Below are 474077 nucleotides of genomic sequence, written 5' to 3' on the forward strand. Positions count from 1 at the left end.
ACCAAGCTGAGTGGTGCAGATACCATACCAGAAGGATGGGATGTCATCCACAGGGACCTGGACAAGCTGGAGGAGTGGGCCTGTGAGACCTCATGATGTTCAACAGTGCCAAGTGCAAGGTCCTACACCTGGGTCGGGGCAAGCACCATTTTCAGTACACAATGGGGATGATGTGCTTGAGAGCAGCCCTGCAGAGAAGGACTTGGGGGTGCTGATTGATGCAAAGCTTGACATGAGCTGGCAATGTGCGCTCGCAGTCCAGAAAGCCAACCGTATCCTGGGCTGCAGCAAAAGAAGCGTGGCCAGCAGGGTGAGGGGGGTGATTCCCCCCTCTATTCCTCTCTTGTGAGACCTCATCTGGAATACTGTGTCCAGTTCTGGAATCTTCAAGATAAGAAGGATATGGAGCTGTTGGAACGTGTCCAGAGGGGGGCTACAAAGATGATCGGAGGGCTGGAACACCTTCCCTACAAGGACAGGCTGAGAGAGTTGGGCCTATTCATCCTGGAGAAGGCTCAGAGGAGATCTTATAGCAACCTTCCAGTACCTGAAGGGAGCCTACAGGAAAGCTGGAGATGGACTATTCTTAAAGGCTTGTGGGGACAGGACCAGGGGGAATGTGTATAAACTGGAGAGGGGCAGATTTAGACTGGACGTTAGGAAGAATTTCTTCACCAAGAGACACTGGAACATGTTGCCCAGGGAGGTTGTGTCTGCCCCATCCCTGGAGGTGTTCAAGGCCATGTTGGATGGTGCCTTGGGCAGCCTGATCTAGTGGGACATGTCCCTGCCAGTCGCAGGGGCTTTGGAACTAGATGATCTTTAACGTCCCTTCCAACTCAAACTATTTTATGATTCTAAGTCAAATTAAGAAAGTGCTACCACTGCTACTACTACTACTGGCTTCTCCCATTCAGGCAGATCTTTATACAGTTCCTCAGTTTTCCGACCTTCAGACAAACAGTATGGTTTTGGTTTTGTCTATTCTACACTCTCATAACTGTTCTCATCGATATCTCCAATTTGCTTATTCCCAGGTGTTTTTTTCTGGTCTGGCCTTTGCACACATTCAAGATTCATCACCCTGTGTGTTGAGCTTGGAACACCTGGTCTTTTTAATAATGTTTATTCTAATATGCTTGATACCAGCTTCATGCTTTATCTTAGTCACAATTAATCTTCTATATACTTGGCATTGCTCCCACAACCTTTAAGATGATCAAGTCCACCCATACCTGTCTGCTACTAAATCATAACCCTAAGCAATTTGTCTACCCATCTTGTAAATACCTCCAGGGATGGTGATTCAATCATCTCCCTGGGCAGCCTCTGCCAGTGCTTGATAACTCTTTCAGTGAAGAATTTTTTCCTAATGTCCAATCTGAACTTCCCATGGTGCAATTTAAGGCCATTCCCTCTCATCCTATCACCTGTAACTTGGGAGAAGAGACCAACACCCACCCTACTTCAACCTCCTTTCAGGCAGTAGACAGTGATAAGGTCTCGCCTCAGCCTCCTTTTCTCTAGGCTAAAGAGTATTACAGTACATTACTATTTCCTTTCTAAATGCAAATATTTATATTTTTAAATTGTACTGTAGGACATACAATGTATCCTTGGCCTTTGTGTAGCCTGACATTATGTTGATGAATTGAATCACTGAATACAGCAAAGGTTTATTTAAAAAGTGTCCAGGTATGTATTCCATACATAAACCACAGATGTTGATTTACAGCTGGATCTGTGATGGGAGGCATCTTCTGATATTGTTCTTGTAACTGGGAAGAGAAAGAGAATTGCCACTGGAGTGTGCATTTAAGCTGGGTAACCTTTCCTCACAGGGAAATCATGATAAAAGAAGTAGTCTCTATTACAAAAAATGGAATATTTAGGCTAAAGTAGAGTTAAGTTTCACCTAAGTAACAGTATTTTTTGAAAATTGGACAGAATGTCCCTCTGATAGTATGGTTTTTTTTCAAACAGTGTTTTTCCAGACACTGTTCATTCTTTGGAGATGATAACGTCTTGTGTTCAGTGTGATCTGTGCTGAACCGATTGAATCTTGATTTGTAGAATCAAGAATCAATTCAATCTTGTAGAAGATTGAATCTTCTACAATCACCTGTTTGTAGCCTTTCCCTATCTCAAACACAAGGTCAGGCAGAGAGCTGGAGCCAGCTCCAATTAGCAAGAGATTCGACTGTTATCAAGTTCATAATAACATTAAAATTAGTCCTTGGAAAGTAATATAATATGCATAATATTTCTGTAAGAATTTATACATATGCGTGTACGTGGGAAATACTTTCTGTAAGTAGCCCTCGCCTCACTGCACATGATTGATGCATGTCACTCCCTCGTGTTTGCCCAGGCCTGATTAAAGGATGCTTGCTTTCAAATATTCCAAACTGAGTCTTAGAGAGTTTATTTGCTGGTATTTTCATTATCAGTCACAGCCCTGGGGGTGTCTCACGCCCAGTCTCCTGGTTCAAGCAAGGCCACAGAGCAAGTGCTGTGGTGGCTTCACTCATCATCAGCTTTATGAGTCTTTCATGTACCAGTGTGCTCACAACAGGATACTGTATTCAAGGTGCTGTGGAGTGAAAAGCAATAATCACTTCACCAGGGTGCTGTTAGCCACCAGTCTTGACACACTGCACGGTGGATCATGCTAAATCAAGTGTCCACAAGGGCCCCAAGGGGCTGTGCCCACCCTAGGCAGGCAGGCCATCTGTCTCTATGCATTATTTAGCCCACCCCAGACACGGGACTTCATGTTTTCCCTTGACTTCAATGAAATTCCTACTAGCTGCATTCATTTGGTTCGTCCAGATCTGAACAGCAGGTCTGCACTTGAGTGGAATGATTGCACCCTCAATTAATGGCAATTAGGACAGTCAGTTTCCTTGGTTAGCCTGGTGAACTAACAAGAAAATAATAAGGCATAACTGTACAGGTCTGAGCTGCCTTCCTGTCTGATATGGAAGTTAGTTCTCATTTGGCTGGAGAATACCTTGGCTTGGAAGTAACTTGTGATGAAGAAAGTTCTAACAGTTACTCCAAAAGCTGACCAGCCCTGTTATTTTACCTTCTTTTTACCCAAGTAGAGGAAACAGTAGGACTTGCCCCTCTGGATTTTTTCACACTTTGCGAATTTGTCTTATGAGGCTCCATTACATTACTCCTTTATTTCTCCATAGGAATCTGGGCTTTGATCAAAATATTCCTTAAAGCCTGGATATAGGTCTGGTCCTTATTTATTGACACTGAAGTGGACTCAGCATCTAGGGACAGAGTCAAAAGATTGCTCCTAGTCAGGAGGATTTTAGTAGCAGCTACAGGCTTCCAATGTTCCTTCCAACACTGAGTGGGGAGACAGGCCTGCCTGTTGTACAAACCACACTATGCAGAAAGGAAAAAGTACAGCAATTTTCCTCATTTGCTCCTTCTCAAGAGTAGGTCACCTCTCCCAGTGGCTCAGTGACATTCTCCTCACTAAGTGTTCAAATAATACCTGCCATTACTAAAGAAGATTTTTGTTGACAGCTTCCCAGCAGTGCAGAGATCCTTGCCTTTCTGAGCTGTAAGCTTCTTGCCACTACATATAATGCCAGCTGAGGATTAAACAAGAGCCTCAAAGAACACGTGTATCTTCTAATATCTTCCATCTGATAGGCATAGACTGCTCTCAAAGTCTCTATATTATATTTCTAATCCTTCACCTATTCTTATGGTTTGTAAAAAAAACCAAACAAACAGAAAAAATCTTTAACTGATGCCTTTCCTGAATGGGTAGTGTGAAGTTTGGATGTGGCATTTTAGCAATGTTTAGACCTGAGATATGTAGTGAAGAAAAAGAAATACAAGAGTAGGAATTATTAGAGAAGATGCAGAGTTTGCTCAAGTTCCCTTGTGAGGACACAGTACAGAACGGAGTTTTTTCTGCTGCTCAGCAAGAACTGGGGGAAACTGAGGGAAACATGCAACTTTTTTTATAGATTTGGGGGGGGAAGAAGCAATCTGCCAAAAGTGAGAGGCAAGAGAGGTTTGAGATCTAGTGGAGCCAAATTATGAGAATTTATGTGGAAAAGGGAGGACTGAGAACAGTTCCTTACGTGGCACAAGGTGTCAAATAATTCTATTTGTGTCCTCAAAGAATATGGCAAAACAGATATCCATGAAGTGGCTAAGAAGGAAGATGGAAACGATGGCTTCAAATACATGGGAATGTTCCCATGAATTCAAAAGGACCAGGAAAGAAAGACTTGAGGATGAAAAGAGCAAAACAATTTATAAGTAATTTCTATTCACATTCAACACAGAGGAGGTTTGTAATTCAGGCAAAGTCTGCTCAGGGGCAAGGCAGAGTTGCTTTTGTTCCTAAAGCAGAACAGAGTGTTCCTAAAACAATGTAGACATGTCACAGTGCTGCTAATCCCGCTGAAGTAGGTCAGGCTTGCAAGGATGGAGAAGCTACACCTCATTTGAACCTGATTAGAGCATGAAATGGGGAACAGATGAAAAGAGAAAACAAGGAGGGACAGTTAGAGAAAATTGTCAGGGCAGGCCATGTATTGCTTTTGTGATTACTTCAATTACTCTGTCCCTTACAGAACTTACTCTCCTTTACCTTTATTTGGCTTCTGTTAAACCTGTACATCTTCTTTTTTTGCTCTATATGGTGTTGCTCTTCTGGGTTTGTATAGATCTTAAGAGTTATAGTTTTCCAACATCCATACTCACACTGCTGTTGCAGAAAAGATTTAGGAATCAAGATATCAGTTTAGATTTCAATAGCTGTTTTGGGCAGATTTTGGAAAAAAATATTTATGAGTTCAATTCTGTAACTGCATGTTCTAATCTTGATTATAAAATGGCAAGTTCAGCTGTAGTATGGAAAGAACAAGTGTGGTCAACCTCAGTGAAGGGAGAGACACCAACAACATAACTTTCTCCTGTTCTGTGATACTGCAGGCATGCACGTGTTTCTATACTGGGATAATAATTTACCCTGGTGACCATTCCCTGCTCTGCACTAAGGGCACAACCAAAATACATTGTTTCACAGACTTCTCTAGCTGTAATTTCACCATTTCTCTTGAAGGACATGAGGAAGACCATGGTTTGTGTTCCATAAGTATTTTCTGTGTCAAGTCTTGATGTTCGCTGAACTATAATTTGCCCTCCTGTGATAATGTGGTTTTCCATGAGAAGAATAAGGTAATTAAAAATCCATTGGTTTTAGGTGTGTGGTATAGGCAGTATAGTTAGAAAACTTTCTGTAGGTTTGCTTCCATTAGGTTTATTCTCCATTTTATTGAATGTTGCCCTGCTACTAGTTTGTATGAGTGCCTTGTGGTTAAGAAAGGGATTCTGGTATCCTTGACATGTTTTTTTTCACTATAAGCATGTGCTAGTTTCATGCCACCACCTAAAGCTGAATAAATTATTGTAACACTTATTTTCCTAAATGAACAAAAACTTTTATACAGGAGTTTTGACTTTTGACCAGGAAGGCTCAGTTATATCTGTATATCTGTACTTGATAAGTAAGACTGCAAAATTCGTTGCAATATTAAAAGAGATATGGAAAGAGCTTGCTTTGATATGAATCAAGTTCGACAACCTCCTGTGATAACTACCCATCAAACATAGATATATAATGACAAGAGGAAATCATATTTTCCACCTTCAAAAGGAAAGCCAGTGAGGGTACTGTACCGACAATACTTTTGATTAAATGTAGTTTTCAAGAACATCTCTGAATTTTGCTGTCCTGTGTAACTGTGAAGAACTAGATTTGTCCTGTCAAGTGCTGCGATTTGAAGATAAGTATAAAAGGTATCAGGCATTGAAAAATGTATCTTATTATAAAAAACCTCACCACTAATTTGTTTTTTCTGCTTTTTATACAGGGAGGTTAATATGCATCTCTGTGGTGACATTAGCTTACGCTAACAGTACTGCCCTACCTTCCTCTATGGCTGCTTTTGATCATGTAGTACTAAGTAGTATAAAAAATATATACTTTTTTATTTTGCTTGCATGTCCAACTACAGAAGAGACTTGAATATTGAAGTGATGTTTGTCACATAAAGACTGAAACACTAGTGTACCAGAGCACAACAGTGCTCAGTGTGCTCCACTTCCTGCAGCCAGAGGCATCCTTAACCTCCAGAGACAACCTGGAGGCTAGGAGCTAGAAGAACAGCTTCCTTGCTGGCTTTGAAAAGACAACTGCTCAGCAGAAGAACTGGGACAGAAAGAATGAGTTTTGGAACCTGAATGGCATCCTGTTTCTGGTGAAATGTCTCTATGTTGGCATCTTTACACATCTTTCAAGGTATAAAAAGGAGGGACAGGAAGTCATTTGCAAGCCTGATGTAATATCCAGTCTTGTAAAGAGATGCATGCTGGGGGATGCCTCCACCCACACAGCACTCCACCAGGCAGGCATGCCTCCGCATCCTTATCTTTGCATAACTCAAATACAGACCTCCTACAAGATCATTTCCCACCTCTAATGTACATCTGTTCACTTTCTGCCTGTCAAGCCTCTTCAGAATTTAAAAGAAGTTGCAAGAGATAGGAGAACAAGCTTTCAAAGTTGAGTGCATCAGATCAGGATAGATCTGATAAGAAATGTGAATTTCTATTGCCTGACTTACTTTTCTTACTTTTTTATTTTTCCAAAGTGGAAAAGAGAATGGAGAACTGCTGTGTAAGGACCTGTTTCTGGCAATATATTTTTCCTCCTGAATAAAAATATCCCCAATGCTGAAGCACAGTTCTCTTTATTGACCTGACACCTCCAAAGCCTGATATATGTTGCTGAGTGAGTTAGATGAAAAGGTATTATTAGTTTTTTATTAGATTATGATGCAAGCTCAAGCTGGCTATGCTTGTCAGATAGCAAATCTAGTGCAAACATCTGTGGCCAATATCTGCTCTCATACATGTTGCTGTTTGGCTGTGTTCAGTATCCCTCTCTACTGTGACATTGATTCTCTTCTACCAGTTGCCAGAAGTGCATGGATGTATGTAGGACATGATTTATATTGTTAACAGTCCTTGACATAGAATAATTCTACATTCCCAAATTATATCAGAAATAATGATATCAATCAAAGGCAAAAAGTTATTCTTCCTTACACAATACATGAAAAAAAAAATTACGCCTCATGACAACTTAACTTGTTAGATGACGCGAATATTTATTTATACATGGCTTTTTAGCATCAATAACATCTGGTTTCAAAAACAACCCCTTTTCAGCTCCATTCTAGCAGTTGCATGTTGTGTTAAAGAAGTGAATCAAACTGTATTGAGGTCAGGTAGATGGAGATGTTCTATTGAGTGCAGCAGGGACTGCACAGGATTTTGGTATCTGAAAGCTGCAGTGGGTACTGCGAACACAGCAAGTGCTTTTTCTATTCCACAGTGATAGTCTCACTAACAGTAGGTAGCTCTCTTTACAGTATGTCATACCAATTTTAAACTTGCTCTGAATGCTTCAGTGAAGCAGGCTGCCCAAAGGTACAGATGTAAACCCAGGCTAAGCTCATAAATGTTCTATGGCAGATTATAAAAATACATTAAAAACATAATACTGTCATTTTTTTAAAAATTGCAATACTTCAAGAGCTTCTGTGAAAAGAATAAAAGCTCACCTGAAAAGATAGCATGTTTGAGAAAATGAAAACTGTCACATCATAAGCAAAGTTCTTGCTTGTAATCAATTTTCAGACGAGTGTCTCAAAAACATGTTGCAGCAGAGCCATAAATCCATATGCCATTGTATGTAATTGTTGAGCCAAGCTTCCACAAATTCCAGCTTTTGCAAATACCTTTATAAATTAATCTTAATTTAGTGTTGAGATAAGCAACTTCTGAGGAAAGCAGCAGGATAAACATAAAACAATAAAGAAATATTTTCCAATATATTGCTGTATCTGCACTACCTTTTCAGCGTTTATAGTAATTCTCTCCCACAGTAAAAAAATTAATCTTCTTCTAAATGCAGTGAAAAATAATGTTTCTGGCCCCCATCTGAGCAATTAATGGGTATGTTGGCTTGATACATATGCCAGTATTTTTGAGACTTCTGTGGAAATAGCCTTCTCTAATACTTTTCAAGTTTTGATACTGTAAGGTTCATCTCCTTCATTATTACAAAACAGGTATAAAATCCTTATCTTGGGCTTCCTGCTTAACTACTGATTACCTGTGACTCTGGGCATGTTCCTCCTTTTCCTTTCCCACTGCCCTATGCATTATGTGGACCAAGGACAATGGACAAGTAATGCTCAGTCTTTTTTTTTTTTTTTTCCTGGGAAACATTTTAAGAGCTAAACAACTACACAAGAAATGTGATTATGTAACCATATTCTGCCATACCTTGGCCACTGTAACTCTCATTGCTCTCTCTTTCCCAGGAATAGTTGAAAATAAGTTACTTTAAAAAATTACATGCAATATGATCTGAGTTTATTTCACCATTCATCTTGCATCATTAGTGTCGAACAGATATTTCAGGCTCTTTATTCTTTGGACAATGATTTCAAATTGTTCCTGGAATATTAGGAACAAGATCACTGTCAGTTACAGTCATAAAATCACCCAATTGCTTTTAGAGAGGTTAGTTACATGAATGAAAATTGGATTAGGTACAAAAAGTTTTCTATATTGAAGTGTAAGCAGGCTGAGTTCAAAATTCTTGGTCCTGGCAGTGTATTTTTCATAACCAAAAATCCAGATGAATGGAAAGCCAACACAAAAAGGTGACTTTATTGCCATCAATAGACTGGATTGTCTTTGCAGCATTGATACAAAATGAAATAAGGAGACTGTTTACATTTCACAGTAATTTAGATGGCCACAGAAATACTTCTCTCTGCTCCAAAAAAGAGATGGCATATAGATCAACAAGCCTCTGCAAGGACATGGGCCTCTACTGCCGCTGACTAAATGCTTTTACAGGTGCCAAGGGAAATGGGCCACCCAGATAACTCTGCTTCCAGCCTAGTCTCCATCTGGTACAGAGCATCTCTGTAGCTCACTGTGCAGCTGCCTGCCTGTTATATTTGCCAGAGACCCATATGCTGCTGCTGTCGAAAGAACCTTTTAGGCAGATTGTCATCTGGCGGTTTCAATTGCTTTTCAGGTATTGGGACAGTGATCATGGACCTACTGTGGTAGTCCCTACTCAAGAAAAAACTTTGTTAGATTTGTCAGGATTTTTTCTTGAAGAGTTACTGCTGAATTAGGCTATAGATTGTCAGATTGAGAAATTGTATCTTGTTACTGGGACATATGAAAGCAGAAGTCTTTTAAAATGCAAATTGTCTCAGAAAGAGACTACTCAAGCTTCTAGCTGAAATTCTATTATTCTATTTGCCAAGGTCACAAAAATCTTCAGATATACAAAGACAATCAGCAACCAGCTATCATCCCATGATTAGAAGCAACTTCCGAAGTGTCCATAAATATTTAAGCCTATTGCAACTTTCAGACACTTTGATAATTTAATAATTAAGGTGATCAGTGTAAAGAAATTTATTGATTTTTCTCTGAGGAGTTCCTGTGCACAGCACTTATGTCATCCAGCCCTAGAATGCAAGGATATCAGGCACAAAGTCAAGATAATATTTTTCTTTTGAAAGGAAGAAGAAAAGCTGTAGGGGGTGCACATTTATCTGAAGTGTGGGCTGATGACAGTGCTTATTTAAAACTTTCTTTCAGAGCTACCCTTTTGCCAAAGAATGTATTAGCAGATATCTAGAAATAGCACGTTTTCTATGGAATATGAATGTTGAAGTTTGTCAGTGCTCAGAGACTTATTTGCTAACCTTTTCCTTTTAAGTACTGTTCAGCTCCATGAGTGGACAATGTAAAACAGATAATCAATAAGTGGATTATGCATGGTTACAATCTAAAGGTTCTTTTAAGGATATAAATATGTAGTCCTAAATGGCTTATTCCAGAAGGATGATGTACTGATAGTTCATTTTTATTGCTGAAATATTCCCAGCTGCTCTGCAGCTGTCTGTGTGGCAACCATTTTGTGGAAATTGTTCCCGGTCTTTAAGCTTTACCTGTGAGCTCTTAAGCCTGACTTTCCTGGATGCCTTTTCCCCTTGAGGGAAATCTGAAATATATTGTGCACTTTTAAAGGTTTACATATACTTAAACACAATTTTTTCTACCTGCATCAAGTGATTGAGTCAGAAACAAGTTATCGTGCCTTGCAAATTGCATGTAGTTTGTTATATCGAAGTTATTGAAGAGTAATTCTGAGGGACTTAGACCTGACCTTATAATAAACTACTGTTGGCATACACTTAAAGACAGGGAAAGTGGCAGTTTGCAAAGCAGAGATCTGCTAAGCAGCACTTGCCAAAGCAAGTCCAATTTGGTTTTAGACCCTCCCGTCTCTGGCAAGGAGACTGCAGATATGAGTCTGACATTCTAGTAGTGTGACTGTCTACTCCCTCTCGTACAGCCCAGCCCTCAAGCAAGTATAACATTTGGCGTACTTGGCCCTAATTATAGCTCATGTTGCAACTCTCTTACCCAGTGGGAATGTTACTGTCCCGCTGCTCAAAACACTGGGATAGGGTGGAATTCATGTTTCTGTGCCTCGCCCAGCAGAACAGCATTTGATCCAAGTGCTTCTGTAGCACAAATGACAGATATTCTTTAAGCCCTATTTTGTCTTTTGTTCTTCATTTCTGCAAATCTTTCTATAGTAAGTGAATAAGTAAAAAAGGGAAAACATAAGAGATAATTATGACCTTCTAATGTGACTTCTCAGTTTATATCTAAAACCCCACAGGCAGACATTTTGCTTCTTTCTCAGAGATGCGTAAATGTAGTAAAACTCCCAAGACTGTAAATCTGAAAGCAACTGAAGCCAAAGGTGTCTTGAAACAGCCACATTAAATAACTGAGCAGACATTTATATCTGTAACACTAACAAAGCCTTGGCTATAATAATACGAAGATTACTTTCACATTTGGCTTCATAGAGAATTTTACTTCTGGCAAACTGTTAGAATATAGCTATAAATTGCATTTAATTTTGGTCTAAATACAGATCCATACAGATGGAATATGTCCTGCTAAATCACAGCAGCACTTGTTCCTTCTTCCATACATCTTTGCAAAGAAGCTGAATTACGTGCCTTATTGAGGTAGCATTAAAACACACCTTATTACAGTTTAGAAGACAGTAAAAATTATGTAAAATGATGGAACTCTCCAAGCAATTTCTTAAAAGCAACTATAAAATTTCTGTTGCAGAAGGCAGACAAAAAAAGCTATAAGAATGTGAGGGAATCACCGGAGTCCTACCACACCCTAAGAAATGATCCCTGCTGTCATTCTCTAAAACAGAGGCCTGCCACTTGGAAATGTAACAGACATTTTTGGAAGTCCTCTTAAATATCTTCCTACCATTTGCTGCTACTTGTGGTTTAGTTATTTCCCAGTAAAATCTGTTCTGTGAACAAAAGGCCAGACAATTAGATCAAATTGTTTTTGCTGATAACACATGCTGGATGCTTCGTCTGCCAAAGAAGGACTGTCTGTTTTATGCTCAGAATTTATTTTGGGGTTCGGTACCCTCCTTTAACACAAACAGCAAATAAAATATCAGTTCTTAACAATGCCTAGGGACAGCAAAGAAGGTATAGCCCCTTTCTTGAGGTTATTGCTGCACTAGTCTTCTATTGTTCCTGTATTCTGTTCTTATTCTCCAAGGTAGAAGTAAAGATGGCTTTTAAAGGGCCAGTCCTCGAGTTCTAGGCTCTGTTTGCTTGTCAGCAAAGTACTCACCAGAACCTTCTATAGATAGGAACAAAAGTGTGTTACGGAAGGGGCTTAAGAAAAAAGAAATCCAACCACTACTTTTAGCTTCCTGAAGTCTGTTCGACTAGGTTGAGAATCTTACAGGCTCCAAATACACAGAGCATTATCTGCTAATCCAGGCCCCATAGAAAGACAGAGACCACTGTAGTAGATAGACAGGCTAAAAACCCTTCTAATGCTATCAACCATTGCAACAGATAACGTGAAGAACCATAGAATTTAGAAAAATTTTGCTACTGAGAAGTATAAGATTAATTATGCATTCATAGAACTGATAGTGAGAGCTAAGATTATTGGCATGAGTTTACAGCTACTGACATAGACAAAAGTTTGCTGGATACATTAGTGAATACAGCTAAGAAAAAACAAACCACAAATACATTTTAACAAAATACACCAGAAGCCTGTTGTGAGTTACAGCCTGCCATACACTGAACTACTCCTTGCACGCCCAAAGACTGTTTCCCCAGATAATAGGGTCTTTTCAGGTCCTTGCAAACTTATATGATGATTAGCCATTCCAGAGTGTCTCCCTGGGCCCTAAAGAACACTGCTAAGCTCTTTTGGTCCTGATCAGCCTTATCTGGGACCCCTTCTTACGACCCTTTCCATAGGCACCATTTAAGGTCAAGCTTGCGTGCTCTGTACTGGTTTGAGTTGTGTAGTAGGAGTGTTAGTCTCTAGCTGTGTCTTATGGCTGTCTTCAGTATTTATATTGCAGTTTATATCTCTTGTTTCTGTCTGGGCTGCCTAGATGGTCCATCGGCCTGGTTCATTCTCTTGCTGTGTCTGGGGCTGTTGATGGATCTTATTGTTTCCAAGTGGTACTGAATGCCATGTTAAGATCCTGCAGGATGGTGTTCTGGTTAGGTCTGTGCTGGGGTCATCCTTAGGTCCTGGCTCAGCTCTACTTATCAGGTTGCACAGTTTTTGTTGTTATCTTATGTGCTAAGTAGGCAGATGGGCAGACAAGGGCTGGAATGAAACTACAGAGAGCAAAGGTTAGCGTCGCTTTTAGAAGTTAGACTTGAAGTTTCTGTAACTTTAGTAACAGTAGAAAGGATCTAGTCTTTCTTTGAAGATCTCTAGAAATAGACAATCCACTGTTTCCATCATAACATTTTTTTAGAGTTTAATTGGAGTAAGAAACAAGGGAAGAAAATAATATTTCTTAAATGGCAAATGCTCCATGGTATTTTGTTACAATAGGATGTATGCTTGCCACAGACTCCTGTCAATGAATCCAACAGGATTACAGAGAGTGGGATTTGCTTCTCTAGGTCAGAATAGGCTGTTTAGAGAAGCAGATTAGAGGATACTAAACTAATCTTCTGCAAGAACATACCTACATTCAGCCTGGAAAGGAATGGACATTACTGACCATTCCTCAAGAGAATGGAGTTGGGAAGTGAGATGGTTAATACTGCCTATAGCCGGATTTTTTTGTAGCTCTTGTATGCTTGACCAGAAAGTATGAGTACAAGTGTCATACTCAGCTCAAACAAACATTTGTGGAGTATCTAGTTTCCATGAATGGCCAGCAGCATGTTTCTGGAGAAATCAGATAAGGAATGTGTATATACTGCTATACCTAGGCCGGATACAGCTGCAGGACTCATTGAATTGGATTCACCTGTCTACTTATGGTTGGATTGTAATTAACATTACTCTGTATTTTTCTGCAGGGTACTGTAGCAAACCTGGCATGCTTAAGAAGATTGCCATGCTGCATTCACAGCTTGAACTGTCAACCCACTTTTCTGAGGAAATGGAAAGACTGTTTGTTAAAATACAAGTTCGGAGGAGGAAAAAAGTTTGGACTTATGAGCTTTTCTGAGGAATGAGGAAACAATGGGATTGTGTAAGCCTCTACTTTCTAAGGATGCCTGCCCAGTAAAAATGTCTCTTCAGATAAAAATTTCCTTCCTCTGTCTTGAAAAAGTATCTTTCCCTTTGCTAGTACATTTTACAGTGCTTCTTGCTGTTTTGTAGCGGTTTGCAAGTACATTTTGCTATCTTTGAGCTGCTTTGCAGTCTGTGGTCAGTTATCTGTTCATCAAGACATCCAGGTGAGAGTAGCATTCTGAGTGATTTAATGTTAATGAAGATAAAGGGGCAAATCAAATGGTCTCCTTTGTAGGTTCTGTCTTTAAGAGGCTTGAAAAGGTCTGTGTAAGCCCTTTTAGACATAATACTATGTGCACACTGTAAATCTATTTTTATCCTGAATATCTTGGTAAAGTTAGTGAAGGTTATGCAGATGGAGAATAACTGATGTAGCCCAAAATCACCAAGCTGATCTGAGCAGAAAATAGTTAAATGTTTTCCTTCATTGCATTGTTCTAACAACTCAGTTGTGGCTTTTGCATGTCGTCGTAGTACTTTATTTATTTGGGCTAAACAACTACCTGCTGCTCTTCAGTTTCCAAATAGCCATTTTTCATGTAAGAGTAGATGTTGTATTGTTGTGTTTGCTAATAGTATTTTTGCAGCTTATCTTTCATTTTGTCCTCAGGAAAGATTTTCCTGACAGATGTAGGAATTTGATTTGAAACACGCTGGTCTTCTTGGGGGGTGTTCTACCTCTCTGTTCAGATGTACTTTATATGGTGTATCATATTAGAAGTGAGTTAAGGAATTTTTTTCTTAATACCTCCCCTTCATTCCTACTAGTTACTAATACTTCTCACATCATTATCACCTTGTAGAAGTGGGTACCTTTAAAACCACTTGTGTATCAGAATACCCTAATGAGGCATGTTAACATATTGCTGTACTTGCTTACAAACTGGAAACTATAGGATATACCATGTGACAATTCATCCTGAATCTATGGAGACAAGAGAAAAAAAGTTTCCAAGACTAACTGAAGTTTTGAGATTTCCCTTAGTTACCTGTTTATGGACTCTGAGTCTAGGCTCCTCTTTCCCATCTGGCTAAATCTAAATAAAATAATTGCAAGGCTGGATCCGGCAAATTTCTGTCAAACCAAGGGTCCAGTCTCAACACTGGATAGCACCGAATTCCTAGGGACAGAGTACAAGGTCAGACTGTGCATACAATCTTTTTCTGTCTTGCAAACGCCCTGCACTAATAAGGGTTTCTGGAACATTTAATTTACCTTTAATTGTCAGCAATGAACGTCTGTGAATTTGATTATCCCCTCTATGAACTTGTTCATGCTTCATGCATCCTTTAGCAGTAGATTCCACAACTTAATTAGGCTTCATATTGCAAAAGTGGTTCAAGTATTTGCTTAAGATCTATGGCCTCATAACTAGTGGGTAGCCTCTTGGATCTAGTACTGTAAGAAACAGATAACAAACTTTTCTTTCCCCTTCATTTTAGCACTGTGTAAATCAAGTGTTGCTCCATCGACTGTGGTGGAATCTGAACTGCTGATTTACGAAGTGAAAGCAAATGCCTGCTCTACATGCAAATGCAACTTGCATTTTCTACCTCTCTCCCAGTTACTTGTCATTGTAGTATGTTAATGACAACTTAAAGCAGGTGTGATTTCCATTTCTGTGTGATGAACCAGTTGTGTTCTTGTCTTTTAAAAATGTGATGACAGATTGGGAACGCATCCAGTTAGACAACCCATGTCCTCCTCAACATTTGCTTGTGTTGGTGGATGCTGTGTTCAGTCAATTAACAGTTTGTCAACAGCTGATTACAGGATAGCAAAATTAAGATAGCACCTCCTGCTAAGTAGATTTTTCTTCTCTTAGGATAGCGGCACCTCAGTAATAACATTCTGTTTCTAGGCTGAGTTTGGTTTCCTTGCTGATACTGCCAGTCTCTCTTGCTGTACAGAGCCTCAGTCTGAACAGCAACTTCATTGTAGTTTCCGAGACTCTGAAGGTTTTCTCAGTTTTCCTTCACAATGACAAGGAATTAACACTGGCCCTGAAATGTGTCAGGGACAAATCAGTACTTAGGTCACTGTAAGGCTGTGGAAAAATACTCTGCTTCACAGAAGGTGAAGGGGCTATTTTAGTCATGGAATCATAGAACAGCCTTGGTTGGAAGTAACCTCAAAAAATCATTTAGTCCAGCCTTTCATGGAAAAGGGGGCATAGATGAGATTATCTAACACCCTGTCCTGTTGCATCTTGAATACTTCCAGTGATTGTGACTCCAGCACATACCCGGGGAAGTTTGTTCTTGATTGAGCTTTCTTGTGTGTTTTAAGCTGACACATGAATCACATACATGCCTTCTCTTCTGCTTCTCTTTAGCAGAAATGTATGGTTTTGCATACTTTTCTTGTCCTTGTCTTCACAAGGCTTTACTCCCAAGTCTTCAGACTTCTCTTTAAGATGCACCTGACGCATGTCTATAGCAGCGAGAATGACTAGCTTTTTCTCCCTCCATTGTGAATGCTTTCTTCCGAATCTCCTTTAAGAGGTATCAACATTTCTAGACACCCTTTACATTTTCCTTTAGCTTTTTTTCTCATGTTAACTTGATGGTTTGTTTTTTTTTTTTTCTGTGCTACAATGTGGCCAAACTGTGTTGCATCTTGTATTTATTTGTAGCATTTTAGACTGCATACTTATAGATTCAATTCTCTGCAAGGTACAGGTACCAGACAAGTGATTATGCATTTCCTTAGCTTATTATAAGAGATAAATAGAAGCGTAGAGTGCTTAAAGGATAAATAGCAATAAACTGTCTTGAAATTTCCATTTCTGCACTTAGCGCAAGGCAATGAGAGCTGTATGAGCTAATGCTATGGCAAATACTTCCATTAATGTAGACCAGGGATAAAACCACTACCAAATCAGAAAGGCAGCATTTAATGCTTGCATTTCCAGGTATGCATAAGTGCCTCGGCCTCCTGGGAGCATAACCAGCCCCTGTGAGAACATCATTATCTGATACTGTGTACAAAGTAAAGATAGCTTCCTCTGTCTAGAAATTGTAGGTCGCTGACATAAATTGAGTGAATGGACTCAAGATGAGTCGTCTGCCTTTCTGCTGTCTCCCCTATGTTGCCAAAGTAGAGGTGGGAGAGGGTAAAATTTCTCAAGCCTGGAACTGGAGTGGCATCTGGCAGCTCCCCATGGAGACTCTCCTCATGGAGAATCATAGAATCATTAGGTTGGAAAAGACCTTTGAGGTCATCAACTCCAACTGTATCTGTCCATTACTAAATCATATCCCTAAGCACCTCATCTACCTGCCTTTTAAACACCTCCAAGGATGGTGACTTGACCATCTCCCCAGCCAGCATCTGCCAGTGCTTGATAACCTTTTCTGTGAAGAAATTTTTCCTAATATCCAATCTAAACTTCCCCTCATGCAGCTTAAGACTGTTCCCTCTTGTCCTATCACCTATCACTTGGGAGCAGAGACCAGCACTCACCTCTCTGCAACCTCCTTTTAGGTAGTTGTATAGAACAATAGGGTCTCCTCTCAGCCTCCTCCAGGCTAAACAACCCCAGTTCCCTCAGCCACTTGTCATAAGACTTGTTCTTCAGCCCCTTCACCATCTTTGTTGCCCTTCTCTGGACAAGCTCCAGGACCTCAATGTCCTTCTTGAAATGAGGAGCCCAAAACTGAACGCAGGATTCAAGGTGTGGCCTCACCAGTGCTGAGTACAGGGGTGTGATCACTTGCCTGGTCCTGTTGGCCACACCATTTCTGATACAAGCCAAGAAGCCATTGACTTTCTTGGCCACCTGGACCCACTGTTGGTTCATGTTCAGTCAGCTGTCAACCAACACCCCCAGGTCTTTTTCTGCCAGGCAGCTTTCCAGCCACTCTTCCCAAGCCTGTAGTGCTGCACAGGGCTTTTGCATCCCAAGTGCAAGGCTCTGCACTTGGCCTTGTTAAATCATCCCATTGGCCTCAGCCCATCAATCCAGCCTTTTCAGATCCCTCTGTAGAGCCTCCTACCTTCAAGCAGATCGACACTTCCTCCCCATGTAGTGTCATCTGCAAGGGTGGCTTGATCCCCTCATCCAGGTCGTTGGTAAAGACATTGAACAGGACTGGACCCAGCACTGAGCCCTGGGGATACTACCAGTGCTACACTGTACAAACAAGCTTTGTAAGCCTGATGGCAGAATGCTGAACTTTGTTCTCTTTAAGCATCACTGCAACCCATATCCCAATTCCAAGATGCTGCTGGAATTCAGGCTTGCAAGGCCAAGTTGCCTAGAGAGCCTTTTCACATCCATCCTGCCATTTGTGCACAAAATACTACAAGTTTGAGGGCAGAAGCAGGAGTTATCGTGCATGTGATTTTTTCACTCTTCCTGCTACTTACCTCTTTGCCTGGCTTGCTATGTACAATTTGCATTCTGCATTTGTTAGGGAATAGTATAGGGAAAAGAGGCTGGAAGAAACGTTGAAGTGAAATATGCTATGAGTTCATTTATCACAATTCATATAATCTGACACAGAATGTTTTAAGACTTATTCAGAGAGCTTAGCATGAAGCAATTAGAAATGTAAAATCAGTATGCCCACATGAAAGCACATTGAGCAAATGTTAGCATTCTCTTCTTCAGGGATAAAACCTCCTAATACAGCCCTAAATCTCTTGCAAGATCCATCGATTCCAGAAAATACAATATAATTCTAAGCATTCAGGAATCTGACTTGGGCTTTTTAACGTTTTGAAAATTTCTATTTCGACTTTGCTTTGGTGAGAGAAATGTGGTGGTGAACCTTGTTTCAAGTCACTTTAGAAGTATGCAATATGATGAAATTTTTATTGAATAATTTACTGATGTCTTCTCCCCTCCTCCCTCTCTCTTCCCCAATTCTTTATGGCAGAAATCACTTCAGCAATTTACTTTAATCGGACTTTTCCGGTCCAGGGAGAATTGCTATAAGACAAGTATAAACTTGAATGATCTTTGTGTCACGCTGAATGCTTGATGAACTCCCATTTTAGAGACACTTTACCTTGATAGAGCTCCACTGATTGCAGTGGACTGGTTTCTAACATACCCATTTTTAATGGCATCAAAGCAATGGGGTCAATATCATTAGGTACATTAGACCTGAATTTTCATATGGACTGGAAATCTTTTCTTAGCTTTTCTCTCTGTTGTTTACCCACTCGTGTGTTCTGGAGAGTAGAAACTAGGGGACAGTTCCATGTAACTTTAGTATTGCAGTTAAAGTTTATTGACTTCAATCATAAAAGTGGATGCAAGGAAATCTTATTAAAACTAAATAGTGTGTCAGTAACCAGCTATTTTCTTCTTGGGATGTATGAACTCATTATTGGGCTTGTGATGGTTGTTGCTCCAATGTGGTTTTAGAACGCTGTTTTGCTGCCTCTACAGAAGTAATGAACTTGTTTCACCTTGTGCCCTTGCACACATTATAAATGACAATCCCAATTAAAAGTAAAACTAATAAATTAACGCAAACCAAATTATCTGCTTGCACCTTTAACATCATTTTCCATTCTTTAATAAACAAGATGGATAAATCGAATATGGCAAAACGTGCTGTGTCTGGATTTTGCAGCTCCTAGCTTTTGACAGTCAGTCTACATGCTCTGCCCTGGAGAAAATTCAGCTGCACATAAAGATAGGAAATAAAATTGCTTCTTGAAGGCTTTGGTGTTAAACAGTCTATGTTGGCTGAAACCTGGCAGAATGCTCACTAGCCTTCTCAACTTTTCTGTGGAAAACAAGATCTATCATTATACTGTAAGAAAAACGTCTCCTCTTTCTGGAACCACTTCCACTACTCATGAGGTTAAAGCTCAGATTTCCTTGCTAAAATGAATTTGGACTGATAATTATTTTAAAAGCAAAAGTTCCATAGTCTTGTCTTTGAACACCTTGTCAAAACATTGCTTCTTAATGCATTACTTCCATTACAATAAATTGAAAGAAAAGAAAAAAAAAAGACGCTAAAAGAGGAATATTAAAACTGTGGAAGGCTTGGTGGCAGAATGAGACTTGAATTATCATACATTCTTGGAAGGAGCAAAAATGCCTTCTTTACTCTGTCACCAGCCTCTTCCATTATGTGCCTGGAAGCGTGGTGCAAAGCGTATTTGCCTGTTTCTTTTCCTGTGAGGTGACCAGCCAGTAGTGTGGAGGTTTCAGGAATAGGCAGACCTTAAAATTGTTCTCCCACCGTCTAGCCCAAGAGTGGAGGAGCAACCAGGAAGCTCTCATGCATATAATCAGCGGCTTCAAAAACCTCAGGGAATATTGAACACATTGTATCCTGCATCTTATTGAAAGCCAGGAGGAATAGGCTCTTTGCCAGGTTTAAAATGGTACTCAGGCTGAGCATTAGAAAATGAAGTATTTTCCTGTGTGAGTTTTTTTTTCTTTTTTTCTTTTTTTTTTAACATTGAACATAGTTGACTTTGAATATGTTATACAAGGACACACAGGGTGAGAAGGAGCCAAAATAAAATGCTGGCGACTAAAGTAAGGTCTGAGCTGGAAAGCTTCTGCAGGCTACTTGTGAGGCATGTTCCAGCTGTAAAATAACTGTTCCTAAAAATATCTTAAGATCACTGTATAATTTAGTCAGCTCTGAATGTCAGATCATACAATGGAACACATGTTTATATTTTAAAAGAAGAGAACTGATAAAATTATCCCATTTCTCTTAAGATATTACTTGAACAGATGCTTGCTTTGAGCTGGCATCATCTCAAGTATGTGCAGGTGCAGGGGGAATCGAGATACCATTTGGGTTCTGATTCCTTTTCTGCCACTCTGGAAAGTTTACCTCACCTCCTGGTGCATTTGCTTCCCCGTCTGCAAGTGGACTGAGGAACACCATTAAGTTCTCTGTAAAAGTACACAAGAGAACAATTACTTACTCCCAAATGTTTTACTGCTGTGATATTCAAATCTTGTATTATTTTGTTTAGGAAAGAGTATAGTGAACCACCAATGACACAACCATTTGACATTTCCAAGGTAGATTCGCGGTATCTTCTTAGAGTAAGTAGTGTGATTGTGGACAGCATCCTAATTTAAGTCTCATTGTTCTTGAAATACTTCAACGAGAAATTATTTTTAAAAGCCTCAGTACAGAATAAATTTATTTAAATACTAAGAAAAATATGTATTTCTGATTTGTTTTATTGACATACAAATGCTCAAAGCATCCAAGAGAAAATCATCATTTTTTGAAAAGTAGTTTTCTCTGAAAATTCCGAGCAACTTCTTGGACAAATATTAAAGCATACTTAATGAATGACAGAATGCCAGGTCAGAAATTGTTCATAAACCAGAAATTTCTTAAACCAGAAATTGCTCATAAAAGGTAGCAAGTTCCTGCTGCTTCTCTCATGGAAATGGATGGCACAATTAATCCCCTATTGCTCCATGCTATCTAGCTTTCATTGTTATTAAATAAAGACAAACAGTCACTAATTCTCTTAGTGGTAAATACTGGCACGAGCAATCTGGGACTGACAGTCATGGCAAAATACTGGTTTCATGGTAGAAAAATAGAGAAATATCCACTTTACTGAAATGCTGACTGCAGATGTTGAAATGAAAGGACTACTGAAAAACGCTATGCTTTTCCTTTTAGTCTACTTTTTCCATATTCACTACTATCAATTCTACTTAATTTGCTGATGTACACAAGTTCCCACATTATAGACTGTTGAGAGGTACTTAAAAGTGAATAAGAGGTAGAAAGAAGAGGGGGTTTTCCTTTGAACATACAAGGAGAAATAAAAGCCAGCTTTGAAAATGTCCTGTCTTAGGCCTTCCTGTGGAAAAAATAGTTGTTTTTAATAGATCACATCATCTTTGGAGAAGGGGGCAGAAGACAGGATACTATTTTGAGTTTGAATGTATTAATTTGTGTGCACAAAGCAATTATTTAGCCCATACAAATAGGAATATGGAAGTATTGATCATTGTTAAACTTAAGTGAATAAATGCTTGTTTCTAAAAGGATTGGATCCCAACTGTACTCTGACAAGTCTGCCATTTAAGCTGGGAAAAGAAGTGGATACAAATTGTTTAGGGAAAATTATAGCCATGAGCACATGGGTAATAGAGTTTTTTTTAATTATTTGGATATTGTATACTTATGAAGGTTTGTGTGGGAGAAATGTATTTGGGCAAAAAATAGAAGAATTCATTTTAAACGTGTTTTAAAAATGAACTATTGAGCTAACACAGTCTACAGTGCAGTAGCATGGGCAAGTTTACAACTCTAAACTTTCATGGTTTTATTCCTTAATTGAGATTTTATTACTTTTTGCAGCAGGTGTCTTCAAGTTGCTTGTGTTTTGGTAATACATTAGCAGTGCGCAGGGATACGGAGTGGCCTAAGATTCCCAGCAGAAAAAAATAGAGGAGGAGACTAACAATCACAAATGGCTTATACTTTTGTCATGGAGATAGGAGTCTGGACACAGATGGACAGCTGGGATTGAGCAGAGGCAGGAACCAACAGGAAAGCCTCTACTTAAAATCCCTTCCTGAGGAAAGTAGGGGCAAGACCTTATTTCTAGCTCTTTTCACAACAGCTCTTACCAACAAAGGAACTGACCTTGGACTCAGACAGCTAAATTACTTCATTCCCCCAGTTTGTACTGCTAGAAGGGGAATGTGTTCTGGTCTGACAGCTGGGTCTTTCGTTTCCAAATCGTGTTAACTAGTATGCTGTTTCATGTACTCTGCTATAAGCTCAGAATGCAGGTGACTGCAGTGGAATCAGATTAACTTACTGCTTACTGCCTTTTGCTCATATTTTTTAATATTTTTGGCTGTTGATGGAGGTTGGGATCCTGTTCAGAGTCAATTGAAACCAGTGGAATTGATTTAATCAACTTTTCTGAACACTGGATAAATACCATAGGCATGGTAATATTCAAGAAGTTCATTGGATTTTAAAACTGAAATATATTCTAGCTGCTTTTATTCCTGCCTTGCTTGGTTTTGTGTGTGCAAACATCATTTTAAATTCTTAGCAATTGCTACATTAGGATAAGAAGAGTTTTCAAAAATTTTAATATTTTTGATAATGGCAGAAGTCATGGGCAGCAGTAGCAGCACAATTATGTTGTCCATTGCCCCACCAGTGGTTTAGATTATGGTTCTCTTAAATTTGCACAACCTATGAAAGGAGTAAAAACTAGCATTTAAGGCTACTGTGCTCCGAAGCTTTGAACTTGTAATCAATTGACCTAAAAAAAGGATTTTGGCAATTAATATAAAGTTGTGAGGGACTTTTTGTGGGGGAGTTTGTTTCTTACTGATTTTTCTGGTTCATGTAGAGATGATAAACTTTTTATAGTTTAAAAATTACTTTATATAAAATGTAGAGTCCAAAACTATAATGATTTAAATTAGTGCTCTGGAGGTCACTAAATTAGGCCTATCTTCACAAGGGAAGTTGGGATTTGGTTAAAACATTTCATCCCTAAATGACGTATTTCAGCTGCGAACTGTCATCAAAGTGCCTCAAAGTCATCTCTCCCTGGTCTTTTGTCTAATGGAAGCTATGTAGTGGAAGTTTCTCTTGTATTTTCATTTCAAGCTACTATTAACCAAGTCTCAAGCATTGAGCATTTGTTCAGAAACTGACATTTCTGCCAAAAAAAAGTCTCCATGAGTTTATTTAAAGATCTGGTTTTCCCTTGAAAAATCTACCTCTGATAAATTTTCTGCCAGTTCATGAATGTCAGCAGATCTATTACTTCTAAAGAGTGAGATTATTCTATGTTCTGTGTTTCTCTGACAGTGTTGATTTTCTTTAACTACTTAAGCCACTGCAGGTGTAATTCTAGTTGAAGAACTGTGTTGCCTAGAAATAGGAGAAATTTGCTTCTATATGTATGAATAATGATTAGAAAGTGTTTTTCTCCAGACCCTCATACACCTCACTTATCTTTTCACAGTTGCTCAAAGAGAACTGCAGTACTGTGTTGGATGTAAATGCTTAGAATATCTCAGATAGAAAATACCGGAAACAAGGCTGTTATGTGTGCATTGAAGGTAGGAGAGGGGCCACTGACTAATGTCTTTTAATGGGGAATTCCCCAGGAGGAAAACCTGTTGTCGTTGGTGTGTATGTAACAACTCCAAAGGAAAATGAGTGGCTCAGTCAGGCCAAGAAAAAGACAAAGGGAATTGGAACTGGAAGCAGGCCAGCAGAATGATAGATAGCTACTGGTTTAGTCAGTACATAGAAACTTTATTTGGCATTTATGTAGTCTTCAGTCTCAAAGAACCACAATGTTCCCTTGGGAGATTATTTTAAGATCCCAAAGAATGTATGTGCTATTCTTTAGTGTCAAACATTTCATCACGTGGTCAGCCAGCCTGTTTTTTTTAATTCAGAAGTAAAAGCGCAGAACATACTCTGGATTAATAGTTTCTGCTATTCTACGGGGGGAAAGAAGGTAAAATGGAAAAAAATTGTTCTAGTTGCTCCACGCTAAGTTATTGGTTTCCCCAGGATCCATTTTGCAACATACCACAGCCTTTGATCCTCACTTATTTTGTAGTCATGAGTTCTATGCCTCTAGGGAGGCAATAGAGATCACATTTGGCATAATGCCATATCTAGGAAATTATTTTAGATGCTAAATAGAAATCTAATTAAAATTAATAGTGAAACTTTTCAAGGTTAATTTTCAACCAGAATTCTTGAGATTTACTCTTAAAAAGGGGGGATTTTGATGATTTTGTTGTCTGAGGATTAAATTGTTTGAATAATTGAACCAAAATGGGGTTGAACTGCAGCTGTACACAATATTGGCATTTGGACTTGAATATCCAAATAGTTATTCATATCTGAAAATTCAGTTTCTTGTGAAATACACTTTCACCAACAAAATTTCAGTTATGCCAACAAGAGTAGTTTGCTATAAAATATCAAAATTATAGGTTATTGTGGAGATGATGCACAAAAATAAATAAAAGTTTCACTAGGAAACTAAGTCTTGTCCTTATGTCCAGTCAGAGGTTAAAATGAAGCACTGTTTACTAACAAAAGCTGGGTGACAGATCTGTGCTGATTCAAGCAGACTGAAAGAAAGATGGGCTTTTTCGAAAGCTGGAAAAAAGAGAGACTTAATGATAACACATACTCATCTCTTTGCATTTGTTAGCTGATCTGTATAATCAGACTAACCATAAAGTCACATTCACCAGGGCAAAGTTGAGTGTGCTCTCATATCACATTCCCATTCATTTCTTTTTGTTGAGTAAAACTAAATAAATACATGAATCTGAAAAACAATTTGAAACCTGTTGTAAAGACCTTTGGCAAGTATTGATTTGTCAAAATAACACGTTAGTTCAAAGTTTTATTACAATGAATAATTCCAGTTCACTCTCCAGTCAATGTCTACTGTCAATGGCTGAGAGGTACGGACAGGGGAGAGAAAGATTCAATATACCTTTCATTCTGCCAGAGAGACTAGATTAAGATCCAAAACACAATTCCATAAAAATCAGCTGCTTAATATTGGATAGTAGATGCAACCTTGAGGTTAGTCATGTCACAAGAGATTACCCTTTCTTCTCCTTTCCTTTCCTCATTGTGTACATACAGACCAGAAAAGGAATAGAACTGCTTAGGATCTGGGCTCTGGCCTTCTCTTGCACTGATCTGGTTGGATTAAAGCTGTGCTGAAGGTAGGCCTGAAAAATCTCACTGCTTTTTACCATTGATAAAACTACAGAATGTGATAATACAGCTGAGAGCAACTGAATAATAGACTAGAATATCTGTTGAATAAAGACAAGAGGTCCACGCAAGCTACCTATAATGTTGTGGTATGAGGGACCACCTTAGTCTGCCACAGCCCAGGAAAGGTTCTTTTCCTTCTTTTCTGTGATTGCAATAATGGACAGAGCTGGCTGATCTTACCCTGTGGCAGAATATGCTGGAAGGGCTCAACATTCCTTTTTTTCTCGTACTTTTAAATTCCCGTCTCTAACAGATTGCTGAAAAAGCAAGGTATGTGTCATAAGTCCAGCAAGAGTGTGCAGTGTGTTTCTCTGATGCCTCATTTAAGGGGAGAATGCTATAACTAGCTGATTGTGTCAGTAGAGGACATGCTGGGGAGATCAGTAGAAAGGGACTGAGTGGCTTCTTCCAGAACCCATCTAAGACTGGTGAAATTGGTTAAAACTGGAGTAATCAAATTCTGCTAGGTCTGCATGACTGCTGACTGCATGCTGTGCTTCAAAGCCCATGCTCACTTCAAAAGCAAAGTACTTGGTCTGCACGGCAGTGCACGTGTACCAAAGGAACATACTGAACCCAAGCTAGTCCTACCCAAAGGCAGATCTTATATCTGTAACAGAACCCACGTGCAATAGGTGGCACTGTTCATTTATAACTTGGGTAAACCACACACACACAAGTGGGAGTTGATGGTAGCTACAGTCCAAAAATAAATTTATGTATGCTGAGCTGAAGAGCAAGTGAAAAATGCCACTGCAGGTCAGGGGGTTGATTGAAAAGTGTGTTCAGCTTCTTGCAGAGGTCAAACAAGATGTGTAGAAGCAAACATCAAGTGATCCCTCTAAGCCATCGAGGTTATAAACCAAGTTTATACACCCGTGTGATTCCCCAAATATGATTAGCAAAACTTTCAGTTTCTGACATAATGCAGAACTCCAGGTTTAGAGTTTTGCTTTTAAGTTCAAATCTGGAAAATGTTCATGCTTTGTTCCCTCAGCTTCCTCCGCTGTTTTCTTCTGCAGCTTTAATAACTGCTTATGTCCCCTGTTCTTCTCTCCAGAAGGGGAGGTTTTTGAAGTGTGCTGTGATTCTCTGTTTCTAAGTGACTGTATCTTAAATTTTCCACTGCTGTGAGTGACGTAAATGACTTGAGCAGAGGAATTGCATTGCTCTAGGTAGCCAGTATACTCATCAAATACCATGTGTGACTGAGATACGTAGATGACATGATTTCAGGCAGCTGTATGAAGTTCTAGGAGCTGAATAAACTTCACACTCTATACATGCAGGATGGATACCCAGTGGAGACAGACTGTTCTAATTTTTAAAATAATGAAAGGCTTTTGACACTTACCCTATTACTTTTCCACTAAGGACATTGAGTCCTTAAAATAACTGTTTAGCTAACCTCTGTATGAACAGGCTCTGCTTGTTATTACTAAAATTGGAAGTACTCATTGTACTAATGGATTTTGGCTCTTCTTTGCTGCTTTACCTTTATCTTTTGTTATTATTTGAACATTGGTTTTCTGAGTAAAAAGATAAAATGTGCATTTTAAATTAATCCTCCTTATCCTCTTTGCTGCCCTCTCCCCTTAGAATTTCCTCTTAGACGCTCAGAACTGATGAACAGTGCAATTGCTAAAGTGCAGTCCTGTCAGCTAAACCAACACCACTGTGAGACTTTGCCTAGCTTTTCTAGCTCTTCCCAGGCACTGGCATTTTTTAGCTTGGCTTCAGTAAAGTCTTCACACCCAGGACATGACTTTACTAACCCAATTAATAAAGCTAGTGTCTGCTATTGTGAATTTTTCAGTGGTGTGTTGACTCTAAGTTTTGTGCTTTCGCTTTCCAATTATTTCCGTGCATTAAGTATTTCATCCTACTTTCATTTTCCATTCCACAAATTTAAATGCTCAGTGTGAAGGCTCAGGGCTGCTTTGATGGACACAGATGATCACTTCAGTGATTCAAACCCCCGGCCTGATATATCAAGCCTCAAAGATTTATTCACTTGCTGACTTTAAATCCTAAAAACCCAACTAAGTATTAGCAGCAGGCTCCCAACTAATTTCCTGATTACCTAGCAAAGGAGAAAAATCAACTGCAGCTGTATACAAGGGGGCTGGGCAGAATCTTGGAGTTGACTCACACATTTGCATGCAATTAATTTTCATCTGATATAAGATCTCAAGTCTTTGAAAAGAAAAAAGATTGCTTTTCAGAGACTCTCTATAAAATTGCTTATCTTCCATATGCCTTTTGGGGAGGGGGAGAAACCTTGTTCTAGAGCAACTTAAAGTATGTTCTGTGAAAAACATATGCATAGCCATCCTAATGTAAGATGATTCATTGACCACATTTAAGAAAAGTCAGATAAAAATATAGTCTATGAATCTGAAGTATTTGAAATGAGGGTTATCTAAATTTTGTTTGAACATCACTCATTTGGAATCAAAAGAATTTCCAAGATGTAGTACATTTAGCAGCTTATACAAATTCTGAAATGAACCTATCCTTATAGTTTCTGGTGTATGCTTTGAGGATACTCTCAGATATTTGTAATGCTTTTTTCTTAAAGGTATCCAGTCTGAATGTGTTCCCAGATTGTCAGTAGGTCTGACAAATATTTTTCTCCCTTTTTAATTACCCTTTAGTGCAAATGGTGCCTTGAAAAATATTGCTGTCTTTGCTGCTGTTGAGGGCCCATTTTTATACTTCTGTCATGTCACTATTGCATTGCTGTCAAGTCTTCCACACACAAATTTTCAGTACTTACACAGTGTTGATATTAGTCTCTTGGGGACTTCTTAGCCTGTTTCTAGCAACACTGTTTAAGCCTTAACCGGTGCTTCAATATTGTACCCAGGACATCCCTAGGCTCATATGTAGATATAATGGTGAAGGCCCAAGTAACTGAGGAATTTGTATTCCTTTTCTGGCATCCATGGTGACCTTCACAGCATGGTTCTCGCCTGCGTGTGTGTTCATTCAGGTTGGTCTCCAACAGTTTGAGTGTGGAAGTGACAGAGGAGCAGATTTTGTATTTGCTGAAACCCATGAAGACCTTTCCATGAGCTTCAGGGGATGTTACATTAGAATCAAACTTTGTCATCTTTTCACTGAGACTTGGGCTACCTATTCAGATGCTTATATATGATTTAGTGGTATATCCATTGTGACTTAGAAGATCAGTGCTATAAAGCAGGGCTTGCCAAACTGGGTTTGACATGATTGCCACGGATAAAAATGTCCAACATCCTATTTAGCAATTGCTGCAACACTTGTCTCTCCTTATCCCTCTAAGCCAAGAAGCAACTCCCCTCCGACTAGCAGCCACCACCATTCAGACACTGGTGGGTGGCTGCGAGTGATATATTTGAACATGTGCAGCTGCTTGTGGCTGGATCCTGATGCTGGATAGGTGCTAACCAGAGCTATGGGGTGAGTGCCTGTAATGGATAAAGACTAATGAGACTCAATTTCTGCATAGAGACAGCAGGGAACAGTATAGCTTGTCCACTCTTCATGGTATGGATGCCTAGGCTAGCTGTGTAGATGTTATTAGGAAGCGAAGAAATGAAAAAGCAGGGCTCCCTTGAGCAAACTGTTAAACTGACTGTTGGAAGGTATCTGTCATCTAGCCCTGCACTGTGTGTGAACAGAACAAACCCATGAATAAGAATTTAGCCAGTGTTCTCTGAAGGGCTATGAGGATATTGACTATTTTAGATGTTGCTTAAGCACTTCAGTTTCCAAAGTGAATTAAACTGTGTTCCAGCAGTGATAGGCAGTCCCTTAGACACTATTTACAAAGCCCGCAGCTTCTGTGATACTCTCCACTATTGACCCTTCCTTTTTATTGTGGTTTCCCAGCTAGTCTGTCATAGGAGAGATCTGAATGTCTGCTTTTCTTTCCAGGTGTAGAAATCATTCAAGAAGGTCACAAGCTAACTGCCTACAGCTGCGCAGGAGAAAGTACTATTGGCATTAGGTAAAGAACTGCTTGATTTTTTTTTTTCTTGTGCAGAACATGCAGTAACTACATTTCTGTTAGGAAGCCAAGCAAAAAGGGCCCCATTAATGTCTTGTCCATTCTGAAATATCTCCTGTGACTGTTGCACCATAAAGAGCATGCTATTTTAGAGCATCCTGACCACTCACAACTAAAGCTGCTGTAAAGATGATTTCCTTTAGAATAGAATTGCTTCTACCTGCAGTTAGGATAGTCAGTGGAATGGCTGTTACATTTTCGCTGCAAATCAAAGTAGTTTTCAACTGGAAACAATAAATACCAGCCTCCATGCTTTTGTTAGTGATTGGAAATAATTTTGGATTCTTCAGATGAAAGCATTAATATGCTAACAGTTGTAATTAGGTTAACAATTTAAAATATCAATTAAAAAAAAAACATGTGCCCCTTCTCTGTAAGAAACTACGCATGTCTGTATTGGGTGCTTTTTAGTTTTCTTGCTTTCAGCTTATTTTTGAGATATTTAAGAAGTACATATTTCCTAGTATTTAAAATAAGTTGACATACAGTTTTTAAATACTAAATATCAGGGTGCAGAGGGGGCTGAGAGCTAGCTGGGGAACCAGGAGCTGCAGGGGATTCTTGGCATTCCTTGCCAGGCATGGCCTATCCCATTGCCCCCCCTCCGAGGGAGCTGCCCCCAGCTCAGGACATCAGGCACCTCTGGGACAGACCAAGGTCAGCTGGGAAGTCAGTCCATGGATGTATGTCAAGATAGGGGAATTCATGGCCGGGCACAGGCGTAGCTGTGAGACACAGCTGAGACATAACTCACAAGGAAGGAACAAGGGGAAGACATTCAGCTTACAAGGGAGGAAGGGGCGAACCCCTACAAGGTATCTATGCAAAGCTATGGAGGCAGCTTCTAGCTTTCTTCCCAGAGCTTGCCAGCTCACTGTCCTTGAGAAATTTGGGAGGCAGAGGTTTGCTCTAGGGCCTGCCATCAAGAACCTGTGTAAAATAGGCAGAAAATGAAAAAGAAAAAAAATCCCTAGGATTCCACTGTTCTTCTGACTTTCTGCATGCTCCTTGCACATTGCGCAGAGCAGTCATCAATCCAGTAGTATATGCGCTACGTCTGCAGAATTTTGCTTTGCTAGTATTTAATGTATACGAATCAATGGTTTAGTTGCAGTATGAAAACATAGTGTGATTGAATAAAGCTTTTGGATTGAATCTTCTGTCTTACACTACTAAATAAGCCATTTATTAGGAGGAAGAATGTATTATAGGTGAAAAGGAAGTTTCACACTGTTTCAGTTGTGTGAATAGAGTTCTCTTGCCAATTTTTTAGGTGATTGTTAGTACCCCTTTCAGACCATGAACATGACATTTTTTTAAAAAAAACATGTTCCTTAGTTGACAAATTTTAACTGAAATACTGTCACTAGGACATTCATCCCTGCTGACAGCTCTAAATGGGTCCCAGTCAATGGCAGCAGCTCGCCTGGGCTGGGCAGTGCATTGGCTTCTAAGATGGAAATCCCATTTCCTTCAGGGTTTGTCATAATTAGGGACATCAGAGCGGAACTAAGAATGGCAGTGACTCATAACTAGATCCATTAGGTACGGCCAGGGCAAGTGGATTAAGAAGTTTTATGCTGTCACATCAGAATTAGCACCCTTGGTGACCTGCTGGTGTTATGGTGATTGGGTATGAAAACAGCTAACTTCAGTGGCACTGTGGTGGAGATAAGGTGCTTGGAACCAGCAACTGCGCTCAAGTCTTGGATGCATTTAATCTACACTTCCCACCATATTAAGACTCTTGGTGTGTTTGTAGACCATGCGATTATTTGACAAGCCTCTTCTCAGGCAGTATATCTGAAAGTACACTACTTTATAAATCTGCTGTATTGTTTGTCAAGTAGGTCCTTGTCTTTCACACTTGCTTAGTCAGAAGTGTGTTACATACAACTCTTTGAACGGGACAGAAGAAGCATCTGTTTTGTGACACGAAGACATGTGACACCTAAGTAAATCACTATAGTTTGTATTACTTGAATACCCATCAGCCCTATTTGTGTATCGGGACTGCACTCTGCTAGGCACTGCACAAACACAGGACAGGCAGTCCCAGCTTCAAGAGCATAAACATCTCAACATACTGGATTTGAAAATGTGCTAAATGAAATTCTATGTAAGGATGAGCCTCTCACATCATAACATTGAGATCAACTCAGAGTACTATAAAATATTCAAATATTCTGATCTGCTGCAAACCTGGAATATCACAACTGAAATCAAAGTTATTACAGCAAGGCTGATCTCCATCAGATAAATGCTTTATTCTACCATAAAAGCTCAGTCCAAACTCCTCTATGTTGCAGCCAGAGAGTCTGAAAAGAATATATAAAAAACCGAGATTTTCCTTAGTAAGCCTTAAGATAGCAGCTCTGTTGTTTTAAATGCTAAATATTGATTAATTAAAAACTGATATAACTGATCTGGAGCCTGAAACAATTTCCATTAATGCCTTTGAGAATACTTTATTCAACTTACTAGCAATTAGATCTAGTCCTTAACCCTTTGGAAACTGCTAACAAATATTCAGGAAAAGCAGATATGTATTCATTTGGTCAGCTGTCTGAAGATTGCAAATGTTCCAAGGATTAAATAGATATTATTTTGGTTTTACGGCTGGGCAAAGTTATCCTTCAAGTTCTCACCAGATGCATGTTAATAAAGCTGGGTTTCATAAACAGTTCTGATGCAGGGTTCAGAGAAATCTGAGTGACTCAGAGTAGCTAAGAGGTTAAGTAGATTTCCCCAGTGCCTTCTCTTAGCTCTGATTTGAACGGAGATGCAAGCTGTAAGTTGTATTATTTAATAGTCTTTCCTGAAAATAGTGAGGATCAGCTCCGTTCTCTTAGCTAGTAAGTGGCATAGTTCAGAAGAGCTGTGTAGCTGGCATTACCTGACATTTTGGGGAATCTTCAGAGAGGCCAAGGACCAATAGTCATGAAGGATTATTTGGCTTCATGTCAAGCAGCGGTGTTGAGGTCAGGGTGGAATGCACTGCCGGAAGAAGGCAGGAAAGGCTATGTTGCTGTCTGCACAAGGTGTTCTGGGCAGTTGGCATGACACTGACAGGATGAATATTCTTTCCTGAGCATAGGAGCCAAGCTGGTGTGGTGCTAACTTTGCCAAATGCATTGGCAGCTCAGGCAAAGAGAGACAGACTGAGGACAGCTTGCAAGTTACATCAGTCCAGCTGTAATTTAGAATCAGAGAATGATTGACTCATTAAGGTTGGAAGAGACCTCTAAGATCACCAAGCCCAACCATCAGCGCAACACTACTGTGGCTACTAAACCGTATCCCAAAGTGCCACATCTATGCATTTTTTTAACATCTCCAGGAATGGTGACTCCACTACTTCCCTGGGCAGCCTGTTCCAATGCTTTCACCACTCTAATGGTCCAGACCCTTCACCAGCTTTGTTGCCCTTCTCTGGACATGCTCCAGTACCACAATGTCTTTGCCATACTGAGGGCCCCCAAAATGAACACAGTATTTGAGGTGCAGCCTCACCAGCACTGAGTACAGGGGGATGATTGGTTCACTGCTCCTGCTGGCCACAGCATTTCTGGTAGAAGCCAAGATGCTATTGGCCTTCTTGGCCAAAAGAAAAAGAAGAGGCCTGACACAAATATGCCTAAGTCAATCACTGCCTGCTCTTAAGGTTTAACATACTCCATTTAAGCATGTAGCAGCTGTTAATTAGAGCAACAAGCTGAGAGGTGCAGACTAATGAGCAGAAATATTAGGAGGCATGCAATTTCATTTCCAACCTGTTTCTGCTAACAGCATAGCAAATGGGCAAGCAGTGCTTTACTGATCTTTTATGTTTACAGGCTCAGATAGATAAGGTTAGGAGGAAGATTCCTATGTCCCATTCTTCATTTCCGGGGACTCAGAACGACTTGCTCCGTGAAGTTCACTAGATGTCGAGTTGCAGTGGCAAAGATGAAAAGAGCCTTCTATCACCTTGTGCTTTTCATTACAGCTGTGTTGATGAGAGTCCTAAAGAATTACCACTCTTTGAAGGAGGCCCAGAGCTGAAGTGGAGTCAGGAAAATCTCACCCAAAACTTACTAGCATTGCTAGCTGCCCAAGAAGAGAAATTTAAGTTGGCTGAAGAAATACACTCACTGTGCAGCTCCACAAACGTCCAGGGTCTTATTTTGGAAACTGAGAATCCCTCCCAGAAGCCAGTCTTTATTATCTGCAATTATAAACACAAAAACTACTGTGCATGATTGAGGTACCAGATTTTCTTATGTTACTATAAAAGTGAAATAAAATCAAGGGTCCCAAGACTATGCTTCCTCTCTTCCAGGACTGCTTTTTTTGATCAGTCTTGATAGTCCAGGGAGCCTACTGTTGGGGATGTCTTCCCACAAACATTTACGTTTCTGTTGCAACTTCAGGCTGGTGGGTTTTGTCTCCTTTGCCTCTCTCCCACTTCATTGTCTGCTTTTTTTCTCTTTTTTCTGATACTAATAGCTACTTCCTTCAGAGTCATGTACCTCCATGTGACCATTCTGCAGATTTTTATTCTTGGTAAATAAAGATAAAACAATAGCTATATCAGAAAGGAAATCCTTTGATAAGACAGAGCTCGAGATGTGACTGCTAACCAACAACTTGGGAGACTGACCAAGTTTTCTAGCTCAGTCTGGCCCTTATTTAGATTTGACTAATTCATGTAATTAACTTCATCCTTTTCTTTTGCTCATTATAAACGTGGGGATGATCTACTTTTATAAGGATGTTGTAATCTGTTAACTCTTACAAGGGCCTCAAGCTGCATTACTATACAGTATCTCAGTGCCACTTGCATAATCAGAACAGCATTATTAATCCATAACTATTTTTGGCTTTTGTCCAAACAGAATAAACAGCAATTTAATTGTGCTGCATGCAAATCTTTCATAATTCAGACTATATTAAAGAAACAACTTCTGTTACCATACTAACTAGTAACTATCAGAAAAGAATACCAGGAAAGTATAAAGATGTGTATACTGCCACCTTATAATTCTGTATCATTTTAGAGAAAGAAAAATATTTTGCAGATTACTTAGGCTAATATTCTTTCTCTACACCGCTCAAGGTCATATATCATGGATGATGTACGTTTTTGTGTACATATTCATTATGCATGATTTTTGGACAAATTGTAACCAAGTCTAGGAATTATGCCAACATATCATTGGAAAAAATTATGGTATTTAGCACTTACATAGCACTTTACATCTTTCAAGAGGAATTATAACTAATTAACCCTTGCATATCTGCAGAGCACAATTATTATCACAAATGTTAATATAGTTACAAGAGATGGTTTTTCAAAGTCAATACTAAAGCCAGAACTAAACCTCAAGTTGCTTACTATTTGTCTTATGATCAATTTAATAAGCCTTCTTTCATCTCCAATAAAGAGTTGCCTAAGCAAAGACTAGGTTAGGAGTATTTAAGTGTTATAGCTTATTTGAGGGCTTGACTCCCTGGATATTACAGTTTGATGACAGAGGTGAGCAAGTAAATATCAAACAGAAGCATCCTGTCATCAAGTCTTACACTAAGAACACCCTGAATTTGCTTAGCAAGGACCCACAGCTGCCAGGGAAGTGGGGGTTTACTTATTCTTTATAAATTTACATCACTTGTTGAATTTGTACTCCCCAAACCATACAAGAGAACCAATTTCAGGTGGTCACCAAGTGAAAAGTTGAAAGCTGCACTGAATGTAACTGAAAGGGGGGACTGAAGAGGTGTAGAGAAAGTTTCTTGGGGAAAAAAAGCTGTTGTGAGTCATTATTGCCTGGGCTTGCCAAAATCTTCTGACGGCTTTCTCTTTGCTGATTACCTATGACTGCAGGAATGCACCTCTTACAAAGCCAGTTTCTCTTCTTTTTCTTGAGAAAAGAGTTATGTTTTTACTGAAGAAACTTGTAGCCCTACACTACAGAAGTGAGAAAGAACAGCTTTAGATGAAGATCCTAGATGTCTTTTTCCTTTGTGCTTGCCACCAACAGACTTGCCTTTTTTCAGGGTGTGGGTAAAGTGCCCATTTTGAAAACTCTCTAAAGCTTTTCACTTAAAAACAATGCATTTCTCAAAATTGCCATGCTGCAGGATCCAAACTGACTTCCTTTTTCCTCTCTGCGTTACATGTACACGCAACCTTAGTTATTTTGTGGCTTCTGTTAATCAGGCTGGAACATGTTTAATGCTAATTTGCATCCTTCTTATGAAGGATTCCAATGTGCTTGTACGTATATCATAAATAAGCATGCTATTTTGTTGTTATTTATTCATGGATGGAAATTCTGGGTATTAAAAGGGGCTCTTTCCTGAATGTTCTTAATTCAAACCTTCTCCCCATTGGCATGTATTGACCAATAGCATTTGTGTATCAGCGTGTAGTGAGTCAATCCGCGTTCAAATGAATTAGCTGCCAAATACCATCTTGGTAAAGGTGCTGCTGCTGTATGCCATAAACTGTCACAGTTTCATTTCTTAGTGTTTGTCTATTTTAAACTTTGCACATACGCACCTATCTGATCCATCTATTCTTTGCATGTCCAACCTTGCAGGAATAGAGATAATCACTTGCCTGTCCTTTGTATACTGTTATATCTGATTCTTTTGCTGAACTTCCTATAACTGCCAGATTGTTTTCACCAGTATCTTTCTGCCTTCAGGAGGCAGAAAGTTTGTTTTTCCTCAGGGGTTTAGTTTGGTTTGATTTTTGATTTTAAAAAGACTCTGGCTAAAAGATCTTGATTTGCATGGATTCTTCTGACATTATTATTGCTTTTTAAGAGATTATATAGACTACAGTTTTCTGTTTCTCTCATGGTTTCAACTTATTTGCAAACTTTAAGTGTTATGATATCATTCGTGCCTGCTTCTCTGAACTTCCCTCCTTTTTCTAGAAAATTGTGAGAAATGTGCTTTTCAGGGTCTCTCCTAGAGTCTGTATTTCACTGTTAAGTCAATTTATATTTGGAAAATTAGGATGCCCTTCTCTTATCCCCATATCAAGTAACAGGTACGTACTCCAGAGGAGAATGGGAAAAAGAAAAAAAAAAAAGCCCACAAGCCAAACAACAAAAAGCCCAAACAAACCACAAAAAAACCAACCCCAAATCCAATCCAGAACGAATCTCATCCCCAACTTCTGCAATAAAAAAAAAAGGAAATCTATAAAGGCAGGCAGAAATACTTGCCCAAGTGGGTAAATTGTGCTTTATTTAGGTTGCAAATTTATTGCCTCTGGCCTGGTATAGTCCTAGGCAATTTGAAGTAGTCATCCCTGTGTAGCTGTTGTTTGGCATTTGCTCAGATAAAGCACAGTAAGTCAGAAGTCTTGGCCAGACTCTGTGCAGGAGTGCAGTTTAGATCTCTTGTCTTCATTTATGTGCTGCTTTGTGCATGTTAAGGATCGTACAAAGGGGTAAGTTTTCTCCTCTTAAAGCATGGAGCAGCATAAGCCAACTATATTGGGATCTATCTCAATATTTTGAGATAGCCTCTTTGCCCTGGGAGGACACTGGTGGTTCTAAAAGGTGAATGTCTTTTCTTCACAAATGCTTTTTATTCTAGTCAACATTGTTATGGATATTCATATTCATGAATATCAATTCATATTAAAGTCCAATTCCTTTTTTTTTTCTTACAGATTAGATATTAGAATAAATTGTGCCTGCAGAATAAACCCAGTTATAACAAAAGCTAAAAGGAACTCAAAATGGCTTAGGATCTGATGTGCATTTGAGGTCACTCTAACCCCAAGTACCGTTTTAAAGTTGTAACAATGAGAGCATGACAGTATAATGTTACTGCGAACGCATAATTCATCCGGATGTCTTTCAGTTCCCCACACTATTAGACCTATTAAGAATCTGAAACACTCTGAAGAGGCATTAAAAATTGTTGATGAGAGAAGTTCCCATCAAAGTCCATTAGCATAAATGAGTGGTCACAGTAGCCGAGGCTGACATATTTCATATTCTTTTTCTATAAGAGTAAGTCTGAACTTCTGAAGAGCTTTCAGGCTCAATCTTAATCAAAGATGATCTCAGATGCCACTTAGCATTCCCATCGTTTTTCAGGCACTTCTGTGTGAGGAGGAAGCATTCTGAGAACAAGGCATACATTTGTTTTAATATAAAATATAGTTGGGAGGAGGGGAAAGAACAGAAGCGTGGCTGCAAGGCAAGACAGTATCCTCGATTCTCAGCTTTGCATACCTGTGGTACAAAAGGACTATCAAACCTCAGAATTGTTACTAGATATTCTACAGAAAAGAAAGAAAAGCTCCAATTCTACTGTCCAGAACCAATAATAGATCCTTGGGTAATGAAGCACCACATAGATGCAGGAGGCATAACAACTTTGCGGTGTAATAAACCTGATATTAAGTATAGTATACTTAGCAGCTCTAAAACAGGCAGAAGCTACACAGAGAGGTCACTAAGCAAAATTCGCAGCTTTTTTTCCCAAAGAATTGAACTAATCAGTCATAATTTCTCCCATTCTTGCCTGTAGTACAAGTCACTTCAGCTAATTTAAGTTTGCTTGGTTTGTATCCATAAAAATTAAAAGAATGCAGTCTGCTGGCTTAGCCTGACCATGGCAAACAGCCTGGATAACACGACCTGCCAAGGTAGAAGCAGCAGTTTAAATGGGGTGTGTGGCTGGGCTTCACAAAAGGGCTGCAAGCACATTTGTCCAAAACAGCTCATGTGAAAGTAGAAGACAACCATCAGTCAGAATTACCAATAGACTTCAGGAATAAAGAAGGCATCAGCTTGAAAAGTAGTGTTAAAAAAAAGCATAAAAACTTGTCACGATGGCAAAGAGACCTTGAAGCAGGAAGAGCAGCTGCCAGAACTGGGTTTGGCACTGCCAGAAGTTTTCCTGTGTCATCAAGACCTACCCAGCTGGGCATGGCCAAGCATCCTCTGTGGGGTACACCAGGAGCAGGCTGCATCAAGGCAGGGCACAGCGTGCAGCTAGCAGGGGACACACTCCCACCCTGCCTTAGTGGGGCATGTGCATGTTGGCACGTGTGAGAGTACTGTATTGTGGTTTTGTGTTGTATGGCTTCTGGAAACACAGCCACTAAAATGCAAAAGTCAGGAAAAGTATTCTAAGACCCAGAGAACTTTAAGGCAAATTTAAGTTGAATTATTGCTACTTGCTCCCATCCTTGAGGCAGGTAGGATGTTAAATCAGAGATGTTAAATAGCTTATTGAACTCCATATTCAAAGAATAGGTCAGCATCTGAACTGAAGAGATGGATTTCTCCACACAGTCTAGGCACTTAAATACCTGGCCACATTTTCCAATTGACATTTTGGCACTGAGTGTACATACAGCTATGGACCTCTTAGCAAATACCTAACTGGTATCAGAGGTTGTGTGAAAGTTTTGACCCGGTTACAAGCACAGAGCATGTGCAGATCTGGTCCAGTACCTACTTAATCCCACTTAGATACACATAGGCAGATCATTATTTTTACTGTCTTGCAGTAAATACAGCAGGTTTTGTGCTTATTTGACCAATGACATGTGAACAAATTTTAGAGAAAAAATTTTTATCTCCTTACATAACATTGAAAGGGATTAGAAAATTGAATTTTTAGGTTTTGTGGTATGATAAGTTTAGAGGTATCTCAGGTAAAGCAACATGAAACATTGTAATTGTTTGTTTATACACTGAAACTCTGTTTGTAGTCTAAACAAATTTTAAAAATTTATTTGTAATTATGTCTTAAAATTACTTGCTTATGAAGGAGAAAGATTGAATCACTGGTATATTAGAATGCATTGCTTATTCATGTCAGCATAAGCATGTAAAGTAGGGAATAAAATTAGTATAGCTAACAGTAGAACAGGAATATCTGTAATCATGCTTGTGTTCCTTTGCCGGTTGTTCTGACAAAAGGCATTAAACAGAAATAGTATTATATAGGATTAGCCAGTGACTAATGTCTTGATATTTCATGCAAGCATGGATCCTTGAGAGGCATATCCTGCTTTTTTACTTCATCTTATCACATCACTTTGAAAAACCAATATCAGCTACCAAATATTCCAAATAAGATTGTTTATCAATATAGGTATCTTCCTTTCTCTCTGTTCACATATTCATAAGTTTATGCGTTTAGGATATCATACAAATTATCCCTTAAATTATTATATACCCTTTAGTGTGTGTTACTCTTCCAAATGTAATACATGAGTAAAAGATGGTCTAGAACTTGTCATAAAAGCATTGTAGTCCTACTACGGTTATTGTCCCAATAACAAACGATCAAAATTATGTTTAATCATTTTCCCAAATTATAATCATAAACACTGTCTCAGGTTCTTCCTTTTTTAACTGTCATGTTTTGTCTCAGAAGTTGTTTTTGTGTAATCAAGACTAATTCTAAGCTAAGAATATTAGCTTTTATTGACTAAAATTAGCTGGATTTCTTCTGGACCTTGGGGGATGGGGGTGGTGAACGAGTTAGTGTTGCTCTGTTTTGTACCGGTTCCTATTGCTTAAGGATCTTAGTGTACTTCTAAGTGGAAAATTAATTTTAATGGACAATGATATGAAAATTACTGGTACAGGACTTGTTGTGATTGCTCGTACGGTCACCTCTTGCTTTCCTCTGTATGCAATTTCTAAATGTGTGCTTTACATATGTCAATAGGCCTTTACTATACATGCTTTTGTTGCACATTTATAATAAGTTCTTCTTGTATCCCTTTGCCCTTGCTATCTTCTCATAAATCTTGCAAATCGTGGAAGTTACCATTCTCATGTTGGTCCTTTTGTACAAATTCTGGCTCTACAGCAACATTTTTGCACTTTTCCTGTGCTTCTAAAAGTAATGCATTTGTCAGGAGTTTGTCATGTGAAGCCACAAAACTTGAGGTACAGCCCAATTAAACACTTGAGAAACTTGTCCTGTTAATGGAAACAAACTCTGGTTATCCATCTTTTCTTCCACGTTTCGCAGTTCTCCTATGTAAAATACTTATCTACTGTAAATGCCTATTGACTGGCAAGTTATCCACAATAAATACACACTAGCTGCTGATACTATTGTCACTAAGGAAGCTTTCAGTTGAAAGACTGATTTATGAAAATCATCAAGGCTAAACCTGGAGTAAAGCAAACATGTTTTATAAGTGAAAGCTAAAAATGATATGTGCCAGAATTAGACTACAAAGACTTGGATCATTTGAGAATAAGTTTGATTTAAATCCAAGTGGCAGTACCAGGTGCATTATTTCTGAAATACAGAAGACTTAGTATTGCTGTAGCTTAGAAGTATACTGTAATGAGTAAGGATCTCTCTCTTTTAATCTGATATATTGTACTCCACCAGTTACATTTGGAATACAATACTTCTTGAATATTCATATGTAACTCCTCATAAAGTTCTTTCAAAATACAAAAAGCGTAGAATTATTTGAGATGTGGCAATTACTGACTGCAAGAAAATTGTTCTCTACTGAATACTTAGAACAAGAAAACCACTGCCAAAATACCACGGCTAGAAAGAGTGTTAAATAGTGAGTGTAAATCACAAAGCTATTATAGTGTTTTATATCAAATAGCTCACTAACGGATCACAAACCATATCAGTTACATTTATAATGACTGGATTCCTAAATTTAGAGAAATACCAAGGTGTTTTATTGCACGAGGGTTTGAAGATCGCTATGTTCCTCGATCACTGAGCTAATTCAACTCTTTGCTAGTAAGCCTGTAAATTGTCTTCATTAGGTGGCTACTCTTATGCTTCAGAATCTGTTTGGCTGCATTGCTAAATCAGGCACATCTTTAGGATCTGGCTCTTTAGGTTTTGCTACCGCAGTGTCAGCTGAATGTATTTTAGGACTGCACCAGAGCTGTTTCAGCACAGCCAGACAGGTTGGTTAGAGGGCTTTCGGGGCAGTTTAAGCTCAGCTTGTGACAGGGCAAAGGCTTCAAAATGCAACCTATCCTTTATCTGTCAGTATCTAAACCGGTTTCAATGCACTGTGGTGGGTTATACTGGTTGCCGCAGAAGAACATGGAGTTTTCTCATGCTGACTGATAATGGGGACAGATGGAGGTTAGAGATACTATAGAATTTCCTTTAGAGGTTCTGGCAGCACTCCATATGCACTTTGCTTGGTAGTCTCTTTTTTGTTCCATGTGGGCTGTAACCGTGCCAGAATGATTGTCTTTTAAATTACAAAGAGAGGGGGAATGTGAGCATATTTTGCAGAACCCTCACTAATATTTATCTATCCACACAGCTGCTAACCTGAAATACGAAACAAATTTTTGACTCAGATGTGTGATACAGGTAAAGCAAGGAGAGCTAATCAAGAATAAATACCAATGCCATGGGAAATGATCATGAATGCAGTACAGCAATTTTTCTGTGTATGGGGAAACTCATTTATATGCCATGGCACAGACATAGCACCCGTTTTCCACTGTGTTAAGCCTAGCTAGCCCTAGAGAGTCTTCAGGGATATTAAATAATACAATATAAGAGATCCACAAGAGAGCAAAACAGTTTCTACACACATAGCACACCCTTTTCTGAAAGTCTAGCCTCAGGAACGGCAGAGAAATGTCATGCCAAAGGGTGTGTTTTGCAGACAAACAATACTCAAGATAGGAAGTTAGAATGAAAATATCTCCAAAGATATAAATGCAGCAATTTTATTACAGTTACACAGTATCTTTAGTAGATACAGTTCACTTCATTAATGGCATTATTTTCCATGCACAGCTGGTCTTGCATCATTTGGTATAAAGGGACACACATAACATCCCTTTAAATATTTAATAGTATTTTCATATACTGAAAACTGTCAGTAGTATTATATATTATACATAAAACAACCTTTCCTTTTTCATTGTGTACCTATAAAGATGCATTGTACATGTTTCCTTCTCTCAAATTTATAACAGAGATGACAGGTTTCTTTCTGAGTGGCTGTAGATACAAAATACCTAGCAGCAAAATGGCTTTTAACTCATTTTTATAGCACTGGAAGGCAGTGTCTTCCTAATAGCCTTTTCTCAGACCATAGAAATGCTACCTTTAGAGGTGGGATGGGGTTGTCTGCATTCCTTCATTAGAGTGCTCAATTTTGTATATTTAAGCAAAAAATCAAACTTCTATCTGTTGGGTTTTTTTAAGCTTTTAGAGATATTTAAAAAGAAGAGTTATGCTGTCATGCAAAAAAGCCTCTTGAAGCTAAACTGCTGGAAACAGTACAGGCCAATTCAAATAGCTATTACATGTAGCATGTGCTACCCAAGCATGAATCTTCCACTTTTGCCAAAACGTCAAGCATCTCCAAATACGTTCCCCAGTTATCCTATCAGGCATGCTCTCTCACTCAAGCTTTAACTTGATTCGTCAAACAAGAAAACCTTTATTTGGGAAGGCAATGTAAAATTTGAAAATAGGACAGCTGGTCATTAGTATAATTAAAATACTACCACCAGGTGACTTTGAGAGTAGACTTGTCCCCCATCTCTCACCTTGAAGTACCTAAAGGCACGGCCAACTAATTTCTCTTGTCACCAAACCTTGCTCATATTTTGGGCCCAAACTCAGATTTTGGCAGATGCATTGGAAATCCTGAAGAAGATGCCTCTTCTGTTCCTTGGAGATTTGCCACGTGCTTCAGCCAGGCGTGCCTTCTGATCAACAGGCTAATATTTGACATACATGAGTAGTCTTAGCCTGCTGCAAGTGTGGTTTCAGAGCAATTGCTTTTTTTTACCCCCAAGCGCATAGGTGAAGTGGAGTGGAACAGAGCTGAGTGCAGCAGAGTGCACTGTGAGAAGGCAACAAATCCAAACACCTCCCCATTATGCCTAAAGCATGGACACATATAAATTCCACTTTTTCCCACTAGGTCCTGAGGGGTGGTGGATGCAGACCACCCCTACGAGGTGGCTGTGGCAAGGATTGGTTGCTGCCTCCTAAGGACAGGAGGGAAAAGAACTGATGGATTTTGTTTCCTTTGGGAAGGAGTGGCTAATGGTTTCATAAATTAACAGACTCATAAACCGCTCTCAGTTGCAATTTATCTATTAGTTCATGCTGCAATCTAGCAGGCTGTTTTTTAAAGGGCAGAAACAAGTTTCAAGAGGTTGGCAAAAGGAGCTGTAATTGGGCTTGAGGACTTAATTGTTGCACATGTGAAAATAACTGTTCCTTCTGTTAGTTTCCATTTCTTTGACTCAGAGAATGAAGAAAAAAATTGCAGCAAGAGTTCTAGTTCTCCATGAAGGCACACCTGTATTCCATGTTCCAAGCACAGCATTTTTGCAATTTAATAAGTGGGAACATCTGTATGCATAGACAACATACATGTATTGCTTACTTTATCCACAGAAAGGTAAAAAAGCTTGTCTGTTCCCTTTCTTACATCTCAGAAAATACTGAAAAATGTTCTCATATTCAATGCTGTTATTAAAAAAAAGTACACTGAGGAAAATAATATCCCAAGATACTAATTCTTATAAAAGATGTGTACATGAGAACAGAGGGTTAAAAAAAAACCTGCTTGGCAATCTAAACAGGAGCACATTCTAGTCTTATTTGAAATGCTCTTTTTCTGTGGAGGAATTAACTGTATTTCTCAGATAATTACACTTTCAGCTTTGGTGGAAACTATTCAGAAACAAGCAAAGGTATTCCAAAGTACACAATGCATTGTCTTGCCAGAAATAAGCAAGGGATCACACTGACAATTTACTGCTCAGCCCTCTCTGGCCACTGTACTCAGTGTCTGCAACCTGGGGTTTCCTAAAGCTTCTTAACCACAATGCCTTCCCCGCCAGGGAGACAAAACCCCATCTGGCAGGAAATGTGAATAAGAACTTGCTCAGACTAGTACAGCACTGAGGAACAGTGATTCACTCACCAAATAAGAATGGAAGATTTCAAAGCTCATCAGCCCTTCCAACCTTATCCAAGTGTGTGGAGAACTGTATCTTCAAAAGCAGTTCAGGAAGGAAAGCAGGAAGACCATGGCATCTCCATGGCATATCGAAAGTCAACCATTTCCTACTGGCAGTGAAACTATGTTAGAGCACTTTTGGAGTATCCTGCTAAAAGCAATGTATAAATCAGTTATTCTTGTATCTTTGCGGTGTGGTCTGAACTTGCTATAGTCTTTCTGTGATCATAAACGTTCCAGGGTGCCCTGCAGTCTGTTTCTACAGTTCTTGGTTCTGTTGTTGGTTTTTTTTTCAAATTTTGAGCAAATGCCACAAGTTTTACTATTTTATTGCTTCCACTTAGTGACACCCCCCCTCACGTGTTGGCACAGCATTAATGAACTCTGATAATGTTTTGTATTAGCAGTAAACATAACTGTAACTTTCATGTGCAGCAGTCTGAGATGCATGTCATTAAAATACACTACAAAAAAATGAATATTAAATCTATCCACAAACTTTCTACAATCACAATAACATTTTGAGATCCATAGATTTTCTTCTATGCAGGCTGCATTGCATTTTCTTTTGACTACAGATTTTCTATGCCTGCACAAATAATAACTAGAATTCTTCACCTCTATTAACAGTCAGCCACTAAAACATTTCTAGTACAAAATGAAATGATCCTCTGCCAAATATCAGAGCATGGAGATGTGCTTATATGTACATGTTTTTCCTTGGTGTAGGAAGATGCTGAAAAACGAAGGGAGATTTCAGGTGTAGAGCTGATAGAGTGAGGGCATAGAATCTGGGGACTGGGTTCCTCACTTTCCTGTTCTACTTTGTTATAAAAGCAAAAAGCCTGACTATTCCCACAAAGTGTTAGAGGGAAACAGTTTTCTGCTAAGGAAACAAACTGAGCCCGAACTAATGCCTGTCTCTGCTGCCAGAACTTACTGTGTTTCATTTTTCTACAATAAAGTTAGCCTTTTTTTTCAGCAACATTCTGTGGTGCAATTAGATATTAATCACAGCTTGCATGATACTTATTGGGTAATACTCATGTCCATCTTTTGGATCAGTAATCTGAGATAGGAGGAGGTTTTCACTGATGCATAGCGGTAAAGAAAGTAAAGAAGCAACAAGATCTGACTCTACCTGCTTCACAGAATATAGTGCCTACCTTTGTGCAAATGCAGTCAAATGTCAGCATTTTGCACCCATCAAAAATAGATGCCCATCATTAATTTACATGTACAATTCTGGTATTTTTAAATAGCAGCCCCCTTGTGAAGGGCCTCTTGACTTCCCATGTCCCGTTCCTCTTTGTGAAAATCACCTTTTATTAACTCATCCTAGGAAGAAATCAGTACCTACAGCTCAAAGTAAATCAGTGAAATGCCAAGGAAGATCAGTGCTGTGCATGGTCAGGCACTTGGATTTGAAGCTCTCTTGAAGCGGGACTGACACTGATCTGGCTTTGTAGTGATGAGGTCACATTGTTGAATTTTTGGTGACTTTTTTTGAAAGGCCAAGCTAAAGTCACGCTTCTGTGTTTTTCCTCTGCTTTCTTTTATGCACTTTTCCTGAACTAGTCTGCAAGGCAGGTATGCTTTAATTCAAATACTTCATCAAGAATAAATCCTATTATGTTAGCTTTACAACAGTATCAATGTTCAGAATTTTATTGACAAACTTGGTACCAATTAATATTAAATCGATGTTTATTTGTTAATCCCAAGATCCCTTCCTCTACCATCTACTGCTCTGTTAATTCTATTGCATCATATCTAAAACATCTGTGTTTTGGGTTTTTTTTATCAGTGCTGTGAGGTATGTAGGAGAACAGAGAAACTGTATTTGATTAGGTTTCTTGGAAATCTGGACTCAGTTCTCAGCTTGTCTAAGACTTCTTGCAAGATTGTGGTCTCTTAGGGGAGTGATAATACTCACTTCTGAGCACACTTCCTTTCTTTGTCTATGTCGCTGATTTAGATAGTATTAAACAGCCTTTGTCCAAACAGCTAACAATGTCTATGTGCAAAATGAGACTACACTCATGGTTGAATTCTTGATGTTTTACAAGATTATAAAAAACATATTCTTGGCAGTGTAAAAGCAAATAATGTCCATTGTTCTTGCTTCTTCTGTTTTATAAATAAAAATATAGTTTCTTTAATTGGCATTTACATTCAGATTAATTTTGTAAGCACAGAGTCTGCTTACAGATGATCTATGAAATGCTGGCAACACTGACGATAGGAATATGAATTCAAATCAGTGCATGTGCCAGATATTCCCTACGATTACTGCAAATCTCACTGTGTTTAGAGAAGTCATATTATAATCTGTGATGTTCACTTTTAGCTTTGTTTTGCTTGCAGTTCTCTACCTGCTAGTTGCTCTGAAACCTGAGATTTCTTAACAATAATTGTTCTTCCTTATTTGAAATTATATGTCGTGACCTTTTATATATTTACAAGACTACTGGGAAAATGAATGTTGAATCTTAAATTAATAATCCGCTGTTTCATCGAAACTGTTGCATAATGTCATAAAAAGATAATTGCAAAATAGCTTGTTACTTGCTTTCAGAGGGCCTGTTTGAACTCCCATCACAGCTGATGGAATGACTTCAACCGCAGTGTGATCCCTTCAGTTTGACCTATTAGCCTTCTTCATCTCTCTTTTCCTGGAACAAGAGCGTTTTCGATATTATGGAGCTTACTGTCTGATACAAAACGTGGAGAGAAAATGGGAGTAAGGCAACGAGCACTGTTTGTTAGTGATCTTGTATGGCTATGGAGTAGACAAACCTTGGCTGTTTCTTCCTCTCCTCCTCCTGCTAGCTATGTTTTGCTCATAAATACCAAGATGTGGCCTCTGGTCTTCTTTAAAATGTCACTGTAACTCTTCCATTTAACCTCCTACCTTTCTCTGACAATATCTTTATGCTTCTAACAATGTCTTCTGGTTGGGAGGCTGCTAAATGTTGTTTCTGATTGCTCGGCAGGCATCCTGTTAGAGCAGATTGCCTCCCAGACAGCCAAGTGCTTTACCTGTTAGTGCTTTTTCCTCCCACAGAGTCGTGGTACAAGATGTCAACCGAACCATTCACTGAACCTGCATTTCTAGCTTCACAATTTATACCTAAATCTTAAACTACTGCAGCAGCTACTGTTAGTTCTTGCTGAAAGGCACTCTATTTTTTTGTTTTCCAAGAGAATGCACTAGATCTTGAGAAATCCTTACTAAAATTATTAGTGATTAGGCAGCAGAAGAGTTTGGGTAGGCTATAATATCTTTCAGCTTTCTGGTCATGGAGGGCATTGTTTTCTTTAGTCTGATTTTGAAAGTTGCACATAGGCTGCTAGTAGGCTATAGGAGACTAACTAGTCCTTTCTTCCATTAGACATGGTATTAGTGACTAGATTAGCACCATTAATAACTGAATTGAATTTAAATCGGCTTCTCTGAAATGCAGCTGGGAGTTGGTTTGTTGCCATTAAGAGTTACAATTCATTCTAAGAGATGTTGTGGCTCAAGATTTTTACAAAGGCTTGTAGCGACAGGACTAGGGGCAATGGGTATAAACTGGAGAGGGGCAGATCTATACTACACATAAGCAGGAATTTCTTCACGATGAGGGTGTTGAGACACTGACACAGGTTGCCCAGGGAAGCTGTGGCTGCCCCATCCCTGGAGGTGTTCAAGGCCATGTTGGATGGGGCCTTGGGCAGCCTGATCCAGTGGGAGATGTCCCTGCCCATCGCAGGGAGGCTGGAACTAGATGATATTTACGGTCCCTTCCAACCCAAATTATTCTATGATTCTATGATTTACATCACCACACAATTGCTCCAAGCCTTAGAAATATATTTTAGAGCAACTGTTTTCAACTACGTAAATGGTGTTCTGTTGCTTTGTGACTAATCTTTTGTCAGTTGTGGAATTTCACCCTTTACAACTGCAAGTTCTGTAAAATAGCCAGAATGGGAATGAGAAGTCTGTGATGATTCAGAATAGTGTATTATAAGAATACTTCTGGAAAGAGAAAAGTGTTAAAGAATTATAGGAAGACACAGAATTTTAAACAAGATGCTTTGCTTCAAAAGAAAGTATACCATCAAAATCTTTTTGACTTAATTTTTAGGAATTTCAAAAGACACAACAGCACTTGGGAAATATAAAAAAAATAAGCAAAAATGTCATATTTCCAATGCACAAAAAAATTAACACAAAATTTCTCCTTAACATTTTATTATCGAAAAGAAGTACAAAATCTTTTCTACACATGTTGAGTGGAAATGAAGTACGCTTGCTGGTGTACAGACCTGTAATTTTTAAGTGACTTAAACCAAGCCCTTGTGCTATGGTGGTCTCTAGAAATCCATGGCTGATATGTGCTGGGCTGCTTGGCTTTAGAAACTAAATAAGCAACAGAGTCATCTAGAGAGACCCAAAAGATCAAGTAATTCATTTTAGTTTAAGGAAAGAAGATTGAGGCAGATCTGGGAAGAGAATTCACTTTTTCAGACTCATAATCTCACATCCTATCTCGAGACAAACCATCCTGCCTACAGCTTTAATATATTAATTTTTCTAAAACCGTACCGAACTTGTAACCTAGGCCAAAATTAATTTACTTCCATGAGATATGGCTCCACCGAGGTAATGGGAAATACGGCTGAGGGCTATTTTCCTTTTTCCTAGAGGCAGAATATTGCTCTGTCATAGCGATACACATAATAGTTTTGTGAGGATTATGGAGATGAATCCAGAGAAAGTATACGCTGACTCTTTTGTCAAGCTTCCAAAAGATACGTTAAGAGGATTTCTGTAATTTTAAGGCACTGCAAGAAAAGCATAAACTGGGCAATCTCCTCGTTGCGTGAAGCACAGAGGTCCCGTTCATTGGCAGCTACAGAGTCCAGAGCACATCAGTTTTGGTTTCCTAAAGGGTTGTGGATTTTTTCAAGGCAATTTCTGCTTTGCATCCCATTTCATGTTTTCTTCTTTTAGTACAACTCACAGCTACGCTTGGGTGTAAATGAAAGCAGTTGAGACAGTCTGCTTTCTAGTTGGTTCTAATCTGCATATACAGCTGGGACGAGAGTTAAGAGCTAGAGGGAAATAAAAAAGGCAAAGGTGCAGATATTAACTAGTATAAGCAAATGCACAGCTTTGAAGTCAGTGGACCTTTGACAGTTTACATCAGCTGTGATTTAGCAAATCCCATAGACTCTGAAGCCTTTCACAGTTAAATTCAGCATTCTGAAACGCGTTGTGCATTTTATGAACTGGTTTTAACAATCTGCAAAAATGTATCGGGCTATAAACTTAACAGGGAAGCAAAATCAGGTTATAGTACATAAAAAAAGGGTGGCTTAACACTTTCCAGGGAATATTTTTTACTTGTGATTCTAACTGTGCAAGTATTGCATTGGTTTAGTGTTCTTTTGGTTTTGGGGTTTTTTTGGGGTTTTTTTTGTTTTTTTTTTTTTATGGTACTATTTTTTTTCTATGTAAAAGTTAAGAACGGAGTGTCAGGTTACCATAAGCGCCAGCAGCTCCCTAGGGGCCAGGATGCTGAGGACCATGGCAGGGTCCCATTGGATGGAAGGGCAGCAGGGAAGGACCTCATCAGCCAGAGCCCATCCCACAACCTGCAGCAAAAGAGAAGGGCAGGCCAAGGGAGCAGCCCCCAGCCCAGGGCACCAGGCACCTCCATGGCACTGAGGCAGGATGTCATCCTGTGGATAGGGGTTGGGATCAGGCCCAATGTGGGCAAGCAGTGCCAGATACCGCCCCAGGACAGCAGGACCAGGGGGATGGGCTGAGGCCAGGCTAGGATGTCAGTCCATGGGTTGGGCATGGCTCAGTGTGACCATGGTTGGCCAAGGCAATGACGGAGCTGCAGACAGGCATCCTGGAACATTGCTGGGGCAGGGACTGATGTCTCCAGTGAAAAGCACATGCACAAAGCTCTGCTCATTGTCACAGTAATGAACTAATCCTACCATGACATGAAAAAAGTCATGGTGGAGGTCTTGGGTGTGAGTGGATGAGGAATTCTGTTCTGCAGCATCTTCTGTTCAAACCGTCAGAGCTTTGAAGAACACGGACAGTTTCCTGTGGCACAGATATCCATAGGTCCCAGCCGCATACCTAGTCAATACATCCAGAGTAAAACACGGTTCCAGTGAGTGTAGCAGTGACTCGGTAACGTCATATATACAAACACCCTACCTGTGTTGTAATTTCAAATATTGTGCATTCATCTTTATTCCCCAGGTATTTTGAAGACAATTGTGATGCTGATACGAAGGAAAAAAAAAATTAAAATTATTTTGACAGGAAATGGACTTTTTTACAAGATGCCCCTCCCGTTGCAATTTCTTTTCGTGCAGCAGCTGCTGTTGCCAGGCTGTCTTTGTTGCTATGGTGGTGTTTTGTGTGCCAGAATTTTATATTCACTCTCGAAGAGTCACCTGATTGAATGGCTATGCCACATAAGTAATCAGTCTCACTCGTAAAGGTAAAGGATATACCTGACTGCTGACATTATTTACATATGACATTTAGTAAATGGATCAAATTAAACATAAACATATTTCAGTGGCCATTGGCTGTGAATTTATGGCAGTATTAATTTAACAGGTGAATTCTCTTAGTAAATGTGTGACTAAAAACTATGATATTTCTTGGGACTGCTGCCTTTTAGTAGGTTTCATTTCTTAACATGAAAGTAACAAACAAGGCAGTTTCACCACACCTGGTGGCACTCGTATTTCATTGGTAAGATTTGAGTTCTACTGTCTGCATTATTAGAAAGATGCTTTTCTCAGAGTGACTGAGCTTTTTTTCAGAAAGATAAGGTCAATTTTTCTATATTTCTTTCTTGAAGAGTTATTCCGTAGAACATAATGATCCTCTATAATTAAAGTATGACTTGGGCCCAATTTAAAATGCAATTAGGATTATATACTTCTGTTGAGGCTGACTCTACCATTTAATCCCCAATCCTGCAAACACTGTCACTTATGTTTAACTGTTAGTATGTTAGATACACCAGTGCATTTTCAAGGCTGAGGCCACTGCTTCTTTTCAAAATGTAGACTTATACCAATCAACTCTGGATAGCAACTGACATAGAGATATTTCGTATCTATTTCTCAGAAATCAAATTTAAAAGAGTAAATTTTAATTTAAATGCATTTCTCAGATTACCTCATGATACAGTCTTTCAGTATAGCTTTTGATGTATCTTCATTTGACCTAACTTTGACCAATGCCATCTGCTACTTAAATCAGTCATTGCTCCTTTCTCCTATTTGCCTACCTACATTTTCACATGGGAATCTAAAACATACTATGCATTCAGTTTATTATCCTGGAAATGAAATGTCTGTACCTAAGCATGTTATATAAAAAGAATGCTTTACAGGTATATTGCATTCAAATAGCTTGTATTACTTATACAAGGCAATCATTTTACTGTCCAGGCTGAAATTTTTGAACCTACAAAATCAAAAACATCCAGAAGTCAATTCCTGCAGCAATACAGGACCAGCATGTATCATCACATCTGCTGTGTACAACTTTGAATAACTACTTGAATAAGCCTACTGCCAAGTTTATTTCTAGCAGTACATCTTTCCTTTAATTTCTTGGAACTAAAAGGGGCTGAGTCAAGAAGAAATAGATGATATGCATAGGAATTTAGGCATTTAGCAAGGCTTACTGCACATTCGGAGAAAAGTGTCTGGTTCTTCTTTTGCCAGACTGGGTCCAAGCATCTAATGATAAGGTACTCATAACCTTTCCAGGTGTAGCGATCCTGCTAAGCATGGCTGGTTTCCAGGCACTGATGCCATGCTTTGTGGAAAAGAGAGCTTTAATTTAGGTGTGCATTGAATTTAAGCACTTGCAGTATAATACTACATACCAAAAAATGTATTCTTAGCTGGAACAGATGCTAATTAAGCAATAGTGATAGCACATAAGCCAGCTTATGTTGAAACTACAATTCCCACTGATTTCACGGAGCCCAGGATTTCAGCAAAGGCTGAATCGTAAGTACTTTCCATAACTGTTGTTGTCTAAAAGGCACAGTCACAGTGCCATTTCCTTTTGTGCTTCTTTTTCATTTTGATGCAAAATCCATTAGATATTTGCCATATAAAAGGGTTGTTTCTCTTCAGCCAAACACCATCAGATTAAAATGCTTAAGTCTGAAAAGCCACAAAATTGCTCCAAACAGTACTCCATATCTGAAGCACCATTTCTCAGTATCACAGCCTGTATGATCAGACTAACGGATTGCAGAGAGTCCACAGTATCATTGGGAATCATGGTGTGACATCGTGGATTGAGATTGTCTTTCTCTAACAGAGACTGTAAAGAAGGCTATGCCAAATAAAAATGTATTATGGACTTGCTGAGGAAACTGCCACGGAGTTACCACCATCCACAGTATTTTTTATATCTTCCAAATAGCTGAATGGGGTAGACTGGTGTAAATACAAGTGCTTACAGGTTCACGGATAAGTACTGTAGCATCAGTGCTTTTTGCACTTATTTTCTAGGGGATTTTAATATCATTATTTCATTTTTCTTCTTTTGTGTACTACGTACTGGATGAAAAGGCAGTTGTGAAAATGGAACTGAAAAATGTCTCTCCCTCACCCTATCATAGAGTAACTCTGTACTTATGTCACCGCAGTCAAACCCAGAATTGGCTAGTGTTTCTTTAAATTGTGGCAAAGAAATGGAAAATAAAGCCCAGCAGTGAGAGAGCAGACTTTCCTCCTGACTGATGTGACACCTGCATTTGCATGGAAGGTTGATACAGGTAAAACATTGATCAAATGGATTAATTGGCCTTGGAATGTGTATGCTACCTGCACAGACTATGGTAAAGGAGCAGATTCAACTCCCATCAAAAGCAATGAAAAGCTTCTTATTGAGGAGGGGGAAGTTAGAAGAGGCCCAGCGGAAGAGCTTTAACTACTCTGTAACTAATAGCGAGAGCAAATCAGGAGTCTAATATGCCAGTTTCGTAGCTTTTAATTGAACAACAAAAAAAAAGAGAACATTTTCCTACTCAGATTGGACATATTTCACCTAGTAATTTTTTGAAATAGCATTCCTCTGAAATGAAACTGATTTTACTTCGAAGACATTCCTTCTACGTTGTTTGACCTGCTGCCCCTAAATCCTAAGGTTTTAGGTGTTAAGAGGTGTCAACTGGACACCTCTACAGAGAAATTAGACATCTGTGCTGTATCATCTCATGCTTTATCACTGCTATGACTGCACAGGGGCTCTAACAGAGAGGAGGTCACTTATGGAGCACAGGCAACTTTGTGCTTCAAAACCCTTTCCTTAGAAACGCCAGGTTTAGGATTTTACTGGGTAAGAGGACATTCTGCCATCTTTATGCCTTTTGAGTTTAGTGTACCTAAAACTCAGTTAAGGTCACATGCCTTTGTTCTGAGGAAGCCACTTGTTCTTACAAGAGCAAAAAGCTTCATTAAAGCAATTTCTGTGTATTTTAAGCATCATGCTTTGGTGAGAATTATTTGTGCCACTCACTCTTAAGAGTCTTTCCTCTTTTGGCATCACAGTTATCACTTTGCAGGCTAAGCAAAGTGAATAGAGATTGCTTAGGGGTATGATTTAGTGGTGGACAGGTACAGATGGGCTTGATGATTCGATGATTCTATAACGCACTGCTCTACTACTCTGCTTTTGCCACAACTCTTTTCCTAACAGCATACGCAACATCCCCTGCACTCATCCCTCCCGAAGCCTGACATGGGAGAGAGATACCGCGCTTTGGCCACATCTCTCAGCAAGGACAAGCGACACAGACCTCTATAGAGAGCAAAGGTGTTAGGGTGCATGTGCAAAGACCCATGAGTGCCTTCTCCTTAGCACGTTTCCCTGGTGGGAAGGCCGAGAGGACCAAACTTCGAGGAAGGGACCCACTGGGTGATGCTCACTTGGGACCCGGGCCCTCGCCGAGGTATGAGACCAGGAGGATGAGAGAACCACGGGGGGAGGAGGAGAAAGCCACGGTGGAGGAGAGGGAGCCAAGGCGGTAGGAGAGAGGGAGCAATGTGTGTGGGAGAGAGAGCCACAGGGGAGGAGAGAGAAAGCCACAGGGGGAGGAGGAGAGAGAGAGAGGGAGCCATGAGGGGAGGAGGGGAGAGAGAGGGAGCCATGAGGGGAGGAGGAGAGAGAGAGAGGGAGCCATGAGGGGAGGAGGGGAGAGAGAGGGAGCCATGAGGGGAGGAGAGAGAAAGCCACGGGGGAGGAGGAGAGAGAAAGGGAGCGACAAGGGGAGGAGGAGGGAGAGAGAGAGCGCCACGGGGGGGAGAAGAGAGGGACACGGAGGGAGGAGAGAGCCACAAGGGGAGGAGGAGAGCCATGGGGAGAGCAGGAGAAACAGCGAGCTCCACTGGGGGAGGAGAGAGCCACGGGGGGCGGAGACAGCCCGGGGGAGCCTCGCCCCGCAGAGGAGGCGCTGCCGCTCCCTCCGCCGCCGGCAGGTGGCGCGGTAGCGCTGCGGGCGCTCCGAGCCGGGCGCGGGGGAGCCCCGGGGGCCGAGCCTGGCGGGGGAGGGGCGGCGGGGAGGGGAGCTCGGGCAGCGGCGCCGAGCGCGGCGTGCGAGGGAGCGGGCGGGTGCGTGCGTGGCGAGCCGCCGCTATATAGAGGATGTGCCGCTGCATGGCTCGCCCCGGCCGCCGCCGCCGCTCTCACTGAAGCCTCTCTCTGCCCGGGCAGCCGCTTTTCCCCGCCGAGCCTCCGGGCAGCAGCGTTTCCCGGCGTCCCTCCCGCAGGTCTTCTCCGCTCCGGGGAGGGAGAGCGCTTCCATGCGGGGCAGATGGCCGGGGCGCAGCCAGGGGTGCACGCTCTGCAGCTCAAGCCCGTCTGCGTCTCCGACACCCTGAAGAAAGGCATCAAATTCGTCAAATGGGACGATGTGAGTAGCTCCCCCGCGGTCCCCGGTGGCGCTCGGGCGGCGGGGCAGGTGCTGCGGAGCCAGGGCGGGCTCACACCCCCGGCAAACTTTCTCGCTTCTTTGCCATCGGTATTGCAAATGTTCCCTTGCACCTGTTCCTCTAGGTTCGTCTCCCACCCCAGAAAGGGAATAGTCGACAGAAAAGGTAAAGCTCTTGGTGTTTTCCCTCTTAAGGTGTCCAGTGAAAGGGTGCTACAGGGTTTGCAACTTCCAGCCAACTGCTGCCTCGTTATTCCCTTTGACAAATAGGTTGAGGCATACACTGCACTAACTGGGAGGCTTCTGTAAGAAATTGACAAGTACTTGACAAAAGGAAAGGTCTCTCTTCGCTGGGCTGCGTTGAGCCGGCTCCTTTAGCGAGCAGCTGCTTCTCCCGCCCCTCCTTGTATTATCGTGTGCGTTGCCACCTCTGTCGCCCTAACGCAGTTGTTTCAACCTGTCTCTGTTGTTCCATCTGGCTTTTCCTCCTCCTGGCTTCTGTCCTTCCTCCTGGTTCCTTCTCTTCCTGTTGTCTCTCTCCCTGGTGGGCTTGTAGAGCCCTGGCATGTTATCCCTGGGCTTGCAGATGGGGTACCCCATTTCATCCTCCTCTGCAGAAGGTGCTTTCTTGGGTCATCAGGGCATGAGACTTGCCCCATACCACTTGCGGCTTCCCAACCTTTTACACTTGCGTTGCTTCACGTAGGAGAGGAGTGTGGTTTTCCCTTTACCTTTGGTAGCCCAGCTGTTCGGCAGTTGGGATTTCTTTTTTCACTTGCAGGTGATGCCCAAGATCATTTCAGAGAAAGGTAGTTTTTCTCTGTTTAGTTTTCCTGTTCTTGGAGCGCCAAAGTAAGACTGCTGTGCTGCAGAGAAGGAAAACAGAAGGGGCATGTTCTCTGCTAGCTTTGTTCCTACTAGGCAACATCAGATATTTGTGTCTCTGTTGTGTGTGGAGGAGCAGGTGCCCCAAAAAGTCTGTCTGAGAGGGATGTCTGGAGGCAGAAGGCAAAGTGAGACTGGAGCTGTGGTAAAGGGGTGATTGGGAGCAAAGGTAGGCATGCTGGCCAGTTTGGATGTCAGGCGAGTTGTTGGGGATAACTTTGTTTTGAGAGCCTTAACGCAGTGCTTGTGATTTTGCTGCAAATTCAGCTGTGCTAAAGACATCCGCAGCAACAACTGGGGGGACAACAGAGAGAGAAGAAGGAGCAGTTTGTGTGTCTTAAAAACTGTACTTGTATTCTCACATATCACTGTTTTGCCATTGCTTTCAGCCTGTCCAGCAGCCAAATGTGTGAGCTTGACCTCCATAAACCTGTGATAAATACTTTCAAGGAGGGAAAGGACAACAAAAAGCTGAACAACTTGTGGCGTGAAAGTTTATTTACAATAGTAAGCTAACACATGTTTAATAAGCTCAGCAACCTGACCTTGTCCACGGTAGTAAGTGCTGTCTTGACACAGGTTATTCATGTTTGGAAGATAGATGGGAACTAAGCTTGAATGACTTGCCTGAGAAAATGTTTTCCTTTAATGTAGGAAAAGGCAGCATAACCTCAGCCTTGTCATTGCAATTATTGCTTTATTTTTTGTAAGCTATTAAAAAATTTCGACAGGTATATGCAGAGGTTAAGTTAATGGTAGTGTAAGTCTGCAGACTGAAAGTCCAAGCAATTAGACAACAGTTGAAATTATTAGATTAAGTGCTATTTCCCAAGTAGTATATCGTATACATAGAATTTGAGAGAGATGTTCTCTGTGCACAGTGGATGTTCAGTGGCTGACCTGTCTCCTACAGACTACTTGGTAAAAAAGATTTCCAGTTGTGGACCTAAATGCTTCAATAATAAAATGCTGCTAAATTCTGGCAAAAGACGTGCATTTGGGCTTAAAGGTGTTACTCAGTGATACACAGGTATTACCTGGAGTGTGTGACTGAGATGAGAAAGAGTGCTTTTGCATTTAGCAAGTGCTTTCATCAGCAACCTTGTGAAAAATGCTTATTTAGCCACACTATGTGGTGAAGAATAATAGCATTAACTCATTGCTGACCATGCATTGTGTGTATATGTATGCATTTCCCACTCCCCAGCCCACCTGTCTTCTCTGTAGTGTTTCTTCTCAGCAGTGGAAGCCCCATGAAATCAAAGATTTCAAGGGAAATTAATCCCCTTTGGCACTCTGACTGCGAGAAGGTCTTCAGAGGAATGTGTGTTTGAGAAGTATTTGTGGTTGAGTAGCCAATAACCACTTTGGAGTGTTTGTTTTCTATCAAATTAATCTGTTTGGAGGGTTTTTAAGAAATTATGATTATTAATCTGAACCTCTGTGGTCTCTCATGTAAATAGGCTTGCACAAACTCTTCGCTGAAACAATAGGCTGTGATGAGAAATAGTAAACTACAAAATATAACAGTAAAATAGAATTGACCATAATGAGTACTTTGGATCTGCTGTGCTAACAGGACTGTTCAGAAATGCAAGCCTCACATACTGATGTTTACTATGCACCATTTTCTATTTATTGTTTCTGAGTGAGAATGGGAGTTGAGTTCTTCCGCATCGCCTGAGCACTAGGGCAGCATGCGTTCCTGTCCAAGGAATATCCTTGTAGTACACTTCCCTGCTGTTTTGTTTTGCAGTTTAAAAGATGGGTCTATTGACTGCTTCACATTTCACAAAGCAAAAGAGTGTTTTCGGTGAATTCCTATGACTGGTACCAAGTTTCAGCCCAAAGCAAGATTTTTCCAGCTGAGTTATAAGCCACTGAAAATTAGTGGGTTTAATTAATGGAATTAATGGAAAATTAATGGAAATGCTGCAAGGATTTAAACCAAAACATGAGAGGCGTGTGAGGAATTTCATGGTGTATAGAGTAACAGTTGTTAACGAACATATTTGCCAGGTTTTAGAAGGATGCTGCAGCACGGTGCACAGAACATCTGATGGAAGCTGCAGTGATACGGACTTACAAGTGGAACCAGTTGTAGACTTACCATCCTCAGCTTCTAGTAGCTCTGTGTCTTTGTAGTACCTCTGAGGCTGCTAAAAAGCAAATATGATACTGACATTATTACATCAATCTCCTCTCTCAGAAACAGCAGTAACACTGCTACATGTTACACTTAAACCTCACCCAGTACCTGCCCCCTTCTCGATGTGATGATGATCCAGTTCGGAAGACAAATGCCTTCCCCGAGCCTCGCCAAAAGGAGAGGAAGAGGTTATGTCAGCCACTCAAGATCACGTACAGGCAGGTGGAAGGGAAGCAGCTCAGGAGGCTTGAAACTTCGTATCCTCTGCAGACCATCTTCAGTTTCTAAATTGTAGAAGCGTTAGGATCAATTAAGAAGTTTTGGCCTTGCAAGACAAGTCACACTTGTGCATTAGAATTAGATGTAATATCACTTCCACCATCCAATGCCTGATAGAGTCTATTAATAAATTCTGTTTTGGATCAGGATATAAAGCACTAAAGTCAAACATGATTGTTGTCCTGCTACTTTGCTTTTCCTCACACTGTTTCTGTTTTATTCTATAAGGGTATTACAGGTAGGAAACAAATTTTAGAATTAACTCTTCTTCTCAGTACGTAGATTGGATTCACAAGGCGCAGAAACAGCTGACATTTTGAACAGGTGAAAGATAAAAATGACTGGTTGCTTAGGTGTGTATTTTGTGGAGATAGGCACATGTGTGTCTGGTTTAAGATACCGTTTAGCTGAGCACTTGCTTGTTTCCAGTCATGTTTCTTCATGCTGTCTTCAGTTGGGCGTTTATAACCTCTTTTCCCTTGCTACTGGGAAGAGACTCTGAGTCTTTATATGTACTGTTCTGGTCTTTGAACAGATGCACTCTCTTATCCTATACAGAAGCAATGGCTCTGAGAGAGAGAGAAGGCTAAAAGAACTGATTTGATCCACTCTGGTGTAGTGAAACCTAGGTTATAATAGCTCTTCCTGATGAGAGCTTTAAGACAGTTTAAGAAATAAATAAAAAGGATGCAATTAAGTCCATGGGTAAAGCTTTTTTTGTAGGGGGTAAATTTAATGTAGCATAATGTGTTGCTCATTGAGAAGGTTAATGAAACCTGAGTTGATAGGGGAACTTCTCTAGAGTCTGATGTTTGAAGAGGCTGAAACTTGTCTTAGCTGTCTTCTTTTGCTTTATTTTTCTCTGGTTTGTCGTTGGAACAAGGTAGTCATAACTGAGCTAGAGCACAGCTGAGCTGATGTTTTCTAAGAGCACTAATTGGCACACTGAAGCAAGTTAATATAATGGTTTGTATTAAAAAACAGATTTGTTTTCAGTTCTTGCTTAAAGGCTCTCTTATCTTCCCTCGTGATATGTGCTTTACATCAAGAATTTGACTAGTCTCTCTGTGGCTTACACTGTTTACTTTTACTTGCAAGTAAACCATAGCAATAATGTAGTGTAACTCTGCCTAAATTGAGTGACGTGGTTTCAGTTTCATAGACATTTTTTTCTAAATATTTAGTTACCGAAACAAACTTGTTGACAGGTAGCATTGTTTAGTGGCTACAGCACTTCACCAACATTCCCCAGTGAGCTGCAAAAATGAATCTGAGTCTTTTAAGTTCTGTTTTAATACCTCTCTTTTGGAGCTCTTCATCTATATAAAACATTTTTGACCTGAGACAGTGAATGCTGTGTAAAATTTCTGCATTTATTTATTTGTTTTGCAAATCTTTTAAAGATGATACATCCCCTTTAACCTTTCAAGTAAACATAAGATCAGATACCGTTATTATGCATAAACTGAGATCAAACAAAGGAAAAAAAACCTGGAAGTTTTCAGAAGTGATTTTAAATGTTGATGATCAAGTAACTTGGTTATTTTCCTCACCCGCCCCCCCCCCCCTTTTTTTTTTAACTCTACACAAGTCTGTTGCTACAGTACATTACTGAGGCTATGAAAAATGAACAACTGTTATTCTGTGCATATAAAACTAAAACTGAAAAGAGTTTATTTTTGCTGAATGTTTTCAGTCTGAGAAGAAGCTAGTCCAACATTCTAGAGTTGTTGGGTTTTTTTTTTCTTTCTTTGTTGCTAATCTTTATGTAGTAAACAAATATGAGCTCTGTGCTGTATAAAAATATTCTATTTAAATGAATAAAAGTTGTTGTTTTGGTGTTTTAGAACATAGAATAATTAGATTGAGTTTAAAATTTTTCAGCAGTTAACATTTATTAAAAGGGAAACATAGCTAACTCCTTTGGAAGGCTCTTGATGACTTTAGCTTAGAGGGATAAAAAAGCTTTGGATGTCCTGCAGAATGGTTAGATGCCTGATTCAGTGGATCTGGTAAAGACCTCACCTTTAAGTTGCAGATAACATCTGTTTTATTGCAGCGTTTGAGCCCTTGGACTGTTGGTAGATACTTGAGGAATTGAAAATCAGAAAACAGATCTTAAGTAAATGAGGAATCCTGTGCAATAGGAAAACTAACAGTGAGTTGAAGTTTTGCACTGTATGCTTTCTTGCTTTCTTCACTTTAATGTTTGAGTGCTCAGGACCTTTTTTTTAAAAAACAAAACAAACACAGGCTATGGTGATATAGAGACTATGGTGAAATGGTTAAAGTTAACTTTAATCATTATAGAGTCTTTTATCTACTATAAATTAAATGATTCACTAACACTTTTTAAATTATTTTCACGAGACCCACTAGATGACAAAATGTATTCTCAGTTGTACTGTTGTAGGTCCAAAAAGGAGACCAACAGAAAAAAACTTATTTTTAATGTGTGATTAGATACCTTGGTCCTAATTTTCAGACTGCATAGCACCATACAGTCAGCTGCTGAGAATGTCCCCAGTGACTTCACATTAATTTGGTCTCAGCATCTCTAAAAATTGGAGAATGAAACGTAGAAATACAGTTCCAGTATTCCCTTAAAATCAGAATAAAACATTTTGCCCATGAACAGAATGGTTTAAATGGCTGGCTCACCATCATGTAAGAACTATTTAGAGAGATAAAAATCTTCCTGTTTGGCATTTGACTACCTTAGCTATAAATTTCTCCCTTTATTGACTGCATGCTTTGTGGCACCTACAACAAATAAGGACTCATACAGTCAAATCAAGACTGCATATGGTAAGACTATATTTAGCCCAAGAATATGGACATCCCAAGAAATGAGACAAGGTAGTTGTCTTCTGAGGAATGAATCCTACTCAAGGTAGCTATTTAAAACTTGCAGGAAGTTAGTCTTCAACTAGCAGAATGATGACTTCTGTTGAGTGGTACCATCACCAAAGTTTCTGCAGTCTTTAACCTCTCTAATAGTGAAGAATATTTTCCTTCACATTCCTTTTGAACAAGTGGGATTTCAGTTTACAAGTCCTGTAAACTCAATTCCAATTTTGATTTCTTGTCCTGCTTCCACCCTCTAGCACTCATTTCACCTTCTCCAATGTTTTGTTTTTGCAATCTGTTCCTTTACATGGCAGATTTGGTTCTTCTCCCCTTAGTAAAAGAGGGCATCTTTACCCTTCCGTACTATTTCAGTGGTTTGTTGCAAAACCAGGGGATGGATACTCTCTCCCTCTGGTCATCCTGCTTAGTTCCAGTCTGAGAACACCCAGTGTATTATGGAATTTAACAGCTGACCATGTGTAAACTGTGGTTTTGCCATGCTGCCTTCTTTGCTCCTTCTCTGCTCTCCCAAGCTTGTAGTCACCCTGCCTTGTCACATGGCAAAAAACCTCTTTGTAAGGACTCTCCCTGCACCTTTCCCACAGCCTTGCACTCCTGCTCAACCAGAGTTCAAACCCTTTCACCAAAGTAAATGAAAAGTTGCAGAATATTTTGCTTCTGCCAGAAACAACCTTTATTTCTTAACTTTGTGCCTGGAAGCAGTTAGCAGATATTTTCCACTAGAAGGTTCAAGCAAATTAAATAATGGTGTGTAAAAGCCTTTTCAGTTTCTATTTGGGGATGTTCAGTGCCTCTAAGAATGTGAGGCAAAACTAGGAAACAGTGGTCTGGCTTCATAAGGCAGTGCCATGAGACTCATCTGTTGTAAGAGCTGAAGATAAAGGCTGCTCTGCTTTTGTTTTTAAAAGCTGTTGGTGCGAGTTTTGACTGCAAGTCTTTCTTAGCATCATCACAATGATCTATATATGATTGATTACAACACATACTCATCTGACTTGTGGTTCTGCTAGTTGACAAGGTAGATTTTCATTTCCCTGTAGGTACTTTTAAGATGTGTTAGGAACTTTTCATCTATGGCAGGATTGACCAGATGGTTGTATTGCAGGCACACTAGTCCCAGCCTGTGAAGTTCTGTGATCGTTTCAACACTGAACTGTGCTTTGCACGAAACAGTGGCTCCATCCTTTGTGGCTGGATGCACAGCTTAGTCACGGGGTGCTCAAAAGATTAGTAATAAGATAGTCTTTATGGGTCAGTAATGTTAAAATGAAGGTGGCACTTTTTGCTTACTGATGTCTGCAGTCTAGGGGACCCACACTTAAAATCAGACCTTGAAATGGTTACTTGGCAGGCACTTCAATATGGATTTTCCATTGGTCTTTTATGCGTATATTCTGTTGTGCCTGGATGGTAAGGATCCCGGCGTTCTCTGTGGCACTTTGTGGGCACAAATCTGAAGCATATTTGTTTAAAAGGATAAAATAAAGAATATTGCTAATGCAGGGTCTGAGGTTGCATAGCCTATTAGGAGGCAACTTAATGGAATGAGTGTAGAGCAACTGCATTACTCATTTGAGGCTATGAAACTGGAGGAAAGTAGAGAATTGGCCCTAACTCAACAAACAAAAAGGTGGAGGGCTTTTAAAGGGGAAATTAAAAGCCCTTTAAAAAAGTTATTCACTGAAGTTTAGACTGGTGTGATGTGCAGCACACTGGGATTGCCAGGTTAGGGCCACTCAAAATCTTTCTATTCAAGGAACTTGCAGTGGCAATCTATTGGAAACCAATCCACTGCTTGGCACAGGCACCCACAGGTGACATTTAAAAAGCCTAATAACCCACAACCATTTGCATCACTGACAAACACTCAGCCTTTCTCTTCTTCCTCTCCACTTTCTGGGTGCACTTGATTTTTGCCCTAGTCACCTCCTCTTGCTTCTTTTCTTATATTCTTGGATGTGTCCCAAGAATCTACCCAAAGGGCTGCTTGCTTTGTTGACATCCAGAGGATGGTAACAGCTGTGTCCCTGATAGACATCTAAATAAGTGTTAATTTCTCAAGCCATGAGTTTTAGAGATGTACAACACCGACCTCCCCCGACCCCCTCTCTGTTTTATTTTCATGTTCTGGATCTGAGTGGGTTAGGGAGGAAATTGATATCTGTTCCCTATTTGTTGGTCCTTCGAGGTTTTTTTTTGTTGTTTTTCTCTTTATCTATTGTCCTGTCTGTTAGCCTCTTCTTTAGAGTTGTGTATAGTGGGAAACCTGTTCAGGGGAGTTACAAGATAATTCAATTTCTTCAACCAAAGAGTTGATCTAATGGGCTTCAGGATACTCTCCTGAATTACTGCAAGTTCAGTAATAAACTGTTATTCCCATGTAGTACAATAGGTTTTGTAAATAAATGTACCACACAGCTGTCATTTGAAGCAAATTTCTGTTTCAGAGCCTTGAACCCCTCTTCTCGCTGAAGAACTGTGTCAAGGGTTTTTCATGTATCTTTTCAGTTTTTGCCTGCTTTTGCAGGCCCTGGTTGCAAGAGCATCGTAAAAGCAACAGACCTGTTCCTTGTGACAAAGGACTCCATGTTAATGTGGAGTGGGGAGCAGGACTTGCAGGGCTGATTAGAGGTTTATTTCCATTCCTTTGCACCTAGAACTAAGGAACGTGGCTTCTGAGTCAGGGACTTATAAGAGTTATTGTTAACTTGGAGAATATATAAAACATTGTGCACATAACTTATTGCTGCTGTTGGCTGCATGGGAGGATTCCCAAGGCACATGTGCACAGTCACAAGTAGTATTTCTCAGATCCAGTGTTTGTATACAACTTGACAGCATGGGGTTCTCATGTTCATCAGCATGTTAATTGTGCTATGCTTAATGTCAGAGTAGTGTAGTTAATTTTATAAAGAGGCATAGTGCACAACCACCTTTTTCTGATTGAAAAAACTACAACAACAACCAAACAACTTCCTGGAGCACAGAGTACCTTAAATTAAGATTTATCATTATCTCTGTCATGATGTGGTTTCTTTTATATCACCTAGTAGTTATTGAAGACTCTTTCTCCCTTACTCCAGTTCTTGAGGCTTATTATAGTCAACATTTAACAGCCCACATCTACTAAAGTATTAGTTTGGCAGCTGTATGTCATCAGCACAGATAAATCCAAATAGCTTTTGGGTTGAAGTAACTGATTTGAAATGATGAACCAGCACTGGTTAATCCTAGGCAGAATCGCTTCATGCCTGTTTCCCATTGCTTCCTTCTTTCTCACCTCTTCCTAAGTTGTGTGTATCTCATCCAAAGGTGGAATGACACTTAGTCTTTTTCTTTCCTCATTTTACATATTTACACACAGGCTATATGGAACATAATGAAGTAAGCTAGAAAAGGAGAGATATGTCTCAGAAGCAGTTTCTTTTCTGCTTTTTGAAAAGCAGAGGTTTGAGAACACTTTTGTAGAAGCTTGTATGGACAACCAGTCAACATATCTTGGCATTTTTTTTTAAATTAAATTTACATCTTACACTTGAACAGTACCTGACTCTTAGGTGTGTAAGATGACTAGAAACTATAGAGGAACAGGAAAAAAGTAAATGGCACCAATTCTATATGTCTGCTCTCTTGAGGGAAGTATATACAATTCTGTTTTCTTGTTTTGAGGGAAAAGAAGGTTCCGGGATGCTTTGTGGACTAGCTCCAAATAGCACTGCCTGGCAGCAGTACAGCCACACTTGTTCCCAGCCTCTAAAAGCTCACCTAGCACCCATTTGGGTGTCAGTGTACCTGTGGGTAAAGTTAATCCACAGCCAGGATCATCCAGTTATTAAGAGGACTTTTACGCTCAGTTAAAGGTTTGATCTTGTGTTTCTTCTTAGTGTAGAACTTACTCTTCTATCTGTATTTCTCTTGTGCTGAGATAAAAACATGCTTCATACTTGACTCTATTTCATTCTTCTACTTGTTTCACCACAAGCTTCGGGCTGGTGCTGAGTCTGTCTCTTAGCTTCTTTGGGACTTGTATTTTCCTGCTGTAAACTGGGAATAATTCAACTTTGCTGTTTCACGATTGTCAGTTGCTGGGAGTTCGGTACTCAGTCACAAAGGACTGTACCACTGGCATAATATAGATAAATGTTATCTTTTTGCATCAGAAATAGCACTTGCATAACTTAGTTTTTATTTATTTATGATAATATCACTTCCATCAACTTTATTTGCACTTTGGGAAAAAACCCAGCTAAAAATGTTTGATTTAAATTTGAACCTATTTGAGCCCATTTTTTTTTCCTTAAAGGAATGTAAACCGACAGGAAACGGGTGAATGCAAAAGCTGTAATATACTTGTAACACTTTAACAGGAATCTGCATCCTTTTTGGGGAGGAATTCTGTGCTTAGCCTGGTTTTCTGTAGAGAGAAGGCTTAAACAATTTTTCTGTCTCCTTCCTCCTTTCTCTGCTCCCTTCATGACTCTTAAATTGAGTTTGGCAAACAGGTGGAGGTCTCAAGACAAGAGAGTTTTTACAGATGTCATGACAATTAATAATGGAAAGAGAGGAGGAATCCTATTGGAACTAGACTTCACTGATGTCAATTATTGTTAAGCACCAGGGAATCCTGATAAGCGAGAGATGTGGTGAATACCCACCTGTGGAAAAGGCTTTGGCTAAAGCCTATATGTCCTGAGTCGGGTGCCTGCTATCAGCCAGGAGACATGAATATGTAGGAAACCAGGCTGCCTTACTTATAGTACATACAAATGTGCTTGGTTTTAAAAGACCTGAGCTGTGGGTGTTACCAGAGGAGACAGATTTTCAGCCAATTTGGAGATGAAGTGCAATGTATATGCTCTCCTTTCTAACATCTAGCTGGATGGTAGAAAAAATAGAAAAATACTAATGGATAGTAAATGACAAAAATCTTAATGCAGTGGATGTTATTCCAGGTTTTCTAGTTGAAGTCAGGCTTTGTATGTTATAGGAAGCTTATAGGTGTTTAGCTCTTGTCTATATCTGAAGTCTAATTTGGATCAAGGTGGAAAGTGGACTTCTGATATCTATAGTACTTTACTATGTGGCCTCTAGTTTGACAGTTTGTGTTTTGTTGTCTTAACTTCACCTACTTCCAGCTTTTCTGAATTAACTGTGTGTTGACAGGTCTGGAGTTGTTTAGTGCTATCTTCTCAGTCATGGAAATACGTTATGTCAGAAAAATGGAGATTAGGCAGGTCAAATTCTTTTACAGACATCTTGCTAGTGGTACCTTCAGGGTAATTTCTCAATGTTGCAATTCATTAATGTGGGTGGCAAAGCAGCTAATGCATAATTGTTCTGTGTGCTGACATGGAATTTTTTGTCTGTCTTCTTTTTTTTTCTTCCAGGACTCCACTGTTGTGACTCCAATTATTCTCAGAACAGATCCACAGGGATTTTTCTTCTACTGGACAGATCAAAATAAGGTAAGAGAAAAGCTTCCTGCTACAGAATGTTTTGTTCTGTTTCCTGTGGTGTGGTGGACAGGAGTCAGGAGGCTTTGTGTGCCAATTCTGGCACAGCAGACAAGCATCACATCAGCATATGTTCCTCTGCTCTCCTGGGGAGCAAATACAACAGGCCTGTGGCTCATCCCTGGTGCATAAAATGTGGAGATATGGGTGGAAGACTGGAGTTTTCCTGTATTCTGGTAACTTCCAACCACATGAATGGTCTGATGTCTAGTGAGGTGTATAGTTGTCCTGGTTTACAGGCAAGAATCCATTTGGAGTGCTGTTGTAGTTCATAGTTGGCTTGTGGTTTCTCTGTCCTGCCTTCCAGTACACTGGGGATTTGGGTTGTGGTGCACAGCAGACTCAGAATTCCCAGAGGCCAGGGTTTCCTTTGAATTCTTCTTCCTGAACTGCTGCACGCTCCCTGGCCATGCCTGCTGGGCCATGTCACCGAGTTCTTACTGATCCTTGCTGGACTCTTACTTTCTTTTAAAAACATTCTGGTGTGCTTAGATCACTGTTATGGCTGGGGAGCTGTTGGGAAAGCTCATGGCACAATTCATCGCTGCGTTATTCCAGTTTCATGTTGACATCACTCCTTGAAATCAGCACTGTTGTGTTGCCTAGTGTTGGAGATTTTGGAGCTGCGCTGAGTGAAAGTGTGTTGGTACTCTGGGCAATTTGGGGCAGTCTGTTTTGTATTGCATCTCAGAGATATAATAGCAAATTATTGTTACAATCTTTATATTGAAAGGAACTGCGTGATACTGTCCTTTTTTTTTTTTTTTACAGATGAATTTTCAAGTACTTATGCAGTGAGTGCTTGTACTGGTTCCCTGTTGAAAATATGTTAGAACTTGGGAATGCTTGAGCTTTGGCCTTGTGTTGGAGAATATGCCAAAATGACTAAACGCGTAGTTGTACTATTTTGGCTATGGAAACATGGTTCACCAGCTGAGTAGCTGTGTTGCAGGAGTTCCTGTTGATTTTATGTTTAGATACCAGTGCTAAAATTGCTTGAGGGGGTAGCAACCATTAAATGTGCACTGTCCAGGCAATTTGCTATTGCATTAGATCACATTTATCTTCCTGTGTTTGCTTTTTAGAGGAGATGGAGCACGGTTTTCAGTCAGCATATTTGGAAATCATGTAATGGAGCTATAATAAAAAAACTTGTCTTTTCTGCTCGTGCTTGTACGAGGTGGTGGTTGATAGCGGGTTCATCTTTTGACAGTCCAGAGTTGTTAAATTACTGCTCAAAGAAGCAAAGCAAGTGCCTTAGAAGTTGGAGGCTATGACTGCCTTACACCAACGCAGTAGTTATGCCAGAACACAGCGCAGTCTTCTGTTTTTTTCCTTCCTCTGCATAAACTAATTGTGTAAGCTGAAAAATAACTGCCAACTTTGTAATAATAAATGGAAACTCGGAGTTGATTGCAGAGTTTATTTCACTTTTTATATGTTTGGCACTAAGACCTCCTTCAGTTTCCGACTGTTGTCTGTAAAAACAATGTCTTGAAGCAATTCTTTGAAGAATAGCTATTTATAGAATTGTTGTTCTCATATTCATGAAAATATGTATTTATAATGCTTAGAGCATTTTTTAAAAGGTTGAGTATTCATACTCGAGACAAGTGTCAGTTTGATTTTTAAGCTTTCAAATCAAGCCTCTGTAAAGGGCAACAAGAAGGATTTTTTTCTAGTTAATAAATCATGACAACTAGGTGAAGCTTGTTTCTTAACACCATCCTAGCAATATCTATATAAAGAAAGTAAAAATTTCTGTTGGGGCACTGATAATTCAAGGGCTAGGAAAGAGATGCCACTTTCTGCTTTTATAGAGAATGCTTGGCTTCGTGTTTCTCGTAGAATTATAAATATATTTAAAAAGGAAGTTATATAGGAAATTCTCTTCATTTCCTTCTCTTTGTCTAAAGTGATCCTGTGATGACTGGAATTATGTGAAGAAATAATATCTGGACAATACATGCTCTATGCAATTGCTTTCTCTTTTTCTCCTCCCTCCCCCCACCCCAGTTATTATTTTCTAAGCTGTTGCCTTTGTCATAACTGAGGCCTGTTATTTTCTGTGTATGGAGGGACAGATCTTGTTAAACAAAATGATGAACTGATAAAAAACCTGCCTACCAGCTTCCTTTCCAACCTTGTGATTCTGTGATTGGTAGCATTGGTAGCTTCCTGGGAGCTGACTATGAACGAGAATGAGACAAGGCACGAGTTGCAGCCGTCCTGCTAACTGTTTGACTGTCCTGTTTGCCAGACACTATGCAAAGCAGTAAATTTCTGCTTGGATAACGGTATGGCTTTTAAATTAGGACTCTGACTCCTTTGGTTGTTGTTGCCTTATCTGTAAAGTTATATAAAAATTACATGGATTGCTGGAGGGAAAAACGAAAAACAAAAAAAAAAGTGTTCTGCTTCTGTTCAATTTTTATTTAGCTTAAAGGATGGCTGGTTGTAGCTCAGCAGCTTTTTCTGACTTGTTGGCTGGTTGAGCTGCTTCTTGCATTGCTCTCTTGTTCCTTTTCTTTTGTTTCTTTTCTGTTGCAGAGAAAGGAAAACAATATGCCATGTCTGGTGTCCAGCAGTGTATCTTTTAGATTGATCTTTGTGTGGTCAGAGCTCAAACTTTGTGGTAAAGATGCATGTTCAGTGCAGCCCTTCGTCAGTGTCACTGACCCCATCTTGTAGTTCTCCATGAACCCAGGGTTTGCAGACTCGTCAGTGAGTGTGGGTAATGCTGGAGTTGAACAGATGATGGGTCAAAGAGGGTGCCAATAAAGTAATTCTTACCAAGAAGTTTTATGTAGTTGACCAGTCTGGACTCTTCACTTGCTGCCCCTGTAACTTTCTGATAAGTTATTTAGTAGTAGTTTCATGCTTGCAGGAGCCATATGCTCCTAATAAATCATCCTAAGTGTGTAGTTTCGGATCCATGCCTCTTATGTTACACCACATGTGAAACACAGTAAGGATGGCCATTCTTGTGAGATGAGGTATTGAGGGCAGCTAGGCTTAGCAGAATCATCCTCTCGGGATTCACTTCTAAAAGCAGGAGCAGAATTTGTGAAGAAGGCAAGCTGGAGAGGCAAAGAGCACGAAGAAGCCTACTTGGCATCAGTGGCTATCTAACAACTTATAGGCAAGGCAAACACGCTAATTGCTCTAGACTCCTTCTTTATGCCTCTATGATTTGACCATTTAATTATGTTTGGGTTGGCTCCAAAATGTCCTGCCAGGTACCCAGGCCCAGCACGAATGCTTCTGGTCACTAACGAGCCATAGTAAAAAAGCACTCTGTTTGAATTACTTTATCAGCAGAGTAAACCTAGGATGAAAATGCATACAGGTTCTTCTGACCACATGCCATTTCTCTTTGATTTTTACGTGCCAGGTTCACCTTTGCTGTCCACCCTATTGTGGTCATAACTGCAGTGAACGTCTGTTAAGCAAGTTAATTCAAGCTCTCATCTTACAAATTGGTAATAGTAGTGTAATATCCTGCAGTTCAACATGCTTACTGCATATTTGCATATTTAAGTGTACTTTGCTGTCGTCAGGAAAGATAATCCTACAAAATAAAGTCATACATAACATTTTGGTATTTTCTGGTAACAACAGGGAAATTTTTTCTTTTTGTTTGTTTTGTTTTAAACAGATGGCAGGATAGCTTTCTGGTTTTAATTGTATTTTTCTGTGTGAAATCCCTTTGTTGCTGAAGGTTCTGGAATATTTGCTTCATCTGTATGTAGAGTGCTGGCTGATTTCCTATTATTACTTGAATAATTCTCAACATCAGTTTCAAAAAAGCAAAATTAATTAGTGTTGCAAGCTAGCATCTGTTACATATCTTATTGTTTCTGTAATGTTTCTTAACTATAGCAAAATGAGACAATATTCATTGTATTTTCCTGGTTTTATGACCTGACTAAAATTTATCTCAATTCCTTGCTACTTTAAAAAAAAAAAAAAAAAAGGCTGCCATTTCTTTTTTTCTTATTCTGGTCATGAGTGTTGAAGAAAGATAAATCAAAACTCAACTAGGTGAAGTAAAAACCTACTAGAATAAAAGAAGGGATAACAAAGAGCATTTCTCAGGAGATGAGAAGAGGCTGGAAACGTTTGTGTTTAGCCTAACTAGCAAAGCAAAGCAGAGCCAGAAAGAGACTGATTTTTGTCTACAAATGTATATATAAACAAGTACATAGGCAGAGTAGGAGGAGGAATATGTATTGTCAGCCAGCTCATGTATTATTACTTTCACGTCATTTAGCTGGAAGTTATATTACACAATCGAATGGATGTTGGGAGGAGACACTTGACCATTGACTTAGTGCAGTTCTGACTGCGTAAGAAGTAAAAAGAAGAAAGCAACTGTGGTGGAGGCGTTTTGTTTTTTAAAAGTTTGAGGATGGTATAAGAAGCCTTCCTCTTCATCTCACTAGCACATACTGATTCATTCCTCTTTATTTTAAAGCTAGGTAACCCCTCTGACGCAGCAGCATGCCAAAACCACAGAGGATGCAGACCCTGTCTCATCCGCAGTACTATGAAAAAAGGTCAGCTGTCTGTGTTGTGAAACTAAACCTAAGTGTCCAGTCCGAGGGAGTCATCAGCGATCTCTACTGCCTTCTGCAGAAATGCTGTTGTAAGGAGATAATAATCCTATTTGTCCGAAGGAGGTTGGTGTTGAGATACTACTGTAAGTGCTGAGGTGATACTGTGCAGGAGGGGATGTGTGGCTGAGGCTTCCTTCCTCTGCTGGTTGCCATTAGAGCACTAGCACAGTCCAGCTGAATGGTTTGGCAGGAGGAAGTCCCTGCTTCAGCGCCTAGCTTGTGTGTTTCATAGCTCAGGCTTTTAAGTGTATTTGAGAGAAGGTGGAGTGGTTGAGATCGCAGCAGTACAGAAGTACCTGTGGCCAGCTGTTTCTGCCAGCTCTGGCGTGCTCAGACTAACAGGCAGAGGCACTCAAATCAGTACAGCTTTTTAGTAATGACAACTCTGCATTTCTCAAGGGAATGAGTGGGGTTAGTTTCCTTTCTTACAGGGACAGGCCTGTTTTTATATGTGAATATCACTGACAGAACTGGTGCTAACATGCTGTAGCTCTGCACGGAATACGAGCTTGCCTCAAGAGCCTGTAGCTGTAGTACTGTGTCTTGAGCTGGAGCTTTCTTATTTCATAAGACTTCATGAAATGGTTTCATATGATAAGAGAAGAGAATTTTTCTGACCTAGAAGGTCCTTTCCCCACTTGTGTCTTGAGGTGATCGTGAGTTTCCTTGAGCCTGAAAACCAACACAGACTGCAGAGTGAGTGCGTGAAGTGAAGCCTGAGGACTGTGCCTGCAGTAGGTAAGGTTCTTTAGGATTAGGCTTGGCTTCAGCGTATTTGTAAATTCTGTAGCAATCTCTTTGCCCTCAACCAAATCAAGGATGATGTGATGTTGTTCCAACTGCTGCGAATTTTGGCTGTGTTATGTAAGAGTTCTTTTGTGTCTGCTTTGAATTGGGCCTTTAAAACAATTGAGTCAATATTTGTACTGCCCTGTGGGTCAAAGATCTTTTCATTACATCTGTATAGGTTTTACAGTACATTTGACAAGCACACAATAAAGGCTGAAGTTAATATATCAATATTTAAAATATGTCTGCTAATTCAGTGAGGAGAAGGTAATATTTAGTAGTAGTAGGTCTAAAATAGTTCCTCTGAACCACAATTGTTTGGCTTAGTTTATTCAAGTGTGAGATTACGTAGTGATGCATCTCACTGCTGAAAACATTCAAGAAGTGCATCATTAGACATGTATTCACACTTTCTGGCATGTAAAAGTAAAAAAAAAAAGCTAAATAACTAGACCTTTTTAAGAACTGAGATTGTAAATATCATTAATTGAATGAGAAAAGATGGTGCCTGTCTCTTCATATAAGAAGTTATTTAAAAATGTACAATGGAAAACTCTCTTCTTCCTCATTTTTTTAGCATCTCTAGCGTATCAGCAGTCAGCTTATTGCTAGTTCTGTTTGGTAATGAATATTGGATACCTGGACCTCTGTCATGCAGTTTGTCATATGCATGGATTTGCCTTTGCTTTAGCTGCAAAATGCAGAAGTCAGAATGACTTGGATCCATGTACCACACTGGCATTCTATCAGGCACTGTACAGGATTTGTATATTTAGGTCTTTGTGTAGTGGGCTTTTTTTGTTTCTTAGTAGCAAATTCTGTATTAGATGACTTATATTCTCAGTGCTTTAGTACTTGTGGTGCTTCTTAAGGAACCTCTGTAAGAACATTATTTATAGTCTAGATATACACCTTCTCTGGGGTCAAATTGATATGAGTGAAAATAATGCTGAATCTAGGAAAGTTTCTTATCAGAAAGACTCTTTTGATTTCAAATTATAATCCTTTCCCTGCTGAAGGGGAAGTTAAATTCATTCTGTCAATGATGTCGCTCAGGGCTTGCTCCATGTGGCACTATTCCTTTATTCATTTACTGTACCAATGGACTGAGTGGGAAGCTGCGGGTGGATTGCTTCTGATTTTTGAGGGCAAGGGTTGCTCACTGTTTTGCAGTTGGACATTTAAGGAGTGAGGGGTTTCAGGCTCTTGAAGGTGGAGGAGATCCTGTGGAAGTGTCCTGTGCTAGTTGGTATCTGATATTCAAGGCAAATAAGGGACATGCTGGAAGAGATGACGGTAGTTTTCACTGGAAATCTGGATGAGGACTTCCCTCAGACGAGGAGTTGTGATGTAAGGTTTTGCTTTGCAATGACACTGTAAATTGGTTGTGAACCTGAAGCAGTTTGTAAAATACCAGTGGTGGTGCAGCAAATAATCTGTGCCTTTGCTTGACTTTTGCAATCGTCTTAATTCATGAATTTGAGTTGTAATGTTAGGAGCCACCATAGTGGCATTAGAAACTTTAGGCAGGGGATGTTGTTGTTGGAATGCAAGCAGAATTTTTTGGAGAAGAAAAATGACCTGTAAATATTGACATGCAAAGTTGTATCTGTTGTGTTTTTAATGGGAAATGGAAGAGGATCTCTTCAAGGAGGCAGATGCTTACTAAGGGACTGTTGTAACCATTAGGCTGAGCAGTGCTGAAATTGGAAATGAAGTCCTGCAGGTGAATTCTTTCTCCAGTGAAGATGTAGTTATACGATATGCAGCATAAAAAGTCAACTCGTCAAAAATAGAGAGGCTCATTAATCTCTAACAGGAGTTTTCAGCTTGGATGTACTGACACTAGCTTGAAGCAGCTGAGAGTAAAATATTTGAAGGTTGAGCTGCCAGCTGTGATAGCAGCCAGCGTGGTAATCCTGGAAAGTTCACCTGCATGCATATGTTTTCTCTTTAACATAGAAATAACTCCTCATAGTATCTCTAACGGCAGTTATCTAGGAGTTCAGAAATCATAACAGTGCATGAGCTGACATCTATACTGGTGGGTCCTCGCTGGAAGCTGTGTGCCAGTGCCTTTGCCAGTGAAGAACACAGCCTTCTTGCTGGCTCGTACTACAGAGCTCATTTGAAGGTAGAAGAGACTGATGTATTTTGAAGTTGGGAAAATTTCTTGCTCAACAGTTAAAGCAGTGGGGGAGTCAGCATAGCAACAGTTCATGGTCACCTGGAAGCTGCAGCTCACAACTGCTCAAAAATGGGCATGTGAGCAGAATAAAAGACAATGGGAAAAGTGTTAGGGGAGTGCCACAGATAGTGAAAATGGAAGGAAATATTTCATGGAGGTCAACTTCCCATCAAGCTGCTGATTTAATTTTTAGCAGGAAACCTTCCTGCTTTCAAAATGTGGAAATTGTTCAAGGCCCATTAGGGAAATGGTACTACATCAAACACAAGATCTCTAGTAAGCATTTCCTGCTACTAAATATCTCCCTTGTTGTTGTGAGGGAGGCAGGAATAGAAATGAGTTTTGGGTTTAATCCTCAACATAGGTCCAGTTTCTGAAATGAAGAAGTCAAAGAACTTCAAAAAGGGAAGATGACCCTGGAGTCATCCACACTCGAGCATTGTTCGATTCTCGGGTACTGAGAACAGTCCTAAGATATTTTGTGTCATGTGAAAATGTTATCCTTGTTGTCTTAAATGAAAGTGGGTTGTGACTTTCCTGTAAAGATGAGATTATAGGTTATCTTTTGTTTAGATGGGGCAAGATTTGGTAAGCTTTGGCTGTAGAATACTATAAATGTTAAATGTTATTACAAAGATTAGAAACTTGTTTTTGTGCAAGATACCTTTGTGATCTGGCTGCTGGAAACTGTTTTGTTGTTAGAATTCTCAGCTTAAGGAGAAGAAAACTTGTGGTACATTAAAGTGACTTCTTCAACGGATGCCTGTCAAGCTATCAAATGCTGTGTGTCTTAAATAGGAATTTTCTTACTATTCACATCTCACCAGGTCATAATGTCATTTAATGTTTTGGTATGTACTTGGCTTTAATTGATAGCGATGTATGCTTTTAGGAGGTAGCTGAGAGTTGGGTGATCTGGGTTCTTTGCCTCTTCATGGTCATGATTTGCCATAACTCATTATTGGGTTGCTCTATGTCCCTGTGTCTGTCTTCACTTGTGCCCTGCCTTTGTCTATCCGAGAAGCCCTGTGTGAGTAGGGCTGCAGCGGGGATGCTAAGTTACTGCCGAATTAGCACCTGGTACAGTCTGGTTCCAACCCACTGCTGTATGTGTGCAGTGGTGTTACAGATGTTAATATCTTCTAGCTGAGAAGGGTTTGTGGTACATGGAGACAGTGGGTCTAATAAACTAGCCTTAGTCTGTTTTCCCCTCCTTAATTAAAAAAGTCTCTTGTGTTGGTACCCGCAGCTTGTACATAGATTTGGTTGAGTATGCAGCATTGGCTTTGCTGACTGACCTATTATTAGCACATCAGCTTTCCTGATCGCTGGGAGGATAACTGATCTCTCCGAGTGCTTGTCAGACTGCCTTCTCTGCTGAAGCTCTGCCAGTTCAGGCACTTCTCTCTAATGCTTCATATCGTCACTGTTTCCCCTCCCTGCTATGCTTTCAGGGTTTTTTTGTGATAACTCTGGCAGAGAGTGCACTGAAAACAATGATCTTTAAGTAAGATCATTTAAGACATACTGTCTCCATATGTGTGATCTTCCTGTGTGAGCATACACACCCCAGTAGTAATTAGAGTTATGTGATAAATGGCTTTGCAAGTTCTGGTTGATTTTTCACGAGGAGTTTGAAAAAAGTTCTTGATACTAAGTGATTGGCAATAAATGTCAGTTTTGCACTAACAGTTGCCTTAAAACAATTGAGGCCTTTTACCATTAAAAATGTGGACTTACCCTTGCTTCATTTTTCTTGTCCCTGCAGTCTTAGTATTTTACAGCAGCTCTACACATTTGTAGCTGGCGTCATGCAGACTAGAAATGATAAAGCAGTTGGTCTGTATGAACAGCGATGACAATGTATAACACTGCCTTCCCTTCTGATTTGGGGTTAGTGTGTAAGGACAGAAGATACTTTGTAGGATCCTCTCCTAAAGAATTGTCTTTCAGTCCCGTTTTCTTTGCTTTAACAACAACTTTTATTACATATTCCAGTACTGGAAAGCATGTGAACAGCCACACACTACAAATCTTAGGAATTTTAGGTTCACGGTGTGCGGCTGTTATTTTTGTGTGTTTATAAATACACAGGTGCTGTTTACATTGCCAGTCTCCTCCAGAGATTCTGCTGGATTAGAAGGTCTGTAAAATCTGCAGACATCCTCTGCCTGTGGTATGTATATTCTCTTGTCTGGAGCCTGGCTTTCTGTTTTCCTGATATTTTCTGCTGCTGTATCTCCTCCACAAGCGGTAGTGTTGCAGCTAAAATTCTGAACTAGCTCTGGAGGATGTCAACCCTCAAAACAGGGAGACTGTTTCTGAAGTGCCTATGCCTTACCCTGGCTGTGTTTTGTGTATGTGTGTGCGCATGTGTGCTGTCAATAGCAAACCTCCTTTTATGCCTTTTCAGTGTTAGGGCTCTCACTAGATGGGAAATGAGTATTCATTACTTCTTCTAATTAATCTTCCCGTGTAGGCAAGTTTTCCATTGTATTCTGAGTTCTCTATGTCATTCTCTGTCCTTCACTTATTAACAAAAACCATTAATAGGTGGATGTTCTCATCTTTGATACCTAGTTTATAATGATGTAGCTCTACTGATGTGAAGTCCTCCCTTATGCAATTGTGCTTGGGGGAGGGAGTGAGGGCTATGATGTAGAGGATTTGTGTTTCTGTCTTTATTCATATCCCAGGAAAATTAATTTCCAGTATCTGAATTTTTAGTGTGGCTATTGAGCCTGTTTTTTAAGACTGGCACATGCCTCTATCCAAGATGCACACTGCATCACGCAAGAGGAACAAGATGTACTGTTGTACAAGAGACCTGTTAGTGGCTGAAGAACATATTTAAATCCCGAATCGCTGGAGCATGTTAAACACTCATCTGTCCAATTAGCCCAATAACTTCGTCTGTGGAGGTATATATAACATGGATATTTCAAGGCTGCAGTTATACATGAAAAGTGAAATCCTACCCCTACACCACATCCCAAAGTGCTCTCCTGCTGCCTGGAGGCTGGGGTTTACCAGAACCTACCCCGGATTTCAAGGCTGGTCACAGTGTGCCTGCAGAGCTTTATTGAGCCTTTTGCTACTGCCGTGGCTGCAACCTCTGCAGACACCATCCAGATGACAAAGCCTGCCTCAGAATTGGAGAAGTGTGTGTGTTGTTAGCTGATATCGCACAGCTGTGTTGCCAGCTATTTCAAGTACTGTTTATGGAAGGCTAACTGGCAGCTGACCTAGGCGAATGTTGTAATGTATTTACCTGTGCAATGTGTCTCACTTAAGAGGACTATGGATAATTTGAACAGATGGTTTACTACTCAGAGAGCTGATTATCTGATTGATAAACGACAATAAGTGCTGTTTAACAAAAGTCATAATAAAAATATTGATTAGCAGGGTACAGCAGTCTGGTACTAAGTGATGCTCATTGAAGTTCCTCTTAAAACAGAAATGAAATTCTGAAGGAAGTTTTTTGTCTTCTAGTCTAGCTGCTTTGGGTTTACTCAGGACGGTTAGACGCAAGTCCTTATTTAATAAAGTACAATGAAATGGAACACTAATGCCTGGAAGTTAGGAATGTGGCCAAAAATATGCAGGGAGTGACATTAGAGAAACATGTAATTCATCTTAGGCACTTTCAACTTTGAGACTGGGAAAAATAAAAAATATTCTGTGTTTAAGGGAACTTAAGAACCGTATGGGATTTTACAAAAGGTGGCTTTATTCTGTTAGTTCCCTAAAAATAAATAAATACAGTTGAGATGTTTTTTCTACCTTTTATCCAGAGTTGCTGGCTAAATAGTAAAATAAGCATAGGACTGTTTATGAAGAATGTTCTTCTTAATGAAGGTAAAACTTAGGACTTTCTGAGCTATTCTTTTTCCCTTGCCACTGAAGTCTGTGTTGCATTGGCATATCTTAAAGTCATCTGTCAGGCACTTCTGCCAGCCAGTCTTCCATAACCAGATCTTCATTTCTTTACTAACCCATGCTGGAATTAGGGATTCACAGATATCCTTGAAGGGAAGCAGACATCATGTGTGTTGAGGAACAGCAGTGCTGTTCCAAGGACAGTCCAAGTCCTGCAGTTGTCATCTCCTTCCTAGCAGTCACATACCACAGCAGAGGACTAGACTGGATCATTACATATCACATATGCTTCCCCTGCCCCAGACACCTATCTGGTTGCTGTTACATTCTTGGGATTTGAAGATAGCTGAAGCTTTGCCTCTCAATTCTCTGTCTTGAGGCTTTTCCTCTGAAGCCGAATTGCCCTTTGGTGTGGATCCACAATGGCTTCTTTCCTAGCATTACCTCAAAAGCAATGTGATCGGTTATAATAAAACAATGGTCCATAATTCAGTGAGGTGGCTAATAAATAGTAGGTACTTGACAGCAAAGAAAAGTGCTTTAGCAATTGTGTTTTAAATAATATGTCTCTCAGTGCCTTGTAAAAAATGTATTCAAAGGAATTCGGTAGACAGTGTGCTTTCTGAAGGGGAAAATACATCCTCATTGCAGTGTGCAGTTTTGAGTTCGTTGTAAACTACTTGTACGCAGAGCAAGCTGGCTTATTCACATTGAATGTTATCAGTAAATGTCATAGTCTAAAATTATCTGAGATAAGTCTCTGGCTTTGCATTGTACTCTTTTGCAGATATACCAGAAGACAGAAACCTATAGACGTTTTTGTCAGTGAAAGTTGCTGGGAAGAGCTTGTCAGAGATGCTGCAGGAGTAATCTTTAAGCATAATGATGTCATATGTACTAGATGGATGAGGTGAAAAGCTTCTCTGATTAGACTTGCATACAGTATATTTTAAAATGTGGAAAATCAGTTTGAACAGTGGCTCTGCTTTTCTGCTGCCAGAAGTAGGTTTTCAGTGGGCTGACTGCAGATATAGCCTGTCATTGGAAACTCGTACAAGTTTTTTTTTTTTCATATCGGTGTGCTGCATATCCAGATTTAGGTCTCTTTCACATATGTTGAACTTTAAATCAATATTTGTAGTGAAATCAATCAGTGTACTTAGGAAGGGGGTATAGGTAAGATGAAGAAGGCTGGATGTCAAGTCAGCCATTCTGACTTGCAGACTGAAATACGTCTGATGTATTTGCACTCATCTCCATAGTGTTCCTGCATTTCACTGACAAAAATCGTTCTGGCTTAGAGCTTTTGTGTAATCTACCCTTTTGTAGTCACAATGGGGAGGAGGAAAGTACCTTAGTCTCTTCAGAAGTCCTGTTGTAAAATTGATCATAGAAACAAAATTTCTTAATTCCTTAAAAATGACTTTTCTCTTGGTTAAGAAGTAACACAAGGCATTTCCTAAAGGGGAATGAAGCCTTCTGCCCCACTCTAGCATTTCATGCAAAACTGACTGGGGTTCAGGCTGAAATTGTGAATCCTCCTTCTTCTCTTTGCTCCTCTTGCCTCAAATTCTGCTTCATGCAGAACTGATAGGATCTGCATACACAGCTCTGTCTCAATTCCTATCTGAGCTTCCTGGGCATGTTCTGTTTTCTCATGTGGAAATTTTGCCTGTGCAGAAGCATGGCTTTTGCTATACATTTGCTATACAGTGCACATAGGCTGTGCAGCTCTGATATAGCTATGTTAGGTTATGTCATGCTCTTCATAGATTGCCTTCAAAGCAGGTGTAAAATGTGAAGACTTACATACCGTTGGACTGGCGATTACAAGCATAATTTTATATGACTTGTCACTTTGTGTCACCTTCTTTAGAATGCTCAAATACATGTGTAATATTGCAGCTGAAAATGTGAGCCTGGAAATAACATAAGGCTCCTACCACTGAAGAATGCAGGGATTTTGCCTCAGCCATCCATCCAAATCCTTCACATTTATGCTGGTACGTGGTCATGGTCACTGAGCAACTTCCCTGGATCTGTGCCAGGAAGATGGCTAATGGAACAGTCTTTTTATGATCTGTTTAGCTAAATGACTATAATAATGTGGGATATTAGAGTAACAGATGCTGTTGACTATCCTGCAGTAGATCAAAGTTTGTATATACAGGAACTATGCACTTCCTTTCAGAGTCATGCATATAATTTGGAGGTTCTCATTTGTTGCTATGGTATTATATTATCAGAACAACGAGAGACAGAACTGGTAATTTTAATGAATAAAGTCAAAAGTGCCAGTCTGCAACAGTGTCAGCTCAGAGCCTAAGGAAGAGTTCTTTGGTATCAGTAGTAACACAGAAGTCACTCTGTAGGTTACTTTCAAATATTGCTGGTGTCTGAGGATTTCATAGACTTGAAACAGGAGTCCAAACTTGCTAAAACAGTCTTGTGTCATGAGACTTAAGGCATGCTTGGCTCACATAGCTGTTGCAATTTGGTCTGGTCTCAGATTATAGCACCTGAAGTGACCTGGAGTTGTGTTTGCCTTCTGGGATTCTTAGGCTTGAGTCTGGCATTTAGCTTTGACTGTGCAGTGCAGAGTGGAGATGGCTAAGAGTTTGCGCTTCCTGCTTGCACAGTGGGTTGGGAGGTGGACAGAAAAAATAAGATGGAAATGAAGCATTCAGCTGGTGACTTAAAGTAGACTTTCTTCTGTAAACCCTTTCCTAGAGGGAGACCATATTTCAGTTTTCGTGTTGCATAAAACCAGAGAGTGACTGACCAATTGAGATCCCTCAGGGTCTAGAAAGACTTGCTCCCCAGTGTCACGCTGCTGGATTCAAAAGAGGGATTTGAAGCGTGGTGTTTTAACACCTATAACAGACTGGTGAAACAGAGCTGTTTCAGCTGTGTATTAATTTTGTGCATTTGAATTTAATCTACATGGTGATGGCACCAACATGAGGATAATCTCTGAATTATGGGGGCATTATAAGTTGACAGGAAATTCCCCAGAGACTAAAAAGATGCCAATTATATGGATATGACTGAAAGAGTAAGATCTAGGGGGATTAAAAGCAATTCACACATAATCTTAATGGACTATTTTGGAAATTGTAAAATCTGCTTCATTAGTATAATATCCTAGCATCATTAGAGATGTTGTTTAATTAGTTTGGCTTTCTGTTTGGAATATAGATAGTTGGGTGGTCTGTATATTCGTACATTGGTATCATTAATTATGCTGCTAATGGTTTACAGAATTAGCCTGAGGACATGGGAACAAGTGTGCTATGAGCAGTAGAGTCATATGCCAAAAAATATGGCATCATTTCAAGTTGAAGACTCAAACTGAGAAGGCTACTTTTATCCTTATTGCAGGTCTAGTAGATATAAAACATAAACTTCATGTAATTCAAGAAAAGAATTGTCTTATTGCTTGCTCAGTAAAAGCCCCTTTCTCTCAGATCCGTGTTTCTTATTTGCAAAGGTAGAGAGTTTGCCTTTCTGTGGCTGGGCTATGAGCTCTTCATAAACACTGTTCACATGCATGGAGTTTGATTGAATATACCAGTAATATGTTTCTGCATGAAGGCTGCACAAGGAGAAGGTGCCAGGCTTTGAAGCTATCCTCAACATAAGAAGGATATGGAACTGGAGTGAGGAGTGAGTCCAGAGGAGGCCACGAGGATGATCAGAGGGCTGAAGCACCTCTGCTATGAGGACAGGCTGAGAGAGTTGGGGTTCTTCAGCCTGGAGAAGAGAAAGCTCCAGGGAGACCTTAGAGTGGCCTTCCGGTATCTGAAGGGGGCTACAGGAAAGCCATGGAGGGACATCTTTCACAAAGGCTTGTAGGGGTAAGACGAGGGGCAATGGCTTTAAATTGGGAATGGGAAGATTTAGATCAGACATTACGAAGATATTTTTCACCATGAGGATGGTTAGGCGCAGGCACAGGTTGCCCAGGGAACGTGTGGATGCCCCATCCCTGGAAGTGTTCAAGGCCCGGTTGTATGGAGCCTTGGGCAGCCTGATCTAGTGGGGGGTATCCCTGCCCATGACAGGCAGGTGGAACTGGATGATCTTTAAGGTCCTTTCCAGCCCAAACCATGCTATGATTCTATGATCTGACAAATGACAAAACTCAATTGAACCAGGGTGTTTCAGCAGAATGAAGATAGAATTACGTGTGAGCATCGAGAGGACTCTTCTTAGGGGTCAAGCAGGTCATTACCAGTCAGTTGATACTGTTCAGCATTTTGTTTTCTTTTTTCCCTTTTGCTGGCTTGTGAGACTTGCAACAGCGATAATTTTATGTGAGAGTGTAGCTCTTGCAGGCAGTGACAGATGATTGCTTGCTCTCATCTGTCATTGCCCCCTGCCATCAGATGCACTTGGTTGGAAAGAGCTCTCAGAAGGAATCTTGCCAGTCAGCCTAAGATACATCCTGCTAACCCTGAGAACTGATTGCTGCTTAGAGATGCAACTTGCTGCAGCTGTGGTTTGATATTTATTATGGAAGGAAAACTGTCTGACCTGTCGATCATTGGAGGGTGGTATTTTAAGGGTCATGCTGCACATGGCCAAGGAATATGGGATTTCTAGGCAGGACTGGGAGTTGCTTGAATGGTTTTGGTGGGAGATGGTAATTACCTCTTTTTTAATCGAGGGGGCCCATGGGTTACTGGAATATGAAGCCTGACAAGTTGTATAGGCATCAGCAGAGATGGGACTCCCACCTGCCCTGATTGTAGGGATGTGGTTGAGCTCTTCCTTCTTGAGGATAGGTTTTTGTCTCAGCACTATTTGCAGAGCAGATGCATTCCCTTGGTATTTTGCTGTTTTGGTTTGCGGGTTTTTTCGTGCTTGATTCTGTATGTGGAAATAGGATAATTTGCAGAGTCAGACTGACTACTTTCAGAGTAAGGAAGCCTCCTTGCACCAAATGGAATGCTTTTGGAAATCCTGATTGGCATATTTGACTTTAGTTGTATTTATGGGAAGTAGGAATAGACATTAATATCTGCTTACTGTCATGTAAGGCAGAATGAACAATTTGGTCTAAATCCAAACTTGCTTGGGTTTTGTTAAAGACAAATATGTTATTTCTGTTTACATCTGTACTTTTCCCTGCACTTTTTAGTTGAGGTGAAGATGCAGTACTCTAACTTTGCTTGAAGACACAAACTGTATTCTAATGTGGATTAATAAAGTTATGTTTCATTTACATTGGAAATAAATCAGATCTCCTGTAGCTAGATGTGCCTGCTTTCCCCCCCCCCAGTATTGTCTAAAAGGATATTCTGGAGTTTTAAATGTGCTACAAACACTAACCTGTGTGCATGTGCTTTTCTTCCCTTCCCTGTTCTCCAGCTCAAAAGAAGCTAATATATCTGTAAAATGAATGATTGTATGGAAGAGGCTTGAGACTTTCTTTGGCTAATATCATTATGATGCGAATGGCAGTGTTTGCTTCAGATGATCAGTTCCAGTCGGACAGCTACTAATTAACAAACCATTGCATAAATCAACAAGATAAAAAAAAAAAACAACCACAATCTACTTCAAGATCTTATCTGAGAATCTTTTTTTAACTATGATTCTGTCAAACTGATACATGCTGTTCACAAAGTGAATGGTGTGCATTATTTCATATGCTTGCAGAATGTAGAAAAGCTTTTTCCTCTTATAAAATAGTGTTTTGACCTGTCCTCTTCTTGAGTGTCTCCTGCATCCTCTAGTCTTGTCTGTGTCTTACTTAGAGCAAGTGACTTCGCCATAGTGTATGAGAGATAGTTCAGTAAGTCAAAAGCACGTTGGAGTTGGGTAGTGACACGTGGTACAATGTTGGACTGCTGGTCTTAGTCAAAATGCTAGTGTGCAGGATTGAGGGCAGGGGTGAGAAGGGGAAATGGGGATGTAGGAGTACTGGTTGTTACCTAGCAGTTTTGGAGCTATAAGCAGGCTTCTGGTTTGTATCCACTTCAAAATGTTATGGTGATGATAAACAGCTTTTGGAATTGAAACCTTAGTTAGGAGGCAAATAACTAATGCATATTGCATTGAAATACGAGATAGCTTAGAGCATTTCATTTGAACTCCAGAATCTTTTTCAATTAGACCATTTTCTTAGTCAAGCTAAACTGTGTGGTTTTTAAACTTCAGAGCAAGATGAAGATGTATGGCTTTACAGTTGCCGAACTGGGCACTGAAAAGATCCTTCACTGAAGTAGGAAAACATGTTTGGTTCATTGCTTTTGTGGGGATTTCTGTCTGTCTGTCCTTCCTTCCTAGAAAGATGAATTTCTGTGCCTCTGATAGTTCAGTCATGAAGTATTTTTAAGAGGGTTCGTGCTATATATGCTATCAAGGTAGAAAGCCAGTTACAAGGTTTGGTCTTTAAATCTAAATTGGTTTTGAAAGACAAGCTTTCTTTGTGTTGTCTTAGATTTGTGTCCAGAGATTTTTTCCTTGCAAGGGACCTTCTTAATGGAAAGTAACTTCAGTGGGAATTCACAAGTATCCACATCACCAACATGCACTAGGGTAGAAGTTTGTATCTTCAGGTCCTTGAACACTGTATAAATGAGGGAGAGAGTCCTGCCCAGGGGCTTCTGGCTTTTGCTGAGTTTGCAGTCCTTAATTTAGTGTTTTAGTGTATATGTTTTTTGTAGTTTTTTTTTGGCGCTGTTCAGCTTCTAAGCCTGTGTTCACATGTTACATACTGTGAGGTATTGCTGGTGAACTGCCAACCTTTCAGTTATAATTCATCAGTGGATGTTCATAGCTTCGGCTTTGGAGAAGCTACTGGACGCTCCCATCCTGCAGGCTATGCTTGAAGATACAGGTAACACTGAGGCCGAAACAACTACCTACAGACTCATATGAGGTGTTGGATATGGCAGAGTGAGAATAGCCTGGGTGATGTCAGCTCCAGAGAAGGCCACATGTGGGAGCAAGGATGAAACCTGCTGATGGCACAGTGCATGTTGCAAAATTACTGTGGCAGTAGCCTGAATAAACCAAGGATCTCAAATTAAAAGTTGAGACAGCTTGGTTCTGTGACTGTGTCTAGATGTGCAAGCATCACATCCACAAAGGGTGTCTAACATAGATGTGACACTCTATTGTTTGTTTTAGATAAAAGTTATAGGAAGTAATCTAAGGATTTTGTAGAGTCAGACAGGTGGTGATATTTAAGCATTGTGGCTATACCATGCTGCACACTGCAGGCACGCTCCAGCTTGCTGAGCCAATAGCTTGAGCCAGCAGAACGTGGGCTGCTTCTGATGCAAAAGCTACTACTGGGACATGGAGCTGAGCTGCAGTTAGTAAGCTCTCCTGAGAGTCCTTATTTCTGATGATAGGATTCATTAAGTGTACAACTGTATTATTAAAGCAGGATTCACTGCACCTCATGAGTTTTGAAAGGGAAGGGTTTTTTTTCTTTTTTTGAAATCCTGCTTCTTTTGGTGTTCTCTCTACAGTCTCTACCCTGTGTGTGAGCAGGCTGCTCCTTCTTGACTGATATTGTAGCTGTTGGCTTAACTCCTGTCTCTTCCAGGTGGCTGACATGAGACAGGTTCTTCTCTGAGATCCATCCTTCTGGCAGCAGCGCTTCATTCCTTCACAATTTAGAAGTAAATTAAAGCAATTGATACAGATTTCCTCATCACCTGTAGCTGTCTAATCCTGGAATGGCAAATCAAGTGCTGGCCCAAAGAATTTGAACCTTCCTCGCAAAACTTGCAAAGCAATGGACTAAACTTTGTTCCTTCCTTGTAGTCCTACAGCAGACATAGGAAAGGGAAAGTCTGATGAGGCAATCCTGATTGTATTTTTGCTAGGCTTTTTTTTTTTTCTTAAATTTTTCTGCAGTTACGTTAAACTTGGCTTCATCTATCATTTGTCCTTTGGAAAGGTGCGATGGCCCACCAGGCAACCTCTAACAGAATCCTGAAATTCTCAGCCAGAAGCTAAATGCATGGTAGTTGGTTCCTGGTGCTATCTTATGGGAGACTGTGCAGTGAAGGCTTTTGTCTTACCATGTCCTGGCTGTGCAGAGAGCATTACAGGCTCCTGGGGCTGTGAGATTGGATTTTTCTATCTGAAATCTCAGTGCAACTAAAGATACCAGTGTACCACTGCTGTGGCAGCATTCTAAATAGTCTGGCATGAGCACAGTTGCTTTAAGCCCTTGAAGGGTGGGTATAAATGCACATTATAGAAAGTGGAAATAAAGTATGTGCTTGGGCAGTGCTGATCTGAAACCATCTGAAAGGTTGGTACCTTCCTAAGGGTGTGTCTTGTTTGGTTTGGGTATGTTTTCTGTCTGTATCACACCTATGTGGATAATCATTAGCTCTGTCTGGATCTTCTCCTGAGGGCATTTGCCTTCCTGTTTCTGCAGGTGAATAGCAATGAGGCATAATTTAGCAGAGGAAAGGATTTCTGCCGGCTGTATATAATCCACACCTGTTACTATGAGTGTAATCATTAACTTGGCCTTTTAAAGTAACTGGAAATATTTATCAGTGTAGAGGATATTAGGTGCTAACAAAACTTCTGAGCATATCAACTTCTTTTAAAGGAGTTTTATGGCTATGTGTGTGTAACCCTTGAGACTTGTTGAAAAGTTTAGTACTTAATGATACTAGACTAATAGAGAAGTGTAGAAGTGAAACAAGAAAACTTGTAATCCAGAAAATGACTTAATTCAGTGCTTTTCTTATTATTGCTGCTGTAACTTCCTCTGCATTTCAGATTATTTCATCCTGTAATTCTTTGCACTCTTGTGGAAAGGAGCTGGGGAAGCTACAGATCACATGAACTGCATTGCAGTTTCCAGCAAGGAAAGTAAAAGCATTGCACAGGTGATACTGCAGTCACTTCAACATGCACACAAAGTATGGTATTCTCATTGTGTTTGGAGAAATAGAGATGTTGGAGATACGGATTTATTTTTTTTATTGGCAAATTTTCTTGAAAATGAGGAAAACATTCTTAGGTTTAAATCTCATTCATGATTCATCCTCTGTATTCATTCTCTGTTAGTGTGAAGGGAAAATGACTTCATTGTGTTATTATAGAAGTAGTCTTATTTGTTGTGTGAGCCGGTACATAAGGATGCTGCCCACTGCATTGACTGAAGAAAATGTCAGAATAAATTAATGAGTATACTCACGTATTTTTAAGATGAATGACCTCTCATTTTGCATGGGTAGGGAGATTACAACTGAAGCTGGGTCCTGGTAAAAGGGAAAGCCATGAATGGAGCTGTGGAGTGTTGGGAGTGGAGTTGCATGAACAAGGTGCATCTTGCTGGTTTGCCATCTCTTCATGTCAGTATAGGACAGAATCATTCTAACAAATAAATCTTAATTCTGTGCAAGGTCCTGACATGAAGGTGAGAGATCTTATTGTGAGATTGGTGCTTTGTGTTAGCATTTGTGTATTTGGAAGCAGTAATTTCACTTGGAAAGATTCTTAGTGTATTTAGGCCACTGCTGCAATCCGTATGTTCAGTGATGGGAAGCAGAACTGTTAGGTAGAAAAGTTGACTTTCTCCTTTGTGATTGACTGGAGTAATTAATGAACATATGTTTCTGTCTGGTCTAATGATATAAATTTAATCTTATGTCTTGTCAAGTTCTTTGGCATTACTTGCAAGAGACTGATTGAAGGTTCTGGGGGGGAAAAAACCACAACCAACCTGTAATTGTATTTGTATGAAATCTACAGCATTTGTCTTTAACTCATCAAACAATGTTTATTGAAAGCATCTCTAGATGCTTTGTACTAGTCTTAATATTGTAAGATTTTTGTATTTTTAAGGCAAAAAGTCCATTTGAAAGAAAGTCTAAATTTAGACATGCAAAGGTGAGAAAATTCATGGCTGCAGCTGAATTAATGAAATTTGAATTCTTCAGGGTATTTACAGAACACAGCTGTTGTGGCTTATTACTGTATCCTTTCGAAATGTTAATGATTTTATGGTTGGGATTATGAGAGAGAGCGCAACAGAACTCAAATCCTTTACTTGGAGTTGTTTATTAGTTTAAAGTTAGCAGGTGCTTCAATAGGTAGAAAACATTTCTAAGAAGTCACCTTTAAATTCAGTGAGAATCAGTGGAGATAATCCATTATTTTGTGTTGGCTGTAACCTTACATTTGGGAAATGCTGGGCTGTACTGTTTGCTTGCTTTGTGAAAACGCAGAGTTCAGGTGAAGCAATGAAAAGTTAATTGAACAACACTGTAGAATATCTATGGAAATCTTGTTTTATAAGGTCCACTTTGATATTTGTTTTCATTCTCACTGCTAATGCTTCGATATGGTGTCATATACCTTAAAATTCCAAGATTTTTAATAAGGTCCTTGAAAATTCATGGCTAGAATGAGCCTGTCCCTAGCAGGGCTTGTGTCCTTCGGATGACATACTGACCCAAGGACCCTTTTGCTGTGAAGGAATAACTTGCCTCCTCTGAAGCAATTATAACCTTGGCGAGTGGGCCAAGAGTCCCCCTGCTCTGTCAGGCTGTAATGTTCAAGGCCATATAACAAATAATACAGTGCTGTATTCCTGCTTTCTTCCAGTCCCAGCAATAAGCTAATTGCATACTTGAGAAAATAGGCTCCTGACCTGTGACTGGGCATCCTGTACAAGTGCAATGCAAAGAATCCATTTTTTTAGCACTCCGTGAAAGTTTAATATTTAAGGCCTCAAGCCAAATCCAAAAAGCCCCTTTAATAATTGCCAGCTAAATGTTTTTTTTGGTTGGCTGTTACACTAATTCTCACTAGACATTTAGAAACCAGTAGAAGTTTAGGATATTTTTTTAAATGCCTACCTGAAAGAAATTCTGCAAGTAATTAGTTGGAAGGTCTAATAGTGTATGGTGTTGGGGAGAAACCTTAGAACTCATTCAGTATTTCATATAATTGTTACCTAAATTATATCCTTCCAGGAATTAAAAGACATTTTTTACAGTTCATGCAACATTTTTGTTTTTTCCTTTTCCCCAATGTCAGCTTTTCCATTAGATTCAATGTATATTTTATGTATTTCTCATTATAAAGCATGTTATAGTATTTCACATAGAGAATAACAGTAAACAAAATACTGTTGCCTTCTGTTATGTATCAGCTGTAGACGTATCAGCCGTTTGAGCCTCCAGCTTATTTTACTGTGTGTACTTGCTTGTATTGAATGTGTTCCAGCTCTTCATTTCCCAGGGCATATAAAATTGGTGAAATTCCATGGGAAAGGATTGTTTTGGGTACGTAAACATACTGTCAAGTGGTTTTAGAGCTCAGGAAGAACAGGCGCTTAAAATTTGTGGGAATCGAACACTTCCATATAGCGTGTTCACGTACCTTCCTTTAGGCAGTGTTGGGACATCAGAAGACTTGTTTTGTTTAGAGATTAAGTCTTCCCCAACAGTTTTATCCATGTTGATGAAGTCAGGAGAAAACAATTCTGCTGTTATTTCCTGGACGATATGTATTTACCTCCAAGAAAAGTTATGCAATAAATAAAGCAAGACTTGGCGTGGCCAAGGTTGATGGAAAGTTCCAAAGGAAATGTCTGTGTATGGCTAGTGTTTTTGTTGCACTTGCGAAAAAGAGAATTAGACAAGTAAACAAATAAGACAAGCTTAAGTCAGGCTAAATAGATAGACTTCTTTTCCAATTAATTGGATATTTATTATTAAATGTGTAATTTACAAGTACTTCTTTAAAATTAAACAATAACTGCCAGGAAAAACAGCAAATTTAAGTGTGTTTACTACTGTCCCAAACATTGTTTTCCAGCTTGCATATTATCCTTAAGCCAGTAACTAAACCTTTACATGACTTGCTAATTTAAAGAACGTTCTGTCTTTTTTGTATTTAATAGTTCCTCAGTTTGCCCATGCCAGCCCAAGTTTTTCTTGTGTGGCTTCTGCATGTGGCTCCCCAGCCAACTTCGATCTCCAGCTGGCTCTATCAGACATAAATGGGTGTCTTGATGATGTGTTGGGTGTGTTGTGCTGGTAGCATCTACTGGGGAGGATGGCTCTCAAATGGGGTGGTGAGAGTGGGCCCCCACCCAGTCACCCTCTCGGCGTGCTGACAGGGAGGTCCTCCAGTCTGGATGAGTCTCTCCGTCTCTTCACCTGAATACAGTGAAGAGCCCTATGCAAGCAGAGATTTCCATCAAAATTCAGTCCCAAATATGGAGAGATCAGAAGGGGAAGGATCCATGTGCCCCCAAGTCTGGATCTGTGACCAGTGTGCAGAAAAATTTAGCTCGTTGGCTCTTAGTATGTTGTGAGGGCTGCCAAGTCCCTGCAAGAACAAAGAAGGTGTTCTTTTGATTTTGTAGGGATTGCATCTGTGTGTGGTGGTGGTGGGCACTGTGGCTGTTTGCTTGTTTGCTTTTAATAGCGGTAAAAGGGATTTACAGGAAGTCAGCTAATCTTAAAAAACATTGCTTTTGCTGAGAACCCTGTAATAAATTACCATAAAAGTCAGTGTGCTGTTAAGTCCTCCTCCTTCCCACCATCCTGCTGCCGCTTTCTTATTTATAGAGCCTTTCCCAGGAACCTTCTTGTAGTCCCACCCTTGTATGTCTTGCAGGCGTAAAAGTGCTGGTGAAGCAGTGCACACTGTCCAAAGAACAGTGGTTTTTGCTTCTTCTAGTTTTTGCGTCTTGAGTGAGAAAAGGAATTCTCTTTTACAGGGCTTTTGATAAGCTTCAGGAAAGTTTTGTACTCACTGGTGTCCTTTATTTCCCCCCCCCCCCCCAAGAATGAACTTTGAGATAATTGGACCTTGAATATCAAGTGATTATCTTTCAGATAGCTTGTCTGAAATATATCTGTCTATGTTCAGAGTACGATGCCTCAGATGCTTAACATTTTAAAATGCCATTGTATAATAAGTAAACAGTCCTTGGGAGTGTTTGGAGATGTCACTGCCAAATTAAGGTAAAAATCATGTATCGGGATGTCTGATTTGATTAGCAGGGAGAATGAAAAGCTCTACTTTCCTGTGAGGTTTTTCTGAGACCCGGAAGACTTGCATCAGTTCTCAAGCAGGAAAAAAATTGGGTCCATGCACCAACGTACCCACAAGCAGCAAATTTAGTACATGCCGAGAAGGGGGAAAGTGGAAAGGTTGCTATGCTCATCTCTTTGTAGTATATGGGATAAGCACTTAAACAGGAGATCCCTGGGGTAGTACGAATAGGGAATTTCATATGGAATATTTTCAGAGGGTTCAGTAGGCTGCATAAGGGTTTTTGGGGTTGGTAGGAAAGCATAGAAAAACATTGTAAAGAAGGGCAAAATACATATAAATAGAAAGGAGCAGAGCCTGGAATGACCAATAGAAAAGACAGCTACTGGTGGTGTGATGTTTTCAAGTAGCAAGGGTGGGAAATGTAGTGACAGAACCCCGATGTTTGCTAGATCTTCCATCTTTTTGACCAGCAGAAAAAGCTGTCTGTCTCTTGAGTGGTTTAGGTGGATTTCAGATATTTGTAAATAATTTCAACGGGTGTTTTTGAAACAGCCATGGCAATTGATGGCACAGGTTTTACTTGAAGATTTCCAGGTAACTTTCAGGGTTAAAATGGTAGAAATGTTTGCTTTAAAGTGAAATTGTTGATATTCTCTTGGGGGCCTAATCATGATTATTTTCAGGCATTTGATAGTTCAGGCTAGAAATATCAAGGCTTGCAAAGCTGTCCTTTGAGCAGCGCACTGCATAATTTGTATCTGTAATCCTCAACAGAATCAAGTTTATAATATGCATCCTTAAGTGCTTTGAACAGTGTTTGACTTATTTACTGGAAGACAAGTGTTCCTTGAGTGTCTGCAAACTTGGAATGGATGTATAGTATGCAATTTACTGTGGCCTTGCACCAACTAATAATATTGTAGCTCAAATGCTTGCTTGCTCCTTTTCTGTATGCTCTTCCAACACCGTGTCAGTTATTATTGCCACATTATTTAAATGCCATTGGTAAGGCCTAGTTTTTTAAAATACTAGTTCTACTTAAACTTAGATATTGTAATTACATCTAGGTTAGAAGGAAATTCAAGGAAATAAATGACTTGTGTCTCTGTGAAAGTTTAAATAAGCAATTTCCTTTGCCAGCAACCAGAATCTTATTTATCCACTTCTGCTTTCAAAGAAATAGTTAATACTCGCAGTAATAAAGGTAAAAAAAAATTAAGATGTCTATTTTGTATTAGAGTAATTATTTAGAATGAAGTCAAATCTTTAATGTTTTGCAGAAGTTACTTTCAAGATTACCATTCTAACTTCTATTAAAACTTTTTCTTTCTAGGAAAAATCAAGCTAATAGTAATCCTGAGCAGACTTATGTGGAAGTAAGCCACTGGCTGCACACAGACATCTGTCTGGTTTCATATGGTGTATCAACAGTGTTCTTGCTAGAGTATTTCCAGATTCTAGAAGTGTTCTGATGATGGCAGGTTTCATTTTACACAGAAAATGCACAGACAGACTCATGTCCTTGTGTTACTTTTCACCAGCCTTCATTGGGATGGCCAAAGTGGGCACGGCCTCTTCCGCTAGCTTTTGCTGTGTTGAATGTTCTTATGTGATGTATATATTCATACTTAGGAGAAGGTGCTTTTAGGGAGGAAAGACAAGTAGGATATTAACTTCCTTTGGGAAACTGGAAGGACCAGGAGTATGCGTCAAGTGAGATGCTGGTTAGGTCAGAAAAGAAACCCCCATGTCTGTGGAGGTATGGGAGTGGAAGGGCATGTTTCTTTGGCTGTAAGAACAGTGGGTTCTGCAAGCCATTTTTGGTTGGAGCAGTAGCATCAAAATGCACATGGAAAACCATGTTGGAATTTTTGCTTTGTAATAACAAGCTGTAGTGCTTCTGCTTCACTCTCAATTAGAAGTTAGATGCTTTTGGCAGGATAAAATAACTTGTCTGTCATAACTGAAAATATAGCTGGAAGCTACTGTGCTACTTGAAAGCTATGATCTGGTTGCCATCACGGAAACGTGGTCGGACGAGTCCCATGACTGGAATGTGGCTATGGACAGCTATGGGCTGTTCAGGAGAGACAGACCGGGAAGGAGGGGTGGAGGCATTGCACTGCATCTCAGGAAACAGATAGAATGTGAAGAGCTCTCTTTGAAGAGTAGCCACGAACAGGTTGAAAGCTTGTGTGTGGGTAAAAATTAAAGATGGAAGACCCAACAGGAACCTTGTGGTTGGTGTATACTACAGGCCACCCGATCAAGGAGGGACAACTGATGAAGCCTTCTTCTTCCAGCTACCGGAGACTTTGCACTGTGAAGCTCTTATCCTACTTGAGGACTTCAACCACACAGACATATGTTGGAGAAGTAGCACGGCAAGCTGTAGGCAATTCAGGAGACTCCTGGAGTGCATGGAAGATAACTTCTTAGTCCAGCTGATAGAGACCCCCACCTGAGGAGAAGCAATACTGGACCTCATGGTCACCAATACAAGCGAACTCATTGGTGACATTAGGATCGGTGGCAGCCTGGGCTGCAGTGATCATGCACTGGTGGAGTTCAAGGTCCAGAGGGATATCGGACAAGTGAGGAGTACATTCAGGACACTAAATTTCAGGAAAGCAGACTTCCAGCTCTTCAAGGAATTGCTCGGTAGGACCCCCTGGGACGTGGTCCTGTGAGACGAGGGAGTGGAGCAGAGCTGGAAAATATTTAAGGAGGCTTTCCACAGGGTGCAAGAGCGCTCAGTTCCAGTATGTAGAAAATCAGGCAGGAACAGGAAGAGATCGGCATGGCTGAGTCAAGACCTGCTGGTTAAACTGAAAAAGAAGAAAGAACTGCACAGGCAGAGCAAGCAGGGAGAGGTAACCTGGGACGTGTATAGAGACACTGGCCGGTTGTGTAGGGATGAAGTCAGGAAGGCCAAGGCGCAGCTGAAGCTGAACTTGGCAAGGGAAGTAAAGACCAACAAGAAGGGCTTTTACAGGTACATCAATCAAAAGAGGAAGATCAAAGAGAACATACCCCCACTGATGACTAGAAATGGGGATCACGCATGAACAGATGAGGAGAAGGCTGAGGTATTTAACAACTTTTTTGCCTCAGTCTTCAATGATAACTGCTCTCCTTGCCCCTCCTGGGTCATGAGAAAGCAAGATGGTGACTGGGTGGGGGGGAGGGGGAGGGAACCCCCTCCCCCAGTAGAGGAGGATCGGGTTTGTGACCATCTGAGGAACCTGAACCTATATAAGTCCATGGGACCTGATGAGATGCATCCCAGAGTCCTGAGGGAATTGGCTGATGTGGTTGCCAAGCCACTCTATTTTATATTTAGAAACGAAATTTTCTTTCCCCCCCACCACCGTCTGTGTTCCCCAGCCTTCTCGACACTTCTATGCTGTTAATTTAGTTTCCTGTTTTAGCAAAAGCATCTCAAAAGAACATGGGTCATTGTTATTTGGATGCAACATGCAATCCTTTGCCTTCATATGCAATTTTAATGTTAGTAACACAAAATCTTTGGATATATGGGGTTAGTGAATCCACTTCTATTATATCACAGTTCTAGATGAGTCTGACACCCAAATGAAGGACTTAATGGATTCGTGAATTTGGTGTCCCATCATTGTTTTCTCAGGGATGAAGTAAAAGATAATTTCTGAGATATCAGTTATATGTGTGTAGTTGTTTGTTGTGTATGGGTTTACTTGGGTTTGATTGGCTTGTTCCCCTAAGGTGTTCAGAGCAGCCGTATTGCTCATAATGGGTCCTGGGTATCATCAGTGCATCACTCTAGAAATGTCTTAAATGGCATTTTGGGTATGGATTGGTGACAGAGATCTAGTGCAGTGGTGTACCAAGAACTAGGTTAGAGCCTAACCTGATCTAGTTGTAAGCACAGGAGTTACTCCATTTGAAGCTAATACTACTGGATTTGTGCCTTGTTCTTCCTGTGACTGGTGAAAAGTAACAAGTTTCTGTGACTTATTCTTATAAACTATTTGTTCCTGTGACTTACTGAGTAACTTTCCTGCTGCTTCTGCAGGAAGCAGTTGTACCCGTGCAGGGTTTAGAGCCTCACTGCCAGGGCTTGACACTGCCCAGTGTCACATTCAACGAAGCTTAGATCATCTGAAGCTGCTTTCTGCACTGTATCTGATTCAGAAAAGGAAAACCCACCGAGTTTACTCACTGCACCTGAACTCATCGTGCTTCTAAGCAACTACTGTTTAAGTACAGTTTTTTCAATGGCATAGTGTGTCCTTATCAAATTATTTAATTGTCTGATAGGTTCCAAAGGATGATTGGTCACTGGAACAGGCTCCCCAGCGACACGGTGCAAATACCAGACTGCTTCCACAATAGCGGAAGCTTCCTGATAGCGTGTTGGATATTGATTCTGTGTTTGTATCATTCTGAGAAGTAATACTCAGCCATTATCAGCTCCATCCTTGGACTAATATAAAATGTTATTTCCAGAATGTCTGCTGTACTCACAAGGTTTGACATCACTGGAAAAAAAGTTTGCACCTGCAGACCTTAAAATTGATGTTAGGCTTTCATACCAGTTACACATTTAACGTGAATGGTTTTATACACTGAAATGTATTTATCCTCTTCTGCATCTTGATGCTGACAACTTGAAAGACCATTCCATGACATTATCTTACTTACCCCTATTGTCAGTCCTCAACGGACACGGTGTTCTCTTGCTGAAATAGTGGGCGTACAGGTCATAGGGGGAAATTTTAAAAAGGCTGTAAGAATGATTTTTGCTGGTAGCCTGGACCACAATGGTTCTATCTCTTTGCCATTGGTTACATTGACAGGCAACAGTCAGTCTGCCAACTAAGGAATATGGTACAACTAAAAAAAGCTGAACTGTTCAATCAAAAGTTCCGATTTTATGTAAAGTCAGCATGAAATTTGCTGTTGTTTTCTATAAGGTTGACTGCACCACGAATTTCAGAAGGCACTGGCAGTAAGTGGTCATCAAAGATGAATTTCAAGAGTATTTTTGAAATGTGATTGAATAAGCCACTGCCAAAGGCATTTCTATTAGCTCATGGCACTTCTGATCTCTGCTTAATTAGAAATATTGAACTGTTCTAGTGTATTTACAAACAGACTCTCACTGCGCAAGTCTATTTCTCTCATGTCCATGTTCCAGTTAGTGAAAATTGGTTTCATGGTCTTTCCACTTCCTACTGTCTGATGCACGTTACTCAGTTAGGTGCATAATAACAGTCACATTCTGCATAGCTCAAGATATAACTGGTGTATTAACCATTAATCTAGAATTGTGGTTGAGACATTAATTGCCAACTATGAGGTCAATATTGGATACCTCTCTAAAGGGCATTAAATACATGCAATATTGACCTGATTTGGCAGGAAAGACATTTTTCCTTTCCTTTTTTACAGATGCAGCTGTAGCTGCAAGGATAGTGTCAAATCACATTTTTGAAATATACTTTGTTCTTTAAATTTTGTAGCTTGCACATGCAAGGCTTTTTTGTATACTTGCTGTGAAAAGCATCTGTCAGACTAAAATGAATTTGTCAATGACATTATTATTAAAATGTCCAGTTTGATTAAAGACATACTGTGTTAAGATCAATGTTAGAGGCCTTTTAAGAGTAGTCTTAGGCATGGGCTTGCTTCAAGAGCAAAAATACAAGACCAGAGTTGGTTTGTGAGAAGCTGACTTGAGAAATTGTTTATTTCTGTGAAAACTGCTTTTTATATCCAGCAGACACAATTAAAGCTGCATTTATTGGAATGAACAGCCTGCTGCCGTACAGGTAGAAGACAGATTATAAAGACTTATGTGATATTGTAGTGGAGCCCCTGTAAATGAATGGTCTAATCAGAATTAAATCGAATTGTCTGGGTGCTGTAATGAGAAGAGTCAGGTTTGCTTTTATCCCTCCAGCTAGCTGGGAAAACTCTCCACTGCATTTTGCATTGAGAGATTTTACTATCATTTGGAGATCACAATAGTAGCAATAAAGAGAATGCAAGCTGTCTCCAATTTATTTTGGCCCACTTAGTCCAGCATTTGATGTATCTGATATATTGTTTACTCTGTGAAGTTAAATATTTTATCTGTTACATTTAGATGAAAATAACAATGTTACATTGAAATGAAAATAAGAACCTCAAATGAGGAAACAGGCATGACAAGTAAATACTTGGGGAAAAATATTCCTCTGTACTTACAGCACTTTAATAGGGAAGAAAAAAAAAATGCCTGTAACACATCCTTGTGATGTTTCTTTTGGGTTTTTTAGCTGCTTTGAAGAGTGAGTTGACACAGTGCCTAATTCTAGAATTCTAGAACCCATGCTGCCTCATGGATTAATGCAATACAAGATTTTCCATGCTTTCAAATGGATTTAGCCTATAGCTGTGAAAGTCCTGTAGCACATGAATATTGGCCTTCAGCGATGTGACTGCCAATCAGTTCTCTCTGCTGTGATTTGTGCAAGCACCGTTAGGTGGCTGTGCATCGGGGCGCCATCAGCTCGGGTTTGGCTTGGCAAATGAGTGAAGGGAGGAGGGTGGTGGTATCTTCAACCAGGTTCTGCTTTTTGCTTGTGGCTCGCAACATCCTTCAGTTCATTCCGGTGACTGGCCAACCTCTCACTTGTACAGCTTCTGTTCCCAGGCAAGGCCATGGATCACACAGCCAGTCCTGCTGGGTTGTGCAGCGTCTGCTGTAAGCAGGGCAGAGAATTTTTAATTGCTTGCTGTTAACTCTAAAGGAACCTACCATTTAATGGATATCATTGTATGAATATGGAGAACTCCTGAAGAGTCTAGATGCATGTACTCTTCACAACAGTTTTTTTAACTTTAAATACTGAGCTATAAGAATTGTAACTCCCAAACACCTTAATTTCCTTCATGAAGTATGATCAATGCATTGAGCAATGCCAAATTCACGTGTTTGTGTATGGTGGTGTAAAAGGAGAACCTCTCCTTGTGTATTGCAGAGAAGGATATTGTACTTAGCTCTCATTTGTAACTTTGATTGCTTTTAGCATGAGGAAGCTCACATTTAACGCTTTTCTTTCATGTCTGTTATGTCAACAAATGTCATTATTAAAGCTGGTGTCTGCATTTTCTAATTTTTAATGCTTCTTTTTAAACTCTGCATGGTGTTGCTGTAGGTTTTTCATCTTTGCTGTCTTTTCCACCAAACAGTGAGGCTACTCCAGGGGTCCTAACATCCTGTTTGGTGTCTTGTCACATCAGACAAAAAAACCTTATTGGTTACCTGTAAACACATAAACCCCCATATACGACGTTGTGGTGGCTTATTCAAGACCAGCTGGATGTTTCATTTGTGACTGCAGTACACAGCTGGGACTGACTTGCTGTCACTTGCTGCAAAGCAGATGTCAGCACTAGCCAGGTAAGGTGGATAAATAACTTGGATGTTGTGATGTCTCTTCCAGAAGCAGCATGGAAAGGATTTAATGTTAGCAAGTGTAACCATTGACTTGTAATTCAATCAGTAACAGCGCAGGGCTCAAACAGGTATGAATGCCATGAAAATGGAAGGTATGTAGAGTTATCAGCTTAGGGCAGAATTTGTCCAGCCTGCTTATTTTTCTAAGAAAGTTCTCTGAAGTTTAAATTGGTTACACTCAGTAGAAAAGGGACTGGAATCATCCTGCAAAGGTATACCCCATGCAAACAGAGACAATATTTTGTTGAATGTATTCACATCTACCAAAGTAAAGCACTTCTGACCTGTCCGGACCTGTGGATATTGAGGTTGGTTAAAACATAAGACCACTGTCTTTCATATACTCCAATAAAAGTATAATATGTTGCAAGTAAATACAATTTTTCTGATTACATGAAAGGCACCTAGGTGGATATGCTTATTTATTTTTTACTACTAGAAGCATCTCCAGCACTCATGTATGACTGAATTTGGGCTTACAATGGGATAGCCACAAACAGACAAAAAAACAGGTAGTATTCCTGCTACTGTTGCCAAGACAAGGAAAAAATAATTCTGAAACTAGACAGCTTCTGCCAGTCAGTTGCCAAGTGTGTTTTACTTGTGGTCTGGGTACTAGCTTCACTGCAGAGGAGGATAAAGGAAAGAAAAATGCAAGGGGATCAAATTCATTTAGAGTTCATTGTCTCCTTCCACCACGGGCCATGTATACTTAGTCTGCATCAATGATGTTTGCTGTGGCATTAGTAACACAAAGACAGATTTGTTTCTAGAGGAACACTATCTGTTCTCTTGCATCTGGGGATGTGTAGTGAGACATCTTAAGAATTGTGAAGTTTTGAAGGTGAGAGGATAATACATTATAAAAAAACCCTACCTCACCCTAGTGTTAATGCAACCGATTAGCACAAACTTAAGCATTCAAAACCATGCAGGCTTCTTATATTAAGGTTTCTCGTTTAACACTGAAAATGTTATTGTATTAAACCTTTGTGTTACTGTTTTTCACAGATGCTGCACACACGCAAAGGCAGCCACTTAAGAAATAAAATGAAGTATGGATCCTGAGATTATATGGATATGACTGCAGTTTAACATTTTGAGATAAAATGTTACTATTTTTAGAGACACTTGCTCAGAAGCAGAACTTTTTTAGTAAGATACGAAGCTAGCAGATTTACAAGGCTGTCCAATTCTTGCTCCACTATCAAATTATTAAGTATGTTGTTTGTACAGCTAGAAAGGCTTCAGACTCTACTGGGAATACTGACAGTAGCTTCAGCAATGGGTGGGGATCAGCTGAAGTTTGCCTAGTTACTTTAGACATGGCCTAGACTGTCTTGGGCTTCATTTACTTGTTCATTGCCCTCAGAAGTCTGTCTGGATTTCTTATTGCAGGTTCTTTAACAGGTCTGGTGAAGTCCTTCAGGGCTTCTGGAAAGCACCATGATGACTTATAATGGCAAACTTCATTTATGTGTAAGTAGTGTCTTCATTTGCTGAAGAAGGGTACCACTACTGTCTGTAGAACTGTATGCCCACTCTTCTGAACAAAAATATGTGATAACCTTCAGAAGCTACGTGGTCCTTTGGCTTGGCAAGAAAGAGCTAGTTGTAGCTATGGGCTCTGCCACCCACTGCACCCGCTACTGAAACTTCTAAGTACCTGCAGATCTCTGGTGTGTTATAGGTTTGTCTGCTGAAAATACCAGGAGCCAAACCCTTGTAAGTCATTCCAAACTCTCTCCTCAGTGAATTTGGCTTGTTTTCCTTTTTTAGAATTCAACATAAGCCATTACAGAGAATCAAGTGTGTACGTTTTCAAATTATTGGATGGATAATGTCTTCAAATGACTGTTAATGAGCAAAGTGTACTTAACATTTGACCTTCTGGCTGCATTGGATGTGTAGGGCCTCCGTTATAGCTGTTCTCCCTGTGTAACTTCTGGTACAGCTGGGGTTTTAATTCAAAGATTAGTGCTTGAAAGTTCAGGTCTCCTTTCCAAGAATCTTCAGTAGTATCAAGATTTCCATTAACTTCAAGCTACATAAATTATAGTCCTAAAGTGCTTATGGAAAAAGGCAGTGAAAGCAAGCTTGGTCCTCTCTGCTGAAGGGATGTATTCCTGTCATCTCTGCAGCTGAGCACCTGAAATGGGTTAGAATTAAGCTATATAGGATCAAGTTTAAAACGATTTCTGAGAAATTGCACCTGTCATAACCATTGCGGTTCTGTGGTTTGACTCTGGTGGGGTATGTCTTTGATATCAGAAGACTTAAGACTTAACTCTGCAATTAGTTTGTGCTGAGTCTGATCTAGACACCATTTCAGAGAGAGAGAGACCACGTACTTGCCTGGGCTGGGTATAGTGCTGACAGAAGCAGTGGGATGGCGTCTTAGAAATTTGGGGAAACTCTCTGGAGACTATGTAGGCATCGCCTTAGCACTGACCTTTCAGGAGGGAAGGAACAAAGCGGGCATGTAAGATACCTTTGTGCTCCTTGATCCTCAGGTTTAGTAGAACTGTTTAGTGGAAATTAATGTTATATTCTGGAAGACCTTATATGACTCATGTAACAATTTTCTTTGGTTGATGGCATTCCATAAGGGTGGTAGGACTTTGTGGCTTCATCTGATTGTTGCTCAATTTTATGCAAATACAGACTTTTTAACATTTGTCTCTTTTTAGCTGACTTGCTTATAAAATATTTACAGTTAAATTAGTTTTCTTTTGTATACTTGGTGACTAATTCTTGTCTTGCTGGAACATTAGAGTTTTTTTCTAGTTTTTGAGGAGGACTGATGTTGTATATCTGCATGGTGATTGGAATTATTTGCATACTTTTCTTTTAATCTGAAGTTCTCGATGAATCCTAGTTAATCTCCAACAAAAACATTGTCTTTATTTATACTCTAAGAGGCTTTCCCGTCATGACTTTAAAACATGCTTACACTCTGACCGGCTGGTTGATGCTTGTCAAGTATTCAGCATTTATTTTGCATCCATTCCTATCTCAAGTTCAGGCACTTGGAAAGACTGCGGAACAGGTCATAAATACATACTCTGACTCTGAATTTTATGTTGTGGAAGTCTGTCGTATACTTGCTGGTCATACTCACAGTGATACTGTTCATGTAGAGTTTCTAGATTTTTACATATGAAAGCAACTTCTCAAAGCGGAAGTTTTCTTTCTCATGGTCGGGATACAGTAAGACCGATTAATATGTACATGAAATAATCTGACCTGTGGAAGAACCTCACTGGCTCAAGTGAAGCTTTTGATGCATAGTTGCTGACCATTTGATAAGCCTATTCGTGCCTGCACTTTATTGCTTAAATAATAATAATTAAAGTGCCCAAGCGTGTGTATAATATTTTCTGAGGAACAACTAGTATCTTAACACAAGATCTAGGCAGTTATCCTATGGAGTGATGTATGAGCTGATGCTGGCCAGGAGGCACTACTTGAATACAAGAAATCTAGGGTGAGAAACCATTTGAAGTGAATAAATGACAAGTGTTGATGTACATGATGACATTTGACAGGCTGCATCATTTTCCTTCAGTCTCTTAATGCCTACAGAGAGGAGGAACATAAAGACAACATTAGAAATGGCCTATAGCGAGTGAAGGACAGTGGAGTGAGCGGGTGGCGTCTGTGATATTGATGCACATCTTGAACTTGTTATTTATAGCTTGCATGTCTCGTGTATTTGGAAATAGAAGAGCTATTTGGTCACAGTCCTGCAGTAGCGCATGCTTGGTAAGGTGGAATAACTTGGTATTTTGAGTTTTTTTTTAAATTTTAGTCCTTGTTACTAGTAGTGTATAGCAGTTCACTAATTTGTTTCTTTTAAGGTGTGTTTCTGTTGAGACTCACAGGCTCATACTGTTTCTAAATTATATAAAAATAGAGCTCTTGTCTTAATTTTCTGGCCTAAACTTGAGATTTGTTTTTCTGTTGGCAAACGGATAATTTTTGAACTGTGTTCAAAATCCTCAAGATTTTACCATATCTGGATGTCCACTTGCCTGCATTTACTCCCCTCTGGCATTCATTTTTCAAAAGCTTGCTGGCAGTAATGCTGAAAGAAACAGTCAGTTTTGAGTGACAGACGTGGGGTATTCTCAGTAGTGACTGAGCCGGTACAGCTATTCACATCAGAAATTTAATTCCCCAAATTTGTCTCCTTCATTTGGAGAACAAGGAGGATGGTTTAATGGTTGTGCAGCTGATTAAAACTAACCAGGGCCATACAAATTCAGAGATGGAGACAGCTATCAGTTGCCAGCAGAGTTAGAACAGATTGTTAGCCAGCTCTCTGTTGATTTGACTAATGACCTGAATCAGTTGTTTTTGAGCAGATCGCTGCCAAAGTGTGCTAAACAATGAAAACAGGAAACTTGTGTGTCTTTAATCTCTTTGCTAACGTGGTGTCACCAGACATAATTGAACAGAGGCCTTGCTGTAAGTGTGCTTAACAGTGTGGAGAAGAAAAGGATGTTTAAAGACTGATTATACCTCTGCCACGCCCAGGCCATGGACTACTCTGAGATGTGGGACCTGGCAGCGATCTGTAAGGAACCACCTGCTTCCTTGAGATTGCAGGGATATATCTCAGCATTTATTCTCTACGCCAACATATGTTTCCTGCTCTTGGATTTGGGACTGTAAAGAGAGGGTGACTGTAGGAAAAGGAATTTCAGAGTTGCCCTTGGAGCATCTTGGAGCTACATATCAAATATGCAGAGCGGCAGGTCTTCCTTCTCCTTCTGTTGAGCCAACAGGGAGGTAGAAGAGGAGAAGGATGCAAAAGGGAATGCATCCTAGTTATGGCAGATACTGGGAGCAAGTGGCAAAGGGAAGGAGGGAATAAAGTTAGTAGATTGGGAAAACTCGCTACAGTTTGGGTTATGACGCTGTTAGTAAGTTTGCAGGCAAACCTATTCTGAAGCATCTGCATGTCCCCAGGAAAGCTAAGGGGATTTGCCTCCATCTGTAGTTGCTTCAGAGCAGAGTGTATTCAGCATTTGCTAAGAACTTTTACCACTTTGTTGTATGTGGCTAAGACAGAAGTTGCTGATGCCTATGCCTGCATTTTTCACAGATGCCTTTTGCAAGACTGGTAGGGCAGAAAAGAGGAGGTGTGAGGTGACCATTCTGATCTGTAAGGCCAACTGTGGTACTAATGACTAGTAACGCTTATTTCCAGTGCTTGATGAAGGTGCTGTGAGTAGAAAGCAGTAGGTGTCAGCGGGTCCTTCTTTGTCTCCTGTGATACCTGTTTCATTTTCATCTGTACTAAATGTTATCACCAGCTTTTATAAAATACTTTGTATTATAGCACAGTACTAAATGCAACAATGATGATTAAGTAATTACTAGGGCTATTACAAGTTTAAACTTCCAGGGAAGGAGCATGAACAATTCTCCTTGGCAACCTCTTCCAGTGCCTCATCACCCTCACTGTGAAGAATTTCTTCCTAATGTCTAATCCCTTGTAAAATGTTCCTCAGAGAACAGAATGTCCCTTTGGAGAAAAGTCTTACAAGGAGCGGCTGAGAGAACTGGGGTTGTTTAGCCTGGAGAAGAGGAGGCTGAGGGGAGGCCTTATTGCTCTCTACAACTACCTGAAAGGAGGCTGTGGAGGGGAGGGAGCTGGCCTCTTCTCCCAAGCGACAGGGGACAGGACAAGGGGGAATGGCCTCAAGTTCCGCCAGGGGAGGTTCAGGCTGGACATCAGGAAAAAATTTTTCACAGAAAGGGTCATTGGGCACTGGCAGAGGCTGCTCAGGGAGGTGGTTGAGTCACCTTCCCTGGAGGTATTTAAGGGACTGGTGGATGAGGTGCTGAGGAGCATGGTTTAGGGTTTGTTAGAAATGGTTGGACTCAATGATGCAGTGGGTCCTTTCCAACCTAGTGATTCTATGATTCAGCAGCTGTCTTGTAGGCCCCCTTCAGGTACTGGAAGGTCGCTATAAGGTCTCCTCAAAGCCTTCTCCAGGCTGAACAACTCCACCTCTCTCTCTGTCCTCATAGCAGAGGTGCTCCAGGCCTCTGATCGTCTTTGTGTCGTCCTCTGGACCTGTTCCAACAGTTCCATCTCCTTGTTATGATGGGGGTTCCAGAACTGGACACAGTACTCCAGGTCAGATCTCATGAGAGCGGAGTAGAGGGGCAGAATCACCTACCTCAGCCTGCTGGCTACGCCTCTTTTGATGTGACCCAGATGCGGTTGGCCTTTCGGGCTGTGAGCATGCATTGCCAGCTTGTGTCAAGCTTCTCATTAATTAGTACCCCCATGTCCTTCTCTGCAGGGCTGCTCTCAATCACATCATCCCTCATTGTGTATTGAAATCAGGGATTGCCCTGACCCAGGTGTAGGGGCTTGCACTTGGCCTTGTTGAACCTCTTGAGATTCACACAGGCCCACTTCTCCAGCTTTTCCAGGTTCCTGGATGACACATTGTCCTTCTGATGTGGCAACTGCACCACTCAGCTTGGTGTCATAAGCCTGCTCATAATCCAGGACCAATTAATTAATAAAAGAATTGGTCAGCCTGTTAATAGAAGTGCATTGAGCACTTTCTTTTCCTGGAGAAGCTATTCTGTGAAACCAGCTTCCTGGCAGACCTGACCAGCATCTGTCTTTCTGTGACCAGTGCAGTAGCAAGGGAGGTAGTGGAGTTATTCTTCCTAGTACCAGGCTACAACACACTCAGGTGAGAACAATTCAGTTTCCAGTCTTTTAAGCAAAAGATTCCTCCATTTTAGGTTTTAATTAAATATTTTCTTTTATTAAGCTTTAACAGTCTTACTGGTAATTTTTTTTCTTACTTTGAAGAAACTGGCAGTTTGGATTGTTACTAAGACACACATGGCTTAAATCAATGAACCTTTCCTGGTGTTCTTGTAGGAACCAAGAGCAGCCAGGCAATAAAGTAAATTGTTTTACAGGCTCAAGTGGAGAAGATTTCCCCTATCATGATTCCAAACACATGTACTCACAATTCTCCTGGTAGATGTTTTACAGCTGTGTAAATAATTATGTGCTGCTGCTTATCTAGCTTGCTTGCTTCATTTCTAAAACTATATTACTGATCTTAATTCTGTGTATAATGTTTCCCCTATCAACTCAAACAACTTTTTCTGTTGAGTTCATTCCAGCTTTAGACCAGCTCTCTCCTTTTTAATGTAACATTTCTTTCGTTTTGATCTTGATACCTACTTCAAACATGTAATTAAGAAGGCATCCACCACATCCTAAACATTCCGTCTGAAAAACTACTGTAAAGCTGAAATTGCCCCCTGTTCTTGATTCAGTCAGACAGGAAGATCTAAAGAAAAGGAGCTTGCAAACCACCAATTTTGTTTTTACTGTTATTTTGGGCATTGTAATATTTTTAAGGCCACTAGTTTTAGTTTGTGTTATAAGCACTGCTAAGTTCTGTCAGACTCCAGAGAGCAGTTGTCAAAGCACTTAAAATAGCTCACAGATCCATCCATCTGAGCTTACTTTTGAATGTAGCTGTTATGGGAAATTTTAAAGAAAATGCAGACTTCTGTGTTGTACCTAATTATGTGCTGTTGTACCCCATTTATTCATGATACGTGAGCATGTAGCTACAAGATTTTATTCGTTGTGGTAATTATGGGTCTGGTCACGTTCTGCTGAGAGCTGGATACCGTGATATAGATTGTTTCTTGCTTGTTCAAGAGTGTGAGGGCTGGCTGAGGGTGCTTTATCATTATCAGCTCATTTCTGATAGGAAACTTGAATGTCTCTAAAACATGTGACATTCTGGTGCAGTTGGAGACTGACAGATGCTTGTGTTGTAATAAGGCAATATAAAAGTGCATATATTAAGCCCTGCATGTTTAAAATCTGTTCTGTAAAGACATGTTTCTTCTATAGCTCTACTGAGAGATCTCTCCACCTTTAGTGTAATGGTGTCTGTGGACTTTCTGTGCAAATGGGACAGAAGGGAAAGTATTTGATTGAGGTTTAAAATTACCTAGGAAAAAAAACAAGCAGGAATTTTGGAGTGTTAAGAGATTACTTTAGCGCTCCTTCTGGATTCATCTTCCCCTGTTTTTTGTCAATAGGAGTTAAAATACATATCTGCTGGCCCAGTACTCATGTCGAATCATCCTTTCAGCCTCAGTTAATTGCCTTGTGTTTTCCTCTGAGCTCTTTGATAATGATTTAAGGATTATTATTTGGATTTCCTGAATTAGTTTGTGTGGAAAGCTATATAAAGTGGTGGAGGTTGTGTTATATTTGGAATGTGCTTTGTCTTAGTAGATATGAAAAATTCTCTCTGATAATGAAGTTACTTTGCATTTGAGCAAAACCAAAGGGTAACTCAACCCCCTTTTCTCATCCCCTGAAGTGCTGTACTGCATGTCACCCATCAAATTATAAAAAGGGATGAGTGCTTTTATATCTTTCAGTATCACTCACTGAAGCACTACAGACAAAAATATTCCATTTCCTCTGACTTTTCCAGGGAGCTTACTTTAATATTTAGCGATTTCTTCACACTAGCAAGTGGAATTGTGTAATTTGATAAAGTGAAATTTCATTTAATCAGGTTAATAATTTTAAAACTATAGCCTTCCTAAAGGGATTGTGGATGAATGGACACATGGGAAAACTAATATGAGTTAATTTTTAAAGCAGCTTGTTGCACTGCATGAAAACTCTGTGTGGAAGCTTTTCCTCACCATTTAAGTGACGTAATTCAATTTTGTTTACTTTACTTCCAAACTTAAGTAACAAAATCATATTAAAGTCATTTTAATTCTGAAGGAGAGCATCCACGTAGAGTTTAACTAACCTTCTTTAGGTCATACATTAAACTAATACCAGTTGACTTCCCTGAGCATCCCTGCGAAGTCATGCCCCTAGAGCTGTAGACCTTGTCTGAGAGCTTTCATTGATTTCAGTGACAATTTTATTGCAGATAAAGGTGGCAGTTGAGCCCAACTGCATAATTTTATAGTGTGACTACAATGCAAACATGTCTTTAATTTCTACCCTGTAGACATGCTTGTAATATCTTAATTTGGTTTAATACTGAGTTAATGAAGCTCTAAGGAAATGTTTTTCAAGTAGTATGTTAAAATAATTTGTTTCATCATTATGCATATTGACTATTGCATCCTTTTGAAATAAAAATGCATCCAAACTATTTAAAGCACACTTTGTTTGTTACAGGGGAGACAGTTCCTGCTGGCATATATTACTGGTTTGAATGCAAACATTAAGAATTGGTTGCAGTTAAATAGCTGTAACTCATTTCTATAATTGATCTGTAGTGTTTTAAAAAATAAAAGTCAGGCTTTAAATAAGTATTTATTCTCTTTGATTGGCAGTATCTGAAAAAGAGAGCCAAATGCAAGTGTGTGTGTCCAGGTCACTGGAACCACATCGTTGTTCAAACATTGCACCATCCAATTGCACTCAGTCGCAGCAGGTATTTTATAGGGAGTCTGTGACGCAGCTTTACGTTCTGCTGAGAGGGAGGGGAGCACATGAAATCTAAACTCGTCACAAGGTTTTAGATGAACCTGATAAGGTCCAGGGGATGCGATTGCGTAGGCAATTTGGTCATGATGGATCCACTGTGGAGGGAGTAAGCTCTGATCAGTGCAGACATAAGTTATTCTGTATTTTTGGCCTGTGGCCAGGGATCACTCCTGAAAACAGGTGCCTTTCGGAATCCTGGTGCAGCAGCCATGGAGGTTGTACAGGAAAGGTCCTTTTACCACTTAACTGCACAACATCTTAGAATCATATTCAGTAAAACCTCAGCTGAGTTCTTCACATCCAAAAACGAAGAAAAAGTTGAAAGAATAAGATACACCACTTAAGTGTCTTCTACTGGTAGGTAATTATGTCATCCAATGTGAGAAATTTTTCTAAGTGTCATGATAGTCATGTCCCAGGAATGTGTAGCAAAGGACAGGCACAAGTTTGTTTTGAAAGTTGTGTGCAAGTGTTAAATTTCCTTTCCTTTTCTGCCTTTCCTAAAGGCTGAAGCTAGAGCTTCAGTGATATTTTTGAAGCAGACCTCAAAGCTCAAGAAAAATCCTTATATTTTGAAGTATTCCTTTCAGGACACTCTAGAAAAAAAGTATCTTGAAAATATCTTGACAGATAAAAATGTTAGAAGTAAATGAATGAAGCCTCCCAGGCATCCTACTCTAGCTAAGCTGGTGTTCTCTTTGGCGAGTAGAAATCTGAGGAGAAGCACACCATACTTCGTGTGTCCTGATCCAAACCATTTCTGACAGCAGCTTTATTCAGTCTGTTTTGTGGTTTTGCATCATCATGTCTTACAGCATACCACTGCAAGGCAAAAAAACGCTGTTGGAAATCTTCATCTGAAGAAGGGGAGAATGCTAAATTGTCGGATTCAGAATGTTTACAGGAATGTTGGTCTTGACTTCAGCACCCTGTGATTGGGACCATGTGTGGAAATCGATGTTTGCAAGGCATCAGTACGATTGGGACACCAGCTAATTCTGTTTCAAGAGTTTCTGCTTCTCTTAACTTCCTAAGTGTGTGGGAGAGACACTGGCATAATTGGTCATCAGATAATTGGTAAGTTTGAGGCATAATTTACCATCGAGGCAGTCTGAAAAAAGTATGCCATGGCATGGAGGGCTTATGCCTTAACTTTATTAGTTAATTTGTGAGATGGGGAGTTGTTTGCTATAGTGATACTGTCCTGGAGATTAGTCTGTAGCTACTGTGTGCTGCAGCTTTTCCCCAGTCTGGAGGCAATCATAGCAGTTGATCTCTGACCTGAGAGGAGAATTTATAGCCTATTAATATGTGCTAATCACAGCCATCAGCAGTCGAAGCCTCATCCATAGATGACATGCTGGCCTTGAAATCCTGAAAAGCTGTATTATATGAAATTTCCTTGGAAAGTGCAGAGCTCTTTGGGAGATTTATTAGATGAGTGAGACACCTTGAACCTAGTTATGGGTTGTAAAACTCCTTGCTCTTTAAATAGAATGGTTACCCAGCAGATGGGATACAGTGTAGCCCTGTCTGGTATCTTCTCTTGCCGATGGTCTTGTCATGTCTTTGAGAACCACCTATTCCTTGTCACGGTAGGTATCGTCCTTGCTGCATCACCCCATCTTTTCATTACACTCTAACCCACTAATAGGATCAGGTCCTGGATTCTTCTCTTTGCTTTTTAAGCTGTTCCAGAGTTGTTGATGGGGAATTTACAGGTTACAGTGCATTTCTTGTGAGTCGATTGGTTGTTTCATGATGTGGATAACCTTACAACGGGTACTCTTCCAGGCTAATAGAAGCCTCCAATCTCTCCAAATTCTGTTTTCTGTGTGTTTGTGCTTGTTGTGTTTGAAATATATGTTGTTTTGTTTCCCTGGGTTGTTAACAGTGCCGTGTGCAAGACTATAAGCCAGAGTCAAACATATTGGCATTAGTGTGAATGTGCATAGTAGTGTTATTTTGATTCTAAGAAGTTTGTGTTTCTGAATAAAATAGTAAAGGGGAAGAATGTTTTGCAAATGATTCATCATCTGCTGAGATGATTATATATCTCCCCTCTTCTTCAGACTTTTTATTCACTGCGAATGAATGTCATGAATTCTTCTTTATAGAAGAGGAACCTTCCTAAAATATAAGGTACAAAGCTAAAATTGTGTGCCATTAAAATTGCAGTCTGACAGTATGAAGAAGGTAGGTCTTGTGGATCAATACCAGAGCAAGCTGAACAGGTAGCCTTGTTTTCATTTCGGCTACAGAGCTTTGGTTTCACCTTGGCCAATTCACTTTATCTGTGGCCTTTTTCCCAAGACTGGAGTAAAGGTAACACTTTATTTTAACTTCTGTAATTCTTGATGTAATGTGTAAACTTTTCAGGGTAGGAACTGTTCTTTACTCAGCCCAGGTCGGTGCTCACTACTTTTGTTGCATGGAAAGTGGGAGAACACAGGGATCTTGAACTCTTTCTTTATCATCTTATGCTGATAAAAGCCCTGACATAAAGATTCCTATACTAGCATAAAGATATTATGCTTCGTTTTTCTTTTTAGCTCGTTTTGTTATGTTGAGTTAGGCAAAGCTAAACCATAAGTAGTTATGGTAAGTTTGCCTATAATAAACATATTTCCTGACTGAGGTGTCATGGCAAATTTTATTAAATACAGACCTCATCCTATTGTGCGCACTTAAGCACTTAAGTGTCATGGGTGAATTACGCTGTGTGATGGACGAGGCCTTATTATAATGAAGGATAAAATCCTGAAACAGGTCTTGCCTTTATAATTGCACAGCCATGCTGAGCAGCAAATAATCCAGTACTTCGCTCCAGCTGAGGCGTTTAGCCAACCATCTTCTCTTCTCCGCAAGAAACTTTTTAAAGTAGATGTGCTTTGCAGTCTGTTGCCAGAAATGATACAAGGAAGAGGTATCCCATGGTGCGAAATATAGAGTTAGCGCATTTCCCCTGGGAGCACTGCGCTGGCAGTGCACTCTCCCCAGTCCATCACACTGCAATCCGACTTGGTGACCTTTGGTTTTGCACAAACATGAGTTTAATCACATCTAGACTTGTCCGAGCTGGTTGGATTCCTAAATAGTTTTAGTGCTTTACTGGAAATAGTGTGGTTCAAAAAGGAGAAGTTGTTTTTGCCAGTTCAGTAGGATGCTGTGCTTGGTGAGATATCAACCAGACTGTGCACAGGGGGCAGCTGCTGGGAGCTTCTGGGAATGTGAGACCCTTTGGTCAGGCCAGCCTGTGCTGCTTTGGTGCATTCCCTGGGCACTACTTCTTATCTGTAGCCCAAAAGTTCTTGTAGAGACCTGAAATGGAGGCTGTTAATATAAACCTTGCTCTTATGCATCTAGAGAATGAGTCTGAGACAGAGGAAACTCTGCAAGTATGGAGCAAGGTTTATATTAAAGGCCAGTTAATATAAAGAGCCACAAAGAGTATTGGTAACACTGGGCTCTTGTTCAAGGCAAACAATGCAATGTTTTAGTTTGAGCCTCCACACGTTTTATTTATCAATACTTACGTGGGAGGGGAAGGTGTGGTAGTCTGCTCTCTCATACAGCAGAGTGGAGGTGGAACAGTTCTGTGTTCCTCGGCGTTTCTCCTTGTTTGTGTGGGTGGTGCAGACAAAAAAGCTAGTTTTGAAGTATTTTAAACACTTAGGGTTTGCTTTCTTTCATTGGTTCCAAACCAGAGAGAAAAGAAACTGTGGTTAAGAGAGTTGGGAGACTGTTAGTTCTGCTGGAAGAACAAGCAATTTTTCATGGAGTTTCAAGTACTGTTTGGCTTGTAATGTATTTTCAGCACTGTACCTGCTTGTGGTATAGTGAACTCTCCTGTAGAAGTTTGTAACAGTGTGTTGAGGTAGATAGGGACTCGGGTGTTTTTCGTAGAGAGCATTATCATTCCTCACCTTACAGCAGCCTTTGATTTTAGTTCTGATTTTTCTGCTGTGCTTATCTCCTCCATTTAGCTCCCCAGAGCGATCCTGTACTCTCGTTTCTAAAACTGGGCTTCACTGACATACCTTGGAGTTCCTCTGTGCTGCACACTTAGTTCAACAAATACACAAGGCCATCCTTTCACTGAGGCTGTTTTCTTGCAAGTAAAGACTTGATGAGATCTAATAATTCTTTTTAGCGAGTCACTGAACACTATCTGTTTATTTAAAAAAATGAACAGAAAAGATTGAGGATGAAATCTTGGCCATGTGACAAAACATGAAAGAATGGAGGTAGTGCCTGGAGCATCTGCCAATATACTGGGAAGAGCTGGATTACTAAATGCCCCAGGGCTGTTTATCAGTCTTCTGAAACCCCTTGCTTTCAGAGGGGCTGGACTAACCCACTTTGAAGGAAATGAGTCCCTGACTGGTGACTTAAAGACAACGCCATGAGCTGGCTCTTTGGTGTCTACCCACACATTAAAGCATTTTCTTACCTAACTAAGTGTCTGTCTATGGCCATGTCTGTTTTAACCCAGATGGTCTCACAGAAATAGGCATGAACTGTGTCTTTCCTTTAAAGTGCTCAGAACTTATAGTTTTGTGGGTCTAATAATTTCCATGGCTTAGATACAGGTTTTTTGTTACAGTAACTGCACTGATTGGAAATACTGACAGTCTTACAGTTGGCACATCAGCACTACAGCCACTGTGCAGTACAGATGCTGCATTTTTACAGACACGGTTTTGACTTGTCCTTCAGTGGGACTCTCAAAATGAGGATTATAGTATTGCATAATATTTGAAAAATATTTATTTGGATTTAAATAGTACCTCTGTGAGCACAGTACATATATGTAGTAGCTTTACTTTATTGGGAGTTTGATTAATGCTGGATTTGTAGAAGTTAAAGGATTTTTTCCAGTCACTTAACTGTAATAACTGAGAAGAATAAATGTCCTAATTTAATATTTATGTAGGTGTCCTAGTAATAGCCATCCTACGTCCTACTTATGTAAGAATGAAAAGCGTTGATGCTGACATGAGATCATATATACCTGTAGGATAAGAAGCACGGGTAGATTATCTGTCCCTTATTTTATCTCCTTACATTGAGACATCATGAAATGAACAAAATCTATATTATGATGCATTAGCTTAAAACTTGTTGATATTGATAAACAGTTTCATATTTTGCTAAATAAGTCTGTTGCCATCGTGCTCAGCATTTCCCAAGTAGCTTACAAATTGCACTGCCTTTCTTCCCCACCAAAAGTTATTCCTAGTGTCATTAGAGAAAATATTTATTCCTAAGGAATCTGTACCTTAACACATCTTAATTTTGCACCTGATATTTTTGAAGGTTTTTTTCTATTTGATACATCCTAGTTTTCTTAATTGTACTACCTGTAATTTTGAAATTTAGAAAGTAACTCTGTCATATATTTAATTAAGCTGATTGCTGTTGTTCAGCTTTTTATTGTAATTTTTGAGACATACTGGACCTATTCATTTATCAGAAAACTTTACTCATGTGTGAGGAATGTTACCAACTTCAGTGTATTTAAATCCAGGAAACTGGAGGGAGTGAGCATCTTTAGGATTAGAGTCCTAGCTGTAACTCGACCTGAGTCCTAAAATAGGAATCTGTAACTTCATTATGACCATTTCTTTTACTAAGAATTATTTAAAGGCACATGTGGCTGTTTTCTAGGGAGCGTAGGCTGTTTAAATGTCCTTTTGTGCCTTTGAAATCTCTGCTAAAGATTTTATGAAACATAAAACAGAGGGAATGCAATTAATTAGTGCAGTCTCTTATTCAGTAGCAAAGAGGAACTGTTAAATGCTTTTAGAGCACTATATTATAATAGAAAATTATTGTTATTCTCCAATATCAAGCTGACAAATAAGGGAATATAAGGGCTAATTATGAGGGATGGAAAACAATCACACTTTACAAGGGCTGTGTTTATGGCACAAGTTTGCCTGTCAAAGCAGACAGGCTAGAACAACTAAATGATGTACTCTTAAAATCACTGTTTTTTAAGGGTTGAGAATTGACATAAATCCTTGAACTCTCAGGTGCTTTGAAAAAATTGTCTTCCTTTTAAGCACAGCTCTCTGCTTTGCAAATTGAAGTCTACCCGGTGGTACAGAGCAGCTAAAGGTTTTGCTGCTTTTAGTGAAAATAAACGGAAATTTTAATCAGGGCAGGATCTTTGTCTGAATAAGGGTTGATAGTTTGGTTTGATTTGACTGTCATGTTTTTAGTGACTCTAATGTCCTGATTTAGCAATGCCTTATAATGTCAGTATAGCAATATAAGTTACATTATGCACTTAACAATGTCCATCCCTACCCAGGAACAGGTTATGTTCATATATGTTTCCCTGGGTATAGCTGACAATGAGTGAAACCCAATTTGGTTAAACAGGTCTGCACAGTGAGATGACCGCACTTTGTTACCTAATAGCTTAAATGCATCTAAGCCTTTTTGCTTATGGCTAAATTACAGTTTAAAAAGAACAAGCTAATTTTGCACGGCATTCTTTAGCGGGAACAGTATCATGATAGTTGCTTTGTAAAACATTTCAGTCTGTTTATTTTGAAGGAGTTTTCAGGGCGATAAGAGATGATCAAATGTTCCTTTGTAGCTCCTAAGTCTGATGCAGCTCGAGTTCTTGTTACTGCTGAGACGTGCCTGAATGCGTAATAAATATGCTCTTCTTCAAGGAATACTTCTAGTGTGCTTTGACTACAAGGTTAACACTTTAGGTTGGAAGGGAGCTTGAATAAAATAAAAGGAAAATGTGTAATGTGGATGCGATAGGGTAAAACTTGGGCTCTCTGTAGGTCTGTACTGAAATTCCCATAAGCTTTGGTAGGGTGGGCTTTGCGTTCACACTTCTTCATGTGTACCTTGATAAAACAAAACTTTGGGCTGGTTTTCTAGTGTTCTTATCTTTAAATCATTTGTGACCGAATGGGTTTTTCAGTTTAAAAACATAATGGAAATATGTTATCAAGGGCACTATTACATCTGAAGGACAATATTTTTTCATAGTGAAAGGAAATCTTGCACGGCTGTTCTTAGCGTGGGTCTCATTTTACCCTCCCATGCTGCTGTAGCATGTACGTACACACTACCATCCCGAACACACACAGCCCACTGTGCTGGCTGACGAGATGGAGTCAGTGCTGTAGATCAGCTGAGGAATATTGTTTTTAAGTGCATTTTAGAAGGTTTCCAGTATAGCTTTATATTTTCACATTAATAGACTCTACACAGAGTCTCCGGATCTTAAAATGCTTCAAAATAAGTCTTATGCTATACTAATGCATTATGTTATACTGGCACATGCTGACTTTCATAAGAAAAAGCTCCTGCTGTGAAACATCAATTTGCTGCATGTTTCACTTATTTGCATGTTTATTCATATGGTATGTTACAGACCCAATCGCCTGCATTACTCTACTGAGGGCTGGCGGCTCGTTGTTGTCAAGCCTTTTGTAAGTTCTGCTAAACCTTTTTTAAAAAATGAAATAGTAAAAAATGAGAGAGGGAGAGTGAAACAATCTGCGTTTAGCTAAGGCTGCTGCAGCCTTGCTTGTCAGCGCAGCTCCTTGCAGTCAGTGAGGCTGTGGTTCAGATATAGCCCAGCAGCGGCTGGAAAAGAAATTGTTTTAAATGTTTTGCTTCAGATCATTTGCTTAAAACAGTTTTGCTTTTTGAACCAGCTGTAATCCTAGCCTGCACATACCATGAAATACATAGACACACATGTATATGCACAGGTGCGTAAGTGCTGGTGTGTGTGCATATATATATGCACGTGTACACAGATGCACGTGTGTATACACACACAAACACAGTGTAGTGGAGTTAATACTGCTGTTAGCATATACCGTATGCCATGACTCCAGCAGTAAATGCATATTTTAGATTCAGTCTCTCTCGACTAATTCTTGTGAGATACAGTGGTTTTAAATGTGATCTGTGCATTTTCAGAGCTGTACTGTGAGGTTACTCTTCTCTTTCTTAAATAGAGCTGGTAGAGCATGTTCTCTCCAAATGTTTGAGATGGTAAATTTTTTACCAGAGATTTGCTTAGTTCATCACATAGACAGGTTTTATAAAACACTTCTGTTTTCATAAGAAATATGTACGCTTACACTGGAAAATATGGAACCATTCCTTTTTTTGAGCCACCAAAATGAAAATGTTTCCTTTTTTCAGTACAAAAATATTTTTTATAGAAGTCTGACAAGGTGTTATTTTCCATCAAAATTTCTCGTGAGAAAAATTCTCACTTGCTTTTCAACTCTCCCCTAACCCAGGGAAAGGGCTTCTTGTGTTGCAGCTTCTCCTCTGTTACATATAGCTATCAGAGATGTAAGCACTTCATGGCCTGCTGAACAGATGGCAGTGTCTTTCTTTGGGAGACCAGGTGTGCACTTTGGCACTGTAGTAGCTGGAAAAGGACGGGCTTTTGGGTACGTGTCCCTTCCTCAGGTCTGGTCTGTGACCCCTGCCCCATTTAACTTACTGAAAGCCATTTCCCCTCCCGCATCCTTAAATTATCATCAGTGCAACATCCTCCTACAACAGTGAAGATGTGCATCATTTTTTTTGTAAGACAAGTGGGCAAGGGCACTGCTTTGTTACTTGCCTTTAGCTCACCTTGCCTGTTTTAACTTAATGTGTCTTTGCTTGGTTGCAGTCACAGCATAGTGACTGTATGCTACCTGCCTGTGGCAGAGGAGACGTCCTGTGTAGGTGTAAAGCTGCAGCATGGCAGGCAGAAAACAACTTGGGAAGGGGCATGCTGACTATGTGGGTGGTGGAGATGGCATCTGCAGTGCCATTTGGCCGTGTAAAGAATGGATACAGTTAAAAGCTGCAACGAAAGTTGTGGGTTGGCTTAGGGATGTGTTCAGGGTTTTTTAATCTTTGTTTTAACCTTTAGAGTTTTTTGATCTGAAATGTCATTTTTCCATTTTCTCCATCTGAAAAAAACAAGGAGGAGAGAAGGTAATGATGATTTCCATTCAGATAAATATGCTTTGTCCTTGATCTGACTTCCTATTTACTTAAGTCAAAAATTAAGGGAAATCGCTATGGCAAGGGCAAAACATAGGTTATGTTTTTCAGATGAGTACTGGCGGGCTGTTATGTGTTGTTGTTGACAATAAATATTTAAAATGCAGAAATAATTCATTTGAAATGCACACAAAATGTTATGCACTGGATTTTATTTGACTTTAAAAGGTCTTCTGTAGAGGAGGCAGTCTTACCCAGGGTATGCTGGGCTGCAAAGATTTAGGAGAATTGTGAGGGGAAGGCTGGTGCTGATTCTCCTGAAGAAACCTATTTGAGTTTTGTGAATTTGTGCAGCTGATAAGATAGTTACATGCTCTGGGTATCAGACTTGGCATTTCTTATTGACGTGTTCTAGATATACGTGCTCTTAAAAGCACTCAGAGCTCACCATCGTTATTCTTTCATATGCTGCCTATAAATCTAGATATTAACAAACTAGTAGGACATCTTTGAAAGGCATACGGTGAGGTTTTTTTTTCTTCTGCCCCCTCTAGGTCTTTCTTGCTGCCAAGAAGGAGGGAGGAAGTGAGCCTAAGAAATAGGCCCCAGTCTGTGGGCTGGAAAGTGATTTTTCTGCTATTGTTAGGAAGAAGAGCATTGCCCTTCTTTATTTTACCCAATATGCATTAGTATAAACTGATTTTATAGTATATATAACTATATATAGTTATTTGTGGTTGGTTTTGTCTTCTGAGTGTAAGAAGAACTGATGCAGGGAAGCTCTGGCTGATGCAGGGGAACTCTGGCTGATGCTCGGTGTGTTGGGCAAATCCTGCTGCTTTGAAAGAACTGAGTATACCTGACAGACTAGGTGAATTTCTTGTTTTTACAGGCCAAGTTATGTTTTTCTGCATGTTGAACTATTTATTAAATCTGTTTAATAAAACTAATGTTATCCAAAACACTGAGCAAGACACGGTTTGTGCTATGATTGTTGTTCTTTGGTGGAGCAGTTCTGAAGGGATGAGGAGAGGGAGGGAAACTGATGGCTGTGGTGATAATGGGGGTTCCTGGTGTTTATGATCTGATGAGGCCTAAATATCCTCTGTTTTTAAAATGGAATATTTCATGGGGGGTTGTAGATTCCTCTTGGAATTCAAATCTGTTGGAGTTACTCAGGTGCTGCAAAACACAGTTTGTTAGTAATAAACCACCACACCAAATGCAGCAGTTAGTTCCTTTGTATTTCAAGTACTGGGTTACTTTCTTGTGTTCTCTGTTTCTCCATTCATTTTATGCTAATCCTTCTATTTAAAAGCATACCCTGGGATTGGGATCATTGTTAAATAAATGGCAATCATGAATTTTCCTTCAGCTGGTGCCTATCAGTAAGTCCATTTATTAGTGGACTAGTTAGAACTGCAGAATTGCAGGGACCGCAGTACTTCTGTCTATTTTTTTTTCTTTCTTCAGTGTACAATAGAGCTTCTAGGTGTTTATTGGCTTTTTATAGTTTTATTTGTTTCTTTTAAATGCACTGAACATTTCTTTGAAAGAAGAGCAGTGCAGTACAGTACATGCAGGGAAATTGCTGGAGTGTTCGGAACTTTTATTAACGTGCTCCATTCCACAGAGGAGAACATGTCTTCGAGTTCTTGAGTTCATGTTCTATCTGGGCAGGAGACCAAGGACTGCAAATTTACATCCAGATCTTATACTGATCCCATGTTAAACATATCCAGATGGTAGGTGATATTCTAATGTTAACAATCTGCTTCTCCTCCCTCTGCTGCCTTTCCAAGAAGTTGCTGACAAGTCTTTCTGACAGTCTTTAAGTAAATGAGATCAAGTATATTGAATGTCTTTTATAGCAACAACCCTTGAGAATGATTAGACTTTGCAGCAGTGCTGCAGAATGTTCATTTGCCTGTGCTCTCTCCTCGCATGAAGCTTGCAGCTGGCGATGGTCTGTGCCCTAAACTCTGGGCGCATGGACTGGAAGGGCAGGGTTTTGCAAGCCTGGTAAATCATAGAATGGTTTGGGTTGGAAGGGACCTTAAAGATCATCCAGTTCCAACCTCCCTGACATGGGCAGGGACACCTCCCATTAGCCCAGGTTGCTCAAACCCCATCCAATCTGGCCTCTAACACCTCCATGGATGGGGCATGCATGACTTCTCTGGGCAACCTATGCCAGTGCCTCACCATACTCACAGTAGAAGATTTCTTCCTCAGGTCTAATCTAAATCTCCTCTCTTTCAGCTTAAAACTGTTCCCCCTCATCCTGTCGCTACACTCCCTGATAAAGAGCCCCTCCCCAGCTTTCCTGTAAGCCCCCTTCAAGAGGGGTGAAGGCTGCAATAAGGTCTCTCCAGAGCCTTCTCTTCTCCAGGCTGAACAACCCCAACTCTCTCAGCCTGTTCTCACAGAGAAAGTGCTCCAGCCCTCTGATCATGTTTGTGGCCTTTCTCTGGCCTTTCACTTTAACAGATCCATGTCCTTCCTGTGTTAAGGACTCTAGAACTGGCTGCAGTGTTCCAGATGAGTTCTGCTGTGAAAATCTGCTTTTCTCTGATTGTGATGTGAACACAGAAGTAGATACTCTTGCTCATGCATCTTGCTGGCTCACTGCACCCACAGCTTGGGTCTTGGTCTGGGTGTTGCACACTTAGCAGCAGCATGGCTTCAAGATCGTTGTGTAGGTGTTTCAAGGCACTTCTGGCACCTTGGAGCCAGTCCAGCAGTCTCCATGGACATGACTGTGAGACATACCATGGCTGAGAAGACCAAATATTGTAACATCATGATCTTACTTGGCACTGTCCCTGCCTACTTTGTAAAGCTCAAATCAGTGGGAACCACTGTGTGTGTTTGGGAGGCTGTGGCAGAGTTGGCTATCAAGGGGGTCATGAATGTCACAGCTCAACCCAGGGCTCCTGATCCTAAGGCTTATCCTGGTCCTTCTCTGTGTATTCCATGCAAATGGATATAATTCATACATTTTACTGCTAATGATTTCTAAGATTTTTAATAAATAAGTACATTTCTGCATAAACCTGTACGGCTTTTCATCTGCTGTATTGAAGAACACTTTTTTCCTAGTTTGTTATGATTTTGGTTCGTCCTGGATATAAAATCTTGCATCCAAATTATGCAGATTAGCTGATGTTATTTTAGTTAATTGGAAGGATGCGGAAATTAAACATTTTTCCTTTATGACGGCAATAGAAAGAGTCTCTCTTCTATAAAGATAATTTTTTTTTTTTGTTCTCATCTAATGATTGTCCTGATCTTACTGCATTTCAGCTCTTTGATTCCTTATGTCTTGGAAACTGATATGGCAATATGCTAGCTTTTCTGCTTGCTGTACCTTGATATTTAGGTTTATGTTACAAGAGCTACATTTAAATTGCTTTGCATCATTGATACCTAGCGATTCCCATGCTGTCCTTGGCAACACAGATGTCTTCACTTGACTTACTTCATTCTGCATTTAGGGTAGGTCTTCCTTTCATCCAGTTTTATCCTGCTACGCAATTACAAAGTTACATCTATCCTAAAACTCCATCTAATTAGTCCCTGTCTAGTCTTCCTGCTGTGAATATCTTCAGGAATGCCTGGCCAAGAGGAAAACGGAGCTCAGGTTAAGGTCTCTACTTGCTGTTTGACCAGCCTGATGCTAAAATGCATCGAATGATTCCATTTCAAGTTTTTAACACAGCTGATAGCCTATGCCTTCACTGAATTATTGTAATGTAATTCTGAATTGGTCAGTATGTATATGTAAACTCAGAGGCCACCTAAAAGCCCTCATTTACGTCTTACAAACCTAGTGTGCAATGCTGTGAAACCAGTCACTTTCCTGAACTGATTGACTCGGTAGTCATTATATGGCTTCTGCCTTTATTTTTTCTTGGAAGAAATATGTGGTAACACTAATCTATAGGAGTTTTAGCGAACAGAATCCTGCAAAGGAACATTTGGAGTGTTTCCTGATCTGTAACATTTCCCCTGTTTTGTAGGAATAGAATTCTGAAGGTATTTTACTGTTTTGTTTTTTTTTTTAAAGGAAACATTTACAAGTGTTTAGAGTTATCATTTTGAAATAGGACTTGCATACCATAGGCTCCAACTTGAACTTTACAAGTGGTGATGCCTGAAAGTCTGCAAATGATGTTCACTGCTGTTGGAATACATCCAGAAATGACTATGACTAGGTCATGGGTTTCCATCCAACCAGAGAAACAAACATTGCTGACAGGACAGGAGCAGAGCTCAGAAGCTCTTTTGGATACACATTGACTTGGCAGGACTTTCTGACCACTTTCAGGTATGCAGCAGCTCCCGAGCAGTTGCCGTAATGGATGCATTCCCCAGTCAGAGTGTAGAATGTGCTTTTGTAATCCAAGCGTTGGTATCTTCATGTGTGGTGTATTCTGCATATATAAATAAACATTGCCCTGTAGGGCAATATCCTCAATATGTTGCACAGGACTGTAAATGTGTTCTATCAGCAGTACTTGGAGACATGCATCAGGCAAGCTGTAGGTTTCAGCATTGCCAGCTGTCACCTTCACAGCCTGAGCAGACTTGGTACCCAGACTGACTTCCAGTGGACTTCGAAACCATTCATGCAAACCATGATGTCAGGTCAACAAAGAGTTACAATTTTATATATTTTCTGGAAATACACTACATGCCAGTCTTTCTGTCAAGCTTGAGCTACAATGCATTGACACTGGTGAGTCATTTCTCTGGCAGGGGACTCAAACTGAAAGAATATGGGTTTATTAATTTCTGCCCTCTTGAGTGAAATAGCTTCACCTGTCAACTAGTAGCAACTTCTCAATTGAGAACTAATGCATATTGATTTAATTCCAAGCTAGTCCTACAGTTTCCTCCTAAAGCTCAAACCCATGCTAGAACTCTGGAAGGTTATGCTTTCATGATGGTCATTACAGACAATGTATAATGCACAATAACTTCTACAATTGTTAAGGCGAAACTCGGCTTCCAGTCTGCAGAGCTACCTGTGATGGCTGTTCAGCTCCTGAGAAGGTAGCTACATGTCAGCAGCTGTCTGTAAGCTCTTCAAACTAATTCACGTTACTGCAATCATCTGTTTAATTGTCTTTCCTTTAACTTGAAGCCACTCATTTAGCAGGTTTTGCATCACTGTGTCTCCCTGAATAAAGAGAAAAGTAAATTCAGCAAAGTTACAACAGTGCAGCAAGTGAAACAAGCTGCATGGACGTATGTGGTTAGATGATAAATTATTTGCCCGTATGGTGGCAGGAGAGTGTAGATCCGGGAAGGGCTAGAAAAAAACACTTAAAAAGAAGACCTAAAATAGCATTTTTATCTATTCCTTTTTTTTTATGTGCGCATCTGCGCTCTGTCTCCTGCCGTGAAAGATTTAATGATTTGCCTGTGTGCAAGCATTGAACTGAAATTCCTGTAAACCTTTATTAGTTGGAAGGAAGTCTGTTTTGTGGCTAAATGGCTGGACTGGAAATTAGGGGACTTGTACTTGTTTTTCAGGCTAGATACAGACTCCATGGGTAAACAAGAAAGGTTCACTTAAAAGGTTCACTTAACCTTGCTCTGCTTCACGTCTTGATCCCCAACGTGGGGATTAATAGTACTTCCTTTCTCTTTTCCTTAATCTCATCTCCCTTGATATCTCTTTGAGACAGCACTTACACTGATGTAATTTGGGTCTGACAGAGACTCTGTAGTCATAATTTTTAATAAAAAGTACAAAAAGATATGTCCAAAAAGCAGAGAAGCTGCTGATGTTCTTTGAGAACAGACTCTATTAAAAAGTTTATACTTATTTGACTGCCAGTAAAAAAAAAAACCAAACTTTTCAGTTTTTTGTAAGATGTGGGAGTACCACATGCCAAACTAAATTTCATCATTTGAATATGGCAGAAAGCATCTTCTAGGTTGTTGCTGCTTTGTGGCTTTTTAGTCTGTGTGTTTATGTTTTCTGCTTAATCAGCTGGTGGCCAGTTGGCATGAATGCTGGGCTGGGCTGCTGGCAAATATTTCCTTGTCTTTGGTTTGTTTCCCTAACAGTACTTGTGCAGTTGGATGTGTCTGTTAGAATTGGTGGCCATTTGAGTTCAACAAATGGAGTTTTCTGACAGTTTTTCATGGGCTTTGCTACTTTTGATGATGTAGTCAGAAACCCACTTGTGTTTCTTTTCTATTATTCCACAGTTGTAGTAAATAATTGTTCTTTAGTTGTTGCTGAGAAGTAAAAACTTCAAGGAGCAACAAAACAGCCTGCAAATGTTCCTGTGCTCTTGAGCATTGCCATGCAGAGCTGTGGCTTGTAGGGCCCTGTGTCAGGGACTGGGGCATACTTTATTGATGAAAATTTTCTCATTTTAAAGCAATAGCAATATTGCTTTTAGTCTAACACCCAGAGCAACCACAGAACCGTGTGACTGAAATATTAATTGGTTAATTGTAAAGCCTCCCAGTAATATTCACCTTACCTGCTGGTTTACTGATAAAACATGGAAGGGTGCTTTTAAATTGGATGAAGACTAGTGAATTTCAGCTATCATAGCATGACCAGCTGAAAAAAAGGAATTGGAGCAGATGCAAAATATTTGAAAAGGCCTTCAGGAGGTTTTGAGGACCTAAGGTGACAAACACAAGGCTGATGTTTGTCTTTAAGGGGTCGTTGACAGCTGTGATAGAAGGAGAGTGAGAGGCTTCAGTTGCTGCTGGTGGAAGTTCCTTAGCAAATACTGGCAGCCTGCAAAGAAACATACCTGGGTGTATGCAGGGTGGATAAATTAGGTTTTTGGGCATCCTGTATGGAGAGCAGCACGATGCCAACCAAGCCTGCAGTTGTGGCCTCTGCGGTGTGTAAGAATTGCATAAGTGTTAAACTTTCTCAGCAAGGTGTGAGCATGGCTGGAGCCAGAATAATGATGCAAATGGCCAAAACGGCTTTTATTGCAGTAAACTAACTCCTACTGCTTGCTGCTTAATTGCAACGTTCTAGCCTGGCTCTGTGTTGATGATGCATTTTCAAAGCTTCATCACCTCGCACTTCTCTCCAAGTGGAGCTTTCCTGCCTCGACAGTGAAGTGTGTGGAGTTAATATTAGAAAAGCTTTGCCAGAGACAATTGTCACTTTGTCAAAAGTCAGTCTGTATCAAGCAGTCCTGCCTGGTTTGAACCAATATCTGTGGAGGAAAGTACCTCTCCCTCCGATGATCCTTCCTGCAGGTGTTCTAGTAAGAATGTGCAGACTCCAGAGGAGGCTGGTGAGTAACCATTCAATACAAACCATGAGCAGGAAGCAACAGGGTTGGCTGTCAGCTACCCAGGCTGGAGTAGCAGTGACTGCCTGCAAGCTCAGTGACTCAGTGTTCATCTCCTGACCCTTCCCATTTCCTCAAAATGTTCCTTGAAGTAGGGCTGAAATTAACTATTCATAATTATCTCAGAATCTTTTCTTCCTCTTAAAGCTTTCTTAACTCTACAAACATACAAACAGCCCTAAGTCTCCAGAATATTCCCCCAGCTTAGAGGAGAAAAAGATTAATTTAAAGGTTTCACATTAAATTCTTTCATTCATGCTCCTCAAAGCATTTTTGTCTTAAAGCCTTCTGCTGAAACTTAGAGGAATCTGCCTAGTGTTTAATTTCCCTTCCACTTCTGTATCTGAGGTGAAATGAGACTCACTTCAGCTCTACTTGGGGTGAGGGTGGAAAAAACAAGTATTAACTGCAAACAATCTGTGTTACTGCCTGACTTACAAACTAGCCCATCCTGAATTTACCATTAAATATTCCTGCTTCCTTTTCATCTGGGATAGCACTTCATGGTCACTGTCACCAGGTGTGTTAAATAAAGTGCCCTAAATGGGCCCACCTCGGGAAAGAGGTTATGTGTGACTAATAAACACTATATCGCAACTGGAAGCTGAAGACTGAGCTAGTTGATTCAAGAACAGAGAGCTACTACTGAAAATACTTAAGTTTCTCACATTATGCAAACGACCCTGTTTAACTGCAACATTTGTCAGCCAAGGTAATCCATTTGACCTTGACTTTGTACACTTAATCTCCTTCTTTGGGCTCTGTCAAAGTGCTGGCGTGATACTTCAAAAATACTTTACACTATGATCAGCAAGATTGGTGAAAAGCTGTCTGCCCCTAGTATTTCTTGTCCTCTTGTGTCCTTTTTCACCTGTCACAACCAATCAGCGTGCTACAGTGATGGAAGTCAGGACTGAAGATGCTGAAAGGCCCACTGTACTGATTGTCAAGGAATTGTCTGGTTAATGTGCATCCTGCCAGGTCGCTCTTACTGTCATCTACTGGCGGAACTGAAGTCTTTTTCCAGATGGCTCACCCCATGAGAAAGGTATCTTAATGGTTTAGGAATTGAAACTAAACATCTTTTTTTCCCCCGTTCTTTTTTTCTTTAAATACCTCTTTTTAATTCTGCTTTCATGCGCTATGTGAATTTCTGCCAAGGCATATCTTCTTTTTTTTGTGGAGTGTACACAACCTTGAGAGATGATATGTCATTTATGTATTTGTAAAATGTGATTAGTTTCTTAGACTTAACAGATCTTGTGGTTTACTTAAGGCTAGGGTAGCCACTGGATTTGCTGCAACTTTTTCTCCTTCTCCATTCAGTTTGGGTTTTTTGTTTTTTTTTTTTTTTTTTTGCTGCATTCCTCCTATTCATCAAAGCAGCGCGTTGCTCTTCAGTTTGCAAAAATTGCATAACATGTATTGGTGATTACACAGGAAACAGTTGAGAGGGAAAGAGGCTTGGAGAAAGCTTGTGGCACCAAATGAACATGTTTTGCTTTCCAAAATATCTAAGCTTTGCATCTGTTTAAGTGACGCATCAGCCTGATGAAAAGTTTGACTGTATGGGAATTTGGTTGATGTATAGTGGAACTGAGTCAATACAACAGTTTCTCTATTGCTGGCAACTTATGTTTTGGGTATTTTTTTTTAAAAAAAAAAAGAGGAGGAGGACTGGGAATCTGTCTCTGTGAGTGTCCTCTCATGCTCCAGATTACTTTAGTATCCTAGAGAATCAAGGTATGAATCTACAGTCTCAAAGGATGTGCATGTCTGGGTCTCCTTGTTGGGGTGGCAGCTTCTCATTCATCATCACAGGGTTCAAGTCGCAGCAGTGGGGTGTTTGCGACTCCAGGTTTCACATGTGTGTGGTGGGACGCAATTAGTTTTGGAGCAGATGGTGGGAGCTGGCTGGTAAAGTTGCTAACCGTTCAACATGGGCAGACCACCTCTAACACTGGTGACAGAAGCAGAGAGTTACAGGTTGTTACTGAATATGCTCAGGCAGAGTGGTTATCTCTAGAAATTGTGGAGGAACACAGAATCTGAGAGCAGAGAAGGCACCAGCAGCCAATGTCTTGTGCTTGGCTCCCTTGTACAGTTATCTTATTCCAGAACATCTGGGAAAAGCAAATGTGTTAGTAACACAGGGGCCCTAGACTTGCTTTGTTTGATATTTATTAAATATCGCACTTTAGTTTATATACTCTGTGTGGTTTTCCCGGAAAGAAGGTTTGTGCTATTTTTTTCTCAGAACTACTCAGTCTCAGAAGCTGGAAGGAACTCCCCTCTACTGAGGAGTCTTCGCTTGCTCCTGAGGCATTTCCACAGCTGGCAGTTGCCTGTAGTCACCTTCCTTTGGACTGAAAAGTGCTAGAAGAACTGCTCATCAAAGTCAGCTTTTTCTTTTTGCAACTGCATGGGACAGCAGAGAGTAGCATTACAAATTTCTTGTTCCCCTGTTCAGATTCCTGATTTTGACAGTACGATTTGCAGTTTTTGATGTGAAGGGGTATTGGGAGGCTGGATATCCACCTCTGCTTTCCCAGGCAGCTTTTCACTGCTGTTCTGTTCTATGGCAAATTCCTGACAACTTTAAAAATGAGTCAGATAGCACCACAATCAAATGATTTATGGGTAATGCCATCCTAAATAATAATTGGCTGGCCAACAATGTAGTCACATCTGGTTCCAACTCATGTTCATTTGTCAATAGCTGTTAGGCAGACAAGTAGCTCTTCCACCAGTTGTGCAGGGGCAAGATGAAGGGCTCCAGCTTGGCTGTGGTGTGTGGTGAGACCTCGGTGTTGTTAATGGAAGCTGACAGTCTAACGTTGCGCTCCATCTGCTCCCAATTTATACCTTGGGATTTATTGTCTCTTGAAAAGATAAAATAAAGACTTGGAAACAGAAGTACTGGTTCTGAAAGCTGCAGGGGAAGTGTAGTGTATCTCCCCTTCTGTATTTTAAAGCTATAAGGAAGAAGAAAGGCATTTCTAAATGAAAGCAAAGTCCTTTCACAAGGTCTGCTATGGATGGTGAGTAACCTGTCCCTTATTCAGGGTTTGTGGTCATCATTTGGACAATGCTTAGCTTCAGGAGTTGCAGCTTTCGGGCCTTTTGTGTTTCTACAGAACTTGAGAACGTCATTCATTTACAGCTGTAAGACATACAGAAGGTATCTTGGCCGGACCCAGAAGCTTAGGTATTCTGGGGAAGGTGCCAAAGCTCTTGTTTCTTTGATGTTTCTTTCCCTAGAAAGGGTTGAGCCCTGCAGGTACAGAGCAACATAACATCATTGTGGTCCTTTATGTCAGCGAGAGCCAGTGCCCATGTTCAGGGTGAAAGGAAACTGTGTCAAGGTTTCATTTAGGAAACAGCAGCAAAGTCCTCTCTGCTTGGAGTCTGACTTCTGTAACTTGGGAGCAGAGTCCAGTCCAGGTTAGGGACATCATGTCAGGAAAAAGTTGATGGGTCCACTGCAACCAGGTGGGTTCTTTGACAAGTGAAGCAGCTGCAGTCAGGATGGTTGGAAGCAGCAGAGGATGCTTCAGTATCTTGCTGGAGCTGTTTGTGGAACTTGAGGAAGGTGTTTAGGTGCTGGAATTCTGCCATAAGGCTTTATATGCTCCTGTTGAGTTTATACAGCTGCAGGTAACCTAATGCTGGTTCAGCTGTGGACTGAAGTCCCTAGCTTGCAGCTGTGGCAAGTGCTGACATTGACAAAGTGAGTGAAGCTCTCATGTAGTGGGCTTGAAGGAGTCTTGCTGAGCTGCTCCAAATTCTGGGAAGGGCAACATTAAGCACTGTTGACAACGGGCTTAACAAGTGAAGCAAGAGTTGGAGTGTGAAGGGGAAAGGTGGTCTACTTCTTAGAATTACATGAGAAAGGTAATCACTGAAGTTCTCATAATATCACCTCCCATTTAACTCCTTATTCATATGGTTGTGTTTGGAAGTTTGACGTGAGGTACCTTTATAACAGAAGAAACAACCTGAAAAAAGTATTTATCAAAGGCAAAAAGAAGGGCAAAAAAGAAGAACTTTTGCAAAGGTAACCACTTTATTAATTTTTCTTTTCTCTAAAACCTAAAAGCAAATAACAAAATTTAAAAAGCAGCACTTGGGTACAAGTATTTCAGAATAACAGTTATGGGGTTTGTAGCCTCATGGGATAGTTCGTAGGTGAAGAATTAAGGATATAGGCATAAAAAACATTAGTTGTATAGAGTGAAGCTGAGGAACTTCAAGTTTGTTGCTTAATGTGTCTGGAAGGTAACATATTCACACGCAACTGAAACACTTCATGCTATCTCCCCTTGCAGCAGGACTTAGGCATTAGAAAAAAAAATAATCCGTAAAATTACTAAGCTAGACTTGCTGAATGACTGGAGAGGAAAAATATTCACAAGGGAGGATGAGTGTTTGTCAAAATTTTTGATTTGTGGAAGTGTCAGATTGTTTTAGGAGAACCCGCTGTTTCTATTAGAAAACTGTGTATTCAGCTCCATCGAGTTGCTTGTATTAAGTTTTATTTGTTTATACTACTTAATTGCCCATTATGAAATGATACAATTTAAAGTTTATCTGTTCTGCTGTAGGAAGTGAGCAAAGTGTCTATAAATAAACTGTTAATATTTTTACTGGCAGAACAACTTTAACTTTTTTTTTTCCTAGAAATTCGAGTTTTGAATGTGCAGAACTGTTTTCAAAACCTTAGAACAAAAATCGGTGTTGAAAATGGATAAAAGATCTTTCACAGTCCTGGTCACAACTCGTTGATATCTTTTCCCACTCTTTTGCATTCCAGGTGACACTGATGTGTTCAGTGTGCTTTGTGCAAAAAATGCAGACTTCCTGAGTTGACTTATTTTGCAAATACAAAGGAAATCAAAAGTACTAAAAGATTTTGTTATTCTTCGGCATGTATTCTGAGTAATGGGAAAAAAAATACCTTAAATTGAAGTTAAACTGGGACATCTGCTACATGAAACATGTTTTTCCATGATAAAAGAAATTTTAAAGAAATTATGCTTTCAGTATATAAATAATTTATTGATGATACTTTATATATTTTGATATTCTTCTTGTAGATGACCAAGATCATCATGTCCACCAGTAAAATGGGAAGTAAAGAGAGTGCTGAGCTTCTCCTCACCAGGCAACTAAGTGTTTTTCACGTGCCTCTTAGCTAGGTAGCTCTTAGATAAATAAGCACTACTACTTCTGTCTCTCAGATCTGTGAATTACAGGAATATGGGAACCTTGGGCTGGTAAAAGCTGAAATCACTTTCCGTTGGCTTCTGGGGAGATTTGAATCAGTGCTATGGTGAAAACAAAACAGGAAATCAGTGATTCAAAAAGCCAGGTTTGTTGAGTAACTATTGAAATTTTACCATTCACTGGAATTCTGTATATGGTATAAATAGAAGTGCTTAAAAGTCTCTTGTTGCAGTGTTTAAATAAACACGTTGTTAGAGAAATGTAGGAGAAGGCATGAGGAATGCAGCTAAAGTGGCAGAATAACTTTTTTTTGTTTTTTTTCATAGCAGGTACCTTGTTTTTTCTTTTTATCATGCTGCTTGAAGGGTTATGATTTAAAAACAAAGAGAAAGGAGGGGCACACCTCATTCACAGACAGTGAGATTTTCAACTGAACAAATATGCATAAAGGACGAGATTATGAAATTGAATTCTCTGGATTTCAGTTCTTAAGTCTTCTAACTCATACGTGTGTGCTTTCGGCCTTTCCCCTCCCACCCTATCTTTTGTGGCTCATTCCTAACAGCGTGCTGGGTAAACTCTGCAACAGGGATGGTAGGTGCAGTGTTTCTGCATGTTTGCTACACAGAATTGTGTTGAGTGTGCCGGAGTGCAGTGTTTACTTGCTTCTGTACGGCCCACTAATGGTACAGAGCTGTCTGTCGTCACCGTAGGTTGCACAGGGCTCACACTTTCTTTAGACAAATACAGCCTCCTAAGCTGATGCAGTTTTGTCTTATTACTAATGAGCTTGCATGCCTTGGTCTTTAGGGGTTTCAAGATGAATGATGCCATGGGAAGACCTTTCTAAATTTTGTTTCATGTTTAAGGAAAAAAAAAAAAAAGTCCTGCATTTTTTTGGCTCTGATTTTGGCAATCCAAAATATGAGAAATGCCCTTTAGAGCTTGAAGATAGTAAATGTCTGCAATAAAATTTCAAATGTGTATGTAGCATCTATGAAAACAGAGTTTTCAAAAACAGAAAAAGCTAAGTCCTTTAGAAATTCTCACCACCTTAGTGCTGTTAAAATAGTAGCTAATTAGTTGAGATTATCAATAAGACTATCAAACGTTACCAAAGAAATAAATAAGACTAGACAAGCTATGATGGATGGAGCTGCTGTCACACCCCTTTGAACTCAGAGGGAGTTTAAGATTTTCTATAATGCAAATTGCAGTTTGCATTTGGGCTCTAACAGATGTCCTGCAGTAATCTTTGGTGGTTTAAGACTTCACTGACTGCAGAATAGGCAGAAAGACTGCTACAGGTCAGCCTGACTAGCTAAACTTTATTTTTGCCTCTGGCTTAAGACCCTGGGTTGTGCCTCGAGTGCAGCACCTTACACATTTCTTGCATCCAGTGCCCCATTATCTTCCAGCAGGCAGACATCCATGGGGAGTGAGGCCTTACACATCCACAGCACGTTTCATCGGAGAACATCTGGCGGAGCTTCACCTGCCTCTTGAACACCTGCTACCTCATTTTCTTCTCATGTCCTCTGTTTCATATTTTTATTTATCTCTCTCCTGTTTTGAGCTGACAGCATTCATCACTTGTGTTGCGACACCATGAGTGATCAAAAGTGATGCTGAACAGCAGAGCAGGCTTCCCCAAAGCCTTTGGATAGATGTCACAGAGACCTGCAGGAGAGAGAAGCAGATGTTTGCATCTGCATGGAGCTAGAGAGGAAGGCTGCCCTTCTTGCTGCTAAGCTCACTAGGGAAGCTGTTGTTTGCAGATCTGCTTTGGAGGATACTATGATTCCTGCCAGCCTGTGCTTTAAAACAAGTTGTCATCTGTTGCTATTAAAGTCAGAAAGTTCAGTAGGACAGTACACGGGGGCTGCTCTAATTTCTTTCTCTGAAAAACAAAAGGAGAAGAAAACAATATACAGCTGTTTAGGTCACGTTGTGTGGAAAAGTGTTAAATGATAAGCTGTGGAAAGTAAGTAGAAATGGTTATTGAAGCAAAGAGATAAAGCTAAAGCTGGATCTTTTATTTCCCCAGACTGCAGGTGATGCCACAGCCCCTTTGTTATCTAGCTGGGCAAGTGATAACGTGGTAGCTAATGATGAAGCGACAAATTTCTGTCCTGATTTCTAAATACCAAACTGCAGTATTAATGTGAGCTGCCCTGTGAAATGCAATCTATTGGAGTAATCCTGCTGACAGCTGTTTTCCTCAGCCCTTGATTCACTGTTCATTTGGTGACTGCTGATCACCCTTACCACCACACTGGCATTTCTCTGTTTCTATGGCACTGGTTTGCGTATGGAAACAGCTCTGGAGTGTCTGCCTAGCGCATTTTGACTGTGCTAATTGTTCTCATCTGGGAAAGAAGATAGCAGGTTAACTGGTTAAATGAATTTGCCAAAAAGGAGGTACAAACCTAACTTCAATTACCCATAAGCCTATTGCCGGGGACTGAAGACTTGTGGTATTTCTAGAAAACGTAAATGTTGTTTTTATCTTACTGCAGGCTTTTCCTGCCTCTTTCCTACAGTTTGGGGGTTAAGTTTAGAGTAATGTTTCCAAAAAGATTAAATTACTATTTTAAAGGTGATGTTTTTCCCCAGAGATGTAGAGTCCTAAGTTTAAATTTCAGCGATGTAGAGTCCTAAGTTTAAATTTCAGCGATCTGTTCAACAGCACTGCACTGCGAGTGTCTGCTCTGGTGCTTTGAGAACTGCTGCTGTGTACATGGAGCAGACAGGAAGGGATTAAAACTTTCTAAGTGAAAAACTGTTTACCATGGGTGCTTTGTGGTTTGTAAGTATACCTTAAATCCTTCCTATAAGGAAGCATACCTGACTGACTGCTTATGAGGATACACAAGCTCCTTCACTTACGCTCTCTGATTAAAAACAAACAAACAAACAAAGCCAAACCCCAAACATTTGAAATTACATGATTGTACAGTTAGTAAGTTAAAAGCTGAGAAATGTTAGAGCTGAACTTAGCTGGGTAACCTACCTATAGGTTTCTTAGGTGTCTACGTTATGCTAAAATCTTTTAACTATGTTTTTCTGCATTAGGTCTTCTATGGATTCCACATTGTTCAGAGCAGCATTTAGGTGATATTCACCGAAAGGACACACATCTGACATTTTGTTTTGCCACAAAGAATTGATCTCTGTTTACTGGACCATTATCACACAGAAGATATTTTCACCTCAGTTACATATTAAGAAAGCAGGGCACTAAGTAAGGAGGTAGAATATGTCCCATGAAACATGTAGATAGGATTATTTTACAGGCTTCTTGAAATTAGGCAGCATTTTATATGCTCCAAGCGTGGCTCCCATTGATTTTGGTTGTAACTAAAGATATTGCCCTTGTGGTAAATCAGACTTACAGGTTCCCTCCATACATCCTTTCCCTTTCCTCTCAAATGGGCAACGCATCATTGACAACCTTCTATGCAAAGTTAAAAAATGTCTCTCTGCAAAGTTTCTGGGGCATTTGGCACCCAATGCAGGGGGCTCAGATGTGCTTAAACCCCATCTCTTAATGACTGGGTCCCTTTCAGTTCTCCGTGCAGTGGTGAGCTGGGCTGCAATATGATTCTTGCCCATGAATAATGGGAAAAGTGCTCGTTTTTCCTGAGCACCGTGAAGACTGGGGATAGCATTGGAGTTCAGCATCACCCAGGAGGGTTAATACATGCCTTTGCTGCAGGGAGGACTGGGTATGAGCCAAAATAGAAATGGATTCTTGGCATGTGCCCATCATGCTACCCAGCCAGCTCACCAAGGTCACACAAGAGTTGTGTGTGTAGATGGAAGGGGCTTGGGACCAACATCTGCATGCTGGACCAACACAGCTGTGTTACACAGGCACGCCCAAGGAGGTTGGCCTGGCCTCTCCTAGAAACTCGGAAGAAAGGAGGCTGCTGACAGCAAAACAGAACTGACTTTGATCATAACACTTCTGCTTGTCTTTCTGCATTTCCCAGTCTCATTTATCTGTTGTCTTTCAATTTCCCTAACAAATGAAACAGAGATTTACAAGCAGTAGCCTCTGCCACTGCATACCCTGCAATTCTCCCTGTTGTTCATCCCCTGGGCAAAAGGGGCTTTTCTTGGGACAGCTTTGGTTGGCATAGCCTCCAGTACAACCTGTTGCCTCTTGGGCCACGCGAAGTAGAGACAGGTGTGCTACCGTAGGATTTATGGGAACTGGAGAGGAAACCTTTAACATTGAAGTAGGAGTTTACAGTTACCAGAAAAAGAGGAATTATTAGAGAAACCTATATATAGTATTCGCTTTTCCAATCAGAAGCCCTAATTTTACATTAAAAATAATTTTTTTAAAAAAGGCATTTGAAATGTCTTGTTCTCCTTGTGAGATCACCTTATAGATATAGTCCACTTAATTGCAATGTGCTTAATTGAGACAGCCACTTTTACTGGGACATCTCCCAGGGAACCATCTTAGCCTAATGATTATCAATGCCAATGGTTGTTGCCTAATCAGGTCAGTGCCATAAATCCCGCTTAACAAGAATGCATTTAGTGAGTATCAAGTGATTAAACAGTGTTTAAACAGGTGTTAAGTAACTGTGGGATGCCATGTTTAAACATAGGGAAAGCCAAAATAAAATGGAAAGCAATAGGTGTGAATCTCAAAAATAGTAAGTGCTATGTTTGTTCTTTCTTTTCATTTAGTACAGGGCTTTCTCTGCTGAGTCTCAAGTCTCATTTGGAATTTTTCATCTTTAACCATGGGGAGTTTGATCCTGTAAATGAAAGCTGGCCAGATGCTTAGGGAATTAGCACTTGCTCCTGACTGCTCTGCTGATTAGATTTGCCACTCATAGGACTTCCAAAGATCCCTAAATCCTCTAGGAATTTGTATATATTTAGGGATTTTCTTTTTTTTTTTTTTTTTGATGGAGTGCGGTTGGGGGATGTTGGTGTTTAGTGATAGTGTAGCATAGCTGTACAATAGAGCAATAGAGATGTTGTTGGGACAGCTGAATCCTTCTGATGGTATTGATTTAAGAGTGTTAGGATACTGCAGAAAGCCAATAAGTGTAGTGCTGGTATTGCCCTTTCTTTTTGAGGCACTGCCAGAGTACTGGTCCCTGTATTGCGTTGCTGCCTGTTTGTCCTGAATAAAAATTACAGTAGTTGTCCATTTTTGTCCCTCTGCAAATAGAAGCTGGCCCTAAACACACCTCCTGTTCCCATGGCACAACTTACCCCTTAATGGGGAGGTTTATTGTATCAGGATTCTGCTGTGCAAGTTGTAGTCTCCATTTTTGATCTGATTATGTGCCCTATAATCCCTATTGATTTATAACAAAATACAGTTGTGACATATTTTGTGAGCATGCAGTTCTAAATTAAATTTGGAGAGAACCTTAATCAGCTTTCTCTGTAAAGATTAAGAGCAAGAGGTGAGTGTTTCCTAACAGAAAACCACTATTCAGTATCTGATATTCTACAGCATTGGACTGAAAGCTCTGGAGTGTGGGAATCTTCACAGTGGCCCTGGAGGCATGGGTTCTGTCCCACTGATGTCACATGAAAATGCATATAGGTCTCCTTGTGCATCTGAAACAGTTACCAACACCTGGCTTTCCACATCGTGCTCTTCTAAGAAACAGGATTTTCTTTTCTGAGCATTTTCATGGCCCTGATTGCTCTAACATTTTGTTTGTAGACTTCTAGGTTTTCACAGTTGTTTTCCTAGCACGCGTGCCAGCTTTGAGGGTAGTCATTTCACATTCGTTCAGCGGCACTACAGGAAGGATCTTTGGAATTATGGGGGAAAATGTTACTGTTGCTCCAGAGCAAATATTTTGTTTTTATTTTCACACGATGAGCAAAACAACTGCAGTGCAAGGAAGCACCATCACTCCTGTCTTTATGCTGTTCCTACTATTTATTAGTTGGTGGCTGTAGTTCTGCTCAGCCTTTTTATGTAGGTTAACTTTATTTTATCTCCAAGTCCAGTTTTACGTTCTCTTTCGTCTTCAATAATGTAGTAGATTAAAGGTCAGAGGAAATTTTAAACTTTTGTTTCAGAATGACTTTTATGCCTCAAATCCCTCCACTGTAGTACAATAACTTTTTTTTTTAAAAAAAATTCATGAAAATGTCATTTGAAATTTGATGTAAGGTTTGGCAATTTTTCTTTATTACACTGTAATTCATATTGATAGTAATTAAAAAAAACTCAAACAACCCCCCTAGTGCTTTCCCACCTCTTCACTCCTCATTCCACACACTAATGAATGATTAGGAGTTCTAAATAGAAATAGCTCTGTATTTTGTTATAAAGCAAGCTTGGTGTCACAAGATATTTTGGAACTCACAGGAAGCAGGGCTGGCATTATAGCAGCTACTTTATTTTTGCTGTGTGTCTCTAACTTTGCGGTACTCAGCCACCAGATGCAAAGGGACAGGTTGTGATAAATCTTTAATAACATCCTTATTTAATATTGCAGAACTAAAAACTTGCATAGGAGTGGTAGAGATGTTACTGGCACACATTCACAGCATGAAGGTGTGTTCCTGAATTGGGTGAATTTCCATTCTGGCACAAAAATGAAATCTCTGTCAGTTAAAGTGCTGTTCTTGTAAAGCACTGATTTTTGCAGCCTCTTTTGATGAATTGTTAATTTTTTGTATTATTTTTATTTCATTCGTACCTAGACAGTTCCAAACAAGCATAAAATTTAGTTCTTATTCTAGAATAACAGGCAAACTCTAAAATGGCAAAGCAAAGTGTGGAACTATAGAAAATACTGTTTTCGTCTCATAAAAGTGGGCATGAAACATAGGGCAAATTAGTGGTCTCGTGGTGGTCCTACCATGCAGTTAGCAAAGACAGAAAATGAATGTTCATCTCCTGAATCTTGGTGTAGTGCTGGAGGTATTCCTTTTTCAGAGAAGGTCAGTGTGAGTTAAGGATGCCAGTCTTCCAGAAGGCCTCCTCTCCCGTGAGGCTAGCACTGCAGCCAGCCAGTTGCTGCTCAGCAGTTACAGCTGTGGAAGGAGAGGCCATCAAAATTCATCTTTGAGTTGAATCTCACACAGTTTTCACGCAGTTGCCCCATCGGTTGTGGCTAGCTGCCGTGGCTCACAAGCCAGGAAGCCTCCTTGCCGAGCTTTCAAGTGACACTCAGTCTGCACTATCTGCAGTATAAGATTATAAGACCTTATGCTGTAAGGTGGGCAACCATTGCCTTCCTCTTTTTGTTTGTGCCAGAGCCCATCATGCCTCAGGCACCCCGAGAGCATGTGAAGGACACTTGCAGAGCTTAGCGCTATGTAAAGGCATTCCCCTATTTTTCTGTTCTCTCTTATTTTATTCCCTAGTGCAGTGGTTTCTCCATTCCTTCTGCTGTGGTCTAGGTCTCTTCTAGCAGAAAGTCACGCACAGTCCTCTCCAGTGTAATGCAGTTCTTTATGCATCATATCAAAATACTTCTTTCCCTGTTTACTCCTGCAGTGTTCATGTATAACAGGATTATTCTGGGTTAGACCTATTACATTCATTGATTATGAGGTGACCACTAAGGGGCCATGTTATGGGAGAGGTGAGGATGTGGGAAGGACAACACAAATCTCTATGAACTCTGCTGTGTTATTTGGACAAGCCACAAAATAACCTCTTAAAATATGCAAAAAGGTCAGTGAGATAATGGGATGATTTCCCTACCTGGGCACCAGAGGCTGTGTTCCATTAAAAAGGAAATAATCAGGGAGGTATGTGTGTGCAGCTAGCTTTGGCTCGCTTCCAGAGTCAAAACACTTGTGAACTGGCAAAAGAGAGAGCAATTCAGGGAATAATAACTGAGGATGTGAGACTAGAAGTGAAACAGCTGCGAAGGAGCTAACAGAAAAGTTTAACTGAGTGGATGTTGAACATAGCTGAAAGATGAGGTCGAATCAGCAGACTTGGGAGAGATGCAGAGTAATGTGTGAAATATATATTAACACCAGATTCTTCTAAAGAGATGTTAGAGTAACTTGCTGCCAGATGTTGAGGTCTTTGAAAAAATTGCCTACTTCTTTTTTTGCCTGAACAAGAAGTAACTGAGCCCTTTTTGAAATTTTGGTCCTAATGGTGACTTTTGAATGCTTTGGAAGAGCTGGCCATGGGTGGGATCAAAATCCTGTAATGTATTACAAGTCTGAATTCTTTCTGTGGCAGCAGTCATCCTTTGGGGTGTAGCTGGCTTGCTTTATTCCATCCCATAATGCTGGTATGGCTATATGAATGGCTCTCTTCCTTTGTAGCTTACTTTAAGGGTTTTATCAGACTGTTGTTTTGTTCCCATCCTAGAGGACTGATGCCGTGCAGTTAATCTAAAGATCAAAACCTATTTTTGCCTGGCCTTTTCTCTTGCATGTGGGTTTTGATTGGTTTCTTTTTGGCTTGCAGAATCTAGCAGGTGATGTACTGTCATCAAAAGAGATTGATCATGCAAGTCTCCCACAGCAATATTCTGCTTTTAGATCGGGAGGGAGGTGATTGAAGACAAAACCTAAATAAACCAAAGAAAGGAGAAGAAATCCTCTGCCCCTAAACCTTGCTGTATGTGCTGGGATTGCGTGGGTAAGAGAGGAAGGGTACTTTTTGATTAAAGGAAGGAAACCGCGTGAAAAGGTAAACATAAATAAAGAATGGGTGCAATTAACATGTAGAAGTAACATATCATGGGAACAGGAGACTAGAGTTGCTTGCTGGAAATAAACACAGAATGATAGGAAAATGAAGGAAAAAATCTCTGCCTTCCCTCTGGCTTGAGGTACCTTCCAATCTGCTAGCTGCCTTTCAGAAAACATGGAAGGATTTTGGCACCCAAACATAGGGCTGGATTTTCCACATTACTCTGCCCTAAATTGCAGGTTTGCTCCCATGGCAGCTTCCCTGGCTGGCCCACCAGCAGTGACTGAAAATGAAACAACATCAGACCAAGCATTTTCCCCATCTGCAGCAGCAGGCTCCCGTTTATGGCAGGCAAGAGCAGCTGGCATTTACAAGCTGCACCTATTAGTGGGTCACACCAGCACCAAAATCAGCATTTTGAGAAGACCTCACTCAGCTAAGGAGGCGAACTTTTGATAATAATCTTTAAGTGGGACCAGAGCTGTTTTGAAAGTAGGTGGTCAGGATTTGGTCAAATTTGTGTGCTGGAAGACTGGTTTGAGCAGGTTACGGGCTCATGGGTATCTTGTCACAGTGAAGATATTCAGTGATGGGTTTGGAAACTGGTATTCTTTTTATAGCCAGTGTTCTGAGCCTTGTGTGTTTATGTGCCGGGCTTTTGTCTGTTGCGTCTTCAAAATACTTTGAAGTGCTTTTGTGCCACTGACAATGTGGAGCCCCACATTGGTTGTGTTCTCAGTCTGGTGCTTCCTGGTCAGCAGAAATAAAATTATGGTTGTGCTAAGAGCTAGCAACGTAGTGTCAGTATGGAACATGGCCATCAAGCTGGGTTATTCTTTCCTGAAAGGTGTGTTGAATCAAACACTGGCTTTAGTCTTCTGGATTCAATCCCTTTCTTCTTTTTTTTTTTTTTTTTTTTTCTCTCTCCCAGGGTTGGAAATTGTTGACTTGCACTTGTGAGTTAAATTGTCTTTGATAGACTAGTTATAGCTATATTTTCTTGCCAAGATGGCTTTTTTTTGCATATGCTTTATAAGCTGAAAGCTGAGTAAATCTGAATGCCTCAGGAGTATCAGTATAACAGGAAGGAAGGCTTATGGCAGAACAGAAACAAAGCCTGGTCTTCCTGCCAACCGGTGCCACGTTTGGAGGGGATGCAGAAAGGTGTGGGAGAATAGGAACAGGGAAAGAATAAGAAAATAGTTGATATGGGTTATAAGTGAGAACTGCAAGGAGAAGGTGGTAGAACAAAGGCTCACAGCTGGAACCAGTGGCTAGAATCCACTTTAATAAGGCATAGACTCATCTTCACTGTGTTTCAGTCCAGAGTGAAGATCTCAACACTTTGTTGGATATCACTTTGTAGATGCATGTGAAGCAATTCTCTTCAATGGGGTATACTGTAAATAGAAGTTTGTTTTCTTTTTGGTAGATCCTCAATGTTCTGCCTTCCAGAGAGCCTTTTCATACTAGCATATATAGCTTATTCTTAGCCATGGAAACCCAGAACTGGGTGTCACCATCTCTGCAGTTCTTTCTCTATCTGGCTTCCTGCTTTTTCAGATCTATTTCCATCCTGTCTGTCTTCAGATACTTCTTATTAAAATAATTCTTTGTGAAGTGACAGGCACACTAAGACTTGAAAAAGGAAGCAAAGTGAGGATGACTGAAGGTGCTGATAAAAGGAAATTGGCTAGAGAGAGCAAAGTGTGAGGCATCAGATGTGATCTGCCTGGCTTGTGCCTAATGAGCATGTGCCTTCAGGCTTGCAGCAGGGCAGGAGCTGGGAGGTTCACTGAGCAAGTTCACTTGGTTTCTCTGCACTCGTGAAAAAAATATTCTCTAGCATGAGCAATAGAACCCTGAAAGGCAATGTAGGAAACAAAAAGGCTTGGCTGAAGTAATGGAGCAGATAATAAGGTAATTAGAACTGTGAAAAGTTGCAAAACACTAAAGCAAGATGAATTGCATCCCCAAATGCTACAGGAAATGGTGGACAAACTAAAGCAGCCTCCCAAAATGAACTTCTGACACATATCCCTCATTAACTGAAACAGAAGTTGCAGGCATGGCACAAGAAGAGTTTCTATCCTTTTGAAGTGCAGAGCTTCCAAAGGGCTGGGGGAGGAGAGTGTGTGTGGCATAATACATGCAGTTTACAAGAAAAATAAGGAGTAAAAATAATATACCTGTCTTTGCTGACAAGAAGCGAAACTAGGGAGGGAGGAAGTTGCTCAAAGTTGGTGGCAAGGTTCGTTTACTAGGAGTGGCAGAGCTGCCATTGAAGTAACTAAAAGTCAACAGTTAAGTAAAATATATTCTAATTCCAAGTCTATATCCACTTGGCAGCTATTAAATTAGCATCACTGTAATTTGTGTTCTTGCAAGTAGGGTCTGTCTTGCAATGTGTTTGTGTTGGATCTAGCCAAAGACAGCACTGAACATGACATGGGTTTCCAGGCACTGCTGTGGTACAAATCATAACAATCCTACCCATCTTCAGAGCTTTTCCTGACATACTTTTGGTCTGATGCAGCCCTCCCTTCCTGCCCACCACCTTGCCATTATTTAATATAAAAACAAAAAACACCATAAAAGAAACTTGGAAAAATATATCTATGGAGATGCTGCCGCTTGCTGCCCTTAAGCAAGGGTAATGGAAGAACACAGGAATCCTTTATTGGAGTTGGAGTCCATACTGCGTCTTTGCCTTCCCTCAAAATCGTTTATGTACATAATTTACAGAACTTATATAGAGGAGAGTTCTCCTTTCCTTTGTTTTCCCCCCTTTCTTGTAAATGAGAGCTTGAAACTAATCAGGTTGTTTCTGTTTGGAAAAAAAAAAAAAAAGGCAGTTTTCTTCTAGTATTGTTTTGTTGTTTATTTTTTTTAAATGCTTTGTTTTCTTTTCCTTGCATTTGTAATATGAATGCTGCTTTATGTAAAAATGCAGGACTGTGCTATACTTCAGTTCTCTGTGCATATCCCACGTGCGCATTACTTCTCTGTCCGTACCTTCTGAGGCTTTTCAGATCCTGAAAAAAGTCGAGTAAGGATAATATATAGGTATTTTCTACTGACATAAGAGATTTCCATATGGAAATACCCTCATAAATGTATGTTCTTTTCTCCTGACCTGATTTGACTAACTTTGTGTGGGAACATTGTCCTTGGACTCTCCTGGATGTAGAAGCTACCTTCTGTGAGGCAGAATGAGTGAAGGGTTTTGCATTCTAGTGTTGTAAAAGCTGATTCAGCCTCATTAAGATGAATGGAAAGACCCCCATTGATTTCAGTGAAGTTCAATCAGGCTCATATCCTCAATTTAATGAAAAACATTATCCACATGACTCATTAACTCGGCAAAACAGACAGCAAGATATGACTCCAGATTTCTTCTGAGATATACTATGATGATGATTATTATCCTGTAGAGTGGACAAATATACCTTCTGTTTAGAAGGGCATCATTTACTGCCTGAATTTTGCTATGTATTTTTCCCCATAACACCTCTTATCTGCTTAGGCTGGTTTCATGCAGTGAAGGCATCTTCAAGGCAGCTGCTCTGGAGCACCCATGTGAAAATACAGACAGTGACATGTTAGTGCAGCCATTGTTTTGTGGGTCAGAGCATCTCCCTGGTAGAGGACTGTGCTGCTGTGGGTTGCAGTAAAAGACTAATGAGTCACCGGTTGGATTTTGTTTTTAATGTTTTCTTATCAGAAAAGTGACCAATGCGCACTTCTGGGAAAGCTACTATAACACTTCATTGTGATTTTTGTTTAGTAGTAGGAAATCTCATTTCCTTATGCTTTTTTATTTAACCTTGAAAACTCATTTACAAATTGTGACATGCAACAGGAGGGCAAGATGCCAAGGCAGAATTGACTAACAAATGAAGAAAAATTTGGGCAGGCAATATGAAGGATTTACTCCTATTGAAATCAGTGTTGCAATTCCTCTTGATGTCTGAGGTGCAATTTCTGTTGGTGTGAGAGGTGCTGGGATTTTTATCCTTGGTTTTCCCGTTCCTTCAGATTTTCACAGATCTTGTGAAGTTATAGTATAGCCTAAGCCTCATCGTATTTGGCGTTTTGTTTAAAGTTCTAGTTTCTGTAGTCCTATAAATATGTAATGGTCAGATTTTTTGCTTGTTTTGAGAAAGGAATTTTCTTGCCATTGTAGGTGAAAAAGAAGCCTTTAAATAGTTCAAAAAAAGATCAAGAACAAACAGCCAAGAAGCTTAAATACGTAATTTCTACAATCTATATAAGTTTTTAAAAAGATTTTCTTGGCTCTCTCAACACAACTATAAAATACAAGATGTTGTGTAGATGTGCATTTTTTGGTGGGGGGGGAGAATACCCAAAACGTTATTATTTTTCCAGCTAATTTAAATGACATTCCTGAAAATTTAGATGATGTGCCTTGCCAACATTAAAAGTCAAGCTACAATTCAAACGAGATTAAACTTGTTTGAAGGTGGCAGAATCAACCAACATCATAGGTCTGCTGGCCGCAGTCTTTGCAGACACACACATGCGAAAGTCCTGCTGGTTTTTTTTTCTGATGGATCTCTTCAGTGTCACAGGATTTCTCAATTTATTTCTGCAAAGGGAGGAGATATGGAATGATTTCCTTGTCCCCTTCCACTGTTTTGAAGTGGTTGCTAAATGTTCTCTTCAAAGGTGATATATTTTAAGAAATTTACTGCATGTTTGTTTTTTTAATGTTGATTTCCTCTGGGGCTTTTGTTTGTTTGGGTTTGGGTTTTCTGGTGTGTGTGAGAAGGAGTGGATTTGGAGGAGTGAAAGGCGGTTGTTTATTTTTCTTTTTTTTTTGCCACAAAATGAACTAACTTCCTCTTCTCCCTTGTGGCTAAACAACAAGCTATCAAAGGCTGCGAGAAGTTGAAGCTGATGGACCATGACATGCACCATTGATTCAAACAAACCATAAGTATTTTTTCTTATATGCTTTTAAACACATGCAAGTTAAAAATAACCCCTAAATTATTTTGGCTTTGCCTGGCTGTGGGAGGACAAACAATCTTTCCTTTTTTTTTTTTTTTTTCAGAGTTCAAGTACAGCCACATGCTGTCATTTGCTGTACATTACTTAAGATGAGTTCAGATGCTGATAGAAAGAGATTTGTGAGGATTCTGCAAAATAGCAAATGGAAGGAAATGAGCTGCTGTAGGGAAGTACAAAGGAGAAAACAGGGTTAATTCTCATAGAAAATGTATAGTCAGCATTAAAGATCTTTAGGAGACATTTGTTTTATTTAGAGTGGAAATCTGCTTTTTCCTTGCCCTACTTGTTTTCCAAGTGAGTGCTCAAAAATAAATTTCTTTTTTTTTCTAGCCCCAAATCCCCCAGAAGTATGTAGAAATTACAGGGGAGAGCAGGTACAGGAGATTGTCTTTCAATGGCCTTGTCTTTCTGTTTCTTGCTGGTCAGTCAAAAGACGTGCTTAGTATACCTTAGTACGTAATAACATGTTAAATAAATCCAAGGCACTTCATTATGGTCAGAGTGAACATCCTGAGCCAGAAATAACAGTTTGTTTGGGTTTGCGTGAGGGAGGGAGATTTGATTTGCACGAAGGGTCATTTGTGAAATCCTGCCTCGTGCACACGAATCCAGCACAATCTCTGTGCAGCCAAAAACGCTGGCAAAGAGCATTATTCTGATGTATCAGGTGACATAAACAGTTGCCAACAAATCGGTTTGGCTGCTATAGCTACTTTAAAGTGAAATTGAACCTTGAGCATCACCACTGAAATGGAAACTCTACATCTGTTTAAGGGTCTTCTTCTAAAAAATAAAATACAGACCCACTCCACTGCAACAATGCTACTGCTCCAAAGCTTCCCGAAGTCAGCAAAGGCAGAACAGATGTCAAGAGGTCTGTTCACTGAGGACAGGAGAGGTCTCTTGCCCACATCCCTGCATTGATAAGGATTGCTCCCGGAGTAGGGATGCTCTTTGCGTAACCTGGTGAGGATGGAGGGAAAGTGGTCTCCAGCTGCTGATGGCGTGGAGCAGATGTGCTGTGTCCTATTAACAACTCTGCCATGTGGGACCTCTCTGCTCTCTTGTGACACAAATCTTTCACAGCTACTGCTAGCCTGGCCACTTACACTCGATACTTCAGAAATGACAATATTAAGATGGAGATATTCTGCAGAAAGGTAGCGAAAAGTCTAGATTGCAAGCTCTAACGTGTGTTCGCACACATCCTCAGCGCAGCTATTGCCCTCTTCAAACTGCCAGGCTGTTCCTTTCAACAAATGTCTGTTTCTGAAATTCCCATCTAACCTCTCCAGGGTTTTTAAGACCCTGCCCATATATAGGCTGGCATAGCTTGTAGTATTAAATTATGTAAATGTGTGCTTAGTATTACTCTTATGTTTAGTGCTGGCTTATATCAATTCTTGTTTGTTAAGAAAAGAATTGCCCCAAAAGTATGGTTTTGATGCCATTGCTGATTTTAGAGCAGTTTTTAACAAATACCTTAAGTAGCAGAAATAGAATTCCCTATCCTTCTTGCCTGCTACTGTGCATTCAGGGCCCCGTGCTGCGTTAGCAGCATGCTGGGGGAAGGCATCTGTTAGCCGTGGCAATTAGCTATGGTAATAACTTCTAGATTTCTCCTTAAGGAGTGCATGGCTAAACATGTTGGCTGAATAGCTTTGGAAGTTCAAACCCAAGGCAGTCTACTGGGACATACCGCTCTTTTCATTGCTGTTCTTGCAAATTGAAAAATATTCTGCTTGGCCACTGTGTGCGAGCAATGCTTTTCATATTGTACTGGTGAAGTTGGCCTATGAGTGATGTCTCTACCTGCACTCAGATGATGTCCAGGCAGGGCTTGCCTCTAGCTTAATCCAGTCCTGTGAGAAGCCATCAGTAAATTGTGCACGACCTTCCTTTAGCTCCCCAGGCAGCAGCTGAACCCCCCAACCAGTGCCACATGAGGACAGAGGACACTGCTGAGCAGCAGTCACTAGTGCGGGGGAAGTAGATGCCCAGCTCCTTCTGCTTCCCACACCCTCAAGTCAGATTGATGCAGTGTGCATGGAGAAGTGCGTGTTTGTCTTCTGGCTGTCCATCTGATGAGTTGTAGAAGTGACTTTTACAAGAGTTCACACTGTCACTTCTGTAAATGCACAAAAAACCTTGGAATAGACAAAGCAGTGCCTTGGCAGAGTTAGGAAATGCTAAGCCTGAGGAGGAGTTGCCGAGGAAGAAGTCTTCTGGAGGGATGAGAGGAAAGAGACAAAGGAGAGTAAATAAAAAAGGAGCTGCAGTGAGAGATGAACAGTTTCTGCCTATCGAAGTACAAACAGGGTCTTAAGTAGGGATGTTGCCAGCCAGGAGGCAGATCTGGCAGGGCTTCCAGAGCTCGATACGGAATTTAACCTTTTTTACCCTTAACATTTCCTAAGCATTCAGCCTATCTGCAACAAGCTAGGAGTAAGTATTTTACTTTTTCTTTTTGGTTGTTTGCTTTTGGTTTATTTTTTTTTTTATTTTTGCCTTCAGAGACAACTTAACTATAGATAGTGAAAATTATATGAGGGGAAGTGATTGGATCTATTGGCTCAGCACGGCATCAGAAGCCTGCTCAAATGCTTGTCTCTCCAGCTTGCATGAACTTTTATTTCTCTCGCTGAAGCGTGACTGAGATATCAGATTTTATTGCCTGTGGAAGCAGGGACAAGGACTGGTGGGTGCTCTCAGATGAGCTTTGAAGCGTAACTGGCAATCCTTGGCTGTGTGTCGGCTTCTTTCCCAGCGAAGCCATGAGCTGTCCTGCCTGCATGGAGTAGGTGTCTTGCAGCCTGCTTTAAGTGGGAGCATCAACCTGGTTCTGCCATGGCTAGAGGAGCTGCTCAGACTTGGTATTGGAGAGACGTACATAAATAAACTAGCAGTACTTTTCCTTATGTCGTCTGTTTAAGTTAGAAGCAGAGCTTCCACAGAGTTTGTTGAGGAATCTGTACACTACACTACTCCATTCCCGTGCTTGCTGAGGAGCAATTTTTTACTCCAGTTTTGCTTCCTGTATCCCCTGTATGAACACTGTGTGAGGTACAGAACTCTGCTGCCACTTTCGATCGTATAGCAACAGTCAATTTATTTGTGTTGTGGTGTGTCACCCTACAGTGTTTTGCATAAGGATTGCAAAAACTGGGCAATATGTGACCCTTCATCTTTAGAAAGGATGCAAAAAGAGAAGTATTAAAATAGGGTTTAAAAGTTATCCTTTGCTTTTTGTTAGAGGTGCATTTCAAGAACAGAACACACACATATGTGCTATATTTAGTGCACAGCAAAATTATATTACTGAAGGTTTTTTTTGGTTTGCCATTATTCATTTACGCTAATTTTGTCACTACACTGGCTTAGAAAGAGATGCTCAAAGTGCAGCTTTGCCAAAGCTCCTCTGTCCTCCAAGAGTCCTAGCAGGGTAGGTAATTCATGTAAGCTCGTGTCTCGGAGGAATTATTCTTGGCTGCCTTCCTCCATTAGCACTGCTAGTACTTCTACCATTTATTCCAGGGGGAGTTGAACAACGCCCACATTCGGTGCATTTGCAAATTCCAGCCCAAAGCATACTCTTATCACTAAATAGAGGGTGCCTGCAAAAAGGAGCATGTCTGAGTGAAAGCAAGGGAGGTGCATCAAGCCATGGTTACTTGCAAAAAGCCCTGAAAGCCAGTACAGGTGGACTGTATTTCTTATTGCGTATTTGGCTTTGGCTTCCCCTCCTCCCCCGTCCACACTTTTCACCGTTCTGTAGAAGTTCTGGCTGTCCCAGGAGTAGAGCGAGAAACATAGATGCAGCTGGTTAATAAACTGTTATCTTAAGCCTAATCTGCCCTCAGCTAACCATAGGGGGAAAGTTCAGGACCTGTGGCCATTAGATGCATTTGTCATATGACAAACTCTGTCAGCTTACTATAAGTTTGACACCCTGCTGAAATGTCACATCAAAGATCTGTCAGCTGTAACTGCATAACCTCCTGCTCAGTTGAATTTAGTCAAGCTGAGTTTGACCTTTGAACTGTACCTTTCAGAGGCAGCAGGCCCATGCTTAAGCTGGGTTGGGTCCTCTGACAGCAGCTGTCACCTAACCCTGCTGTCTCTGTCACCCTGGTGCCGATCGTGGTTTTTTTCTTCTGAGACTCTTTATCCTAGCAGGTGACCAAGGTGCCTCCTCACTACTTGCTATTGGAATATTTCTGTTGGGCAGCAGGCTCATAGGCTTTGTTTGCTTGGTCGGAAAGGGAAGGCGGAGTTTGGCTGTAGGTATATGAATTTTTTTAATTTAAAAGGACACTATCAGTTTTTAAAGAATTTTTTTCACCTTCATGCAAACCCTTTCAAATTGTTTTTTTTTTAAACAAGTAATACCTTAAATGTTATTAATGTTATTTAAGTTTTATTTTTCTGTTGGTGTTTGGGATTTTTCAGTGAAGTAATTCTGGAAGTAAGTAACAGAATAATGTGTGTTCTGCCAGCCATTTATGCCCCTGTCTCTTCCCTGGGCTCTTGCTTCCTTTTGGTCCTCACCTGTCCTCCAATCCGGAGTAGTCCGAAACCAGGAGTGACTTTGTTTTTGAAAGCAAAACTGTTCCGCCAGTGCTGTGCAGAGTGTGTGTAACAGCACCTTCGTGTCACTAGCATGCCAGGGAGTGCCTCGGAGCAAATATGTCAAGAAGGCAGGGGGAAGTTCCCATGTGTTTTCCCCTCCTTGTTTCCTAGTTCTCAGATGCTACTTGCAATACCTATACTTAAAACATTGGTGCATGGGACTCCAGTTCTGAGGGTTTGATTTTTTGTTTGTTTGTTTTATTTTGTTTGGGGTTTCCCCCCCCCCCCAAAGTAAGATCTATGATATCTGTTTTGTGCTGCTCAGTGGTAGAAGTGGGATTTAGCAAGTGTGGGACCAGGCAGCTGCCTGTTGCTATAGATTATGGAAACAAAGGATGTTGATGAACTGAAGGAGATACGAAAGAAGGGTTTCAAGCCCACATATAGGTTTTTCAGTTCTAGCCTGCCATGCACTTTTTCCTTAGAGAGATATGTTGCCGAAGTGCTATTAGGAATGTAGTTTCATACTAACAGGTATTATATTTCTGCTGTATCTTGCATCTGCATTACATACTAAATGAACTTTGAATAATTATATGATGAAGTCCTATCTGGACTTGACAATTAGGCAGAGATACTGCAGCAGAAACACACACACGCAAAAAAGCGTAATTGTAAATAATGGCTATTAACTGGAGTTGCCAAAAGTCTTGCCTTAGGTCAATTATTCCTGGCATGTAGATGACAAAAAGGAGCCCAGCAGTATGTAGTATAATTTGAACTGCCATACATGAGTGTGTGCCAGCTAGGCAGGATTTTTTTTAATCTCTGTTTTTCCTGTTCATGGAGCTCATATCTATCCCAAAGGTAGAGACAAGCTTTTGAAAGCAGATAGCAGAGATCACAGCCAGCACTTCAGCGTGCCACAGAGGCCCTGGTTGCCTAACAGAGAAAGTACGATCTTTTTTATTTATTTTTTTAATAATGCAATGTTATGTAAATGGGTAACAAAGTAAACAGTTGCTGTTCATCCTTTTATTGAAAATCAGAAAATCAGCACTTTACTGCCTGTTGTGAACAGGGCTTCACCCAGAAGGTTGCATCTGAATAGAGTAGAATAGCAGCTGCAGGGAGGAAAGGACCTCTGTAGGATGGACCTTTCCTTTATAAAATTCTGAGCTAGCTGTGGTAGGGACAACTCCTCCTTCAAATCTCTTTAACCCTGCATGATCCTGTAGACAGTCCTTTTCTGTGACAATTGCAGCCCAAAGACTTGACCACTCTCAGCTGCTTGCTGGGGCTGAATTACTAGGTGAAATCAGATGTTTTCCTTATGAGAAGCTATCCTGTTATTTCTTAAATAGGAATTAGCCTTTGGCTTCTGCTCAGGCTATTCATGTAGTTAAAGAACACAACATCAAGGAGTCTCAGTGGCTGTGCAGACTGTGCTGTGGATTAAGGCTGTCATGATCTAGAGGAGGTTTTGCAATTGTTTATGCCAGTCTTCAGAGAATAAGTGTGAAATGAAGATCTGAGATCAGGGTCTGATTAATATCTATAATTTGTGATGTATTTCTGTATCACTGCAGAACTAATTATAGAAGACTATAAATATGCTGTTGGGAACCCTTTAAACGTTTATTTTAGCACTCTTGAGGAAGCCAGTCCTAAGCTTAGTAGACTGTGGTGAATTATTGACCTAACAAATTATAACCATGGACTACAGTATGTTATTGACATTACAGATTGTACTGTCATCTTTAGAAGTCATTTCAGAATTTAATGTGGGGCATGCTGAACTTTGAGATTTACATTGAGTGGAATATTGACTCCATAATATATGAGACATATGTTAACCTGCATGCATAGCAGACAATTGTTAAAATATCTTCCATAAAAGCCATGGAAAATACATAGTAAATTCAAATCAGATTTTTTTCTTCGTCTCCTTTCACTCAGGGAGCTGTAAAGGCAGGTGTATGAAGGCCTGTGGTGAGTGGCAATTACTACCATAATTTTTAGAAATAAATTCATTTTGCTACCAGCTATTTCTTTCTTTTTCCTGTTTGTATAAACTTTAGCATTCTGGAAACAATCTAATTTTGAGGTTGGAATAGAGAAACGGGGACTTGGTACACAGGCATAGAAAGGCAGAAGGGGTGATTCCTGCAGAACCACAGGACACATTTTATCAGCTCCTGGACTTGTGAGCAGACAAAGGCATGGGCTGTGTTCCTTTCCACGGCCTTGGAAGCTGTCAGAAGGTCCGGGGCATTGTTGTGAGTCCCGGCAGTTGTGAACTGAGGTGGACAGTGTGAGCACTCGAAGTGTACAGTCAATAGTGTGTGCTGTGTGTGGTAGTGTTCAAGGTGTGTTTTTCCCTCATCAGCACATGCCGCTTGTGTTCTGGATGTATTTGATGTTTTATATGAGATAGCTCAAGAGTAATTGCTGCATCTGCTCCTCAAGTGAAACCATTTTTGCAGCAGCTGCCAAGTGCAAAAACATGCTAATGCAGTCTTGGGAGGATTGTTGCATTCCAGGGAAACTCTAGAAAGGTTTCTGTAGCCAAAGTAAATGCAAGTTCTGTGGCTATTTCCAAAGTGTCTCTTCTAAATCCATTCAGGAAATGAGTCTTTCCTGCTCTTTCAAACTGCCTGTTTTTTAGTCTACCTCTGATGGAGCAAGAAACCCCTTCAGAAACAAAATTGGTATGGCTGTAGAGGATGTTGAGAAATACTCTCTGTCATCTTTCCTTGGGATTTATTGCTGGGGGACAAGACAATGTGCAGATTCTTATGCCTATATGGTATGTATAGGAAAAAAAATAAAGAAATGTTCCAATATTTCTGAAATGAGTCTGTATGCCCATCCTGCAGTTTTATTTAACTCTGAATTTTGGAGGGAGGAAACTATATAACATAAATGGAATAATAATATTACATTATTTAGGCTTGCTTGATAATGTATCATTCAAAATCTTCTGAGAATCGGAGGTGAGCAACAATTTATGAGATATTCAAATGTAAATACTATATCCAGGGCAATAAAAGTCTAGATCAATTGATTTATTTGCTGAAAGTTAGACGTGCTACTCAAATATTGATAGGATCTTTCTGATGCACAAATTAGTTTGTTAAATATATAACAAAAATTATTCAAAATAATTAATAATTGAAATACCATGCTTAGCAGTGGTAAAACAGCTCTGTGGTTTTTAAACATTTGGGCTTTCACAAGAGCTGATGATCTGTATTCCTCCATCAGGGCCCTAATGACAAGGATACTCTGGATTGTGTAAAAGACACTGCTGAAGAGTTCTGCCATCTTGGGCACGTACTTGTTCAAGAAATTAATCTCATGTTTAATCTGGTTTGATGCTGTATCTTAATTTGTTTTGCTGCTGCAATAATTGCCTAAGGTTTGCTTATCCATAAGGATAGTTTAATCAAAATCCTAGCTCCTTCATCTTTTTAATTGGTTACATTATTCTGTTCTCATTTAATTGAGATGGTAAATAATCCCTTTGTAAAGGCTGAGACTACTGAGAGAGTATTAAGCCCCTACACACCTGAATTAAAGCTTACTTTAAAGAACAGATAGACACCCTTAGAATTTAAGAGGACTTTCTGTCTTTAAAAAGGTAAATTCTTATCTGGACTGATATTTAAAGCCAGATTTTCAGAGAAATTAAAGCTGTTTCTCCAAATTTTTGTGAATGGAAATTCATATTTGCTTTTGGAAAGGAAACTGGCCTGCCATACTTCTTCATATGCCCACAGCCCAAGAGCTGTGGATGTGAGGATAGTGTTTAGAGTCAGGTTTGGAAGATCCTGAAGATTATAATCCAGACTGAAAAAGAAGTATAAAGGTTTACAAAGTCATGTGTCTGCGTGGGGGGCTTTTCTTTGTTACAGAAAGGACAACTTTCATAACAGGAATACATGTAAAGATGTGGAAGAAAGAGGGTCACAAGTCCCTCTAGTTTTTGTTTGTTTGTTTTTAAGACAGTTGCTACATTTATAGCAAAGCTATTAAAACTCTTCATATGAAGGAATAATACCACAAGACAGTAAAAGTTTATGTTTTGAAGTTTTTTAAGTTGGGGTCTAGGACATAGCAGCTGGTGCCATCAGAGAGTCATGGCCAAAATGTCTTTTTTAACTTCAGCTTTGTGCTAGATAGTTGCTCTGCAAAAGCCCTACAGTGAAGTTTAGAATTGCACAAACTTCTGTAATGTTAATAATTGGCTTGAGTGGATGAATAGGATTACATCACACTTCATGCATAGTGGGAAAAACTCTTCTGTGACAGCATAGACTTGGATTCCCTTAGTCGTGTTGACTAATACTTCCAGGTCTGGTCCAGTGAGGCCAAAACCAGGGTTACTGGAAGCAGCTGTTTCACATATGTTTCATCATGTCATAGTTTCTGCTCATTTTATGTTTGCTTGTTATTAAGTAAAATGTTCGCTATGGTTACCCTTGACCCTTCTTGAAAAGTGTAGTGAGTTTGCCACTGGTGGCTTCATTTAAAACTTCCTGCAAAAAAATAAGGGAACATGGTAAGAAGTGGCCTGTACTTAATAGAATTTGCTCATCAGTACCTGGGGAAAGATTCTGAGAAACTGAGAATCTGTTTGGTTTAATTGGATAAAGTATTTTTTGTTGAATACACATAAAAGCCAGGGCATATATGACTAAAATCTTTTCTGTCTCTCTAGAAAACACTATCTGTGTTTAATCTTTTAATTGTTGTAGGGCAGCTTGACCTTAAAAATAATAATTAAAAAAAATTGCCAAATATTATGTTAGATATCACAGTTTTCATCATTAATCTGCAAGTTTTGACCACAAACCATGCAAATACAACCTTCTAGCAAGTTCCTGTTTATTTGCACTTTCCCCTCACCACTCATCTTTTAATGGGCTTAGCTGTCAGACAGTTTCTAATTTTGAGTATCTTCTGTCATCATCCCTACTGTCCTGATTTACAGCCAGCCTGACGATGTGTTATAGGAGAGATTTTCAAGGGTGACCAAGCTTCAATTAAAATCTTGTCAGTAAAATGCCTGATTTGATGTGTGCCTGGCTTAAAATCATGGTAGGTGATTTCACTAACTCTACCCTCTACCTAAATGGTGTTCTCTTTGTTCTCCTAAATAGTTTTGTCTACTTTCATTGTCAGTTTTCAAACTACCATTTTTCTGGACAACACACACTTCATCCCCGCCCTCCATCTACCCCTCCCCCCACCATTGTGCTTGCTGATGTTCATTTTTTACTTTCCATAACTTTCAGTTTCTTTGAAGATGTTAACAAAAATAGCTGTTTCTCAAAACATGTAGTTACAGAGAAAGCATCTATGAATACCCATTAACAGTGCTTTTTGGTGTTTTTCTGGAGGTCTGGCCTCCTTTGAAGGACATGTTAATTCTTACTCTTGAGTCTTAACAATAATTTTATTACATGTGAAATTTCATTTAGAAAGAGATGCTACACTTGTTAATAGAGTACTTTGACTGCAAAATCAACTAATTAGAAGTCAAGAGATGCTAAAATAAACTCCATTTTAGTTTTCTCATGTATTTTGAGAATAATAATATGAACATCTATCCCCCACGGCTTTTTATATTCCCTATGTGTGAACTGAGAATTTCTGGTGTTCTAGTTTGTTCAGGCTTGGCTGTGTTTTCACTGTGTTAGAAGGAGACAATTCTTTTGACTGTTAAAATCCAAAAGTATTTCTCCAAGCACGAAGGCATTAAGTCTTCCCACGTACAAGAAGTAGTTGGTATTTTTTGAACATGAATAAAACGTATTTTCCAAACCATTTTGGCTTACATATATCTCCTTTGGAGAGGATGCACCTTATTTCAGAAATTGCAGCCTCATTTGAGGAAATTGGTAAATCACCCTGGCTGGTAGTTTAAGAATAAAAACAAGCAACCTAGCCCAGGCAATCATCCAGCGTGATTATTTCATGCTGGATAGTTAGTTTGGCAAAGAAATGAAGAACTCACATCCAGGTCATATAATAGAGAGTGCCTGACAAGTGCATGCAGTGATACAGTTTTTCTGGTGATCAGAAATATGAATGAATTCAAACCAGTGTGCCTGGGTGTTAAATGTCTTTAAGGGTTACAAGTTGGTTGTGCCTATGGAAACTGCCCTTGAGATGTTTGAAAAAAAGCAGAAATTGCGGTATTTAGAGGTATTAGACTGCACATCTTAGAGGCTTGGGTATCTCAGTTGCACAGATCCACAAAGTATGTGGGTCCTAATCTTCTATTGCAGTACTCGGTCAGGATTGAGCTCTTTTTAAGATGTGCTTTAGTCACCTTCAAGAAGACAGACCTTCTTTTGAAAATCCAAGAAGTATTAGCATGCTGCTGCTGGGGGAAAGGTACTTTAGAATAATTATGCTCCAGGAACAGAACTGAGAACCTTTGTGGGGGAGAGAGTGGAAGGTTGCAGTAAAACTGTCTGCTTGATAACGGAACATGGTGAGACAACAGGGCTAATCCTGGGTTGATGCTTTGTATTTGACTGCACACATTGGAACAAAATATAAACAGGAAAGAGCAAAGAGTGCCCTGACAGGCAAGAAGAATGTCTTCTGTGTGTGTGCTGTTAACAAGTGGAAGCAAGTCACAGAGAGCAAAAAAACAGAAAATCTTATAACAGCCCTCAAACTGTTAGGTTGAGACAACGAAACAAACACAAAATTACGAGCACATTATGGCGTGACTGTGATGCTGAACATAACCAACTATTAGCACACTTAAGATATAGGGTTAGGTGAGTCCCTGTGTATTCTTCAGTTTACTTAACGATAAGTTCTAACCATACCTCTGTCTAAGTGTCGCCAAGTTTTTTGCTGAATTATGACTTGGTTATGTGTTGTGTGTGTGTCTTTCATGCTCAGAGCAGCTGGCTCCTACAAGAGAGAGAAGAGTTCATAATTGAGGCTTGAGTGTGGCGTAGAGCAAAATATTTTGGGAAACGTGGCTTGGCAAAAACTCAGTCTTCCAACAAGTTGCCATTGACTTCATCTCTGTTGTGTTTGCAGAATGACCTGTATTTCCTCATTTGGTGTAAATTCTAAGTACAGCTGCCAAGGCTATAAGAATGTGAGGCATTCACTTGCAAATACCTTAATAAAAATAATTTCCCAGATCTAGCTAGAGAATTATAAAGTAATAATGAAGAATATTATGGATTCAGATTAATAGTAAATGAACGTAAGTTAAATCTTCAGAAATTCATCCACTGATTCTGATCTGGGCTTCTGTTTTTTTTTCTTCTTTGATTTTTAAAATGCACTTATCCATAAACCCTGGGAGCATGCAAAAAAATAATGATCCCCGCTTGTACGAAATAAATTAGCAAGAAATTCTTATTCACCCTCTAATTCCTCAATAAATACTAAACAAATAACTATGTCCTAAACTCACTCACATTTAAGAGGGAAGTGGCAAATGGAGGTAATAGAAAGGTGAAAATAATGGCAAGAGCACGTTAGTTGAAATGGGATACAGGAGGATGGAAGGAGCATTCTCTGACAAGGAGAATCCTTTGTCTGCAGGTGCAACATGAGGAGGAGAATGTGGCCTGAGAGTTGCTGCTGAGTTACTGCACTAGGAAGTCTGTACATTTGAAGAAGCAAAATATGATTTGCCTAATGTCAAACCAATACTTTCTTATGTGTATGTTGTGGACTCACCTTAATAGCTCTCATCTGTTTGGCTGCATGCAAACATCTTTAGCTGCTGCTGGTTGTGTAATTCATCCTCCTTGAGAGGAGCAAACTGTCAAGAATCCATCTGGGAAAAGCTTTTCCTCTGCATATGTAACTTCTGCTGCTTTTTTCTTACGTTGACATAAAGAGCCTAGAAGTATAAATGTTCTTTGGGATAAACCTCCACTGAAATTGTTGGGGTATCAAGGCCTACAAAATGTGCCACTTATAAATTAGAATTTAATGAGTTATTCTCTTACCTGTCCTGTTGTAACTTTATAGATAAAGCTGTATGATGGTTGGAATGGTGAAAAGTCAAGGATTTAGCTGTAAATAAATATTATTTATTTAGGGCTACACTATAGAAAAAGATTTTCTGTGTCTGTTCTATGTTTTTGGATATTGTGTAGTACATGTATTATTTTCATATTCAGAAACATGTCAAACTCCATTTTAAAAGTGATTTTTGCACTCAGTATCTAAAGAAAAATGGTCCTAATTTTGCCCGTGCTTATTAGACTCTCTATAGCTCAGTTAATATTTTTCAACTGTGAATAGCTCCTTCCTCTCAACTGATTATACAATACATATATTTATAGAGAATAATCATACCCCTCTTAGCCTTCCTTTTGCTGTTCTGTGGAAGCCAAGCTTTTTTGGTCTCCTCTAATAAGAGCATATTCCCAGTTCTGCGGTTGCTTTTGAAACCTTCTCTATATCTCCTTCAAGTTAAATTCACCTCTGAGTACTGGTGACCAGAGTTTTGGATTATGTTGTTTAAATTCTGGCTCATGTAATTAATCAAAATTCAGGCAGAGAAGATCTTCAAAACTTTCTGTGCCAAGAATAAAATTTAGGAGCTTAGTTAGAGATGATGTGGCTGGCAAGCCCATGCAGGCTATTATTTTTGTTTTGTTTTAACTTCACATTGTTGTGCTCTGATCATCATCTGATCTAAAGCTTTATATATCAGCCTGATGTACCTACAGCTGCTGGTGTCATTTCCCCTCCTTTCTAAAATATAGATACTGGTTTAGGTTTTCTGTGGTCTTCAGGTCTAATACAGATTAGATGTAAGACTGGTCTGATTCGTTTTACATCCCAGTGAGAAATCCGCAACTTTTTATAATAGATATGCTGGCAAAATAACTGATCCAAAGACATTTTTGTGTCTTGGGGAGAAATCTTGTCAACATGTCTTTTAATGCTGTTTCAGCTTTGAATATATCCCAGAAAGCACACCTTGGACCCCAAAACCATGAAGTGCCTTTATTTACAAAGGTCAATTTGTGAATTTTCAGCTATTGTCGTTAGTGCTTAAGCGTCATGGTATAGTTGGAGACTCCAGTTGGAAGTGTGCCTGGACTGTGGATTTTTCAGTTAACTAACACGTGCCAGGGCCTTAGATAGAGGAGCTGGCAGGAATATACATTGTGCTTCTGTACAGTTTTCAGTTGATTACCCTTTTTCTTCATCCCTTCACAGAAGTCAGAGGCATGTATTGCTATCATGAGCCTTAACGTTAAAGCTCCATGTGTTACGCAGGGACCTGAGCAATTCCAGGTTCCAAGTCTCTTGTTAAACTGACATGTATCAAAAGTATTTATTGGTTTAATATAAAGAAGTCAAAAGCTCTGGGCTTCTCTGAAAATGTATATTCAAAGCCATAAATGTGTTGATATTCTTTTAGATGTATCAAACTTACGTTATATGAATAGTAAAGGACTTTTATAGAAGGTCAAAGGACTTGATTTTGTTGAACCTTGGAAAAGTCTCCTGCTGATCAACAGGAGGTTTGCCTGAGGAGGAACTGCAATGGCTGGCGCAGTGATAGATCAGTGCGTGGCAATAGGCAGAAGTTGTAGAGTGGCTCTTTCACCTGAGATGAAAGGCTCTGGTCCAGCTGTTCACTATTTGGGGCTCTCTGCTGAAAATAATACACTTTACTTGCTTCAAAAGAGGAGCCATAATACTGGTCTGTGTAGTCTGTGATTCCTTGTCAGTGTGAAATAATGACACAAGAACATCACACCCTAAGTATGGTATGGCCCTTTCTGGGAAGGTGTTTAATCATCATAATCACACATCATTATGACTTTTTATATGGAAAGAGAAGTTTCTTAAAAGAAATACTGCTTTTTTAATCTGCTGCTTAAAACTTCAATTCACTGTACTTTTCCTTGTGACTCTAAAGCTAAAAATTGCCAGGTTATTCTCAGTTATGTGAATAAAAATCAGTCAAGTACCATTATGAAGGCTGCCTACAATATGCTTTGTATTTTCTTTTGAAGTGGGTCCTCCCCCAGCTCTTTTCTTTTTTTGAATATGGCTGCGTTTTACCAGTTCTCCTTGTCCTGTTGCTACCCAGTTGTGTGAGTGGGATTAGCAGCTCCATGAGAACAATTTTATCAGAACCAAACCGGTTCCAACCATTATGATGGAGGTGCTTATATCCCTACAACTCTTCACTGCCAGCTGCAAGAAAACGAAGTTATTTAGATAAGAAACTTCTTGTTATGAGCTGCCCATGTGTTTGAGTGCCCTGAACAAGCCCCCATTGGTGCGGGATTTCCCGTTGTGTCACAGCATAGTATGTCAGGATGTGGCTTCTGATGGTGCAATGGTGACTTTGGAGTAGAACTGTACTTTCAGACATGGCTGAAGAGAGAGCAGACCAAAGTTAGTAAAGTTTTATCTGTTTTTAGGGAAATCTTTTTCTCCTGAGTATTGTAAAATCTCAGATAGGTACTGATCACAGCACCCTGGATCTTCAGTGTGTCCTTCACCCGTTTGCACCAATCAGTTTGTTGGGATGCAGGCAGGTGGTGAATCTTTAATTCTGCATGTTCTTCTGCTTCGCAACTATTTCTTTGCACTAAGACTTGAGTTGCAAAACCTATGCACCAGTTTCTAAATGGCTTAGCCTTAGTGTCTGTAAATCCAAGTAAATGAAATATTCCTTAATAAAGCAGCAAAGAACTATATGTGTAGATGCAGAAGACTTGTTTTGCTTTCATTATTAAAAGGGTACTTAGCATGGAAATTACTTCTAATTTTTTTTTCCTAATAGCCAAGTGCTTTGTGTCAGCAGCAGACTGTTTTCCCTGTATTAGAAAATGTTGCTCTTCTTATGTCTCCAGGGATACACTGAGGGACTGAGCGTTATTATGTTAGCAAAAAGTTTTGGGTTTGTGGCTTAGTCTTCCATAGGAGTGCTTACTGTAACAGTGTTTTGGTAGGGATGTCATGCAACTTGGTTCTTTGGGGATAACTTGCAAGCAAAGAGGCCTTGCAAGGTATTTGGGGCTTATTCCAAGAGCAGTTGAGTCAAATCATAAACACATCTTGCCTTGCAGGTGCTGAGGTTCTCCAACTCTTTTTGAGTTTAGGACAGTTAATGTCCATTCGAAAAAGCTTAGCTCAAGTTCAGATTGGCAGCTAATTCGTCATGGGTGGTAAGAAGTCATTCTTTTCAAGTGATATTTGAAAAATTTCCATTCCCTGTGATACCAGACTCCTTGAAACTGTTTGTTTGTAGATCATCCACCACCTGTTGTTACAGTTGATTGTAGTTATGGTCACCTCGTCAGGTGCTTTAACCAAAAATGTGGGGAGAGCCATCTAGGGAGCTGGATATAATGGGGTCCCAATTATCACTTCCTCCTTGTCTAATGAACCATATTTATTTACTTGTAGAAAGCAAAGCAGGAAGAGCTGAGGAAGGAAGGCAGGGAGCTTCTTCAGAGAGGGCTGGCTAGGCAAGTGGGGTGGTGGAGGTCAAAGCTGCAGTCTGGATCGGATGAAGCACTAACTGTAACCATTCATATGCCTGAATTGGAGCTGAATAACATAATCACAGAATCACAAGGTTGGAAAGGACCCATTGGATCATCGAGTCCAACCATTCCTAACACTCCCTAAACCATGTCCCTAAGCACTTCATCCACCCGTTCCTTAAACACCTCCAGGGAAGGCGACTCGACCACCTCCCTGGGCAGCCTGTTCCAGTACCCAATGACTCTTACTGTGAAGAATTTTTTTCTGATATCCAACCTGAACCTCCCCTGACGGAGCTTCAGGCCATTCCCTCTAGTCCTGTCCCCTGTCACTTGGGAGAAGAGGCCAGCTCCCTCCTCTCCACAACCTCCTTTCAGGTAGTTGTAGAGAGTAATAAGGTCTCCCCTCAGCCTCCTCTTCTCCAGGCTAAACAACCCCAGCTCTCTCAGCCGCTCCTCGTAAGACTTGTTCTCCAGCCCCCTCACCAGCTTTGTTGCTCTTCTCTGGACACGCTCCAGAACCTCAACATCCTTCTTGTGGTGAGGGGTCCAGAACTGAACACAGTATTCAAGGTGCAGTCTCACCAGTGCCGAGTACAGAGGGAGAATAACCTCCCTGGACCTGCTGGTGACCCCATTTCTGATACAAGCCAAGATGCCGTTGGCCTTCTTGGCCCCCTGGGCACACTGCTGGCTCATGTTCAGTCGGCTGTCAACCAGCACCCCCAGGTCCTTCTCTTCCGTGCAGCTCTCCAGCCATTCTTCCCCCAGTCTGTAGCGCTGCATAGGGTTGTTGTGCCCCAAGTGCAGGACCCGGCATTTGGCCTTGTTAAACCTCATCCCATTGGTCTCGGCCCAGCAGTCCAGCCTGTTCAGATCCCTTTGCAGAGCCTCCCTACCCTCCAGCAGATTGACACTTCCTCCCAGCTTAGTGTCATCTGCAAACTTGCTGAGGGTGCACTCAATGCCTTCATCCAGGTCATTGATAAAGACATTGAACAGAGCTGGACCCAGTACTGAGCCCTGAGGAACTCCACTTGTGACTGGCCTCCAGTTGGAGTTAACTCCATTGACCACCACTCTCTGGGCCCGGCCATCCAACCAGTTTTCAACCCAGAAGAGTGTGCACCTGTCCAGGCCAGAGGCTGACAGTTTCTGAAGCAGAATGCTGTGAGAAACTATGTCAAAGGCTTTACTGAAGTCCAAGAAGACTACATCCACAGCCTTTCCCCCATCCAGTAGTAGAGTGATTTTGTCATAGAAGGTGATCAGGTTAGTTTGGCAAGATCTGCCTTTTGTAAACCCATGTTGACTGGGCCTGATCACCCGGTTCTCTTGCATGTGCTTCATGATAGCACTCAAGATTACCTGTTCCATGACTTTCCCCAGCACTGAGGTGAGACTGACAGGCGTGTAGTTCCCCGGATCCTCTCTGCAACCCTTCTTGTATATGGGCACAACATCAGCCAGCCTCCAGTCTAGTGGAACTTCCCCAGTCAGCCAGGACCTCTGGAAGATGATGGATAGGGGTTTGGAAAGGACATCCGCCAGCTCCTTCAATACTCTTGGGTGGAATATTGGGTGAATGCTATGAGCTGTAAAGCGGGCAAGCGTGTGCCTTGGTCAGAAATGCTAGTCCAGATCTAAGGACCTTATGTGGTCAAGGCAATGTTTGAAACCATCCCTTCTTGTTGGCCAAGCTGTTGCGCTGTGTAAGGGGAGCACATCTATGTTCTTCCACCTCTTATCGCACAGTGCCTTGGGGGATTCCTTTTAGCACCACAGATAACAGAAGAAATGGCAGAGTGACTCCACCAGCTCCATGGGGAGATGTAGTGCTGAAGATGACCAACAGCTCCCCACTTAAAATTACTCCCAAGAGAGAAAGGTCCAGGGGTTGAACTTGCTGTGTGTGTATATGGTGAAAAGTGCCCAACCTTGTGCTCTCAATGGGCCTGACGTGGATGGGAATGCGGTGATTTTCTGTCAGTGAGTGTTTATTGGTCAGAAAGGAAGAACTTGAAAGTAAGTAAATTTCAGTGAAGTCGTGGAGGCAGCAGTGTTTCTTCTATCTCTCTTTCACCTCAGAAACAGCTGTGCCTCTTGTTCTTTTTCTCATTTTGTGTGCCAGGGTAGTGGATTTGTTTTGGGCTTTGGATTTTGTGATGTATGTTTAGAAGGCAGAGAATTCAAGAATCAATTTAACCAAGTCTGAACACAAAAAGTTTGATAACCTTTTGGGAAGCTAGTGGCTAGTCTAGAAATACGTGTTCAGTTTAACCTGAGTATTTATTCCATTATTTAAGTGCCTTGCAATTGCTTCCTCATAACCTCTGTGAGGAGGGCATCACCTGCAAACAGCTAGAAGCCTGGTGGCTTTGGGATGGTTGGTGAGCTACAGCATTAATATAATAATCTTCAATGGCTTGTTAAAAAGAGTAGATGGGAAGATAACAAAATATTTTGAACTTGTGAAGAACAATTTTTGCTATTGTCAGGGAGACTTTTACCATGGACTTAAGGGTGTATGTGCTATTGTGTTTCTTGCTTATTGACATTGATTTTGATGCCCGATAATTGAATTGCGTGCTGCCAGGAGGAGACATGGAGAGAGTTTCTTCAAGAACTGTCTCTCTCTAGTAGGACTCAGCTTGTGAATAATATAATGGGACTTTTAGGGAAGCACAGCATTACCTTTGTTCAGCTCCCATTAATGTCATTGACAACTTTGCTATTTCTTCTGATGCATGTTTCTATGAAATCAACCTCACCAGTCCTCCATAGTTTTCCTTTGGGATGAGGAGACAAATCACTGTGTTTAATTCAATTTATTCTTAATTATAAAGGGAAAAAACAGAGAAGTTTTTTAACAGAGGAATTATGTATGACATCCCATCCCCTAGCTGTGATAACACCCTTTCTAAATTAGCACTAAATGTTCATTCTCATGCTGTAGAAAATGTCAGTCCTGGAGTTATCTGAGTGTCACTGATTTATCAGTACGCTATCAAAATCTCTGAAACTAGAGTGAGGTATATTCTGTAAATGACTGTGAATTCCTGAGTTTATATGCATATTTACTCTGAATCTATAGGACTCTAATTCATTAGCGTAACTTGTAATTGTTCCTGATCAGATTCAAATGTTTATCTTAATATTTTTTTTCTGACATGTTGTAAGGAAATTAGCCACATGTGTTTTTATTTTAAGTAACATTTTTAAATGTGGAATAAAAATAACCCAGAACTGCATAAAATTTTGCTCGAAGAAATATTCAATGCTTTCATGTTCAGAAAATGATAAAATGAAGTCTATGTTAAAGAGACATTTCATTATGATTATCTATTCCCAAAAGAAGATGTTGTTTAAGTCTGCATTTGAAATTTGTTTCAGCAAATGGCCTTTTCCCTTTGAAAACTTTCCCCAGATGTTGCCATGCAGTAGCACTAAATGATGCTTGTTTACAGAATTGGCTCAGTTTTTCAAAGTTTATTTTGCCAGCGCTGCATCACACAAACTTTGAAGACAGCGCTGTGACTTTTATTAGATCTACTGGTAATATTTAGAAGAATTAGATAAGCTTTCAGGCACACAGTTTGTTCTTCAGATTTGAAACTAGAAGAGCAGATTTCAAAGCTAAGTGGAAAATGAGGTTTTATAGTTTAATTAGCTGTGCATCAGTTAGACTGTATCCCTAAACTGCCTGCAGTGGCTACTGTAATATGACCATGAGAACAGAGCTCCACAGCATGCAGCAACAGTTCAAGCAATGCGAAAAAGAACATCCGACTAGGAGGGATGTGGAAATGGAAGTTGAACAAACATAGGTCAAAGCAATACACGACTATTCAGCCACAGTGAGTACTCAGAGCAGCGTGGAATTCTTTTTGTTGGACATATAAATAATTAGATATTGGGAGCAGCTAACCTGTGCAGCTGTTGTAATGTACACCCACTTTTGCTATGTCTCCTTGACATAGTTTTTGTGAAATTCTGTAGGACCCTTGATCCTGCTGTAAGTCCGCTGTGCTGCTGATGGCTCTTCAGCAAAGCTCTCCAGCGGGATTGATAGGAATCCCACTTGTAGCTGGGGATATGTCATGAACAAGTTTGCAAGACACTGTGAGTCACTTGGCATCATTTTGGGCAGTTTAAAATAGGAGTGAGCCAGGTCCTCAGCTGGTATAAATTGGTGTTACTATATTAAATTCAGATGTGCCTAATTGTAAGTGCTCAAGCAGTCACTGAAGCTTGCACAATCTATTGCTCTTGTGTGTGCTCACCCATAAAAGTGAGATTGCACAATCTAGCCCTACATGAATGTGTCTCTGTCTCAGCTGCTAATTGAAAACAAACATGGTAGGATTAATAATTAACTTCTCTGAAATTTCTGAATTATAAATTATTGGGGGGGTCTACCACTTGCATTAAGTTACTCTACTACAAGATTAATAAAGCCCAACAACGGTGACTGGAGGTCTCTAAACAGGGAAAAGCTGGAGTTAATGCAGGTTTTCTGTTGGGTTGGGTCTTTCCCCTTTTTTCCGGTTGCTATGGTTTTCATGCCTCGTGCGGTACAGAGGGCAGTTTCCAGCCCTGCATGGAGGAAATCAGTAGCAAAACTCCAGTCGACTTCAAGAGAGGAGAGCTGGGGCTATTTTGCTGCATGGGAAATGGGGCATTTTTCTGTCCAGCACTGAACTGTGTTTTCCCTACAGAATTCTGCCCACATTTTGAAATAAGGAAATAGGAAATGGTCTTTTCTCTCATTTGGGACGAAGTTGCTCTGTGTCCTCTTAATTAGTTGTTTGAAAGATGAATGCAAGTGTCCAGGGGTCAGGGGGTTCCAGGAGGTTTGGTATTCTTCAACCAGAGAAATTCTAAGAAATAGCACATTACGAATTCTCATTTATCCAAGCCCCGCTGAATGCTGCCTGCAGAGGCACTTACATGGATGCATACCCTGCTCTCGTCTGCTTAATTCAGAACATAGGTTATAGCATTTATCAAGCTATTACTTCTGCTGACCTTAACATACATTTAAAATATATTTATGGAACCTGGACCATTCCTTTCTGATATTGGATGGTGGCTGAGACTTTGGACTTTATTTCCCTGTGGCTTCCTTAATTACCACCTAGGAGAGAATCCCCCCAAATTAAATGATTGTGTTAAATAGGGATGTAAAGGATTATAGGGATAGGACTATAAATCCTGCTTTTTACGTTAGAGAGGTAGCACAGCAAAGAGGTAATAGTACAGCAACGCTATAAGATGGATGTTCACCTTTTTACAGCCATACCAGCTGGTCTTGTCAAAGTAGCATCACAAAGCTCCACTCTTCCTGTATTCTTCTTGGACTTTCCTTGCTAGGTCTCCAGACCTGCGAATAAATGATTAATTCTGCTTGTTCGTCCTTTTTTTCTTTTTTTTTTCTTCCTTTCTAAAGCTAAAATGCCAGACCGATCCAACCAAAAACACTTAGAAATTCACTCAGCATGAGGCTCAGTGTATTTAAGATCCATTTTTCTTCAGCTACTTTAATTTCTCTCGTGTGCTTGCTGTTAAAGCCTCTATTTTTAGTGCTTGTCAGTCCTTATTTTTACAACATGCTCTGCGTGTGCCTATAGCTTTTGAGGAACTTCTCAGAGAGGCCAGAGATCACTTTGGGGTGCAAGTGTTATTTGTTGTAGTACATAGAACCCATGGTCTCTGACCCTGAAAGTCACATTCTTATCTGATAACAGCAAACCTGGGCACATCTGTCCTTGCTGAGCACATGGTCCTTAAATCGGAAGCACCGTGGCCTCTGTGCTCATCTCTGCAAGTTTGCTCTGTGCTGTTTCTGCTATTGGACTTCCCTTGCCCTGCCTAGGCTTCCTTTTGCTTGATGCTTACGGAATATGCTGGCTCTCAGCCCTAGTTTTCTTTTCAGTTTCTAAGCTTTTGTGTAAGGTTGTCTGGTCTCCTCCTCCCCATAATTATGTCGTGACTCTTCTGTTTCCCGCCTTAGTTCTTGCTGTAACTGTGATAAATGGGAATGTAGCTGTGCCAGTAATGAAATTCACTTCTGCCAATTTCTGAATGGCTGCATGGATTAACTCAAAAGATAAGCTCTTCAATGTGCCGATTCTCTATTTTATTTAAAGTTGTACCTGCTTCCATACCTGCACACGTAGCTGTTCAATAGTGCCTCTTTACTCTTTTCTGTTCTATTATATGTTTATATATTTTAAATGTGTTAGGCAGAAAGTTTGCCTTCCACTGCTGATATAGCCCCGGTGATGTAATTGGTACTGCTATGTTTCACAAGAGCAGCTTGAGAGAGTGAGAGAGTCATTCTCTTCTCTGAACACTTCTTTAAAAGAAAAGGGTGATATTCTATTTTAATTGACAGATAATTTATAGTGTCTGCACTATCATGCTGCATTTTAACACGCAAATGGGGCATGGGCTATATTTCAGAAGGACTAAAATACATGAAGTCATTTGTACTACTTCAGCATCACTGGAACTCAAGACAGATATATATTCCACTGAGAAAGGAATGATATGAATGTGGGAATGTTATTGTAAAACCCAGAGACAGATCTGTGCCTGGTGGAAATCATCATTGCTTTTTCACCATTGCAACCATATCACCCTGATGAGGAGCTTGCTCCATCCAGGCCATAGAGAGCTACTCCATGGAGAGCTACTGCTCATTGTCCTCTGGAATTTCTAGATATTCCTTATGGAATTTTCTCATTGAATAGTGAGAGACTGCCTGGACTTCGATGCGTTAAGGGCTTTTCTGCAATCAGTATTGAGCTTTGCCCTAACTCTGGGCAGCACTTGAGCTTGTGTCAGGCAGGATAAGGATCAATGTAGTTAAATCTGTAAGTAAGATCAGCTTCAAACTGAGTGTGAACATTGGATTCACAAAACATCAGCTGCATCTGAGCTGGAACAGGGGCAGGTGTAGTCAAGCTTTAGTGTAGTAGGAGGTTTATGAAATATCACCTTTTACAACCTTACCTGTATTTCTTCCTAATCCCTGAAATTTTGACCCCCTTATCTGTCTCAGGCACATATAAGAGAAAAATAAAGTTCTATGAAGTCCAAGTTTCCCCTAAAAAGGCTGGATGAAGAGGGGAAAAAAATGCTTCTGCAAGTTGAATGATACTATGACAGAAGATAATTGGGATTCATATGGGGAATAGAAGGGGATGTGATGAATGTACAGTCGCATGAAAATTTCTTGGTAGAGCCTATGTCTTAGTAGACAATAAAGGTCTACAAGAGCTGTGCTGGAGTGGGTCCCTTAAAATGGAAAAGTAAGGATATAGAGTAATCTATGGTGAAATAACACGTTCAAGGATTATTTTTTTTTTCTCCATGAATTAAAAAAGAATTGGCTTTGTCCAGCACAGAGATTTTAAATTTTCTGCACAGTGTTTGCAGTTACTACTGGAAGGTTGAAATGCTGGTGTAGCTGTAATTGCAGTGTTGTTACAGTCCTGCTGAAGTACTTTTAGACTATATTTAGTATGTAATTGAGCCATGCTAACATGGGCCATTAGTCCAAATGCTAGCGTAAATGAGGCAGACAGTACTAAGATGTGTTTCAAGATTGTCAGGTCGTGGTAAAGCAGGTCAGATGTTCTTGCTGTGTCTCACGGGACAGTTGGTGTTGCTCCTGGCAGAGCACGCATAATGCCACATGGATGTGCGTTTCTTGGAAAGGAGACAGCAGCTAGGAATCATACTGCTCCAGCGTCCAGCATCCTTCCTCCTTCCAAACATTCTGTGCCCATAAATGTTAAGGCATTTAAGAAAGAAGCAACATGGCAACATCTGAAATGCCCTGTTGCAGGATGAAATTGGGGAAAATGATATTGGCTGAAGGTTATGATTTTCTGGACATTTGCAAAAAGGCAAATACTTGTGCTGATCCTGGAGGGGTGGGTACACTCCACTGGGCTAGCACTGGCAAGTGCATCCAGGATGCTGTAGGCTCAGTTCAGTCCCTCTTCTTCCTGTGATGCCAGGAACCAGAAGGGTGCGTGGAGACCCACGAGGTTATTGGTGAATGGAGATTCTTCATGTTGTGTGTGCATGGGGCAGGACAGGAATTTGCTTAACATAAGCTGTCAGCACGTACCAGTTTTGTTCCCAGTACAGCATGTGTTTTGTAACCCACAACTCGAGAGTAATGTATGAACTATGAAATGCTTGTCAAAAGTACATGGTTTTTATTGAGCAGTAGTCACCAAAACTGTAGGAACCTGTTATCATTCTAGATATAGCACTCCTTGGGGTTTATGTGCACTTTTCAAAATGTTCTGGCAGTAATAAAGTGGGTTTTCTATTGCAGAGGCAGAGTTTCTTGTTTGTAATGTCACCTTTTTCACACTGTGACTAGCATCAAGAAACTAAAATTGTATTTAAAAAAAAGCACAGCAGCTGGTGTTTAGTGATCCAAGAAATAAGCTTGACTCATACAGCTTCTCTATATTCTATATATCGTGAGATATGCACATTTTTAAGGCAATCATGTTTCTGAGATCTTAGTATTGCTGTTAGAATAGCTTAAGTGCAACAGAACACTCCTTGAGACTGCTCTCAGTTTGGGCAGGTGTCATTGCAAACAGGCAAACCCCTGACAGATGTGGGAAGTGGGACACTGTTTACAAAACAAGGCTTTTTGACTAATGTTATAATTATCTGTCTTGCATTTTTTCCTTCTAGGAGACTGAGCTGCTAGATATCAGCCTTGTTAAAGATGCCAGATGCGGAAAACATGCCAGAGCTCCCAAGGTAGGAATTTTTGCTGTGTGCTTACATGTTACTTTGATGACCTAGCTGAAAAAGAGTAGAAGGTGTATGCAAGAGTTCTTTTAAAAAAAAAAAAAAAAAAGTTCCATTACCTAATAATTAGTATTTTGTCTTTTAGTATGGTTTCTGATGAGATTGTTGAGCCATTGTGATTTGGTTCTGTCTGTAAAACATTACTGGAAGCTCTGTTGCCGGTGAGGAATCCTGGTTTGTCATGGTAAACTTACACAAGGTCTTGGCTTCCTTGATGGAAAGGAGCTGATAGTTGTTTACGTTCATGTTGTATTTTGTGCTGCTGATTTTCCTCTTTTCATTGCTTCTTAGGGCCAGAAAAATGTCTTTTTTTTTTCAAATTGTCATTAGAGAGGTCAGGATATCGGTTCCCTTAGGTCTGCTCTGATGTATTGCATACTCCTTTGCTGTCTCTGAAGACAGTAGGTTGTAGATATATGTTCTCTGGTGTTTTCGTTTGGGCAGACGCTACACACCAGAATAAAAAACAAAGCACTCAGCTCTGAAAGCAAGAAAATGCCTCAGGGAATTGCAGGACTGACAGGAAAAAAAGGAAATATCCTTAGAGGCCTGAAAGCTTGGCCTTGGCTGCTGCTACACTGCAGTTAAACCAGTGGGGTTGAAGCAACCCAGAAGAATGATTCTCCTACCCTCATCTCTGTGAAGGAAGGTGGCTGGGTCTGGATGGCTGTGGCTTCCCTGGAGCCTCCCGCTGGGCTACTTCTTCCTTGCACCCAGCCCTGGGTCAGATCCTGGCCCTGCAGGCTCTTCTCCCCCTTGCGGGTAGGCATTAGGAACAGGAAAGGTTGTTTCTCTGTGCCAGAATGTGATTGTAGTTATCTCTGAACAGACTATTCAAATTTGGTTTTCAAAGCTTTCCATGTAGTGCTGGCAGCATTTTAAAGGCTGAGTTATAATTGAAATGCAACAGAAGTACTTTATGACATCCGCATTAATACCAAATGAGTTCAACATGATTAATGGTTCCGTGATGAATAGCAAGAAAGTATTAACAATGGCTAGAACGTCATTTTAAAATGCTACCCGCTTTACAGAGGACATTCATGTTCTTCTAACAAAATGTTTTTAGCTAAAATTTATGCATAACTATTGCCTCGGTGACTTTTATTTATTAGGTTACATAAAGGCTGGTTTTGTTACAACATGTCATAGATTTGACAGCAGTGGCATTAAATGAAGGGTATGAGAAACTCCTGACTTTTCAGGTGGTGAAATGCACCACCTGTGTGAATGAATTTGCTTTTTGTCATCGATTTGTGTGTGAGCATAAGAAAATGGCACTGGGGTGGCTGTTGATTCGTGTGAAATGGAACCTTCATTTTCGGGCCAGTCGTGCTAGTTTTGCTTTGATCCATGTTGTGGGCTGAGCAAAGGAGTGTTGACTGCAGGTGAGCGAGCATTACAGAAGCTCTGTTTGTGTCACATCTACAGAAGATCTAAAGCTCACATAGCAGCAGGAAGGCTTGGCTCTAAGTCAAGCAATAGCAGCTTGTGATTGCATGGAGATTTCAAGTAAAAACCCTGGAATATTTGCCTAAGGGAGCAGCACCGTGTATTCGCGATACTTGCCAAAATTCCCAGCTTTTCAGAGGCTCGCTCTTCCCGGTGGAAGCAACCCTTATGCTCAGGTGAGCATCAATAATGAGCTGTGGTTAGGGGTAGTTCTCGTGAGGGAAAACAAGCTGCCTTCAGGTTGGTGTACAAAGAAGTCATTCCCAGTCTGCTCGTTGTATGGTAAAAGCATGATGCTCGTTATGATTATGTTGTGATGAGTCTGAGCTGCATCCAGCAGGATATCTCTGGTTTGCTCCACTGGTTAGCATAGCCTGCATAGCCTGCATAGCCTCTTGCCCTGTGTGTAACACAGCGTATGGTCTAAGCTGCAGACATGGAACAGAGTTTAGCTGTCTCAGCAACAAATACTTTGTACTGCTGTGGTACCACTTAACACAGGTTTATTATCTATTCCAAAAGTCAATCTCTCATGATCTGGTGGGATCATCATTGATTGGGGAACTTTTTTCCTGTGGTGGCCTTGTCAGATAGAAAGGACAACATGCTGTTGTGCATTGACACATCTTTCACTGTAAAACAAGAGATTTTAGGTGATTTTCTCTTCATTCCCCAGCCATCTCACCCTCTGTCCATAGTCTTGGACAATTTTTATGCTATGTTAGGGAACTTCTACCCCTTTATGCAGATTTTAAAACCTATTTTTAGAATTCTAAGAGTGGATTTCATCTGTGGGTTGTTGTTGAAAATTTGAGAAGTTAATGGGAATCTTTAAACCTCATTTAGTTTATTTCTGAACTAGTGCTACCTTTTGATAGAAATAAGTGTCATCTTTAATAAGCCTTGACTTTTCTGTTAAATATACAAAATGTAATTAATTTTGATTTTTATAGGAAACTGAATTTCAGTGTGATTAATGACACCCATAGTAAGCTACCCAGGCCTGTTAGGTGTGCTGCTACAGAAGGCCATCAGCAAGTAATGATTTTAGAGGATATAAGCAGTCATAGTTACCAAAAACACTCTTTCTTCCCCATCACTATCTGGAATACGCACTTCTTTCCCATATGCTGCCATATCCACCAGCAGGGATGTTTCTTTGGTAACTTAATTAATCTGCCAAGCTCTTGGTCTTTTTGATGTCCAGAAAGAAGGTCTGTTCTCATGCTGCACTCAGTGTCCCTTCTGTACAGCTATTGGCATTCTTAATTTCTGAAAAACAAAAAAAGAAACAGAAATGTTTTTTCAGTTAGTTTCTCGTTCAGCCTTGCTGGTTGACATTGACTTTTCACAATATTTTTCCATAAGTGTGTGTGTATGTATATATAAGTTATTCTCGAGTGTTTGTTTTTGCATCTTCTAGTCATTGTCACGGCGAGGGGAAAAGAAAGCTTTTTCATTCCAGAGAAGTTCTCATCAATGAAGGATAAACAACTAAATGCTTTGCTTCTTATTTAGAAGGCATTTTACTTTCTGTTTTATCTTATTTCACTGAGTCATTAAATTTGTTGAAAATCTGTTAACATTTTGCCCCGGTAATTAAATCCAGGCCGTGGATTGTCTACTGTAATGCTTTGTCTGAGTGGACAGAGTCTGTGCTCTGGAGAGAGACAATATTAGGCATGCTCGTGTTTTTTATTCCTCCCTAGGCTGTAGTGCGTGCAAAACAAGGATGATAGTGGCCTTCAAAAATGAGACACATTAATGTACTTATGGTATCGTAAACTATTTGTAGGCTCAGAGCTTTTTGTTTCAGGGTTCATCATCTAGGAGACCTGGTTCCTTTATCCATTTTTTATTATATTTAGCCCCAAAAGTTCCTCTGAAGGCACAAAATTCAGTTTTCATCCTACCGTTGGCATGTTAAGGCAGCATGAGGAATGAGCTAGTACCTATGTTGTAGCTATGCAAGTGGTCAGCTCTGCTTGGTGCTTTGACTGCAAAACCTCTTCTCCAGCTTCTGGTTTGTGATGACTATTAGAGTCTCTTGAAACCTCTCTCCTGTTCTTGCTGTTCCCTGGAGCCTTAGGAGCAGGGCAATAACACTGTTCCTGGCCATGACAGCAGTATATGAGAGTAGCTCATAAAGGCACCCGCAAAAGAAAGGCCTTCCTGAGCAGATCTCAGGAATAGTTATCCATAAGACTGATGCCAAGTAGCGTAGCCCAGGAGTAGACCACAGTCCTAGCACCAAGGTCATAGTCTTATCAGCTGATGGCAATTATCTGTGCTCTCACACTTCTGGGTACTGTAATGAATTTGTGGCTGCCCCTGAGAAATCGTGTTACCATGTGGATGGTGTGAAGCCTACAGCCTCACCTCATCTCCCCTGTGTCTAAGAATGGCTTTGTGTTTATCCTTCTAGGAAACTCAAAACATGTTTTCATCCATGGCAGTGTCCACCATTTCTACCAAATAAACAACGTTAAGGGGGTTAGGTAGACCGTATAGGTCTTAGGCAGAGAACCGGAATGATTTTACAGCAAGGGAAGTGGGGGACAACAGTTGAGGATAGATTAAACAAAGTGTTTAGGAGTCCGAAAATAAGCCTGTATGTCTTTCATAAGAACTTAGATATATTTTTTTTAATGAAATAGAAGAGAGATCTTCAATGTGTACCAAAACACTTGATGCCTGGGGGACGAGAAGATAGTCCTTCAACTCAAAATCAATAAGTAGTACACTCAAATGACCCCTGTGTTACTGAGAAGCTTCAGCATCACCACCTTTTTCCGCATTCTGTCAGGGATGAGTCCTGTCTTCAGCTGCTATTTTCAGAAATGATAACAGAGTTTTGCATCTCAATACAATATACATGCAAAGGCTTATTCTATGGAATGAGGGCAAATCTTAGGCAGCACAGAGAACTGCAGCAGATTAAATGAGAAAAAAAAATGAAAGTAACATTCTGAAGAGAACAAGAAAAGACTTATTAATTGTGTATGTTAAGAAAAAGTGCCTGAATTCAAAATACAATGAAATTTATACAGAAGTGAGGGAATTATAAGATTATTATCTGGACTATGCCTTTTTAATAAGCATTAGAATTATTTAGGAAGGGAGCAAGAGAAATTTTGAGAACAGGAGATTAATATGCAGTTAATTTTTTCCTTCAGAAGACGTGACTGCCCATAAATTCAGCACAGGCTTTTTGAAGCGTGGCAAGCCTTTTCTCGCAGCTTTCAGGGGCTCAGAGCTGCTGCTGGTATCAGAAGGGTGCAGCATCAGGATGCTCAAGGCTCACATTGGTCATATTCTGAAATGCTGAAGGAATGTGAAAATCATTAGTTGTGATGAAGTAATTATTTAATTCCTTCAATTCACATATTACCTGGCAGCACACTCTCGAGCTTTGTTTTGATGTGCAGACTAACAAAGAGATGTGTTCTTTCTTTTAAAGGTTAGCAAAGAGGTCTGCAAAACAAAATAACACAATGACCAGTGAAGAGAAATGTGATTTTGTACAATGAGGCATCGAAATAGCTCTGAAAATTCACATACCTTCTGTGAAGCATGGAAGAGCCACTCAAAAGAGTGTTCATATTCTTAATAGGGAGCCATAGCCAAAAATGTCATGCAGCAGTACGTATTGGTGAAAGATTAGGTGATGAAAATTTGGCAGCTGCAAGCATGCTTGCAGGACTAGGAAAGTCACACGTTTTACCATCTTGTATTTTCTTTAGCCAATAACAGTTTCTATGGTAACTAAAATCTTAATGCAACTTTATAAGTTTTCTTAGTAGCAAGAAGAAATATCAGGATGAGTTGGCAGGAATAGGGAAATAACCCCATGGCAAATGTTCATACTGAAAACTTTTGATGCATTTGATCAGTCTGTCTTCTCTCAGATACCATAAATCATTCAGCAGGAAATGAATTTCTTTAAATGACATATGCTATGGAACCTGTAGGAGATTAAATTATAAATGATAGAATCACTGTAATGCCAAAATGTTTACAAAGCATAGTCCCCAATTTTAAAAACACTTGCAGTTCCTCTGCCTCAAATTTTCTCACTTTAAAAAGAAAGATCTACAGAGAAAAATAATTAAGCTTTCTTAATGTCAGAAATTTGCCAAGACCTCAACTACTATTAATATCATTACCAGCCTCTGCATTTCTTTTTGTTTTCTTGAAGTGCTCAAGTAGAGTGTGATGATTTCAGGAGTATCTCAGCTGTAGTTTAAAACCTACATGCTTCTTTCTCACTACAGAGGGTTTGCTAGTTTCTAAGGCATCTGTAGAGAAAAATCAACATTTTATGAACTAGATAGTCTCGGAAACTAAAAGGAAAACTAATAAGGAAAGTCCAGATAATTATTTAACTGGAAATCTAGTGATTTTCAGGGAAATGAGGATGTGCAGGTCTATTTGACTTGTCAGAGCTATCAAGACTTCTGTATTCTGTGGCTGCTTCTGCACCCCATTGCACTGACTAAGAATCAGTAGAATTTTACTGACATTTGGGTAAAATATATACAGGAAAGCAGAAAGTAAGACTGCTGTAGTTAACAACAATTGTGTTGTTGATAATCTATTTCCTAATTTTTTAACTTACTTCCTGTAATTACCAATACAGGTAAAGATTTTTTGCAAGTCCACTCAAAGCACACATATGCAAATAAACAAATCTCAGATAAAGCTTGGTTGATTTGCCTCCCAGTAAGGCTATGACTTCTAATATATGAGTCCAGTTACAAGACCGTGTCAAAATGAACCTAATTCAGTCACTTGATTTCCTTATGGTATCTGAAGTTACATTTTTGCTGGCAGCCCGTGATTTTATGGTCAGATTGTTTGTTTTTCTTTTATCAGGAAAACAAAAGAGGCCTCTATCACTTCTGAAATAATTGAAAGATGAGCGGTTATTCATTTCTTCATGATAAAGTCTGTGCTGGCGCAATTATATTGTGTTTAATAACCACCCTGATTAGACTGCATGTGAGAAATAGCAGATAGATTTTTTTTTTTCTGCCTTTTTTTTTTTTTTTGGTACACTTGATAAATTCCCTGAAAAAAGCTGCCTGCATGGGAGAGCAACAAACCTGCCCTTTGCAGCAGCGACTTCTGTCGCTCTGCCTCTCAAATGCTGCTGTTGCTGTTATTTTTATCTGCTGATAAATGCACGTTGCTTTCCCTTCAACAACCTTGATGCTAAATTAGAAACTCTAATGTGAATTATGCCTAAGCAATGTTCTATTTCTGCCAAAAAGAAATAAAATGGAATATGCATGCAGATCACCTTCTTTTCACTCATCTTAGGGATAACAGTGACATCCTCAAACATCACCCCCAATTTGTTTGTTCTTCTACATCACTGCTTTTTTTCATAATAGTGATTAAATTACATAAACATTTTCTCTAGGTTGACTTTGTTTTATTAAGGAAGGTTAAGATTAACTTCTTTGGATGATATTTGAGCAGCGTTCATGCAGTCACAGTTGTATGGGAAATGCCAGTGAAATGCTGCAGAGATTGTGGGAGCTGTGCTCACTGGAAGAGCAAAGGTGTTTGGACTTGGACCCTCCTTGGGGGGATAAGTCTTGCTCTGCCCTTCTCTGCTCACTTCCCTGCAGCTTGGCATCACCTCTCTTCACCTGGCTGAACAGGCTCCTAGTGGCACCCAGCATCTTTCGCTCTGCCACATCTTCCCCACCAGTGGAGACTTATTTCGGAAAAGGGCAGATTCCTGTGAAGTCGTGTGCTGGTTCAGGAAAGAAGGCAAGTTTCTGTATGACTATGATGTTTTTGGAGTTGTTGGGGTTTGGGGGTTTTTTTGATTGTTCTTTTTGGGGTTTTTTTTTTGTTTTTTTGGGTTTTTGTTTTTTGTTTTTGTTTTTTTTTTTTTTTTTAGGGGTGGAGTGTTATATCTAATGGAAGTTAACCTCTTTGGGAAGGAGTCTCATGTCCAGAGACAAAGCTGTCAGTGCTGATGTCCAGGGAGCATGGAGAACAGGACTTCACTTCTCCATCACCTGGAGAAATGTCACCATCAGACACATTATTCATGCTACTCTGGAAGCAAAGCAAAGCTGTGTGAAAGCGGAGATGGAGCTTGGGGCATTAAGCAGCAGCACAGTAGCCATTTTCTTTCTGCTTCATCAGGTCACAAGTCCTGTCTCACAGTGGCTTGGAGTGGATGAGCATGAGCACGTTTTGCACCTGCGCTCTGCAGCCAGCAGAGATTCCTCGCCTGCCATGGGGTGCGGTTCACTTGGCTGCTCATGCCTGGGGCCGAGGCCACCTTTGAGACAATCAGCATCCCAGTCCACCACCAGAATGGTCCAAATTGGTAAAGGTGATTTTATTTACAACCCACTAATCCTTAGGGAACTGGGGCCTTTTCAGATGCTTGTTGTCAACTGTAAAACTTAGCTTTGTCTGGGTAGTATGTTGGATTCGCTGTTTTCTAATATCCAGGGTATGGTACAAAGCACAGGGGGTTGTCCAGGGCTTTGACTACTAATCATTGCCAAAAAGATTTACTTACTTTTTGACTGCTTGCTGGTGGTTTGTTAGCTTTCTTTGCTGCTTGGGTTTATGTTTTTCTTAGTTATATTTATAAAATGTACATAATCTTTTTGTTTGAATACTTTCATGCCCAAGTATGCAGTGCAAAGTATGTAACAAGAAATTCTGTATTTTGAGAAGCACAAAGGCATTTTATAAATGTGATTTTAAAACTTGACATTTAATTTGAAAAGGTAGACACTGCTCAATTAAATGTGATATTTGAGTTGCTAAGAATGCCAGAGATTATCAGTAAAGCTGTGCTTTAAATGCTGCTGCTGAAGATGCTTTTTAATAAACCTGCATAGATCATCTTTTTTTCCCCATATGATTTTGAAGAGAGATTGACAGACAGCTCTGTGTGCTCTCAGGCACATATAATACTCCAAAACTATTTTAAATCCATACATAAGCCACTCTCATGAGCTTTCAGACTGCAGTGGTGAGGGATTGAAGTAGCACACGGGAAGGCATGGACTCATCGCTTAACTGAGCATGTGCTTCATGCAAGCATGAAGTTCAGTGCTACGGTAATATTTCCTGTGATAGCATAGTTGATTATAATCACCTCTGCACTGTTTAAGCTTGAAGGCTTAAATTCTTCTTCTTGCCTTTCCGTGCTGCAAGACGAGGCATGCAGAAGGAGAGATTTGTTGCAAAGCATCGTCCCTCAGCTGATGGGTACCACTTCTGGTGAGCCCCGTAATTGCTACCATTGACAGCCATCGCCTGTATGCTTAGGTGCAGTGGTGATGTTCTGTTACTGGCTCACCTCAGTGACAAGGTTATATCCAGTGTTGGAGTGCTTTGACAACATTTGTGTTTCTAATCAGTAATGCAGGACATGAATGTCTTATTCCTGCCCTCAGAACTAATAATGCTGATGAGATGAGAATTCAGCCTGGATAGCATGTCCAGCTGCAGCTATCGCAAACCCACTGTCAGTCGTGATAAAGCTCACTTGGATCCAAAAAAATTACATTTTTACTGGGGCTGGCACAAAATTTAAAAAATTGTTAGGACAATATTAAGTTATTTTGGAGGTGCTTTAAGTGATGCTAAGACATTAATATTGCCTATCAATATCCAATGTTATCTGTTATCTTGTACTCCCTGTGTGTTCATATTCATAACATTACCTTTTGACTCCGAGGACATCTTACAGCAGTCTTCCAATACCTGAAGGGGGCTACAAGAAAGCTGGGGAGGGACTGTTCACAAAGGCTTGTAGTGATAGGATGAGGGGCAACGGGTACAAACTGGAGAGGGGCAGATTTAGACTAGACATAAGGAAGAATTTCTTCACAATGAGAGTGGTGAGACACACAGATTGCCCAGGGAAGTTGTGGATGCCCCATTCCTGGAGGTGTTCAAGGACAGGTTAGATGTGGCCTTGGGCAGCCTGATCTGGTGGGACGTGTCCCTGCCCATGGCAGGGGGGGTTGGAACTGGGTGATCTTTAAGGTCCCTTCCAACCTAAACCATTCTATGATTCTATGACTTGCACTAAGATCATAAAGACTTAGGAGAGTGGTCGGCATCGGTAGGTCACTACCCATGTTGGGTGAGGCCACCTGTGTGCTGTGGTAGATGTCAAACCCTGCCTGGAAACCCTCAGGCAAATGGCAGGAACTAAGCAATTTGTAATTGAGTTTAGATAAGTATAAACTGTTCTTGGTCAGAGCTTGTAACTCAAGAGATTTATTTTTGAGATTTATAGGAGTCGTAAAAAAAGAGTTTCTTTAATATTGTAGTTATCTAAACCTGCTTAAACTTCATTAGAACAGCGTCCAGCTTCAAAGTACGTTATCTTTTATATTACATTTGGCTGCAAAACTGCACATTAAATTTTGGTAATCCCTACTTGTATACTGTCCAGCACAGTCTAAGGAAAAGTGACAGTAAGAAACTTGGCTCTCTGAGCTAAAACTTTGTTCACAAAGTAATTATGAACCCTGTCATAAATAATCCTTGTCTCATCACTGTGTCTTTTCTGTCTGCTTGTGTCCCAAGGCATACCTATGCTGGTTGGACACCCCAGCCACACCACTGACATGATACCCATGGCAGATGTACTGCTCTGCCTTGTCATGACACAGGTGTCCTGCAGAGAGACCTCTGCCAGTATCACAGGGAAACATTTTATTGGGAATGTATGAGTAGTGCTTAGAAGAATCAGCTACAGATAAGGTAGCTAACGGGAGCAAATGGAAACAGCCAAAGGTCTGTGTAAACTGTAGAGCAAGAGGAAACTATGGCTATTTCCAGTATATTGCTGTATTCGTGTTAAATCCATGTTAGCATTTTTACAAAGCATCAAGTAGAAATGAGACTGTTTTCTTTTGCTGTCATCTGCTTTGGTTGTATAAGAATGTAGAGGGAAGTGCATCTGAATCTCTGGTAGGTCTTTTTGTACAGTAGGATATTTCTGAAAACAAACCAAACACCCTTCCTTTTTAATTATAAGTAGGAATATGTTACCAACCAAGGCATGTGAATACTTAAGTTTTAAATAAATTCTGAGTAGTATTTGTGTTTCAATAACAAAAAGTCTTATCACTTTGAGTGTGAATTACCTGTCTGGCTTTCTCAGCTTCATGCCTCCCAGCCTAATCCTAGTTAAACAAACAAAATTATCATCTGTTGCCGCTGGGGAGTTCAGACACTGTTCCACTCCTGGGGTGTTAATGAGCCATCCACAGGGATGTTTCTGCAAAATGGATAGCATGGCGACACTTACTAACACACGAGCATGTATGTACATGTGGGAGCAAAATGGTTGTCTGTATGTCAGTGCTAAAAGAACATTTTCTGGGGGCCAAATGTCTGCTTCATGCAAAATGCATTCTTTTTTCAACCCTTGTTGATTCACTGGAATAAAGTGTAGTGTATTCTGGTAAAGACTGCTGTGGGTTAAGATTGATACACAGCTACACCTGATTTGATAAGATTTTTCTGGCTGTCAGCTGCATCATGGATACATCCTTCCCAAGCATTTCTACCACTATGAAGGTGAATGGATAAAATTGCCATAGGCATACTTCACATGGCTGATCTGCCGTAGTAGTGCATATACACAGGATATGGGGCTGTTTTCTGCGTGTAGGTGGCCTTTTTTCTTGTTATTGGAGCTGTAAGTTTCCAGTGTCCTCTGTATTTTGTCTTTTGATGATAAAAATCAGGTCTTTGTTCCTCTAGAGAAGATTGATCTGCTGAGAAATCCTGTGCATAGACTTACGTATCATTCCTGTTGTACAGAAATAATTGTATGGGATGTAGAAGAAAGTAGGTGAATTACATGTTTCCAGAACTTATCCATTCTTGAAGAGGAACTTGAGTTACAATGAAGTGTGAATTTAATTACTAACCAGTCTAAAATTTCAAGGATCTTGCTGAAATATTGCCAGTGTACCAGTGCTCTGGGATTGACATGTCCTAGAAAGAGAGTGTGCAGAAGGGGCAGATTCGTTGCTGATCTTACACTAAGGTTCAGTGTCACTCTGTTTTTAGTTAGGAGAATGATCTTGATTGAATCGCCAAACAAAGCAGAAAAAAAAAGGGGTGTGTGATTGTAAATTGCATCAACCTATTAAAATGCATGTTTGTTCTTTTAAAGGCGGATTCTATGTGGTTTAGATTTGAGAGCTTCTGAGTTATGTTGTTTGACTTGGGAAGTCTGGATAAAAACCCAATTGCCCTTCTTGGGAGAAGAAATACCTTTGGCTGGGAGTTCTTGGCTGGGGTATTTTTCAGTATCCAGTTTCTTTGTTGTTGTTGGTTTTTTTTTTTTGTTTTTTTTTTTTTTTTGAATTAGAATGAACTTGCAAACATGCAATTTGGGAACAAGCCTAGATGGTAGCTGATATGTTTCTTCCCTGTTGTGCATTCCTCTCAGTCTGGTTTTGTTCCCATCAGGGGAGACCAGTTTCCAGATACTAGCTTTCTAATGATGGTTAATCCCTATGACAACTGTTAAAAGAGCATTTTTTTTTCCTCATTTTCCAAGAGGAATCCTTATACAAGTGACAGTATAACTTGTAAATAGTAACATCATAATCTGTTTTATCTACACTAGTCAGGACCTGCACTGAAAGGAGATGTGATGTGCAGGCAGAAAAGTGAGCTGCTGGAGTTAGGTCCTCTCCAGTGAGCCATGAATCTGTCAAGGATTGACCATATCTACAGGCTTCGGGTCTGAAATTTTCTTTTCTTGCAAGAAAGTTCTGTCCATTCCTGATCCTAGGACAGTGTTAAACATTATTGCAACTGGTAAATAAATGATTTTTTTTAAGAGTAGCTCAGAGGAAATGAGATCTTTCTGCTCTGTTCAAATACAGAAAAAAGCATTACCAGCTCAGTGATTTTTATAAGAAATTTTGTGATGGAAGGTTCTGGTAGTTCAGGAGAGCTGCACTGACTGCAGGTCTCGCTTGCAATGCATGCCAAGTGCCTTTTTCCTGTTTTGAAACACATCCAATATTGATAATGCCATAACTGAAATTGCACAAAAATTTTGTTATTGCCGCACTGAGTTAACTTCCTCCATCCAAAATTAAAGAAATACAGAAAAAAAATTATCTTTATGTAAACTGTATTCTGTAGCTATAAATGTTTAATATAAATGACTTTAAAATTATGTTTGTTAATGAAATGGCAGAAGCAGAACAGTCCTGCTAGATAGGGTCACAATATAAAGGGAAAAGGCAGTCACATTCCTTGGGGAAATAATGGTAGCAATTCTCATGTTGTTAAAATGTTTAAGGAAAACAAGAAAATTGAATTTGGGCAAACTAAAGCAGACTCCTTGAATGGTTACCTGTGTGTTGAGACAAATACAAGAAACCAGTACGTGTCGGGATTGCTGACAGAGCCATGTCAACAGCTCCCAGGCCTCCGAGGCAGTGAGAGTTTTGCTTTGGCTTTTACTGAGATCTAAGCTCCCTTCACTATCTTAAAGAACAGAGCCAACACAGACTTTTCTTTTGCCCTATATTTCAGTAAAAAATTCTAAATCACAAAATGCTCATTTTACAATTTGGGAAGGAAAGCTGGTTTTAGCTAAGCTAGTCAGTCCAATTTTGCTGTCTTTTGCTTTGAGAAGGACAAAGATGACTTTCTACCCTTACTCCCAAAGCCGGCTGCAGGGATTTGCCCAGGCTGCTGCTTCCATACCCAGAAGTAAGCTCCAAGCTGCAGCCCCGCAGCCATTCTCCCTTTCTTTCTTTGTGTTTACATGCATCTCAGACAACACTGTGATTTTTATAGGGGAGAATGTCACCCTGTTTCTCCATAAATATTTGTCTCTGGCTCTGGCAAAGTCTTTTGTAACAGCCATGGACTGTTGCTACCAGGTTGTCAGTGGGTGAGTGGCAGGGGGAAGGGGAGGAGAGGATGTGGTTTAGGTCTCAGGGTATGTGTTTTACAAGTCAGTGCATGAACAACATTTTCACAACTGCTGAAAAGGTTTAGTTTTAGCTCTGTTTTCTCTGAGCGAAGAGGTGAACTTATTTTGGAGTTGCTTTCATATTGTCCTTAGGAGTAATCTGTTGCAGTGGCCCTTGGCATTGGGGTACTCTGAGAGCTGAGCCTGCGGATGATGTAGGTTCTGCTCAGTGCCTACAAGTCAGCTTTTGTTTGTACCATCCATGCGTGGATTTTGCTTCTCGAAAGTATGAAACAAACATCTTTGTTGTGGAAGTGGCAGTGTTAGAGTTATCCTAGTATGCACTAGAGTATTTTAAGATAAAATAATGTGTTTTCACTCCCTCTGGTTCCTGTGAGAACATCAAGCACTTGCAGATGGTGACCATTCATTTTGTTTATGGGTGAGATTTGTCCTTTGTTGCAAGTCATCCTAGTTGACACCTTAATTCTTGCATAGTCTTTCCCACTGTAGTCAAGGTGGTGAGCTGCTGCATGTTTCAAAGGAACTATTGCTGCTTTAAATTGTTGTAGGCAACACTGAATATTATCTAAGTCACTTTAAGAGACTGATACATTTTTGGCAGTGTTTCAGATGGGGGAAGTAATTTTTTATTTTTACACTGTATTTTTTGTATCCTGCTAGAGTCAGGAGAGTTGCAAGTGGTGGGAGGAGAAGTGGAATAACTGAACTGTGACTTACATAATAAAAAAAAGTAGAATTTGAAAGCTGTGCTGAGCTTTGGTCATATTTTGGTAATGCTTGGCTTTTCCTTTTGGTCTATATTTAAAGTGATTTGTTCTCTGGAAGGATAATCACTTGATATGGCTAATTTAATTTTTTGCACATGACAGTTGCAAATTATGTAATTAAAAGAAATACTTTACTTGTTTGTGTTTGGGTGTTTTTAAGGTATCAGATGCTAGCTTGATTAAGAGCATTTAAATGTCCATATGTTTGAAAGAGGTACCTCGATTTCTACTTTAATTGAAAACTTCTATGGGCAAATTACAAATACCAAGGTAAAACTTATCAAGCTGTAAATGAATGCTATACAATCTCTGTTAGCTTTCTGCCATCTGGCAAAACCAAATTACTCTCAGACAGTTTTATGCTCTTTACAATGATGCTACTCTTGTTGGTATGGATGTTTATAAGACTCCCACAGCTGGTAGTGCTACCAGGGGAATAGAAGGTGTGGTGAGGTGGTGGTGCTCATGTTGTGGGTTTTGCCACCCTGGTGGAAGTGCCACAAGTTGTTCTCCAGAGGCCTTTGTCTCTCTGTGTGGACCAAAATGAGACCTTATGCTTGTAGGTAATGATGTCGCAAGCTTCCCTCTCCCCTGCCCCTGGATCAGTTGCCTACTGCTGGTCTGCAGATACCTCTGTGCTGACATTAGGAAATTTCATATTTGTAAGCCATTTGAATATTCAGAATAATAATTAATTTTATCTGATAATTTATCCTTACTCCAGCACTTGGAAAGCCGGCTGAAGAGTTTGTTCAGCTCCACAGAATCAGGGAGCAGTAACCTGAGCAACTCTCCAGCACTCCTACACCAGCCTGCTCAGACTTAAATTTAAGATTCCTTTTACATACAATATCCACTGTGAACGCGCTTCATGATCGGAGTTGACAAGCACAGATACAGAATTGTCTGAGCTGGGATTAGATGGCTGAACCATGTGCATCCCATTTAAAAGAAATGTATTGCTATCCTATCTGCTTACAGAGCCTGATTCATCAAAGCACATAGAATATGCTTCACAAGTCTTGTTAGAGGAAAACCTATAATGATCAAGTATTTGTTTTGCACATCCAGGAGAGGTGTGATCCCAGAATTGGAGAACTGGGAGACAAAGCATCGTTTAAAGAGATGTCTATATTAAGTAGCCCAGAATTAAGATCAGTGATGAGAATGTAAAAGTGTTGTCGGAAGCTTTCCCCTGAGTAGTGACTGTGCCTGTTAGTCATGAAGCTTATCCTGATGATAAATTCAAATCTATTTGTAGGATTAGTTAGAGTATTAGAAAAAAATGCTTTTTCCTTCACTTTTGGAGCTAATATCAAACATGATATAAAACTGTATGGCGTAGAGTTATTTCAGTTGCAGTTAAATTTGAGAGATTTCATTCTAACATGCTTATATGTCAAGGAAAAACATGAGAGAATGGTTTTATTTGTGTGAAAATGGTGGACCCTGCTGTAGATGAAGATAGATATTTTTCTTATTCCCCATGTGTGCACATTGTTGATTCCTCCTGAGAGTACAGAATTGAAATGCATAAATAAGTAGTCCAGTCTGGCCAGGGGAGCATTGTACAGTTGTTTTACCTGCTGAAAATAAGGAGGCTGGAAATAGGAAAGGTAAGAAATGCACGTTTGTCTGTGGGTTTCTATATGGGATTATGCTTGAGAATCGCAACACCACGGGTCAGGGACCACTGTGTTAATGTAGGTTCTGTGGTTTCAGCAGCATGCACAAAAAACCCCAAAAGGCACATGACCAAAGCTGTCATTGAAATCCATGTGCTGGGCTTTGGGCAGAGGTAGTGGAGTGGATTTCATGCTCACCTGTGCCACAGAGACACTTGTTAATACAACCAAAGTTTAGAGTATTGTTTGTCACAGGCTTTAAAGCTAGAGCTTATTTTTATCAGTTGTTGCAAATCAGAGGTCTTTGGTAAAGCCCAAATCTATTTATAGGATGCTTGTCAGTATGTCATGCGTTTTCCAGTTTCCTTCATTGTGGAGCAAACCCGCCCCCAAAATGAAATAAGGAAAGGAATGCTTTTCTTTCTGGAATAGTGAACACACGCGACAGGCATAAGGCTTCCTTTGCTGCCTTCAGTTCTTTGCTCTCACATCAATATATGATTGCAGTTTGGAGGGGAGTTGATTTTGTTTGCGTTTAGGATGTAGAGGGGTTAGAAGTTTATCCAGGAGACAAACAGGCAATCAACAGGCAGATCAGCAAGGGAAAGGAAAGAGAAAAGCGCTGTGTTTTAGTGTTATTTATTCTTGAGCTATGTGGAAGTGTTATTTAAAATCCCATCACCCAGAGTGAGTTGAATTTTCCTTCAAGTAATAAGTTCTTAGCTTGAAAAACAAACTTTAAGTGGGCTTTGCACGTCCAGAATTGCTCTTTCCTTTCTTGCTGCTTATTAGCATATAGAACAAAAAGAAACTTCATTATGTTGCAAAAAAATGGACTGACCTGTCATGTTGTATGTGTCTAAGAGAAAATATACAAACTAGGAACAAAAGCACCAATATTTGAAACTGTGGCTGGGAAAGAAATATGATGGCTCATTGTTTTTGAAAAGCTTTCTTGAAATGCAGAGATGAGTGATGTGGCAGTGGCTGACACTGGATTTTGTAAGTCCAGGGGTGGGAGAGCAGCACCCATGCTGGCCACACACAGCTCAGCCAGTCTTGTTAATAATTCAGCTGTTTATGTTTGGGTTTCAGTGTAATTTGATGTGTCTGTTCAACTTTCTTTGTGTATATACATTAGGAGCTTAATTAAAAGCTTTGGAGACTGTTTTAACAAACATTGAATAAATTTTATTTCTTAAGCATGAGACTGGAGTGAATGAAGTAAAGAAAAAAATTCTGATGAGTGTTTTTTAGCAAATAATATCACAAGGGAGACCTGGAGGAAAAGGTCTGTAGTTTAGAAGGGCAGCTATTTAAGCTCATTAATTTAAATCTATTGCAAATATTTCTGTTTATTTACTTTATTGAAATAGTTTATATCATTGAAATTTACCTGCTTTTTTCCTGGAATAGAGATGGTTTTATATTAAAAATGTTTTATATTCTTTGTACCTATATTAGAGTTCCTGTTACAAAGTATGAACTGTACTGTCTAAAATATATTCCTTTACGAATATGGGAAGTGTTCTTATTTATTATATGTGCCCGTCTTCTGGTTTGAGTGACTTTTTCTTCAGAACAGGAGAAGAGATGGGTGGCGATCACATGCCTTTTCTGATAACAATGAAATCAGCATCTGACCGCAGTTATATTGAAGAGGCACCCAAAGATTCACAGGAGGACATTAAATTCTAACGGCTATCAGCCGGGGTAGGTGAAATATGTGAAAACAGAGGTATCAGGGCCTAAAGCAAAGCATTCCATGTCAAAGAGCCCCAAGAGCAAGCTCCACATGCTGTACTTGGGAGGATGGAGCTCACTTTTCCCTTAAAACAGGAAGATAGGTCATACTATTGGGATGATTCTTTAGATAAACATTACTTTTCCTGTTTGGAAATGCTCCAAAGTCCCTGCAAGCACGAGCTAGCCGTGGAGACCCCAAGAAGAGAGATTTCAGTTCACATTCAAGACATTCTAAGTTGGCACTCATTTTTTGCCACATATTCTCAGCCCTATGCCAGGACTTATTTTGTAGTATCAGAAGCAGTTTTGCACTAAGGGTTACCCTGCACCAGGAAACTCACAGAGCTGAAAACCAGATGTACTCTTCCCCCTGAGGGTCATTGCAGTTGGATCGGTTCCCTGGCTCCTTTTGCTGTGCAGGCACGCGAGCGTGCACGTTGGCATGGAGCACTAGGGAGCCTGCAGGGCTGGGCAGGGAGCAGGGGATGGGGGAAGCAGAAGACATAGCTTCTCCGAATTTCTCCAAATAGCGTCTGGCAGAGCCTGATGAAAATATGGAAGCAAAGCACACCTTGTGCCGTCTTAGCAGTTATTTGGTTTTTATTGGCAAACAGCTAAGCCAGAAAAAAGTCCACTAAGAAGCAATTAATAACACTGGTACAATTTTATTGCATCAATGTTTCTCTACTCTTTCTGCAACTTTATTTACTTCCTCATAGCTAGAATCAAAACAGTTTCTACTTCGATGTGGTTGGAAGTATGGCATGAAGCACCTTCAATTATGGATTTTTGACGATGTCAGCCTACTTGCCCAACAGGCCAAAGTATTTGTACTGAGTGTGCTTGTATTTTTAGTTCATTGCTGTATTTCTTTTTGAAAGTTTCATCATAGTTAGTCTTGCTTCTTGAAAATCACACGTGGAATCACTCTAAAAGAGGAGCTCAGCTCAATGATACTCAGCCCACACTACTGCATGTCTTTGGTTAGTATCATGCATTAACCTGTAATCAGTTTAAGTACAGTTTATAATCTGTTTACAGTTCTATTCTGTTATCTATGACATGTTTCTTGGAAGAATAAATTATTTTTGACATTGCACTTCATGTTTGAGAGCTAAAATTCAATTTGTCTGATACTAGAAAGCTGACCCCTGTGTTTCTATTAATGAAAAATCTTATGTCATCCTGTTGTCCAAATTACACAGCAGGAACGTCCACTAACTGTCCATTAACCTCTTTCAGCACGTTATGCAGTTAAAGCACCAACCAGGTAGGAAGATAGATGTAAACAAATCGTGCAACCTCCTGCTAATCTGATCTTTTCCCTGTAAAATATTACAATCTAATTCCAGATATTTTCATGCTTTTCTTGGTTTATTTAAAGACTGAACCATTTTTCATTGTGTAGCTGTTTGTTGACATTATTTCAATGGTGAAAGAGATAGCTTGAACAAAGTGAAAGATCAAGATGTCTTATCTGCAGTACTATCAATGTAGTCGTTTTGTAGTGCTTTATAATAAACTGCAGGTTGCAGGCATGGCATAGAGACTGTTTGCAAATGTGAATGTTTTGTTTAAAAGCCAAGGAGCAGAATAGTTATTATTTTGGGATCTGTGCCTAATGCAATTTTCCAGTAGTAACTAAATCAGGCGGTGCCCTCAATATTTGTTTGCTTTTTTGCAGTGAAGTAGGGATAGTGTGGGTATTGTAAAATCAGAGTGAAGCACTGAGAATTAGAAGCAGCATTTACAGTGGCATACATCATTGTTTTATTGAAGTATTTTTTCTTTGTTACACTCTGACCTTACAAGTCCTTTCCAATTTTACATTACTTCAATTTTATGAAACTTATTTTTAAAAACTAAACTATAATTTATTATTTTCACCAACAGCCTTAAATTATAGAAGAGAGTACTTGTACTTGTAAGTAAATCTTTTAGGTCAGAATAGAAAAATGTTCTAAATTGATGACCTGCAGTAGAGCTTAACCTCAATTATCAGTGAGGAATTTATGTAACATCTCATCTGTTACCATAAATCTGGGAGGAAAATCCTGACAACCTCATCACATTTGATACACATGCTATTTTATTTCAATTCCCTAACCTGGACTATTTCAGTCTGATTATGCATCTCTGAATCATCAGATTTTTTTTTTCTTGGAGAAAGATTGTTGTTCACTGTCAAAGCACAGAAAATATGAAACAGGAAAGCTGAAGATTTCTGAAGCTGTGCTGAAGGGATAGCTGTAACTCTGAATAGTATTTTTTGCAATGTAAGTGTCTGATAATTGAAAAAAGATACACATCTGCTGCCACTGAATTGCTGTTCTTGGTTTTCACTACCCCTCGACTTACTTCTTAATTGCTTAGCATCAAATAAAGATGTCTTGGAAAGTGTACCTGCAGAAAGGCAGCTTCCTAAGATGACACCTGACACAGAAGCACTGGAGTTAATGATGGTCTAGTTCCAATTTCCAGCTCTGAGGATTTGCAGCAGCTGAAGATAAGTAAATGATGCAGTGATTCACTCTATGGCACTGCTGAAATGAACTTTATGCAAAGTTTATATGTCACTTTATCAGGAATGTAAAATGTCCTGATAGCATGTCTTTCCTAATTGCACTTTGCTTGTTAATTAGTTCCTTATTGGGAAATGCTATTAACACTTGGATGCTGGGTTTTGTGCTTAAAAAAAAAAAAGGCTAAAAAGAGGCAGAGCTCAAGTATATTCTTTTGAAAGGAAATCAAGTGAGAGAAACAGATGGGAGATCAGTTATCAACAGAACAGAAACTCTTAAAATCATCAGCCTGTAAAGATGCTACACAGGGCAGTGCTGTATTCATTCTCATCTCCACTTTCAGCTTATTTGATGCTTTATCTTAAACCTCCTTTCCTTCGCAGAGGTCTCTCTACAGGTACGGAGCAAACTACTTCAAACAGCTTCACTTGAGCATTCGTCTCAACAGCATCCTTCCTTGTTGGTAAAGAAGACATCACTTTTTGTAGAAAAGTGCACTGTCTTTTTAATAAGCTATAGGTGAGCTGAGCTGCAATGAAATGAAGTGAGAAGACTACCTGGCAGCAAATTAGAAAGAGATGTATCAAAATTTCTTGAGTGGAACAGTGGCTAAAAATACCCTGCCCTGTGTATAGAGTTACAAGCAAGGTATTCAGTGGAGAGAGATCTTTCTGCAAAGGCTTCTCACTCTTCAAAAGTCCGTGGAGGCATCTCCGTTCTGTATCACAGGGTAACTGCTGGCTGAGAATGCTGTTAATTAAACAAGGGCTCTCTACTCCTGAAACGATGCACAACCAAATGCTAATTGTGCAGGAAATAACAGCATTGGAGTAGGCTGCATGGAGGGCATGTCTTAAGGTTGTACTCCCTGGAATGAATAGAAATTGCCTGGTGCTGAAATCTGAAAACCCAATTAAGTTGTCGAGAAGTCTGTGGGGTTTGAAGGACTGCACGTGAAGATTTGATTTACAGATAGGGAGGATGAAACAGTAGTTTCATCCAGCTCTGTGCTTTTGATTGCAGTTACAGAATATGGAAGATGCAGCTGCTTGATTCCCCTCTTGCTTACACACTGTTGAATCACAAGCAGCATAATTTCTCTCAGTGCAGTTACCGTTTGTGTGTTTTAAAAGTAAAAGTCATGCAAAGCATCAGGAGTTTCAACAGAGCTCTGATTTCATCCTTGATTTTTCTTCTGTTACAGTCTGTCATAGGAGTGTGATTCTGGAGCTTTGGAGTTTTATTACCTTTAATTCTATCTAGAAATCTAGTTCCTAAAGCTCTAATAGGTTGAATAAGAGCCCAATTTAAAAAAAAAAAAAATCAAAACACTTTTTTTCTTACTGAATTTTCATTTTAATGGTTGATGATATAACAGAAAGATCTTTCCTAAGATTTGCAAGCAAACCAAAGTTTATAATGTAAGTTCAGATAAGCAGCTGAGCGACAGACTTTAGAATGCTTACAAATCAGCTTCATTTTGTTTCTGAGCCACTCTGCCAGCTAGCAGAATTCTGCTCATCAACAGTATTTAACAGAAATCAGAGCGTGAGTAATACTTGGTGGGAAAGATCCATGCAAGCAAAAATGGCCAGAGGAATATAGACCTGCAACAAAATATTTAAAAGAATAAAATTTCAAGTTATTCACGCATCAAAAAACATTTTCCCCAAAGGAACAGTATTATGGCTTCAGTGTAGAAAAGAGAAGCACAGTCTCTGTGAAAATCATCAGTAACAAAATATTCTGCATATTGGAGACATCTACATGGAATGTATTTTTTTGAATCGAATTATCTTACTCATGCAAGCTACTTTCTTCCAGATAAACAAAACCAGACAGGCTGAAAGCAGATTATTAAAATATTATACAATTAAAGAAAACTCATGGAAATAGAAACAGTTATTTCAATTTATATGCTCTCTATTTAACCTACAGCCTGCTAGCACAACTGTATGTAAATCAGACCTTGTAAACATCTTGTTACACAATATTCAATACCTAGCAACAGTTTATTCAAGATTTGTCTTAGGCTGAGAATAAAGTTTCTATCTAAATGAAATTAAGAAGTGGGAGTTTAAGTCATTCTGCATCTAGACAGGAGCACTCAATGTCATGCAAAATCAGTCTCCTAGTAGTCACAAGCAGCAGAGAATCTGCAGATAAATTCAGGTTATCACAGAGGTGTTGGCTATGTTTCACCCATCATATGGAAGTGGGACATAAGGAGAGGAAATAAGGGTTCTATAAGTTATTCCATGTCAGGCTTTGTACCAGCAGTGTGATTTCTTTTGAAGTGGAGATAACAGATAATAACATAGAAAGAGATGACCACTACCACTTGGGAATAATTATTGAACAATTCTAACAACAGGAGTTAATAGAAGGTACTGTAAGCAGTGTCAGCAATGAAGAACCTGTATTAACCTATAAGATGCATTTTCACTTTGGGATTTGAAAATTTGTCACTGGAAAACTGCACTGTCTTGATTTTATATCTGTGACTGCAAGTCACATGGAGTTGAGTCCTTATAGGCCAATTGTATTAGGCAAAATCAGAATTCAGTGAGAAATCAAGAAAAAGCCTGGTTTTCAAGAAGTAGATTTGTAATACAATGCTAGAGGCAGTATTTAGGCACAAACAGAAAACATAATTTTTATAAACACACCAAGACAGTATATTATAAATCGTCATGCAGACAAAACTGCCAATTAAATGAAGAGTGTGGGTTTTTTTTTTTCTTTAAGTGTAATTTGCCTTATGCAAACAAACACTTAACTTTTCCAATAAATGCCCTGTACATAGCAGTCACAGAGGGGTTTTTATTTGGTTTCCCATTGGGATAGAGGTCTAAGGATTTGAAGTCTGTTCTGTAGAGCCGCTAATCAATCAACACACTGGTAAATGGAAGGTGGTACTTTAGCATTAAAACTATAAGTTCTGTAGTGTATTGAGAGCAGAGTTATCACCAGTGTTTGTAGTGAAAGTACCAAATATGGCTTTTGAAGAAGTCTGCAGGAGGAAGATGAAAGCTCTGGTAATGACCACCATGTCACAGTTTATTATAAGTGGCCTTCAGTAAACGTGATGAATTCAATCACTTGTCTTCAAGAGGTAAAAGGTCTTGGTGTGCACTTGGCAACGTTTAAACCTCTGAGGAAATTGTACCTAGACAGACAGTATACAAAGCCCAGTTCCTGCAAGTAGCCACAACACTGTTAACTTTGAAGGATTCTTGTTTAAAGGAGGATTTGGTCTAAAGATCTGCATGTCTGGAGGAGACAGTGGAATTCAGGCTAATGCCATTCTCTGGATGTAGCTGATGATAAGATTATCTGTGGCTGTTTTATGGCATTATAGGCAAATTAGTTCAGTGGAAAGGGTCTATCCAAAGCATCTCTTAGACTGCCCTCTAATATAGCCTTGACTGATCTGATAGCTTTCTGTGGGGGCATAACTGACTGGGCGGATGAGGGGAGAGCAGTGGATGTTATCTACCTTGACTTCAGCAAGGCTTTTGACACTGTCTCCCTTAACATCCTCATAGATAAGCTTAGGAAATTTGTGTTAAATGATTGGACAGTGAGACAGATTGAACTCAGAGGGTTGTGATCAGTGGCACACAGACTGGATGGAAGCCTGTAGCTAGTGGTGTTCCGCAGCAGTCAGTACGCAGCCCTGTCTTGTTCAATGTATTAATCAGTGACTTCAGTGAGGGAACAGAGTGTACCCTCAGCAAGTTTGCTGACAACACAAAACTGAGAGGAATGACTGATACACCAGGAGGCTGTGCTGCCATTTAGCAAGAACTGGACAGACTGGAAAGTTGGGTGGGGAAGAAGATAATGAAGTTCAACAAAAGCATGTGTAGGGTTCTTCACCTCGGGAGTAATAACCACCTGCACCAGTACAGGATAAGGGTTGATCTGCTGGAAGGCAGCTCTGTGGATAAGGGTGTGAGAATCCTGTTAGACAACAAGTTGATGATGAGCCAGCAATGTACTCTTGTGGCCAGGAATTCCAATGGTATCCTGGGGTGCATCAATAGAAGTGTGGGAGCACTTGTGCCAGCAAGTCATGGGAGGTTATCTTACCCCTCTATTCTGCCTTAGTGAGGCCACATCTTGAGTACTGTGTCCAGTTTTGGGCTCCCTAGCTCAAGAAAGACAAGGAGCTACTGGAGAGAGTCCAGTGGAGGGCCATGAAAATGGTCAGGAGACTGGAACATCTCTCTTATGAGGAGAGGCTGAGAGACCTTGGTCTGCTCAGCCTAGAGAAGAGAGGACCGAGAGACAATCTTATCAATGCTTACAAATATCTGAAGGGCGGGTGTCCAGAGGATGAGACCAGACTCTTTTCAGTGGTGCCCAGCAGAAGGACAAGGGACAGTGGACACAAAATGGAACACAGGAAGTTCTATCTTAACATGAGGAAAAACTTCTTTGCTGTGGAGGTGGTGGAGCATGGGAACAGACTGCCCACAGAGGCCTTGGAGCCTCCTTCTTTGGAGATATTCAAAACTTGCCTGGATGCGTTCCTGTGCAGCCTGCTGTAGGTGAACCTGCTAGGGTTGGACTGGATGATCTCTGGAGGTCCCTTCCAACTTCTACCATTTTGTGATTCTATATGAATTTGTGAAAGAAGGAAGGCTTTCTCATGTGCATTTACATTTTACATATTGGTGTGTCTACAACTCAGCAGGGGTTTTGTCTAGTTGTGTTATAAAAATATTCTTGGTTCTGCATAGTAAGCCCATTTCTAGGGCTTTATCTAGGTCTATGTAAAGTACATGGTTATGTTATAAAATAGTGCAGATATGGTTGGTTTTGTTGCTTGATTTTTATCTTAGTATATAAAGAAAATGTAGGCTTTGCTTTTGGCTGAATGCGTGTATGTGCTTGTGCTGTTGTTTCTTCTGAAAGAATTGGTTTATTCTGTGTTTGTCATGTTTCCAGGACTTTGTTTTAGTTACAGTATTGGTTCTTGCCATACCATTATTTCCTCCTGCTGGGAGTTACAGGATGTATGACTCCACAGTGAGGCTCCACAAGTAGCTGTACTTCATATAAGCGCACAGGAGTGTATGTGTGCATGCCTTCATATAAGATTTCTCCAAAAAGGAGTTAATATGTTCCTGTGAGCACAGTAAAGGAGCTGTGGAGTTATGTTTGCCAAGAGCTTTGGGCTCAAAAAACTTCCTCCTTGGGCCTCCATAACTATCAGCCCAATAACTCACTTGAAAGTGTGGCTTGTCCGAAGCTGCATGGTAGGCTAGAAAAACTTAGGTAGTAAAAGCCCTATTACAAACACAACCGTAGAAGCAAAACAGTTCTTTTACTGGGAGAAGTTTATTTCCTTCTGTGAAGTGGCTTTATTGACAAAAATAACACCTTGCTATTATGAAGCTATGTCTCCACAGAGATTTTTGCTGTTACCTATCAGTGAGGCCCAAAGAAAGGCAGAGACTTGAGTTTTTTGTAGGGAGGAGCCACCTGTGATTGCCAAGTGACAGGAATTGAGAATTAGGGCCCCAGTGTACAAAATAAGAGCTTGTGATTTATTGTTGCTGTCAGTTGAATGAGGAGGAAGATTCTGCAATCCACACTAATGGAGTTGCGATACTGAAATTAAATTTAGGAGTGGAAAATGCCCTGGTCTTAGTTAAATTTAGTGGCTCATCCACTCAGTGGTAATTGTACGCTTGCAATTCCTTCATCTAGACTGGACTTAAAATATGTACTTTAGTGATCAAATTAAATGAAATTTTAATGATCAGCTGGGGTTAGACAAAATACTAATTAAACCCAGGGAAGTCTATTAATATAATTAGCCTTAAGGCAAGACAATTCAAGAACTAGAAACAAATTATTTGTAGAGTCTTGTTATTTCCTAAGTAAAATGTTAATGTCTGGAGAGAAGAGACAGAAAATGAAAGTATTCTTTTAGAAATGAGGAGATCTGAGTTTATTTTATTTATTTTTATGCCTGGTGGGTAGTCTGCAGTTGTCTCCTGACTTGAGGCACCATCATAAGGTGATCCTGTACATTGTGAACTGCATTAGAAGGAACCCACCTGGCTTGGTTTGAAGAAGTACCCTCTTCACCAGCCTCATTAACCAGCAAAGGAGTTTGGGGATTGAATGGGCATTGGAAAAAAAAAAAAAAAAGTTCTTGAAAAACATTTGGGTTTTATGTTCAAGTCTGCTCCTTTCAGGCTGTACCTTTGACAAGGAGTTCATTGGAGCATGGGGAGAACTGTTCATGCTTTCTTGGGACCTGAATTTTCAACGGCAGTTGGATTTTCTTTCCTTCTTTCAGAACAAAATTTTTAGGCAGTGTTTTTACCTTTGCTTGTTAGGTACATTTGATACGTCAGACTGAGAATTGTAAAGTGAGAGTAACTCAGACACTGTTTGTTTCTGACCGTTTTGGCAGTCTGTAGGTTGTCAGCAAGTGCTCATTTATTCAGTGCTGTAGTGCAGGAAATCTTGTTAAAATACCGTGGTCTCTTCTGACTGCCCCTTGAAATATCCCTTAACCTTGAATTCAAGGAATAGAAAGTACTGCGTTGTGATGCCTGATTGAGCGTCATGGTACTGGTAAAGGAGACGCATTCTTCCTTTTCCTTTCCTGAGCGAGCAATAGCCCTGCTGGCAGGCACTAGAAAGCCTACTGAGATGGTTCCACAAAAAATAAAAGTGCAAATGCAGTAATAAGTTTGTTTGATGATGCTTAATATCTAAAAGCAGCTAGTTCCCTGCAAAAGTAGTAGAGATGGTGCAGTGCAACTGGTTAGTAATACCAACGTTTCACTTGCTTTTAAATTGCTATGATCCAAATAATTTCAGTTACATCAGCTTCTGTTGAGGCAAAAAAATGAACTCTTGAAATTTGTATTTACTTTGCCTTATATTTTATTCTACCTTTTAGCGAGTTTTTAACTTTGAGTTTTCTGATGCAATTAAGAGAAGAAAACTTTGGATTTCTTATTACTATCCTTTTGGAGGTATGGCAGAGGATCAGTCATTTCTCTTCTTAGCTTCCAGTAGTCTAACACTGGCTCTTTGGCATTTAAAAAAAAAAAAATCATTACAAGGAGGACAAGTTGTAAATAGTCTTCAGATGGCCCAGGCAGCATCAGTGCCAGTGCTTGTATATGTGTGACAAAGTTGAAGTTTGAACATTTGAATATATTTTTGTCTTCCATAGCTGACAGATTTAAGGTTGCATATCTTGTGACTTGGCAAGCATCTTTTCTGTAAGATCAATAAAGCTGTAATAGTGTTTGTGTTCCCTCTTTAAACCTCTCTGGCCCTCCAGGTGTCCACCAGCCATCTTCTGAAAATCCTCATGTGCCTACAGATACTTTCATTCTGTACCTTGCTATAATTCATAACACGTATTTTTGAGAAACACATGAACATTTACAGAGTGTGCAGGAAAAGTTTCTAGCCAAAATCTAATAACTATTCAGGCTGAATTATTGTGGAAGTTTTTTCTGGCTCTTTAGTGCAAAGGCCAAATGCGTGACGCGTCTTATCTGATCTGCAGCAGATAATTATAAAACATTTTATTTTAGCACTATGGAATGTGTGAATTATGCAGTTATGATATAAAGTTAAATTTAGATGCTTCAATTTAGAAAATGTCATTTTAGGGACTTCAGACACTTTTAAGAACATGAGATTTGCATCTCTGAAATTCACATTTTTGAAACTGAGCAGCAGATAAAGATTATGGGCATTTTAACTCTCAGATCAATTATTCTAGGACAAATGTTATGAATTCAGAACAAAATATCAGTAAGAACTGCTGTCTTTCTGGTATTTTGCATATTAAGCCATTTAGCTAAGTACCTGCATTTGGCCTCACGAGGTTACCTTAAGAATCGTGCCTTTGTAAAACAGGTCAAAATGTGTCTTTTTTAATAAGGGCGTGCAAGGGAAATTCTCTATAGCTATGCCATTTCCACATAAAAATTAAAAGAAACAGCTGGGACTATCTTCTGAGTGCTGTTCTCTGCTGGTTTTGCTTTGACATGCAGTTTTCCTCTGATGGTGCTAATGGAAGAGTGGGAAAGTGAATTTTGGTTGCTATTACAGACTAACTTCAAACCCTCTGATCTCTATAAGCCTTTTCTATGTCGTCAGTTGATGTAGGATTAAGCCTCAGCAGAAGAGCTGTTTTGTGGTCCTCTGGGGAATAATGTTGGACAGGCAGCACAGGCATCTTTCTTTTATCAGACTTCGTAAACAAAGGCAGGACTTTAATAGAGATGTTTGATCTGTGGCTAGTGACAATTAGTCATTTAAAAGTAATTAAAGTTGAACCTCAAAGGTAAGCAGTCTATTTGGACGGATGTCTGAAACAGCCACGGAATCAAAAATGCACCAGTTTTCATAGGAAAGTGAAAAAAAAAGTGCAAAACCAAGCTCTTGTGGCAGATTCTGATGTTCCTTACAGCTCGGCCTCACCAGGAAATACGTGCTGTTTCTTAACTGTTATTAATGAAATGTATGAAAAAATTGAGTAAGTTCAAAACCAAACAGAAAAGTGATTAAAAGATCTCCTAAACCAAATGTATCTCTCTATGTATTGCAATTGCTTGGTGAAGGTTCATGACTTAGTATAGGTTCAGTTCTTAATATAATAATCTTTCCTTAAATTTTTCCTTGTGGAAAACATTTCTAAAGGAGGAGGAAAAAAATAAAAATAAAATCCCATGCTCATCCTTTTTGGATATCAAAAAAAGCACCAATTTCAGGTGCAAGGATGTCTGTCTGTGCTTGACCCACTGTTTTAATATGTTTGGGGTGCTATGACTATAGCATTTGTTTTGCAAGGTCTTTGCTTCGGATTGTGATGCTCTGGTTTGTTATCATTCTGCTGGTCTCTCAAAGACTTGAAGCTGCTACTGTCATCAAGCCAAGAATAATGGTACAAGATACATGAAGTTTGGTACCAAGCAGAAGATTTTTTCATGCTTAATCTTAAAAGCAAGGATTGATGTTTGCAAACAGTTCCACAAACAACAAAACTTTCATATGTTTGTTCTGCAGAAGGTAAACATAGAACAAGATATTCGAGACAGGAGAAAACCCACCAATTTCTTGTATAGGTATAAATTTAGATACTAGTCAGCATAAAAAAATTAGTGGTACAAGGATGAGTTTAAGCATGTCTTGGTAATTAAAGCTGTTATTTTTACTTTGTACTAGTAATAATGACTTACTCTTAAAATTTGTTGTTTGAAAAGAGTGTCAGGTCTGAGAAAAGTCTAGAAACTGCATGCATAATAATATAAATTATGTATGTAAATAGTATATATAGCATATAAATATATATGTAGTGTGCATGCATACATTATATATTGCAAAGTAAAGAGAATTTTGAGAAGAACAATACAGATTATTCTGACATTGCAACCACTGATTTATACAGAAAGCAGGAAGTATTTGGTTTTTGCTTGGCTAAGTAACGACCAAGAGATCTAACAGAGCTGGAGTTTATAAAACAAGCAGAAGAAAAACAATATCCTCTCCAGCAAAGAAAATCCAAACACACCTTATCTCTCCCTCTTGTTTGCTTGGGAAGAACAAGTGGCAGCAACCGTAGTCATCAAAGCAAGCAGCACTTGCTGTGGACAGGATACGGTTGACGAAGCGATAATTAAATCCTTTTCTCTGGCTGCCTAAGCCTGCTTTCAACTCCATAACACAGATAAAACTGTCTTTCCTTTTCAGAAGTACTCAGTCTGGTCTCTGCTACGTAATACCAAAACTTTGTCAGTGTGAAAGGTTTTCGTGAAAGTATTTACGAAAAGTCTCCAAAGTCATCCTGCTTTCCTCATCTCCGGATTCTGGATGCGATCTCAGTAGTGCCTTTCACAAAGCTTGCTGACCAGCATTTGTGGACTTCAGAAAAGTCAGCAGAAGCCCCTTTTTTCTGCACAAGTGCCTGGTGACATGAAAGTACTTCCCCAAATTAGCCTGTTACATTGAGATGCCCCAGATGTCTTTCTTTGCTTCTCATCCGCATGAAATCTTCTCCAAGCAGTGAGGCTGTGCTAGAAAGGCGCAAGTTACTTTGGGAATTAAGAGATGTCAGTGTGTTCCCCTGAACTGTATAAAGCGTGATAAGGTAACATTTGGTTGTGCAAAAATGCAGTAAAAACATAATTTTTGTATCTGTCATGATTTGATTTAATTAAATTAAATAAATTATTAATTATTATTTAACTGGCACTGCTCTAATCATGAATTAATTGCCTGAATTTTGGATGGTACTTCATTGAATCAGGCCAGCATAATGCTGTTTTTTATGTTACAAATGTAATTCAAGTTTGTCATCTGTTTTATTATGCAGGACTTCTTATTGTCTGTAGGGGTGCATCAGGCTGTGTGCTACACTTTTGCTTAACATCTGTCCCGAGAGGCATTTCTTGGACTGTCTGTCCTGAATCACTGCAATATGTTGTGAATTCTCTTAGGCCGTGATCCAGGAAGGCACTCAGGCATGTATATAACTTGACGATCATAGCTGCAATTGTTCATTGACATCAGTGGGAATTACTGACGTAATAAAAATTATGCACATGATTAAGTGCTTGGCTGAGCAAAGGCCTGACCTAATTCTCTTTTGTAAGCAGATTTGGACACAAATTGACACTGCGTTTCTGTTTTCTTTTATTTATTATGCGATTTTAGGGTGAAGGTAATTTAATCTCTCCCATCAAAGACTTCAGCAAACACAAGCATTAGAACAAAACATTTAAATGTAATTATAATAGAGCTTGTCAAAACCACTTAGAGTTATGTAGTTAAGACACCACTGGGCCTAAACTTGGTTACCTTGAGGTACCCAAGAACTTCAAGGAGTGCTTGAAAAATGATGATCAAGTATAAAATAGCAGCAGAAGAAAATGTTTAATTCCCTCTGATTAATAAACCTAAGGAATAATGTGTCTATGTGAAGAAGCAAGCAGAAAACTCTAGTTTCTCTCAGCATAGAGAACAACTCGTTAGCTGATGCTGGATATCTTTTTGATCATTGTGCCTTTTGTTATTTTGGTGTAGGAAAATTATTCTCACCATACTAGAAAATGTGCTATACCAAAGATCGTACAAAGGTAGAGTTAATAAAAGTAAAACGTGCCTGGTAATGGCTGTATCACTGAGAGGTGCTGTTAGTGCTATTCACTGATTTTTACTGACCTCTCTGAGCAAGAAGTATTTGCTTGTATTTTGATATTCATCTCCAAAATATTAATAGGTTAGCACAGTTGCAGTCTTCTCTTTATATTCTCTTCCTATAACAGGCAATATTTTATCCCCATATGAAAAAAAAAGGAATATGCAAATTAGTGTGTGTGTTTATATGTAGACTCATGTTTAATATGACTCGCTGTATTCAAGTCATCATCCATCTGCATCACATCAGGTCTTTGTGGTTCCATGTTCAAATATTCTTTCCTGTTTCAAGATCAGGTGTATAACTAACCTGCAGTGTTGGCAGGACCCCATGGCTTTAAGCAGGCTGAGCACGTGTTGTGTGTATTCTCTATGTATCTATGAAACCGCTGTGCTATATGAAATTAGTGGTATCTGAGTGAAATGTTGATACCCATGTTTGAGCTGATCGCATTTTGCATCATGTATTTCAGTGATGTCAGGGTGCTGTTGGTGAAGGGAAGAGGGGAGAAGCTGGATGCGTTTGTGTTTGATTCAGTGCTTTGTAAAATGACCGTGTTTCTGTGTCTGATTACTCAGTGCAGGGTTATGGTTAACTCTGAGATGCTTGCATTTATTAAATGGGTGTAGGCTTTTGTTTAAAGCAGATCTGTATGACAGGCTCGATTTTCAAGACATACAGGCAATAATTCTATGTTAAACAAAAGGCTGGCATAGCTGACGTGGATAAATGCCTGTTACTAGAAAATACTAAGTGAAATGGTTGGCTTTCTTTCAAAACTTAAAAGCAGTAGTGCTTTCTGTTGGAGCGGAACACTTGCAGATTGACTTTTCTATTTTCTGAAAACAGAACAATTGAGGCTTTATTTTTTTAAAAAAGTATATTTAAATTGTTTTTATTTACAGCATTGTTTTTCGTTTGTTGTACTTCCAAATAGCAAGTTGTCTTCATGCAAGACCATGCAGTCATCTGGCTATATGAAGTGATTGGAGCTGATGATGTTACAGTAATAAACACCAAGCATGTGCCTTGTTGAGGTGTTTACTCCTTTTCTCCTCTAGTTCTTGTGCCTTTTCTGGCACAAGACACACTGAATTCCATATACTGAATTTGGATTGCTGATCTGGCCTGCAGCTGCTAGCAGTGGTGTTGAAAACTCTGATTTTTTTTTTTTTATTGTTAGTGTCTTATGTTGCATGTTGCTGGAAGGGATGTTTGAGAAATACTAGTACTTTGTGAGTCAATGCTACCCGTGACTATATACTACTTACGGTTTAGTAGTATTGCTTTGTCATACACCATAGGTTTTGTGAGAAAAGGGCATAAAAGAAATCTATTTCCCAATAGTTTTGTAAAGAGAAGTATAGAGGAAAAAGAAAATATATTGACAGTTTCTACCTTCTAAAATACATTATTGAGCTTTATACCCTAGGAGGTTCATGCCGTTTGGTTGTACCGTCTGCTTTACTGCTCCAGGAAAGCTCTCTTTCTCCATACTGCTGTTGAACACATTGGTTCGGGTTCACCAGGTCAGCCCTGGTTTTGTGACATGACAAGGTGTTCGTCTTTGTGAACATCTCGGAGTAGTGTGCATACAGATAAGGAGCCTGCTCACTCTGGTGTCGTGCCCAGCAGGAGCTGTGGAAATTCATCCTGTGATCCTGAGTCTAATCCACAGTTGAGGTGAGGAAGGTATTTGGAAATTAGTTTCAAGCTGCATTAACTCAATATCAAAATTGCCTATCAATACTAAACTGAGAAAGTTATTTGGTCTTTCTACTTGAAGAATGGATTGAATCCCTAAATAAGTCACTCTGACGGTTATTTGCCTGCAGAAATAAAAAGATGTGACCTTTTCCGTCTCTCAGTCTAGCTTTGCTTTTCAGGCAGTAGCTATTGTGTCAGGCTTCTGTTTGGGCAGCTCTTGAATTTCTTCCTGGTTAATTCCCGTCCACATTCCTGGAAGTAATAAATCAAGATTTTGGAAAACCAAACAATGTTAGTGTTTTGAGGAGGAATGAATAAAGTGAAGTGGTTATTGGTGGTGTAGCTTTACAGTACAATTTGCTGTCTATCTCCTGCTCTCTGGCAGACAGAAGAATGAGCAGAGAAAATCATATTTTTTCAGTGTAACCTTGTAAAATATGCTTAACTTGAATATATGAACTTGGGGGTTGCAAAACTATTAGGAAAGGAAAGTTACCGGCTCTCCTTCAGTCCAGCAGTACCAATTGGTCAAAATATAACCAGGTCCAGAGCTCAGCCCAGACCAACTGGTTTTCATTTCATGTAACAAAAGCAAAGTGCATATTCCCTTTAGATTTTTGGTACTTTCGGAAAATATTTTCTGCAGTCACTATCATTGTTTTACATGTGTTATGAAAAATTGCAAATAGCCACATTCAATCTGTGAAATCTTTCTGTTCCTTTCTGCTTCTTCAACAATTTCATCATTGTGTCATCTCTGAAAGATTTAGTAGCTATTGACAGTCAGCAGGACACAGCTTTAATGTTACTTGGGTGATTTTGAAAATGAGATTCATTTTTTTAAAGCCAAAACACTTTTCTAACTAAAGTCAGCATTAGATACAGTTTTTACTCGCCAGTCAAATACAGAAACAGTTGCTATGTTTGCCAGCAGACAAGATACCATCTCAGAGGTGACACTTGCTGATGGTGAGTGAGAAGGACATCTTTTTAAACTGGAGAGTGTTTTTTGCTGATGAAAATATACAGTGCTGTCAGTAAGAGGGAAGACTGTTTGAGAGAAGGAATATCCAGTAATAGCTTGAATCCCCTTGGGGTCAGTTGGGATATTTTACAGTGAAGAGGTGCCGACCCTATCATGAAAGCCTTAACTTATACTGACTTTTGCTCATACTGTTCAGCAGGAGTGTACAGAGGTCAAAATATCAGATTCTGACCTAATTCTTGAAGAACAATATTAAATTTTCCATGAGGTACCTCAGGGTCAGCTTTTAATAGGAAGATATTCCAAAATAAATGTAGAAAGCTGGTAAGTTACAGGTTTATGACGGTTTTTTTTTATGGAAAAAAAAAAAGTCATAAACCTGTAACTTACCACCTTTTTAAGAAAAAAAAAAAAAAAAGGCTTTCAATCTGTACCTAAGTTAGGAGCTTCCAAATACCTGAAATTACTCTTTAATGAGCGTACCAGCAACAAAAGCCTGTGGTTAGTGGGAATGTGTCATTGGATTCCATGACTGCGGGTGAACTTTATGTAATTGCCTTTCTTGGGTTTGGTGTAACCACAGATTTGCCAGTCCAGTAGTGTGGTTGTAGTATACGTATTGACAACTTTAAAACTGTATACTCTGTTATCCTGGATCCAACTTAGATAATCAAAATTGTGCCATTTAATACAAGACTATAGGAATAGATTGTTGTAGCTCTTTTGGAGTGAAAACCTCTCAATCGTTTCTAAAAAGAATCCCAGAAAAAATGGAATGTGCTTTTTGTCATGTACAGTTTAATATTTCCACAGAGCTTATGTGGGTTTCAGATGGTCTTGATAGTCCTGCAAAATATGACATGGTCCTGATTTTAAAACAAACCCAGAAGCAAACAAACCACCCACCTTTTTTTTTTTTTTAAAAAAAAAAACAAAAGGAGGTGATTGTGATTGTGTGGTAAACCATGACAGATTTTTCCTTTGGTACCTAAGGAGACAAGGGTTTTCTCATCACCAGCCTTCAGTGTGCTTCTGGTCTTGTGGTGGAGGTGGTACATCTCAGTTTGCACACTTATCTCATCATTGTCATAAGTCCATCCAGCCTTGCCACAAACATGGACATAAAGTCCTTTCTGGATGGAGTACAACATTGTCAAATTCTGTACAAACAGCCTTAATGAATGTGAGTCACTTTATTCTTGGAATTCATTTCTGTGCTGCAAATGGACATAATTATGTGGCTAAATTGAAAGAAGCCATAAACAAAACAGAACCACCAACCAAGTCCTGCAGGAAGCAATGGGCTAAGCCTCACCACCAGACTCGCCATCGCCCGCTGGTGGAAAAAGAAAGTACTATCAGGAGAGTCATGGGAAACAAAAAAAAAAAGGATGGTGAAATATCAGCTTTGCATGCAAGCATAAGCAAGTAGGAATCAAGGAAACTGCAGCTGTGATAGCCACAGGGCTGCAGTCCATGTAGGAATGTGGTGGGCGACCCTGTGAACTACTCAGCCTGGGTATTTTTCCTTTGCCTTCACTCGGCAAGTTATGCCATGAGACTCTTCCAGTAATGGGATTCAGCCTTCCACATCACAAGGGCTTGCTGGGCTTGTTATCCTAGGTGGGATACCTTGGAATTGACTGACGCATTTCAAAGTACAAATGCTGTTTATCAATTCATTTGCTTTACCTGAGCACAGAGATTGCTTTTTTTAACTGCATCCTCAGTGGTAAGATACGATTTTCATGGAACAGAGGAATTGAGTGTATATAATTTTGCTTTGGGTTGCCAAGTCCCTCCATTCCTGTACTGTGTGCATTCTGTTTTCGCAAGGTAGCTTCACATGTTTAGGAACCCTCAGGGTGGTATCACAGTTGCTCAATATGGATTTAAACCAATCCATCTACTTATTGGATAAATACAGGAGAGCAGAGGGCAGGCAGGAAGGTGTGATAAAAGGCAAAAAAGCCGGGACAGCTGAAATACGGGTTAAAAATCATGATCTTCTCTATGCATGGAAAATGTTCTGTTTTATATAGCCCAGGATCATAATAAAAAGGCAATTTGTTCTTTAGAGCAGTGGAACCCAGGTGCACCTCTAAAGAGAGAACGCAATGCTGCTAAAGCAGACTGTCCTGTTCAGCTCTGTGTGTCTGCAGTTTTTCTCCATCAGAAGAGACTTCCTCTCCCAAGTTCCTCCAGTAGCTAAAAGGAGGCGAGGCTGGAGCATGGCATTTGTCCATGCATTTATTTTAGCTTGGTCTCTTTCTTCATTCCCTCAGATCAACATATTGGCAGCAGCTGTGAGTCATGTTACCCTGAACTGGCACCCACAGCAGCAGAAGGGCAAAGAGGCGATTGTGCTCCCTCCTTCGCACCAGTTCCTCTGCCAATACGGCATTCAGAGCACTACAATGGGATATTGTGCCACTGGGATTGCGTGCTACTGTTTTGATGGGGTGGGGAAGGGGTCATTATTTTTTATATGGTGGGAGCTAGCAATCTGGAACAAACTGCTTTAGAAAGTGCCCAACTTTTCTTTCATTATTACCAAAATAAGAAATCTATTATGCGGCAAAAGGCCTCCATGCTGCTTATGTTGTGGAGGGTTTTTTTTCCACTCTTGTCAGGTATTTTTATCAAGAAAAAAAAAAGGCTCAGGAAACCCTTTAAGGAATGTTAGTGTTTAGCTTTTTGTGAAGGGAGGATGTGCTACTAATGATTGGTAATTATGCCTTTTTTCTTTTTCCAAGGAAATTCACAAATCTGACTTCTTTTTCTTTGGGAAGGAAGAAATTCCTTTGTGTGGTTAAATGGCTGGTGTGCTTCAGAGCAAGCCTGCAGATGCATTGTTTGGAACCAGAAGGAAGTGAAAGGTGGTAGCCTAATTACTGAGCTGAGACGCCTCTGGAGACGAAGTAAGGTGCCTACATCCATGTACGGCTTTCTTAGGAAATGAGCCACTTCAGCTCCAGGAACTCTTAGGAAGCCTTGATTAAAAAAAGATATCCAAGAGTTAGAAGTTTTAGCAAGTAGAAGAGGAAACTGAATATTTATTATTAAGGTCGCAAGCATTATTAGTAGTGAATAGACATTTTAGAGCCCACTGGTGCCATTGACCCTCAACCTCTCCATCCCCACACCATGCCTGCTTGCGATTGCCTGATATTTCCTCTGGTGAACTACAAAAATGAAGCGATAAGGCAATTCCTGCAAACCTTGACTTTTGATGGTCATACAATACAAATTTATAATTGAAGTTTTGTCTTAGTAATTGGGCCTAAAGTTTTGCGGTAACTTTTATGAATCAGGGGACTCAGTGATGCTCTGTTCCACGCACATAAATCAAGTACCGGGGTTTTTCCTTCTTAGATTTTGAAGATATTTGTGAGTTCCCCATAGTTTTTAATAATCTTCCTAGCAGTGTGACAAGTGTATCTCTGGATAGTTAGTGAGTCTATTGAGATTTGAGAGACATTCTTCAGCATAAGTAGCGCTTAAGATAGTTGTTTGTGCTGTGTCATTTTAGGAACGCTGTGGTTCCATTTCACCAGATTCCTGCATTTGTGAATACAAATACAAGTCTCCTAAATATCCAGAATCGTGGCATGTTTGTGGTTTGTTGTCAAAATTACGGACAGTTGCCTGAAGTCCTTTAGGCTTTTCAGAGCTAGGCTGTGGTTTTGGGCAGAGCTGTGTGTTGAAGCTGCCATGTTCCTCAGAAGCACTGTGCTGCCCAGCACAGGAGAAGCTGGGAAGGGCCAGAGCTGGGTGCACATCTCCCAGCCAAGGGCTGGAGGGCTTTGGGTGCTAAAGGGAGACTCTTCTCCCTTTGGGTGTCATAGCCGAAGGCAAAACATAGTTAGTTACAAATTAATTCGAGACACAGGGAAGGAAGTAGTCTTGGAAAGCAAAGCAAACAGAAACATGTAATTTTGTCATGTTTTTAGCATGTTATATAAAATAATACATGCTCCCACATAAGCTGCCAGCTTATGGTTTGTATATGCTCTCATTTCTCTATATTCAGCCTGTTTTGTGAAGTGGAACTAAAACATAGCTGAATGTATAACTATTGCCATTACTTGTTCAGGAAGGCCTTTTACTTTGCCTGCGTATTCATGCATTTGTCTGTTCATCTATGTAAACCAGCATGGCTGTGACTGTATACACGCGTAGGTTTCTGCTGCTACAGTCACCCTTAACATTAACACTCAAATCAGGCTGTTTTTCATAGCTAGCACACATTTCTTTTATGTCTCGCTAAGGGAACTTGTAACTCCAGGTGTCAGGTGTCACTGATTCTTGGCTAAAGCACCTTCTCAGTATTGAATCATGTTCGGCTTTTTATCAGCACCTTGGTTCACTGCTTGTTCTGTTGTTCTTCAGAGTGCTCCCATTGTATGTCTGACTGCATTATTTCTGCAGCCAGCAGCCTGTGCCACACAGGTATGCTTCGCTAGCTCCTTTCATGCCAACAGAAGATTTGTGCACGCTAGTGCTTTAGAAGTGTGCATTGAATCAAATCTCCATTTCACATTGCAGAGCAGGCTTGACATACACAAACTGGATGAAACTATGCTAGGAGTTGTGCTCCAGGTGCATGCCTGAAGGTTTTCAGCACTAGCAGGATCTTTGCACTACACATCTGCTGCTAGCACCCCACTACTTGCTAACGTACAGAAAGCCAGAGATATCTTAAGCTTTTTCCCCTCCTGCTTTAAGTTAAGGTATCCTATGCTGGACCTTTATAAGTAATTACATTAACCTCACTGACAGCCCATTTCTTATTGCCAGCAGCATTAGACGTACTCAACTTGTAGTCACTGGACTTTCTATCTATGAATGCTTCAGGATTCAGTCTCATTTTCTTGTTTGTTGGTATTTAGGAGGGCCAGATCATAGGGGCATCAGAATTTTGCTTTTCATGGCAGGGATTATGATCTGGTGCCCATTGGAGTCATGGACATGACATTGTCTTTTTGTGGATCTTCACTGTCATGGGTGAGATGCTCTGGGATAACCCTGTAGTCTTTTTTCTTGTCAAACACCCCTTGTCTTCGTAAGTTCTTCCCTGAAGAAGTCCAGCTTCAACCCAAGTAGTTCTATAAGCTCATGGGCTGTTCTCGTATCCCTGTAAATTGCCACTTTCCCATGGGTTTAAAACAACTTTTCTCCCCTGCATTTGCCTGTATGAAATTATAGGATTGTTCCAGTGGGAAAGGAAATGTGTTTTGACACCATTGTGTTGGAGTGCCACTTTGAAGGTGATTTGTTTAACTTCTGCTAAGTTCCTGTTGGCATTTCTTTGGGGTTATTATCATTTTGTAAACATTACAGAGTAGGCTGCAGAGTGCCAACTGCTTTATGTTTGCTGTTAAATAAAACATACTGTACAGCCCGTTCACACGAACTAATCTCCAGTGCTTGCATTGTTTTGCATCTTTGGGACCAGCATCTGCCAAAAGACCGAATTTGGAATAAAGAGCCGTGACACTAGTCACCCTAGTGGAAGGGTAAGTCCTAACACCCAGAGTGACTCAGGTTTGCAGAGGAATGGTTCATTCTCTTGCCACGCAGACCCGTGGCTCTGAGTTGTGAAAATAATAAAACGAGGAGTTGAGGAGTTAAGGAATCCTTGTTTTTGTCTGATCCTACGCACCATGAGATAACTTAAAGTGTTATCTCAGAGTAGGAAAATCCCCATTTTTTACATTTTAGTAAACATTGTACTTTCCCCTGCCTCCCCAACAAACACCTTCAGTTTACATCTGTGTCTCTAGCAGGTGATAGGGAACCCTAAGGATTCCTATAACACCCTGAGATACAATTGCAGCAGCAGAGCAGCTTCTCCAGCTGCGCAAGAGCATTCCTGGCTGGATTTACGGCTCCGGGCTGTCTTGCCCACTGGAAGGACCCAGAGCAGGTGGGCAGTGCTGTACAACTACATGGCTTGCTCCTGGAGGTTCAAGACTCCCATGTGAGACGTGTGGGAAGGTCAGTATGAGTACCTGCATTGTGTGCTGCATCGAGATCACATGCCACTACAATTATGATCCTGTCAAGAGAGCAGGACCAGTAAATGAACCGTACATAAGTTATTGAATGTCAAAGGATTTATGAGTTGCCACATTTTCCTTTTGAAAGCTAATGTATCGTAAGAAATGACGACAGGCAGGAGAAGGTTATTCCAGTTCTGGATTTTTTAGCAGCCATCCCTATCTGTCATCTTGTGGTGGTCAACCTTTCCAGCTAGCTGGACCATTTGTCCCCTTCCAGAAGCAGGCACATGCAATTCTTACTGTTGTCCCCTGTAACTAGTCACACGAGGCTGACAGCTTTGTACTTGCACATTGAATCTAATGCTTCTGGGATGCTTTGGACTGGGATATATTGTAGGTTGGATAAATTCATTCTACCTCCCCCCTGCTTTATGTCATATAATAGTGACAGAAAAAATGGCACTAGGAAAAGGCTTCTATTGTTAAAATAATTAATCTGGCTGATAGCCTCTTCCTAAAGGGCCCTTGGGAAAGAGGACTGCCAAAAGTAGGCTGCAGGCTGGGTGAATTTGCATAGTGTGAAAGGTGGGACATTTAGTAATAAATCTGTATTTGTTATCTTGGCCTTTTACAATGAAATGGAAGTACCGCCAGCACTTTGACGTCCAGAATAAATACCCTACAGTATTTACTAGAGTAGGCTAAAATGGGCTTTCATGGGAGAGTTAAAATAAAAATGAAAATAAAAAAGAAAAGGACATTAAAGCAGGGTATTGTGAACTGAGTTTTGAAATGCTCAAAATTGTGAGTTTCTCTGATTTTTGGTTTCTGGAAGTCTTGAAGACATTAGCATAAATTTGGATACATGGAGGATAAAGCTAAAAGTAGTGGCAGTGAATCCAGCACAGTATAAATCTAATAATCTGCTTCTGCTAGTTTTCTTCATTTTCATAATGTTTCCTTCACAGAATTAGCTGCTCTGAATTTAAGTCCAAATCACCTGCCTCCACAGATTTTACATCTGCTGCTGCTTTTTGAGCATAAGTGGCCCCATAGAATGGTACCCAGACTTAGCATAAAGATGCTTAGTGATGGCATATCCATCATGTGCGAGGTGTGTGACACACTGCCATACCATCACTAGTGTCATCTTCAATATCACATCATTTAGCACCTGTAAACTAAGTCTGCTTCTGTGGATAAACAGTAATACAGAAGAAATATAGAAGAAATTATTAATACAGAAGAAAGTTTGTAGTTTTAAAAGGCTGTGTTGCCCAGCTAGGCTGGTGTGGTTCATGCCTGCAAATATTGTTTTATCCACGTTCTTGTTTTCCTGCAAATGAAGCAATGTGATGGTTACTGCCAGCAGTTTATCAGTCATTAGTGTTAAGGTGAAGCTTTCAGGATGCAAAGAGGTGCTGCTTGCATGTATGAAACCAGGAAAAGTTTTGTCTGTTATCTTCTGAACTTATTGCAACATTACACACTATGCTTGGGAGGGTATTTTGTTTAAAACTGTAGCTGGCTGATCTCTCAAGTACTTTCCTACATGTGTGATTGTTTTGAAGCTGTTACATTACAGTCAGTTAACACCATATTTGATAAAGTGTGGGCTTGTGGCATGTTTAGTGCATGACTGTATTGGGTTACACCAACAAAGGTTATGGGAAAAACAAGCAGAAAATGAAACAATGGCTCAGGATGGCCACCCTCCAGTAAGCAAGTCTAGAATTACTGGAGAGTGCCCAGTTATTAAGAGGGACGGACTGATTTCCAGCCTCCAGCTAGACTGCGCAATGCCTGGTGCCACGTAGGCAGGAGCCAGTCAAGCACTGCATAAGGACCAGGAGGATGTACTATCCAGACATCAAGGAGGCAGTTTTGGATATGTTGGCTAGAATTGTTGAGCCAAGATGCATGTGAAAATTACTATCTTAAAATCTTTGTCTGTAAATGTTTTATTCAACTGTTCAGAGTAGCCATTGTTTCGATTTCAGCAGTGCATTCACCAGCTGTTACTGACTGCTGTAGGGAACCAGAGGCGCAGACTCAGCCCACATGCTTAAGCACAGTTAATATATGGGATCTACAACACAGAGTTTAGAAGGAAGGGCTGTATCACAGATATCAGCCCTCGGTGCAGTATCACCATACCTAGAAAGTTATCAGAATTGTTCTGCTTTCCTGCTCATTTCTTTACTTACTGTGATTTTCCTCATCCTTTGCATATTGTCTCTCCCTGTTAATTGTCCAACATATTGTAAGTCTTTTGTTGTTATTTAGGATCAAGCCTTTCTATATTCATGCCTGTGGTTCCCTGGCCCGCTTCACTGACAGATGATTAGGGGCAAATCTTGAGCTGGTAAAAATAGAGCTCCCTGCAACAGTGATAATTTACACCAGCTGAGAATTGGGCACTTGTGCTCTATCTTAAAGCATTTATCTCTGAGAAGCAATTTGTTACTTAATGAAGAAAATGCTCCTAGTCATCTGTTTCTCATTTCAAAACACCATGAGTATGATTGATTTGGGGTTTCCTTTTTTTTAGACTAGGCTTTGTTTTTAATAGAAGCAGTGTTGTGTAATATGGACTATAGCACATATTCATGAAAGGATATTTGAAATACCAATTATATTTCTTAAAATATTCTAAGAAAAATGTTCTGCATTTTACAATAAGATATGGAAATACCTTCCTAGTCTTTCTGGTTGGTAAGTATTCCTTCCACATTTTGGTGGGATAGATCTAGTTTTCCCAGCCATTTTCTAAAGTCCTCCCTGGATCTAACTTGTTTAGCTGACTTCAAACATGTTCTCTATTTTAAAATGTTGGTAGGTGAGAAGATTTTGTCATGTACCTGTAATGTCTCATCATAGAAATTGGTGGATTAAAATACAATTTAGATCCTTATCTTTATAAGCCCGGTCTGTGTTACAGCTGGAAGATCATCCTCCCATACTGCATGGTGGTGTTTGAGTAGGAGGAGGGCTCCCTCCTCTTGCAGATGCTGGTGACTGATCTCGGCCTCAGATGTCTCATATCATGACTAATCAAGGGCAAATGACACTGGAGATGGGCAAGTAACCACTGGGTTTGATGTACTGAGGTTGCTTTGTTTGGAAAGGCTGAACAAGTATGTCTTATCTAGGTTTTTTAATTCTTTAAGGAATCTGAGAAGTGAGTTTTACAATTTGGAAGCCACTGGCTAGTGACTTTTATCTGATGTAGTCTCAGATTGTCTGGGGATTTTAAGTCCTAAATATCTTGCTCACCTGTCACACAAACAGGTATGTACTATGAACTTCATAAACCTTTACATGTTCATATCTACCCCTGTACCAACTACACCAAATCGTAGAGCTTCTTTGGGTAGAGTAAAAAGACCTATTTTTACTCTTTTCTTCTAAGGATTAAATGTTTGCTTAGTGCTGCTGCTTTCCTTTCTTAAACTTTATTCAAGGAAGCTTTAAGGAGTGTGAGAAGTTGAGTTTTAATATTGAGAGTAATACAGACTCCTGAGGCTGACCCTTATTTAACTTTTTTAGAACTTAAAATGCTTTAAGTTACATGCCCTACAGTGGAATTCTCAGAAATGCACTAGCTCTGTATTAATTTATCTATATAAATACAAAATGATCATGGGTTTCTTTTAATACCTGGCTTCCACAGTCATATCAAACATCTTTAAAAAGAAAATAAAAAATGAAGAGACCTGTTTTAAACTAGAAAGCTGAAGAGTGAAGCAGTAGAGAGATGGAGACAGAGGTATTTGGTACTGTTCAGGATACCGTTATTGCATTAGGTGAAGTCTGGATTCTTGCATAATGCATTAGAGCTGACAGGCTTGCTGTTCTTTTGGAGGCATCTAAATTGTATTTCAATTGCCCCATGAAGATAGAAGAGTTTCTGTAAGTGCGCAAAGGTGTATTGGTTTCATTACAGGTTAATTTGGGGGTTGTCTGGTTTGGTTTTCTGTGGGTTTTTTTTTTTGTTTGGTTGATGTTGTGCTTTGAGTTTTTCTGGTTTGTTTTGTTTATTTTCCCCACAGCAGTGAATTGCATCCTTTCATCAACAAACAAAATCAGGGGCAAATGCAAACACCTCAGTGCTGGACTTCTCATATGCATGAGATAAAGAAGATGATCCTTTCTCAGCATTGTAGCCATATAGAAGTAATACTAGGAATCATGGTGGTCGGGTATGAAAGGAGATGAAGTTATTGTTGCTTCAAACTATGAGAAGTGACAACTGAGTGTGACTCTTGTGTTACTTTCTGTTACTACTTGTTCCAAATCATTTGGACCTACTTAATAATCATATTTCATCCTAACAGATAACCACTTGGACTACTACAGTATGCAGTAGTTGATGAACTCAGAGCACAAACCTGATCTTAGAGATTTCTTGTATTAATGCAGTTAATCTTTGGATTTAGGATGCAGGTGGGAATCATTTTCTTTGTTTTAAAAGTTTCCAACGTTGATTTCTTCATTTTATACATGTGTTTCAAATGGTATTTAATACAGATCATTCACACAACGAGCCACAGGACCTATGACTTATTATTAGAAACAAGAAACATAGGAGCCCTATTCCAAAAAATGCAGCATGGGCAGCCTTCTTTTCTGTTTCTGAGACCTGTGCCTGCTGGGCGTATGCCATAGCAAGTGTGTAGCCCAAAGCACGACATGAGCTCCAGGCTAATTACAGACATGGAGGAAAAGGTGAAGTTACTAGAACAGAATGACTCTAAATGCTCACACTTTAGTACGAGGTAAGGGCACTTGTATGAACATTGTCTTTCTCCACACTGAGATGAGACCCCATAGGAAACCTTGTATTTGTCCTCTTCCTTTCCTTCCTTATGCTAGCCAGAATTCACATCTGACTGAGATTTTTGCAAGAGGTTATCTGATCTATTTCCAGTGTTTCTGCAATTTAATTTTCTGGGGAAAAGTTACTTAAAGGCTTTGCTTTTTGAAGCTTATAAGTCTTCTGGTCTGATGATCTGACTGTGGTTGGCCTGCAAAGGAAATTGAGAGAATAGCTCATAAGGTCTGGATCCTGTCTCTAACTGCAATGCTAACTTGCATCAACAGCCCTAACGTTAGCTTTGTGGTCAGGCAGTGCATTAGAAATCAAGTCGTTACAGAGTCAGTGCAAGTGTAAAAAGTTATGTCAGACAGTCCCATCTTGGTATTACATTGACAGGCATCGTTAGCATGCTAGTTGAGAACTTTGAAGTAGATGGAGAGTGTTAATGGGTAGCACGCAGTCATCCAGCAAAGAAGCAGCAACTTCTGAATGGAAAGTGGTACCATATAATCCATTTTGTCTGAATTGTCCATTAAATGAGAATGTCTGACAGAGCAGTGAAGATATGATATTGTTTTCCCTGGAGAAGAAGTGCATTGCATCTCTTGAATTCAGTATCTCTTATGTTCCTCTGTTAAATGTTTTTGTTACAGCATCCCGTTAAAGTCAGCTATTTGGCAACATAATACTGAGAACAGTGAAAATTCCAAATGATGATGTAATTTTTTGTCTCCTGGTTTTCTCTAATTGATGCTTAACAGATCAACCTTTAGTCATTAATATGCCAATAAGTGTACTAGTATGTCTGTTCTTCCCTTTCAGGTATATGCATTCATAAATTGGCTAACCCCGCTTAGTAAATCATAGATTCAGTGTGTGTAAAGCCTCACAAAGTCAGACAACTGGGTTGTTTCGTGGTCTGTTGAAAATACGTGTAAGTCGATGCCTGGGTGTGTACGCAAATCAGTTGCCCAATACATGTGACCCAGGCGGTGTTCCCCAGTGTTTTGTTATCTGATGGATAGTATAAATGATTATGTTCTTAGCTGAAAAGCTGCCCAGGATAAATTGTTGAGACCTGATTAGAAATGGACTCTCTAAAGATTAGCAGTGATTGAAATAAAAAAAATATAGTTAATGCCATTATTCTAGTTCATTGGTTGGTATATAAATTTCTCAGCCTTTTGCTTCTTACATTAACGCTTATCTTCACGTCATCACTAATTGCGAATAGTAGTAAATAACTACCTAACAGTTTCAGCAGTGTGTGTAACATGCAAATTCAGTAAGTGAAATTCAGATGGGAACATCCAGTATGAATACCATGCTTACTTTTAGGGCTCTACTACTAAGTCAGGGTTAAAGCTATGTTATTATCTAGTGTAAAAGTGAGAATCTCTGCTGAATCTAAAAATATGGCTTTGCATCTTGTGAAATGTTGCACTGATAGAACTTGTCTGCAGGTGTGCTTGTGTAACTGGGGACTTGTGCCTTGTCTTGGCATTGTACCTGAATATTCCGGCACAAAGAGAATGTATCCCTTTAAATACTACATTGGCCATATATTGCCTGCTATGCTAAGTATGGAAGTGCTCTCAAAATGCAGCTGACTGCTGTCATGGTTTAAGGACTCGGCCTACAATTTTCTGCTGATGGCCCATCTCCCATTGCAGTGAGGAGGAGTCAGGCAAGGATTTAGAATAAAGGATTTGCATGCACCACACTGTTTATCATGTTCATACAGAATGCAGCTGCAAACCTCTGCTTGATACGCATTAAGTTGATTCAGCCTGGCTCACTACAACAGCATGGCTTAAAATAAAAAGTGTGTGCTGCACTTTATAGGGGTGTTGAAATTGTTTTCTCTGTATCTTTTTTGGGGGGGAATAACTTGTCACCCAGTTGTCTTCTCTGTGCTGTTCTGTGGTTTCATTGACCACATTCCTAACAGCTATTTCACTTCCAAGCTGGAGACTTCTAGGCTCTGACCACCTCAAACATTCATAAAAGCTTATTTTTTACCATCGTCTCTGTTCCCCTGCTTTTTACTTTTCCTTGATGCGCCTTTGCAAAACAGCTGGAACTTCTCTAGTACCCAAGGCATGGCTTCTGTGTGGATCGCTACTGTTAAAAAATTGGGGTCTTTTATTATATTTATGAACTTATAGCTTGCCTCTTTTATTGTATTCTTTGGTGCATGGTAAAGCACATACATGATGTGTTCAGATCTTTACTTACTTACCATCTCTTCTACATACCCTATCTCAGACTTTTCCTTGTTGTAGTGGGAACTCTTATAATTTTAGCCTTTAATGATTTAATATCTTAATTTTAAAATGCATAATCATTTTTCTTAATCATTTAGTTGACAGAGCTTTGATTTCTCCCTTTCCTTACAGAAAGGAAAACCATTCATTTGCTTTGTGACTTACGAATAACACAAAAGGGGAAATTATTGGAAGAAACATTGCAACTTGCTTTTAAAATTCCTTCATTTGTATTGTAGTATTGATATTAAATGCTATCATAAATTATACTGCAACCTTTTTTCTTTTCTTGCCCACACAGATTATTTAATAAAGAAAAGAAAATGTCACTGAATCTGTGAAAATGTCTCTATATATTTGTCAGAAAAATACGGTAGAGTGGCATTATGTTTGGGACCCAGTGAAGTGCTAATTATTCTTTCAGCAGTTCAAGACTGTACCTGTTCCCTGCATTTTAAGTGGCTGCTGAAGAACAAGGCACTGCAAATTGATTAAATATTAATTGTGACATTGAAATTTTTAGTTTTGTATTGTTTGGCTGCACTGATCCATAACCTGTGTTTAAACAGTGTGATGCAACTAGTTAGATGTGATGAAAGTGTAGAAAGCGGCATTTTATCTGAAGTCCATCTACAACTGTATGGAAAAATACATTTTGCCTTTAAGTGTGTCTTGGAAAAATTTTCCATGTTAGTTCTGCACTCAAGTTACAGTGAAGTCAAATGAAAATTTCCATACAAAGGACTCAGCCTCCAGCTTAGTGAATTTTCTTTGGCAAAGCTCTGATATCTTTAGGAGAAGGATATTATCTTGACAAAGAATATAGATCAGTGCAAGACTTGTATGATAAAGAATATGTGGACTGCACAGCTTGCCTTAGCAGATCTCCTGTGCACCTCCAGGCACCTGTTTTATTTAAGCCATTCCTCTTCTTTCTCATGCACAGTTTAATCAATAAGGAATATTAACAGGGTTTGTACTATATTTACAAATCTCTAAAGTTTCTTTTCTCTGTTGCTTAATGTACCACAAGTCAAGTTACCTACTAAAGGATGTATTTGCTACCTGGGGTAATGTGATGGGACTGGGTTGTGGTGTTTCCCTCCAGGGGAGGTTGGATGAAGCTGTACAAGCCTGCGAGGGGGTTGTGCTTGGTGTTGTGTATGTGAGTATCTGCTGGACATGTTTCCTTTTATTTAAGGAAATTCTGCAAATGCTCAGTTATTGCAGTGAAGGGCATGATACAGACACATGGGTTTCCTCTGCACTGTATCGCAGCCGGATTGCTTGAGGCAGTCTGGCTCTATATAGGCAGGTGACTTACTCCTCCACCGTGGCCGCTATCAAGTCAGCGGGCTGCAGGTGTAAAACTCTGTATCCGTCCATTACTGAGGCATTGTGCCTAGGCTCTCTGAGGGCATTTTGGATTAATTTTTGATGTGTATTTTTCAGAAGTCAGTAAAATGCATATTTAAACTATAGCAATCGTTGGTAATCAGTTTAGTATAGATTTTAATGGATGTTAATACAGGTTTCCCTCCAAGTGCAATAAAAATTATTCTTAATTTGATCTTAACATCAAAAAAGCTTTTCTGTGCTTTGGTTTTATTTTGTATATTTTTAATCACTTCCCATTTCAAAGCGCATAATTTTGCGTTAATATACTACTGGGGAACTTGTTCTGTCCTAAAAGCATTAGTTGTTTTAATATCAAAGTGTTTCACTTGGTGGATTTCTACCACTGGAGATTGAGACATTTCCCCAGTTATGGCATTTTTCATAGTTTGAAGATAGTTACCTCAAGCTGTTTCTCCCATGTTAATTTCTGTCCTCAGGCATTTCACATGATGAAGGAAGTCTGGATTTTGTGAAGTTTAAAATGCCTTGTAAAGGTTTGGTTTTGAAGCTCTGAGACATTTTCTAACCATAGAACAAATTACGAACAAGTGTCTGTATGAATGTGCAAATGCTTCATACACTTCAGTCTTTCTGGTTTCACATTTAATGATCATATGGTCTAAGGGCACAATATAGCTAAAGGAAAGAAGTGCAGAAACTCAGTGCTTACTTGACAGTATCAGCTTCTGGTTTGAAGCACCAGCTCTTCAGCCATGCAATGCCTGGCCTACTACTTGACTGAGCTCACTTACCCAGATGTTCTCACCAACCTCTTATTCTTAGTATTCCATTCATTTACCTCCATGCTTTTTCCACTTGGTTAAGCTACTCTTTTTAATTTCATAGTTGAAGTCTTAAAAGCCTGCCCTGTTACCTTGTTTGTCATCCACAGCCAGAGTCTCACATTTATCCTCCCACTTTTTCTCCAGCAATTATTTTGTTCTGAGGCAATGCCTTTACAGCCAGCTAACTCTGCTAAAACTGGCAACAAAATCCTTAGGTATTTTTCCCCCCAAAGCTAGTTGTTTATTTGAAGTCACTTTTTGATTGTCAGTATCTAAAGATGAGGTCTTTGTGGGGGTTAGGCATCTAAATGGGGGATGTAAAGACACAGTGTGCCCAAGGCTGAGTGCTCCCATTTGATGGTACCGTTATGATGGTGTTTGCCATGCTGGAACATGAAGCACTTCAAACAGCCTATCTGAAAGGGAGGAGGAAGGCTGGATTCTTAGCTAATATACTGTAGAAAGTAAAGGAAGGCAGAAACTTTTTTTCCTTTCGATGTGATACCATACCTTTCAGTGTGATTTGTAATGACATAGGAGGTCTTGTCATGACATATATTGTACTGTGTTAGCTGTGTTAATTTTCAAGTGATGGTAGGAAGCAATATTAGGTAAGCTTTTGATTAAATAGATATATTTATGCTTACCCCTATTGGTAGGAGAGAATACGAGAAATGGCTGGCAAATGATACTGGAGATAAAAAGCAAAATAACAATCCAGAAATTTGCAAAATATGTTTGCCTTAAAACATTTAAAAATCAGTGGAATTGGGGTATCAACACAGAGAAATTAACTTAATAAACACTTTGCTTTTGTTCCATAAGAAGACTTCTTGTTTTGGTGGGTTGGTTGGTTTGTTTGTTTTAATACTGCATATTAAGTTATGTACAGTGAAAAATCAAAGCCCTTTTCATGAACACACATTTTAGGAATCTCTTGCTTCCTTCTTCCAACCATTTATTCTATGGGGCTCTTATATCTGCATGTTGCCTGACTGTCCTTGATTATCGGAGCTTTTGCTAATGTCCGTCTAAAGTATCAAGAAGCTGCCATATTTACATGTGTTCTGTAGGAACAGGTAATGGAGATTAATATAGAGATTTTTTTACTAGGTTTACCTAGTGGTTTACAGCAGTGGAATGTGACAGGGAGGGACACCATGCTGATAGAAACCTGCAGAGATGCTGTGGTTTTTCTGTTCTGACTATTTGCTCCACTCCAGGTGTAATGCAGAGGAGAGCACAACTGAGATGTTGCAGGCTAAGAGAGGGTCAGGGAGGTCTCCAAGGTGACAGAGACAATTTTGCTATGCCTCCTAGGGTGACAGAAAGAGCATGGCTTAAACAGGGGCTGACCTTCTGAGTTTTTCCCTGTGGCTGTATAAGCAAAGGATACAGCAGAGTCAGATCTGGGTATCTGAGGGTAGATGCCAATTATCCTGTATAATTGTAATGTAGGATAATATTTATCCTAAGTATCCTGTATTTCTTGGAACATTATGTTTTCCATTGGAAAGGAAGCCATCATTTATCTTTATAAGCCATTTTATTCTTCTTTATGCGTCTTAAATTTTTTCCTCTATTAATCTACTGTTCATCACTGAAACATCTTCTTGCAGTCATCAGTAATCACCAAGTCATGGCCCATCAGTCTAGTGATCATTATTTTTTAATATTATTAATATAAATTTAAAGTTATATTGATTCATCAACAGCTGGTTAAAAGTGATTCACTTCCACTGTTGAAACAGCATTTCCCAAACTTGCTGTGTTTGAATACAATTTTGAATAGCTGCAAGCAAATTCTTTGCATGTATTTTTCTGTGTTTAAAAACTGCTCAGTCACAGCAGCCTGCTCTTTCTAAAAATCTGTCTTCTTGCTAATAACAAAGAACTGTAAATATTCAAAGTGCTCCACACATATACACAGAGGCTGGACTGTGAGCAAAGGCAAGGGTGCCCCAAGTCAGACATGTCAGAGCAAGAAATTGCTATTGATAGATGCAGCTTTTCTTTGTGTATGTTATATGTCACTCACTGCAAAGTATATGAGCATTTCCCAGGAACTGCTGATTTTTATTCCCTCTGCATCATGCGTGATGGTGCATCTGCACCGCTCCTGTGTCTTCCTTTTGAAAGATGTGCCTCCCCACCAGCATTGCTGTTGCTTTATTGGTTTTTTAGAAGAAGATTTCATCAGAGAACCTGGTGGGAGGTCGAGAGAATTAGGAGGAGTTGGAAAACCTGGCTGTTCACATTCCCGTCTTATCTCTCTCTATCTCCTCAATTGCATGTTCTCCACTATGTCCTCTCTGCCCCTCGGTCATCTTAAGTGTTGGCTGATCCCAGTGGAGTGAGAAGTAAAGTTGTGAATAACGCAGTGCCAACTGAGCCCCTGAGGTCAGGGGAAAGTATTTACACAGAGGGCTATTGCAGATTCAGCAGTTGGGGTACACAGGACTTGCCTTTTTTATAACTTGATTTTGTATTTCTGTAAACAAAGCTCAGTCCAGCTGGTTGTCCAGTTTCACTCATTTCTTCTTGCAGGCAACCTCCAATTTTTAACTGTCCTGGCTGATTTTGGCATATTAGCTGATGGTTATTTTGTCATCATTGCTGGTGAATGTTTTTCTGTTTATCCATAAGAAACTCTAGGATTTATTCTAAATTACTATTTTATCCAGCTTCTTGGCTGCCTAGTTGTAATCTCTGAAAGTTAATACTCCATTTAATAACTAACATCCTATTTTCTGGCATATGATTCTCACAGGTCAGTGGCGATACTGAAGTCATCACCAAGGCTTTGTTGTACTCTCAGCTGGTATTGATGAAACACATCTGATTTGGAAAAAATAAACAGGTTTACTGCTCTGCCTTTTTTCTTATCATCTTTTTCTTCAATTTAAATAACATTGGTCACTGTTATTCCTTATTTTCACCTATGTGAATAATTGGTTTGCAGCGTGTCATATAAAACCTCAAGGTTTCTGTGATGATCCAGTTCTTTTTGTTTTAACGTCCATCTGCCATTCCCTCTGTTCTCTTGGAAATATCAAAAGAAAAAAGAAAAAGAAACATTTAGAGAGGAACAAAATCCTTGTTAAGCTCCTGCTCTCCCCACAGCGGAGGTCTGTTCCCACATCTCTGGCAGGGATTGTGTGCAGGTTTGGTACACCCACGTGCCGATATTCACGGGGCAGTTGCTGGGTGTTGCAGCCCTCGGCTCTACTATGTTGACTGATCCTGGCACTAGAGTAGCTGCAGGACTCCATGCTTGGAGCCAAGAAAGTCATGGCAAGCAGGAAAGGAGACGGGCAGAATGGGGTGTGGGTGAGCAGAGACCATGGGAAAGAAAATAGTTTACTTTGCGCAGAGCCAAATCTTTAATTCATATGAACAGCTTTGGGGTGCAGGAATGAGGCTCTGTGCTTTATGGATGTTTCTCTGTACTTTGTATTGCTTTGCCTGGTAATGCTCTTCCATAAATGGAGAGTTATAGTCCATGTTTTTCTTTTTTCATAGTAGTAGTAAAATAGTGAAAATTGCCTTTAAAATGTGATAGAGGATGGAGGGGAAGCCAGAAGGGTTTGACTGTGATCCTCCTAGCTTTGTGTGCTTCAGAAATGACAGTGTGCTACAGTGAGGGTACAACACAGGCCGGGGGCTCCCTGGGGTGGGCAGAGGGAAGTCCCTGCCCTGGGTTGTCCAGTGTTTTCATGGCGATGGGCCAAAGGCTGGTTAGACCTGGGCTAGATCAGGCTGGTATGTCAGCCTCCAGACTAGAAAGGACTAGAGACCAGCATACTACAGTGTCACTGGGGCAGGAACTGGTCACCCCAGGCTAGACAGAAATGGGGTCATGGGATGTGGGAAAGGAACGTAAAGGTATTCATTTAAGTACCTTGCTTTGATTCTTCTCTACCAAACCCCTCATCAAATAAAAATGAAACCTCAGTCTTCCCAAAACAGGATGGAGGTTTCATTGAATATGGACCTGAGAGATTAATTTAGTGTTCCCAGGAGCTAAGAGCATGAAACAATCAGCAAATAAAAGTGTAGTTTGGGATCCAAATTGGATAATGAAGTTGCTTGTCTTAATTGCACCAAAAGCTTTACCTAGTTTGCTTCTCATATTAAAAAATACGTAGTGTGTTTTCTATTCTGTTCTGTTTTTCAAGTCTGTTCATTTTTCTTTGTTCTTGAGGTGGTTATAGGAGAAAAGGTCCTCATCAACTGCAAGCCTAACAGTGAGCTGGTTTTGATCCAGATGCTGAGTTATTGGTCAGAAGTCTTTGCAGTCAGTGGGAGGTCCAGCTTTCAGTACTGTAACCTCAGCCTAATCGGGGAGAGAGCCATTAACATGCAATCAGAGTTTTTCAGTGCTGGGTAGTGAGCCTACCTTTTGTCCCTGACTATGCTGGGTATGAAACAGATAGTGTATAGAAAGGTCTATGCTAAACTAATCCTTCAATTGATATTCGCCCATTTTATTTCTAACTTTTATTTTCCCGAACCTCTTGAAGAAAGTATATGCAGGAGTACTTTTAACACTCTTTCTCCCCTCTCCTCCCACAATGCCCACTTCTGCTTCTGTTGACAAGTTTTGTGGCACTCCGAAAGTAAGTAATTTCTGGAGGATTTTCTTCCTGACTGCAAAACAAAAAGGAAATTCTGCCCTGCTTTAAAATAGTTACAAAACTTGTGCTGTAACATCTACAGTCTAGACTTACGTCAAGCAGGAAATGGGCCTCTGTCTGTTCAGCCCAGCTTGCTCATCTACAGAATACCTCTTTTCACTGCTCTCTGGAGAAGAAGCCTCTTGTATAGATCTTCTCCTAACATGCTACGCTAATAAAGGGAGTAAGAAGACTAGGAGGAGACTGTGAATAAGAGTAATGCTTTTGTGTACAGTTTAGAAGGACTCTGATAAACATGAAGTGCTTCCACCATATTTCCTGTCTTTTCTATTGCTACACTGGAAGGACGGGATGTAATCCAGAGGGACGTGGACAAGCTGGAGAAGTGGGCCTGTGTGAATCTCACGAGGTTCAACAAGGCCAAGTGCAAGGTCCTATACCTGGGTCGGGGCAATCCGCAATTTTAGTGGGATGGGAGACGATATGATTGAGAGCAGCCCTGCAGAGAAGGACTTGGAGTGCTGATTGATGAGAAGCTTGACGTGAGCCAGCAATACGCGTTCACAGCCCAGAAGGCCAACAGTATCCTGGGTCACATCCGAAGAGGCGTGGCCAGGAGGTCAAGGGAGGTGATTCTGCCCCCTTTATTCCTCTCTTGTGAGACCTCATCTGAAGTATTGTGTCCAGTTCTGGAATCCTCAACATAAGAAGGATATGGAGTTTTTGGAGCAGGTCCAGAGGAGAACTACAAAGATGATCAGAGGGCTGGAGCACCTCCCATACGAGCACAGGCTGAGAGGTTTGGAGTTGTTCAGCCTGGAGAAGAGGTGTCTCTAAGGAGACCTTATAGTGACCTTCTAGTACTTGAAGGGGGCCTACGAGATAGCTGGGGGGAGGGACGTTTTGCAAAAGCATGTACTGATAGGACTAGGGGCAATTGGTATAAACTGAACGGAGGATGATTTAGACTAGACATTAGCAGGAAACTCTTTACAGTGAGGATGGTGAGGCACAGGCATAGGTTGCCCAGGGAAGTTGCCCCATCCGTGGAGGTGTTCAAGGCCAGGTTGGATGGGGCCTTGAGCAGCCTTTTCTAGTGAGAGGTGTCCCTGCCCATGGCAGGGGGGTTGGAGCTAGATAATCTTTAAGGTCACTTCCAACTCAAACTATTCTGTGATTCTATGATATGTGGAATAGCTTAGAAGTTGCTGTGCAAGCTGCAAATTAAAGACACTTGAAAAGTGTTATTTTAGAAATGATAGTGCATGTTGTGTGTAAGACTGAATCAGCTTTACTTTCTAGACCAGTATTTGTGGATAATGCTTTAATGGCTCAATCCTACAAGCTACTGAGCAAATCTGGCTTTATCCACTTATGGACAGGCTTTGCTTTAGCGTGTGCATTGTCTCCAGAAGAAGAGGACTGTTTGCATGCTCCTACATAAGCTTCTGTGTAGGCATTTTTTTGAGCTACTTAAGCCCTGAACATTGAGCTATGAAGCTGAAGTGTTTCAGTTATTTACCTCTCCCACTATTCTCTTTCTTCTGCCCAAAGGGAAAATAAGCGACCTTACTGGATATAGGGTCATCTAGTATGGTGCTGAGTTTAAAGCTAAACCATACATCCCGATTATTATTATTTTTAGTACTTTCTGAACTATTTCCATCAGCGATGTTCATGGCATTCTCAGGATAAAGTGGGTAAGACTTGCAGCTCTCACAAGCCTTTGCACACACCCATTTTACAAATCCTGCCTCCTCTTCTTGGAATGTCTCATGGTTCTGGAGACATCAGTTAAAGTTTCTGTGCTGCCTTGAGCATAGTAGCTGTGGCTAGATCCCGTCCTTCCTTAGGGTTGGAGGGGTGTAAACTTTTTCTCTCCAGACTGCCTCTGCAGGGCTCACAGCCGCAGGCAGTCATTTCAGACCTATGTGGAGTGTTGAGGCCAGACTCTGGACCTGTCTTCTGTAGGGTCTGGTGTCTGTGTTCTCAAAGCCTCGCATAACAATGCAATACTTGTCATTTTGTAATGCTGAGATTATAGTATCAACAAAGCAATTTGATTCATTTAGACTTGTCTTCCAAATAAACTTCTTAAAACTTAAGGGTATGTTTCAGGAGAGAAATTGCATAAGGCAGCTGTCCAATTGCCTTAAGCAAGTGGAACGGTGTAGTCAGCAAAGCCTTGTTTCTGTCTAGGATAACTCCAGAGCTTTTCCTGAGATCAGCATAAATCTTTGCTTTTGTCATTTGTGTTCAGTGCTTCTTGCTTTGCTCATTTTGTATAAGGAGGAAAATTATTCCTGTCTCAACCCCCAGTTATTCATTTGTCTCTGCTTTTGTCTTTCCTTTAACATCAATGCTTTTGGTTTACATCTTCAAGTGCCTGTGGGATACACTAATCCAGCTGAAGAAAGTCATTAGCCCTTGTTTTGTGGAGCCTGTGTACGTTCCAGTATGGTGTTTATTGTCTTTGCAAATAGCTCAACTGTGTTCAGTTTGTGTTGCATTTAACAAAAGATAAAATACTGAGTATGGACCCTAGTGAGGTTCCTGAGAGATGCAATAGAGGGACTATAAGACTCAAGAGGAAGCCAAGGGTGGGCAGTGAAAGTGTTTCAGATGTTAATCCTTGACCTCTAGCCCCTCCAGAGATGCTGAATACCCTCCTCCTGCAGGAGGCTCAATAGAAGCATTTCTTGGAGAAGACAAGTCTGACTCTTTATGCCCCCATTTGTAGCTGGCAGTTGGTAAATACATTGTATTAAAGAAATAGTAATTAAAAAAAATAATTATTTTGAAACAAAACTCTGCCTTTTTCTCTTGCACTGAGCTCCTCCAGAAGACCCCTAAGGTACTCGGCATTCTGCCAGGGTGGTATTCTGCACAACCTCCCTCCAGGCAAGCCCTGGGCCCACGCAGCCTCTCCCAGCAAGTGTGGTGTCGTGAGGCTATGCATTAAATTCCTCCCCTGCAAAACCTGGGGCTTTATTTTGGCACAAGAATCTGAAAGTGGCAACCCAGAGGGCAGAAGAATCCAAACTTCCCACACAGCAACACAGCGACTTACCCCTGAGTCACTGAAGCTGCGTAGAGAATATCATTATAATATTTGCTGAAAACAACATTACTACCTGATAAAGCTGAAGAGTATTCAGGCCATGTAAAATTCAATTCCTTGTTCAAAGTGTCCATTTTCAGCCTTCTTTTCTCACTGAATTTAGGAGACATTTTGTATCTCTGGTACAAGGGTTTTCAGCCAGGACTTGTAACTCAGATGGAAGTTCATTTTTTGGGTTGGGTTATATTCTAGATTCAGGTGCTTGAGAAGAATGAGGTACAGAGGGGGGCAAAAGGCTCTGTTTGTGGCATTTTGAGAAATAAAAATACTGTAGAGAGTTGTTTAGTTTCATCTGAGACAGAAAAGTCACAACCTATATTCTACCTCATCATAGTGTCACTGAATGAATATGAATCCAGAGGAAATCTTTAAATGCTTCATTTCATTGCTCTTTCTCGGGTTTGATTTATTTAACATATTGAGTTTGTATTTCTCTGTAAAAATCAAAATACCAAAATTGAGCAACATCAGGCATTCACTGTTTTTCTGTAGTTTAATTTTGCTATAAAATCTAGGGTGGTAGTGATTCATAATGTAGATCCGTACTTGCAGGTATCACTTGGGTTTTTCAGGAATAAGCCAGTAGAGCAGTTCGTTCTGTGCAGTCTAGCAGGTGTCATTCATTAATTAAAAAAAAATAGAGGGGAGGGAAGAAAATTCATTTTCATTCGTACATTTAATGCCTACACGGCTAAGGGTCATCTGATATGAAAATTATCGAATCTGGTTTGAGTTATTATACCATTAGTGTTTGAGAACTGACTGTTGATTAACTGCTAATAATTCAGGCTCTACGCATTAAGCTGGGCACGTGTGGACTTCTTGATGCAACCAGAACTACTGAACATGAGGGTGATACATGGCTGAAGGTAGCTGCAGCTTCCAGTAAATGCAGCGTGCATGTGGCATTTGGTGCTGCTGCCATGAATTAGGATCATCTATAAAGATACAGAGATATGATCAAATACATTGCTGAAATACTTACTCTCAATATCCTAAGTACTTCTGCAGGAGTTAAGGACTATACTTAAATGTTAACAGGACTAATAGTTTAGCTTTTAGGAAAAGTTCAATAGTATGTCTATTTATTTTTCAGTCATTCATCTACGATCAGCATATACAACACATGAATTTGAGATTCTTAGTCTTACGCCCTGGCGCAGCAAATTTTAATGTAGCCTTACAGATTTGTGTTGTTGGTGAAAGTCTGTGTCTCCATACAAATAAAACTAAGCAAGAAAAGAGGAAAAAAAAAGGGAAATGTCAAAGAATATTTTGACTAAAAACATTAAGCATCAGTGTTTCAGGGTTTGTGTGTTATTTTTTTTTTAACTGTAGTTGCTACTAGCATCAACTTTGGCTGCTAGAAAAGCCTTTACATGTTAGTAGAGAGCTTTCTCTTGTTAATTGCCCACTCAAGTTGATTCTGACTTACATGACTGACCTTCATATCTGAGTACAGAGACATCCAAAATTTGCATTCCACTTCAGATCAGATTCATTAATTCAGACTCAGACCTAATTGCACTATGAATTACAAAATACAGTCCTGTCTATGAGATGCATACATATTGTGTCCTCTTTATTATAAAAGTGTTAATGGCATGGTGTATTGAATCTATCTGGGTAATTATATTTCTGCAACTCCATAGAATCTTGCTGAATTATTAGGTGATGTGAGGAGAGCTAACAATAAATAAATTTAAACTGTCTAGTAATAATTAAATTTTTCTTGTATGTACCCAATATTTTTATATTTGTAAAATTTAAGGTTTGTAGTATTTTGTTCCTTTTACCCCGTGATTTCATATTACTTCATTACAATAAAGCTATCTATTACATAAGTCCCTCTAGACCCCCAATGATGATTCCTAACTTTCCTAGTTACTGTCTTTTCAAAATTATTTATAAAAATTGAAAGAAAATGTGTTAATAAAGCTAGGCTTCAAATAACTGATTTTATTTATTAAAAAAAAACCAGATTTGATCCATATATGTCTTAATTACAGGAATCATTTTCACTTTGACAGAATCAAGTGCATCTGCAGGTGCGACAACATCTGCTCTGACTGGGTTTAATTTGGGCTGTTATCCAAACTGTAGAGCAGATCCTTTCCTGTTAAATATTTTGATAGCTGACCTACAGAGGACACCTCTGTAGATTTTGTGATTTTGAGAATGGAGATGAGTGTTCTAAGCAGCAATGTCCAAGATTGTTAGAAGACCTAAGGAATTTATGTGCTTAATTCCACTGGATTTGTGATAGAAGTTGTCTTCCCAAGTCATTAATTCCTAAGTCTTTAAATTCTTTATTATCTATGTATTTCGTTAGCAAGGGAAAAAGTTAGAGATTATGTAGGTCACAAAACAAGTATGACAACTAGGAAGTGTCACTTTTACATGGCTCATTTAGTTATGATGCTGGTATGTTCTCAAGAAGCAAGATGAGTATTATTTTTAGCACTTTATAATTTAACTAAATCTCATTGAAATTCCATAGAAAAAGCATAAAATTTTTTTGTAGTGTAGGGAACATCTCCTTATTTCTTATGAGAAGCTTTTTGGAAGTGATGGAGAGCATCAGTACCTGGAGTAGATTCCTCTAATTCGCAAAATAGGCTTCTTCTCAAACTGGGGAGAATTTGTTGTAGTCCCTTGTGATTTGGCTGTATCTGTAATTCTGCAAGAGCTGCTTATTGCAGGAGCTAAATCCAAGGAAAATTATTACTGTGAAAAGTTGCATTAAAAAAAATAGAATCAGGTGAACTGAAGAGGAAAAGCAAAGTCCCATGAGTATTAACTTAATGAATCTCCCATGATTTCAGGGGTTTCGTTTTCATTTATGTCATGCAGCTTTTCGTTAGCAAACATTATATATTACATACTGTAGCAGTAGTACCATTATTATCATTATGTTTTGGCTAGTGATATCAGGATCTGATTGTCCTAAATTATTTATAAAATAATCAACTGTAGCACAGAGAACGTGTGTGGGAAGGGAACAAAATGCTTGGAAGTTTCCAGGGTAGCAAGTAGGATGCATCTTTTTCCCAGGGAGTTTTCTTGCAGATGTATAGATTTATTAGATCAAATTAGCACGTTTGAAAGACCATAGGTAGCTTTAGATATATTTTGTCCAACTCAAGCTGCAGTAGGGCACGTTCTTGGCAAGGCAGTTGCTCTACAACTGCTTCTATCAACCATAAATCTCCTGATGGACTTCAGGAATTTCTACAGTGTTCTGCAGTTAGTGACATTAATGCACATTATCAAATCTAAGCATCAGTGAAGGGAAACATGGATAAAATAGCCAGTCATCCTCAGGGTAATCTAATGCTACCTCCTTAGTGGTGTTTGGCTGTATAACATTTGTATTAGGGGAAGAGTTCTGTTCTCAGTTTATTTTGCTTTGTCTTAGCTGTGAAGGTTATTTATAGTTTTATGTACATTTGAAGGAAAGTATAATCTGTAAAGATAAGCGTAAAGGTAACTTTAAAATGCTGAACTATGAAAGGTGATAAACAATGCCCGTGTCCCTGTTGAAGCTCTACAAATCTTCATTCTCCCTGTGATACATGATCAGGATGTTAGATGTAGTTCTTAGATTTAGTTTGTTCTTTCTCAAAGTAGGCATGCTATCTATATAGATAAACTGTACTATATAATTACCATATAATTTTGTTGAAACTGCAATTTTTAAATGGAAATCTTTGGTCAGCAATTGGTCATATTTGTAGAGATTAAAAAATGAAGTCCAGCAACAGAAAGGCAACAGCCCTTGAAGGCAGAGTTAGAGTGACAAAGCCAGTACTACTGCTGAGAAAGTGTATCTTAATAGGAAAGTGCCACTCTTAACACAGGCTAACAATAATAATTGTATTTTCTAGAGAACGATCAAGAATTCACTAGAGCTTAAGAGATTTGTTCTGTTGAGGCCATAAAACACATCATCTGGATTGGCATTTTGCTTCCTGCCTTTGTTTTCTTCTGCTAATAGTTTCTTTACTGAGAACAATTAAATATTGAACCTAGTACTTGGACTCTTGTTTTTCAGTGATTCAAAACAAAATAGATTTGTGAAAGAGGATGAGACAATATAGTAATCAAGAAGTAGCCATGTAATTGCATAGGTTTCTTCTGCTTTTGTTATGTGATTTAAATTCTAACTTTGCAGTTCTGGCTATTCCAGAAGATCAAAATATTAGTAACGCAGAAAGAAACATTTCACTTCTGGCCAGAAGACAGTGGATAGGCAGGTACAAGTTTTCCTTTGTTTATAAAGCTTAATGAAGTTTTATTGGGGGAAAAGAAATCGGTGATGCAGAAAGAATGATAAATATTTTCAAAAATTCGGAAAATTAACTGGCACTCTCTTTTAAGATACAAAATGGCATGCAATATAAAAATATTAAAATTGGGAAGGAGATAGTAGTTTTTTTAAGGCAAAATGATGAACCCTGCCATGGTAGTTCAGAAACCATATGTATTTTATATAAAAATTTCAGATAGCTAATTTGAGGTCGTCTTTATTTGTTCATTTCAACTTGGTATTGTACCACTGAACTCTGTCAAACTGCTTTGCTGTAAACTTTCCAAAAAGTTTTATTGGTAACAAGTATGTTAGCAATTACTTTCACCGTATGCTCCTGCTTTGCAGTTGATGATGCAGCTATCTTTTGAATGTAACAGATATCAGATGTTCAGAATGGTCCTTCAACACAGGACCATTGAAAGTAAATAAATTTACAGTTGACAGTCTTGGAAGACAGCAGTTGTCTTCATGTTGGATGTGTAGAACAGGAACATAATGATTTAACATCTCTCACATGCTCAATGTTGTGTTCTTCATGCCGCCTTATCCTTCTGTCTTATCAAAAGTTGCCTGGTGTACTCATCTGTTCACTGTAGTTCAAATAATCTAAAAATTATTTGAGTTAAAATTCTCTTGTCTCTTCAAAAGGATTTCTACAAGCTGCTTCCATAGCCATTATGATACGTGATCAAAACTGCAACCCTTAAAGAATCAAATGAGTCTTGGTTAAGCAATTCAGCAATGAAGAGGACAATGACTTACTTGCAATAAAGGGGAGAAGAACTATCCTGAATTACTGAAGCATAAAACTAAATTTCTCTCCAAAGTTCAAAAATATCTCATTTCCTGTGTGAAGGAAATAAATTTCTGGACTCAGCCTGATGCAGTTAAATTTTGAAGATTGTGAAGGTATTCATGTTCATCAGGGATTTTGGTAAGCTAGTGCTGACATGGCATCAGGTGTCATTTTTGTGAGCACTTTGGAAGTAGACCTTGCAAAGATAAGCACCAAAATATGACCTAGTCAATCCCCTCCAGGCAAATTACATGGGGGAAAAAAAAGAGGTTTTCCAGGGTCTGCTAAGGTTTGTGTGGGTTAGGATGCCAAATCTGTTAATTGTCACTGCAGGATTCTCCTAACTAGCAGCTGTCACCGTTTTCATTGATCCAAAACTTCAAATGTCTAGATTCTGAGTACGTACAAACTTTCCATTTTAGATGTCTCTCAATGTATTTTCTTCCCCCCCCCATTTTTTATACCTGAACATGGGATGCAGATTTTTAAAACGTGCTGTGAAATTCGATGGCTTAGATTTGGTTTGGAATTTCTTGCACCTACGTTTCTAATTTGAATAACTTAATTATGGAAAACAAGGTCATCTCTTGTAGAATATCTTCTACATTTTTATAAATACAACAAGGTTGGATGAAGCATCTGCTGGTGGTAATCAGTAGAGCTGCGTCGAGGTTTTCTGGCTGAAGGTGTGGTCCTTGTGGTTTTGAATTTGATATGAACTGATGAATACTTTAAGTGTCCACAGAGCTGGGATTTATGTAGCTTTTCATAAATACTGTCAGTCTAAAAATAAATGTTCATGTGCCAACAACATTTAAATGTTCTTTGTGGAGAAATTGAACTTCGAATCATACATCTCAGTTCAGCTCTACCACACTTTAGGAAAATAGTTGTAGTTATTACAGGGCTAATAAACAACAATTCAAAGTCATTTGATTGAAATTGTTCAAAGATTGTTTTGCATGTAATCATAAAATGAATTAAGTTCTGGTGGCTGAGTAGTTTGAGAGCTTCGAATAATGTCCTGTGGGTAGAAATACTTCCAGCAGTTTTATGGGTAACAGTACAGAAAGAAACTAAGCATATTTGGGAGGTATTTGAAAGAAGGAATAACTTCTGGGAACTAGGAAGTAGCATTTGTGCATTATTAAAATGAACATATACAGATTGTTCCGTATTTTAGAGCCAAATAACCAAAGACATTGAGCTGGATTTAGACACTAATATTTTATTCTTCTGGAGAGAAGACTGTTGCTTGGAGCCACTGCCACAACATGTTTCTTGTGAATTATGTGGGTTGTGGGGAAAGGAAGAAAACAGCAAGGTGGTTTTCCCTGACTCCAAGTGTCAGAAAGAAGGGGTTTCTTCTAGAGCATTTTGCTTTTCTACTAGGTGAGCACCTCCAGCAGGAGATGGGAACGTCACTCTGTTTGCACAGAAGTGCTCCAGTAACTGTGGGCTGGTCTTGTATAGTAGCAGGTTTTCCAGTTTTAGCGGTGTGTCTTTGTGGTGTGATTTGACAGGATTTGGCCCCTTGATGCACACACAGGGAGGTTCAGCCATGGTCTTGTCTTTTGTTGATAGCTATTTGTGATTGCTTTGAAAAAATGCAAGTTTTTCTTTCTTACTCTGCCAAGAAGGTTTGAACTGAAAATCTGTTAGCTGAAATCTGTAATGCTCTCTTTTTCCTTCACCATCCTTTCTTGATTTCGCACATTTGACAATGCTTGTATATGTCACCACTTTGAATATTTTATTGATAATGAGGCAATTTCTTCCTTGTTGGAAAGCTGTAATCATCTAGACACATTTTTAAGGAAATACATACGTGGCATAATGAAAAATGTGCCATATCAGAAATATATATCTTTTCCACCCACCTCAATTATTCTACTAAAACATTTTTCTGTCCCTGAAGACTTTATATCCCTGACGTCTGTCGTGGCTATTATTATATTAGATTTTCATCCAATCTAAAAAAAAAAAAAAAATACCCGTGTTCCCCAAAACCCCCTCCCCCAGCAAATATAAAGGTGCTCTTGATATGGTTATGGATTTCTGTGGCCTAAGTCATAGGCTAAATCCTGAACTATAAAAATATGGATCATCATACATGGTCCAGCTTTAAACATCAGCATGGGGCTGTGAGAAGTGTTGCAGGAGATGTGTTATTTAGATATAGTATAAAAATATGTTCTTTTTTTTTTCAAGCCATTTTTATCTTTTCTCCCAAGAATTTAACAGAGTTGTTCTTATAAGTTCACATCCTAATATTTGAAAATCATCCATCATAAATACGTTTTCCTTGTGCAATGATTTCTGTTTCGTTTATTTTCAAGCTTATTAGAAGGCTGGGAGTAAAAGGGACAAAAAAAGAAGTAACATATTTGAAAGTAGTTTTGTACAGAAATTGAGTTAGTTTTAAGTGTTACTGTGTAGACCTGAAACTGAAGCATCTTAAAGAATATTTAAAGATGTGTTAATTTAAAAGGCATAAAAATGGTTTCAGATATGGTGTTCAGCCTACTTAAAATTCTACCTGCGGCTTCAATTCTGCCGTGTTATTTTCTTCCTGTCTAAAGTGTATCATTGTCTGCTGTTCCTGTGTGTGCAACCCCATCAGTATTGCTTTCCGCAGTATTATGCTTTGGCTCAATCTTGGCCCTGTGGCATAAAATTGTTGATTGTTTTTCAGAGCACGAAATGAAAATTGTGGAGCGTTTTCAAGGAGTAAATAAACTATGCTGCTCATTCTTCATTAAATGCTGTAGAAAGCCTCTCTCCAGTAGGCAAAGGGACAGGGGACTCTCCGAAACTTAATTGCTTTGAATACTAAAATATGAATGGGCTGCTTTTGAGTTTGTCAGGGATTTTTCCGGCTTCTTTTGTTTGTGGATCCCTAAACATTTTTCAGAGGAGTAGCATCCCACTTTGGAAATGGCTCAATCATAAGTCGGTATTTGGCGTGTGCTGTTTTTCAGTCACCGTTTGCAGACATTTTGGAGACTGCCTTTAGTGCTAGCTGAGTCACGCCATCACCAGTAAGAAAGAAAACAAATCTTATAGCGAATAGGTCTTTTATTTTGACATTCACATTTCTGGAGAATCAAAATACAGTCTAGTGCTTTTTTGTTTCAAACAGAACTTTCTTTTTTACCTAAATAAAACAGCTGGGTTTTTTTTTCCTATCATTGGGTCATAGAAAACATTGAAAAGAAGGTACCTAAAATGATACGCGTGTTGCAGTGGTTTTACTATTTTACTAGTCCATCTCTAGACCCATAGTGCAGATGAAGGGGGGAAGACTAGAAAGTGTTTCCATTTGATCGTGGTAGGTTCCTGTTAAAGTAGGACCTACTTACTCTATGGCTGACCATGCTCTTAAGAGCTTTATCAACATGGGCCTATCACTTGTAGTTCTTTATAGTCAATTACTATGAGGCAGGTAGAAGTATTTCACTAGCCTTAATTTAAAACTCTTGGTTTCTCATTTATTGTCTTATTCCAGTATGGTCAGAGTTTTGAGCATGAAGCAGATGAAGTTTTTATGCCGCCTCGTTGACTATTAAGATCTTGGTTTTAAAAGCACTTTTTGGAGAGTAATGCTTAGGTGCCCAGCAATTAATAACATAACCTAATGAGTGAGTATATAAAAAAAATAAAGTTTGTTTTTATGATTAGTCACATAATTATTTGATAGACTATTCTTTTCATTTCAAAATGATTTACCATTGAAAATTTTCATTCCAGCTTTTGATGCTTCTATAAAAAAATTAAAATATCACAGAATTATTAAGGTTGGAAAAGACCTCCAGGATCAAGTTCAACCATCAACACACTACCACCATGCCTACTTAATCATATCCCAAAGTGCCATGTGTGTATGTTTTTTGAACACTTCCAGGGATGGTGACTCCACCACTTCCCTGAGCAGCCTGTTCCAATGTTTCACCACTCTTGCAGTAAGGAAGTGTTTCCTAATATCCAGTCTAAACCTTCCCTGGTGTAACTTGAGGCCATTTCTTCTTTTCCTATGACTTGTTACACAGAAGAGACCAACCCACCATACTACAACCTCCATTCAGGTAGTTGCAGAAATTCAAAAGATTACAGAAATGCAAAGAATGATTGTCATATTGAATTTTACTCTTTAGAGAACAATAAAAATAAACCAAACTAAAAGAATACTTTGCTTAGTGTTTCTTTAATGAACTTGTAATCTTTATAGTACAAGTGATATTAATGAAATGTCATGTTACAGCTCCATAGCTTTTTTTTTTTTTTTTTCAGAAACAAGTGATTTCATTTTCTTTTGGTTTTAACAGTGGCAATAACATCCAGATAAGGCATCTTTCTGGAAGTCCAGAGACCTCTCGGGGCTCACTTTAAGATATGACAGTGTTGCTGAGAGCTCTGGACTTCCCACAGTCCCAATGATGAAAACACAATGGGCACAGTCTGTCAGTTTGCCTAGAACAGTACTTCTACGACTAAGAGCAGTAGGAAAACAAGTCAATTTTTGCCAGGTGAAGAAGAATTTGCAACTAGTAGGAAAATGTGCATTTATTTCCAAGTTTCTTAAAAGCTGCTACAAACAATGAATGAACCCAACATTGATGGGGCAAGATTTTACACCAGGTATGTTTTAGAAACTTGCAGTGAGGAGGAACTGCTGCTTAGAGGAACTTGTATCCCCTTAATTAAAGTGTCGTATCCTGACGCTGCCATATGATTATTCCCTTTACACTGCCATCCCTTTCCGATTAGGTAATTAAGGGAAACAGTGAATTGTTGCCCACTCTTCATCTTGCCAGCAATGGAGGAACAATGCTAAGGCAGATATGTAGGCTGGGAAGCTTATCATCCCTCTGGCTGGTGAAAAGGCTCTCAAGCATTGCTGTTTGTGACAAAAACGGATCTGGATCTTTCCCTGTGTTTTTGATACTATAGATGCCAAACTTTTACTAGTGCTTTGTGCATATTCAAATCTAGCTGCTGCCTGTTTTCCAGTTTCTAGACAGTAGAGTAGTATAAGCTCTGAGTTTATTATCTGTTAGCAAAACCTGTGTTTTTAACTGAATTTCTATTGTTGTGGTTGTATAAACAGAACACAAGTGTCTTACCAGGCAAAGGAAAATAAACAGCAGTTTTATACATTGTGTAGGGTCAAATATCAGCAGAATGTCAGCCTTTCTCTGCCTCTCCTGCTAATGCGTGGGACAGATTCCTGACCTGCTGACCACATAAAACTGGCCCAATAATTCAGAAGAAAACAAAACCCCTGAGTGTTATTTTGACTTTGCTCTCTTACATATTCTTCTCTAAGAACTGTAGCTATTCCAGCACACAAAACTGTGTTTGGTCCTTGCCAAAGCATTTCTCTCGGTTACCATCCAGCCCATAGCAGTATGTAACCAGTTAACAGCAACATCAGCGCAATGCCTTGTAATGATATCTTTTTCTTTGGTAACATCAGCCCTTTGTATATCTTCCTCTAAAAAGAAGGCCAGAATCTGTCCAAAAGATGGAGATATTTTTACTGTTGAAATAAATAAGACAGACTCCACGCAACTGTCCTAAATGGAGACTGGTACTTGAGAAGCAAGCAGTCTGGTTTTAGCATTGCCAATGGAGGATGCTTTAGAAGCTCTATATTTCAACAGACACTGCAGGTACTCACACACTGTACTGGAAGTGATGTATCCTGAAAGGTGTGATTCAGAGTACCTAATTCTGGAAGAATAAGTTCTCTTTGTGTCAAAGAGTGCACATAACCTAGGGACAGCCTAGGTTACGTGCCTAAAACCAAAGCAGGATGAATTATCCCAACACAGAAGCTTATAGAAAATGCATCCTCTGCTCGTTGGTTATTTTGTTGCCTGGAGGGTTAACAGAACTTGCCATACATCTATATTTGAAAAATATTTCCAGAGTTTGAGTTTTTTTCTGCAGCCATTTTGGTTGAACTGTTTCGCTTTTGTTGTCCTTTAAAACTAACTTTCAAAGATCGATTTGAAAAGAGAAGCAGCAACAACAAAGGCTGCCCAAAAAATGCTAATCAGAAAAAAGCATTCCAATCCTTATAAATAACATGTTTCGCAGAAGTAGTATTTCTCAATGTGCAAACAACAAATCTTTTCTGCTCTTGAAGTGGTACTTGGAGAAAGCAGGAAATAAGAGGTGCAGCACAGAAGAGGAAGAGAGGGAATAAATTAAAATAAAATGAAAGTGATATTAGGAATAACCAAGACCACTGTTGTGAGCTAGGAGTTCAGGATCTTGAACTCCTAAGCTGTTTATTATCAGGTTGCAGTGGCGTAGGGGCAGCTGAGAAGGCTTTGCTGAGAACGTTTTGAGCAATGAAAGGAAGGAGGAAGAGGAAGGCTCACAGGGGTGTTTGGCAGCCAGGCAAGAGCTTGTGAATGTTTTTGCCAATTGATCTGATAGGACTTTGGAAAGGATGTTGGAAAAGAGGCAAAAAACATTGGGTTTGGCTGTGGGAGTAACTGCGAGAAAGACTCAGCTGATGATGCTCTAAGGCTAAATTCAGGGCTAAGGATAGGTCTGCGAGAAGGGTATTTCTGCAAGGCGTTGCAAGAAAGCAGCACTGTCTGAAACCAAGGGCATGAGAGTTGGAGTTTTGTAACAGAGTGAAAAAGGAAAGCCAAGTTCATCTTTCAGCTTGCCTTGGCAGAGAAATATCCATTTTGAGGTGGCACAGTCGCAGTCAGGGACCATTCACTGTGGTTTTCTTTACCCTTCCCTTCTATAATTGTTGGTCTTTCCATTGCAGTAAGTGTCTTCTACCTCAGACCTAAAGCCTTTATCATTTTTGCAACATAGCAGTATTCTTTCAGAGCATACCATGCATGGAAACAATGCCTGTATAAAGCCTATTTTTTTCATACTAATCTTTACATTCTTATGCCTTCATACATTGTATGGCTCCAGTGTAATTAAAATTGTCAAGGATGTTACAGTATTGCTTTATTTACACATGTATTCATAATTGTCTGATTTAATTTTAAGTCTGAAAAAGCTATGCATGACATTCTGTATCATAGACTTCTGGAATAAGCTTTAGACGTTTTGAAAAACCCAACCCCTGTGTCTCAAATATTGTCCATGAACCTTGCAAGTTTCTGCAGCTTGGCATATATGGTCCTGTTAAATCCATAGCATGTGCAATATTTCTGTTCCCACAGCTGCTGATTTGCCAGCAGTTAACCAAGCTGCACAAAGCCAGGATTTTAGTATCCTTTGAGACACAAAGCGCCTGTCTACTCCACTCCTTGGAGAACTCAGCCATGAGTTTCTGACTGCATTACCTTTTCCTTGATCCCCATAAACCTCATGGCGTTATGAAGGAGCCATCATTCCTTTCACCACCTCTGCACCTTTTCTGGCACCTCATTACATGAAGTAAAAACTTAGAGAACTGTATATAGGACTAGGGGAAGGAGAGGGAGGTGTCAATGTGTTTATAAAACTAGTGCTTGGGAGGTGCTAAAGCCCTTCTCTGGTGGGCATCCCATGTGTACATGAGAAAAAACCAAAATGCACAGCTGAGATGTGCAGACTCAGGAGAGAGCCAGCAGGCACGGCTCAGCAAACCAAACCGTGAGGGGTGCCTGGCCTCTTGGCTTATTTGCCCTTGTCTGGTTTTCTCCACTGCTTCCCTTGTAGAAGTTTTGTGCTATGCAATTACGGAGCAAGAGAGGAAACACTTGTGCTGTGCTGGCAGATCTGCAGTGGCTGAGTAGGCTGCTTCTTTCTGCACTAAACACTTTTAATGACCTTCCAGTATGAAGTTGTTAGCTGCAGGGAAGAGAGACACACTGATGATTGCATTCCCATTGATCAGTTCGGTGGCACATATGGAATGAAGAAAGTTTTGGAAAAAAACACACGGGTATCGTTAACACAAGCCTTAGAAATACCTTTGGCAGCCCGCAGCTCTGCGGAGTATTTCACCAAAGCTGTGCATAGCAAAACTCTTTCTTCTGGTTGTCACCAGCTGTCACAGGTTGCTGGTGAGGAGGGCAGAAGGTTCAATTCAACCACCACTTGCTTCTTCCTGGCAGCAAGCAGAGACAGCTGTTCCCTTTCCACCCTTTGCTAAATGACAGCCGAAGCAATATGAAAAGCAAAGGGATATATTTAGTGGAAATTTTCTGTAGAATGCGGTTGTCCAAGGCTTGCTTTATATTTTGCTTTGGAAAATCAGAAACTACTTTTTAATGGCCTCTGTACTAACAGTACTTATTTTTTGTTTCAGCAATGTCGCGTCCTGCAGCTACCCTATTACCACTTTGTGGCACTTCTTAAGTACTTTGCGCCCCTTCTAACCACTGGCAACCATCATGCTTTCAGTATATAATAACTAAGCAAGGTAGTTTTCTAAAGGAAAATAAGCAGATGTCAAGGTTACGGTTGATCTTGGGACGACAAGTCCCTGGTAATAAGCACTTTGTTAAAAAAGACACGCTCAGTAGCTCTGCAGGATATTTTAGCGTTAAGGCTTCTGTCATGAGTCACAAAAGCTATTGTTTTTTCTGAGGCAGCTGATCTCAAAGCCATGTTACTTCAAGGGCACCACACAATTGGGCTGTAGTTTATTCGAGGGTTTTGGGCTCAGTACAGTTGAGAGGGCTGTGGACTCCTTATGGCTGTCATTTCCAACTCCCACCTTCTCTGCAGTCTTTATTTGTCACATCACATTTTCTTGCACTGAACTCTTCGTTCTTGTAAACTAGGGAGATTTTTTGTAGATCTTAATTTTTTTTATATGTTGTGCAGGTTGTTATATTGCTGCCGTTATTGTTACATTCAGAAGTGCTCAAGCTAGCGTTTGAGGAGGATATGCATGCACACTAGGAGCCAGGAAAGCTTTCACCTCCTCTGCAATTCAGAAGCAGGACAGAGGCTCTCAGCAGTTACCTTGGAAGAGCCTCCTCTTTGTCTCTCCATTTCTTCCCACACATTCACCCATGAGCCGCCTCCTCTCCGTGTCTTCTTCCCACTCCTAGCCCAGAAAACTTGTCATGTTGTGTGCATCTCAACTCCCACACAGCCACAGCTGTCAGCTCCACGTCCCCTGCACTGCCGACAGCAGCATCCCATCCTTCCTCCGGCTTTCAGAGAGGGATCATTCCTTTGCAAGTGGAGCAATCTCTTCTGCTAGTCACAATCTGTGCAGCCTCCCACCCTCCAAACACACTAGTGCTTGCAAGTATATTTCGGTGGGGTATTTGTGAAGTTTGTTTGATTTATGAGAATCAAAAAGAAATGTGAATAAAGCATTATTTGGCTTCTTAGGAAACATTTACGAAACATTTTCTATGTTCTGAAAATGAACATTTAACAAGAAACAGTTTGTTTTGCTTAGTAGATTTTAATGAAGAATTAAATGCAGAAAATGCAATAAATATATATATATGAGAGCAGAAAACAATCTACCAAAAGAATCAAGGGATTTTTTTTTTTTATTTAAATATCTGTTGGACAGAACGTTTTAGCCAGTGAGAGTTTTGTCTATTTTGCCAGGTTTGGATCTGGAGCTATGACAGAAAAACAGAGTTTTAAAAGCCTCAGCTGGGTGTCGTAGGAAAGCTAATTTTAGGAAAATACACGATTAGGTATAAACAGGTAGGGAACACACTGTTTTCTAACAGATTATTTGGCAGTAAAAAAAAAGTAGCATTTTGCAATATTCTGTGGGCTGAAGTCATTCTTTCTTTAGTATAACTATCCTGTAGGTGTGTGTGCATCTTTAACTTCACCACCACGTTCTTACCTGTCCTGTAATGGTGTGAATCCAGGGAAAACCTTGGTGTTTTTGCTTTTTTTTTGGATGTAATCAATGTAATGGGAAGCTGTTGGGCTCCTATCAGAATATAACAATTTGCCTTTACCTTTTTCAGGTTCGTGTTCCTCTGAAAAATGCTAAAACAAACTTTTAACAAAGATCCTCATTCCCGTGTCCCAAACACATACTTTTCACAAAAATTCCACACGTCTTTGTGAATTTTACTTATGCTTTGCCGTCCTTACTATGCTTTTTTTCCCTAGTGCTCCATTTGGACATTTCCAGTTGCCCTGTGGACTCATCCCTCCCTTTCTGTCCCCAGTGAAACTGGAAAAAGTGCTGTTCCTTCCTCTCTGCAGCCCATTTCCCTGTTGCTAAAATCTTTACTTCTTAGGCTAGAGGCTCCTAGTTGACTCAAGTTTCCTTTGTAGACTATGTGGTTTGGATTGGGTTTTCCAGCCAGATCCTTTTACTAGAGCTGAGTGGGATGAGAGCTTTCAGTCTCCTAGAGCATGCTCATATGCATGTGCATTATTGTATCCATCTATACATATAGCTGCTGTCTAGCTTTGCACATCAGTACGATTATCTCTCATCTTCTCATCCACAGTTCTTTTCCCATCCTATATTCACATGATTGTCAAGCCTAAATGTATTATGTTTTCAGTGCCCTGTGAGTAGCACCCTATTACTCCAGACTGTATCCCCAGTTACTAAGGATGGGTTTGAGTCTGCTCCGTGCCGTAGGGCACTCACCATCCCTTCGGGCTTTGTGGCACCTGCAAATCAAATAAACATACTCTGTATTCCACCATCCGCATCATTAGGAAGTGGATATTTCTTAACAGTAGCAAAACATCCCTCTGAAGGAAGAGGACATCTGAGAATTTGAAAACAAATAAGCGACACAGTCTGTTCGGAAGAGATCACTGCAGATTTGTCATCAGTCATGTTGCTTTAGGGAAGTGTTTTGAGGAAATAACTCAAAAATCTGCCATCAGTTTATTTGCAGCAATTTGCTGTAGGTATAGCTGTGGCAGATGAACTGTGAGAAAACTGGAGTAGGATTGTCTTTTACAAGTTAATCAAATATCAGAATTGCTTTTCTGTGGGGAGTTAGGCGAATCTGGTGTTTTTCCATCTTGACTGGAGGAAAAATGTAAGAATATATGTATATTAAATATTAGTATAGGAAGTTCAACTACTTTGTCTTTGCAGTCTCAGTTTATTAGGTAGGTTATTTCACCATTGACTGATGTGAACATGGAATTTTGGTCTGCTAAAATGAATCAACTTTTTAAACTTAATTTGTTATGAAATTATACCTTAAGGAAAAAAATATTCCTGGAGCCATAGTTTCAGTGTTGTTAAAAGTTACGAGTGAGCTCTCACGTAATACCACAGAATGATTAATTCTGAATTTCTTCTGCTATTATGGAAAAAAAATAGCCCACTAGTATAATAATCCTAGTGTTTGAGATTTACTACAAAATCTATTGAACAAAATATATATATAAGATAAGTGGGCTGAGAATAGGGCCTCTATTTGAAAATGTTGAGGCTGTTAATGAAGTACAGAATTATTTGGCTATGGGTGTTTATGATGAGAAAAAGCAGAATCCGGCACTTCTTTTTCCCCATTTTTGTTTATCTGATTGAGACTTCAAAATAAAATTGATGACAGAGAGAGAGGGTGAGAAACTGCCCTTGAACATGGCTTTGTAACTCAAATTAACATCTGGTTGTTTCTTTGTCCACCATGCCATTTATCTAAGACACTGTCAGTGGCAGAGCTGTTAAAATGCTAAAAGGCTAGTGAAAAGCAATTATTTTGGCATTATTTTCTATTTGCTAAGATTGGGAAGGTTAGTTCTGCAGGAAACATCCTGTATGCAAAACCAAGAGTAACTGCCCATTTTCCACCTGAATTCACAACCTGCTGTTGCTGTATGAGCTCTTTTAAAGAGTTATGTGCACCTGAGAAGGTACCACTATCTGCTTTCTTTCCTGTGAACTTGTACACACATTGCATTCATTTTTACGGAATTGTATGGATTATGGAATAGTTAATGACTAGTTTCTATATTGATTATTGCAACTGGTGAGCGAGAGCAGGCTTGCACTTAATTGCTTGCTGTGCAGGGAACTGCAAAGCACTGGAGAAGCAGGTACACCCGCTGCCCGCCAACCAAGGCAAGAGAGATACTTGTCTCATATGGCACTATGTCCCCCCACCGACTACTTTCCCACTTGCAGAAGGCCTTGAGTGTTTCATATGTTCCCATAAGTAGATTGTTTATTTTGCTGATTTGACAGTATAAGAACAAGCAGTGGGGATGCTTTCCATTACTAGTAATCTTAATTACCTTGGCAAAACTTTTCTCAGTTTAATAACAGATTATGCAACATAGTTTACCAGATTAGGTAGTGTAGTTTTCACTTCTGAACTATATTTTTAAGTTTTCCTGCTTCTAAACAGCCAGTAAATATGTTAAATTATTTCTGGTTCATGTGGAAATTCAAGTTAATGCTTGTGTACATTAAAAACATATTGAAATTATCTACCTTCACATATTGCATGCAGTTTATTTTGACTGGCCATAATTTTGAGTGATGTTACATCTAGCATATGAGAGCTTTTCAGTTGTAATTGCAAAGGTATCAGTCTTGCTGATCTTTGTCTGCTAGACTTAGAATGTAAAGGATGTAAATGTTGTTGCCATTTGTGTTGACTAATCATTGCATTTGGTTGAAAATTTGCATTAATTAATTTTGCAAAGCTGTCAGTTGTATGCTTATGTATAAAAGAAATCTGTGAACATTGAAATTGTGGAGCTTTAACCAGAGAATAAAATATTGCCATTGGTGCCTTGTTCTGGCTGTCCTGAGACAAAAATTTCACTTGAATTTTCACTGTCTGCTCATAGCAGAGGGACGTGTGATGCATTGCTGCTGTTAGGAAGCCAGACATAAAGAAGAATTTGATTTTAAAACTTACTGGGGTGTGCTTGCAAGTTTGAAATAAAGTTATTGATTCGTTTATCCACTGAGATTGGAGACTTAAACTTATCAGCATTATCTGGTGAAGCAGAAAAGTAGTCTTGCTTCCCACTCCATATTAGAAAACAGAGAACATAAAATATCTGTTGTCTAAATTTCCAAGGTTCTACATTGTTGATTTTCATGCTCTCAACTTTCTGAGCTAACCTCAAGATTTCTTTATGGGGCCACAGGGTTTCAAACAACAGATTCTTAATCTTTAGGTGATGTATAGAGACACTGGAGCTAGAAGTTCTTTTGGGAAGAATTACACAACTCTGTTAAAAGCACTCTTGGGGGTTTAAAATTACACCAGTTAGTTGAGGAGGTTCTCAATGTAGAGCATATGGGGGAGTTGCACAGTCAGTAGGAACACAAATTGCAAGTACTATGCGCAGTTTGAAAAACTCCCTTAGCATGCTGAAATCTCACTGCCTCCCATTGCTCTTCAGTGGAAAATAACCCTCTCACTTCTTTTGTTTGTGTGCATATCTTTGTAACACTGCTGCATACTTATCTGTAATTTACCAACTGAATTTTTGTTAAACCTTAATAGTGTTCCTACCTCGGTTTGGGTTTGTTTTTTCTTTTAACTCCGTGTGAAGTAAATTCTTGGAGAAGCTGGTAGGATGCAGGTAAGCAGAATGCAGAGATTTTGTTTAGTCAGTTTAGCTACTTCCGTTTTTCTAAAGAATTTAAATTTGAAGGGCAGAGCCAAGTTTCTTTGACTGGTATATTTAGTGGAGAGGTTTGTGTCAGTCTTCATCTTGCCATCTGAACTCCAGTGAATAGGATGACACTTCAGCAGGTAGTAAGATTTAAGAAAAAAAATGTCATCAGTTTTTCTTCAGCAATATCAAAAGAAACATGAAAAATACAGTTAATAAGAACAGATTAATGTGCATCAAAGATCTGCCAGTTTTAGGGAGAAACCTCTCCCTGGGCTCCTCTAGCCTCCCTGTTCTGCTTCACAAGCAGAAGACTCACCTGAAGGCAACAGAAAGCAGTGCAGTAATATGCACAGAGGACTAAGTCTTGTGTTGCTTGGTCAGAAAAGATTTGACTAGTCCTAGAAGGAGATAAGTGGGGTTTGTTGTGTCTTTGGAGAAGCTTTGCTTTGGGAGAGAGCATTAGATATGAAGGAGTTTGATGTTTGCTTGCAGGCAGTTTCCTGCAGAGAACCTGTCATACCAGTGCTGTAATTCTCCGCGTCTCCTCTATTCTGATTTCTTTCAAAAGAAGTGAAAGAGCCATAATGTAACTTTAAGTAACTTCAAAGAGCATTTTCAAGACTTTTTAATAACACAGTAGAACTTATTTAATGCTCCAGTTACAGAGGAGTTACTATAATAAGAACCCTTCAAATGTGATTGTGTTCTGTGAAGTATCATCCCTTAAATAAGTGGTGTTATTATGGAAAAGGCTTGTTCACACACCTGGTACATTATTGAAAATTGCTTTTGTAATTCAGATTTCAAATAAATCTACCAGTATTGAAAAAAGTTATTACAGATTTCCTGGTCTAAACCAGCCAAAAGCTGTAGGGTTTTGATTTTTTATGACAATTATGTGCAGCTTAGCTGAGTAGATTTATAGGCATCCATGGAATTACTTGGGTAGATAGACAGAATAGGGTTTGACATCAAGTCTTCGATGCTGTCTTAAAAATTACCTATTTGGTCAACCTTGTTGTGTGGTCTAAAGTGTATGTCAGTATTCTTGATAGATTAAGTAAAGGAAGTAGAAAACGAGTTCAAATTTGTGTTTACTTCCCAGATTTTAGAAATCAGAGCTACTATGATACAGCCAAGTGTGCACATCTGCTGCTTCATGCTGTATAAATCCCACTGCTGCCAGCAGTGCTCGAGCCAAGCCATCACTACCTAGTCTAAGGCAGCTGTACTGTGGTGTGTTACTGTGTGCAAGCTAATTGTGTGCTGCTTTTCTCTATCTCATGCCAAGATGATATTCCTGTATCTCATAGCATTGTAAAAGTTGTTGCATTTGGTTTAGATATGAATAGGATTTCCTCATATCTGCATGTTGCTGCCTTGTCCTCCAAACAAACACACGCCGCTTGCTGCTGTTCCCTCCTCCTACCTTGCCAGTCTGGTATCGCAGGGGGAGCATGTGAAATTGTTTCGCACATTTATCTCCTTTTCTTCTTTCTGGGGAAAAAAAAAAAATGAAATAGGATGCCTTTGAGAATATCCTTGCCGGAATTGAAAGAATGTAGACCTTCCAATGTAACTGCACACGAGTTCTGTTTTTTACTTTTTTTTTTTCCTAGATTATCTCTTCTAAGAGAACATTATAATTCTTTCCATCAATAAATTGAGAGGTTGATAAATTTGCTCTGAGTTCAGAAGACATCACTGCTCACTGTGCTAAGACTAGCAGTTAATCTAATGGTATTGAATAGCCTGTAGTAGCTGCGTAGATATACCTAAAGCTTCTCAAGTCACCAGGGGACAGGTACAAAGAGGCTGTTTGCCACACAGAGACCCAAGACACTTTGGCAGAGCTTCCTTAAATGTCTTCATCAGATGCTATCCCTGTTACATTTCCAATCATTTGATTAGACAGGCTAGATTGGTTTTATTTCAGTATTTTATTTTTGCTGTCCTTAAGTTGCTTGTGATTTGTGGGATTGTAATTCATGTCAATTTCTAAGTATCTATGTATCCATTTAAGTTGAAGGAAGCCTACCACAAGAGCATTGCTGTGATTGGCACGTTGTAATCTGTTGTTTTGGTTTATCTTGAAAACGATAAGGAAGAGGACATCATCCGTCTTCAAACTGCACTTGGATAACTGTTAATCTTTATTTGAAACTCATGAATAAATAAATGTATTCTGATGGTGTTGTGAAAACCATACAGGATTACTGAAGCAGTGATCTTAACTTAGAGGCCATTGTCATTTGTCAGTGATGTGTCTTACATGGGTGTTACATCTGTTGTGAATTTGTCATCAAAGCTTATGCAGACCATTAAAAAGTCAATTTTTGTCAACAGCTGCCAGAAAGCAGTCTGAAGGAAAAAAAGAAATAGTGATTTTTATGTAGGAGTGGAGCTGTGGTATTTCATAACTTGCAGTATTTGCAGAATTTACGAAAAGCTGACTTTCTTGTTGCTTCTCTTTCCCTGTTATGTTCAGAAACACATCACTAAACAATTTATAGGTAAATATAGGGCCTGATTCTCTGACTGGAATCAACTTTGAGACATATGTTTGAGATGTATTTCCCCCTCAAAAAATTCTTACAGACTCCAGTTTCTATATGGATTGTTATTTGCCTTTTAATTTGCAGAAGAGCTGGAAGTAAAACCTATGATATTGTTTGTTCAAAGATTATTGTAGGTGATGTCATTTAATGAGGCGAGTATTCTTTTCGTGCATCACTGAACATTTGTATTTTGGGGTTTACAAGTTTTACATGGTAGAAACTGATGGAAAGAAATAGCTGTAACTGATAAACCGGGTTGGCAAGTTGACAGAGAGTATGTAAAAATCACCGTGTTAACATAGATGTAAGAGACAAGATAAACTTTTTGTTAGTAGAACAAAATATCATCTGATTGTCTGATTGGCTCTATTGTTAGGATCCTTTTTACTTCCCAAGACATATTAAAGTTGTTTACTGCATTGCTAAAATGTCTTGTAACTTGATAGCTTTCAAGGTCAATGTGACCTTTTGCATCAGGCCTAATCCTTTATTCATAGCCAAGCAGTGAAAGATTCAATTATAAATGCATTAAGCTCATTGAGTGAACATTAAACTGAACAAATGATTGTATTGACAAGAAAAACTCCAGTTATCACTGTACAAAAGAACTCTTCATCTATGATGTGATGAAGTTTTGCTTTTCTTGTCTGCATGCTTATTAAAAAGTTATTGGTCACTCTTACGTGTCAAACTTTGCAATAAATGCATCGTTTGAATAGACAGGTTAGGCTGGAGGTGAGGCATTCCAGTTTAGTGAAACCCTGGGGGGAGATAACCTGATGGTTAGCTAGGCATTAGGGAAGGAGGAGGAGATGGCTTCTGTTTTGTTCACACTCAGGCCTTCTATGAAGGCCTTCAATTATTTTTGTAGGACCTGAATGAATGACTCAGTTCCTCGTCAGCTCCTACATCCACCAGAGGTGCTGTATCTTATGAAGCCTCATCAGTAGCTTCCTTTTGCTGCAACTTTTTCTGTAGCTTCTGATGGGTTTCATTGTCTGAAGAATGGAAAGAAGGAAAAGAAACTAAGGAGTAAAGGAAGCTTACTGAGAGGTGGAAGAGGGGAGGGGAGGGGAGGGGAGGGGAGGGGAGGGGAGGGGAGGGGAGGAGAGGAGAGGAGAGGAGAGAGGAGAGGAGAGAAGAGAAGAGAAGAGAAGAGAAGAGAAGAGAAGAGAAGAGAAGAGAAGAGAAGAGAAGAGAAGAGAAGAGAAGAGAAGAGAAGAGAAGAGAAGAGAAGAGAAGAGAAGAGAAGAGAAGAGAAGAGAAGAGAAGAGAAGAGAAGAGAAGAGAAGAGAAGAGAAGAGAAGAGAAGAGAAGAGAAGAGAAAAATGGTTGTGTGAGCTGGGTGTAGGAGGTATCTACCTAGACATCTTGTAAGACAGGGATCAGTAAAACACATAGGCATGGTACAGAAGCAACAGGAAAATAAAGGAATGAAGTGGTAGAGGGAAGTAAGAGTGAAACAAAGTGTTCTGGAGAGGTCTGAAACATTTTATAATGGCCCACAACAAAACAAATTAATATGTTAATTTTGAACATGGGATACCTGAAAACAGCACTGTACATGCTGTCTCTTTATCCAGTTGGGTAAAGTACACCTTTTGCACCACCACTGTCGTAAAGTACACCTTTTGCACCACCACTGTCAATCTTTGTCAGTGTCAGGGTATGAAAGCAAACAGTTGAGTTACACAGGTGCAGAGAGGAGAAGATATGGAAGTTCACTTTCCTTACCCTATTTGCTACCTTCAAACATTGCATTTTGAAAGACAAGAAAATATCAGAAATCATTTTTATTTTCCTGCACGTTTCCTGAAACACTTCTTATGCTTTTCCAGCTCAGATAGGGTTGATCACATGAAAAAAAGGTGAAGTAGAATTGTTTTCTTATGGCTTTTTCTTTTACTAATTTGTGGAGAATAAAACATGGTAAGAACAACTGAAATAATAGCTTACGTTCATGTTTGTTCTTCATCTGACATTATTTACAAGAGAAGTTGTGATGTTTCTTTCTGTATGTTCTGGTAACCATTATGCTAAGGGATCACAGACCTGAATTAGTATTTGCAAATTCTTACAGCTATATAAATATAGCCAAAAGGTATTATTGTCCTTGAAAAACAAGGTTATTGACGTCAGTAAAATATGTAATAACATTATCCAGGAAGAATATAGTGTTCCGTAGACAGAATGTCAGTGGTGTAAGCAAGCACCATGTGTGAATGTCTGTCTGTCTATGCATAAACAGGAAGTTTACAGGGAACTACTGTGAAAATCTGGCTATCGAAATGCAAAATGAAGGGGTCGTTTCCTCATAATGGAATGAGTTCTGGTTAGACAAGCTTGTCACTCATGAGAGCAGTTTTTCAGTGCACACACAAGAAGAATGGGTATAATAGTCATTATGGCTTGAAACCTCTATCAGAAAGGGGTTAAATGGAGTTAGAACCGCTGTAGCCATTTTGGAATTTTTTTTTCTTTTTAATTCAGAAAAAAATGTAATTTTCAATCATTTTAATAAAAGAAATAAATTTGTGCACTGAAAAATTGCCCTTATGGATGGCAAGCTTGTGTAACCAGAACCCATTCCATTAGAAAATGACCACTCTACTTTGCATCTCGATAGCCAGATTTTCACAGTAGTTCCCGGTAAACTTACTGACTTCCTTGCGACTTTAAAGAAGACATGGGCTACTTTTGAATCTATTTTCAATGTTCTTCCTCTATAGACTGCTGCATATAGCTGTGAAGTGGTCTAAGGCATGTTTGACTGCTAAGTATTCTGCCACAAGAATAGGGATTTCAGAATCGAATTCAGAGAATGTGGTTTATTGCTGTGGCCCAGACAAAGATTGCTCTTCTGATCTTGCTTCAGTACAGTTTTTACAGGACAGCTGCACAAATTGTAGCTAAAAATTCTCCACTTCCTAAGTGACTTCTCTAGATCTCTTCCACTGTCATTGCAATTGACAGCATCGATAATGCATCTGTGAGAAAACCCAACAGTCTTAACAGTTATGCTAGGCAAAATATTCCCCAAATCGTAGGAGAAATTGATAAAATATGCTTTTATAAGATGAAAGTGGAAAAGAAGGGCTTCACGGATGGTATTCATACACTGCTGCTGAGTAGCTTAAGTTGTTGTTTTGGACTGATATATTACTTAGTGGGTTGGTGCTTTTTTTTCCCCATCCCATTTTTATTTTCCATTTTCAATATGACTGACACTGCTGTATTTTTAGACAATTTAAAACATTTCTTTTCATTTCATATTTATTAGGTTGTGGCGGTTTATGTACTCTGATAGCTTAACTCCATCTTGTATGTAAGAAGAATTTCGTGACTCTTACTCTAGGGATTTCATGGCAGTGTCTCTTACATTTGGCAAGGTCTTACTTGTTTTTTAGGGGAACAACTGTATGTGAGTTGACATTTATTACTTACAAGTGCATAATAACTTTTCCCACAGAAAGGCTTTCCCTTTGCTCTTTTTCTTATTTTATTTCCATCACCGCGTGTGGTTTAATGGCTATACATCTCCTAATGTAGATGTAAGCTCTGAATTCTAGCTGTTACAAATATATATGAAACTATACATTATTTTGTCAGTGTGAATAGTTCTATGCCTGTTCAACACTCAGAACTATAAAGTGTCCATAATTACAGTGATTAACTTCATGTTCAGTCATGCATCTTTCTTCAGGACATCAAGTTGAAAAATAAGGAAAGGGCCAATTAAGCCTCTGCTACACTCCCCCAAGTTGCAGGCATTGACGTGAAGTTATCCCAGGGACATGTTTAACCGTGGAGTTTTTGGCTTACGTTTCAAGAGGTTTTTGCCATGCAGCACTGAAATGCAGTATGTATCTTGATCTTGAGTGCCATATTCATCCGTTCATGATACATGTAAGGTTTGAAGTGTTGCAACCACTTAATCGTCACAAGTTTGTAGTGTCACTTCTTTAAAATGTTCTTACTAGACAAAACCCATGAAGAACAGGAAAACATATCTTTGGCTACAGCGAAGGTACAGGTGCTGTCACAATGTAGCAGGAGATGGAGAATTTAGCAATTCAGTTTGATGTCATGGGAGCATCCCTCAGCATTCTGAGGTTTGATAGACCAGTAGCAAGTGATGTTTCAAACCGGAATTCTTGTTTTGCTTACCAGCAACAAAACTGCAGAATTTCTCTCCTATTTGAAACCACGTTGCATGTAGTATTTTGTTGCTAGGCGCCGGCTTGGCCAAGTGCTGGTTTCTAAGCGTGCTTTTATATTTGCCTAACCCCTGCACAGCATGCAAGTGATTTTGCCCCCACAGGTTCTAATTTTCCCTTCGCTGTTTTCCATATTTTTGTGTAAAGAAAATTCCTTCTTTCTCTCCATAAATTCAATCAAGATTGAACGTCTCCCAACTAAATGCAAGAGATTTAGATATCCTCCTTGGAACTAGAGAAATTGTGTTTAGAAGCAGTACAGCTAGATTGGTGCTGCTGTCAGAAAGGGTCCTTAAAAAAGATCAAATGAAGTGTTATCTTAGTTTTCTCTCTGTATTTTTTTTTTTTTTTGCATCACATAAAGATCTTTTTTCAAAAAAAAATTAGAGTGATAATGTCTATATCTTCATGACTGATGGAAAATAGCAGTAACAGAGAGGAGAAAAGTCTGGGTTTCCAAGAGCAAAGACTTCTGCATTTATTTAAAAAAAGCAGGAGTTAAATTGAAAGTGGCTTAAAGTTGTTTAACCTTCCTAACGAGGGTCTCACATACAAGAGCTGTTAATTTGGGAATGTGTCTCTGCTAGTATAGAGGGTGGAAGAAGAAACTGAGATCTTGTGGGAATGAATGCTGACGGTTGGTTAATAGGAGTGGAGAGCTGTGCCAGGGTAGGCTGACTTGTTCTAGGTCACTGTAGTGTGGCTGGGGATATCATGTTTTCAGTTGCATTGCTTCCCTGCCCTTTTTTTTGGTGGAGGGGAAGGATGTTGCCTGTATTACATGTAAAGAAACTTTATCTATTCTGAAATAACAACTATTAAGAACTATAAAACCACTACCCATACCTGTCAGTTTTTTAATAGATACTGAAGAAAAGTAAAAAATGAGGGCAAAACATTATAGTGCTACTCTAATATTGTCTAAAGCTTTTGAATTTCTTCAGTCAGCTTGTATGTGTGACATATAAAATGAAAGTCTTTGGAGGGTGATTAGAGAAATCTGTTCATATGTAGTACTCTACTGAAAAAAAGGCCATTTTATTGTTCTTCTGTAAGGAGAGAATATTTTAATGAAGGAGAAGAAAATTAAAGGACTGAGTGTTCCTACTTGGAGTTATCATGAATTGTAGCATTCATTTCCCCCAACAGCACTAATAAAATCGTGATGAAAAGTCAGTTGCTATTACTGTAGCTAGAACATTCTGAGTAAATTCTTTTGCTAAAATTCTACTAAAATAATTTTAAATAAAACCAGATATTTACTCTCTGGAGTTTGTTGTAGTGAGATTCTCATTTAAGGATAAAAAAAAAAAACATGCCAGTTATGCAGTGGAAGATAGGTCTGCCTGACTGTAGTGTGAGGCAAGTAATTCCTATGCATTACTGTATGTATCATTATAACAAAAACTGCCTTTTCCTCCCTTTGGTCCAGATTAGAGAGAATAAATTATAGCAACTGTATAATTAAGTTGCAGTGCCTAGTTAAATTGAATTTACGTTTACTTCTGTCTCCCCTGGTTTTGGTCCAGTATTGAGAACTAGGGTCGATTTTCTGGCCACATTACAATGGTTTCCTTGACATTTATGGAGATAGGATGATTTAAACTAGCTTAAAATCATCTTTTAAGATCAATTGTTTGCATTTGTCATTGAAAGCTTATGCACATTCTTTGTCTCTCTGTCTTGTTATTGTTTTTTTAAATTTTGACTCTTTCTGATGAAGTCTTAAGACATACTGTGTAGTTACTAAAGGATGTAGCTCACTGACATCTTACATACTTCTCTGGAAGAGAAATCTGCTGTTCAGAATGGAATACATATTAAATATAATATAATTTTCCTATTTTTCTCTTATTATTCTTATATTTTAAAGTATGACCATGCCTCCTTTACATTTCACTTGTTCATAATCAGAAATTGTTACTGGTGGGGATCCAAAGTGAATTTGTTGCAGCATTTTGTTGGCATCAGTAGGACCAGGATTTTACCTCAACAGGCTACTTGCCTGCCATTTCATTGACCAGCCAGCGTCAGAATTACATTTTACAATTATCCTTCATCATCTGAGCCAAAAGGTGTGTGAAACATGCAATAAACATGAATGAGGAGTTTCTAGACTCATTCCAGATTTTTAAGAGAAATTACAGGCAAAACCTTTAATCGAAGTAAAGTCTTGAGTGCTCTGCACAGTGTCACCATTGGAAAATGGTTTTGAGGCTGTGAATACTTGGAAAGTCTGGGTTTAGCTGGTATGCTCCCACATTCTGCTCCAAAGGTATGTACTGCTTGTGCATCTCTGCAGCCGTCATGGAGATGATCTCATCTGTGGGACATTCACCGCAGAGAACCCAGGACCTTCTCTTACCAGAGACTGGACAAAGGCCACCTTTACAAAAGACATTAAAAGGTTTTGCCTGTAATTTCTCTTAAAAATCTGGACCGCATCTAGAAGCACGAAGGCATCCAAGTCTGTAGTCTTTACTCATGTAAGAGTCTGATTTTGTCTAAGGTTACAATAACGTTTTTGGAAAAAGAGATAAAGCTTTTCATGGGTCTTTATGCCAATTAGAAATCCAGAGCCAAGTCCCTCAGCAATATAAATTTCAAGCTGAAATGGTCTGAGTTCCGTTTTACTAGGAGAATACTTGGCTGATTTCTCTGTGCTTCCCAAGGCCATAGCTGCAGGGATTAACTAATGTTATGAGTTTGTGCTTTGGCCCTCACTCAACTCCTGCTCATGCATAAAAATACTTAACTTGGGAGGGCAAAGTCTGAGATAACCTGTGCAAAAGTGGATTTCCTACTTCATTATGGAGGCTTACAGGCACATTAAGACATATCCCAGTTCATCAGCAGCTAATATTATGACTGTACACCATGGGTTTAGGCACCGTCACTGGATTTAAGCTAATTTTAGGAAAGGCCACTTGAGTTTAAGATGGTAACAAGGAATAATGGATGTTTAGAAGAATTTTGCTGTGGAGAAATTGTGCTGCTTTTATCCTTACGTGGTCCTGGCTGTAGCACTCCAAATATGTGGAGCAGGCATTAGGAAAAGTTTTTCATTTTGTGGAGAAGAACAAGGCTGGGTTTTTTCTTCCTTTCCTTCAACCTGTTTGTGTATTACAGATACTTTCTTGGTTTCCTGTTGAGAATTTCATAGCATTTTGTGAGGGTCAAGTAATATAATACCACTGTCTAGGTTGTTTTGGCAGAGGTGCACTTAATACCTGTTCTCTCAATCCCAATTACATACTGTAACCTACCTAAATAACGCAGGCTACCCTCCAATTGCATCACTCTTCCTTATTTAAACTGATGAGAGTTTAGAGTTGAGAATAATAGCGATAGGAGGAAGTGATGCAAGACTGTAAGAACAGAGAGCAGCTCATGGTAGGGGAGGATTCATCACCACTGCTTATTCCTGATGAAGTTGCAGTATGTTCATAGAGCATTAGAACTTAATTTCTGATGTTTCTCCAAACTCAGTTACTTTCAAAACTTGTAGCTGTATTACCTACTTGTAAAGTATTAAGAATTAAATTTTACATTTAAGACCTCTTGGGCATTGAGAAGAATAGAAAGCATTATTTATTGCCATAAATTTATTTATTTATGATAATAAATAATGCTCAGTTTTGATTCATTTTAAAAGCTGTTTTCATGTGTAATGTAGAGCCAAGGTGAATTTCAGACTCCTATTTTGATTCTGATCTGGCGTGCTGCAAGCAATAGAAACAAGAACTGCTTGTGCCCACTCTGCTTAAGAGCACCAGGTTGTAAACATAAAAATCAAATTGTTTTGTCACAGCAGATAAGAGGGAACTCTTTAGCAAGTTGTATTTGCATATCTTTACAGCTGGCTGGTGAGCTAGCTGCTAGGATGTCATATCATACACTTTATATTCATGTTGAATGGATAACACAAAATACAGTTTTCCTTGCTTCTGAGTGCCACAGAGTAGCCACAGGATCGCCCCATGCTGGGAAGTAGGAATATTTGTTTGGTCTTAAATTTCCAGCCAGGTGATGTTTTGTGTTGACCATGCTTCGTCATGGAGGTTCACCTCCAATCTCAAATATTGAATGTAAACCTCTCTGTTGTATGAAATACTCATAAGGTTTTTGTATCAATCTGCAAATATAGAAATATAATGCATGGAGCTCAATGTTAGAAGACAGTAGGTGCTTTTTCCGTGGTTTTGAAAAAAAATAATATTTGATGTATCCATTGCTTTCACCAAGCCAGTTGTAGGCAGACAAACAGATCTCGGGGCTTATCAGAGATAATGTTCATGCCTGATTCATATACATGGTTCTATCTCTTTGTCTTGATTATTTCAGTTCTGACACCCATGGTTTGTTTCTGCAATTCTTCTGATGATAAACTCAAATGTAGATCTCATATGTTTGTTGTTTAGTATGTTGCTACTCATATTCTGATATTTTATGAAGTGTAGCTTAGGTAGGAGTCAAAGCAGTACTAAGATAATTTTTTTGTAGCCATGTGTATAACGTAAGAAATGATACAAGCTTTGAAGAATAACCTGGTTTTAATGCGTCTTCATTTGGCTAAGTCCATAGCAAACAAAAATGCCATCTACAGTGGAACAGCAGGAGGCTAAGATTTCAGCTCTCTTCGGAAGACAGTTTCTGCTGAATCTGTTCTACAGCTGCTTGCAGTTTTCCATCCAGTAACATGCAGCAATTTCCTTAAAAATGTTCTGTACACACAAGTGTAGTTCAGCTAGATGGTGTAGAGCTCAGCTTGCAAATTCAGCAAGATTGATTAGGATTAAATATGTTTTATTCTCTTAAATTAGACAGATGTAGCACTCACTAAAAGAAGCTTCATCAAAATTAATAAACCATGCATTATCTTTTTAAATGAGAACGCTGCAGTGTTCACAGCGTTCTTCCTTTTTCCGTCTTCCTTCCCTTGAGATGTTAAGCCATTGAAAGAGTCCAAGATATATTTTGTGTTCCTTTAGACTTTTTAATGTTCTTCTATGCATGCCATTGTGTCTCTGCAGTCAGACAATTGTTCGCAAGTGCAAGATTATACCTTAAAAATGTAATAGTATTTATTATTTGTCTGACCAGAAGGATTGCTGTCAAACTGGAACAAGCAGTGTATACGTCCAGAGACCTATCAGACCTTGCTTCAGATGCACCTTTGAGTCCACAGTAATTGAAAGAGCAAGTGAAGAATCGGAAAGAGATGGATAGTCCATAAAGATTTCTGAGATGTAAAACCTAACCAGAGCCATACATCTGGCTGGCCTTCATCATTTTCTATCAGATGTACTGTGGTCCTGACCTGCAAGGGGAAAACAGCATGACAGGAGTGGGAAAGTGGGGTGCAGGGGAGAGGTGATATAAGGGGATGGATAGTATCTTGGTCTTGTCTGTTTGCCCATAGCCTTTTTCTTGGTGAGGTGCTGATGATGTGCTCCAACCTAGAACCATTAGAGGTAATACTAAGCAGTTCAACCATGGCATTTAGCAACACAAAATAACGCATAAGGCAGTCAACACACAACTTGGTCTGCCTGTCTTTCTTCCAAGGCCGTGTCTGAACAAAACCAAGAAGTAATTTTTCTGTCGTCCTTCTGGTCTCTTTTCTGAGTACCGTATATGCCCATCTTCAACATAAAAATTACTGTTCCAATACCACACTGACCCAGTTTAGCCTCAACTCCTTGTTATGATTGTAGGGGTAAAACACACACTTGCATATGTTTGTAAAAGAATATTGCGGTAAATGGGACTAGATCTGAACCTTCGTGCATGCAGCTGAGAGGGTTGCCCTTTAAAAATGTTAAATATATGGAACAGGATATTACTGATCATGAATCTGAATTTTCTGTCTTTCCTCTAAGGTACTGCAGACCTTTGATTGTATTAGCCTCCTGAAAATCTTATGCACAATTATTTGGGCTTTGTATAATAGACATACAAATTCTGTAATTCCTGCCTACACAGGGTTACTGTTACACAGCATAAACTTGTTTCTTTATTTCTAAACAGATGATGCCTGAGTGAAGACTAGTGTAAACACTCCTTAAATTCTCATCTTTAGTAAATGGTTTTTGAACTTGAAGTAGAGTCTCAGGGAAGGCCAGGTTGTTTGTAGACTGAGCATGTATTGGCTATTCAAAATGAATAGCTATCCTGTCCTGTACTACAGAAAAGATTAAACACGTGAAAAATAGAAAGTTTCTCATTGTCGCTAGACTTTGGTCTTAAACCAAATACTGTGTGTTAGTTAACTGTAAAGAATGCTTATTTTAGTGCAGGTATTTATTCCTGATAGCTGCTGTTCATGATTTACTCCAGCAATCAGTAAATTAGGTACTTAGTTTAGATACTTTAAGTTAAACACAGTAAAGTTAAACATGGGTAAGTTAAATGCAGGAAACAATTTTAGAAGAAAACTGTTAATGTAAAAAAAGTAGAAAAGGCAGAACTGAGGCGGCCTGTGGTACCCAGGCACATATAAGAGGTGGGAGGAGATGAACCGTGTATACTCTGGCTCTTGCCCTGCCAGCGTGATACGTCTTTGTTTGTTCAACAGGAAAGGGAGCCTCAAGAAATAGTGCTGTTAAAATTATTCCCACCTGGTTAGCAAGTACAGCGTGCCATCTTGCAAAGCTCTGGCATCATAAAATGTTCATGGAAAGAGCTAGAAGGTGAACCCCAACAAAGTAGGCCAAAACTAAAATCCCAAGCCCTAGTTAACAAATTCAGTAGGTTTGAAAAGGTAGCACCAATGGTATACTCCTGAGAGGGTTCCTGGATGTGGCAAATTTGAGTTCAGGTTTGTTTGGGAATGAGAAGGTCTTTGTGCTCAGGAGAGACTGGGCATTTTTTCTACTACGTGGTACCTTCCTCCTACCTTAGTTCTCATTACACCTCCTCAGTCTGACAGACAAGCCCCTTGCTGAAGTTCAGGCTCGAAAAATCTCCCACTCTTTCTAGAATTAGACAACTGTTACCTCAACAGCAGAAAGACAAGTCTGTTGTTAAACCACCAGCGACCCCTCTGTCAGCATGAAGGTGCTTGTGTAGTCCTTGGGTTTGTGTTCAGGTACAATTTCATTCTTGGTACATCCTTCTACCCCAGAGAAAATCAGTGCTGGTTTAACAGATGTTACTGGCATAGGATTTATCCTCTGAAGGTTTTATCTTTTTTAGGGAAGCGTAAATGAATTGCTGAATTGACAGCCCTTTCTGCAGTTTATTACTGTGCTTTCAGAAAGACAGAGGAAAAACTCATCCAGAAAGTAACATCTTTTATTTCCATCCAGTTCCCTGATTCAGATCCCTTAGAAATGTGTCGGACAAAGTAATTGTCTCTTGTTCCCTAAGCCTTTTATTTGGTTTATTTATATATATTTGTGTGTGTGTGTGTGTGTATGTAGAGTTTTCACTGTTTTTTAATCCACTATGACATTCACTTGACTGCAGAGAAATCATATAAGCCTCCTATTAGGGCTGTTCTTCCTCCTTCTCCTTATTATCTTTCGGGATTTTGTTGCTCTTTCATTACGTGAATTTTGATTGTAATTTTGCATCTGACTATGAAGTAGTCTTTCAATAGCCACTTTTTGCAGGAACAAGAAGGTTAGATTACAGGCTTTCTGGTATTCCTTGTTTTGCAAGAAGATGCAGCACAACTGTGGTTTTATCTGCAATAGCAGTAAAACACGAGACTGCATTGTGATGTTGATTAATGACATGAAAATTGAGTGAGTTATGTGCAGGATATTTTTATTTTAGTCATTGGGTAATGGGCTATTTCTGTTATTTTTAATATAGTATATGTTAGAGACTTTCCTGGTGATAGTCTATCCACTGGATTATTGCTTGATTTTGCACTGTGGAAAGAACCAGGAAAGGAGACCTCCAATGTGTCATTTATTTATTGAAAAAGGAAAACTAAATTTTCTTCCAAAAGTACAGAGGAGAACTATGTAATGTGTTTTATGCTTGGCTTTAAGGCTGTTCAAGAAGTCAAAGCTTATCCACTTCTTTTAAGAAAAAGCAAGTGGACATACATATGACATAAATTTTCTTCCTACCTAGACGGGTTTATGTAGACACTGTGGAAGGAATGGATACACATTGCACAAGTTGTCAAGGAGCTGCCAAGTTGTTTATCCTGTTTCCTTCAGGTTTTTGGTTTTTTTTTTTTCAAATGTTTGATTCAGTTACGCCAATAAACATTTGCAGATCAAAATGTTGTTTATTCAGGACAGAAGATAAAGGTCTCAGATTTAGAAGATGAATAAATGCAGGATCGATGTTCTTATGTCGGTCCACTGCTTTCAAATTCCTATGAATTGTTCTGGATTTTTTCCCACTTCAGTTGGCTTCAAATATCTTTTTGAACATATCTATTCATCAGCATTTAATCAAAAGCTTGGCAGCTATTTCTTGATTAAATAATTATTCCCAAACTAATAAACATCACAGCAGGCTTTAATTAATATATGTCAGTCATAGAGCTTCCCCCCTCCTCCCACAAAAATACAGTGCTCTTAAATTAGTACCTGCAGAGTAAAGGTGTGGGCTTTTTTCTGCAGTGAGCCATGGGAAAAACAATTAAGAAGTATGTTGATTGCATCCACTTATCTTTCTGTTTGGGCAGGGATGTCTCATTTTTAACAAGTTTCCCACTAGAAATGCTGCAAAAACCTCTCTAGGAACCCTCCTTACCTCCACAGGACTGTTGTTATTGTAATAAACACAACTCTACTTCAACTTTATTTTTGCAGTTATTTGTCAGGAATGGCATTAACCTCACTGTGTGTTGGTGTGGCTGCTTAATTCTGCTACTTGATGAGCCTTTGAAGATACCATATGCTGGGAAGATAAGGTTAAGATATTAAAAAATTATAATAAAGTTGTCATCTCTTTAATATCGGGTATGTGGTATTGCTGATCATGTATACATAAAGCTTGCCCCACGCTTTCCTCTTCCCCAGTGTGGTGTTGACCTGTGGTTGGTTTTCCTCAGGGCTGTAGGGAATGGAATCTCCCTGCCTGAGTTGGGAGTAGAAATCCTTTACTCCATCAGAAATTTTCCACTAACAACTTGTTTTTATTAGCCATCTCCCAGACCAGAACCCATACTGAGGTTCAGTCAGCACTGAGGATTTAGCTGATGGTGTAGAAATGTTAAAACTCAAAGTATTATAGAGGATTGCATGTTTTGTAGGTGCGTGTTCAAAGCATCTGAGCAACTCTGAATGTGCTGCCTAAGAATGTCAAGCGTTAGTTATATGGTTGTGATGAAGATCCACTGATATCTTTGACCCTACATGAGATAATAGCAATTAAGAAACATACTTGATTATTTCTGTATTTCATTTTTCTCTTTGTCAGCATTGATAATTAATCTCTTTATATGCATGAGCTTTAAATTGTCTTTAGCTGCTGGGTGAAAAGTGTGTTTTAATGTAAAAAGCAGACAAAAAAATCCTTAAATTATTCTATTGGGTTCAGGGTAGTTTTCATACACAACAACCTGGTAGTTTTACCATGTTCTTTACATTCACACTAACTGCAGTCTTATGGAAAAATATGTAGAAATGAAGTTTTAAAATGAGCAAGTAGTCAAAAGCCCTTCAAGTGTATCTCATTGCATGACCTTCATAAAATTAATATTTCTAATGTGCAAAAGCGATAACTATTACCATATTTTGCATGAAGTATGGTCTGCTTTGAAGTTGGCAGAATCTGCTCCTGGGGACTTTTTTGGATTAGGCTTTATACATGAACAAAATCACTTCCTTTAAGGAATGTATTTCCAGATGGAGTGATATTCAACTTGCATATGCTGAGATATAGAATGACTTCAAACAACCAATGAAATATAATGAAAACTGATATTTATAATCTCATCAAGAATTGCATTCATGGAGATTATGGAATGACCTCGTCTTTTATTGGAATAGTGTAATGGATTCTGTCTTCACCAGGGGCCCATGTGAAACACTGGCTGGCTGAACTGATTAATTAACATATTTTCAGTTTGCATAAAGACTTCCATTCCTATAAATAATTTTAAGTACATGCATAACTTTGCACTTGAGTAATCCCTTTGAAGAGAATGGGACAATTTAATTAGTTTATTTTGACCAGAAAAGAGTATTCGTAAAGGTTTTGGAGTATACTCTTATTCTATGGCTTCCTCAGTTACTGAGTCCTGCCTTTACTGTAACCTTTTTTCCAATGAGTTTTAAATGTCCAATCTTTGAAAGGAGGGCAAAATTACTTGGCAGTCTTTGTACGCTTCACTTTGTGTAATTGATCAGTTTTGATATTTACTGCTGTAATGCTTAACTGGGTACTTAATAAATAGCAAATGCTGAAGAAATCATCAATTTTTTTTCCACGAGGAAAGTTGTCTCAGGCTTTTCAAGGAGGCTGAGTTTCCCATCTCCTGTTGAATATGTATTTCCAAGTGTGCTGAATGGTTGTTTGACTGATGTGTTTTTAAGTGAATACATATGCTTTATGACAATTAGACAAAATTTTAACAAAAGTTTGTCAAACAAAGAGGACAGTGAGAAAATTCCTGTGTTCATGCTAAGAATTTGCTGCCAACCTGCGCTATGTGCCACACGGCCAGGAAAGCATCTGGGCTGCAGCGATCCCAGCATGTCTGGCTATGACATGTGTGCCTTGCTGATCGGAGGGACCTTTGTACCTTCCTGTGCCGAGGAGAGATTTCTGAGCTAGCAGTACAGCAGCCTAGCACCGGGGAGGCACAGGCTGCCTTGAGTGTCATATTCTTTTTTATTTCTGAGGCTCTGACATTGTTTCTTTATACATTGCTGGGAGTCTCAGACAGGTCCTTTCCTCTCTTCATTTCTTTCATTCTCCACCCATTGCCTTTTTCCTGTGTTTTGAATGGTGCAAGTGTAGCAGTTCATTTTACGGGATGCCAACTAACTTTTATGCCTCCTTATCATGCCAGAACAGATGTCCACCAGCACCACTCCTTGGTAGTGCTATGGCTTGGGAAGCAGCATCATTAGGGTCATTGGGCACTGGAATAGGCTGCCCAGGGAGATCGTTGAGTCACCTTCCCTGGGGGTGTTTAAGGAATGGTTGGACTCGATGACCCAGTGGGTGCCTTCCAACCTAGTGATTCTATGATTCTACTATGATCATTCAGCTGCTGCAGAGCAATTGGTTTGTGCACGGACTGTAGTATCGAAGTGAGAGGTCAGCTGCTCCCTAAGGTTTGTCCAGGGTTTGTTTGTCTTGTAACAGGAAGCCACGAGGTATCTTCTCCACATCCAGTTTGTGATGGGAGTTTCCTGAGCACTCTAGTAGTCTAATGCTATGATGAAGTCAGTTGTCAAGTATAACCCTGTTGGGTTGTGCTGAAAGTTCCACTGTGGACACTGCGGGACCTTTGGGGTGTATCTGTGAGGCTTTTTAACTGCAGGGCCATGGAAAACAGAAGCTGTGCTGGATTTCTAGGTCAACTGAATGGAGGCATGCTGTAGCTGTAACTCACAACAGAGAAATCCTGGAGGCCTTCACAAAGCATGAGATCAGAAGTAAAAGCAGTACAGCACTCCTCTCTGTCCCACAGTTTTGGCTGAGGATGTGTAGCAGTGCTGTGGCCCATCTGCACCCTATGGTGGGTAAGTGTTCGCAGGCAGGTTTGTTCTCATTGCTGGATGGATGAATGAGCTGATCCCTGGGAGGTAACATAAGAAGAAGCTGAGGTCTGGCTTAACCCCATCCCTTCCGTACTGGGAGAGGATAAACTCCGCCCTGTTGAACACAGCAGTGTTCTCCTTATGGCCAAGTCTTATGGCCAGCCCCAAAGGAAAAATGATGTTAGGCTGAGGACTCGGGAGGTCTGTAAGCCTGTCAGTCTGAGTTCCCTGATAAAACATCTCTTGGATTTTCCATATACAATTCTCAGAACCACTTTGCTGACAGAGGAATGAATTGGGCTGACTGTCCCAAGCCCTCAAAGCTCTTTGCAGCTTGATTCTGGGAGGTGATTCGTACAAATAGAAATGTTTGTACTGACAGTAGGGCCGCAGGATTGGAGAGCACATCTTATCTCCCAAGATTGTAGCTCTTTGCTTGGTGAGCAACCTCACTGTTCTGCAAACTAGTCGCATTTAGGTGTAGGTTTAGAAATTTTTCTGTCTTTTCACTGCAACTGTGTGAGTGACTCTTCCCACTGCATTCAGTGTCAGCTGTTTCTGCTTAATGTTCAGAGTCCAGTGTGGTTCCCAGGGATATGTGTGGCACTGGTTTTCTTTTGTTGTAACAACTTTACTACATAGTATTAGAGAAAATTATCCAGGGTATAGCGTGTTAAAGAAGTGTGAAAGCCATTGAATCCCTTCCTTCACTTAGTATAAAAATAGATACAGCTCTGCATGCAGAGCACATTTTCCTAGAATAGAAGCAGGCGAAACATGAGGGACCTCCTACACTGCAGAATGTTTTGGACAGTGTTTAATGACCAGTAGTCAATCTGGTGTTAATCTGTCCCTCTCCAGCAATATTTCCAGTTACTCTTGAATCGCACAGATGCATTTTATTTTGTTTCCTCTGTTGTCAGGCTGTTGCTTAATGTCAACTGGCAGGTGAGAGCTTTCAGGGCTGGAAGGTAGCAGAAATGGATATTCTCCTGGGAAGGAAGACAGATGTGTGATCACCATGTCAAGTTAAGGATAGTTGGGGAAGAAGGTGTCATTTATCAAATGCCATTAACTTTAAAAGTATTTTCTACTGTATAGATGAATCTGGACATTTTAATTACATATTAGACAATGGATTGGGGAAGCTGCGTAATCTAAAACATTTGACGCTACTTTAAAACATTATCTGACAAAAGTCTTTCCAAAAATCAGATCCAAAGGGAATTTCTGTGAGTCAAATAACATTTGCCTTTGTTAAGAGGTAAAGGAGAGAGCACTTTATTTTCTCTTTGCTGGTGGGCATTCTCTGCTTTTCCCTGCTTGCAACTGTGGGCTGTAAAATTATGCATTTTCTTTCAAAATCAGCAACATCACAATAGGTTATCCAGAAAAGTAATTTGCAAGCTTTCCTTGCTCAAAGCCAAACTGTGAATAAAATATGAAGGGACTGCTTTTTTAAAATGTAATTTCCAGTAACTGTTTTATTAAGCATTTAAATTTTAGTGTTAAACTTATTTTATTATATTTTATTATCAGAAATCTCACAGATTGTCATCTGGGAATTAAAAAATAGATATAAAACCTTAAGAAGTTTGAGAAATACTGCAGGGATATAAAACAAGTCTGAGTAATGGTATACCTTACACACCCTGGAGTTTGTACATTAAAACATTAATGTGTACCTGCAATTTTTATTAAAAGAAAGATTTGCATAAAAAAAATATGAGGTACTTGTTTGCAAAACTGTAATTACAAAAAAGGTGGGTGCTAAAACTATTAACTGGCTTCCACCTTGTCACTGAAACATACTAGTAGGTTTTATTTTGCTGCTAGAAGATGGTGTCAAAAGCCCCATTTCAAGACAGGGCTAAAAGAGGAGTCATTAGCAGGACCAATGCAAGTGAAGTTTGTATTCCCCACATGTAGGATCCACAATCAAGTTAGTGAGTATGTCTGACATCAGTGGTTTCTAGATGTAGGGGTAAGGTCCACCTACATCTGGATAACTGCTAGAAATGCACACAGATAAGAGCAAGCTTGTGAAGGCAGGTTTGCTACATGGCATTTACACGTGTGTCTGTCACTGGATGTAGTTAAGTGTCCCTGGGGTAGGAAATGCTGTGAACATGAGCATTGAGAAGTTACTTTATATTCAGCTATGAAGTGTGTCTTTTCTTAATTTCAATGTTTGATAGCATAGACTGAAATAGATGCATTATGTAATGCTATAATAAGAAAGAAAGTTGAAGCAGAGTTGAGAATCCAGCCACCTCCACAACGTAGGTGTCTACAAGTCTGAGGTTGCATCTGAATTGGATGATCTGAGCCTTAAAGTTTGCCAAAATCCCAGAAATCCCAGTACCAAAGTTTTCCGAAGCCCCAGTACCAAAATTAAATACATCAATTAAATTAAATGTAAAAGAGACTAAGATGAACACATGCAAGAGATGTGACCCTGAAAACTGCCTCCAAGCTTCTGCCCAATTTAGATTAAAGAGTGGATCTGGAAAGGTATTTATGTGGTAAAGGGAGCAGGCTTTTGCAGGAGCCCCAGTGGGCACCTGTGGGCAGATACATACTTCTGAAAAGTGACCAAAAGTCATTGTAGAAAATGTTTATTATTAATTTTAGAAATTAATCTGTATAGGAAGTCTGTACCTGATCTGTCTTCTGAATTTTAATGCATGAATCAACTTGAATTTAAAAAAAAAAAAAAGGAGGGCAAAAAGTGGTTGTTTAAAATATTTGATAAAGGTGTAGGGGAACAAAGCTAGGATGTGTTCTTCTGGATAGTTTTTCTTTGTGTTTTGTTTTGGTTTGATTTTCCCCTGGTTGATCTTTTTCTGTCTTTTAATTGCCATCCCACTTTCATTAACTCATGGAAATGAAAATGCATGTTACACAGAATGAAGACATTTTACCAACAAGATTAATTAAATATTGAGGCAGCCAATTAATAACACTGACTAGTGTTCTTAAAATCGAGTATACAGTGCAAGAAATGGTTGCAATGTAGGATTAAAGTGAAGCGCCATATCCCAAGTGAGAAATGCAAATGTAAAGCTTGTGTCCAGCGGCTAGACATTACCAAAGCAGAGGCTCACGTAGCTGCTGTTCGGAGGAGATGTACAAGAGCAAACTCATTAAGACAGACCCATTTCGGAAAAAAGAAAAAATTACATTGCTGTTTTGTTATATCTGCTTATGCATCTGCTTTCAGCTTCAGCTGGAACTTTACTCAGAAAAGTATGAGTTCTGTCAAATCTTATTGTGACTGCCTGATGGATGAAAGGGTATTTTTCATGCCTTGGAGCAATTCCCACTCTGTTCTTCTGGAGACAGAAGCTACCTCCTCCTGTTCCCTGAACATCTAATCCTGAATATTTGGTTAAAGCCAAACGTTCAGGCCTTGATCCCTTCTCTTGGCTTCACGAGTGCTGAGATTGCACCGCCGGCAGTCAGTACGTAGGGATCTCATGCAACTCGAAGCCTGGCAGCAATTCTGTTTAGCACCTGACATAAATTAGACTCACGTTTTAGTGCTGCTACTTGCAAAGAAGGCCTTGCTTCTGTTTTCAGCTTGTTTAAAACTTCCTTATTGCTCTGTACATTTCATGGTGTCCAAGTAGTGATGCATGGGGTGAGTTACACCTGCAATGTGGCTGAATGTTCCTCCCAATGAAATCTTCAGGCATTGCTGCTAACCTGAGTGGTTCCTTGTGAATTTGATTTCTTTTCAGCAGTGAGATTTTACTTGAGCCTAAACTTCAGAACTGCTTGATATTTATGCCTTTATTATGACTAAATATTGAGCTACTATTTTAAACATGGCTACAAGGTTCTATGCATTGGAATTACACTTCATTAGTATAATCTCATATACCAGAACAATTGTAGTTAGAACAAATAATTGAAAATAATTTAAGTATGCAGAAAGTTCATTAGGAGCAAAAGCTTACTTCAATTGTTACAAAATAACTCACTGTCATTATTATAGTGTTGTTTATCCATACTTATGAACTTCCATCAAATATTTATATTGGGCTCTTTTGGAGCTGACATTCAGAAGTCTTCACTGATTTATAGAAATGGTAAATAATTATAATCTAGTTGGATGAAAACTCATTTGTGTAATTAAGAATCGCCTTCACTCAGATAGTTGCTTCAAATTGCAGCTCCCTTTTGCTGCCTCTTCCATTCCTAGGGGAAGTGGGGAAGATGTCCCTCAGCTGTTGCTACTGTGGAAGAGGGGCTGGAGCAGCCGTCTTAAGCACAGGTCTAATTTTAGAGACTTTGAAATTTAGTAGTTTGTTGATGCTCCTGTTGGTTGTGAAACACATCTCTCCAGTTTATCAGTCCCCTCGGGGATCTCTGCTGCTTGTCGTCTTGCTCCCATTTCTCTTCCAATATTAATTAATCTTTGTCAAGTGAAGCCACAAATTACTTGTCAGATCAATGACTGGATTTCACCTGCTTTCCCTTGAGCTCGCAGTAAGAAAGTGTATCGCTTACCCTGGGTGGGTGGATTACTAGAGTGGATTAGGCTATTGTGGGTGTATGCTCTACTTTTTTCTGCCACCATGAATAAGAAAAAACTGATCTGACAGCTGCAGTACATGCTTTATATTAACTTACAGGTAAGGAAATGGCTTGCTAAAAGAGATGATTGAGTTTGTCAGCTAAACAGGAATCTAAAAAGCATCTGAGCTTCGAAGTGCTGACCTGAACACTGTAGATGTGTGGGATTACAAAAGCAGGAAAAGTATCGAGTGGGCTATAAATATGTTTGTGGAGGTTAGGAGCACACTTTTCAGTAAATTATTTCATAACTGTTGAGGAGGTGGCTTACATTTTCATCCTAGGAGGTGCTTTGGGGTGTCTTGAAGCAGGATATTGCATAATGGAGTTGCTGTAGTACACGAGCTTCTTAATTTATTATCTCCCTTTACCTTTGTTTCGCTCATCTTCATAATTTTTTTCCCGGTGTTTACTTAAGTGCATGATATATTCTCTTCCTTTATTATATTGTAATCCATTTTGATGGAGTCCGGTGAAGTTTAGGCAGAGGAAATAAAAATGCCCAGCTTTGATGGGTTCCCTGGTGTCAGGTGCTTAGAAGTGGCATGTTTGTTGTCAGGACTCAAGAGAGAAACAGCCAGCAGAACTGCTGTTGAGTGCGTACAGATGTGCTACTGACGCAGTTCTGATGGACTGGGGCTGGGACATGAAAAGCAGCACATTTGCTTCTTTTAAGGAGGGAGAATGTGGATAAGATTAGGGTCATAATTTAAACACCACTGAATAAACATAATTTTACTGTTGTGCACTCTTTAGGCATTTATATCAGCTGCATATATTAAGGCTTTGTCAGGCTTGGGAAGTAGGTGCTTAGGATATTGAATTTATTAAATTGGAGTTTATTGAATTTCCTTTGAATTCTTTTGGTGATGTAATGTCACTGTTGTGCTTATTATGTGCAGCTGGCTACTGTACAGGGGTCTACTGTGCAGCAGCGAATAAATGCATCCATGTGGTATGGATATGTTTTTAATCATCAGAGGTACTCTGAGCAGGTGAAGGACAAGATACTGATCCCAAAACTACTTTTTGTTTTCTCCAGGCTAAACTTTGAAGTCTGGATTAATTAAGACCTGAAAACATAACTGTATTCCACTTATTTTCCTTGCAGTTGCTATCAGTCTGTGTTGTGTCTTTCAGTAGGCACTGTGATGTGGTACGTGTGCCACTCTGCTGCCCCCCCAAAATGTTGTCACTTTTCATCCAACTGCATATTTTTCACAACGTGCTTCAACCACAGCCCTTTGCTGATAGTGTTACACACCGATAAATTCTCATTCCGATCTTATTCCTGATCTGCTGTGACTGCACTTCCTTAATCTTTTGTGCGTTGCAGCTCCTGCAACATGTTGTGGGACGTCATGGAGCTAAGAAGCACTTTAGATGGTGATCGAAGCCAAAAGCTGAGATCAGGATTTGCTGGCTTTGACAGCACTTGTTCTCCAAAGTCAAGTTTGGAGACTGCGTGCCTTTGCAAGGCTGACCATGGACACAGGCTGTGGCCTCTGTTTCCTCTTGTGGTGAATGTGCACAAGATAACCATCAGCCTGGCAGAAAAACTAGGTTTTCAATGTGGCCAATTCTGGAGCCGATTAATTCAGTCTCACTTCTGTCAAAGGCGATGGCTGTGGCCAGAGCATGTGTCTGACAGTTCTGCTACTGTACTGAGCAGGAGACCATGAGAGAGCCAGAGCTCACACAGCAGCGTGTCCAGCATAGCTGTGGCCGCTGGGCAAGGCCAATCCTTTCCTGGCCTGTGGTACAAAATGAGTGGGTATAGTAGGTCTGATGAAGCACAGCCAAATCATCCCTCTCTTGGCATTTGTGCATGGGAGGAGGCATTGATGAGTACTGAGCATGTCCCATCTGCAGATATTTGGAAAATATTCTGCTTTTCCAACTTCAAGGAGCCTTTGTGGCTATAGGAATCTGTCATATGAAGCAAAGCTTCAGCCCTCCATGACATAGATACCAGTTTATATATCATTGTCTTTTCACATTATCTAAAGAAGCAACTTAGATGAACCTGCGGCTGCAGAGAGAAATAGAATCGAGTCATGGTTGCTGAGTCTTATTGCCACATTGCTGACATTTCTAAGCCAAAAAAAAGGTATTATTGAGCCACTTTTCTAGGCTTGGTCTAGAGAGGGTATTATTTGTTATGCCTGCGACACCATATTGATCTCTTATGAAACTATGTCAGTGAAAAATTCAGTCCTGAGAAAGCTTCTCAGAGGATTTCAGACTTGCCTTTTTACTGCTGATTCCATCTGGTCATTCTTTATACCTCAGTGAAAGAGGGGAATTGCCCAAGGCTAAAAACACCACCAAGTTTTAGATTGAAACCTGCAACTTGCAGTGGTCCCTGGTCCAGTCTGGAATTCAAATGCTGCCTAAACAATAATCTTTGGGAAGAGCAAATAAGAAGGAAGAAATGGATGGAAACCTGCAGAGGACATCCGAGGACTTGCCTGCAGCAACTAGAGGTTTGTTAGTGTTATTTGTAGCAATCCAGCCTGGTGTTACCCTACAGGAGGGTAACTTCGTTTGCTTTTATTACCTCAAGGGCTTGGGCTGCAAGAATCAACAGGATTTTGGAAAGCTGTAAAAGTTTTGTTGCTGTTGTTGACTTTAATCATTGCAGCATAGATTTTTCTAGGGGAAAATTTCTGTGCGATACCTGTCTGTATATATTACAAAAAAAAAATAATTAAAAAAAAAATCTTAGGTTATGGGTTATTATTTCTGTCTTAGGCAGTCACTGCAGGATGGAACTGAAGATAAATTTAGTGAAGTCTTGTCTTTGTAGTGTAATAAATGTATTTCTGCTAGATTTTATTAACCTTTCTCTGCAATTAAAAAGGTAACAGCAGGGAGATCTGAAAGTGAGGTTAGTTCACATAATTCACCTTTCTGACATACGGTGTTTATGTAGTTGGTTCTGGTTGGGCTTAAATTTCTCTACAATTATCTTCCTACTCTTTCCTTGGTTTAATGAGGTGTTTATTTGTAAGGGCTCAAGGACAACCTCATTAAGGATGTTTGTTTGGTCCTGTTTGTGCTTCTCAGCTGTGCCACTCACTTCTTAGATTTCTCGAAGATTATTCCCTGAAAGTAATTAAATTACACTTATTTTCTTCATGCTGCCAGCTGCTTTGGATTTCTTAGGAATCTTGAAGTTCTTGATACTTACTAAGCTATTTTGTTTATTTCGTGATACTTTTGATTGTCATTATCACTTTTTGCAAAGTTTCCTTAGGAGGAGTTCAGTTTGGTGGCACAGGGCTGTAGCACACAGGTTGTAGGAGCTGCTAAAGCCTGTCTGTTTGGTTGTGCTTAACATTGCTTCCATTAACATCAAATATTGATCTCTGTGGTTATCACTGCCTCAGTTTAATCAAACAATATCTCCTTAAGCTCTGTTTGATTCCTTTTCTAATTCAAAAGGGTTTGTTCCCAGTCATGTTTGAGTTTCAAATATTTTTTACCGAAGTAAAAATGCAATATACATTTTAGAAGGAATTAAGAGGTTTAAAGATGTGCAAATTTTCAAAGCCAGTACATTTTTAGTATTGAGAAGTTACATCATCTCTCAGTGAGAAGCTTCTAAAGCACTAATGTTTAAACTAGCAACTACTTTCTCTGTCAAGCATCCATTCAGTAGTCCTGCATGCAGAGCACTTCCACATTGAGGCGTAATTTTTTCAGTATCTGTGATTTCTGACATGCCGTATCACTGCAATAATGCTATTCAATTTCAATATCAATAGAGTATGTGAGAGAAGGTTCTTCTGCTTGCAGAAAGCAGTAATGCTATATTTTTCTCTGTACATTTTTTCCTCTTTTTTCTTTTGACTTTTTTTCCTTGCTGTCAACAGTCATTCCTTGGGGTTGGCAGTCTGATTTGTAACTATGGGGGCAACCGCCTCTTGGGATTTATTCACTGGGAGGGAGATGTAGCAGAACAGAACATTGACCATTGCAAAGACAAATGAACCTTACTCTCTGCTTGGGAAATAATTCTCTGTAAAAAATGTCCCTGTTGAGCGACTCTTCCAGATGATCATACTCAATGCTTAGCTGCTTCTACAAATGCCAAGTCCCACAGCAGTGGTTTTGAGGGCCTGGTGAATGGTTGGAGTATCAATAGCCTGGAGAGAGTTTTGACAGCAGTATCAGGGCCACTGCATGCAAAAGTCTGGTCCCTGCTGACATTTGTGCTTTACAAATTAAAGCCTTTATTTATAGTAACAAATGCAGTCTTGCTTTGGAGGGTTTCCTTTAATCATGACTAAAGCTACTGAGAAACTGCTTAGTTGCTTTCAGCTTACTGATGCAAAGCCCTATTCTCTGCAGCCCAGTGCTGAGAGACTCTTTATATGCTGGGAAGTGTTTGGATTGGCTTTGTTTTGCATTCCTTTTCTGGGCTGTTACATTACAAGAAGCAGCTTCTGATTCCAGTGCTGAACACTGTTATCCGTGGGACCTATGCTGGGGGACGGTAGGCAGATTGATCCTGTATAGAACAGATCCCTGCACTGCGTGAGCTATACTCTCGGAGGAGCAGGGTGCTGGATGCTACACGAGTCGTCTGTGTAGAACTCGGATGCTGGGTTAGACAGATGGACTGTTATACTCCTTAATCCACAGGGCACATTACAACTCCAATTACACCTTGGAGGTCCTGTTAGGACTGCCTGCCTCATCCTGTTGGTGTCTAGAATTAAACAGTTTGTTCCTTCTTAAAAAAAAAAGCATTAAAAAAAAAAAAATCGCTCCTTGATCTGTGTGCTAAGGCACAACTGTCTTACTGGTTTAGCTGCAAAGTTTTCAGAACTAATGTTCAAACATTTTTATTGCTGTTTGTATTGCTTTAAAGTGCCTGGTTTGTGACCAGTGGACAGTTTTATTGTCTTCTGTGAGCTGGCAGAATGGTTTTATTATTTAATGGATACTGTTGATTTGGGGGAAGAACCTCCCCTGGATATTGTCCCACTAAAAGAAAGCAATCCTTGAAAAAATTACAAGACATTTATCTCTTGACCTTTACGATTTTATGGCTGTGGGCATATACATCCCACACTACGGGGCACAGGAGTGCCCAGGGACTTGAGCCATCAGTCAGTGCCATGCTGGGAAAATTTAAGCTCAGATGTGAAAGCATTAAAGACATTCAGACTCTAGGGAGTTCGAGTAAGCAAGTGTGATATTGCCCAAAAGGTTATTTGCTTTTTTGTCTTTCTCGCCTCAACTTTAGATGTGGACTCACTAAAGGCACAAAGAGGCGGTTTTTTTAGTAGTGCCAGAAGTTTCCTATGCTCCAGTGTGGGTCTCGAGCAATCTGTAGCATCTCCACAGTTAACTGACAGCCAGACTGTTGGGAAAAGATGACTTTTAAAGTGATCCAAGACCACGGATTAGTCAGGTATTACGTAGGTCATGTCCATTTGTTGTTCCTCTGAATTAATTCACATTTCACTTAAACCCTAGAAATCTGGCCAGATTGTGTCTCTTGGCAAAGCCCCAGTAGCAGCCATCTCCCTCTGGAAGTGCCTGTCTGTCTTCATTGTCCAAGGGACACTCTCACCCCATTACTTTTGAAGAGGTCCTACCCTAGCTAGACCTTCCCTTTTCCAGCCTACTGAGGAGGCCCAGATCATTACAGTTAAAGGAGAAGATAAATCTTTTCTGTGAGACAGCAAGAAAACCTTGGCTTGCGCTTAGTACTGGTTACAGTGAAAACTGAATCTGAGAAGTTTCTTATCCATTTAAGCCTCTAGTTAGCAAGCACATCTTGCTATAAGAGGCATCTCTTATGTGCTTTGGTGTAGTAGTTCAACAGCATTGGGTGCAAGCTGCAGTGAAGACACATTTGCTGGCTGTGTTACCTAGTACATATAACTGTGTTCTCATTTAATCCATGTGCCAGTTTCCCTGGGTGGTTGCTTAGTGTTAAGTGTTGGAAGGAATTTGCTGTACAAATGTAAGAGCAAAATGTTGTTAGGGAGGTCTTTTGCATCTGACCTTCTCCTACCTCTGTTATTTTTATGCTGAAACATCATGATTATCAAGGGGCTTTTTTATTGCTGGAAGGCATCTTAAGTATGGGTCATTCTCTATGAATCTTTGCTATTTACAATACAGCTCATTAGACCATGTATAGAATTTAAATTAATTACTTTAGTGCGATCAGCTACTGTAATTGCACAGGGAGCTGCCCCGGTACTGCTGCTTGTCATACCTGAGGATCAAGACACCGAGAAATTATCTCACCTCTCCCTTTCTCTGGTAGCTTTAATTAGCTTGAATTTTATATCCTGGGCTGAGCTATCTGGGCTTACAATTAGAAAACCCAGCAGAATAAAAAATCAACTTGGATATCTGGTGAAGCAGTAAGTGTGGAGCCCTGAGCTTCTTGTATTGTAGGAACATCATGCTACTGCTAAATCCAGGCACAAAGCCTTGAATATAAAAATCCCCACAAGGCAATTTCTAAAGTCAGTTAAGATGCCAGTATGTTTTATTGCATTTTACAGTATGTGCCATTAAAGTGAAATGAGCATGAGATTACCTAAATGTGAATTAAGTTATAAAATTGAAACAGAAGTGGATTTGTGAACTTGGAAAAAGTAGAAATGAAGTAAACTCCAGTCAGAAGCAGCACTGATGTCAGGATTGTCACATCGATCTGCATGGCCATGAATGCCACATCGATTTAAAAAAAAAAAAACATTTAAAAAATGGGCTATTAGGGGAAAACTTGGAAGAGCAGAAATGTTATTTCATATAACGTGGAGATGCTAAATGATCATCCAGGGACAGAGCCAGTGTGTAGGGAGTTGCAAGTTATCTCTGGGATTCCAGCATCAATTGAACGTGGGTTAGACCAGAATACTATACAGATGCCACATGTGGAGAATCCACGATATATTCAGCGTGATTAAGGACTGAAATTATGATATTAACAAGAAAGGAAAGTTACTGTAGGCTAATAGTGAATCTGATTTTGTTTTTAACACAAAAGCCTCTTATTCTCCAGATCAGTGTCAACGTTTTTGCAGAAGATACTATGATCAAAAAAAAAGATGAGTCTTTGATGATAGAGGTTCTCATTGTTTAAAATGTAATTAATGTAATCACAGATTGGGATGCAATCATACAGTAAGAGCATCACACAACTTTGTGAAATATGCAATAAAACAACTAAAAACATTCTGAATTAATGAAAACTTCCAAAAGAGATATTGCAAATTTGTGTTCATTTTCACTCGGATGAAAAAGTCTTAGATACTGTGTTGGGAAAAAAAAAAAAATGTGTTGTTTTTCCTGTCTCCAGGAAAGTTTCCCGTGAACCAGCCATGAATTGTGGATTATCTCACAGGGGAGGGACCCCTGTGCAGGGACAGGATTGACAGAACTGGGGTGTTTCGGGTAAAGCTGTAGAGCACGGTTTAGCAACTCCAGGCAACAGAGCTACGTTGCTGATGGCAAGTTGTATATGAACAGCATGCTTTAGCAAGTAGAGATGCGATAATCAGACATTAGTTTTCCATGCTAGTAATCTCATCATTGCAGCTGATATGTTATGTTTTTCATTATGTATCCTTTATACTACTCATAATTTACAAATATTAATATTTATCACATCTCTGCAGGCAGAAATTTCACTGTCCGTTAGCTCTATGTTTTTATGAGAGACTTTGCAAGATGCTAAGAAAAGTGATCTCCCAAACACTATTTAAATGTTAAAAAAAAAAGAAAAGTGATTTCTTTCAGGAAATGGGGTTTCTTTCAGTTTTTGTTTGTATGTTTGGGTTTAGTTGGCGGGGTTTGTGGTGCAAAGACAACTTCTGATATCAAGGATTTTGTATGCTGGAAGTTCAAGCAAGAGCCTTCATTGGGGCCTTTGTGACTCCATCAATCACAAAACTGATTATTTTAGTGGAGGTATTTCAGGGATAGGTCAGAGCCTGCTTAGCAAACAGCATGGCCTCAGTGTAAAGCCAGGAGAGTCCTTTAAGAAGCAGAGTACATACCGTGCTCTTGAAGGTCTTCTGAGTCTGTGAGCAGGTGTACAAGCATGTTGGCAGAAGCACATGAGTTTTGCACAGGCTGGGCCATCCCCATGATTGCCAACAGGCAGAATTACTTCTTGACCAGCATTCATGCTGAAAAGCTAAAACTGGCCGTATGAATATAGCAGTAACCACGCTTTTCGTAACTCCCTTTGGGCACTTTTGGAACGAACTATATCAGCCTACGTGAGAAGTTTTCTGTTCATGTTCTTTTTAATACTGCTTGTAGTTGGTGATGCCAGGAGAATCCAGGATTTCATTTTTGGCACAGTTGGACAATGAAACAAATGTCAGTATAGGCACTAGCTTAAATCTAAGTAGCTTCATAGTAATGTGACTATATAGACAACAACCTGTTTAGATGCAGCAACTTGATTTATCTTACTTACCGTGAGAGCTGTTGGATTACCAACACTGATACGGGCAAGACTGACCTCCTCAAGCCTGCGAGCTGTAGGAAGATTAAACCACAATAGCAATAAAGAAGCTATGTCAAACGTGTGATGGTTTGAATTAAATGTTACTATGGATGATGAAGTGAAACTAGGCATAACACAGTGTTGAACTGTTTTGGTTTACTGACTTTTGGCCTGAATTCAACAGGAAGCCTTGTTTAGGATCTTAGGATACTATTTTTCCTGCTCCCAAAGTTCATCAAAACTCTCCAGTAAAATCTTGATCATGTGATGGTATTTGAAAACTCTCTGGACAACCTAGGGAGTGGGTCAGTTTGTTGCTATTTCAATGCAGAAATTCAGTGGGGTGGAAATGCCTTGAAAATAAAAGCCAAAACATTCCAAAGGAAATCTAAACCATCCACTAATTAAAAAAATAAATAAATAGAATGGAAATTCAGTAATCCGCTAAACTACTTTTGGAAGTTATTTTGTAAATGCTGCCAGGTACTTAAAGAAAGGACTTCATTGTCCAATGCTCCTCCTGCCTTTGGGGGGAAAGTATTCCGGAGACATGGTAATCAAAATCTTTCTTTATTTCCTTAACTAAGGGAATTTGTTTGATCTTTCTGGTTTTAACCCTAGCTGCATTCTGCTGTGTATTATTTATTTACAATAGTTACTTCTTCTGCATTTCTGTTTGGAAAAATGAAAAATTTTATATATATAATTTTTTTTAGCTTTTTGTGGTTTAGAGTTTTGTATTAAATGTCCAAACAGTGCTAAGAGAGCATCATTGTTGAAGGCAAACATTGTGATCAAACCTTCCTCATCAGTGAAGAAAACTTTGACAAGCAGAGTCTGTGGAATGAGAAGTGTTGACAAAACAATCCCTTATGTAATGACCCAGATACTCATTTCGTCATTCTTGATCATCTAGTGGGACTCTGCAGGAACTGTAACAAATTTTACCCATGCTGTCAAACCTGCCCGATAGCTCGTGCTTGATGCCATAGGAAGCTGTAGAGATCAGAAACGTAGAAGTGATGCAGATGCAGTGAAGCCATAGAGTTATTAAAAGAAAAAAAGAAAAATTATGGTTATGAAGTTACAGCATGCTAAGCAGAAATAGGAAATAGTCAGGTGGGAATTGCAGAGAGCCAGCTGAGCTACCAGCACAGTGACAGCGGTAAATCCTTAACATGCTGGGTACTCTTCTGCATCTGCAGGAATCCCAAAAGAGGAGCAGAATCAGATAGAGCAGTAGCTTGGGGAGCTGTAATCACCCCTGCATTTGCATTGGAATTAGTGTGACCAGTTCACTATGGAAACCTTTTAAAGAGAGCACTGTAACCCTTTAGATGATGGGAAAAATATTACCATCCTTCTGATTTAGTGAGGCCAAGACAGCAATTTTAGAATTTACGAGATGTTATACAGGCTTTGTGTGGGAAACACTCATGAGTTCTGAATTGCTTGGTAAAATAACAGTGCGGGTCATCACTGCTAAGATTTTTCAGATGGGAAACAATACCCAATCAAGAAGAGCAGAAAATAATGCGGTCAGATTTCCATGGGATTTCAGGGCTTTACATACTTCTATTTTCTATATAAAATGAGTGACATTTTAAATACTTTGGTTTCATCCTGAGATTTTTTTTTTCCTCTTTCTCATTTGCTTCAGCAATGTTTTTAGCAATAGGAGGACAGGCTTCTTAGTGTTTAAAAAATAGCAATCAAATGCAAAGGCATCCTGCCAAAGGGGAGGGAGGCAGCATGCGGGCTCTACTGAAAACCTTTTCACCATTGAGTAGTTTAAATGTATTCTTACAGTTTGATCTCAAGATATGGCAGCATGTTAACATGAGAACAATATTGTGTCCGAGATAAATATTCCTGTACTGTTCACTGGAGCATTTTCGCTGGGAAAAAAAAATCAAAGTCAGCTTTTGGCTACCTGTAAAAGAATAGCCTGTGCTGTGCCAGACGCTGATGAGAAGTTAATCAGCTTTCTGTATGGATGCATTCATTGCTAAAAATACGAGATTAGAGCACAATTGAAGTATAATTGGTATGCTTTGTAAGAAAGCATGAGAACTGCACGTTGTATAATTTGGTGGTAGGCCTGATATTTTCAGGGTCAGATGGTTTGCTGAATGAAAGATTTTCTATTTCTGTGCTTGTGTTATAACTAACACCACTGCTTAGTTTTAATGCTATTCCTTACAGTGGAGAGACCTTTAAATTCCCTTTGAGTGGCTAAATTACGCACTTCTGTTATTTAATGCGTATATGCTATTGCACATATGGAAAAAGTAGCATTTCTGTGAGGTGTCAAAAGCAACAACAAAATGGACAGAATTTTGGGACAGATCCCCAGGTGTCTCTGTGCAGAATCAGAACAGCAAGTAGTTGCGGTAAAAATGCTGCAAAAAAAACCCCGATGGCTGTGTTCTCCTCAAAGAATTTATTACCTGACTTTTTCATGCTTGATGTTCATGTTTGGCTTTCCTGCTTTGCATTTTCAATGAGTAGGGGAAGACTCGTACAGATATGTGAATATTTCTGATCTTCAGATCGATCCTACTAAGTCAAGAGTTGTTTTGTGACCTGTTCCTGAGATCTTTAAACATTGAAGAGCCTCAGTTGTTATCCATCCTGTTTCATGAAATTTAAGTTAATTTCCCATAATTTCAGCTACCTAGCAGCTAAATGTTGAGACCAAGGTAATCATACAGGCTCTTTCAATAAAGGCAATAATAATAATCTATCTTCTGGATTTTAAGTAGCTTCTTTCATTAGAAGGGGGGTAACTCATGGCTTTTGAATGCTTAGGGTTGACAGTGTTGTGGATATGGAACTAAAATAGTATTAAACAAAGACTGAGGTGTGGTAACATGGATAAACAATAGTAAATGACATTCTAACAACTTGATGTACTTTGAAGTACTTTAAAATTCATATTCCTTTCTTGGAACTTCAACAAATATGCTAATTTAATGTGAGAGTGATTAGAAGCCCTCAGCTGCTGAACCCCTCTTTATTCCACTTAATAGCTGTCAACATAACTCCTTTGGATTGCATTTTTATGTATTTCTATTTTGCAGAGCTGAACAAACACTGCATTATTTTATCAAAAACAATTACAACCCTGTTAACAGCAAATAAAGGCAAAGCTATTATACCCTAACGGTTAGCATAAAGGAAAACTGTAGCATATATATGTGTAGGCTGATTAAATGGAGTATATTTGATTTTCCTTTCAGCCAAAGAAAGTCAAGGATGTCAGCTGCTGAAATTCACAGAGGGCAGAATATAGTGGAAACTACATAAGCTGAAAGAACGATCGAGGCAAATTAATTATGTGGTAGCTCTTAAAAGAAATTTGAAAAAGAAGAACTGAAATACAGCGTCAAGCAGGAACTTTGCGAAAAAATACCTCCCTGAAAGCTCTGACTTTCTGATGTTTATGTCCTTGGTATTGTAGATGGTGTTATTATCCAAGATAGTACCATTTCCTCTCATAAAATCAATTTTAAAATTGATACCTTTTGGCAAATGTTAGCTCTTTATATGACAATACTGTGTCATAGGGTACATAGTCGCATGCATTCTCATGGTATACATGAAGGCTGGTGTACCTGGAAATATACCAGTGCTGGAGCAAGTGACAACGGTCTCCTCCCAACTGCATGTCAGGGATTTTCCTTCATTTTGAAAGTGCAGCAATACAGAAAGAGTATTAGGCAGAAAAAGTCCAGACCAAATCTTTTCCCATATTGGGAAAGACTTGCGAGTGAGTGAGTGGCAGCCACTGCTTAGGATGTGTGCCCTGATGAAACCACAATGATTGCAGAACAAGAGTTCCCCTCTGCTTCCACACAATCTCCAGGAGGTGAAGGGTCTGTGGAGACAGGCCAATTACGCTCAATTTTAACTAAGGAGTCAGAGCTATAATTTGTCTCTTGCAGTGTTGAGGCATGAAAGGGAGTGAATTAGGAACATAGCTTCAGACCCACAACCCTTATTTTCTGAAAAACCTTCTAAGAACACTCCTTGTACTTATTGTTGCCTGGGCATTAAATGTAGAGCAATTCTTTACTGTCCACACAGTATGCTGGCCAAATTCTTGAATCTTAGTGCAGAAATGAGTTCTCTAAAGAATTCATCTTTCTCAGACATTGTTTTTTTCATTCTAGAAAATGCCTTATATTAGTTCCATGAACAAACCCCTGATGAGGACAGGTCTAGGTCTCACATTTTTCTGAGTCAAAGTGTATTAAAAAATACTTGAAAAATGTCTTAATGGAAGCCAGTGTCTTAATTGGAAGCCAAAACATTCCAAAGGAAATCTACATGTGAGCCATCCTCCCCAAACCCTTTTACACTGCTTTCTTCCTAGACAGCACATGACGTAACAAAACCCTCTTTCTGATTCTCCTCTGAAATACTGCATTCTTTGTGTCTAAAACCACAGAGAGGCTTCTTGCTACTTTCAAACCTGGGTATTTAAAATAAGGCTTGGAAAGGCAAAAGGAGATGACATTGTCTTATAAGTATCAAAGCCACTTACTTGTTTCTTCTACTGCCTGAAAAATAATTGCTTTTCTCAGTATTTTGTACCTGAGCAATATAATTCTTCGAATATTTTAAGGGCTTATTTTCAACTCCTTCTAAATTGGAGCTCTTGCAAAGATGTATATCTTTCTCTAAGCAGCATTTCTTATTTCATAAGCCCATGCTAATGTGTCACACCATTGAAAAAGAAGCATTTCAGAAACAGCTACATCAAAACAAGAAAAAGCTTGGGTTTTTTTTGTATGAAAGACTGTTGAAGCCACACTGGAAATGTAAAGATTTCTTACAGTAAATATAAATATAATTAAAGTTGTTTAAGAAAAAGGAAAAGTAACCCAAAGTGAAGTTTCTGTTTATCTTACTTGTGAATCTGTAATACACTGATTTTAATGGGACTGCTCAGTTGCTTCACTTAAGCACCTACTCCAATGTTGTGCTGATCTGGTTGGTCTGGCTACACCCTGGGGGGTTGTGCACAGCTCCTACCATCAACAGGAGTTAGACCAGAAATTTAGGGATAACCTGTAACTCAGAATACTATAACCTTCTTCTGGACTGATTTTCTCTTCAGCAAAGCTCCCAGTAAAGATCATAAGAGATATCTGTGCCATTAAAACAAGAGGAAGAAGGGGGTTGCTGCTTCTTGGCTTAATTCAGTATTGCCTAATTATGCTTGTGTTGGTGCAAAGCCATCACCCCATGACTGTTACATTCTGTCGAAGATCCTAACATTAAAGCAGCCCACACCTACCTAACTTTTCCTTTATTCTCTGGGTATCTGCTTTTCTTTGTTGTCATGTGAATGTAGGACTAACTCATACAGGCTTTCATGTTAAAATCAATGGGATTATTCACAAAAGCGAGAGTTGATACAGTTTGTTCCCCATGGTGCAGCTTCGTTTCTCAAAGAGTACCAGTGTAGTTCATCCCAAATGCTCTTTATTCCGAAAGTCCATTAGTTGCTAAACTGAAGTCCTGAACACAGCTCTTCTTGTTTGCTACCTTGTTTGCACATACCACACCTGGATGTCACTAGAATTGGTGTCCTAAAGCCATGTCTGTTTTGCAGGATGACTGGGCACCCAACAGCTGTTTTCCCTGTAGTTGCAAGGTGAAATGTAAGAGCATATCCTTACCTTGAAAGCAAACTGAACCTGTAGGCAGTGGGGTAGCGGTGCTGGGCTCCAGCAACTCCTCTGCCCTGATTGCCTGGGAGTTTGGAGGCCCTGGGGCTGTTCTTTAGTGCATGCTGAAGGTCTACCAATATTTAAGCCACCCAGTATGCTAATACTTGAGCTGCTTTTTGAGCAAAGTTTTAAATTCATGTTTTATTCTCTAATTTTGCTGCATTACCTTGTAAGTATTTTATACCACTTCTGTCTAGACATAGCAAAATGAACCAGAAGGTAGATTGATTTGGTTCACAGTGTGGGCTACTCACAGCACAGGTGGTCAACCAGTCCCTAGGCTGTATTTGTTGAATATGTTATATTCAGCATCTTTTAAGTCTACTTGCATAGTGCTTTCATTAATGGCATTAATGTAATATTTGGGAGCTTTTTTAAGCAATCTTCATAGAAATCCACTTAGAAAAGTCCTTCCTACTTTGCTTTCCCTTTTTCCCCTTTTTGTGTGTGACTATGGGATTTTTAAAGGAAGAAGAGAATTTACCTGACAGTTGATCTAATAAAATATGCAACCATCAGGTATTTCCTCAACTGCTGCTGACACTTGATCTGAAGGGAAAAAAACGTGTTGAGTTGCTCTGAGCTCTTAAAAAATATCAATTTGGTTTTGGATAGACACTTATTTTCCTTTGAAACAGTAAGCCTACTTTGTTATCTGGAAAAGATCTTGGAGGAGCTCTCAAGAGGAGCAGCAGAAAACTTACATCAGTATGTCTAAGAATCTGTAGTCTTTGTCTTTTCCTTATTATTTTCCTTAGGTGTTAGATTTGAATTTTCTCCATATCACAAAATTAACTGAGATCAGTTCATTAGTTTCTCTTCCTAGTTCATGAAGGCAAGGGAAAAACAGTTGATGTAATCTTTCTGGATTTCGGCAAGGCCTTTGATACTGTCTCTCACAATATCCTCCTAAACAAAATATACGGTATATGTCTAGATAAACACATAATGCAGCGGGTGAACAATTGGCTGATGGGTTGGGCTCAAAGGGTCATAGTGAATGGGGTTACATCAGGCTGGTGACCAGTCACTAGCGGGATTCTGCAGAGATCCATCTTGGGACCAGTAATCTTTAATATCTTCAAAAATGACCTGGATGTGGGACTCAAAGGTTTACTAACCAAGTTCACTGATGACACTCTTGAGGGCAAAGAGGCCTTTCAGGGGGATCTAGACAAATCGGAGAGCTTGGCAATCACCAACCACATGAAGTTTAACAAGGGCAAGTGTTGGATTTTGTGCCTCGGCCAAGGCAGCCCTGGATACACATACAGACCAGGGAGTGAGAGAGTGCACAGAAAGGTATCTGGGGGTTCTGGCTGACGGCAAGTTGAACGTGAGCCAACAGTGTGCCTTGGTAGCCAAGAGAGCCAACCATGTCCTGGGGTGCATCAAGCACGGCATTGCCAGCCAGTCAGTTGAGGGAGGTGATTGTCCCACTCTATTCTGCACTGGTGCGGACTCGCCTCGAGTGCTGTGTGCAGTTTTGGGTGCTGCAGTATAAAAACGATCTAGAGCTACTGGAGAGTGTCCAGAGAAGGCACAAAGGTGGTGAATGGTCTAGAGGGGAGGTTGTGTGATGAGCAGGTGAAGTTACTTGGTCTGTTCAGCCTGGAGAAGTCTGAGGGGTACCTCATAGCAGTTTACTGCTTCCTCACAAGGGGAGAAGGAGGAGCAGGGTGCTGAGCCCTGGAACAGACTCCCCAGGGATGTAGTCATGGCTCCAAGCCTAACAATATTCAAGAAGCATTTGGATAATGCACTCAGACACATGGTGTAAATTTGAGGGTTGTCCTGTGTAGGGATAGGAGTTGGATTTGATGACCCTTGTGGGTCCCTTCCAACTCAGGTCATTCTGTGATTCCATGAAGTCAGTGGGCACCCTTCCTGAGCAGCTTCGTCACCTCATAGGCACTGGCTTGCATATTTGTAGAGGTCTTACTGAGCGCAGTAAAAAAAAGCAAATGTTTGTTGTGATCCATGTCTTCCTTATCTATTTATTTAATTCCTTTCACTGCAGCACGAAGCTGCAGTTACATTTATAGGCTGATGAAAAAATGAGCAGAGCCACCGTGTATCACACCAGAAGGGTCAGCAGGATATCCAGGGAGTTCGGGGCATCAGGTATTCTCATATAACACAAAGTGACTAATGTAGGAGATCCATCTCTGGGATTAGGTGCCTAGTGTAGGTTGTGAGTATTCCTTTCACAGACTTACAGCAAGTGTGGCCAACAGTCAAGAACTGGGCCATGATTTTCCTTGACTTGTAAGAAAAATGATGTAGATTGATTTATTATCCCAAACTTTATATAGGCTGAGTAAGACCCAAAGAACAAAACCTAAAAGAATTTAAAGAGAGTTTGAGAAGAGACACAGTCAGGAAGATGGAACAAGATATTAGTAGGTCTTAGGCACTTTAGTTTTGTCAAGAATGGAGCTTTTCATTGGAAGATGCCAAATGAATGAAGCGCTTAGATAGTGCTTTCTAGCTGTACAGATCACAGGACCCTTGACAGAAGGCACGGGTATCATTTGATCTGTTGTGCAGATGGATGAAGTGAACCAAAATTCAAATGGTTTGCAAAATGGCAGCAGGAAAGTCAGGCACTGAGGCAAAAACTGACCTAATCCTCTTTTCAAAAATGTCAGCTGCAGACTTGCCATTTGAAAGTGCATTTTTTTTAAAGTAAATGTAAGCATTAAAGAAAAAACTCAAACCATTTTTCTTATTTATTTCAACATACTATTAATTTTTATCTAATATTTTTCTGTGTATCACTCTTTATTCTTTGAGACCATCCAGTGAGGCAACACAGTAGCTTTATGGATTGTAGAGGGAGTTGATCCTGCAGTTCCTGGAAGGAGTGATGTTGGTATTGCATGTGATTGCTCTTTAGACAGCTGAATTAGACCTTCTGTACTACACTTGTTTTTAGAGAATAACAAGCCAGATATTGCATCTAAAAAATAAAGATCAAGTTTCCAGAGTTTGAAGACTGAGTAAAGACAAAATGAAGAATGTGGAAATTCCATTTTTATTTGGGGCTGGTAGAGAAAAGCTGTATCAGATTAGACTGTAACCTGTCTGATGATGCTAAATGATGCGAAACCTCAAGAAACTATATCTGTAATGTTAACATGTGTTTGATACAGGTTCCAGCAAAATTGTAGGCTACAGAAAAACTTGGTTTGGGGTGGTTGTAAGCTTATTTGTGTCACTCATCCTAACATTCTGTGGTTAAATTTTCTCCATTATAGATTGAATTTCCGCATGCTTACATATTAATACTGAGAATACCAGTGGTGGTAGGTTGGGTGGTGGTTTTGTTTGGTTGTGGTTTTGTTGGGTTTTTTTTTTCTTTCATATAAGCTTTTAACTTCCTGGAATGAAGTAGAATGTTTTTTAAATACGTCTGAAACATTAGTATGATTCTGATTTTGGGCAGGCCGCTGTAGTAGCTCATTTGAATTGCCATTAAAGGACTCAGTAGGTCAGATATCTGGGTAGATGACATCCACTGTGATCTAAAAGGTTCTACCTCTATAGTGAGTTTCATCCTATTCAAGAGATTTATACCTATTCAGTAGCCTGTTTTAAAAAACACAGACTAGAAACTTGATAAGCCAGAAATAAATTTCTTCTGGGAATTCTGCCCAGAACTTTGCTCAAGCGTACTTTGTTTTATTTGGTACAGTGTTTTTCCAAGGGAAGGTGTAAGGCTGTAATTCTTTTCCTGCCCAAATAGTATGTTTCCCAATGTTAACGTGTAGCCCTCTTTCAAACCTATTGTTGTTCCCTTCCTCCGGTGGTTTAGTTATGAGACAGAGTTAAAATCAAAAGAGACATTTAAGAATTTACTAAGGATTTCATTTAAGAATTTACTGATAATTTCCTAACTGTTGTAATTCTTGCTTGCACTGTGAGTAGCCCCTTTCAAACAGTCACAGACACAAGCGCCAGTACAGGGTATTAAGATCCGAAACAATTTGTGGTGTCAATATAATTTATATTACATAAACATAAATATATAAAAGATATGTGTGTATATAGTTAATTAATGTAAATAATACAATATCCTCAAATATTCCAGATTGCCAAAGACATGCATTTTGGTCCTTTTTTCAAATAAACAGCCAAACAAATAAAATAACCCCCTAATTTATTTAAGTATCTAAATGGTATGGAAAATATGGAAAAGGGGGGGAAGAAGGTCCCTAGAAGACTTGGGCCTACTTTATAGTCTCAGGTAGGGGCCAACACGTGTCACATTGACTTGATTACTGCTGTTTTGGGGACTTATTAATTTAAGCTTTCAGACTGACTCCAGGCGCTATTGATCTCTCTATTTATAATATCAATCCATTACACACAAGAATTTTATCTGTAGGGGGGTTGTTTTGGTCCTGAGATAAGTTACCCATTTGCTCATGTTAGTGGTTGCAAGTCACTGTCATTCCACAAAGCCTGGTTAGGGAGGCTGCTGTAAAGATCTGATTTCTCAGACTTTGAAAAGTTTTTCAATGTACTGTTGAAATTCAGTTTTCTATGACGAGTCTTCCTTGAAAAGTTAAATATAACAAAATGACAGAAAGCTTCTATAGACTTTTTGGAGTTATGAAGTAAGTGCTGAAACACCAAGCTTTTATTTATGTGTTGTAAAACAACAGGGTAATAATATTGTATGTGGCATACACGTTGCAGAGACTAACAATGTAGTGAACTGTGTTAGCTCTCAGGAGCTATTTATGTACAGTAATAAGGCTAGAGAGGAGCAGTCCAAGTGTGCAATTCAATATTGAAGTGATGCAAAGCCTCGGCCTGAGGCAAACAGGTGCCATTATTTCACACCAGCAGAGCATTTACTCCCTCGTTTTCTATACACAACACGTTCGGCAGTTGCACACATCTACACAGAATTGAGATTGTCACCTTCATAAGTCTTCCAAGGTTACTTAAATATTTAGCAGACCTAGGACGTGTTACTTCTGCCTCATACCAGAAGCGTAATATAATGTGTTTGGTGACATTATACATGGGAAGCTAAAATGAAAAAATAATACAGTAATGCCTCCACCACTAGAGAGGAGAAAGTGACAACACTGGAAGGAACGGCTGTGCTAGGGGAGAAGGCAATAGAATCATAGAACAGTTTGGGTTGGAAGGGACCTTAAAGCTCATCTAGTTCCAACTCCCCTACCATGGGCAGGAACACTTCACACTACATCAGGTTGCCCAAGGCCCCATCCAACCTGGCCTTGAACACCTCCAGGGATGGGGCGTCCACAACTTCCCTGGGCAACCCGTGCCAGTGCTGCACCACTCTCATGGTGAAGAAATTCTTTCTTATGTCTAATCTAAAACTGCCCCTCTCCAGTTTATACCCATTGCCCCTAGTCCTATCACTACAAGCCTTTGTAAACAGTCCCTCCCAGCTTTTCTGTAGCCCCTTCTGGTACTGGAAGGTTTCTATCGGAGCTTTCTCTTCTCCAGGCTGAACAAGTCCAACTCTCTCAGCCTGTCCTCATATTGGAGGTGCTCCAGCCCTCTGATCATCTTTGTAGCCCTCCTCTGGACCCATTCCAACAGCTCCATATCCTTCTCACGTTGAGGATTCCAGAACTGGACACAATATTCCAGACGAGGTCTCACAAGAGAGGAGTAGAGGGGCAGAGTCACCTCCATTGACCTGCTGGCCACGCTTCTTTGGATGTGACCCAGGATACAGTTGGCTTTCTGGGCTGTGAGCGCATACTGCCGGCTTGTGTCAAGCTTCTCACCGACCAGCACCCCCAAGTCCTTCTCCGCAGGGCTGCTCTTAATCACATCATCCCCCATCCTGAAGAAAGAAAAATGTAAAGAAATGTATATTTATATACACACACACACACACACACGTGTGACGTGACATACCCGCTGGTACTTGTTGGAGGATGGCTAAGCTGCAGCACCCCTCCCAAACTCCTTGCACGACAAGAGATGGCCTCAGATGTGGTGAGTGGGAAGCACTACCGTGCTGAAAAAAATTGTAGCCAGCTCTATCTTCATGCTTTTAAATTCCAGGACATATTAAATACCTAAAAGGCATTGTGCCATTTTCTATTGCAAGATCTACTCCTGCTTTAAACCAATATTTAGCTGGATTCTTCTGGCTTTTCAAAGTAGCATTCTCGGCTATGTAATCATAGAAGAAAGGGAAAGTCTTAACTCTATTCCTATTAATGCAATGAGGTTATGTTTCATCACTTTGGAGTGTATTTATATGTGTAAGTATGAAGCATACATTTATTTTTCATTCTAAAAATGATTTAAAGAAAAAAGACTTCTGCTGTGATAACACTTTCAGTGAGACAAGAGCTGTATAAGAAAACTGAAATTCAGTAGACTTTTAAAAGAAGTAAAAGGGGAAAAAAGTCTCAACTTAGCGAGGTTGGAAATGAAGACACCGAAATTCAGTATTTTTGGTTTCTTCTATCACAAAAGATGTCCAGGTTTTGTGTTTGCTTTGTTGTTTCCTGTTAGAGGATAGAGGGGAAAAAAGGAAGAAAAAAAAAAAAAAAACAAACTCAAGAAATGCAAGGCATTAATGCATTATAATAATGTGTGCTGTAAAACATAAGAACTGTGTGGTAGAGCCAAATTACGATTACCGTTGGAGGTCAGGGCCAAGTTCTCTTTGCTTGATCCTACAACCTGTGGCACGGAGAGAGTTGTATGTGTTTCTGGATAACCAGTTTTAGCAGAATCGGCATCAATGATTTAACCGTGCATCTCATTCCTTGACTGTCTGATCCAAAACCCTTAAATCCTTTCAGCTTTAGCCTAAACCCTGGCTTCATTAATCTTCCTACAATTGCTGCACTTCCAGCCAATCTTCCTGTCTCCTGCTCCTTGCTGGCAGTTGATCATTCTTGAAATTGGCTTTGCACTGAGAATACACTGGTTCCCCACCTAAGCTGGAGAGACAGAAGAGTATTTCAGAAAGACATCTTATGTAATTTACTATATTTAAATTCATGTTAAATTGTCTACAGATTGCAATTCATGCCATGAGCAACTGTGGTCTGATATCACATTACACCTCACTGTTTTATCATATCAAAAGGATTATTTGCCTTTCACTTATGTCTTCTGTGGGCTAGTGCTTTACGCAATTTGGTTTATCTGATAAATCTGAATGAAAAAAATAGATATAAATTACTGCATAAATGCCAGGCCACTGCTTTAAAATAGTTGCAAATCTAGCTCTGACAATAGCAGTATTTTGGAGAAACTATTCTAGTCTCTCTAGAAGGTAGTGTCCACTTAAGATGCATCTTCATGCAAACTGTACTTTAAAACCCATTATGTCAAATAATGTTGTTTTAGGGAAGTGACATGTAGGATAGTCTCATCTTTGCAGAATAATCCTTTCCAAATTGTGTGTATTGTAACTATTTGTTTTTCCAAGGATGTGTTGGAAAGGATCCAACTGGATAAAGTGTCCCCACAGTGCCATAGTCTTATGTGTATGAAATATTTTTAATTCCCTTTTCAAAAAGCATTGGACTTCATAACCCTTCAGAAATATTTTGGTCAAATGCTGGAATGCGTAGTTTTGCTTAGTCAAGTACCCCACTGGGGGTCCTTGGGGAAACATGGCAAAGAAGGGAACACAAAGTGTGGCCTGGAGTTTTTGTAGAACTTTCCAGCCTCCTGTGTGCTCTTCTGGTCTGCAGGCTATGTGCCAAGCCTCTTTAGTTGACTTCCCTCTGCTAAAATGTGATTTTTAGAATTAACTAACTCTTGCGTAGTTTATACACACTGAAATATGTTTCATTTTCCACTGCCTTGAAGGCTGTTTTATCCTCTAAGTTGGAAAGCCTCTTATCTAAATGAAACAGCCTTAAATTGTTGGATGTAGTTCATTAAATTCTTGGATAACTAGAAGTCTCTCCGGCACTTAGCAAGTGATATTAGGATGAGAAGTGCTGATCCACCTTCTAAATGTAAGGAATTGAATTCTTTGCAAGCTGCCATAATTTCTACAAGGCATGTTTAAAAATAATCAATAAGTGTTAAATTTCCGTTTCCAATTTTTGCCCTTTCTCAACTACTGTAAATCCAGGTAAACCTCTTTGAATTGAGGAGAGTTGCTACGGATATGAGTTAATGCAGAATTCGAGTTCTCTCTTCATTTCAGTGCATCACCTGATATTTGTGCTTAGACAGAGGGTTTCAGAGTTCGTTAAATCATGCAAGATTTTGAGGTGGCAAATATCCTTTGGCATCTCACACTTTCCTAAAATGCTGTTTAATTATTTTCACTATGGGAAAGAACTCTCAATAGATATCAAGGATGCAGTTATGTTTTTAACTGACGTGTTCACTGAGCATTGTCTGCTTTCTAAAGAACAGCCACTATTTCCCCTGTTGGTTTTCCTACCATTTTTATATCCCCTTCATTGATTATTTCTTAAAACCATAGAGTACAAAACTAAATGCTTAAAATAATGTCCATGGTATCCCTTGAAGAATTCCCTCTCTCTGCAGCTGCTTGCCAAAGAAATTAGTGTTTGGATGTTCTTTTCCTAGCAATGACTGAACGGGTTTCCTGTACTTTCACAGGTAGTAAAATTAATCTGTCATACAACCACCCAAATTCAGTTTCTACATTTATTCATTGTTTTCTCTCTCTCCTCAGCCAAAAATAACCCCCATATTTGTAGTTCTTACTCATTCTCCTTGTAGATTGTACTTCTTTTTTTCAGTAGTCATGTTGTCTTCTAAATCAGGAATCTATTTCTAGTCTTTTACTGTTAGAGATTTATATAAAGATTTAAAATGTACGCATAGAAGATCATCCTCTCTGGAATAAATTGAAGCTGACAACTTTTGAAAAGCAATCTTAAATAATTTGTTTTAATAACACATTACTTCCCCTCTCTTAACTTTACCATTCAAAGCATTGGTATCTGCTGTATGATTTTTTTTTATGTGGCTTTTTAGCTGATTTTTTATTTGTAGTTATGTTTTCAGCATCAAGGCACAATTGAGCTAGTGAGCGCTCGCTTGCCTTCATGGTACCCTGACTTTGATTCCAGTTGAGCTGGACAGCCACCAGGAGCCGCGACAACTCTACGGGAAATAAGATCTGTAGGAAATAAGTTCATGCTGTGCTAATTTTGCACTGATTTTCAAATGCCACACATCCAAATACATTTGTACTTCTGAATTATTGTTACTGATATATAATAAGATGTAGTGAAAGTTTTGTGACAAGTGACAGTGCACAAGAACTTGTCCTTGGCAGTCAGTGGTTAAATTAGAGTCTGTTGTAAGCTTGCCTTCTGATTTTCAGATTTTCTGGTGCAATCCAAGAACGAAAGAAATGACTGTTGCTGCATCATCTAAATGGTTTATTTTTCTTTGCTGTGCTGCAAATGAGTTTCCTAGAATTAAATACTTAAGGGTAATAGGAATAGTGAGTGTTTGCAATGAATAAAATTAGGTAAATTGAAACCTTTACTGCTAAGCATCCCACATGACTTTATAATTGAAAAAAATTATAGCAAAACATGTCTAAAACAGGTAAGATAGAACGAAATAATGTTAGTGTTGTCAAACAGGATATCTCTTTTTTTCTCCCGGTGAGTATGTCTGAAATATTGCAATAATAAACAGTTCATTAGTCAGATGTTTTCAATTATGCTTTCTGTGTTTCATCTGGTATTTTTATATGAGGTAGGTAATTGGTGCATTCAGCATTACAGACTGTGTAGATTTATGTACTTCCACTTAGCTAAAAAAATGAATTAAAATGCAGGTGATCATACTGCAGCCCTTATGGAGCTCTCCAAAAAGCATAGTGGGCATTCATGTAATACCTCCCATTCAGCTCATTCCAAGCACCTTTGATTTTTGCAAATGATGTATAAATGAGTAGCTGATTGTACCTTAACCTCTGAAGTAACCCTATTAAAATAACTCTATGCAGCAATTCAGAATTGGAAGGACTATGTGTATGAGATTAATAGATAAGTGAAAATTAAGCTGTTGTTCCAGCTGTTCCTGCCCTTACATGCTATGTGACCTGCTGTAGAAATCATTTCGTTCTAAGACTTTTTATAGTTCCAATAGTCTACAGACCAGAGAAAATGAGTTAACAAAGTAATGTGAAAATGTAAGTAGTTTCTTCTCTCTACTATCTCTTCATCTCTTCCTTTAAAATTATATTGCAGAAAATCTCAAATTATTTTGAAAAAGAAAAAGCAGAGTAAGGAAATATGTGTGCTTAAAGGTGATTTTTTTAAACAGTGAACCATCTGCAGCTAGTAAACATGATAAAAATGTTCATGAGTTAGAAAACATCTGGAGGAAGATTGTGCATTGTTGTAGTTTCTAGGTACTTTCCTTTTCTTAAATTGTCATTCAAATTAATATGTAAACTGTGACAGATAAAGTACTTTCATGTTAATTACAACCACATCCAAAACAACTGAAAAAATACCACTTTTGGTCTGATTTTACTTAGCAAGTTTATACTGTCACTTGAGTTTTCTTAGAACACAGTCTTGCAACCAACTTAAAACTTAAGTACCATGAACCTAAAATAAATGCTGAGAAATATAGCTGTTTGGAAGGAGAAATAAACAAATATGCAGGCTGAGTATTTGCTTACTGTTCGGTCATGAGAGCATGAGAGAGCCAGGGAAGCTACATTTGGATCACTTGAACTATGAGAAAGGTCAGAAAAAGAGGAATGGGGTGGCCCTATTTTTGTCTCCAGGCTTTTCCTTAAAAAATACAAGTAATTCTCTTCGTATTTTGTACAAAATCCTGTTTTCACTAGAATATTGCCTACATCCCTCCCTTTCATCCAGAAGCCAACCTGATTTTGTACTCCAATGGGAAAGTCCATCTTTCGCAAAGCTGGTGCTGAGTATCTCTCAGTAAGTGTATAATGGTTTCTCTGATAAGTTTTTGTAACATAAGTGATCACATCTGGTACAAATATTGTAGTGGTGCAGAAAATTATAGATTGGAAGGGACCTGTCAGCCTTGCACTCCAGTGCATCAGGTGTTCCCTCAGCTTAGGGTCGGCTGCGAACTTGCTAAGGATGTTTTCTGTACCTTGATCTAGTTGCTGACTTAACATTCAATGTTTTTTTTTTTTTGGCTGTCTGTAAGTATTATCAATGTAACACTTTGTGGTTTTAAATATCCGATGTCTCAATGTCTCACACTGTGGTTATTGTAGAAAGTCAACATGAAATCTCTGAATTCATCCGGCATTTTCAGAACTCAGAGTTAGAGTTATTTTGGGTAATGTGTATGATACAGACCTCTCCCAAGTTAAATATCATTTGTACAGGTATAGCTTTGCTTTCTTCCTATTTCTGTACAGAAGAAAAGTATATTCTTTACTGGCTCGTATTCTCTCTTCTGTAAAAGTTTTACATCATAGAAAAAGAAGTAGCTTTATTATTTTTTTTCATAACCTGTTCCTGGTAAACTGGGTGTATCGATGTTCTCACTTCAAGCATGGAATTGGATTAAGCTATTTTGGGAAAAGCAATTGTTGTTCTGGAATAAGGGTTTCACAGAGAGAGTTAATGAGGATTGACTGTTTGATATTTGATTTATGGCATCCTTTCATCCTTGATTATTTCTATGGGAAGAATAACCCTTGGATTTTAGTTGTATCTGAGGCATTCAGTATTACTGCAGGTAGCAAGCAAGATCTGTCCTAGAAGGCAGTGGGAATCTCTGTTCTCCTTCTTAAAGAGGTGACTCTTTGTCTAAAGCATTTCTGGCTTCAGTACTGTGTTATACTCCATAAATATTCCACTGTATTAACTAAACAGATAGTCAGCTTAAGACCAGTTTCGATTCTTGAGAGATATTTTTTAGCAAACTTCCTTTGGTTTTGTTCACACTGGCATAGTGTGCACAATAATGGTATCTTGAAGTCTTGGGGCTTTAAACAAGATATTGGCTCTATTTCTGTGCATAGGTCACTATGGTGATATGCAAAATTTAGAATCCATTCTGAAAATCTGGAAATGAGAACAAATTTCACAGAAGGAAGTATTTGCAAATATTTTGATCATCTATTGTTCTGATATACTTGTAAGATGTATGAAGAAATGTTTGTCTTAAAAAACAGTGCAGCCTTTATCTGTTTTTGGACTAAATGTATTTCTGGTTTAATGGTAATTAATTTGGTAAGAATGGCTTGGTGGTACTAATGATTATATTTAAATATCAAACTTTCTGTGAATTCTGTGTAAAAATAGAAGAGAGTTTGGAGAACAATGTTTTGAGTATCTTTGATGTGGTAATTGGAGTATATTCATTTCACATGACTGTCATTAAGGAAGGCAGACGAAATACCGTCATTGAGTTTTGTAGGTGTGATTCCCATGTATGGACATTCTTTTTAATCAGTGAAAGAGATTACTGAAAGATAAACTACTGATAGTTTCAACTTTGGTCTCAACAGAGGAAAGAGAGAAAGAGAAGAAAAATATGTTTCATTGAGGGATGTGTCTGTCACTGCACTTGATGGGAAGTTCCTAGTCCTGTACTGTTGCTAGGTGATATGTGACAGAAAAGGTATTTGAACCAGTTTTGAAATCTGTATCAGGGTCATTAACAGTAAATTTAACCCATGTTTAGCTCAAGGCAAGAGTGTTCTGTTTCTGAGGGTCACACTGTTTAAGAGGCAATGCAGAATAATGGCCCCTTAGCACAGAGCGGTGTGGGGTGTAACACTTGCTGTGGGATTGTCTTACCTCCAGAAGTTAGGCATCTCCTGTAAACAGCTTGGACCTGCATCTCCTGTACTCACTAGGCAAGGAACAGACTGTCCTCTCTGACACAGGTGGGGAAACGCCTGCTGAGAGAGGTGTCTCGCTTCTGGCTTGGCTGGAGGTGCAGATGGGAGTGACTGGACAAGATGAGACACTTAACCTATAGAGACAAAGAAAAGAAGCAACTCTTTAGTGTCATTATGGATCCAAGAAGTCTTGCAGACAGTAACGGTGTGCTTTAGCTAGCACAGGTGGTGCAAAATCACTTGAACAGGGTACTGGAAAGCAATACCTACCCTTATTTGGTCTTCTGTACTGGGCAGCTTGCTCTGCAGAGTTTGGTTGAATCAGTTCAGCAGAGTCGTGGCTTGGGAGGTCTGCTGAAATCCTTAGCTAGCCATAGGGGTGAGTGTCGTGATTTCAAGAGAATCTTAGTGTTTCTTATTTATACTGCCCACTACAGCAACTTGCCTGACGGTTAAAGTGTTAAGATTTGATATTTTGAGATCTGAGTCAGATACACGAAATATACAATATTTACTTATTTATGTAGTATTTATTTATTTATTTATTTATGTACAGTTTTGTTGATAAACACTGTGTGATAAGGCATTCCTGAAGATAAGACTTTGTTCTATTTGAAGAAACTCTGTGGGATTTTTGCCTTTGACAGAGTCACAATGTAAGGTCCTATTTCATCAAGGTTCCTTGTTTAATTTAAGCACAAATCTGACTGCTTTCTTGGAAAATTCCATGCATATGTAGCTACTTACACTTCTTTCCCCCTTTCTTCCCTCTCTTGAGATACATAAAAAGCTAGAAAAATATAAATGTCATTTTGAATATTTGGAAATCTTATTCTGATGAGCATGGAGTAAGATGAAATTCTGTTGCTAGTTTTTGAAACCTCTCCAATCTTGAAGTTATTGGTTCAAAACTAGAGCAATTTGCAACTGTAATGTAGAGACTAGGGAATTCTGAAGTACTTGTACAGCTATGCAATACAGTTCAAAAATCTACAATACAATGTACAGTTCTGACCAGCCCTGCTTTACTGAAGGAATTCCTTCTTTAAATACAATGTTTTGAACTTCGAGTGTGGAATTTTAGTACCAGAAACAGAAAGCATTTGGAAATTGCAAGTCCGCAGTCATAAAAATAGCTGATAAACACTGACTTTGTATATGGGGCTTGCTGGGGGCAGGGCGGGTATTTGGGGTTGTTGTTTCTTTAAACATCTACTTTGTAGAGGCTTTGGGATGCTTTTCATACCTACAGCATCAGTAGGACATGGGTATTTAATTGATATCTAAAGCCAATGTTTTACTGTATGAGATGCATGAGAAAATTATTTCAGTTGGCAAGAGTGTATGGCATTTTGCATGCACAGGAGTAAATGTCATCTAGATAATGATAGTGCGCACTGTGTGAGGTTTATAAGCGTAGTATACTCTGTAATGACTCCTTTAGATTTTTTGCATTGTAAATTACTGTCTTAAAACACAAAAAAAATCCCTGTTGTTTAATTGCACAACTGTTCTAGCAATCCACAAGTGCTGAGTGAGTCTTCTAATAATCACCCCGTTTGGCCGTCAGATTGTCTGCAACTCTTAAACCCCAAGGAAAATCTTTAGCATCGGACCAATTCTTTTACTGTTTCATATAGTTCTAGGATCAGAGAGAGTTGCTTTCAGAGATGGTGCTGCAGTTTTGAGAAGCATTCTTTACAAAAGGTGGTGCCTTACATCTGAGGTGAAACCTTGGCTGACCTGCTGCCTCTTGACGACTTTAAATCAGTGTTTGAGATTTACTGCATGGCAGCCTTATATCTCTGTGTGGCAATGCATTAAAAAAAACACCAGAAAATTTTTGTAGACAATTGGCATGTTTCAGGTTTTCAGGAAAAACTTAAAGGACATGGGAATACTATTACAAGAGACTAAGGCATTTACTGTAATGTGCAGAGCACATGTTAATTGGAATGTGCATGTGAAGAGTAACACCAACCACAGCCAAAGGCAGTTTTCATGGGGATTGTTATTAATTTGGCTGAATAGTGTTTTTAGTTTACACTATTTTTGTGATTTCCACTGAAAGGAAAATACAGCACAAGAAAGTTTTCCTTTCTGGTTGAAATCTATTTTTATCTGTCTGTCTACAGAAATCTGGTTTGTAACTGAACATCATTATTCGGTATTTGTTCATGAATGTTGTAGGACTTCCATAAGCTTATTTTTTTCTTCATGCTTCTGGCTAATTTTTTCTATTTTCTGGTTTCGTTTCAGATTGATTTAAGGTATATTTTCTTTGATAGTTTTGTCAAGACAGCAGAACCAGATAGGGAGGGCTTTTTACCAAATGAGCAGATAGTCTCTGGCCAACTCTTGCCTCAGTTTGTAATGGTTAATGTTACTTTTAATGGATTCTAAAGCTGTTTGTGCTGCTGATATCATCCCAGTCACCTCCTCTGTATTTGCCAGCTCACAGTTTACATCTCGCTCCAGGAATCTGTCAGCCCTTTAACCACAGAGGTGTCCCATCAGAAACTCTGGCTTTCCTGACCTGGTTTCTGGGCAAGTCTTCAGGCAGCTCTAGTCCTTGAGCTGAAGCTCCTGCTAGACTTCAGTGGAAGGGAAGGAGCAAGCTGACATCTAGACCTTTTGAGTAAAAGAGACAAATGGATGCTGCTTTGCAGAAAACATCAAAGCTGACTCAATAAATCATTGTGCAACAAAAAGAACTTCAATGAGTTACATGGGCGCTGTCAATAGGCTGCTGTTTCTTGAGCATCTCATGGATGCGTTCCCTAACCTGATAGAGCTTCAGTAGCTTGTGTTTAAAAAATGACTATAATCAATATTCAATAGGTATAATTCTTCTGAATCTCTCTCAGAGACCTCAATATGTTCATAATAAGGCCACATTCTAGCAGAGAGCTTACACCAAAACCCAGTCTGTCCATTAGTGAGCCAGTATATCAAATGCAGCTCCAAACAGCAGCAGACTTTCTGTCTCGTTCCCCAAAATGGGATTACCAAAATAAAATTAATCTGATTTACATAAAATAAGCTAAAATTGGTCTTGCTGCTTGTTTTTTATCCCCGCATGCTTTCCTATCATCTCCACAGGAAAACTTGCTGATGTTTTAAAAAGGGCTCTGATTCATAGAGCTTCGGTAGTCTTCGGGATTTTGATAAAGGATATTTTTCTCATCTGTAGTAGTGGTTGCATTTAAGTGTGGTAATAAAGGAGCCGAGCAGCTTATGACGATTTTGAAGAGCTGATGGGGTGCTTTGGTACCTAAGTTTGAGAGTTTCATATCTAAGGACCAAAGAAATTACCTAGCTTATCAGCTAAGGGCTAAGTTGTCACTGACAAGTGGAAATGCAGCTGCCATTTTTAAAAGGGCAAATACACCCATGGCAGGGGCCAAAAAGGGCCTGACTCCTCTTAATATCAAAATTATCCTCTTTCACTGAACTCACATATGTATATATAAAAATAAAATACCAATTTTAAGTCCATGGAGCGCATTGCAGGTTACACTGAGATATCCCAGGATATGCAGTAAATGCCCTTTATTAATAGGTGCTGAATGGGAGCCATGTAATGGCTTGCTCTAAGTGACTGTGTACTTCAAACTTTGTTAGACAAGTCTTAAACAGAACAGAAGAATTCGGCTTTTTACTCATCCAAACCCAGCAACCCAAAGAGGATGGTCTGCCTAATTTCTTGCCTTTAAAACCTAGAGAAAAATCCTGTGATTTGAAGGACCAAATTCACACTGACATTGACTGGTTGGCCACTTACTCTGCACTTCTAAAAACCTTACTAAGACAGTCCCAGATAAGTTCTCTTTTGAGGAATATGCTTCGGAAAAGCATCTCATTTTCAAACATGTTTCTTTTTTATTCTGTGATGCGTGGCTAATGTGTATCTCAGACATCCTGTACTTGACTATTAATATGAAGGAAAAAGGTTATCTTCTTTTTTTTTTTTTTGCTGATACAATTGCAATTCGTCACCAAGAGTGAAAGTGTGAGCGAGGGGTTCAGCCAGGGAAAGGAAGAAAGGAAAACAAATATGTGAAAGAGAATAAAACCAGATAGACAATCCTATTCAGTTTGAGTTCAGAAAGAATGATGCTTTTCCCAGATGGACCCTTTAGTGGAGGTATTTGTCAGTCTGATTTTGCGTTTGAAATCATATAGAGTAGAAAGCAGATGAGTTCTCGTGTCTCAGAGAAATTAAACAAAGTTTAGTAACATTCAGCCTGTAAATTAAAGAGAAAGTAGCCCATCTACAATCAAGTCATCACTTACTTTCCAGCATCAGAATGTTTCTCTAGCTTTCCTCCTGGATGTAAGCTATAGAATTTCTATGCCTTTCTTCTTCAGATCCTCATCCCTGGCACACAACTACTATTTTTATATCCCTCTTCTGTTTTCTCTTATGTGAAAGCCCGTCATTAACTTGTTTATATATGAAATCGTCTTCGTCTCAGAGCGCAATCATATTCCCTCTTTATAGAGCCCTCAAATAGGATTATTCTGTCTGTTCTCCTGCAATTCTTGCCATCATACCCAGTATTTAATGAGGCTCAGCATTTTATGATAGACTTTCTTTAGAGTTGATATGCCATACTTCAAAATTTTCTCCCAAACCTTGTGAAGCATCTGGTTAACATATGTGTAACTCTATTGCCTACACACTGAAATGATACCAATCTGGAGATGCCCTTTAGACTGAGGTCTCGTTTATACAGGATTTCCTGCAAGATCTATGAAAAACGGTCCTTTTCATCATCGTAAGCTTATCAGCCTGTTACGCTAAATTTAATTTGTATCAGTCAGAGGAGATTTACATTCTTATTCAAAAGTTATTAAACATTAAGAAGTACTGTAAACCCTAAACATATGCAGACAGTGGGGGGACAAGGTTAATGTGAGAATGAAATGTAAACTGCAGTATATATTTATGTCAGTTTTGAAATCATTTGATCTCTAGACAGGATTTGTCATCCCATAGTGATGCTGTTTGGTGGGCATTTTTTAGGATTTATAGTAGACCAAAAAGTTTTGCCTTTTGGGAAGCCTGAGCTTTCAAATTATACTGACCTTGTTCAAAGAACTGAGTTCAGTCGGTCAGGGCCTCTTTTCATCTGCATTTGCCTTTATCAGTTTGATCTTGAGGCAAAGGACCAAGCAGTTTTCTTAGTTTAAAAAATAGAGTATATTTCTTGGAAATGCTGCAGCCTAACAGAAACTAGAAGAGTCACAAAATAACCCGAACTTTTTTCTCACTTGCTTATGCTGCCAATGAAGCTGAGGTTCAGGCTATTATTAGCTGATAAATGCCATTGAATATATCTTTCCTTCACAGAAGCGTTGTGTAGTCATTTCTATATCGGATAGAAACCTTAAAAAAAGATTTATAAATTGAATATATCTGACAATTTAAATAATACATGGCATTTCAGACATGAACTAAAAAGCACAGGGCGTGACCATTAAACTTTACTCATTTCATAGTGTTTATGACAGTTAATTCCAGTCTTCTCAATTCCTTAGGGAAAACTAAGTTCTCATTTTGAGCTTTATCTAAAATCCATTGAAATCATAGAGAATCTCTTTGCTGAGGCCAGTAGCCTTTGGACAGATTGTGTTGTTTTGATAAGCAAAACAATTTACATATGCTTATCTTCTGAGTCAAAGTAATTGAGATTAGGAATGTGCAGCCATCAACTGAACAGTTTTTGGTCTGTCCTGTAATAATAAAGAGCTCAGAGGCTTTGAAGGATTTACAGTAGTGATTTTCTTTTTATTCTGGTTTAATAATTTTAAATATTCTAATGACTAATTAACCAGATCAGAATGTAGTGTGATGCTTAAACTGTTCAAAATTAGAAAAGCTTTGAAAATTGAATTATTTGCAAAAATATCCACGTCTCTTAGTAAAACTACTTGCAAAGATTTTAAACTATTTTGTAATGTATTTACGTGCAGGATCCAAAACTGCGTGAACTGTTGGATGCTGGGAACCTTGGAGGTCGACTGGAAAATCGAATGATAACTGTTGTCTATGGTCCAGACCTGGTCAATATATCATACTTGAACTTGGTGGCATTCCAGGAGGACATAGCAAAGGTAATATACACTCATCTGTGTCATGTAAAATTAATGTTTTTAAATTATTGGTTTGAGTTATGAATAAATGCGATAAAAGTGGAGATTTCTGTGAAATGAAATTTAATTCTGTTATTGAGCTGTGCTGCTCAGTACCCAAGAAGAAATGTGCAATCAATTTTTTTCAAGGATTTTATTCAGTGAAGTTGTTACTGATACGTGTGTTCATCTTGAGAACTTTGCTTGCAAAGCCCGAATAAGCACTGTGAAAATAATGGTACATGCAAATTTTTACTCAGCTACAAGTAGTGTACTGTGACTCTCTAAATGCATAGTGATAGCTTTCAGTAGTTATCACCCTTTTATGTTTGTTCTAAGTGTAGAAGAACTATGGATCACCTGTGAGGTTGAGGTTTGTGAATGGTTGGCTTTTTAAGGTTGGCCTGAATCACCACAGTGGGAATCTACTGCTCTACTTGGTATACTGAAGTATGCCGGTAATCAGACACCTAATTTAACTCACATGACTCTTTCTGCTCATGTTCAGAGACCAATGTTTAGCATTTTATTTTGTATGCTGATAGCCCTTGATAAGAATTATGAAGTCAACGTCATTACCTTAGTCAAGTCTTTTTTCCATGCAGCCATATAGTGTCTTCATTTCTGTCCACCACACCATGTAAAACACAGTAGTGTGCAACAAGCAAGTTATGATTGAATTTGGTGCATGGTTATTTTTTTCTTCTTCCACCTTCTGTATGACTCATTTTTGTTCAATGAAGTGGGAGCTCCTTGATTTATCTATTCCAGATTGACTATTCAGAGCTATTTCTCTTTCCACTTCCATTCATGTAGATAGACTGATGACAGCCTGCAGATAACCACACACAGAACACATTTTCATATGGTTTCCATCCTCAAGTCCAATAGATTGCACTGTAAAGTTTCTGTGCAGAGTTCTGTAGTTTAGCAGCGGTAAGCAGTTATTTTGTCATCTCGCAGGCAACATGGATGGTCAGACAGTGATCATAGGATGAAACCTGTAAGTTAGGAGGATGTATTTTTGCTTGCCAGTTTTCTGTCTCTGCTAATCTTCATTAGACTACTGATTAGTCAACTTGGCAGAAGCAGTTTCTGCTATTAGTTTGATGTAGAGAAACAAAATAAGTTGGTGGTGGTCCATGGACTGCTGGGTGAGAAGTGCTGTCCTCAGATTTGCAAATGCAGAGCTACGCTCTGTTGGCATGGTTAAGAAATCTTAATACTGCAAAAGTGAAAGCAATTGAAACAACCCTTCAGGAAAGAAAACCTAAGGATACGATGGGAAAAGAAAAGATATGCTAAAGCTTTCCCAGCAAAAATTGTTAGCCCTTACCAAGGAAGAGGGAAAAATCACCTAAATTAGAAGCATATGTCCCTTTTCACTTTTCTTTCCTGCCAGCAATGAGTGAACTTTAATCTATTTGCTAAAACAGTGCAAAAATAAATATTTTAGGGCTGTTTTCTCTTTGGTAATGGTACCTTAAAATAAAATCATATTTTAGGGAAGCTGGGCTGCTCTAAATCCTGACTAACTCCTACAATGTGAGTAACTAAGAATCTGAGTCTTTGGAAATGCAGTAGACCAAATAAAATCATACTTTATCAGTCAGACACTGTGGTCTGGGGATGCAATTTTCAAAGCACTACAGATTAGCTGCACTTGCTTTGAAATCCCATTAAATATACCTATTGTTTCAATGAGAGCAGAGTTTGATAACTGATGAAGGCATCTATAAGTTCTTCCTTTTTGTTTTTTTTTAATTTATATTCCTTTTTCTTCAACTTTTTACAAGCCATACCATAAAATCTGGTCCTTATCATCTTCAGGTCCCATGTGATAACTTAGAGAAGTTGTTATATATAAGCATATCAGGCACAAATCATCTGTTCGGGGAGCTTTGAGAAGGTGTGGAAATACAAGAAGTTTTCGGCATTGCACATGGAGAATTTGACCCATCCTCTTGCTGATGTTCCAGGGAAAGCAAATGCCAATGAAAAACTCCCCCACCCTTTCCTATGCATGAATATTTTTCAGGGTTTTTGACAAGTATCAATTGGTCCTCCTCTGAAGGAGAAAGGCAAAGTAAACTGTAAAAGTCTTAGTAAGGCAGTTAAAATTATTCAATCATGGGGCTTTCTTCCTCTGCAGAAGGCTTCCTCTTCTTCTAGAGACTCTGTTCATCACATCCACTGGCCAAGTTGTGGGAAAATTGTGGAAATATGAGCCTTGGGCTATTCAGCTTGTTCTAAGTGAACTAAAAACAGAACTAGAAATGGTGAAGTAGTCACGATGTACTGATTCCTCCAGGAGAAAATAACTAAATGTTTAAAGTACATTAATGATGAGCTGAAGGGCACTGAGCAGCTGGTTTGCTCAAGGAATGCATCTTGAAATTCATTACCTAATGGTCTAAAAGGCGGTTTGCTAGACATATCTCAATGGTGAAGAGGAGCAGCACTGCTGGAGCACTTGCTTATTTTCAGACGTGTGTGTCTGGGGATAGGGTTTGTAGGCATCCACAAACATACCACTACAGAAGCCAGGATAAGGAATGTAGTTTATTCTCGAATCCTGTTCTAAGTGGATACTCTTTTTCGCTGTTCCCAACGTGAAGTCCATCCTGTCAGCCTCTGTGTCTCCTGTGCCACATTTCTTTCTCTTCCCAAATCCAGTAACTTCAAAAGTGAATTTCCCATCTTTTCTTTCTTTTCTCTACCTCTTTCGTGCCTCTCATGCTTCTTATGCCTCTCTCTTCTATCTCATGAATCATAGAATCATAGAATCACTAGGTTGGAAAGGACCCAGTGGATCATCGAGTCCAACCATTCCTAACACTCCCTAAACCATGCCCCTCAGCACCTCGTCCACCCGTCCCTTAAACAACTCCAGGGAAGGTGACTCAACCACCTCCCTGGGCAGCCTGTTCCAATGCCCAATGACCCTTTCTGTGAAAGATGTTTTCTAGCCTGAACCTCCCCTGGTGCAGCTTGAGGCCATTCCCCCTTGTCCTGTCCCCTGTCACTTGGGAGAAGAGGCCAGCTCCCTCCTCTCCACAACCTCCTTTCAGGTAGTTGTAGAGAGTAATAAGGTCTCCCCGCAGCCTCCTCTTCTCCAGGCTAAACAACCCCGGCTCTCTCAGCCACTCCTCGTAAGACTTGTTCTCCAGCCCCCTCACCAGCTTCGTTGCTCTTCTCTGGACACGCTCCAGAACCTCAACATCCTTCTTGTGGTGAGGGGCCCAGAACTGAACACAGTACTCAAGGTGCGGTCTCACCAGTGCCGAGTACAGAAGGAGGATAACCTCCCTGAACCTGCTGGTCACACTGTTTCTGATACAAGGCAAGATCCCATTGGCCTTCTTGGCCACCTGGGCACATTGCTGGCTCATGTTCAGTCGGCTGTCAACCAGCACCTCCAGGTCCTTCTCCTCTAGGCAGCTTTCTAGCCAGACTTCTCCTAGTCTGTAGCACTGCATAGGATTGTTATGCCCCAAGTGCAGGACTTGGCATTTGGCCTTGTTAAACCTCATGCCATTGGCCTCAGCCCAGCAGTCCAGCCTGTTCAGGTCCCTTTGCAGAGCCTCCCTACCCACCATCAGATCCACACTTCCTCCCAGCTTAGTGTCATCTGCAAACTTGCTAAGGGTGCACTCAATGCCTTTATCCAGGTCATTGATAAAGACATTGAACAGGGCTGGACCCGGTACCAAGCCCCAAGGAACCTCACTTGTAACAGGCCTCCAGCTGGAGTTAACTCCATTGACCACCACTCTCTGGGCCCGGCCATCCAACCGGTTTTCCACCCAGAAGAGTGTGCACCTGTCCAGGACAGAGGCAGACAGATTCTGAAGCAGAATGCTGTGAGAAACTGTGTCAAAGGCTTTACTGAAGTCCAAGAAGATTACATCTACAGCCTTTCCCTCATCCAGTAGTCGAGTCACTTTGTCATAGAAGGCGATCAGGTTAGTTTGGCAAGACCTGCCTTTCATGAACCCGTGTTGACTGGGCCTGATCACCTGGTTCTCTTGCATGTGCTGCATGATAGCACTCAAGATCACCTGTTCCATGACTTTCCCCAGCACTGAGGTCAGACTGACAGGCCTGTATTCCATGGATCCTCCCTGTAACCCTTCTTGTAGATGGGCAAAACATTAGCCAGCCTCCAGTCCAGTGGAACTTCGCCAGTCAGCCAGGACCGCGGGAAGATGATGGAAAGGGGTTTGGAAAGGACATCCGCCAGCTCCTTCAATACTCTTAGGTGGATCCCATCCGGCCCCATAGACTTGTGGGTGTCTAGCTGGGCAATCAAGTCTCTAACTGCCTCCTCTTGGATCATGGGGGCCACGTTCTGCTCCACTAACTCCTGGGTTTGTACACAGGGGCAACAACTTCCCTTACTATTAAAGACTGAGGCAAAGAAGGCATTAAGTACCTCAGCCTTGTCTTCATCCCATGTCACTGTTGTTCCTTCTGCATCCAATAGGGACTGAATATTCTCCCTAGTCCTCCTTTTCTTGTTAATATATTTGTAGAACGAATTTTTATTTGATTTTTAGTTGAAGATCAAAGAGAATGAAGATCAAAGAGAATGTACCCCCTCTGATGACTGGAAATGGGGATTGTGTATCAACAGATGAGGAAAAGGCTGAGGTACTCAACAACGTTTTTGCCTCAGTCTTCTCTGATAACTGTTCTCATCGCCCTTCCTGGGTCATGGGACAGCAAGATGGTGACCAGGGAGATAAACACTACCCCCCACAGTACAGGAGAATCATGTTCATGAACACCTGAGGAACCTGAACATGTTTAAGTCCATGGGACCTGATGAGATGCATCCCAGAGTCCTGAGAGAATTGGCAGATGTGGTTGCCAAGCCACTTTCCATGATAGTTGAAAAGTCATGGCAATCAGGACAAGTCCGTGGTGACTGGAAGAAGGGTAACATTGTGCCCATTTTTAAAAAGGGTAGAAAAGACGACCCTGAGAACTACAGACCTGTCAGCCTCACCTTTGTGCCTGGGAGGATCATGGAAGAGATCCTCCTAGAAGCTCTGCTAAAGCACATGGAGGACAGGGACGTGATTAATGGCAGCCAGCATGGCTTCACCAGGGGCAAGTCCTGCCTGACCAACTTGGCCGCTTTCTATGATGGGGTAACCGCAGCAGTGGACATGGGTAAACTGATGGATGTGATCTATCTAGACTTCTGTAAAGCCTTTGACACGGTCCCCCACAACATCCTTCTCTCTGAATTGGAGAGATGTGGATTTGATGGGTAGATGGTAAGGTGGATAAGAAACTGGTTGGATGGTCACATTCAGAGAGTAGTGGTCAGTGTCTCAAAGTCCAGATTGAGGTCCATGACGGTCCCTCAGGGGTCCGTACTGGGACTGGTGCTGTTTAATATCTTTATCAATGATATTGACAGCGAGATTGAGGGGAGTAGTTGCCACACCATAAGAATGGGATGTCATCCAGAGGGATCTGGACAGACTGGAGAAGTGGGCCTGTGATAACCTCATGAGGTTCAACAAGGCCAAGTGCAAGGTCCTGCACCTAGGTTGGGGCAATCCCCATTTTCAGTACACGATGGGGGATGATGTGCTTGAGAGCAGCCCTGCAGAGAAGGACTTGGGGGTGCTGGTTCATGAGAAGCTCAACATGAGCTGGCAATGTGCGCTCGCAGCCCAGAAGGCCAACTGTATCCTGGGCTGCATCAAAGGCCTATGGCCAGCAGGCTGAGGGAGGTGATACTGCCCCTCTATTCCTCTCTTGTGAGAGCTTGTCTGGAATATTGTGTCCAGTTCTGGAATCCTCAATGTGAGAAGGATATGGAGCTGTTGGAATGGGTCTAGAGGAGGGCTACAAAGATGATCGGAGGGCTGGAGCACCTTCCCTATGAGGACGGGCTGAGAGAGTTGGGCCTATTCAGCCTGGAGAAGAGAAGGCTCAGAGGAGATCTTATAGTGACCTTCCAGTACCTGAAGGGGGGCTACAGGAAAGCTCGGGAGGGGCTATTCATAAAGGCTTGTGGGGGTAGGACCAGGGGGATGGGTATAAACTGGAGAGGGGCAGATTTAGACTGGACATTAGGAAAAATTTCTTCACTATGAGAGTGGTGAGGCACTGGCACAGGTTGCACAGGGAAGCTGTGGCTGCCCCATCCTTGGAGGTGTTCAAGGCCAGGATGGATGGGGCGTTGGGAAGCCTGGTCTAGTGGGACATGTCCCTGTCCATGGCAGGGGAGTTGGAACTAGATGATCTTTAAGGTCCCCTCCAACCGTTACTATACTGTGATACTATGCCAACTCTGTTCTCACCACACCAGTCTGTCCTGGCCATACAGACCCCTATCAAGAGCCTAAGGAATTCTGTTTCTTCTCAGTTTGATGATCTTTGGATCAGATACATCACTAAGAGGCAATGAATTCCTCTGTAAGCAAGGTGATGTAGTCAAAGATGTTTCACAAATTCTGCTATACTGTGCTTTCCAGCTTATATCTTCTTTTTTTCCAGCTTCTTAGGCATACTTAAGAGCTTGATCAGTGTAATAAAATGGTATAACAAACTATTTAAATTCATGTGCATTTGATTTATTTTTTTAAATAAAATCTTGTAAGGGTGCAGAAAGTGTAGAATTTCAGCAGCTTAACCTCCCACCAAAAACAAATGTGCAAGAAATGCTGCCTTCACATGTAGTCAGTTCTGATTTGAAGGAAGAGTTCTCAAGAATGTGCACTATCTTTTCTTATGAAAAAAATCTCATCTCTTCTGTTGAGATAAATGTCTTATGGTATGTATCCTGGTGCGTGCAGTAGGGGAGAGAAATTACTTCACTGAGCAACACATTTCCAAGAGAACTGCTGCTTACACGCTACCTGCCAAAGCACTGAACAGTTAAATAATCTGTTTGTAAAGTTCATGGGAGTTATATAAATATGTATTAGTATAAAAGGATGGCGCCAAGAGGAAATTGGGTTCAGGGAGCTCTTATCATGATTGATGTGACTTGCTTGGAGTTGAATGTCAGAAGGCTGGGTTCTTCCGTGACCAAACGGGATCAGAGACTTCCAGTCTACAAACAGTTTGTTGGCATTATTACAGTCCTATTTCAAAATACCCAGATTTCTATTTTCCTTTTGTATTGCATCTGTACAGGAGTCTACAGCTACCACAGTGATTCAGGGGCTCTTATAACCTTTCCACAGAAGGCTGTTTTCTTTCTATGCATAACAGCTTTCTTCCCTGCAGAGTGCTCTCATCGAGCGCTGCCTTCTGGAATCGCTGTTGCTGGTGAAGACAGCTGCAGAGCGCATCACGCGTGGAGTTAGAGGACTTTGTACCACACAGTAAAACCAAGGAAACAGACATTTGGTAGCTAAAGCAGCAAGAGTCATCTTGGCTCACAATTTGATGCAAGCCCATCAAAGTCAGTCCTAATAATCTCCTTTATTTCTTCGAGTCTGTGCTCAGGATGATTGTTTCTCCTCCTGCTGAGGTTTTCAGACCAGCAGCTGGAAAGGTGATGTGATCCTTGGCATGTTTTCTGATCTTGTATTTTTGGTTGTGACTCTGTGGTGTCGGGAATGAAGACCCTAAAATAGCAGAGGCAATGAACAAGTATTGCTTATGACTTGTTGACTGGGCACACGTGTCATTAGAAATAGCTCAGCCTGCAAGTAGCCCTTAGAATATTTGGCAAGTGTGGTGTAATCACTTGAAGAGGCAGGAAGAGCTAGCAAAGGAACATGGCATGACTGTTCATATAAATAATGCCTGTGACAGGCACATAATAAGTGAGTTCCCCCTACGTTCCTGTTAACAAATGCTTGGACAAAGAGAAGGAAGTGCTGGGGTATGAGATGCTCCTGAAATGCCCTACTTCTGTTTTCCACAAAATCCTTCTGTTTTAAGCCCAGCAGAATCAGTGAGGACAAAACAAAATCTGTCAAGATGTCTTAAAAGCCAATGAATTTTCAATTTCTAATTTGTTTATTTTTTGTGTTGCCACCAATCTTTGCAGCCTTTAGTGTAGCAGGGAGAAGATTTAACAGATATTATTAGTACCTAAACAAGGCAGTGTTTACAAGATGAGCCTATTTTGAGCCTGGAAAAATGAGTTGCCAAGAAGGAAAAAAAAAAAATGCTACATTTAATACACTTTCTATTCCAAGAGTCACAGCAAAGCAACGGTGTTGCTAACAAAACTGACTCCTTCTTTTGTTCTTTTCTCACACACCTGTTTTTTCCAAAGTAGACCTAAGAAGGAAAAACAAGTGAAAAAAAGTGGAAGTTGTCACGAGAGGTGGATGGGAGGGTTATCTCAGCAGCAGTGGTTTGCCTCCAAAGTAACAAGGCCGTGTCTGAGGGAGGAAGATTTATCTGACAGAAATAGCAGTCACAGAGATGTGTTGTCTCAGCTGCTTACGTGTGATATTGTCAGTGAGGTAGGCTTAAAGATCTGGTAGCTGAAGGATATCAAAGGCTTTATAACAGTAGGTGTATAGGTAACCTTATCTCTTCCTCGTTGGAAGCTACTGCATGAGGCCAGTTTCAGGAACATGATCCAATAGCTTTAAGAAAAAAATCTTAGTACATTAAAAAATAGAGAAATATTTTATCTTCTGAACCTCACAAAGGGATCATCTAGTCACGTGAAAACTTGAGGCTTTTTAGGTAAAACAAGCTGGTAAGCTCTGAAGCGTGAAGCAGTTGTTTCATTGGAAGTCAATGATACTTATCATCATTATCAATTTTTGTCAGAATGAAATCACCTTCCCCTTGCCAAGAAAAAGAAGAATCAAGGAATACCTCCAAAAAGTGTGCATCTGGGAGGGTGTGTAGTGTTGGGAATTTTGGATTTGGACTGATATGAAAGGAAACTCAATTTTCTTTTCAAAGAAAACTCAGAAAACTTTATCAAATAAAAAAAAAAAACACTACATTGTTTGCGAAGTCTTGTTTGTTTTCATTCCCTTCTTTTTTAAAGAAATGAAACACAGCCAGTCCAAAACCGCAGTGGTGATTGCAAAGGATTGTAACTAAAGATTGTAAATAATCACCAAGTTAGCAAGGAAAAATGTACTGAAGTTGTCAATGAAGAGCTACAGGAAACACTTGCAAGGGAGGAAAGCAGCAAGACAAGCAGTGAGAGCCTAAACTTCAGATTATAATAATGGATCGATGCTGCTGAGAACCTAGGAACAGATGAGGACCTAAGGGAGGACTTCAGCAATATGTGTAGACATACCAAAAAACATGTCAGGAAAATTAAAAGAAGAAAAGTGAGGGAGAGCCATGCGAAGAGTAGTGCCTGGTGGCTGGTTTCCCATGAGCAGCTTTTTTCCCCACTTGAGAGTAGCAAAAGGAAAAAGTAATTTAGTGAGAGATAGGACCACAGTGTAAGGGTGTACGGTTGGGGGAAGATGAGCTTTTATGTTTGAGGTGGCATCTTCTTGATATGACAGAAAAATTTAAATATATTTCTACTGGTTTGGGGTTTTTAAGTGTGTTGTTGGGTAAGGTCTTAGAGAGAGTCAGTACTTACAGTTTGTAATTCAGTATCCATTATGAAAGATAAGGTGTTGTATTTGTTGTCTGAATTACTTCATGATCTTGGAGAGAGTGATGCGGAGGCTCTCACAACAAGAAGGGATGGTAGAGCAAGATACTTAGTGTGATGTGGTCTATATCCCACCTTGTCAAATCTGTCTGTTTTCAGAGGGTTCTAAACCCATTTCTCATTTTAGGAGGATGGTGGTAAGTGAATCTATTTTTTAATCCTTAGTGTGTCAACCAGAACGGTATCTAACACACACGAAAATGTATTTTTCTGGGGCATTTATTTTGCATCTCCCACAAACTTGAATGTGCTGTGCATCAGACATACATGTGACTTTTTTTTTTCCTAATATATTGGAATAGGATTGCTTTTTCAAAAAATATTTCTAACAGTCTTCATTTTTTGCAGCACAGGAAAATCAGGTCTCACAGATGAGGAAGGAAGCTGTAATTGGAAAAATCAAGTTCAGATTTTAATTACGCACTTTTTACTAATGATATAATTTTCAAAAATATTTTGCTTTGTGTAAGTAAACATCTAAACTAAGCCTCATTTAATCAGATTGTCTCTCTATAGGAATGGTCAGACGAAGTGTTCAGTTTGGCAACAAATTTGTTGGCACAGAACATGTCAAGGGATGCATTTCTGGAAAAAGCGTAAGTGGCTGTCGTATTTAATGCTGTGGGTGTTGCTCTTTTCGTCATTTTCCTCTTTTCTTGTTAGTCACATTGTCATCTATTGTTTCTGCTTTGATGAGTTGTCACTTTTGTAAACACAGGCTGTCCTTTCTCATGGTTTTAAAAAGCCAGTTATCTAAACGTCATTTAAACAAAAGTCTTGTTAGGGTTCTTACAAACTACTAAATCATAGAAAAAAACAGAATTAAATGCTGTCTTCCCCTTGTATACTAAAATAGTAACTCCAGCTGTAGTCTGAAGCTCTCCATTTAAAATATTGTAGGTTGACTTGCTTCTGATTTCTTTTTTTTTTTGTTATTGAGAAAAAAATGAGGAATGGAAGAAGTCCATTTTACTCATTCTAATCTCTCTGGTTTCATGTGATTCAGAGGGAAACTGTTAATCCCATACCTCTTTGCATAGCACACAGATTCTGAGTTGTTTTAAACAAAGTACAAAAACTGTTTATGGGAATGTTTGGGGTGTAAAACACACACCTCTGCTGAGATGAGCGAGTCTGATCTGGGTAAGTGCACATGATAAGGGAGTTCTACAGAATTGATATCATTGAGAACAGCATGGCAAGGCCTACCAGATAGTGATGGTAATGAACTGGAGTATTTGCTGGCCTTTTGGGGTTCTACAAGAGAAGAACCTCCCCAGCGTACAAGCTGCTTGGTTAATCACAGCTTTCTCTCTCTCCAGAATACCTTTTAATTTCCTCTTGCAGACAGAACTAAATACCAGCTTGGGGCTTAGGTTCCTAAAACTGGACTTTCTGAGGTTCTGCATACCTAATTTCATTAGATGCACCCATATTTAGTCAGAGGGTTTGCAACTACTTAACTTTTAATCCTATAGACCTATTCATGGGTGCCTGTTCTGGGGAGGGGGGGTGTGTTTTCTTCTCTTAGTTTTCATTGCGGTGCAGCTGAAGTCAAGAGAAAATCCTGAAGAAACTTTGGAGGTTGGACAGCGTAGGAACTACACCTTTGTGTCTGGTTATGCTCTGTTGAGACTGCAATGATGTATTAGGCAAACAAAATCCCAAGTGGAGGGAAACATTTAACATTTCCTTTTTGCTCCACATGTTGACAGTGATGAAAGCACTGTGCTGATTTGAGCAGCTCCCAGTGTGAAAGCAAGAGCAGAGAAGACTCCCTTCAACTCCATAGGTTGTAGATGAGTTATGGAAGTGATTTGATATTAATATTTCAATACCCCTTACTACTCAAATCACCAAGCGACTGGCAGACTCTCCTGACAGGTCTGTAATGGAGAGAATTGTGGCTGTACCTAATAGGCATTTTCATATCAGATTCACAGGAGGAACATGTTATCACACAGTATAGTAGAGCAGTCTTATTTGGAGCCATTTTTCTGTGGTTGTTCAAGCAATATTAATTAAAGATTAAGTCACTGGACATGTTGCGTAAATTCAGTAGCAGGCAAGCATGGCATTCCTGTGTCTTTTCTTTTTCCACTAATTAATAAATCACTTAGGAACCGTTGGGTTTCCAGGGTTCTCTGCACAGATGCCAAATCAGAGCTGCTTAAGAAGTCTTTGGCTTTGAAGATTAAAAATATTGCCCTATTGTAATTACTGTTCTGGGCAAAGGATTGTTTGCAGTTGTATCGGAACCCTTTTGCTGAAATAGAAAGGCAAATTGCATTAACGCAGAATTAGAAAGGCTTTTGGCATTCAGTCCCTTGCAGCTTTGGAAGTGTAATAATGAATAGCTTGAGCAGCTCTCCTGTGGTTTGATCAGATGAGAAAAATTGGGTTAATTTGGGAGGAAAGTGGTTAATAAAAACTGCCATTTTTGTTATCAAGTGTTTGTAACCATGCAGTGTATTTTTTTGTTGGGTTGCATTAGTACATTAGTGCTGAAATACTGACCAGTGCAGTAATGAGTAGAGTGACTCTACTGTGGAAACCGTGTGTCAGTGTTAATGTCCAGAGTTTGTCGTTCTTGGAGTCAGCACTGCACTTTTGAAATGAGTCCATTTGGCTGCTACCAATGGGAGTATCCCCTAGCAAGCCTTTTAGCAGGAATAACATTCTTGGTTATGTTAGATGGATGGATAATGGCTGCAGGGGAAAACGTAGTTTCCCACATCTAACAAAGAATTTGGGAGGAAAAAACATGACAAATGCTAGTGGGGGTTGACTGTCCCTCAGATGCACATTTTTAGTTTGCTTTAACTGAAATTCAGAATTCCTTTTTTTATGTTGTTTTTTTTTTCTATTTTCTTTTATTTCTATCTTTCTTGGCTGTAGAGGAAAACATTAAGTATGACCACAATGGACTCAAAACTTTCAAAAATAGAACTTTTTTTACGAACCATTGTAACTTTTTTCCTCTTCAATCTAGCTTGGCGTTGGGAGATGGGGTGGAGGGGATATGTATTTTTGGTGACATGGTAGCACAAGAGATTTCAGTTTGCAGAAGGCACATATGGGGGACAAGGATTTGTGAAAATGTTCCTATCAGCACATACTTTGTTTTTTGAAGCAGTTGCTAATGGCATTTTTGGTTGGGAAGAAAAGCAAAGTTTATTGGAACCATGCGATTTCTTGTCCTTTGGTAGGCCAGGGGGTAAAGCAAAAAAGATTTTTAACAACAAAAGAAGTCCTCTGAAATACTTAAGTGTTTCACGTTTTTCACCAGATCATATTACTGCAAAACTCATTTATTATACTTTTAATTGTATTTGAGTGGAAGAGAAGTAGCACTTAAAAAGTTTTGCTCTTCACAGGCTGCTGCTGGTAGATATTATGCTGGTAACCAGTAGTCCTTGCATACCAGGGGGGATTGTTAGATAGCAGCTGTTGGCCCAGCTGCTTCTTATTAAAACTACTGGATGACTCCTATTTCAGTAGGCTTTGAATCAGTATATTGAAATATTTGGACAAAGGAAGATACATCCTCGTCCTACTGCCTTAATGATCATGTGAGAGAAGTCACAGGTCCGGAGATATTGAAATGCTCTAAATACTCAGTTCAAAAGCTGGACAGTTGCCTGCCTGTTAAGTGTTTCAGTGTGTAGTTCTTATATTGCTCACACTGGAAATGTCTTGGGTTTGCCCATGGCTGCTGAATATACCACCACTCTTACTGGTGCAGAGGCTTTTCAGTTGCCAATCATTTGACTTCCGTCCAGCTGAGGAGTGACAACATTCAGGGTCAAACAGAGAAACTTTCACAGACCTGTAATGGGATAGGCTTAAGGAGGCAGGGAGGTTGGCATGCAACATCCAGGGAGAATTTCAGCCTCTGGAAGAGGGGTACAGCCATGTTTCGAGTCAAATTGTGTAACCTCTATGCTGGTAGATGGGCAGGCAGCCAGGTGAGAAGGAGCTTGCAGGGATGATTAATTTTTTCATTAATGGTATTTTGCAAGAAAGGCAGTATTTGACCCTTACAGGTGCATTACTGTTGAAGGAAAGGGTGTTTACTTATTAATGATATCCTAACAGGTTTTCATATTGGGCAAAAGATGAGTGGAACTTGCCACGTGATCAGAGCACTAGCACTGAGCTATAAAGTTGGTGGAGAGATACTAGAAAGTGCTGTAAAAATAAAACAGGATGCTTTTCTCTCCACAGCTACACAAAACTTAAGCTGCAGGTGACTCCAGAAGGGCGCATTCCTCTGAAGAAGTAAGTTCTATTCCCTTTCCTCACTGTGTAGTCTCCTCTGACTTTTTAGTGTGAACATGTGTTTGAGGTATAAGAGCAATGTTGTAAGGATAAATACATTCACATTGCCTGTCGCTGGGGTAATATGAAGAAAGTAGTGGTGACTTTTTCAATTAACTATCTGTTGTAATAGGGCTTGTGTGAGGGAGAGTTAAACTCATTGTGAGCACCGTTAAACTCGCTTGTGTTATTGAGCAGCCAGCCAAATGGAAATTAACAGCTAAAAATGTGATAGACTGGGAAGCAATATTCAGTCTTTAAGTGACACGGACCATCAAGCCATGTCGTTAAGCCAATTCCCTTTGGTTTGTCTTTGTTTTGCAGCATATACCGCTTGTTTTCCGCTGACAGAAAACGAGTAGAGACCGCGTTAGAAGCTTGTAATCTTCCATCTTCCAGGGTAAGCATCTGAATTTATTCCTGGCCCTTACAAAGTGTTGCTTGTATTCAGTGGTGTTTACTTTCTATTGAGTTGAAGGCAATTTGTTCAAGGCTGACCATGCTGTGCTGGCTTTGCTTCTGGATAGGTCCTCAGCAGCAGGTCTTTCTTTCCCGTACAGAAGTTCCTGATACCCATCTGCCAATCTGAGTACCTTTGATTTGAAATCGCGTTGGGACCAGGAGTGCCTGGGAGAAGTGCAAATGGATTAAAGTAAAGGGCAGGGGTTTGTGTGACCTGCCCTGGAGAAATCCTGTGGTAATATATTAAAAATCTGCGACTGTAAAGCAATTTTCAAGGCATGATTTCAGAGCAAAGTTAGCTCGAGGTGTAGCTAATGGTGTAATCTGTTTCCTTCTCGCAAAAAAAGTAAAAAACCCGTAGCTTGAGTTAAGTGACAGTTTAAACTCACTGTAGCTTATATAAAAGGTGCATGGAGTAAATATTGAAATGCTGTCAAATAGTGTCAAAGCTGTTAATGCTGCAGGGATGCAGCCATTGTATACTGCTAATCCCAGAGTTATCCTCAACCTGGAACATTTGCAGGATGGTACCTCACCCTCAAGAAAGCTTTTTTCAAGAGGAATGAACTCGAGCAGGTGATTCTAGTTAGCACTAGAGTGAAGCTGTTCTTAGTCTTTCCTCCTGGGTGGAGATTTTCCTCCAAGAAAGTTCTTGAAGGATGATTCCTGCATTTGAAAGTCCAAGAAGTGAGACAGACCTGGTCTGTAGCAGAGGACAGGCTTTATCTCCTGATCCCTTGCTCTTGTAGAAAACTCTCTGAAGTGATGGTTGCTAAATGTTTGCTTCTCCAATGGTTTAATAGAGCAAATTCTTACACCTCCAGAAGGGCAATGGAGCAAAATCTTCACAAGCCAAACCTCAGGTATCCCTAACCAATGAGACCTTCCTTCATAGATTTGGGAGCTTATTTCCATAAAATTCCACGGAATGTCTGTAAAGTAGCTATAAAAGATTATAATAATCTTATCTAAACTAAGATGGTGAGGTTAGAAACATGGAAAGGATAATTTTAAAGATAGTTTTCATTTGTTAACAAGACAATATGCAAAAAATCTCTGAAGTAGTGCTTTATAAATCAGTTCATTTTTCACTTCTGTTTACTACATATCTCTGAATAAAATTGAAACACCACTGGAATCCTTGAAAGAAACCATAACCTTTTTCTGCTTTTTATTTAAGTAGAGCAAATTTTATGTACACATTGCTGGATACTTGTTGCTGAGATACCATCTTGAAAATTATTCATAATAAAGCAGATTCTTTCTTTGGTTGGGACAAAAGACAAATATGCTTCATGCAACAAAGAAAATTGTTGATCATCTTTGAAAAAAAAATTTTAGAATATATGTGTTTAAGAAGCATGAAACTCTGAATCTCATACAGGTAATGGAGTAGAAGAAAATCAGTATTTCAACTACCGCTCTTTTCCTTTGTGTTCCTGTTTATTTGAACAGGTAAAATTCTTAGCTTTCACTTCCAGCTTTTCTGCCCCATTGTACTGCAGGACAAATCGAGTTTCTGTAAAGCCTCAGGAGAGCACTGGACTCCAGCAGTATGCAAGACAAATATTAGGGTATCTTGCTCAGCAAAATCACATCAGATTATTCAAAGGATTCACGGAAGTCTCCTATGGACATTAAGAGCTTAGGCTTTTCTTTTTTCTCTATATCCACGCCACATGAAGATCCCTCTAAAGATTTTCTCCCCAGGTTTCCATACCTCTCATTGCTCCAGGAAGATACCCACTCATTGCTCCAGGAAGATACACAGCTTGTTGGCCGTGAGTTTCATGCAAAGTTTTGCTGCTCCTCTCAGAAGACGTGGATGTCCCTAAAACACAAAATGAAATTCATAGTCGTGGGTAAGAGGTTCCCAAATGACCTGAGCATAGAGCAGCCAGAGCTATGCTGCCAGGAGGTAGTATCACTGCATGGACTTGTCTGTGACAGTTCAAACTTCAGCATCCACAAGACCCACTCTTTAGCAAGTTCCCTGTGTATATGCTTGCCAGGAGATCTCATGGGACAATGTGTAGGTGCACTGTATTTAATGCAAGAGGAGGAAGAGTTCTTGTTCCCTGGATGATTGCCTTCATGCTGCTATAGAAGAATAGCACCAGTGAGGCTCCCTGACAAAAAGAAACTCTTTATTTAACATTTAGGAACCTTATTAAAGGATGGAGTCTATGCAGGACTGAGCTCCCCAGCCCTGATTTGTCTGAGCAGTTGAGCGTGACTCCAGTGGGATAGCCCATAGACTTCAAGTCAAGCACGTTTTCAAAGTGTCAATTGATTTATTAATGTATTTCTGGTTCAGATCTGGCATATGTAGAGTCTTGAAGGACTAAGCCCTATGTGATCTGATTTTTGGCATCATTCATCATCACCCAGCAGATCTGAAAGCAGAGGAATGCTCATACAAATGTTTAAATGACATTTTAAAAAACTACCAGTGAGTTTTTGAGTCTGACATCTGATTCTCCTATGATTTTTTTTTTTTTTTTTTTTTGATCTTGGATACGTTGGGGGCAGGGTGGTAGAACTTTATATTACTGTTGGGTATTTTTGTTTGGTTGGTTTGATTTTAGTCAAAGATGCCTTAAATAGAATTTGAAGAGTTTTATTTTAGTTGCCTGTTTGGCTGTAAAGACTGCTTTCTGCCTTCCAGTTAATGCACAGGTTCATAATGAAGCACCGGTGAACTTGACTGTTAACTTAAAATAAAACAACAAGCTATTGAGTCCTGTCTGTGCAAATAATCTGAATGAGCTGTTGCACTGCTGAATATGTAACAAACTGGATACAGATATTATAAAGCAGGCAGGTTACGAAACAAATCATAAATCAACAGTGCTTTTATTTAGTGGATAGTCCTAGTCACAGAATAAAATTGAATGCTAATATTCAGCAAAGCAAGAAGTGAGGGCTGCTTTCATGGTACAGAAAGTTTGTGATTTGTTCATTGGTCTCAAAAAAAGAGACGAGCGCATAAGGTGTGTGGGTGGTTCCACTGAAATGTGGATGGCTCAGACCAGGCTGAGAAAAGGGGCAGTGTATTTTAATCCCTTTTGGCAGACAAGGTTTTAGGATCCAAATATAGTTGTCTGAGGTTGTGCCTGGTGTGGCAAATGTTTGCAGGCTTTCATCTCCCATTTAGATATTTCTGTTTTGTAGTCCACCAATTACTTATTGGTAGGAAATTATTAGGTATTAAAAAATGCTGTATTTGTGCCTGACAACTTGTGTTGTTTACCCCCTTTGTAGATAGGCATTTGGAAATATGTGTTGGGAAACAGATATATTTTCTTAGATGAAACGGTTGGCAAATAAAAGCCTGCATCTCAGGTTATCGGAAAAGACACGTTTTTTGTTTAGTGATGGGTATCTTCAAATCCTCTGTAATGGAGAAAATATACTAGGTCGATGTGAGACTGTAATTCTGTGGTGATTACAGAATCAACATCTAAAATGCCCTTAGAAGAAACACTAGCTGAGAAAAGTAGCCTGTTGAATAGGGATTATATGGAGAGGGAACAGAGGAGAGTGCAGTGCCAGCTTTAACAAGAAGATTCAGAAGATTTAAGAAAATACAAGTATCAGCAGTCCTACTCTCAATTGAAAGCATCACAGCCCAAATCTATCAAAGTGTAGTAGGTATGGTTTCACACATAGTCCTGTATTGCTGATGGCTGTCGCTGAAAGGAGCTATTTCCACGCTCCAACTTGAGGCTACACATTTCTCCATCTGTCTTTGCACTGGGTTTAGCAGTTGTGCTGTTGGCCAGTAACTTGGCTCGGCAAGCTGATCCCACGGTAAAATGTGTGGGGTTGTTTTGGGCGGGTAAGTTTTGAGCGAGTTCACTTGCACAGCCTGCCAAAATAAGGAAGACACAAGGGTTTAATGGCTGATGACCTTAGGCTGTTGAAGCGTGGAGATGGATGCTCAGCTGAAGAAGGGAAGCAGCCCAACTTGCTCTTATTATGAGCTGAGTGCAGTTCAGTCTGCGCTTGCAGACAGAAATGCTGAACAGTGGTGATGGTACAAAACCCTCTCAGACCTCTGTGGGTTTCAGAGATGAAAGAAGAGATAAAGCGATGCCTGTGGCATTTATTTATTTATTTATTTATTTTAGCCTAAAACAGGAAAAAAAAATGGACTAGTTTCCTTCCATCTAACAAAGGCTTGAATTGACGCTTCCGGTTACCTTGGCAACGGCATTAAATAGGCAGAATAAATAAAAGCAACAATTTCCTCTATCAGCAGCTTGCTTCTGAGATGACTAGGTTCAACAGTGTTTAAAAGGAACGACTTTGTGTACAAGTTACAATTTTCCTCTCTAGTTCATCAGATTCAGACGTAATTTTGGAGCCATGGAGAGGCATCATGTGGGCCCATGATGCTCCCAGAGACTATTTGTCATAGCTTTTAATAAAATTGGCTTGCATGGATGAAACTCAAAATCAAATTTTCAGTATGTGCATTCTAGTCCTTCTGTGTTTTCCCTTTTCTTCCTCTTCACAAAATACAAGCTTCTGTGCCATTTTCCTTTCTCAGTGCACTGATTCAAAGGCAGAAGGCAATTACTGTTCTGTGCTGAAAAAAGGCTGTGCACCTTCCTTGGGGTTCTCATTTCTTCCCTAATGAAGCAGCCCTTGACTGTCTTCTGCAAAAACTCTGGAGCCTGAAGGCAGCACGTGCAAGTGAGGAGAGAACTCTTGAGCTACATGCAAAGGACTCTTTTCTTTATCCGGTCTAGTAACGCCCTCAAGTTAAAAACAGTAATTGTATTTCTTCATAGTAAAGCCAGCAGATACAATATGGATGATGAAACAGGATCTAAAAACATCTAGAAACAGGATTAAATATATAATATTCTAAAGTTTAGAAAATATAAGACAAAAATGCTGATATCTGTTCAATAGGAGAGCCTTTTTATCAATTTCTGCAAAAGAAATCTGATTGCCAAATGTGCTACACTGACTGTTTAGGACAAGGATGTATGGAACAGCCACACTACATGAGTCTTGCTCAGAACTGCAGTATCTCGACTGCGCAAGGAAAAGGAAACATCACTGCTGCTGTCAGAGAACAAGCTCATTAATAATGACTCAGTGACCCAGTTCTTTCCCTGATTCTTTGAAAGCTTTGGAAAGATGAGTGACGTGCTCATCCTTTCTGACACTGCCATTTTGCTCACTGTAGCACACAGACTCAGCACACTGGTCAGGCGCCCCACTGGGATTGAGCTCTGAGGCTTCCTCAGAATTGCTATGCCTATTCATGCTATAGATAATGTGGTTAGATGGAGAGATGTCCATCCTTTCTTCTTCGCAGGTGCTCAGAGAAAAAGCCTTATGGATACTAAGGTGACAAATATATTTGTATTTTTATTAGAGATGTGCTCTGTAAACTGTTCTCTTATTCAGGGGAATTCATTATTCTGCAAAATCCAGGCTCCTCTAGGTTGCAGGAAGCAAATGAAAAGAAGTGCAGTAGTGAGTGATCTGTTTACAAAGAGTGCATAAAAGTGCTGTATTATTTTTTCACTGTTTATTTCCAATTTTGCAGAATGATTCAATCCCTCAAGATGACTTCACACCAGACGTGTACAGGGTTTTCTTAAACAACCTCTGCCCTCGGCCTGAGATCGACCACATCTTTTCTGAGTTGTAAGAAAAGACACTCATTTATTTTTTTCTCACCCTTTCACTGATTTTCTGGACTAGGGATGGAAAAGTAGGTTATTTAGACTACAGCACCATGCAGTGATTGCCCAGAACAGAATGCCAAGCAGGGCTGTTATTTGACCTTGGATCAAGGGTTCCTTCTCTCCCAAGCTTTTGCCTCAATTTCTGATGGCCAGAGTTTTAAAGTAATTTGTTACTAAAGGAGCTGGGTCTTGTTTTTCAGTGTGGATTAAGATAGTTTAGGCTTCCATGAAAGTAAAGAAAGAAGAGTAATAGGCAATAAAAGCATGCAATAGTCATGAGGATATGTATGATCACCCCCAAAAGCTTAATTAGGAATTGCAAAAAATGCAGTAATTCTTATGATTTGTGCATCATGAATCCACACCATGAAATTAAATTAGCAGCCAGGTACAACTGATTTCATATATTCAGTTACAAGCTATATAACTTGTGTTTCTTCTGCCCCTTTCAGCAAGTATTTGTACTTCCCAGTCTCAACAGAACCTGATCAATGGAGTCAGAACATGAAGCAATATGAAAGCAAAGTAATTTCCAAAATACATCCTAAGACCATCAAAGCCATTAGTGAACATGTCTTTGCAACATGAGTGTGCTCACGTACTACTTTTGTGCTTACTTTTTCTAAGGTTGAGGTTTCAGAGCAATGCAGCCTTTACCTAGTTTGATCCTATTGAACCCAGGGCTAGACTTTCTGTTGCTCTCTTGCAGAGTGGAAGTAGGCCAGTCCCGAGTGCTGTGGACAACCCTAAGCGCATCACCTGGCTTGAAGGCTTCCTGGATCTCCCTCTGGGTACAAATTGTATCCAAAGTCCGCTCTTTCCCTAACTCTCTAAATAGGCATCTTTTTACTTGAAGAGTGCTTAGCATTTTTCAACAGGTTTATAAAAAAAATCCCAGGCAAATACTGGAATAATGAGGTCAGGACTGCTGTTATTTAGCAGTAAAACAAAAAAGTGGGGCCAGGAATGCCAGCAGAGTGTTTGTGGCAACCTCAGGGCTGAATTCCGTGTAATTTTCTCTTTTACTTTTTTAAATTACTTAGTTCCAGAAATTCAGAGGAATGAAAAGCTTGTAGCATTTCTCTAACTCTTCCCATTTATGTCAATAGCACTGAAAGCTTTTAAACATTTACTTCTAGATGCTTGATGAAGAATGGTTGTCGCTACATGCTGGCAAAGTAAATTAGTCCAGAGGCAGTTTTATACTATAATAGTTCGAATCTTGTTTCAGTTTTCCTGAGAAGTTTCAGAAGATTGAACAATATTTCAGGGATGTATATGTTTTAAAGACTTTGCTGTTGCTTTAATTTTTCTCTAGTGGTGCCAAGAGCAAACCATACCTTACTGTTGATCAGATGATGGAATTTATAAATCTTAAGCAACGTGATCCACGATTAAATGAAATTCTCTATCCACCATTAAAACAAGAACAAGTTCAACAACTGATTGAGAAGTATGAACCCAACAGTAATCTGGCAAAGAAAGGTCAGTGAGTTTTATGTTCTTGCTTGAAAAAGTGGCTCAATTATCCTACAGTGCATGCTAAAGCAAAATGTGTTTCAGAATCAAATTGTGTTTCCCACTATCTCCATTTGGATTGTACAAGCCTGTGAGACATCGTGTCATTCCTTTTGTGGCTGGGATCATTTTGGGAAGAATGGACTGGTTTCAGTATTTAGTTTTCAATATGTGTAATTGATAGTTTAGAACAGTTGCTCTGGTATGCAATCTCAGCAGAAAGATTACTATCACAATGACTATTTACCAGTATTTGAGAAATTTACAATTTATAGAAACAATTGGTGTCATTGAAACTAAGAAGACGATAATTTTGTCATTCGGTAATAGTAATAAGTCCAGCACTCTGTTTTCTAATAAAGTGGTACAGAAGGTTAAGATGTGCGAGTAGCTGAGTATGTTTCATGCAATAATCACAAAAAAGTCCCTTTTGAAAGTCTCAAGTGTTGTCAGGGCTTAACTGGGCATTTTGCCAAACTCAGCTAGGGAACTCTTCCTCAAATCTCTGCAGTGTTTTGTTACCACCACAGGTCTTAAAATAGCACTGAGTTTGTGTCTGCATCCTATTTTGTTCCAAACTACATATCCTAGTGATTAACCCAGCTTTTAATGTACTTATACCTTAGAAATTTTAGGGGAATGGGAATATGCTGAAAGACAGATCTAGTATGAAAAAATTGTTTTGGTCCTAAGATTTTGGATCCGGAGGAAACAAAAAGACATCTTTCCCAGACATCTAGAGGTTTACTGAAGGGGCACTCCTCCCCATCTCCCTGGAAGCTTTCTAACCTAGATGTCTTCCTGAAGGAGATCTGTGGCTCTTGGTACTGTGATCAACATTGTATCAAGGCTTAACACTTGTAATTTTTCTCATGAAGCTTCATATTTTTCTAGTCCAATCACATTTAGTGATTCCGAAGGTTTTGATGAAAGGTCAAAACCTGGTTCTTTGTCATGCTTAGACAAACTGTCTTTTGACGTCAATGAGAATGCTAGCATGACGAGATGAAAATACATTATGACCTCCTCTCTCATCCACACAAATATCAGAGTATTGCTCTGTGCTTACCTTATATCACATCAGCGTCAGGAAGGCCTGGTACCTAAAAGATCATTGTTATTACCCAAATATTGGCACTTCATATAAACCAAATAAAGGATTTATTAGAGAGATGTCTGCTGGTATGCTAGGAGAACACCAAGGTCAAAATGAAATCACCTTCTGACTAACAATAAGGAGGAAGCATGAAACAAACCTTAGAAACAAGGGTGCTGTGATGGTGTTTGCTAGCACCCTCCGAGTAGAATTTGTGGGAGACCTACAGCTTACACTAATTTAAGCTTACACTAGTTTGTATTGGTGCAGGCACTGGCTCTTCAATAGGCTCTTCGACCTCTCTTCTTGGGTGTGATTTATGTTGTTCTTACAGAATCAGTTCTCGCAGAAAATTCTTAAGTTTCAGAAGGGAAAGGTAGGTCACAGAGAGATAATTTTGTGTGTGTGTTTGTGGGGTTTTTTTCTCTTTAAACTTGTGCACTGAGGTCCAGCAAACTATGACAAAACTATCAGAACTTGCAGGTCACCTCCATGCTACGGACACCACCTCTGACATAGCACCCTGTCTAGAGCCTGAGCTGTGGTGACTGGCCCAGTCTGCCAACCAGGCCCCAATGCTTACTGCCTTAAAATTACAGGAACTAGTTAATCAGGAATGACATGGGGACATAATATTTTCCATACATCTGCTCCAAATTGGGAATGCAATTCGCTATATATTAAATGAAGTGTAGGTGTGCACACAGCCCTACACTCATAAATTAATTGCAAACAAATGCTGCATGTCTGTAAAATGTCACCCGAATATAAGTGCATATTCAAAATAATGATTTAACCTTTTAATATAGTGTTTTGTAAAAGGGATTGTCACTTAAGCTTTCTGCTATCAGAAAAGAGTGTTCATAGGCTGAATTACAGGGCTGACAGACCAAAGTGACACCCTTCAGTGATACTTTCCCTACCATTGAAACTATACTCGCATGGGCCACTGAGCAGAGATGTTATTTTTTTTTGCAGATGTTTAAACCATAGTTAGGTGTGGTCCACTGTTATCCACCCATGAACTTGGCCTTAACTTCCCACCTTTGCTGCTCAGATATTCTGCTAAATTTCTTGTGGTGACATTGCTCATGTGCCCTTATTTGCCACGGCCAAAGTCAGTGGAGAGGTAGAGGTGGGAGCAGGATGTTTGGAATGGCCCTGATCCCAACTCTTCAGAATTAATGAGATACATCAAAAAACATGGGGCAGCATAGGGAAGAGAGTACTATAACAAGGCACCTGAGGCACAGGTAGTGATGTGAGAGAAATGCATCACGAACAACAGCATGGGAAACAGTTACAGGTGGTCTAAAGATGACTTTGTTGCTGTTCTACCAGAGCAATGCAATTAAATTGGACTTTTTGAGCAGTTTTCCAGAGTTTTGTTCAGGCAGCAAGCCCGATGATCTGACAATGTACTATAGGTATTTGTTCTTTCTTGGCATTGAGAAGTTACTCTTTTGAAGTAAATCACAGATATGGGTCCAGAACAGAAGAAATACCATAAAGAAATTTAAAAGTTGTGATTAACTGCTACTTGTGAGTAATAACTGATTTGAAGTACTTTGTGGTGGTAAAGACTTTAAAAGCATGTTTGCAAGAATTAGGTGATTCAAATTGACAGCCTTATGGTAGTGAAATCACATTCTTTATGTTGTTCTGAAGTTCAAACGTTTGCAGTTGATGGGTGGGGTGTGTTTTATTTGTTTGTATGCACATACCTGCACACAGGTATATCGTTTTGTTTCCATAACCTACCTTCCTGACCGGCTCCATTCATGATCTGATTTCATTATCATAGCATCAGATTGCAGAGAGGTTAGGGACAAACACACATAAATGGTGAAGCTCTATCCACTTTCATGTTTGTGGCATTCTGTATTTCTCTATTAAACAATTGTCCTGTTGTCCTGGTTTTGGCTGATGTTCAGGTGTCCCACTGAAATAAAGGTATTTGTGTTCAGCATCCTCATGAAATAAGCCAAGCTCTTCTGTTTCATTAGAACTTTAACACCTGCATAGTCCTTGTTTAAACTGCCAGAGAAAATTACTTTACAAAAGCCTGAGGCAAACTCAGTGTAAATGGTCTTATTTTTCAGGTTTTCTATAAGACCTGCATTTCTAATCATCTTTCATAAAGTTAGACAAAACATATGTAGTTTTTTCTGTTATTTCCTGTGCACAGTAGCACGCATCATGATGCAAACTTAAACAGAATGCTTGCAGTTCACAAGGAGTAAAAGCATTTATGCTGTGGGAGTAAGATTTCATGCTTGCAGCATGCAAAATGTCGTGGCCTTGACGCAGCACATCACTTAAGCATACATTTAACTTTATAGGTGTTGTGGGAAGGGAAGATAGTTATATAAAATGTCTTATGCTCCATTTCCTTGAACATCATATGAGTTCTCTGTTGAAGGTCATTTCCCATGCTTACCTATTTCCCAGTGTTGCTGAAGTGAGATTTTTTAGCAAATGGAATTGTATGCATTAAAAAGTTATTTTAAATAGAAGTAAGAATTTTTCCTTGAAAACTTAATCCAGATAAAAAAATAGCAACTACATGTGCTTGTACAGCAGCCAACACCTTGCTCCCACTGCCCCATTTGGACAATTCTAGACCTTCACTTATCTAATTTCCCTTCTAAATGTATTCATGACGTGTGCATGTCTACTGTACAACAATATTTTCCTTTATCTGAATGACTCTTCTCTTACAGCTAATGAAATGAATTTTCTGAAGAATGGTTGTACTGTCTTAGCTTTCACAGCACTAGTTAAATGCTTTTGACATCTTGTAATTCTCTGCTCCTCTGGTTGCAGTTTTAGCCCTGTTTTTGTACTTTTTGCAGCTAAATTACAGTATTTTGAACACGGTAAACAAGAACTGTATGCAATATTTTAAACTTTTTCAACATAACTCTTTAGGTATCTAGTAAAACCAAATACCAATGTGCTTACTGGATAAGGGCCTTAGGTTGCACGATTTTTAGTAAAAAGGCTGCTTGCGTTCCTGCTTGTTGCTAACAAATTTTTAGGTATTGTGTTGCTGGGATGTGATTGGGCTTCTGCAACATCAGCAAATACAGAGGCTTGACATCTACACAGGTTAGCATCTGGAGTAGTATTTTATTGTGATTGGAGCAAGCTGTTGTGATTAATAAAACTTTGTGTCATACAGTGAAGGAGATTAATGTGCTATGTATAGCATGTTTCCTTATCAGGTGGAAGCAGAAGGAAGTTCCTGGTACTGCTGAGCAGTCTCTCACTGTCAGCAAAACCATGCCAGGAGTCTGCTAGGGGTGGTTAAATAGCATCTTGTAGTTTGGTATTTTCAGGCTGTAAAGTATTTGCTTTGAGCGGCTGGCATAAATGCTAAAATTTATTTCCTTTTCAAGTTACCAGATTGATAATGTGATGTATTAATAAATCTGTTGTGAAGTGGTTGATGGGGTATTTCCTTATTTGCTTTTATTTCTAAGAAGGCTTGTATAAAAGTAAGTTGTTCAGGATCTTGTTACATTATGGAGAGGAGATGGGACATCAACACTGAGTTTCACGTGTCTCTGCTTGCAGTGTCCAAGCTCCTGGGAACAATAGTCCTAGTTCCTAGAATTATGTGAAATTTACGATATAAATTTGGTGCAAATTCTGCAAAAATGTGTTGGTTCTTCCCGATTTGATGATGCAATTAATTTTTTAAAAGTTTCCAAGCTCAAAAGAATCCCAGAGCTTAAATTCCCTTGTATCTATTTAAATCTTTCCTTCTGAAACCAGCAGGTCTTTGGAAAACCATTGAGTAGCAGTCTTGACTGTAGAAGCACCCTATGTCTCTTGAGACTCTAAGCATGCAAGAAGAGCTATCCCCATGTACCACACTAGCAATGAAAAATATGAGACTGTGGCTGGCCAGGGAAAGGAGACGTGAAAAAGTGGAATTGTGCTATAGCAATAAAATATACGCTTTCACCATCCTCATTGGTGGAAACAAGACAAGGATTAGGTTATTATTTTGAGTTTATTTTATTGAGAGAGTTTGTCTTGACTGTAGTATAGGCTTTAAAAATAGAGTCTGTAAGTGCTTTGCAGATTTCCCTGGCCAAAGGACCTGTATGCCAGATTGTACTTACTAGAAGGCCTCTTTGAGATAATGTAAAGATCTTCTCCTTTAAGTATGCATTCATTTGAATAATGTCTTTGCTTATTTAATTTTAAAGGGCCAAACCTTTAGATCTGCACAGAAGAAAAGAGTTTTTCTCTTAAGCTTCACACTCGTTCCATCTCCAGATTTTCTAAATTGCAGCTATTTGGAAGTACTGTATGTCATGCATTAAGAAGGGTTGTAGGGGAGCTGGTTCCTTGAATCTCTTTGAATTCTGGTATTAATTCTGTTTTGCTAGTGCACATTAATTGGTAGTTGTTGTGCGAGGATTTTCTTAGGTAATAAGTAAAGCAATTAACATTAGATTAGAATATCTTTAATTTTATACACCATGTGTTTTTCTCGTGGCAGCCTTAACTCCAGGTACTATTCACTTCAGCATAAATGTGGTTTTCCTTCCTTAAACATCAATACATTTTGAACATTTTCATCCCACCACATTAAATTCACCTGTTACTAACTCCTTAAGAATAATTACACATTGGAGTCTTTCAATGGCAGGAGGGGGTCATTTCCCAGGCAACAGATTTTAGTGGCAAAAACAAGTACTGTGCAACTGTGACTACACTTTTAGGACAAACTTCATAATATTCGAAGCGTAAAATCCGATTTATAAGCCATGCAGTGAAATGGTGCGGTTTTCTGGCACTGAAACTTTTGTAGGAAGTGTTACAAAATGGTTGAAATCCTATGGCCTCCTAACTGTAACACTGGAAATCAAGACTCCTTACAAAAAAACCCATAGACTTTGGGATTTTCAGTGCTGTCTAGCATTCCAGTTGTACAAGAGAAGAGCTCTCAGCATTGTTTCACATTCTAAAATTATAACAGAACAATAGGTCACAGTCACAATTAATTACTCTTTTAAAATATATAAGCCACACAAAAGTCATACCCTATCCCTTTCTGTCGGCATCAAGTGATAGGTTACTTAGCTTGCCAGAAAACCTTTTTAAAATTATTTAAAAAAAGAAAAAATGTTAGTATGAATAATATATCCCTGTAAATATCTTAATGGAAACTACGCTTGTCAAAATGAATTTGCAGAATGTGTCTCTGTTATGCAGTTTATTTTCTTTTTAGTTGCTTGATTTTTAGTTACTAGTTAAGCTATAAATTTCATTTCAGATCTTGTAGTAGGTTGAAAGGCTGCATCTCAAGTAGAAGGCTAAATGCTGTAAGTCTTTTAGAAGGGAAAGTCTTCAGTTATGAGGGTTTTTTGCATCTGCTTTACGGGTAATGTGCTTTGTCTTTCTAACTTAACTGTAGCATCTCAATAACATAAAAATTAACAGTAATGTGGACTAGTAATAATGGATTTTGCTGCAGTGAACAAAGACACAGTAGTATTTGGCTTAGTAAAAAGCAAAAGTTTTTACCTTTTATTCTTTGGTTGTATTTTAAAAGTGCAGGACCTGGCTTGGATCCAAGACCCATGTTCTCATGCATAGAGTTAGATTTTGCTGTTTGCGCTAGAATTGGTGAGAGCATTTATCAAAAATATGCTTAAGGTTCCAGGGAGGGCAAGTTTCCTAATCTTCTGTGTATAATACAGATAATTTGAAAGAAGAATAAGCTTTGCAGAAATGCATTTTGAGGCTGGTAGCTGATATCAGTAAAACTGTGCGGAATGTAAGATGCGCAGAACTATTGCAGAATTTTTATCTGCAGAGCATTAACTAATCGTGTTAATGTAAGTTCAGTGGTCAGGCCAGACCTGCACTAACTAATACAGAAGCTGACCATAACAGTAACTTCTGACTCATGTCCTGGAAACCTGATAAACCACCTGGTGGACCATGCGCTTACCTTCCCCTAAAGGCACACTTAAAGCCTATGTTCTATTATTGAAAATGTATGAAAGAGTTGGGGTGACAGGACCACAAAGCAAACACGGATAGAGGTTGTAGAATATATGTAGGACATTCCCTTCAGCTGGAGCTTTTGTTCAGAGGTAAAATGAAGAAAGTCTTATATCAATACTGCATTTCAAGGGTTATGGACACATGTTTTACTGTTGCTGCCTGCCTGTATTGTGTTTGAATCAGCCTTGGACTATCAGAACCCATAAATAGAAAGTGTACTTTAAAAGTGAAACAGCTTCTTCATACTCATTGCTCTTCTACTGCCTCTTTTATGGAACACGGGGAGGTATTCAATTTTACCAAGAGGGTTTATTATTTGAAGATGAATATCAGATAAAGTTTACTTCTGAAAACATAAAGCAGCATGGACACAAGTGCTGCACAAAACAAATGTAAATAAACTTTGAATAAACATTGTGGGTTTGTCTCGTCATTATGATTGCTGCAAATGTAGTGCTTTGCAGCTGCAAAGGCCCATGAAGACAAAGGGAGTGAAGACTGCTCTGATCTAGTGGCTGACATCTTGAACTGGTGGCAGAAAGTGCAGTTTTCTTGGCTCTGCTACAAAGAAGCTCATTGACATTTGGCCATCCCCTTTCATGTGTTGTTTTGGTTTTTGCCTTATCCTTTGGTGAGCCTGACTAAATAACCAGTCAGTCTCTGCCTTGAGGAGCTAGGAAGGATCTGTGAGTCTTTCAGTATGTACAGCATCTGTTGCAATGGGACTATTAACATAGTTGGAGTATGTGCATTACTATAATACAGCGGCTATATGAGGAAGTTCCACTTATAATGTCAGATGTAATCATCCTCTCTAACAGTATCCTTTAGCTGGAATATGACTGTTGCCTATAAATATATCAGGGTTAAATGCTGGGGAGGCTGAAAGAAGTGGCAAGCTAAAGGACAATGTTGGCAGAAGAACACAGAGGTTTCAAGTGGCCTTTGAATAAATTTAGGTTGGAAATAAAGAGAAGTTTCCTAACAACATGGTTCTGGCACAGCCTGCCAGAGGTAGTAAAGAGGACAAAAAAAAAAAAGCAACTGTTATTAAGATAGAGCTTGATTTGTATATAAAAGGAATTGTCAAATGCAGTGCCTGCTGCTGCAGATCATGTTTAAAGAACAGACAAGGAATGTCCTTTAAAGGGACTGAAGTCTCTTCTTTTTAGTTTCTTTAAACAGTCTTTGCAGAGCCATGCCTTTATCCTTTTTCACTTTAACATGAATCTCTTCTTCAGATTGAGGATTTTCTGAAAGTAAAAATATTAGCCGTGATGAAGGCTTTTCCTAGGCTTTTTCCCACCTTTAGCATGCACGCTTTGGACTCTGAAATCATCCCATTATACAGCAGAATAGTCTTTTTGGCAAGTGCACTAATAACTTGTGTAGCTAAGTATTGCTTAAGAGGAAAAAAACCAAATCTTTTTACATATCTTCTAATGCAACTTAGCAATTAGAAGTAAGTCAATATTTAACATTACTACATCTCCCAGGGTCACTCTGAGGTATCCTACAGAGTGTGTTTTTCAGAGGTGTGGGAAATGTCATGGTTTAACCCCAGCTGGCAGCTAAGCATCACACAACCACTCTGTCATTCTCCCGAGAAAGGCAAAACTGAGATAATTCATGGGTCTATTCTGAGATAAAGGCAGTTTAATAAGTAGAGCAAAAGCTATGTATGCAAGTGAAGCAAAACAGGGGTTCATTCATTGCTTCCTGTCAGCCAACAGGTGTTCAGCTGTCTCCAGGAGAGCAGGGCTCCATCACATGTAACAGTTACTTGGGAAGAAAAATGCTATCACTCTGAATGTCCCCACTTCCTCCTTCTTCTTCCAGCTTTTTATTGCTGAGCAGGGCATCCTATTGTGAGGAATATCCCTTTGGTCAGTTAGGGTCAGCTGTCCCAGCTGTGCCCCTCCCAACTCTTTGTGCACACTCAGCCACTGTTGGGGCGGTGTGAGAAGGAGAAAAGGCCTTGACTCTGTGTGAGCACTGTTAAGCAATAACAAAAACATCCCTGTATTATCAACGCTGTTCCCAGCAGGTTGTTGTAGTTGAGGCTAAAGTGTTCAGAAATAACAAGCTTAAGATGTCTGTTAGGACCCTTGGGTGTAGCTCGCTGTGTTTGCGTTTGCTTAATTTGTCCCGATGTAATCATAGAGTCATAGGATGGTTTGGCTTGGAAGGGGCCTTAAAGATCATCCAGTTCCACCTCACCCTGCTATGGGTAGGGACACCTCCCACTAGATCAGGCTGCCCAACGCCTCATCCAACCTGGCCTTGAACACCTCCAGGGATAGGGTAGCCACAACTTCCGTGGGCAACCTGTTCCAGTGTCTCACCACCCTCATCGTTAAGAATTTCTTCCTAGTGGGTAATCTAAATCTTCCCCCTTCCGATTTAAAGCCATAATGAGTGAGACTTGCCCAGGTGCTAGGGTCCTTAGTACCTCCTTGACTTGGATGATGCTCCAGGTCTGGAGCAGCAGGTTCGCTGACATGTAGACAGTAGTTATGGTGGGAAAGTGAGTCTCAAGGACAGAGTTTCTTGACACTGCAAGAACATCTTTTACCTTGCTGTGTTGCTCTGCATTATCTTGCAATGTCAGCTGAAATCACCAAGATGTAGATTCATTGCGGTTTTTAATATCCAAGACATTGCTCTTGGATGAGAACCTGGAAGATAGTAGCTAGGCTTGCTAATGTAAAGGCTACAGAAATCAGGCCAGCATTTTTAAGCAAAATTGAATTTGTGCAGGAAATAAAAAAACAGAAAACTAAATGCCTGCCAAGGAATAAGCTGCACTCTCATGTGATTCTCTAACTAACTTTAGATGTAACATTTCTTCACAGTCCTACTTGGAGCTGATGCTGATCACTCTGCATCAGTCTTGAGGCTTAGGAGAGATAGCTTGCTTATCTACACCAGAGTAGGATGTTCCCCAACTCCTTACAAATTGTTGAATACTCACATATGCACATATATATGTGCCTGCTAATGATTTGGAAACTGGTTTTGTCTAAGAAAGAGCTATATGTGACAGAAAAGAGAGGATGATAACTTATAAGAAACTGCTTGGTACTACATACAGGGTCTGGCTAAATGTGAACTGTAACATAGATGTGCTTGATTCAAGATACTGGATGCTCATTAGCCATCACAAGAATATGCTATATATGTATATATACACACTATTTGGTATTAGTAGAGTACTGTTTTGTAGTATAACAGGTTCCAAGAATTGTGCTTGTTAATGCAACACCTTTGCTTACCAGAATCTCTGAGCTGTGGCTATGCTTTGTTACAGCAGATGTTTTTGAAGGTGCTGTGGATATTTAGAAGATCAATATCCATTAAAATAAAAGTGTTTCCCACGTTTGAATTTTGAGGAAGAGAAAACAATGAGTCTCTAAAATCTTCTCACCTATGTGTGTGTGTGTTTTACTGTTTTCTAGCACTACTAGAGAAAAATATATAAATTTCATAGGCTGTACCCCATGGTGGTTAGAGCCCTTCTTTCTTGGGTGTTTGAAAAAGGCTAAAGAAATCCTGTGACTTCTAATAAAATAAATAAACAGCATGGTCTATATTGCACAGTGACTTTAAGATCTCATTAAAATGGATGGGTCATGCCAACAGACACAAGTGAGGTTTGGAAACTTTCGTTTCTTCTCAGGTGACACTCCATCTTTCTTTCGTTTTTGAGATGGCAGTGTCCTTGGAATGCTTTTGAAGATTTGTTTCCGATTGAAAATGCTCTTTATCATAGAAATATGAGTTTTGCTATTTGGCATGGCTTGCCTGGAAACTTATAGGAAATACTTCCTCCCTAAGTGAACTGTCTTGAGCTGCAGTACCTCTTCTAAAACCATTCAGAAAAGTGCTTTTCCATTTGCAAACATTTTCTTGCAAAAACAAAAAAAAAACTTGTATCCAGTGTTTGTTTTCTCTGTGCACTTGTACAGATAATGGATAGGATGGCTTCATTAGAATGACAGGCATTTCTGATTCAAACATACCGAGTTCTGCTTTACTTAGTTGAAGATCCTTGCTCTGCAAAATACACTGCATCTCAGTCCTGGGACATGTGATATTTTCGCATGGATTAACTGATACTGAGCAAGCTCTTTTAGGTACGCTTCTTAAGCACAATATGTTTACCTCTCCGTGTTTTCCCTCTTGTCTGCTTGTCATTCAGCAAGCGTTTATTTTGGATATTGAATAGGGGTTACTATTCTCTGTTTATTTATATTCAATTTCCCTGTGTCCTATTACAATACGCACATTCAAGGGTAGAACAATGAATCTTGCTCTTAGTTTCTTACTAAGTTTTCTGTTTCTCTTTCACAAACATGTTGCCAAAACTTGTTTTGGTCTGTGGCCAGGTAACTGTCTGATTACACAAAGTAGTTGAGCAAGTACATCTGAGGCTAGAATTAGATCCTTTATGTTTTTCTCTAAGTTTAGAAATCTGAAAAGAGATTGAAAACAATAGAATATTCTCCTAGTTTGATTTTAAAGGATTTAAGCAATGAGACAACCAACAAATCCACTGCAAGACTCTTTCCTAGTGCAATTAGTTGTAGCACTTCTAGGCATTTTCAAACACCACAAGTTTTCCGTTGCTTATTCAGATCTCATTACTTAGTTCTGCCATTGTGGCTCTTATTATTATTACACTTAAAGCACTTGTTGATCATTATATTATTGCCGCTTTTGCTTTTTTTATTGTTTATTTGATCTTTCTTGTTTTGTCATCTATTGTGATGTGTTGTTATTCATAGCACTTCTCTAAATGATCTTTTCTATACAGACATGTTTCTGATACGAAGTAGTCATAAACTAAGAGTTATGAGACTGGGTGCAGTGTCAGTGGTCTTACTAAGATCCTTGGTGCTGTCAGTAGTTGAGCGTAATTTATGTCCATTAAATGTGTTGGATTGCCTTTGTGGTTAGGTTTAGTTATGGATGCATATGTTGATATATTTCTCTGCATCTCCTTGCTTTTCAGGATGGTGGATTTCTAAGCATCTTCTTCCCAAATCAGCTCTGTATTTCGGATATTTCTTTGCTTGAATGATTAGCTGCTTAGCTTGAATTATTAGTTGTGTGTTTTCATTTCTGTCTCATTTACCTGGGTCGTTACAGCTTTACTATCTTGTTTTGAGAATGGCTCCCAGAGAACTCTCTGTTCTTTAAACCTTCTGTTGTTGATTCTGCTTTTATTAAAGACTGTATGAAACCAGACCTACTGCTGATCAGTGTGGCAGCGTCTGAACATCCTTCATGCATTTTTTTCTTGCAATTTCAAAGAAACTCTGATCATCTAGTCTGACCTCTGTTTATTTCTATCTGTGATTTCTCCAGATTAGTTTTTCCAATAAGAAAAAGATGTGAATGTAGAAACTCTATTAAATGCTTCACTAATATTCAGGTACAGCGATTCAGATGTATTGTCCTTCCTCTGCTTACTTATTAATTTGATAAAACTGTCTGACTAGTATAATTTTTTTCCATTGCTGATCATTGAGAAAATTGATAAATGGAGGACTTGCTGACAGCTTTTCTGTCCCTAGTGTTTTTCTTTCTGATATAAAGCAGCACTGACCTTCATGGGGTGAAGTCCAGTAACACAATTGCGGGGTTGTGGCATTTTCAGCTTGGGCTGACCTTGTACCATATTCTCTCCTTGTGATGACCTTGCTATTAAGAGGATGTTGCCTGGACAATGCAGTCTTGTCCTGCCCTAGTTTATAGAACTGAACACAGACAGAAATTACAGTTACACCATAGCAATATAGTAATAGCTCACGTCTGGAACGCCAAACAGGTTTCAGCATCACTTCCAGAATCATTTAGATGCAAATGCTGCAAGTGTTATCGGAGTGGTTCTGGCACATCATGTCCCACACAGGGTGAATTTTATGTAAATTTGTCCTTGTGAACTTCTCTGCTGGCTCACGAAGCTGGAAAGCTGTCATGGTTTAACCCCACCTGGCTAAATTTCAGCAGCTAAAACCATGCAGCTGAGCTTCCAAAATTCCTTCCTCCCCAGCCTACAGGGAAAGGGGAAAGGGAAAAGACTTGCAGGTTGGAAACTAAAACTACAGATTTAATGAAATGGTAATAGTAATAGTAATAATAATATGTGAAATTGTGCCCCCATCCCACCCCTTGATGACTATACATCACCACAAATACTGTAGACCAGACACAGAGGGAGTGGGTCCACAGCTAAGAGGGAGCTGGACTCAGGAACTGGATTCAGGAACACACGACTCTGGAATCAGGAGCAACCAGATAGACAAGGTCCTCACTAGAAGTTGGCCGTTGCAGAAGAGAGTGAGACCTCCATGATCTCTCAGGTTTATACCGAGTATGACTTACGTGGGATGAAATACTCTGTTGGTCAGTTTAGGGTCATTGGCCCTATTTCCCCATCCTGGTAGGTGCAGCCCCCTTCTGCCAGCTGGAGGATGGCCTTGGTTAAGTATAAGCATTGGCCTTTTAGCATACCAATGCCCTGTGTTATCACTTTTACAGAAGAACACTGTCTCAAAAACACACAGTTAGTTTTCAGAGAATGAAGTTACTTACCGAGTTAGTCACAAAACTGACTCTAGTTTGCTCAAACCACAACAAAAGCATAGGGCAGCTAATATGTACCCAGTGTCAAGGGGCACTCTGGGGGTATATGCATCCTACTCTACACCATGCATAAAAATGTTAATACCTAATGAGCTGTAAATTGTAGTGCTGATTTGTGAAATAGAATTCCCAATGGGGCATGTTGTACAGATCTTTCAGAGGATTATAAAATATCTAGTTTACTTGTCATTGAGAGGACTGCTCAGTTGTATGGGATTACAGTGAATGTGATTAATGCTACAGATTGCATTGGAATAGACCTGATTTTTCTGTCAGACAAAATACTAATGTAATTCTGTGTTGCTGTCTGGGAGATGCCAGGTGCCAATTAATTGTCTCTTTTCCTTTTTTGGTTATTTTTTGTTTGTTTTTTTTTAATTTTTTTTTACTTTAATACATCTCTTGGCACAATTGCGCCTTTCAGTTATGTTATAACTGAGTGGATAACAGCATGAGTGTAAACAAATTAAAGTTTGCAAATACATGGAAAGAATGTGTCATGTCCATGCAGCCAAACCTGTAGACTGCTTATAAGCAAATGCACGTTTAAATTATCTTACAAAACATCCACAAATTTTAAGGGACAAGCAAAGGCTGATGCTAAAGTTTCAAGATTGAAGTACAAGGAAAAGCGTGCAGATAAGTGGTCTTTTCTGCTGTTGGTTGTGCCTGTCTAGTTTTGTGTCTTACTCTGTGCCAAGACTTTGCCCACATGACTGAAAGGCTCCTGGGGAAAGGCTAGGCAGACCTGGGGAAAAATCGAGTAGCTGTGCATCCAGCTTATCTGCTGAAATAAGGGGAATGAAGTTTTTAGATCAAGGAGTTGGGTTGAGAGGTTTGCAGCATTAGCTGTACTTTTGTATTTCCTCCAGGCTACTACACTGCTGGGGTTTTGACCTTTATCCTGGCCCTCTGCAGAAGGCACTGACCTGGTGAAGAAGCCTCCTTCAGAAGCTCAGCCCTACTTTGAACCCTCGCGTATCTTATCTTGTGCTTGGCACTGTGCTGCAGGTGTTGAGTGAGCAAGGGTTTGTTAACATCCTCAAGTTGATGAGCTGGCAAGCTCCCAGGGACTGATGAGCATTCCCACATTTAGAACAATGTGCTGGTCATGCTGGCATGGTGGAGGGGTTGGGAAAGCTGGAACTTTTTATGTTACCCGAGTTTCATTAAGCAGCAGGAGAAGGGTTGTTGTGTCAAAAGCAGCCTTTGCTTTTGCCAGCCCTGGAAGGTCAATGAGAACAGTTTTACTCAAGGCCGTTATCTATATCTGCACTTGCATTGGTAAATGCAAAATGCCCTGGTCCTGCACAAGGACTGTCACAGGTCCTGATGAGGATCATGTGCTAGGTTATCTAGATCTGGTTAAAGAGGATTATGAAAAGCCTTGTGATAACACAGTAAGTCTTCAAATAGAGATGCTGCTGAAATGTATATTCACAAAGTACTGTCTTGTCCTATCAGCCAGTTCAACTGACTGGCTGGAGTTGCTGCTTCACGGCAAATTTGCAAGCTCCCATCTCCAAGGACTGGGGAAATTCCAGAACTCATAAACCGCATAAGAAAACATTTTAATTGATGAACGTTGACAACACCTAAAAACCACAGAAGAGAGGATTCACTTCATTACCCCTGTAGATTTTGCGTATTTTCAATAGGTCTTTTGCTGGCAGTATGACGCTTGCCTGAAGACAGCTTCACAGAGAAGAGTTTGGGAAAACAGAAGTGACTTCTGTTGTCTGTTAGAGCTGACAAATGTGGACTACGAAGTAGCCCTGCTTCTTTTGAGTGGAGTAAAACTTACATTTTTATGTGTTTTTCTTTAAACTGCCCTCCAAGAACATTTATTTCTTTGATCCACTGTAATAGACCTTTAAAGATGTGAAATCATGTAGCTGTAGCTATGCTCTGGTTTCAGCTGTTAATTTTCTTCCCAGTATCTGCTGTGATTTAGAGTTAGGATGAGAAGAATGTTGGTAATACACTGATGTTTTTAGTTGCTGCTAAGAAATTAAGGGCTTTTTCTTGTTTTGCAAGTGTACAGATGCACAAGAAGCTGGGAAGAGCTTAGGCAGGCAGCTAACCCAAACTGGCCAAACAGATAATTGGTAACGTGTAATGTCATGCTCAGTATATAAATGGGAAATTGGCCGACAACCAGGGATCACTTCTCAGGGATTGCTGTTCAGGGACAGGTTGGGTATTGGCCATCAGGATGTGAGCAATTCATTGCGCATCATTTGTTTTGTATAGTCTATTATTATTTTTGTAATTATCATCATCATCCTTATTCTCACTTCTTTTGTTGTCCTATCGAATGGTCTTTATCTTGACCCACGAGATTTCCTTTTTTCTTGATTCTTCTCCCCATCCCATTAGGATGCATGCTTCTAGTTGCTGACTGGGACTAAAACTACGTAAAGCTAATAAGGAAATACTGTGAAATACTCAGAGCTTGCCACTTCATTTATTTTATTTTTTTTTTGCTCCCTTGTAACCATTTTGGAACAATCAGTTGGAGCCAGCTGCATAAACACTTAACAGGTTTCACGTAATGAAGCTAATCGCAGCTTGGCAAATTCAGTGGAATCTCTAAGCATGTCTACTAAATATACTACTCTTTTAGTAGGACATTATTTCTTCTTCCTACCAAATTTTAGTGAAAAAAGTATCAGATTTGGTTGACTTCACTAGACTCTTAATCTAGTGGTGGTTCTTTGATCTCTGCATGAATTTCACCCCCAAGCAGGTTTTATGGAGCAGCTGTTTGAGGTGTCTTGTGGAATGTTTTGCTTACAGGCTGCTTCACGCTTTGCTGCAGGTGAAACACTGAACACTGGGGACATTTATGGAGTCCCCTATATGGACTTCCTCTTCCTTTCTGCAATAAAGGGTGATATTTGGAGGCAGCAGGTAGGACAGTTGCTGACAAACTCCCTGCCAAGCAACTGGCAGATGAAGTTCAGCTTCCACGTTAAAAGGGGAGAAGAAGATTGCAGGCACTCTGCAAAAGGACCGTGGGTGTATGCATCTAAAGTGCACTCAAAGCTTAAATCCACAGTTCATAAAAGCAACACAAGGATAAAAATGGAACCTGTTTGGCATAGCTTTATGAGTTTGGGCTAGATTTGTCTTGGGAACTTCGTAGTGTGAATAACAGTTTGTGTGGGCAAGCAGGGAGTCCTGACTGCAAGGGTGCTTTGCCGTGTGCCTAGAAGGTAATGTGTAAAGTGTTCAAAAGATGTGGAGGAGTCAAGGTCCCTTTCTTTTAGAAGCTTCCTTCCCACTTGGAGAATGGATTTTGGAAGTCGTGTAGATTTGTAAGTTTGGACAGAGAAATGTGAAGGCATTTACAGACTTTCCAGTGCCTCTAGCTCTTGCAAGTTTTTAATTCAGATATGTTTTGAGAATTACGTATATAATATGCATATAAAATACATAATTTATTATTTATAGGCAAGTATTCAGGTAGACATTTATAATTTTGCGGTATTAGGTCTGTCTGTGATTAAGAATACAGTAGATGCTTTCATATTTCTCCTCAATACTTCCTCTTTTATTTTACAGTGCAATTTTTTTTTTATTGTGCAATGTGTTCCATTGCACAATTAAAATATTAAAATCAATCTGTTACTTACTTGCTCTGTGCAAAACTTTAGCCAGTTGCTTACCTGTGCTTTGGCAATTAGATGTCCTGCAGCTAACAGTCATTCCAAATTTCTTCAATCCAAAGGAATAAGAAATACCCATGTTTAATCATCAAACACAGCATATGAGCATCTTCCATTCTGTGTTAGAACTGGGTAGTTTTGATGACTTTGCAAGTCATCCAGCTGTGGCACATTATGCAGTCACTTCTTGGCAAAGTGTGATGAGACAGCTGTCATCCTGCAAGTAGAAGTGGATTTGCATTAAGTTGAAAATGGAACAATTGATTATATCCTAAATTTGGGTTTATCTTGAACTGACTGTCAGTGCAGGGACAACTGTGAGGAGCAGCCTGAGGGAAGAGTAGGAGCTGCAGGACTGGGGCAGGGATTGCCCTGTGTAGTAGAAGGCGTTCCAGTGGCTTTGTGGGAAAAAGTTATGTGTTGGACATTTAAATATGCCAGACACCAAAGGCGAAAGTAGGCATTTTTACGTTTGTGCTGTTTAAGTGCTGTAATAAAGCAGTACTGAGTGAACCCATAGGGAAATTCTAATTAATCAGCTAAATTAGAGAAGAGATATTTGAGAGGAAATAAAATATTTTTTGTGCTGGTAAACTCCACAATCCTCAGAGGAAATATCTTCACTGAGTGCTATAGCTGTTGATACAACTTCTCTGTGTTTGCTCTTTGTGATCCAGCTTGGCCAACATACATAAAAGAGTTGTCTGGGGTCTCGTCTTTCTTTGCATTGCACTTAAGATTATTTGGTAAGGTTTTGAACCAAATGTTATCGAAGGCGATCGTAGCATTTCAACAAACACTAGTGAGCTTTGGGTCTGCCTCTGTCCTAGTAAGTGACATCAAATCAAATTTAACACGGGAGTGGTCAGTGAAAGAGACAAGCCAGTTAAATCCACTATTCCAAGTATATAAAGCACACAGGCTATTTTGAAAGTTTCATCAAAGATTTTGTGTTCAGATGATTTTAAAGCAATTATATGTGAGGGGAAAAAAAGAAAAAATGTTAATCTGTCTCATTTTGCTTGGTGTGTTTCTATCCCTCTAACTTTTTATATCTAATCATATCATTAAATCTTCCTAATATATATCTGAAGATAAAAGGTGACAGCTGTAATGGAAAAAACTGATGGCAAATTATTTTTTCTTGGCAATCTTGCTGGTAAATTTGTAATGTGCTTAAGAAAACAGAGAATAAATCTTACCAAGAAATTGAAGTAATTTCATTTTAGATGACCGTCCATTGAGGATCATCCTCACTGCAGTTGGCCTCAGAATGTCATTGATGTTGGTCGCAAACAATCTACTCTTTAATATCCAAGATGCAAACTCCCTTTTGACATCTACAGTCTCAGTTTCACAGTCAAACTCTCACTGGTGCAGTATCAGCTGTAATTGAACTTGTAAATTCCTTCACTTTCTGAAATGCTTACTGCTTAATTGTGATGGGGAAAATAGCATTCTATAGCCATAAGCTCAGATAACTGTGTAACTCAGAAACTGTGTAGTTAAACATGTGAATAATACTTGCTGTGATTTAAGTTAATACCAGTGGCGATACGCAGAAGCGCTACTCTGCAGATTTTGTCTTACTTCATTGCAGAAGGGAGCGAAGAAGCAGGATGAACCACAAAATAGAGAGAAGGAAGGCAATGCAGGCCTGGGCTTCACTTCACCCATAGGTTTTCCATGGGGTATTGTCCATTTGGTTAGTTTATCCTCAGCCTCAGGTCTCCGTCTGAAAAACAAAGAAAAACTGCAAGGGCCTTGTTTTTCAGGCATATGCTACAGATTAAAATAAATTTACTTAGAGAAAGTTAGAATTCAGTGTGTGATAGCTAAGAGATATGTTAAAGTAGAATTTCAGGTACGGTCTGGGTATTAAACACAGACATCACTTTGAGATGCTTGAATACTATGTTTATATGAATCAACGTGAGTATGTTCATAATAACAAGGAAGCCTTTCTTTCTGAATGCTGCGTAATTATGGTGCCACAGTTCTTAGAAGAGTTGCGTGCGTGAAAACTACTGTATTTCCTTTTATCCTGGAGCAGGAATAACAAAGTGACTTTAAACCTCCCGGTCTGACTGAAAGGAGGTCATTCAAAATGACATGGAGGTGCTGAAGATGGCTCTGGCTGAGTTGTCTCAGACATCGGAAGCTGCAAATCACTATAACGTGACATGGCTCGTGTAGCAGCTGTCCCATTCAGATCTTAACCCTTTTTTCCTGTATGATATTGCTTGTGTGATGTGAATGGACACCACAGACCATATCTATATCCCAGTGGACTTGGTACAGAGTGTTCTCTTAAGTGGATTTTTGTAGAATCATAGAATCACTACGTTGGAAAAAACCTCCCTCTTGGATCATCGAGTCCAACCATTCCCATCTGCCACTAAACCATGTCCCTTAGCACCTCATCTACCCATCTTTTAAATACCTCCAGGGATGGTCACTCAACCACCTCCCTGGGCAGCCTCTGCCAGTGCCCGATGACCCTTTCTGTGAAAAATTTTTTTCTGATATCCAGTCTGAAACTCCCCTCACAGAGCTCGAGGCCATTCCCCCTTGTCCTATCACCTGTCACTTGGGAGAAGAGGCCAGCTCCCTCCTCTCTACAACTTCCTTTCAGGTAGTTTTGGTTCAAGCTAACCCTGTGATAGTGCCTGATACTGTTTATATTCATAATGTCTCTCTGGTAGATTTGTGCAGCAGATAGGTAGTTTGTGAATCTTTAGTTTCATGAAAAACCTCAATGGTGGTTTTTTTCCTGCTTTTCTCTATCTTATAGTCTTTCTTGTGAAAAGTACATAGTCTCCTGTCTATGGATGATTAATTGCTCTCTAACAAAGCAGCTGTGGAGCCTGACAAGATTGCACGCAGATTACAGTCTTAAAATAGTGGATGGGCTTGATGTTTTCCTTCCAACCATCATACAATTGTTGTCATAAGAATGAACGATAATTGCATTGCTCTGTATTGTCACTACATTTCTTGTCACATGAATAGGTTCATTTAGTGCCACTATCTTGGATTTTTATGAAAATGAGGCATCTGAACTTAAGACTGTTACATGTTTTCCTCTTTGATGAAAAGCCAATTCTCAGGGTCCAAGCACAGATTTTAAGTAAATTCTTTACATACTATATTTGCATCATGTGGTTACAAGCTTTACAAAAATGTTGCAGGGTTACTCATAACTGTTTTATATACTAGAAAAATATGTGTAGGTTTATATGGTTTAGGATAAAAAGGGGTTGTAGAGCTGAATTCTTCCATTTTTCAATGCCATAGTCATTTGATAAAGTTTTTTTTCAAGATAGATACTGTGCGGAATATTTTGGGTTGGGGAAGACAGGTGGGAGATTCTCATTGCTAAGGCATTGTTAGCTGCTTCAAGGTTCTTAAGCAATACAGAAGATCTGTTTTACTGTAGGCAGTAGCTCAATTAATTAAAGCTAAGTGGTTGAGTAAATCTACAGATGAAATCTGTACACAATAACAAACATACCAGGCAAAGAAAAGTATCTCAAATTCTTTCAGTTAAGCATTAATCTTCAAATGTAGACTGCTGGGGTTTTATTTTTTGTTAATCTAAGTGCACAAATCAACGCTAACCCTAGAATCAACTTTATGCAGAAAGCTTGACAGAGGAATTTATCCTGAGGTAATAAGCACAGCTCCACTGAGATCAATGATGATATTTAAGCTGAGGATAGGACTCAGCTTTCTAATTTGCCAGCAGCATATGAAATGATCATTTATGTGGCACTCCAGTGAGATATGCTTTGGAAGATAAATATAAAAATTATAAGCAAAGCTTAGTTCCCCCTTGAAAAGTGGTACATTTAGTTTGCTTTGCTTTGCAGTTTGGCTGCATTCATATACACATACTGAATTATAATCAAAAGAAGTCAAAGTTACCTGTTTCTTTGCATGGCTCTCTGTTTGCTAGTTTCTTGATTTGCTCTGGAAAGCATGCTTTCTTTTGTCCCCAGAAGACCCCTTTCTTTGATAGGCTATGATTTATTTTCTCTGTTCTTATAGCCCTCTATAACTCTGATTCCCCTGTTCCTTTGATTATCTGTAGACACCGATTAGGAAATGATTTATCTTTGGTACAGGTAACGGGATGTGTATTACCTGTAACTTATATGGCTGAAAATGAGGTAATAGTAACAAAAAAAAAAAAAAATCCATAACTAGACAAAGGCTAGACTGACGATTGTTTCACACACACTATTGTGTAAGTGTATATTGAACATAGCATATGTATGTTGCAAAATCTGTACTTGAAATTAATTGGTGCTTTCCCTGGATCTGTATTTCTTTCAGGACAGATATCAGTGGATGGATTTATGCGATATCTGAGTGGAGAAGAGAATGGCGTTGTTCCACCTGAGAAACTGGATTTAAATGAAGACATGTCTCAACCACTGTCACACTATTTCATCAATTCCTCACACAACACCTACCTCACAGGTACAGTGTTGGAGACATCTGATGTCTTACCTTACAAAAAATCATAGCAATTTGCAGTGATAACATAAAACACACCAAAAGCATCAGCAGTAAGTGATGATGGAGCTTACTGATGTTCTAATTGCTACATGCACGTCAAAAATGCTTTCATTAACAGGTGAACAGCAGTTGTCTTGTTGAGATATGGTCTGGTCTGAAGCCCAGCAAAGTCCCTGGAAAGTTTCCCTCATCTTAGATAGGATTCCAGATTAAGGTATCTTATTTGGGGAGGAGAGGGAACAATGTGTTTTTTATGCAAACTAAGCATAGCCAATTAAGTATGTGAAGTAGAATGTGGGAAACATCTGTGTAGATAATAAATTTGCCCCTAAACATTGAATCTGACAGTTTGTTGAGCTCCGTGAAATTTGCTTTGATTCAGAGATTAAGGAGGTCCCAACATGGCACATAGCTTTCTGACAGTCCTTCATATCTGCAAGGAGTGGAAATCTGCTCTCTTACTATATCTAATATCTGAGCTGAAATTTCTAGGTGCTATCATGTTTTTAAAAAGGCTGAGCACCCAGAAGCTCCTTTCAATTAGAATAATGAGTCTGAACTGTATTATTTGCACAGCAAAATCAATAATGCTTTAAGATTTTAAAAAAAAAAACAAAAAAACAAGACAGTTTAGGAGGCCAACTTTGGTGTTTACTTTCTAGTCTAAGATGCTGTTAATTTATGAGGAAGTAATTGTAGATTTACTACTTGAGTTTAGTTTATATAGAAACAAATGTTTTTGACATCCAGATGCGCACAGAAAGTTCTCTCCTGTTTGATTTGATGCTTGCTTGTCTTGTCATGTTTGATAATGACTTAGCATTATGTTAAAAATAAAGAAGTGCTTGCTAAAAATGTGGTTCACGGATAACACAAACTTTTTAATGTTATTAACTGACTTGTCTTAACTGACCAGGTTCTTCAGAATGTCAGTGTGCCAAAGAATAAACAAACATGCAGTGATGATGCCCAGTTTAAACAGACCATGTGGTAGTTATTTTCATCTGGCTTCTGTTTATTGTAGCACTTTCTACAGCACCTTCTAGTGCTTTCATAAAGTGAATAAACTGTCATTGTTTCCATTAGACACCATTTTTCAGAGGTTTTATATTTTGGCTGTAAAATGTGGTTTGTGCTAAGACTTGTCATATAGTATTTGGCTTGACAGCTATTTTGTCTGAATTAAAAGAAATGAAAAACAGTGAAGCGACTTTTAAGTTATGATTCCAATATGCAGAAATTTATGCTCTTTGGAAGAGTGCAGACATCTCCAAAGCAAAAGCATTTTTTAATTATGATATTTTGCAGGCCTCTTACCTCCCGTATGGACTTTGTTCTGTCAGTGAGGATTAGAACCCACTTAAGCCAAATGCTGCAGCTTTATACAAATTTTGTGGCAAATACAGTAAAGCTGTTGTACAAATGAGGGAAGCATGGGCCTGCAGGGAGGACAGACGGTGCAGTTTACAGTTGGTCTGAAGAGATAAAATACTGCTTTCCCCTCTACCAGCATGAATTTATAGCCAGTACCATACCACAGATTTTTATCAGGGCTGATCAGGACAGTGTCATGTTCTAAAGGTCTAGAAACACAGAAGAGAAAAGAATAAAGGATGATAATTCATGATTAATCCAATCTATTCTAAATTTTTAACTGCCCCACAAGTGACCTAACATATTTAATTATTTTAGGAGAAAGAAATTTTACCTTGAAACTTTCCAAATTTTCATTGACTTATATGTGAAAGTCTGCAGATCATTTCAGATTGTCCTTATAAGTTCCTTTGCCTGCACTTCAGCACACTACATTTGAAAGTATGATCCTCTGTCTTAATTTTGCATAATATTACTGGCATAGTAAATTGGGGGGAATAAATAAGAGTAAACTTGGGAGATAATGCAGAGTAAGTTTGAATCTCATTCAAATTCCATTTCAGAGTGTGTATTTTCACATTTATAGGCACAAAACACACGCTCTTCCCTTTTACTGGGTTCTTTATGTTCAGTAAATATGTAGCAGCTGGCCGACAATGGGATTAATGATTTGATTTTTATCTGCGTACTACAAAGCCTGACAGCCTTAGATTTTGCTTTGAGGCTAGACCAGATACAGCAATCACATTGCCATTTGCTTTCTTCCAACAAAGACTTAGTAAAATTAATAAAATTAATGGTAGCAGACTATTCTTTTTCCCGAGGAAATTTCTAAGGCTCTGTTCAAGTGCTCATGGCTTCAGAAGGGAAGCTTTGGTAGCGCCTCTGCCCTCAATGGAGATGTGAAATAGCAACTGGACATGTAATAATTATTAGGACAATAAGAAAACCACTCAATCTACTTTATGATTACTGTGCTTAATGCCCCGCCAATTATCTCTCCCTTTCTTAGATTTTTAAACTCAGAAAAAGCATGCACAAAGAAACAACATTATAACATAAAAAGAAACATGTGCATACTCTGAATTTATTTTTAATTACCCTGATCATTCTCCTAGCCTTTAGTAGAAGCCCTTGGCAGTACATCAAGTCCTGATTATTTATTTAGGACTGTTATTGCTTTCTTTTTCTTGGGGAAATGTAATTTTTAAGAACAGAGGTAAAAAAAAATCCATGAAGAAAAAAGTGATTTTCAGTGAGCGTAGCCTAGCTTAGAGAGACGTCATCTTCTGGAAACTGTTTCTACTGTCTTTCATATTTTTTTTCTCATTGGTATCGTATTTATTTGTTTACTCCTTTGAACCCTTTATGTGCAACTCTGTTATTTTTTCTAGTTTCTCACTATTCTCACCTCAAGTTGCTGCTGTTGACACAGTGAGGAGCGATTTTGCAGCCTTTTTCTCGGCAGCACCCAAACTCAAAGACAAATGATTACATATCATTATCAGCATTGCATACTTTGATGGCTATGCAACTTGCTGTAATACATGTGAAATGTAAAATATGAAAATGCAAAGCTGAGATTCTATGTTTTGTCTTTGGCTAAAAGGAAAAATAATAGCAGCAGTAGGTTGCAGAGGTATCATTTTAGCACATACAGCCAGTGGGGGATACCACTCGCCCTCAGCACCTGCTTCCTTGCTCACAGGCCAGTACTTTCAGTTCTTTCTAGAAAAATGTCTCATTAGGTGCATATTCTCTTCTTCTTTATTGCTGCTATGGCCTCTCCTCTACCATCATCCAGCTTTTCTGATCTCAGCAGTTCCTCAGTCCTAATTGTTGCTGCTTATAATCTGCATTCAATACTACCTTGAAGCCTTCTTCACCTTCAAAGGCTCCAAGGCAGTATCTTCACAGTTTCCGAGATGGCAGCAGAGTATGGAAGGGGAAGGAAAGCTGGACAATGACTGCTCTGATCATTATTGTAACCACCAAGAACAGGTTTTTTGCTGTCTATTTCATGCTTCTCAAGCTGCAATGAGCTCAGTTGTTCAGGTGCCAAAATCCAAGGCTTTACTCTCTTCCAGCCCCACCACATCCTTCCCAATGGACTAGAGGATAGGAGTGCACCAGAAGATCTTGCAGGAGAGAGAAGTTGAGCTAGGAGGAGTTCTAGCTGTTCTTCCACCAGCAGACACAGCTAGTCCTGTCCAGCAATCTAAGACAGATAAATGATGTTCTTCCTGGCACTGGGGTCATGGTTTATCTTAGCTTACGGGCTAACGGGTTAAAAGGAAGAATAGTGGTTATTGTGCAGCTCCTCCATCCATCAGCAGTTTCTGGGGGCGTTTTATTACCTTCAGCTGTCGTTATTGTTCATGGTTCCCGTTCAGAATATCATAAAAGCTTGTGTAACACTGAGGAAAGGGCTTAGTTTTAAGAGATGAAGTTAATTGGTACATGATGATTTCACCTCGCGTGAAAGAGGCAACAGACCACTCTCTGCTCCCTGTGGCCAATTCAGTGCAACTGTGGAAGCACCTTCCACAGTTACATTGTTGAATTGGCGTAGCCATTAAAAAAGCATAAATCAGTCGAGGGAAGGCTGTTGTTGCTTCACAAGGTGGAAAGATCATCTCGGTGGAAAGTCTTAGGTGGAACTTTCCAAGATACCAATTCAGTTCCCTGCTCACAAAATCAACCTTATCTAGAAAAATACCTTGTATTAAAAAAAAAAAAAACAAAAAACCTATATACAAAACCTAACTTCAATAAGATGGTGACTCCCATCTGCCTGACTCTCCTGTGCATCTTCTTCTGAGGCAGTTTGGCTACTGTAAGAAGATGACCAGTCAATTAGGCAAACTGAGTAAAAATTCCTTGGGTCTCCTGCTCTATCATGTTTTACATGACTACACTAATTTTTACAGCTGAGTATTCCTACTAGCACTATTAAACCTCAGTTTATCTTTTTGTTGTCCTAAGGAGTATCTGCCCCTCTGCTTACCTTCTCCACCCATGCCAGCTCCCTCTTTCTGAAACCATATTCTAAATGAAGGAGTTTCTACTTTTAAAAGTGAGCAGAAACCTTGTAAAAGGGAGAGAAAAAATCATATACATTGTCTAGTGAAGGCAAAATTAATTGTTCTAATAGACATCAGCAGCTGACACCAAAATTTCTGGAGGAAGCTTGCCTCCAGTAGCAGCAGAGGTGAACATAAAAAGTTAAAAAAAAATATGGTTTGGTCAGATCTGTGACACTGGATTCTCAAGAAGGAGAGCAAATGTCAAGATCATGAAAATGTTTTGTTTCCTTTAAGTAACATGTCATTCACTGCTGCTTAGAGAGTTTTCAAATTCCTCTGTGCCTTCTCTTATTGGCCTCTTTAGACCAAGCAGTTGAATGATATTGAAATAAGAGATATATTATTTTCTAAACCTCCCTCTTTAAAGAGGATAAAACTGTGTTGAGGATTGAGTAACCTCTCTGACTCTAATAGCAGCATTTGAAGATCTTCAAATAGCTGAAATCTGTGAAACAAAGATAAGCAGAGCCAGCAGCAGGGGAAGGGCTCTCTGTAAGTGGGTCCCCATGGGTCCCACTTCCTCACTGCAGCAAGAGAGACTCAGCTGGTCATGCAGTGTGTCTTTTTCAAGTGGGTCCCACAGCTAGGACAGGAGTTATGACACGCACCCTGTGCCCATTCCTCTGAGGGTCATAGCATCTGTCACGTAGTCTGGCTGCAGCATGGGAGCTGCCTGGGCACTGCTAGCGGCTGAGCTGAAATACAAACTCAAAGACTGGCCAGCCTCAGCCTCTCCTGGCATACACAAGTGTTGCATCTTCTGCTTGGGTGGGCTTGAATCAGTGCTGACAGCAAGTGTATTCCTGCTGCTGGCTGGAGCAAGCCTGCTCACGTGTCCTGCTCTGGTCCAATATAAGGTGTTAAAAGTAACAGCAATAGGGTGAAAGCCTTATTTTGACTTACATACAAGCAGTAGCAGACTATGTCACAGTGTGGGGTCTGTTGCGCTTGTCCTGTGCATGGCAAAATACCTCAGAAGGAAAATGAATTCAGGTAAACATACTGAGACTAAAAATCTATAGCCGCCTGCACCTTCTGTTGCTGCTGGAGTCAAGAGCCAGACTCCCAGCAGTACGAGGAGCTGAGTTCGCATGCTGCAAACTACAGGATATGATCCAAAGTACTGATTTCTTTTCCAGGGCTTGCCTGAAGAGAGGAGGTTTAGCAACTCGTGTTTGTGCAGGACAAAGGGAGTATTCAGGCATCTCTTCTTCATGCTGGCGAAAGATGGTGCCGTGTGTGGGGGAGGGGGCAGAAGTAGTGACTGTTTCTAGAGCAGCAATGAGTTGGGTGACTCTAAATACCTGGATCGAAAAATCTCCCAGTTTTAGGGGGATACATGTCGTAAAATCATAACCAAATTTTAAGTCCATGTATTGCGAATAACTTGCAGTTGGAAAAACTGTCATGAATGAACCCAACACAGATGCACTCACTAAGAAATGAGCAGCTTGAAATTTTAAAAGTGTGGAAATTGTCTGTGTGGGGAAACATGGTTCATACCCTCAGCTTATATCAGTTATCACAGGCTGATTTTGCTTAGTGTCCTATTAGGTATGATTTGACTGATTATATTTTAGAAAAGCAAGTTTTTATCAAAATATGTTTCTCCTTATCCAATATAGGGTAATGGGATACAAATTTTATGGTATCACTGTGTATGTGGTAGGTATTACAGAAGGGAATTCATAATGCTTTCAGCTTCCAGGATTAAAAAATCAATCTGTACTCAGGATATTAAAAGCATTGTAGTGGAAGTATTCCCTTTAGTGTCTGTGTTAGCACTTCTTATAATGTGCATCTGTTCAAGGGATAGTTTGGAATAGATGAAAGTAGAGACTCACAAACCAGAAATTTATAAATAATACATGCAAAAACCATTTGAGGGAACATTCTTAATATTCTGTATTTCAGAAGAATAAGCTATTGAGACTGTTAAAACATTTGCTAGCATTTTGCACTCTGAGTGGAGTCTTTCTGAAGACTGAGTGTTTTGGAGGTTGAATATCCTCTTATCCTTAGCAGGAATCCTTCCAAAATGTCTGAGCCTTATTAATAAGGTAGCGTGGAGAAATGTCATATGGCAAGCAATGCATGTCATGATTTACTTAAGCACTTTTGAAGGTTAAGGATCTTGTAGTCTAAAACACTTAGCAATAATAACGGCCAGTAGTCTCTCAGGAAGCGTAGGAGAGTTTGTTAATCATAAAATAGGAGTTTTTTAATCAAAATTCAACATGCTTTGAGGGAAAAGAAGGGCAACATGAAAATAGTTTTCTAAGTGAATGTAGTTTTTTAGGCAGCAGAGTTCAGCCGATCTGTGTGGTAAGAGCCAAGTTTTCATAAGCACATGCTTAGGGATGAGTACACATTAATGTGTGCTGATCCACGCTCATGCTTGTTTGCATCTTGTTAAGAAGGAGAGCTACTTACCTCAGATGTTGGGATTGCACCAACAAGGCTTTTGTGTGAATAAAAATAACTTGCCATCATCAAAGCAGAAACACAGGAGAAAGTGAAGTAAAATGAAAAGGAGAGACGTGTCACTTTGCTGACTCCATTTGGATTTTCAGAAACTTCTAGCACTGGCTAAGTTCTTCTGTTACTAACATGTGTTTCCCACTGGTTCCAGCAGGAGCTGAGAAATCTTATTTCAATAGAAGTAATGTTAGTAACTGGTGGAATATTTATGGTTGCTCCAGCTCATGCATCAGGCACAAACAGTAAACAGGAATTTTCAGATAGTAGGGGGCTTCTGTTACAGTTTTTAGAGGAAGGTAAAAACACAGAGAAAGCAAACGATGCTGTTTAGTGAAACAAACCAAAACGTTTAGTTCCCAGTGTAAAACGTAAACACAGAACCACAGGGACAATAAAATGAGGATTAGCATTATATTATATGCCAGTCTGAATGAAGTATTGTATGTCCTCCATAAGTGAAGAATCTTTAGCGTAAATAAACTCACTCTCTTCTTAAAAGCAAGTGAATTCCCTTAAAGAAATCCAAGAAAGTCTTCTCGGGAACTCTGCTAGAAAGCTGGAAACTGCACCTACTTTCTTCACATCTAAAACAAGCATTAGTCATTCTTCCATTATCTTTACCTGTCTGTTGCAAGGAATTTGTATCGAGATGGCTGGAGTCAAACCTGTTGCAGCAGATGAGGATACCCCGAGTGGATATCCTTCCCTGAATACAGCTCAACTTTGTTGATTTGGGGAGGGACTAGTGTTTAATACCTTCTAAGTTCGAGAAAAGCTGAGTTTTCATAGTTTATTTTTAGATTCATATTATGTCTTTGTTGAAAACTGGGAGTTTAATTAAATTTCTCGCTACATAATGCAGTATCACATCAGGATATTTTAACTGACCAACTCAGTACAGTGATTAGTATATTAAATATTGATTTGAAACCTAGTAATGGTACAGTTAGTGACTGTGCAGGAGGTTTATTTTATCTTATATGAAATTGCTTTGCATGTTATGAGAAAATTTGCTTGTCAAAGTATAACAGTCTTTTAGAATTAAGCCGTTTAATTTTATTTTATGTGTTCAATGCTGTCTGTCAGAAGTTTTTGAATTAGCTTCATTTCAGTTATTTCTTCTCACTCACAGTGGTTTAACTGAGGGCAGAACCCAAACCGTGATGTTGACTTTGGCTAAGTCATTTCCATTACATTCTTAGGCTTTTTGTGTGCTTTTGAGTGTTATTCCTCTCAGCTGAGGGTAAAACATGCTGTTAACTCTTAATTATTATTAGATTATTTGTATTTATTCCTGAGGCTCAAAATTACTTCCCTTTTTTCATGTGTTGTCACAGCTGGACAGCTGGCTGGTAACTCATCGGTGGAGATGTATCGGCAAGTGCTTTTGTCAGGCTGCCGCTGCGTGGAGCTGGACTGCTGGAAGGGACGAACAGCTGAAGAAGAGCCGGTCATTACACATGGATTCACTATGACAACAGAAATATCTTTCAAGGTACAGCAAAACAGCAAGCTGGCTTTAGCTGGGGCGCTTTCTTTTGTGTGAAGTGCATCACAAATACATTACTAGAATATTACTGCAAAAGTGGAAGGGAAGAGAAATGCAAGGGCAAAAATGTTGTACGAGGTGATTTCGGAACACATGCAGAGTCACTGGGAGAGAAGAGTTGCACTGTTTGGACCTTGCACAGGAAGAGGTCTTGGTGCTGGCCTTCCTCCATGGCAATCGGAGGAAAAGGGATTATGTGGTATTATAGTCTGTGCTGTGTGGGGACTGGGCTTAGTGCCCAGGTCCATACTCCTGTGCATGTCTCTGCATCAAGTCTCAGAAAGGGGATGAAACAGGGTAGACAACAATCTAGGCTGAAAGACCAGGTATTGCCACCACAAATGGTGTTACACGGTGTGAATCAAGTCTGTGGATAGATCTGGAGCCAGGAGAACAGGGAGGAAGGAATGGTTTGTGTTAGAGTTCCATAACATGCAGAAGGGAGGGTTGACAAGAGGATGATTGCAAGGGTTTGAACAGCAATAAGCAATATGTCAGTTTACTCTTTTTTTGCTCTTCTCTGCCTAGTAGAGTAGAGTAAAATATCAAAGTGCTGAACTGAGGTAGGAAACAGCAGCTGTAGTGGAAATCTGTATCATTTGCAATTCCTATGGACAGAGAAGAAACTACTCATGCCCAGTTGGGCAGGTTCCATCCACAAGGATCAGACACCCATCATTATATTAACTATTTAAAAAAAATAATAGCAGTATGTGCAATGTTACCCTTATCCCTCATAGCTGAGATTAGATTTGAAGCACTGGAAGATGAAAAACTAAAATTAGTATCTTTGAAGGGCATGACAGGGTATTTGTGCCATTCAAACCCTAAACATATCATCTGTATTTCTGAATTTCCATTGCCTTTTTCTGTAATAAAAGATAATTTACCCTTAGCAGTAGCCTTAAATTGGTATCTTCTTCTTGTTTTTCTTAAAGATGGTTTTGATCTGAGGTTCTAGAAGATCAGAATGTAGGTGTTTTCTTATAGTATTAAGATTGGTATTAAGTACAGCTTATAAAGATATACCAAGATATCGTTTTTGAAGTGTGCAGCAATAGTTCTTGCTCAATTGAGACATGAACTTGCCTTGGAAATACATTTCCAGACTTACCTGTGTGCAGGAATACATGGAAAAATATTTATTACTGAATTTGGTTTATGTTATGGGTCTTAGGTGTGTTTACTAGCTAAAGCTTTGAAGTGTGTCTCCCACACTTGAAGCATGAGTTGTTGGGGTTTTTTTGTTTTCTAGTACCTTCCCTTAGGGGGAAAAAAAATAATAATGGTAAACAATACTGCCGCACAAACAAAACACCAAATCTCACTTGAATCAGAGCACTCCTTTCTTTTTTTTTTCAATTTGTTTTCTCTGGCTCTTCACTGATTGAGTCAATGTTGGGAAAATGTAAAACATGGCCTTCTTACATGTTCATTATTAACTTTCCAGATGTGTTTATGTGAAGCCAATTATGTTTTCATGCGTAGAATTTGATTGCTGGAAGTCCTTTAATTAAGGAAGATAGCTCTCAACTCCTTTGGTCATGAGCAGGATTTTAAAAGAAAGTTAATCTGATTCTTAAAAGGATCATTAGCAGGAATGAGGATTATCCCTGATTATTTAGATGCTCAACCCTAGGCATTGTATTTGCAGGAGAGTTACTGGAAGGTATTTTAAACCTACTCAGGAATATTTTTTCTGTCACTTCAGGGCAAATATTTTTTTCTGCACTCAGAAAAATGTAAAAATAGATCAACTGCTGCTTTCTTTTCAGCCCTGACAGTGTGTTGCTTGGCTGAAGAGGAGCAAAATGATAGTGAAATAATGTGTCAGAAGTGCGTGAATCAATTCGGAGTAATCACTGGGTCTTAAATGCTGAATCATTTATCAGCTCACACTTTTGGCGTGACCACAGCACATGGTGCTTCTGTTCAGTCTGTCAGTTTTCACTGCCTCAGATGGGCCTTCTGAAGTGCAGAGACAGAAGCAATGTATACTCCCCATCCCTAGGATGCTAGGATTTTTGTGGAGTTTTTGGTTGATTGGGTTTTGCCTTGCTTCATGGCATACAGAGATCAGTAAGGTTTTTCTCAGCTGCGGATTATGAGCTGCTGCCAGGGTGAGATCTTATGGGGAACCAAGAATATTTTTCATGCCGTAGCCAGCAATCTCTGTGTGTGTACTTCTTATATAACTTGGAGACCTGTTTCAGGTGAGTCATTCTGAAGCGGGAGTGAAGTATGGAACTTATCATATTGTTCTTCTCTGGCTATGAAGAATTTTCAATTACATTTGAATGCAGTGCAAGACTGAATCACCAGCATACCTGTTCCTCTATTGAACCAATGCCTGAGCTTCTCATCCTCAGATTTCATCAGTGTAATACTGATTTTATTGTTTTCAGTTATTTTCCCAATGCATGCTGCATTCTATCCCTTTTTGCAGTTGAGAAGGCAGTTGAAAATAAATTTATAGATTTACTCCACTTCATGAGCAGTGTGTAGGACCAAGACAGACCTCAGGATTGCTTTTGGCAGTACCTCTTATATCCAGCCTCAAGTGTTCTTAAGCCTTACATGATGTTCCATAACCAAGAGGAGAGTGCAGGAAGGCAGACACCAAGCCAGACACCATCTGAGTGGAGAGCACCAAGATGGGGAGGACTCAATATTTGTGACTTGTTTCCGAGCATGGCTGTTCGCTTGTAATGGGGAAATTGCCCTAGATGCTTTTGAGAACCCCGCCAGTTCTGAACAGCGTGAAAGTGGTACCAGCACTCAATGATTTACTGGAGCTAGAAAGAAAGAGTCCAGTGGGAATCACTCCATCATGTGTTCCCTCATGGGAGAACTGCTGCTGTGAACCTACAGCTTCCTTCCTGCTTTCACTCAGCCTTCTGCACCATTAACTGATCTTCCAATAAATGTCTTGCCTTTCTGCTTTCTTTAAAGACTAGAAGTGGTCTTATTTGAAGTACATGAATGGTTAGTGGTATGTGAAACATGTAAATATTTGGTGACTGCAGTTTATATAGTCATTCACCACCTGTGTGTGTTGAGAGAACTAGTTTCTCATAAGAAATACAACAACAATTTGTGCATGAGTTGTGGGTTTTTTTCTGCTTACACGAAGACTGTAAGTTTTGTTTGTATCCTAGCTTATATGCCAAATCTTGAGATGGCTTGTGCTTTCCTTCCAGCCATGGATTCTGAAACCAAACATCCGAAGAATGTACCAGAAGCTCAGCTTTCATTTTAGGAAGTGGGTTTCTTACTGTTATGTTTCTCAATTGAGCCTTTAAAAGTAAAGAAAATTAACAAAAGGAATCCCCAGAAGAGGCTTGTTTAAAATAAATAAATCTTTCAGGTTTGAGTCATGCTTATGATTTTAGAGGGATCAAGCTTATGGGTTCTTATCAACTTCAGAGTTTGAGTTTCTTATAAACTTAGAGTTTGACAGCAATGCACATGGAAAGTCTTTAGTGTTTTATAAGTGCTTTTGAAAGAAAGTTTGTGTTGGGTAGGGAAACACTGAATAATTTGTAACAGTGAGTGGACATTGTGCACCCCGCTAACTTTAGGGTTGTCAAAGTATTCCTCTGCTAGATTTACAGTTGCCATTTTCCATCAGAGCTGAACGGAGACTTCTATGGAAGTTTCAGTTTCTGAGCCCTCTGTTTGATGATTACTAGACAGCCAACTGTTTTAACTGAGTAATGGTTTTTCTTTTTTTTTTTTCTTTCTTTTGCCTTAGAGGGATTTCTCTCAGGGGGACAAAAAAAGGAACTAAAACTTGTGAGTCACAGTAACTAAGGATTTTATGGATGCTGATGATGTTCAGAAGATTTGCATTTGTCACAGCATGTTTATTATTATGCAAAATAGTTCATGAAAGTCATATCTTCGGGCATGGAACAACTCCACACACAGACCAAGTTTTACATTTAAACTATTGATTTAGGCAGGCATAAGTCATTTCTTGAGAAATGTGGTGCTTGAGGCCCATAAGACATTTTGGAGATTCGATTACAGTTCAGGTTGAAAAATTTGGTTGCTGCAAAAGCATATCTAGCGCTTTCTGGGATATTTAGAATTGAACATCTGACTTCTGGCAGTTTGGGTATGATTTTAGACCTCTTTAGGTCTTTTCTGTTTTCAAAGACCAAAACACTCTTTCTTTAGAGATATATATTTGTAACTGTATGTATTTTGATTCTTTAGGAAGTAATAGAAGCTATTGCTGAATGTGCATTTAAGACATCGCCCTTTCCAATCCTCCTTTCCTTTGAAAATCATGTGGATTCGTAAGTAATTACCATATTTTCCTGTATGGTGATGTATTTTTTAGTAAGGTATAAACACAAAATTTTTTATGCACTTATGGCAGTTCTATTATATGACATCAGAAGCAGGTCTTACCAAAAAAACCCTTGTATCAGCCTAAGTAACCAAGATGATCAGAATTATTCGGGCATGTTCTCGAAAACCTTCCTGAATTAGAAACTTCTGTGTGAAAGAGAAAGTTTGAATAATTGTGAGTCAATTGTGTTCACTTCACAGTCTCAGTATGTCCTGCTGGAATGTAGCAGTACTTCATCAATGAAAAACAAGCGATTCTTCACCAGCTTATGATCCTATTCTGTGCTGTAAACGTATTCTGTGCACAGAATTTCATCTGCTTCTCATGTAATAGAAGTAAAGGCCAGAGCTGTAGACAAGCTAGGATTGCAAGACACGTGGTGTAGATGGCCAAAACTGTTCTGTTTCTACCAAAAAAAACCCCCAGTTTGCCTAAGCTGTTTTCTTTTTCTTTTGTGTTTTCTTTTATTTAGTTACAAAGAAAGGACAATTTTTCTGTGAAAGAAAAGAAAAAAATATGTGAAAACACTTCTAAATTTGTCCCAGTGAATTATTATTGTTGTTGTTATTGTTATTATTATTTTGGTTTAGTTCTGTTTTTTCTTTTTTTAAGCTTGACATTAACTTTGATTTTGAATATAGAGACCAGATGGTTCAAAAGTAGGTCGACACATAACATGTGCCTTAAATTCAGTTGCCTTTTCTGATTTTTTTTTCTGTTGTGAAAATGTTTTCAACACTTCTGGGGCTAGTTTGGACTGAGAAGCTTTGGTTTTCTAATGTGAAATAAAAAGTAGTCTTTGGGGCAGCTATGAATGATTTAACACAAATCAGAAAAATTATTGGCACTTCCGCTTCTTGAAGAGGAAAAGGGTGAGGGCTAACTGCTTTTCCATTGTTTTAGCAAGAATATTCTTGTCATAAGGGAAGGAACTAGTAGAGAAAACTATGTAAGAATATTTTTAAGAAGAGATGTGACAATACTGATCAAAAATCATGTTAGGTAGGAAAACCTAAAATCTGAGAGCTGACCTACACTAACTGTATACCTTATGGTATAAGTTTATACTACCTTTTGTGGGCAAATATGTGTTTGCTCTGCACACATTTAAAGGCCACATGATTATGATTCAAACAGCTGCCTGCCAAATCCTGCTTAGTTAGTTCCATCTTCATCTGAAAGACCACACAGATACTGTATTTAATTTTTTTCTCTAATTCATCTCCTCTCTCCTTTCTTTTTGGTGTATGTTCTATCACTTTGGGTTTGCTTATGCTGCTCACCTGCTGTGTAGGTTTTAACTTGCATTACTTTTCCAAATGCAACCTCTGATCTTTAGAAAAGATCTCAACTATCATTCTTCAATTTATTATATTTTGTATTCATTCTTCTCTATTTGTTAAATATACATTCACTGTGTTACTATAAGGCAGAGAAAAAGCGACATCCAGTTTCTTTTAACCAGCTGGGTGGTGTTTTTCTTCCTTTAAAGTCATTAAGACTGAAATTATCAACTGTTCTGGGATAATCTGTTCTATTTCAGGAAAGTAAAGAAGTGAAAAAATCTGTAAAATAAGCTCTTGTCAGTTGTAGGTTCTCTACAAAGTTGGCTTTAAAATTATAAGATGAAACACTGACAAAATTAAAGGTGGTATGATACTGCAGGATATGTCAAAAAGGGAACGGCAGTACTACTGCATTACTCTGGTCTTTACAATTTGAAACCATTGGACCTTTCCAGAAAACTCCAGTCATGGAATAACAGATTATCCAGAAGTGTACTATTTGATGTCCTTTTCAATGCATTGCTATGTCGAAGATTTTTAGCAAAGCAAGTTTGCAAAAACAATATCAAGTTTTTTTTGTTTCTGAGGCTTTATTGCTATTTATTATTTTCTGCTGAGGTTAATCAGCAGATATAATGTGTATGATTTCTAATTTTGCTTTGGCTGTTATTTTACTGACTGCTACAATTATCTCTTCATTTCTTCACTAGTTGCTAGAGAAATGTGCAATTAGTCATGCCATTCACAGAAGCCTTCACCTAATTTCATGGAATACTCCTTTTGTCTTTTCTTTTTATTGGATTGTTGTTTTCCTCCTAGATCTTATAGATGGGCTTTACCCTAAGTATTAACAAAAAGTACTAAGTGTTTTTAAAGAACAGCTCTTGGACAAATCCTACGACATCAGTTCATACTTACGGGTGACCAATTCTTTTTCCTGATTTTAACGTTATGAGAGTCAGTATTCCTGTGTGAAATGTTCATCCCATACAAACTAGTAGAAATTTTGACATTGGCTTAAACAGAAATACGGTTTTAGCCTGTGTTCTGTATTCATGGCTTTTAAACAGACTACGGTTATCAGAAGGAAGCAAGTTTTACATCATCACCATAGATATAACAGTGTTATTCACCACTGGACTTAAAATGCAATTTTTTCTTCCTTCTGGCTTATGTTCAGGCGTTAACACTTTTTGTCCACCTAGGAAACAAATCAGTTACTGGCACATAGAGTTAATCATCTCATTTTGCTTACTTTCATATTTTTCCTAGAAGGACAGCTCTCTAATATCTGTATAGGACGTGAAGAATTTTCATTTCTTTTACTATAACTCCACTAAGTAGGACATTCAGTATTGCCTGTTTTTATACAATAAAAACTTTAGAAAGAGAGGCGAGCATATAACTTTTAGAATATTTAAAATTATATGTATGCCATCATTTGTATTGAATCCAAAATTTGCACACTGAAAAAAAGACAGTATTAAGAAAAAACGTGGTTCTATCAAAAAATAGAGAAGTGTACTGAAAATGTTGAAAAGACCTCAAGAAGACCTTGACGTTTGAAACTGGGCTTGCGAGAAGATAAGCAATCTGCAAATCTGAGAGCAGACAGTCTATAATTAGAAATGCGCTGATGACATAGCAAAAAGGTTAAGTGATCCTTGAGCAGTATCCATATGAGATTGCTTCCAAGATTAAATTTAATTACAGTTATTCACATTGCTGGTTTCTTGATGGAATTGTTATTTCAAATATTAACAGGATTTTTATCACTTTTTCTTCTTACACTTTAAATTATTTTATATTCTTCTGGGAAGCAACTGTGTCTTTGTCATAGGCAAGAGGATCTCTGCAGAAGTGATAATAATATAATGTTAGGAGCAGTAGTTGTGCAGTAGTGCCAGAAAGCCTCTGTGATTGACCTTCATAATAGTCACAATAAAAACACAGTAAAACAAAGTACAAGCAATACAGTAACGGTAATGAAAACAGTTCTTAATATTCTTTGTATTTCCATATGTCCAGGTATCGTGTTCCTATTTTGTCTTACTTTGCCCTGGTGCATTTTGGGGACATTTATAATTAGTATGTGTCCTACCCGTCCATGTCTGCCCAGTGAAAATCGTAAAGCAGATAAAGACAGCTCTTTTGAGGCAATCAGTTTTCACTACAATAAATGAATGCTGAGAGAATTTCCAGTAACAGTAGATGTGGACCAGGAAATACCTCCTTTTTTGTTCTGTAACATGAATGGGGAAATATGTTGATGTAGAAAAGTTGCTATTTCAACCTATTGCTCTGGTTCGTAATTTTGGAAGAAGGGAAAATGAGAAGAAACTGATATTCCAACTTTTAAAATAGAACAGTAATACATATCTATACTATTACTAACTGTCTATCTCTTGAAACTGTATACAGAGATAGATACATATATATTTTATAGAAGGACAGGGAACACACAAAAAATACCACTCAGTTAAATGGGGGTATTCCTAAATATTTTTTATTCCCTCTTAGGAGCTTTTAAAAATACCTGTGCATATAGGCGGGTTCACAATGACAAGTAATTTTGTAATGTCAAGATTTTCCCTCTTTGGCCTTTTCTACTGCTGCAGGTTTTTTTAATAGTATTAAAAGCCATTAGTTTTTCACATAATTTTCCTTCTCTTTTTTTTGTGCCTCTGGGATGCAGTGACATCGGAACTTAGACACTAAACCAAAATAATGTGCATTACATATTTCTCTTTTTCTATAATGAAAGTTCTCACCATGCTGTCTTTGAGGTAAACATGTAATTAAGCACAGAAGAGGAGAAGAATTTGTTCTAGCCACAGTAATAGTTTGAAATATTATTTTTTTTTAACTCTTGCACATTTTCTCTATTTCCTGTCAAGAGTTCTTTTTGGAGTTATGTGCCCATTTAAAAATGCGGATGTCACTTCTAATTACTGCAATTTCAATAATTGCGCTCTTTTGATTCAAGGAGACGTCCTTTGGACTGTCTGGGTTCAAAGAGTGTGGGTCTGTTCAACGTATATACTGGTGGAGAAGACTGAAATAAAATTTACTATAATGACCCCTGGAACTATAGCAAATACCTAGTCTGCTTGCTTATTAGAGTGAGGTGCCTTTATTTTCCTTTGAGCTGCTATTTAGAAGTAGCTAATACCCTGTTGTATCCCGATCTGTTCTTCCCATGACCTTCTCTGTTGTGGGTTCTTAATTCCACTGCCCTGCTTGTCTTCATCTTAATTTTCCATCTTCAGCTAAAAGTGACTCTTAGCTTTCTTGCAGAATTGCCTGCACGGAAAAGAAAGCATTAATGAAATGCTGGTATGATTTAAACTGTGTGCAACACTTAACTACGTAGCTTCGTGAAATAATCTAAAACCTCCTTATAATATGGTTTGTCAATGACTGAGCTAATGACCAGTTCACCCCATAACTCCTTCAAGGGACATCCAGAATGCTGATCTCAGGGAAATTACATTTTCTGATTCAAATGCCACCCAGCCTTTATCTCGGCTCTTGTTTGCCTTGACGACCCTAGGAGGAGCTCTGGTGCCAGGTGCTCAGTTGGTAGCTAATGACAAACTAGACACAGCAGTGGTTGTACTCGTAGTCTGCCAGAGAAAAATGAGCACTCCTTTTTTCCTGTATACCCAGCTCTATTTTCTCATGAAAAATAGCTCCATGGTAACATAACTACTTATACCATTTGTTTATCTTCCATGATATGCAGATCATAATTAACAGTAGTTGAGGACATTATGTTAAGCAATATAAACCTGTCCTTTAATCGAGAATTCTCAACAGAAAATCTAAAAAGGAAACTTTTAAAGATACATAAGCTCAGATGTTACAGATTTTAAACAGGCACATACAGAAAAATATGTAGCTGACTAAATTTAGAAAGAGAGTGACTATAGCGCTGAGCTGCCTTTTAAGATGGTTTGAGTAGTATTGCTGAGCAGTGTGGCCTATCTTCACTCCTAAATGTCCCATCACTGATACACGGGAAATATTTCATTTTTGGTTGCACTTCAGATAAAATTCATTATTTTATGCACTTTGCATAACATTTTTTATAAGAAGAGTTTACTGAGGTTCCGTTTACTTCTAGAGGATGTTGTGAAAACTGCTGAAGTAATTTACTGTGGTAAACTTTGACACTCTTATCTGTTTTTAAATCAAATTCACTTTTTTTTGAAAAACAAACAACCTAAAATGATCATCGAGCAGCTCCACCCAGCAGCTTGTTATTACATCCAGATTACCAGCATGAAGGCTGTCCTGATATATTGTTCCCAGTTATATACGCGTGACATGCATGCAGTATATAATTATATGCATATAAAATGTAGTTATACCAGCATTTAGCACAGCAATTCTGCAAATTGACATAATATCTCGTAGCAGAAGCACAATTACATCTATGCTATGACTTCTGCGAGTAAGGATATGTCAAGTGAAATACTTTGGAGTGAGCTGGCAAGAGCAGTGCGAGGTTCTGGTGCAAAGCTAGTGCAGGGGGTCAGTGGCTGGGCCAATGCGGTGTTGTGGAGTGCGGGGCAGAGGTGCACAGGCACGGTGCCTGCCTCAAATGGACTAACTCGAATTGGGGGGAACAGTGGGCTGCATTTTAGCAGAAAATCTGCAGTAAAACTGCATTTTAGAAATCTGCAGTGAAATGAGCTCTTTCTCGACAAGTGCCCATAACTGATGTGGCTTTGCCGGTTTTGAGACCCAAGTAATCATAGAATCATAGAATAGCTTGGGTTGGAAGGGACCTTAAAGATCATCCATTTCCAACCCCTCTGCCATGGGCAGGGACACCTCCCACTAGATCAGGCTGCTCAAGGCCACATCCAACCTGGACTTGAACACCTCCAGGGATGGGGCATCTACAACTTCCCTGGGCAACCTATACCTCTGCCTCACCACTCCCATGGTGAAGAAATTCTTCCTTATATCTAGTCTAAATCTGCCCCTCTCTATTTTATGCTCATTGCCCCTCATCCTGACACTACAAGTCTTTGTGAACAGTCCCTCTTCTGCTTTCTTGTAGCCCCTTCTGGTACTGGAAAGTCGTATAAGGTCTCCTCGGAGCCTTGTCTTCTCCAGGCCTAACAACCCTAACTCTCTCAGCCTGTCCTTGTATGGAAGGTGCTCCATCCCTCTGACCATCTTTGTAGCCCTCCTCTGGACCTGTTGCAACAGCTCCATATTCTTCTTATGTTGAGGATTGCAGAACTGGACACAATGCTCCAGATGAGGTCTCACAAGGGAGGAATAGAGGGGCAGAATCACCCCTCTCGACCTGCTGGCCGCATTTCTCTGTGGCTGTGCCTAATGGACATGCTGAGTGGGGTCATAGGTACCCTTGGCTTGGGAAATTTAACAGAGACATCTGCACGGGAGACTGCTTTCTGTGTATTTGTTTTGTGTTTTTTGCCTTAGGTCATGTGAGACAGAAAGAGAAAGAAATCCAAATGGGGTTAGGGAATGGGGGGTGTGAGAAGAATGCCAGGCATGTATATAAAGTACCATAGGATGAAAATATCTAAACTTTGAATAAAAAAGTTGTGTGAAACGGGCAAATTCATCTAACAGTGATTTCCCAAAAGATAACAACAGACAGACTCATTTTTCTATTTTCTACTTTTTTTTATTTTCTATTTTTTTTTATTTTCTACTAATTCAGTTTCACTATTATTCAATTAATTAGTGCTTTTCCTTCATGTATGATCCTTTTGATAAGCTCTAGCAGAGGAATCAGAATAATTGCGTTATATATCTAGGTGTGTTTGAAAAATTCACAGCAATTGGATCAGGAAATTATATCTAATTTAGGGATATTAGGTATTCCATTACTGCTGTGTTCACTCTGTAGTATTAGTGGGACTCATTTCATCCTTTCTTTTCTCCTCTTTAGCCCTAAACAACAGGCAAAAATGGCAGAGTACTGCAGATTAATATTTGGAGACGCACTGCTTATGGATCCATTGGAGAAATACCCGGTAATATGGTTTGGTATTTTATCAGACCACAAATATCTGTGTGAATTTTTATATAAGTATTTCAGTCCTGTGTCATTCTTCACATATGGCCTTTCAAAACAGAGTCTAAAGGAGGGAGCTAAACAATGTGAGCTGTTGATGATTATGCATATGATTTCTGATGCAGAGATTGTTCTGATACAGTGAATTGTAATCCTCCAAATGCAATTGATTCTCATAGCTGCTGTTTTATAGTACAGGCTTCTATATTACTTATGTCGGTTATTACAGTAGGCATTTCATAAGGCATTTTTCTTTTCTTCTTAAGCGCTCTCTCTCAGTAGCCCCGTGTCATTTAATGTTGAGGTTACCTCTTGTGCAAGGTGCATTTCATTTTAATAGGACCTGTAGAGGTACAAAATTATCTTGCATCATATGGGCCATAAGAAATTCCCATAAGCTTGGCTCTTTTGTTGTTGTAATCTATTTCTTTTCATTTTTTGCCAGCTTGAACCTGGGGTTCCTCTTCCAAGCCCTATGGATTTAATGTACAAAATTCTGGTGAAGAATAAAAAGAAGTCACATAAGTCTGCAGATGGAAGTGCAAAAAAGAAGCTCTCAGAGCAAGCTTCCAACACATGCAGTGATACGTCTAGTATGTTTGAACCTTCCTCACCTGGAGCAGGTATGACTTGAATCTACAAATATATTTCTCCCTAAGACATAAATGCCTAATTATTGCTGTAATTTGATCCATTTACATTGCTTTAGAATGGCAAAGGTACCCCAGTGTACCTCAGTGGAACACAACACTAAATGCCATTGATCCAAGGGTCTGAGAAGGCTCGTGACTGTGGAATGACTTATGTAGAGACCTAAAGCTCAGTGGTGTGTACTAACGTTTATCTGCACTGCTTGGGATGCAGAGCAACCTGCCAACACGTCCACCCTTAGGTGCCTTCTCTGTGTGCCCAAGCTCGATACCAAATGTAAATGTTTTCTTTTTTTCTGTTGCCTCTGAGAGGTGCCTACCATTAGGTGCCCTTTCAGACTTAACCCATTGCAAAGGAGAACTGCTACGGTTCTGTAGTCCCTTAAGTTTTAGAGTAACTGTGAATGAGAGATCTGTTCCTCAGGCAGGCAAGGCTTAACCTGCTGTTGTCTTGCATTAGTTCAGACCAGGTCACAGACCTCCATGCAAAGTGTTATAAGATGGTATTCTGTTCCAGAGATGGAAACAGGCAAAAATAATACTGCAAACAAATATTTGTTACTAGCAGGAATTGGAGGGAATGTGGCCAATGGAAAGCAGCGTATTGAATTTACCATGTCATTATTAGCAGAATTTTTAAAATCAGAAATTAAATAAGGTTACTGTAATTTAATGCATATATTCTGGTAATGTCTGTAGGATCTGGAGGAGATTCTTGGGTTGGTATGGAAAAATGAGTAAGAGATGGTCTTCGACCTGAAGAGCTTAAAACCTAACTAGAAAAGGCAAAGAGAAGTGCAGAGGAACAGATAAAGTAAGGATTTGCTCTAAACCACAGGAGCAGATTAGCAGCAGCACAAACAACAAATTGGTATATCCTGATTCCCGGCCCAGTCACTGTTCCCTGTACTAGAATTTCTTCTTCCTATTAAGACTGAAATTTTGGATTGCTAAAAGCGTAGACATTTATGCCCAAGCAGTAGAATACTTACAGAATAGAATAGAAGTTCAATACCATCTGGCATTAAAAAAACTTTTCCTTTTGTTTCTTTTTTTTTAATAAATTCTGATTAATTGAGCTGAAAATTTTCGTGCTGGCAGTTTACCTCAAGCTGAATTAAAAAAAAAAAAAAAAAAATCTGTATTTGTGGATAACATTGTTTATTCTATTAGAAATCAAGAATGAGTTTTCAACTATCGTGTTAAGAAACTTTGAAAGGGGCATGCTTTGAAGTAGGGCTTGGATTTCAAAGGAAGAGTCATCCTGCAGTCAGAAATTATTTAATACTATTTTCTTGATTTGCTTTAGGCAAATCCCAAGCAAGAGAAAAATAAGTGTGCGTATGCCAACTGACTTTTTTCCAGCACTTGAAATCAACTCTGGATTCCTAGCTCTACATTTTGTTAAAAGCACATAGTGAGAACCCAGTGCAAAGTGTATGTCTTTTGCTATATGATTTCTTCTGAGTGCCTGATTTGCATAGAGGGTAACAGCTTTGTCTGTCAGGACTCTCTCTGTGAGCTTTTATAGAAAAAGACTTGGGCCATGAATCTCGGTGTTGATGATGATGCAGAGAAGGGTCAGTCCTATAATACTGTGTGTAAATTTACAAACTAACTGTGAATATTATGTCAGTATTACCTATATAACAACCTCTGTTAACTGTAGATTATGAAGATGAACATTTACAAATTAGAAAATACTAGAATTGAGATGGCAAAACTTATGTGGTCGCTTGGTTCAAATGTGACTGCCAACATATATTACTTGTAATCCTTCTGTCAGACATTTTTTCTATGTTAGAACCTATGCTTCTTTTGGAGAATGCAATTAGTCAATATTGTTTTTATCTCAATACTTGATCCTGGGTCTCGCATCCTCATCTTGGAGTGAATTTCTGTAGGGCTATCCCACAGAACGCTGCATTTGAGCACTTCACAAACAGCAGTGACTTTATCTGTACAATACCTGTGGGAAGTGAAATAATATTAAGCCAGTCTTCTCTAAGGATATCTGAGTCTGAGAAAGCTTAAGATGAGTTTAGGGGTGACTAAAAAGGAACATCCAGGATCTGAATTTTCAAGAATACTTTGAATTTTTAAGTATTCAGAGCAGTGCTTCAGAGATTTTGGCCACAGGCACAGCTATAAGCACACAGCATTTCTGTAAATCAGATGCCAGCTTTCTGTCTGTGAACACTAACAAAAAAAAAAATTATTCAACATTTTATAGGAGCTCTGTGGCAAGATTCAGTGAAAAGCTTGGTTCCATGGGGCAGTGATCAACAGTCACCATGACACCCTGCTTTTCACTGCCTCATTCCTATGTGCATCTGAATATCAGCAACGTGTAATGCTGAAGCACTGCGGGCATTATGCTCCCCTGTACTCAGTACCGATTTCTTTCTGGAGCATAAGCAGAATAATGCAATGGAAAACTCACTAAAGGAAGCCTAATTTTTAACATTTCTTAACATAAACTGTTTCAATTCTCCAACCTTAATATAATATTCAAATTTAGAAAGTTGAGCGTATTATTCAAGCAACTCTTTATGTGCTGTATAGCTCCTGTCAGAATTATTGCTGATCTGCAGGAGAAAGTTGTGCTGATTTAGCCTTTTAGAAATTTTAAATGAGATTTTTCACAGCAGTACAAGAAATATGCAGATTCGTACTTCAGTTGATAGCAGGCTTCACTGTGTCTTACTCTGCTTGAGATCAGATTTAAACCCAAATAAACCATTCTTTTGATATGTTTATAAAACATACCATATGAAAGCTAGGTAGTAGTGATATAATAGCAATAATTAAAATAATTCTGAAACGACCTTTGCAGAATGGCTTGCAAGATGTTCATGAAAAGTTAACTTCAGTAGGGTGCAATATCTGTCGGTGGAAAACACTTTCACTAAAGATAGAGCAAAGCTGGCAAAGCAGAAAAAGAGCTTCTGAGATAACGCTTGTGAGATAGATTGTCATTTTGGTAAGCAAGTATCTTAGGCCCCGTGGTTTAACACAATGAACAGAAGTAAATAAACAAGTTTTTCCAAGTTAGGTTACGCTGCAAAAAGAAACATGGCAGTTCTGCAGGTGCACGCATTGTACTGAAAGTATTCCCATACTGAAAATAGCCAAAACTTGCTAACTGAGTATTCAAGTTTTCAAGCAAATTGTTAGTTTCTCAGTGGTAGTATGACATTTTTGTCAGAGTGCTGCAAGGAAAGAGTCTTGGAAACGCGGAGAGAGAGGGTACAGTTGGCTCCGTTGTTTCATAATGACTAAATAGAAACCTGGATGAAAAGTTCTAGGCACAGTGTATGTAAATGCATCAGTACATTGCTGCTGCATGACAGCTGAGGCCATGGTCCACTGTTTCAAAATAAAATGTTTTAGCAAACTGAATAAAGTTCATTTTTTCCATTCTAAAAATCAGCAATTGCTGCTGTATAGCCTGTGGAAAAAGCAAAAAGCAATTCCCTCTGCACCCAAGATGCTGATGGCTGCCTAAACATTATAGAGCTAACAACCTGCACCAGCAAGTACCGCATTTTTAATCCATTCTGGCTGTTATTTTAAAGGGGTCTGAGAAAGCAGATTAGCAAATTTGTCTGAATTTCAAGCAATGTATAACCTTTCATTTTATTGGGCTCTCAATATCTGTCATGCTGCTGAGGTGTGGTCAGAATGGATAGTATTTAGCACTCTGCTTCCTCAGTCCTTGATAACAGGGATTTGGCTTGTCATTCCCCACTCTTCTCTCCTAATTATCTTTCATTCAGTATTGCGGTGTTGAACCCCTCTATCCATCAGCTGGGATTCAGCCTGCTTTGTCCACTTGTTACATTGCCCAGTGAGCACTTCTGTGCTTCCCCACACTGCCACACTCATTAGCAGCAGCTCTTTGATAAATCCTTGAAACTGCCCTATTAGTCCACTGAGAAGTTTCCTGTGCCCTTCTGCCGATGAGCAGTTCACAGTATATGGATTAAAACTTATCTGTTGTAGTAGGGAGCAACACCTTTTTATTTCTTGATATTCTTCTGCCTGCCTCTGTCCATGGGCAGGCTTGTCTCATATTGGAGGGCAAGCCCTTGGAGCAGGGCTCTCCATTTTCACTATATTTGTATGCCGCATCATAGCACAGAGAGGTTCTGTCCTGACCTGGCTTTGTAGTCCCATCTAAATGGAAATATTAATTCTGCCATTACAGCTAGCTGTCTCTTAGAAAAGCTCATGGCACATACTGGACTTGACCTGCAGCACAGCTGTATGTGCCAGCCTGCATGCATTTATGCTGCAGTGTCTCTGCCCTCCTGGGAAGGGATAGGAATGATGCCATAAGCCTGATCCCCCTACCACTGTGGGAGGGAGAGCATGAAGGCAACAAACAGTGCAGGCATCTCCTCAGTCTGGCAAAGGCTTGCTGTGACTTTATGTCTCGACAGCGTAATGGGAAAAAGAAGGTTGAGTTTGAGCGTAGGCCCATGTTGCTGGGTGAAAGGTAATGCAGATGTAGTCATACTTTCTAAAACACTATTTTTTTTTCCTGTGTTTGCAATCCTTTGTATTATTTGTCCCAGTTTTGGTGTATGATGCAGAACTTGAAAATTAGTTCTGATCTCCTTGGGAGTTTCTCTGTTAAATATTTTTAAATAAAGGAATGATATGTTGCACACTTTCCTCCCTGTACACTTCTAGCAAGCACAAGCTATCATCCACCTGGTATCTCAGCAGTACAAGTTGGCTGAAATCTACCCATGTCCCCTATTATGTAAACTATGGAAAGTGTTATTTTGCCAGTCTGGTGAAATCAATTGAGAGCCTCCCATCCGAAGATTGTCACTGCAAATCCTGTGAGAGCTCGGGTCGTTCTTTGCAATATGTTTAGGTTCCCTGAGCCATCCCTTGAGCCTGTTGAGCAATCATGTTATTTTCTTCAATGAAATGTTCAGGAAGAAATTTGTTCATGAATAAAAGCCTGACATTTCAACATCTACATCTGGAAGGAAACGCAACTCGGGTAGTCATCATTTGGTTGTGAAAGGCACACTCATTATTTAGATCATATGTGCTCTCCATGCTCAGAAGGGGCCCACTGGGCATGATTCAAGGCCTGCTGGAACAAAGAAGAATTTCTTTATTGACTCAGTGGGCCTTGGATTAGACCCTAAATTGGCAGGAGGAACTGAGACTGAATTACCATTCTCTGGAGAGTTTGGGAATGCTGCACAGTGGTTAGATTTTTGTGCTGCCAAAATAAAATTGCCACTGCTGAATAAAGATGAAAGGTTTGTGCAATAAAAACTTCAGGGTGACTTGTCAATCTTATAGGTGACTGCAGTATAAGGTAAACCTTCTTTTCCAGAGTCTTAAGATGCACAGTGTATAATTTATGATAACCAAAGCCATAGGAAGAGTGACAAAAGAGAAAGATAAGCTTGATAATCCTTAAAGGTTTAATTTCTGATGCAAACAAATCAAAACATTTTGGAGTGAGGGGATGCATTCGTTAGTTAACAATAAAGAACCTGTCTTGCTCATAGGAATTTGTTGAGTACACCACAATTAGAAGCAAGGCTTAAAATGTGTTGTGTTTGGTCCCATTTACTCTACCAGTACATTTTCAGGGAAGGGATGAGCCTTATGCATCTTCTTCCCATTCTTTGATTTGCACTGCCCTCAGCTGGTGTATTTGAGCCCTGACACCAGAGTCCTAGCGGCAAGGCACACCTTGCTGGAATTGAAGTCAAGCTATTGCAGTTAGGCTCCTGTGGCTGTTCCTACCAGCTGCTCTAGCTCGAGTACATGTACTGTGGTACATTCAGAACAGATGGATTTTGCGGAACAGTCCTAGCTACCATAGCACATGAGAATCTCAGGAATTTTCATGCGTGGTTTCTCTACCCCGTGCATGCTGTAATGTGTGTGCTGAAGGGAGAGAGTGAGAGCACTCGCAGAAGGTTGTGTGGGTATCCTGCAACAGAGAACAAGCTTGAACTCACATCTCCCAAACCCCAGGGCTGTGCCACAAGCATGGGAATATTTCTTCAGAGTAATTTGTGATATTGTACCCACACACTGTGCACACCACGATGCTCTTGTCTCAGTGTTGGTGCCTACTCCATGATTTCCAGACACTGAGCGTCCAGCAGCTGCGAAGGAAGAGCTTTTAATGACAGTTAGAACTTATCAATGATGAGGATGGATGAAACCATCGAGACGGTGTATTTGATTTGTGCCATGACAAAAAGCCGCGTGTATTAGATAGTATCCTTTACGCAGTGCTATTTGCACATCTTTCTCAAACTACCGCTGGTATTTGTAACTATTGCTTCAATAGTTATCTTCTGCTTAAAACTTTTCAGGAGAAGCAGAGATTGAGAGCGATGATGATGACGACTATGATGATGACTGCAAAAAGTCGTCGATGGATGAAGTAAGAATGGAGATCTGTTTTATGGTGATGGGTCGGTTCCGGCAGTTGTGGGTTGGCTTCTGTTAGGAGGAGTGGGACTACCATCTAGTGGAGAAAGGGAGGCAGAGCACTGGGAAACACACCAACTTTCTGAAGTGGGTTACTACTCTCTTTGGAAGCACACATTTGCTTTATTTATTTATATTTTCATTTACTAGAGAATAATAATTAATAGCACCATAGCTGATCGTTTTAGACAACCGTTTGTTGTTTATTTAGCATTGTTGGAATTAAAACTTAACATCAAAAACTTAAAGCTTTATTTATTATTTATCCACCAGTACCGATAAATGTGCGCAGCACTATGCATATGTAAAGGCAATGCACTCCCTTCCCTAGGAGCCACATAAAAAGAATGGCTACAGAAGCAGTTTAATTAAACATTTAAATTTTATAGCAAATTTTCCTCTTTCCTATGTAAAGTTCCCTGTGTGAGGCACTGACTTCACTAATCCATGATCAGTGTGAGGTATCGTGGTTGCCAGAAAACTGGGCTTTGGTATTTGTGGCCTCTGACGGCCACCATGAGCAGATCAAAAGTGCAGCACTTTGCCTTCTCTGTCCTAGGGTACTGCTGGAAGTGAGGCCATGGCCACAGAAGAGATGTCTAACCTGGTAAACTACATTCAGCCTGTGAAGTTTGAGTCATTTGAAGTATCAAAAAGTGAGTAAGCTAAGCATGAGCAACATCTTACACTGGAAATTTCCTAGCGAGTGTTTGGAATAAAGATCTGGAGGAATGCTGCTTGGCTTTCTCTTAGTTAGAGACAGGCATATGGACAGAAAATGTTCCCTTGGTATCCAGCCAAGTAAATCCATATTTATTTTGAAACCTGCATTAGTCTAAATATCAAACTTCATCAACAGTAAACATGCTGCCATTTCAAAAACTTTTTTGAAAATGTATTTACGTTGTCTTTGTTGTCTGTGACTGAAAAGTAACTTAAGCGATTTGAGAAAGGTGGTCATAAATATTCCTTTCTATTGAGCAAGTGCTTTATAGTTTGCCTCTGCTATATTTTTAGAAGATTCAGTGTAAGCAGAGTCTGTCCTTCCCTATATGCAAAACCTCTCGTTCCTGCCTTTTTGTATTGTATAGAAAAGGCCATAATTTTACCCCCAGCTGGCTTTTACAGAAGATGCCTTGCTAGGAGTGCACTCAGTAGCATCCTCAATGAGCACTTCAGCATCTTTTCTTTCTTGGTGCAGAATCCCCTGCCGTTTGCCTGCCCTTTTTCACTTTGCTTTGACACATTGCAGTATGCTCATGGAGCTTTTTAGTTAAAGAAGTGTCTAGCATTTTAATTTATTATGGATTTGTGGAGGCCTTGGCAGAGGGCAGGTAATTGGTGCCTAATTTCCTACCTCTATACATGATTTTGCATTTACTCATCGTGAATAGTAAACATATAAGAAGTTATCTAGCTGTTCATTTTTGTGCGAATATTTATACAGACATACCCACGACCATTTACAAAACCATGCAGAGAGCTATCCTTTTTCCCTATAGTTGTGTCCTTTTGTGTGTTTATAATCTCCTCTAGCTCTAATGAGGATTACAAGAACACAGTGGGAAGGAGATATTCCTTCTGGAAAGAAAGCCATGTGAATCCTAGCAGGACAAATTGATGCAGCTGTTGTAAAATTGTCGTGTGTAGATTTCTTCTGGTCACATGCTTGTGCCTTTCTGAGTTTCACCTTTTGTAAAAAACTGCTGATGTCCAAATTTTTTATCCTGGGTCTTGAAGTGACCTGTGGTCAATCATACTGTTTTTGTGAACTCATAATGTTAAGGAATTAATATTTCAGATGTTTATGTTGAAAAAGTCGTTGTGTGGTAAATTTGGCCAGTTTGTTAAGGCCTTACAAGGTAAATGTTGCTGGCTGGTTAAAGCAGTGGGTACTGCAGCATGACTTGTGGGTTCTGATCTTAATCCTGGCCTGGTCTTACTGCTGGACTTTCATTAAATTCAGTTTGATAAGGATTGTTTTTTAATTTTCTGCCTATCCAGCTGTTGCCCATGTTTTGGTTTTGTTCACCTGTCTACTTTTCTATAAGGGTAGAGCGCCACACTTGTCTTTTATACAGTATGGTTGTTTCAGTGTTACGGCATTTTTCGAATATTTTCTAATTCAGATTTGTTTTTTATTGTGATCCTTGCTTCCATGTTGATAACAGCACCTCACTGCTTCTGTCATTTACACATATAGAAGTGGGTTTTCTGGTCTTGGATCCAACTTGTTAATGGAAAAGCTGAGTGGCACTGGATCTGTAACAGTCCTGATAGCCCTCAGTAGATATGCTCCCTCTCTCTGACAGCAAGTAGCTGTAACTATAAAAGATTTTTCAGATAGTTTTCAACAAGTTCTTTTTCCACTCCATAGTGACTTCCTTCTGATAAGACAGCACAGTGTAATGTATCACAAGAGAGAAAGCTCTCCTGCATGGATTTTTCTTTAAAGGGCAGGTTTCTTAAACTTTTCAAGATACTACCAGGAAATCAATGATTGAGTCATAGAATGGTTTGAGGTGGAAGGGACCTTTAAAGGTCATCTAGTCCAACCTCCCTGCAAGCAGGGGCATCTTCAACTAGATCAGATTGGTCACAGACCCGTCCAGCCTGGCCTTGAATTGTTCTTATTTTAATTAGGAGTTTGACTAAGCCCTGGACATCTAGTAAGCAAGTCATTTAGCAGCTACCAGTTCTAGTTTCAAACAGATACTCTGCTTCAAGATAAGGCTGAGGGATACAGGATATTACTACAACAAATTCTAACACCTATATTCTAAATAGAATAAAACCACTATGTATGTATGTTGTTAGTACTATCTCATTAGTAATGGGAAAGGATGAAATAAGAATTATCTCAGTGCCCTTATAAGGAGTTGAGATAGAGATGAGCTGGCTCAAACTGAGTCTGGAGAAAGATATAATACTGCTTGTTGGAAAGGGATAGAAGTGGTACAGGAGGAGCTTCTAGGAAATGGCAAGGGTCTTTCCCCATTCAGAAGTAATAGCTATGAATAATGGCAGTAGCCTAAAGGTTGCTAATTAGAAATAGGGACCATAATACAGTCTGAGTCCCATCTCTCTTTGAGGGAGAGAACACCACGGTCATCCTCTGACTCTTCAGCATACACTGTGAATAGTTAGTAGCCCACAAACTGGCAGCACATATTCCTGTCACCTTTGCCCAAGCAATCTAATTCCTTACTTCTTTGGATCCACTGCTTCCTTTTTGGCTTCCTGTAAGGAAAGCACCCCTCTGTTTCCGTCCTGCTTCTCTCAGCAAGACAAGTGCTTTTGTTCAGTTTTATTGCTCTCCTGCCGCTTTGCAGTTTGCCTTCAAGGAGGCAGCCAGCCTGGCCTCCTGGCCATCCCTGGACTACTGCAGCACAATCACTTCCAAAACAGTTCAGGGCAAGCCTTTTCTCTGCCTTATTCCATAAAGCAATGAGGCTAGAGAGTTTATTTTTCAACTCAGGCATTGTTTACCTCATTTTTAGAGAGAAAAGTGCTGGGATATCTAATGGATATGACCTCCCAGCGCTGTGGCCCCTTGTAGGCAATCTACACTGCTGATTCTGATGAAGTGGAAAGCAGTTATTTTATAGGAATCTTCACCTTCTGTACACAAGTGTAAAGAAAAAAATACTGACAATTAGAGGGGTCTTGTCTTAGGCTCTCTGCTACAGAATGTGGCACGGGTACATTGAAAGGCTGTGCATACATCAGGCAAAGGTAACAAATGGTACACAAATAAATGTTTAGTCCCACTGAGTTACAAGCTTAGAAGGAGATTTTCACTGCTGTCAGGTCAGAAAGTTTGACCAAATTAAAGAGGTCATAGAAGCTCCATATCAGCCTGAGGTTGGGTCTGAAGACCTGCTGGGAACATTAGTATACCTTCTGGCTTGATTAGAGAGCCGTGTTTCCATGACTGTGTGAGACAGATGTGACCTTACTCTGGTACACTGAAGATAACGGGAACTGCTGTAGGCACAGCTAGCACACTGCTTAGTTTAGTCTGATATGGACATTAGTTATTATAGCTTCAAATTGGCTCAAAGCCCTTGCATCTGCCTGCAAAGATAATCTAAAGATCCAGCAGGACCCTCTATGTTCCCCACAAAAGCTGCTGTATTGCTTCTGTGTCTCACCTGGGAGCTTTGGGCTCTACCCCTCAAATATATCAACACGGTACTTTGGAAGCAAACATGAGAGATCTCTGCGTGTGCATTGGCTTTCTTTTGCCTGCAGCTGGAACGTAGCAATCTGAGGCAGTACCAGTGCCCTTAATTTGAGCACTGCTCATGTGAGTTCAGACCAAGCTGCTGAGTGCATTTAGAGCTTTCTTGGTGCTGTCAGCAAATTATTATGTACATCAATTCTTTGAAGCCAAGGTGAAATGAGCTAGTGGACAGGGTGAGGGGACTGAGTCTAAACCAGTTGTTTGCAGCTCATGCATCAGGTATGATTTCATACTCTAATGTGTCACTGTTTTTTCTCTCCCTTTTAAACTTTCAGAACGCAACAAAAGTTTTGAAATGTCTTCCTTTGTGGAAACCAAAGGGCTTGAGCAACTCACAAAGTCTCCTGTGGAATTTGTGGAGTATCCTTGACTTTCAGAAAGTTGTTTTCTTAGCCTTTCTATATCTGAGATCAAGGCTTTATTGAAATTTGGAGACAGGAGCTGAGGAAATGAAATTTATAGATTAGACTGTCTTCCTAGATCAATTAATTGGCCTGAGTTCTGATGAGCTAATTTAAAAGCTGTCATGAGTCCTTGTGCTGTGGGCTAGGACAATAGGGAATACGCATAAACTACATATTGAAGATCTGCTACTTTGTATTCTCATTGTTGAATTTATCATCCATCAACAAATTATCAAAATGTGGCTGACTTGTTCTTTTGCAAAGTCATACAAGAAAGCTTGCTCTCCCATCATACCTATAGTTCCAAGAGCACTGAGCTGTTTTGCCACACAATTCTTTTTTCTTCTTTTTTTTTATACTTTTAAAAAAAGATAAAGAGCATTCTCTTTAGACCTTTCGATGTTTCTCAGCGTCTCTCATGATGGCTGTAGTTAAGAATGAATAGTTGAGATAAAATAGTGCAGCAAGGAAGACTAATGGAAAGCTATTTCCACAGATAACCTGCAGCATGTTCTCATCTCAAAGATTTGTGGAGTCAAGTATAAGAAGGGCACTCTCATCGTTTCTGTCTGTGTGTAGAAGCCAATTCTAATGCACATTCCAGAAGCACTTACTTTTTTAACTGAGTGCCTCTCCCTGAACCAGGGGAAGATTCCCTGTTTGCAGCTATTTGCCTCTATAAATGCAAACTTTTGAAAATTCCAAATTTGTAGCCATAAGGGTAAGTGGAATTTTACAAATGCTATCTTTTTTATGCATATGCCTCTGCAATTTCCTTTCTTATTCTGAGTACTCTGTACAGGAACAAACAACACCTTCAATTACCCCATATTTGTCATATCTCCTACAAAACTGTGGATGGATGACTGGAAGCATTATGGTTGCAGAAATCCAGTGAGAAACCCGCTGCTGTTCTGTAAAGATCACCTGCATTTCAATCTTGCACTCGTGCCTTTCTGCAAAGTGTTTTTTGTCATGCATACTGTATCTTAACTACTCACCGTTTAGATACAACAAAATGCAACTAAGCCGAATTTACCCAAAGGGAACACGTGTAGATTCTTCAAACTACATGCCACAAGTCTTTTGGAATGCTGGCTGCCAGATGGTTGCGCTTAACTTCCAAACTGTAGGTAAGTTATGCTGGTCTCTGGATTTTGTAAGCTACACCTTTCTAATTCTCTGGTACAGTTTCCGATTCTTAGGTAGGAAAGGCTTTAAGCAGCAAAACATATATAGTAATTAAATGATACTAAAGAGCTGTGAATTAACATTTTTAACACAGTTTGGTTTGGTTGCATCTGTCTGTTTTTTTTAACTAAGAATATCTGGTATAATACACTTAAATAATGTCCTCCAAATTGTCATCATTTATAAGTAGTTATGACTGAGCAGCATTTGAGATATGGCAAGGATTTTTTTTGCTTTGTCTTTCAAAATCTCAGTATATCGAGATGTAAGGGACTTAGACAGCAAATTCCACGTTAAAACATGAGTCTTTAGCAAATAGATGCTTGGGCTCCTGCATGCACAAGTCACTTTTGAAATAGGATGTGTTGTCTTCCAAGGCTATGTCTATTCTGAGACATATGAACATTTCCAGCTACTGGATCCCAGGACTTATTCTGGCCATGTCCTGCCTCTGGGCATATGGTACCATGGTGTCATTTCCTTTATCCTTTCCAGTTGTGCCCATGTACACACCACTCTTCCATGGAATGCAAAATGCCATGCAGGCTGGGAGTCTGCAGAGTATTAAAACCCTCTTTGAGCCAGTTTCCACCAAGTATTGGGCACCCACTGTCTGCTGTTAGGAACATAAGTACTCTGCTGGGTAAGGTATGACAGTACAAGACCGAGGGACTGAAAACCTAAGTTTCAAGGCTTCTTTTAAAATGTCAAAGTGTTATCTATTGAGTAGTCTCTGAAAGATGTCTTACAAATGTATTGTTTTTTCAAAAGAATGCAAGAGAGTGCCTGCGATCACATCTAAAACCTCTTCTACCAAGCAACACTGTGCCATAAGTAGCTGTTTACATTAGAGTTGCTTTGAAGTTGCAATGAATAGTATTATTTTGTTGCTTTTTTAAATTGTCATCTAACCAGAATGTTATTCTTATCAATATTTTTAACACTTAGATTTGTCTATGCAAATAAACATGGGAATGTACGAGTACAATGGCAAAAGCGGATACAGGTTAAAGCCAGAATTCATGAGAAGACCAGACAAACACTTTGATCCATTTACTGAAAGTATAGTGGATGGAATAGTAGCTAACACCTTGTCTGTCAAGGTATGTATGCAGCTGCTAAAACTGCTCTCATGACAATGTTAGAGCATAGATGTATTTCTGTTATGCAGTAACCGAGCAAATGACCATATGAAGTCAAGAAAATAAAATGCACTTGTCTTCATTGAGTGGCATTTCATTTTTAAATTGTCGAGTATCTTCTGCCTCACATTTCATATAAATGAATAAATATATTTTTATTATATGTATTCTTTTCCATAAAAGTAAGTGAGAAATTAATGGATTTAAGAGTAATTTGGTTTTTTAGTAGCAAAGAGCTGAATTCAAAACACTTGAAAAGACTGTTATGAAGTGGTAGGTTGTATGGGAACAGCTAGAACAGTACACTGCCTAGTATAAATAAGTTTTCTGGTTCCCTTTAAGTTCTCCAGCAGAACTGTGGAACCATAAATGTCTCCTGCAATTCATTGCTTTTCTGCATTCCTTTTTAAGGACCTGTAGTGAAGTTCAAGGACCACCAGGAATCTGCAAATTGACAGCTACTTGTATGATTATTTGGAGGGACAGATTGTATTGGCTATGACAGGATCACAAATTTATACTTTATATATCTCTAGTTATAAAGACATAAATTTTCTGAATTCCTGTTATTCCTTTAATGGACTTACACTTTAGAACAGTGTTTGTATTATAGAATCCACCTGCAAAATACCCTCCTGTTTTCTTTCAGAGAAAGCAAGTATTTCCTCTCAGGATGCCAACAGAAGCGTAGCAGAGCAGTGCTAGGAAGGATATGAGTAAAGGAGTAATCTGATGAAATGCATGGTAAAAAAGATGACTGTATGGGAACGACCTTTTATGGCGACCTGTAATCATGGAGGCTTTCAGTTCCTCCTGTGGGTTTAGAGGCACTTTCTTCTGTAATTTTAGTAAATAGAGGTAGAAGTCATTCAATAGCTATTAGGAGATCCACAGCATTTATAGCAGGAATGAACATCCAGGAGTCATGAGGCAGCTGTCAGCTGCTTCTGCCTGCTTGGTGAAGACTCTGCTGGTTATAATGTCAATGCCCATGCAAGACAGAGCTTAGAATGGATTAAGATGTGCTTTAGGCAAGCCTCGAATTTGTTAAGGGAGAGTGACACCACTACCTATTCCCATGCCTCTTCCGTTTTCTGAAGTAATTGCAGACCTTTCTTTGCCATGTAAAGCTGAATTATGTTTCTTGTTAAAAATAAGAACTAGAAAAGACCAGCTGTTTTAGTCGTCTTATTTTCATAGTGAAACTCCTCACCCTCTGTGAGGGTATTTATTAGAATACCAACTGCTTAGCTTGTTTTCTCCCTTGCAGTTAAAAACATATGTAGTTTCTCTGCTGCTTATGCCTCTTTTCTTCCAGCATTTTTTGAACCTGTTGTTCAAACTGGGTAGAAACAAGTGTTCTCAAATATACTGTGTTGTGCAAATAGGCAGCCAGATTAAGGAATGAGATCCAAACTAGTATTCCTGCTGAGGGAAGGGCAGCAGCATAATCTCAAGCACATTATGGCTCACGGGGGAATTCAGAATCACAGGGTCACAGGAAACCAGGCCTCATAACGGTTTTTTCTGTCTGCAATACTAAACTGTGTTTTTTGTTTATTGTGGTTTTGGCTTCGTTTTGGTTTTATTTTAAATGCATACTATCTGATCATTAGTGAGAATTATCCGTCTTCATTTCAGCCATTCATTTCCTAATCCACTGAAGCGGTCTCTAGTGATCTTCCTTTGTTTTGATTGTAGATAATTTCAGGTCAGTTTCTTTCTGACAAAAAAGTCGGTACCTATGTAGAAGTCGACATGTTTGGCCTGCCTGTGGATACAAGAAGGAAAGCTTTGAAGACAAAGACCTCTCAAGGCAATGCAGTTAATCCCGTCTGGGAAGAGGAAGCCATAGTGTTTAAGAAGGTCGGTGTAACACTTGCTTCCCAAGCACGCATTGTGCTTGTTTTATCACTGTCCAGTAGAGTAATCCTGTGGGTTAGTGAAGCTTTGCATTTGTCAGACAGAAGATATAGAGATTCTAAATAGTTGTTTCTTGAACGGTTTATTGTTAACAACTTTTGGTGTAATCTTGCTACTCTAGTTATACCAGCTCCTGCTAAAGTAAATTAGTTTAAAGTCACCTTGATGCTTTCACTGACACAGCTGGAAGCAGCAGGCATGTCAGTAGACTCATCTGCATGGCATGGTGCAGTGCTGTGAACGAGCAAGCACAGATCCCAGAAGCAGTTTAGTTTAATTACGATTTTGTCTTCGCTGAACAGGCCTGCTGAAAAGCAGATCCTGTTAAACTGTGGGCAAGACAATGTGAATACAGCTATAACAATCGGACTGTCCAAGCTAACACATTCAAGGAAATCTGTTATTATATCTGCTTAGCACTAGATTCTGTATGACATAGGTGATGAAGCCACATAAATCCCATCCACTTGAAGTGAGACATAAGCTCCTGAGTTACTTATGCAGTTTGAACAGTATTGCTCAGACTCAATTCTCTAAACTTTGAGGGAGCAGAAAACAGTGAGCATGTTTTAGGATTGTGCAATGTGAATGTTCTATTGTGCTTCACAATATACTTGGCAGCCAGTTTTCTAACAGGATTTCTCAGTTTTGCTAATTGGGCAATTTGGTTAAGTGGATCCTGAGTCCAGGTGTGTGTAAAACAATTTCTTTCGTATTTCTCTAGGCAAATGTAGTTCACAGAGATGCATATATAATTGGTACTTGCAGCCCTGCTTTCTAGAGAGTACGGCCCTTTTCCCTGAATATTTGGCCTTCTGAATGACTTTCTTTAGGCAGCTTGCCAGAGCTGAAGTTTGGAAACATCCCTAGCATTTTTCTTCTGTAATGAACTTCTAATTAGTGTACTTCATTTCTCTATTTAGTTAATGATCGTGCCTGACTGCCTCTGTGCTCAGAGAAACATAGGTTACTATGTTTAGTAAAGTTAAAAATAAATTAGAAAAACTTCTCATTTCGGATTCTTGCTTTTTTTTTCCTTTTGCCTTTCATTGTCTACATAAGTTATAGTATATGTTCTGAAAAAAATACACATCTGTCTCCAACTTAAAGATGTGTATTTGTATATATGTTTGCATTAAATAATAAAATGAGATTTTATACGCATTTTAAAGTAATGTTAAAGATTCCTGGTTTTGTAGGGTACTTTAAGTAGTCTTTTTTGATTTCTTATTTTCTTTTTCCACTGTTTGGCCGTCTTTCTTATGTAGTGCCAAGAAAGCATCCAATGCTAGTAAATATCCTGTGTGATTAAACCTCTTTAGGACAGCCAGTGAATGTGCTACAGCACTGTAAAGTTCTGCTGGGGTTGACGTGATTCATGTAATTCACATATTCACACTCTGCGAGACAGGTTGAGTTGCTTGTTGAGTTTTCAACACTAATATGCCTATCAGTGACTTTTCTCAGCAGTAAGTAGTCCCATTGGTGCAACCACAAAGGAAAGAACCATGTAGGACTGTGAGTAATAAGCAGAACACAGAGAAGCATTGAAGTGAGATAGCACTTGAGCTGCGAAAGTTACTTGTATAGTATTGAAAATGTAGGGTCAAATTTCTACATTCAGTATACTATGTACATGCCCCACCTTAAATTTTGTGATGGAAAAAATGTTTCTATATGAGTTATTTTGACAGGTACATTCACCCTGACCTCTTATATGGTAAGACCTTCCTATGGATGTGTAGATATTGCTATCTGCTATATAGCTCATGTCTGGAAGGAGCCGTTACATTCAGAGTGGAAAGTTAATAATGCAACAATATTGCCTTGTAGGTCGTTTTACCTTCCCTGGCGTGTTTGAGGCTAGCAGTCTATGAAGAAGGAGGGAAATTTATTGGTCATCGGATATTACCAGTCTCAGCAATTCGACCAGGTAAACCTTTTTCTCCATTGAGACAGACGTTGTGTCATGACAAGAAACAGCAAGCCAGAATCCTGCTGTAAACCAGCAGCCACTCTGCAGATTTATAGCAACTGGGGATGTGACTAATCTGTCTCAACTTTGAAAAGGAAAACACTATATTTCCATATATAAACCAATAGAATTAAGGCACCAGGGGCATGGTTGGCACCTACTTGTCTCCATGCAGATCAACTGCGTGCTTACTGGTTTATGCTAAAAAGGGCAATTGCACAATTTTAAGAGGAAAGAGGGCAACAACAGCCAGTTTTGATGCCATCTTTTTCAGAATGGGAGATAGATGGCAATGAAAGCAATATATGTTCCCCTAATGTAATTTTTACATGTATTCAAGGACTGACCTATATGCAGTCTGTTGTATCCCTGTAAAACCTTTAAATCAACTCAAAATTACTTTCATCTTCATTGCTGAAAACTGAAAAAAAAAATAAATTCGTTACTGGTCTCTTCTAAATCATATTATTTCTATTATAATTAGTGACCACTTAACTAAAAATTCTTTTGTGTGACAACTCAGCCCTAATTTTCCAGGCCACAGACTTGTTAAAGATTGCGTTTCAGAAAGATGCGGTGACATTGGCGTTTTAAGCAAGAGAAGTGTCCGACTTCAGTGCCAGCTTTTCTAGTGAGAGGAGGGAAGGAAACTAAATTAGGGCAAGCATATGGGCCATAAACATGCTCCTAAATTCACTGACAGTGGAAAAGGAAGAATATCTGTGTCTATCCTGTACCTCATCTAGCCAGTGCCAGCAGCAGCACAAAGCTCTGTAGCTAAACTCTGTCCCTGTATTGAGTTGCTGTCAATATTATTCCTGGAGACCTGATCTCAAACAATATATAAATCAGTCCCTTCTCTTGTGGCTGATGATGTCAGGGCTTTTCTAAGATGAGGTGCAAGCAGTTTTGTCTTAACTAGTGCGGGTCACATGGCCTCACTGCAAGGACAAATAGGCCACTGCTGGGCACGTCCAGAATTTAGTCACCGGTTCTCACTTCTCTCTCCCTTCTTTCTACCCTGCTTTTGGGCACACATCCCTGGCCATTCTGTTGTGCCGGATCTGCCAATCTCCACCCCTTTTTTGTGAGCCAACTCAGCTTATCAGTCCAGCAGAAAATTCTCCACTGTTTTTTCCAGCTTAATGGATATTATTGCCTCATAGAGGATCTGCCAAGCTCCAGAGGAAGACAGTTGATTGGAGAGGAGAAAGGGAGATGTGAAGTATGGAGAAAGGGAGATGTGAAGTATTTCCGTCTTCTGGTGGAAGTGAGCTCTTACCACAACTGATCCCCTTTCGTAGCACTCACCCTTCATGCAGCACAGAGTTCATTCGGCAGAGCATTGAATCACAAACCTGCTTTTAAGCTTGTGCTTTTTAGAACAAAGGCCACTGTGTTAAATATACAAGGACTGCTGAGAGCTTTTACCCTCAGGCCTATCTTCTGTCCTTTTGACTCTAGTCATTAGTTTACAACATGTGATGGAGAACAGCATGTTGATTTTAGTTTGTGTACGTGTTTAAAATTTGCTGGAGGAGCTTGAGGGAACTTAGAAACCTTTGTAATATGTAATTTCTCTCTTTTCTGAGATATTACTGAAAACTATATCATGCTGTCACACAAATCCACAGAATAACCATTATTCCCACAGCAAAGATTTAACCATTACTTGGAGAGGGAGTTGTTCACATCAGCCAAGTGAGGATCTCCCCAGATAAGTGCATCCTGCTTGTGACTTGTATCTTGATGCGTATGTCCGGGTCTGTAATCATGCCTTAGAAGATCAGCTCCACCCATGGTACAGGAGGCAGCAGCTTGTGAGGCAGAGGATGCAGCTTTGCAGCACCGTGATGCTGTAACAGTTTGCTGGGACTGGAAGTCGCTTTCTCCCACCCCTACCAATGCACTTTTGTCTCTATCTTTAAACTGGCAATAATGCATCTGGCCTTACAGTGAGGTATTTTGGGGAGCTAAATTGATGGAAGGCTCTTCACAGTTTCTGAAGGTTGCTTTTTCCAGACTTGAGCTTGCCAAGCCACCTACTTACAAGACAAAAAAGTGTCAGTATAAAGGAGAAGGAAGCAGGAGATGGTGGTAGGTGGCTGGGAGAAAGGATTTGGGCCTGCCCAAACTTTAGTGCCTCGCCAGTAACTTGGCTAAGCTGCACTGTAATATATGTCCTCATTCTTGCAAGAGAACCAGCTTTAAAAACAGTCTGAAAATGCTCCTTTTTTTCAGATATATTTTGAGGATTGGTGACATGATAGGAATCATATACAGACGCTTTGTAGATATAGTGCCATGTTGTCTTTTTTAAATTCAATAATGTCTCGTGGATGAGCTATTACATCTCTGTTTGACTTGGCTGTTCACATTCCTGTGTATTACAAGGGTCACTTTTGAAAATTAAAGTAAGGGCTCTGATACTAAAAAAATAATCCAGATTTAGTAGAATAGAATGCATTAAAAATTATATAACTGACAATTTTTAGCATTATTCACAGATGTAAAAATAAAGGGAAAATACTATTTTAAACAGCATCATGTGCCTTTTGAACAGTACCTTCTCTGGATATCTGAAACCCTTCAGGTAAATCTTTCCCTTCCAGATGTCCCTAGGGTTGATTGCTCAGTTGGAGCCACACTATAAATAACAATGGATAACACAATTACATTGGAAATGCCCGTGGAAGAGTTTATGCTCTAAACTGGTTGGTTTTTATTTTGCAGGCTACCACTACATCTGTTTGAGGAATGAGAGGAACCAACCCCTGACACTGCCAGCTCTCTTTGTGTACATAGAAGTCAAAGACTATGTACCTGATACTTATGCAGGTAATTCTCTGACGTTTTCCTACTGGGAGATACAAAGGTTAATTGAAATACGAAATTAACATAGTGTAAATGACTTGCTATATTGGCATAACAGTCCTGTGAACAAACCTGCATCTGATGGATCATTATGTTTCATCACTCATACAAGATGGCCTGATTTACAGCACCCTGTCTGAGGCTTAGGATTAGGGCCAACTCTTATTTTCAGCAGACCTTGTATGACTCTAAAGATAGAAATACCACAGGCATATGCCACTAAAACAGAAATGAAGCTTTGTTTATGTGACATGGTAGTTTGTAACTGTTGCCCAAGCAAAGGAAAGTGCCATGCTTAATGTAGAGCATTGTATTTTGGAATAAACACTAAACAAGCATAAGTTTTCGAGTAAAAAATGGTATTCTCTATAGCTATTTCGACTTTTTTTTTTTTTTAAAAAAAAGGGATTTTTACTAATACTCCTCTGCCTCATGTGAAGCAGGATCCTAGTTGGCTGATGCTGGAACATTTTGAAAATCCATCATAAAACACAGCAGAAAATGCATATCCACAAGACTCAAACTCTAAGAGGGTTCGTGTTAAAAGAGTATTGGTGCATGATGCTGTACTCGCCTCCACTGTTGTTTCTAGGACCTGGGAGTACCTATCAGCAGCAGATCTACATGAAAACTACAGTCTCCTTTTCAAACTCTGAGGAACACCAGAACCTTAACATAAGGGGCTTGAAACTGAAATATTTGCTTTATTTCTAGACGTGATCGAGGCCTTATCCAATCCAATCAGATATGTAAACTTGATGGAGCAGAGAGCTAAGCAACTGGCCGCACTGACTCTGGAAGATGAAGAAGAGGTGAAGAAAGAGGTAAGAGAGATTTCAGTCTCTGCAAATTATATTACAGTACTTGAGAGCATCTACTTTGCTTAGAAAGATAAATATTGAAAGTCCTCGAGGATTGTATGTGTTGATTTCTTGAACACCTGTAAACATCTCACGCAGAATAAGACTCGGGTATATTACAGCTGAGAAGCATTGCACTGTGTGGGGTCACTGAAGGCAGCATATTTTGCACGAAGCAAGTTACTGTTCAGAGGTAAAGAGACCAAACAGTGAATGAAAAGCCCTGTTATGTGTATGCTGATTTGTGACTTTGTTACATAGTAAATGAAATCTTCATTATTTATTGCCTGTCATTTTCCAGTGTGATGCTGAATTCCCTTTACCAAAAAGTCGGCTCTGTTAGTAGCCTTTCCTGAAAATACTACAAATTTTCCAGAATTTCAGGCTCTGTTTCTGGAGAAGTTCTTCTGTTCAGAAACATTCATGTCTCAGGTTATGATGTCTCTATACATTCTCTGTGAGCAAACATGCCCTGAAGAGATACAGTATAATCATGCAGTAATTCAGATGGGAAGAGGCCTCTGAAGGTCATCAAATCCAGCCCTTCATAGACCTTAGAAAGAGAGATGAAGAGTAAATAAATGTTAAGGCCTATTCTACCTTAGCTGAAAGCTATGGAAGCTGCATTTTCAGTTATTAGGTATCTGTTTGGATATATGTGGTTACTGAATGACTAACCTTTAAACCTTATTTTTCTGTATAATTGGAGTGGTTGTGCATACAAATACGTAAGTGTTCTTTGAGCATAATGGAGAGTACTGGCAGTTTAGCCTTGGTTTCTCGTAATCTCTATGCACATTCATACATTCAGTCTCTCTGTTTCAGACACTGTCATTAGGATGTCTTCTACTAGTGTTTCTGAAGTTCAACCTTTTATTTTAAGATTGCTTGTGTCAAATGTTAGGTGCACCATGTGAATCAAAAGGCCCTTGGTACAGGTCTCTAGTGAAGATGGAGAAATGCTCTGTAATCCTAAACTGCCCTCAGCTCTGGTGCCTGTTTTCTTCAATTCTCAGATGTGCAAAGCTTCATTGAACTAGATTTTGTAACCAAGAATACATTCCCAAAGCAGACCAAATGAGTGAAAGTCATTACAATTCAGTGGCCAACAATTTACTCTTTGTGCAGTGTCACAAGTTCGGCTGAATGAGGACACTGTGAAATGTTCAGTAGTGTCTTAGACATTTATCTGGGACACTCTACACATGAGATTCTATTTTAATAGCAAAGTCTTTTTTTTAGTGTAATCCTTTGAATATCTACCTTGGAGGTCATTTTTACTTTTGGAAAAAGTACAGATTTTCCTGGTTGATACAGGGTTATTTCTCACTTAGAAAAATTCTGTCACTGAGTATCTTCTAAAACAAATGAGAAGAAGGAAAGATTAATTGAAGTACTTGGTACTGCTATCAGACATCAAGGAGATTGAAAGCTAATAGGATAAAGGAGTTTGTTTTGGAGAAGAGGAGAAATTTTTTTTTTAAAGAAAACTGTAAGGATTGTACTAGAGTATTTACTCAAAATGTATAACCATTCATTTAGATGCAGTACCAAGGGACAGGTATAAAACTGCTGCTTAAAGTGGCAATCTGCATACACCATTGTTACCGTCTATTTATAAAGGCCCATTCTAGGTAAGATATTTAGCAGCTGGGTTGGACTTGGACATTGTGAATTGCCTGATCACATTATGTAATAATTACTTTTTTTCATCAGTCAGATGGGCTGACTGTTTTGTTCACTAACATTGCCCTATGAGTATCATATCAGTTAATAACTGTAAGTAAGTTCACTGGCAACATAGCTAAATAAACCCAAGTATGTTTGCCAGATACGTACACCTAAGTTCACCTGGATTCAATTTTCCTATGTACAGTTTCAAATTTACACACTATAAATGTTTGTGTGCAAAGCTGTGCTGTTTCCTAGCACAGATTCCACCTCCCCACACCTCCTTCCCTCCCATTGCGCGGATGTATTTACCTAAGCTGTGTCCTTGCAGCCGTCAAAGGAAAACTGAGTTTTTTCCTTTGCTACATAGAAGTTTAAACTGCATCTCTAAGAAGTTCTCCAGGCTTCTCTTAAAACAGTAATCAAATAAGCTGCCTATTAGTGAATTGTTCTGAACAAATAAATTAGCCTTCCCTTAGGCTTCAAATTACACTGCTTGTTGGTTAACAGTGCAATAACACAAAGGAGTAATGCTGCAGGACTGACAAAATTTGCAGCATCTTTTCTGTGTTTATTTGCAATGTTCCCGTCGTAAGTATAACATGAATCCAACCTTTAGCTTTCTGGTCAGTTCTTGCTTTCCAGCCTGGCCTTGGCACAGCTATTTTTTGCAGAATGGGAGCATTGTAATACTTCCAGTGTGGGTTTTTCACCTCTAACTGTACTTATCTGAATACATTGTAGTACTGCATGAGCATACAGGTAGTGAAGGTTGCCTTTTCTTCCCCTGCCTGGCTCCTTTACAGATAGGAGGAATAAGCCATAGAAATTTGTAGCTAGGAGTTCCTTGGGATGAATTAATCCCATCCTAAACTAGATTGCTCTAACTAGTTTGTATGTTTTCATCTCCTCATTCGTAGGAGCAGAAGTGTATAGGGGTCTAAGGAAAGCTAGTTGGAGTAAAATGCATTTTGGCTGTGCCTGCTGGTGTAATATCCCTGGGGCTGTGTTTTAATTCCCGCTGGAGAGTTAGTGAGTCAGCAGGCCTTGGTGGCTTTTTAACACGTCTTACATGGAAGCAACCGAGTGTCTGACCTGTTGTTTCTACCCATAAAACAGTGTTGAAATGGAAACTGTTGTTTTCAATGCCAGGTTGTAAATTAAATGTATGTAATCACTCCACTTGGCTTCTTTGGTTAAGTAAAAATCTTTTGATGGGGAAAGTAACAAAAAACATCTCTAGGAGAGCATCTGCACTTAGCGTATCCCATAACACTATTAAAAATCAAAATTCAGGCATAACTTTGCAAATTACAATGATCGCACCAAGTTACAGTACTAGAAATTAAATTGATCTGACACTGCTTATAGAAAGACCTTGTTTACACTTGCTTGTAGTTTTCTAAAGAGAGTAGAGGCAAACTGACTTAAGAACTGCCCACATACTCTAACAATGCAGCACAGATATACTCAATGGCAGAGGAGATGTCCCAGCCTCAATGTATTGCACCTCCTAGTCTCTGTAAAAATAAAAATAGACCATATAGATACATACCTGTATGCTTATGTAACTTTCTACTTAGTAAACATACTGTCTTGCAAAAGACAGGGCAACATGTGGAATATAAACCGTTTTACATGAATATTAAACCCACAAATTATAAGGCTGGATTACATCATGTTCTAAAAAGAGCCTAAAATATTCTCCACTAAGGGAAAATCATGTTTACTTTAGCATTGAATGATGAATTCTGAGAAGAGAAAGTGCTGTTTAATGAGATTAGATTGCTTCTTGCGTTGAAAATTACTCTTTATTCACTTCCTGATCCTGTCTCACATTTCTAGTCTAGTTTCTGAAAACAGATGGTTTTATGTCCAAAACTGACAGGTTATATGAATAGTTTCTCAACAAGCAGTGATGTGGTATTTTGAACCACATGCAAACCTAGTCCCCAAAAAAATAATACCCATTTCCCCATGCACTGACTTTTGGGGCACAAATTTGCCAGAAGTTAGGAATTCTAGCTTTATTTGTATTAAATAATGATGAAGATGCTCTATATAGCAAACATTGCTTTTATTAAACTAACGAATTGCATCCTGTGAGAGGTATATTTTAAGGAGAATTCAAGGAATAACCATGTCTCTGTGTGTTTTTCACAGCTACGGCTTTTGCCAGTCACATTGTTCTACTGTCATAAATGTTGGTTGGATCATGGTTTTCCCTACTTTACTGCGGTCATTCCTGCTTGATATAAATGAAGTTGTTGGCATTGGTTTTCAATTGCATCATGTTTCTGACTACAGTCTCTGTCTCCTATAATTTTTGGTAGAAATAAGCTTCTGAGACAGAAATCGTTTTTCAATATACGGGGCCAAGATTAAGGAAAGTAGCTGCAGGAGCAGCAGAAAACAGTTTTGTGGTTTGCCTCTATTGATGCAGTGCAGGCTATTTTGCAAGTGTGGAGTAATCAAGGGGAAAAAAACAACTGTGATATGATGCCTCTGCAGGTAATGTGATTACCATCAAAAAGTAAAGTAGAACCAGCTGAAGGAACAAATCCAAAACTACCCTGAGACTCCATGGCAACTGGCCCCTCTCAGGAACAGCATGAAGGGGAGCTTAGCCATTTCAAATTAAAAATTCCTTTGGATGACCTTCTGCTTGCTGAGTGCTTGCTTAAAGCTTGATGGCCACAAGGAATATTATAAGATGTTCAGTGCATAGTACAACATATGCTGTAAGCCTGAGTCTTTAGGAAACTGAAGACAAAGAAAAGATTGAGAAAGATCCTTAAATATTTGGATACCACTGGTGTATTTATGCAGCAGAATGGCCATACTGTTTAAATATTATCCGTGGAGTGTAATTACAGTGTAAGATCTTGGGAATCAAAGTATGTCTCTGTTCTGTAAGAATGGTGAATAATGATGGTGCTGTGTGTATGTATGAAATTTAGAAGTAATTTTGTGTACATGTTCTGTTCACAGCAGGGATCTCGATAGAGTTTTCTTGCCAGCTTCTACATTATTTTTAGGAAGGCTTTGTGGTAGAGAACAATGCTTTTCAACAAAATACAGATTTCACATCTGGTGCAGTTAATACATGCTGTACTGAAAAATGTCCCTGATGAGTTGTATGCACTTGAAATAAAAAATACTTTTTCAGAATAATATGTGCTCTATTTCTTCTTGAAATTTACCCTGCAAAAACGAACCACCCAAATTACCATGGCTCTTAAGGATATCTTTCTTTGTTCTATTTTACTTTACAAATATTTATATATAAAATTTACAGAATTTTACTTTTTAAAAAAGAGTCTAAACTAGACCTGAAAATAAATAATTTTATGTCTGTTAGTTAGGGAGAGTAATGGAAATCATTGTGTATTTTCAGGTTGACCAAGGAGATGCACCATCTGAAGCTAACAATGAACCTAGGCCAACACCAGCAGAAAATGGAGTAAATTATACTGCCTCTCTTACCCCAAAACCAGCAACTCAGGTTGTCCATAACCAACCAGCACCAGGTAAAAAAACCCAAAAAACAAAGGAAAACGAAAAAAAGACTCACTGTTTGAAAATAAATCTTAATAATAAGTTTTCATGTGCTTTGCATTTTATGTACAAAGGGAGTGGTTGTGGTTGGTTGGTTGGTTGGTTGGTTGGTTTTTACAAAATAGGTAGAAGTTTTCCCACCACTTTAGTATGCTGTTAGGGCCAGTCTTCTTCAAATACAGAAATATCTTTTTTTTAAGAGTTGCACTGGTGGTGGAGCTGAAGTTCATTATAAGCACGAAAATTTGCTGTGGTTTTTTTTTGTTGTTGTTGCAAGCACAAGAATCTCTTTAAATTGTTTTTACAAATATGCTTAATTTATGCACATAGTCACATCTTATTCCACACACAATACAGTCTTAGATACTAATATATTTTGTATACATACCTTCTATAATAAATGCTTGTTCAACCACTGTTTATAATTTTATGACTGCAGTCTTCATAGGTTTGATCTAACTGACTTCAGGGTGCTGGATTCATCTTGTGTACCGAAATTTTGCACTGACATAATATAGAGCAGTTGTACTGTCAGCCTAATACCACTTAAATGACTCATATGGGTGCTATCACTAAGTTCAATAACATCCTTCTCATAAGTAAAACCACAAAGCTAAGGTGGTTTTTGTGAGGGTTACCTTGTCATGTTGATTCACCTGGTTGGTGGTGTTTTCCATGTTGCTAATCTTCTGCTCAAGAGTTGTGTTTTCTATAATGATTAATAAATGCTGGTGTCAGCGTATGTTCTTTGTCACCTTCTGTATTTTAATGTATGGTCAGCAGTACAATAATGGTTGTTTCTTTAGAAAAATTAGAATCCATTATCTCTTCCAGGTTCAGTTAAAGCACCTGCAAAGACAGAAGATCTTATTCAGAGTGTCCTTACAGGTAATGAATATACAGTTTACATTGCATGAACGATATATAGTTCTGTCAAGAGAAACATATTTTTTATGAAATAGGCTTAGGCATTTCTTCTGACTGATGAAGTCTGCAGTAGCTCATAGAAAATGTACATACCATGTTTTCTTCCTCAGCTTTTAAATTATTAAACGTTTGAGCATGTTTCATGAGGTCAGTATTGGTTGCCTACAGGGATTTTTTTTTAAATATCCCATTTTTATAGTTTCACAAGTACAACGTTACCATCTACTGTAGACAGAAGGCCAACATTATTATGAGAACAGAAGCTAAATTTGCTCTAAATTTGTGAATAGTAGTGAAACCGTTTGATCTCCACGAGCTTTGCAGTGCTCCCATATGCTCCTACAACATTAAAATTACTATTACATCCAGAAGACTGGTCTGTTAATTGGATAGTACCCTACTGTTGGAAGTTGTCCCCTCCAGCTTGGAGTTACAGTTTAGATTCTAAATCTCATAATGCAGTTTATTTTGTAGTCATTCTCCTACATCAGAAAGCACTCTGTGGTCGAGTCTTGTGGAGGCCTGCATTTAGGTGTGGGAAACAGATAAGACACATGAACTTCTGCATGTCGGTTGCCTCTCATTCAGCCTCCCTCATGTGCATTAGAAAGAGGCTGGCCTAGATCATAGATGTACCTGCTGGCCTTGTTACAATCAGTCTGCTGTCTGGGAAGGCAACTTCAGTCTGGCTTTGCCACATCTATGACCCCAGATCATGCAAGTCATCATTCTCTTCAGCACCTATTTTTTTTTTTTTTAATTGCTGATTTAGGGTGAGTTTGCTGAGGTCAGGCTAGCAGATCCTGAGCTCGAGCTGTGATCTGGGTCCACAGAGCAGGACATCGTTCGTAGCTAATGTTGTAGTGATAGCACTGGAATCCAGTTTTCAGCATTTAGCTACTGATCCTTTGCTGGACTGACAACCAGCTGGCCTTGACTCCTCTGATGGATCAAGAGAGAAGTCAAGTCCTTCCTGAGATGTTGTGATGATACTGGGACAGAAGCCTCCAGCTAGTGCCTCAGTCAAGGCAGGAAAGTTGACAGCTGAAGCACTATTTGTGCTTCATTGTGTTATGGACCCCATCCAAAGAGAAGGGAGACCTGAAGTGGTGGTATAGTGGGTACAAAAAATATCTGTGGTCATATCTACATAAGATCATGTTTCTATATGTTGGGCGGGAATAATTTTGATCTGAAAGGAGTTAAGGAAAGAAAGTACATGGTTTTTATTTTGCAGCGCTTCTTGGTGTTCTAAATTTTTATCTCACTTCCTATTCATATCAGTAAAATTTGTCCCAATATTTTCAATCTGGTTAGCTTATTTCCAGATATATTTACTCCCTTGAAGCTAGCACCTTTCAGTTACCAGCAGAAAACGAAAATGCTTTGTTTCATTCCTGCAATTCCTGGGTTCTCTGATTGAAATTATACCTGATTAGAAAATTGAAGTGGCTTTTGTTGTTATCATTATAGAAGTGGAAGCACAGACTATTGAGGAGCTAAAACAGCAGAAGTCTTTTGTTAAGCTGCAGAAGAAGCACTACAAGGAAATGAAAGACCTTGTAAAGAGACATCACAAGAAAACCACTGACCTTATCAAAGAACACACTGCAAAGTATAATGAAATCCAAAATGACTACCTGCGGCGAAGAGCAGTTTTAGAAAAAACAGCAAAAAGAGACAGTAAGAAAAGGTATGTTAAATATGGCTTTCCTGTTCTTGTTATTGGGTACTCAAGTCTTCTTTTACACTAGACATTTATTATGGAGGTGACATTAGAGCACAGAAAAAAATCCAAATCAGCATTATTCCTAGGTAAAATGAAGTCATGTTCTTTGATACAGAAATAATCAGAAAAAGCCCTCTCCATGGTGTGCTGCTTCTCTACTTGAGGGCAGATAAGTTATTCACCACATTTTACCTTCTTCCCTATAAATAAGGGTACGCAATATTTCTTAGAGTCATAGAATCACCAAGTTGGAAAAGACCTTTGAGATCATAAAGTCATACCTGTCCACTACTAAATCATATCCCTAAGCACTTAATCTACATGTCTTTTAAAGACCTCCAGGGATGGTGACTCAACTACCTCCCTGGGCAGCCTGTTCCACTTCTTGATAACCCTTTCAGTTAAGAAATTTTTCCTGATGTCCAATCTGAATGTCCCCTGGCGCAACTTGAGGCCATTCCCTCTCTTCCTATCATCTATCACTTGGGAGAAAAGACCAACACCCACCTCTCTACAGCTGGCTTTCAGGTAGTTGTAGACAGTGATAAGGTCTCCCCTCAGCTGCTTCTTCTCTAGATCAACAACCCCAATTCTCTCAGCTGCTCCTTGTAAGACTTGTTATCCAGCCCCTTCAACAGCTTCATTGCTCTTTTCTGGACATGATTCAGGTGGAGTATCAGTTCCATGAAAACTACTGCCGCACACATAATAATATAATAATATGGCTCCTTTTACAAGCAAGGAGAAGTTTTTGCAACCAGCACATATGGTCATGCTGCCTATATTAACTAATTGGTTTAATTTGGGCCACCACAGTATGCTTTCTGGTGGTGGAAGGGACCTTAGTGTCAAAACAAGAACAAAACTTACTCCTCTTTTATGGTGTTTATGACTAAAATGAATATTTTGAATTTAGGGATGAAAAGGATTGTCTCCAAATTAGAGCCCTGGAAAAAACTTGTGCTAGAGTACAAGGCATCAGGTGTATAATAAGATGACAGAAGCACCTGAAAGTTATTAACATTTGACTAGTGTTTAAATTATGATTGATCCAGACCACTTGGGGATCTCTTAGTGATTGCTCGGCTTTGCCTCTGTGTAAATGCCTCTTCTATGTTCTGTGTCTTTCTAAATCTTGCATTGCCCTGTCTCTTTGTGTGCTGGTACAGTTTTTATATTATTTGTTTAGGTAATAATAAAAAAGTAGAGTAGCATTTATCTTCAGTTTTAAATGCAAAAGCTGTAATGACTCATTAATCTTCCATAATTGTTTTCTTGTTCATATGGAAAGGAGCTATATGTTAATAAAGATCAATTCTTAACTCCTGGCAAAACACATATACACATAGGTACAATCAGTGTCTTGATACTGTTTCAGATGGATAGTAATTAGGTAAGGGTACCCTCCCAAAATTTTATTTCTTCCATTAGTGCAGCATTCTCATTGTAACATAATTGGTTTTTTAAACTAATCAGATAAACACAAAAGTCCTTTAACTTTTATGCAAAATTGATATAGCTGCAGTTCTTAAATATGAAGACATTGAATGAACCTTAAAAAAATTGCTTGATACTTTTCGGTAGGAGATCAGAGAAAAAGGTTTCAAACATGCTGTGGCTGCTAACCTTGTTAATAGTACCTCTCATTGTAAGTGACTGGGACTCAGGCTGTAACTTGTCCCTAGGAAGGAGCTTATTCACTTATACCTGCCTGTTGACAGAATGTAGTTGGGCTTAATAAGAGCTTAACACTCACAATGTATCTGTGTTCAGCTGGCCTCAACCTTTCAGGCTTCCAGGTTCTATACTTGAAGTTTAACAAACTCTCTTAATGACTGATTGTCAACTGCGCACACAGTGTTAATTTATCTGCTGTGTTTTCCATCGTGACTGGAAATCAAAACAGTGTCATGTTTCTTTTCTCTAGCATATGCTATTCAAATTTAAGCAAAACCGAAACTGAATAAATAAAGTGCCTAATTTATCTTGGATTTGTATTTCATTGTGATCTGACCATAAATCATTCATAATATCAGGCAATAAAACCCTGCGTGCTGTTATGAGGAGTTGTCACAGTGATTTCAGAGATGCAAAGTTTTATGTGCAGATACAAAGAAATCTTAGAGTTAAAAAAATCTGAAGTTGAATTTTAAAAAGACAGGAATGTATTTACAGTTTTTTTCAAATTTGCAAGTAGACGTTATATCAAGCAGCAGACTTCTAATAGAATGCCACATCCCAAGGAAAAAGGAGATTTTTGTAATGTTAAATTATTACTGAAGCTATTTGCCAGTAACTATGAAGTATAAGTCGTCAGGAGTCCCCATATCAGATTGCCATACAAATGTATTGTGTCTGGTCAGAAGCAATCCATGCCCTTATGTAAAATGGAGCCAAGATCTGTAAAACCTTTTCTACAGGAGTTTTGAAGTATTTATTTATACATGTCAACAAGTGTTTCGCTGGTATTGTCAAGATTTCTTTAATGACCATGTCCTTAAAAGGCAGTCTTAGTGCTTTAACTAACATTTGAAATAGGCCTTATTTCTTTTTCCCCAAAAATACAAGAGAAATGTCACCTTTAAAATGTGTAGTGTAATATGTTGACTTTATTATTCATTAATGCTGTCTTCTGGCTCTGTATTTAATTATCTTCACCTATCACACTCTACACTTAACCTTGTAGCAGAATATTCACATACAACAAAAATACAAGAAACAGTAGAAGGCTTCCTTGGTTCATATCCTTAGACTGATGAAAGAAACTTCACATTATTTCTGTTGAGGTAGCTCTAATTAACGGCAGCTGCAAACTTGAACCTGGCCAAGCGAACAGAGGCAGCCAGAGTAACAAGTTCTCTGCATTGTAATCAGCAAATTTCTGAGTAGCGGACTCTTTTTTTCTCACAGTGTCAGCCCTCTATATTCAGGGCTTTGCTGTTTTGTCCATCTCATGCACTGTTCTGAGGTTTCCCAGGGAACTGATTTAACACCTGGGTACAGCAGTAAACACAGCAGCAGAGCAGGGACATGCCATAATTTTTTTTTTTTATGTGTTTTTCTTGGGTTTAGTTTAATGCTGGCCTGAGAGTGATACTGCTGTTGCTGCTTATTTTTTCCTTGAGCAGGTCATCATGTCTCCTTTCACAATTAGAGCTATCCTTCTTTCTGTCTTAAGAAAGAAAAAAAAAAAAAAAAAAAAAAAGACCGTAGCTGTTCCTTAGTGTTGCTCTTTAGCTTCTTTGCTGTATTTTTTCTCTGCTCTTATATGCTGCCTTGATGAAGTTTACTCCCTTCTGGAATGTTAATTTTCATCCTAAAGGCAGTAGTGATAGAGCGCTTTCCTCTGTGTGTGCTATGCATGGCATTTCCTGAAGGGGGGGAGAAAATACTAGACAAAGGGATGATCCTACTCTTTGAAGCATTTTAACAATGCAGATTTTGAAGTTATGCTCTCATATTTATTGCTAAGTGTATGCAAAGATGACTTGGTGTTCAAAATACATAGCATTCACCATTTCTGCTAAGGACTGTGCAGCTTTGAGGTTCGGTTTACATGTCTGGAAGTGAATAAACAAGTTCCATGGGGATCTGTTTATAAGAAATCCTGGCAGCTGCATTTATAGCTCATTTATACTAACTCTGTTTCACACCACCACTATGGGTTAGTAAAATGGGATTTAAAAGCAATAGCCATACCATGTTAATAAATTATTAACACTTAATTTTTTTCCTAAAAGATTAAATTATTTGACTTACTAGAACTAAAGTTGTCTTCCCACCCTATATGTAGTGCTGAGAAACTTCTTAATGGGCTTAATATAACCACTTGCCTTAATAAGAAGGTTTAAATATGGGGCAAAGCATACATGCATAGTGACTTAGACCTTAGTGGGCTGTGTGTCTCTTTGCAGGTCTGAAACAGGCAGCCCAGATCACAGTTCAACTATTGAGCAGGAATTGGCTGCGCTGGACTCTGAAATGACCCAGAAGCTAGTCGAGCTGAAGGAGAAGCAACAGCAGCAGCTGCTGAATCTCCGACAGGAGCAGTATTATAGTGAAAAGTACCAGAAACGAGAGCACATTAAGCTGGTACGTTTCTTATGTTGTCCGCTTTTCTTTAGCGATCTCAGGGTGTGTAATGAAAGCAGCATAACGTTGTGGGGGGCTTCCTCCTACCTTGAGTCCATTGCAAAAGTTGACTTCCCTGTGGTCTACTGCAACTTCAAGGGGTTGTTGTGTCACTTTGTCACTAACACTTCTAACAACTCAGAAGGCTTTGGATGTAAGGCAGAATGGCAACCATATTATTACTACTTTAAAGCAGAGAGTCCTTACCTCTAGTTACAGAAGTTTACTTACTAGTAACTAGTTACTCTCAGTTTACTGCAGCTTTTGGATGATGTTCCCATTTTGTTCTGCCACTTTTTTTAAACATACAACACTCGAGGCAGGATTAACTGGAAAATAAATTGAAATATAAATAAATTAAAATAGGCTGAAACGTTCCCCAAGGCAGAGTTTGCCAAACAGTGTTCCTGTTGCAGGTGAATGCTTTAAGAGGATGCAGAACATAATCTGTATATGGTAAAGAAATATTTTGCGTCCATCAGTCCAAGCCAGCTTGTGTTTTTACAGCTGGAGTTTTGCTGACAACTTGTGGTGGGCTGACCCTGGAAGAATCATAGATCCTCTGAGCTGAAACAGAGGAAAATAGAGGATCTTGGGAAGATGGCAGATGATGCTGATGGATATTCTCACGCAGAAAAGAACGTTTTTATGGGGTGTTATGGGAGCGCAAGTTTCCCTGCTCCATAATATCCTCTCTCACGATGTTTTTCTATTTTATGATATTTTGCATCATTAGTGTTTGAAGAAGGATTTGTTTACTGTGCCCTGCCATCCAAAACGAGCAGGTCAGAGGGGTGATATGCATGGATATCACTCAGCAAGGCCTTTTCACAAATTATTTCCCATGGATCATTGCATGGTGCTGCAGTTCCCAAGCAGTGACTTGTTTATCACCAAGTTGTATGTGAATCATTTCAGCATTGCCCAGCGGGCGCTGCTCCATTGTGGGTGTGTGGATACCATTATTTATTCCGCAGGGAGAGAGCCCACATTCAAGTAACAGTTGTTGGCTGCGTCTCAAGGATTTTAATTTTTATGAAAACAAGCCATTTTGGATCCACATAGTTGGGCTCATGTTGTAAGCTAGTTCATTTCTCATTTCAAAATGCAAAATGGCGTTTCTCAAAGCAATGTTACATTTTCAGTATTGTCTGGTTAGGTAGTGTCAGGATAAATTCGTATTTTAGCACAGAAAACGCAGTTAGCTTTCCCTCTGAGCAGTGCAGTAGTTAATATTCTGATTAAAATCTATTTGGTAGCCAAGAGATTCTTTCTGATGTCTTTCTTTTAGAAGACAGCTTATTATTGGTATCTTTATTCTTTATCTAAGGAATGAAAAGCTGAATCACGCTAGCTAGACACTATTATACATTCTCTGGTTCATCATCCTGAAAGAATTGTTTTACAGAATCAGACTCAAACCAGAGGGGATGATCAAACCAGATTGGTCCCATTTCCCAGTTTAATTTACTATTTGCTGAACTTGCACACGCGCCCTGTCCATGTGTCTGCTCCCGTTGGCATTATTACCACCAGTACACTTTTTTGTTAGCGGATTCATCATGAATGAGATTGGTCACAATCATACCAACTCCGATTTTTTGAAAACAGTATTCTGTGATCAAAATGTAGGCTAGGCTTAGCTTAGCTTTCTTAGCTATAATGCATGAATTTTCAATATTCACCTGAGCACCATGAAATCCAAGCTGTTCCGTGTAATAATGCTCAGTGCAAGAGGAAAGTTCCCACAGAGAACCTTGAATATCCATTCATACTGGAATTCAGTTTGTAATCATTTATGAATTATCATGGGCATTTTAATTCCTAGCAAAGGTCAAATCGGCAAAATATATTTGAATTTTATATTTAATAGTCCAAGACTCTATCACCTTGATGTACGGAGAAGTAAAAGTTTCTGTATAAGTTGAACATACACAAGTCTGGCCGGACTCCAGAACTTAAAGATGAATTTACACCACTAGGTTTTGATAATTGGTAATTAATCAAGGAATGGTGTAACACTTTGACATCTGCTACAGACTTTTGAGGAGATGCATGTATGACCTCTAGCTGAAGATACATGTTTTTGTTTCTTGGGATTATTTTTTTAGCTTATCCAGAAGTTGACAGATGTAGCAGAGGAGTGTCAGAACAGCCAGCTAAAGAAACTGAAAGAAACGTGTGAAAAGTAAGGTGCTCTTCCCCTTATAATTTGATTGCTCCTCTGTGTAGATTTTGTTTAGATGCATTTTGAACTTGCCTTTATTTTTTATACTTTAGAGAAAAGAAAGAATTGAAGAAAAAAATGGACAAGAAGAGGCAGGAGAAGATCACGGAAGCAAAATCCAAGGATAAAAATCAAATGGAAGAGTAAGTATATCCCTGGATCTATATCCTTTTATGTTATGAGTAGACATGAGGTTTTTCACAACTGGAAAATCAAAGAAAGGTCTTAACCCTAAATACAAGGCAGCTTTTAGTCAGACTGTAATACCTCACCAGGGCAGTGGAGTCCTTCTTCCTTCCGCTGATACTAATTTAATTTCCTGGGAGTAATCTAATCTCCTGTTCTGGGAGCATTGAGAGTCTGGGTCAGCTGCAAAGGTGCTGATGTGTGGGACTTGCCTATGAGTGGCATAGTGGAGTGATTCACCAAGATGCTGTTAATCCAGACACTGTTCCTCTGAGTAGAATTAGACTTAGTGGCTTCATTTACTGCAGGTTTTGATTCACCTTAGCTTAGCTTTTTATTTTTGAGTTATCTTTTCTTCTTAACTCTGTTAAAGTTGTTCTCTAGAAGAAATAGCAGCAACACACTGGAAGGTTTGCTCTACTTTCGTGATAAATTCCCCTCAGATGCTCTGCTACTGATTCTTCTCTAGTGACAGTGTTGTACAGTGTGTGGTTACTTCAGGTAGAAGAGAGGGGGAAAGCTGAGCTCTGAGAGTCTAGTTTCTGTGAACAGGAATATTAATTTCATTTATGCACCACCAGACAATACAAACTGTAGTTGTGAAAGTTGATTTTATTTTTCCCCAGGGCAAGCAGCTTGAAAAGAAAATGGAGCATTTTAAGCTTGCACTGTTTGCTGGGATGTTGCTGGATGTTACCAGTCTTTTGTAACATTTAAGGACAGTTAAAAATACAGAAGGAAAAAAATAAAAAAAGAAAAATCTAGAATAGCTGAGTTTTACCATGTAGCAGAGATGCAACTATGTTTGATTGCTAAAGCTAAAAAAGTTTGTACAGGTTTTGGAGCCTCTCAACATAGTATCTGTGTATTTGATAACACTGAAAGGTCACACACACTGAACCGAATCAGATAATTTAAGAATTGATATTATAGAACTTTAATAAACATGCAAGAAAAAAGGGTAACAAAATGAGAATAATTGATTATGAAAAAAGAGAGAAATACTTAATATGATTAAAGCTGGTCAGAGGGCAGGGAAGTCATATTAGAAAAGAAGTGGTTAGTCATTATGAAAATGTTATAGCAGTTATAGCAGTAAAAATCAATTGCAATAGGAAATGATTTCCTGAGAGGTTAATGGGGCACTAGTGAGTGAGAAAGGCTCAGAAACAGGCAAGTACAAATGCTTTTATGTTTTCTTTGTATTTTTTCTCATTTTTCCCAAGGACTTCCCTTTGCCAGGCTTTTCAAAGAGCCTTTGGGGGAGGTGAGATGGGAACTGCATAGGAAACCCAGCTTTCCTCTGTCAAGTGACACAGTTTGTCCTTATTCTCACAGTGGGACAGACAGTAGCAAGACCTTCTAGTGAATCCCATTTGAGTCATTCAGGCGAGGCTGCTGTTTATTTAAAGCTTTTACACAAATTTGGGAAAGATTATTACACAGAGATAATGCATTGTATTAATTGTTACTTAAATTTTCTAATTCCTACATGCACCCAAGGATTGTGTAGCTACCTAAAACCATCAAATTTTAGTGCTACCTGAATAGATAGAAATTCCTCTAATTAGGTTTTAAAGTACTGTTCTGAATCTGGTCAACTCAAATATCCACAAGTTGTTATTTTATGTGCATTTATCCCTTTGAGGATCTCATCTTCAGCCTTTGATCAAAGGTTACCAAATAACTGTCTCCTGGAGTCACTTAAAGCTCATGTATTTCCTCTAAGTTCAGCTTTGTGTGGTTTACATAACAAAGCTGGGAATGGAAGTCAAATCTGCCCTTCTGTTTGTGGGAACTTTGATGATGATGTGTCGTCAGTAGTATCTGCTCGCTGACAGAGACTATTTCTCTGCTATATAAAACTGCCACAATGTGGCAGTGTGCATCTACTGATGATCATGCGCACTCCTACACTGACATTTGGGCCTTAAGGAACACCACCATCACTTTGAAGATGTGGAGGTATCCTATGGGAAAAGCCTGTTGTGAGAGAGCAAGAGGGTTTCTTGTGGTCGGTCGTAGGGCTGTCTAAGGCCCTTATACAACAAAGACGTAGCCTGTTATGAAAGACCTATTCAGGATGTGGATAAAAAATAGGCAGATCTGTACATTCAAAACATAACCTTATTTATTTTGTAATTATTAATGGGGGAATTAAAATATAGTGGTGTCATTTTTTTATTACAATGACTTGCTGATTGTTTCTCCCCAGAGAGAAGACTGAAATGATTCGTTCATATATCCAGGAGGTTGTGCAGTACATAAAGCGGGTATGTCAGGCCATACATTCGTTTTTCATTCTAGGGGGTAAAATTTTGGCTTTCGTATTTGAGGTCATATTAAACTGCAGATTCTAAGCTTTGGGATGACAATTCTGCAAGTGCCAATTTTTAACAGATGCAGAGTAGACTTCTCGTCACTGGAATTTCAGACAGAACTTAATTGTTAGTCAGTGTTTGGAGAATGGTGCTAAGAAGGGCAGATTTTAATACAGTTATGATTTCATCTTTGAATATCCTCTGTTTATTCATGGTAAAGGTACCAATTTTTTTAATTGACTTGCTGTCTCATCAATGCAAAGATTGCATAAGGAACTCTGAAAGTCAATAAACATTTAATTGCAGAGTATATTTTAACCTTAATTACATTTGTACAGTTATTGAAATGCAAAAAACATTCTATGATCTCTGTAAATACAAGTCAGATAATTCTGTTGCAGGTGTTAGCTTTTCTGAAGCTGTAGGTGTTTTGGACTGAAAGTACACACCGTAGTGCTTTGAAGTGTGAAAACACTATGAAACATATACTGCTACTGAATTTTCTCTTAATTTCAGTGCAGAGTTCGATTCAAAAGTTGGTCCATTTTTTCTCTCAGAGGCCTTGATTCAGAAAGCAAACTGAAGAGTTAGCAAATTAAGTACGTTTAATTCCTGTTGGAGTCAGACACATGTCTGAGTGCTTTACTAAATGAGGCCTAAAATTTATCAGCATGTTCATTCAGGACTCTAGGATGCAAATCCTGTTCTTCTGGGAACAGGGTCCCTCTCGCACCACTCATACAATAAAAGCTAAAGCAAAATAATATGATTTTGAAAAATGCATTATGCTTTTAATAGCATTAGAAGTCTACGGTAAGTCCTTTAGACTTCTGATTCTAAATCCCATATCTGAAATCTGGGATAAGTTGTCCACATAAAACTGTTAGAGGATCTTTGCTTGTGACAATGGTGTGTAAGTTTATATTAGAATTATTCATAGATTTGATGATAACATTTTAATTTTGATGGATGAAATATTTGTTGGGGAAGAGGTGGGAAAGTGAGGATGCGCAGTCTCTGGAAAAAAGATTCTCTGCTGTTTTCTTACAGCTAGAAGATGCTCAGAGTAAAAGACAGGAGAAACTTGTAGAAAAACACAAGGAGATTCGTCAGCAAATACTGGATGAAAAGCCTAAGGTAAAGAGGTTTTGAACATATGTTATACTGCTAAAAAGGGTCCTTCAGGAAAGAAAGTGCTCTTACAGCAGGTAGGCTGATATTTAAACATAAGAAAGTCTATTCATGACATCATAGCCGTTGTCTGAAATATGCAGGATGAAAAAAAGTCAAGTAGCTACCCACTATGGAGCACCAGTTCAAGTCAAGATGTCACACAATGTGGTTTATTTTTTCAGTATTCATATCGTTAAAAAGCTTTCAGTGTGGTTGGTGCTTCTGACCAGCAGAGTGTGCCCTTCACTTTATTGTACTTTAGCCGTACAAAACCAAAACACAGTTTACATTGAAAACAAAAAGAGATATCTTTTTAGCATGCTTGCCGCAGCTATTTGTAATAACTGATGTGAATATATTTTTGTGGAAAACCATGACCATTTTTTATAATAATACTGTTAGGTATTCTGGATTGCTTGCTGGATTTCCTCTATTTGATCTTATGCACTGCATCCAAATGTAATGTTCTGAAATATGAGTTTTGATTCTAAAGATTGCTGGCTGACTCTTGCTCCTAGTGAAGTTGATGGTGTTTTGTCATTGACTTCAGTAAAGAAGGTTAAGAGTCCTCCACTTGTGCATGATTTTCCTGAGGAAGACCTAGGTAACTAGTCCTATATGTCAGGAGAACAGTTTTCAGCAGAGTTCATATCCAAGTATGATTCTTCACAGACCATTGTGTCATGTCTGCTTTTGTTTTTTCTGCATTTGCATGTGTTCTAGGCTTCACTTTTCATTTCTTGTCTGTGTCCACAGTCTTAATGTTGCTGTCTATGTATTACGGCTTGAATTCTAGCATTGGAAGTCAGCTAATCAGTGTTGTGATGTCATTCTGTGAAATGAAAATCCAGAAAATAAATTAAGCTAAGGTCTGAATAGCTAGAAGTTTATAAGAGTTTGGAAAAATATGAATGTTTGCATTTCTTCTTTTCTACTCATCCATTTAAAATCATGTTTGTAAATAAACTGGAACTTTTCAGTGTCGTATGCATCTGGGTATAAAGACTATACATAATATTATGGTTTATATTTGGTGCTCTAGGATCATGAGTTTCTCAGGGCTGTGAACAAAAAAGACTGGAATTTAAATGCTGAAATTTTGAATTTCAAAGAATAACCTGCTAGTACTTAAAACACTGGCTTTTCACAAATACTTGGGCACTTGATTGCTTCTCTGTGTCCGTGTCCTTTCTTCTTTTTTTCTTGTTGTTTTGGTTTTTTTGGGTTTTTTTGTAATTTATCAATTTACTGAGAAGTAGCATAAAGCCCTGAAAATTTACCACTAAGGACTTGGGCTGCGTTTTGAAAGATTGTGCTGGACTGGTAGCATTAGATTCTTCTATCAGCTGTCCACGGGCCAAGCATTGGGTTAGGGCACAGAGCAGCTCCAGATCCCTTGTCTTCCGCTGCACGTGGCCATCAGTTAGAAGCGCTGCAGTAATCAGCCCTCCTCGATTTCCTATGAGAAAACCCTCTGCAGTAATGTGCCTTGAAGGGCCTGGCTGCAGGCTTTTTTTTCCTTTCCCACATACTGAAATGGGCAGACTTCGCTGAATTTATGGTGGTGTGTGCCTCTTGCTGGCATGAGAGGATGTAGGCAAAACATAATTACTCATTTTATTAAGTCTTTTTTAATGTTTTCCTTCATGTTCATATTTCACATCCATATTTGCTTCCTTAGTGACAGGGCATATGACATAAAATAGATCAAATTATTTCCCAGCTGAGAAGAACCAATGTATTTTATGCAAACAGCAGCCTTTCTAGGGGCAGCTTGTTTAAAAGGCTAATCTCTCGTGCTTCAGTATTCAAACACCCACTCAAATTTATGCTAGCTGTATTAAAAGGGTTTTCTGGCAGTATCAACTCAACTCCAAAACAAAGAGTTTAGTATATTAAGAGGGAAAGAATTTTTAGTATTTTAACCAGTAATTGCTTTGGAGACAGATTTGCTATCATCAATCACTGTCGTTCAGTTATTTAATAGTGACTCGCAGTTTGTTGTGTTATGACTTTGTGCACAGAGTTCTGTCATAGCCAGGAAGAATATAATTTCACAAAATGTTGCCAAAGCGCTGCCATGCCAGTGAGGGGTTTGGGGATTGGTTTTCTAGTTTGCAGCTTCCATTGTCGTGGTGTGCGTAGGTCGCCGGAGAAAAGTTTCCCTTAGAGTGCTGACATTTTAGAAAACAGCTTTTAGAAAGTGCACAAACTGGATGCAAATTAGTTACCTGTACTGGAGGCAGGAGGCTTCCTTGTAGTTTAAGATATCATATGTTTAGATGAAAGTTCTTCACTCAGAACTGACTTACACCCTTAAACTCTGCCTTTACCTCATACATATAGTTTTTTTAATGGCTGGATGTGGGACTGTTTTACAGCTTTCATTTGGAGGGTTGTTGAGTAATAAAAAGCTTTTTTTCTCATATAAGAGTTGGAGACTTATTCACAAAGTGATACTGTTTGGCAAAGACTGGAAATAGTTCTTCAGCTTCTTGTTGTCCTGCTGAACTCAGAGTAGGCATCGGCTTTAACAGGCCCAAAATTTCATAGTGTATCTGTTTAAGTAATGAGGATATCTTTATGACAAAGTAGTCTGTAATGCTGTAGAAACTAGCAAGTGAGTATTAGTATCAAATCTATGTGTATGAGTACAGCCCAACCACTCCCACAAACATGTTTGGAAAAGGAGGCAGTCACGTCACTGAGAAGTCAAATACTGACTAGCTCTAGATCACAAAATTTCTAACTTGCCATTTTCATGAAAGCACAGTGGAAACAAAGTTCAAATGCTCCTTTGCTGCTATCTTCTATCTTTATTATCAGCAGCAACAGCTTGTATTTTTTTTTCTTCCTCATTCTAATTCTTTGTCTCCTTCTCTTAGTCATTGATACACATTAAGCTTGTCCTGTCCTTATAGTCTTCCCTTTGGGCATTTCTTCTGCATGCTGTGGAGGCTGCTGGAGAAACACAACTCATTGGGCACTGGAACAGGCTGCCCAGGGAGGTGGTTGAGTCACCTTGCCTGGAGGTGTTTAAGGGACGGGTGGATGAGGTGCTGAGGGGCATGGTTTAGGGAGTGTTAGGAATGGTTGGACTCGATGACCCAGTGGGTTCCTTCCAACCTAGTGATTCTATGATTCTACGCTGCAGTACTGAATTCTGTGCATTAGAGCAGTGTGTGGTTTTAGAGTCTCCGCTACAGCACGTCTGGCACTCATCTTATAAACACAGAGAAGTCCATCAAGGATAGGCATGGTTGCTGCATCTCAGTTTCTTTGTCCTTGACAGCTTGTGCATCAAATTAAACATGAATCAAGTGCATTTCCTTCCTCCCACTCTCGCCTCCAACTTCATTGTAATTACAAAAATCGATACACGTGAGACATGACAAGGTATTAATTATTTTTCTGAGAATCAACTAAGTTACGGTAAATAGACTAATTGAAATCAATGAGACTTTTGTTACTCATGTTCACGGGTCAGACTTACACTTAAATCTCAAGATAATAGCTGAGACTGCTGTGCTCTTGCAGTCAGCTCCTGCTCCCAGCCAAGTTAACTGGACTCCTTTGAGTTCAGTGGACCATATTCTTACAGCCCCATCTGTCAAGGAAGGTGTAACTCATGTGATTCCTCCTTTTGTAGCCCATGTTCATGTTTCTGCTCACGCCTGTTCTACTAATCACAACCCCAGCTTAGCTAAAGGCTGCCAGATGGTATGGGTTGCTGCAGAGAGGTGGAAAATGAGGGTGAGGCTTTATCTGTGGGAAAAGGTGTGACAGATCTACAGAGGCACCATAAGATGTGCACGCTTTCCTGTAAGTGTTGCATATCTGTGGTATTTTGAAGGAATGAAGAGGATACAGCCTTAAGGTATAAAATTCATTTTGCTCCTCAAGGGGTATAATGAAAATAATTTTTTAAGATTCTGAATAAGTTCTTCATAATGGAAAATAGAAACATCTGCTGCATTCTAACTCACTTTCAAAGAACATACATTTATTATCTCACAGTTTAATGCACGTTATTGATTGTACCCAATGTGTGTAGACACTTCTACATGCAACCAATAATTAATATTATCACTGTACCAGAAAAAATTATGGGGGCATAAAATGATACATACTTGATTTATAGAACAAATTAATGAGATGCTGATTCTTTACAACAGTAAGCCTCTTGTAACTCTGCTATCTTTCCATTACACGGGGCTGGAAAGGACTTCCAAGATCTGTCCTCTTTCTCAGGCCTAGCTGTTTTTACAAGCAATCGCATATCATGTAAGCCTATTAACGAAACAGTGCCAGACCGTGACTCCTTCCTTCTGGGTATTATTTAAACTAAGATATGTGAAAACCCAGTGGGTGGCTTCATAGATTTCTGATTGATGCTTTCTTAGAATATCCAAAACTACACCAATCTTTGCAAAGGTTACATCTTGTCAGCTGTGCTTTAGGTAAAACTTCGTGGTCATCTTCATGCAGATAATGTTGAGTTAAATGGAGCTGTTCCTGACAATAGGGTCTGCAGAATCACCGCTCTAACTTCAGAAAGTCAAATACAGCAAATGTGTTTCATAGCACTGTTAAATTTGATTCCAGTTAACCTCGAAGCTCAGAGCCACTCTCTTAGCACATCTGGAAGAGAGCGGCTCTTAGGAACTTTGATGACTATTCCAGCATCTTTTCAGCTCACTGAATAACTCACAATAACAATGCACCATTCACCACGATTCCTTTTTTCTCCTTTACACCTCTGTAGGAAGCCAAACTGTCTTTTGGGCTAGCTGCACTTAATTCAAACCCTTCCAAATGCATTCCAGTTTAGCCACAGGCAACTATTCAAGAATTTCAGAAAATGAGTTTGGAGGAAAAGGTTATTTTAGTTTACTGGGATTCATGGGACTTTGCATTGCATGGATTTGGATTTAATGGGGAAAAGTTGCCCTCCTAAAGTAGTAGTCGAACTCACTGCAAAAAGACATGAAAAAAATTAGTTGATAGCAACTGTAATATTTGGAAAGTTCTTTTACTTTATCCTCGTTTAAGTAAAAATTATTTCTTATGTCAGATCATGCAATTTAAACATTTCCAAAGTTTACAAAGAAATCTCTCTTGAATCTGTGGCTGCTGCCAAAATGACTTATGCCAAAAAAGCAGAGAATTAAGAGGATTGAAATAATTTACTGTTTGTTTCACTGTTCAGCTTTGGGTTTTGGTGCTTGTATATTTGTCAGAGGAGAATAATAAAATGCTTCTCTGCCTCATTAAATGGGCAATAGCATGGAGAAATGAATGGAATTTTCTTAGCCTCAATGAACAACAAATATTTAAAAAGAATATTTAAGAAAAAAACCCCAAACATTCTAGAGTGCAGTTTCCAAATCTACCTGTGTCTTGATCTAGTATCTTCCCACTTTCAGACCAGTGCTTGCATTTAAATTGAAGGATGCCATTTCCATGGACTGTTCACTTGAGGGTCTTGGCACTTTGTTCAGCACCTCTCAGCATAAAGTCCTAAGTGACTATCAGCCTAATTGTCTAATGAGTTTTAAGTAGCTTAAGCCCTGATGTTTCTTTAAATGTTTTATTAGAGCGATTGCTAAGCGGTCCCCAGTTGCAAAGTATTTTTTCGGGAAACTAGGTTTGTCTCTTTTTCTCCCAATGGATAAACACTGCAGAATGCACTTTCAGCCTGTACATTGAGTAATAAAGAATCTCAGTTCACTCGTTAAAATGAAATAGATTGACCTTTATCCTGTGCCAGTTTTATACCAATAAAACATCCTTAAGTTCCGTGAAGTGACTAACTACCTCATCACAAGGCCTGAGATCAAAAGACTTCAGTCCAAATAACAGGATGCTCAAAGGATGACTTTCAATTAAAATCCTTGCTTGCTTGCTTTTCTACATTTTTTCTTCGCAAATCTATGGTTTTAATGGTTGTTTATTTTGCCAGCAGAATAAATATTGCCATGTGAGAAATGGATACATCTGACAATTTGAGATTATATTTACTGTGTTAATTAAATATCTTCTAGTGTTGATCTTGCACATGCATATATGTCTTGGGAACACTAACTTTCAAATCAACAATATCACATTTCCAGTGTGAATGTGCGAAACACTTTTAAGATTTATTTTAATGAATCCTGATGTCACTTCCTTTAAGTAAAAAGCTGCTACAGACCTTTTGTAGGAAGAATATAAACATTTTAAAACATTTTACTGGAAAGGACATGAGGGAAAATGTGAGAAATTTAGGTTAGAGCTTATTGATAGGGTGTAAATGACAAATGGAAATGAGAGAAAAAACCTGGGTTTGATCTGGAGCTGAAAAAAAAAAAAAAAAGGAAAGTAAATTATTTGAAAGGGCAAACTTCTGTTCTGTTTGCAGTACTGTAAATCAAAGGGAACATTAGGAAGCCAGCAGTCGCTGGTGATTTAAACTGATCTGAGTGAAGGCAAGAGTGTGGTCCATAATGGAGGTCATGTGGGAGATGGATTTGATTTGTGAAGGTTAGTGAGATTTTCCTGGAAAACATGCTAATAAATAAGAACTGTGAGAAGTTGTTTTTTTTAAGAAAAGTAATTTCAGAATCCAGCGGCTATCTGTGACGGGGGGGGAAATGCATGAATTTGAGAATTCTTCCAGAAAAACAGAAACCTCATTCATTTTTTATAATTGGCACAAATGACTCAGATAAGCACATGGCTCATGTCTCAGCCCACTGTGGTTAATTATTTAATTATCCTTCCTAATATATCTAAGAAGAAATATATCCACAGCAGAGCTCAGATTCTCCTGCATTCCCCACTGTTCCCCAATGTTGTCCAGCTTTGTGTGGTACAGCCCAACACCGAGAGAGGTCTTCACCACTCAGAAATTCCTACTTGACTGGAGAAATGGCAAAGGTAACTCCTTATATGCAAATTCAGAGGCAACGTCTCCCAGATTCCCTCTTCTTCTCAGCGGAAAGTACAGCTGCACCCAAAACAATCCAGTGTTTGGACATTGCAGAGGTACTTGTTTGAGAGCTCTCTTTCATTTTTTTGAGAGTCACCCAGCTTTGCATCCTCCGTTGTCCACAGCAGCACAGGGTAGTATATGGCATCCATACCACTCCTCCAGGGTAAACTGCAGCCTTTGCCACTCTAGTTGGCTTCTGTAATACCATGTAGATATTGGATGTGAGGACAGATTGGGCCAACCAGATATGAATAATAAATTTATCATTATTTACTGTTATGCACATAAAAATATGCATGTCCCTGTTCGTAACAGACTGCTGCAACAATGGTCCACCAAAATGACAGAATAGACCCTGTTTTATGCAGTTGGGGCCATTGTTTCAGAACACCATCACCGTGTGCAAACACTTGCTAAAAGCAAGAAAATTACTTGCATTTGTACAGTAACTGATTTTACAGTACTACACTGTTACTTTAATTCTCTTACACGCTTAATTTGGGTTAGAAAGCAGTTCAATTAAATGGAGGAAAGGGAAGTCATAAATGCTGTAAGAGCAATCGGCTGTGTAATAAACATCTTAAAGTTAAAAGTACCTTTTCTCCCTGTGTAGTGTAAATTGCTAAAATAAACATAACTTCTGATTTTAACATTTGTGAATAGTTAATTCTTCTCTAAACAAGTGAGCTTCCTGTGCAGAGAAGAGTGCAGAGTGTTTTAGCATCATTGAAAAAAAAGCTGAGAAAAGGATGTCAAAAATTAATACATAACTTCTTTTTTGCAAAGTCGAGTTCAGGATGACAACATCCTAAGGAGACCACATTGTTTCTGCAAAAGATGCTCCTCTGTGTACTGCAGGTGGATAAGGATGACAAGAAAATATCAACCTGGAGTGAAAGGTGTAACAATAAAAGGCCCCTCATCTGTTCTTTGTAACCTCTCAAAGCACTTTCATCTGCACTGTTGCATTCTCTGCTCAACTGTAGAGCTCATCCTTTAGGGTTAAAGCAAAGTGCCAAGTGTTACTCAGCAACCTGTGCTCCTGTGACGTATTCCTGTGCTCACTTTGGTTCAGCATTTATTGTTTCCCACAGCAAATATTTCCCAAAGTGTGGACAGGCAGCCAGCAAGCTGCAAGGTAGCAAGTGCCTGTGAGAAAAAAAGAGCAGGAAACTATCTGGTGGATTAACATTTTTATCTCTGAAGGAAAAACAACTGAAAATAATGTGAAAAAGTTTAAGAGGCCACAGGCTGCAAATGTTTTGTGTCAGGCAATATTTAAGCCTAATGAGATAAGTCCCTGCTAGGAAAATAATTGTGATTCTGCAAAGGCACGTGTTTTGCATGCTAAGTCTAAGTGAGCAAGAAGCACCAACAAGTTGTTGACTCTCCTTCACCTTTTCACAAGCTAATAAAAAATACAGTATAAAACGTAAGCTAAATTATGCATAGTGTATCTGTGTATATATAGTATATATTAAATGTATGGTAGCACACACACACTTCAAACATAGTGCTTTATATAGCGTCTTATACACGTTCATTGCTCTAAATCAGTCAAATTGAACAAGTGTGGCCACAAAGGCAGAATCACATGCTCTGATACAACTGCATTCATCGTCAAGCAGCAGCAGCAACGTATTTGTTAATTGTCAGACCTTCAGTGCAACATGACAAATGACAAGAGATTCCATTTGACACAGCTAATGGAAAAATGTTGAAAGAAATATTAATGCTTTGTATGTAAACTCATTAGAGAGATGTTTTAAAATGCATGAAGTGGGGAAGAAATACATTCCTTAATGAATAAAGAGATAAAGTCACCACGAAGATTGTAGTATATGCGCAGCTTTGCATAGGCAAGTAATTTGTTGAGACAGTGCTGATGTCTTTGTGCAGAATCAGTGTGCAAAGCAGAGCCACTAATGAAAATAAAACTGCATTTCTGTACATCAGGTGGTAGTGCACATTGCAGTACACATTAAAGATACAGGTTGCTTTTATTAGTACTCTCATGACAAGGTGGTTGATGAGTTTATCTTTACAATTCGGGACGATAAACAGTCTAGTAGAAAGGGTAACAGAAATAATAGAAACAGTGTGAGACTTTTAAAAGTATACCTAGGTTAAAAAGTATATTTCAAATCAAGAAGAAAATCCTAATTTGGGGGGAGGGGTTTGGTCTTGGTGTTTGTTCTTAAAAACAACAAAAAATTGTGCAACAAGGAAATAATATTGTTTTGAGATGCAGTATCTTTCCCAGCAGTTTAAGAGTACTGAGCTTGGTAGGGAAGGCCAAATGCCGGGTCCTGCACTTGGGACACAACAACCCTATGCAGTGCTACAGACTGGGGGAAGAGTGGCTGGAGAGCTGTACGGAGGAGAAGGACCTGAGAGTAATGGTTGACAGCCAACTGAACATGAGCCAGCAGTGTGCCCAGGGGGCCAAGAAGGCCAATGGCGTCTTGGCTTGTATCAGAAACAGTGTGACCAGCAGGTCCAGGGAGGTGATTCTCCCTCTGTACTCGGCATTGGTGAGACCACACCTTGAGTACTGTGTTCAGTTCTGGGCCCCTCGCCACAAGAAGGATGTTGAGGCTCTGGAGCGTGTCCAGAGAAGAGCAATGAAGCTGGTGAGGGGGCTGGAGAACAAGTCTTACGAGGAGCGGCTGAGAGAGCTGGGGTTGTTTAGCCTGGAGAAGAGGAGGCTGAGGGGGTGACCTTATTACTCTCTACAACTACCTGAAAGGAGGTTGTGGAGAGGAGGGAGCTGGCCTCTTCTCCCAAGTGACTGAGGACAGGACAAGGGGGAATGGCCTGAAGCTCCGCCAGGGACGGTTCAGGCTGGATATCAGAAGAAAATTCCTCACAGAAAGAGTCATCCGGCACTGGAACAGGCTGCCCAGGGAGGTGGTCGAGTCACCTTCCCTGGAGGTGTTCAAGGAACAAGTCGATGAAGTGCTTAGGGACATGGTTTAGGGAGTGTTAGGAACGGTTGGACTCGATGATCCAGTGGGTCCTTTCCAACCTGATGATTCTATGAAAGAAAACTCTGTTAATCCAGAGGGAGGGAAAGTGCCCTCCCATCAATGATGAAAAGGAAACATCTCAGCCACATGCACCTCCCGTGCTATGTGGGTACAGCTTTCAAGGGTCTGACTGCCCTCCTTAGTCAGTAGCATAATAGCTGGGAAAGATGTTCCCTGGAAAGATTGCTTTTCATTAAGTTTCTCCTGTGACTCATTTCCAGCAAATCAGCATTTTCTGACAGTAGTTGCTTGTTACTGCAGTAGTTGCATAATACAGGAGTTGTGGATGATGATAGTGTGTAGGTTTGACAAGAGTGACTCAGTACATTTTCCATTAGACAGATATTATTTGGAAAGAGGTTCTTGCCTAGAGGTTGTGGAGTGTGACAAAGTACATAAACTCCAGCTACAAACCTGTAAATGATCTCTTTTTTTTCAGAATGCTAGAGATTCTTAAGATTTGTGTGGAGTAAGTGTGCATGTCCAGGAAGAGGAAGCCTAATCCAGACATGGTTAGATACAGAACCTGGCTCAAAGGTGCTCAAGGAAAAGTTTTGAACTCTCATAACATTGATTTTTCTGTGTCAGTGGTGGCTCCAGACATCATCTGTATTATTTTTTAGTTCTTTTTCTTTTATTTTAGCCCTTTCTCTCTTAAAAAATGAAAGAAAATCAGAGCTTTGATGTTAATCTGATAAAAGATTTCCTTTTCAAACCCACTGAGTATGGAAAATCTCAGTCTTGGTTTGTTCTATCCACTTTGCAGCTCTCCAGATTGGCCTCTGGTTTATAGAAACGAATGAAGACATTCACTAAAGAGAAAAGAGTTGTCAGGCATAACGTACCCTACTGATAATGTTAGGGGGGATTTTTTCGGTCTGTTTTTTTCCCCTTGCTTCTCTTTCTCCGCTTTCCATTTCCTCAGTTTTACCTGCTCTCCTGCTAGTCCTTCTTTTTCTTGCATTGAGATTCTTTTCACAGTATGTTGCTTCTTTCTAATACTCTTCCTATAGACTTTCTTTAGTTATTCTTCTTATACTCTTCCCTCCTGTTCCTCTTTGCCATTGCTTGCTGCTATTAAATTGCAAGGAGTATCTACAAGTACTTTTATAAGAGTATTTCTTTCAGATTAAAAGACACGTTCAAAGAAGAAGCTCGAAGGAAAAAGATGTTAAAAAGCTGGTATGATGTGATGCAATCTGCCTGTAGCTTGACTTTGTGCGTGGAATGTGTTCCAAAGTCTTCCATCAGATGAAAGATGTGCTGCACAAGTTCCAAAGATGTATAAAAAAATAATCATTAATAAGCACCCCAAAACTGGTGTAATAGGAAGAATAATATTTAAAGTGAAAGCAATGAAAAAGCCCTCAACTGAAACCAGAGGACAAGAGAAAAAAATGTGATAGTGGGCCCAAAGAATTTAGATTCAAGATTGAGAACTAGTGAAAACTTCAGGGAGCAAATGAAAAATATAGATGAAAGGATATGTACTGGGAAATGAAGTACAGATTGTGGCTCATTCTCAATCATTAGAAATTTCGTTTTATATCCAGTCCAACACAGTAAAAAAATGCAATGGAATTGCATCTATCCAGGTGGCAACATTGACATCTCTGCCTCTAAGTCTGTGAGCTGTACACCCACTGGGCTTTATTCTGACATGCAGTTTAATGATCCCCTCTTTATGCCACGACATGTAACCCATATGCTGCTGCAACCCCTATGCTGCTGCACCTTATGGCAACTGCAGAGTTGTGACTGGTGATGTTTTGCTAGTATAGTTACAGTCACTGTATGAGGAAATGAGCAATTATAGACATGCTTTGGAGATCAAGGCCAAGGGCCGATGGTGGATTAGATTTAGATTGCTTAGCACTTGTAATAATTGCTGTCACTAATGTGGAGATAAGTGGCAGGTTTTGTGTAAGGAGGGGCTGCCAGAGTGTGTAGTGTGTAGGTGGACATGAACAGCACAGGACTGATGACAACAGTGAGCTGGGCAGCACTGCACTCAGTGCACCGTACACGTCAAACTAATAAGACAAATTACCAGTAATTTGACAGTAGTTCTGGATTCTCTGTTGTGTTCAGCCCACTTTGTCAAGTTTTACATACGTTGTTTGACGTTTCCAATGCTGGAGCAAATGCAAAGGAAACTATTAGTTAACAAGTTTATTTCTCAGAATGAGAGTCTAAAGGAAAGGCACATTCTCTTCAGCTGTGCAGTCTAGTGGTATGGAAATAGATTTTTTGGTAAATAATGTATTTTCCTGTCCAGAACGTGGGTCAAATACATACAGAACATGAATTTGCAAAATAGCGTCATATGGTGCAGATGGGAGTGATCCACTTACATCTGTGCTTGTATCATTTCCCTCATTCTCCCTTTTTGCCCTCTTAAATATTTCAGTTGTAGAGGAACAGTGCTTGCTCCTGAGAAACTGAGCTACCTAGTCCAAATCACACCATGTCAGAGTGGTTGGGCCATCGTTCGGGTGCATAGAAGAGGATTGAATCTTGTTAGGTAGAGCACAAGCTGAATGTCTTGAACACGGAAGTATTGATATAAGGCTCATAGCACGGATTTCCCTCCTTTCCTTGTGAATAGCCTATGTACAATCTCCATTGCTGTGTCTTTGTTTGAAAAGACCAAACAGACACAAAAACGTGAAGTTAAAGAGTGAATTTCATTGAATATGAAATGAAAACTTTTTAGCCTGTATTTTCAACATGAATAAATCTAAACAGTTTTATATCAAAATCCTTCTCTATATGTTTAAGGGTTTTTTTCTCTAATCAGCTATTCACACAGTCCTATTTATTGTTCGAAGATAGTTAACAGTCATATCATACATTTCTTTTGATTTCTTTCACTCCTTTCTTAAAAGCAAAGGTGACTGCTGATAAACAATTATGCACCAACTTTTGTGAAGTAAACACCCCTGATTTATAAATCAAGGAAGCCTACTAAACCTTGCTTGGCAACAGGAACAAACCTCAATTAAGATGAGATAAAATTATGGTAGAGATAAAATTATGGTAATATTAACCACTTTCTTTTTGCAAAATGTACTCTGCAATTATGTATCATAGAAGAAACAAAAATGCTTGCAGTAATGTACAGATATCCTATAGCAGAATGCATCAGTAATATTTTATAATGCATCTGATAACCAGTCGCACTGAGATTCGTATCATCAAAGCCCTGGGAACAAGAAGGCATTTCCATAACTTTAGGTAACCTACATATAATGTAAACCTCTGTAAATTCCTCCTGAATGAAGCTTTGGTTGGAGCACGCTGTGTCTCAGCCCCATTGTTCTGAGGTACCAACTGGGCCCACGCATTTGTGATCTGGGAGTGCGATTCTTGTTTGCTGCAGGGAAGGTCAGATAGTCAGCACCCTGCATCTTCTCAAGATTAATAAATGAAACATGGCTTACAAACCAGGCTGTTACCTGTAACCTCACCAGCCCCTCCCAGTGGGTGTGAATTTCAGTCATAGGGAAATTATAAGGAAATTTTACATGGAGTAGATATGGTCCATTTGTTTATAGTGATGAATATATGTATTTGTGTATATCTAACAGTAAATGTTTGATTATGTATGCATATGCATGCATGCTCACTGGATTGATAAAGAACATCCATCCATATGCTATGTTTATAGAGATTAGTTTGATATATACATTTTGGATGTATCTGCTAAATTGTAGTTATTCACAGCCTTGCAGGATGCAAAGTTCATTATTGTAGAAATCTATTAGTGATTTTAAAAGTGGCATGATCATCTTTCTGTTAATTATAGTCTCTTTCAATCTCCAATTTTTTGTCTGTCCTGTAAAATTGCCTGCTTAATATTCTAGTTCCCTTCTAAAAAGAAAATAAATGGGGAAAGAATTTTCTCCACCCTGTTGAAGCCTTCTTAGGCAGCAAAGGCAACAAAATGGCATGAAGAAAAAGACCTCAGGCAATGAATTGATGGGAGTTTAAGGTATAATGTCACATTGATCTGGTTTGATCAACCCAAGAGAAGGCAGCAGACAGCACTGAACATCAGTGCACACTTTTCACAGCTTAGGAAAGAGCCTGTGCTTGAACATGTCAAGGGTAGTGGCTGATTAGTGATTTAGAGAACCTCTCTCCTTCCTTTCACTGGTAGAAAACAGAATATTCATCTTGTAGCTCCAGTGCCTAAGTTAGACAACATAAATTACCATCATTTCTGCACATCTATAGAAAACTTCCCCAACGCTTCTGAATTCTGTTAGGGATTTGTTAGGTTAAGCACATTTAAGATTATGAGGTGTTTAGAAAATACAGAGTATATAAATGCAAACTAGATATAAATGTAGGAGAAAGCAATGAAAAGAGGGTTGCATTAAGAATTAGCTACTAGATGAATTCTCTTTTCAGCAATCTCTGTGTAAACTGCAGCGACTGTTCACTCCAAGGAGAGAGTCTTTGCAGTGCTTAAGCAAGTACCTGTTTCTGAATGCTGTCATACGGAAAGAGCTGAAACATTTATATCCTCACCCCAAAGAGCAGCACATGGTGAAAAATGGCAGATCGCAAACCAGAGAGATGTATTGGCAGGGGAGAAGACAAGTGAAGCATCAAAATGGCATCATGCATTCATTATGTGCATGACTTCCCAATTAATGGATAGACTCTCTCCTCTTAATGGAATAAATCTGTACCTCTAGAGCTATATAAACCATACTGCCTAACACTGGCTTCTCATGTTAATTTTTCACTCCTATTTATTGTCAATGCCTAGTTTGATAGCTTGAAAGCAAATGTTCTGTTTCTTCCAGTCACTTTCCTTTCCAGTTTTTCTAATTGGAAATGGTATTTTTCATTTGCTTTCGTGTTTACTAATCTGGCATTTCTGCTTCCTGGGATTGTCTAGATACCCCAACCTCCCTACCTGCAGCATTCAGCGTCGGAGATAGGGAAAGCTCTTTCAGTGAGAGCTTCTTATAGCAAAGTTCAGATCAATAGTGATAGTTTCACAGTTTGACATTCTTTATTATGTTGATGCTTACAATAATGAAACACGTTCCCTATTTCTACATTGAGTTTTTTACTGCTCCATTCTGATGGAGCAATTTTTACTCATGCAGACAAGATGTACTGGGCTTCTTCCTGTCCTAATTATGTATTTACTGTATATCTACCGTTACTGATTTATTCATATAGTTATCTAAGTACATTTGCAGGTTAATTGAGATCCTCTAGTGATTTAAACTTCTGCATTTTTCTTTGATGTTTATCTTTTGCTGAAGGACTGTCTCCTAACATTTTTAATCTTCTTTACACAGAAAGTACAAAAGCTTCATAGTGATCACCTTGACTGCTAATGCTGCTGTCGTCAGTGCTCATCTAGTTAGACCCTTCCCAAGCCCATTTCAGTCTGATTCATTTGTAGATTGTTGTATCATAAAAAATCATTTTACTTTTTAGCTCACAAAAATACAGAAAATTGTTGCATTTAGAGTTGATAACATATTGTGAAAAAAACCCCGCAACATCTTGCATTAGTTAGTTGAGTTTATTGTCTGCCTCACTTGCAGAGATACTCACTATACAGAGGGCGCTTATGAATGTCCTTTCTGTGGCGACTTGCTGATTGTTTTCTTGATGGTAAATGGCTTTGCACAGCTTCCACTAAAAGCAATGTTCTCCAATAAGTTTTATGATAGCTTTTCAGGGCAAGGCTCCTGTTTCTCCTTCAGTTATCTGTACAGAGTTATTGTGATGCATAAGCCAATGACAACATACAATATTAATGATACAGCATGTAAAAATGTAAGCGTATTGTTCATGCTATGTGAATAGTAACAACTTGGCCTTCAGTTTTAATGAAAAGCTGCCTTCAGAGCACTGATTGATCTCACTCCATTGCCTTCACAATTGCCTTACTAGATTTATGTTTCCCCGTGGAAGTATCTTGGTTAGGATCATCAGTACTATCCTATATTCTGTGCAATATGCTATTATTGTGACACATGAAGCACGAATCACCCTTATTTAATACTCCAGTTTCCCCTCTTACGAGCTTCCTATCAGGAGATACAGGAGTCCTCAATATTCCTCAGCTGGCCCTGTCAATCCTCTTTGCAGCTATTAATGCTCTTCCTGCATTAGCCTGTCACTCACACTTGAGTCCCTCATACATAAAACTTAACATAATTTTCATAAGAGCTGCAATACTGGATCATGAGTTACTAGAAGTGTGGCCCTTGAGACGTCATCTATCAGGGGAGCCTTCCCACAGCATAGAACATATTGCTCTTGTCAGGTTTCCTGTCACAGCTCAGGAGGATAGCAAGCAATATCCGGCAGCAGTTACACATTATATACTTCTTACTCATATCACATAATAGCTTTTAAAAATGTTTTATATGCTTACGAGCAACCATTCTAGTTACGGGTTGCTTCAATATGCAGTTAAACGTAGGTTTTTGAGATATTCTTTGTCTCATGAACGTGTTAATTTTTAACAAGACATAATTTCTAACCTCTCCTTTAACTGCCTCTTAAGCAAATTTTAACCCACCATTTAATCATGTCCCCCCTCTTTCTTTGTTTCTCTGCATGCGTGTTACACTTCCTGCTTTGTTTGATGCAGAATACTACAGTGGAAGATATACAAAAATGTCATCCTTGACCTCCCTATGACTCCTTAATTCCACTGAAATTGCTTATTTTTTGTTGTGGTGGTGGTTTTGATTTGGGTTTTTCTTTTTGTTATTGTTATTCACAAGGGAAAAAAAATAGGATTCAGTTCCTTGGGGGTGGCATTTGGGGATTATTTCTGTAGAAATAATGTTCAATTATGGCATTAATCCATAGAAGTGTTGCATGTTAATGTTTGGGATCAGTTTGTGGCCTGAATAGAAAATATCTCTTTTTGGGGGCTGCCAACCGAGAAGAATCTGGTGGATACCTTTTGTCCTTGTTTTATCTGCTCTATAGACGTATCTTTTCCAATGTATTTTCTTCAAAAAAATCCTGTTCCTGGCTTTCAGTTTCTCTGGATATTCAGTTAGAGGCATCAAACAGTCACGGTGTAGCCATGAAGCTTAGCACTGCTCTTTCTATACCTCCGTCTTGTTCACAGGGCTTGGATCAGCCTGAGCTTTCCCTGGATCTTAGCCCATCAGATGAAGTAGTTTCTCTTCTCCGCTGCCAGAAGTCAGGCTTTCCCAGTTTCCACTTTTCCCTTGTTCTTCCACAATTTGTACTTTTTCATTGCCAAAAAAAACTCTCTTGGCAACTCAAGATAATGTGCAGTTGAATAGTCTCTGTTGTTGCAAAAGACAGGCCCTGTTAAGTGGTTTGCTTTTGCCTCTGTCACTATTTAGCAGTACAAAAATTTAAATTGTTTTCAGGGTGTTCTTGACTTTCACAGAAGGTACTTCTTTCTATCTAGGAGACATCAGCACAGGAGATCCTAGTTTCTCAAGTAAAGGTAATAGGGACTTCCCATGATGTGCCTACAGGACAAGTAACCTGAATAATAAAAAGCTGCTAGAATAAGATGACTTGGATAAACAGCTCTTAAGAAGCAACATTTCCTCCTTATCTTTCTATTTTTTTATAGAAGAGTGGATTGCTTTTTAAAATTTCTTTGGAGATGGTAGTTTTTGTTATTTTACTATAAATTACTGTTTAAAAGCGATAACTTCCAAGCTAGTTTCCTGAGGTTTTTTTAATAGATCAAACATTCGTATTTATTGTTTTAGGTTACTATACTTTAAAAACATCCAATGTCATATCAAGGGGGTATTTTATGGAAAGTTGAATAGCTTGGCTTATTTAGAGTGAGAGTTTGTTTTCTTAACACCATACGCTTAAAGAGTATGGTCTGTAGTTCACAACGTGGATCATTACATGAACAGATTACATGGAGCACGTCATTTTCCTAATGAATTGATCATAGCATGCAGACCATTAGAGTTACTAAATAGAGGTAAAATCATACAACACAAATGCCACCTTTGAAATACTTCAGTGAGTTATGACCTTTTGAAATTGTTACCTATAAGGTACCAGATGTCTACATGTAGTGTTATCCCATATATCTTGCCAGATGTTGAACATTCACCCTTTTTATAGTTTGAAATTCATCTAATGCCATAAGCAGCGGACGACTGTGGGCTGTAATTGTTCTGTTCTGCAATTCTAAAAGTTTTTCTTCAATAGCGGAAATCATGCCAGCCTCTTTCTTTTTTTTTTTTTCCTTTTTTTTAATACCTGGCATTCCTCTCTACTGGGACATTAATAGACATCATCAGTTTCTTTGAAGAAAATGAATGTTACTTAGCTTAGTTTTCTGTACCGGTGATTCTTTCAGCATGCTCTCTTGAAAATAATAATTATTATATCATCAGAGACCATAAGAGACACATTAAGTTTCAGCATAAGTATAATATTTCACTTCTTTTGGGGGTCTCATCTCTACGCATACATGGAAGTGTGGCATGTTCTGCGTATCATAAAGTTTAACGCTGCTTCTAACTAGCAGTGCAGAAGAGTACTGTTACCCTGGGAATATTTCATCCCTTTCACCTTTTCCTATTTTTGTGTGGCTTCATCCAAATGCAATGAATAACATTTCAAGAACTAACCAAATGTGATACTCTAATTGCATTTCCTCAGTTTTCAAGACTTTTGTATTTCTACATTCCTGCACTGTTTTAATTGAGTGTTAAAGTTCAAAAAAATTGTTGTGAATTATAGAGGTCATGATGTAGTGTAACTGAACAATACTTCAAGGGCAATAGTGCTGGAGGTAAGACTTATCTCTTCTGAATTTATATACCTACAGGAAATCTATGTACCTGTGAAAGTCCACAAGTCCTTCAAGAGAACAAAATTGTGCTAGAAAGCAATTAGAATCATAGAATCACGGAATAAAAGAATCACAAAATAGTTTGAGTTGGAAAGGACCTTAAAGATCATCTAGTTCCAATCCCCCTGCCATGGGTAGGGACACGTTCCACTAGATCAGGCTGCCCAAGGCCCCATCCAACCTGACCTTGAACACCTCCAGGGATGGGGCAGCCACAGCTTCCCTGGGCAACCTGTTCCAATGCCTCATCACTCTTATGATGAAGAAATCCTTCCTTATGTCTGGTCTAAATCTGCCCCTCTCCAGTTTATACCCATTCACCTAACCCATTTTATACGCTTGCTCTACAAGAAATTTAACATAGAAATTCCAATAGGACCTATGGCTTGTATTTTGATTAAATATTACATTGAGTGTGTGGGTTGTAAATGGTGTCAGCAGAACCAGCTCAAACCTCTCTAATTAAGGAAACAGGCATTTTGTTTCTTAAGCAAAAGATGAATTGAGATTAACTCCTCTGACAAGTGTGAAACTTACTTGATAAATATGAAAACAAATATGGGATGCCCTCAAAATTACTGCACGTAATTTTTGTCTATGAAATGAATCTTTTTAAAAGAACATTTCTTGGTTTTCGGGTTCTCTGTTAAAGAAGATTTTTAAATGGTTCTTTAAAACAAAATAGTGATTTATCTTACGTATTTATTTATCTATAAATTAATTTAGTAACAGTCAGTTGCAGTACTTTCAAACTTTTCCATAAACCCTACTAAAGTCTTCAGGTGTCCTCTTTCTAAATGGCATCCTATGAAAGAGGCACCGTGCTTGTCCTCAGGGAATTTCTTTTCTTTCAAAATGGATGGACAGCAAGCAAATGAAACAACATCTTTGCTCATGCAGCCTAAGGTTTTAATCCTGTATAAGGAATGAGGGAAGACGAATGTTTAAAACTGTACATTAGTTCTATTAGGGTATATTCTTCAGCTTCCAGGGAAAATGAAATATCAAGAATAGAAGGAAGAAAACAGGAGGAAATGTATTAGAGACAGAGCATGTACAGTTTGTAGGTGGCGGTGTGGAAGGGAATGCTTAGAGATACAGGAAGAAGATGAAATCTGCAAGGCATGTTCAGGTGTTTTGTTGCCTGGCAATATAAAGCAGTGCCAATATGCCCTGAAGGTTTTGTTCAGAGTGGTTTAAATTACCTCAAGCATACCAGTGAATCCTAAGTTAAAGTTTAAATAAGATTTATGACTTACAAATCAAAAGGAATAATAATTAGTATTGTTCTGTTTTAATTCCTCACTATATATACAACACATTGAACAGCAAAAACCAAGAAAAAATTATAGAAGTTAAGATTAAAAGCTTTACACTTGAATTGCATTCATTTAGGACTGTTGTTCAAAAAAAGTAAAATTTTAAGAGAAATTTACACCTTATTCATGAGCTTAAATTAAAGTCAGCCCTGTTAAAGAGTGAAATTTGACATTCTAGTAACCACTCAGTTACAAAAACAAGAAGTGAATTTTACATTACATACCATCATCTGAAATTATTTTTTTTCTGAGACTTACTATGGGAAAAATTATTACGGTTGCACAAGAGACTCTTTGATATATATATCCTGACAGACAGCCAGAGGCTTGTGCTACAGATGTATGTTTTATCTGTTCATATCTGAATATTTTACTGACAGCCATTTCTGTTGCATACTTTTAGCATGGAGCAGCTCAGTGTTTCGATCATTCAGATATCCCATAACCTTTCAAAAATTACTAAGATTTTGAATCTAAGAAATTTGAGGAGTGACTACTTAAGTGAGAAAGAGCAAGTTTCATTGTCAAGAAGAAAGACATGTCTTATTTCATCTGTCTTTTGGCTTGTGTGAACAACTTAAAACTAGGTGTACACCCAAGTTTCCTTTACTGTTTTGCTTTTTAGTACAATAAGTATAAAAGCCGAATTTCTGTTGCTTGGTGTCTGCTTAGCCTCCAGAAATATTGGTTGAAGAACCTTTTTACTCAGAAAAAAGAAACTCAGTAAAATTTCAACTGCCATTGCCGCTCATCCATGGAAAATTAGGCAATATCACTTCACTTTTGAAGCAAAGAGAAAGGCCAGGGTATAAAAGTATAAAAAGGCACATTTTCTAAAAACTTCATTGCAGTTTCAGAGAGAAATGAGAGTTTTGGTTTCCAAGCAGAATGAGGCCCATCCCTGTGAGATGCTCAGGGAGGAGCTGTGAAGACCTGATGGTACATTGGACAGCTCTGGGACCTGGCACTGGTGCCTCCCGTCTTCTGCTTGCTGGCTGGGTGAGGGCACAAACTAAGGTCATTCTCCTTTGCTTACGAAGACAAATGTTAACTGCTTCCCTTAGCAGAGTCTCGCAGAGATGACATATCACCCCAGATCACAGCTGATGGCAAATAACAAAGCAAGAGAGGGGAGGGAAGCGTTTTATAGCAGGGTGATAAAGGTGGAGCCTGCCTGGCACTCGCATTTCTAGGGACACAGTCATAATGCTTTCAAGCCCCTAGGAAAAGCTTCACAGACAGTGGAGAGATAAAACAAGAGGAGTCTCAAAGTAATGCTTAAGACTGAAAAATCTTACATAGGTGAAAATACGTGGTAGATAGATCATGTTTTTAAATTCTGGAATTTATTCTGCAGCCACTTGAGAGAGAGAAAAAAACCCTGTATTTTCAGTCTGTGTTGATCTTCACCACTTGCCTTCATCCTTTACTGTCCTTTAGTTTTTAGGGGGGTTTTGTAGACTCACCGAACTGTACTTGTCTCCAAGCATGTGCTTCTGGAGAGTGGCTTTGATTGTGTTCTTGTTCTACTCTCAGCTATTTCCAAATTGGGAACTGTTTGAAATTCCTGCTGCCTGGCTATGGGTCTTGGGGCACTTTGTTTTTCTTCTGGCTTACTGTTCATTATAACCCTAAAAGCACATCTAAAGTTGTAGTTAGGAGTGCAGTTCTGAAAAGAACTGGCATCAGGCTTGACAGCTTTGAAGCAATTGATCATCTGAGTTAATAATTGGTGAACAGCTCTGTTTAGCTCCAGTATGATTAACAGAGTGATGCCTTGGAGTATATGCCCAAGCAAACATTTTGGATACCATAAATTTTTTTGCTCCTATGTCTTAATTTAGACATTCCGTGTGGCACTTCAAAATAAAGAATTCTGTAGTGCACTATTATGGAAACAGAGTTTCTCTGGATCTTTGTCCTATATTATAATAAGTGATCAATTTTAAGGACATCTATCATAGCCATAGTCTAGAAAAAGGAGTTCAGCCATAATAGATTGGTTGTGTACACTTTCAATAAAACTTTAAATATTTATTCTTTTTAAATTATAGTGTGTGCTTTGTTCCTTAAATAAAGAGCTATCCTGAATATGATCCATCTAGCACTTCCAAAAAAAACCCAAACCTGAGCACTAACTCAAACAGAACTGCTCAATTGTATTACTATTCCCAGTTTACTCCAGTTCCATACTATTTAAGACATTTCTTCCTTTTGTGATAGCTCCTTTTGTGATAGTTTTATCTCAAACCACAGATGAGTGATAAAACTAATGATATTTTCTAACATGCTCTGTGCCTCTGAGAGTTTGATTAAAATATGATGTCTAATGCCCATAGAGTAACCTCAAATTATCATTGCTCTGAAATTATCATTGCTCTGAACTCAAATATAGTAGAGCGTAGCATAAACAATCAGAACCCCAATTTTGAACCCTAAAGCAAGCAGAGTTGTAAGAATAAAAGGTTTTGTCTGCATAACAAGCCAACAGTGTCCTATAGCCTTGTTAAAGATAATTAGAAAGAATTCAAGTCTGCTACTTTAGTTTTGCCATTATTTCCTACAAATCACTGGGGCAAAATCGAAACATTTTAAAAATAATTATTCCACTCCTTTAAATTCAATAATTTTTTATCTAACCTACTTCCTTTGTTTTCTCCACAATTAAAATTTAAATATTCCATGACTACAAAAATCTGAAAAGAACATAAGGAGTGTGTATCTGCTGGGGAAATGTAACAGAGTTTTATTTGTCCTCTGTGTTTTCTGAACCAAAGCACCATGCTGACAGATGTTTTGTGTGCTAGTGATAATTGGAGTGAGGGAGTACTTGAGCTTTACTCATAATTTCTTCCTACGTTGCAGTCTTTCTTTTTCACAGTGCTGGGCACCTGCGACATCTCCACATGTGTCCATGACTCCTTTAGTGCTGTATCTTGTCAATGGGAGTCAAAACCTCTCAAAAGCTGTTCTACTGCACTTGACTACAGGCATTGCTGTTGTTCCCTTTAAATGTATCAGCTTAGCCATGTATAAACATTAAGCTACAATGCACACAAAGCAGTTGCAAATTACTGTTTGAAGGAGCTAAAGAGCAAGCATGATTTTTACTATATTTATCTATTTTCTTGAAGACTGACTTGCCAAAAGAAAACCTTCTTCTCAGCATTGTTGACATAACCGTAACAACTTGTGTTTTCTATGAAAGATTATTAATTTTTAAGTTGTGCCAGAGAAGAAGATCAGTGGACTTGACAGCAAAAGCAGGATCAGGGAATTTAACTTCTAATGAAGTATCTCTGTTTGCTGTGTTCTCATTTAAGGATTCTCTCTTCAATTATGTTTGGTTTTCTGTGGCATCTTGCTTAAAATCTGCAGTTGGTACGAAGAGCAAAGTACCAAGCACAGTGTAATGTTGCAGACACCTTTGCCTCTTTCCTACACAACAGCAAATTAAACTGATACTTTGCAACCTCCACAGACTTTTAAGTCAAGAAATAATCAGATGTAGCAGAGGAGGAGGATGCTCTCTGCTAAGCAGTCCAGAGGTAGACCTATCTCAATTCACTTAGTCTGTGCTTTCAGGACTGGTATGTGTTTGTTATTCCACTGCTCTGCCCTAATGGGCACAAGACATGGAAGTTTTAATCAGATGCAGTTAAATGCTGTCCACACTTACATTATCGTGTTGGATGTCCAACAACTACAAAAATAACAACATGTCTTGTAAAGAGCACTGTTGCTGCAGGAAGGTCAGGTTGTCTCCTGGTTCCTTGGGCAGACCTCTGACTCTGCAAAGCTGTGGGAGCTTTGCTGTAGATTAAGGGCAATATGCAACCTTAAAATTATCACAAGGCCACTGGCTGAAGCAAGCTTTCTGCTGTGCATTTGGTGCTATAATTGAAGACATTCTGTATAAAAATTCAGAACAGAAGCTGTCAAATCAGGTCCACCAGATGGACTGTGCCATGAGGATCAGCTTTTACCAGAGTCAGAGGCTGATGCACTGCTCAAGACAAAAATTCTTGTGTTTTGTATGATAGAGTAATCATAATAATTATAGTATATTTCCTATAAATACTTAATAAATATTATAAAACAATTTATTGTTCTATGGATACTAAAAGTCTAAATTTACACATGAAGATTTGGCCTAAAATTTGGGTTTGGACTTCCTTTAGTTTAAAAGGGAGGAAGGATTTCTCTGATTTTTCATTTTCAAAAGTGGTGTTGGGTATTTTTTCCAGAACTGTTGTGCTTTCCTCAATAATTACATAAATGCTATATTTTTGCTACTTCTTTTGGATTGTGTATTATTTTCTCTCTCAAAACAATTTAAGGCAAAGTAACAGAACTTTAAGACACAGCACTTAACTGAGAAAATGTTTTCTATAAAGCATAAATAACAAAAAGGTACAAACTTATAAGCAATTTTTCTTTTTTAGCTTTATAAAAGATATTTCTGTTGTCTCTCATCCACAACTGGCACATCCTTTCTAGGCATCTTTAAAGTCTCAGAGGGCAGGGAACTTGTTAGTGAAAACAAAAGCATGTCTGGCTATAAGGCAAACACCAGAGGCACTGCGGGGTGGCAGTGTTAATGCATCCTCCTGTGATTCTGCTGGCAAGATAACCTTGCAGAGCTATGGGGAGAGGGAAAGTACTTGTGGTGCCAGACAAAACTGAGCTCACAAGACCTGTAAATTGGAGAGAAGCCTCTCAGGAAATGGCCCCTCCTGCATTTAGCACACTTCAGCCTGATTTACCATCTACTTTAGATAGTATCCACCAGGAAAACTTGAGAATGCCAAGTAATGTAATGATATAGCCTTTCTAACTTTCTTCGCATCTTTATTCAATAGTAAAGTATTTGGTTCACTGTGATTTTTTATTTTAGTCTATGTCCTGCCAATTATTTTCATTTACTCTGTTATCTATAATCGCTTCATTAGCACTGCCTGCATTATGATGATACAACCGCTTCTCCCTGCATTTGGCTTTCCCTTCTCATTTTCCCCCTGAATATATAATATTGATATGTGATGGCACAATTTCCAACTTGCATCCATCACTTCCTCCTCAATCTCCTCAATCTACATTATGACATTAGAGTTGCTTTTCTGCAGGCCTTTTGGTTTCTGCTTTCTTTCTTATAGTCTGGAAGATATATATTTTTAAAAGAATTCAGTTGTCCTTTAGAAGAGTTATTGAGTTATGTGTGTCTAGCTTCATACACCACACTAAACTCCCCTGAGGGTCTGGCTGTGAACTTTCTCAACAGCAGCTGTTGAATGCTCAAGCCTTTTAACAGTTCAGCTTCATTTATAGGTGCCAAGCCCTTGAAAAAAAATCTGTCAAAGCTAAGTAGATTGAAAATGGGACTGGAGACAGCTTCAGAAGTGACATATTTTCAGAGTTGAAATTCTTATTGAACAGTACTTTGCAAGAAACTAAAACTTTACAAAAACTTGAACTCCAGGACTTAACTCAGTCTTTGACTACTAGAGATCAGGACCAGGAAGACCTACTTGAAGGTAGGAATTATTTTGTCTCCGTCTGCTCTAGAGCTTTTCTACCTTTGTACAACATCTAGTACTAGACGAGGACAGAGGCAGAGTGCGGGTCTTTGTCAGCCTTGGGTCTGATTCAGTCTGATAATTATGTTTCTAAAGCCCTGAGCAATTTGGGTGATCCGGCCTACAATGACCAAATCTCATTCCTAGTATTCTTGCGTAACTTCACATTGTGTTAAGGCAGAAATACTGTTGTCCCATTTGTCCTATAAATATATATGAGACTTTCAGCAGAGATGGAGAGTTGCCCCAGAACTTTCCATATATTTGCTTAGAAACCCTACATGAATTTTGTGTGTTTCTTGTCTTCATTCTTCTTTTCTAGACCTGACATATTGCTGTTGTCATTATTTGTATATGTGGTGCCAGTGTGAGAGCTCTTCATTAGTTGTCTGTGTGTAAACCAGTAGCTTGTAATTACTTTAGAGAGTGCCTCTAGGAAATAAGAAAATGACACTTGACACATTCATATGTCCCATTTTAAAAAGAAATCAGAGTCATCATGCTACTGCCCTGTTGGAACAGATGTATCTGATATGCAAAAATGTATATGCCACGTGTGGACTAACTATGAAACAAAATTAAAATTTTAATCAAAGTCTCCATGTGTTTTCAAGTATTAAACAGCAGATTGTTAGGCGTGTAAGTAGGTCACACATTGTGTTGAGCGATTGTGCTTTGTCCTTAGCCATCTGGCAACATGAATCAACGTCAGCTGGATGCAAATATAACTCTGCAAAGGTGACCTTGGTAACAGGATTGGTCCACCGAGCAAAGACTACAGGAGGGTTACCAGCAATCACAAGTATACTTGAAGGGAAAATCCAAAAGTAAGGTTTCTTAATTCTGGGAAGTCTTATGGCCACTGCTGCCAGTTTAGTAGTCTGTGGTAGCTACATCTAGTTTCAAAACAGGGATTGCTTTAATCACTGCATGTACACATTTCAGTCAATGACTGAGAATTCACTGAAATTCAGAATAGATATAGTGAGGTGGAAGACACCAAATAAAAGCAAAATTGTCTGTTATGGTCAGTTGCTGTTAAAAATAGATTCCAGATATTATCCCAAGTATGTGTTTTTGAGGAAACTCAGCTTTTGAAGTACTCAGCTTTTAAAAGTCTCTGAAGCTTAACCCAGCACATAGAAAATACTTGTAACATGGTTGAAATCACACGATCAAGACAAATTTGGCAGTGAGTTTTAAATCTGTGAGTCTGAAATCTAAAAGGAATAGAAAATTCCAAAATGAAATCAGTATATAATAGAACTTCCCTGTGGTGTTTCCAACTCTAAACACTACAGCATTTTTGATGTATTAGAGGCTTTACTGGAGCACATAGTCGACTTTGCGTTTTGTGGCCTTACTTTAGGTGCAAATGTTTGAAATCTTTGTCTTAAACATCTTTCAGAGCTACACATCTGCATGACAAAGTTAGAATCCAGTTCTGATGGTTCCCAGTCCTGTTTTGAAACCACTAATCCCACAAAGGAGTTTTGTGGTCTACTCAAGTTTTCCTAGTTGACTGCATTAAGAATGAAGTCAGAGTTTCCCTTGTATGGAAAACAAAAAAGGGGAAAGGCAGAATTATGGATTTTAAGGTTCCATGCTATCTACAAAGTCGATTTAATAAATGCCAGCAAAGTTCACTCTTACATTGTCCTGAACAGAAGAAGCGTATTTCTTCTTAAACAAAAGCAACACTCTGAAGCGTGGAAGCCATCAGGTTTCCTCAGCCTGCCTTACCCACATTATGACTCATGTAGTTAAAAATGCCACTACAAAATGAAAATACAAAGCTGTTGTCTGCACACAAATGCTAATTTAAAATGTGTGTTCACATACTGTGAACTAGTTGTCTTCAAAATTCAGAGTTATTTGGTTTCTCAAGTTACAGCTTGGCCCTGTTGGAGTTACTAGCTTCTGCTATTATTATTATTGCTATTATTATTATTATTATTATTATTATTATTATTATTACATTTCTGAAAGCATTTAATGGGAATATAGAAACTGTTCTTCTTGTACAGTAAATATATCAAACGTTTAATTTTGTTTCACTGGTACAAAAGCAAAGAAATCTACTACTTAAAGGTTGTATGAAGCTGTTCTAATACAATCGGGATGCAAGCAGGTTTTAGCCACGTATTTATACCTGCTAACAATAAAGAATGTCTCAGGCCAACATGTAGGTGAGGGTGTAAGATGTTGTGTTACTTTTGGTTGACTCATCTGTTTGTGTTTGAGGATAACAGTGTTTTATTGAAAGCTGGCTGGCATTACAAAAGGAAAAATAGCAAATATTAAAATACAATACACATTCACATAACCTAGGGTCATTATTGTCCGCTGAAGATCACTTTTTCAATATATGGAAAAAAATCTGGGTTAGTACTGAAACTGTTAAGAAGTATGTTCATCTAAACTACTGTATCTCAGAGAAAGTTTGTCATAACTTGTAGCGTATTTCCACAATGGATATGTGAGAAGTGTAACCTCTGATTTTACTTTAAGCTTATTTTCTTTTTCATTTTACATAAGTATTATAAATTAACCTATGACTACAGTCTGCCTTGGGTATATCTAGATTTGTGATCAGTGTACAGCGTAAGTTATTTTTAGATATGAAATATACTTGCATCCACAAATAGTGTGGTTATTCACTTGGTATAAATGCGCTAGGGAAATAAGTAATTTTAGTGATTTTAAGTGGCTTGCTGCAATTATCTTTTTTCACTTTATTGGATTTCAGTCTTTTTGCAGTGCTTGTGAAGTATTCAGTTGGATGAGTCTGTTTCTGATCGATGACCAAGTCAGACATGGCAATGTGATCTCTAGGTTCCTTTTCAGGAGTGGTTTAATTTCAGAGGTGTAACTTGAAAAATTTATACTAACTTCATTAAGGATTTCAGTGGGCCCAAGATGAAATCATGCTCCCTCCTGAAATTCTGGATTTTTACATCGATTAGTAAAGATCTCAGTTTCAATGGCAGACGTTTGAATTAATGCAGCAGCAGACTTTTCCTAGGGTATTACTGGATTCTATCACAAAATTAATGAAGTTGGATCTTTGCAGAGGCTCCCATTAGGGTTTCACATTCAGACCAAAACTTAAGACTCATTAAAGCCAAGAGTTTAAAATGCATAGTTCTCTGTAAGCACTTGCTTATAGCACTGTCTAACAGAAACCAAAGGGAACAATAATGCCTTAATAATGTTAGAGACTTTTGGAGCAAACAAAATTGTCTGCAAATCAGGCAAAAATGTGCATTCAGAATGCCAGACAACATCTGTAACAACTAAAGACTGACAACTGCAATCACTTATGAAAGTACAGTTTTCCAGAATCTAAGTATTTTCTGGTTTTAAATAATACTTTTTACAAACCAATTGTGTCTAACTTTTTCTTTTAGTTAAGGAAGTTAATTGGAAAATATTCTTAGAAATTAGGTTTCTCCGGTCACATACTGTAGATAAATGTTGCGTCAGAAAACAAGCTTTCAAAGAAACTGTTTAGTCCTCTAAACAACAAAAGTAATTTCATCATCTATATATCTACGCATATATTGAGATTTATATTCCTTTTATTGTTATTAGTTTGATTGCATTACTTTAGTGAGAAATGCACATACAATAAGTGCTATTGCACATATTTGTTTGCATTTCCATCACTTCCCATTGCTTCTGACTTTCATCAGTGGTTAGTGCTGCTGAGCAGCTTCAAGACTGACCCCAGCTGAGGCAGCTCCTCAGAGCCCTGGGAAAGCTGCCATTTAAACAGCTTCAGAGTTGCAGCCCTTCTCCTGGCACAGATCAGAAATGCCCCAGGGGGCAGGTAATTGTCCACTGTCACTTCACGATTCTCTTTTGTAAGAGTATCAGCACTGCTGGTTTTATTGCCTTGCTGGGCATGTTGAACTACTTGAATAAATGAAGTTGAAGAGAACAAAAAACAATTGCTGTTTCATCAGACTTCACAGGCAATGTATAGGTTCTTATTCTTTGATCACTTTGAGAACTCTGTGTTGAGACAGCTGCATACAACACCAACCTTAGCTTTCTCCCTGCAGTCAGCTTAATGAGACAAATAACCCTCAAGTTTCTTCCTTATTTGTGGTCTTCCCTGTTAATGTAAAATCCAGTCAGCGGCAGATTACATTAATGCACTTAATTAATTTAAGCTACAGCAGCTAGCAAGCAGATACAGAATTTGCTCAGCTGTGCCTGCAAGAAAGGCATAGTCTTCAGGAGAGAAAAGGATTGCTAGGAATACTGTGTGCTTTAGCTACACCAATTTCATTTATCCGTAAATTTTAATTGAACCCTCCTTCTGCAAATAATCTGGAAATTCTTCCACTTCTTTCTGGTTTGAGTATACTACCTGCTAGCCCACAATTATTACAGTTTTGGTCGTCATTTTCTTATAATTAGTTCCGAATGGTGCTGCTCTGTAGCTTTTGAGAACTAGGAATCTTCCAGGCTGGCATTTGTTAATGTCATCTTTCATAACATTTACTGTTTGGAGTTTAAAATCTAAATTTATCCACATGTACAATGCTCAGACAACTAGCTTATCTGAGCACATAAAATAAAAGCTCTAGAGGAGGCTTTAAAAGAGATGTATCTGTGTCTCACCAAGGCTTTGCTGGGCTTGGTGCAAATAAAGAAACATTTGTTGGCACCTGATTTGCCAAAGTTCTGAAGATCTACCTGTTCTGAAGGTAGGGTTGCAGGGTTGCTTCCTAGAGGGTTTTTACCTTTGTACGTCACTTTTGGCATAGTATCCTAAACTCGCAGTTCTTGGTGGAAATGTAGTTCAAGCTTCTGTGATTGATTTGATTGCCCTAAAATGAGCCTAAGCAGATTTTAGTCTTTTGCAAGGGGAATGAGGTAAAGATTTTTGGAAAAGAAGAAAATGTTGATTCACTAGTAAGCGAAAGTAATTCACACTCTTCCTATAGTTGCACCTTTTTTCATCTTATGAGGTTTAGTGAAAAGAGATGCCAACCTTCTCCTTATCCTCTGGAAGTTTGATATCATGATGGAGAACAGTGGGTACTGCTTTCCTGGTAATTGCAGTTCAGACAGAGGATTAAATTGCAGGAACGTGAATGCTCAGGAGCGATGTACTGAAAGCTCCGGGTAGAATCTTCCTTAATTCAGTACTCACAATATATTGTTTTTTCATGGATGTTCCCATGCTTGTGTGCTTTCCTGACTTAACCGTGTTCCAGAAGTGAAAGGATTGGCCTGTATCTATCCAGCACAATCAGTTGAAAATATTTTTGTATGGGCCTGGCAATAAAAGTGTGGGTGGATAAGGTCAAACCCAGATGCCACCTGCAGATATCCCCTTGGCATACAACTAGTGTATTATTCTCTTAATGACCGGAAAGGGCTGAAATTGAGACAGAAAGGCTGGGTGGTCACCACATCTATTGTGCCAAGAAAGAGTTCCAATCTACTGTGTTTTTGGCTTCTCAGGCTGGAGTTAAAAACCGCAGTTACGCCATTCTGTGCTTCATAATGTTGAGAAGACAGATCTCAGTAACTGTCTCCTATTTTACCCTCATCACCTGACCTCACTTTGGCCATTTTGTCATTGCTTAGAGTAGTTGTTTTTATGAACCTCAGAATTAGGTGGTAAGTCTAGATATAGTCCACCAGCTGGGTCAATAACACACTGGTTTTGTAGCTTATTTTTCAGGGTTATTTGCTGTTTGGAACAGGAAATCCATGATTTTAATTAGCAATAAATAGGAAATAGTCTGCTGTGAATTGATCTTAAACAGGTACTGCTGTACTAAATTAGTCCAAAATAAGCAGGATTTTCCACTGAGCAAATTGATATTAAGGCATCTTGAGTTTATCAGCAGTTGCTATGTTATCTGTCTGAGGCTAATGTTGGCTTCAGCAAAGAATGAAGCTGAAAATCTCTTCTTAGACACAAACAAATGAGCATTTCATAGAGAACAGAGCATTGGGACAGAAGGGACTTCCCCCATGTAGTCACTTGAAGAACTAATTGGCATATATATTGCATCTTACAAACTAAATGGAACTGATAATAATTTCTCAAAAAATATTATTTTTAATTTACAATCATTTAATGTTTAATGAGATTCTGTGAGGTGACATTTTCTTCATGTAGTGTTTGTATAAAAGGTCCTTTTATCTGACACTTCATTAGGAAAAGGATTTTGATTTTGAGCATTTGGGAAATAAATCCTTTACTGCAGGGAAAGCTGTGCAATCCGTTATATTTAACATAAAGAAAGACCTAAAATTGCTTAAGCTGTCATGCTAGCTCTGTAAGACAAGACTATGCTATTGCTTTCAGATTCTAATGGTATTAAAATTGGAACTAATAAAACTTATATTTCATACAGTTTTGCAGATGGGCCAGGTGAGACCTTAGCAGTGAAATGACTTACGGGAAGTTACAAAGGAAATCAGTTTGTCAGATAAGGCAACTAAACTATTTTGTTTGTATGAGGCATTAAATCAATGAGACATCCATTTGCTCCATTCCTATCTCAATTTCACTGTCGTTTTCTCATAATCGTTTCAGAGATGTTGTTGGTATCACTTTGAATATGTGCTGGTGTGATTAAGAACGATATCTTGGGACAGAAGAAGAATTTTCTTTAATTTGCAGTCTTCTGAATTTGACTATCATTTACAGAAAAGCAGTTTCTATCTTGGCATCAAGATCAGAGGACTTGGTCCTTTGTATCTCCTTTAGATAATTTACTTTCAAAATACATGTATTAAGACTTCATACTTTAAAACTGGGCAATGAGTATGTTTCACTGAAAAAGTTTTAGAATTTACTCTCTTTGACCTGTTTACTATAAGGACAGGGGAAAGACTGAGCCATCACAGAATACTGCTGCAGGCTGCGTTCTTAGAGAAATAACTTAACTAGGCTAGCTGATGCTTAACTAGGCATCAGACAAGTAGTTCCAGTTTTGGGTACAATATACTTTATTGTAAAATTATGCATTGTGCAAACAGAAAGCTATTTTTAAGGTGGAGCTAAGCTGATCTTTCTTAGTTTTACGGTTCACCTCAGAGAACAGAGGTTCTTCCCAGTCCTTATTGCATTCTTACACATATATGTATACATACATCTTTCTAACACTTGAGATTTAAAGGGTGAGTAAGAATTCAGCATTGCTTAACATGAAATATTGAGGTACTTAATCTATACCAAAGCAATATTTGGATGCGTGATCTAGACAGACCAAGTCTTTAAGAGAGGACACATGTCCTCAGTCATGTAGGATTCAATAAAGTCTTTAACAGCCTCACACTTTCCTATGATATAATAGGTTTTGTGAGCACTGATGGTTTTCTGTATAGAAGCTTTGGTAGTCAGACAAGAATCCAGCTTTACAGTCATGGGACAGCTGAAAAGGCTTTATTATCATGTAGGAGCTACCAACTTCTTTCTTATGTGAAGTTGGTAGCTCCTGAAGGTCTTTGTGGCCATGTCACCGTGGCCAGTAAGAGAACTTTTGACTTCAGTTGTTTTTTTACTGAATAATAACAAAAAAACAAAAAACTGTTCTGCCTACTAAAAATACAATATACTTCTGTAGTTCCTTTCTTTGTTTAGCCCACTCCCAATGGTAAACCAATTCGCTTTGATTCTTTCATTCACTTTAATTGACCAGATTGGAATGCATTCTTTCATAACTGCTGATGAATCCCTTGCCACCCTGTTGTTCTGGATTAACTACAGCAATACTGACTCCCTTAGCATTCTTTCCAATTTTAAAGTAATTTTTACTTCTTTGTGATGAGTAGTTGATTCACAGAGGTTGCCTGACTACCTCTCAGACTAACGCAAATTGCCAAGTGCAAGAGGGGTAAGAAGTGAACTTTTAATGTACCTTGACTGATATCAATAGCAGAATTCAGTCTGATTTCAGTGGAGCAAGCCCATGTCCTAATGAGTAAGTCTTTGAGACTTTCAGTTAAAGTCGTCCACTGAGACATTCACATAATCTTGACAGCCTCGTTACCACAGTGTATTAACTATTTGTGCCTGACCAGAGGAACATAGGTTTTGGGTTAGAGATTCCTAAACTGGGCTTTCTGTGTCTAACAGTCATTTATCATATTAGTTGAAGTATGTTTCTAAGAAATTAATTCCATTCACTTGATCTTCGTCTAGCTTGCAAGCTAACGTATGTTATTCTGCATACAGTAAAGGTGATACATGTAATGTTTTTTACCTACAGAACTTCAGGGGTACTCTGCCTGGACCTTGTATTGAGGTTTGGTTTGGTTGCTTTAGGGAGTTTTTTTGAGCTGAAAAATACATATTCTAACTTAGTCTTTTGGCATTTGTGGATCTATCATAGAATTGTAGTTGATTTTTTAAAAAGGTTATAACTAAAGTAATCAACGGGAAGCAGGAATAAAAATGTGCTTTTCTTGGCCAGGACAAGAAATAGGAGTACTTAGCTGCAGTTGGATTGTGTTATGTGTAACTTAAGTGTGAAACTGCATAGTGATAGGTTTCACTCATATTGGTGTTAAACTAGTGATTTTTACTGGCGCACAGTAGAATTTATCTGAATTGGTTTTACTCTTTCATTTAGTGAGATCAAAGCCAGGACGATTCTCGTCCTCCTGCATTTCTTCCTCTATCTGTATACTTCACTGTCAGTCTTTGATCAATTAATAAGCAAACCTAATGTGCATTGTTTTTGAGATAGGGATGGGGAGGATCTTTTCTGATCCAAGGAATGTGAGACTATAATAAGAACTCACAGTGTTCAAAATATGACTACAGGCTGCTACCTTGAATGTTTTTTTGTACTGTTCCTGTGTTGCCATGCACTAGATTGTGTCCTATGTGTCTGTTTGTGCAACCTTGCTGTGGGTGAACCCCATGGGAAGGCACGGTCTTGGTCCTGTCTTTTCCTTTTTTGCTTGGCTTTGCAATCAAGTCTTCTGTTTGTAAATACCTATATAAAGAACAGTCTTATGTAAATACATCTGGCATATTATTTTGAAGATGAACTCTACAACACAACACAGCTGGAAACAAATTTTGCAAAGAAGTCATGGTATAGTAATTTAGGCCAGAGCTTCTTCCATAAAGACCAAGACAGTTTTACTTCATCCATTGATCAAATAATGAACAGGATATACTGCTCTCCAGACGGTGTGTTTTTTCCCCAAATTTAGTGGCCAGCGAGCACTGCTTACTTCTTAGTCAGCTGGACAGAGTTTCAGCAGGACTGTGTCCCCCTCAATTGCTACCAGTTGATACAAGAAGTAGTTGTATTTGCCAGCATTTTTGGTATCACAGTGAAGAGCTATCGTTTAGTCATTGAACCTCTGGTAACAGCAATATAGTGTGGAAACAGGAGAAGAAACTAGGCATGAATGTTTCATTTCTAAAAATCCTGTTGCTTAGGTTGCACAGTTGCTTAAAACTTTTCCATTTCCCCTCATACTGCTCTTTGAAATCTTTTCTTTTTTCTTTAACATGGTGATTTTGTCCTGCTGTGGTCTCAGAAAACCCTGTTAAGTGTATGCCAAAGGCAGAGCCAACAGCAACACGTGTAAGTTGCTGAATAACTGAGAGGTGTGTGAATTATTAAGAGAACTAAATAATGTGTTGTGAGGCAGCCACTGTCAATAAGCAGTAATCCTTTTTTCTTTTCCCAGATACATAACACTTCCCTTCATTATGTTTTTAAAGGTTCATAAAAGATAATTATAAAGAATACAGTCACATTAACATTTGATTGGAGGTCTTGGGTCAGCACTATTAATTGTGGTAGATGATCAAGTTCTGTGCCACATTTCTATGCACTAGTAAGAACATAAATCTGGATTAATTGTGGCAGTAGTTCTTTACAGTAATGTCACAATAAATGAGAACACACTTGACAGCTTAGAAACCAGAAATATAAATGCAGCCTTTTTTGTGGCTCTTTGCACAAGTGAGGACACATTCAGGATCATCAGATAAACCCAAATATATTCAGCTTCAATATTTTAGAAGACTAAAGATGCACTGGCTTGATTCCTGGACTTTCTAGTGTCTGTTGCCCACAGAAAACTGCTGGGAAATCAGCATTAGATTGACATTGATTTTGCACAGCAGATAGTGTTTTAACACTTTCTCCTGTCATTAGTGTTCTTCTACAGTCTAATTCCCATGTATGTCTTCTCTAAAACATTGTCTGGGCACTAATAAAAGCTATAGATATTTGAGTGCTTGGTTGTGATTTGGAAAAGTATTTTCTCTGTTGTAGTATTTATGCATTAGAAATTTCATAAAAAGCTGCTTAATGCATTATCTGTACATACAGAAAGACACTTCTCGCTCTAGAATCAAAAATTTGCTCGAGGGCATTGAAGACTAGGTAATTATGACAACTATAATCACGACCATCAGAATAGTAAAGAGCTTGAAATCCAGTGTTTGTTTTAATCCCTGTGTTTCTCTCTTGACTTTCTCTTTCTTATGCTGCAAGACAATGCCTGGAGCTCCAAAACTATTGAGCACCCATGTGGTAAATATGTGTGTACAATATATATGTCTGCTACACTAGCGTCATTTGGATTGGAAGCATTCCAATGGTGCAAGTGCACAGACTATATTCTTAAAAGCTGTATGAACAGTATAGGTTTTGAGTGGTTTGTACCCTATTTACAGATACATAGTTGTATCTTGTAGCCTTATAATTTCCTCTCACTGTGGAAATCATGCTATCCAGATATCTCTGTTACTTTCAGTGGACTGTGTTTTGATAAATAATCAAAAGGAAAATCCTCGCTTTGGTGAGGTAGAGGGGAGTTTGTTATAATTTTTGGATGTTGCTTTTTTTTGAAATGTTTACTTTTTTGGGGTCTGATGTTCATCCTCCAGGTAGGTAAAATCTGCACATTTGTAAACGCGTGCCTACTTTGCACGCGCAGATCCTGGTGTGTGAGTATCAGCCAAAGCATACCTGCAGTCACCTGCACGCAAAGTATGCATGTTTTCACAAACCACAATGTGTGCTTTAACAGGGAGGCTGGCTCAAAACGGTGCCAAAAGTAAGGAAAAGTAATAAAGTTGCACAAACTAAGGAATTTAACAAGACGGTGCTTAGTAGTGTTTTCCAAGACTGGTTTTAAGGGAATGTCTAATCAAATCTCAACCTGCCTTCAGTAGTTACAAGCCTCATTGAAGTAACTAGGCCAACATCCACAGTAACAAAATGTTTGTGTGCTGCAAACATATATGTAATTTTGTAAAAACTGACAATTTTAAGAAAGGCATTTTATCTGATTTGTCTGCCCGTGGGAGCACAAACTCACTGAAGTGTATAGATCAAAAAGACAGAAAAATGAAGTGCACTAGAAGAAGTGAAAAGGAACTATGCAAAACAAAGTTGCTTTCTTTTTTCACTTTACATTTCACCTTCTTACATTTTTTTTCTGCTACAATCTGTCACCTTCTGCTTCCTCAGCTAATATTTTAGATTCATTTTGCATGTCAAAATGGTGCAAGGGACCACAATCGCTGGCGCCCATTTCCTGACCATCTTATACCCAACATGTATCTTCTAACACCATTTGTGTCAGTGTTAATGCAGTAGTTTTACAGCTAACTGCTAGAGGTGAGAAAGAGTTCAAGGAGAAAATAAATAAAATTGTTTCATTCATTTGTTGCAACACAATATAAGAAGGTGGCCTAAGTTCACTTACACAGAATTTCAATCAAATCCAGCCACGTTCTTAGGTAATTATATTTTTTTTTGTCTGCCATTGTTACTCAATTAGAATGCATTTATGAATCTGCATGAAAGTAAAATGAGGACGTAGTGCTCAAACGTATTGTTCTGCTTCTTCTCCCATTACAAAGGAAGTGACTCAATAATTACATTCAGTTTAAGAAAATTCTTGGAGGGGAAATGTTTTTTATTGAATTTTAAAAGTACTACTTCAGTTATTAAGCTATTTCATCTTTAAATATTAAATGAGAAACTTTATTTTGTGCTATTGTTTGTTTCTATTTCTCTTTTAAAGGTTTCATTTGCATTTGTAACAAACCTGACAGCTAAGACAAAATATCATTTACCTTGGTGAACTTGCATGCAATTATTCCAGGGCTGACTCTCGCATAGTGTAACCATATTACACTGGATACCATTACAGCTCTGGCTCCTGGACAATGTAAATACAATAGAATCTTGAATACACGATAGAGTATGAAGTATATGATGTGGGAAGCATCAAGATTTTAGTGGCACCAACTGTATCATAAAAGAGGTGTGATTTAACTTCTACAAACAGAACCAAGTTCAGCAATATACAATTACTATCCATATGAAGCAGTAAATCACTTCATACTGAAATAACACTTATTTTAGAGTAAAAGAAGACAGTTACCACAATAATTTAACACAACAGAGAATGAAACATACCGCAGCCTCTTGAAAATGGCACAGTAATATTGTTTTAAGACTGCACTTAACAAGAACCAAAAAGTTACTTTTTTTTTTCAGTCCTGGCTATTATTTTATAGCTATCTTCTAGTAACTGCACAAACTAAAAAACTTGAGTCTTTTTGGAGGCTGCTCAAATACCTTTAGGAATTCTCTGATCCAGAACTTAAACCTCTTCAGGAGAGAGGGTTTTGAGTTCAAGGTGCTCCAAGTGGTGTGTGATGAACCACAGCTGTCCCAGTGAGTCAGCTCTGAGTAGCACACAGCTGCCTGCAGCATGTCAGGGACTTCTGGCTTGATAGAACAATCTGAAAATCCCACTGCTCTTTCAAACTATCAAACAGAAGTTTCAGCTCCAAAGATAAACACGAACTCAGGATGGAGGCGAGTGATCAGTAAAAATATCTCCAACAGCATCATATCCCACACCTTGTCCTGCTCAGGTGCTTATGCAAGACTGCCTCAAAGGGAGCAGGCTGTCTGGTAAAAGAGCAGTACGACTCTTGTAAGCACTTGGCATTGTCCTTAAAGGTTTTCCATCCACACTGCACTGAGATTAGGCATAATTGCAATCTAAGGCCTCCCTGTCGCAATGTCCAGAGGTATTTCTTCAAGCACGTACTTCAGGTGGGATGGGGGATGCTCATTTTTTTCCTTCAGAGATCTGCTTTCCCCACCTCCCACAAAAACGTGACACTTCTTGTGATGTGTGTAAGCCGCAACTTCAACTAAATCTGGATCTTCCACATAACACAATTGAAATATCGTCCTCTTTTCGGATGGAGTAACAGGCTGTAATAAATAGACTGGTTTCTCTAGCATGTACCTACTCAAATATTAATGAGCCAGCACACAGAAGCATGAAGTAATCTTTTGTTTTTCATTAAGTACATAGATTAAAGAGATGTTATTTTACTGTAATGCACGGAATTATGTAATTTCAGCTTAGAGTATTTGTTAATCACATAAAATTGAAATTATCCTTGGTTTTGTTTTAAAGAGCATAGAAGAACAAGAAGTAGAGGAAAAACAGAAGTAGAAATGGAATGTGAGACTATAGTGGAAGTGAGTGAAACATTCCCCTTTTTATCTAGTAATGCTAATGTTGTTTTAATTTTACATGTCAAAACTAAGTCAGGAGCATCCACAATTTACTGCCTGGTGGTTCTGCTGAAATCTTTTAGCAGTTACAGCCCTGATTATTATCTGCAAGCTGCATAACTTATGCTGCCACTGGCCATTACATCCTTTTTATACCAGGAAAGCAATTTGTGGCTTCTTCAAATCATATCGCACCCCATTGTCTCCCTGCCTGTTTTATTTATTGCTGCTTTTGCCCCACCTCAGTGCAGCGGCCAGGGGCTATGTGTAACAGCATGATTATACAAGCTTTCTTTCCACAGCCCTCTGGGTCATCAGAATATCCTCTATTCTCTGCTCACAGTAGCTGCAGTACTCTCAGATCAGAAAACCAGGCACTATGAAATATCTCTCTAAAGAAGTAACGAAGATTGATGTGGGGAGAGGATGTGGGGGTAAGAATTAGAGCACCCAAGTGTAGGGGTATGAGATAGGGGAAAGGTGTTGAAGGCAGGAATTCTAGAAACTAAGGATCTCTGAAGATCAGGCTTGCCAAGCAGATAAATTAAGGATTTGTCATCTGGGACACCAGAGTAATGGATAAAGAAAGGATTAACTAGGGAATCAGAGCAGGAGGAAAAATTGGAGGACAAAGAGAAAGAATTTATGAATGTGAGTCAGTAAAACAGGATTAGTGAAGCCTAAAGGGGCAGATAAAGAGGTAAGTGAGTGAGTTTTTCAGGAAGGAGGAAGGGGACAGAAGACAACTGGGGAAAGGCAGGGAAAGCCTGGAAGAGAGATGGAAGTAGATTAAAGTAAAAGAGGTTTAGTCATTACTTTATAGAAGGGCTGATGATTAGAACATGCTGATAGAATTATTATTTCAGGGGTATCTCTGTTATCCAGAGACATGATTATGCATAAGCAAACTTCCTGAAACCTCGTGTAAATACAGTCATGCCAGGAGGTCTTGAGCGCTCACAGTCAAAGGGGCAGGAATAAGCCACACGTCTTTGTCACTGAATCAGTGACTCCTGCTTGCTTTGTGTTTTTATTTATTATTTCACCTTCTACTACTTGCTTCTGGAACACTTTGATATGCTTTCCTTGTCTTTAAGGAAAGAACCACCATGGCTTCTCAGTGAGAACTGTATTTGGTTACCAAACCTACCTTTTTGCTGCAGTTACCTGGATGCAAAGGAATTTGGTTAATTGCCAGGCAGGCTGTATTTGATTTTCAGTGTCCTCAAGCTCAACTCATACATGTGTGCAGGAGTAAAAGGAGCCTTCTTGAGAGAGCTGCGGCTCCTCCTTGCTACAGAACATCCTTCAGTGGCTTTTCACCATCCCACACGAGGTCTTAACTGTTGTTCTGTAATTCTTAGTCCTTCATGATAACAACCGGGTTCAGTTTTTGGGACTACACCTCATCCAGTCTGCATGCTGCTACTAACAGCGTTGGCAGTGATGCACCTTCAGCAGTAGTGAAGGTGCACATCTGCTGTGGGTGCTGTTCTGCTCCCTGGCTAGCATCCAAGCGGTGGTTTCTTGTGCTTTCCCCCCGGGCTGTTTTCGCAGCCTCGCTAGGGTTTTCTGGTTGGTTGTTTTTTAAATACTTACCGTGTATACTTCTATGGACATGTACTGGCAAGAAAGAAGGAACCAGCTCTGTATACTTGATCTGTGCCTTGCACAATGCAGATTGATTTCCACACTGTACTGAAAGGCAAATGCTGAGTAATTTATAAAGTGCTACTATAACTTGATTTGTCAAGCTCTTTTTTGCTGTGAATCACCTGTCTGCCCACTTGAACACCAGCATGTTCTTCATGTATCTATACATATCATTGCATGCTTATGGTTTATTTTAATGTTTTTATTGTTGCAAAATAAGTAATTAATTTTTTCAAACGCTTGTTAAAAATAACACAATTCTAAATATTGTTTAGTTCTCTCATTGTGGTAAGGTTCAAGATTATAACTGCTACGTGGGGCTTTGATTTCATGAATGTTGTTTTTTTTCTTGGACACAGACAAGGCAACTAAAAGTGTGTGTTTCCTGAGGAAAGTAGTCAGGACAAAAGAAAGTAGATCTCGTAATGAATATGTTGGCACCTTGACAGTACTGACGAGAGTGACTTACTGAAGATGGGAAAATTAAATTGGCAATTGCTCACAAGGGAACTGGGATTTCTTTGTTGTTTGTGTTTTAAGTGTCACGAGAATATTGATTTCTCTAACTGAGGGATGTTCTGTCTTCCTTTCCTGAAAAGCAGGAGGATAAGAATAGAGCTGAGCTGCCTTGAAACAGCTCAGTGAACATCTGAAAAACCTGAAGTACTTGTTTTAACTCTATCCTTGGCACACGTTGCTTACCTTTTGAACAATATGAGGCCAACCTCGTATCACCTGCCTGGGTCAAGTTAGGATATCTTGGGGGGATATTGGGGAACTAGGTAATCCAGCTGCTCCTGCACAGTTAGAAGGAAATGAGATCTCAGAGAAGAACCTCCTGTGACATCATGTAACCACTTATAATGCCACTGGAGTTGCTCTTTTCTTCTATCTGTCATACTCTCAGGACTTCAGCCTTATAGAGTGTGTAAAGGGAATTGTGTTTGGGGAATCTATGCAGGTTGGAATTACCATTCATTGTACCCTACCTGTGCAGAAAAATTGGGAAACAAAATGAATTGGCGCTGAGTATGCAAGGAGCTCCAAACTGGGTTGAAGGAATCCGTTGCCCCAAGGTTTACCTCACTCCAAAGCAATTACGAAAATGATAGGAGGAAGCTTTTTTTATTTCCACCCATTTTGCCGTAAGCATTTTTGCCTGTGCTGTATCCACAAGGCAAGGCATTTTGAATGCTTTGAAGTACCCGGGCAGGAGGAGGGCAGGCTGCACAGAAGGAAAGAGTCAAGTTTTCCTGCAGTCCATAAGGGGTGTCTCAGCTCTCAATCCCATGTAAGAAACAGCTGGCTTTGACTGGATAAAGTTAATGAACTTAGAGAATATTTCTATGCAGGAGAGGCATATAATCCTTCTAAGCCATGCTAGTAGCTGTGCAGAAATCTGGAGAAATGACCTAAATTTACAATTTCATTCAGTAACTGTCTGAATCCACTAGCGACTAAATGTTAGTCATTTACAGGAGGAAATTCCGCAGCAGAAACCTAAGGTAAAATTTTCAAAACAGAAAAAGAGAATGTAGACTTAAAAGTCAGGTCTGAACGTGCAGCTCTTTTTATTCCATGCAAAGTGGCTTTTCCACTAGGACATTCTGGCCAGGTAGGGATGGCTCATGAAAGCTCTGAAAAATAGGACCTAAAAACTACTGCTAAACTTCCCTCGTCCTTTAAGCTGTGTTTCAAGTGAGCATTGAAGTGTGTGATAGATTTTTTCCATGTAGCTTCAGCCATATGTAGGTGTTGTCCAGAATCAAGCTGGCATTTTTTCTAAACCTGCATTTTTGTAAGTTTTTTAATAGCTTTTATACACAACCACAATTCTGTGCAGTGCAGTGTCAGCCTCCATGTTTAATTACTGTATGGCCTGTGGGAATGGTATTGCATGTGGTAGCTCACATTCTGACAGCTTTATTTCCACAAAGTATTAATGGCTGAATAAAACATATGGCATGGAGCTCATAGGACAAATTATTTTGCAAACTGCTGATAGTGAAGGTTAGCATTTCTAGAAACTATTAGTATATAGAATAGCTTAGCTGTGGTCCTTCTTGACATTGTTTATACTGGTATATTTAACAGAATCTGTGTGGATCAGTTTTATTCTGCAGGTTGTAATATAGGTCAGTGAGATCTAAGTTTACTATTTCCACTCCTAAAATGCTCCTTTCTGCTGAAAATTTTGCAGGTTCAGTTTTCAAAGCAGAGATCGGGTTTTAGGACAGTGTTCCTGACAGGACTAATGGTCTTGGTGGCAATTAAATTCTTCCCTGTTCTTTTCATAATACACCGTACACCACATAGCGTGGGTGCTGCTGAAGTTGAGGTGTGAAAGATATACAAGCCTGTAACGCTAAGCAGCATGGAAATTGTAGGAGCTCCTGGGAATGGTAACTCACTGTCAGTCTTTTTCTCAGGGAATCATTGCAATTCTGAGCAGCAGCTCAGACTCTCCATGGCATAATTGCATAAATTTTGCAGTAACTTCTACCCAATTCCATGTCAGTGTTAACATCTCCTCTTGGCCTGGAGTACCCTTCATTCCCATTTGCATTCAGACAGACACTACTGCGACTCACACTTGAAAATACTAATTGGTTGAAAATTCATTCAATTTTTAAATTATTATGTAGCTTTTTTACTTTTTAAGTGATTTTTTTTTTAAGACTGGGGTTGATTTCTTGTAATATCAGTTGCCTTTTAATGGATGTTACTCCCTCAGAAGCAGATTTAGTTCAGGGACATAAAACATATTTGAAGATTTTACGTAGTCCAAGATCCTCTCTGTTGGCTGCTGCAGGAATTTGTGTAGTGTGAAAAAGCAATAAAAGGTCCAGATCTTTTATGTGAAATAGGTGCCTGTTTTCCCATCCAGTCACCAGGAAAGTAGAGAGTACATACAATATGCTGGAGATCAGAAAAAAAAAATATTAAGATCTTTGATAAATATCTCACTGAAGACCCTTTCTGTACCTGTCCTCCCTGAACAAACTGTCTTTTATAGGAATATTCCAGCAATGTGAAATTTTATACAAAATCTGTGTTTATGCTAGTGAAGTCATTAATTTGACTTACTTAAAAATCATCAGATGCCTTCTCTTTTTCCCCTATTTAGTGAATATATGCATCCACAATTGCACAGATGTGTCATAAGAGGATTGACTCAGTATTCAACCTTGTTTCCCTTCCATAACCATTCAATAATATTAGTGGGAATACTTCTTTAATAAACATGCATATAGATAGTAGAGAAGATTTTTTGTGTCTTTAAGAGTCACATACTGAGCGCAGGACACTGACTTTAGGAAATCTTGCAGTGGCTAGGCTGAATGTTAAAGGGAATATCTTTTTTTTTGTGCACAGAAGTGTAAACTACTATTGTCTGCGAATGAAAAAAAGAGCTGTATTACACACAAGAAGTTGACTGCACAATGCTCTTTCTTATTTAAAAGTACAGGTAAGCATAGGGTGCAAGAGACAGTAAGGTGAAACAGCTCTGTAACTGCTGGTGTAACACGCAGAGAAGACTGACAGCTGCAGTTTGTCTGACTTTAAAAGAAGCATCACTCTCAGGTATGATTACCTTCTTCAGGCATGATTTTCAACACCGAATATTTCAACTGCTTTTTGCTAATTTCTGTGGCAGGAAGACACCATTCCCAAGATCTGTTTGAATCAGCTGAATGTTATCTTTGACTCCTCTTTCATGCAGTAGGCATAGAGGATTTTGGAAAAAACGCCTATCAATTGATGGCTATGCTTCTTTAAATAATCCCACTTGCCATCATCTCTGCCACTGAGGACAGGAGCTGCAGTCAGCAGCTGTGCTTGATGTGGCAGTCTGTGCTGTGTTGCCTCTGAGAGATGCCAGCATGAGCCAGCTGTAATGGTACAAATGCCAAATCGTAGTTCCAGTGTCTCAGTGAAGCAAAATATGACCAGACAAGAAAAATTCAGCTGTCCTAAGATCTGTCCTGCAAAAACAGCAAGACTGAGTAGGCTGAAGCCTTCTTTGAGAGCCTAGAGCCATAACGGCAGGAGAGACAGAAACTAAAAATAGTGTCTTCTTCTGATATATACACCAGATGTTCCTCTGGAACCAGCCTCCCTCTCACTTCTAAAAGAGTAACTAAACTACTTAAATTTCCCATCCAAGTTTACCTTGCATTTGTAAATGATCCCCTTGCAGAATCTTCTTAATCATTTGTCCTTCAGGGTATATGTGTTGCTGTGCTTCCTTTGGATTAATCACTGGAGTTCTTTCCTTTTTTTGTCTGAAAACAGTCGTACCGCACGATCTGAGAATGAATGCACTGAAAATGCAACACTGCAAATTAAACACGTGGATAATGGCTTGTGGCTTCGGTAGTCTGTGTTAACATGTGACGAGAGAGAATAGTAAACTGAGAAAGAGTTCTCCTGTGGATTCAGTGCCCCCATTATCTCTCCTTCTTTATCCGAAGGGCTGAGGGAACCTTTTTTGTTAGCCAAGACAGCTTGGTGCTTTGGCTTAATTTTCATTGCATAATTTTAAATACAGATCGTGTCTACAGTGCTGCAATTAATGGATAGCCTAAAGACTTATTATTTCAAACTAATTGATATGTAAGAAAGTTTAAATAACATAAGTGATAAAAATTTTTTAGGAATAACTTCTGTAACTAACTCAGAATAATCTTTTTACTGTTCTATAGAGCAGCAGATGACTTAATTATTGACTTGCCATCACTAAATCTAATGTTTGTCTGTATTTCAGTAGTTCTAAATCCATTTACATGAGATGGGGAAAAGATGACATTTTACTCATTCTTCTAAAAAGAGTTTTTGCAAGTTAATCTCATTCATTTCTGATACTTGCCTACCATCATTTGGAATCCTACCAAAATGCAAGATAAATTTCTGTTATCATCAATGAAGATGTGTACTGTACATATATTTTAAATAGAGCCTTAAACCAAGTTAACAGTGTTTTTAAAGTATTCTTTTACTTCCTGAAGTAACTTGAGCACTTATGAAAGGCCTTTATTTTTCTAGTGTTACTTAAACTTATCTTCAACTAGATTGTGATCAGAATTGGCATCGGACAATACACGGTAAAGTTGTTAGACCTCTCAAGAACTTTTTAATGCTTTTGGAAGATGTCAAGTACTGAAGAAATAATAAAACGCTGATAGAGCATTAAAAAGATAAGTTCTTGTAATGGAAAGAGGTTTTGTTCTACTGCCAATTTTTTCTTCTTAAACAAGGTTTTGCAGAGTAAAAAACTTTTCCAAGATAGAAGCTACCACCAGTGATACACATAAAGGAAATCAGATTAAAAACAAATCAGAGTTCTACGGAGATTGTGTTACATGTTTTGATGGCATGCCTTTCTGGAAAAAAAAGCAAAGGATTTAGAAGTTCCATGAGATTCATCTCAGTTCAGGCTTGACACTCTGGTGAACTAAACTTGGATGAACTGTATTAGCATGAAAAGGAGAGAAGCCAGGGACTAAATCCAGCACACACTGATGTCAACTGAAAAGCTCAGTCTTCCTACAGTAGGCTTGAGATCCGGATGCGGCCCCGCTGTGACCTCCACGTGCTGTGACCCACTGAGATCTGTGGGGAAGGGAAGTACGAAAGGAACTTGAGTGGCTGCAGTTTGTAGTATCCCTTATTTTCCTCTGTCTTTTGGCTTCTAGGGAATTTGCATATCCCTTTTCCTAGTAACAGTAAGTTCTGAGCACAAAACCCAACTGTGCTATTGGTAATATCATTAAGAGGTCTGTCCAAGAGGACTTTGAGATTATCCAGCTGCACAGCAAGATGAGAAGCATACCATAGTACAGACTTAAACATGCAAGCACTATGGCACACACATTTTCTGTCACCGTAAGGCACTGAACACATTCCACCACACTTAAGAGCTGACCTCAGGATCTGTGCTGGCTGGTTGGACTGCAGAATGCTCAGGGTGGTAGTCCTTCACCCATACTAAGCACTAAGAGAGTGAAACACATCCCAGGTTTCCTTTCTTCGCTGTGCTCAACAGAAACCCATATCAGATTGTATGCAAAGAAAGAGAAAGGTAGGCAGGTCTGAACATGAGAATGGCATATGACTTTCTCTGTGGGAATTTATCTCTACCTCTTCCTTGAAGCAGGCTTAGATCTTAAGCAGCAATCTGGACCCATTTCCTAGGCCCTTTCATGCTTTGCAGCTTCCTTAAAATCCTAAGACAAGAGAGTTGAAAATGCTGAACCTCTGAAACATGACATTTGCACTGCTCCTTTGTGACTCAGATTAGTTTCGGATTGCAGTTTGGAAAGGAATATGCACTTCATGTCATTCTATGCCAGTGTATTTTTCATTTGACCTGGTTAGTTTGTACTATACTTATATGGTTGCTGGTACTGTAGATCCAAACCCCATCAAAGTCAATCACTGTCTTTTTGTACACTAAAGCAAACTTTGGGTATGCCCTTTAACAGGCATGAATTCAAGCTACTCTGCGCAGCACTGAGACAGGTTTTGTCTTGTTTATCTAGCTTTATGGTTATGAAGTTACCTAATATGTCAGTTTTTGCATTGCAGGATGCTTGCTGAACATGATTGAAATAAAGTTTCTACATGGTTCATTTAAACTTGATGGATATTTAGAGAGTTGCCTGAGTTTGCAGTAGTCAGTGTTAATCTGACCTTTGAAAAAAATGTTGAAATAAAAAGCAGCTGAAATGAAATACTAATCCTTGAACTTAATCGTGAGGATGACTCCATTAACCTCCTATTGCATAGTACTACTTAATGCAGTAATAACAGTACAGGCAAGAAGAGGAGAGCTTTTCCCTTTCAGTTCATTGAGTATCAGGAAATAAAAACCTTCAAGCTATTTTTAATTAGGTTGAACCCCTGGGCAGTGCCACTTTTACATGAAGTTAAGAGTTGCAGTTAAAATTCCACACTAATTTTACTATTCAAGTAAAAAAAAATAAAGGGGAGGGGTGGGGCCTGAAACAACAAGAAGTGGTGGATATATGTATGAAATAATTGTGGAAGTAGAAAAAACTATTATGAAGATAATAGTACTATATAAACATAGAGCGGCCGTTAACGGTATCAAACTCGTATCCTTAGTACAACGATACATCTCCATTTGATGTTAATTATATAATAATGAACATATATACCAATATATATGTTTGAATTGAGTCCCATTTTTTTGTCGTTGTTAAACTCAGCCTCAAAACTTCCCCAAAACTTGGAAGTACAATGCCGAAATACTGAACCATCATTTCTGGAAGACAGAAAACGAGGGACAGTAGCTCTGTCTCTGCTGTTAAATTTCGGCCAGGTTCTGAGTAGATCTTTTTCATTAGCTTGTTATGTTGGAAAATAATGGGTCTGTCACTAAATTGGCTCATCATTTGGGGAGAGTCAATGCACATCTCTGCTAATAGTAAAGAGGAAGCTGGATTCACATTGTTAATGAGTTAGGAAATATTTTGGAGTAGCCTTCGTTGTTACAAGGGGTTACAGAACTGCAACTACTTGAGAAGATTTTCAAAGAAACTTTTAATGCTTTGATCTTTATTCAGAGAGTGCTTGCTTTCTAGTCTAAAAACATTCATCTTTAACAAGATATTAACAGAAGGACTGACTGCTCAGTAATTTTCCAAGTAGACGTTTCAATGAGGCTTCATCCTGCAGAGGCTTTCTGATGTGAAAAGGTCTAGTCAGTGCAAGGTAAACTTCAAAGTGCAGCATAAGGCTCTACCAGTGTGATTATTTTTTGAACTAATGATGGCTTACTTCTAAAACTCTATGCAGTTCCCTGAAAATTATCGATGACATGGAAATTACAGTAAGCGTGTACCTTAAGAAACATGCCATCTCAAGATACACAGGCTCAGTACGTGTTAGGAGCTCTTATTACTCTAAACAGGCTTGAGAGTCTGGGCTGAGTAGGAAAGGCAGAGAGGGGTATCACAGTGAAAGGGGGTGCCAGACTTAATCACAGGACAACTATTCTTTTTCCATTGAGTAGCACAGTGATACCACTAGAGAGATAGAGAAAGAAATACATTATTTGTTTCCTTTTCAATACCATATTTGAGAAGTAATCTCTGTGCTCAGAGGGAATTTTCTGCAATACTGATTGGACCTGTTAGAGATGTCCTGCCAAGAGTCAGACACAGGCAACACTAGAATTATCTATTAGCAAGGTGGATGTGAGAAACTGAAAAACAATCTGTTAAACTATTCAGACTTCAGTTTAGGCAAGGATCCAAAGGCTGTGGTGCAGGTTTCACCACATTTTTTTCAGAACTGTATTTCATCAGCTCCTGAGCCCTCACACAGGAGGCCTTAAGCACCTGAAGATTTCTTTTTCTGTCTCTATCCTCTTTCAAAAATAGCCAGTCTCTCTCTGTGCAGGACAGCACCACTTTTAGGCAAAACACATTATACATAAAGTGGCCCCACAGATTCCAGCATCCCCTGGAGACATCCTGGTTGGCTGCCATGGTGCTGCTCAGCTCTCAGAGTCCCGCGTTCTCTGGTCCACCCGGGATTTGAAATATTTCTGGAATATAGTGTTGCTTTTACAGCCTCAATATGTCATTTAAAAGGAGTTTCCAAGGGACTATTATGGCCTCTTGAGCTGAGCATTACCATACTGCTACCCTTCCAAGGCCTGTGCTGCTGGACACTCAGCTGCCTGTTTACAGAGTGTGCTGGAGGCATTGTGGAAGTGGAAAAAAATCACTTTTTTTTAAGTCACTTGTTTTGAAGACAGTATCCAAAGTGTGGACCAAACTTTTAAAAAGATGAATTGAGAAGCTCTATTTGAGCTATGTCACCAGTTATATATCCTGGATCCCTCCTGAAAAACTAAGGGCAGTATCTGATGATATATGAGAATTCAGTGGAACTTCTCTGGTTTTATCAAATCAAAACTGAGCAGATTCTCTTTTGTTTACAATAAAGCTAACTTATTCCAGTTTAATGAAAAAGAGCGGAATCTAGCCTTAGAAAGTTATATATGCTCATAGGGAGGTGATTTTTTTCCCATTCATATCAATTAAAATTATCTTTATTCATATGCATCATGAGATGCATAGGTCACATATTTATAGAGTCATCAAAAAAACACTTGACAGCTTAAGAAAGAGTTTTATCCACAAAAGGAAACAATCACACAAAATAGTCATACGAATGAAGAGTGATTCCAAGTATACAGCTTACAAGGCACATAGCAGGGCTTTGCATGAGAATAAACTGCTGTACTGATGAAGAAATAGGAAACAAAGCTATTGTGAAGAAAAGAATCTCTTTAAAGAAAATGCAAAAATCTAGAATTACTACTAATAATAATACAGCTGCCAGTAGGAAAAGATCACCACTTTAGGCTTTTGCCGTAAGGAGCTTCTCCAACCCAAAAGTTTTCAGCGGAGGTGCAGTACAGGCATGTGTGTATATATAATGCGTATATAACCTGGGCAACACTGGTGCACGTCTCGTCACTCAAACATTTTTTTTTTTATTAGCTCTTTGAATAGGTGCTGGTTTATAATCAGACAGAAGATAAAAGTCTCTTTATGAGAGTGTTAAAATCTAGGAGCCCAGGTCCCAGGTTTCTTCACAGTCCCAGTGGTTTAATTGAGGTTGCAGTTAATAAAGGTGGAGACACAGATTGATGAAGGCCCTAAGGTTACAGTCTAGTGCCTTGAGACAGCAGATATTCAAGGACTCATTTATATAGGGACTTGTACATTAGGGAGGAATAGCAAATCACCTTTGCTTTAACAGCAAAAGAGACAAAGCTGCAACAGTCGGGGAAGTCAAAGTGGGGAGTATTAAGAATAAGGGACAGTAACTCAGTATACAGTTTCTAGACTCCTTGGCTTATGACGTGCTTCAGGTGTTACAGTGATTTTTTTCAAGCCCATCCTGGGGCAATTTCTGAAGAAAAGTATGTACCCTTTGCGATTGTTGACATGGGAAGGCAGGGGCAGCAGTAGTGGATCAGTCAAAAAAACAGCAAATCCTGAGCAAGCACCCCTGTTCTCAGAGATAGGAATGGAGACCTTGCAGGGTGAAAATTTTGGCTTAGTGTGGTAGACCTTGTGTGAAGAACTAGGTGAACTTCATCTAGGAGAAAAAGTGTGGAGTGGGGCTGTCAGAGAGAAAGTCCTGGAACTGGTGTCTCTTGTGTCTGTCACGATCCAAAAAGTACGCATTATTTGAAAAAGCAGTGATGGGCATGCAGTGAGACTGAGATATCCTTGTCTTAGGACAGGAATCATTAGTGGGAGCTTTCCAGTCAGTGTGAGGACATTTCTTACACAGGCTGTTGTTTATCTAATGCAGTGCTGTTCCCTGCTTCACAACGGCATTTCCTACCTGTTTACATTGGGCAGAGGTGTGTATATCACTTTTGTAAAGGTCCTGCAGAGGAGTCCTGGGTCTTCCTCAAACCCATCACCTCATGTCACCGTCTTCTGCAGCTCCTGTAGCACACTGAGTGCTGCAGAGGGACTGCAGCCATGAGGCGTGAGGACAGCTAAGCAGTGGTTACTGCTTTGCCTTCCCAGCAGAAATCTGCTTAGTGGAGAGAATAACATGGTCCTTAATAAGAAACTCCTTCTGTTTCCAATTAAACAAAAATTGCTGCCTATAAATCACTTGATCCTTGAGCTCTGTTCCTCAATTTCACTCTCCCTGCTATTGAGCCTCCATCTGCTTTTAACAATTCTTGCTACTCATATGTCTTTTAGTGCTGTATCTTCCAGAATGGCTTTCTAATTAAGTAAGCTCTGAAAATGAAAAGCAGCAGAACAGCAGCTTGCTTGCTCTCTGTACCCTTAATCTGGGAGTCCTCTATGTGCTATTTTGGAAGCTAAATTGAGGTCACTGACATTATGTATATTTGTTGTCTGGTGTAGTCTTAAAAGCCCCAAATCCTCTATTCCGAATTATCTTTAAGCATATGGGTCAAACATTTGTAGGAAATAAAAAACAGTATTTGGGCTGATTTAGCAGATTCAGAAAAACAGAGGAGGAGCGAGAAAGGGGCCACACTCTCCGACCAGTGTTGCTGTTGCAGTATGCTTCCACTGACAAGTGAAAAGATCAGTGTTGCTGGTGTTAAGAAAATAAACAGTTCCAATGGCATATGACAAAGAAAAATGGGAGCTTTGCTAGGCAGAAATATCCTGTAGAGATTGCAGTCCCCTTTCGTTATGAATCTTGTAGTAACCGGTTATTGCCTCTTGTCAAATTACATTGTGCTGAAATTGCACAGAGGAAATGAATGTAGTTGATTTTCTCATCAGTAAAACAAAAAGCACGGGTAGTGTTTATGCGGATTAAAATATTCTACTGCGTGTGGGTAGTGTCATGGTAATTATGGATACAAATTAGTATCACACTTCAAATAGTGAATAAATACAATAACCAAATACCAAGAAAAAAGTAATTATTTTGATATTTATCTGCCCTCTGCCTCAAGGGGAAATTATGCAACTTTGACATTTTTCACATTTGAATTCAGAAGTCAAAAATTGTTAAAATCTTTTTAAAAACTTGAGAATAAAGAGTTTACTATTGAAAATGTCAGACATTGTGGGAGATACCGAACCGTTCAGTCCTCAGAGTGCATTTTTACCTGAATTGTTGAGCCAGAATATTTTGAGGACTTTTCACTCATAATTCACTGCATTATTCAAAGTAAAAATGAGTTTGATCAGGAAAACAAAGTATTTATCAATAATGCAAAATAAGATAGATTTTAAAGGAGGGATAAAAGAAACACAAAATTGAAAAACCTGATCTTGCAGAAAAATCGCAAGTGGAATGGAAAATCTGAGACTTAAAACCACATATTTTGAGTCATATAAAATTTTTTAGTGGAAGAACTTAATCAAAACAAATATGGCCATAACGAATATTTCATTGAACAAAACTGCGTTTTGATGGAATTTTCTTCACCAAAATGCGTAACCAGTTGTATTTCGTACATAACTTTATCAAAACATTTTTGCTTCATGTTTTATTATTTAGATGCTTTTTAAGTGGTGCCCCTTCCCTTATTTTTTAGTTGAAAATGTATTTTAACAAAACGTGAGCTGGAATGAATCCCACTCCATGTGGAAGTGGGTTGGTTTACATCAGATAACTAACTGCCTCTGGCATGGGATCTTACATGAGGAGAATGTTGCTATGAGGTCAAACCGCTCTACAGACCAAGCATGCAGCATCTCAAGCTGTGTGGGGAAGGAAGAGAAGGGAAAATTGTTTGGAAAACACTTCCATGACTAATTTCTGAAATGCCATTTTTAAGATACAACGGGAAGGAGCAGCAGTGTTCACATTAACAGCTTCAAAGGTGTTGCTATAACAGGAAGGGAGATGGGTTGGACACGGTTTCCCCCACAGTTTCCCTTTCCCTTGGGCTGCCAAAGTGAGGGGGAGGAGGTCAGATGGAAGTGGTGCTGCATATCAGCCAGCTATGTAAGTTATGTATCCGCCTCTTGTCTTCAAGCCATGGAGGTTGCCTGTGGGGTAGATGCAGTAGAATTTCACAGAACACTGACAACAGCACCAGCCCACAGACGCGTTGCCAAGTTTGCTGTGAGTGTGATACAGTCACATTTTAGTCCACTGCTCGTTTCAAATGCACACGGTAAGGTCTTCACTCCTGACACCTGAGGTCCTAGATCTGGATGCCATTTGCAGATAACAACTTCCCATGCCTTGAGCTACTGCAGAGCTTTCCTTAGCTTTGTTCTACATCTGACACTTCTGGTGGCTCATTATTAGATTCTTAGACCTCATTAGGCCAGCTTGTTTGCTTTTCCACAGTTATCTTAAAACAATCTTGAAATTACAAAAAAAAAAAAAAAGGATTCTGCAGCAGAAAAGAGGGATGAGATGTATTTCAAAGAAGGGAGAGGAGTTCATTATTCAAAGCCTAAACTCAGAGAGACAATAATACGTAACACTGTAAATGTAGAATAATTATGGATTAAGAGGTTTAACACATTTATTTTATTGTTTAATTTTCTGATGATTTTTTTTTAAATGTAAATACTGTATGTAAACATCAGTCTTCCTGATAACTTGTGTTGGCAGCACGTTGTGTTTTTCATGTGCTCATTTTATTTTTGTTCTTGGTAAAAACAGAAGTTCATTAGATCACATTGCAAGTATGCAGAAGTCTACAGAGTCTTGATCAGGATAGTCTGAAACCACAATTTCTGCTTCAGTAATTCTTTATTGGTAACAGTTACTGGTTTTAATGATATAGTCACTATTTTAACAGTATGTTGTGTTTTGTTATTTTGGTAGATTTAATGACAGCTAGGTATAAATGCTATAAACAATAATACCATCCATTTCCTTTTCTGAGTGCATTTTCCTTGCCTTAAGCTGAATGACGATATTCATTTTCTCCTCCCACATTCCAAGGAAGGGTTGCTGAGGCCTTTCTCTGTATGATGACCCTTTTTGGAAAGCAGTTGTAGCCAAGGATGCCAAAGAGCCCTTGGAATTGAGAGGAAATATGAGCTGATCAGCTGGGCAGCTGGCTGGCCACCAGGAGCTCTGCTTACTAAGGCGCAGGCTTAGTCATGTAAAGCTCTGCTCATTTTCCATCCTAAGGCTAGGGGCTGTGTTGGTTGTAGTCAAAGTTCAAAGGATACCATGCTGTTTGTCCACGGCATGAGGGAGTGGGAGCTTAAACCCATTGATCACTAATGCTGCCTAGCATCAGGCTGAAGTCAAGAGTGACCTTCAGGCACAGCTTCCCTGTGGAAACCCGTGTGAGATATAGCTAACAGAGGCTATAGAACAGAGGCTACAGAACAGAGGCTATAGAACAGAGGCTAGAACAGTCACAATCAAAGCTTCAACATATCTACTTGTATTTCGATCAATAGTTAAGAGAATCACAAACCACACAAGTTACATGAAGGACAACTTGGTGGCTTAATGATCCATAGCCTGTTCCAAGCGTGTGCTGCTGTATGTATAATTTGATCAGTGATCATACAAATAGATGTAGGAGAGCCCCTTTCAAAACAGAGGCAAATGAGGATGGCACCTGCCAAGCTTTGACCTCTACCTAAGCTTAATCTTTCTCCTTTCATCTGTAATTTTGGAATAATAAAACTAATACTTACCCATTTTCTGAAGCTGATTGTGACTATCAGCTGATGGTTCTTAACTAACACTGTTGGGTAAAAAAAATAAAGGTTACGTAGATAGAAGCATACGTTCAAGATTTAGAGCTTTTGGCCACAGCCTTCGAGAGTGACTGACACATTCATCTCATGTCCCCAAGGACTCTGCTGCAAACATGTAATGATGGCTCCAATTTTTAAAGTATTGACTCATCACATGTAAGTAAAATGCATGGAAGTGTGATTTTCTTGAACAAGTAATATGTTTCCAACCCCTTGTGGGTTACTAAAGCTGTCTGGAGATGATATAAATAAGTGGGGTTTTTGTTGTGGGTTAAAGAAAGGACAGAGGATTGCTAAAAGGGCAGATAGTGAGATAAGAGAAGGAAGAAGGTTGTTATATGTTAATGGGAACAGTGGTGCAGATAATGATTTACCTATCTAATCATCAGTCTCATTTTCCCCTTCTTGTCTGGCTCCAAAATCATAAAAGCCAGTAGCGGTCACCTTGTTTAGTAGCTAGAGGGCAGAGAAATCTGGGTAAGTGGACTTGCGATGAGAAGCAACTCAAGGAGGCAGCAAACTGAATGGTTAAGGCCACACTGGCTCAGAGTTTGGTGGGGTGCTGTTTGTGCAGAAAGGTTTTTACTTACACACATATTGACATGGCATCAGTAGACCAAATAAAAGACGTGCATTTCTACAGCTGCTAATGGGAGGGCAGCCTTCCATTAGTGAATGAACTATAATGTCCTTGTAAAGCCACAGAATATGGTTATTGTTTTTTAACAGATGGATACCGAGGCTTTTAAAAGAAAAACAGCTGGGTTTTGATCCAGCTAGTTTTAAAGCAGGCAGCTTGTTTCTTTACTTTGGCCCATAGCTGTTTGCCAATGTCATGCCTGGGGCTAGTTGCTTAAGGAGAAACACTGCCAAAGCGCTGTGAGTATGCTGTGGGTTTGAAAGCCCCAGGCTCATTGTGAAGGATCAGGTCCAGCAATGGAATGGCTGTATTGTGCCCACGCTCACCTGTTGCGCCTCTGTTGGAGCCTCATGTGATAGCTTGGGAGTCAGGGAATGGGCTGAGCAGAGGGAAGGACTGACAGTGTCTTTGAAATCAAAAAGAAAACTAATTTTTACACACTGTTGCAGTTTTAATCAACCCTCCTTGTCTACCCTCTGCTTCTTCTCAACTAACTTCAACTTCCTCATGATTAGATATCTGTATAGACTATCTCTGGAGACACCAAAGAGAGAGAGGTACCTCCAGATTCACGTCATTTCTATTAAATGCTCAACTTAGAGGGATTATAAATTGGAGGTGCTTTAGGAGGTGAATGTTAGATACCATTGCTATCTAATGGCATGCTTATGGTTGCAATAGGTTCAGATAATGTTCAGTTTCTGAGGAATTTCAAATATTTCTGTCGCTCTTAAACCTAATTAAGCAAGTCAAGGTCTGAAAGAAGTTGAGAGCCAGGAGACTTTGTCTGACATCTGATTTTACATACTTCTTATACTTGAAGTGCCCAACATTTACAGATTTAGTACTTCCTTTTGTGACAATGAGGTTGGAAAATGCAGCAGCCCATCTCTGGTTCAGACACTCCTGTATAAAGAAATTCATGCCTTTATATTAAGCTTTGTCTTACAGTGCTCTAAAGCCTTTCCCCCCGTTCCTACATTTAGAAAAAATATTGTATGCGAAGCTGCCGCTCCCTGCAGGAACTTTAACTGAGTTTGTGGTATGCTTGGACAGTGCTGCAGATCTGCACTGGGAGCTGAGAGCTCAGTTGCAAAAGCTCTTGAACAGGGAAAGACAGTGGCACTTCGTGTGCCTGGTGCACAGTGTGCTCAGAGCCTGCTGTCACGCCCTGCCTCTGCCACCAGTGCTGTTTCAGATTAACCCAAGGAATGTTTGGTCCACATTTGGCATAAATCTCCCTTTGATTGTGATAGCATCTTTGGATAATTGTCATAAATAAACAGAAGGACTCGCCTTCCCCTTCCTCTCTCTCTGTTTTTTTGTTTGTTTGTTTGTTTAAACAGTGCAGATATTTAGCAGTGAACTGTAAAAGCATGATTGCACCGTCATGGCAGAACTTTTCCCTAGAACATCATCTTTGGATTTACAATATGACCTACGTGAGTGCCATGCTGCCATCATTCTGAAGTAGAGACCAGTGCAGATGTGGCCTCTTGATGCTTGAGAAGGTCACTGGGCAGCAGGCATGGAGTCCAGGGGCTGCAGAGCCCCAGGAGGGAGCTGTGAGGGATGATCAGCATCATTTGTGGGGTTTTCCTAGGCAATGTTCCTCTCATAATAGGTGTGCACTTGGAAGTGTTACCAAAATGGAGATGAAAGGAGGATCCCTTCAAAGATTTGTATCTAGACATAAAGCCAGAAAACAAGGGAAGGGTGCCACTTGAAAGAAGAGTGTTCTGTATTTCAGAGGGTGTTTTTAATGCAACCATTTGTGCGTCAGGCTCGGTGTTTGTCAGCACCGTGACACCAAGGAGGGAAACTTGGACCAGAACAGCAGGAAAATTGCCAGAAACAAGGTAGGAAAGGAGCTTTAGCAGGAGAACCAACCAGAATAAGCTGGATCTTAGATCTCGAGGAAGAAAATCTACAAAATTTGTCTAATTAAGGAATGTAGAACTAGAGCAGGTGAGCTGAGGACGTTGATTTGCACATCAGGAAAAAAAGGAGAAGAGGCCTCACAAAAATAAAATCAGAGATGCAGGATGAAAACCAGGACAGAAGCATGGGGAATGGGATTGGAAAGGCTCAGAGGGAGGGGTAGTGGTAAAATCACATGCTGTGGACAGGTCAAGGATGGTGAGAGTAGTATAGGTTCTAATGTTCAAGTGAAAATTTTGTTGAGAGCTGTCACAGTAGGGTGAAGGAGACTTGAATCTAGACAGGATAGACTCAAGAGTAGAGCTGAAGGATCAGAATTCTTAGCACCTTTATACCTCCTGGAAAAAAAAGTAGAGCTCAAAAAATAATTGCAAGAAACTGCTGCAGCTACAGTTAGCAGAACCTGACTCCCTGTCTTTGAAAAGGTGGGTGGATGGATAATTGGATGGATGAACGGACGAATGGACAGAGTGCTAGCAGGGTTTGGCTTTGGAACTCACCCCTTTTGCTTCCCGCTGTGCTTATATTGGTCATGATGAAAAAAATGGCTTTGTCTTCAGTTGAAACATTCATACATGTTAATGCTTTTTAAATAATGGATTGTGCAGATCCTAATATGGGCACTAAAAACAAAGGCAATACAAATAAATACTGGGAAAGGGCCCACAGCTTCCTGAAGACTGATAGCCAGATTTCTTTCTGCATGCCTTTTGCATCCTGTGGTTGATATGACACTTTTTCCCCAGTAATGTCCAAGACACATACTGTATTAATCAGATAATGTAACTTTCCATGATCTAGCCCTGAGAAATGCAATTTAACATTTTTTTCCTCCCTCTTTGACTCCCTTTGACAACTGACTTTTTCCTAATGGTTTCTCCAACCCAAGAAATCTGGCAAAAGTGATTATATTGTTCTCAGACCAATGTTTGTGGTGGGATTAATGTGTGATTGGCTACCTAAAGCTTAATTAAGGCCTTTCTCTTTCAAAGGCTTATCTGTGATCCATACTGCACTTGAATCAGGTCTTGTGAAAGCCAGTATGGACATCGACACAGTTAAATCCACAAGGATTTTGGGTATCCAAGGTGGTACCCAAAACCAGCTTTACGCACAAATGACCGCACGTTCCTTCAGCTTTGCAATGACTGCATGGAAATCAATAGGTTGATTGGATGTGTGGCGCTAATATGAGAAAGAAAGGAATATTATCTTGAATAATGCAAAAGTGCATTATTAATTCCCCCCCCTCCCTGCCCCTGTCTTGTGTGGTACGTTTCCTATACTGTAGCACTGGTCTCATTAGATGCAACTGAAGACAGCTTCTCTCTTTTGTTGCAGTTGCAGGTGGAACTTGATCAGGAGTATCAAGACAAATTCAAAAGACTGCCTTTGGAAATTCTGGAGTTTGTTCAGGAAGCCATGAAAGGAAAAATCAGTGAAGATGGAGACCACAGTTCTGCCCCCTCTTCCCTGGCATCTGACAGTGGAAAATCAAATCATAAACCTCTGCAAAGTGAAGAGGAATTGGAAGAAGATAATCCAGAAAAGGTGTTTGATACAACTTTTTAACTGCCCAGTCAACAGTCAGTGCGCCAGGGTACACCACACCCCAGCTGCCCCTCTCTACCCTCCTGATGTAAGCTGCTGCTGAAGCGCTTTGGGAGGCAGGAGGAATCTGCATTCAAGTGCACATTTCCCAACAGGACATTTTATAAAAAGTATTGTGCAAAGATCTTAATTCTCATTCTTCATCTTATTATTATTCTAAAGCTTAGTGCAGTTCTAATGGGAAAATTAATGTTAACCATCCTCTCCTCCTTTTTTTTTTTTTTCTCTTATTTTTTTGGCCAGTTTACAATGGGTAATTTTCTGGCTATGTTCACTGTTAAGAATGTTTAATGAAGACCAGCGTATTGTACAGAGACAAATGTGTGCAGATTTCCTTTTGAAGTGCCAGTGCGAAGTGCTCCAAACTAATACAGATCCTAGAGAATATTGTAACAGTACTTAATCATATTTGTTTTCTTCTTTGTAACTGCACCTTGAAAGCTGTACCATCGTTTTACATTTGCACTGAAACATTTAATCCTCTTCAGCTTTGCAAGCACTGGTGGCTTGCTTTCTTGATATTATGTTTATCATATGGAAAGAAATATATTTGCTGCTGAAAATTCTTGGAACTGTGGGGGAAAGAGGAAAACAGAGAGAAGAACTCTGCCTGGAGATTGTCGCTGTCTGTGTACGTCTGTGTTACACTGTGTGAGTGCATATATGTTTGTGTGTATATATATATATATATATAGGTATATGTGCACACACATCCGTCTATATACACACACGGCATGTTTCTATTTGAAGTCGGCATGGTCTCTTGGCCAAATGAAATGTTTCAGGGATGCATGAGTAGAGAGAATCTTTATGAAAGCTAACATCTGGGTTATACTGCTATAAAATTGAATCAAGTCATTCAATTACAAAATTCTTTTTGTGGTGTTAGTGTTGTAAATCAAAGTAGTTTTAGAATATAAATTTGATATATTTTTTGCAGACTCAAAAGCATTGATTTTAAGTATCATATTTTAAGCTTACTGAATTTGGTAGGATTATAAACTGTTTAGGAGTACAGTATTTGAAATTTAACAGAATCTTCCATTATTTTTAAGACTGAGGTTCAGTTTTACTAAGATCTGAAATTTAAAAGCAAAATACAAAAACCTGATCACTGTTATTTGAAAATGTATTTTAATCTGTTTAACTGACTTCTTAAAATAAGAACAATCAAAGTTAATGTACTGTATGATATGCATGAGAGAAGTAACAGCACATTTTCAGAAGTTTGTATCAGACAACAGACAGACTGTGAAAGGTAAAAGGATTTTAAAAGGTAAAGAAATGCTGTTCTCTGGATTCCTGTATTAACAGAAATAAGAACTATGAAACATTACAGACAGATTCTTATTTGTACCCAAGCCAATGCATAACGCTAAAGCCCTGTGATGAAAAGGCGTCTTCGGGCAAAGGATAAAGTAGCTCAAAAGACATAGATTTGTGTGGAGAGGCTTGATCCTGCAAACTTTTATCTTCCTGCACACCTCTGGGTTCAGCGCAACTTTTCTGGGGAATAATGTTCACGTATGTGTTTGCAAGATCCGCTCTTATTTTGTATTAAAAGGCAATCTGAGGAAGCAGTCAATTACATAGGGAGGCATTTCAATACATCGTAACAGTTAAGTTACTTTACTTCCATTCCCTCAGGATTTTAGTATTTTAAAGTAACTTATTTTATTTAAATTTAAATTTAAGCAATAAAGTACAAATCAAGCTTAAGTTTTGAGTTAAATAATGGTGTGTATATATAAGTTCAAATGTCAGAAAACAAACAGTATTTTGAAGTTTCTTTTTTAAATTTAGCGCAGAAAGAAACTGAAATTGCACATTGTTTGGAGAACATATTTAGAATTAAACTGTTCTGGTTTATGATGATGAAATTAGTGAACGTGAAATTAAAAAATCTGGCTTTCATCTTAATGCTAGGAAAGATGAATCCTCTGTTAATCCTTGTTTTGCACTTTTTAATCAATCTTAATCACTCATTGAAAACGTAGGGAGTCAATATGTAATGCTGCATTTTATAAAGTAAAAATGACATATTGTCTAAACTATTAAAAGAGTAAACTGATAGCAGTGTTCACAATAAAAATGAAGACTATCGCATTGTAGAAGCTGTTGTACAGTGCAGGCTTTTCAGTAAAATCTCAGCTCCTTTGAATTTCAGCGCTACGTTCCTGTGGACTTCAGTGGAGCCAGGACTTCATTACAGTCTTCAAAGAAACGTGGGCAAATACCAATTAACCTTTTATTTATATTTAAAAGAAGAAATAAATATACCGGTTGGATTAAATATACAATCAGCTGTAGTCATTTTACAGTATGTTTGTATTTGACCATTTCCTGTACTCACATTTTTTATATCTGTACAGTGCCACTTTCTGCAGGTGTAAGGTAGTGTGTAATACTGTACATCTTGCATTGCTCAAACTATTTCAGTGAAACAGACATCATTTATTATTGATATTACTTGAACTAGAGTAAGATAATGAAAAAAGGGTCTTTATGATGTGCAAGTCTTGTGCCTTTTATGTATTTGCCTTGTTCCGTGTTGAATGTGTGGAAATGCTGTATTGTGGACTTTCTGCTGTATAGAATAGAGCTGTCTATATTAAACTAGGTCGTGCACTTCAGATATATTTACACTACTGAAAATAGCTTGGTTTTGGCAGTATAAACAGAATTTTAAAAATTCTAATGAAGGCCAGACATTTTAGATTTAACATGTTCATAATTATGTTAATTAATGCTCATGTATTAGCTAAACAGTCACTGAAAGATAACTAAAGGGACATCATTGCTTGCCTTTCTTTGAAATCAGTGTTGCTCTCGTACATTGTATTAATAGTGTCCGTGATAGATTAACCCTTGATGATTTGCTTACAAAGTAGGATGAAATATTTCAGTTAACGTGTACATATTTTTTGGTTCCCCGATCTAAGATTGTTTCAGAGGCATAATTCACATTTTTGTAAAAATTCTATGCAATTTTGTGGCATGATGTTTCTTCCACTTGTAATTTTATGTGCTTACATTACAGATCCAAAGGACAAATAAAATTTCTTAACACAAGAGAATTGTTTCTTCTGTTCATTGACTTCAGTTGACCCAGGAGACCTTAATGATCTCAGAGACTGTACCCTGGCCTTTCTGTTCCCAGGAAGGGCAGCACCACATGGAGTCAGTTTCCTTGCAGGCTCTTGTGTTCACAACAAGAACAAGGCAAATCCCTGGGCATCCCCCGCCCCATACAGCAAAATGTGTATTTGCCGGTGCTCTGGAACAAGGGAAAACCAAAAATGTGCATGGCAGACAATGAACTGGTAAGAAAATATATTGGTTTACTGGACAGGCTTTTGTAGAAAGCAAATGAATGATTTTCAGCCTTACCTGTAAATTACCTCAACAAATTATAGGAGCCTTACTTCTCTTCCACTGCTCTAGCTGTTCCGTTAATCATCTGTGCAATTACGTATGTGCTGTTAAACCTATCTTTGCAGGGCCCTTCCACTGAGAGCACTGACAAATAAATCTATTCCTTTGGCTTTTGACTTTCCTTTCCCTATTTAATTCACAATGTAAAAAAAATATCTCCAGGAGAAGAGATAAGCAGGTGTATTAATTCAATGTACTAAGGGATATACCTATTAAAATAAATAGTCTCCAAGGCAGCTAGAAACAAATTGCTCACTAGGAGAGGTGTGGGGAAATGGGGTCTGACAAGGGGGGTGGACATGCCACAGGGCAAAAGCAGGCAAGAAAGGGAGGAACGGCGCTAAAAGATGAGCCTGTGAATTTGACAGAGACAAAAGAGACCAGGACAGAAATGGGGGTGAGGGAGAAGAAAGATGGATTCATTTCCATCCCAGAGTGGGAGCAGTGGGGTGTGAATCAAGAGTGGGTTTTGCCTAGGCCCTGTTAGTGAGTTGCCCGTTGTGTAGTGAGGGGAGGCATTGAGGTGGAGAGAATTTCAGAAGGACTAAAGGGAGATGAGAGGGAAAAGCCAGGAGGCCATGGGAAGGACTGGGAAATAGCCCTCAGCTCCCGCGGGGCTCAGTGAGGCAGGATTCTCTCAGCTGGCCAAGCAAGCAACCTCAGCATTTGTTGTATTTAGGCCACAGGAGACTGACTTGGCTGCTGAGGAGAGAGGACGACAGGCTGGAATGTGTGGAAGAGCTATTTGGAGGCTGACCAAGGGGAAGATGGTGTTGCTGAGGCCAGGCAGCGGAGCCAAAGCTGTGTGCTCTCATGCAGCTGTGGACAATATATGAAGCAAGCGTATTCTACAAATGCTCCTGGTGATGGCCAGAAGAAAACCAGTCCCACCACAGCATTAGAAGTCTGCTGCTACCAGCTGGGAAAGGTTATCAAAGACTTCATTTTGCTCTCAAAGTGAATGCTTTGATAACTAGTGCCAGTGCCAGGTTCCACCACGAGTAATTGATCCTCAGCTTTATGAGGCTTACACCATTTCCTTAACAGTGATGCAGCTTCCAGACAGAGGCTGGAAGGTGTCTGGATCCACCAGCTGAGATGTTGGGATAGGCATTGGGGAACATCTCTGAGCAGGGCAGAAAAAGTTGGAGCAGGCTGAAGAACCAGACCTCCTGAAACCTTGGGCATGAAATCAAACCCTAGGAAATCACGTCAAGGTAAGCAGCTGTACCTTTGAAACACATGAATGGGGATCCACAAGGACTACATCGTACCTTTGGATTTTGGGAGAGTGCAGGGCTGAAGCACCAAAGCTCCTGAAGCCATTAAGTTTCAGCTGCAAAATTCAGGTCAGCACTTCTTATCGACACACTGGCTTCAATAAATACCTTTGGTTTGTTTGGGTGCTCATTCAAAGACCTCTTTCTTGGGAGTACAAGAACCTGACTCTAAAACTTCATTTCACTTTTGATGTCAGGCTTCAAGGAGCCAGGTGGTTTCTGGCTAAGGTAGTATTACTTAATGTGAAAACAGCTAAGTCCTCTCCTGAAATTAGCACTAATCATACACAGAAGACACCCGACTGCCAAATGAGACCACATCTGTGATCCATTTGCCATGGAGTTGAAACAGTTAATGCTGGCATCCTTTCCCATCTCTTCCCTCAGAATCAGGGCCTTTGTCTTCTCTTCCTTAAAGGGCTCAGAGGAGAAGAAGCAAGATTCCCTGTGCAGAGAAGGAAGACCTACTTGGTAAAGCGGTTAGTGCATGAAAATCAAGCCACATGCAAAAGGCAGCAGGTGACGGCCCCTAGTGAAGTCAGGGAAGGTGACTGCAGGAATGCATTCTGGGATTTAAAAAGGTCCTGCAGAGAGAGGCTCTATCTGCTAATGTGCACTGGTAGGACAGTGAGCAGGAGGAGCGCTTTGGGACTTGGGCAGCTTTCAACAGTGTAGTTCCCTTTTTCTAAGTATATGGATTTAGAGGCTCAGTTCATAGGTTCCTCAGGATCAGTGTCATGGGGGTAGCATGACAGAAAAGATGACCTGAGGGAAAAACCTGAAGAAATTAAAAATCCAACTGTTCAGCTTGCAGATAGTAAAGAAGAAAATACCGGAGGTGACACATTAACTACTGTATAACTGATACGATTTTAAAGGGCTGGGGCCTGTGGAATGGTGAAGAGACAATGGTGTGGTGAAAGGTGCCAATCATTTTGTCTGGATCCAATCCAGAGCAGGTAGAAGGTCTTTAAGTAGCACTGGAGATGTCAAGCTTTAATCAGGAACTAATTGAAGCCAACTTGACAAAGAAATTTAAAACCTGCTGCTGTATCAATAGAAGAAACCTGGCTAATAAGCAGGACAGCTTGGCAACTTCCATCACTGTGAACTGTTATGTAATTAGTGTTACTGAGCTGTGGTGGGATAATTGGCCTGTTCAAATAAGTGATTACAGCCTGCGTAATGAGGATCAAATAATTTAAAAAGAAAAAGGGGGGGTAAGTTGAAACATGTTCTATTCTTGGGTAAGATGAAGCTTAGTGGGTAAATGATCTAATCTACTGATGGCAGGAGCTTTGAGCAGGGCAGGTGATGCCTTCAGCTGGGAAAAAGGTTACTCCGTCCAGGCTTAACACTGGCATGTTTAGGAAGGTGCAGAGAAACACTGGCTCTGTATGCTCCCTAGGCTGTAGACGGCTTAAAGTTGGGCTTTCATAGGAAAACCACCAGGGCTGGCGGGAAGGCATAACACCAGCTGACAAAGGGAAACTGGAGGCAAGCGAGTTAGAGCACAATTTTCTTTATTTTCTTCCTTCCTGCATAAGCACACCAGAGATGATTAATTATAAGTACTGACATGAAAAGTGAATGACCGACTGCATAGGATGGTGCCATATCACATTACTCGCACCATGCGGTCAGTGTGGATGCAGCAAGAAGAATGCGACGGACAAGCCAGACTAGATGATCTCACAGTGTCGCTTGGCCCTAGGATCCATGAATCTTATCACCGTGCTCTTCTCTTGGAAGCTGTTTGGTTGGGGTTTTTTACCCCTCTAAGACAGCACTTTCAAATATGATCAACCAGAAGCTGAGATTCCCTTTGGAAAGGCTTTGTAATGTCCTCTTAACTGCCAGGGTCAGCAGAGTGTAGTCTCTATGGTTCAGATGTACTGGATGTCCCCCAGAAAATGAACTGCCTCTCTCCAAGGGTGTAAATCAGGAAAAGTGTGGCATCCCAGAAGCCCTCAGTAATAAATAAAGAAATTCAACTCAAGTGCTCTCACAGCCTGCCACCAGCTGAGAGGAGCAGATGAACTCCCTGGCTGGAAGCTAACCCAAGCTGTAAAGCCTGCATTAAGATGCGTCTCTGACTCATCAAGTGTTGCCTGACAGCCTCAGGGAAACAGCTGGAGACAGAGCCCCAGCGACAGGAAGAGGAGGCACCAGCCACTGGCATGCCACCATTTCCATCCAAGGGTGCAATGATCTCAGTGGAGAGCTCAGTTCCTCGAGTTTCCCTCTTCATCTAGGGGAAAAGCCCCTCCTGATAAGAAAGGACTTCTAGAAGTAGGAAACAGCCTGTATGCCCTTCAGTAAGTAAATAATATGCTCCACTTTCACTCTGCTGATGCAAAATGCTTCCTCTAAATGTTGAGCCCCAGACAACAGCCCGGCCAGCAGCAGGGCTGTTAGCTGCAGTGATTATGGGTTGGAGGAGACCACAGAAGCCCTTTCACACCATTGCTGCCTTCTGTGCCTCGCTCAGAAACCTTCAGACAGCTGCCAGGTCCAGTCAAAGAGGAAGGAAAGAGGGAAAGGTCCTTCCCTCCTGAGGAGGTATTTTCCTTGCCTGAACCTGGTGGGCTGGTACCCTCCTATGGCAAGGCTGCGGACCGTGAAGAGCTGGTGCCAGTGGTCCATGCTGTCCTGCATCACCTGGGTGGTTCGTACTGCCTATGGAGTGATGCCATGAAATGCCACTGTGCCATGGAGCCCAGGCAGTGCACGGTCCCTGCTCTCCATGTGCTACTGAGAAAACTATATGCTGCCTCTGTTGCACAGGACCCAATTTAGCCCAGAGGTTTGGAGCACTCACCAGGGGCTGCCTCCTATTTCTTGCTGCTATTAGCTCCTTTTATTACAATAGAGTTGTAGAAATAGGAAGAAAACTGCCTGATAACTCCTTAATATCAACGAAGTAATTGCTCTGCTTTTCCAAGGAAATTCAGCTTCAGGTGTGCACTCTCCCTTGGTGCCACATCTTTCCATGAAAAGCATTGCTCTTTCTATTGCCAGAGTTTTAAAATTCATATCTGTCTTTACAAATTCCCGCTCCCTCAGCCTGGTGATAGACAGGGCAGCTCTGATAACTTCCTTGTGTCAAAGTAACTACTGAGAAGGAAATTACCTGTCTCTCTATGGAAAAGCTGCTGTTCTCAACCCCTTGGGGGATGCTGTAAGTCCCCACCTGCAAACCAATACTGTGATGTGCTATGTGCTGGCTGAGGACCTGTGGTACCAGCAGTGCCAGACAGGGAGGGGGGTATGGGGACAGCATTTGCTGATGTTACATATAGTGGTACAAATGCTGGTTTTTAACTGGACCTACTTCACTACAGACTAAGGGGAATTTGACACAGTTATCACATCTTGCCTTGCAGAGTTAATACAGTTAACATCTTTTTTTCCTGCACATTACAATCACTTATAAGCTCTGAGATAGATGCAGTGAAGTACTATTTGACTATATATAACACTACCATAAAAAGAGTTGTATGAAAACCAGCACAGGAGCTGCATGTGAAATGGCAAGGAGTTGGTTTTTTTACACAAACTGATTCCTCCGGCAGGTTCCTATCCTTCTCCTGCACTGCCCTTTCATTTTACAAAACCTTTCCCATTCATTGGCACTAGCTGACGCTATGCAGCAGCCTTGGCAGAAACCCAGGCTGGAGGAGGAGAGGGGCAGCCTTGCCATCCCCAGCTCAGGACAACCTTCAGGCAGGATGAGGCAGATCCATTTGCCTTCTGTCCTGCTCTGCCAACAGGCAGGGAATCACATTTGCGCTTTCTGCCTGGTGTGCTAATTTGCAGCCCTGTTCCTAAAATGCATGAAAAGTGTACAATGTTTCATCCAATATATTTGCAATGAGGATATGGAGTGCACATCCTATTTCTTCCCCATTTACTTGGTTTCTTTGCACTCTGAAGCATCATCCAAAGCAAAGGAGTGGGTTTACAAAATTACACTAATAACATTTTCTTCCAAGAGGGGATTTCTTGAGCAGCCTATCTGGATTGAAATCAGCTCCATGTGGACAAAGAGACCACCATTTTTCCCTGCCGGGTCTCACTGCTGTGTGTTGTGCCTGTTGCCACTCCTTTAGCAGGACCTTGGTCACCCACAGCCACCACTGTCACCGGGTACAGCTCTGCTTTGTTTATTCTGGGTTGTGTTGAGGCACTCATGCAGGAATGTGTCTCTCCACTAGTGCATGTCTGCCTGCCCATTTGTAGCAGCACCAAAGTTATTAACTCCCCTTATTAACTCCACAGCAATTGGTGTGCAGTGTTGTGAGCTTTTCATGGTACAAGCTTCTTTAAGTGTCAGGATTTACTAGCCAGGTATTAATATTGATCTTCAGCCTGTCTGGAATATAGATTGAAAAATCTATATTGAAAAATACTGGTTTTCATGAAGAGCCTTTTCATACTTTCATAATAGATGTCAGAAAATTCCATCAATTACTAGGGTCTCTTCAGGGGAACTAATTATTGTGCTATGCATACCTAGTCTGAAAACTTAATAATATCTCCAGATGCTGCCAAAAGTCCTTTGGAGGTCTTACAGCCCACCAGGGAACCCTCTGCTCTGCTTTTTTCTTTTCTTTTTTATTAAATGAACCATCAAGTATTCTGGGAGGGAGCTGGACTGGAAACCCCACATTCACATGAATTAAGGATGGTATTGCTTTTTTTTTTTTTTTGTGGGGGAGGGAGGATATTTATTTCATTTTCTAATCCCTAGATCGTTTTAGATTTGCCTTAGGTCAACTGACTGTGACTGCCCATTGCCATATGCTCAGGGAACTGCAGATAGATCCATCCATCACCAATGAGATTAGTCCCAGTTGCCACAATTGATGGGCAGTATTTGGAGTGGGGGACTTTGGAGCATATAGGTTATCCTAGCATTAAGCAGGAGGCAAATGTCAATAGATGCAAAGCTGTCCTAGTGACTCCTTGCATGAATGTAACAAGATCCAGGGGGGAGCACTGGGTGTTTTTTATGTTGTTTAACTGCTTGACAAGTGTCCAACAGAGCAGTGGGGTCCACCCCAACATAAAAGCATTTTGGATGTTTGTGATCATATTGCTTAAAGTGCTACTGGAGTATTTCTCCTTTTTTAGAGTTATGGGTACCAAGGGCTGTCACGGTCTATGGCAATGTGTATCAGCAAGAAATAGGAGTCCTGCAGGCTCATAGCAGAAAAAGCATCCCACAGCCCTCTACAAAAGCCAAGGATGATGTTATTGCCCATGAGAAGACAAACCAGAGCCGTGAAACATGCTCTCATCTCTCCCCATTTTCACATCCAGATGGCTGTTATGAAACAGGGAGACATGAAGTATGTGCCTGAAGCTCTCTCAGATGACAAAACCGTGCTGGTGGATCATGCTAATCCCTTCATGTCTGAACCCCAAGTCCTCTTGGGTGCATTACTCATCCCTCTGGCTCTCCAAAGAACTAGACTTTCCTTTAGATGTCTGATTTTGCTGAAAGAGCTGAGAAGGGCTCAGGGGCATAAATTATTCTTTCTGTAGCCTATCACAATGTATGATTCTTAAATTGCCACCAGATTTGCCTTCTTCAAATTGTGGAATGAAAGTAATACTGTGCTTACCCTAAGCCAAGAGGAGGATCTGGTCCAAAC

The 474077-nt window shown here is 39.4% G+C and overlaps 1 protein-coding gene across 2 annotated transcripts; it reads left to right on the forward strand.

Moving 5' to 3' along the window:
• Positions 1 to 55195: 55195 nt before the first annotated feature.
• Positions 55196 to 466413, forward strand: PLCB1 (phospholipase C beta 1). 2 transcript variants are annotated; one of them, XM_054062286.1, is made up of 33 exons: positions 55196 to 55537; positions 67127 to 67204; positions 168840 to 168908; positions 300664 to 300804; positions 310964 to 311043; positions 314675 to 314728; positions 315092 to 315167; positions 320799 to 320899; positions 322259 to 322425; positions 344245 to 344391; positions 352709 to 352866; positions 357142 to 357224; positions 364505 to 364589; positions 365076 to 365253; positions 371646 to 371716; positions 372323 to 372419; positions 376285 to 376369; positions 377422 to 377546; positions 378553 to 378707; positions 380448 to 380612; positions 382503 to 382602; positions 385378 to 385482; positions 386233 to 386342; positions 391447 to 391579; positions 392442 to 392495; positions 394008 to 394227; positions 398178 to 398355; positions 400506 to 400582; positions 400675 to 400764; positions 403023 to 403080; positions 404179 to 404265; positions 443520 to 443584; positions 463433 to 463566. In XM_054062286.1, the coding sequence occupies exons 1-32, from the start codon at positions 55439 to 55441 to the stop codon at positions 443556 to 443558; spliced, it is 3465 nt and encodes a 1154-aa protein (XP_053918261.1). In that variant the 5' UTR covers positions 55196 to 55438; the 3' UTR covers positions 443559 to 443584; positions 463433 to 463566. The 2 variants fall into 2 exon arrangements, with proteins under 2 accessions (XP_053918261.1, XP_009554856.1); XM_009556561.2 differs by lacking the exon at positions 443520 to 443584 and having other exon boundaries at positions 463433 to 466413.
• Positions 466414 to 474077: the final 7664 nt, after the last annotated feature.

The sequence above is a fragment of the Cuculus canorus genome, chromosome 3, assembly GCF_017976375.1.
Source record: "Cuculus canorus isolate bCucCan1 chromosome 3, bCucCan1.pri, whole genome shotgun sequence".
Classification (NCBI taxonomy): domain Eukaryota; kingdom Metazoa; phylum Chordata; class Aves; order Cuculiformes; family Cuculidae; genus Cuculus; species Cuculus canorus.

Excerpts from the sequence above, each read along its gene's own strand:
- PLCB1 (XM_009556561.2), top strand. The coding sequence starts at position 55,439 with ATGGCCGGGGCGCAGCCAGGGGTGCACGCTCTGCAGCTCAAGCCCGTC. Across the intron at positions 394,228-398,177 it reads AAAAGAGACAGTAAGAAAAG|GTCTGAAACAGGCAGCCCAG; the intron begins GTATGTTAAATA and ends GTCTCTTTGCAG. Across the intron at positions 398,356-400,505 it reads AACGAGAGCACATTAAGCTG|CTTATCCAGAAGTTGACAGA; the intron begins GTACGTTTCTTA and ends TTATTTTTTTAG.